General features: G+C 43.6%; 3 protein-coding genes and 1 long non-coding RNA gene across 8 annotated transcripts; 2 read left to right on the forward strand and 2 right to left on the reverse strand.

The window, feature by feature from the left end:
• The first annotated feature begins 11,700 nt into the window (after positions 1-11,700).
• CALD1 (caldesmon 1) lies at positions 11,701-292,341 on the forward strand. 5 transcript variants are annotated; one of them, XM_090043519.1, is made up of 16 exons: positions 11,701-11,849; positions 122,553-122,649; positions 162,993-163,104; positions 249,230-249,376; positions 253,533-254,673; positions 255,338-255,421; positions 261,110-261,267; positions 266,473-266,734; positions 270,804-270,944; positions 281,211-281,254; positions 281,363-281,441; positions 283,738-283,875; positions 285,086-285,181; positions 288,217-288,297; positions 288,504-288,537; positions 290,757-292,341. In XM_090043519.1, exons 3-16 carry the CDS (start codon positions 163,034-163,036, stop codon positions 290,783-290,785), a joined length of 2,505 nt encoding a protein of 834 aa, XP_089899645.1. In that variant the 5' UTR covers positions 11,701-11,849; positions 122,553-122,649; positions 162,993-163,033; the 3' UTR covers positions 290,786-292,341. The 5 variants fall into 5 exon arrangements, with proteins under 5 accessions (XP_089899645.1, XP_089899641.1, XP_089899643.1 ...); XM_090043515.1 differs by lacking the exon at positions 255,338-255,421 and having other exon boundaries at positions 11,704-11,849; positions 253,533-253,947; positions 290,754-292,341; XM_090043517.1 differs by lacking the exon at positions 255,338-255,421 and having other exon boundaries at positions 11,704-11,849; positions 253,533-253,947.
• Positions 292,342-299,268: 6,927 nt separating this feature from the next.
• On the reverse strand, positions 299,269-313,764 carry LOC149866388 (aldo-keto reductase family 1 member B1-like). The gene is made up of 10 exons (XM_090043520.1): positions 313,612-313,764; positions 310,135-310,302; positions 308,073-308,189; positions 307,183-307,260; positions 305,815-305,937; positions 303,893-303,999; positions 303,649-303,730; positions 302,539-302,622; positions 300,856-300,938; positions 299,269-299,892 (listed from the first exon to the last, which is right to left on the reverse strand). Exons 1-10 carry the CDS (start codon positions 313,675-313,677, stop codon positions 299,850-299,852), a joined length of 951 nt encoding a protein of 316 aa, XP_089899646.1. The 5' UTR covers positions 313,678-313,764; the 3' UTR covers positions 299,269-299,849.
• Positions 313,765-318,828: 5,064 nt separating this feature from the next.
• On the forward strand, positions 318,829-322,316 carry LOC149866389 (uncharacterized). The gene is made up of 3 exons (XR_016441587.1): positions 318,829-319,260; positions 319,472-319,587; positions 321,348-322,316. It is a non-coding gene; the product is annotated as an uncharacterized LOC149866389 (long non-coding RNA).
• An 85,909-nt stretch (positions 322,317-408,225) lies between these two features.
• On the reverse strand, positions 408,226-413,413 carry LOC149866390 (nicotinamide N-methyltransferase-like). The gene is made up of 3 exons (XM_090041601.1): positions 413,374-413,413; positions 411,157-411,364; positions 408,226-408,664 (listed from the first exon to the last, which is right to left on the reverse strand). The coding sequence occupies exons 1-3, from the start codon at positions 413,411-413,413 to the stop codon at positions 408,226-408,228; spliced, it is 687 nt and encodes a 228-aa protein (XP_089897727.1).
• Between the last annotated feature and the right edge of the window lie 145,870 nt (positions 413,414-559,283).

Below are 559,283 nucleotides of genomic sequence, written 5' to 3' on the forward strand. Positions count from 1 at the left end.
TCCAGCCAGGGAGCAGAGGGGAGGGGGTAGCTCTGCTGTGGAGCAGAGAGCCCCATCCAGCCCAGAGAGCATGCTGGGATGCTGGGGGAATCTGATTTAACTTAAACCAGCAAGGAGTCTGGGACAGACATTGCATAAACCTGTAACAGAACAGAAGTTCAGTACACATAAACCAGTTTCAAAATGGCTGAAACTGTTTTAATATAAACCTGGTTGAATGTAGTATCAGACTTAACTGATTTAGGACAAACTGGTTTATGGAACTTCTGTCCCAGACCTCTTCCTGGTTCAAGTTAAATCAGAGTCTACCAGCAACTGAGCATGCTTTCCAGCCCTGGGCTGGGTTGTGCTATCTGCTCCAGAGAGCAGCACTGGCCCTGCCCCTGTGCTCCCTAGCTGGAGCAGTGAGGGCTGTCTTACTGGACTCACCGACTGGCTCACTGGCCCCTTGAAGTAAACCCTGCTAGGGCTTGGGGCTGGGGGGGAGGGGGAGGAGAGGGTTAAACTCTCCTTCCCCAGAGTACAGGGCTGCCCTGCCCTGCTGGCTTACTTAGTGCTGGCTGTGACTGTGGACTACAAATCCCAGAGGTGCCTGGAAGCAGGAAGAGGAAGTGATGAGCAACCGTGCAGAGTTGTGGTACTATGATTATGGAGTGCAAATCCCAGAGACCTCGGGGGCAGCAGGAAGAGGAAGCGAACACATAGCCCATGTTGGTTATGTGCCAGAGAGCCATGCTGTAGCACCCCTTGGCTTCTGGCTTGAGCCTCTGCAGGCAGGTGGTTACATTTTCTGAATCAAGATCTGTTCATTTGCTTATTGGTTCAATCTTTGCAGGTTAGACTGACTTGCAAAGACTGAATCAGTTCAGCTTCAGGCTTTTTGTCTGTGCCTAGCCCTAGAGGTAAAAACAGACATTAAAGCAGATCAGCTGTTGTGGGGCACGTCCAATTATGGCTGATCTGATTTACTGGGCAAAACGTACCTTGCCTGGGGGATTCCCCACAGGCAAGTCCTTCTGGGGCTTGAGGGGCCATAGCCTGTGTAGCAATTCATGTGGTGCTTAGGATTGGGCCCCTACATCTGTGCAGGACTCTGCTTTCCTACAATGATTACCTACATGGCATCTAACCCCATTGGCACCATAGCGGAGGAAGAAGGTGCAGCAGTTCTGTGTTATATCTACATGGGGCACTCGAGCATAGACCGATGTGGGCAAACATGGGCATCCGTGGAAGCCAAATGCACAGATCAGTTACCTGCTAATGCCAGATGTTATATTTGAATCCAAGTTAGTGACTGAGACATAACTTTTGCTTATTGCCTAAGCCATTGCTGGAAGTTGAATAATTTAGCAGGGTCAGAAGATAAAGGCTCTGATTCTCCCTTCACTTACAGCAGGATAGGGGAAAGAATTACACTGACTTCCTTATACTTACTCCTGATTTTAGCCTAGTCTAAGTAAGAAGAAAATGAAGCCCAAAGATTCTTTGCCCTGCCCCCAAAATGTTTGCACCACTTCTTTGAGATTTGCAATTTGGCTGCCCAAGTTATATGATGGCACCATGTTTTCAGGAGTGAAAACAGTGTTCAGTGTGAAGCTCTTTCAATTCAAAATGAGTCAGTTTAATGCAAGCATTTTGTACAGGTAAACTAGTTTTAAAAGACAAATTGAGGAGATACTCAAATATTCTGAACATTTTTAATTTCATTGCAATTTTGCATAGCCCTATCCTTACACTGCACTTGGAAAGGAGAGAAGTTTGGAAAATAATGCACATCTGTTGTTCATATTTTGTGCTCTGTGGGGAACAAAGTGGGCATGCCCTTCAGGAAAGGAGGTGTCTCTGAGGCCAGAGTTCTCCTGCCATATATGATCCCGGAGAGGCAGTGGTAAAGGTTCAAAAAACAACCCAATATATAGTTCCCTTCTGCTAATGTACAAAACTGCTGCAAGGCCATCATTCTTTGGGGGACACTGTGTACTCATAGGGTGGCTTGGTTTCAGATTGAAATGTGCAGGTATTTTGTTTTCATTGGAATAATTATGCTGTTTATTTTGGTTTCACTAAGGTGAGGTCACTTTGTTCATGATTAATTCTTCTTCTTATGGTTCTGGGTAAAATATCTTTTTCCAGGATGCTTTCTCTTCCCTTCTTGTTTGGATTATTTTTATGGAATATATAAATATGGCATACATTTATGTAACTAACTATCCCAAGAAAAATAAGATCCCACTTGAGCAGAAATGAACAAGCTTTTTGCACCACAATGACTATTGTTAAATGGGAATTACATATAATTATGTTTTTTGTTTTTTTTTAACATGTTGGGTATGTCTATTCAGCCATCCTGTGGACTAGTCCAAATGTTTCACAGACTTTGTTTCCTCACTTGGGTTTAGAAACAATGTCTACACTATGCTCCTGGTGTCCCTGGGGAGGCTGTTCTCAAGCTGGCCCCACCGACCTGCACATACTAAATCTGAAAATGTGGCAGTGATGCCACTTTGGGGTGTTCATGACCTGGTACTCTCAAGAGCCATAGGGGTTGCCTCTAGAGTGGTTTCAGCACAGCATTTCTGGGTTTGGCATGCATCAATGACAGCCAGGATGGGTGGGATGCGTTTGAAGACAACAGTCCCTAGGGATGCTAACAACATAGTGTAGATATCCCCTTTAAACCCAAGTGAGGAAATATTCTTCCTGAAATCCTCACACTGATATCTACGATTTAGGGGTATGATATGAGATTTCATTCCCGATATCCTTTTATGTCCTCATGGTATGTTGTATACATGCTTGGGCTGATGCTATCTGCTGCTGTGCTTTCCTTGTTTGCTTAATATAACATGGACCACACATACCACAGTCAATTGCACTGCCTTAAACGTGTTTTGATATTCTTCTTTATTACTTTTGGTAATACACTGGATGAAGAAGGTCCTGATGTTTCATCTCCAAAAGCTCTACATGCAGATTCTTTACCTGTATTCAAATTAACATTGCCTTTCCCCTCTTATTGGAATCATGTTTTCACATTGAAATTGCAGTGCAAGTCCTTTGCTGCTAGCATGGTACACTGCTTTAAATATGAAGGGACACTAATAGGCTTTTGGTTTAGTTCTATTTTGTAATCATTTTTAGATAATTTCTGAGTGTACTTGGGTGATTTTTGAAGGAAAGACAGTGCCACCCTCAGAATCCTACAAAGTCTGTTGTTAAAGGCAGAAGGACACTGTTTCCTACAGAAAGTGTAAAACACCTTTGTCTTTTGTATAAATATGGATGGTTTCCTGGATTGTTGCATCTGGCTCTGTACCACAGATGAAGCAGACTTGGGACAGGCGGTAACAATAAGGATGACCAAATCTGCTCATGGTGGGTGGCCTTCTTGTTCTCTCTCTCAGGCACTTCTGAGTGATTTCCCCCAGTCAGATCTGCCAGCTGGGTGGCTAGCTAACAAATAAAAGCTCACTCACCTTTGTGTCAAATCCACACAGCTGTGCATGAACCACCATCTGCACTATTGTTTCTGTATATACCTTTAGCTTGATTTAAGATCCGCTGTGCAAATGACATAACCACACCAGAGTCCAGAATCTCTGTTAGAGGAAAGAAAATGCACTGCATCTTCATGGGGTGGGACCTAAGGTAATTTCAGACAGCTGGCTGATGCCATGAGTAGCATCTGTGCACTGGCGTGTAAGCTGCAGTACCCTGGAGGAGCTCCCAATATCTTTGCAACTCAGACATAACGTTCTGGGGTACACTTCTTTTTTTTGCTTTTCTCTTGCATCAGGGTTGGGGGAGTTGGAGAAAAGGAAGGCAAGTCACTGTAGCTCTTTAAAGAAACCATCTAACATATTTAAGTGCATCTGGCCCCAGGAAGCATGGGAGAAAGGGTAGAAATAAAGTCCTTTTCATTTTCCTCTCCTGACTGCCCCCACTGTACTGTGCACATGCAGAAAGGATAGCAGGGTATGCTTCTCACCAGACTCAGGTTCTAAGGCTAACCAAATGTTACTGAGACAAGCAAAGGAGTTTTACTCTGTTGCTCAGCTAAATAAGACAAAGTCTATAGCTATAAAGGGGCTTCATGAAAGACCTTGTCAGATCGACAGGGTCTTGTATACTCACAGTATCTACTGTGATCTTCTTTCATTTATACTTTTATTTAGTGCCTTTATTCTGAAGGAGCTGCAAGCTGTATACTCTGTGGGACTTTCCAAGGGTGTTTGGAGGTGTCCTGGACCAGACACAGTTCCTATAGACATTCTGCTTTGTGAGGTGTTGGGGCAGGTGGGATAGCTCTAGTGATGCGGAGAGGAGCCTTTACAGTTTGTCCAGTTACAGTGTGCACTCCTGATCCAGGGTCATCCCTAGGGAGCAGGGTTTGAATTCCACCCATATTTCATACAGGCATCCTTTTGGGATGTCTTGGAAGTGTTAGATGTGCCCCTTTACTCCTAGTACTCAAGGACAAAGAACTGTAAAGTTTTGCTTAATGTAAGTTATTGCAGTGCATTATTGTGGCAGGGCATGTTGATATTGTGCCACCAGTGCTCTCAGTGAGGAGCAAGCTCAAGCATACCCTGCCCACTTGTTCCTGCCTGCATGTCCCAAACCCCAAAACATGGCAGTGAAACTGCTTCACAGATGTCTCTGTAGCTGCTCATAAGCACACAAGGCAGAGGTTTTGAGAATGGCTATGTGGGAAGTAGGTAGGTGTGGGGCATGCGTGAGTACATCCCTCTCTGAAAGTACCAGGGAGAAGATGTAGAGGCACCCAGAGGGAACTTAGACATGAACAGATAAAAGTTCTTCTCTGTAGGGTTCAGAAAAGCAGGTTTATTTGAATGTTAGACTGAGAAGGTCAGACTGCTTAATAATAGTGGTAGTCACTGGATTTGATGGATACTTGTTGTTTGACAGGAACTATGATCCATTTCAGCACTCCTGTCTGACATACCTTTATGTTGGGAGTGGAAAATGAAGGCCACTTTCTTGTCTGCCTTCCTACATGTCACATCTTTATTATACTGATGTAGAAGGAAATCTTGCTTATCTGCTGCAGCTGGCTGGTATTTATGGAACATGTCTAGTTTCTCCTCACATGGCACTCACTGTCGTGTTTCTGCTAAAGACAGCTTTGACTATTCTCTCTTTGCATGCTGGTCATCTAGGCTAGGTACAGCTAATCATGTGCAGCTGGTGTTCTAAAAAAACCAGTGCTTAGTTTTCATTTAGCCCATTTCTTATTCCTTCTAGGCTATTCTCCTATGATTTTTCTTTTCTTTTGCCCTTTCTTGCTTCATGTCCCTTACCAACGGTAAAGGACTTTTGATGCACTGTGATTCTTTGGAATGAGTCATGCAAGAAATTTATATATGAAGTCTACATAAGTCTGGCTGTGAAGCGTATGCTTTGTCTATATGCGGGATTATTTTCTGGTACATAGATGACATTTTTTTGTTTAATTATTGATTTAAGTAAAAATTGATTTTAAAAACCCTTGAAACTTGCCTGTCCAATGCTTAATAATAACTCAGAGTAGCTTGTTCTTTTTTTTTTTTTAAGCTCCTTCCTTTTATGGAAACATTTGGCCAGCCTTAACCTAATTCTCTATGGAAGCCACCAAAAACAGAGACATATGGAAGTGAAGGAATGGCTTAGCCCAAGCACACTGATCACAGATCAGAATAATGGCCTTCCCTGAGGCATATCAGACAATGAGAGGATGTATCAGATTGTGGGAACTTGCAGGGTTATGGAAACAAATATTTTTCCTCCTTCCTAGTCCCTTGAGGTCAGAATGGTAGCTATAGAGGCCCTGGCACCAAGGATGAAACTTCTCTGGGGTTGCCAGTACTGTTTTGTTGTAGAGAAGTGAAGAAGTCTAAAGCTACTAAGATACAGTAAGAAAAACAGGAGGACTGGTTAAATTTTCCAGACATAAAGCTAAGATTTCTGTTCTCTGAGCAAGCAATGGAAAGAAACCAAGGGCTCTAGGGGCTCCTTTTGACAACATTTCTTCTGAATGTTTAGTGCTATTAAAGGGTAGGTCCTATAGACATCCCATAAGTAAATCTATGTAGAATAATTATCTGTCCTTGAAGAGATGATTAGTTATGTAGTTTCTTGACCATAAACTTATCTCATCTTTAGATTGTAAAATTTACAGAGAAAGCTGATAAACCTTTGTGAGCTACAGTCTTTATAGATTCCCATACACGTCTAATGACGATATGGAGATGGTATGTTGTCTGGAAATGACTCCAGTTACAGGAATTCCATGCTATAGCAGCTCTTCATAATACTGCTGTGTAATCACACTATCTGCTATAACAAGCAGTCATAATGTGCCACCTTATCCCATCTCACAATAGTATGTGGTGTTGGAGAGCACTGATGTTTTGGGTCCAATTTCCACTTTTGATAGTCTTTTTTCTTTGTTTTGTGAGCATTGGTCTTGTCTCCCTGGATCAAGAGAAAGCCCTGTGTCAACCATGACTTATTCCAGGCTCTGGAGGCCTTTAGCTTTGGACCCCTCTTCATCTCTTTTGTCTGGCTCATGTACTGGGATATCTCTAGCCTCCTGAAAATGACTGGAGCACTGCACTTTGTCCCCAGTGTGCAGGGGTGTCCAGTAGAGCTGCCCCCTCCATGGAATACTCTGCTTTTCTCTTTGAGCCACTGTTCCATGTGCTATAGTGTTGTCTAAGAAAGCTGGCCCTCCTATCAGCCTCAGCCCCAGCTGCCAGCCCCCCAGTTAAGGTGACTGCATATGCTGGTGATGTGACTGTATTTGTGAGTAGTAAGAGCAATATCCAGGTCAAGTTGGGCTCTTGTTGTGCCTTTGAGTGTGCCGCCTCAACTGTGATAAAGGCAATACATTTCTGCTGGGCGCCCAGGCTGATGCTCGCTCCCCAGACCTGCCTTAGGGGCCTGTCCTGGTGCTGCAATGACTTCAAAGCTATGTGTGTTTTCTTATGTCTCCTGGCCTGTCTAGCTTGGAACAGGGAAGGCATCAGTGAAAAGCTATAGCAGTGGTGCTAGCACCACCCCAACCTTTCCTACTGCAATCAGGTCCTGGTCTTCCACAACTTGGCAGCTGCAGCTTTGTGGCACTGGTGTGCTATCTTAATACCAGCAGTGACCCTGCCCAAGAAGCTCCAGTAGCTTCTGGTACTGGTTTTACTTGCTTCAGTGGGTCTGTGGCAGGCCAGTAGGGGGTGCTCCTGCACTAAGTTGTCCACCTCACTGTGCCTGACAACCTACCAAGCTCCAAGTGCCTCTCTGGGGTGCCTCAAGTCTGGCCAACCCCCTTCCTGGAGCACACCCGCAAGCCTGGGGGTAATGCTGCCACCACTCACGAGTCTCGGTCTGTTAGTGGCTCTGTGCCTTGTAAGGTGCGCAGGCTTTATGGACCTGAAGGGGGTACTTGACCCACTGCAAGAACTTGGGGTGCTTCCCTTAGTTTGAAGCACAAATTGTGGTCTCCCTTAGTCAGCTGGACCAAGGGGACCCCAAGGAATAATCTAGACCCTCTCCCAATAAGTCTCCCATACTAGGTACATAGGAGAACTTTATTGGTTACAAGGAGTAGGTTTGGAATAGGGTACAGAGTAGAGAAATATCAGAGAAATACCTTAGAGCAAATAGTGGCATGGTAGCCTTGATCGCTCATCTGAGCTACTGCAGGCTATATATCTAGTTAGATTTCAGGTAGCTTATGCACAAGTATCATCCAGAGGCTGATAGAGCTTTCCTCTGGAGGCAAGCAGTTCGTAGGATGTCTATGTGTTTCGAGAGAGAGAGAGAGAGATGCTGAGGTTCAGCTACTCTGTGTCTTCATCAATGCTTCTGCTCCTCCTCCTGAGTGGTCTTTAACTTATATAGACCTAATGACTTCATTTACCTGATTCAATGAAAGCCAGCAGTTGTTGGCTGCCAGTCAACCAATTTGAAATGCATTGCTGGTTGCTGGGTAGACTGGCAGGGTCTCTAGCCCCCCTCCCAGTCATGATGTCATTGCTTAGAACACTTGAGAGTTAAGCCTCCTCCCCCACCCCAGGTGTGTGAGGCCAGTCATGTAGGCAAAGGGAGCAGGTTCCCCCCTCCCTCAGGAATGTGTCCTGCTCAGGTTACAATTCAGGGTTACCTGAAGCAGATGTGGGCAGGGGTGTCTGCCCTCAGCAGTGACCATGGTAACCAAATTGTCAGATGGGTAATTAGCCTGAAAGCAGAATTTGGGGAGAGACTGAGATGGCCTTCTGCCACAGGGCCATCCTCTACCTACCCACCACTGAAGGGGGGGCAGGGCTTGATCAACTTGTTGAGCTAGTGATTGCCCCTTGCTGGCAAACCTGTCCCTGGCAAATGTTGGCCTTTGTGTTCTTGTCCAGGGTGGGGGCTTTGGTCTTGATCAGTTCTTTCTCTTCGATCCTGATCACCTTGGCTGGGATGCTCCCCTGTTCTTTTTCTACCACTTTACCCAGCTTGGCAGGTCATCTACTGCCTGAGACCCCAGACTGGTGCCTACAATTTCCAAGGCTGCTGCAGGAGCCCCTGGTCCATATCTTTGCAACTGGGGGCATCTTGCCTCCAAAAGTCTTGTTGCCTGGCTTGTCTAGTCACAGATCATCAAGTTGGTCCGGCTCCTCAAACCAGCACAGCCTGCCTGGCTGCTGGCCAAAGTCATCCAGCTGGGCCTGTGCTCCATTCACTTTGTTTTATGCCTGTTGGCTGAAGTGAAGGCCTTCCTCCCCAGGGTTTCTGTGGCTACATGTAGATGTGATCCTCCAGGTAGTGGGAGCTCTCTGACTGTGCTGTCTCTATTGCTCCCTATCACTGTGGCTGTGCATTATGACAAGAGTGGCATGCCCAGTAGTCAGTTGTTCCTTGCCATGGCCAGTGAGACCAGTGGTGGGATGTACTTTGAGATCTTGTCTAGGAAGGAGCCATACACATAGACACTCAGGTTACGTTGCATGCACATCCTTGCTGCCCACACTTATATGACCTAGAGATGAGGAGGAGCTCTTCTACACTTTCCTTGACTGTCCCAAGTTGTGGCTGTTTTTGGTTATGAACCAGTTTCTGGTTATGATGGTATATTTAATTCAGGAATGATTTCATGTCCAGCTCCTTGTGGGGCTATATACTTCTACTTTTTGTTTTTCATGATTTTATATTAACATTGTAAAAAAGTCAAAAGTTTTCTTCTTAAAGGAAGACTTCCTGTTTCTAACTACAAATTAAGGGTTGGGAAGGATCAGTCAAGGAATCTTCTTTCTTAGGAGATGACAAGAAATGCAAGCAAGCTGAAGGAAGTCTTGCTCCAGGCCATGATAGCAGAAGGACTGAGAAAGTTAGTGTGGAGGAAGGTGGAAAATCATGTCGATGGAGACCCAACCTTGCTACCAGCTGTGAACAACTACAGCCATGGTAGTCTTGTTTTAAATTATTTTATAATATGGAGCTAAGATTAATGTGGGTATATTTTAACTGTGGATTTATTATAGGTATTTATACTGATGCTCCTTACCACAGTGTGCAAGGAGGTGTCCATGAACATGATATTTAGAAACCTTAATAGTTTAGTTTATCACATTTTTAAGTGTGAGGGAAAAAGAAATTGTGCTAGCTCACATTTTTTTTTCACTTGAACATACTATTTTAGAATAGAAATTGTGATGTGTGTTAGAATTTTGGAATTCAGTGCATCTTCTGAATGGAAATCAATTCACTATGACATACAGAACTTCTCTCAGAAAAGGGTAATTGGTTTTATGAAGCCCTAGTTACATATGCAATATATGCTGGCTTTCTATTTTAGTGAATATAAATGTCATACAGCAAGTGAGCAACTAGGGTGGAAATAAACCACGGAGTACTTCTGACAAACTTGTTCACAGCTTAAGTCTCTAATTGTGCTTGCAGGCTGGACTGGACACTGTCTATTATAAATTCTGGAATTGCAATACTGGGGAGATACTCAGAGCCATACCCATCTTGCTGTATATTCCTGTCTGGTCTCATTGATGACTTCTGATTTGGAGCTTGTTGCGCAGCCCATAAGTTGTGAAGTTTGTAGTGTGACAGAGATCAGATATTTTGTTGCAGTGAGTTGTGAATGTGAAATCTGTTGTACCAACATGCTAGCGTTAGATTTCAGGTTTAACATAGTTATTCATAAAAACAGCTCCTACATCAAAGGCATTTGCTGGATTGTTAAAGGGAAATACGTATATTCCAAGATAAAATATTCCAAGAGAAATTTTACCTCATAAATAGAATTTTAATATTAAAAGGGCACTGGAATAATTGTGATATAAACTTACTGGGCAGATGTAAATTAGCATAGCTTTGGAGCTAATCCAGTTTACAGCAACTGAGCATCCTGCCCTCAAGCTAGAATTATGCAAGTTCACTGGGTGTGGGCCAAATCCTTGCTTTACTCATGTGAGTAGATCCGTAGGGCTCTGACTGGAGCAAAAATGTAACACCCCAAAACGGTGTTGAAAATACACGTGAAATAGCCCACCTACATGCAAAGCCTCATTACGTATTGTGCCTTCACTCACTGTGCTTTTGAATATATTTTAAGTATAAACGAGCAGACTATCTTGTTGTTTGTGGAGAAGGGTGTTGTCCACTTTTTCCACCATTTCAGAGGGCATATTTCTTTCAGTCTAGCTTACCGGTGGTACTGGTTAGCCTATGTATATGCATGTGCATTCATACTGCACTATATATTTGTAACTCATTCTGTTCTCTGTGTTTGTTTTCTTCATTTCTTCAAGTTACTTGTATAGCTAAAAGTCCTCCAAAAACTCTGTGAATAGTCTGGAGTTTTTTGATGCTGTGCAAAGAAGTGTCTTTTGGGCAAATACGAGTCCAAGCTTCCTTGGTTAAAGGAAAAGTTAGTTAGTAAAAAGTGCTTTTCGGACTGTATAGGCTAGCTATAAACCTATTCATGACATCTGTTTCCCTGAACTCATCCACATCCTTAGGGAACAGCACTGTATGTCACAGCTTTCAGTGGATTTTTAAAAATATTTTTATGGATATGAACAATTCTGTATGTTACTTTTCAGTGCTATTTGAAATGCAGACTGGGTCTAAAGGCTGCCAAACTCAACTTTCATGCTCCTTTCATATTGTCTCTCTTCCTGCAGAATCAAAATTTTTTTAAACCAATCAGTTTGATTTCCTTTCCTACACCTGGTATTCATTAAAAAATACAATGAAGCTGGATCTGGCAAATATGCTTTTTTATTTGTTTTTAAAAGGATGTAAAAAGTAAATATGTTTACTGTGTCCCTTTTCCTTTCAGCATATTTCCTTTTTTAAGCTCCATTTGTGTTCAACAAGACAGCCTCTTTCTCTAAGATTAACATTTCTTATGATTGTTCCTGACAGAGGATTTACTTTCAGAGGCCCTGCTAAGGATAACCAAAAAAGGGCATGTAGCAAGACAGTTTTGGCAGCTTGCATGAATTTTCGGAGCTTTTTAGGTCTTGGTTTTCTGATGAGTGGCTTCCTGAGCATGCCTAGGGAATGACAGGCATCTCTGCAGGCAGGCTGAACCCACCTTGGCTTAAGCATAGTCATTGGCTGTTTATTAGAATAAATTGAGGACAATGCATACCACTGGCTGCCAATTGTAAACATAAGGGATATGTATTCACTTAGCATTGACTTTTGGGAGGGGCCAAGGAAAGTCTGTAGTTTTATTGAATAGGGCTGTGTGTTAGGCAGCTTGTGTGCCTTTCTTGCTGTGCTCCTGCCTAAGCAGCCAGTAATTCATTTCCTTCCTACTAGTTGAAAACTTTTCAGCTGCAGAGGTAAGGGATTAAGATACATTTTTTTTTGTAGTGATCTGATGTGATCTGACTGCATTTGTATTCTAGATGGAGATTAAAGGGCATGTTAAATCTAAAGAGCAGTGGAAAATCTGCTTGTGTGCCTGCTACTTTTTTCCCCTTGCCTTTTCCTCTTCTCTGTGAACCAATGAGTGAGAGATGATTTTCGATTTCATTCTTAAAGGAGGTGCATGATTCCCATAGATTGACCCCTGGACAAAATGGGAAGGCTCTTGTGCAGGGTTATCCCATTGTTTGGAAGGGGAAAAGGGGGAAGAAGCCCAGTGGGCCACCATTTGTCAGAACCAAGCAGTGTGGGATCCTAGGGAAGTCTTGCCCAGGGAACAGTAGCGATTCATGGGGTTTTTTTTTTTCAACGTGTGCATTTGAAGGAGTGATTGAAATAAAAGATTTTGTATATTAACTGATTGCCTTGCTTTTTATTTTGCAATCTAAGCTCTGAACTATTAGTGGGGGCACGCAACTCTATAAAGTGGGGGCAGGCAATGAAGAAGGTGCAACTGATATGGATCTAGTGAAGCTTTGGTTAATGTAACTGATCTGATATTTGCTGAAACATGTCTGTCATGGCAGTCTTTCATAAAAGTATTGTTGACAGTAGACTGCATCCGTATTTGTTTTCAGATGGCAGCGTACTGCCATGATGTATCTTACGAAGCTGTCTTTCCAGTTAAAAAGAGGGGGAAAGTGCTCATGGGTGATACTGGAGCTTTTCAATTTATCAGTATGTGTATGTCAGGCAGACTGCTATTCCAGAAAGAAAGGGAGCAGATTTTTATTACAAGTTCCTTTGACATGCTCAGACAGTTCTAAAGTGCTGGGCAAGCCTGATGCTAATGGTAGTGATATTTTCCTCATAGGCAATGATGATAGACTGGGACCAAGGGAGAGATTAGATGTAGAATGGTGCTAGGGGGAAGAGAGACTGACAGACTACATAACCCCTGAACAAATGCACAGATCTGCTAGAAGTGATTACTCTCATATGCACATTTAGTTTATTTTTTTTGCAAGGATGGATGAGATTGTTAAAAAAATTACTTTTACAACATTTCTTTTTTGAATTTGTGATCTTTTTCTGACTATGTATTTGGGAAAGTTTCTTTTCCTTCCTTTCCTCTCCCTGGTAGAAGACCGGAAAGAGCTGGAAGAAACAGGGGTGTTGCCCAAGGTGCATATTTATTGGAGTTGGTCTCTTTCAAATACCCTACTTCAAATTAATTTACTAGTATAATAAGTTAAATACATCTGAGATCAGCACCTTTTGTTTTTCAAATTAATTAAATATATTCACAGGCTTACTTGTGTTTTATATATAATTCACTTGTGTGACAGCATTTGTCATTTTTGAACTGGGAAATATGTCAGGATCCTGAAATTTCAGTCCTTTTTGTACGACCAAAATGTTTTTTTCTTGATGAAAATTGCAAATTGTGTGTGATCAATTCAAGGAAGTGATAAAATCACTTGCCGAATGGAAGTGGTCTTTATAAAGGCAGACCAGAGCTATTTTGAATGAGGGATGTTATGGGTCTCTTCTTTTTAGGTGGCTGTCTAATGAAGGTGGTCGTTTATTCAATACAACCTGTATATGAAACTAGTGTCTGGTATTTGGCTGTCATGAAAGCAGTTAGAGAAATACTGGATGGCTCGCCTGAGAATAGAAGGCAAACTAAAGTCATTTTTATTTCCTGAAAACTTCCCTTTGTTGCAGCATGAAATGACAAGGGGATCAATTCCATGGCTTTCATTCACAGGATTAGCCTTGGTGAAATCAATCCCATCATTAACGAAGGCAGGATCAGGCACACAGAATACAACCTTGCCATATATGAATTCACTTTAAGAATGAGCACTGTAAAAGTCTATCGGGAAGATAAAGGGCTTTCTTGCTATCTTCTGCTCTTGCAACCCTGTCCCAAGGCTGAACATGATAAGGAATGGATAACTTTTCCCCCTTCTGTTGTAGAACAATGCAGCAGATCAGTATCATTGTGAAACATTAGTTGGATTGGAAGAGGCAGGCAGTAAAACTAACTTTCATGTAATATGACATAGAGGGGGAAAGGATGCAAATAAATTATACTAAAATAGGGATGCTGTGTTTTGTAGTACCACATTTACTGGATCATATGCAGCGACTGCAGGAGGGGCATTGACCAGCAGCATTTCCTCCCAGTGCAAAGTCAGACAGCAGCGGTGTTATGTATTTCATATAGTGCCACTTCAGCTTAGTTAAAAGTTTCCAATGTTCAGGTAAGAACATGAGGGAGGACAGTGGTAATGGTGGTACTCATGGTATTGACCAGTGAAAGAGTCGGTAACTTCCAAGAGCCGGCAGTGAGCCCTGAGGGTAGGGCAGTGGAGCAGAAATCAGCTTTTTTTTTGTGGAGAATGTCTCTGTAGCATAAAGAGATGCACGTCAGTGACGTTAGAACAGATTGGCAGCTGCGCCTGTGGCATTGCTGCTATGTCCTTCCATATGCAACTGGAGTAGCTTTGCTCATTGTATTCCCATCACAAATCCTGGTGTCCAAGCATGGCAGTGAGCACTGAAGGCTAAATGCACAATATAATGCATCAGACCAGAACTACAGGATGGTACTCTTCTCAGTTGCTGGTGCAGTGAACAGGGGCTTACTTGGTTGCCAACAGGCACAAGTTCACAGTAAAAGAGATGACAACCTTGATGCGCTCTCATACATACTCCTGGCTTTTTTTTTTGGTGGATTGTATACCTGGGAAAGAAATGTGGTGCAACTGGCAGCATCTCAATGACTCACCTGTCTAATGGACATCCTCATGACATATGGGAGTGCACTAGGGACACAGCAGAGATGGCTTAGCTCGTACTGCTCTGCACAATGCGTGGCATGTTTTCCACATGACAGTAGCCCCTTACTGTCTTGGGGTTTTAAAGTTCCCCTTGTGTCCTGTGTGGGATTTGTTGCACAGCAGGAAGAATTCCAGTGCGTAGTACTGAGTTCCTGCAGGATTCCCGTCTCGGTGGAATTTTAATGCTCTAAGACTGCATATGATGCTGTTCTTTCTCAGTTGTTTCCACTTAACACTTTTTGTGGTTACCAGGGCTATCATTTGTCCTGGGCCAGGACTTCAGCTGGTATAAGTTGACCTACTTCCAAAGAAGTCAATGGAATCAGGCTGATTTACACTGGCTGAGGATTTGACCCACTACATTTAATTACTGTATAAGAGCAAAGAGGTAAAATAAAAATGTGAACAGCGTGAACAAGAAGAGGGAGCATGAGTCTGCGAGCAGTGTTAACTATAACTCTACTGTACCTGCTTCAAATCCCGTGGGATCCCGAGGGAAGCCATAGGGGGAAAAAGCAAAAAAGTAACTTTCATGTCTTGGGTCTAAGCTTACAAACCTTTCATTGCCTTGAAAGGCAGTTTCTGTACTAAGGGGTCACAGGATTGGTCACCAGGTGCACAATCCCTGAGGCAGACGGGCTGGTGATTGTACGGAGTATGTTAGGCACTGTGCAGGATCATTTTTGACCCTTAAAAACTGCCTGTATTTTTCAGTAATTCCATGAAAACTTGTAACAATGGCTTTCTTACTAAAATTCTCTTCATGCTCATGGGCACAGGTAGGCTTGTATGTCAGTACTGAGCTTCTGGTTATTTTAAAAGGCAATCCTTTCCCCCCCCCCAATTCCCTAATGCATGCCTATTAGGCCTAGCTGCATTGCTTGCAATATGCATTCTGTCATATGCTTTCTGCTACTCATTTTGTGCAATGGTAACCATTGTGTGCTTCAAAATGGTTTGAAAAGGACTGAACTGAAACTAAAATTCAACTCAAAGGCATTTGAAGATCAGATTATATTTGACCTTTCTGGATGAAACATTGAGGTCACTGAGGTCATGTGACTGTTGAACTATGTAACTTTCTTTTCAACTTTCTTTGGAGAGCTAAGGGGTAGCTTGTGGAAGAGAATGCTTGGCATAGTCTCATAAATGTGTGGTTTTTTAAAGAAATTTTTAAAAAAAGCTTTTTTCTTAAAGAAAATGCAAGCAGGGTAGAGTATGTAAAACTTTTACAGGAAAGTAGGGGTGTATGCATGGACATTTATCATCTTGGTTGTCACATGATTTGATTTTCAGTAATTCTTCGTCTTCTTAATACATGTTTTTAAAAGTGAGTTTAGTGCAGGTGAGTGACAGTACTAGCAGCCAAAACTGATCTGCAGAGCTAGTATAACAGCAACAGTAATGCTAGTTCTACCTTGCTGCTTTTCCAAAACATCTTCACGTATCTGTAAGGGCATGTGAGAGATTCATTCTCCATGTCCATTCAAACTTTCATCTCCTAGCTCATGCTACGAGCTGTACTGGAGGATCAGACAGGGTTTGAATCTTTCTCTACTGTCCTTTCCCTCACGTCTGTATATCAAAATGGACAGTTAAAGACACAATTTCCCTTGATGGGTGGAACAATCTTTTTCTTAACGTACAAGAGAAATGGGTTCTCTTCCAAGATTTGCCACAAGCATCCCATGACCCATTTAATTTATCTGTGCCTCAGTTTCTTTATTTACAGTATCTGAGTGTTAGTTCCTGACAGCATTGAGATTTAGTTCCTTAATATTTGTAAGGTACTCTGAGATTCTGGAATACAAGGCTAAAATTGATAGTGGTAATTCCTATTTTGTTAGGTTCCTTTTTAATCAGTACACCTGTTCTCATTGTCCTTAGTGGCAAGTCCAGTGGACTCCAGTAAGACTTCGGCTGCTCTCTCATGGCTGCTGTTGGAGGAATCAGTTGTCCCAAAGAGCAGCTTTGTTGTAAAACAAAGCAGAACGACTAGCAACCAGCTAAAAAATGTTCAACTGGAATTTACACTAGAGTTGCTGGCTTAAGTTTTCAGAATTACATGTGTGTTGCATTTGCTACTACTGTTGCAGGTACAAGCTTGAATGCTCATGCAGATTTGTGATGTTACATGCATGTTCCAAAATTTAGGACTGTATGCGGGAGAGGATTTATTATTATTTTTTTAGATCACTGAAGTGGTGGCATAAACACTTGGGAGATAAACCAGTCTCTAAACAAACTGCTGAACAATCTGCTTGTCAAGTTGCATTGATAAGAGCACTTGAGAGCAGAATCCTGGCAGCCAGGACAGGCTACAATGGGAAAATACCGTACTTGGAAAGGATTTACACAGTGGAAACTTCATTGCATATTTACTCACTTTGTGTATACAGAATGCAAATAAAGTTTCCCTCAAGACATGTTTCAGTGGGTGTGAAGCAATGAGGAACCCATGTGTTCACACTTTTTTTTTTTGGTTGATAGCCTTAAATAGAAAAATATATTACTGGAAGTTTAGCTCATAGAAGTCTTATAAATAGATTTGTGAGGGTAATGTTTTTCCCTGAAGACTCTGTGCCTGAATCTATTCCAGAGAGCATCCTCATAAACCAACAGAAAGAGAGAGACAGAGAGAGAGAAAAGAAATAGATAGTTGTTGTTAAATGCAGCAACTTGATTTCACGCGCGCATATGCACACACACCCGCTTAAAGAAACCAGATATTTAAACTTAAGAAACACAGAAAGCTGAATCCAAAATTTGCTTTTTAAATTTATATAACTAGGGACAGTGCTCTAGTCCAGGGGAAACAGCATTCATTACTAATATAATACCCATAACTATCATGGGTTTGCTGAGGGGTACTGGGTTTGGAATGATTCTCTAATTTATGGATATAGGAAGAAACATTTACTGCAGATGAAGGGTGGCCAACCTGTGGCATGTATACCAGAAGTGGCATGGACGGCCTATGTATGTGGAGCACAGCAGATGAGGGAGGGAGCAGACAACGTAGTGGGAGATAGGGCAGGGAGCACAAAGCACAGCAGCAGATCAGGCAGGGGATGGAGATTAGAGTGGTACCCAGGGCATAATTTGTGGCATGTCTTCCAAAAAGGTTGGCTCCTGCTACTATAGGCTCTCTTCTGAGGCAGCTGATTTTGGCAGCTATCAGAGGCAAGGTACTGGACTATATGGGTCACTGGTCCACTCCAGGATGGTGCTTATGTTCCTTTACATATCAAGGATATTTGATAGTTTTCCAAAGAATTGTTTGCTCTGGTAAAACCTTTGTGAACAGGATTGCCTTGCCCTTTGCTAATTGTAAACACCACTGGGTGTGTAACTCTGTTTTTCCAAATTTCTCTCCCACCTTTGGATGGGGGATCTGGTTACAGTGAAATGGCTTTACCACTCCATGGCTTTCCCCACAAACCATCCCTTTCTCTACAACTGGTAAATCAGGGCATTCCTTGCAGTTTGAGTGGACACCAGCTGCTGGAGGGTGTTCTTTGGAAAGGCTGTATTTTTACTTTCTGTTAGGGGCAGCTACAGCAAGAACAGCCTCTCCTCAGGCCCCTGTGGTTAGCTGAAGAAAGAGCAAAAGCTAGAGATTCTTCTTTGTTCCCCCATAATGGGCTAGTGATGCTCTTTCTTCTCCCTTTCCTGTGGGGATCTAGGGTATGAAAACCTATTTAGTAGCAGAAGCCGTTGATTTTAAGCTTAGGACAGAATTTAGACCCGTGTTCTTACTTAGTTAAAAGTTTGTGGGACTTGTCTGCAAATCTCAGAAAGGGATCTAGTTAGTTTTTCAGATGTAAAGAAAGAACCTGGTCAACTCGTACTTAGCTACTCAACTCTTACTTAGTTGTCTTTTGATTTCGAGCTGATAGGTTGAAATCAAAAGACAGCTTCTGGCATGTGTCAAAATTCTTCCATGTGGGGCTTCAGGACAATCTGAACTCCATATTGTCTGTAGATGGAGAGATGAAGAGGGCAAAATCTGAGAGTTTGAATTCTCTGAACAGCTCTGAGAGAAAAATGTAGTTCTGTTGATATAGCCACACCCCTGCCATGAAAATGAAGGGTTTTATTTATCTCTGATAAGCTACAGCTGTTTCTTGCAATTTAAGTCCTTCTAATTCATCTTGAAGTATATAATTTTAATTGCTATAAATATGAATAAAGGTAGTGAGTTAGTTGATCAGTAGCCCTGTATTTTTTCTGGCTGATGTATGATACTTTGATACAAGCAGCTCAACTCAGAACCCAACAATCGGGCATATTTTGCCATCAATTAAGTTAGTTTACATCTCAGGTTTGGTATAAATAAGGGCACAGTTTGGCCAAGCAAGTCACGCTCTGCTCACCATTTAGCTTGATTCTGTTCTCATTTTCATTTAATTTACAATGGAGCAAGTTCAGTGGGCCCAATTCTGATCTCAGTAATTCTGGAGTAACTCTGATCCAGGTGAGTTACTTGTGATTGGTGTTGGAATTCAATATCTGGCCAACAGTATCTGCAATTCATGTATGTTAAGGCTTCATGATCTTTGCAGAAACTCAGTTTAAAATATCCACAGTTCAGTAAATGATTTTTCATTAGAAAACAATATTTTGTGCAAGAGAGGGCACTATAAAACCAAAGACCATGTAAAATTCCATTGCTCATTCGTTGTCCAGAGATTAAAAGGCCCTTCCATATATGGAAAAGGTCTGAGCTTCATTCACTGTAACCACACTAGTAAATGGTTTACTTACTGGACATGCTATACAAACAAGGGAGAACTCTTTGGCTAGGGACAGACATTAAAAAAAGCCAAAGCCTGAATTGATTCAATCTTTCTGGGTTAGTCTAACCTGTGTAAATTAAACCAATTTGCAAGTGAATAGACATTCACTTTTGACTCTGGAAATGCAGGCACATGCCTGCAGTGGCCCAGGCTAGAAGCTGGGGGGGTGTGCTAGAGTGAGCCCTCAGGTGGAGGGAAGATGAGCTGAGGGAAGGGGTGTGGCCAGGCCTGGGCAGGCCTGTGTGTGATTGGGGAGACATTTAAACTCCCACCCTGGCCTGCAGGGTCCTCAACTGGGGTCTGCCTAGAGGGGGAGGGGGGAAGCAGCCCCTGGCAGAGGTCCCCAGGCCCCCCACCTTCACTCACTCACTGGCTGGTAGCAGTAGCTTGAAGGGAAGCAGGGGGCTTAATCCTCCCATTGCAGGCAGCAGCGGTGGGGCACTGACACAGTGCCCCGGGCTGAGTCCCTCAGAGGAGCTGGCACTGAGCCACAGGGAAGTGGCAGGGAGGGGTGATGTGACCTGGCTGCAGTGGGGGAGGGGGAGAGCTGAGGCTAGTTACAGAGCCTGACTTACTTCTGCCTTCTGCTGTGGTAGTGTGGCCCATGCTGGGGTGGCCCCAGGGGGCGGGGGTCAGTGCCTGCCACTTTGCTCCTCCAGCCCCATGTGGGGGCTGCAGTGGGCTGTGGCTGAGCAGGGACTGCCTGCTCGCTGCCACTCATGGCCACGTTGGTGGGGGTGGGAGTGGAGGTGGCAGCTGCCCACAGAAACTGGCAGTGGCTTTGGCAGCAGCCAACCTCAGGGGGCACATGCCCCCCTATGCCTCCCCACATGTTGCCTATGTCCACGCCATCCCCACCCTCCCACCACAATGGGGAGTTTAAGCACCTGCTTCCCCTTAGGCTACCAGGGTCTGGCCCTGCCCACACTCCTGCTGCTGGAGCAGTGAAGGGAGTGTGGGGCTGAGGATGCCTGGCAATGGCTTCTGGCCCCTTGCCAGGCAGACCTGGCAGTACTCGGGAGCAGGGTTTCCCACCCCCATCCCTTTCTCAGCCAGTCAGAGCAGTAATAATGCTCCATCTAGGGAGGAGAAGGATGGGGCCAACCCTGCTTGGCTGGAACAGAGAGCCCAGCCTAGCCCAGGGCTGCAGAGCATGCTGGGATGCTGGAGGACTCTGATTTAACTTAAACCAGGGAAGGGTCTGGAACACAAGTTCCACAAACTGGTTTGACCTCAATCAGTTAAGTCTGATACTACATGCAACCAGGTTTATCTCAAACTGGTTTCAGCCATTTTGAAACTGGTTTATATGCACTGAGCTGCTGTTCTGTTACAGGTTTAAACCAGTTTCTGATCACTTAAACCAGTTTATATGTAACTTCAGTCCCTAGCCTCTAGGAGCAATAGCTTGTTACAGTAAAAAGGAAAAGCAGCTGAATACTAATTTCCTTTACTGAGATGCATTAAAACCTTTGTTACCAGTTTTTGTTCTTATATTTAAATGCATATAAATTACAAACACAGTGCTTGTGCACTGCAGGTTTAAAAATCCCCAACAGATCGTCAGCACAAGATCCACTGACTTTAGCTGATGTAAAATAGCACTGATCCATTGAATACCTGGACCAGCCAATCCTACCTTCACCTCGTGAAAGGCATTGATTATAGTAAAATTTATGATAATCCCAGTTTTAAAATAGCAGAAGGCTCTAGGGAGTTCTTGCGTGAAGAGGTGAGGAAGAACATTACTTCTTGCATGTACTTAGTGTTCTCTGTCTCTCTCTCACATACTTCCTACCCAAAAGAAGACTTTTGGAATAGGAAGACATCAATGCACACAAATACCTTGACCAAAACTCTCTCTGCCTAGTGCTTTAATAGTGGCTGGAAAATGGCTCATCTGGTGATCCACAGCCTGGAGGGAAAGATTTCTCCCAAGTCCTGTCCACTTCCTACAGTGAAACCCTACACAGGCACATTAACATGCTAAGCCATCTGAGCACATGTATATTTATCTTTTTCCACTGCAGTTTATTTTGCTATGGGGTAGTATTTTTTCTTTTGGCCATTTAAAAACATAGGACAGAAAATAGTAAAACCAGTATACAATTGCATTTGTGTTCCAGAGGAGGAACGATTAGAAGATTGCTACACTGTGCAACTATATTGGGCCTGCTTCCTGTTATGAGAATTCCTGGGCTGTTTAAAATAAGTAAATATGTTAGAAATCTAAACTTTTTTGTGTCATATTGATTAATTTGGAAAGCACAGACCAGCTACCTTGTCCAAGTGATGTTGATATAAATTCATAGGTCTCATACAGTCAGAAGGACTGATTAGATCATGGTCTGACCTACATAAGACACAACTTTTAAAATGTATTTAATCTAGTTATTCTTGTGTTGAGTCCAGTAACTTGTAATGGATTAAAGTAATTTAAAATGGCATAAATGTAGTCATAATCTGCCCCTAGTTATTCCATTCAGCTATAAGAGGGGTACGGCACAGGCAGGAGCAATACAAGTTTTACTCTCAAAGGGTTGTAAAGCCTGCTTAAAAGGAAACACAACTAAGTACAAGTGCATAATTTTGTGTCCACATGCAAATGCTCTGTGTTTACCTCTGAATTTTAGCAAGAGTATCAAATTTTTTTTCAATGGGAACTGGCTTTCCCATTCTCTTCTAAAGTCTCTTTTTTTGTTGGGAGGAGGTTTGCTTTTAGTTTGCACGTCTAGAGTTTTGCAATAAAATGGTTTGGCAATTTTGAGGAGCCATCACATGATCATTCTTCATATACAGCTACATCCTTGATTAGGTATATCTAGTGAGGTTCCACAGGAGTGCCAATAAAACAACACCCTTTGTCACCTAAACCTGAAGGGAATTAAGTAACTTGGTGCTGGTGTATGTGTTTATCAACGAGATTCTAATGTGTCAGGTAGGAGTCCAAAATGACAGAATATCTCCTCAATTTTCGCTATATCAGAATGGACTAACAATGAAAAGAGCAGGTTCTGTGTTATTCTAGGTTCTTAAATTACTCCTTGAAACAACAAATATAGCAAGGACTAATAGTTGACTAAAAATATGTTTGTTTCAGTGTGCTCTCTTCTCAGTCGTCCAAGACCCAAATGTAGGATATAAAATTATTTATTCATATTTCTACTTATAAAGAAACACTAAATAATACAAATTTCTCAGGTGAGTTCATTTTTTTTAACAAAACATTTTTGTAGAGAGCTGTAGTTAGTTGTTTTAGTCTGAAGTCAGGCAGAAGGCAGGGTAGAGATGCATCTTAGAGACTAAGTAAATCAGATGCATAAGCTTTCATGAACCTGAGCTCACTTCATCAGTTGCGCCGATGATTTTAGTGCATGTGAAGGCTTAAATGAAATGTTCCTGTACTTGTTTGATCATGAAACGGTCACTGAGTCAGTTCCACAGATCTTCCCTTTCCTATTGACTGTGGGCTCTCTTCTTTAACAACTGCTAGTTAGACCACATTTTGTAGGGTTCCTTCTTCTTTTTTAATTTGTACAAACAGGAGTTGGAGGATGGCACCAATGACATCTTTTTTATAAACAAATTGAAAGTTTGTAATCAGTTCTCTTCCAAAAGAGACTTTTAGAGCACCTCCCACCAAATAAAAATTGAGTGCGTCATTCCTCAAACATCTGTCTGAACAATCCCACAAGCCAGCCACGGGAAATGCTGAATTTTTAATAATATATATTTTTCATTCACTGCCTTCTAGACTGGATGTGAAATGAGGGCTTGGAAGCAACTTGTAGCCAAGAAAAAAGTTAAAAGGATTGGTTGGACAGAATGATAAGGTGGGCTTTCCATGTTGTTAAAACAAAAGCCAAAGAGAATGTGCTAAGTTTAGGAAATATGTGTTTCTTATAATGAGCAGATTGAGTTGGTGACAGGTTGTGAGTCTGATTTATATGACAAAATACAGTCAAACCAAGCAGTCAAGTTTGAAGTTTGGTGTGATGAACTGGAAAAAGCATTAGAATCTGAGCAAATTACTTTTCTCTTTCCAGTGCCCCTTGAAGTCAATGGAAAGGCATCAGTGGACAGGCTCCTGTTGGCATATGCGGACCTTGGCTTGCATCCCAAATAGGGACTTCATTGATTTCAGTGGGATGCTTGTGTGTAATTGAGAAGAGAATTTAGTCCTTTGTGTCCAGGGATTTTTTTGTGATTTTGGACTTAAATACCAAAGGCTAAAGCCATAAAAAAGGAGAGCCAGGAAAGATGCATTAGGTCATCTCGTCCCTTCTCCCTAGCCAGGACAGGATGGCTCCCTACAGTATACTCACACTTGTTTTGTCCATAAACACCTCTGTTTATTAACCAAATACAATGGCTGTAGTTTTTCAGTGCAGATTGGGATAGATTGTTGTACTCTCCAGTTCTTAACAAGGGGAAATAACCAGCATGATTTTAAAATGTATTTTTTGGCCTATGCATATTACTCATGTGAATTCAGCCTAGAAATCCTAATGAATGGAAACTTGTGGAAAACTTAATGCTGGTCATTTCATTAAGAGCATGGGGTATGACATGATCTCACACTGGTTTAATACGTATGTGACCTCACTGGCTTCCGTGGAACAGTTCTTGATTTGCAGGGGTGTCAGTGAGATCAGTCAGGAAGAGTGTCCCTGTGAGGCTTTCTGGGAGAAGATTTTTGTAAATTTCATGATTTATTTATTTATTTATTTAGTCTTTTTTTTTTTTTTTTAATGATTTTTTTTTTTAAATTTAGGCTTGTCTCTATGTAGCTATAGGTAAACCAGGAAACTTCAGCGTAAGGGCCAAACTCTGTTTTCAGTAATGCTGGTCCTGTGAAGCCTCTGGATCTCTTGTCCACAAAGTCCCAGACAATAGGTTGCTTCTTCAGTGTGACAGTCTAGTAAATATCTAGTGCCCATATAGAATCGTAGAGAACTAGGGCTGGAAAGGGCCTCCAGAGGTCATCTAGTCCAACCCCTCGCCTGAGGCAGGGTTGTCTCTAACCAAACCTACCTATACACTCCATAATCCACACTCCATATAAGATTGCTGTTAACCCTGATACAACATAGACTTAACACTTTAGCCTGCCCATGGTAAAGTAGGGGAACATGGCAGCCAACATCCTGTGTCTATAATGTTATCAATATATGCTCAAGAGATCCCAGGCAGAGGGCCATACACCCTGCTAAAGAGGAAGGCAACCCTGCCCCCCCCCACCATTCATACCAATCTGACCATAGGTAAAATTCCTTCCTATCCCAAATATGGTGACTGGTCTGATCCTGAGCAGAGCGGTGAGGCCCTCTAGCTAGGAACAAGCAGGAGCATTAGCACACTCCAGTTAAAGTCCCCAGTCTGGGCTGTAGCCAACACCCAGTGCCTCTGAGGAAGGCTTAGAAACACACTGACACGTGCAGCAGAAATTGGGGGCAGGGGCAACCAGCAAAGCCCAGAAGCATGGGAAATACCCTAGTAAAACATAGGTAAGGCTATGCCTAGATCATCCCTGACCCCAGTGGCTGTCCAACCTCTTTTTGTGCCCTCCAGGGATGGAGACGCCACAGCTTCCCGAGGCAGTCTCTTCCAGTGCCTTGCTATTCTAACAGTGAAGAAGTGTTTCTGGGTATCTGATCTAAACTTACTTTGCTGCAATTTCAAGCCACTGGTCCATGTCCTTCTTTCTGCAGCAAGAGAGAAAAGGTGGGGTTTTTTTTCTTCATGGCAGCCCTTTAAGGATTTGAATACTCTGTTATGTCCCCTCTTAAATGGCTTTTCTGCAAGCTGAACATTCTAAGCTCCTTTAGCCTCTCCTCATATAACTTGTTTTCCAAGCCCTTTATTGTCTTTGTTGGTACACATTGGGAGTAAAACTTGTCTTGCTCCTGCTTGTGAACCATCTGGGTTACATGTGTTCCAGGGCTGGGACACTTTAATTAGAGTGGTTCTCGGACCATTAAAGTGCCCACAGTGTCTCATGTATCAGCATCCCTGAACTTCAAAATGGTGGTGGGGGCACTTTAACTAAATTTCATTGAACAAACTTTAGTTAAAGCTCCTTTACCACCATTTTGAAGTGCTGGGGCACTGATGCAAGAGATGTGGAGGCTGGCTGGAATGCACTAATTAGCACGCTCCACAGACTCAATTAATCGAGTCTGCTCCAATGTGTTGTATCATAGTGCATCAGCAGCCTCCTGGCACATCTACAGGCACCCTTTCTTCTCCATATCCTTTAAAAATACGGAATCCAGATTTAGTTGAACCAGTGTTGAGTAGAGTAGCACTATCACCTCTCATGTCTTGCACCTAATGTTTCTACTGATGCATCCCAAAACTGCATCTGTCTTTTGTATGACTCTGTTGCACAGCAGACTCATATTGGGTCTGTGCTATACCAACCCTCCCAAGCCCTTTTCCATGGTGCTCCCATTCAGCATGGTAGCACCCATTTTAAATTTGTGGTTTTTTATTATTTCTTCTGAAGTGTAGCACCTAGCATTTGTTTACATTGAACTTCATCCTGTTAGCTTCAGCTCCACTTTCCAGTCTGTTGAGATCCTTCTGAACTGTGCTCCCATCCTCCTAGTCCTTCCTAGTTTTATGTCTTCTGCAAATTTGCTCAAGAAGCTTTCTATGCTGGCATCCAAATCATTAATAAACATGTTGAACAGCACTGTGCCCAGGACACACTCCTGTGGCACTCCACTTGAAACCTCCTGCCATTCAGACATGGACCCATTAATAATTGCTCTTTGCTTGTGGCTGTTGAGCCACTTACGTATCCACCTTGTAGTAGTTTTTTCTATCCCACATTTCTCTAATTTGTTTATGAGAGAGTCATGTGGGACCTTATAAAAAGTCTTCCTGAAGTCCCGATACACTATATCCACAACATTCTCTTCATCCACTTAGGTAATTACTTTTGTCAAAGAAGGAGATCAAGTTTGTTTGACACTATTTGTTTTTCATAAATCCATGCTGGCTACTTGTGATCAGTCTTTTCTCCTCCAGATACTTGCAAATGCTCTTCCTTAGGATATACTCCAGTCACTTCCTAGTACTGAGGTGAGGCTAACCGATCTGTCATACTCTGGGTCCTCCTTTTTGCCTCTTTTAAAGAGGGGCACTATGTTGGCCCTTTTTCCAGTTCTCTGGCACCTGGCCTCTCTCCCACTATTTCATGAAGATTGTTGTCAAGGCCTCCTAGATCTCCTCTGCCAATTCCTTCAGTACCCTGGGATGAAGTTCTTTCAGCCCTACTGACTTGAATTCATTCAGCTCCAAGAAAAGGTGTCTGACTGTCTCTGTTTTGTTATCTCTTCCCTCAGCTTGCCCCCTTCCTTATCAAGATAATTCTTATTACATGTCTGGCTGCAGCTTTTTTGTGAAGACCTGAGGCAAAGTAGCTGTTGAGTAGATCTGCTTTCTTTGCATTGTTGGTTTGGCGTTCCCCCGGCTCATTTTACAGAGGACCCACAGCTTCTTTGGTCCTTCTTTTCCTGGCCAACATACTTATAGAACCTCTTCTTGTTGTCCATTACCTTCTTTGCCAGGTGCAGCTTGTTCTTTATCTTTGTCTTCCTGATTTTTGTCCCTGCAGGTCCTTGCTATTTCCTTGGTGACCTGTCTGTTCTTCCATTGCCTATATGCTTTCCTTTTGCATTTGAGGCATTTTAGAAGTTTCTTGTGCTGCCACATTGGTCTCTTGTCATTCTTGTGCTTCCATTGTGTCAGGACAGCTTCTTATTTAGGCTTCTCATATTGTGCCCTTTTAAAGCTCCCAGCCCTCCTGTGCATCTTTATCCTTTAGTCTATCTTCCCATGACAATCCTCCCATGGAACCATTCATATTGGAACTCCAAAATTTCCTTGAAGACATGCATTGTGGTAGAAAATAGTGACATAGTAACTTGTCTTCAGTCCTTATATATTTGAATAAGTAGTGTTGACTGATGTTTTTCCAAATTGGCCAAAAGTTCATCATAAAACCTCTTTCACATTGACAATTGCAGGATAAAATGAAAAAGCAAACAGTACTGGGTATGTCTCCTGTCAAAATGATTGTGATTTATATAGCAATGTATAGTGGTCCTCTAAGTTCTGCACAAATATTAACTAATTTGCTCCAAGCCTTAGTAAGACAACATTTCTTTATGATTTCTGATCCCAAAAAGGGGAAAGTGCCAGAAATTCCATGAATGCTATATGAGGCTTAACTATTGCTATTGGTTATTTTTACATGGATGGTACTCAAATACTAAAATGATGGGCAGCAGTATACAGCCTTAAGATGCACCAGTGTCATTAACCCATTTTACATGTGGGAAAGCACAGCTAAAAAAGTCAAGTTACTTCCTAGCAGAGGTGCTATTGGAGAGATCCTGACTGTTTTATAAGTTTTGTCTGCTATTACATCTAATAGGTACTATAGGATCACTGGTCATAACCTAGTGCCAATCGTGCTTGATGCTGTACAGATAAATAAATTTGACACTGCCTTTGGTGAGAACGCTTTTAATAGGAGTTGCCCTACTGGACAATGTTTCATTATGTATCCTGTTCCTAAACATGACTAATGCCAGGTGCTCCAGGGTAAGAATTAAAATTATCCCCAAGCATCGTTGATCTCACAAGGTCCTGTTTGTAATGTTAAGTTTAATTATTAAGGGCTTGGCCCTCCGCTGATTATATTTGGATGGCTCCAGTGACTTCACTGGGATTATTCCCAGGTACACAGTTAAGCACATGATTGCAGATTCTCTTGGTTCTGTAAAGATGTTGAAACTTTGATGTTTATAGGTGCCATGCATTACTATTAAGTTTGTTATGTGATGTACTAATTTCCTCTGTGTCAATTAAACTGTGAGAGAATACTGTAAGAGAATGGGATTGTATAGTAGTTAAACTGATTCTACTTGTATGAAACAGCCTATGGTAGTGAACAAAATGATAGCTGAGCTTGAGTGCAAACCAGAAATGAAGGGGAAGAGATAGTGCAGAATAGGAAATACTTTTAACTGCTCCTGGCCCTAACCATGTGTATAAGTAGGAGAGAGGGCTCCGGGATTACAACACTCTTTACAGGATGTACAGTTTTGTTTTATTACAGGACTTTTCAGCCAAGACATACACTGTTTTACCCAATCTGTTTGTATTTCTTGCAGCTATTACAATGTATCTAATAAAATAGGGAGGGTAATAATTAACTTAATTTTTTTAAAAACAGTTCCTTTTAAAAAAATTCCTTTTACAGGACAAGTTTAATGCTTCACCCCTAAAGAACTGACTTTGGTACCTGTTGCACTGATAGATGCAACACTGCATGTGTCTGAAGATACATTATTTAAAGATATATAATGGGGCTTGCCTTTTAGTTCTGGAGGGTGAGGTTTGCTTAATATCTGTAGAACAAGTACAGCAAGAATTGGTTTGCACTACATAAAAGTACTACTGGTCTGAAATTACCAGCTAATTTTACCTAAAATATAGATTAGCATTGGCTGGGATTGACTTCTGTCCTCTGCTGAACCCTGCCAGGTTCAGTGTTAATGGAAAGGTAAAAGGCTCTGTATTACATTGCAAATCCTCTGAACTGGTCCATCCCTTCTGGGTTTTCCTTTTGAGCAAATTAAATTCTCATAAATGGAGAACATCTAGTCCAAGAAGCTCAGTTAAAGTACAGTGCATATAAATGTTTCCTGCTGGGTCTTAGTGGATTTCAATCCAACTGTGCTATATCCCTATTTCACTAGTGGAGTCCACCAATCCTGGAACCCCAGAAACACTAAATGAACTGGCTTGCTCATTACCTGTGTAAAGTAAATGAGTTTCTATCATGTCACAGACACAGAGATTAAGAGAATTTGTTATGGTCATGTAGAAAATCAGTGTAACACACAGGAATGCAAAAAATAATTAATGCTGATTCTTAGAACCCAGCATGCAGCTTGAAAATACATTTTTATCCCAGCCCTCATATTCTGGTCCTCATGGTTATTTACTTCTTAAATAATCTTTATGGCTGCTCTTATTTTTTGTTTGCTAGCAGTACCACATTGACCTCAAAGGATGTACTAAGTAAACAGAAACACGTCCACCAGTTAAATGAAGTCAGAATTTAAGAGCACATTAACATATTTGAAAAACACTAAACAATCAGGTACTGGATACTCTGATTGTTGAATTTGTTTTTGTTTAGGAGGGTTTTCACATGCAAAGGACCCAAAATAACTTGTCTAGTGGCCTGGATGTTATGGGACTCAGAGCCATTAATTTGTGATCTTGGTCAAGTCACCTCCATCTAAGGTGGTCCAGTGTGAAAACTCCTAGGTTGGAGTGGAGTGTTGCAATACTCTATCCAAATCCTGTTAATCCATCCTTGACAATCTTGGCTTTTAACCAATGCAAATTCAGTTTTGAAAGATCCCTGGCTAGATCCTCAGGAGGTGTTACTGGAGATAAGCCAGCACGTATCTGTGGAATTAGATACATATCAGGTTCATTATGGAAATTGTTTTCAGGAAATTTTTGATCTATCTTTTCCTGGAGGTATAAATAATCTGTGTATTCTCTAACAGGACAATGAAACTGACATCTTAGTAGTAAAAAAAGAAAAGATACCACAGAGCGCAGAACCCATTTGCTATAAAAAGGAAAACTGTGTTGTTGCAGAAGTGAAATACTAGGTCAAACCCAGACCTTGTAGAAGGAATTGATGATCTCTGACATTGTTGGAGATGCATCCACTTATGCCATGTCTGAATCTGGCCCAGGTGCAGTCTAACATAGCAGAAATGATTAATTGAATTTTTAAACAGGAGCATGTCAAAGTCAGAGGAGGAGGGGAAGTTGTATGGAAATAGTTATGTTCTTCATATAACTTTGGTTCAGTCTGTTCCACATGAGGCATAAAGGTATCTCTCTGGAGTACCAGAAAGAACAGATTTATGAACCAGATGTGACTTTGCATTTATACAGGTGTGACTGGCTTGACTGAAGGGCCATTTTGAAAAGAGACTGAGTGTCTCATTATGTAATCAATATAAATTACTGCTTGACTTTTACATGTGTGGTATAAAACAAACACGTACCACTTGTGTTGGACTTCTTCTTGTGTGCATAAAAGAGGACCTGTCCTCCTTATGCTTACAGAAAAAGCACATGGGCATAATGCATCTATTCAGTATTCATAAAGGATATGGTGGCTACTCAGCTCTGCTGATGGTAAAGAGAAGTCAATTTCAGAATTCCAGCAGACTGAAGTCACTGATTATTGCAAGTGGAAATTATGTTTATACATTTTTCTTTCATAAAGAAATGTAATTAGTGGTTCAGAAATATTTATATGGATAGCATCAGCTGAATCTTGTTCCCAGGCATCGCATACCATGTTGTTTACATGCCTTCTCCCCCTCCTCACTTAAGATGCACCATACAGAAATGGAACTGTGTAATTTCAATGCTCTGGCAAAAGTTCCTGCTACAACTGTGAAGTTTGGCCATGCTGGTTCCTTAGATGGCAACAATATATTATGTGCTGTAATGCATGTACATGCACATGTGCACACATACACGTACTCACTCCAATTCTTCAGGATTAACTGAGTCTATGTCCTGAGCCTTGTATGAATCTTGCAGGCACCACTACTGAGGCCAAATTCCCCATGACAACTGAGTTAAGACAGGAGGCTTGACCACTTGAGTAATGCATAGTTTCTCATCCAAAAGTTCTTTCCAATCCAGTGTTGGGTCACAAACACTAGAGTTCTGTCACTGATTTAGTGTGCGACTTAAGAGGAAGTCCTACCCCTTCGTCCTGGCACAATGTCCTGCCCCACTCCACCCTGTCCTATCGGTAGTTCCAAAGAAGGACTACTGTCTGTCTACCTGTGACTCAGTGTTACAGGTAGGCAGCAAGATGCAGCAGCAGCACATGGCTGGGTGAGTGGGGGAATGGGCTATGTGGGCTACAAAGCCCTGAGAGACTGCTTCCCACAGGGGGCTGCATTCCTGCTCAGATACCAAGTGGAATTGCCCTTCTTTGTCTCTCCTTCAACATCCAGTCTTGTTCAGAGAATGAGCTACAGTCAAGGTCCTGGTTGTTTGATTTTTTTTTTAAATGGACAGCTCCACCTTTTATGGACAGGTATCTTTTTAGCTTTTTTTTAACTGACTGTCCATAAATTTATGGACAGTTGGCAACTCTTTTGGGGAATCGCAGTAGCATATACTATGCAATCTGAACATCCCTCCCAGCTTTATGGTCTATAAATATTTCCAATGGCATGTCATAACTAACTTGGGTTGCAAGCTTGCTGTAGCAGAGAGCCTAGGTCAAACGTGAAAAAGCTGAACTAATGCAAATAGAGAAATTGGATCATTTCACAGGGGTCTCATTTTAATATCAGGGATTTTGTAGTCATACCAATATTTCTTATTTCTCGGTCTTACTCCTGTCATATTTTCAGACACTTCCTTTTACTGTTCTGAATGTTTAAATACCCCTCTTCAATATTCATATCTTCTGTATCTCTTAGTGCCCAAAATTTGTTGTAGAGCACATTTTTTAAGAGCATCTGTGTTGATCCTCTCTACTTGAGTCTATTGGTTACACTGGCTGCTCTTCTTTGATAATCTCTGCCTAATTTTACTCCCACAAGGAAGTGATCAGACTTACAACCTACTCTGCAATATGAGCAGACATCAACAAGGCTAGTGTGCCGCCAATGATCAGCAATTACATAGTCACTCTGGATGCAAATTCTTCCATCAGGAGAGAGATGCTGTGTACACACATTTAAATAATCAAGGACGACTCTCTCAGGTTAGTTTTCCTGAGAGAAAAAATGACCTGTCTATAAGTTCAGACAGAAGCAAAGAGCCTGCAGTATGGATGCTGGGCATCCAGGGGATCTTAGAGCAGCTAGCCCAGCAGAGAGCTTTTTAGGCTTTAAGTGAATGCAGGCGGGGATCCAGGGTCAGGGAAGGTGGGGCCAGAGTCTGTGCCCTGCACAGAAGAGTCCTGTAGGCTCTTCCTTCTCCTTTGCTGTGTTGGAGCACAACTAAGGCTGGGCAGGGAGTATTATGCTTGTATGCTTCCTTGCACCCAAGTGCTGCGGTGTGATTCAGGCAGAGAACAAGGCAGGAGCAAAATGCACCTCTTGCTTCAGCCATGGGCTTTTTGCCCCAAAACGCTCAGTGGTCATATTCTGCTCCCTGCTTGGCTGAGGCTGACACAGTACAGGGAAGAAGGAAGCAAAGCACACTGGGATTGCAGAGGTCGTCTCTGCGTCCATTGCCTGTACAGAAGTTCTGTCTCCTGAAAGAGATTCCCTGGGGAGCCACTTCACTTGGTTGTTTCCAAGGGATTTTCCTCCCTAAGTGGCCACTTTTACTCTGGAAGAAAAATTATGAAGTTCTGTACACTCGTGGTTTCTCCTGAGAGAGCAGGGACTGTCCCTGGGGAAACTGAACATCAGTACAAGCCCAGCGAGACATTTGGTAGTCTCTTAACTTAATCTACAGAGTAAATGGTTCCTCAAGACAAACTGCTTCCTAACAAAGAAAAAACATCAAGTTAAAATTCTTGAGTTCGCCAGCACTGCTGAGAATCTGCTTATAATGCCTCAAACATGTTGATTTGTTACTAAGCTGAGCCACAAAATTGTCTTAAATCACTTCCTTCTTGACCAGCAAAGACGGTTTTACTTTATCATTTGTACTTTTTTTCTCTCTCCACTCTGCTTCCTTGAGCAGATACCCCCATCTGGGTTACTAATTGTACGGGAATATAAAACCACTGAATAGTTTATTCAAGCACAAGTTTGACAATTACATTGTAATATATTGCTACATGCTGTGTTTGAAACCATAGCAATTAAAAGGCCATGGTCAGCTCCATGGAAGTCAATGCAAGTCTATCCACTTGTGGCAGAGAATGTGTCTCTAAATGTCTCAAAGCAACAAAGTTGAAAACAAATGGCAAAAAGTAGAGAAGCTTCTTTGCTTTCTGAAAAAGGATCTGAAATTGCTTGGTAGGTTCTCTAGTGACAACACCTAATTAGAAATATAATGCTGTCAGGACAAACCTGAATTGCCTGATCATGCCTTAAGGGCATGACATGTCTAGTAGCTTTCGAAAGCAACTGTTTCCAAATTTTTGTGTGTCCCATTCAACACATTCATATCTGCGTATGATACTTGGGCCTTCAGAGTCTGATCCAAAGCAGTCAGTGGAAAGAGTCTCTTGTTGTCTTCAGCTGATGAAGTAGTCTGTAGCCTGTGAAAGCTCATGACTGTCTGAACCAGTTCATCTCTGAGGGCACTTTTACACATGCTCAGAGGGTAGGGAGAAGGGGCAGTGTTTTAATAAGACCAGCTCTAATTAAAGCACTGCTGTGTCTCATGTACAGGCATACCTCGGAGATATTGCGGGTTCGGTTCCAGACCACCGCAATAAAGTGAATATTGCAATAAAGCGAGTCACACGAATTTTTTGGTTTCCCAGTGCATATAAAAGTTATGTTTCCACTATACTATAGTCTATTAAGAGTGCAATAGCATTATGTCTAAAAAAACAATGTACATACCTTAATTAAAAAATACTTTATTGCTAAAAAATGCTAACCATCATCTGAGCCTTCAGCAAGTCGTAATCTTTTTGCTGGTGGAGGGTCTTGCCTTGATGTTGATGGCTGCTGACTGATCAGGGTGGTGGCTGCTGAAGGTTGGGGTGGCTGTGGCAATTTCTTAAAATAAGACAACAATGAAGTTTGCCGCATCGATTGACTCTTCCTTTCACGAAAGATTTTTCTGTAGCATGCGATGCTGTTTGATAGCATTTTACCCACAGTAGAACTTCTTTCAAAAGATCACAGATCACCATAACAAATATAATAATAATGAAAAAGTTTGAAATATTGCAAGAATTACCAAAATGTGACACAGAGACACGAAGTGAGCAAATGCTGTTGGAAAAATGGAGCCGATGGAAAAATGGCGCCGATAGACTTGCTTGATGCAGGGTTGCCACAAACCTTCAATTTGTAAAAAAACGCAATATCTGCGAAGCGCAATAAAGCGAAGCGCAATAAAACGAGGTATGCCTGTATCAGTGTCCCTGTGCTTAAAAATGGTGGTGGGGGCACTTGAACTAAAACTCACTCAACAAGCTTTAGTTCAAGCAGCCCTGTCACCATTTTTAAGGCTGCTGCACAAGATGCAAGAGGCAGCTGGAGCATGGTAATTACCATGCTCCAACAGATTGAGTCTGCTCCGATGCACTGCAAGGCGCCACCTAAGGTACCACCCTGCCCTATCTTCTCATTGTCTTCAGCAGGCATTGATCAAATGCTGAATAAGGGTAACAGGTAATTATGGGTGATGTAATCATGCTGCTTATCAGAGCAGTGGCCCCCAAGTTTTAAGTTTTACACATACCCCCATTCATACTGACATTTGTTTACAATCCCGTGTTTTTATCATTAGGATGAGAACTGGAGAATGAGGGAAAAACAGGGCTGAAATTGAATCAAACATCATTTTGGTGCTTGACTGATATTCAGGCTACTGCTGCACTGTTAGAGTGAAAGCTTTTCTGAGGAACCTCAAACATTGACATGAGCACTCAGACATTTCTTGTGAGTAAATCTATGTATATCTGAAAAATGGCCACTTAAAGGAACAGAAGGCTGTAAACATTAAGCTGTCCTCTAATTATCTAAGCTTTGCTGATGTAAAGAGAAATAAAATAAGGTTCTTGAACTGAAGAATAAATGCACGTGTGCGCACACACACACACACATATACACACAGTAGTGTATGATAACTTTGGACTAAATATAGTATTACATTTTTGAAATGTGTGCATGGTTAGCAGCTTTAAGCACTGGATGCTGTCGTTGATTATAACAGTGCTGAACTTTATCTGCAAAATTGAAACCCCTGAGTCTAGTACAGCAGTAAGTGAAACCTAAGCACTTGTAATCTGTAAAAATAAATGTAATTACTTTAGCAAATGCATTACAGCTGGCTAGGTTTAATATTAGGATACCCACTTCATATAGCTGATTAGTGACAGAGGGCAGAGGTGGTGCTTTGTGTTGTGCCATTCAGGCAGTGTGAATATATGTGCGTGTGCAGTCTTTGCCCTAAATTGTTCTAATTTTACACTTAAAGTGAATTAAACTTGGTTTGCAATGCTGCCCTTTGCCAGTTTTTCCCATTCTGCACTTAGCTAAAAATATCTTTGGGGAGAAATTTTTTTGAGGGTCTTTACATGCTTTTGAAAATGTCGTTCTTTCTCAAAATTTGAAGAATTGCTAAATTTTAATGTCCTTTTAAACTGGAAAGGAAACCTGAAGGACTTTCAGTGATATAGGCAAAGGTAGTGCTGAATCACTGGGTATAGGAATCTGTATAGCTGCATTTCGTTTTTCATTTGCAGTGTGATTTAGGCAAGTCACTTAAATCTCTTTGTGAAATGTGTAACTGTTGAGATGTTCAAAGCAGCATGGGGTTTAGGGGCTATGTACAGTAGAGGTACATTAATGTAATCTGATGGAACTACGTTGACAAAGGTTTATATTGTGTAGCACTACACATGGCTGCATTGGCACAAAGCTAGGTTTATACTGGTACAGTTCACTCTGGTAGCTTGTGAGTACTCAGAAGCAATTTTTTTGAATCCTTTCCTATAGGCCTTAAACACACGATATAATCAAAGGGTCAGATGTGTATTTATTCCCTATATACGTTTGGAAAGCTCAACAAGCCTACTCCTGTATCTCACAGGAGTGTTATAATTTGAGACTTAATTAATGTCTGCAAAGTGCTTTGAGATCCTCAGATGACAGGTGCTCTAGAAGTGTTAAGTGCATTGTGATATTGTTGACTGAAGTGATGCCCAAGAGTACAAGTCAGTCAACATCCCTGATAAGGCTGTCATCAACTGCTAAGCTTTCTGTGTTCCTGCTCTTTTGATCTAGCCGGTTTCCAAATCCTTCTCCTTGGCTTGCTTTGTCCCCCTTATAAAGAATGTATGTTCCTGGAGCTTCCTAGGCCAACTCACTTTGGGTGGTTACATCCAAACACTATAAACAGTATAAATTACTAGGCTTACAATTTCCATTTCAGTTAGTGGTGCCAGGCATTTATAGCTTCACTCTGTGAGGGACAATAGCCTCTAGAAATTATTATTTTAAGTAGCCCCTGGAGGCTAAAGAAAAAAGGCACTGAATAAAATAACTAGTAAGTCTATCAGCCATCTACAGCATTTTTCTCCTCTTAGAACAAACCAAGGGCAAACTTCAAACAGTTAAGAGTCTCGCAGTCACAGCCAGGTTGGCAGAAGTATGACAGTTATTGGTAGGGAGAGCTCAAGGAGACGTCTTCTGCATCACACACCCATGCAAGTCGCAGCTATAATCTCACTCCTTGCTCTCCTAGACAAAGATTCCTACTTGCTCACTATCCCCTTGGCAGCAAGCAGCAAGGCAGAAATTCCCAGGGCATGGTCAATGTGTGGGTTATTTTGCAGCATGGTAGCAGGAGTTGTGGTTATCAGATTTTACATCTCCTCAGCAGTTAGCCTCCTTCATTGGTTCGTGAGGGTCATTGTGACAGGAATACAATTACAGCAGTCTTTAGGGATGCCCTAGCCCAGTAAGTGCCAATCTTTTCAGCAGGTGTGTCACAAATTAACCCTGCGCCTTCCTCCATTGTCACTTGGATTCCCTCCTTCTGTCAGACCTGCTGCTTAGCATTCTGCTTCCTATGCTGCGTTTCTGGCCCTGTCTCCTGCTCTGCCTTTTTGCTTCCTGCCCTATGTACTGCTGCTGTTCTTCCTGGCCCCTCCCTCATCTGCTGCATGACGCACAGAGCGTGCTTGTGCCACTTGTGGCTCTTATGCTGCAGGTTGGCCACCCTTGCAGTAGTCTTTGCTGGGTGACCATGTGGGCTATATCAGTCTTTCATTAAGTTCTTGGCCCTGCCCCAGCACAGGCCACAGGTGTGAATCTGGTCCTATAATGGGTGCCCTGGCCTATTCTTCTGTGCTCGTTGGTGGAGGAGAAGGCAAGGTTGATATGTACATTTACAGACTTAACTAAATAACATAGACATAACACAAGTTTTCACTGAACCCAAGTTCACCTTATCAGATGCATAGGGAGACTGCATGGCAGACTTGTACAAAAGAGCTGTTCCTGTGACAAAAGGTATTTTGTCTGAGCCTGTGAGACTTTCTGGGACTGCTGTGTGGGGAAGATGGCAGCTCAGTTAGCCTTATCAAGCCCTGTTTCGCACCTCCCTTCCCCTGTTCTGGTGCAGGCACTGGCAGTAAAAATCACACCAGAGCCCTCAGTGTTTTATTTCTTTGTGCAGAATAAATGTTGTTTTGGGGTGACCAGGGACTTCACGCTACAGATCTTACTCAAGCAAAGCTCCCATTAATTTCAACACAAGTGACTTCTAGTAGAATTTTTCTTGTGTGTAGAGCCTGAACTCAAGCTTCTGTAGACAAAATTTGTTTAGTTTACTTAGGGGAAAAAAAAAAGTATATACTGTAGTGGACAGTATATGGCACATAAGTCAAGCTACATAAATACCCTTGGATTTTTGTGTTCTTATATTTGTCCATGGATAATATTTAGAAAATATAGTCATTAAAAAAGTCTAAAGGAATTTTGATTGCCTTTCAGAAGTAGTAAAATCAATAAAATGCTCGGTAGAGATTATATGTCCCGAACATATTTTATCTTGACAGGTTATATGTTATTGAGAGAGGTGACTGGAAGCCAAGTTAGGACTAGAGTTCTTCTATTATAGGCCTGTCATAGATAAATGCTACTTCCAAAAGGAAGCTTTACCTCGGGACTCCCCAAAAAGCCTTATTTTGTCTCCCTGTCCTGAAGGACCACCTAAAGCCAGCCCTCTGGCTTTAGGACCCGGCTCTTCTCAGTCTCTGGGTTCCCCAGTGATCTGTAGCACCTCAACTTCAAAGAGCTCTTTCTTTTTCATTGGCTCTTAGGAAGGGGTGTTTTCGTCTTCAAACCTGGGGGGTGGGCAGTTAATGCCCAGGCCCCAAACCACACAGCGGCTGCTTGGCTCCAAACCCAAACAGTCTTTGTTGTGCCACTGTAGTTCCCTGTGGTCTTCCTCTGTTCTCTCTGGGACTACCCTTTTCTCCCCTCCTCTTTCTATTCTTTCTGGGACTATCCTTTCTCTCCTCAGCTCTCAGAGCTGTCCTCTTTCCCCTTAGATATAGTCAGCCACATTCTCAAGACAATTGTTACAAAATGATAGTATAAACCTGGGGACAACACTTAAGGTGCCCACCTGCCCCTATTTAGGTGGGACGGTACCAAAATGTGAACATCAAGTCCTGGTTCTGGGCTGAATGACTCCGGGACAGCATTTGTCCTGGATTCTTTGTGGGCCGGATGCTCAAGTTGCACAAATTGGTATAACTCCTCTAAGTTTGTGAATCTATGCTGAGTTACAAAAGCAAAGAATCTAGCTAGCCCCTTTATGATTTTGCACAGACCTACTTGCTCTAGCCTTACAAACAAACATGCTTTGTACCAAAGTACTGTTCTCCTGACAAGTAATTTAGTGTGAAGAGTGTAGTTTGTTTGGAGTGGGGTCAGTTTCCAAGTAAGAAAAATAGCTATTGGTGTATCAAACCATTAACATGTATGTATTTTGAACGGAACCTACACTGCAAGTCAGGTGGGAAAAACTATGCAGGACGCACAAAATGCTCTGTGGCTTCATTTACTTAATTTAAGAAAAAGAAATGTAACACCCAAATGACTGTTGGTTACATTTTACCCATCTCATTTAATACAGAGAGAGAATGCTCTAGCTTCTGGGCCAAATCCAGTGTGGGTAGCCATGTCATGCAGCTCTTGGGACTCTCTGGGGGTCCAGAAATTTTGTGGCAAGGGAACAGTGGGAGCATTAATTTTCACAGCTCCCAGAACTGCAGTAATTAGTGTCGCCACTGGTCCCCCACTGCCAAATTTCTGGAGAGCTCCTCCCTCCAGTCAGACATTCACTGTCGGGTTGGGGTGGGGGAAGGGGTTTGAGCTCTACTTTGGAGCTGATTCAGTGGAGGAGGCGGTCTGCCTGCTGTCTCTCTTCCGTAGCCTACTCCCCCTGCACCCCCTGCCCCAGCTCTGGTGCTGTCTGCAGGAGGGGAGAGGGAGTTGGAGGGAGCTGTGGGCTCCAGCCTGAACTGGAGGCTGGAGGCTGGGGTTTACCCAGCCTGAGCTTTTTATACTGAGGACAGGGAAGAGGCTGGGGGATCTGCAAAGGCGGGGGCAGGGTTCCTATCTACCCCTCCTGTCCCCTCCAGTTCAGGCTAGGCAAACCCCAGCCCACAGCTTCTTCCCCCTCCCCCATTTCCCCTCCCTTCCTGCACACGGCACTGGGGGTGGGGCTGGGCTGCATCAGTGCAGCCCCGTTTGCATGCAAGGACTGACAGAAGTTCCTTAAGGTGCTCTGCTTTGGAGTGCTTTCATCTGATCCCTCATTAGATGAAGATTAATTTGTTGCATGATTGGCCACTTTTAAAGCCCTCTACAGCCATGCATTTGTGTCATGGCATGGTGGTAGACTACTTGGGTGATTGCATGACAAAATGTCACTTCTGTCAGTGCTCTGAGGAACTTTGGTTTCTGTGGCTGTCAGTAAGGCACTTTGCATAAATACTAGGCTCCGTTTGTTTATTTTGGAGTGAGGTAATGTTGCAGCTGATTTCTAATGGTTGCCCATTTAACAGATAAAGAGCTTCCTATACATTTGTGATGTTAGTGGCCTACATTTTGATAAGTGGTTAGTGCTTTTTGGATGCTTCTGTTTGACTGTCTACCATGGTATAACTTGAGTAGTCCTGCCTTTCAGAAAGTGCTGAATACACATTGTCTGAAAATCTGTCTTTTTTTAAAGGGGCATTGTGTTGTATATCTCAAATCAAGGAAAATGTGTAATCTTTCAATGAAAATGAAATAAGAAATGATAGATTTACTTGCAAGAACAATCAACATTTATTTATTCATTTCCAAAGTATAAGCCAGCATGTATAATTTTCTGTAGCTGTACCTGAAAAAGATGTTATGTTTTGATGCTATTTAATTAATAAGACTTTTCTGTTGGGATACAAACTGGAGGGATTTTTTTCCTCCTTGTGTCCTATCCTTGATGCAGTGAGTAATACTTAAATTGCCAAATAATGGGTTTGAAAATGCAGCTACTGTCAGGATGCAGAAATCTGAAGACTGAAAACAGTTGAGAATCAGAACCTTAGTTTGGGTGAATTGGCTTTGCTTCTGGATGATCTCTATATAACTATAGATTTACAAACTAGAGGTGGAGTTGGTAGAGACTTGCAAAGTTTGATTGAGTAACATTTTTTTTTCAAAAAGTCTTGTGATGTTTTTTGAGGAGCTCTATCTCCTCCATTGTTTACAGCAGGCCTCTACAATTTGGCAATGAGAGTCCTTGGGCTGCAGAAATCCTTTTTTTGTTCCATAGAGTTCCATTCAAGATAAACTGCTAAGCTACTATTTTAGATGTATTTAGGTATGCAATGGCATAGGTCACATCTAAATTACTTCTCTCACTTGCAGGAGGATGTGTGACTTAAAGATGTGTCTGAATCATAGTGCCTCCCATTTCTTTTTCTTGGCATTACCATCCTTTGCTCAAGATTTGTGCCTAAAATCAGATTTTAGCCAGCCTTCATAAACCCTTCAATATATCAGTTTATTTTTAGTTTTAGTTTTTTGTCCACACATGGCCAAGCATGAAGTTGAACATTATGAGACTATCCTGCTGCGTTTTGAACGGGGTCCTTTGAGCAATTGGAGTACAAACTGCACCTAAAGGATCAATCCCAGAATTTGCATTACACCTCGTGCATGCTCAGAGTTTGGGAGTTAAATCCTGCCCCACTTAAATCATGAGGAGTTAAAGCTCAAGTTAGGTGCTCATGTTACCATGGGTACAGTGGAAAACCTCTTTCCTACTTCATTGGAAGTAAGATCAGTTCTTTAACTTCTAAAGCAGTGATGTCTTATCAGGATGCCTCAACACTGTGAGATCCTGGAAACTTTAAAGGTTGCCACAGGGTATTATGCAACCATTAGGTATGCAAATGCATATACATTTCACAAGATAAACACACAGTTTTCAAATAGGTTTTGACAGTAAGGATTCCTTTCTGACCTCTTGAGCAACAAAAGAATTGCTTCATTATTTTTTTTTATAGTCAAGAAATGAGTGAATGCTAACAGCTTGCCTTGAGCCTTAAAATGCTGAAAACCTGTTCTAGAGAAACTCATACAGCATGGGTTATCAACCGGGGGTACTTGGAAAGATCCGTAGGTGGGCAGAGATGGAGCGCCACCACTCACCACCCTGTGCTGCTGCTCCCAGGAGCAGGGAACTCAAAGAGTTGTCACTAATCAGACTCTATTGAAGCCCTCTGAAGTTTGAAAAGTGCTTCACTAAATCTGTTGAATAAGATAATGAATGTAACTCAGTCAGTATTATATATAAACCTTGTTGCTGTCAGTTGGCTTATGGCACAGGAAATAATATTTGGTTTATGTTTAGTCCTTAGTAGATATTAGTCCCCTGTGACTACAACTGTTACAACAATTAGTATACTAGAGGTCAGGGTTGAAGCCCATTTCTAGAGAAGGGTAACGAAGCTGGCTGGCATTGCACCTTTGTACCCATTTACAGAGAAGGGATGTCACCCTTCAGGTCTGGTTAGTCAACCACCTTTCATCAGCACAACATTTATTTATTTCCTGTTACTGAAATAAAACATAAAGCATGCATGTTCAATAATTCTCCTTTAACACTGTGCTAGAGTAACTGAACTTTTATGGTGATAAACAGTGATGCAAAATTAATATGGTGGGACCCAATGTGAAAAAAAAAAGTGGTCTCATAATAGATTATAGTGCATGCATATATATGTTCTTATGCTACAGGCAGTGCTACTTAAGCACGTATTGCTTAGGGCTAAATTCTGTCATCTTTTCACAGCTTCCTATTCTTTAAGTTGTCTCATCATGTAGGGTCACAGAGTCTGACACAGAGCAAGTAGAAGTGATGAATTATGAGTTTCCTTATCAGTAAGTAGCTGCTATACATCAGCATCAGTCACTTCCTGTTTCATAATAATGTCTATGGTACTTCCGGGACAGGACTCAACATCAGTGTGGAATCAACTTTTTTTCATTATAATCATGCCTCACCAGGAAGCAGACTTTTTCCCCCCCTCACTTTCATTGGTATAGATCCAGAGAACTTTTTTATTGAATTCAATTTATTTTGGATTTTTACCAGTATAACTAAGAACAGAATATTGATTCTGAAAGAGATGCTTAAGTAGCCAACCCTGTCTTAAATTTAGTTTTAATTTTTTCCACCCTCCCTTGTTCTCTCTTTGAAGTCCTAGTCATTCAGGAAGGGCTTTGAGTGCTGGAATCTGAAATGCTTTATTAATACAACACTAACAGCTTATTTGGGATGATACTTCCTTCTCATGCATTAACTTAACTCGCTGAGCAGCATTATCCTTTGTGGGATGTATTTTTTTAAAATAATTTTCCATTAGAAGGCACCAAGAGAAATTACTAGCTGAGATTTCCAAGGAAATGATGGTCCATTTCATACTTCTTGTGACAGGAGTGTGTGGTAGCATTAATATGCCATTTTATACTCTGTTGTTTTAAAGTGTTGTTTAATATACATTTGCTTGCTGAAATGAGTGCCATTGAAAATTAAATCCTATTTAGCTGTAGAAAAAATACAGCATATTCAGTAGAAGCACAGGCTTCTATCACATTGTTCCAGCCTTGCCATGAAAGGACTCTTCTTTGGACTATCTCTATCCAAATATATTTTTGACATCGATTTAATTTTTTTACCTGTAAAGCTTGTTGATGAAGGTGTTCATTTGTGCCAGCTACCATTCTTTTTTGGTAACGTGAAACAAATTTCATTGGTATGAGGCCTAAGATCACCAAAATTATTTTGCACAGCTCTGTGTAGCCATTGAATGGTACCAACTTTCAGTCCAGCTGGATTTGAAGAGGGCCTCTATATTCCTTTACAAATCTCTCCAGCCATATACTCATACAAATGTACTTAAAATAAATACATTAAAAAACTAGTACAGTCAAAACATATGTTGTATCCAATTCTGTTTTCCCAATCTGAACAGCAAATAACTCTTCTAAAGCTTTTTTAATGGAGAATGATTCCAAATAACACTTGGTTTTTTTTCCAGCAACTAAAAGATAACATTGAAACAGGAAATGTATATAAATATCCACTCAGCAAATATGCATCACATTTATTTAAGAGTCTAGAAGCTCAGAGTGTCCAGTCAACATTGGGCATATTCCAGTATTGCCAGGTTTACAGATTCAGTACTGTTTGAAACATTAGGGAAAAATGTAAGTACCTATCAAATATTTGCATTTATCCACCCACTTGGATAACCTCAAATAGTTCACAAGAGTGATGTTTTAAGATTTTCCTAGCTTTGCTCAGTGGTTGTAGAAATTATGCAATTGTGTCATAACTACCAGGTTTTTGGTTTGCTTAAGTTCCAAAAGAACATGTTAGATAACTAAAATAAATATAATAATGGTTCAGAATCTAAGGAGAAGACTAGCCCTTCTTGTCTGTTCCCTTTCCTAGAAAGGGCTGGAAGCTTATTTCTGAAGAAAGTAAAAGTAGACCATGAAAGGTTTTCATAAAAAGATAAAAATTGGTCACAGGATATAATCCAAAGTCAACAAAATATACTGGGGCTCTACTTCTGTAACCCCTTCTGCAAGCAGCCCTTTCCTATATGAATAGTACTAAAAGTTCCAGTGGGTTTAGTCAGATGAAATGGCTTTGTAAAAAGATTGACTTAGCTGAGTGTAGTTTTATTTCACAATCTTTAGGTAGCTGTTCCTTCCAGAATTTAAAGACAGTATTTGTAAATGTGTACGAGTTATACTGTAGTTCTTCATGAACAGGGCTCTGATCATACACTGAAGCAGAAAAACCCTGGAAATGAGAGGGATAAGAAATAAGAATTAGAGGTAGAAAAAAGCCTATTCATTCATTTTAAAGCATATTTCTTTTAGGAGGGTGGTCACTACTAGCCCTCACAGTAGAGAGAGAGAGAGAAAAGAAAAGAAATTTCCACACTATACAAAAATGTGGAACCCATACAACAAGGTTCACCTATTGTGCACATAGTTTCCATGCCAGTAGGTGCTGCGACCATCTCACTTTGAATATCCGTGCATGTGCTGCCTTGGCGCGTGTGCCTGGTGTTGGGCGCAGTGAGGTTTTGTGCAACCTCTGAAGGGGCCTCAGTCACTCCAGGGAGGACCCCAGAACTCACCTGCCATAACTTTGAATGTATCCTCAGTGGTGGGGTCTTCTGTTAGACTGGGCACTCCTCCCAACAGATACTCATGGGGCTCTACCTCCCCTACACCACTTCCATACACCAGCCTCCAGGCCACCTGATCTTGATGCGGCTTGCCCTCCGGTCATGTTGGTTCTTACTCTTCGCATCCCCTTTAGTAACTGGTCTTATTTTCTCACTATTGGACTCGGGGTCCACTGGGTGTTCACCTCCCCTGTATGCCTCTCCAGCTGTATACTGGCTGCCTGATGACTCCTGCATGCAGCTCCTCTTTTTGCGTCATCACCCATACCCCATTAAAGTAGGGCTACAGACAATAGAAAGGAAAAAGAGACAAAAAGAAAACAACAAAGGAACATGCATAGGCAAAGGAAAAAATGGGAGGGACACAAAAGAAAAGAGGGCTGACAAGGAAGAAGTGGTCAGGTTGAATATCCCTTCCTCACTCCCAGCCCTAAAGCCTGTGCCTGGCTGCATCCCACGATGCTGTCTTGCTCTTCACCTGTGTGAAGGTCTTCGTCCACTCTTCCCTGGGTTGGATCCTCTCCTGCATGCCGGTGCTGCTGATGACCGGTGTGGAGAGCCTCCGCAGTCCCTGGTGCTTCCACCACTCTTCCCTGAGCGGGATCCTCTCCTGCATGCTGGTGCTGCCTATGACCAGCATGGAGAGCTTCTGCAGCCTCTGCTGCCTCGGATGTTCTCCCCCAAGTGGGAACTTTCTCTACATGCCAGTGCTGCCTGCCGCTGGCGCGAAGAGTCTCCACAGCCTCTGCTGCCTCCAGTGCTCTCCCATCTTCCCTGCTGGTCCCGGCTTTTATCCCAGCTGGACAGCAATCGTTAATGACATCACCCACCGGCTCCAGCTGTAGATAAGCATGGCTGATGAACCACATGAGCGTTTCTTCTTGGCATGGTTCATCCTGTGTCCAGTGTCCTACAGCAGGTAAGTGACCCCTGATTTCGGGGTTTTTCCTCTGAGTGTGGGTTACCCCCATCCTGGGGTCCCCCCTGGGGAGGGTTTCTTGCCCCCTTGTGATTGTAGCTCTGGGACAGGCACATTTTTCACACTGAGGGTGATGAACTATTGGAACAAAAGCTCAGGGAAATGGTAGAATCTCTGATGGTGTTATCAAACCTTGAAGATACATTTTAGTCAATCCTCAAGTTCTCAGGTTCAGTACAAGATAATTGGATGAAATATAATGATCAAATGCTCCCTTTTGATATTTAACTCGATTTTCAAGTAGAAGGAAATACTGCAATACATCAGATACAGTGTATGGTAGCTGTGAATAGCAATGATGCTTTCAAAGGTTGTATATGTATCCAGGACAGTAGGAGAAGTGTCCACTCTTTCTGAAGGTCACCTTGGCCCTTTGTTCCCCTTTGAGAAATGGTAACTGGTGGCCACATAGGCTAAATGGGCCTTATTGCTGGGTGCCATACTCTTTATTTTATTTTTGTATACTCCACAAAATAAACTGCAACAAAGAGAATATATAACATTTGGAATTAAGGATATTCACAGGCTAGCTTCTTGAATGCCCCTAAACATTTTGGAATCTTTCCAATGCCATCTCAAATGTGTGCAATATAAACACATTATATAACTTTCTATAATAATCATATCTACTAATGGTTAATATTTATGCTAAAGCGCCTTTTTGGAGAAGGTACTATGGGAAAATTGTGTGGAAACATCTGGAAAGTTAAGATATACAAATAACTCGGTATGTGGAAGATAATAGTGAGCTTTGATGGGAAGGCTAATATTGTCCTATTTATTTCAGCATGACTCAGAGCTTCTGTGAATGAAAAAAGAGACAGTTAATGATCAGCAAGTTGTATACTTAAAGGTCATTCTGAATAAACTTTTCTTGAAAGTGTTTAGATCCAAGTTTAATGTTGGCAGAACTATTTGTACCAATATTTTGTTAATATAATTCAAAGATAAATCCATGTAACAAGGAGTATTCTGGTACAGGAGACCCAGCAGAACTATGCATATTGTTAGCCTGCAAACTCAGTATCGGTTACTAATCACATAACCCTGTTCCAAGGAATATTTTGGCACAAAGTAGGTACTTTAGTGATGTAATGGAATTTCTAGAATACTATATGCTAATTATTTTAATCCACTGCTTATACAGAGCAAAATAAATCTTACTCCAATGAGAGATTTTTTGCAAACCATGTGTAGTGCGTATTTATAGCTGTGGGTATACAGTATCAGATTCTTGCATCAATTAGACCCAATTACTTGCTGTACTGATTTTAACTGTTTTATAGCACAATATGTGTTCAATTAAAATCTTAAGATTTCCTTAAAAAAAACCCCCTTCATACATTTGTTACTACAGTCCTAGAGAGGGGCAAGGCAGGTACTTTTCTTTGGCTTATTCATGACATTAAGCTGTAAATGTCTGTATTTTGATGACCTTTAATATCAAAGGGTATAGTTATATTAAAGCAATATAACTGTGGCAGGAAAACATATTCTAATGAAGTTAAAAATGGAGCTTTTTCTCTCTGAAGAACTGCATAGTACTGTTTTCTAGGAAGCTGTGCTTTACAAATGAAGAGATGAAAAAGATATGCTCTAAAATATGGGAACCAAAAAAAGAGGGGGGGTGGAATTGACAAATCCTTTTGAACAATTCTGTGGATAGGTGACTGTGCAACCTGAGGTATCATCCAAATCCACTCAGGGTCCAGGACCAGTGTTGAACTAGTTCTAGGATCAGGTAAGCCATTACTGGTTTCTTCTTGATCCTTTCCTCTCATCTGAGCCAGGAGAAAACTCTACAGAACTCGAGGCACAGAAAAAAGTGACAATTTTTGCCTGATCTGGCCTCTTAAAGTGCTCTGCAGCCATGACAAGTGTATGGCTGCAGAGCACTTTAAAAGGACCCAATCCCATGACTATCTGAATCCTTATTGCATGAGAGTTCAGATGAAGATGCTCCAAAATGGAGAGCCTTCAGTAACTTGTCTGCCCTGCTCAGCTCAGCCCTGCTCTGCTCCTGCAGCTCAACCCTGTTCCCAGTGCTGTCTTCAGAATCAGGGGAAGGGAGTGGAGGGAGTTTGGTCTGGGTTTTTTTTTCAACTTGTCCTGGAATGTGGGGTTGATGGATTGGAGCCCCTAAAGTGGAGTCCCATTGGAAGGTGTGGCTCCGAGGTGGAGGGGTATCCAGTACCAGCTGGGAAACCCCCAGAACAAGCTTTCTCTGCTCCCTTTCCTCCCTCCCATTCTGAAAACAGAGCTGGGACTGGGAAGTAGGGCTGGGGCTGGGAAGAGGGGTGCTGCTAGGGGAGAGCAGTTGCAGGCTTGCAGCTGCTCTAAACAGTAGCTTGATTCCCCAACTCCCAGGACCTAACAGCGACTATCTGTTGGTCTGGAGGATTATTGTAACTCATTGCACTTCCTGCAAAGCACCATCAGTTACAATGTGGAGCTGGACTTCTGTATGCATCTTTAGACTCCGGCCCTTAGAGCAGGTGTGGGGAAAATCTGGCCCCCAGGCTCTGACCAATTTAATTTTACCCTGACCAGCCTACATGCTTTGCTCTCTCACTCATGCATGGAGAGCCCCAGCCAGCAAACATAACTTCTGGGTGGGGCCACTGCTGCAGCCACTGGGCAACCTTCTGTGTTTCCCCAGCTTCTAGTTGCTCCTCTTTTTGTATCCTTCCTGCAGTGCTCATACTGAGGAGCAGCTAGGGAAGTTACAGTTGGACAGGAGCATGGAGCTTGGGGCTGGGGCTGGTGGGAGCATGGAGCCCAGGGCCTGCAACTAGCAGGGTGGCAGGAGCGCAAAGCTCAGGTGGGAAGGGTGTGTGTGGGGGGGGGGGGGAGGTGGGAAGGGTGTGTGTGTGTGGGGGGGGAGGGTTGTGGGATGTGAGGGTGGGGGAGGGTGTAGGGATCCCACCACGCATCCCCGCCCCCATGACGCACAGCCCTTGACACTGGTGGAAGCAGCAGTTGGTGGGCCCTTGGGATGCTTGTGGCCCACGTAGGTGCAGCTTCTGGTCAGTGCACAGCTCCAGCCAGTTCCAGAAGCTGCACGTGGTGGCAAGGAGCATAGCCAGGCCAGCCCCACTCTATCGTGCAGGGTTCACATGAAGCTCACAGCATTCATGTGCCACCGGTGAAGCCCTGCATGATGGAGCCAGCTGCCTTCCCTGCTCTCTGCCACCATGTGCAGCTCCTGGGACTCTGCTGGAAGCCCCACCCCCTGCTTCTTATCACTTCTGATGGAGTCCTGGTAGGTGCATGTGGTGTCAGGGAGTGGGGAAAGAAGCTGGCTCCATCATGTGGGGCTCCCCCAGAGTGGCACCTAAATCTCAGAAGCTATACATGAGCTCCATGCTATAGAAGTGGGCTGCCCTGGATCCAGTCCTTGGTGCTGTGTACAGCTCCTGGAACTGGCCGGAGCTGTATGTTGCCAGGTGGCTCTGCCTGAATGGGCTGTTAGCACTCCAAGGGCCCACCATCTGCTGTTGCTGCCACCAGAGGCAGGAACTGTGCACCATAGGTGTGTGTGTAGGGAGTGTCCATCACATCCCACAAACCCCATACACCAAGGGCAAGCAAATTACGGCCCACAGGTGAGATCTGGCCCACCAGGCCATTCTATGCAGCCCATGGAGCCCCTAAAAAATTTGGAAAATTATTTTCTGCAAATCATCCTGGCTGCCGTCAAAGATGACAGGAGCCTGGGGCAGTAGGACCCAGGGGAAGCCAGAAGCAGGACAGAGCAGCCCAGCAACAAGGCCCACATGGCCCTGCCCTCCAGTCCTCCTCCCACTCCTCCCTCCCCTAACCAGAAGCCTCTGCCAAGCAGGCTTCTGGCATGGGAGTGTGGGGCTGTTCCCTACCCCCCTCCATCACAGAGGGAAATTCAGATAAGTAGGAGGGGGTGGGGGAGGCAGGGGAGGACTGTGGGCGATCATGCGTGTGTGTACGCAGGGAGGGAGGGACTATGTGTGTGCATGTGCATGCATGTTCATAGGGCAAATCACAACCCCCTCACACTGCCATACACGTAGACCCCCACACCCACACTCCACCCACAACTTGCACATCCTCACCCCACACCTATCCACAGACACACCCACATGTTTCCCCATACCCCACATACCCACAGCCTTGGTGCTGGGTCCCCCATATTCCCCTCCCACAATATACAAGAGTAAGACTTCATTTTAAGCTGTTGTGCAATCACCTCTATGTATACTACCCAAACACTTGTAAATTAGGACAAAAATATTTTTTTGAAATCAAATTATTGAATGTGTAGATGTTCACTTGTTAGAAGATGATTTGTATTTTTCTGGTTCTGAGATGGCAAAACCAGGGGACAAGGGGAGAGACTTCTAGTGGCAAAGGTCAAGGTTTAGGTGGGACTTCTGGTCCCAAGATGGCAACCAGGGTACGGGACACCTGACAAGGGGCAGGGCTACCCATACAGCTCTTGACAGCTTGCCAAAACTCACTTAGTGGCCCTCCAGCTGAAATAATTGCCCACCCCTGCCATACACCCATACCCCGTTCATACCCCCCAGCCTCCGCACATACCACACACTCCCCCACACACCCCCAACACAATATACAAGAGTAAGATGCTATTTTTGAGCTATTATGTGATCATCTCTATACATACTATGCAAATGCACATAAATCATGACAAAAATATTTTTTGAAATAAAATTCAAATACGTTGAAGTAGATGTTTGACTTCTAGTATATGATTTGGTTTCTTTCAAGTTCCAAGACTGCAACACCACCAAAGGCGTACTTCCTGGGGGCAACAGGAGGGACTTGTGGTAACAAAAGTTTGAGGTTAGGGGGCGGGACTTCCTTTCCCAAGATGGTGACCAGGGGGCAGGGCACCTGTCAAGGGGTGGGACTACCATTGCATTCTTGAAAACTCACCAAAGCTCATTAAGTGGCTCTCTGGCCAAAATAATTCCCTACCCCTGCCTTAGAGATATCTGTTAGCTACTGGGTAATGAATAAGGTATTCTAGGCTAATGGAATAACCTTACTTATACCTGCCTAAAGAATAAGGTATTTCGGGCTTGTGACCTGTGTACTGTTCATGTATTGCTAAGTGGAGGAAGAGTCCTGTCTAGATCATAGAGGAGAAGGAAGGAGATTCTAGGGCAGTGATTTTCAGCCAGAGTGCTGGGTTATTCCTTGAATGGTGCTGCAGGAAGTGTGAGGAGATAAGCAGATAAGGGCAGGTTTAGGCTCTCCCTGCCCCTCTGCTCCGCTGCCCTCTCTGATGCCTCTGCAGGGAGGTAATCTCCGTAATAATTCATTCATTTTTTAAATGGGGTGCTGCTCAATTCACAACAGTTACGGAGTGCCTCAAGTCTGACAAGGGGTGCCTTGGGTCTGAAAAGGTTGAGAGCTACTATTCTAGGAAGATGTTGTGGTATGGAAAGCGTTCAGGACCTCAGAATACGATAATATATTAATATATATACAACCTTCCTTTACCTTTTCTTTCAAGATTTAACTGGACTTCTTGAGTATCTGGAAGCATATTGGTACAGGAGAGAAAATATAAATGTAAAACTAAATGATAAAAAAGAGGAAAGCAATCTGGGTAAAGTTAGGCCCCAGCCAATACCAAATTCCATGTGCTTTGTGGATACACTGCACTCGGGGGCGGACATCCCAAGCACGCAGTTTGGCATTTGATGTTTCAGGGCTCAGTGGTGGCAAGGAAGATGCACAGAAAACTGTTGCGTGCCCTGAGTCCCTCCGTTTTTCTGTAACAAGTTCTTTAGGGAGACACAATTTTACAAAGGAGAAATGGCTCTGAGTGAGATCATTGTCATACTTGCTCCATGAAGATGCTGGATTATTTTAACTAACTCTGAATTCAGTGGGAGCTGAGGAAGCTCAGCACCTGGTAGGATTAAGTCTCAATAAGCACTTAAATTGCTAAGGAAAATGCTGAATGTGTTTTACTAAATATTTCCTGCTTTCAAAGACTTGCAGTATGAGAGGCATGGGACAACAGCTCAGAGGAAGAGATTGTTGGTGAATGACTGCAGAAGAAATGAGATTTTAAGGAGGAATTTGAAGGAGGAGCAGAAAGGAGTTATTCCATGGGAAGCACTGTTTCAGATAAAAATTGCAACACACTAGAAGTCATTGACGCAAGAAAAAGCAAGAGCAAGGAAATAGTAAAGCAAGGTGGTTGGGAAGGAACATGGACAGCAAAAGAGAGGGGGACATGAGGAAGAGTAGTTTAATTCTGCTGCAGTGAGAGCAATAAAGGGCCAAGAAGAGTGTACATGATGTGGTCATAGCCTGCAGAGAAGAAAATGACCTCTACTGTGGCACTATGGATATAAAAGAAAACTGTGTGGAGGAGTGAGCAGGAAGCAAAATCAGTAAAGAATGGCCTGGCATCACCTTTTTTTTCCCCTGAAGAGAAGCACCAGTGTAACAATAACTGAAAAAAATCACACACTCAAGCAATAATATGAAGAAAGCATAGAGAGCTTAAGAAACAGTGGTGAAAGTAGCAAGAGATGAATAATGTGGGAAGGTGAGAGAACTGAAGATGCCAGCAAATTTCATTTCTTTGTAAATTTGGGAGAGGGGAAGGACAGTCAAGTTGTTGAGATGGCCAAAGAAAGGGAATCTGAAAAAGGGAAAGAATAGTTCAACCTTTCTAAAACTAAAGTGAGATGGTGCTGGGACATTCCAGGTGAGACATCTTAACAAATATGTGCATGGCCAGAGGATGAGCAGATGAGGTAGAGTGATAATATGAGTCACTTGCCTGGAGGTGATTACTGAAATCATGTTAGGACATCAAGGTATCTTAAGCAATGCAGCAGCAGAAACCGAATAGCTGGGTGTACGACAAACAAAGGTGATGGTGCCAGGAGGAAAGAGGATGACTGAAGACTTTTTTCCTCTGTTACCTCTAGCCTCTTCTAAAGTATTAGATATATTTACCCTGATAGGTATAACACTCACTTAGAAGCTTGTTTGTTCTCCATGTGTGATTAGACATATATTCATGGACTTCTAAATAAAAAGAGAATGTGAGTGCTCCTGTGTAAAGCTTTGTTAAGGTCTGTCTCATGCTTAATATTAATTTATATTAATAGGAAGAAAGAAAAAGAGCAGAGGGTAAGTCTAGCAATGATGGGCTTGATTCCTTTGTGGTGGTTTTCAGCTATGATAGATATTATATCTGACTGAAATTAAGTCTGGGTTAAAGTTCAGATACAAGCCTAGTTCAACAGGCTGTTTAATTTTTAGACCTTGATGTTGGGTTGATTGCATGAGAAGTAAATTCCTTCTCTATAACTGATTTTTGCAGAATGCTTTTTAGTTGAAATACTACATGCATTTTACAAAGTTCATGTACCTCTGAAGTTTATTTTAAGAGATCTGTATTTATTTGGCGTAGATTTATTTCAATTATCTAATCAGAAGCAGGCACACAACTTCTTAGGCTGTCAAAGGTATTCAGGAATGTATGACAAACTTCAAAGGAACGCATAAGCTCTTGCTACACATCTTACCATAAGTCTGTATAGAAATGGCTTAGTTAATTATATTTGCTCTTTCTGGCCAGAAATTATTTTTAGGCTAAATAAAACATGTATAGAATTGTCTTTCTGCTCTAGCTCAGTGGCTGACTAAATTGCCAAACGCTTATCTGTGTTGCAAGAGAATAAGCAAAATCATAGAATCATAGAAGTAGGGTCGGAAGGGACCTTGTAGACCTTCAGGTCTGACCCCCCTCCTGGGTGGGAGAAAAGACTGGACTCATTTGAGTCCAATCTTTTCTCCCACCCAGGAGGGGGGTCAGACCTGAAGATCTACAAGGTAGATCATCAAGCCTCTTCTTAAAGATCCCCAGGGTAGGAGCCAGCACCACTTCCCTAGGAGGTTGGCTCCAGCTCCTAGCCACCCTAACTGGGAAGTAGTTCTTGTGGATGTATAATCTAAATCTGCTCTCTAATAATTTGTGTCCATTGTTCCTTGTCATGCCAGGGGGTGCTAGGGGAAACAGTGTCTCCCCTAAACCATTCTGGTCCCCCCTAGTGAGTTTATAGGCAGTCACCAGGTCCCCCCTCAGCCTTCTCTTGTGAAGGCTGAACAGGTTTAGGTCCTGCAGTCTTTCATTGTAGGGTCTGCGCTGTAGTCCCCGGATCATGCGGGCGGCCCTTCTCTGGACCCTTCCAGTGTTGTCCACATCCCCCCTGAAGTGGGGCGCACAGAACTGGACGCAGTACTCCAGCTGTGGCCTGACCAGCATCGCATAGAGGGGGAGGATCACCTCCCTGGCTCTACTTGAGATGCACCTGTGGATGCACGACAAAGTCCAGTTAGCCCTGCCAACTGTGACCTCGCATTGTCGGCCCATGTTCATCTTGGAGTTGATAATGACTCCAAGATCCCTTTCCGCCTCCATGCTCTCAAGAAGGGAGTTTCCCATTCTATAAGTGTGCTGCTGGTTTCTACTGCCTAAGTGTAGCACCCTGCACTTGTCAGTATTGAAACGCATCCTGTTTATGTCAGCCCACTCCTGTAACCTATCCAGGTCTTGCTGCAATCTTTCCCTCCCTACTAGCGTACTCACCCCACCCCAAATTTTGGTATCATCAGTGAATTTAAACAGGCTGCATTTCATCCCGTCATCCAAATTGCTGATGAAGAAATTGAACAGCGCAGGCCCAAGGACTGAGCCCTGGGGGACTCCGCTGCCCACTTCCCCCCAGGTTGAATATGACCAGTCCACGACCACCCTCTGAGTACAACCCTTGAGCCAACCTGCAATCCATCTGACTGTGTAGGCATCAATGCCACAGTCACCTAGTTTTTAAATGAGGATGAGGTAGGAGATGGTGTCAAAGGCCTTGCTGAAGTTTAGAAAGACTACGTCCACGGCGACACCTGCATCCATTGCCTTTGTGACCTGATCATAAAAGGCAATCAGGTTGGTCTGACATGAGCTGCCCCTAATGAAACCGTGCTGGTTGCCCTTGAGCATCATCCCTGAAGCTGGCCCATTGCAGATGTGCTCCTTGAGGATCTTCTCAAAGAGTTTCCCAAGGATAGACTGATGGGCCTATAGTTGCCCGGGTCCTCTCTCTTCCCTTTTTTGAAGATGGGGACCACATTAGCTATCTTCCAGTCATCTGGCACCTGGCCCGAGCACTACGAGTGCTCGTAAAGCCGTGCCAAGGGCCCTGCAATAACCCCCGTTAGCTCCCTCAACACCCTGGGGTGGAGAGCATCTGGACCCGCTGACTTGAACACGTCCAGCCCCTCCAGAAGCTCTCTAACCCGGTCCTCCCCAACCTGAGGTCTGGAGGCGTTCTCCTCCTTTGACATCCTTTGTCCAATTACTAGCTGGAAAAATCTTGAGTTAACTCTGACAGATGCAGCCTTTTAAAATGTGGGCTTACCTCAGTAGATTAAGCAACAGGGATTTATATCATAATGTTACCATTTATTTGCAATGAGGAAAAGTTTACTACAGTTGAGTACTGTTTCCTAATGCATGTTTCTGTGAATATTTCAGCAATGGACATCTCTGGGAGTGGAGAAAATGAACTTTAGCTAGTTGAACATCCAAGATCTTACGCTCTAAAATCTTGAGTGCATCTTTTAGGCACAATATTTCAAACTGAATCTTAGCAATTTAGATAAGAATATTTATTTTCCTTCAAACATCCAGAGTTAGTACATGAAGCAGAAGCCAAACATGATAAAGTACCCAGATAGTACGGTGAAGGGGGAATTAGAATTGCCCAACTAGATGACACATGTTGCTGTTAGTAAAATGCATGGATTTATAAATGATAGCAGCATCTTTAGCTGCAGAGGTAGAGCTCTGTCAATTATGGTAAAGATTTTAGCTTCTCCATACATGTCATGGCATGAGACAGTGGGACATCAGAGAAATTGATGGACTTGGGGAATTATATTTAGCTCCCTGTTTCATCATCACAGACTTTCCTTGTAACCTTGAACAGATCACTTAGTAACAAATCACTCAGCATCCTAATTACTATGGAAATCTGTGGAGGTAGGCCCCTAATTAAGAATTAAGGATAGAGCCAAGAGAAGGCTTAAGCACTTACACATTACGTGCTGCAATGCCTAACTTCTGGCCCCAGACTGGAATCCAAACCCCAGGAGTTAGGTACTTAGGAGCCCACACTATGATTGGAGAGAGTAAGGATGGTGCTGAAGTACACTGGGCAGGGAACCCCTTAGAGCTAATCATCAGGAAATGCTAAGTACTGAGGTGTCCAAAATTCTACCTGTCTGGAGTTTAGGTGCCTGAATTAAGCCTGTGAGGGGAGGGAGAGTGCCTGTATTCACTTGGGACCCAGAGCTGGGTACCTACACTTCTTTTTAAAAAGAACAGAGCAGAGGTCACCTTTCCTTTAACACATCAGAGAAGACCCTTCATATATTACCTTTGTGATTATTGTAGCCCCTCTAAGTGTGAGACCTGGATTTGATTACTTCCTCAGCCTTGGGGGAAGAGTTGTGGGGGGCATGGGTCAAAACATTGACTGCCTTCACCACAAAGTTCAAGGCAAGGTGAGGGTGACTGTGTTTTCTACCCTCCCTTTTGAAGCTGGGCCATTCTTAAAGAAATGCAGGGCTCAAGGGCCTATACCTCCTGAGTCTTTGCGGTTAGGGTGCTCACTTAAGGCGCAGACAGAAATTACATTTGTTATGTGATCAACCCCTTGAAATTGCTCTAAAGCCATTCCCAAGCAGAAGAGCAAAGTTGCAGAGCCCTCTGATCGCTTAACAAATTAACTCTCATTGTATGAGGGTTCAAATGAAGCGGCTCCTAAGTGGAGTGACTTCATTAATTTGTGTCTGTTCTGCTGTTGCAGCAGAACAGACACAAATTAATGAAGTCACTACAAACTGCAGCCAATCCTCCACCATCCTGATCTAACAGCTAATGTCTGTTGGATTGGGAGGATTGGTCTAACTCATGGCGACTTCTATGAATCACCATGAGTTAGACCCAGGAACTGCACTTCTGTCTGTCCCTTTAGGGATGGGGAGTTCTGGGTTCTGATCCTCTGCCCTAAGGATAATTTTGTTACTTAAATCAATTATTTTAATATAAAATGTGTACATGCTTATCAAGTATAGGGAGCTGATAGCTGGTAATTGCCATGTTCTAGCTCTAGTGTGGATTCGCCACCGTAGTGAATTAATTTCCATATTATTAGTATGATAAATAGCTCTATTTAGTTTTTGAATGAAGTGTTTGAAGAAAGCCTGAATCTGTCAAAGCTCACCTGGTAAAGTCTTGAAACATAGCTGTGCTATGTTATGCCAAGGCCTATTTTGATCATAGTGGCCATAGTAGCTTAGTCTGCTTCTCCCTGATTCATTCCGTTTTGTGTAGCAAATCTGTCCTTTTATTCATTTCTCTGTCAGGCACCAGCTGCCATTTTCCTTAATAAGAATGTTGCATGAGTGTTTCTGGAGGTTGGGTCAGGATAGGTATATACTTATTAATCTCCAGCAAATCTTGCACAAAACCCTTGATTTCCTTAAGACTTGGTGATTCAAGGTCTCACGTTCATTTTGACTGAGACCTTCAGTTTTACTAAGGATCCTACTAAAATTAAATTTTCCTTGTCCTGCTGGGTGTTTTATCCCCTGAAAAGTGAATGCTATTGAATAAAATACAGTTATTTTAGGGGGAGAAGAAACCTACAGCCCCATACAATATTCCTACAGGGCAAGAGAAGTGTTAAATGCTCAGTGTTGGTCTTTCTTGCTCCTGGTGGAGCAGCTCAGAAGTCCATAGGATAGAATCACTGCCATCACAGAAGCAGAAGAATAAGAAAAGCTGTTAGGGAATCCTGGCAATGGAAAATTCCAAGAATATCTCTGCTCCAAACAGAAAGAAAGGTTTCTCTTGGCTAGACTGTGAGTATCAGTAAACCAAGGAATAAAGATCTACTGAAACAGAAATATTCCTGAAGTAATCCAGTGTCACTTGAAAGGGGATAACTGCATTCTGTTTTTTTCTTTGCGATTTAAGACTGCTTAGTTTGCAAATTGGATAGCTATGTTATGGGTGAAGTTGGTGCTGATCAGTACTGGTGCTAGCTGTATTGCGCACTTAATGTAGTAAAAGAATGCTACATAAATATCTTGAGTAGGAGGTCATGACTGGTCTTATCCTAGCAGTCGCCCAGTCAGTTTGCTTAGGATAATAAATTATGCTTTTGGAAACAAAGACTAGAGTTCTTATATTAGAATAGTGACTACTAGTTATTTTAAATGAAATGTCTTACATGCAATGTGCTAGTGTTATTTTTCCCCCTGAAGAACTAGAAGTTCTTTACAAAAGTTAATTATGTAGTATCTCATTACGGTAGGTACCGTTTCCATTTTAAAGCAAACTGAAACAGAGGTTAAGCAATTTGGCGAAGTCACACGTGCAACTGGAAAGAGAACACTGGTAACCTGACTCTCAGTGGGTTGCACTAAACACAGCTGACTTCCTTTTTCACCCTGAGTTAGTCTAATGAAGAAAATGAATGGATGGATCAAACTACTGTATGCATGAAGGGGTAGATGGGAATTAATGCATATCCTCAAGCTAACTTTGTTTACTTTTGATGTACTTTCAGTTTTTATGCATGAAATCAACAAAAAATACAACCCAGGGGAGCATAACTCTGTATTGCCTAGAGGTTTGTAAGTTTCATTTTTATTGTCCATGCCATAATTTTTAAGTCATATACTTGGAAGTGAAACAGAATCTATTGTTTATGATGTGTAAGTACATATTTTATATTTAATGTAATAACTACTACTTTCAAAAATTCTTCCAAGGTGCTGAAGTTGGGTTAATAAAGCTGGAATCTTAGACTATATAGACAGTGGAAGTTCTTGGGCACTGCTTTGTAAATTGGACAATACTGGCTGCATTACAGAAATAAAGATATGAAAGCATAATTGGTAGTAATTGTTCTAGGGTGGGTCTGGAATAACAGACCATTTCAAAGACCTTGAAGTCAATGGGATTTTTTTTTCCATGGACTTTCAGTGGACTTTGGATCATGTTGTAAAATAGTTCAGGTTAAAAAACCTAAAGGAATTTTAGATTTTAAAAAGGTTTGTTAGAGGAAAATGTTTTGGAAAAAGTCCAATTTGCATAATCAAGAAAAAGAGCCAGTATCATAGAATCAATGTGTTGGAAGGGACCTAGACAGATCATCGAGTCCGACCCCCTGGCATGGGCAGGAAGGAGCACTAGGGGTGGCAGGGGTCATAAGACCCCAGCCAGGTGCCTATCCAGTCTCCTTTTTAAGATGTCCAGGGAAGCACCACCTCTCTGGGAAGTGTATTCCAGGCTCTAGCCACCCTTACTGTGAAGTAGTTCTTCCTAATATCTAACCTAAACCTGTCCTCCCTCAGCTTGTGTCCATTGTTCCTAGTGACTCCAAGGGGGGCCCTGGTGAACAGACTTTCCCTGAGTCCCTGCTGCTGGCCCCTGATAAAGTTGTAGGCAGCCACAAGATCCCCCCTCAGTCTCCTCAAGAGGAGACTGAAGAGATTCAGGTCCCTCAGCCTCTCCTCATAGGGCTGGCCATGGAGGCCCTCAACCATATGAGTGGCCTCCTCCAGACCCTCTCCAGGTTCTCCATGTCCCTCTTGAAGTGCGGCACCCAGAACTGAACACAGTACTCCAGATGCGGCCTGACCAGCACCGCATAGAGGGGGAGCAAGACCTGTCTGGACCTGTTAGTGATGCCCCTGTTGATACATGACAGGGTGCAGTTGCCTATTGCCTCTGCCTATTGCTTCATTGCACTGGCGACTCATATTCATCCTGGAGTCAATCCTGACTCCAAGATCCCTCTCTGCCTCTGTGCTGCTGAGAGGAGCAGCCCCTAACCTATAACCATAATGCTGGTTCCCTCTCCCCAGGTGGAGCACCCTGCACTTGTCCTTATTGAACCGCATCCTGTTCAGATCTGCCCACTTCTCTAACCTATCCAGGTCTGCCTGGATGTGGTCCCTGCCTGCCGGTGTATTCACTTTCCCCACAGCTTGGTGTCGTCAACGAACTTGAACAGGGTGCACTTCACACCCTCGTCCAGGTTGCTAACGAAGATGTTGAACAGCACCGGCCCAAGGACTGAGCCCTGGGGGACTCTGCTGCCCACACCCTCCCAGGCTGACATTGACCCATCCACCACCACCCTCTGGGTTTGCCCCTGGAGCCAGTTTGCCACCCATGTGATTGTGCATTCATCAATGCCGCAGTTCCTCAGCTTGCCCACCAGAATTGGGTGGGACACTGTGTCGAAGGCCTTCTGGAAGTCCAAGAAGACGACATCGACTTCCTTCTTCACATCTAAGCTTTTTGTTACCTGGTCATAGAAAGAGACCAGGTTAGTCAGACAAGATCAGCCTTGCACGAACCCATGTTGGTTACCCCTCAACGTCACTTCCCCTGCAGGGCTCTCACAAATGTGGCCCTTGATAATTTTTTCAAAGACCTTCCCCAGGATAGAAGTGAGGCTGACTGACCTGTAGTTGCCAGGGTCTTCCTTCCTCCCCTTCTTGAAAATAGGTACCACATTGGCCCTTTTCTAGTCCTCAGGAACTTGGCCCAAGCACCAGGAGTCCTCAAACAGCCGTGCTAATGGCTCTACAATGACACCAGGCAATTCCCTCAGCTCCCACGGATGAAGGTCATCAGGGCCCGCTGACTTGGACACATCTAAGTCCTCCAGGTAGTCCTTAATTAGGTCTGAACTAACAGTCGGGGAACTCGCATCCTTCCCAGACCTCTCTACGCCATCACCCAAGAGCACCCCGTTGTCAGCGGACAGGAACACGGAGGGAAAGAACTTGTTGAAGAGTTCTGCCTTCTCTTGTGCGTCCATCACCAACTGTCCTGCCCTGCCTCGTAGGGGTCCAGTGTTACCCCAAGATGACTTCTTGCTACCTATATACTTGAAAAAGGACTTTTTGTTATCCTTAATCCCAGAAGCTAATCCAAGCTCCAGTGCTGCTTTAGCCTTCCTCACCAAATCCCTACAAGCTCGGGTCAGGGAGGTGTACTCCTCCTTGTCCCTGCCCCCTGCTTCCACCAGCAGTACGCTTTTTTCTTTGTCTTCAGGCCAGGCTGGATATCCACTATCCAGCCTGGATATCCAGTATAAACTGATAATCATTATAATGTACTATTATTTCTCCTTTAAATGTGATTTATAGATTCATAGACATCAGGGCTGGAAGGGGCCTCGGAAGATCACCAAGTCCAGCCCCCTGCCCCAGGAGCAGGAAGTCAGCAGAGGTCATAGGTGACATAGTTGGCAAAGGGCACAGAACAAAGCCTGAGACTTTCAAAGGTGATTTAAGGATACATGATCTGGGATGCCTTAAAGGTATTGACTGGATTGTCAGTGAATAGGTACTCTCTAGTTTCTGCAAACCAAGCTCATTTTAGGCTCAGACTTAGATTAGATAGCCAAAAGAGGAGATATCAAAAATGTAGTAGCTGTTGAAAATTTTGATCAAAATGTACTAGATTTTAGCTCAAGGGCAATACACAGATTAAAAGAAAAATCCTAACAGAATGACAGAAATAGCTCTGTCCTCTTGCTCTCTTACATTTCAGTTTCTATAACCCCCCCCCAAAAAAACTTGAAAAAGTGCCTATACAACTAAAGGTGGGTTTTTCAGTATTCAGTCTTTCTGTCTTCACTCACTCACTCACTCCCCTACCCCTTCTCTTATGCAAGAAATCTAAACTGCAGGTTTTGGCCTAGTAAAAGTGTAATGGGTGCTGACATATGCAACTCCCTGGTCTAACTCATGGTGCTTCATAGAAAGTCCCATGAGTTAGAGCAGGGGTGGGCAAAATGTAGCCCAGGGGCTGGATGCAGCCCACCAGGCCATTCTATCTGGCCTGCGAGGCCCTTAACAATTTTAGAACATTAATATTTATCTGCCCTGGGCTGCCTTTCATGCAGCCCTCGATGGCTTGCCAAAACTCAGTAAGCGGCTCTCTGCCCAAAATAATTGCCCACCCCAAGTTAGAGTGACTCCCCTGACCCAACAGATTGGGGGGTGGGGTCAGGGAGAGGGAGTGAGTAGATTGAGCTCCACTTTGGATCTGATCCAGTGTTGGAGTTGCCTGCCTGCAGCCTCTCCCCACCCTCTGCAGCTCTGGTGCTGTCTGCAGGAAGGGAGGAGGGATGGGGAAGGGAGTGGGAGCTGTGGGCTGGGGTTTGCCCAGCCTGAGCTGGAGGGGGTGGTGGCTGAGGGGGCCACAAGGTGGGGTGGGGCTCCAATCTACCTGCCCCCCACCCGCTCTTCAGCTCAGGTGGACAAACCCCAGCCTGCAGCTCCCTCCCCTTCCCTTCCTAAAGATAGCACTGGGGGCAGGGCTCGGCTGCATCAGCCCTGCCTGGATTGTGTGCAGGGACTGACGGAAGTTACCTAAGGCACTCCATTTTGGATCATCTTCATCTGATCCCTCATTAGATGAGGGTTAATTTGTCATATGTTTGGCCACTTTCAAAGCACTCTGCAGCTGTGTGTATGTGTCACAGCATGGCTGTAGAGAGCTTTTGGGGGCTGATCAAGTGACAAATGTCACTTCTGTCAGTGCCCCATGACTGTCAGTGTCCATGACTGTGGCTTATGTGAGCGGAAACGCCTTACATAATGAAAAACTAGATATCCTTGTCAGGGTTTTAAACTTCATTATAAGCTATTATGTATGGCTGCTTAATGCTCTTGTTACATCAGTGGAACAGTGATCACTGAATGATCATGCACATGTTATTCCAAAGGCATTTTTCTTAGTGCTTCTGCATTTTTTTCGCAAAATGTGATATGAAAATAGGTCAAATTATAAAAGGAACTAATTTTTCCATTCAAATTTCTTTCTGGCATAACTGGAAAGGCAAAGACCTGCCTGCCTTTTAGAAGCAATCTTTCCCTTGGTCCCAAAGCTGCCTTTCAGTCCAACAATTCCTTGGGATACTGGGACATCAGGATTTGTATGTACTACTCCCAGCTCTACCACCAATTCATTGTTTATCTTTTGGCTGTCAGTTAATCTCCTTATGCCTCTGATTATCACCACTTCATTGATGGACAGTGATCTTACCTACCTCTCAATGGAGGTTAGGTGTGAGGCAGACCTAATTAACATTTAGAGAAATACATTGTAATCTTTGTTTGAGATGTTGCCGTTTAATTATATATAGTAATAAAACCCAGCTCTTATACAGTGCTGTAGCTCTCATTGACATATTTAATGGAGGTGAATATCATTATTTGCATTTTATAGATACAGAAACTGCTTCTCCAAGATGACCCAGCAGGCTACTTCTAGCACCTGAAATAGAAGCCAAATCTTTTCAGTTTTCCACACTAGGCCATATTGCAAAATAAGTTTGTGTGTGTGGGCATACGTTATAGCAACATTCTGAGATTCAGGCTTTGAAGTGCATGAAAACCATTACAACATTGGCTAGTATTGGTTGATGGGGAAAGAGGGAGGTGAGTCGGGTACAGAAAAACAATTTTTGTGATTGTCTTTTGTGTCATAAATAAAGCTGTAGGGGAAAGATAAATCCTTGGAAAAATTCTGAAAAGCTCATTAAAAACAAAGGATTAAATTAACATTTTTTAAAGACTCAAGTAATAGCATAACTTGTGTTCAGTCACATGACATGTTAGCACCTACATGAGTCTGAGCCAGACAATTATGTTGTTTTAACCCACATTCAACATTCCTATCAGTAAATCTGCTCAAAGGGCCCCTGTGTCCATATCATATTCAGTTCTATCATTAATTTTTTTGTGCTACTGCCTGGAATTTAATTATGAACCATTAGTGATGTAATACTAAACCTATGGAATCTTAAACATAACTTAAGCCCTGTGGACTAAACGGATCTCCTACCAAACCAAAAATGCTGCAGGAATGGGTAGTGTCACATCTTTTTCAAACAATTTGTTTCAGATTTTCCTAATGTTTTGACTGAACCTTCTCAAATGTACTTGCTTCAATATTCCAGCTTTGACATCTCTTTCTTTTACTGAATCTTTCATTTCTGAAAGACACTGTTTGCTGGCTAGAAGTTTAACATAATACTCTGATCACAGATGCTCTGCTTTTTATATGAACCATATTTGATTTGCTGTTATTGCTACCGAAGCTTCCCTGAACCCATAATTCCTCCTCTAATTGTTGCATTTCCTGATTGTCCCTTTTATTTTTCCTTCTCTTTGGCTTGTGGAGCAGACTCTTCAGTGCGTTATGAGCAAAGTGGTATTTTATCAATGAGGAGGAGGGGAACGTAATTTACAGAAGTTCTGTCTTTTATTTTTTTTTCTCCTCAGTGCTAGAAAATGCATGTCAGATAATTTCATAGGCTGGCTACCCTGTAACTTTCCAGTTATATGTTCCATTTTCTGAAATTTCCAGAGGATAGTACTCAGTCAGTATGTTAATGAATGAAATCTAAGGGGCCAAATTCCACCATTAGGTACAGTAGATGTTAGGTCATCCTGATTGTCATCAACTGACTTATACAAGACTTAAGCTTGAGCCACTGAAAGAAGAATTTTGTCTAAAATCTAGATTAGTTATCTAGATAGTTCAGTCAATATCCAGCTGTAAGGTGAAATCTCTAGCAAACTTTCTTTGTCTTCAGTATACCTTGTACCAAGACCTCTGGATTTAGTCCATATACAATAATGAAGGCGGAGACATTAATAAATGTAATTCTTGTATATACTTTTGAGACTGATTTATCCTGGACTCTGTCTTCCACAGCATTATACATGTCCATCATTTATCATTTGAGAATATACCTTGCAGGCATTGCAGGACTGCAGTGTAGCATAGAGCTACACAACCTAGCTAATAAGTTTTCTTGGGTCTCCTAGACTTAGCTGAGGCACCCCCCAGCTGCAAAAGCCCTTTCAAAAGCAGAGTAAGTATCTCTGTGGTTAATTTTTGCTGAGCTAACCTGCTACCAGTATCTGAACTACCTAGGTGCGGTAAGTACACCACAATGGCTGCAGTATAGACATACTCTTAGTTGTACAGGCAAAGCTGCAGGTGATAACATGGCTCCTGTATGAAACACCTAGCTGACCCAGTATCATGCTCGTGTTCAAATGACAAAGAGGGGAAAAAAGTAGTCATAGCTTTAAAAGGAACACCTTTTCCTAGGCTGCACAAGGAAAGAGCAGCCTGTTTCTGATTTTATTCTATATTAAGGCATGTGTGGTGTTTTCTGGAAGCAGTACAGAGCTGCCCTTTTGGGAGTCCTGAGGTGTTTAGTGCTGAACAAGTCCTGGCTACATGTGCAAGCCAAGAAAGGAGGACAGCAGCAGGAATGAAGAATAGATGTTGGCTGCCAAGATCCTGCCTACTGTAGACAGCAGAGAGATTGCTCCACAGTCCCTCCATTATTTAAATCATGCATAGACCAAAGAGGCCTTTTTTGTGTACGCGGCTGTTATGAAGAATAAAATGCTCTTATGATTGGTCCCTGCCATGAGTAATTTCTCCCTTGAGAAGGAAAAGAATGTATGAAAGGGAGCTCCAGGCCAGGTTGGTCTCAGCTGCCGAGTTAACATTGTATCTGCAGTGTACTGGTGACCAGACCTGTTGGTTTAACTTCTGTTTCCATTTCCCTCTTTTTCATGTATAAGTAGCTGAATTTGCTGTCCAGAAATGCATCTTTGAATTGGCTTTCTTCCAACTCCATTCTTGAGCCCCCTTCCAGTCCAGCTTCTGGTTTTGCCACTGTCATGAAATTATTTTCATTAAAGTCTCTAGTAGCCTCCTCCTGGATGAATCCTAGGGTCTCTATTCTGTTCTCATCCTTCTCAACTTGTCAGCAGCTTTTGATAATGTTCAGATCTTAAAATTTGTCTTCCATTGGCTTTCTTGGCTCCATCCTCATACTGTTCTTTTTGCACTAGTCTGATTATGCCTTTGGTGTCTTTGAACGGATTCTTCTTTCCATTTAGGGGCAGCTCCAGGCTCTGTCATTGCTTCATTCTTCTTCTCTGTGTCCTCTCTAGATGCTATAATTTACAAAAATATGACTTTGACTGCATCTTCATGACACTACCTTGCAAATCTTCCTTTCTACTGATGATGTATCTTTTTCAATCAGTTACTTAGCTTTCTAAATCCATGTATCTGCCAAATAAAAAAGCAACAGGAATAAAGGTACACATTTTGTATCCTCCTCTTTCCCTACCAAAACCCTTTTATCCCCTCATTTGTAAAACTATAAAGCATCTTAGCTATACTCAAAATTGGGTTTACTTAAAGACATTATAAAAGCTTTGATGAATCTGGGCTGAATTTCAAGATTTTAATGAAACTGAACTCATGAGAATATCACATAGGTTGCATTTTGTTCTCCACATCTGAGCAGTTTTAGGCCTGCAGTTTCCAAAAGCATTAATGAGAAAACAAATTATGAAGAACCACATGGCAACTGTAATATAGATTCTTAGAGACAGTTGAAATATGGAGCCAGTGCTTGTTCGACTTTGATTATACACCAAAGCAGGGTTACTTATATAGCTAGTAACCCACAATGGCTTGGGCTTACAGCTTGGTGTTGAATGAGTGCTATACAAGCTCCCAAGCAGAAGATGTTCTAATTAAAGCACCTCCTTTGTGAGCATGATGACAGATTTGTCAAGAATGGTCTTGCAGATTTTTTAAATGACTCCTTCACCAGTGGTGTCTTTTCTCAGAGCTATAAATTTACTGATGATATTGGCTCAGGGACTGGCTGACTGCCTCATTTCACAAAAATGTACAAAATTTCTGCCTTTCAGTTCTCTCTGAAGAAAGACATGGAGCAAAAATTTGATGTGGGTAGGTGAGAGAGGTTGAAGTGTAAAATAGCACATGTGGTATGAGCACATGTGAGATTCACTAATGCCTCCTAAACCTCCAAGATACCCATGTAAGAATCCCCATACCATTATGAGGAAAGTATGTTGATGAATCAGACTTGAAGGTTTAGTTTTTAATTAAAAAGCCTGGTGACACCAAGCTATATGAAGAACTTCCTCCCATGCACACAGCAGTAATATGTGCAAAGCGTTACTAGCTGATGTGGCAAACTGATGATCTTTGCATTATAGTGCTATTGTATCACACAACCCAATGCAAGTCAAATCACTGTATCAAGACCTCCCTGAGTTATATCTATATACCTCAAATTATTATAAGTTTGGGTTCATTTTGGAGGACACAAGGGGCTGCAGGATGCAGTCAGGGCTACTTTGTAACTAGCTCTATGCATTTTGAGGAGGACTGAGGAGTTCACTGGGTTAATTCTTTAATTGTCAGTTTTGGTTATATGAGCGAATTGTTTTATGTCTACTTCAAATGAAGCTATAGAAAAGCTAAGGGGCTGACAATGGGGATGGACTGTTTTTTAGTAAACAAGACAAAAAATAAAGGAGACCAATCTGAAAGAAAAAATGCCCTTTTTAAGGTAAATAAAACTCTTGGGTTGCCATTTTAATTCTTTTAATTAAGTAAGAAAGCCATAATATTCTCCAAAAATATGAACCTGAAAAAATGGCACTTGGGGATAAATTTTGAGAAGTGCCAAAGTGATATAGGACAGTGATTGTCAATCAGGGTGCCATGACACCCTTGTATGCTCTGAGATCCTTTTATGAGTACAGTAGGGTACCATACAGTGTTAACGCTGGTAGGTGTGCAAATAGCTACACAGGATTCACAAGAAAATCCAGAGATGTTAAATAGGAATCCATAGCGTCAAATAATTTTGACCTGTTGTGGTTCCTCTGAGTTCTTTGCAACAGAAGAATTGCTTTATAATGTTTCCATAGTCAAAAAAGTGAAAGCTAAGAGCTGGTATTTTCTTTCCAAGGAGTGCCTTGAGTCTAAAATGGTTGAGAACCACTGAGGTGTCCTGTTTGAGAACTCATGGAGGTTGGGTGAAGTCCCAGAAGATTGAAAAAGGGCAAATATAGTGCCCAGCTTTAAGAAGGGAAAGAATGAGAATCTGAGGAATTGCAGACCAGTCAGCCTGACCTTGCTACCTGGAAAGATCATGGAGCATGTACCTAGAGGTACGACATGATCAGAAACAGCCAGCATGGATTCACCAAGAGCAAGTCATCCCTGACCAACCTGATTTCCTTCTATGATAAGGTGACAAGATATGTGGATGGGGGGAGTGAAGTGGTTTTTAGCAAGGCTTTTGAAATGGTCTCACATGATATTCTCATTAACAATCTAAGGAACTACAGGCTAAACAGAAGTACATAGATACATAACCAGTTGGATCATCATACTCAGCGAGTAGTCATCAATGCCTCAGTGTCTAGTTGGAAGCAGGTATAGAGTAGGGTTCCTCAGATGTATTTCCTAGGTTTGGTAGTGTCCAATATCTTCATTAATGATTTGTATTATGGGTGCATTGCTTAGCAAATTTATGGATTACACCATGTTGGGTGGAGTCGGCCACTCTGGAGGGCAGGGTTAGGATCCAAAATGACTTGGATAGACTGGAAAAATGGTCTACAATCAATCAGATGAAATTCAACAAGGACAAGTGCAAAGTCCTGCACTTGGGATGGAATAATTGCATGCACAAATACAGAAAGTGGAATTATTGGCTAGGCTGCAGTATTGCAAAGAGAGATGTAGGGGTTACAGAGGACCCTAAGCTGAATATGAGCCAACAGTATGCTCTTACTACAAAAAAATCCCCACAAACCGCAAAAACCAACCCCCCCAAGCCCGTAGATAGGTTGTATCCATAGGAGTGTCACTTGCAAATAAAGGGAAGTGATTCTTCTACTCTATTCAGTATTGATGAGGCTTTACCTGGAGTACTGTGTCTAGTTTTGGGCCCCACACTTCAAGAACGATGTGGAAAGTTTGGAAAGAGTCCCGCACAGAGTGACAAGAATGACTAGGGACTTTGGAAGCAAGTCTTATGAGGAATGGCTGAAAGAACTAGGGTTATTTAGTTTGGAGATGAGAAAATGGGAGGATTTGATAACAGTCTTCAAATATTTGAAGGATGATTACAGAGAGAATGGAGATGGGATTTGCTTTGTGATTGTAAGAGGACAGGACTAGGAGGAATGGCTTCAAGTTTCAGCAAAGGACATTTATATTGGAGATTAGGAGGAACTTCCTGACTGTGAGAGTGGTCAAGCATTGGAACAAGTTATCTAGAGAAGTTGTGGAATCTCCATCCTTGGAAATATTGAAGAGTGCATTGCACAGATAACATGCTCATGATTGGGATGTTTTGGTCAAGGACAATCCTGCCTTGAGAGGGGGCCAGACTGGGTAACCTTTTGGAGTCCCTTCTACTCTCACTTTCCTATAATTCTTTGATCAGTGCATGTTCTTAGTGGTTTGCCATGTTGCTAGTGATGTCACATTTAGTAATATCTTAAACTAAGGTCTTTAAGGCTTTTAATTATTGAGGATCAGTTTTTTATAGGCACAAGGTGGAGTGTGTGTATCCCCTATCCTCAGTGTATTTGCTAAAAACATGGTACACATTGCCTATTTAAATTGCATTGACAATTTCAGTTGACTATATTAGTCTTTTCCTGCCTTAAACTGTGGATGTTGAATACGTATCATGTTTCATTTCAGAAACAGCTGCATTTCAGTAACGGGAAAATATATGTTCCTGCTGGTAGGTATATGGGCTGTATCAGTTCACAATACATTTGTAAGGTGCTTTGAGATCCTTTCGGAAGGAACTGCAAGATATTCCTATTTCTCTGAAGTGTTTGTGTTCTGTTCTGGTTTTGCATTAAAGATTGCTTGGGAGAGGGGTGCATGGCAGCTGTCCTCTGCCCCAGTGATGTACTGAAGTTGCTCTGGTTTGCTGCGAGGGATTGCCTCCAGGGGTTTGGGTGTTTATATGTAAGAGGGGATATAGAAGATGCTCTCTGTTGCCATACTCTAGTTGATGTAAAGAGGCAATAGAATTGCATCCTTTTGGGAGGATTTAAAATCATGAGGGCCAGGATATGGATGGATGAAGGTCGGTCCATCCATCCATCTATCCATCCATCCATCCATCTGTCCCCCGACTTGTGTGTACAAGATATCCTCCCCTTGCCCAGCCACATAGGTTTTATCACAAACTAGCCTCAGAAGTAATTTCTTTTCTTCCAATACGTAATGCCATGGGCTGCCCCCAATTAGATACTGCCCATTCTGTCCAATATGCTCATAATCCCATAATGAACATATCTATGGACACAAAAAGAGGCAAATACTCAGGCACTGATCTTCCTAAAATAGATGCCAGTGGACCTTGTAGCTCATCTGCTCCAGAACTTGGGTCTGATTCACTGTAGCCATGTTCTAGATTTACAATTTCTGTCATGCCACTTAAATCAGTTGAGTTATGATAAATAACAGGAGTAATACAACAGCAAATCAGATCCTGTGTTCATACTGAGAGAAGGTCTAATCCAGTGGTGAGTTATAGTGGGGTGCTTTTCAGTAATGTTAGGCAGGCTCAGAGGCATTCTTGATCTTCAGGAATAATTCAGAGCATCTCTGCTGTATCTAACTTATCAGTTGGTACTTCTACATATGCATTAATGCATTTTTCCTAGGTGCAGGACTGAGAGTGCACATTTTAAAAGAGATGCTTAATGTGCAGTAGCCTATTTTAATGCACCTTAGATAATTGCATAGCTTTTTATGTGACACTTTAATGCACAGTAAAATAGGCTACTGCACATTAAAACACACGTAGACATGCCTAGGATGTCACGTATTTCTTTTAAAGTAGTGGAGGAGAGAGAGAGTTTATTGTATAGTTGCCTGCCGAGCAGCAGAACTGAAGCACCCTGGTGCTATGCCATGTTTATCCGAAGCATATTGTAGTCTGCCAAAGTAACCCACAAAACCCAGCTTGTGTATCATATCGGTCAAGTTAAATTAAAGGAATGGAATCGCTCAAAAATGTTAGACTAATGTATTTTGATCTAAGACTTAATGGCTTTATTTTCTGAAAATGATCACTTTCCTCTTCCTATGGGGAACAGAATTTCAGCTTGGAATGGAGCTATGGAAAAACCAGGTTTTGATTAGTGTGCACATATAAAAGCGAATAGTTTGGTTTTCTGTGTTCAGAAGCTGTTAAATTATAAAAGAAAGATGGTACTGGCAAGTTTTAGAGAAAGGGAAGTCTTGTAGCTGTTTGAACCTATGTGTATTAGTTTGGTAGGTCTAAGGGGACAATTTGGATCTTCATATGCCTATGTGACAAATGTATTAGATGAAAATTACTAGTGTAAAATATACTTATTCTATGCCACAGGTATCTTATTGGGGAGTCCTTTCAGCATCATGCATGTGTATCTTTTTTGCCTATGTTTTATACTACAGAAAGAAACAGACAAAAAACCAGGTACTCTCTCAATAATGTGCACATGCACTTCAACCCTGATTCAGTAAGCTGTTGCCTCACCTTAAATATGTGATTATTCCCACTAGGGCTGGTTAGGCACACAAGTACCTTGTTGAACATGTGGTGTTGTTTTAGAATTACACAGAAGCAAATAAATGAAAAATATTCACTAGGATTTACCTGATAAAGGTCACAATAATGACTGTGTTTTACCAAAAAAAGTGCATAACTGGAAAACAATAAATGCACCTGATATTGGAAGATTTTTTTTGTTTTTTAATGCACAGAAAGATAATTCTTACTGAATACATCAGCCCTGTAACACTATCTAGATAACTGAGCACTAGCCGTAGAGGTCTAAGCAGTAGCCTTGGAGGTTAAATGTTCTTTTGATTAAGTCTAACAACAGTTTGGTATTGACGCTGCTTTGCACTTGAAATACCAGACCCTTAGAAGAAATTCCAAATGTTAAAGCTGCTTACCTCAGTCAGAATGAACCCTTTAAGTATTTTCTGTTCTTATTTTTCCTGGTCTTACATAAACCTTTATGCATTACTTTTATCCATGTATAGTAGAAAATATTTAGGATTTGTATTGTGAAAACTGAATTACACTATGGGAAGAACTGAGCTAATTATTAGAGATGTCTGGCTTATGAGTTAGTATTTCAGCCTTGCCATTGCTTTAGTGTGAGAAGTACTTTTTCATTTTACTGAGATATGGTGGTTTCTTATCTGTCTGTGGGTAATAACACTCAGCTACTGTTGATATGTTTAATGGAAGTTATTGGGCCCAAAATATTCACTAGACTCTGCTTGAGAGAGATTTCAGTAATACTCAGTTTGAGGCTTCACTCCCTCAGCTATGGATCTTGGAGACATCATCTTTCAGGGAGGTAGTGTCTTTTGGGGTTCCCCAGCACCTCTTTAAGAGCTGGTACCAGGCATTGTCTTCCAGGAATAGCTACCTCCATTGGCCACAGTCCTACATGCTCATGGAACTGGTATGGTAAAATAGTATTAGGAGGAAGTTGGGCACAATCTGCTTCTGAGAGAGAGTAGAAAGAGGTGTGCTTCTTCCTCCTACTGTCATTTCCTTAGGATTCATTTGACTAGTCCAGCATTCTAGAAAATTGCAGTGCAATGGCTGGAAAGAAATTGAAGGAAAAATGTATATAAAATCATAGCATTTTTCTTTGGGTAGTTTTGCAGAGCTTTGTAAAGTTTTCTGTTTAACCCAGCTAATTGCATAGATGTTTTTAAATCTAACCACTGAGACATAATTGCATAGACGAAAACAGGAAAACTAAGCTGCATGCCTATCTAATTAGATGGCAGTTTGGAAAACCAACTTCTTTGTGAGGGGATTTGCTCCTTCACTCTGGTCATCAGACTATCATAGGCATCCTTGCCAGGTGTACCTGAAGACCCTGTCTTCTGGTACGCCAGCTCATGCTGCATACCTTTTAATCTTCGGGGGCGGGGGACCAGGGCAGAGGGAGGGGAGGGGGACTGGCCATGTTGGCCTGAGAATGCCTGATCTTTTTCCTGCCACAAGGGTAAGGAATACCCTTTTGCCATGTCCCAAGTGGCTTACCCTATTTCTGGGATTTCTGGGCTGGTTTCCAGGTTCCTGCTGAAAAGGACCCTAGAAGTAATGTCTGGAAGTTCTCTCCCTGCCTGGATCATAGCTTCATACCCCACTCATTACTATTCAATTATTTAGAAGTAGCTGTTCTGCCCATTAACCCCTTTGTGGCTGTTACAGTAAGGGCTTTATACATTATCTCAAAAAAAAAAGAGTCCAGGCAAGTGATCTCTCACAGTTATGTAGAGTAAGTCTAACGTTTCACACCAATTTTTGCTTCTCATCAGGACCTGGGCTTGTAGCCAGCAGCCAAGTGACCATGCTGAGCCACAGTCAAAACAAATACAGGATATCCTTGGATAATTGTGTGAAGTGAATCATGGAGGCATAATTGGATTTGCAGCTTCATGTTGATTGTTCCAAGTTGGTTCTTAGATTCTGGGCCAGGTCCTTCAAATATTTTTAATTCAGTGGATACCAGTTTTTTGCACCTTACATCACTTTTGGGATTGCACTAAATTTTGGCTTTGGTAATGATCATTATAGCAACCGGGGATCAGACTTGTGTAGCATCTCCTTAGTCATTCTTTCTCTCTCTTAGTTAAATCCCATGAGCTGGGAACCAGGTAGGTAACATAGAATCTACTGTGTTCTGGCCTTTGTCACATAGAGTTCGCGTCCTCCAAAGCAGGAATCATTAAGTTAAGTTGATTTTTGCATTTGCTATATCTTGGTATCCAACAGCAGTGGTTAAAACCTTACTTTTTTGTGTTAAAAATCCAGCTCATTATAAAACTATTCTAAGGGCCTTGTTACATGGTCATTTTGGATGGCTCCTGGAGTTCTTAACCGCTAGACTATTCACACATTAACACCTTAAAGTGGTTTTAAGCATTCATTATGTGGCTCAAAGTTATGCCACTCTAGGGCAGGATTATCTCTGATCTGCACTGTCCAGCTCCTGTTCCATTAAGGTGTGGCCACTCCCCACAGATGTGCTGCCCAAGGTAAAGTCCTGCCATATCCCAGAGTCTTTGCACCCTTGCAGATAGAGCAGGGAGAGAAGCCTGTCCTGGCTCACTAGCCCTCTTGTGGCAACTCACAGCTACATCTCCTAGTCCTGCCTCTGCTCACCAGGCCTCTAGTGGCAAGTCAGAACTGTGCAGGTGGTGGACAGTTAGAGACAGTTTCTAGGCTAAAGGGTGTGAGTGCTCCAAACTGCAGACTAGCGCTAACATGGATCAACATTTGTGTGGCTTATAGCATAATGTGTAACAAGGCCCTAATGCTATTTTAAGCCCCACCTATAGACACCCCCATAGTCTCAGCTCCTTTCAGTTGTGCTTAAAATACTGGCTAACAATGTTTCTGAGAGTCAAGGATTCTTGGCGTCTCTCAGAATGAGGTCAACAGTGAAGGTGGAAGATGAGGCTTGTTTTCTGCTAGGGAGTGCCTTCCAGTGAGCCGGTCTGTTGGTTCTGAGCATCTGGTTTTAGATGGACCCTGGTTGTGGTAAGTCAAAATTCAGTCAAACACAAAGAGGGAGGTTCAAAGAAAGAGCAGAGACTGCCAAAAAAGAAGCAAGCAGTTTGTTTGACCTCCCGCCAACCCCCGCAATGTTGAATGTAGACCCTTTTCTTTTTGACAGAGGGACCTCCAGAATCAACTGTTTAACACCCCTTCTCCCCCCGTTTTAAAGCAAGATGCAATATTCATCTATGCCATTACTATATTATTAATCACAGGTCAGGGAATGCACCTTGTTATTCATATATGAGGTCTGTTCTCTGCCTGAGACTGCTACTTTTCAAGAATCTGCAGAACGCAAAAACACAGCTTTGGATAAGGGGGAGCTCCACTGGTGTTTAAACCATCTTTAAGGCCTGACAGTTCTGAGATGATCCAGCATAATTTAATATCTCAAGGACCTAAGTTACAGTAACCATGCCTAAAGTAACTGTTGGCTGCTTAATGACTCGGTTGTCTACTTCTGATACACCTCCCTCCTATCTTTGGTAAATCCTTATACTGAGAATTACCTTAGGCAATGAGAATTCTTTGCCCATTTGGCTAACCAGCTTTTAAGACCCTCATGTGTTGCCATAATGGGAGCAAGAATCTCTTTCTTTTTCCCCCCTGCCCTGTGTGTGTCCAATTTACAGTCCTCCTTGTCTCTAAGTGTGTATGTTCTTTTCTATGAATGCACACATGCGTGCGTGTAAATGTGTGTGCACACACGCGTGCACACACACACACAGTCTGGGGAAATTATTCCAGCTCAACAGTAACAGTCGTCTCCTGGTGACAGGATATGATTATGGAGACTATTACACAATATTACAATAATGATATTGTTAGGCATGTAGCAAAGCCAGTGATTCTAATTTTTCTAGGCCTTCAGGCAGGAACTTATTTGGCGGGGGAGGTAGACTCAGTCCTTTCCAAAGCAACTCTGCCTGCCAGGTGGGAGAGAGTTTGCCTCAGTGCTGACTTCCAGGAGGCAGATATGTTAGCATTTGATATGAGTCTTGAGCTTCTCCAAGTTAAAAAAAAAAAAAAAAAAAAAAGTTTCCAGGACATGTTTATTTTGTAATTGCACTTTAGCACAAATTACTTCAAATGAGGGAATTCCATCATTACAAATCATGAGACCATGATATCATCTGTAACAATTCTTAGTATTACATTGATTTAAAGAGAGTGGGATAAAAAGAATATCTGGAGTCACCATGGCAAAGACTAAAAAAAAAAACAGACGAAGAAGAGTTAAGAGGCTTCCAAAGCTTCCCAGCATAAGCTGTCCTCTAAAATTGATGCTTAGGGAGAAACATTCCCTGGGTTGTGCTGTGCACATCTTCTTGCAATATTCTTCTAAAGTCAATGGTACTGACCACTGCTGGTGATGCAATAGATAGACAAGTAATCTTTCAATTTATGACAGTTCCTATGTAATTGTCACTACAGTTCAGGCCTGGTTCCCAAGAAACATGAAATCTGTCTGTGTCTGTGGCAGACCTGAGGACTGAAAGCTGATGGAACTTCACACCTAGATCTGATGTAGCGGTGTAAACCTTAGGCTAGCATTTTATATGCTTTTGTAGTCAGTAAAACAGCCAGTGACGGGAAGGCACAGAGTCATGGGAGACACAGTACAGCTGGGGATGTTGGGCTACTGGAAAACATGGTGGTATTAACTCATGAGCAGGGATCCTGCTTTTCTCTGATTTAAAAAAATCCCGAATTTTTGGATTAATAAAAGTAACCCCAAATCCACATTTTCCCATGATTACAATGAAACACCATTAATATATAGATATGTACATAGTGGGGTTTCATTTTAATCATGGAAAAATGTGGATTTTGGGGGTTTTTTTAATCTGAAAATTGGGGATTTTTTTTAAATCAGAGAAAATCGGGATCTCAGCTCATGAGACAATACTCTATGTAGAGACATGAACTGCTTCCATAATGTTTCTGTTATTGGTTGTGAACATGCAGCAAGCATGCTTAGTTTAAGTTTTTGCGAATATTGCCTTGTTCCCCTCTCCCCTGTTATAAAATTTACTAAAAACAAACGGATCAAAATCATACCCTTATTAATTACTATAAGAGTGCAGGTTTCACCTCTGTAGAGTGGTTATTCTTTACGTATTATAAATATTATAATGTACCACAATGCGCAATTACTGGGCACAAAACTTCCCTTGCCCCAGGTAAAAGCAGGATTGTTTTTAGGGCTGTTTGAATATTCTGAAATTGTACCCTGGACTACAAAAAAGTGAGTCAGTTCTGCAAGGGTAATATTGTGGGAAAATTTCCAGCCTTCAGATGCCTTCAGACATACTTATCCATATTTGTGGCATATTCAAGGTCTAATGTTCCTCCTCTCAGCTGTATATTTTAAGAGAGAATGTTAATGGAAGGAAACATCGTCATAGGATAACGGTCTTCTGTGGCTAGATAAATGCCAAAGCAGCTCTGAAACACTTCACAAACAAATCTTAAGGCCAAAGGTTTTATTTTCAGAACACAAGACACTAATCCTGCAAAATGTATTCTAACTAGTGACAGGCAAACCTCAAAAGAAGTGGATTTCTATTGGAGACATTATCACAATTGTTATCTTCCAAATGGGGCTGAAGCGGGACTCTCTTTCATTTTATATCTTGCCTGGCGCCAAGTACAATGTTGTTACTAAACAAATAATAAATAAGAGTAATAAATAGTGCGAGATTTCCAGCATTTCTAACGTTGACTGGATCCCCATTCTCTTCCAGTCAAAGAAGTGTAAAAATATGTCTTGCTTCTAAAAATAGATGGTGATTGTGGGCTAGAGGAATCTTACTTTAAGTGTATTGGTTCCCTGTGCCTGGTTACAATGGTCCAGATTATAGCCTGAGTTACACCCACACAGCCTCTTTCTAATTCACTTGAATTACAGTGAGACAGTGTGACCAGTGGGCAGAGCTGTGAAATAGGGACTTGGGAGGCCTGGAGTCTATTCCCACTTCTGCACCGGGCCTTTTGGGTGACCTTGGGTAAGTTGCTTCACTTTTCTGTGCCTTTGGTTTCCTACCTATGAAATGGGGCTACAGAGGATTACCTGGCTTTGAATAATTATTCAAACACCTGTTTGAGTGCACTATTTGAGTGCAGAATTTGGTAATAATATTAATAGTGCTGAATAGGCAAAATAGTTGATTAGTTTAACCCACAGAGAAATTGGCTTCCTGCAGAGTGAAATTCAGCTTTTGCATTGGATTAGCATGTAGCTTGAAGTGGAAAATGAGTGATGTATGGTCTTTGGGCTGGCTGTCTACACAGGACTGAATTTCTCTCTCAGAGCATAAATCACCCTCCAGGACCTGATCCTGCAACTCTTTTTGCACAAAAATTTGACTTCAAGGTCTCTTCCTAGACATGGGTGCCTATCTGGAAACCTTGAAGTCCCAGAGGTGTGGTGAAAGGGACAAGTGAGTCTCATACATTTACAGAATTGGGTTTGAATGCCTTTTTTTAAATGCAACACAATTCCCTTTACAAACAATGTAGTTGCCACTTGGCTGTATCAGTGTGTGATCGGGAAAGAATAGCTAGAATATAGCAAGTGAACTGCTTGGAAAAAAAAAAAGAAAAAGAAATGCATGTGATACTGAATCAGTTAGCTAGAACCTCTATCAGGCACTTTTTCATACACTGCTAATGCAATTCTGTACATTAATTTTGTTCCTTCTGTATTCACCACACTAAGAAAAAGACCAAACAGACTTTTATGTGTTACCAGTGTCTATAGAATCCTGCACTGTAACAGATTTTCTTCCCTCTTGAGTTAGGTATATTATCTTTGCATTTGGAAGATGTTGGACAAATTGCATAAAATAGTTTGTAGCTTAAGAGTAAAAATTCTCCTGATCAATTCAATTGAAACAATATGTTTGTTTATAGAACTGAATCTGTTACTGGAGCTGGCCAAATAACACCAGTCATGTTTCACAATACTAGCCATCCCTGATATATAAATAATAACAATAAAAAGCCTAAATAACAGAAGTGAAGAAAAAACTAATCTTGAATTAGATCAAAAGGGGATTTCTAATTTTTGGTAACATCTTGCCGGTTAAACTTTATTAAAGTAAAAGTATGGGGCTACTATGGAATTGATGTACAATCGCTTTTTAAGGAACAGAGTGTGCCTTGTTAATGGAATCCATAAAAGGCTTCAAATTTCCTGAAATTTCCCCCTTCTGTTCCTGAGTGTATATGATCTCATAGGAAACTATCTGGGAGAGGCAGGCTAACTCCATTGCATAATCAAGGTAGCATTGTTATTTTAATGCTCAACTTGCCTTGCTTCCCTGCTATGAGTTCAGTTACCAACTTTTTCCTTTGTTGCCAAGTCTCTATTATCAGAACTGCCAATGTTCTTAGTGGGGTTACACAATACTATTACTATAACTAAGGGAACTGAGCCTAATTAACGTGTGTGGCTTAAATACTGGTGCTGGCAACACAGTCAGTTCCCTTCATCCCCCCTTTCTACCACAGCTTTCTATAAGGTAACATCCTTATAAATTTAGGCCAGTGATCAAAGTGTAAGATAGACAAGGAAAGTGATGAGCTGAAAGAAAGTGATAGGATATTTCCCACTGATAGTTTCAGATACATTTAAGGCTACATACAGACATTACATTTGTCTTGGGATGAACCATTTTATCACATGGCAAAGTACAATAGTTCAGACATCCAGGTTTTGTCCTGGAATAATTCCTAAAAAGGTTGATAAGATAAGAATTACTGAGAGTTTATCTTGGGATCTCACAAAGTGCATCTGCAATCCCAGGACAACCATTCATAGCTGAATGAATGGCAGAAAAACAGCATTGCATTCAGCTTTTCACTAAACCCTGATTAGAAGGGGGATGTGTACTTGCCAATCCTGGAATATTTCTGGTCTAGGACAAACACAGGCAGAATTTGTGCAGGGACAAATGTAACATCTGTTCCTAGCCTAAGCTAGGTAAGCCCTGATTCTCAGAAGTACATAAACTACTGAGAGGGTAGGAAAAGAAGGGCATGTCCACATGAGTGCACATGCACACTTTGTGGCACCCCGGAGGCTTTTTGACTTTGACTTCGGAAATATGAAGTGCAGAGAACCAAATCATGTGTTTTTGAGGCACCACAAAATGCGCCCCACGTATGTGATTTGGTTCTCCTCTGTGCTGCATATTTCCAGCACAGAGCCAAATTTAGAAACCGGGAAATCCTGGTGTAAAAAAAAAAAAAAAGTGTGCCCAAAAAAAGTGGCATGGCACACATGGTAGCAGCACGTGCCACCCAAAATCAGAGTCTGACCGGTCAGAGCCACACTCTGGCTGCTGGCCAGGCTCTGCACAAATACCTGGATCATCTCTGCTGCAGCCCTGGGCCCCCAGGACCCCAGGTAAGGCTGCTGAGGCCTGTCCAGGTGCTGCCCCCAGTCTCCCCTACCCCACCCGGGACAATTTGCTCTGCGCCAGAGCACGCATGCAGGGGCATTCCCTGGGGACAGCTAGCACTGGAACAAATGTGTGCCACTGCTAATTCTCCCTGGGGAAACGAATGTGCGTCTTCATCTGGTCGTGCCCTTATCCTGCTATTCTGTAGAAATCGGTAAGAGTTTGAGAAATTGTCGAGATGGATTGCACCTTGAAGCTTCTCTTTCTTCAGAAGGTTTACATAAATACAGAACAACTCACCCAGTATATTTTAAAGGTTCTTTTAATACACTTGGGTATACCCAGGAGTTCCTTACTTTATATAACCCACAAAGGGAAACACATTAAACAGCCTCTGTCTCTGAAAGCCTTTTACGGAAGCTAGTGTTAATCTTTGCTGGCAGAGAAGAAGGAGCAAAGGTATCTGTTTTTTGTTATAGTGCAGAAGTACAATTATGGTTTAGTTAATGTGAATGGATAGTAAATGTACTGAATTGAAATTACACTGAGCCTAACCAGAGGACTCTGTGGCACTCTGTGTACTGCAGAGTTGTTAAGTTTGGCACTCTGTGCTGGGTTCCAGTCAAACATTTTCTTAACCATATTAGGTTGTATGGAAATGAGCCAACAAGCCAATAGGCTTTTGATGTACTTATTGTTTGTGTACATATTTTATGCACTAGCCAGTGATTGCTTCTTTTTGAAACTTCTAACAGGTTTGATAAAATAAGACAATTATAACTCTTTGGTTGAACTGCTGTTAAAATTTTAGACTCAGAAAGCTTTTCCTAGGATAAAGGACAAGTGGTTTGTAGAAATATAATAATGCTCTGCATTTACCTAGCACTTTTCATTCACAGCTCTCAGGACTTTTATAGGTGGCTAACTGAACATCCGAATGAAAGCTTGATTGGTAAATATTATGTTGCTTTCCAGGTGAGAAACAGACACCAAGAGAAATAAAGTGACTTGCATAAGGACACCCTGCAACCTGGTGGCACAGCTAGTGTAGTCAAGTCCCTTATTTCCCCCCACCCTACTGGTTCTAGTATCAGACAAGTTGGTCCCTACCAGAGATGTTCCAAGCAGTCCAGGAAAAATAAATTTTATGATGGATCTTCTGCCAGGTCTTCACACCTTTATTGTACTGCTTTTTGGAGTTAGCTGGGAGGAAAGTTGAAAATATTAAACCTAAGGAAGAATTCTGTTCTACTATTGTCAGGCAATCCCGAATCACAAAGTCTAGGGAATCCAAAGAAAGAGCCTGAAGAATTCGCAAAAGAGTTCCTTGGACTCCCAGAGGCCAGACACTGAAATACATTATTAGTTCTTCTTGCCTTGGACAACAAATTGCTCTCTGTTGTACATACACTAGACCTTTGTTCAGTCTAAATTTAAAATCCTTGTGTGAATGTGCTTCTGCTGTGTTTCTTGGTCAAATGTTTCACAGGGGGACTGGTCAAAAATTCATCCTCAAAACTGTTTTCCAGCAGAAAATTAGGATTTTGATTAAATTCATGAAATATATCTGCTTTTTGCAACCCCTGCAAACAAACACCTTTCTTGTAAGTGTCCAAATACTCAAACCAATTTTTAAGTGACCCGCCAAAAGTTTAAATTCTCAAATTCCTGGTCCCTCACAGAATATGTAGTTCGGATGTTTCAGGTCCTTATGTCTCTTCTGTAGGACGGGCTGCATGACTGGATTCCATGGTTCATGATGGACCTTGGTTAAAAGACTTCTGTGATGCTGCATGGAAGCTCAGCAAAAGACAAAATCATCGTGCATAGTACATTATGCAGTCTGGCAAGGGAGTCAGGCCCACAGAGGAAAATGGTAATAAGGCACTGTGGTGATTCTGTTGGAAAATATTATGTAGAATTGAATTGAAACAAAATATTTTGCTTTGGTTATACACATTGAAAAAAAACCATTTAATTTGGGGAACATTTTTTTTTTCTCATCAGTTTTTTTCAGATGTAAAGGTTTGAGGTTCAGGTTGACCATTTTTGCTGTTTTAATGAAAATATGAAAATTTGTTGGGGACAGAAGAGGAAACCACTTTCCAAGCAGTGGGTCTCTGTTCCATAGCCCATTACATTTCAGTGTTGGGTTTAGTTGCAGGAATGCCTTTTGGCATTTTTCTCCAATCTTAATTAAACTGTATAATTCATAGCTGTAAATTCTTGTATCATCCTAAATAATTCCATCCCTTCCCTTTAATGCTGTTCAAACACTTGCAAGCAGTTGTCACATTTCTTCTTGGGATTTGTTCAATCTATGCATGTTTTCTTTTAATCTTTCTTTGCAAGTTAATCCCTCCTGTTTGCTTATACTTTTTACTGCTTTGCTGTGATCTTCCTCCAGATTGTTGTTATCAGTCAGGAAATGAATTGTCCAGAACTGACTGCAGTATTCCAGGTCTAATAACCCTAGGGTAGTATGCAGGGGTTGTTAACTCATATGCTCCATGACATTCTGCCTTTGCATGCAGCCCAAAATAGCTTGGACTTTTGTTGCTGCCTTATGATAATCCAACTGAATCTGTCCTTGGTAGAAATTGGAATGAACACCCACAACTTTGACTCACAAATGCTAAACCTGGTTTTGCTTCTTACTTGTTCTGTTTACACCAGTGCAAAGTGAATGCAATGTATTGGGTATAACATGATCAGTGTGCAAATAAACCTGACCTGCACCTGGTAGAAGTGATGACCCACAGTGCAGAATAATTGAGAATAAAGACCCAGAACCACTTCCTGCAAAACCTTGAAGTTAATGAGGTCCAGAACAGCCTTTATGAGTCAGGATTTTGCAGAATTGGGCCCAGAGGCTATAACTGTAATAAACGTGTCTGTGATTTATAACATTATTAAACTAGCTTATCTTTGGGAGTAAATGATTTGAGGTTGCAGAAGATAAATCTGATTGAAGTGAGGAATTCTCCAAGAGATAATTCATATGTTTACTATACACAGTTGCTGATATGGTCTGGCTATAAGAGATTACAAAACCACTGGAATGTGTAGTTTTCTTTTTAAATATTTTTTTATGTGAACTCAGTTCCCAAGATGAAGGATTTTGCTGTGTATTCATAGAGACCAGAGCAGGGATGAAGGATGATAGGAAGGCTGGTGAGCAAGCTGAAGAATGCAGGGAAGAAGTTCAGAGGCACAGCAGTCCTTGTGGATTAGAAAAGATTTTTTTTATGTTGATAGGTATCTGCCAGAACCCATCAGAATTGATATAAAAACCAAGTTAATGTAACATTAAAATATTGGAGATGGCAACTTTGACACAGGATTCATTTAAATAGGGGTGCATGCTTATCTTTGTCTGTGATTTTGATTTCAAGTCAGATCCAGCACTAGAAAGACCTTTTGCTGGTTCTAGTTCAATTCTCACAAGAATTCTTTGTGTGAAATCTTGGCCCAAGATGGGATTCTATGAAGAATAGCTGATCTTGCCATGTTTTAGCCATTTGTGGTTACAACCTAATGAAAACAGTTTGCAGTTTTTGGCGCCATCTGATCTGGATGCAGATTCTGACTTCAGTACTTCATGATAAACCCGTCCAGTTCCAAACAGTATCTCCCCTATCCTTCACTAATCAACTGCCTGCAGAAGCCAGACATTTATGCTAATTTTATGATTTTGAAAGTAAAGAAATCATGGTGAGTTATTCTGCAATTTGATAAGGACTCTATTTTTGCTTTTGGATGGAAACAGTTATCAGCAGAGGCTGATGACAGGGAAGGGTTTGTTCCTACTGCAGCCAGAGGTGTGATGGCAGCCTCTGGAGAAAGCAGAGAAGCTGTACTGGCATGGGCTTTGGGTACTAAGGAAGTAACTGGGGTGTGAGCTGGGCTTGTGCAGCCTACACTGAAACCCAATACTGCCATGGCCCTGTGCAAACACTTAGGGAGAGGTATTTTCTGCCATTAAGTACTTGCACATCTGAGCAGTAGCATAACTAACAGGGAGATGAGCAGTAGGGCTGTGCGAAGCTTCGGTAGCCGATTCGATTCAGAGGAGATTCAGCCTGATTCGGTGGCCAAATCTGACTCGAATCAGGAGACCCATTAATCTCTCCAAATTGAATCGGAAGCTTCTGAATTGATTTAAAGAAACTTGGAGATTCGGCCATAGACTGTACAGGTAAGCACTAGGAAGTGTTGGTGGGAGCAGCTGGGGGAACAGCTGGATGAGCCCTGGCTTGAACCAGCAGCCCTGGGAGAAGCCATGGCTTGTCTGGCTGCTTCCCCCCTCCCCCCCCATGCTAGGGTGAGGCAGATAGTGCTGGCATCCCCAGAAAAAGCCACAGGGGCTGGGGAGAATGATTGGGAGCTGGGGGATCAAACTGGGAACTGGGGAATTGAACCAGGAGCTCAAGGGTATGATCAGGGGCTGGGAGAATGAACAGGGTCTTCCCCCCAGCTCCCTGTTTGATTCCCTAGTTCCTGGTTCATTCCCCTAGCTCTCTGAACTTTCCCCCCACCTCCTGTGGCTTCTCCTGGGGCTGCTGGCTCAAGCCGCGGCTCATCTGGCTGCTCCCTCGCTGGGGTGAGGCAAGCAGTGCTGGCAGCCTCGGTAGAAGCCGTGGGGGCTGGGGAGAATGATCAGGGAGCTGGGGGATTGAACCAAGAACTGTGGGAATCCAACTGGGATCTGGGGGTAAGCTCCTGTTCAATTCCCCAGTTCCTAGTTCGATCTCCCAGCTCCCTCATATCCCCCCTCCTTGATAACAGAGCATTTATTAGCTTTGTTATCAGCATTTAACACCCCATGAGAAAGCAAAGCTTTTCATTAGTTTAAGCTCCTCTTAAACAACTTTTTCCAAGGAAGGGAACATTCCAAGAAGGGACATTACCAGCTATCTATTGATTAGCTCCAAAAAGGACTCAGTCCTGTCTGCCTGTGTCCCATCTGCCACAGCACAGACTGTAACCAGCATGTAGTATGGTAGCTAATGCTGAGGTGTCTGTGTAAGGCAGAGGGGGGAATCTCTGCTTCAGCAGGGAGTGGTGAGGGGGAGGGGAGGAGCAGGGGAAAGCCAGGCAGATGCCTATGGTCTCTCCTGGAGCTCCAACCAGGGAGCAGAGGGGAGGGGCCAGCCCTGTTGTTGAGCAGAGAGCCCCACCCATCCCAGAGAGCATGCCAGGATGCTGGGGGAGTCTGGTTTAACTTAAACCAGGAAGGAGTCTGGGACAGACATTGTATAAACTGGTTGGAGCAAAATCAGTTAAGTCCTGATACTACATTCAATCAGGTTTATGTTAAACCAGTTTCAGCCATTTCCAAGTTGCTTTATGTGTACTGAACATCTGTTCTGTTACAGGTTTAAACCAGTTTCTGATCACTTAAACCGGTTTATGTGTAATGTTTGTCCCTAGCCTTGAGGTGTAGTCCAGAGACCAGACTGCATCCTGGCAATTAATTCTAATTGTTCCATTTAGGAAGAAAGGGCTTTTCTTCTGCAGCTTGGCTGGCAGGCAGAGAGAGGTGTTGGAAGTGGCTCCTACCTCCATCCCTTTAGGTATGGCTGGCCCAGTCTAGAGAAACTAGTCCCAATACATTTTTATGGAAGCAGAATGACAGCTGTTGTGGGTGAGTCCTATGTTCTGGCCCTTGCACAACCATGCATGAACTAATCACAGTCTGTGCCTAAGCTTCAAAGCTTTCAATTAAATCCTAAATAAAGGATAGACCCAAGCTCTTAAATTCAAATCCAAATGTAGTCTGGGTCCACACTCCCACTGTGTGCATAAAGAAAAGTATTTTGATTCATTATTTTGTTTTGACCCATCTCTAATTTTTCCTGGGCAGACTTTTATATATATTTTTGTGTATGTCTACAAAGTACCTTGTCATGCTATAGAAATTAGGAATGTATTCAGGGTGACAACATTTACCTACAATTCAGAGAGTAAAGTCTTCATATTGTTGCATTTTATCCAAAACATTAGCTATTCAAATTTTCGCAAGATGACCTAATACCCTGAACATAAAAGAAGATTTAATTTTATGATTATTACTAAAATGTGTATTTGGGCATAGTTTCATAGTTTCTAGGGTCGGAAGGGACCTGAGTAGATCATCTAGTCCGACCCCCCCGCCATGGCAGGAAATAATACTGGGGTCAAATGACCCCAGCAAGATGTTCATCCAACCTCCTCTTAAAAACCCCCAGGGTAGGAGCCTGCACCACTTCTCTTGGAAGTTGGTTCCAGATCCTAGCAGCCTTGACCGTGAAGTAGCGCTTCCTGATATCTAGCCTAAACCTGCCCTCTGCCAGCTTGTGACCGTTATTCCTGGTCACTCCTGGCAGTGCACGGGGGAACAGTGACTCCCCCAATGCCCGCTGATCCCCCCTGACTAATTTATAACAGACCACTAGATCCCCCCTCACCCTTCTCTTTTGGAGGCTGAATAGGTTCAGGTCCCATAGGCTCTCTTCATAGGGCCTGCCCTGCTGTCCCCTGATCATGTGAGTGGCTCTCCTCTTGACCCTCTCCATGCTGTCCACATCCCTTTTGAAGTGTGGTGTCCAGAACTGGACGCAGTACTCCAGTTGCAGCCTGACTAGTGCTGCATAGAGGGGGAGGATCACCTCTTTGGACCTGCTTGAGATGCATCTGTGGATGCATGCCAAGGTGCGGTTGGCCTTCCTGACTGTCTCCCCACACTGCTGGCCCATGTTCATCTTGGAGTCAATGATGACTCCAAGATCCTTTTCCGCCTCCGTGCTGACAAGAGGGGAGTTCCTGAACCGGTAGGTATGGTGCCAGTTGTTCCTCCCGAGGTGCATCACCTTGCACTTGTCTGTGTTGAATCCCATCCTATTCACATCCGCCCACCCTTTGTAGCCTGTCTAGGTCTGATTGAAGCCTGATGCTTTCTTCTAGTGTGCCCACATCCCCCCAACATCTTAGTGTCATCAGCAAATTTGAACAGGGTGCTTTTTACCCCCTCGTCCAAATTACTGATGAAGATGTTGAACAGGGCGGGCCCAAGGACTGAGCCCTGTGGAACCCCACTGCCCACGTCCTTCCAGGTTGAGAAGGACCCATCCACTACCACCCTCTGGGTGCGGCCCACCAGCCAGTTGGCAACCCAATTGACTGTGTGGGTGTCGACACCACAGTCTCCCAGTTTCTTAATGAGAACGGGGTGAGAGACAGTGTCAAAAGCCTTCCGGAAGTCCAGGAAGACTATATCGACTGCTACCCCTGCATCTAATGATCTGGTAATCTGATCATAGAAGGTCACCAGGTTGGTCTGACAGGACCTGCCACTGATGAACCCATGTTGGTTGCCCCTAAGCATGCAGTCCCCAGCTGGCCCCTCATGGATGTGTGCCAGCATAATTTTCTCAAACAACTTGCCTAGGATCGAGGTAAGACTGACTGGCCTATAGTTTCCTGGGTCCTCCTTCCTCCCCTTTTTGAAGATTGGAACCACGTTGGCCCTCTTCCAGTCCTCTGGGACCACACCAGAGCACCACAAGTGCTCATAGAGCCATGCCGGGGTCCTGCAATGACCTCGGCCAATTCCTTTAGGACTCTAGGGTGGAGATCGTCTGGGCTGGCTGACTTAAACATGTCCAGCCCCTCCAGAAGCCCTCTAACTAGTTCCACGCTAATCTTTGGCCCAGGTGTGCCTTGCCTGGGGCCCGGGTGGGGGGGGGGGCCCAGCAGGGAGGTGGCTGTTCTGATCCCTTCTTAGGAAGACAGAGGCAAAGAAATTGCTAAACATGTTAGCTTTGTCGTCTGGTGTGACGACCAAATTTCCCAACGCATCCTGCAAGGGCCCCACGTTTCCCGGGACCTTCTTTTTTCCCCCATGTATTTAAAACAGGACTTCTTATTGTCCTTAATCTGAGAAGCTAGTCCTAATTCCATCTTTGCCTTCCTAACTGCCCCCCTACAACCCTGAGCGACTGTAGAATAGTCATCCCTGGTGATGACCCCTTCCTTCCATTGGGTATACGCCTCCTTTTTAGCAAGGAGACATTCCCGGATGCTTTTGGTGAGCCATGGAGGCTTGTGTGCTCTCCTGCTCCCTTTGATCCTCATTGGGATTACCTTCCTTTGTGCTTGGAGGATCACCCCCTTAAGGAGCAACCACTCTCCTTGGACATCTGGCTTCCCTCCCCTCTGGGACCTCAGCGCATCCCCAGCTATCCTCCTTAGCTCGCTGGAGTTTGCCCTTCTAAAGTCTAGGGCTGCTGCCTTACTGCATGCCCTTGCCACCTTGCGCTGGCATGTTAAAATAAGATCAAATCTTGTGCTTCAGAGCATAAGCTGATTGCTGTAGGGTTCGGAGAATAATTCATCTGCCTTACCATACACAATATTACATAACTAACTGAATGGATTATGGGAATGACACACCGTCTGCTGAATCAGCAGGTATTGGCCACTACTGGAGGCAGAATACCAAGCATTATTGAACAGCAGCCAGATAGGGTATTGGAAATACTAGTATCCCTGTGATCCAAACTGAAATGACTAAGAAATATATAGGTAATGAGAAATGCATAGCACAGTCAAATCAGACAAGTGGAGCAATTCATGTGAAAACAATAGTCAAAGAATAACAAAAACATTGTGGGAAATAGATACCTACTGGTTACATCTGCACTAGATATTTACTATAATTAGTTGCCTAATTAACTGTGTAGTAAATGTCCCTATGTTTTACATATGTGCCCCTATTAGGGCGCACTAAACTAATAAACTCCAAAATAGAAGCAGCAACTCAGGCTGATTTGAAAAGACTGAGATTCTCTTGATGCAGTAGTTTCATAATAAGTAGCTTCACAAAGGAACAAAAAAAATGAGTTAAAATGAAAGGCTGCGTCCAACAATATCAGAGCATATAAAACCAGAAATGTTGATTCATTGTTTTGTTTGGCCTGTGGGGTTGCAGGAAACATTCCTTTTCTTGGATTCGAGTACAAGGTGGGCTGAGTGTGGGAGGAGGAGGCAGCTGCTGAAGCTCCAGCTTTGGCCCCAGCCCTGATGCAGGCCTGAAATTGGAGCCTCAGCCGCTGTCCCCCACCCATTTGCTTCCTGCTGCCTCTGTTCCCCATGCTGCCTGTGCTGCCTCTGTCTCCCCACCACTACCTCCCATTCTCCCATCCTCTTTGCCATTTATCCTCAGTTGTGGCTCTGGCTTCATATCTGCCCCCACCTAACCAGGCAGCAGCAGTGCTGGTGGGGGCAGCTTTGGCCCCACCTCCAGTTCTGACATGGTCCTGGGGTTGGGGTGAAGCTGCTGCTGCTGCAACCACTGCTGTCTGACCAGGTGACGGCCATAACCAGTATGTGCTCTGTGCCCTGAACTAGAGCTGGAGCCATGGACTTCAGAAAAGCAGACCTCAGCTCACTCAGGGATCTCATGGGCAGGATCACTTGAGAGGCCAGTCTGAGAGGGAGAGGAGTCCAGAGAGCTGGCTGTATTTTACAGAAACCTTACTGAGGGTTCAGGAACAAACCATCCCGATGTGCAAGTATGGCAGAAGACCAGCTTGGCTGAGCAGGGAACTCTTCATTAAGCTAAAACACAAAGAGGAAGTATATAAGTGGAAACTTGGACAAACAACTAGGGAGGAGTACAAGAGTATTGCTTAGGCAGGCAGGGATGAAGTCAGGAAGGCCAAAGTACTATTGGAATTGCAGCTAGCAAGGGACATGAAAGGTTTCTACAAGTATGTTATCAACAAGAGGAGGGTCAGGGACAGTGTGGATCCTTTACTAAATGGAGAAGGCAACCTAGTGATAGATGATGCAGGAAAGGCTGAAGTACTTAATGCCTTTTTCACCCCAGTCTTCATGGGCAGGGTCAGCTCCCAGACTACTGCAACTGGCAGCATGGTTTGGGGCGGAGATGAGCAGCTAACAGTGCCAAAAGAACAGGCAAGGGACTATTTAGAAAAGCTGCTCATGTGCAAGTCCATGGGGCCAGATGGGATGCACTCGAGGGCACTGAGGGAGTTGGCCAATGTGATTGCAGAGCCACTGGCTGCCATCACTGAAAACACTTGGCAATTGCGAGAGGTCCTGGGCAATTGGAAACAGGTAAATATAGTGCACATCTTTAAGAAATGGAAGGAGGATCCAGGGAACTACAGACCGGTTCAGCCTTACTCAGTCCATGAAAAAATCATGGAGCAGATCCTCAAGAAATCCATTTTGAAGCACTTGCAGGAGAAGACAGTGATTAGGAACAGTTAGCATGGATTCACCAAGGGCAAGTCATGCCTGACCAACGTGATTGCCTTCTATGACAAAATGACTGGTTCTGTGGATGTGGGAGGAGCAGTGGATGTGATATACCTTGACGTTAGCAAGGCTTTTGATATGGTCTCCCACAACATTCTTGCAAACAAGCTAAAGAAGTACAGGTTGTATGAATGGACTGTAAGGTGGATAGAAAACTGGCTGGATCATCAGGCTGAGAGGGTAGTAGTCAATGCAATGATGTCTAGCTGGCAGCCAGTATCAAAGGAGTGCCCCAGGGGTTGGTCCTGGGGCTAGTTTTGTTCAAAATCTTCATCAATGACCTGAAAGATGAGAGAGTGCACCCTCAGCAAGTCTGTGGATGACGCCACGCTGGGGGGAGTATGCTGGAGGGTAGGGCTAGGATTCTGAGAGACCTCGGAAAATTGGAGGATTGGATCAAAAGACATCTCATGAATTTCAATAAGGAGAAGTGCAAAGTCTTGAACTTAAGATGGATTAATCCTATGCACTGCTACAGCAACTGGCTAAGCAGCAGCTCTGCAAAAAAGTCCCTGGGGGTTACAGTGGACAATAAGATGAATATGAGCCAACAGTGTGCCCTTGTTGCCAAGAAGGCTAACAGCACACTGGGCTGCATTGGTAGGAGCACTGTCAGCAGATCAAGGGAAGTGATTCTTCCCCTGTCTTTGGCAGTGGTGAGGCCACATCTGGAGTACTGTTTTTAGTTTTGGGCCCCCCCACTACAGAAAGGATGTGGACAAGGTGTAGAGGGTCCAGTGGAGGGCATTGAAAATATTTAAGGACTTCTGAGGAGAGGCTGAGGGAACAGGGCTTATTTAGTCTAGAGAGAAGGCTGAGAGGGGATTTAATAGCGACCTTCAGATTCCTGAAGGGTGTTTCCAAAGAGGATGGAGATAGACTGTTCTCAGTGGTAGCAGAGAGCAGAACAAGGAGCAATGGTCTTAAGTTGCAGCAATGGAAGTTTAGGTTAGAGATTAGGAAAAATAAGAGGGTAGTAAAGCATTAGAACAGGTTATCCAGAGAAGTTGTATCTCCATCCTTGGATCCTTTTAAGATCTGGGTAGACAAAACCTTGGGTGGCATGATCTAGTTGGGGGTGGTCCTCCTTTGAGCAAGGGGTTGGACTGGATGGCTTCTTGAGGTCCTCCAACCCTAATTTTCTATGATTCTAATCATCAGCAGGGGGATGCAGGCACCAGGGGAGAAGGTGGCAGGGAAGATGCAGGCACTGGGGGGGAAGTGACAAGGAGGCAGGTGGTGGCAGGCACTGGAGGGACAAGTAGTGGGGGGGACAGGTGACAGTGGGGCAAGGAGTGTGGGTCAGGCAATTTGAGTCCTCTGCCACCTGCTCCCCCCTATTGCTGCTTGCTTTCCTCCTGCTGCTTTCCTTGCTGCAGTGGGAGAGGGGGCAAATTTAAGATAACCCTCCAGTGTGCTTCAATTTAATCCTAAGGCTAGGTGCAAACAGTCAAAAAGCCCAAGGCTGAATCAATTCAGTCTTTGCAGGTTAGTCTGAACTACACAGATTAAGTTGAAACGGAAGTGAACAGACATTAATCTTTGATTCAGGAAATGATGCAGCCACATGCCTGCAGTGGTTCAGGCCAGAAGCCAGGGGTGCTAGAGCACAGCTCTCTGGCTTTGTGTTCACTTTCTTTTCCTGTTGTCCCCGAGGCCTCTGGGATTTGCAGTCCAGAATTACAGCATCAGGACTCTGCAGGGTTGCTCATCATGTCCTTTTTCTGTTTCCAGGTGCCTCTGGGTTTTGTAGTTCACTGCTGCAGCCAGCAGTAAGTTTGTGTGGGGGAAGAGGTGTTTAACCCTCTGTCCTGGCCCCAAACTTCAGCTGGGGTTTGCCTGGGGTGGGGGGGGTAGGCGGCTGCTTCCCCAGTCAGGCTTGCCCCTTCCCCCGCCCAGCCCCTTGTCAGCCAGCCCTCACTGCTCCAGGCAGGGTGCAGAGGGGTGGGGCCAGCCCTGCTCTCTGGAGCAGACAGCACAGCCCAGCCAAGGGCTGGAAAGCATGCTGGGGGACTGATTTAACTTGAACCAGGAAGGGGGCTGGGACAGGAGTTTCATAAACCAGTTTGACCCAGATCAGCTAAGTCTGATACTATATTCAACCAGGTTTATCTTAAACCAGTTTCAGACATTTTGCAACTGGTTTATGTGCAATGAGCTTCTGTTCTCTTACCAATTTAAACCAGTTTCTGGACATTTAAATCGGTTTATGTATAACTTTTGTCCCTAGCCTAAACGAATAATTAATTATCCATGTTTATTCAAGCATTGACTCTCCCAGAGGCAAAAATTGCTATTTATAATGTTGGTTCTTGTGACATCTGTCCCTTGAGAAATGGAGGCAAAGTATCTATTTATTTTACCCAAGGTCACCAGAGGTGTTGTTAGGTGGTAACAATTAGCAGCCACATTTGTGCTACAAACTAGCAGCTCTGTGGGAAACTGCTCTTCTACCTTTTGCAGCTACCATGAGCCATCTGTTTAAGAAGGCATACTTTTCTAGCTTGTAAAAGACACAGTCCCTTTTGTCATACCACTATAATGATGTCACTGAAAAGTGGTATTGGCCCTAAGGAATGGTAGAAATGAACTTACTACAATACTTAAATGTTATGTTGTATGTGGGATTCCTTGGTTTTTCAGTAAGCTTAGAATGGGAGATAACGGTAGCATCTCAAACACCCCTGTGCGTTAAATGGGCGAAGGTTTGCTCTGGAAGAGTGACCATCCCCTCTCTTCTACAGAAAATATACAATATTTTTTCTCTCTGAGAGACTGGTGAAAAGATGGGTTGTATTAAAGCTGATGAAACTCCTTGATTAGGTCTTGTCTAGCCTCTCAGGTGAATATCTTTGCGAAGTGCAGAGTACTCACCTCTGATGTGGAGAGGGCTTCTGACTTCTATTGGTCATCCACAGCTCATAGAAGACGTTCAGTACTTTAACAAAACCAAGTCCTTGCTTCTAAAATACTGTTTCCTAACCTGGTGGACTGCACATTGTAGGCCTGATTCATTTGGAAATTATTTTCCAGTGAGACAACTTTTGATTTAGTATTTTGAAATTCTGCATAATCCATGTTTGCTTAAGCTATATTAATTGAATTTTTCATAAAACATGCTGTTCTAAAAAAGACATTTATGGGTTTGACTTAGCAGTTAGTTATGTAGGGCAAATAGCAGTGTCTCATTTTACCATATGAAAGGAAATTTGGGCTTATCTTTAACTGCAGATAAAAACATAATACCTGGAAAAAGAGACAAGTATGATTTATTTATAAGTGTTTTATATTTCCATAATGAATTTTCCTTGAGTTTTAAAAAATATAGTCTGGCAAAAAGCAGGAGTCTTTGGTTCATTAGTTCTGTGTGGTTGTCACAAATGATTAGTTAATTGCTCTTTTTACATATGAGAGCCACGCTTCAGGAAAATATTTAAAGCATGCGGTTAAATATATGTGTACGGTATTTTGCTGAAATTGGGGCCTTAACCTGCTCCTAGCTCACTATCTTTCTTGCAAAAGTAGAGTTCTACTGAAATTATTATTAATATATAAGTAATTAGTTAAAATGTTTTATACCTTCCTCTTTTGTCTATGCCTAAATGTTGGGCAGGTAGGGGAAAAATGGGCTAATGCCCTCTTATTTTCCTTAGAGTTTGGAATTCATATTTTAGTTCAACTGGAAGTTTTGGGCTACTTTTAGAAAATTCTGTCAGCCTAAGAGCTAAAAGACCAAATGCTGAACTATTGGCTGTGGATGTATTGGCATCGGTTTTAGTGTGACTCTTTAAAGAAAACAAAACAAAAAACCTTTATGACTATGGCACATTTCTCTTTTATTCCTATTTATTTTCAGTGAAAAGGGATAAGTCAGTCAACATGTTGCTCCATATTGCTAGCAATAGTAGGCTTCTTTCAGTACCTAGGCTATCTTGGTTATCTCCACACTACACTGTAATCTGCAGTGTAGATATAGCCATAGTAAGAATTTGAGTACTTAGAACTATCTGTATTCAAATTTGCCCAAAGTCTTGTGAAAAATTCCGTTCTATGGCATTTTTAATAACTGTAAGTAGTTAAGACCTATGGTTAGGTCCTCAACCTTAGTTCTTTCTCTTTTCCATGGTGCAAAAGGGATGTTACTTCATCACAGATAGATGGTTGGGAATTTCCATGGCAAATATGTATTCTTGATCGGTGTCAAGCTAATGAAGTGGTGTCAGTCTCCCTCTTGCTACTCAACTAACACAGTATGATGACTCTAAGCAGCATCACTTTTTTTAGCTGATATTTGGTCTGTTTGGGCTCATGGACAGCTATCATGTGTTAGAATAGCTTCTAGGCTGATTTGCATTATATATGGCTAGGGGGATGAGCAGCTTGAGAATCAGAGATGCAACCACTTTTTCAACAACCTCCCTTCCTTGATCTGGCTTGGCCTAGGAGAGAATATGGCTCTTACATTCTCTTTCATATGAAAGACAGAACCTCCAACAGAGGAAGCCACCCATGCAGACAGTGATTCATGAATGATTGAGGAAAGAGTGCCACCTACTGAATCACATCACCATTTCCTGAAGTGCCTATCCAAACACTTACCCAACGTTAGCTTGTTTAGTCTATGAGGTTTCACAGCTGCATAGTACAAACTTATATGGACGGAGGAAATTACTTAATTTCTTCATATTTCCATTTTCTTTTCTTTTATATGAACAGCCTTGAATACATTCCATTTGGATATTTGCAGATAACTTTTGGCAAGTATTGCTGCTGAGATATCTATGTTCATAGAAAATTAAACAACATGAGGCCCCATCCTGGACATCATATTGAGGCAAACCTACCTTTGTTCTTAACAGGTTCTATATATTTTAAGTAGTTTGGTTGTTAAAAGTGGGAGTGGCCATCTTGTGTGCACATCTCCTGACTGAAATGGGGAGATAAGACCTTCAGGTACTCTCTGTGTGGCATAAGGAGAACCGGGATCCGAGTGTTCTCCTTTCTGACTGTGGACTATTTTAGACTTTGATACGAGTGATTCGTTGTGCAGCTGGTTACAACCAGAGATGGCTTTTTTCCCTTTTAAACTCTCATTATTTTCTTGAATATATTTGCTTTTGATGTTGTTAGTGGATTATTAAGGAATTTACTTGACAGATTCAACCTCTCTGTTAGGGCTGTGCAGAACAACACTGTTTCATTTTGACCTTGTCCCTCTGAAACAGTGAAAGAGGTGTTTCGTTTCATCATTTCATTTAGTTTTGAAGCACTGTTCGATTTCATTTCGTTGAAACTGTTTTGCTGTTTCAACATGTTTCGATATTTTGCCCATAGGCTATTATGGAAAATCATGAAAATGCCTAAAACGTAGCCATTTCTTACCTAATTCAGATGAAAATTGCAGGGATGGTAGCCCTTTTAAGGGCTTGAGGCCTGCCAAGTTTCAAGGAGATAGGTGCAGAGGTTTCTGGGAAACTGCATCTCAAACTGTTCAAAGCAAAACTCCTGACACTTGCTGGCAGTGGCAGACTCCCATCATCCTACGTACAGATCTGGGGGCCCGCACCCCCAGGAGGGCTGCAGGGCTGTACCGGACTCCTCCTGGGGGTGTGAGTCCCGGGATCTGCACTGGATGAGAGGAGATTGCCTCTGCTGCCTGGGACCAGTGGCAACATCAATCTTCTCCAGCGCTGCGTGCAGGCTGTGCCCAGTGCTGGTCCGCGGTGGCAGTGGCAGTCTTCTCTCATCCAGTGCACAGATCTGGGGGCTCGCACCCCCAGGAGGAGTCTGGCACAGCTCCACAGCCCTCCTGGGAGTGTGGGCCCTCGGATCTGTGTGCCAGATGAGAGGAGGCTGCTGCTGCTGCTGCCTGGGACCAGTTCTGAAGACAAGTAAGCCCGGCTTTGAAACTTGAAGCATTTCAAAATTTTCGAAACGTTTTGAGTGCCCTCTTTTTGTTTTGAAGCTATTTTGAAGCCTTTTGTTTTGTTTCAGTTTCCCTGTTTCAAGCTTGAAACATGTTGAAACAGCTTCTAAATGAAACACCTGGTGAAATTTTGCACAGCCCTACTCTCTATACTTATTTGGCCATGCTGCTTGTTTGAAATTCTTAACTGTAGATATGTGCACTGTAAGCTGGTGGTTCAAAGTGCTTCAGGCCTGATTACTGTAGAGAAAGAGACAGCTATGGAATATATTTATTAATGATATGGTTTATTTTGTTGTCAGGAGACATGATCTGAACCTGAAATAATGCTGAACATCCATCCCTTAACTTTGATGACAGCAGGGAGAACTGGGATTCGTAGCACTTCACAAGAGGTGCTTCTTAACTTTTAGGGTCACACACCAAAATGGTTCAGTAAGATAGCTACAGCTGATCACATCCATGATGTTTAATATAAATGAAAGGGACAGGCTGGACAGAGGAAAGGAAAGAGAATTGGTGGGCTATATGCAATTAATAACGCTTACCTTGCGGCCTGCCAAGGAGTCATCCAAGAGGAAGGCGTGCATTTTTCTGATTTATTTGCTTCTGGATGAAAGTTGCAGAGCTTTAAAAATGACTAATGAATCTCTTTTCAAGGTTCATATCTACAACTGAATTCAGATGTGCAGGAATTTAGTCTACCCTAACTGCAGCAGAAAGTTTAATTTTGCTCATCCAAAGACAGAGTTATAAGGCAAAACAGAGACACTGGACAAGATCCAGCACAAATAGCTCAGTTCCAGTGAAAACTGGAATCAGATGTACAATACATATGATAGACTAATAGGCCAATGCTATTTTACTGTACGTTAATTGAAGTTCCATTATACCAAGTATTTCATATGATGCTGATTATGGAAATAATTATAGCAATTTTACATAAGATGTCAGGAAAACTGGATTGTTAACAATGATTGCTGTGGTAGGAGCATTTTTGTCTGTATTTCCTTGAAATTCATTCTTTAAAGCTAAGCCATATTTGTATTTACTGATCATATCTTCAGCTGTGCAATCTACCATAGTTTCACTCAAGTCAAATCAGCATAGGTCCATTATAGCAGCTAAGACCTATTATGCATTACCGTGTGCACCCCAGAAAGTCTCTTAATTATAGCATTCTGTTTGTTAAGTGTCTTTTATTTTTTGATATACATTGTTAGATATGTCTGTATACATGCATGATTGTTTTGATTAGCTCCCTGCTTCAGCAATTTTGAAGTAAATTGGACTAACTCGATCAAATTCAGCAGTTACAGCAGATTTAAATTAGTGTAAATGAGAGCAGGCTTTGGCTTTTGAAGCAGGCATAAACGCGTACAATCTTTGATGAATATGATAGGCTTTTACTAGGCAATTTTCAAAGGCACAGGTTGGTTATATACCTAAGTCCCATTAAATGCCAATTGGAATTGGGAACCTAGTTGCATTTGTGGCTTTGAAGATATCCTTCTTAATAGAAAGCTACATAATGAGAGATCTGAACATTTGACTATTGCAGATGACTTGGAGAGACCGCTGTTAGAGTTACAAAGAATAATATACAGGAATGATTGTTTATCATATTTCTGTTAAAATTCCAGTGACACTTCATAGCTGAGCTGAATTTTTAGAACGAAGTTTATAAAGATCTAAGAAATGATTACTCAAAGTTTATAATAACATTACAGACATGACCAATCATTGTTACAAGCAATCTACTGGGGCAGTATATAGCAATTATCAGTAATTATCAGAGATCCTGATTTTCTCTGTTTAAAAATCCAATTTTTTTTGATAAAATCCAAAATTATCTGATTAAAAAAAGCCCTTTTTTTTTTTTTTACCGCCCCCCAAAATTTGCATTTTTCTGCAATTAAAATGAAATGCCATTATATATATATAATTAAGGTGGCCATCACAGAGGACATTCTGGTTTTCTGCTGCTCTGTCCTCTGTCCCCTATTGATACAAAACCCAATGCCTTTATGTCCTCCCTCTCTCTCTCCCTCTCTCTATATATATATCTATATATATCTATATCTATATCTATATGTGTGTGTGTTAGGACTGTGCGAAGCTTCAGTCCCTGATTCAATTCAGTGGAGAATCGGCCTGATTCAGTGGCCAAAACTCCAAATCTGAATCAAATCAGAGGACCCTTGAATCCCTCCGAATCCATTTCGAGAGATTCGGAAAGCTTCAGAGATTCCGACATAGACACAGCTTTAAATGTTTTTTCTACATACGTCAAGGTAGTAAGCAGCTTGCGAATGCTGTGATTCTGGGGCAGTGGAGGAAAAGCTGGCTTACTATGGCGGGGGTGTGGGGAACAGTGGGCCTGGCCTGGTGTGGCAGTGGATGGATGAGGAAAGGAGCGGGCATCCTCCCCACCTCGGTCCTGGGCCCACTCTTCCCCCACCAGCCTTCCCTGTGTCAGCCTCAAGCCCAGCTCCTCCTGTCCCCCAGCAGGCCTTATGTCGGGGGGAGGAGTGGGTGTGCTGTGGCATCAGCAGTGACATTGGGGCCAGGGGAGGATTGGCTCTGGGCACTACATAGGAGTGGCCCTGAGCCAGGGGAAAAGCCAGACCACTGTGGCACTGGGGGTGGACAATGGATCCGGCCTGGCCTGGCCCAGCCCAACATGGCAGCTGTGGTGGGAGGGGAGGAGTGAGCCTCTTCCCCGCATTAGGCCCAGACCCACTCCTCCCCCACCACCGCTCTTCCACATTGGCCCTGAGCCCACTCCTCCCGTCACCCCACCACTGCTGGGTTGGCACCACCTCCCTTGTTTCCTGCTGTACCCCCCGATGAGCTTGTAGACAGCCACAAGATCACCACTCAGCCTTCTCTTGTGAAGGCTGAAGAGATTCAGGTCCCTCAGTCGGTCCTCATGGGTTTTTTTTTTTCTGTAGGCCTTCAACCATACAAGTAGCCCTCCTCTGAACTCTTTCCAGGTTATCTACACCCCTCCTGAAGTGCAGCACCCAAAACTGGACACAGTACTCCAGCTGCAGCCTGACCAGTGCCACACAGAGGGGAAGTATCACCTCCTTAGACCTGATTGTGAGGCACCTACTTATGCAAGAAAGAGTGTGGCTAGCTTTACTTATTTCCTCATGGCATGGGTGACTCGTATTCATTTTGGAGTTGACTACAATTCCGAGTCTCTTTCAGCAGTTGTGCTACTTAGAGTGGTACCTCCCAGGCTACAGGAGTGTGGATGATTCTTCCTCCCCAGGTGCAACACATGACAATTTGTTAAACTGCATCCTATTCTGTTCTGCCCATTTCCCTAGCCTGTCCAAATCAATCTGGATTCGCTCCCTGCCCTCTACTTTGTTTACCTCCCCCCATACTTTGGGGTTTTCTGCAAATGTGGACAGGGTGCTTTCTACTCCCTCATTCAAGTCACTAATGAAGATATTGAACAGTACTGATCCCAAGACAGCCTTGGGGGACTCTGCTGCCCACATTTCTCCAGGTAGCAACTGACTAATCTACTGCCACTCTCTGGGTATGTCCCATAAACCAATTTTCCACCCACCAGACTGTGTAATGATCTACATTGCAACTGCTTAGTTTATTTATAAGAATTGGGTGTGACACTGTGTCAAAGCCCTTTTAAAAATTTAAATAACATCTACCTCTATTCCTTTATCCAAGCATTTTGTGACCTGGTGCAGGATCTGCCTGCTATGAACCCATGCTTGTTGCCCCTTAGCATTATTTTACCTGCTGGTCCCCCACAAATGTGATCCTTAACTATTTTCTCACAGGTCTTGCGAAGGATAGAGGTGAGGCTAACTGGCCTATATTTACCTGGTTCCTCCTTCCTCCCCTTCTTGAAAATAGGGACCATATTGGCTGTTTTCCAATCCACCGGGACCTGTCCTGAGCCCCACAAGTGCTCAAATAGTTGTGCCAGAGGATCCACTATGACTCCAGCTAATTCCTTAAGTACCCTAGGATGAAGATCATTAGGACCTGTTGACTTAAATACATTCAACCCCTCCAGGTGCCCCTTTACTAGGTCAGCGCTAACAGTAGGTGGTTTGGTATCTATCTTGCGCTTACCTAAAATCCCATTGGAATGCATGTTTGTATTCATGTCCAGGAACACAGATGCAAAGAAATCATTTATGAGCTCCACTTTGGCCATCCTATCTGTTACCAGTCATCCCCCCTGCTGCTTTGTGGTGCTGAGTAGCTCTGATATGCTGGTGCCCCTCACTCCCAAGTCACAGCTACTCTTAGGTCTGCTGGTGTCCCTTGCTCCTGACCTGCAGCCTCCCCATCCCAGCCAGTGCCCCTCACTCCCAACCCACAGCTTCCTACCCCCCCATCCCTGATGGTGCCCTTCACTCCTGATGTCTTGTCCCCTGCTTACAGGTCCCAGAACCCCAGTGTGTGGGGAACAGGGAAGTGTGTGTGGGGCAGGGTCGGGGTGTGGAGGGTAGGGGAAGTACCAAACCATAAGCAATGCATTGGGGAATTTGGGTGGCATGTGCTCCCCACAGATTTGTGCACATACAGTGGGGCATGGGGCTACAGCCTGGCTGGACCAGCAGGGGCAAGAGCCATTTCCAAGGCTCAGTAGGTGGGACCTGACACAGGAGAGTGGAGTGGGGCGGCGAGACTTGTTGCCACTGCTACCACCACTAGAACCCCCACACCAGCTGTGCTGCCAGCAGCATGAGGAGTAGCGGACTGGGAGCGGGGGGGTGCTGCCTTTGCCTCCTCCCACCATCTGCCGCTTGCACACTGGGAAATGGGAGGAGGGTGATCATAGGCATCTCTTCAGCCTGCAAGGAGAAACCCATGACTTCCTGCATTTTATCCTTTAAAGGAGAAAATCTGCATTTTTCTGTGACAAATGGAAAACCCAGATCCCTGATAATTAGTATTTAGAAATAATGATCCCTTATTTTCTGTTTGTCTATGAAGAGAATCACAATATAAAACATGAACAAAATTCTTTTACACAGCAATGTCCTGACGGAGAGGCAAGGAGTTTTTTGGGGGTAATATCTTTGGTTCGACTAACTTTCAAATGCAAGACATTCTTCAACAGGTCTTCATATAGACATCGGACCACCTGATGAAGGAATGCCTTGCATTCAAAAACTTGTTTAACTTTATCCCAAACATACAGTTGGCCTAATAAAAGATATCACCCCTAAAAATCCATGCCTCTTGCAAAATGCCTGGATCGTCATGACTACATCATTCCAGCACTGGCTTAGAGATACATTCTACTTTTTTTTTTGTTCAGTTTAACTACATTAGTCTGGGACATGTTTTGTTCTCTCTTCTACCACTGTAAATCTGGAGACACTCTTCTGAAATCAGCAAAAGTTACTCCATATTTACCCTGGTGTAATTAAAAGCAGAATGGTTGCCTTGGCTGTAACTTCCCTATAAGTCTTTAACTGCTTTAATTTGTTACAGCTATCTGTTTCATGTAAAATTGGTGTCTTCCAGCTTTTAGTTTATCTATGTAGAATCTATATTCTATATTCACTGACATGATATCAGTAAGTAAAATATACTCAGGGTGTGTTTCTGGTGCCTATTTTGCATGTCATCTGGAAACTGACCATCAGTTTTGCCAACAAAAACCTTATGGAATATATTTGATCTCATTGGGTTATAAGTTTTCCTGCTGTAAACCTTACAGGGAAGGAAAAAAGAGTAGGAATCCTAAGGAAAAGTACTGGAAGAAAGGTGGAGTCAGCATCCCCTTCCAAAATGAAGAACTCTGGAGCCAAAGCTGGTTTGAGATCTGTTGAATTAAGTACATTTTGGCCCTCAGAGAACCTGTGACCAGCTAAGGAACAGGGTGTATAGCTAGGACATGGTTTCTTTAGGAAATAGCATCCCTGAAAAATTTACAAGCATCTTCCAGTGGAACTTTATCCTAATTAACCCCTTAAAATTCTTTCCTCCGTGGTCTGTGTTTCTATGTGTATAGGGATGGGGAGAGGTGTTTATGAGGGAAACACTGGGTCACAGAGGTGTCTGAAGAGTACCTAAAGTAGTAACTGCAAGGAGAAGGGAAAGGGAACCAGAAGAAAGCACGGATGTTTCAGGATCATCAGGAGTTCCTTGCCAATCTTTAGGCTATTTTAATAGAATCATAGAAAATTAGGGTTGGAAGGGACCTTGATTTGCTGGTATTACTCTTGCTAATGCAGTCCTGTATGCTGTTAGCTTTCTTGGCAACAAGGGCACACTGCTGACTCATATCCATCTTATTGTGTACTGTAACTTCCAGGTCCTTTTTTGCAGAGCTGCTGCTTAGCCAGTCAGTCCCCAGCCTGTACCGGTTCAGGGGATTGTTCTGTCCTGAGAGCAGGACTTTGTACGTGTCCTTATTGAACCTCATGAGATTTCTTTTGGTCCAGTCCTCCCATTTGTCAAGGTCTCTCTCAATCTTAGCCCTATCCTCCAGCATATCTACTATACTTCCCAGCTTGTTGTATTTTATATTTGGAGGGCCAGGACCCCTGCTGCCCCTGCAAGACCAACTTTACAAGCCCTATCTCTCAAACAATTATGACTCAGGGAACTTAGACCAACCAAAGTCTAGTTACGATTCAGTGAGAAATTTTGCTTTCATTGAGATCCATGGAAATTTTGCCAGTGACTATACTGGAAAGTGGTAGGGTCAACTCCTATGTGAATTAATTCAGTTACAAGCTTCTAGCATGAAACACATTTCTTCAAAAAGCTAACATCTGTGAAGATATACTGATATGATTCAGAGCAAGTGAGGGCAGAATCAGACCCATCAGACTTACCACTTTTTAGATAGGACATACCGGTTTGTGTATACTTGCTATATCTCACCAGTATCACAGTACCTGATATATCACACCAATATCACAGACTGAAGATTTAAGCTTTATCCTAAACTTGTTGTTTCTTGGCCCTAATCTTCTGGTCTGGCCAAGGCAGGATCTCAGGATGGTAGGAAGCAAAGGTCACCTATTTGTATGTCCTTTGATTTCCTCTGACTACTGTATTAGGCAACAGTAGTTATGGTAATGGTAGCATCTGAGATCCTCATGGCTCAGCCCTGCTTTACTGTGCCCTAATCCTGTAGACCTGTCCCTGATGTGCCACCCATATTGACAGCTGGAACAACTAAATTCAGAAGCATTTATGAAGGTATATCCTGATAGGCAGACATGAGTCTAGAGAGTTTATGCTTAAGCTGGTCTGTTGCTCATGGTGAAGTGGGGAGCAGAACTGCCAACCTTTACTAACCTGTTACATCAACTTGGACTCCTCCAACCTCATTTCTGAAATTGTCCCTTCAGTCTTTGCAACAAAACAAACAGGAAAGTCTTTTTGTTAACACACATGCAGTGTTCTGGAAAATGTACTTAAAATTACAGGTACACAGCAGTGGTGTACAGCAGTGGTGTTCAATCTGTGGTTTGCTGACTCCTGGGGATCCACAGACTATGTAAAAGGGGTCCATGAAAGATGACTATGATCAATCAAAAGCATGTGAATGCACACCTGCAACACTTACAATTCAAAGTGGTACACACCTCCATTTGAATGAAAAAAGATTGAAAACCACTGGTGTATGGTATATGCACTGCTTCTGCTGCACCACAATATTTGGGTTTTTCTTTATACTTGGATAAAAGCTACTCAGTTATGCAAAAAAAAAAGGGATTATCTAGTACCATCTCATTATTACAGACTGCCAACAAGTACCAGCAGAATAATTATAATAATAAAAAGAAAACCTTTTGGAGTGACTTGAGGGGATGGGAGATTTAAAAAAATACATAAATGCAAATTGATTCATATCCATTCTGTCAAAGTGTAGGGGACTCAGGGCTGAGGCTCTCAGAAGTGGTATGTATTGTATTACTTCATTACTACTTTAACTTCTACCCTTTTCAATCTTCTCAGATTTCCAGGTACATTTTAGGATTTATTATGCAGGCAAGGAGTAGGTGTCAGGAAGCATCTGTGTCTGAATATAAGAGTTCTTGTGAACAGGAGTTGGAGCTCAAACTTGGACATAAGATATCATTTCTGAATTTGTTCCAGGAATTTGTATTTTTTTATTGTGGGGGAAAGAGGGGCAAATAGCTTGTGAGTGATATCTTTTAGTGGATCAACTGCATGTTTGGGGTAGACATAGGCAAGCTTTTGGGTATCACAATAGCTTAGTCCTTTTGTATTTTTCTTAAAGAAAAAAAAAAATCAAATGTCCTCATCAGGCAAGAACCTTAGGCCACTGACAGATATGACCCCCCCCCCCCCAAAAAACAAAACAAAACAAAAACCCACCAACAAAAAAAACAACAGTTAACTGGAAAAGGAAGCACACCAGTTTGACTTGTCTCCCCAGTGTCTGTATAGATCAGGCACTTCAAAACAGCTTTTTGGTGCTGTTATCTAAAGCTGATTCAATCAACTATTAGGTAAAGCACCAAAAAGCCTTGCTGAAGTCCACAGTGTATACAGATGTTGGGCGAGTCAGGTCAAATGAATGCAATGCCTCTTTTGGGTGTGCAGTCACTACCTGGTGCAGATGTGCACTGAGCTAAAAGTAAAGCGCTGTTTTCTTTTGTTCATGTCTGTAAGCAGCCTTAATTACAGGACAGATTTAATAAAACTTGATTTTAAACAATTTTCAGTTTTTACATGGACTGAGTCTCTTTATGAAATATGTTTTGAAATTAGACTATTGTACTATTAAGGAGGCTGATAAATAATATTTTCCATGTTAACCAAACAGAAGTCTTGACTGTGGTTCATTACAAGTCTTTGATCTAATTCTACTCTCAACTGAATAACTGCAATCCTAGCTGAATAACATGCATAATGTTACTGTTATTACTTTTAGTGTTTATATTAGAGATGGGGTAAAACTAGGATTTGTTTCCTGTAAGTACTGTCCTCCACTGTGCCCTTTAATTCTTCTCTACTTTCTCTTATGATAATGAATACAAAAAATAAAAAAGATGGTGAGCCACTAATACGCTTCGATAATGGAGGCCACAGAAATACTTGCGATAATATTTTTTTTCTAATGGGTCTGGTCCATTTGGACCGGTTAGGCCAGTTCACTGAAGGCACCACTCCAGCTTGGCACCTTCATATGAAAGCTCAGAGAGAGAAAGCATGAAATGGGAGCTGAGACTGATTTATCTCATCTGTTCAGGCTGCAGTTGAAACATGTTGATGATGTACCTTCCATTGCTGCTCTAAATCATGTATATATTTTGTAAATCAATGAAAGATATTATTTTCTAAGGCTCTCAACTCAACACCAGCCCTAAATTTGCATAGCAAATCTTAGTAATGACTTGATTGTTTTTATTTTTCCAAATGTAACATAGAAGCCCACTTATTGCTCAGAAACAAGACAGAGGGAACACACCATTTTTTTCAGAAGAATTTTTTTCTTTGGTAATGTGTTTTATTGGACCAATAACACTGCCATCCTAAGTTACTAGTTTTCACAGTCCTGCAGCCAAGTGAGCGAATTTGTCACAGAGAGACATCATCTCTGCAGTTCAGAGTAAGCATTCCAGGCATTTCAGCACAGTACTGAAGTCTATGGGAAAAGTCAAAGGGGGACTACTGGGAAAAATTCTGCCAGGCATTTCAGATTCTAACTAAGCAATCCCAAAGTGGTCATTATTCAGGAGTCTCTGTTCTCCTGTGCTTAGCAGTCAAAATTAGAAAAATAGCTGGGAATTGATGAATGGGCTGGAGAAGAGCAACGTACTTGTTTGGGTGAATGTTGTTTTTGTGGATTAAGTTAAAAATACTTCAATGGCCGTCTAATCACTCACATTTTCCTTTTCTTTCTGTCTGGTGGTCTACCTCCTTCCAAGCTCCTTTTGTTCCTAAACTAGCTAAAATGAATCCTGCAGAATGAGGCCTTTGCTTTCTGAAAACATTACCATTTCTTACAATTCTTGTATATGACAATAATTCCACATGGATTCCTTCCTCCTTAGGAGTCAAACATTTGTCTGGCTGATGTCTGAAAAGGGTGTAGGAAGCTATACAAATAAAAAATAATACTTTGGTGTTGTATTTCAATGCTGAGGATGGTACACTAAGCACCACATCCAATAGTGGCCAACCTTGAGAAACAGGAGCCAGGGATAGTGTTTTGGGTCCAGCAGTCCTATGACTTGGCTTCATGCTTGAACTTTTCATCCTGTTTCTGACCTCTACTGAACACTATCTATCTATTCATGTACTTCACTGGTCACACCCACACCTGGCTGCCACTCATCCTATTGTATTCATCCCTTTTGGTGACTCTGCCTGTACCTCAGGTTTCCCATCTATAAAACAGTGATAACGATACTTGGTTCATTTGTATACAAGCACCATGTATATACATTAACTTACATGGAACCTGTAAGCAGTATGCTGAACCAAAAAAAAGCCCAACCAAAAGCCTTTATTGTATACCTTTTGTTCTCTGTCCTTGTCCTATCTCTTCCTGTGTTTCTTTTGGCTCCATGGTCACTTCATACCAAGAAATCCTTTAGCTATTTTTTTGGTGTATGCCCTGTGCCATTGTCAGGCCCTCTGTTTCAGACATACGTATGAGAACTTCTCTGAGTGTGGCCAACATCAGTTAAAGTTTGGCTTTGTGACTTTTTTTTGTCATGGAGGAGGTGTTGGTGGGCAGAGTGTGTATTCACAGCCGTGCTGCTTTGCCCTGTTTGATGCTATGTAGGCATGCCAAAAACGTTTTGCAGATTCTGGTGTTAGATATGTTGTTTTCTTTCTATTAGCAAGTAGGAGACATAACTACATTTAGACACTATATAGAAGGTATTTAATGTAGCTTTTGATTGAAATGGGAATTTGGAGTTACATTTCCTGGGCCTAGCTGCATAGTGCTTTTCATGCATCTCTTCCTCCGGAGTATTTGGTGTTGGTTACTATTGAAGATGAATTGCTGTACTAGGTGGACTGATTTCTATGCAAGATGGGGGAAAGTCTTCATTGGTACAAGTTATAGTTTTGTTCTGGCTAATTTTTATGCTCAGATTCAAGATTGTAACATCTGTTATATCTGTGTTCAGCACTGGCTCATGAATATATATTGTACATCTATTTGAACTCACGTAAGTTCTTTTAGATCCATTAGCAACCTTGAGTTAAAACATTTACTGATCATACTCCTATACACATCACCTCTGTGTTTGACATAATGTTTATAAATACATGCATGCTGTGCAAACAGTAACTATAGCTGTATAATAAATATGGTGTGTGAGCTCTCTCTCTCTCATTTTTATTTTTATTAAAAATAAATGTACCAACCCTCTACAGCCACTTCATAAGTTATTAGCACTGATAGGACTTGGACTCTTGTTGAGATCTGTGTGGGCCTCTCTGACTTGAGTTAAAACACTTACCTCAATTAGCTAGTACGCATCATAGATTTGCATCCTTTATGTGGACTTCCAGTAGATAGGGACATGAACAACTTAGCCATCCTGTTACATAAACATGTTCACTTTTTTTCCAGTCAGGTTTCCAACAGGAGTGATAAAAACGGTTAGAGCATATTCAATTGACATACTGTTTATGCTGCCTAGCTTGATATATTGCATGGCTACACAAATTAAGGCTATTACTGGTATTTACTTGGTATTTTTGTATATTTTAATAAAGTCATGGGCATCCAAAGCCTGGAATAGATGTTCCTTTTATAAAATAGAAATAAATAGTTAAATGATAGCAGAGTCGTCTTTTGGATTAAAGTTGCTGAGTTGGAATTGATGTCCACGTGCTACTAGAAAGGCACAGATCAATAAATAGCACAGAAGAATTGCTTTGGTAGGGCACAAGGTTAATAAATGAGCCCAAAGCATTGTCAGCACTGAGAGCTGTCGACAGGCAACATCCAGTAGTTTCCCATGAGAAACAGAAAAATATCAAATGGCTGTAGATAGTTTTCCCCTTTTCATTTGTAGCAAAGATGGGACGTGCAGATAGTTTAAATTCTGAATGTCATGCTCCGTTAGGCACCCAATTGCATTTTCAGTGGCCTTGAAGCATTTCACCACGTCCCTGTGATTTAAAAGACAAAGAAGTGCCATCAGCAGACAACAAGTAGAGGCTCCAAGCCAGTGGAAGCCTGGGGTGCCATCAGCTTATTCCTCAGTGACATGACTCCTCTGCTGAATGGAAGACTTTGTGGGACTTCTTGATGGTGGCCTTGTCAAAGCCCTTTCTTCCCAGCCAGATTTCTCCCTATCTTCCATTTCCATTTTTAAATCCCAGCAGGGTTTCCTTTTCTTTCCCAGTTTGGCATTCTTATTATTGTATTTAATCCTGGCTATTGCACAAAGAAGGGAATATGCTCTTTTGATCAAGCTACCCCAAAACCAAGCAAAAGCAAAAGCAAAAACAAAAAAAGCTATGTAGTGGAATTCTGTTTGGAGTTCAGCACTTCTCATTTTGATTGCTTTAGCCAAATGAACACTACATCTAAATGAAGAAGGGTACAATACTGGGCCCCGAGTCTTCAGTCACACCATTTCCTTTCCACACAGGCTTCATACTCAAATTGTTAATTACCATTTGGACCTTCCCTCAAATTACTGATTCATCTAAGCCTTTCTCCCAAGTGGATATCAGTATAAAATCTAAGCAGGCTGCAAGGCAGAACTTTAAAACTGTCTGAGGGGTGGAAAGGAGAAAGAGACACAAAACTTAAAATAAACACCCCCTGCCCACCTCAAATCTTCTCTATTTCCCTCTCTTTGCCCTGAAGGAGAATTAAGGTTTTTCAAGTTAGTCTCAGCCCTACTTCAACGTTTAATTACTCAGGAAGGTCATTTTTCACCTCATCTACTCATCAATCTTTAAGCCATTAGATTTTTTACAGCTGGTTGAGATGAAAAACGAATTTTCACACCCAAAGCTTTCCTTCTAAACCAGGTCCTGGAACTCTTGTTCATCAGGCAACATTTCTTCATAAACCAAAACCCTGGAGTCAAAATAAATGAGAATTTGTTTTTGAAATCCAGTCAGTCCTACCTTTCCCTTGGGTGTGTTTTTGCACTGCACATAACTACCTGCAGCACTATTGGTTAGGCACCTGATGTGAAGTCCTGTGTACATCCAAAACTCTTACTGGAATTGATATGAAATGTAGATGTTGAAAGATTCTCAGTTTTTTATATATTTTACATTTTGTAAAATGAGTAGAGCTGGGCAGGAAATTGTTTTCCCATCCTATGATGATTTCACAATTTGATTTTTTCCTGGTCTTCACTGGGATGAACCCAATACCTTTAAAAGTGGAAAAACACAGAAAAACCTTTTATGCATACCCATGCTTATGCTTGAGATGTGGGGAAACCTATGTTTAAGTCTCTACTCTGATTGATTCAGACCAGGATTTGTGCTCTGATCATCACAACTGCTGGTTACTCTAGCTTAGGGCCCCCTCAGTTTTCAGCCCAGTTAATATTTTTATGCTTGGTTATGCACAATTGAGGATCTTGGGTGAATGACCTAACCACTGGATTGGGTGAGTGTTGGTCTGGCTTTGATGAGAAATTCTATCTTAATAAAACCTGGCATTTATATTTCTGTGAAAACTTTTGGATCTAATGAATTGGAATCTATCCCCACTCCATCTTCAAAAAAAACTTACACAAAAAAATTCTGACAAGCCCTTTTATGCAAATTTTATCCCAAAATATTTTACAGAGATAAAACAGTTACCAACTCTAGTAATAAAGCTGACAGCAAGTGCAACGAGCAAGAAAAATCAGGGTGTTAGACACGATTTGAGATAAAGTACAAGTCAATGATGGGAGGAGTTAATCAAATGATGTTTCAGCTGGTAGGCATTTCAGAGGAGAATGCTGTCAGTCCAAGAGGCCAGAGTTTATGAAATTGATAGATCTTTGATTCTCAGTCAGGATGCCAGGGCGCACTGGATTGCATTGAGATCCTTTCAATGGGGTGCTGTGCAGTGTTAGCACTATTAAGTATGCAAACATGATTCACAAGATAAATTCAGAGGTTCCAAATAGGATCTATAATGATAAAAACATGCTAAGCTGTTGTGGGGTTTTTTTTTAGTTTTTTGCAACAGAAGAACTGCTCTATATTTTTTCTGTAGTCAAAAATGAGTGAAAACGAAAAGGTGGCATTTCTAAGGGGTGTCTTGAGTCTAACAAGATTTAGAAACACTGGTCCAGATGAAGGGAAGATGGAAGAAAGAAAAAAAGATTGAGGAGGTTGACTTGAATAATTTCATAGAGGACATTAAAACCTTGGACAAAATCTTGAAGGTCTTCAGTTTTTATTTAGTTTTAACTCAGGCAAATTATGAATATTTATTTAGTAAGGAATAAAAAAAGCATAAATTGAGTACAAACTGCATGAGGACAGTTAATGCTATGTTCTCCTGTTGTTAGATGCCAAGTTAATTCCATTGGTGACAGCTGATGCTGCTCACATCCAACAGTGAATAACTCCTGCCCCTGGATTTGACTCCATAGTTACAGTGCTAAATTGTAGGGATTAACACCCAGCTTGATGAAACCTTATATAACAAGGCTGTATGAAGAGGACCTTACCAACCCATCCTTTGTGTGCATGCAGTTGCCATTGCCACCAAACAAGTTCTATTTGCACAACCAGTGAGATGATCAGATTGAAGCCAAGGAAGAAATACTGAATAAAGAATTAAAAATGATAGTGCCTGACCATTTGAATGCTGTCTTAAATCAAAATATTATCTTCACACTTGGGATGGAATAAAGTGAATACAATTTTTGCCATAGAAGAATCTTCCACTTAAAAAAAAAGATGTAACCCTATAACCCAGTGTACTAATGTGCATTTTTTCATGACCATGGGCTGTCTGCAAAATCTGTATATATATTTTTTTTTATAAGAAGGAAGTAAAACAATTAAAAAAAAAATGGAATGTTAACCAATCCCTTGGCAACAAAGCCAGTGTTTATTTTTAATTAAAAAATAACATAGCTGGGTTGACTTCAGTTTTCCCAGCTGCTATTCTTCCATCACAGCAGCTCTCTGGGCTGTTTTCCCTTGCTGATTTCTTTCATCATTTACACTTAGTCCGTATGCGTTACACAGCCTTTATGTAACATTTCCGACCATTTGGTAGTAGAGTTAACAATCCAAAGGAGTAACCTGAACTCAGTCATCCCCAAATAAGTCATTACTAAAATAGTTACCTAGAGTACCTGAAGTCTACCATCCTTTTTCATGTGAGCAATGCCCATACTGGATTTTACTTAATTTTATTTACCATGGATCATGAACAATGGAGAATTTCAACTGTATATTGAGTTTTTAAATGTGATGCACTGCATAAAAATATATTGACTTGGTTTGGAAAAACTTGATTTCTGAACATGCTGGAAATGTTTGGAGACTGACAAGAGCCTTGGATATCCAAATTGATTTATTGTACTTTTATGGGCAAAAGTTCCCTTGCATGTGTCATCTCCTCCCAGACCTGCGTCCCTGGGTGCACTTGTTCTGCTGGTACTCAAGAAAAAAAGGTTTGCCCCTGTGAGTGCCCTACAGGACACAAGTGAACTGCTCTGAGGGTGTGATTAGGTGGGGAAAATTAGGTGGGTGGGATTAGGCGGGACTTCCCTTTTTGGCACTGGTGAAAAAATCCAGCCACCTGTGGTCACCTGGGGTCTTTCTGGGTCTTGTATTGCTTAATATCTTCATAAGTGATTTGGAGGCTGGAACTGTGTGCACACTTGCAAATGGCACCAAGCTGGATAGAGTTGCAGACTGGGGAATGAATGGCTAGGCTGCAGTACTGCAGAATAGGACCTTGGGGTTACAGTGGGCCATAAGCAGAATATGACAGTGTGTTCTTATTGCATAAAGGCCTAATAACATACTGGGCTATATTAATAAGTGCATCCCTGGAAGATCAAGGGAAGTCATTTTTCTGCTCGTTTTGGTTGATAAAGCCACACTTGAAGTATTGTGCCCAGTTTTGGGTCCCATGCTTCAAGAAATTTGTGGACAAATTAGAAAGGATCTTTCAGGAATCATCAGGCATCAAGCAGGGGTGGTGGTGGGGGATAAGCTCATTTTCAGGTCTGGTAGGGGTAGTGTCCTAGTGGGGATCCAGCAGTGCTCTGTGACTCACAGTGGAACCAAGTATCTGGACAGCTAGAAGGCTATCACCCTGATCTCCCTTCCTTTCCTGTGCACATGTAACCAAAAGTGAAAGACTCCCATATAATACATTATGTAAAGAAGTACTGTTTTGGAATATTTCAGCCACTTTTGGAACATTTCAAAGGATTTTTATGTTTGACCAGATGGCCCTTTGAAATGTTTCAAAGGTGTTTGATACATCTGCCCACACCCTTAGTCTGGAGAAGAGAAGATGGAGTTGGGTTTGGGAATAGTCTTCAAATACCTAAAGGGTGGTTATACAGATAATGGTGGTAGACTGTTCTCTGTGGCTGTATGGAATGGAGCAAAGAGCAATGATCTTAAATTGCAGGAAGGGAGATTTAGGTTGGGAGACCTTTCTCACTGTGAGGGTGGTTAAGTTCTGGAACAGACAACCAAGGAAGTTTATAGAATCTCTGTCTTTGGAAGTTTTAAGAGCAGGTCAGACAAACACTTGAATGGTTTAGTCAGGGATGATACTGCGAGCAAGGGTGTTGGAAAAGATGACTTCCTGAGGTTCCTTCCAGCCAAATTTTCTATGGTTGTGTGTGGTGGAGAACATGTTGCCTCTCCTATTGATCAGGCCCATTCCTCATGTGGGTTGAAAATGAAGATATTAGTGCTGACATTTAAAGTCCCAAAGTATCTAAGTGAGATTCTGTTGCCCTACATCCTTTCTCCTAACCTCAAGGATGTTGGGCTGCTAGTAGGATAATCTCCTAGGGCAGTGGTTCATAACTTTTTTTTATATTTTGGACCAGCATGGGACTGGGATTGGGCACACGGAGCCAGCTGCTTCCCTCCTGGGGCTGCCCCACTGCCCAGCTTTAACCCCGCACATGACCGCCGGTGGTGGAAGCCGCTCACCTAGGCAGACAGATGGGGGTGCGAGTGGGGGGCCTGTGCCATGGCATCCAACCCTTCATAGCCTGGTGGTTGGAAACCTCTGTTTTAGGGTCTGAATTAGCAATGCCCATGTAACAATCTATAAACCCAACCGCAGGAGTATGGTCAGCAGTTAAGACCAAATCTAGAACATAGCATCAGAATTAGAGACTTCTAGTGCCTGAGCTATAAGAGAGCTCCAGCAGCTCCAGTAGTAGGAAGTGATTTTGGCCACTGGAGATAACTGCTAGAAGTTGATCATAGGTCTTAAACTTTTGCATTAAATATCTATAGCTTCTGTTAGTCCATTTCTGTGCAAAGCCTGACTTCTTTATTTGAAATATGCTAGAAACTTTGATAGTTTTAAAACTGGGTATTAGGATGCTTTATCCCCACCCTGAATGAGTGACAGTGCCTTGGGACATTATATTATTTTTACTTATTTTGTGGAATTTTAGCTGCACTGTGAGAATAGCAATCTTTGCAATATTGTGGTACATTCTCTTCTCAGCTTGGACAGAAATGGGAAGGGTAAGGGCATATGAAACATTACTAAACTAAATAAATAATGTTGGTCAAACATTTTTAAGATTCTAAAATGGTTTGATGTGATTTCTGCGGCAAGATTTAAGTTGGCTCTTATAACATTTGAACCAGTTTGCTTATTCGTAGTTTCACACATTCTGAAAAAGTGTGTTAGCAGGCAGAAAGACTAACACACTATTCATTACAGGCACTTTTACACATGCTCTGGGGATGGGGCGGGGAGAGTGCTTTAATTAGAGCAGCTCCAAGAGCTAATTAAAGCACCACTGCATCTCATGTATCAGAATCCCCATGCTTAAAAATGGTGGTGGGTTTTTTGAACTAAAGCTAGTTCAATGACCTTTAGTATAAGTGCTCCCAACATCATTTTTAAGTGTGGGAATGCTGATACTCAAGACCTGGGAGGCTGCTGGAGTGCAGCAATTACTATGCTCCAGCAGACTTGATTGAGTTGGCTCTTATACCAATTGAACCAGTTTCCTTACCCCAAATTAATCAAGTCTGCTCTGATGCACTGTACTTGCAGTGTGTTGGAACAGCCTCCATGCTTATGTGCAGGCATGTAAAAAATTAGAAAAGAACCTAAGATGAGTTGCCTTAGTACAGGCTAAATTGTACCTACCTGCTTCATGCTCATAGCATTGCCAGTTAGAATGTTATTGTGTGTGCCTCTTCATTTTTTATTTTTACTTTCTGACTTGCAAATTGCTGCTCTTATCCAAAATGGTCACAACAGGATGCTCTCGGTAAGGTGGTTGCCATGTTTCTCTAAATGTTTTTGGTGAACAGGAAGCTGGCCTCAAGGTGAATGCAGTAAGAACAGTGTAGGAAATAATGATGTGTCAGATTAATGTGGGGACTGGGCCCAGCAGACCATGGGGTATTGCAGCAGGATGTGGAGGTGACAAGAAACAGACTATGAAGTGGGTGTAAGAGCATGTGTAGGGGAGGAAGAGACTGAAGGTTTTCAGGGTACTCTGGTATTACAGTGTTGTGAAGAATAAGAGACTGTTGGGGTTTGTGATGAATGAGAGACTGTTCATGATGAGATTCAAAACTGTATGGAGACCAAGGTCAGTCCTTCCATCACAGAATAAAAGTCCTTATTTAGTCCAAATTCACTATGAGTTCATAGGCAGTTCTACATGCGTCAGACTTCAGGATTCCATCATTTCATGTAAACTTGGGGCAGTTTAAAGTTTTGCACTAAACTCATGCAAAATTAATGTGGATAGGTGAAATCTGTTGCTATTGGCCATGTCTTAGTCAGAGAGCTTACTTTTGTTGGCTAGGGACAGCAATTACACATAAACAGATACAAGGATCAGAAACCAGTTCAAATCTGTAACACAACAGAAGTACAGTGCACAGCAACTGCTTTCAAAATGGCCCAAACTAGTTTAAGATAAACCTGGACAGATGTACTATCAGATTGAACTGATTTATGTTAAATTGGTTTATTGAACTTCTGTCCCAGATCCTCTTCAGATTCAGGCTGTCTGCTCTCCCAGCTTCTGGTCTGGGCTACCGTAGGCATGTGACTGCATTTCCAGAATCAAAAGTGAATATCTGTTCACTTGCTTATCAGTTCAATCTATTCATCTGAGACAGATATGCAAAGATTGAATTTGTCTGTACTTAGCCACTGAGTACAAACCTCAAAGAACCAGAAAATAGTCTCAAATTTAAAACTGCAAAATCTGGGACCATTCACACTTGAAATTTCATTTTAGCTTATTATAGAGCCATGGTGTGTGACTAACTGCAGAGATCTATATCCAACCTGCTGTACAGCTGAATGGCATTCTTCTCCTTAACATGCTTTAAATCCACCTCTACTGGAAAATGCATATGAAATAAACAGAGAAAAAGCTCATGCTAGCCTATTCCACTGAGCAAAATCCTCCATTTTCACAAGGGTCTCTTCACCAAAGTTATCTGATTTTTATGGGAGCTTTGAACAACAGGTTTCATAGATAGTTTCTTTTAAAACTGGAACTATTGTTGTTGAACATGGTTCTTAGATATATATTTGTTTAATTTTCCTTGAAAAGTTTGTAGAACATGAATTCATGTTTGTTGTAGCTTCCATTACCCATAAACCAGGCTATGTTGCCATGTTCAATAACTAAATAAAAACAGAAAATAAATCACAACCGAACAAGACATATTGTGAGCTTTTTTAAATGTTACTGACTCATCTTTCAGTTGCATCTCTTTGCCCATTTTTGGCACCAAAATGGCCACCATCTGCCAGTTCAGAGGGTGCTTTGTGCTTCCAAATGATGCTTTGAATCAGTCAATTTCCATTTGCCTCCTAGGCAGAAGTGACTATTTTCTGCTTCATTCTGTATTCATTCTTTATAGATATTAATATCTGGATCGCAACTACAAGCATTCCTTAAAGCTTTCCAAAAAGGGCTAACAAAGTCCACATCTTGCTATCATTAATACAGTTTTGCAGTTAGACAGTGGATTGAATATCTGGGAGATGTAGCTTTGTAAGTAATTTTGAATTTCATTTATTAGCAGTACACTGGTTGTTCCAGGATGGTATTTGACTGCAGACGTGTCTTTATCTACTGCCCATGTTGAATAAGAACTATGCTCAATTCATAGATCTGCAGAACAAAACATAGTATGTTTTGACTTCTAATTTAAAAATGTTTATTCTTCCAGATCCCAATCTGAGAGGGAAATTCCTTCTCTTATTGGCTTCTCCTTGCAGCATATGCTGCTGCTCTGCTGGGAAGACATGGTTTCACAGGAACATATGGCCGCTCTTGAACAGGCTTGGCCTGACCTTGCTCCCAGTGATATCAATGGGAGTTCAAACACTGACTTCCGCTAAAGCACAGGCCTTACTATGACCCTGCTCTGGGCAGGTGTGCAACACTGTATATGGACATAAGCCCACATAAAGGGTGAGAGAGCCAGAGGAGCAAAGGGCCCTCACCTTGTGAATGCTGCTGTATAGTTACCAAGTTGTGCCCTGCGTACTAGTAGCAGAAACAAAGCCAAAGAGGGAAGTGCCTTATTTACATGCTGAGAGAGATGTTCCTGCCTATGTCATCCGTTTGTTACTGGGCCCTCCTGAAAGTCAGCCAGATTTCTAACATCTTCTGTATGTAGTGGGCTTTGACTATTTCTTATTTTTACCTGTGACTTTGATTGTCCTGTGGACACAACTAGTTTGTCCCCCTGCTTCATGCATGGGCTAGTAGGACTGATGTAATCATCACACCAATGGTGCTAATTTCTATTGGCAAACCCTTCCGCCACACGGTCTGTTTCCATGTGGAAGGCTCTGCCTGCAAAGGACTTGATGGTATTCTGATGCAGAGATCTGGATACTGAAGAGTCTCTGCCAGATGTGCTCACTCTTACATACTGTGGAGGCCAGTCCCAGAGGAATGTTATGCAGACTGTCAGGCCTAGAGGCTTAAGAATAGGGCAAAAGTAGTCTTGCTTATGAGCAGATGAATGTATGTGCAGAAACTACTCCAGGCTTGAGACTTCAAGGAGATGCTACTCGGGGAGGATTTATTTCTTATTTCTCCTGAGGAGATCTTCAGTACATGGCAGCTGCTGCTCCTCAGATGGAAGTTTTGGGGCACTGAGAATACTTAAAGTTCCTTCCTCCCTCTCCATGTCCAGATGCTGAATACAGCCGGAATGCTATTATGATGATAGCTATGGTTTCCATTCAGTAGCCTGTGTGGCCTCGTAAAGGGTAATTCATATAGAAAATAGTACTGGCCAAAACAGTTCCTTCTTACGTCCCACCTTCCCAGCAGGCATGAATAGCCCCTGGTATTTTTCTGTATCATTTAATTCTTCTTCGTCAACCTGCAGAAGGACCAAGCAGTAATGGCCCCAGTGTTTCATGATCTTGGTAAACTGGCACTGACAAACAGAAGAAGGCATTAGTTTAATTAAACTCCTGTGAGCTGTGTTCCAGTTGTTACAGGACCACAATAAAAGCACTATACTTTAGTTGAGGTTGTGGTGGGACTTCAGTTCGGACTCTTCAGTCACTTATGAAGTTGGCAGTATATGATCTTTGGTTCTGAAATGTCTGTGGTGTAGTATCATATCTGTTCCATATAGCGTGTCTGCTCTTTGCCATGAGGACCATCTGTTTGTTCAGCCATCTATTATGTGGACACCCTGGTCCATGAATGGGATTCTGGGGTGCAATTACAATATAAATAATAAAAATTACTAAATATTAAATTATTAAAGTATCTGAAGTAATGTTTTTCTTAAAACAGCCAAAAGAGCTTGAAGAAATATTGTCTTGGTTAGGTCCATTTAAGCATGTGCTAAATATGAAAGCAAAAGGATTTAAGTGTGGGCTTAAGTGCTTTACCAAAATCAGATCTGTATTGATTTGCAGGTTTTCTATATATCTGTTATAATTTTTGCATGTTAAGAAACTTTTTCTAAGTGGAGAGATGAACTGTTAAAGAAAGCTTCTTAATAAAATAAACTCACCTCTCAGGTACCTGTTTGGGTAGCAATGGATGAGACTAAATGATGCACCTACCCTGCTTTTCATTTGGCAACTCCTATTTGCCAAATATTATAATAAAAAGCTTCCTTTGTTGAAAATGATTGAACATGTGAAGAAAACTTGGAATGTTTTATTTAAATCCTCCCTCCGTAATGTCTTCCTATATAAATAAACTACATGGCAATCCAGCCATAAAAATTGGAGAGAGAAAAAAGAAATCTGGAAGAACTGAATAAACAAAGAAATACCTTACCTAGATTGGTTATTTTAAAGATGGTTTCCTGCTCTCATTTTCTCGACTAAGTGAAAAAATAATTTGCAAGACAGCCAACACTGGCAGCACTAGACCATTAGAAGTTCACAGGGGAGATGTCCAGCCTTAACTAGAATGAGATCTCCGTTCAAGAACCACTCAAGTTTTTTGTGATTTAAAGGAAAAGGTTGTAAATCTGATCTCAGTAGCATAAATCCTTTGAAGTCAATGGAGTTCCACCAGTGTTAAAACCGATGAAATGAGCTCAGGGTCAGGCATGTGGACTAAATGAGCAGCTGGTGGAAACTGACAGAGCTCTGTTGGGTGAGGGATGCTGGATACCTGGCTCCTGTTTCTGGCTTTAATAGAGGCCTGGCTCTAACAGCAGCTGGAATGCCAAAAAAGAAAATTGAATTGAACTGAATCAGAAATTTGGGGAGGGGAGTGGAATGTGGCAAAACAACAAACACCTCCTGATAAAGTCATTCTGTGTGACCTATAATTCATTTTGGTTTGGGCATTTTGTAGGAAAAGCAAAGGAAATGAAATGCTAAAATCAGAAAACTGTTGGAGGAGGAGTGCCTCTTTCATCCAAGAGTGGTGAAGGAGGCTTGGATTCCTGGGTTTCCTCCTACTTGAGAGGATTTGAACTGGCTTCTCCCACTTCCTATGACAGTGCTTTAAATATGGTGCTGTGAACTCTTTGTCTCTCCTATTCCACTTTTCATAAATAATTAAATGTTACTGGACCAGTGACTGGAACGCAAATGTTCTCTTTCTTAGTGGGGATCCTAACCACCAGCATCCATGGTTCTGGGGGCGGGGATGATGACTCCATGAACCCTTCATGGTTTGGAGCACTTCTCATTTGTATGAAATACTTTAATATTCCTTATACCAGCCAGTGATCAAGAGAACTACTTTAATTTTGTTGCCAGACCATTCAGCTAGGAGATGAAACACCTGGATTGGGAGATCCTGCTCCAAAGTATGTTTACTTACTTGAACAAAGCGGAACAGCATCAACAAGAGGCACTGTGAACACCCCCCTGCTCCTTCCCCGCCCCCAAAAGTACCTTATACTGTGATGGCTAAAGCATGCTTTTGAGCGACGTTGGATGAAATTCTCTGTGGAAGTGAAGGGAATTGAATCCAGGTTTCCCATCTAGGGGAGGAGCCGGGCTATTGGATAAAAAGAAAAGGGGCACCAGCAACCCGCAGCTTTGAGAAATTAGCTCTGTATTTTTTTCTCGGTCAAAACTATTTGATGGGTTGGACCCAAATTCATGAATAGCTTTGTGACAACTGAAAACACATTTTGGGAAGCTTACCACATTTATATTGGAGCTTACAATGGGCTCAAAAATATTTTGTGTGCCTCTATTATTGTGTGACCTCTTCGTGACTTGGTTTCTACCCCCATGTATTAGGGATAATGATATTTACCTCCTTTGCAAGCTGCTGAAAGCCACTGATGAAAAGAACTGTAGAAAAGCTAAGTATTATTTTTATTTGAGTCAATGGAATAATGTCACTTTCCATTAGCTGACAATTTGGCTTTCCAGAAGGATCAAACCATGAAGTTGATTTCCAGCTTGGACCATGACATTATTCAACTTCAGGATCTAGGGTTCTTGAATTTACACTTCATTAAGCTGTTCCAAGAGATCATTTTCAGGATAATGTTTAATGCCAACCAAAAATGGCAACAGGGGGCCCTGTGGATATTGTTAACAGTGTGAAAAACAAAATGGCAGGTTTTCATGGCTCTGTGCTCATAGTTAAAATTTTTGAGAAGAGCCTGCAAGAAATAGAGTATGGTTTGAAGTACAGTGTTCCCTATGGACCCATAAAGTTTTCTACTGCATGATCTAAATGTCAACAAGAGTCTGAATAATCATTATAAGCCAGAGCCTGTGGTCTGCAGGCTGGATTCAGCCTGTGGAGCCATGAGTCAGCTCATGGACTTGGGGCTTCAGTGGCATTTGGTGGAGGTGGTTTTGGCAGTACTTGCTTTCTCTAACTGCCCCTGGGAAAAGTAGCAGTAGTGGCTGGATCCTACTGGCCACCGACCGCTGATCCAAGCTCGGTCACTCTGGTCCACAGCCTTGAAATGTTGTGACTGCCTTCATGAACATTTATTGTTGAAAGCCAAGTGGTTCATATTAAGAAACTGGAAAGAGGTAACCAAACTGAACATGTCAGAGTGGCAAAAATGCATGAATGAGCCCATCAGCTTGGAAAGAATTATACTGTGTTCAAGAGACACAGTTCTGTTTAGAGATAGGGCCTGGTTCTGCTTTCACTGTAAATAAGGAGTAATTTGGCTAAATCCAACCAATGTAAACAAGATCAGAATCAAGCCATCTTTTAGATTTTGGTCACTGAGGATACTCTTACCAAAGCGCTGTGAGTAACAGCACGCAATAGGTTGTGATGCCACAGACTATGTGGAACCCAAAATATGGGTACCATGAATCTTGGGCATGAGTCTGGGAAAGCTAATGGCCAGATTTGTGAAAAATGTATTCAAGTTGGAGACAGTAATTCATGTGAAAGGTCTCATGAAGTCAGTGGGACTTCTGTGAATTAACACTAACTAGCATTGAGGCATTCAAAATGTTACTAGGTTGCAGTAATCTGAAATAGTCCATTTATTTTGAGTACTACATAAGCCACTGGATGTTATGCTATACGTGGAGGTGCATGACTCTTATAGATGTGCTCCAGGAGTGGCGGGGGAGGGAGGCAGGGACGGTGCTTTAATTAGAGTGGCTCCAAGGGTGCTGAAAAATGGCGGTGGGGGCGCTTTAAGGCTTGTTGAATGAGCGTTAATGTGCCCCTGCTGCCAGTTTTCAGTGTGGGAACACTAATACACGTGACTCTAGAGTCTGCTCCCATGTGCTGTAATTACAGTGCATCAGAGCATCCTCCCTGCACATATATAGGAGCCCTTAGATGGTGTTCCAGGTAGGCTCTTTGAAAATGTGTAGTATTTTCTATGGTATAGAGCCATTGGGATACACAAAGGTCTTTTAGAACTGCTTTGCTGGATGCATACTTTGTATCTAAGTTGATGGAAGTCAGCATTTAGCAGAATTTTATGCAAGATGAACGTGGCAGTCCTACAGACTGACAAAGAGAAATGCTTCTTAGAGAGGAGATTTTCAAAAGCACGGATTTTCAAAAGGAATTAGTTGTATAGATACCACTGATTTCTAATAGGTATGGGCTGCATAACTCTTTCTTTCATGTCTTTCAAAATCTCCCTTCCAGGTCGTTTTCTTTATTTCTGCTCACTTGCACAGTATCATTTTCTGTCAGAGGCTTTCTAAATCTGTTGTGTTCAGTTTTGAATTATTCAAATGATGTGTTTCCACCATCATCCTGGAAGACTGGTCTGCTGTTGTATGTTCCCTGGTATCCTCATTTTTGCTCTGTTGCTTGGACTTGCATGGCTGCTTGAACTTAAGTGCCTTTTTCTGCCTGGTGTAGGGGACTGGACCTGATGATCTTTTGAGGTCCCCTCCAGCCTTGCAATCTAAAAATCTGTGAATCAATCTATGCTTTGAGGACAGCCTAAATAATTGTTCTCTTTGTAATGAGATTATTTTAACCATTCTGCCAGTAGTAGTATCCAAGTTGTTACAGGGATTACAGACTTTTCTTTTAATTTCTTTGGTAATACCTTGTTCTGTTTTAAAAAATCTCAATAGTGTTTGCTACTAAGACACTTCTTTTTCCCCCCAAAAATAATGCATTGAAATGGTATTTGCATTCTTTATAAAAAAGACTTCATCCTTGCTAAACTTTTTTCTCTCTCACTTCTTTACAGTGATTGTCCAGAGCCTTCCAAGTTGTCACTTCAAATTCATCCCTTAGAGCTGGTGTGTGACAGAAAGGTCCACTACTGTACATCAGATTTCCTTCAGGTGAGAACGATTAAAGTTGTGGCTGCATGGTTTTTTATATGCTTTCTTTAGGGCTAATTGAAAGCCCATTGAAAGTCCTTTGGACTCTAGTGGGTCAGTTCTTTCACTTGCACATGACTGAAGATACTGCTGCAGACTGTTTTTGTCAGTGTTACTAGGTGGTGAAACAACAGAAATTTAAAGGACTGTATGAAGTACTTGAATTTTGCAGTACATTATTTTTGGGGATGGGGAACTTTTCTCACACCTGTGTGTATTTCTTTGACCTTAGAAAGGTTTTATTTAAGATTGCTATTTCCTGAGCCTCCTGTTACTACTAGATCATGCAAATAAGATTTTGTAATTTTTAAACCTCTACTACATCTTGTAGTCTTTTCACAAGAAACATACTAGGAAGGAGCCATAAGGGCATGTTGGGGTCCAGATAACCATGTTTACTAAATATTTACAACTTGCAAGGCTTAGACACACTATTTCAGGCTTTTGCTACAATCCTGTGGACTCTACAACCATATCCAAGATTAGAGCTGGCCAGAATTTGGGATTTCCAGTTTGTGAGAAATTTTGATATTACACAATTTGGTTTCATTCTGATTCTGGACAAAACCAGATTTACATAATGCTGAAAGAATACTGAAGTGAAATATGCTTTCTAGACCCCAGCAGCAATTAAACTGTTAAGACCATCAACATAAATCCACAAATACTGTGGCTCTTCAGGTCTGTGCCCCCTGCAGACCTATGCACAAGGGAGACTGGCAGCACTGGGACCCGGTTATCTGAAAACCCATGGCTCTGATGATGCAGCAGTCTGCATTATGGTGCTGGAGGTCTGGATCATCCTGGTACTTCCATGCTTCTGGATCTGCAGCCAGGAATGTGAAAGTCTCCAGAGGCACAGGTCAAATTAGGGCTTTAATGGCTTCTACACACATTGTGGCAGAGCCAGGAGCCTCAGCTCTTCAGCCAATCTTTTGTTAGGCTGTCAAGTTCCTACCTGTCTTGTGCAAGGCCAGAAAATTCAAGGAGCCCCCAAATTTTCCTGACTATGTGGCAAGGAATTGACAAAGTCTGTGACCTCTGGCTTAAGGTAGGTTCTTAGTGCTTCCAAGTCCCTGCAGCAGAGAGGGGAGTCAAGCTTCAGTAAGAACCAGAGTTCCCAGGGCTTTGAGAGTCCTAGCCAGCTCAGCAGCCTGGGAACCCTGAGGCCCCTGACTTAGAGCAGTCCAAATGACTGATTTCTCTGGAATAAGAAACCCTAGAAATTTGGGGCCTCTGACCTGGGACATATCGTATTAGGGGAATGCCCTAGAGCAGCGTTTCTCTACCTGTGAGTCGTGACCAAAGTGGGTCACAAGAATATATGAAAGGGTTGCAAACAAACTTAAAAATGATTCTTTAAAGGAGAAAAATGTGGGAGACTGTGGCTTTTTCCTTCGCAGGCTGGCAGAGTCCCATGAGCCACACACCCAGCCCCTTGCCCCACACACTGGGGGGCTGGGGCCTGACAGTGGGAGGCAGCGGGTCAGGAGTGAGGGGGACTGGGTCGGGGCTGGCCATCAATGTTTACAAATGGGTCCTGGTACAAAAAAGGTTGAGAACCACTGCCCTAGAACTTCTCTCCCCGAAAGTTAAGGCTGTCTCAGGAAACAAAGCAGGTTTTCTAAGTAGACCTGCCTGGCAGGTTGGGTTCCTTTGGAATTCTTTCTGTGGTTTGATGATAGTTTATTGAATCCAAGATGTTTTTGCAAAACATTTCTGGTTCAACAAAGTATCACCTTTACACAGAAATAGTAGCTACTTTTTCAATAGAGAAATAGGTCCCCACGATAAATTTTACAATGGGATTACATAATGCTATATTTCCTGTGTGTTGTGTCAGATACGGCTGAATTTCCTGCCATGTAGAATTCGGAATGACACAAGTAGATTATTTATCAAATCATGAGATGAGACAAAAGTTAATCTTGTCTGATTTTTAGTAATCATTCCTCATACTAAAGAGATGCCTCAGCAGGACAGTGGATCCACTTAATTGGGCAAAACACACATTGCTCCTTGTCTTACCTTTGATGGTACAGGGCAAGGGCAATGTGAGCTCCCCATTTTCCCCATTCAGCCAGACCTATCTCTTGCAATCATGGGGCGTGGATCTGGCTGAGTGGGGAAGGGCTTTATGGTGGCACAAATGTGACATAAGGCAATATCTGTTTCCATCCATGGTATTTCATTGTAAACCCCATTTTTACCCAGCACTTATCATATCAAAGAGGTAGAATATTCTGTAGGGAAGCAAAATCTTGTAATATATTTCTTTACTTAACTTGCTCTTCCTTGTTATAAATATGACCAGGTGGAAAAGAAGGCAGGAAGTATATCTTTCACAACGTGAAGAAAAATGCTGTGGAATACACTGTTTATTCTACTCCTCAATAAGTTGAGAAAGTGAATGATACAAACCAGTATAGTAGTTTATCTTTTTTAAAAACAATTATCTACAATATTTACAATGTGTAAAATTCCTCTAGGGACCAGTGGTATTAAAAGATGACTCTTTAATTCTTGATGGACTTTATACATTTCCCAGTGTTAACAGGTATATTTTTCTTAGTGAGAAAGAGATAAAATATTTCTAAGAACGTTGACAATTTCATAGACAGTGTCATTTGCACTTGGTGTCTTTTAGTCTTAAAGCTGCTTTTGCTAGAGTCCCATACTATAAGTTAAAATGCTGTCCCAAGTAACTCCTGTTTACCCCTGGAGACCTAATTAAGGATAGGACTGGTTACTGGGGGTAAAACAATTGATGTGGAGCTCTTAGGGTCTTAACTAGCAGAGTAATTATATATTATCTGCCTTACAGGAGCTTGGACCCTTTGCAAAAGGTAATTTACATCTGATTATTGAATCTCTCGTGGACCACTGCTCTTTTCATTGGCCAGAGCTACTAAACAGATTATTTCTCAAAATCAGATTTTTTTTTTAAATGATCTATTAGAGCAGGGGTTTTTCAACTGTTTTTAAAAAGTGTGTCCCCGGCAGCCCCCTTTTAGGGAGGGGTGGTGGTGAGCAGACAGACATGGAGTGCAGGGGGGGTGGTGAACGGCCAGACATGGAGCAGGGTGTGGGGTGGTGAGTGGCTGGACATGGAACGGGGGCAGGGCGAGTAGCAGCAGTGCAGCGTCTGTGCGGCCCTGTTCTCGCCCCACCGCAGCCCTGCTCCTGTGAAGCAGCAGCGTGGGCTGGTGGTGCTCTGTTCCTGCCCACCTCTGCATACCCCCTGGGACCTTTCAAAGTATCCCCAGTTGACAACCCCAGTATTAGAGAGTCTGGGAAATTCTACTCTGAAATTAAATTTAGATGCTGCGTTTGGTAGAGAATCAGAAATTTTGGTTCAGGTCTATTTCCAAAATAGGTTACAGGATGAGTTCAGAGTGCAAAGTTGGATGCCTACTAAAGATTTCTTGGTTCAGCAAAAATGTTACAGCAAATCATTGGCACTCCTTAAACATGTATCTCTTAGAGCCATAGGGAGCCCTGTCTGAAACTAACCACTAATGCCTGTGCTTGGAATAAATTGCAAAGCCTACAGGTTGCATTTTTGCCTCGACCCGGGTAATACACTGGGGACAAAATAAAAGCTGTAATAGTCCCTAAGAAAATTATCTTGGTGCAAGAACGTTATAGGGCTGAAATAAAAGTCCATTTTGCTCCCATTTTCACAAGTGAGGGGTGGACCTGAAAAGGCTAAAAATACATTAAGAGTATGTTAGAGCTTGCTTGTAATGCTCTGTGCTACATGCATTTTGAGTGGCAAAGCAGATACAAGGTAGAGTGGCCTCTGAGTCTACTATGCAGAGAAGACATTATTTAGTCCCTTAAAGCAGTCTGTGATTTGGATAGCACATGGCTGGTGTAAAACCACCTTTCCATGCTCTCACTGGTGCTGAGGTACAGCACCAGTTAACTCCAGCTCTTCAGAATACCAGGTATTGAAAAAATATCTCCCATCAACCAGTTGTTCCAGAGACTGAGCTTCCCTATAGAATCTGTGACTTCACATGTGACCTCTACCGCATTCAGAGGCTCTATAGTTTTTATCTAAAAGTTTTTTGTTTTATATGATAACTTGGTGGTGTTTTGTGTGGCATTACTTTTGGAGGTTTTTTGAGAGGAGCATGTGTAGAGTGCTCAGAATTTTGTTTAGTTGAAAACGAAAGGAGTGAGCTCAGGAAGTGATATCATTGTTTGTCCCGATGCAGAGCATAATCCCATGAAAATGTGATACCTTTCAGTGGTCAGTGAACCTGCTTGCTTGTGGTGGAAAATTTTTACTTGCTGCATTAAAGACGTAAGCAAGTAACCAGCTGAAAGAAAGAAATCTGGAACATTGTTTGAATGTTCAGTAAACTCTGGTTAACTTGCCATTCCAGTGGGAATGAAAATTATATTGAATCCTCCAGAAGTGATCAATTAGTGGAAGTTGTGGGGGGAACTGATGGAGAATAAGTACAACAATGAATTAAATTATAGGGGAAAAGTATAGGTGAATTAACCAGAGTTTAATGCATAGAGTTTTGGTTCCTTTAAGGATGACCTAAAACAAGTAAACCAAAGTCCAAAAATGTGGGCAATTTTTTTTTTCAGGAATGATACCACCAAGGAATTGTAAAGTTGATGCACTAACTGAAGAGAAATCTCCTTCTGTTACAGCTCTATTTGGAAAGATGAGATTTAAAGATAAAACAGAAAAAAATTCTGAATAAGCATAATGAAAAGAGATAAGGACACTCCACACAAAATGAGTGAAGGCTATCTGCATGTTCGTATCAGGTGGAGAACAGAGACAGCTACCTGGAGAAAATGTGGCAGGAGTGTGCAGAACTGTGGCTATCTTTAGCAGGCAAAGAATTCCTAGCAAATTTTGCAGTGTTGTCTCCTATGCTAACCTGACCTTCTAGGGCAGGGCAGGGTGGCACCTCAGAGACCTCATCCAGAAATGCATAAGCTTTCATAAGCAATAGCCTACTTCATCAGATGCTTTGTTGCCTACAAAAGCTGATGTAATTCTGAATGAGTTCTTTTCTAAAGGTGCCTATACACATGTTCCATGGTGTGGGAAGGGGGTGTTTTAATTGGAGTGGCTCTCAGGAGCTGCTCTAATTAAAATACCCACAGCATCTCATGTATTCAACATCCCACATTTCAAAATGGCTGCAGGGGTGATTTAACTAAAGCTCATTTGATGCTTTATACACGAGACACAGAAGCATGCTGGAGTGGTCTGATTAGTGCTCTGACACATTCTAATTGGAAAGCATTGGAGCACGTGTAAAAGTGCCCTAAGGTGCCAGCCACCCTGCCCTACATTCTGGCTGCTTCAGACTAACACGGCTAGTTAGTAGGGCTGTGCGAAGCTTTGGCTGCTGATTCGATTCGGAGGAGATTCGGCGGCCGAATCTCTGAATTTGAATAGAATCAGGAGACCCATTAATCTCTCCAAATTGAACTGGAAGCCTCTGATTCAATTCAGAGAGATTCAACAATTCAGCCATAGACACAACTTTATATGTTGTTTCTACATACCTCGAGGTACCAGGTGTGGCTCGTGAATGCTGAGATGTTGGGGCAGATGGAGCATCCCATGGGAGCACGGGGGGTCCCCTGAACACTTGGCGGCGGACCTGGTAGTGGACCAGAAGTACTTCCAGTCCAATTCCAGGTCCGCCACTGAGCACACAGGGGACCTCCTCTGGCTTGGCAACTGGTGCCCCTGGGTATGTGGGGGCACCCAGGGTTCCCCTGCAGCTGATCACTGAGTGGGGGGGGGCACTAGAGGCAGGGGGGCTGTGCTCCTGTGGAACGCTTCATCTGCCCTACCATCTTGGCATTCAGGAGCTGTGCCTGGTACCTCAAGGTATGTTAAAGCTGTGTCTATGGTTAAATCGCTGATTCTCTGAATCAGGATTGAATCTTCAGATTCAGATTTGGCCGATTTGAATTGGGACAGTGATCTGAATCAGTGAATCAAATCACTGTCCTCCGAATCAGGCCAAATCTGAATCTGAATCAAATACTGCCTGCTTCGCACACCCCTACTAGCAAACTTTCTCTTCTAAGGCAGAAAACATTTAAGCAGCATTAGACCAGTGGGTTAGGAGTTAGGATTTTTGTGCTTTACCCTCCATTTCTGCTACTGACTCCTAATTTCTATTCTATAGGTTGTCATTGTAACCTCTCTGTCACTCTAATGCTCACGTTTCCTGTTGAACCTCCCATCAAACCACTGGCAATTTATGTTTGTGGAGCATATTGAGAATGCAGCTAAGTGTTAAGTGTGATTATGATCATCATCATCATTACATGTGAAATTGAAAAATCAATATTTCATTACCTCGCAAGATGTGAGACTTTTAGGAGATTTTGAAAAGATTTTCAGATCCCTGGATGAAAGATGCTCTAAGTGGATGCCAAATACACCAGAAATCTCAAAAGAAAAGTCTTTTCTTAGTACATTTCCAACCTAGTTTTGTAGATATGGGTGGTTTAGATAGCGACCTCAAATGTGTGTGCCAATATTTAAATATTTAGCTGAACTCAATTTGGAGGAAAAATCCCTTGAACTTACCTTGTAACTTTAGGCATGTCAGTTTTCCATGAAGGCCCTGATTTGGCAGCACTGTCTGACATGAGTGAAAGTTGTTAAAATATTTGGGACTGACTCTCACTTTCATTAAAATCCCTTTACAACTTTCAGGGTGCCGTGTTTCAGAGTCCTTGAAGTAAGAGTAAATTACATTTAGTGGTTTGCTAAGAACTGGGTTCTTTTCAAAGTAACACTAGGTTTCCCTGTGTTGCTGGAGCGCTGACCCTAGGAAGCCTTAAGATTCCCTGCAGGCCAAACCAACATTTGTCTTAGAAGAGAAGATGCCCCAAATTGGAAGGAATTACCTGAGGCAAATGATCTTTGGAGGAAAATTCTTTTCCACTACACTTGGTATCCACATGTCTTTATTGCAAGCTCCATTTACTTGTCAGACAGCTTCAAACCAGCTCAACTGACATTGCTAAAGGGAAGAGTGAGAAACTTTAACTGCAGCTTATACATCAAAAATAACACAATAAATATTTATGATATGAAACATACCAAGGCTGGCCACTTGTATTTTTAATATTTTTAGGTTTTTAAAAAATTTTTTGGAATGGGGAAAGCTGCCATCCATCATCCAGTATTAAGCCTAACTTTGAAAGTTTTATCCAAACGGAGACTGACTCTTAGCGCAGACATGATACAAATTAGTTGCAACTTTAGACCAGCTGTTTTTCTGACAGGGTAAAAGGGCACATAACTAGAATAGCATCTTTTGTTGAAAGCACTGTTTCCCTTTGTTAAATGTGGGAGCCTGAGGCAAAAAATTACAGTCCTTAGTTATGTGGCATGTGCAGTCTGCAACATGTTTATGGGGCTTGCAGGCCTTCTTCCTAGCATTTTTCACAGAGGAGGCTATCTTAGTAGTCTAAAGCTTATTTACATTTTTGTAAAGCTTTTTTATTGGAAGGCTAATCAAAGTATTGTTTTATGTCTTGCTTTAAAGTAAGCTAATCTCACCACTATTTTTTTTTGCAAAGGTTTTCACAAGCATTTTCTTTGGTTTCGATCTACATAGCTTCAAATGTAAACATCAGAATTTTGGGGGGTAATATCTTTTATTGGACCAATTACATAGTTGGCAGCAATTTTAGACAAACATTTGGACATAAGGTACCTTTCTTTGGGTCTGGGAAAGAAGCAGATGCATCTTAAACTAACATCACCCAATGGTAATTTAACTCAAGCTATGTCTGGATGAAGCTATGTCTACATGGAGGACAGAAGCCTCTGAAGAAACTGCTATGTGGGATAACATAATGGGAATATCTTCCTTCTATTAAAGGTAATGATGTATGGATATAATATACATATAATGTGGCCCTAGATACCAGTGGTGGGGGAAGGACAAAGTTAAGGTTGTTTGTAAACCTCTAACTTCTTTCTCTTAACTTCTCAGAATATCACATAATTAAAAAAATCAGTATTGAAGCAAAATTTTACAGTATAATAATTATTCTCTTTTCATTCACTGCTGATGGTAAAATGAAGCTGCAAACAGAAAATTCTGAGCATTAGTGACGAGACCTTGGCTATTCCTTTGGCAAACATGCGTTTTTACTATGTAACATCTGGTTTTGAAATTATGTGAAGCATTTATTTAAATCTGTTTTACTAGGAAAGTCTAAGTGGCTAGAGAACATCTTGTTTTCATGAATGTGCAGAGGGGGGTATGTCAACAAGCAAAGGTCCATACATAATATTCAAAGAACAAAAACTGACCACAAGAAGTTCCACATTTTGAATTAATTTTTGTAATGCTATAAACTTTTTGGCTAGATTTCTGTTCCTAGTTACATCTCTGTAAATGTGGAGTAACTCCAATGAGAACAGAATTTGTCCTTTTTATTTATGTAGAAAGGTACACAAATGTAGATATACATTTTTTTTAGTTGTAGACACTTCAAGATGTGTGTGAGACGAGAATGTCAGTTGATTGATCTTGGTCATTACTTTAAAAAAAAATCAGGGCATTTTAGACATTAGTGCTGTAGCATGCAAATAATCAAATATCAGCTGCCTACTTATTAGCTGTGTAAGTCAGACTCCCAAAAGCTATAATTTACAGCTATGAGATCACAGTCATGACAGAGTCATGTAAGCCATATGTAACATCATATCCAGAAGATCTCATAGTATCTTCTGCAAGAAAAGAGATGCTAGGCCCTCTTTTTTCACTTAAGGTTAAATTTGCCTTTTTATTATGCTGCCGAACTAAACCCTATCTACGTGCATTTGTACACACCACAAAATTGGCCTTTAAAGCAGCTTAATGCCCTTTTGCACTCCTTTAATGGTGCAGATGTTTCCACATATCGGTGGCGTAATGTGTGTTAAATGACTTTGGGACTCAGCAAAATAAAACATGTGCAAGGTGTTTTAGTTTGCTACCTTACAGCTGCTGAGGGAAGGACTGGGCCCTGTGCAGCTCAGGGGCTATGCAGGCAGCCTGTGCAGGCAGCTCACTGGCAGCCCATGCAGGCAGTCTCCGCTGAAGAAAAAAAAAAAATTGGCAACCCTAGGATTACCCAGGCTGGGTGCTTGTGGGTTGGTACTGCCTGGAGGGTGTCACTGCTGCCATGGAGGGAAGCACCAGCCTCCACCCCCACCTGCCATGCTGGCAGCTCGCCCGCCCCTCCCACCACTGGAGAGGCACGTAAGGATTGGGCCCAACCCTTGTGTACACACTACAGGGGTTTACTTTGCCCTAAATTGAAGTGGTGTTTTTAAAAACCCACTGCTTCAATTTAGGGTGAATTAAACCAAAGTAAACCCCCATGGCATATACAAATAGCCTACATTTCCAGATGAATAGGATGTTTTTCTTCATTTCATATTCTAAACTGTTGTGTATTGCTGTTCTGTGGTGTGAAAGAGACACCACAGTCCATCCCAAGGGGTGTCTTTACATGTGCTCTGGGGTGTGGAGGGGGGTGCTTTAATTAGAGTGGCTCTTGCAGCGTCTTGTGTATTCAGTGTTCCATGCTTCAAAATGGCAGTGGGGGTGCTTTAACTAAAGCTCATTTACTTTAACTAAAATGCCCCCACTACCATTTTGAAGCATGGGGATGTTGAATATACGATGCCAAGGCTGTTGGAGCATGCTAATTGGCATGCAATTAATTGAGTCTGCTCTGATATGTACTAATCAGCACATGTCAGAGCAGGCATTTGCCACATGTGTAGGGTGCTGATGCCTGCATTTCCCTGGTCTTTTCTGAATATATATGGGAAGGATTAGGCAATACACTGTATTCTTTTCAGTTAATTCAGCTTCCACATGTACTCCTAAAATGGTTCTATACAGTGAAAACACCCCCTGAAATAATAGGAGGTGCTCTTACCACATGCGCCAAAGAGGAGGGTAGCTGTTGAAAAGCCTTGTCTGCGCAGGTCCAGCATAGTAAAGTATCTCTCATACCCAGTGGCTTCTGATTTGGTGACAATACTGGATGCAGTACTCTTAGGGGCTTGCCATTTTGCCAGATGTGTTATTTTAAGGCTATTTCAGTTTAGCAGATTTTAATTAGATGCCAGTCATCCAAAACCCATTACTATACCTAGGAGCTGTACTGGTGGCTGACAGCTTCCCTTTTCCACTCCTCATTTGCAGTTCTGTAGTATCAGTTCATAAGATTTCAGATGGTGTTTTCCTCCCTCAGGTGGATTAGTTTCTACCAGGATAATTGCTGTTCTCCTGGTAGAAACCAAAAGTGTGTAGATGTTCTCCCAGAGTGAAAATGGTGGCTCCAGGTTAAAAATAGCCTGACTACAACAAGCTAGGAATCACTTCTGGGAGAGTTTATCCTGGGACAATGAACATAGGCATGCTTTCCCTCAGCTTAACTCCTGCTGGGGACCAGGAGGTTGGAGCTGGGGGGAGAGGCTCCCATGCCCTCCCCAGATCAGGTATGGAGAAGGTGTGGGGGCAGGGCTGCTGCTCCCACTCCTTGTGTAGACCATAAGGGAGAGAGGAGCAACTGACTTCTGCTTCTTGCCTGTATCTTACTCCAGAGTTCCCAATATTAGAAACAGGCAGGGGCTTTGCTGTGCTACTCCCTTCTCTCAGTGGCCAGGCACTAACATCAGAGTTTCTGGTATGAAAAGCAGACAGGGGCTTTGCCATGCTGCTCCAGTCTCTCTGGGAACAGGAGGACTGGAGCAGCTCAACACTTTCCCCAAATTGGAATCATCTTGATCTTGGGAAGGAGCAGGGGAGAGGGGGTGGTTGGAGACCAAACACCTGTACAGCTTCCTTTAAAGGATTAATTTCTGGTGGTGGAAATTTTCCCATGCTAGAACTGAATGTTTATGTGAAGCCAGTATGGGGTCAAGCCACTGATTTAAGAGCATCTACTCAGAGAGTAAGTGCTTATTGAGCATGACTAGAGGTGGCAGAATCTGGCCCTAGGTGAGGAAATATTACGGCCTAGCTTTTGCCAAAGATCTGCATGCTCAGTAATAATTTGCTGCTTAAGTAGTCCCATCTAGTGTCAGGGGTGAGATGTATGACAGAAGACATTGGAATATGATCCCAAGCAAAGATTCTATCTCTTTTCTTTTTCATTCTCTCTCTCATTTTTTCACAAAGCACACATTCCCGCAAAAAGTGTGAATCTGGGATCTGTGCATCAAAGTAGTAGGGGTTCTTGCTAAGATGAAGGAGACTCTGCTCTTCTGTTAGTACTAGCTCTGTCAAAGGCCTGTAGGTAACTGTCTGCTTCAGGAGTGATAAGTATATTCATGTACCAACCAGACATACCTTTGCTGAATATTTAAAGCTTGCTTGCAGGGCCAAAAATCCCTTTACTTAAATTACTCAATTTTCAAACAGTGTGAATCATGCAGTAAACTACATGAGCTATAGTTCTAATATACTGTACATCAGTTTGTTTTTTAGTCAGTCAGAAAAGAATACAGAACCAGAAGTCATTTGAGTTACAAACAGTATTTTTTTTTCTTTTGTTACATTCCTTTTAGCAAATCTAGTTTAAATGGGTTTGTTTATATGGCGTAGAATTGGAAAGGCCCACACTAACCAGATTTTACACAATGTGGCCTTCTTCCAAATTAATCTAAACTTTTTAATCCCTCTGGAGTTTCTTTATCCTCTGCATCTGTGTTATCATGGAGACACATTTTTAACATTTCTTAGAGAAAATTACCTTTCTCTCCCTCCAACTGTACTTGGAGAGGTCAATGGAGCACTGTTATACTCTATTTAAACATCTGAGATTCATCACATATCTGCACACCAGAGAGAATCATCATAAAAAGCCTAATGAATCCCGACTGTTAGGCAAACAAGAGAGTCCTCTTATGGAAATGGCATATTAGAAACAAAGAGCACATGTAAAATACAGTTTTTGCACTTTACCGTTGTACAATCAAGAATTAAGCTCTATTTAAAGATGGCTAGCAGGCTGCAAGGAAGCTCCACGAACCCCTCTCCTTCCACTCCCAAACAACCCAATAGATTATCTTCTCAGTGCCAGGGAAGTCCTTACACAAGGCAAGATTTCAATTGGTCTTGTAAGGAGATTGCTTATCCCTGTGGGCCTAGGCTGAGTCTGAGTTTAAACCTAAGAAGGGCTTCTTACTTCACTTTGCCCTATGTGAAAGGATTTGATTTAAGTCACCATCAAGTTTGAAACCTAAGCGTCTCAGTATTTGGCCATGTGCCTGTTCTTGTTTTTCAGACTTTTTTTTTTTTGCTTCAGTAGCAATTTAGGAGATCAAAGTGATTTTACCACCAAGGAATTGACATTATGTGAGAAGAATAGGTCTTGTGCTAGTTCAGTTTTATAAAAATTTCCCGAGGCATTATAAGAAGTCAGTGATTCCCCTCCATCTTCCAAATGAGCTGGTTCATCTTCATTGTCCTCACTGGGTGGGTAAAAGTAAATATCTGAAAGATTCACCTCAACTGTAAGATGCATAGGACTTGATGTATTTGCCTTAGACAGATGAAGGATGTAGCTTCCTCTGTGATGGAAAAGAAGCAGGTTGCTGGCTTAATAGACACAAAAGGTTTTGCTTGTAAATTGTCCATAAAGGGTATATAAATGCTTAATATTATTTTAACTAAATTGAGGTCATTGGTGACTTATAACTCCAGTTTACCTCTAACACCTTGTTCTATCTGATACCACTGTGCTGATCCCATTTCAATTCTCAATCAGCAGAATGTGCTTAAGGTAGAGTTTTAGGCACTTGCTGATTTGCCTTTATTCTTGACTTTGCCAGAGACTCTCTGTGTATCCTTACCCATCTGTGTCTCATACTACAGCAATTTAGAAAATGCAGATGATAGTACTGGCCTCCCATATGAAGGGGCTGTAGGACTTTAATTCATTAATATTTATAAAGTACATAGAGAATCTTGGATGGAATGAATGATCTTTTCTTTACCAAATCACTGATTACATGTCAATAACTCTAAGACTCTGAGTTAATCCTTACGCTGTTTTTGAATTAAGAGCTATACCTGAGCTAAATACCCTGTTCCTGTCTGCCCATATATATTTAGAAACATTTTATGGACGTTACAAATTCCAAGTTCAGCAGGACGGCACATTAGAGAAAAACTCATTGGCTAGGGACAGAAATTACATATACATGAGTATAAATGACTGGAAACCAGTTGAAATCTGTAACACAACAGAAGTTCAATGCACATAAACCGCTTGCAAAATGGCTGAAACTGGTTTAAGATAAACTTGGATGGATCAGGCTTAACTAATTTAGGCTAAATCAGTTTATTGACCTTTTGTCCCAGATCCCCTCCAGATTCAAGTTAACTCACATTCCCCCTCAGCATCCCAGGTTGCTTTGTACCTCCTTGCAAACTCCACCCTTGTAGGGTGGGCAGGATAGCTATGGACTAAGCTGTCTGCTCCAGCAGAGCAGGCACGTGTGCTCTAGTACCCCTTGCCTTCTGGCTTGGGTCACAACAGGCATGTGGCTGCATTTCCAGAATAAAAATGAATGCCTGTTCACTTTTTTATTGGTTCAATCTATGCAGTTTAGACTAACCTTCGAAGATTAAATCGATTCAGCCTTGGGCTTTTTGACTATCTGCACTTAGTCATTAAATGCCAACAGCATTTCTTTAACCTTTTGTTACTGGGACTGGAAAATTTTCCCCAAATTCTACATCTGGATCTAGGAAAATAGAAGGGTCAAAAGAAGAAAATCTTAAATTCAGTAGGAGTCTATTTTAATGGATTGTTTAATCTGCCAGCTGGCACAGTGCAGATTACTTGCTACATATACTTTAAGGAGACCCATGTAGTTCTCGGAACCTAGTTTATATTAAGTTGTAGAAAATTAAATATTAGTAGATTGGCAGGATTACTTTTTGGTACTTGATAGAAACCAAGAAACTGTTTAGTCATCTCCAAAGATATTTGTGCCTGTTTGGATTTTTTATAGACAATGCAAGAGTCGTATGCATTTAAACCCATGAGATAAAGGGTATAAATTCAGATCTCTAAATCTTGGCCTTTTGGTCATCATGTCCCATGATTTTTAAGCCAATCAAGTGTAGTTATAGGATGAGGCCTGCTCCTTGCACTTTGGGCAGGTTGACCCCTGCAAGCTTCCCCAAGTGCAGCAAACTCAACTGCATAATTTTGTAGCAATGGGAGACTGCATTCTTTCTTTCTCTGTGGCTTGCTTCTTGGCCTTTTGGCTAGGAGCAAGCAAGGCTAGGGGTCATCAGAACCCCAAGGCCTCCAGGCTTGGGGCTTACATATAGGATGCCTGCCATGGATCTGGGGAGTATCTGAAACCCCAGACTGATGGGTCTAGGAGAGGGGATGCTTGCCCAGTGGTACAACCACACAGACTTGAACAATTGAGCTCTACTCAGTCAAAATTTGGAACTTGACTACTGCGCTTTGCCCAATAGAATTCGGAACTGGTTTGGCCCTTGAAATGAAAGTTAAAAAAAACCAAAAGCAAAACAGTACCTCTGATGTACATGCGTATCTTTTACATTGGTTTATAACATGCCGTTCCTCAGAAAATGGTTGGCTTTTGGAAATGCCTTATCCATCCTCAGATGATTCCTTATTTTCTGCAGGCATGCAGTGGAGGAGAATTTGCTGTCAGTTTTTTCAGGAGTACCTCCCCATCATTTCACCACCTGGGAACCATCTGACACATTCCCTAAGTTGAATTTAGCCCTACAGTAACTTGCTGTGCATTTTCAATGCATGCTTTGGCAGGGGTTTTCAACCTTTTTTAATAAGTGTACCCCTGGTGGCCCCCTTTTTAGTAAGTGTACCCTGGGCAGGGGAGGCAAGTGGCAAGATGCAGAGCTGGGGGGAGTGCGGGAGTGGCGTGCAGCCTCTGTTTGGCCCTCCTCTTGCCCCACCCTGGCCCCTGCTCCTGTGAGGCAGTGGTGTGGACTGAAGCACTCCATCCCTGTCCGCCCCCCACGTACCCTCTGGGACCTTTCAAAGTACCCAGAGGGGTACGCGCACCCCTGGTTGACAGCCCTTGCTTTAGGGCAGAGGTGTGTGAACGTAGTTTTTTGTGGATTTGTTGTTGTTAAGAGTTTGTGTAGATGGGTCGGATTCTGTAAAAAATAGCCCTTTAACCATGTAACAAAACAAGTGTTTTTTCCTAAAAATGTTTTCAAGGAAACATCAAAAAGTGTCTTGTGTTTCCAATTGTTGGAGCATGGCTGGAAAGCAAAGGACAAAAGATTTAACAACAAACAACCCCCTTTTTTATACTTATGGAATAATTTAAATTAATGATATTTGAATGTACAATTGTCAGTATTTACTAATAGCAGTGACTTGGTTTGGTTTGGTTTTGTCCATCCGCTAACAAAATTTGGATATGTTAGTAAAGTTTATCTATATATTTTGAACAGTGAGAACAACAATGCTGTCAAATGCATCTCTGGATTTTAAATGCTTCAAAGTTCAGGTGTGTAATAGATGGTGGCTTTCAGTTTTGGCCAAACCTAAGGATCGAAGTTATTTGCAAAATTCAGATCTGGGTATGGATTACATGCAGCCTTCAAGTTTAGAGACATTCGGATCTGGGACTTGGGATTTCAGCACTTGCAGGTTTTTTTTCCAAGAGCCATTTCTTCCCTCAGCCTCCTCTGAATCATATCCTCTCTCAGTCACGTATCTTTATTCCTTGAATGCAGTGACACCTTCTTTCCAACACAATGCAATTTTCAGGACATCAGTGGTAGGGGTCAGCTCTTAGATTGGAAACTACCTCTATTGGTACCCTATTGAGTCTTTTGAGTTTTGCAGTTTCTACTGACTGTAGATACCCTAAAATACATAAGAGTTGAAAGCAGCATTCAGCAGGTTTTGCAGATAATCTGTAACTAAAAATGAGTGACTACTTTACAAGAAAGAATTTACTCAATAAATACAGGCTTTTTTTCTGTTGACAGATTTCATTGAATTTGATCTGTATTTGACCAGTATATTGCATGTATATTGCATTCACACTGTGGAGTGCTGATGAACAGTTTGCTGCATGTATTTAATACTCAGGGTTCTGAACATGAGCCACATTGATTAGTCAGTCACGTAAGTCACATTCTTCAGTTTTCTATGCTTAATGGGATGAGCCTGCCACATGCTTTTATGAGGAAGGCTTGAAGAACCCATTGGAGTTTGAGTCTTATCAGAGAGAGGTCTGAGAAAAGCTAATTGCAGATATGAAGATTTATAGGAAATGTTAAATATTTTCCCTTTTTAACTCAAATACTCCTTGTCCGAGGTACTATTTCTGGAAAAAATAACTAACCATAAAATTTGTGGGCTTGGTGCAGAGTTTAAACGTAAATTTCCCTTGTCACATTCCTACATAGTAAGTGTGTACATCTGTGTGTACTAGGTGCACCAGTTATATTCAGATCTTCACCTGTCTCATTTAGCTAACTATAAAGTACAACTCCGAGGAGAGTTTTTGGGAATGCTGTTTCCTCTCCTGTATGAAGTACTACATGATCTCGAACAAGATTGCATTTACTGATTTGTAATGTTCTGTCATCACTGTGGTCATTCACAAGTACATGCAGAGTCATGGTTGGAAAGGATACAATCTGATCCTTGTCAGGATTACTTACTTGCATCTCTGCATGGGCTCTCCTGAGGAATTCTGGAAATGTTGCCATCTTGTTGTGGGAAGCTGTGTCCCTTGCCGGACCAAACATGATGAGTGTGTTACATGACTGTTCCGTTACTTTCTGTTATTACTTGCCTACAACTGGTTTCTCTGGCAAGTTGACTGTGTTAGCTCAGTAGCTGTGCTTTCCTGCCTTCATGTGAATGTGGGGTGGAAGGTTACGTGAAGATAGTGGAATTTTCAAATCAGCTAATGATTTTGGGTTTCCCCACCCATGGCTGTTCAACTCTGGAGAAAGGCCTGGTTTTCAGAGGGCAGGTGCTTGGTGCTTTTGAAAATAAGCCCCCTTAAAGCACCCAAAATCAACCCCCCAAGGTCTGGAACAGCCTGCCATTGGAGGTGGTTCAAGCACCTACAATGAACACCTTCAAGAGCAAAATGGATGCTTATCTCGCTGGGATCCTATGACCCCAGCTGACTTCCTGCCCTTTGGGTGGGGGACTGGACTTGATGATCTTCCGAGGTCCCTTCCAGCCCTAATGTCTATGAAATCTATGAAACCTTTGAAAATGTAGATACATATACTTCAGAGAGTGGTGGGCTTCAACTGTGTGCTTGATTACATCCCCTAAGTCTTGGGAATGGCACTCCATGACCCAATTACAAATCAGTGTTGCGGATTTAATTCTCACTGGAGGCCTCAGAATTTGTCAGTAAGTTATATCCAAAAAAAATTTGGGTTTGAATGGCTTAAAAATTCATTAGGTACTGAAAGGGAGATTTAAAAATGAAGAATCCCAGATTTTCTTCTTCTTTTTATGGATTTTTATTTAGAAAGACTAGGAAATCACCATTTAAATATTGTATTAATGCATCCTTGTTGGTTCTAGTATGCAGGCAGCTGAGAGCCCTCAACTCTCATTATTTTATATTGTGCAGACCTGAGTCCTAAAACTGCACATTTTAACAGGAAATGTCTGAAATGCAAACATTGAGTCACAGTAAAATGGCTGTATTGCACCTTCATATTATTCTCCACTTCTTTTTTTTAATGACTAAATACATGGGGCAATATATTATGATTTGTGTTATAAAATGTATTCCAGGAAAGTGTACAGTGTTTGCAGTATGGCTGAGTTAATTTTGCTGTTGGACGTTTCCTTTGTGCCTGTCCTGGCTTGTTATTTTTAAAAGTGTCCTTTTAATGTGTCAATAGAGGATCTGAGAGATGGAGAAAAAGAGCGTCAGCTGAGTGATAAAATGCTCATAAAACCCACACAATACGGTGTATTGTTAACATACTGCAAGCAGCCTGAGTAAGCACGGCGGGGAAGGACTAACGGCCTGATGGTGACTGCGATTCAGTGCTGTTAGCTGCTATGAACTTGCCCATCTGGAGCTGCAACAACTACCACTATATGCAGTTCCAGACCTCTGATGAGCTATATCCATGCACATCACGGCTATCTGTCAGTGCCTTCTGCTAGACAATATGGTCTGACATGGTGAATACACCCCTGTGCTCATCTGCATTAATTCATATTATTCATATTCTGGGCCCACTTCTACCTCATTTCTCACTTAAAACATCATCTTTTGCTGTATCATTCTCTTGTTAAAGTGGAAGAAGCCAATCGGGCCAAACTGCGTAGGGGATTTGTAACATACAGTAAGATAGCTCTTGAACCTGCGTCTGCAGAGGGAGTGAAGTCAAATTTGTGAACATTTTGGCAGTCACATTTTTAATAGATGAATAAGCTTATTTTACCCACCCACACTAACTTTAAAGACACGGTGTTACATTCTGAAGGTGCGTGGATGTAACTGTGAGAAGAACTTGGTTCGTATGCCTCAAACTGTTGAAGATAGCTTGGTAACCATGTTCTGCCTGCATACAGCTTTTCCTAGCCTTGACTACCTGTGCTGCTTATTCAGAGATCTACTCTCCCATGTTCTATTGCTACTTCAATAGAAATCAATGACAACACAGCCATTGATATCAGTGGTGCAGGACTGGACTTTACCTGAGAGAAAATACGTTCTCTTTCCTCACCGAGAACCTGATTCTGGGAGCTGCTGAGTGTTTTCAGTTTTTTGTGATTTCCGTGGAATTTCAAGCAGACTTGCCCAGAGGCACTTCCAGCAGTTTGTAGAAACAGTTTGCAAATTTGTGACATAGCCTCCCAGAAGACAGAGTTTGTGCTGATGTTCTTTAGAGTAATGTATGACATGAGTACTCTCGTAATTGGACTAGCAAAATGAAGACAGACAGACTAACAGGTAAAATATGGGGTATGTTTTTTTACATCTAGTCATAAGTTAATAGTGAAAGGGGAATTATGAAGCTAACTCTTTGCCAGGCACACGTCCCAGTCCTCAAAAGCTATGAGGGACTACATATAAGGAGGGGGTTGGTTTTGGATCTGAGTCTGAGAGATGCAGCTTCTGGGACTCAGCACCAAATGATAAGTATTCCCTCAACAACAAAAATAACAGGAAACATATCTAAAGGAATGAGAAAAAAAGGCCCATTTAGATGTTGCCTCTATGTATGTGAGGACTAAATAGGATGTAATATTGTGCTCAGGGGGAGAGAGCCAGAGACCAGCTTTTTGTAACCTGTGTGTGGTTGCTGACTTCTAGTTCTGGGACAAAATCTGGCCTAGTTCAGTGAAATTCAGACCTCACTGAAGTCCCTGGGAAGTCTGCCAGCAATTTCAGTAGGAGCAGGATTTCATCCCTCATCTCTATATTAAAGAATATTTCAGCTTCTTCTGATCTTTGGGGACAACATATTTGAAATATTTCAGAGGACACTGAAAGGGCAGAGTCACAGGTCACTGCTTGTGACGTGAGAACCAGGGGCTCTGCCAGCCGCTTCCAGCTCTGTGCTGTTTCATTCTTTTTCTGTCTGCTGATGGGAATCTGTAGGGTAATGTGGCCCCAAGCAGGTTTGGGACCCGTAGTGCAAATCCAATAGTTAAAAAAGGGCTGTTTAACTTCTTGGCAGCTTGGGGGCCATGGGCTATGCGGATGGCAGTCCCCCCACACAACTACATATGCAGTGTGGTCAGCCCAGCTCCCCACCATGTGCAGCCTCATCCTGCTCCCAACCAGGTATGCCTCACAGCCCATTCTGCAGCTGTGTGCAGTCTAGACAACCTGACTGGCCTCTGCCACACATATGGCACAGACACACTGGCTTCCTTTCTGCACGTGCCATGCAGGCATCTTTTTGCTCTATTGCACACAACACAGGCAGCCCAGCTTCCTTTTGCCATATGCACAGCATCAGTAGCACAGCCTGCTCCTCCCTGCCTGCTAGGTATGCAGTGCATCCTCCCACTGCACTGCCCTACTCCCAGGAGTGGGGGCAGGGAGCAGAAGCTGTGGTGGGAGTGGGAGCTTGGAGGATCCTGGCTGCTGCTGCTGCATCAGAAGTGCTGAGGGGAGCAGGTGCTGAGCAGCAGCCTGTGGGTCACATGTTTATCCCCCTTGCAGGCCACAAACAACCCACGGGCCACAAGCTGGACTGCCTGGTGTTAAAAGAAAGAGGGGTGGATATTTATCTAAGCTATAGCATAACTAGGATAGGACAGGCAGTAGGGGTGTGCGAAGCAGGCAGTATATGATTCAGATTTGGACAGAGATTAGATTCTGTGATTCAGATCACTGTCTCAATTTGATTCCGATGTGGAGAATCAGCTTTATGTTTTTTTCTACATATCTTGAGGTACCAGGCAAGGCTCGTGAACAATGAGATGGTGAGGAAGATGGAGCATCCCATGGGAGTATGTCTCCCCCCCCACCCCGTGTGCTCGGCAGTGTACCCAGAAGTGGACCAAAAGTATTTCTGGTCCACTTCTGGGTCCACCATCAAGCATGCGGGGGACCCGCCCCGTGCTCCTGTGGGACGCTCCATCCATCCCACCATCTCAGCATTCACGGGCCATGTCTCTTACCTCGAGGTATGTAGAAAAACATATGAAGCTGCGTCTATGGCCAAATTGTCAAATCTCTCTGAATCAAATCTGAGGCTTCCAATTCAATCCGGAGAAATTAATGGGTCTCCTGATTCGATTTGGATTCGGAGATTCGGCCACCGAATCAGGCCGAATCTCATCCAAATCGAATTAGTGACTGAAGCTTCTCACAGCCATAACAGGCAGGCCACCAGCTTTGAGCGCTGACTATGAGGGTCCTGCTGGGAGGCTTTGCCATGGTGTAGTACCTCCCAGCCATAGGAGCCGGTTAGGGTAGTGTTGCACCAATGAATTCATCTGAGGGATGAGGAACAAGTGGAACAAGTGGACTTGGGAACAGGACTAGGTCTCCTGATACTATCTTTCTAACCACTGGAACAGGGGCCTATGCAGGTCATCCAAAGGAGTTAATGTCAACCCCTGTTGCTGTGGCTGCCAGAGTTTACCCTGTGTCAGTGCAGCCAGCACCCAGGAGGTAAATGCAGTTGTTGAACTTAGTGTTTTTGATCACTACTGGTGATTAAAATTGGTGACCATCAGTGATGGGGATTAAGCAGGAGTGTTGTTAAGTGCATGGCTACTGGCTGCACTGACACACTGACTTTGGCAGCCATGGCAAGAAGCCCTGTTGTCTGGATCTGGTCAGCCAGCTGATTTGAGTTTGACATCTCTGCACTAGATGATACCGTCCCTTTTTGCTGAATCTGTGTGCTGGGGATGCAAATAGAGGGCAGTCAAAAGTGAAACTAACTTAAAGCAGAACAGTCTGTAAAATCTGATTTAATGATACTAAATATTCTCTGCATTGATTCGGTTAGTTTGCCTATGATGAAGGTGCCCTGAAACCTTTAATAAGCTTAGGCAGACGAAACAGGCTCGATGAAAATAAAACTGTATGTTCACATGACCTAATATGTTTATTTTACCTTGAGTCCCAAATGAGCTGTTCTGTTTGGGAAGGTGCAAAGCTGTTTGATACTTAAAAAGAAATGGTATAAACGTTCAGTATTTGTAGTCAGCATGAACACTTATTTTCATTTATAGAAATGACTGCAGATGTGGTTACATGAAAATAACATTGGAAATTAATTTGTAGAGGAAAAAGGAGTCTGTTTAAAAACAACTTTACCCTTGATGTTATACAGATGCCAGCAGCTTGCCGCATGTGAAACTCATGTTGGAAGTTATGGGCCTGATACTGTGGCAAGTTCAGCTCTAGAGTACAGCTCACTGACTTCAGTGTTTATGGTGCCCACTCATAACACATCTGAGTTGGGCGGGATGGGGGGCACTCAACTGAAGTACACAATGCATGACAAGATTGGTGGTTGTGTATTAATGAAATAATGCAGTCTCGGTCATAAGCCTTTTTGACCTTTTTTCTGTGAAACAAAAAAGGATATTCATGTAATTGTTTAGTATTCAATATTAAACATTGCAAAGATTAAGAAATATAAAAATATAGATTTGAATGCAAGAACGCTGCAAAATGTAAATATTGTTTATGAAACTACAATTGAGGTTGATAATGGTGTGTGAATTCTTCCACAAAGACATCCAAGTTTCTTTTTGAAATGAAATAATTTTCATATCACATGAGACTGAGGTTTCTCTTTCTTTTTTGGACCATGTTTAGAATTTGGTGTGATTACAATTCTTTCAAACAAGAACAGGAATTCCCACAAATTGCACTTGGTGCTCCAAGGAACAAGATCACTGTAAACATTTTAAAATACCTGGGAAGACCTCCCTTAATTCTTTGGGGTCATGTAGAACTTTTCCAATATTTTAGCAATTTTTCAGCAATTTTTCTTATCTCTAAGTGACTTAAATACAGGCTTTTCAACCTCCAGTTTCTCAGTGCCTAATCCAAACAAGTCAATTCAAACATGCACTTACAAGAAGTCAGTAGAGCTGGTGTAAAAGATCACTTCCAAACTTCTGTATAACTTGGAGTTCTTCTCAGAAAATCTTTGCAGTTGGTTTCATCAATCCACTTCTGATAAACCAGAGACTACTTATGCTCATTTATGCTTCAGAATGGTGAAGAATGTGCAGTGACCATAGCATGTCAATATTTTGAGGTAGTCCTTTATTTCTCTGGGTGGCAAGTTGAAATCTTAGTGCTTCATTGTACACATCTTTCACAACAGGTGCTTGAATAAAAATTGAGAAAAAATCTTGATATTTCTTTCTCTTTCCTTGAAATTCTTCACAAGCAAAAATATTCAATTCAACTCCCTTTTAGCAGGGGGCATTCATTTCTTTTGAAGACAATTGTTCATATGAGTAAGCTCTTTAAAATATTCTCATAAATTCAACAAAGAACTAGAATTTGGATGGTCTTGTAATTACTAATGGCTATCTTTTTTTCAGTGGATAGGTTGCCATGCCCATTCATAAAGTTTGACAGAATACTCTGAAACTTTTCCAAATTACTTTGAATTATTTCTGCAGTTTTCAGCTGACCATCTTGTTTCTTTGGTCCTTTGCAGGTGCTGGCCCTTGTACAGCATACTCATGCCTGTAAAAAAAAAAAAAAAGAAAAGAAAAAAAAAAGTCTAAACCAGAGCTGTCTAACTGTTGGCCCAGAAGGGGTTAATTTGCAGCCCCTAGGCCAGGGGTGTCCAATGTTTTTGAATGTGGGACTGGATCATGAACTTTTTATCATCCAGTGGGTCGGCGAGCCATATTCAAAGACCTCGCAGGAAGTGGTAACACATCAGGAAGTGATGTCACGTGACCTTTGACACCAGTGAAGTTGCAGGAAGTGACAATGAAATGGGTCTAACCAGTTCAAAACTCCCCCTCTATAGCATCCACCTCTGCCACTATTCGGGACAGGATACTGAGCTAGATGGACCACGGGGCTGACCAAGCATGGCGCTTTTTATGCTGTTATGTTCAGAAGCTCTTATGTTCTTTGGCTGAGCTTCCAAACTATGGCTGAGATTTGCAAAAAGGGGTAGATAGGCATGTTACAAAGTTGTCATAAAAGATTTGGAGCCCTCTAAATCCCATTCATTTCAATGGAAGTTGGCCTTTTGACTCAGCTTTGAAAATCTCAGCCCATGGTGCCAACCAAATAAGTCAAAATATATTTTGCATTTCTATGCAGTCCATCTATGTGGGGCTGTCCAAGCATTTTACAGACATTAAATGTACTTCAGGATGAGCCCAGCCAGAGCAGCAGGGGCTGATCTGCACTTTCCCCCTGCCTGCGCTGGTCAGTCCCGAGCAGCACACGGCTCTGACACCGCTTCTGCTGGCTGGCGCTGACTCAGGCAGGTCTATCCCATCCAGAGCAGCACACAGCTGAAGCTGGCTTCTCATATGCTACTGGGGAGGAGCCTGGCTGGGTCAGCATTGGCCAGCAGAAGCAGCGACAGAGCCATGTGCCACTTGGGACTTCCCGGTGCAGGTAGGGGGAAAGTGCAGCTCAGCTCCTGCTGCTCTGGCTGGGCTCATCCTGTCCTGAGCAGCACATGGCTACTCCTTTTCCCACATGCACCACGTCAGCAACGTCAAGCTGACACGGTGCGTGTGGGAACCTTGTCCCTTCCCCAGCCCTTCAGCAGCCATTAGGAAGTTGCTGAGGGGTTGGGGGAGGGACAAGGGGTGGGAACAAAAGTAAACAGTGTTTACTTTCATTTCATGGTGCAGCACCTCAGGCCTCAGAAAATGGCTTGGCGGGCTGCATGGCAGCCCGCGGGCTGTATGTTGAACAAGCCTGCCTTAGGCTCTCTGGGTGCAGCAACTATCATTGATCCAGCTGGGAAGCAGCCAGGGTCTCCAGGTTCTTCCTCCATCCTCTTGGGCTCCTACACAGCATGTTGCAGTGTGTGTGCGTGGCGGGGGGTGGGAGGGTGCCTGTGTGGTATGCAGCAGGAGTCCTGTGGTTCACACGGCAGCAGCCTTTGTGCTATGTGGCCCTCACTGCTGCAGCTCACAAGGTATGCAGCCCTCAGCCACTTAGAAGCTGCACAGCCCTGGTCTAAACAATAACAAACTGCCCCTGCTGAGTCCTTCTCACATGTGCAATGGAAACTAATGATTCCAGCAATGTGTGTAAGGTATTTCCTTGTTTAATTTTCCATGGAAAATGATTTGTTCATCATATTTGCATCCTGACATAATTTTGGTAAAATCAAAACGAGAACTTAAAATATTTTAAGGGTCAAGACACAATTCTTGGAGGTCTTTCAAAAATGTATAATGCAATATCTTCAGCAGCAAGGCCATGCAGTTAAGCTTGACCAGTCACTGCCTCCTTGCCTTTGCTATCAACAGAGAAGTATTAAACAGTGGACAAATTTTCTGCATGCACAGCATTTTTGTTACATCACATTTCAGGAAGGAGAACTTGACATTGCTATTTTCTTAATACCTTCAGCAATACCTTTCCAAATTGTTTTCTTTGTAGCTCCAGGTATTTCATTCCGTATTCCAGTAGAAGTGTATTTCACATTTTTTGGAATGATTTTCCGAGCATCCTTGAATCTCATCCTACAGTAAACCTATAGTAAGTTCATGAAAATTCCTGGTGAGAAACATCAAAATCCTTGAAGTTTATTGTATCTTTATTTCTTATCAGAAGCAACTCATTTACCACTGCAACTCATTTACTAAGTTTTCTAAATAGTACCTGGTTTGGTAAAGCAGTACTTGGTTCTGTACTTGTAAAGCAAACCGAAAGAACCAGGTACTATGGTACCAGGAAAAAAGGAAATAATGATGACATCAATATTTAATTAATTAACTGATATAATAACATTACTGGGGGTTTTCTGTATGCGTCAAGTCTTGGAGCTCCCATCAAGGTAATGGATTGAAGACCTGGTTTAGGAACGATTGAGTATATGAAGCCCTCATAAAATTTTGTGCAGAATGAGAGTCTGTCCCCTTGATTTGACAGACCATAGTGAAATACAGCAGAATGACATGAGAACATAAATGTGAACCAGAGAAACAACAAGATAATACCTGTATCTTCCCTTTTCATTGCTTTCCAGTAAGCCAAGGTATTTTTTGATAAAACTTTGTCTTGACAAAGTGCATTTTTCCACTTGCAAATCTAGATTTGATAAAACTGCTATCAACTTCCAGTCCACCAGCATTGCCAACCTGTGTATATGTCCCACAAGAACAAGAGGCCCTGTCAGCTTTAATGGAATATTTCAACCATATCTGGCTCTACTATTCACTAAAACATCACAACACAACTCCGGGATTTTTTTAAGGAAAATTAATTTTCTGGGCTGCACCCAGAGAGTGGTGGTGGATGGGTCTTTTTCGACCTGGAGGGATGTGGGCAGTGGGGTTCCCCAGGGCTCGGTCCTTGGGCCCGCACTGTTCAACATCTTCATCAGTGATTTGGACAAGGGGGTGAGAAACACCTTGTTAAAGTTTGCAGATGACACTAAGATGTGGGGAGAAGTGAGCACGCTAGAAGAGAGGGACAGGCTACAACTAGATCTCAACAGGTTACAGAGGTGGGCGGGTGAGAATAGGATCTTGGAATCACTGTTGATTCCAAGATGAACACGGGCGGCCAATGTGAGGACATGGTCAGGAAGGCTATCCGCAACTTGTCATGCATCCATAGATACATCATGAGCAGGTCCAAGGAGGTGATCCTCCCCCTCTATGCAACATTGGTCAGGGTGCAGTTGGAGTACTGCATCCAGTTCTGGGTGCTGCACTTCAAGAGGGATGTGGACAGCATGGAGAGGGTCCAGAGGAGGGCCACTTGCATGATCAGGGGACAGCAGGGCAGACCCTACGAGGAGAGGCTACGGAACCTGAACCTGTTTAGTCTCCAAAAGAGAAGGCTGAGGGGGTATCTAGTGGCCTGTTATAAATTAGTCAGGGGGGACGAGCAGGCATTGGGGGAGTCCCTGTTCCCCCGAGCACTGCCAGGAGTGACCAGGCATAACGGTGACAAGCTGGCGGAGGGTAGATTTAGGCTGGATATCAGGAGGCGCTACTTCACGGTCAGGGTGGCTAGGATCTGGAACCAACCTCCAGGTGAAGTGGTGCAGGCTCCTACCCTGGGGTTTTTAAGAGGAGGCTGGATGAACACCTTGCTGGGGTCGTTTGACCCCAGTACTCTTTCCTGCCATGGCAGGGGGTTGGACTAGATGATCTACTCAGGTCCCTTCCGGCCCTAGAAACTATGAAACTATGAACTCTCTCTCCTCCCTCCTCCTTTCCCCTCCAAACAAGTAGGAAGGATATGGTCTCAGAACTCTCAGCATTCAACCCAGTATCCCAACTGGACTATCTTGCATCCTGCACACCTCTCTGCAGGGGACCTCTCTGCAGGCTCTTTCTTACCAGGATTACACATATTTTGTTATAAGACAGACCTAATGAATTTGCCACACTTCATTTAGCTGAAGCATGGTCAATAACATTCCTCTTGCCCCTGCTAGCTATCAGCATTATGATCACTATGCTGTGGCCTTAGGCCTTAGGCCTATAGTCATGCATCTGAGAAAACACAGATAAAGAAACTGGGAAAGAAAAACCTGGAACACATCTTATTTCTATTGAGAGGCTGGGGGGAGGGAAGGACATTTATAGGGGTTGCAGTGCCCCATACTGCTGCCCTTTTTTATGAGTCTGGCTCAAATGTATAATTTAAAAAAAATATTATATCACTAAACCCCTGCCCCCCCACATGTATCCAAGCACTTTGACAGATTTCCATAGAAAACAGATTTATTTGTTTTTACTGAAGATAGGCTAAGAAACATTAATAGTCTCAAAAATTGCACTAGAATACTTATCATACCTGCATTTCATCAGTGCCAGTTTAAACACGTTGCAAACAGAGAGAGTTGCTAGTTGTTTCATTTTTCAGATGCAGAAAGAGGTTTGGAGAGATTCTATTCTCTCTTCCTAGGGTTGGTCACTATGGTCTAGCAGATACTGTCGCACAGTCAAGTGAAGTAAAGTATTCTATGCAAATAAAGGTAAAAGGTAGTGTGCTGTCCTTGAAATATTACCCATCCTGCCAGGCCAGGTTTATGCACCAAGTGAAGTAGTGATAGATAGGACATTGTGCACTTGGAGTTATAGTTAGTTTTATGTATATATTTGGCTTGGTGAGCTGGAATCTACGAAGCAGTTCATCTTAATTGTATTGAGTCTTATGGATAAATATCTATCTCCTGAAAGGGCACAAAAGGAAAAAGGCACTTAATTGAAATGAGGGCTCTTTTGCACCAATCTAAGCCCACCAGGGGACGGGGGGGACGACCACCGGGGGATGCGGCGACTACCGCCACTGCTGGCCCGCTAAGCAACCCATGCAAAGCCAGCAGGCCAAAGCACTTAAGGGAGCCCACCTCTGCCCCAGCCCTAGAGTGAGCTGCGGGCAAGGCAAGGGCCCCCAAGGGGACATTTGCCTGCCTGTACACCAATGTCAGGAGCTTGCGGAATAAACGTGAGGAAATTGTCCTCCTGCTCAACCCAAACAATTACAACGTCATAGGGATAATGGAGACCTGGTGAGGTTCCACCCATGACTGGACCACGGGTTTAGACGGCTATACCCTGTACAGGAGGGATCGAGTGGACAAAAGGGGCGGAGGTGTAGCTGTCTATGTCAATGGGAGCTACACATCCCTACAAGCCAACATCAACACCCAGGGTGGATGACTAGAGACCTTCTGGGTTAAAATCCATGGGGAACACGGCACAGGGGATACAATGGTGGGAGTCTACTACAGACCTCCCTCCCAGAATCAAGAGATTGACCAGGAGTTCGCCAGGGGATTGGCTGAGGCCGCATGCTCCCGGTCCATGGTTATCATGGGAGACTTCAACTACCCAGACATCTTGTAGGAAGAGCACTTGGCCAAATCTGAGTGGTCGCAAAGCTTCCTCTCATGCATGGATGACCTCTATCTGACACAAGAGGTCTACAGGCCAATGAGAGGTAAAGTGCTGCTCGACCTGGTACTGGCAACCAGGGACGACCTAATCAGTGACCTAATGGTCAAAGGGAAGCTGGGTGACAGCAACCACAAGCTGATCACCTTCACCATCCGCTGAAAAGCTGTCAAGTTAGCCAGCAGTATAGAGGTTCTCGACTTCAGGACGGCTGACTTTGACAAGCTTAGGAGACTTGTTGGTGAGGCCCTAAGGGACCATGACCCGAAGGGGAGGGGAGTCCAGGAAGAGTGGTTGCTCCTCATGGGAGCGATCCTAGATGTGCAAGCTAAGGCTATTCCATCTCAGAGGAAAGGCAGCAAGAGTGCACAGCAGCCTCCTTGGCTCAACAAGTAACTGGTGGTCCTCCTGAATCTAAAAAGACAGACCTAGGAAGGATGGAGGACAGGATCCACCTCCAAGGAGGAATACACTGCACTGGTCCAGACCTGCAGGGAGCAAACCAGGAAAGCCAAGGCTGCGATGGAACTCCAACTGGCTACAAGTATCGAGGACAATAAAAAGTCCTTTTTTAGATATGTGGGGAGGAAAAGTAAGGGCAACATTGGACCCCTGCTAAACCAGAAGGGACAACTGACAACTGATGCTCAGGAAAAAGCCAACTTACTAAATGGATGCTTTGCGTCGGTCTTTCACAAGTCCAATGGGACGTGCTGCCCATTATGGGACAGGGACACCTGACTGAGGATCGTTCCTTGCCATCCATCAGTGCTGACCTTGGGAAGAAACACCTTGAGAGGCTGGACACCTTCAAGTCAGCTGGCCCTAACAATTTACACCCCAGAATACTCAAGGAGCTGGCCTGCATCATAGCTCAGCCTCTGGCATGGATCTTCGAGAGCTCCTGGCGCTCTGGTGAAGTGCCTAATGATTGGAAGAAGGCCAATGTGGTGCCTATCTTCATGAAAGGGAGGAAAGTGGATACGGAAAACTAGAGGCCCATCAGCCTGACCTCTATCCTGGGGAAGGTCTTAGAAAAGATTGTCAAAGAGGCCATTCTTAATGGACCGGCTGATGGCAACATGCTGAGGGATAGCCAGCATGTGTTTGTTGCAGGTAGGTCGTGCTTGTCGTGCTTGACCGTTCTCATTTCTTTTATGACTAAGTGACCTATCACCTGGACAAGGGGGAAGAGATTGATGTCATATATATTGACTTTAAAAAAGCCTTTGATCTGGTATCCCATGATCACCTTTTGGCAAAACTGGCCAACTGCGGCCTCGGGTCCACCACAATCTGCTGGTTGAGGAATTGGCTCCTGCAGGTCTGGACTAGTGGTCAGACCCAGAGAGTGGTGGTTGATGGAAGTCAATCGTCATGGTGCCCTGTGACCAGTGGGGTCCCTCAGGGCTCTGTTCTTGGACTTATTTTGTTCAACCTCTTTATTAATGATGTGGACATTGGAGTTAGAAGTGGACTGGCCAAGTTCACGGGTGATACCAAACTTTGGGGTAAAGCATCCACAGCTGAGGACAGAGGGGTGATCCAGGCTGACCATGCCAGATTCAGGAAATGGGTGGATGAGAACATGATGGTGTTTAACACTGAAAAATGCAAGGTTCTCCACCTTGGGTGGAAAAACCTGCAGCATGTCTATAGGCTCAGCAGTGCTACGCTGACTAGCACTATGGATGAGAGGGACTTAGGGGTCAGGATTGACCACAAAATGAACATGAGCCTTCAATGTGATGCTGCAGCTAGTAAAGCAAGCAAAATCCTGGCTTACATCCATAGATGATTCTAAAGAAAATCCCAGGGCCTCATTCTCCTTTTGTACTCAGCCTTGGTGAGGCCACAGCTGGAGTCCTGTGTCCAGTTTTGGGCTCCACAATTCAAAAAGGATGTGGAGAAGCTTGAGAGCATCCAGAGGAGAGCCATGCGCATGATCAGAGGTCAGGAAAAACAGACCTTATGACAAGAGGCTGAGAGATACGGGACTCTTCAGCCTGGAAACGTGCAGGCTCAGGGGTGATCTGATGGCCACCTATAAGTTTATAAGGGGTGTTCACCAGGATCTGGGGGAGCGTTTGTTCACCAGAGCGCCCCAAGGGATGACAAGGTCGACTGGTTATAAACTCCTGCAAGACTGTTTCAGGCTGGACATAAGGAAGAACTTCTTTACTGTCTGACCCCTCAAGGTCTGGAATAGCCTGCCGCCGAAGGTGGTTCAAGCACCTACTTTGAACTCCTTCAAGAGAAACCTGGATGTTTTTCTTGCTGGGATCCTATGACCCCCGCTGACTTCCTGCCCCTGGGGCAGGGGGCTGGACTCGATGTTCTTCCAAGGTCCGTTCCAGCCCTAATGTCTATGAAATCAATGAAATCAACCAGATAGTGAGGGACTGTTTCTGCTCTTAACAGTTTGTAGTCTAAAGAGACAAGAGGTTTGAGGGAAAATAGGCATAGAGATACCATGCTTTATGCAAAGTCATCATCCATTAAAGCACTGGTAGTGGCAGATAGTGCCCTCAGGTTCCCAGTGTTCAAGGCCAGCACTCAACACGCTGGACCACATTAACGTGCATATCAACAGTCTCTTAATATGTTAATTAATTTCTCCTGGAAACCACAAACACAGTGCTAAGCACTTCCTTTACGGAATTCATGCCCCTTAATAATCAGAGGGTGCATCTACACATGCATTTGATCTAGGATCAGTTTACTTGTGAATAAATTACTCGTGAGTAAATTCTTCTGAGCAGGCATCTGCACATGCAGGGATGTGGGAGCAGATTTGCTGCTAGGAGCAAATCTGCTTCCACTTCCTGTGGCCCTGCAATGGGCCCCTTCCACCACCAAAGGGAGCTGTGGGCTCCTGGAGGCTGGCATGGAGCACTGTGCCAGAAAACAGTTTTCTCCTGGTCAGGGCTGGGACATTGGTCCCTGCTTCTGGGGGCCTGCCTGCTGCCAGGGTGGGGACAATGTCCCCCTGCCCTGGCAGCAGGGAGCTCCCAGCCCTAGCTTCTAGATCAGGGCAGGGGACTGATCTTCTGGTGGGGCGACTAGCAGTGAGCCCCAGTTAGGAGCTCGCTACTAGCTGCCCCACTGGTGGATGGGGCAGGGGGCTGGGACTTGCCCCTCCCCTGCAGCTTTTTTCAAGCCCTGTACCTTGATCACCTAATTGGGATGTGGGGCTGGGATCTGCCCCTGACTGAGTCAGTTCCCAGCCCCTACTCCACGATTGTGGTCAGGCTTCTACACATGCATTACTGCGCAATAACTACTCTCAAGTAAATTTGCTACTTGCACTTGCAGGTAGCATTTATTGTAATTAGCGAGGTTTACTGTGCTGTAAGCATGTGCCCATGTAGATACACATGCTAACTGTGCAGTAAACCATGCTACTTCCCAGCAAAACATCTCATGTAGATGCACTCAGAGTGTATGAGACAGAGATTGTAAATTGGGTATTTTTTATTTTATAAAGTAGTGGGGCTAAAGATTAAGGCTACCTGGTTACTTGTGCCTACAGACAGAGAGCTGGGGAAGGAGAGAGAGAGAGAGGAAGAGAGAATGGGAAGGATACATCTCTTTGCATCCTTTACCAACCTACCTATGCCAGTAAGAATTGAGGTGTAAAGCTGGCCATAGGCTCATAGGTGTCTGTATTGTTTTTGAAATTATGATTTTGCTTCAGAGTTACTTTGACCTTGATACTCTGAGTGCTTAGAGTGGAGGTGGTATGTTCTGCTGATTTAGACATCAGCTAAGCAGTCAGTGGACCTGCAGCAAAATCCTGACTCACTTAAATCTGGCAATGCTCAAATTAAGTTCAGTTGGGCCAGTATTTTACCCCTGATTTGGAATCCTCATTGTATGTTAACTTTCTCTGTTACCAGGGGAAATCAGTGTGCCTATCTGCATAATTGGGCTAGGAACACAAAAAGCTATGTATTTTAAAAATTCTATTTACTAATACTTTGAAAATATTAAAATAATGACAGTTGGGCATACTCATGTCTCAAGATGCCTATAACACTGTGACCACTTCTACTTACAACCTACATTACAACCCCATTACCTACCTTATCCATTTGCAGTCAGCACCCACCCTGTATGTACTGGTAATCAGGGAGCTGCAATGAAACTGATCTCTATGGGCGTGCCCATACCACATTAGGTGGTACTATGGAGCACCACCATGGAAATGGATCCTGCCCACTCAGTTCTGCTGTTCGTACTAAATATTGAAATACTACTATAGCAGTACTACATTGCACTCCTCTCAATCTCAAGACAGAGAGCCATGCTTTAGTGTCCCATGGTTTCTGGCCTGAGCCACTGCAGGCTTGTGGCTGCATTTCCTGAATCAAAAATGAATGTCATTCACTTGTTAGTCAGTTTAGTCTTTGCATCTTAAATTAACCTGAAAAGACTGAATCATAGATTCATAAATTGATTCATAGATTGTTAGGGGCTGGAAGGGACCTTGTAGAGCACTGGCTTCAGTCCCCCTGCACTAGGCAGGAAAAGACAACTGGGGTCAAGTGACCCCAGCGAAGTGACTGTCCAGTCTCCTTTTGAAAATTTCCAAGGTAGGTGACTGCACCACCACTGGAGGTAGTTTCTTCCACAGTCTGGACACCCTGACTGTGGAGGAGTTTTCCCAGGACTTGAGCCTGAAGCGGCCTTCCAAGTGTTTGTATCCATTGCTCCTGGTCTTCCCCGGGGTGCCCTGGTGAACAGCTGTTCACCGAGTTCTTGATGTACTCCCCTGATGCAGCAGCAAGTCCCTTTGCAGCCCTCTCCTCTGTAGGCTGAAGAGGCCTAAGTCCCTCAGCCTCTCCTCATATGGCTTGTCTTGCAAGTCCTTGATCATATGGGTGGCTTTTCTCTGGACCCTCTCAAGTTTTTCCACATCCTAGTTGAAGTGCAGCACCCAAAACTGGACATAGTACTCCAGCTGCAGTCTCACCAGTGGGAGTATCACATCCTTAGTTTTGCATGAGATGCAACGGTTAATGCATGTCAGCATCTTGTTTGCCCAGCTGGCCACAGCATTGCACTGCCAACTCATGTTCATGCGATGGTCGATCACTACCCCTATGTCCCTTTTGGCCACAGTGCAAGTCAAATTGTTGCCATCAAGCCTGTAGGTATGATGGGGATTGTTTACCCCCAGATGGAGCACATTACACTTCTGAGTGTTGAACTTCATTTGGTTCCAGTCCTCCCAACTGTCCAGCCTGTCCAGGTCCACCTGTATCTGCAACCTATCTTCTGGCATGGCCACACTTCCCCATAAGTTGGTGTTGTCTGCAGACTTGGCCATGAGCTTTTCACCCCTACATCCAAATCATTGATAAAGATGTGGAAAGGCACCGGTCCAAGCACAGACCCCTGAGGGACACCACTGGCCACTTCTTGCTAGGATGACACAGAACCATTCATGAGAACTCCCTGGGTCCTACCATGCAGCCAGTTTTCCACCCACTGAACTGTTGAGTAGTTAAGCCCACAATCTTCCAATTTTTCCACAAGGATATCATGGGATAATAGATCAAGAGCCTTTTGGAAGTCTGGGTATATAATGTCAACCTTCTCTCCTGTTTCCAGCTGGTGAGGGCCCTGTTCATAGGAGATGAGATTGGTAAGACAAGATCTATCCACGCTGAAGCCATGCTGGCTGTCATTCAGAATCTTACCCTCAATAAATGTATCGCACATAGATTCTATAATGAGTTTTTCCAGGATTTTCCCTGGGATGGAGGTTAGGCTGATTGGCCTACAGTTGCCAGGGTCCTCCCTCTTCCCCTTCTTGAAGATGGACACAATGTTGGCCCTCTTCCAATATTCAGGGATCTCCTCTGTGCGCCACAATTTCTGAAAGAGTTTTGCCAGGGGTTGCACAATGACCTCAGCCAGCTCCATCAATACTCTTGGGTGAAGTCCATCTGGTCCTGCTGTCTTATTAATGTCTGGCTTTTCTAGTTGGTTTTGCACCAGCTCAGCATCCAAAGTGGGGAGGCTGTCATTCCCACCATGCACCCTGTGATCCTTATCTTGCTTGTCTTTCCCCTTGGTCTGGTGAAATACTGAAGCAAAGTGGGCATTTAGGAGTTCAGTTTTTTCCTGAGTGTCTGTTACCAGCTGTCCTGAGGTGTTAAGCAGGGGGCCACACTTCCATTTGTTTTCCTGCTGCTCCCTACATACTTAAAGAGGGAGTTCTTACTGTCCTTGACTCCCTTGGCTAACTTAAACTCTGTTGCCTCCTTAGCTTTCCTAATCATTTGGAAATGGTGCAAGCATGGGCCACTGTTGTGTAGTCCTCCTAGCTTCCACTATGTGTACGCCTTTTTTTTCTTTTCAAGAGGACCGCAATATCCCTATTGAGCCAGGAGGGTTTGCCAGCCCTTCTGCTACCTTTCTTCTTCAAGGGAATGGTTTTCTTTTGTGCTTCAAGGATAGTGTTCTTGACGAACAAACCCTCTTCGTGCATCGCATTCGCCTTCTGTCCCTGGTCCCGCATTGCCTCTCTTACTAATGCCTTGAGCCTGTTTAAGTCAGCACTTTTGAAATCCAGGACTTCAATCCTGCTAGTTGATTTATCTCAGGATTTTTGACTGTCTTGTACTTATCTTCTAGCACTTTCAGGAGCACATATGCCTTATGGTATACGGTCCTTCTCGATTCAGCTCTCTTTTCCGTAGTACAACTGGTGCTGGGGCTGGTTTTGTTCAGTATCTTCATCAATGACCTGGAAGATGGATTGATGACACCAGGTGACACCAAGTGGGGGGGGGAAAGGGGGAGTAGTAAATACACTGGAGGGCCAGGCTAAGATTCAGAGAGAGCTTGACAGATTGGAGGATTAGACTAAAAGAAATCTGATGCGGTTCAATAAGGACAAGTGCAAAGTCCTGCACTTAGAACAGAACAACCCCATGCACTGGTACAGGCTGAGGGCCAACTGGCTAAGCAGCATTTCTGCAGAAAGGGACCTGGGGGTTATAGTGGACAATAAGCTGAATATGAGCCAACAGTGTGTCCTTGTTGCAAAGAAAGCTAATGGCATACTGGGCTGCATTAGTAGGAGCATTGCCAGAAGATTGAGGGAAGTGATTATTCCACTATTTTTGGCAGTGGTGAGGCCACATCTGGAGCACAGTGTTCAGTTTTGCACCCCGCCCCCCACACTACAGAAAAGATATGGACAAATTGGAGAGAGGCCAGCAGAGGGCAACAATAATGGTTAGGGGGCTGGGGCACATGACTTACAAGGAGAGGCTGAGGAAACTGGGTTTATTTAGTCTGGAGAAGAGAAGACTGAGGGGAGATTTAAATACCAGCCTTCAAGTACCTGAAGTGGCGTTCCAAAGAGGATGGAACTAGACTGTTTTCAGGAGTGGCAGATGACAGAATAAGGTGCAATTGCATTAAGTCGCAGCAAGGGAGGTTTAGTTTAGGTTTTAGGAAAAACTGTCTCACTAAGCAGGTAGTAAAGCACTGGAACAGGTTACCCAGAGAGGTGGTAGAATCTCCATCCTTAGAGGTTTTGAAGGTCTGGGTAGACAAAGTCTTGGCTGGAAGGATATAGTTGGGGCTGGTCCTGTTTTGAGCATGGCGTTGGAGTAGATGGCCTTCTGAGGTTCCTTCCAACCCTAATTTTCTATGATTCTATGAACTGTGCAGATTCCACTACTACCAGTCAAGAAACCAGGGGCTGCATTTAGCTCTGTCAGGATGAAGACCCTACTAGTGTGGAAAAGAGGCAGATTATGTTTCAAGGCTTTTGAATGGCTAACGGGGTAGAGATGCACCTTGTAGGCTAAGTGAATCAGGGATATACAAGCTGTCATGAGCATGATCATTTAATCATATGCACCAGCTAGCATCTTCATCAATAAGCATCTGCTGAAGTGAAGTCTTGGTCATGAAAGCTTGTACATCTCTGATTCAGTTAGTCTATAAGGTGCATCACCCTGCCTTCTGCCTGACTTCAGACTAATACAGTTTCATAGTTTCATAGTTTCTAGAGTCGGAAGGGACCTGAGTAGATCATCTAGACCGACCCCCTGCCATGGCAGAAAATAATAATACTGGGGTCAAATGACCCCAGCAAGATGTTCATCCAACCTCCTCTTAAAAACCCCCAGGGTAGGAGCCTGCACCACTTCTCTTAGAAGTTGGTTCCAGATCCTAGCAGCCCTGACCGTGAAGTAGCGCTTCCTGATATCTATCCTAAACCTGCCCTCTGCCAGCTTGTGACCGTTATTCCTGGTCACTCCTGGCAGTGCACGGGGGAATAGTGACTCCCCCAATGCCTGCTGATCCCCCCTGACTAGTTTATAACAGACCACTAGATCCCCCCTCAGCCTTCTCTTTTGGAGGCTGAACAGATTCAGGTCCTGTAGCCTCTCCTCATAGGGCCTGCCCTGCTGCCCCCTGATCATACAAGTGGCCCTCCTCTGGACCCTCTCCATGCTGTCCACATCCCTCCTGAAGTGCGGCGCCCAGAACTGGATGCAATACTCCAACTGCGGCCTGACCAGTGCCGCATAGAGGGGGAGGATCACCTCTTTGGACCTACTTGAGATGCATCTGTGGATGTATGACAAGGTATGGTTGGCCTTCCTGACTGCCTCCCCACACTGCTGGCCCATGATTCATCTTGGAGTCAATGATGACTCCAAGATCCTTTTCCGCCTCTGTGCTGACAAGAGGGGAGTTCCCCAACCTGTAGTTATGGTGCTAGTTGTTCCTCCCCAGGTGCATCACCTTGCACTTGTCTGTGTTGAATCCCATCCTATTCACATCCGCCCACCCTTGTAACCTGTCTAGGTCTGATTGTAGCCTGATGCTTCCTTCTAGTGTACCAACATCCCCCCACATCTTAATGTCATCAGCAAATTTGAACAGGGTGCTTTTTACCCCCTTGTCCAAATCACTGATGAAGATGTTGAACAGTGCGGGCCCGAGGACCGAGCCCTGCGGAACCCCACTGCCCACATCCTTCCAGGCTGAGAAGGACCCATCCACTACCACCCTTTGGGTGCGGCCCTCCAGCCAGTTGGCGACCCATTTGATTGTGTGGGTGTCTACACCACAGCCCCCCAGTTTCTTAATGAGAACGGGGTGAGAGACAGTGTCAAAAGCCTTCCAGAAGTTCAGGAAGACTATATCCACTGCTACCCCTGCATCTAATGATCTGGTGATCTAATCGTAGAAGGCCACCAGGTTGGTCTGACAGAACCTGCCACTGATGAACCCATGTTGGTTGCCCCTAAGCATGCAGTCCCCAGCTGGCCCCTCATGGATGTGTGCCAACATAATTTTCTCAAACAGCTTGCCTAGGATTGAGGTAAGACTAACCGGCCTATAGTTTCCTGGGTCCTCCTTCCTCCCTTTTTTGAAGATTGGAACCACGTTGGCCCTCTTCCAGTCCTCCGGCACTACACCAGAGCACCACGAGTGCTCATAAAGCCGTGCCAGAGGTCCTGCAATGACCTCGGCCAATTCCTTTAGGACTCTAGGGTGGAGATTGTCCGGGCCGGCTGACTTGAATACGTCCAGCCCCTCCAGAAGCTAACCTCTGTTCCAGGTGTGCCTCCCCTGGGGCCCGAGGGGAGCCCAGCAGGGAGGTGGCTGTTCTGGTCCCTACTTAGGAAGACAGAGGCAAAGAAACTGTTAAACATGTTAGCTTTGTTGTGTGGTGTGATGACCAAATTTCCCAACGCATCCTGCAAGGGCCCCACGTTACCCGGGACCTTCTTTTTGCCCCCTATGTATTTAAAAAAGGACTTCTTATTGTCCTTAATCTGAGAAGCTAGTCCTAATTCCACCTCTGCCTTGGCCTTCCTAACTGTCCCCCTACATCCCTGAATGACTACAGAATAGTCATCCCTGGTGATGACCCCTTCTTTCCATTGGGTGTACACCTCCTTTTTAGCAAGGAGACATTCCCAGATGCTTTTGGTGAGCCATGGAGACTTGTGTGCTCTCCTGCTCCCTTTGATCCTCGTTGGGATTACCTGCCTTTGGGCTTGGAGGATCGCCTGCTTAAGGAGCGACCACTCTCCTTGGACATCTGGCTCCCCTCCCCGCTGGGAACTCAGCGCATCCCCAACTATCCTCCTTAGCTCGTTGAAGTTTGCCCTCCTGAAATCTAGGGCTGCTGCCTTACTGTATGCCTTTGCCACCTTGCGCTGGATGGTGAATTCCAGCAGGTGATGATCGCTGTCGCCCAGGTGGTTGAGCACCCGCAGCCCCCTCACCAGGTCATCACCCGTGGCCAGCACTAGGTCCAATATGGCTAATTACTTCTCTCTACTGATAAATACGAATGTGAAAAATGTCATGTTATAATTTTCTGGTAATATTGCTGTGTGTTTTGCTTTCTTATCAATTTTATTTAAAAGATATGAAATGTTTACAAGTACTATCAAACTCATCACAGGCACATTTCATTGTAACCCCCCTGAAGCAAACAGAGAACAACCTCAACCCTGAAACAAAGCAAATGGTTGGGTCAGAAGCTGCTAAGAAGTTCATTACTGCTATTGATTTTAAGTGGAACGTGCTCAGACACTGTCCTGATGGTCAGAAATTAAAATCTTAAAACAGACAGATTATTTAAAAAAACATTAAATAACCCATGAATGCAGCTTGCCTTGTCTCCTTTAAATTGCAAGTATTTAAGAGACATGCTTCAATTCTGGACTGCATCTGAAGTTTTTTTTGCAGTGCAAAGGGCTGGTCTCATACTAAAAGGCTGGAAAATGTTTTTAGGGGAAAAAAAACCCTCTGAGTACAGCGTCTAGGCTAGATTTCCAGAGGAAGTTGAGGCCTCCAGCTCTACACAGGAAGCAATCTTAGAGCAGGCCTTAAATGCCAGATTCCAGGCAGAGTTTAACTAACCACTGACAGCTCTGTAAACAAACCAGGGACAAAAAGAGAACAGCTTTCCCTTTTCTGGTAGTCATTTTTGGTTTGGGGGCTGCAGGGGAATTCTGTAATACTCGGCTTGATGGGATATAAACCAAGGCTGAAAAGGCTTTGTATATGAAGAAGTATAAAGGGGAAATATTTCATGGACTAAATCATCAAAAAAGAAGGTATGGCATGGTTAAAATACATGGATTAAACTACAGAAAATATCACTATGTTTGGTTCCTTAAGTAGGATTTATACGTAACTTGGATCCTTCTGGGTGGTATTTAAAAGCTCTGGCTTCTTTTCTTGCTCTCTTTTTCTTTTTTTAGGGTTAACCTTTCCAGAACGTCTTTTTATCTGTGCAGCTAGGGAAAACAAGAAATCTGTTGTGTAGCATTTTACTGTTTCCAGTAAAATTTAAAGTAAAAAAACAGAGTTACAATCTTGCTGAATTCTTGCTATTGTTTGCAGGAAAAGACCTGTGACGTTACGAACAACTAGACTGCGGCTAGCAGATATATACAGTACTTAGTTTAATGTATGTTGATTTAATTTTAAGTAGGAAACTAAACTCAGGAATGGGCTGTGTTTATCCTACTAGGCATTTCATTAATCTTGTTTATCTCAGCAATACTGTGGAAGTTACATTTCTTGATAGAAAAAGAAAATAGTTGCAGTGGAGTTTAAAAAGCAAAACAAAACTGATTTAGCTCAGTTGGGTAAATGCATCCATTGTATTCTGTGTAATTTGTCCACTCTCCTCCTTTTAGATTTGGAGCTTTTCGGAGCTTCGAGAGTTTGAGCAGGCACCATGGATGACTTTGAACGCCGCAGGGAACTCAGGAGGCAAAAGCGTGAGGAAATGCGCCTTGAAGCAGAGAGGTGAGGTGTTGCACTGCAAAAAGGTGATGGGGGTTTGATCTTTTAAAAAAATTATTAGCAGTGGCTTGAAGATTCTTATGCCTAAATATCTAAGAGTGGGACACTGTTTACTGAACAGACCTCGCAAACGGCAAGTTTGGGGAAAAAATGGCAATAGATCCTGTTTCTATGAAGGAGGGTAAAAGTGAGTGGAAGCTGAGTACCTTACTCCCTTAGTTTTTTTGGAAAAGGCTAGGCTTTAACTTTTGTGTCTTACTGTAAGCACTGAAAGTGTAGTAGGGCAAGGTGCAATTATTCATAGTTTTGATAGGAATGGGGCAAGTGGTTAATTTTCAGATGTCATATGTCTGTTTGCTGTCATGTTGGAATAAGTGTGCCAGTGTTTCAGAATAGAGCCAAAACTGGGCGGTTTCAAATGTACATGGAAGCAAACCCCTTGGACTACTCATTATGGCAGATCAGCAAATTGTGGGCCAAAATACTTACACTTCCTTGCAAATTATGTTTATAATTGGTTTGCATCCCCTTTGTGTAAATTACAAGTGCCACACCAAATTAAAATCCATGCAAATAAGAACAGAAGTTTGATCCTAAAAGTTAATATTGTTAGCTTGGGCATGGTGACAAGATTGTATTAAAGGAACAGCTTTAATGTATTGGGACTGAGATTGCTATACCTCTCTGCTGTTTTAGACCAGTGAAATTATATTGATTTGAGAGTTTCTTCTGATCTACATGCAAGGAGGGCATCTGACCCATTATATTACAAAAAGAAAAATCCTTCTTCATTATTCAGATGATTTCAATTGATAAGAACTGCAGTAATGAAAAAATATAATTTACTCCTCACTAAGCTGTCTTTCTCCCCCCCCCCCATTTATTTTGGCTTGTATACTGAAAACATCAAGGTCAATTTTACTCTTGTTTCTAGTCATTTTCATACTGAGTTTCTCATGTACTGGAAAAAATGCTGCAGTATTTGGGTTTCAGACCATGCAGGGGGAAATGTACTTCGTTTCAAAATGAAATAAAATCAGGGGATGTAATATAGGGTCTTTATTTTGTATATCTATTTTTATCTTATTTTTAAATAAAGTCTTGCCTATGTATTTTTTTTCAAACTGCGAGTATCTAGGAGAAGAACCCAAAGAGATTAGACCTGCTAGATGCCTTTACTTATTGTTGTTCTAATAGTAAAATGCTGTACTTCAGAATAGTATATCTGTCTGACATCAGTGTAGAAAACAGTTCTGAAAAGTTGCAAAGCCACGTGCAGATAATTAAACGCAGTGTGGCCAACCAGGAATGAAATTGCAAAAGTCGGCACTGCAATTGCCAGCCTTTTTATCAGTCTCAACAAGGAGGCCAAGGATTGAATGGATCCGTGGAGAATGACTACCTGCTCACCCCATATCCCCTTTAGGCCTGCCTTACTTAATTTTAGTTGAATGGTGTAAAAGAATCTTGCATAGCTGATGCCAATGCTGGACTGTTTGACTAAGTAGAGGACCTTTTGTCTCCAGACTATGCAGCTGGTACTTCTCACCCCATAGTTAATTTAGAAAGAAATTAGAGTAAAACAGTGTGTTTGTTGCAGTTGCTGATGTTGATTTAAGTACCAGTCACACTTGCTGATTGGAAGAGGCCTGCTGTTATCTGAAGCCTCAGAATATTCAGATTTCTCACATGGTGAAGCAGTTCCCAGTTCTGGTGAGCATCCATTTATTCCATGTGCAACCATTTTACCAGTATAATGAGCACATGTGGTATTTATCTTCTTTTTATTTGAAAGGAAAGATGGACATTGCTGCTAATAATCTACTCTCCAACCATGTATTCTTGTAAAGGATCCTGGGTAGTGTAGTCTGAGAGGCACTCCCTCTACTAAGGAAAACTAGAATGTAAATTTCCATAAGAGGACATTCTAAATGTTATTAGGAAAACTCCCACCCATACTGGGGTTGTCAATATGGAGTTGCCTGGACATCATGGATGCAGCTTGACTATGTCAATGCAGAGATCAGCTGGAACCTGGGCTTGGGCATCAGAAATCAGGAGCTGGCAGGTAGCTGCTATGAGGAAACCCAACCTTTTTAAGAAAGATGGTTCACTGTAGTCTCTGTGTTCATGCATAATGAATGCTAATGTCATGGGGACAAGCCCAGTGACCACTTGTCAGGGAATCTACATCCATTACAGGGACTATACACCCTAACTGGAACATTAGTGGAGGATAGGTCTGCCATCCAAGGGGAATAGGTATTTACTTGTCATGAATAAAGGTTGTTGCATCAGTGGAATGACAGTCACCTCGCTCTATAATGCCTCCTTCTTCAAAGGAATGCTTTTGCCCTTGAATGATTTATTTGCCCCCTTGTAGGAATTTTTGTTGGTATTACTGTGGTAGTCTCTTTGAATGAGGTAAATAAGATCCATGAAAGCATGTCTTGGAGTAATGAGGCTCATTTCCATGTACCGTATCCCTTTCAGGAGCTTCAGTAATTTTACTGCCAAATTACTGCAGAATCACTCCATATCTTTTCCCACACAAATGAGCACTTATAGCAGTAAGCTGCAGTAAGCAAAATTTTTCAGTATTCTCTCTGGTATTGCCAACCTCACATTGAAAATCATGAGTCAAGCCCCTTAAAAATTATAAGGCTGCTCTCAAAATCTTAAGATCTTAACAATAATATGTTTTGGGTTCTTGTTCGCTTTCCATTTTTTAGGCTTTAGAGGTTACATTGTCAAACTCTTTTCTGCAACCACAAAGCCTAAAAACTGAGATTCGGCCTGAAGCTGAGAGTCTCATGACATTGTGCAACTAGGGTTTCTAGAGAAGGCCCTAATGTTGTGAGAATCAAGATCAAATTGTGTTAAGAGCTGCCAACTCTGTTACTTAGTCCCATTAAAATCCTGACTGAGGGCTACAGTGTTGGCACGATCATTAGTGAATAAGTGTTTAAGTATTCATATTAGTCCCTTCCTGGGAATGATTTTTTAAAGTCTTGTGACTCTCTTCTACTTTAGAATCATACCACAAAAGTCCTTGCATATGTAAATATAACGGTGTTTTTATTTATTTATTATTGCCTTATCTTGAAAAAAAATCTTCATTTTATTCTTTAAGTGAAGTTAGCATTGTGATGGCATCAGGGACTAAATGACTACTTTTATGGTAGGAAATTGACCCTGCTGGGTAATTTTAGCAGTGTTCTGTCAATGGACCTGAGCCCTGTTCTAAAGAAACTGTCTCTAGGTTTGAGATTGTGGGGCCCACTGAATGCATCCTGTAGAGTTTCTTGTACCTTCCTCTGAAGTCTCCTGTGTTGGCAACTGTCAAAGACAGGACAGAGGAATAGATGAACCATTAAAGCTGGCAGTTCCTCTGTCCCTATGAACATTTAGTTTATCTATTATAAGCGTCAACTGAGGGTAAGTATACTTGTGATAGAGACACCTGTACAGAAGGATACTGCAAACTGGACTGAAACCAAGCTATTTCATACTTGTCAGCCGTACAGTTGTTATATTGTACAGTGCTATACTGCAGTTTATTGCTATGAACCAGTGACCCAGAGGTAAAGGTATCTATACTCCACTTCAGCCCATATTGTTCATCCTATTTAAGTAACTCTGTGCTATCCTTTTAACAACATGAAAAAGCCATATGTGTGTGTTCCCTGAGCATGTGGTTAATTTGCAGAATTCCATATGGAGCAAATTCAGTCCAGCTGGTTTTCAGGGTTGAAGGGGACAGAGGCAACCATGTCTCATGACAGGGCAAGGAGATGGCCATGCCTGCAGTGACTTAGCTGCTGCATGTAGCCCTGACAGGATGAATATACTTAGGAGTGATATGAGGAAGCTGGCTTTCCTCTTCAAAAACTAGGAGAGTGATTTTCCATTGGCCTGTATATTGTGCAGTCCTTTGCATCAGTGTGAAGTGAACGTAAAATACACTAAAACCAAGTACTTCTCTTTTGCAATCACTTCTGACTTTATTGTTTCATTCTGCTGCCATTGTAGAAGTCTGTGATTGCCACAGATAATCAGAGCCAACAGGTGCATGCTAGCCAGTGACACCATATGCAACAGAATGGAAGCTGTATCCTGCATTTAAATGTCCGTGGGAAGTCTGTGCACAGGCTGATGGTAAGATAAGGTCTGAGGTCCTAATCCATAGCCTGTTAAAGTTAGTGAGAATCTTTCTGTTGATTTCTTTGGGTTTTGTTTGGAGCCCTAACCGAGCTATCCAAGGTGGAAGATTTGTGTGACAGTGGCAGTGGCAGCCTCGGATGAACTCTCCACCTTTCCAGTCACAGGGCGCATGTTGTGCCACAACAGGTGTTGGTACAAAAATGGGCTACAGAAATATGTGGCAGGAAAACCCTCCACACACATATCTAAAGTGCAGTGGCCCAATAAAGCTACAAATTATATACTAACAAACAAACAAACAAAAAAAGTGGGGCGGGGGAGGGATAAATCTTTACCTGATTAAACTGGAATCTCTTCGTTGTCACTGCATATACATAGATTTAGGACAACTGAGGAGCTTACCCAATTAACACTTTTGAAAAGCCCCCTTGAAACCAAGTCACCTTCAAAATGCAGAGTACTGCTTTGGGTATTATGTGCCTCCTGTCAGAAAGTGAGACATTCTCTTTCAAAAATATTTCATGATTTTGATGCTGGTGGAAATAACAATATAAAAACTCACACTAGAGTCATACAGGGTGTGGCGAGTTCCAGGACAAGGTTTCTGTCAAAGTACCCATGTCCTGTATTGAGGCCATTGACAATAGGGTAACTCCTTTGATTTCAGCGTCAACCCATTGTATATGACAAAGTAGGTTACATAGAAATAATAGAAAAGTAGGATTGGAAGGGACCTCCAGGGGTCATTTAGTTCAACTCTATAACTATGGCAGGATCATCCCTATCTAACCCACTCTGTACAAATCCATTGTCTAACCTATTAGTAAAACTACAGTCAGCTCTGGCACAGCCATAAGGCATAACACTGTAATCTGCCACAAGTAAAGCAGGGGGCCATAGCAGCCGAAATGTTACTGCTGCAAAGGTTGTTAAAATATGCTCAAGAGATCCAAGGAAAGAGGTCTATGTCCCACGCTATAGAGGAAGGCAACCCCCACCCCCCACATAGTCTGTACCAATCTAATCCACTGAGTACAATTCCTTCCTGACCCCAAATATGGAGACTGGTGTGAGTGACCCTGAGCAGGCGGGCAAGACCCTTTAGCCAGGAATGTCTGGGTTTTCATCCCAGCAGGAGTACTGGCCCACCTCAGTCATTCTGTCCAGAAGAATGGGAAATACCCAGAGTAGAACATAGACATACCTAGATCATCCCCGGCCGATGCTTTTCCAGCCTCTTCTTGGACGCTTCCGATTATGGAGAGTCCACAGTTTCCCTAGGCAGTCTATTCCACTGCCTTACTGTTCTAATGGTGAAGAAGTTTTTCCTGAAATCCAATCTAAATCTACTTTGCTGCAACTTCAAGCCATTGGTCCACGTCCTACTGTCTGCAGCAAGATGGGATGTTTCTCTCTTCTTTATGGCAGCCCTTCAGTTATTTGAATACTGCTATCACATCCCCTCTTAAGCACATTTTCCACAACCTGAACATGCCTATATCCTTCAGCATCTCCTTGTGTGACTTGCTTTCCAAGGCCTTTATCATTTTTTCCAGCTGCCTCTGGACCCTCTCTAACCCCTGAGCCTCTCTGAACCAGTTAGTCTCTAATTTGCCACACTTCTCTACTTTCTGGCTAGCATCAGTTAGAGGATTTGTCTCCTCGAACTCTTTTAAGCAGCCACTTTCAATCAGGCTGGTCTACTACAAAACTTAGTAACTTAGCACTTATTCAACATAGATAGAGCTTCTTATCTGTGAATTTTAGAGCATTTTACAGGACTGGAGAGGTGACACTTTTTCTGTTTTACAAACAAGAAAACTGAGCCACAGGAGAGTGAAGTGATTTATTCATCTTTACAGAGCAAAGCACTGAAAGGATCATTGTCACAAGACCATGTGGACTTTACCTAGTGGATGATGCTGCTTTCTTGAAGAGGCTAGAGATCTTCTAAAACAGTGGTTTTCAACCTGTGGTCCATGAACCCCTGGGGATCTGCAGACTGTACCTAAGGGGTTTGTAAAAGATGAGCAATCAAATGCGTGTGAATACCCACACTTAAAATTCAAAGGGGGCAGCATCTCCATTTGAAATTTCCAAAGAGGTCCGCACCTCCATATGAAAATTTTCAGGGGTCTGCAAATGAAAAAAGGTTGAAAACCACTGTTCTAAGGGACTAGAAAGAAAGTACCAAACTCATTAGAAATGTATCAAGTCAAATAATTTTGGACCCAAGTTTACCATGGTAAATAAAATGGAAAGCTTTATTTTCCTGCTTTTTAAATCTATTTTATCCTTATTGTATTTCACTTCATTTCACAGACTAAGCTAGATGTGTTACTTTCAGTTCTATGTTTTGGTAGTATTGAAGTGATGTTGTAGCCATGATGGTCCAATAAAAGATACCACCCACAAAAATCCTTGCTTCTCACATTACTTTCACTTCCCGGTTCTCATCTACACAATACTGACAAATATCAGCAATATGAATATGAACACATGTTTGTTCAGACACTGCTACTTTTGGAGCCAAATAGATTAACCAATGATACAAAATGCAGAAAGCAAATAAAAAGGAACCAGATGCCTTAGTGTTTAGGGGAAGGAGGCTGATTTTTGATTTTTGGATGATTGGGATTGGTAATATTGCAATTTCTGGCCTAAAACCAGAAAACCCAGATGTGGCAATCCGGAGCATGAAACTGAAACAGGCATGGGTGATCTTGCCACACGAGTAGTCGAAATACCTTGACGGAGACTGCTTGCTATTTCAAAATTTTACAGGTAAAAATATCTGGATAACTATTCTCTCTCTCTCTAAAACAGAGAAAGAGGAAGAAATCCATGTATTAAAACAACCTCCTTCCCAATTGAATACCTCTGTGGAATATGACCTCTGTTATTGTTTCAGTCCCTGGGAATGGGGACTCTTTGTATACTTGTTCAGTAGAGTAGCCAACATTTCTCCCATGAGTCCTGTTTTCATACACTCTTCTGAACTAGCTACTGCTACAGCCTTCTCAGGCCATGGCACTTGCTTAGACTCGAGCCCTTGGGTTATCCCAGCTCAAATGCTGCTATTTGCAAGGCTCCCTGCTTTGGGTGTATCCTTGCTGTTTTTAAACTTTGCCATGTGTCTTGGTGCCTATATTTCTTTCCCATGAAATTCCATCAATATAGGCTACTTGTACACTTTTGACAAAACATGGTCTTTAAATATGAACACCATGATGCACTAAACATAATTTGATAGCTTTTACCTGTAAAGCATACCTGGGAGAGGATTATGTAGGTTTTTGTGACACACCATCTACACATTACACTTAAGGCATGATATACCAGTTAATCAGGCCTTATGTGGTTACGTGGCTACACTTTAATCAATTAATGGTGTGATAAAAAGAGGAATAAGCTACAAAGTTATTCTGCAAAATATGCATAATAACTATATAGCTGCTTCCTATCACACCATTAATTGAACGTGGGGCCAGAAGCCCCTGTGGTTGGGAGCCCTGTCAGCTGATCAGAGCTCCCGGCTGGGGGAGCCCAAGTGCACCCCCAAGCCTGGGAGCTCCCAGTTGCAGGGGGCCCCAAGCACCTCCACAGCTGGGAGCCCACAGCTGCTGTGATCTCCCAGCTGCAGGATACCCTGTGTAGCCATGTGGCTGGGAGACTGCAGCAGCTGTGGTCTCCCAGCTGTGAGGGTGAATGAAGACCCTGCAGGGCACAGATGTCACAGCAGCTGTGGGCTCCCAGCCATGGGAGTGTGTGGGGTTCCCCATGGCTGGGGTATTACAGTAACTGCGGTCTGCTTTCCATGTGGACCTTTGGGGTGCCCCCATGGCTGGGAGCCAGGGGAGCTTGCTTTTTGCTGGTGCAGGGGGAACTCGGAACTGGGAATAAGGCAAGATGGGATCTAATGTACGATCCACAAAATTGTGCTTCCTGCCATGCATGTGTGGCATGGTGGGAGATGTGATTGTGTGGATCGCACATTAGATCCCATCACGCCTTTACCTGTATGTGTAGAGGGACTCTTACTAAGGCAGGTAATGTGTGGTTGACAGTCTAGTGATTCGGCAAGCTTAACATGGGAGCCAAGCAGTTCTGGGTAGAATTCTTGGGCTAGTTTTTATATCTTTTCACTCTGACTTTGTTTTGTGAACTTAGCCCACAGAAAGGGGACCAGATCCACTAGCTTGTATGAACTGTTTCTAGGGCAGGATGGAGAAACAGCATTTACAAATCTAGGGTTATTAAATAATATTTGCTGAGAAAGCATCTTCCTGCTGCTACTTAGCAATGACTCAGTCTCTGTGCAGTCATTGGAATGGTTAGGTATCAATTACAAGGATTAGAAGGAACATCGCTCCTATTTAGTTTGGACCATGTTTAATGCACAGGTTTTCCAATAACACACATGCAGATATATGTCAGTGCAAAAGGTCTTTCTCCACAGAGTTTCTCTAGGTCTAGAATGGTGTAAGAGAAAGAAGAATTTGGTATACATACTTAAACTCAACAGAACATGGTTACAAGTGCTTAGTGTACAACTTTCTGACACTTGCTGGTTTGATAATTTAACAGCAAAATTTTTTAAGTTTGGGAAAACACAGCATCTATGTTGAGGACTGTTTCCTTGGGCAGAGTCATGTCAAAATTCAGTTTCTTTTCCTGTAATGCTATTAACTGAGTCACTAGAATGCTTTCTTTATTTCCTGCCCTCCACATTCTCTGAGCTTCAAACCACCTGAAGGGATTTTGTTCATCTTTCCCTAAGATATTCACTTCCTAGAAGACTACTTACAGTGTCAAATAAATAAATACAAATATAAAAATAGACATGCATAAAAATTGAGGGTATGATTCACTATTATGCTACAGCTGATGCTTCGCATTCCAAGAACGGCACTCAGTATTTGGAACACACAGGTGAATCTGTCCCTGAATATCATAATGCAGGGTCTAGCTCAGTACAGACAGCGTGTAAAGTTGGACTGAAAGGTATGTCACTTTGGTATCTAGTGAACACTGGTAAAAGGCACTTGTAGTTTATTTTTCAAGTGTCGGTGTGTTTTGCTCATATCATTTTAATCCTCCTGACCAAGAAGTGTTTTGTAAGTAGAGCTTTGTTCTCTTAAGTAGCTAGACAATATAAACTTTACCAAGCTAACCCCACTGCAGTTCCTGTGCTAAGTACCCACAACAAGCAACAAAATAGTTTATGTTATTTGAGATATTAATCCAGTATGTATGCTGAGATCGTTTTATAATCTTAGTACCACATCTGTCATACCAGCTAAGCTTTCAGTAGGACAGACAGCCCAAATCAAACATCTAAACAGTTGGAAAAATGCCAGATATCCCACCATTTTCAATGAAACAATGTATTTTCTTTGGAGATGATAAGGGCTACTGCAAAAATCTTGTGGGAAGAAGAAGAAAATGCAACAACTAATCAACAAATAGTTTACAATAAGGTTTGGAAGAGGCGTATCTGTTAATTTTGATGAGAGAAACAAAATTTAAGTAAGTGTCATCTGGACAACGAGTCAGAATTAGTTCTTACTTATCAGTTACCTGAATTAATTCTAGGATCTGCCAGCTGGCATAGATGCATACTCATTGAACCCATCTCTAACCTCTGGTTCAAGTTTTGAAGGAAGACAACAAACACTGCCAGTATGCATCAGATCTACAGAGCTGCAGACATGAAATAAACTGAAGGAGAATCTGTGCCAATTACCAGCTTTCATACAATATTTTGGTTCTTTGAAATGTCTTGATGATTTGGAATTTAAGACTAAATGCTGAGCAGAGTGAAAACAAGCAAGCTTTGAAGAGAATAATCTTAGTGTATATAAATTGTAGAGATATGCAGCTATAATGTATTTCTGTGGTATAAAGGAATATGAAAAGGGTGCTACTGTTAGGATTGAAAATACACTTTAACTGTTAGATGAACTATTGAACTTCTATACCAGATCCCCTCCCAACCTGAGTTAGGTCGCAGTCCTCTGGTATCCCAGGAACGTTTGTGTCCTTCCCTCACAGGATGGGCAGGGTAATTTAATCTTGTGCTCATGTGCTTTGGCTGAGTTCTGGGCCGGTCCCATCCCCAAGGATGTCACCGAGTGGAGGCAGCAGAGCCTTTGCTTCCCAGCCCTGGGGCTTTAATGTGCCTGTCAGCTGAGCCATGGAGTGGTGGGGAGTGGAAGCCCCTGCCCTGCCCTCCCCAGCCAGCACAGCTGGGGTGTTGGGGGGAGGGCACACAGTGGGGGCTTTCCCCCTTCCTCACTGCTTGGCTTGCCTGGCCAGTGTGGCTTCTCTCCCCAGCCAGGACAGCTGCAGGGAGGACCACGTGGTGGGAGGCCTCCACTTTCCCCCCTTCCCCAACACTGCTCACAGCTGGTAGGGGGCAGGGCTGAAGAAAGAAGCCATGTTGCATTAGGCAGTGAGGAAGTAGGGGAAACCACCCCCAGCTGTGTTGGCTGGGGTTGGTGGGGCTGGGGCAGAGACCAATGATTCCCCTTCTTCCCCTCCCTCCCCCCGACAGCTTGTGGGGTTGGAGAGAAAACCCGTGTTGCCCAGGAGGCCCAGGCAGCAAGGGTTAACTCCTGCCACTTGACCCCAGTCCTCCCACCAGAACAGCTGGGGGAAGGGGCACATGGTAGGGGCCTACACTTCTGCCCCCTCCCTCCCTCTGCCACTGGCAGCCAGCTGGTGGGGATGGAGATATGGGGCTGGGGAGAGAGTTTGTGCTGGCTCCCCCCAACCCTTGCTGCTGACAGAGGGTTGGGGGCATGTATCCAGCAGGTGATCGGGGTGACCTGCTGCTCGGCTGCCCTTGGCAGTCTCTGGCAGGCTGGGAGGCATGCAAGAGTGCCCCCAGCCTGCATGTCTTGGCCTGTGCAGACATCTTCATGCCCCACCCCCAACCAAGGGTTGAACATGTGTTCTGTTCACCCCGATCCAATCTACCCAGGTTGGAGAAACCTGTGAAGATTTGATCAATTCTGCTTTGGGCTTTTTGAATATCTGTTCCTAACCTTAGTCTCCTTACTGGGGGAACAAAACAAGAAATCCTCCTTTCCAGACCATGGTTCTTGTGATGTCATGGTCTTTTGTTGAACGGTTTGAGATGTACTCCTTTAGGGCTTTCAGTCAGTTAGTGAATGGCTTGGCTTAGCTTCCCAGCCTAGAAGTAATGTGGACAGACAACTGTGCCATAGCCATGTCGGCATGTGACAAAGCAGTCACTATAGATTGCTGACAGGCTGTGACCAAAGACAGTCTGATAAAATAGTGGCAGCTACTGAGGAGAAGAAACAATAGCCTTCTTTTCTTGCATGCTGTTGTTCCAAGAAGAGTTAGGTCCTGCTTTTTTTTTCCAATAGAGCATTTCTTTTGATTTATCAAGAAGTGTAAACCAAATGGATGGGGTATTTGACAAATACAGGTTGGTTTAGTCTTTTGTTGACATAATAAAAAATCTAATAAAAAAGCATGTGTGTTGTTTATGTATGTCTGTAATTAGACTAACTTGTATATCAAATGTGGCTTCAGCTAGACAGAAATAATAGAACCCTGAAAAATGTCCTGCAAGTTTTTGTGTGCTGCTGATGGCATATCAAGGCAGATATAGAGCAACAGCTTTTACTACTTCTTTAAAAAAAACCCTTTTTTCTATACAAGACTACTTATTTTGTCCTTTAAAATTGTTTAATTCCATGTAATAATTTTGCTACCTTGAAGCACATCTTGCTTTCATTGCGGGGTTATTAGTGAGTCATGATTTAGTAAAAGGACAAAAATGAAATCCCCCTAGCAAACCATGATCCTTAAGGCAGACTATGTCCTTCTTGTGATGGAGCAGGACAGTGTGCTGTCTTGAAGAGGTGTTTTCAGACGCAGTGCTGCTGTAGTGGCTTGGTAAGTAGTACTCCTATATTGGTAGTTCCCTTTTTCTTCCTACATGTGTGAAGTATGTTTCAGCCCAAGTGAACCAGTTTGACTAAAGGTGTTTGATTTAAACTAGAGCAAATCATTGCATAAACACTGCATTTAATTTAAACCTGACTTATGTCAGTGTAATGGTGCTGCTTCATTTCAAGGTGCACACTAGGGCTAAGGACAGACATTCATAAAGCCTGAGCCTGAATTGATTCAGTCTTTGCAGATTAGTCTAACATGACTAGGCTCAACTGGTTTGAAGCTGGACAGATATTCTCTCTGGACTGCAGAAATTCAGGCTCATGCCTGCAGTGCCTCAGGCTAGAAGCCAGGGGGGCTACAGCAGCTCTCCCTTCCCTTCTGCAGGAAGCTGAGCTGAGGGGCATGTGGCCAGGCCCTGCAGGACTCTCTCATTAGGGAGATCTGCCTACGGTCTTTTCCCTGCTGGCTGCTCAAGGGGCATGAGTGTTGCCAGCCCCCTCTGAAGCAAGGGTGTGTGTGCAGTGCATGCATCTGTTGATGATACGGAGCTTTCAGTCTCCCTCCCTGCTTCCTAATGCTGTCTGCAGCAAACTGACAGGCGAGCAAACCAGCTGGGGGCTGATAAGTCAGTATCACTCAGTTAGCAAAACAAGAGCCTTTCTCCACATTACTTCAAACTTCTTAAACAGCTTACCATCAGACCTGTTGATTAGCTGCAAAAGCCCTAAGCAATCTGTCTGCCTGTCCCACTGAAATTGGATAGAGAGACACACACAGACACCTCTTGGCATTAGTTAGCATACCACACGCTAGCTACAGTCCCTGTTGTGGCAGAAAGGAGGAAGGGATCTCTGCTTAAGCAGCAAGTAGTGGGGGACATGGGGAAGCCAGCAGCCCCTGCTGGGCCTTCAAGTCTGTGCAGAGCTCCAGCCATAGAGCAGAGGGGAAGGACCAGCTCTGCTGTGGAGCAGAGAGCCCTGCCCAGCCCAGAGAGCATGTTGGGATGCTGGGGGCTTTGATTTAACTTAAACCAGCAAGGTGTCTGGGACAGACATTGCATAAACAGGTTTGAGCCAAATCAGTTAAGTCTGCTACTACATTCAACCAGGTTTATCTCAAACTGGTTTCAGCCATTTTCAAGCTGGTTTATGTGCACTGAACATCTGTTCTGCTACAGGTTTAAACCAGTTTTTGATCACTTAAACCAGTTTATGTGTAATGTCTGTCCCTGCCTAGGTGTCAGTCCATAAACCTGAGGCTTATATAGAAAAACTGCTTTTAGGTAAATCTGTGTAACTTCTCTGTGTACCAAAGGGCTTAGGAGTGGTGAGAGGGGGAAGCCTCCTTCCAAACCAATCAGGTAGTGACTTCACTGTTATTTTATTGTTAACTCTTTCCATGCAAGTCCTACCCTTTCCTGGAGCTAGCTGGGTGTAGAGTTAGATAAATAGTGCAGTCAGTGAAGTTTTGCTTTATGGAATTTGGGAAACATGAGAAGGTCATACAGAGGGAGTGCTTGTTCTGTGGGGCACAGACTAGAGCCTGAGGTGTACTCACAGCATGCTGTCCTGCACACTGTAATGGGAATTGCTTAGGGAGGGGACAGGGCTAAGTTGGTAGGTCAGTTATGGAAGTGGAATGACCATTGGCCACCATACAGAAGGCAGTAGCTTAGAGGCTTCTGTAGGGCTGAAGTAGTCATGGGACCAGCACCAGAGATACTCCTTCCAGTAGGATTCCTTGCTTTCTGGGAGGTTTAAGGCCCTTGGCTTTTCAGCCTGGATACTATTTACTTGTAGATGACTGCTTGCAAGCAATATTCTGCAAACAGATATTGCTAGAGAACTACAATAGAAACTAAACTGGAGCAGCATTATCTTTTCCAGGTAAGTGAAGCACCGTGGGGGAAAGATAAGGGGGTAGGGAATAAGGAAAGTGGAAATCTGATCTGTATCTTCCCCAGATTGGCAGTAGGTTCATAGCAGGGTAGATGCACACCTTGTAGACTAACTAAGTATACATAGAGCACAAGATGCTGTGGAAAGTAGGCTCACATTTTCCATTAAGTAGCACTGTCCTTGCTGTGAATTTTGAACTCTACTGGGTTCTTTTGCTGTTTTAATTTATTTCAGGAGAGTTGCATTATTAGAAGTGGACCTGCAGTTTTCACCCCCGTGTTGTAACACACAGCCGTGACATGAGTGGCTTTCAAGAATTTGGGGTACAGTTTCCCCCAAACCCCTGCACTGACCTTCTTGAAGTGGACTCTGCGTGTTAAGGCACAGCAGGGTGACAGCTGCAGGGATGGTGGCCCCTGCTGTGACGCCTGCCAGCTGTGCAGGAGATTGGTGCAGGGGGGGTCTTGGGGCCCTGCACCCCTAGCTGCTGATGGGCAAAACTCCTGCCAAGACTGTGTCTGTCTTGGGGCGGTTGATTGTCTGTATTGATTGTTTCCTCTCCTTAGCCTGGTTTTGTAGGTGCTAATTGCTGCTTGTTTAGTTGTTATGTAGTAGCTAGGTCCTGTGTATTGAGCTGAGTGAATCATGATTGATTGATTGGTAACTGGGGACACAGCAGCTCAGCAGCCAGGCCTGCAGCAGTGTCTCTCCTACCCACCCCAAGACAGACACAGCACCCATGGCACAAGTTTTGCTTGTCCCCAGCTTGAGGGGCAGTTCCCCCCAAACCCCTGCACTGATCTTCTTGAAACTTGGCAGGATTTGTTGCCTCAATAAGTGCTACTATCCCTGCAGTTTTCACCCTGCTACGTTGTAATGCCTAGACGTGACTTGAGTTTTGCTTTCAAGAATTTGGGGTGCTGTTCCCCCCAAACCCCTGCACTGATCTTCTTGAAACTTGGGAGGCTTCGTATTTTCAGCAGAGTCTACGATCCCTGAAAATCTCATCTAAATCAGACAAAGAACAACAAAGTTACAGCTATTTTATTGTTTCCCCATTATACCCTACGGCTGGATCACCGAGGCGGCTCCGAACCACTTCCGGAAGCCAAAGGGGCCAGCGCCGCGACCTGGATGTGCTGTTTTGGACCCCAAAGCGTCCAAAGTTTCTCCAGATCCGAAGCTCTTTCCAAAGCCTCGCACAGCCCTATTGGACAGCGCACTGACCTTTTGCCCATTCTTTTCCACGTGGGTGATTTTTACGCTTCTACCACACTCAGCTTATTATGATGATCTATTTTCCCATCCACTCTTGTTTCTTTTCTTCTTCCCATTCAAAATATTGCTATATGAAATATTGCTGTGAAAGAGCAATATTGTGCAGCTGACTATTATCTTATGTGTTTTTAAAAGGGCAAGAGAGACAGTGGCATTGCTCACAACTGTATGCACTATTGTATTTTTTTTATATAGATCATTTATGCCTGGCTGTATAAACAAATGTATTTCACCTTTGCATTTTAAAATTCATCTTCAGTCTAAGTGATGTGACAGCTTTTTCTGGACTCTGTTACTTAGACCATTCCAAGAATTCTGCCCAGACTATTACTTCAATGTCTTAATAAGGCAGCCTCAAAAGACAAGAAGGGGTTGCCTTTTCTAAACACTTGGTACACATGGATTCCTTTTATGGTTAGGCTTGCAAACTTGCTATTCCACTGAAGGGCAGCAGCACAGATAATAGAGTGTTTCTTGCTGCAACATGTAGTCAGTTTTGAGTACAGGCATCATGCCATGCATAGAAGTTATTCTGAAGGGGAAAATAAAATCTCTGGACTAGAAAGGATAGAAAAAAGAGAAATCAGGGAAGTGGTGCAACCATGAATTGCTGGGCATGTTGGGCTGCCGGTGCTACTGTGCTGTCACTGAAAAGTTTGCTGTAGGGAGTGAATACCGCCTTGTGTACCTTGGCTCGAATATAGATGTGCGTGTGTTATGAGGAAGGGGGAGATGTCCTCAGCAAGCTGGGTCATCAGGGTTTCCCCATTTAAGTCACCCTTTACTAAGTCCAGGGGCAGATTGTAATGTTGTGCCACGATAGCTTTTCATTCTTGGGATGCAATGTGGGGTAGAGCACTAATGACTTTTTCAAACCAATGAGTTAGGGTGTTTGCAGGGATGTGGCAGTTAGAATGCCATACATTTGTTTAAAGATTTTTTTTCTTATTTCTCCCCTGCACGAGTTAGGAACACTTTTCCATTGTTTAACTTCTACACGTCATTGCACTGAGTTTCCCCAGTGTTGTTGTCTGCTTCATACCAAAATGTTTTGGGGACCAGTGAATCACGATTGAACATGTTGATGACTTAATATGGAGAAAAATGCCTACTAAGCATGGAAAATCTCTTCATGTTTTGTCAGGCTTGTGTTTAGTATATACATAAATTAAACTAGGAAAAGACGTTTTCAAGGCAAAACAGAAGTGTTTAGCCTGTATAATATCATCCCATAATCTCATTTTCTTTCATTGATTATTATCAGATGGAATAACATGAAACTTAACAGGCCATAGTTGGTTAAACGTTCTCTCTTCGCTCTGAAACTGTTGAAGGAGAGCACCTTGAAGGTACCTCACTTCTTAATGTGTCTTACCTTTCTTCATCTGATTCTTTGTCTCTTGTTGCTGCCTGGTTTTTCATCTAGCATGAACTTTGCAATGAAAGCTTGAAGTACTGACTTTGCTCTGAACATTTGTTGTGCATGTCAGATTTGGTGGCTTTCTAGGCTCTGCAGGCAAAATGTGGCTTCCACTCAGTGTTTTCTATACAGGTTTGCTAGGCTTTCCACAGAGAGCAGGTAGTAGGCTTTTTCAGGCTTCTGATTTATGTAACAGAGACATAAACATCAGTGAAGCTTACAAAGGGGATGTCCCCACAAACGTGCACATGTGGTCTGTGGTGCCACAAACCACACGTGGCACACGTGCAAGAATTCACCACACTGCTAATTTGTGAGCACTCATGGGGACGCACCCAAAGCCTCCAGATTTGGTGCTAAAAGTTGTCAACTGTTGCAAGTACTTAACTGCAACTAATTAATTCGTTGTAGATATGGTTTATAATGAAAAAGACAGGAGCAGATCTTCAGCTTGTGTATGGTAACTAAGCTCCAGGAATCAAACTCCATATATATAGTGGTCTGTGTTGCAGTTTCAGACAGACCTTCACTGGGGTTTCAAGCTATTAGAAAAAAAATGTTGTGTTATGTTTGTTTAAATCCTGGCATTACCAGATCATTTTTCTTCCCTTAGTTATGGATCATCCTTTCCACTTCCCTTGCTTGGACTGATCCCTGTCATCAGTTCTAGTCAGACTTTTTGTTACTGTCAAAGAAGAATCCAGCACCCTGTCATCCTTCAATGGTATTTACAGAGAAGCAAAGTTGGGCACGACACATGTTTTATTAATTAGGAAAACAGTAGATGATCACATTATAGCAACATCTAGAAACTTCCCCACATATTTTATCATTTTCCATTAGTATTCAGGAAAAATTGTTTTTAATAAGTACAAGTTCTGAACATTGTCTTTATTTTGATTAGACATCTATATGATTCAGGTATTGACTGTTCTCCAGTAAAGATCATGTAGCACTGATAGGAAGAAGAACCTGCTTGTTTAGGCTAACATTTCTTTTCCTACTGTTCTATAGACAGCAGACAGGAGAGGGTAGTGCCTTAGAGACTAACTGGTTCAGAGAGACATGAGCTTTTATAGCCTATGAAAGGTCATGCCTCTGAACCAGTTAGTCTCTAAGGTGCACCCTGTCCTGCCTTCTGCCTGACTTCAGAGTAACACAGCTAACTACTTCTCTTTACTATTCTGTAGCGTAGAGTATATTAGCAGGCTGCTGATTCTGCACCCATGACATGATGGTGCTTGGGTGGGGGTATGTGAATAGTTTGTAAAACACTTAAGGATGTTTTTGCATGAAAGATTCTTAGGTAAATTATCTTGATGAGAAATGTACATTCCAGTCTATTGCATCAGAGTATATACTAAGTGGTCCAGTGAAAGTTGCATTTTTAAATTAAACTACAAATCTACAGTGCAACATGAACTGTGTTTGGAAAGAAATTGTAGAATGAGGAGTCTTATGTAGGATAAGATCCTCCCATATAGTGTGCAAGTGAAATTGGAAGCAGAGTCTGCTTTACATAGCCTTTGCATCATAAGCAAACAACATTGACTAGCTCTAGAGGAATTAAAATTCATCCTTTTGAGAAGATTAATACTTGTGTGTGCGCTTGTGCACATGCATGCATTACTGTGTTTATCATATATTGACTTATCAAGAAAAGTTATTTAGCTGACCTCATTAATGTAGTTTTGATTTAATATCCTCACCACTCCCTGGTGGAGTAGAGTAGTATTGTTGTCTATTTTACAGATGGGGAACTGGCACAAGGGGAGACTGAGTGTTGTGTGAGGCATCTGTAGCAGAACAGGGAAGTGAGTCTGGGTCTCAAAGTTGTTCTCTTTTTGCTCAGTTGTGCAGATTATTCGCCAAGGACCAGCTTCAACTGTAAGATTTGAACAATGATTTTGAGCACATAAAGGTCCAGGGTTGTAGTTTCAAGGCCATTCTATGAAGAGAAGTCTTGACAGATCTGTGTTTAGGCTCCAAATGTTTGGGGGTGTTTAGATCCATCTCTGTTGCTGATATTTAATAACAACCCTATGTATGTTTTGCACCATGGAAAATTGGATGCAGAACCTTTATTTACCACCGCTACTCACTGACTACTCTCAGTCTAGTTGTGGTTATGTGTATGGCATGGAGAAAGTTATGAAAGCATTGCTAAGGATCTCCTCCAGGCAGTGAATGAAGATTAAGTTTGTGTCCATACTTATATGATTAGACTTGTCAGTTGCTTTCTTTACTTTTGACCAGGTGTTCATGTTGATTTATTTGCAAAACATAAAAGAGGTATAGGAGTTTACCTTGGAAATAAGTCTGTTCTTACCTGATGGAGCACTTTCAGAGACTGGTGTTGGGTAATTGCTTCTCCTTCCTCTCACTAGGTCCTACAGTCTTATATCCAGTGGTGCACCATCTTTTGGCCCTGCAGGCTGGATGAATGGGAAGGAGCCAGTCTGTGGGCTGGATTGGGCCTAGGGTGCCAGTATTGGGCCCTGTACCACTTTCCTGGTCCCTCTGCACCTGGATTGGGCCTCAGGTCACTTCTGTGGGCCTTGTGCACCTGATCGGTCTCATGCCACTTCTGCAACATCTGCCTGGCTCAGTAGAAGGAGTCTGGTCCCTGTGCTGCCTCTGCCAAGATGTAGAGCACCAAGCCACATTATATAGCCCACAGGGCTCCCCATGGGTTCAGAAATTTGGCAGGAGGAGAGCAGCAATTGCTGCCACCACTCCTCCACTGCCAGTTTTTGGACCCATGGGGAGCCCTGGAGGCTGGATTTAGCTGTTGGAAGCCAGATCCAGGGAGTTAAATCATAGACAATAAGGGTGGAAGGGACTTCAGGAGGTCATTTAGTCCAATCCCCTGCTCAAAGCAGGACCATCCCCAACTAGATCATCCTAGCCAAGGCTTTGTCTAGCTGGGTCCTAAAAACCGCCAAGAATGCAGATTCCACCACGTCTCTGGGTAACTTGTTGCAGTGCTTTACTACCCTCCTAGTGAGAAAGTTTATCTTAATCTCTAACCTAAACTTCCCTTGCTGCAACTTGAGACCATTGCTCCTTGTTCTGTCATCTGCCACTACTGAGAACAGTCTAGCTTCATCCTCTTTTGAACCACCATTCAGGCAGTTGAAAGCTGCTATTAAATCTCCTCTCAGTCTCCTTTTCTCCAGACTAAATAAGCCCAATTCCCTTAGCCTTTCATATGCCTCAACCACCTAACTATTTTCACTGGACTGTCTTCAAATGGTCTGCATCTTTTCTGTAGTAGTGGGGTCCCCAAAACTGGACACAGTACTCCATACGTGGCCTTAGCAGTGCTGAAAAGAGGGGAATAATCACTTCCCTCAATCTGCTGGCAGTGCTCCTATTAATGCAGTCCAGTATGTTGTTAACCTTCTTGGCAACAATGGCACACTGTTGGCTCATATTCAGCTTATTGTCCACTGTAAGCCCTGGGTCCTTTTCTGCAGAGCTGCTGTTTAGCCGGTTGATCCCCAGCCTGGTGCATGGGATTGTTTTATCCTAAGTGCATGACTTTGCATTTGTCCTTATTCAACCTTATGAGATTTCTTTTGGTCCAACCTCCAATTTGTTGAGGTCTCTCTGAATCCTACCCTCCGGTGCCTCTACTACTCCCCGCATTTGGTCTAACTGAAGACTTGCTGAGGGTACACTCCAGCCCATCTTCCAGGTTTTGGATGAAGACATTGAAAACCACCCCCAGAACCAACCCCTTCTTTAATTTTTGAGCCCCCTGCCATAATCTTTTAAGCCCTCTTGATCAAATGAGTGTGAGGCTGGGGGTGAGTGGGTGGGGAGAGGTTAATCAGATGGCATGGCTTGACATTGATGCCATCCAGCTTCAAATCTCAGTCTTACGTGATCAGCTGAGAGAGCTGTCAACTGTACTACCTGAGGGAGACTGGTGCTTGGGTGAGAACATCAGGGAAATTAATTCCAAACCAGCTGCTGCCAATGTCTGGTTGGGGAATCAGAGAGAGGGAGAGATAGCCATGTTAGTCTGAAGTTGGTCAGAAGAAAGGGTAGATATGCACCATTATAGACTAACTAAATAATATAGAGCAGAAATTCCCAAACTTTTTCTTATTGCATACCCCCTTCCAGATATACCAGCTGCCCGCATACCCTTACCAGCATGCATTTTATATTTTAACCCCTTAAATGCCAATTATCATTATAATGAAAATTAAATCCATCATTATACAATTTCTCCCACCTACCCCACAGAGATGTCTTGCATACCCCCAGGGGTATGTTTACCAGAGTTTGAGAGCCCCTGATATAGAGAATAAGATTTTGTGAACCAAAGCTGACTTCTTCAGATGCTATGAAATGATGTTCAGAAAGCAGAGTATAAGAAGGAGAGAGAAATTAGAATACAAAAGACAAGGAAGCAAGGAAAGGGGAGAAAGAGAGAGATAGGGGAAAGGGGGCAGTTGTAGGACAGAAAGGCAAACAAGCAGTAAAACCACAGGAACAAAGGAGTTCATGAACACTAATTCAGTTAATGAGATAAAAATCTGGGATGGAACCAGGAGTCATGGCTGGAATAATATTGGTCCCTTTGGCTGAATGTGTTTGTCTGCCATTTGTGAATTGGGATACAGGTTGGAGAGTTCAGTTAGGTCTTCAGCTGTTATCAGAAAAACCGGTAACAGCTAGAGCCAAGTAAGATGTTGTTTTTCCATTTCCTTGGAGCCAGAATCGTTCTCCTGTTTCTTTCAGATGTGTACCTTGTAACTGTCCTGCGGGCTTTTCCCACCTTTTGTCATCATGCATTGAAGCATGCCTGTGCTAGTGATCTTTCTGAGCAGCTATTAAATTCAAACTCTTACCCCAAAATAAAACAAACTCCAACCCCACCCTCCAACCCCCCGCACCCCAAAACCCCCAAAACCCACCAGGCTCATGTAACATAATCCCATTTGCTAGATTTTTTTTTCTCCTTGATTATTTATCAATTAAATATGATGAGGGTAGTGAGCAGTCGACCACAAAATTGGGGATGGGGTGGAAATAACAGTTATCCTATTCCAAAAGTCATAATACTGGATACCGGAGGGAATGAGTGTCATATGTATGTGATGCTATTGAGCTGCCCTTGGTAGAACAGAATGTTCTGTATTATCCAGCTACAGGCTTGCCTTTGTCTAAAATCATGTACTATGACTGAAATGTGGATATCAGCTTGTGGCACTTGTATGTTTTAGAGAATCCTTATAAGTGCTTTCAACAATATGGAATAAATTAAATCACCAACCATTAAAACTCTGTGTCTTCAATCAGTTAACTTTGCTGGGTGAGTTTCTTTCCCTTCTGCAGCACGTAACACGCAAGTGATGAAGGCTGTAGTGTTACTGATGCATTCCTCAGAAAAAAACATGCATTGACTTCATTTTGAGAAAAAAATGGCCAAAATATTTTCAGTTTTGTATGCAAGAAAAAACTTTGGTGGAAATACTCAGTTTTTGAGGCTATAAAATGTATGTTGGTACCATAAAAAGGTTATCAATGACATTTTTTGAAAACGGAAATATTCAGCTTCTGTATGTCCCTTGACAGACAAGTTGTGTAGTGTACAGTAGTGAAACTGAGGACAAATGGAGCACCATACCCTGGCACTGACTTGAATGGAGGGGGAGGGGAGTACAAAAATAGCTGCCACTATGCAGCTGGCTTGGCCGCTGCCACTGCTACCATATGCTGCAGCCTGGCTGCAGCTGCTGCCCTGTGCACCATTGCTGCTCAGCATGCAGAACTGCCTAGTTACTCCTCTGGTGGCATGTATGAGTTTTCACCAACTCTGGTGCTATGCTGAGCAGAGTTCTAGTAGAGGATAGCTGGAGCAGGTGGCATTGGTGTGGAGGGTGGCCAAAAACAGGAAGGGCTGTGCAAAAGACTCCTTTCATGCTCTGGTGAGTTCTAAATAGAAAGTGTTTTAAGTGAAGGAGGGAATGTGCTCTATGGGCACTTGTACACATGATGCGGGTTTAGTCCTTGGGGCGCTTGTACACGTGACGGTCGTCACAATGTACACATGATGAAAATGTCATTTGTGTGGCTTAATGGTGTTGCATATTATACATGCTTCAGTTTTGGGGGGTTTAGATGAGTTCACATCATTGCAAACTAAGCTACATCATGATGTAGTTTAGTTTGCAATGTTGCATTGCAGCTGTCAGCTCAGCCCACAGCCACAGGCGAGGTGAGCAGGCTTCACAGAAAAAAAAGGATTGGGGCCCTTACTGCTTCTGCTTCAGTAGGTACCTGCTGAAGGCTGAAGTGGTGAGGGGCCTGATCATTTTTTTTTTTGACAGAGCCTGCCCACCTCTTCCATGGCTGGGGGGTGAGCTGCCAGGTGGCCAAGCAGCCCCTGAGCTGTCCCCCCACCACCCAGGCCGCCTGGGTGGGCTGTTAGTGGGCCAGGTGCTGCCTCAGCTTGGAGGCAGCACTCAGCCCAATCCAGCTGGTTCCTGAGCCTGCCTGCTGGAAGCCTGGCAGGCGCTGCTTCCAAGGTGGGCTCGGAAAAGTGTTGGATAGGGCCAGGTGCTGTCTCCGAGGTGGGGCAGCACTCAGGCCACTACCAGCCTGCCTGGGCTGCTCTGGGGGAGGGGGACATTGCCATCATGGAGGGAAGGACTGGGCCCTCCTGCAGCTCAGGGACCACTCAACCCGCTGGCAGCTTATGCCCAAGCCGTGGCTAGGCTCCCCATTTTACTAGGGAAACCTTCTCCATGACTTCCTTTTCTTCTCATTACCTTTCTTGCTGCTATTTTCATTGTAGTTTTGGCAAAATTCTAAATGATTGTAGCGGTGTGGGATGGGTCACACAGGATATGGTCTGCCCCACTACATTGGCCCCCTATTTGACAGATCCCTTACGCATGTTCTTAAATTAATTTTTGTCTTAAAGACATGCTTGAATGCTTTCACTTGGAGTCTGAGGGCTTCCACAGTGGCGAGGTGCACAGTGACCTTTGCATAGTAATCCTCTCAGGTAGTCCTTACATGAGTTTATCCTGAACGCCACCCTAACATTTGACTGGTGAAAAACAGATATTTCCCTCCCTTCCCTCCCTCCATTTCACATTACTCACTAGATTGTCAACGTGCAGGAAAGCTGTGTTTAGATTGCTTTTAAAACAGGTACCAATATGGCTAGCTTACACAGAGGCAGTTTATTTTCCATTTTAATAACTCTTTAAACAAGTCTTGCATTCATATACAGCTCCTTTGTTGGAATAAAAATCTTTGTCACAGGCAACTAGACAGCTATAAATAGCCAGGATAAGCATTTATGCTCAGGATAATCTCAGGAGAAGGTATTTTTAACTTTGCACATTGTTTAGAATAGGAAAGTCTTCTAATGCCCACATTTTCCATTCTTGGTGCCATTAACTTTCCCCGACTCCCCTCCCTTTATTAGGTGTTTCTGTCTCTCTCTGTAGCTTCCTTTTCCTTTAAGGTTCAAGGTTATAGCCAATCTGCTCTAGAAGCAGACTCAGGTTTATTTTTTTTAATAAAATGCTAACTTTGGCCTTTTGTGACTGTATGAGAATTTGGTAAATTTTATGTTATCAGAATGTAAATGAGATATCTTGCTAGGCTGCCACCACAAATTGGGTAATGAATGAGCACTTTATTTCTGTAGCATATGGAACAAATGCGCCTGTTTAGAATAACAGTAGCCAATCTATTTTATACTCCCACAGAAAGTAGTCCTTTTTTGGCATGTTTGTGTGAGCTGTTGCTTGCACCTAATACAGTAACTCGGGGCAAACAAAATAGCACAGTAGAATGTACTTGTAACTCTTACTATCCAAATACCAACTGCCTTCCCAAAAAAACTCTAGCATTCTTCCCACACCCATTTTATATTTAAAAAATCTTTATGGTACCTTCAGATGAGTCATGCTGTATAAACTATAGGCCAAGTTCTTAGCCAGTGTAAACTGGCATATTCTAATACATTGTCTTTGAGTGAAGGATGTTGCCCTCTAGAGTTTGGGTCATTTGGAAAAAAAGAGTAAAAGGGTAAACTTTCTTAGAAGCCAAAGTCCCATTTTCACAGGAGACTAAGGGCAGGTTGTTAAAGTTACTGAAGCAAAGGTGCAGATAAGTATCTAGTGCTATTATGCTTTTGATCATCTAAGAGGTGCCTCTTTGATCTCTGTGACCTAAATACCATTTAAAAATTTGGCCCACAGAAGATTTTGAAAATTTAATGGTGTCTTTTACTATTGGCAGCTATGGAACATAGGGTTGTGTGAAATTTCACTGGCTGTTTTGTTTCAGTGCTGTTTCAATTTGTTTCGAGCTTGAAACAATGAAATCAAAATGAAACAAAGGGCTTTGAAACAGCCTCAAAATGAAATGAGGGCAGTCGAAAAGTTTCAAAAGTTTTAAAACCTTTCAAGTTTCAGAGCTGAAGCTGGGCTTGCCTGCAGGGAAACAGAAAGTAAGAAGAGGGAGGGGCCAGAGGTGGGGAAAGACTGCTCTGATATTGACTGTGACTGTTTGGCTTGCCTGAGATGCTGCTGGTGCTACTGCGCTGCTGGCTAAGTTATTACCTGTTGTCATTTAAAGTGGTGGACCAAGATGAGGCTGTAAGGGAGGAGGAGGCCTCTTTGGGGCACACTACCGTGTCATGTAGAGGCCCCAGTGCCAGTGAGGGTATGCCTTAACACACACACAGAGTCACACATGAGTTTTCCTTGTCAACAGCTTGAGGTGCAGTTTCCCAGAAATCCCTCCATCTGTCTCTTTGAAAGCTGGCAGGCTTCATGGCCTCAGCTGGGGCTACCATGTCTGCTGTTTTTACCTCCCTGTGCATTCACACTTACAAGTGACATGAGGTTTGCTTTCAAGACTTTGAGGTGAAGTTTCCTGGAAACCCTTGCACCTATCATATCCTCAGAAGAGGCTATCATCCCTGCTGTTTTCATCCAAATCTGCCAAAAAATGACAAAGTTATAGGCACTTTCGTTCTTCCCTATTATAGCCTATGGGCAAAACGTTGAAACAGCGTCAAAACAGCTAAACAGTTTTGATGAAATGAAACTCAGAATTAAACACTGTCCCATTGAAATGGCGAAACAGAAGTTGAAATGAAATGGTGCTGTTTTGCACAGCCCTAATGGAAAGTTCTTTTAGCCCTTATGACAAGGGTTTACATTTTTGGATGTGAAGGATGTGAGGTTCCAATCCATTTTCCTCTGTATGGATAATATACTATACTCTGGTAAAATGTACTGGCCTACTTGACAACAGTAGAAAGTGGCCCTTGAATGGCTCAAAAGAACTAGCTTTGGTATCTACTTCAGGTGGCTAAGAGGAACAGAAAGGGGTTGACAATCTGCTCAATGAAAGCAGCCTGTCTATCTGACTTACGTCAGAAATAGGTAGTCCTAAAATGGACCCATCAAAAAAAAGCAAGTTTGACTTTTTTCTCTAAAAATGTGTGGAAAAGACTTACCTCCATCAGATGACAAGGGGAGCTGGCAGGACACCACACCGGAAAGTGAAAGTAAAACTGCAGCATTTCCACCTGCACCAGAAAGTGAAAATAAAACCACGGTGTTCCCAGCTGCCCTGGCAAAGGAAGAAAAGAAAAAAAACTTGCTGAGGCTGAAGGAGCCGGGATCAGATCCCACATCGATGTGGGCATGCTTTATAACAGTGTGCCAGAGCCGATTCACTACCCAGAACTCTGAAGCAGACATAAAAGGACCGGCAGGGAATCGGTAAGAGGAACTGGAAGTGAGGCCCCCGACTGGTGTGGAGGGGCCAGATACCGAACACAGTCCCAGTTAAGGGACATGGTGGCTACCCCAAGTGGGGGTTTGCTTGAAAAATCAGAGCCAGAGACGGCTCTATAACTTACCAGAGGAGACTCTTGGAGATCCACAGCACAGACTGGATGCTGGTGGGACCAGATAGAGAAAGGACCAATGAACAAATGACCCATGGCAGGCATAAAACTTGGGTTGATGGTGAGACATCGGGGAACATAGCAATCTGAGACTGATGAGATGCATAAGTAAGGCAAAACGTGGCAGGGAATAATCAGGTCAAATAACATCCCAATCCTTCCATAATAAATGAAAAGAATACAAAGTGTGTATAAGACCAGCTCTGGTGGCCCAGACAACAACATCTTTGGTTGGCATTAGGCAGGGTGCAGGGGAGGCAGAGCTCCAAGCAAGAAGAAGAACTGGAACAACCAAAGGAAGGTTCCAGGAGAGATGCGATAGACCATCTTCCTCCCCATTAACATTAATTTTACTGCAAAGACATGGCAGGAGAGACTTCTATGGGGTGCTGACCAAAGGTCCAGTACATTAACACTTCTGTTCCTTCCTTAAGCTGCAGCAAAGCCAGAAAAATCCACAAGAACTTGATGCACAGGTGAAAGACATAGGGAAACTACAAAATGATTGGAGGTCAGCTAAGCCGCTAGAGAACAGCTGTACAGGCTTCTTTAACTGAAGACAGTAAGGACATCATGAATGAAATTGTCACCATAACCCTTTCAGATCAGCTTAAGCTTGGCTGGGGGGGCCCTCTGCTGTGATGGCTTGAGAGGGTGTCAGCTGTGACATGTCCAATAGACACTGGCTGGAGACCACCAAAGGTCTTACATTCTTGGTTTCTGGGTTTTAGTTAAGTGATCTGCTTTGTAGTTTCTCTTGCCTCTTTTATCTGATGAAGCCATGTTTTTATTCAGCTTAGTATTTTGTTCCTTCTGCTATTGTCTTGAATATGACTGGATCAAATGTCCCTCTTCTGTAATGACCATTAGTAACAATTTTATTTTTTTACATACAGTTGTTTTTGACTGTGAAATCTGTCCCAGGCTCAGGTTATATAATATTCAAGGTTACAACCCTCATTATGGCAAGGCTGAAACAGGCACATCCATTCATGGCACTCGGGGCAGGTCCTGGAGGACTGGAAAAGGGCCAGTGTGGTTCCTATTTTCAAGAAGGGGAAAAAGGAGGATCCAAGTAATTATAGGCCAGTCAGTCTCACCTCCATCCTTGGTAAAGATCATATTTGTGCGAGTCCAGCAGGAAAAATAATGCTGCAGTGCAACCAGCATGGATTCATAGCAGGTAGATCATGCCTGACTAATCTGGTTTCATTTTGTGACCAGGTCACAAAACAGTTAGATGCAGGAGTAGAGGTGGATGTCATTTTCTTAGATTTTAGGAAGGCCTTTGATATCCTATCTCATCCCATTCTCATAAATAAATTAAGGGGCTGTGACTTAGATGCTTACACAAGTCTGGTGGGTGGCAAATTGGCTTAGCAGTTACACCCAGAGAGTGGTAGTAGACGGGTCAGTATAGACCTGGAAGGACGTGGGTAGTGGGGTCCTGCAGGGCTTGGTCCTTGGATCTGGACTCCTCAATGTCTTCATCAGTGACTTGTATTTGCGTGTGAAGTGTACTCTGTCCAAGTTTGCGGATGATACTAAGTTGTGGGGGGAAGTAAACACTCCAGAGGGTAGGGAATGATTGCAAGAAGACATGGACAGTTTGGATAAGTGGACAAATCACAATAAGATGCAGGAAAAATGCAGAGTGCTGCACCTCTGCATGTAGGTAGCGGAGCCCCCCAAGGCTCTGTCCTGGGACCAGTACTATTCAATATTTTCGTTAGTGATTTGGATGAGGGCATAATAAGCACCCTGTCCAAGTTTGCTGATGACACAAAACTATGGGGGGAGGTAAACACACTAGAGGGCAGGGAGCAAATCCAAGCAGATTTGGACAGGCTGGGGAGGTGGGCAGAACAGAATAGGATGAAATTTAACAAAGGTAAGTGTCATGTGTTGCACCTGGGGAGGAAGAATCATCAGTACTCCTGTAGTCTGGGAGGGACCATTCTAAGCAGCATAACTGTGGAAAGGGACTTTGGAGTCATAATTGACTCCAAAATGAACATGAGTCACCAATGTGATGAGGTAATAAGTAAGGCTAACAGCACTCTTTCTTGCATAAGTAGGTGCATCACAAACAGGTCTAGGGTGATGATACTTCCCCTCTATGCAGCATTGGTCAGGCCACAGCTGGAGTACTGCATCCAGTTTTGGTCACCGCACTTATGTGGATAACCTGGAAAGGGTTCAGAGGAGGGCCACCCATTTGGTTAAAGGCCTACAGAAAAACCCCTATGTGGATCAATTGAGAGACCTGAACCTCTTTAGCCTCTACAAGAGGAGGCTGAGAGGTGATTTTGTGGCCATCTACAAACTCATCGGGGTGGGGTGGGGCAGCAGGAAGTGGGGAATACAATGTTTACCAGGGTGACAGTCAGGGTAACTAGAAACAATGGACACAAGTTAAAAGAGCAAATTCAGGCTGGACATCAGGAAAAAGTTCTTTACAGTGAGGGTCGCCAAAATAGGCTTCCAAAGGAGGTGGTGTTGTCCCCTTCCTTGGAAATATTCAGAAGGAGATTGTACAAGCACCTGGCTGGGGTCATTTGACCCCAGCACTCTTTCTTGCCCAGGGCAGGGGGTCGGACTCGATGATCTAATAGGTCTCTTCTGACCCTAATAACTATGAAACTATGAAACCTAGGGTGCAAAAATATCCAGCATACCTACTGGCTGGGGAATGATCATCTCAGCAGCATGGAAGCAGAAAGGGATCTTGTAGTCACAGTGGACTCCAAGATGAACATGAATTGTCAGTGTGATGAAATCATCAGCAAAGCTAACTGCACTTTATCATGTATTACCAGATGCATGACAAATAGAACCAAAGAGGTGATACTTCCCCTCTATGCAGCATTGGTCAGACCACAGTTGGAGTACTGCATCCAGTTCTGGGCACTGTACTTTAAGAAAGATGTGAATAACCTTGGGAGGGACCAGAGAAGAGCCACTTGGATGGTTAAGGGTTTACAGGCCAAGCCCTATGAAGAGAGACTAAAGGACCTGGACCTCTTCCGCCTCCTTAAGGGAAGGCTATTAGGTGATCTCGTGGCCACCTGCAAATTCATTAGGGTGGTGCAGCAAGGAACTGAAGATGCTCTGTTCACTGGGGTGCCTCTTGGAGTAACAAGGAGCAATGGTCGCAAACTGACAGAGAGCAGATTTAGGTTAGACATCATGAAAAACTTCTTCATGGTAAAGGTGGTCAAAACTTGGAATGGGCTTCCAAGGGAGGTGGTGCTCTCCCCTACCTTTAAGAGAAGGCTGGATAGGTCTTTAAGAGAAGGCTGGATAGGTATCTGGCTGGGGTCATCTGACCCCAGCACTCTTTCCTGGCCAGGGCAGGGGGTCGGACTCAACGATCTTTTGAGGTCCCTTTTGACCCTAGCATCCATGAATCTTGATCAGCTGAGACACTTGCTGCTCTGAGCAGTAAAATATCATTAAGTCCTAAATATTTTTAAATATGACATGAGCACTAGTTCTCCCTCCTTGAGTTTGCCATTTTGGGAACACAGTTAGGTCTGTTATCTTCAGTCAGGTTACAGAAAGGATGAATTTAGATCAGTGGCTATCAAGGGCCTATTTCATAACTACTCAGATATAGTGGCTGTTTAATTAGGCCCTTTCCTTAGAGATACTGTGAACAAGAGGGCCCTTTAGAAATTAATATAATTAATATATATACAGCTTTCTAATGTGTAGCATATGTTACAAGTTCATCTGCGTGTCTGATGTACAAGGCATAGGAGCAGCTATGTCTTCTGCTAAAGGCCTTTGGCTCTTCCACTGAAGCTCTAATTGCTTGTACTTTTAGCTCTGGTTTGGCCCTTGGTATGTTGATCAAAATAGCAATTGTAACATTAATGTAGATCAGACATTTTGAGCCAGATTTTGTTGTCCTGCTGCTTATCTGGATTTACACCAGATCTTCAGAGAGCACAGTTTAACTTTACCACGTGAAGCCAATACAATTAATTCTATCAGTTAAGTCCCAGAGCCACACATATAGTTACAATGTGTGGCTGGAGGCATGGTATTCTTTAATGTCCCAGTGAATTCCAGGCCAGAAGAATCTGGTAAGTAACTTTTTCTGGGTCTTCTCAACCCTAAAATGGCCCACCCAACATATGATTCCAGTGTGGTTTTGGCACCAGCAGCTGAGTTCTCTAGGCTCCAGTCATTCCGTTCAGTGAGACCTGCATGAAGACATCCTTTTGTAGATCAAAGTGGGGATCTTGAGCAGCTAAGTGAGGGTCTATTGCTTTGCTGGTCACTGAGACAGGCCAGCTCTGAAGCAACACAAAGGCTGCTTTTGCATGAAGTCAGGCCCCTCTTCTAGGGGCTGTACCCACAAGTGAGCTACCTATGGAGGCTGCTTCTGGGGAATCCTCTCTGAGCCTACTGAGCTCCCACTGGACACAAACTCCTTTTTTGTTTTGCCTGTTACCTAGTCTGTTCAATGCAGCCAGGGCTGTCTTCTTCATCTGTCAGCAGTGTGGCATAGCTCAGGTCCAAAGACCTGGGATTCAAAAGTGAACCTCTCCCCTAGTTAATCCCCACGCTGCTCTCATGGTTCCTGGTTTCCCTTCTGTTGTGTAGCTAGATGCAGCCTGGGTCCCAAACCTGACCCACCATCACCAGATGGGAAAAGTGTCTGGCCACTACCACAGCCAGCTTAGCTGCCTGGTATCTGATTGAGAGGTGCACCGTTGTAGTGGGATGGGGCTGAATAGACCCATGTTAACTATATGAACTCCATAACTGAGAGTGTGGTGGGGTCCACAATGTGCCTACGCACAAATATCTCACCTGAGTTCATGAGGCCCAGGACCTAGACAACTCCTGCCATGACAGGGAGTACACAGGCTTTCTGTTTGGGGGGGTCTCTATTGGGACCTCAGAGACCCCAGCCAGGACAAAATTACAGTCCAGGAGTAGGCAATCCTAACACTGGTGACTGGGCTGGGTCTATTACCAGTTCCCCTTTCCCTGGGTCTAGTATCAGCTCTTGATTCTGTGGCCTGTGGTTGCTGAGCCCACCCTTATTGTTTTGGGGAGTCCTGTGTATGACCTCCACTCAATGGCTTGTGAGCCACAACTGGTTTTCCCCACTTTACAATTAGGTTTTAGTGATCCTGTCCCTTTGGCCTGATCAGAGGCTTCTCATACTCTAAATCTGCCTCTAAAATTCCTCAGTGGAGGGGACTACCTCCTTAAGGTCCATAATAAAATGTCTGCAGATCCACTCCCAGGCTGTCATCAGCAGTATTTTTCTATGTCTGAACTGTTTGACTGTCACCAATTCCACAATTTTCATGGGTGACTTGATTCCAGTTTCAGCCATCAGGTCTTCGAGGCACTACCCCACTGATCAGGGTCAAGAGTCTGATGCACCTAAAACTAGTTTCTGCATGCCTTCTCCATCACCCTACACAATCTAAATTGGCAAACTTGAAGATATGATAACTGTATGTGGTTTCAGCCCCCTCAACCCAAATCTGGTAGGCTGCTTGAGCTTCCCTGATCAGGTAGGACACATGTTAGGTAGCCCACTGCTCCCAGGGTCAATGATGCCTTGCTTGAAAGCCTCCAGAACTGCTTCAGACTCATTGTCAGTCCCCATTTTTATTAGTGTTCCACACCCTTTCCGCCTGGAATAGGGGAGCTGCACCAACCTATACCCTGAGCTTCACTTGTTCCAACAACATAAGCATAAAGTGCTGCAGCTTCTTTTGCCACTGCTGCTGTTAAATCTAGAGCTGCCAAAACATCTCGATTGTTGCAGGAATGTTTGTTGCTACTGTTCATGCAGCCCCTCCATGTCTTTCAAAACAGCTTCAGGGGCCATTTTGATGGCTGAGGGCTGCCCTCATTCTCCACCACCTGTAAATGGGTTTGTGTGCTTGCTGCCATGCAAGCTGGCTTTGCTCGTGTGGGAGCTCCAGGCAGTCCTCATAACAGAAACAATAATCCTTGCCCAAACAAACAAATGAGTAATGCAAAACCTTTGGCTTTTCTCCAGGCAGTAGGAGAGGCTTTGTTAGCTCTGGTGCCTTCTGGAAAGTGAGCTTATCTAGGTTCCATTCTGCCTCCTGGCTACAAACTGCTCCTTCCTTAGCTTCAGCTCCCTGCTCTTTCTCTCCCTTTGGGCTTTTAACTGCTAGATAATCGGTTACAACTGGACTATTATCCCAGGGCTGGCTGCCCCACTTAAAGGGCCAGACTATTCTGTTACAAATGTTTTTTTTCTAAATAGCTTCCCTGCACATCCACAGGACCAAACCTACAGGAGGGACTGGTTGTGCCTTGTAATAGTTTCTCACCAAAATCAGAAATTATATCATACACTTGAAAAGACTCACAGGCATCTGACTTTGGTTGGCATTGTATGGGCTGGTGACCGCAGGTGGAAAGCATGTGATTACTGTGGAATACATGACGGAGCAGCTGGCTGGCTACCGTAGCCAGTACAATGTGCGTAGGACAAGCTAGTCTCTGCCTTAGTTGTTGGTAGAGATGTTTGGCTATTTCTCCTTATTTCATAGGTGTCACCACAAATGCTAAAAAAAAATACTCATTTCTTCAAGTCCTGTGCTATGGTCTTAAAATGATATCTTTTTCATTACAGTTATTTCAGCATCTGTCTAGGACCCCAAGCTTAAAAAATGCACAATAATATTAAAATGTATTTGCTAATAGTAGTAATACAAAAAATTGTCTAGTCTTTCATACCTAACATTGAAGGGAAGAACCATTCACTTTAACTGCAGGATCCTACAAATATGGACAAAGGTAAATGTAGAGTGCAGTTCCATAGTAACAGCAAAAGATTGTGCCAACAGTGGTTAATTTCTGAGGAAGCATTAATTTCCTCTTCCTGTTTTTCAAGAACTTTGTGTTGGAGAAATTTTCTGTTGCATAAACACTTTAAAATAATGGTTTTCAAGAGTACAATTGAGAGCCTGAATCAACTTTTTCTTTCTTTTTTCAGTTTGGCAGATGCTAAAATGTATATACTGGAGATAAAGTTAAAGAAAAAAGTACTATAATGTATACACAATCTAGTCCCATGTGTAGTTGCTCACACTACTGACAACAAGTGGTAAGGTTTTTAACTGCATAGAGACAAAATTGCAATGGAAGAGTAAGCCAGATTCATCTCTGCTTCTCATGCCTTCAGTGAAATAATCAGCTAATTTGTTAATGTAGAATTTCTCTGGTGCTGATGCAGGAATCAGAAAGAGCACAGCTGGAATTTCCAGATCCTAGGCTGAGTCTGCATGGCTGGAAATTAGATATTTTATCTTTGGAAAACTAAAATAAAGTTCATTTGACATACAGCCCCTGAAAAGAGGGTAAATATGATACCACAAAATAGGGTTGCTGGTTGTAGCCATGTTGGTCTAAGGACATAGGCAGACAAGGTTCTTTGGGTAAATGTGATATTTTTTATTAGACCAATTAAATAGTTGGAGAAATTGTTTTTGCAAGCTTTCAGGTACAAACACCCCTGAAGAATATGAAGAGATGTCTATTGATTTTAGACCAGCTGTTAAGACAATGACTAGGCATCAATGTAAATCAAAGGCAACCACAATGAAGTCAATACTGCCTATAAGAAACTAGACTAAGAAAAACAAGTCTTGCTGGCACCACTCCCAGTGTTTGAACTGAAGTGAGCCTGCATATGTGTGTAAATGATAATGGCTCCCTTTGCTTGCTGTTTCAAGTTGCAGATTTCTCTTTATGGTTCTGGTGGAAAAGGCAGAGAACAGCTGAAGTTTTCAGATCCTGGGCTCAGCCTGCAGGCCTGGCAAAAAGGAATCATAGCCCTGGATTTTAAAAATGAGAGTAACTGTGGGGCCAAAAAGTACACTGACTAAAAGATGGGGGTCATGAGGAAGGGAAATACCATGCTACAGTTTCTTGATGGCATACCATTATTTTGGCTGATGGGTTGGAAATATCCTAATGGTATTCCAGACAAAAAGGTGTTATATATATTATCTTTTAGCAGTGGCTGTATATTTCCTTCCTTTTTCTTTGGTGGAAGGGGCAGTGACAAAAGGATGGCATGATATCAAATAAAAGGGGGTTTAGCATTTCCCTGGGCATACATTATCTACTACTGCTTTCAGAGGTGTGTGCGCCATCATGTGAATAACTCTTTTTGGGATGGCTACACCAATTGGAAGGAAACAACTTACAATTATTTTTTACTCTCCCAAAAACTGGATTTGATAAATCTGTTTGTTGACAAACTGGATTTGATAAATCTGTTTGTTGACAAGCTGTTTTCAAAACAAGGGCTTAGGCTACAGTGTAAGAGTGCCGATTATAGGCTTTTAGACATGCACTACATTACATCATTTCAAGCTTGCTTGGCATCTTAGGATTAATAATGAGAAACGTGTTATTCTAATTTAAGTAACTGAATATGTCTGAATGTTCAGGACACATATGGTGCCTAAAGGAAAGGCATATGGGGTGGCCATTGAAATTCATGGCCACGATGATGCCTGAATTATTTGTGTTATGTTCATTTCAAGGCACTACTTGGGAGGTTGAGCATTAGTCAGATAGGAAGAGTTTGAATAACTAAGCCCTTGGATAGAGGCAGTTCTCTTGACAATCCTCTTTCTTGACACAGTCGTGCCATTAAGTTTAAAAAGAGGCTCAGAAACATGGGGCTATAGATGCATTAAAGGGTTATGTTCAAAATATGCTCTGCTGTATACATGCATCTGGGTGATGCAAAATAAAGCCGTGAGTTTCATTGCTTTTCATTCAAGAAGGTTTTCACTGGTCATCTTGTTGAAGGATGCTTGTAGGACTTCCTTGGATTTCCAGGTTTGTTTACAAGACTTCTTTGTGAAAAGAGCAGGGATTGCACTGACCATTATTTCCAGATATGAAATGAGATTTTTATGAAAATATCTCCGGACATCTGTGGGAAATGACTGCCTCACATACCAGAGCTATATCAGTAGTGTAACTAGGGCAGGGTGACAGAGACAACCACCCCAGGTGCCAACATGGGTGGGGGCAGAAAACCCAGCTTTTGCCCCAGCTCTGCTATTGTAAACACACTGTGAGCGGCGGAAGTTGCCGCTGCCCTTGTGTGTAGTAGCTGCCCTGGGCATCCTGCTTCATTGTTACACTGCTGAGTTATAATATTGCAGTAACTAGACTAAATATCCTTATAGATGTGACTTTTGCCCATAATAGTTGTTCCCCATTCCTTCTCACTGCATACATACGTCATAGTTTCATAGTTGGTAGGGTCAAAAGGGACCTGAGCAGATCATCAAGTCCCACCCCCCTGCCATGGCAGGAAAAAGTACTGGGGTCAAATGACCCCAGCAAGGTGTTCGTCTAGACTCCTCTTAAACATCCCCAGGGTGTAGGACCCAGCACCACTTCGCTTGGAAGTTGGTTCCAGATCCTAGCTACCCTGACAGTGAAATAGCGCCACCTGATGTCGAGTCTGAATCTACTCTCTGCCAGCTTGTGGCCGTTATTTCTAGTCACTCCTGGTAGTGCTCAGGGGAACAGGGACTCCCCCAGTGCCTGCTGGTCCCCCCTGACTAGTTTGTAAATGGCCACTAGATCCCTCCTCAGCCTTCTCTTGTGGAGGCTGAACAGGTCCAGATCCCTTAGCCTCTCATAGGGCCTCCCTGCTGACCCCTGATCATGCAAGTGGCCCTCCTCTGGACACTCCCAATGTTGTCCACATACCTCTTGAAGTGCGGTGCCCAGAACTGGATGCAGTACTCCAGGCCTGCCCAGTGTCATATAGAGGGGGAGGATCACCTCCTTGGACCTGCTCGAGATGCATCTGTGGATGTATGACAAGGTGTGGTTGGCCTTCCTGGCTGCCTCCCCACACTGCCGGCCCATGTTCATCTTGGCATCAATGCTGACTCCAAGATCATAGTTTCTAGGGTTGGAAGGGACCTGAGTAGATCATCTAGTCCAACCCCCTGCCATGGCAGGAAAGAGTACTGGGGTCAAACGACCCCAGCAACGTATATATCTAGCCTTCTCTTAAAGACCCCCAGGGTAGAAGCCAGCACCACTTCTCTTGGAAGTAGGTTCCAGATCCTAGCCGCCCTGACAGTGAAGTAGCGCCTCCTGATATCTAGCCTAAAGATCTTTTTCTGCCTCTGCACTGACGAGAAGGGAGTTCCCCAGCCTGTAGGTAAGCTGCTGGTTCTTCCTCCCCAAGTGCATCACCTTGCACTTGTCAGTGTTGAAACCCATCCTGTTCTCATCTACCCACCCCTGTAACGTGTCTAGGTCTGATTGCAGCCTATTCCTCCATTCTAGCATGCCCACATTTCCCCACATCTTAATGTCATCAGCAAATTTGAACAGGGTGCTTTTTACCCCCTTGTCCAAGTCACTGATGAAGATGTTGAACAGTGTAGGCCCGAGGACCGAACCCTGGGGGACCCCATTGCCCACATCCCTCTAGGTCGAAAACGACCCATCCACCACTACTCTCTGGGTGCAGCCCTCTAGCCAGTTAGCGAACCATTTGACTGTTTAGGTGTCGGCACCACAGTCCCCCAGTTTTCTTAATGAGAATGGGGTGAGAGACAGTGTCAAAGGCCTTCCTAAAGGCCAGAAATACTATGTCCACTGCTACCCCTGCGTTTAAGGATTTGGTGACCTGGTCATAGAAGGCCACCAGGTTGGTCTGACAGGACCTGCCTCTAATGAACCTGTGTTGGTTACCCCTAAGCATAATCTCCCCTGCTGGCCCCTCGTGGACATGCGCCAGGATAATTCTCTCAAAAAGCTTACCCAGGATCGAGGTAAGACAAAAATTCAATTAGGATTGAATTTCAATTTTAATCCTAAATTCAATTAGGATTAAATTAAAAGTCTTTTTATTTTTAACAAAACACTTGACTACATTTTGTCCTATTAAACCTTGTTATGTGAAGCAGATGAAGCTATCTTCTTTAAGCATGATTTTCAACATTCTGCAAAATAAATTAGCAATACTGATTTTTCACAGGTCACATCTCACTAGGCTTCTTCTGGGAAGGGCTTGAAGGCAGAGTATAAGAAAAGGCTATTTTGTTTTTAAAATGTTCCCCCATTTTGATTTTTAAAATAATAAAAAAGTGTGGAATCAAAATACACTATCCCCAGTTTGTGATGCATATATATGATACATAGCTTTCCTTCTTGGGAAAGAACCAAAGAAAACATGCAAAGAATAATAAATACTGTGAGCTGCTTAGGAGATACAGTTCCTAGCTTTCACTTTTTTAATAATTACATTTTAAAATGTATTATCTGAAGAAAAACAAATGCCTGTTTGAAGAGGGATTTTCTTTATGGAAAACTCTTAAATTGATAGGAACAAAATCAGAAGGGCTCTAGAGGTTATTTTAAAAAAATCTATAGAATGGAATAAAGAAAATATGATTGTTTGGGTATTCAGAAGTGGGGTCTACACTGTAAATGAAGAAGGGAAAGTTACTTGCTTAGGGTCTGAGCCAATGCCCATTAAGTCAATGGCAAAACTCCCATTGGCTTCAATGGTGCTGGAACTGTTACATCCCATTTGTGCTATGTACTGGAGTAGAAATCAGGTCCAGGGCCCTGCTCATCTTACATATTCATCCTCATGTGTGAGGATACCAGATTGGGGTACATTTTAGTAGAGAGGGAACAAGAACAGTGTACTTCCACAAGTGAAATACTTGTGTGCACACCACTGAGGTTACACATCACCTCTTAGTATCCTAAATAAGCTGCAGATGGCTATACAAGGTGAAAGGAGATCCTGGTCTGGTTGTGTGAATTCAAAAGGCTAAATGCTGGCTTGCTAAGCAACTGTCCAGAGATCTATTTGTATTTGATTATGCAGCATATGTTGCTTAAGTTTCCGTATCCTTAGAGGTTTTAATGAACATAGTAAAATTATGCATGTTTGATCCTTTCCTTTTTTCAAATACGTTATAGAAAGCCCAGATATTTTTCTTTGGTTTCATAGCTCTTATATTTTTCAAGCACTCCTTTAGGTAGCATTTGGTGTCAAAACCTGTAGAATTCTTTTCAAGAGCTACACCATCAATACAAGATTATCACTGAATATCTCATCAAATGTTAGTCAAATTAACTTGTTAGCAAGCTTTAACATAATCATTTTAATACATTTTCATGCTTCTGTTCTGTTGTTAGACATTAGCTTGGCAGTAGATTATTGGGTTTTTAACTGTTAAATGGATAGGGCCAAATTTTAAGGTTCTTGTTCATTGTAAACTTAGCATTAGTCATTTCTTGAAGTAAAGATGAATTGGTGTTAAAAGGTGTTGAAAAATTCAAACCTATTCTTTTGTGAAAGGATCTAAGTTATACTCTAGCAGTACTTGAAATTGCTGGGTTTTTTTAATGTATATATATTTTTTTCCTTTACTCCTTCTATTTTTTTTATTGGAAATGTTATTAGATTGCTTGTAGAAGCTTGCAAAATGTGATGACTGGAATTTTTCTTTTACTGAAGCTCCAATACTTATTTCAACAGTGTTATATTTATAAAGCTTTTGATAAAAGCCTAAAAATATCAAATGGCATGCCTACATTTTTCATTGTTTTGAGAGAAATATTAATGTCAATCGCTATAAAAAGCAGATTTTTATTAAAATGCATTTGTATGAAACATTTGCACTATAATGAGTGCAAACTCTGTTTTTTGGCTCATTGCTATTTATTTTTTGTTGTTTTTAAGTATGAGTCTGTCAGTTCAGCATGATTGAGTAACACTGGTAATTTTTACTTTGGAATATAAACGGCTTATACTTAAGGGGTTGCCCTTTGATATGACTGGCATTATCTTGAAGCAGAAAGTAAAAGTTCTGTGTGTGCATCAGTCCTTTGCTGGCTATAATCTTGTAAAGAAAATAGAGAAGGAGTCCATGAAATCTCGTCTATATATGTAAAGTTCATTCACATAACACTTTATGGTCTGAAGTCGTCTTTTTCTTTGTCATTCTTTTTGTTTGGCAAATAAAATAAATTTAGCCTGAAAACATTCAGTTTTACTTTTGAAAGCATCTAGATAATATTACAGGGATGAACTGTTGACTATGTTTAATAATTTTCTGGGTCAAATTTGAATTATGACCACTGCTTACAACCTTACAGATATTTTAAATTAGTTCATAGATTATATTTTGAGCAAATTTGTAATTGTACAAATTTACAGGTAGTTCTTCCATCTAAATGTAGTGTGTATGTGAGAGAGAAAGTCTTGCCGCCGGTGGCAAACTGGAGAGGTAGTAGCGTTTTCCAGGAATATATGAGAAGTAAGATTTATGTGTACCAGTAGGTAAGATAATAAGCAAGTTTTAAGGCATAAGCTTTTCCACACCTGACAAAGGGCATTTTGTGCCCAATAGCTTGTCTAATATCTGTCCTAGCTATATAGCTGGTCCAGTAAAAGATATTACTGAACAGGTCTTTCTTCTAGAGAATTTAAGGATATTCTTGTTGGTGGCAGCTGACTCCTCTTTTCCTCAGCATAGGCCTGGTTAAAGTGAAGGGAACTCATAGTTCACATCAAAGGGATCAGCTCTCTGCCCTATTTTAAACTAGTTTAAGAGGAAGAGAGACCATGTTTTTAGCAGCTGAGGAAGGTGCTGCCCTAGTTTATGGCATGTCACCCCTGGGCACTGTATAGAGTAGCACAGTCATTTGCTAAGTTATGGCCAAAGTTATAGTTTCTCTTTTCCCTGAAAAGGTTGAAGAAAACTGTTAAATCTTTTTGTTAATAGATTCTTCTGAAAAATGATTCAGTTTGACATTCTTACCGATGTTGGAACAATTAATTTTGGTCCCTCTGATGAACTTGATGGGTCCTCCTGCTTCAAAGGACAGGGGATGTTCAGCTGGCTATGGCAGAAAGTGTGATCTAGGTTTTCCAAAGTTTGACGATGGATATTTGATCTGGGACCTGCCTTTGAGCTACCTCTTGTAACATCAGAAAACCTCTAAGGAGTCTAGAAGATGAATAGTGAAATTACTATTTGACTGCCATTGCTCTAGGCAGGAACCCAGATATGATGGGGTGTTGCTGTGATCCATTTAAACAAATCCTATGAAAGGGTTCAGCTATAATCTTAACCTTTTTTGGAAACTAGGAAGCATTTGCTGGGCTGGGAGGGTAGGGTTTAAAGGTTACTAGATGGCTTTGTTAAGTAAAAACAAGCTGGATTGGGAGTGTTTATGGTGTCTTGAGGCAGATTTGGGGTTGTAATACATACACCTACAGCATTCTAAGACGGACTGGAAAGAAGTGGAACAAAACTAACCACTGATTTCCAAAGCATTTTCAATGGGTTCAGGAATCAAACTCCTATCACATTCAGTGGATGTCAAATTGACTTAACACCAGGGACAGAAGAAGCCATATGCTGATCAGGAAAGATCCTCTTCTGTTTCCAGTATTAACAAATGATCCAGAAATAGCACCCCCTACCTTGACTTGTGAGCTAAAAATACTGTAGTCCATTTTTTCCTCATGAGGATAGTCCTGTGCCTGGTCACTAAATCCTTTCTGTGGGCAAAACCTAGCGATATGCCCCCTTTCTCCACACCTGAAACATATCACAAAATAATAAAAGATGTACTGTAGATCTCTCTTTGGGAGTGTTTTTGAAGTTTTCACTGGCTGTGGGCTTTTGAGGGAAAGAAAAGGCTCATATCCTGCCTCCAATTAATGCTATTAATGACTCACAGCACACTGTCGTATGTGTGGTGTGTTTTAATTAAATCAGAGGAGGCATGATTTGGACAGGATTTAAGGTTCACTTTGAAAGTTATTAAAGAAATTGACACTGTTTGCTCTTTGGATGTTCCTGGGAGCATCCGGTTAGATTATAATCCCATGCAGCTAATGAAATAATGCCCATTCCAAAATACCTCAGGGTAATAATAACCAAATAACACTCCAGCACTGGGGGACTGAGCTGTTCATTAACCTAAGTGATGCAAAATTGTATCTGGAGGCCCCATACTTGACACATTTAAGCTAAGTGATGTGCAATGAAATAAAGACAAACTCTGCTCTAGATTTGTATTGTATCAGGTTATTTTTGAGGGAACAACCCATTTCTGAGTTACAGGATAAAAACTAGCTAGGGTAACTTGCTATAGATCCAGGGATTTGAGCTGATCTACCGCAGTTTCTGCCAGCTGAGGACCTGCCTACTAGGTCATTTGCAGAATTTAGCAGCATATACAGATTTGGATATTATCCACCTCTAAAGTTCAAGGATATTAGGACTTGAGTTTTTGGTACAACCCCATCTTTGTAATGTGTCCTAATAAGAAACATGTTCTTTGGGTTTCTGTTTGTGTGTGTGCTTGGATCAGTTGTTCCAGCAGTGAATCACAGGTTTACAAAAAAGCAAACACAGCACTTGGAGTATAACCTCAAACATAAGCACACTAATGTCTGCTATCAGTGTGAGGGCACAGCCACACAGCTACACTATGAATAGGCCTCACGTTTAATAATATTTATTTTTTAAGTTTATGTTGGTTTGTGTGCTCTGCAATATAAGGACAGGTGTGTGCATATTGTGAGCAAACAGCAGGCTATGGCAGAAAGTTTGACTTAGCTTTTCCAAAGTTTGACAATGGATATTTGATCTGAGACCTGCCTTTGAGCCACCTCTTGTAACATCAGGAAACCTCTAAGGAGTCTGGAAGATGAATAGTGAAATTGCTACTTGACTGCCAGGTGCATCATAGGTTGTTTGCCTTTTCCTGAACCATCAGGCTTTAATCCCTTGCTCTAGGCAGGAACCCTTAGGCCGTCAGCTCTTTTGGGTGTTCCGCTCCTGTTTTGTTTGTGTCGTGCCTGTCTCATTCTTCATACTACTAGAAACATGTTTAATATTAACCCCAAAAGGCTGAAATAAATTATAGTGGCTGGATCAAGACACTGCATAGATTAGTACCTAATCACCACGTACAAGGTTAACCTATAGAAATAGTGCTCAGTTTTAGTCGCATGGTCCAGATGAATGGTATGAGGCCAGTCTGTAGGCCAGATTGGACCTCATGCCACTCCCATGCACTAAGTTCAGACCCCATGCTGACTCTTTCCAGCTAGGATTGGGCCCCGGGGCCTGCAACACCTCTGCCTTGCTGGGGGCCTTACACTGCCTCCACACAGCTGGAATAAGGGGCTGGGGACCTGCTCTACCTCTGCCCAGCTGGGATCAGATGTGGGGACCTGCACCACCCACAGTCGGTAGGATTGGGCTCCAGGGCCCAATGCCACCTCTGCCTGGCTGCTATCAAACTCTGGGGACCTTTGGAGCACCTCCCTGGCCCTTCTACACCAGGATCAGGTCCTGTGCACCTGATCTACTATGCAGGACCTCCCCACAGATTTTGGGGGGTCCCATGGGCCAGATGACGTGGTGCCGGGGGCTGGATCTGCCCATGGGCTGGGGCTTGAGTAACTTTGGCCTATATAGTATAGCTGCCTGGGATGATTTAGGAGCAGCACATGTTGTGCAGGGGGCTGGACTAATGACCCGGGAAATGATTAACCCAGTGACCCAAGCCTATGATTCTATCATTGAAATATTTTAAAACATAAAAAAACATTTTGGCCCATTATTTTGCCCAGAGTGAAATGAACCCGCTTTTTTACTCTATTGAACCTTTCACCACAAATAGTTAACTTTTGTATCCGAACTCTTATTGAAATTGGTAGAGAATTTTTTGTTTGGTTTATTTTAAACCATGAGGTAAAGTGACAAATCTGGAGTCTGAAAAAATTAATGTAGGGACAGAACAATGGAAATGAGGCAAGTCCAATCAGGTGTCTGAACTATAAGTGCTGTACTATTAATATTAAATCAGAAATTTTTTGGTTTTATTATAAGCTCCTAAAGCACCAGTAGGAAACTTAGGATTGGAAAAGGGCCTCTTGGACCATCAAGCTAAATTGCCCTCATTTACTAGAAATCATTTGTCCAAGAAAGCCCCAAGATCGCTTATTCCAGTCCCTCTCATGCAGGGTTTTGGCTCCATTGTGTACGGTGATGTTCATACTGTAGTTATATAGCACCACTTAGATATCACTCACCCCACTTCAAATTCATATGTAGTTTAAAAGACAACAGACAGAAAACAGAGAGATTTTGAAAATGGCCACTGAAAATATTGGACAAGTCTAAAGAATGTTATCAGGATACTTTTGCAAGAATTGCCCTCACTGAAAGATGTGGAACGTGGAAATATGATCAGCGATAGTGATCAAGTAGGGAATTGAATTAGAAACTAATGAGCAAGTCCAGTTCTGTGTATTTAAAGGGGGAAAAAAAGTACAATGCACCTGAAATTTAGTGGTAATCTCAGTGTTCGTGTCCTTGGAGCAGACTGATACCTGATTTACCAGGGACTATACTGTTGTAGTGGCTCTGCCAACAGAACTGCCAGTTAGATAGCAAGCTGTATACAGAACAGAATCAGGCCCACAAAGAAAACATACTTTTAATCAATAGCCCGTTGGAAAAATGTGGATGGTGAGTTGCTTTCTGCTCCTAACAAAAATGTAAATTATTACTGACATTTTTGTAAGTTTATTATGCAGAGTCAGAAATCAGTTTTTTTTCTTTTTCCCCAAAAAGCAAAAAGGGGAGACCAAAAGGAGAATTCCTGCCTTAAAAGAACCAAAATCTAACATGTTCATTATGAAAAAGCCCCTGATGTTTCTTGAACAATTCAAGCAAGGCAATATATATGTCTCAGCTGAACATTTTTACAGAAAAATACAATTTAAAAAAGCTTATTTTAACTGTTTTGCCAAAGAGAAAAAGTACTGAACATTTCACATACTTGGCTGGCCCCTGCATGCCTGGAAAACTGTCACACGCACAGTATCTGCACAGAACTGTTGTAGTATGCTTCATGGGAATGCCACGCAAAACAGACAGCTTTTTTACAAAAAAAGCCCCAACATTTTTATTTATGCTGGAGATGTCCCCATAGGCCTGTTTTAATTGTTCGTAGAGTGGAAAAATGAGGAATGCTCCAGTTTTTGATACCCACTATAATATATCAAGACTGTTATTCTGTTTTGCCTTGGGGGACAGGAATTTTCTTCCTTGCTCGTTGAGGAATCATAGGCAATTAGGGTCGGAAGGAGTCTCAGGAGTTCATCTAGTCCAACCTCCTGCTCAAAGCAGGACAAACCCCAGCTAGATAATCCCAGCCAAGGCTTTGTCTACCCGGGTCTTTAAAACCTCCAAGGATGGAGATTCCACAACTTTTCTGGGTAACCTGTGCCAGTGGTTTACTACCCTCCTCGTGAGAGAATTTTTCCTAATCTCTACCCTAAACTTCCCTTGCTGCAATGTAGACCATTGCTTCTTGTTCTGTCATCTGTCACCACTGAGGACAGTCTAACTCCATCCTTTTTGGAACCATCCTTAAGGTAGTTGAAGGCTGCTATGAAACTCCCCTTAGTCTTTTCGTCTCCAGACTAAATAAATTTAGGGCCCTCAGCCTCTTCTCAGAAGTCATGTTCCCCAGCTCCCTTACCACTTTTGCCCTTCACTGGACTCTCTCCAGTGATTTAATTGTGTCACGCTGCACACGTGTGCAGGTTTTTTATGATTTAAATGAGTTTGCAACATTTCAAACTAAATCGCATCCTCATGTAGTTTAGTTTGCAACATGGCTATCTGTAATGTTGTGGCCTTTAACAGCTCACCCCCTGCCACAGGAGAGGCAGGCTGACAGCAGAAACAATGAGGTGCCCGTTCCTTTTTTTTTTTTCTTTTTTTGTGGAACCTGCCATGTCTCCTGTGGCCAGGGGTAAGATGCTGGTGGGTCAAGTGATCCCTGAGCTGTGGAGGGCCCCAGTTCTTCCTTCTGCAGTGGTGGTGCCCCCTGGGGCTGCCCAGGTGGGCTGCTAATATTTTAATATTTTAATATTTAATATTATATATAATATTTTAATATTTAGCCCATTGAGTTTGTAAACTTCAACAAAAGCCATGTACTTTACATTATAATGTATCATGTTATAAACTGATATCACTTCACACACAGTGTGTGGAATGTGAATTTGCTGTTTACAGTGGTCTAAGGTCACGTAGGCAGAAGTGAAAAAAAGTAAGAAAAAGGAAAATAGGAGCTGGCTTTTGAGGATAGTTTGTATCACTGAGATTTTGTTAGACTATAAAATAGTAATTGCAAGGAATTTATACAAGCACTGTAACTAGAGATAAAAACAGGTCTAAAATCATTTCAGAAAACTGGCATTAAGTCAGTAGTTCTCAACCTTTTTAGACTCAAGTTACCACCTAGCAAATGCCAACTCTTAGCTTTCACTTGTTTCTTGACTACGGAAAAATAATAGAGCAATTTTTCTCTTACAAAGAGCTCAAAAAGACTACGACAAGTCAGACTGTTTTTGACACTGTGGGTTCCTAATTGAAATCTCTGGCTTTATTTTGTGAATTTTTTAGATGTTTGCCCACCTGCACGTGGAATATTGTGAGGCACCCTGTGATACACTTAGAAGGATCTAATGGCACCCTGGTTGATAATCACTGCATTATGTGATAACTGAGGATGGACTGGATGGCCTAATGTCTTTTCAGTGTCTGACACCTATGATTTAATGACACTGTGATCGTATGATTCAGATGGAGCTGTAGTATTCAAGCTGCTTCAAAGTACCATTTATATATGCTCCCTGACAAACAACCACCACCCCAAACCAAATCTCTCAGGAGAGCTGGCTTAAACCCTTTCTTACTCTTTCTAAACTGCCTAAATTGAGATCCAGGCAGTTAACAATGTCAGGGTCTTTCAGGTAAGACTTTAAAAGCCAGCATTCCCTCTCTTTTATGAGGACACAAGAAAGTTTGGTATCTTTTTCTTTCATGAAAAGTAAACCAATGTTTCTGTCCTTTCAGTGGAGTTTAACAACTCCCTTTTCTCCTGCAAAATGTCAGTAGCTTTTTCAAGTTGTCTAAAAGGGCTCAGTACAAACAGTCAAAAAGCTTGAGGCTGAATTGATTCAGTCTTTGCAAGTGAGTCTAAAATGCAGAGATTAAACTGGAAGACAATTGGACAAACATTCATTTTGATTCAGGAAACACAGCCACATGCCTGCAGTGGCTCAGGCCAGAAGCTGGGGAGTGCTAGAGTATGGCTGTCCGGCATATAGCCAGTATGGGCTGTATGTTTGCTTCCTCTTCCTGCTGCCCCCAAGGTCTCTGGGATTTGCAGTCCAGAATCACAGTACCAGGACCAGGCAATTTCTCATCACTTCCTCTTTCTGCTTCCAAGTGCCTCTGGGATTTGTAGTCCAAAGTCATAGGCAGCTTTGTACTCGGGAGAAGGGAAGTTCAACCCCCTTCCCAGCCAGGGTTTACCTGTGGGGGGCAGTCCCTGTTTCCCCCCTGCAACCCTTCTCTACTGGAGCAGACATTGCAACCCAGCCCAGGGCTAGAAGGGATGCTGGGATGCTGGGGGACTGTGATTTCACTTGAGCCAGGAAGGGGTGGGGGACAGAAGTTTCATCAACCAGTTTGACCCAAATCAGTTGAGTCTGATACTACATTCAACGAAGTTTATCTTAAATCCGTTTCAGCCTTTTTGAAACTGGTGTATGTGCCTGAACTTCTGTTCTGTTACAGGTTTAAACTAGTGTCTGATTACTTAAACTGTTTTTTGTATAACTTCTGTCCCTAGACAATATGTCAACTCCTTTTGGAGCAGCGGCACACTGGAAGGAAGGAGGCATAGTACTTAAGTGTGCAGTATCTCTGAAACAGTCAGCTGCTTTTCTATAAGGTATTTACCTTTCAATTCCAGGTGGCCAAATACTGGAAAAGAAGCAAATACCAAGCTAATAAAACATAAATAAATAGAATTACACATGTCTGAAGATTGGAATAAGATGTCTGTGATTAGGATAAGATCACTGAAGCCCTCTGCTTGTAGAAGTGGCCAAAAAAAGGGGGGGGGCAAGGTCAATTTTGATTGATCTTTAAGTGTCCTCTGAATATTCCCCTCTCTTAGGATGCTAAGATGCTGCAGTTTGGACTGGTAGAAGCTTGCTAGTAGCTGGGCCTGTTGGAAGGCTCTCCTGACCCAATCCTCCCTTGCAGTTTGGGCAAGTTCAAAGAAGATGACATCAAGTTGCAGTTTCTTCTGTCACTGTAGCAAACAGATAAGGAATTTCCCAGGATGATTTGACCTGGACTAATTGGGATGGATCATTCCCAGTGCCCCTGCTTCTTCCACTAGGGTTTAATTAGCTCCCTCTTTTTCTTGTTTCTTGATAGAGTGCTCTGGAGTAAATCATTGATTCCATTATGTCACAGTAGAGTGCAAAAAACTAGGTTCCAAGAGGCATGCCTCTTGCCCTGCCACTTTGTGTGTTTTCAATGTGCCAATACATTATTTAACTTGCTGGGGGAGAGTCCATTTGTCTTCTCATTGTTCTGCTTGCAGTCCCTTTACCTCACATTCAGAAAACAGCTCTAGCTGTGATGTTGGAAGTACTAAGCCTTTGGCTTTGACATGAAGGAGTCTGTAAGCATTGGGAAAAAATTCAGCTCTAGCCCTTCTAAAATAATAGGTTAACAAGACTGGCAAGCTCCTGGCATAGGGGTCAACTTCCATGACTGGAAGCAATCTCAATGTGCCAGTGCCTATGAATCCTTTGACATCAGAACCAACCGAGAATAAATATTTGGCTTCACAAGTATCAACCTCTACTGAAAGAGCCATTCTTTGAGAGAATGCACTACAGGATCCAGCGCTTCCAGTTCTGCATCTTGATGTTCAAAGGAGCTCTTGTAATACTTAGGGCTGTGCAGCTATACATGGCAAAGGCTATATCACAAGGTTACTGGTTCCAGACCTCATGTAGCACAGATACTTTGTTCTTGATGCTAAGAGCTAAAAGAAAGATGCATAAGGTAGTGGGGCTTGTTTTTTTCACATGGAAAGAAAAAATATACAAAGACAAAACCAACCCCCCCCCCACACAAGGCTCAACACATTTTCCTGGCTATATAAAAAGCCCCAATGCCCCCAGAACATATGAACTTTCCTCAGCATCTCTAAGAAAATATGTACCATTCCTTTTTAAAATATTTTTATTAACAAGTTATTGTACTTCAAGGTCGTGTAGGGATTATGATAGGGGTATTGGCAGGATGGGAAGTAGCACCAGAGTGTGGCTATATCTGTCTGTTTTGCAAGACAATAGAATTAATGTCATTACATTAAGTGGCCATACACTTTAAAAATCGAAAATTGCTGAAGACAGAAACATTCTCCCAAAAATATGCAAGTGAATTATCCTTCACTAGAACTATCTTGTTTTATTCACTCCTCTTTGTACAGATAGACAAATTTCTTTCAGGAGGAAGTTACTAAAAAATGGTTACAGCAGTAGCATAAAACAATGCTCTTTTTCCTTAGGCAGATAGACCTTATGACCTCATTGCCATGGATGTAGCTTCATCTGCACATCTAAAAATGAAGCCTCTACAACAGTTACTAGCAAAACAGTATATAGCAAATATGAAATTGGACTTAGTAATGCAGTGTCCTCAAAGCAGTTGCATTTGTCCATCCAGCTTTGTTATCCACAGTCTCCTGGGAGGCTTCCAGGCTGGACTGGAGAACTTGCTAAAAGAATTTGACAAATTGTGCTGATTGGAATTTCTGGGTGGAAGAAAAATACGCCATTTTAGTGTTGTAGAATTAGCCGTAATAAGTCCTTGTTCCCTCATCAAAATGATGGAGTGGTTCAAGTAGTTCCCAGCAATATTAAAGTAATATCTCATGTGCACAGGCAGCGATTTCAGCCATCTGTGTCAAAGAGGCCACAGCTCTGTGAAACCAGGGTATAGTGCACCAAATTTCTCCTATAAATCTCTTCTGGGCAGGCAAAGGCATATACTGGCACAGATTTACATGCTTAGCATGAATCATCACTCAAGAACTCAGTAGCGAGTGACATCTTCTCCCTGTGGGGTATCCAGAGGGAGACATCTATTAGCCACAAACCAAATGTTACACGCTTTTCTCTAGAGCAGGAGCAGACAGCCAGTCGGTAGTGTATGTATTTCTTCTAGGCGAGGGGGTAAACCATATCTGTGTGGTCCACCCATTTCCTCTCACTCACAGAGTTTTTAGGAAAATCAAGACAGCAAAGCCTGAAGTTATTTTGCTTACTCCAGCCTGGGTTTGGCAGCAGCATTTCTCAGATCTACTGCAGACTCATCACAAGGGAGTTATCCCTGTCTACCTGAAATTCCAAGCCTCCTGACCAACCAAAGCAATTGGATTTGCCATCTGGAGCCAGACTCTCCACTTGATGGCATGGGACTTTGAAATACATGAAACTATCCCATGTGGAATAAGCACAGGAAATTCTGGTAACCTCCAGGAAACGGCCAACTTGTGTGTGTTCCAATCTTCTGTGCAGAAAGTTCTGCTTGCAATTGCCTAATAAAGATATCTAGCCAGCTTCAGTTTTTATTCAGTTCATGCTGGAGCGCTTGCTTCATTTGAAACCCTTGAGACTCCTATATCCTCTGTGTGTTCTTTTTTTCCCCTTTTTTAAATCTTCATCTAATGAAAGAGAGAATTTAACTCTTTCTGGACTCTCTTAACTATATTACAGCTAATAAACTTTTGTCATCTGGTTAGAGAACTAAGACCTTGGTTTAATACTTACTTCATGAAGCTTCTCTTCTAAGCAGTCTTTCAGTTAGGGTGGCTTTTATTGATGCTGTTATATTCACTTGAATAAGGACAATAGAAGACCTTCCCCTTATAGGATTTTACAAAATCCTTATAGGATCCTTATAGGATGTCAGTGATCCTTCAGCCACACCTGAAATGTCTCCCCAAGGTGGTAACAAAATTCCATTTTAAATAATCCATAAACTTGCCCTTATTTTTTCATAGGCCTCACTTCTACTCATCCAGGGGAAGTTAAATCACATGCCTCAAACATAACGGAATAAGCCTTCTATTACAAAAAAGTCCCCTATAATAATTGCCTCTTATAGGGAAAAGTGTAAAGGGTAAGCAGTCACATTGCTGTGCCTTTCTATATGAGTTGCCCTCTGGATTGAAGAGTGCGATAGACATGTGTTTGTTTCTTCTCCAGAAGGGCTTGGTGCTGCTCACTCAATTAAAACTAAGTCTGTTTCCAGGGTAGGGTGGCCATCATAGAGGACCGTTCTGGTTTTCTACTACTCTGTCCTCTGTCCTCTATTAATATGAAACTGGATGCCTTTATGTCCTCTAGTTTTCTCTTGAAGACAATAGAATTAATGTCATTACACTAAGTGGCCATATACTTTAAAAATCCCAAACTGCTGAAGACAGAAACAAAAATTTTCCTAAAGAAGTGCAAGCGAATTATTCTTCACTAGAACTACCTTGTTTTGTTCACTCCTCTTTGTACAGACAGACAGAAGTTTTCTTTCAGGAGGAAGTGATTAAAAAATGGTTACAGCAGTAGCAGTCCTGCTGGAACACTACATAAAACAAAGCTCTACCGATGATATCTCAAAGAGAAAAATAGAGTACATAAAGGCGTCTGGTTTCATATCAATGGAGGACAGAAGACAACCGGACTGTCCTCTGTGATGGCCACACTATGAATCCAGGGCCTATCTCAGACTATTCCCATATTAGAAGTCTGTCAAGCTCCATTTGCATTTTCACAAAACATTATTCCTTCATTCTGGCATCTGATCAGATGCACAGTGTGATAAAGGAGTATTACAATGTATTTAATTAGGCCCCTTCCAAAGGAAGGAATTCTACTTTGCTAACCCCATGATCAGGGAAGTACTGAGGACACTTGGAACAAATAAAAGTTACTTGCCTGTAACTATAGTTCTTTGAAAAAGACTGCATATTCACATTCCCTGCCCACCTTTCCCTTTTCCTCAGGATCCTAATGTCCACAGTAGATCAGAGGAGGTTATGGAAGAAAGTGGAATGGATGGTAGGCTGAGCTACCACTTTCCTAACCCCACCATGTCATTATGAAATATTGTACATTGTGGTTCACAATGTCAAGTGCATCTGCCACATGTAAGAGCCAATGGATGGATAAGTCAGGGTTTTGTGCATGAGCTCATGCATAGGCAATCAGTATCTTTATCTCCCCAAGGTATGAATGGGTGTAGCTCTGTTGAGGAAATCTGCTCTACCAGTTTCCATGGTGACAGATGTTGCCTTAAGTATGCAGAAAGTTTGAGCCAGTATCTTATGTTATCAGTGGCTCAACCTTTTATGAGGTAGAATACAGCAGCTGTTTTGCACAATTAATATTATGCCATTAAAAAGGGAGAATTTTAGAGGTAAATTATGATGATGTTGCATTTGAAGTTTGAGCTGAACACAGATTAATACCCTTCTCTTATGAAAAGTGTTGGGGATGTTTTAATACTTGCTGACAATCAGAACGTTAATTCTATGCCCCATTTGCAAGAGTGTTTTTTTGCTAGCTTTAGCAGAAAGGAGTTTCTTCAAGCTAACTCAAAAGTAAGGGTGCCAGGGTGCCACTTGCTGAATAAACCTGACTGCTTCCTGAAGCACCAAGTGGATTTTCCATCCAAGTACTGAGCACACCCACTCTTGTAATTTATACAGTTTAACAAGCTCAGAGCCTGGGATATAGTGGCACTACACAGTAAGCTTGTTTCAGTATGTTCACACACTGCATACTGTGCTAGCTCAGAGGGTTGTGAGAACTGAGCATGTGAACTCATGGTTGATGATGGTATCTCAAAGTATGTGCATTTGTTGGAATGTTTAGATTTCACTGCAGTCCTGTTTTTTCTGACAAGTGCTTCAGTCAATCTCTGGGAAAAAATACGGTCAAACTCTTGCCTTCACTGGGGATTGCAGCTGCTTCACATCTCTCAGGATTTGTTCCCACATGGAAACTGATCTCTGGCTTTTTTGGTAGCCTTATTCACACTGATCATTGATCACTGGCCTGGGTATGACTGTTTGTTTTTATATATTTATACAGTGATTTCCAGAGGATGGAGGACCCTTTCATGGACCACTGTTTTGTATTCATTCCTCTCCCCGCATACAAACTCTACTGAGTTGTGTGATTCTCCTGCAAGCAGATACTTGTGAATAATCACACCCTTTTGTACTGTGTATCTCATTCTGACTCCTCTGGGCTCATATAGTGCATGGAAACAAAAGTATTATTTTGTGAAAACTCCATGAAAAACTGGTATTTGTTTCACTGACGATATCTTTTATCTAGCAGCTGGGAAACCCATAGCATGTTGAAACTTTAAGTAAAAAGCCAAAACTGCACAAAGGAAATATATCAGAGAGAATACAGTAACAACAACAGCAAAAACATTTCTGAATCATATGATCACAGTGTGGAGAAAAGGCGGGGTGGAGGAGACAGGATAGACAATGAGCCTGACATTAATCAAATTCAGACTGCCATCTCAGAAGCTAAGAGGCCAACCAAATAGTTAACCTGTAGAGTGGAAAGAACATCCAATGAATCTCACATGCCTAAAAGGATAATGACATTTTTACTATCTCATTCCACGCCCTGCTCATCTGTCCATTTGCTCACTGAAGCTGGCAGCAGTTTGCACTGATTCATACACTTCAGACATGATCAGCCGCTCGCACTGCATACAGAACTTAAGCAGCCTTTCCAAGTGAGTTCCCAGTTTTTGTCATTGATTTTTTTTGTAGCTTTTAGCTTCTCAGTTTGATTCAGGAAATGCTGGATGACTGTGATGGAGAAGGAATAATAGTAAGCTGCAGTGTGAAAGGAGCTGATTGAAATGAGAACAAACACTGGATGTGTACTTTTTTTTTTGTCTGTTTGTTGTTTTTGCAGTTTGTTGTGGGGGGGGAGGCCCCCCTCACCTTGCTGTAATTGCATGTAGGCTTATTTCTGTAGCTCTCTCTGATCCAAAATGCAGGACTTAAAATGCTTTGCTTGGAGGAAGTATTCTAAACTCTCAGCTATTCCTGAGAACCAGGTACCGATTAGAGTCCTGCTGTTAAAGAGAAGTTTTCAAAAGCTACAGTTTATGTGAAAATTGGTCATGTAAACTGGATTACATAATCAGAGTCCTCATGGCATAATCTGTCCTGAAGGTAGGAGGGGAGGGAGGAAGAAAACTAATTGGATTACATGATGTTTCCTAAGAATTGTCCAAATAACATTTCCCAATATCATTTGTGTCCTCTATTTGGTCCTGTTTGTCTGCTTAAAAAGTGAAAGGCAGGATATCAATCTCTGTCTGTGTGAAGTGCAATGAACTGATATTCAGTGGATAGGCTTTGTTTGTTATCACATGGGAAAAGGTTTTAAAAAACAAGTGATCATTTTGGATGCCTTCATTTTTGAAGTGTCCAGCAAGAAATGCCTTTGGGGTGCCTGATATTCAGAAGCTCAGCACATTCTAAAAATCAATCCTCTTTTAAGATTCCTGGTTGGGAATCTGAACTTCTGAACCTTTTTTGATTTGATTAAAAATAAAAATGAACTTGATCCTCAGGGCTTAACGTAGTTATTTTGCACTGCATCTTCTGTGGAATCTGCCTGTAGAAGCATTGTGGCCAACCCTGTGAGGATTACCCCATTTCAAGGGGGATCCACCAGTGGCATAGAGCCAGCTTAGATGTTTCCCTACTGATGATATGAGGGGGGAAGTAAGTAGGATGCACCTATGTTGCATTTTTTGGCACTTTGGTGTCATTTGGTGGAAGCATATGTAATAGAGAACTTTGATAGTTGTTGGATACTCCGAGGAACTGGCGCTGTATGCAGGGGCTCTGATTTGAAGTATTGGAAGTGCTCTTTACACCCTGCTTGAAACCTGATCTCCTACCTACATGCCAGGTTCTGCCCATTACTTTGGGACTTATGGTAAACTGGTTCCCTTTAAGACCTATTTACACTGTTGGAGTAATAAAGAGGAACCTTAATGAAAATGAGTATCAGACCCATGGAAAGTAACACTGATAGACATAGGGACTAGAGGCAGACATTCAAAAAGCCTGAGCCTGAATTGATTCAATCTTGGTAGGCTAGTCTAACCTGGCTATGCTAAAATCACTTTGTAACTGTACAGACATGCCAGACATACAGGCACATGCCTGCAGTGACTCAGGCTAGAAACCAGGGGGCACTAGAGAAGCCCTCGTTTCCCTTGCACAGTGCTGATCCGGGGGTGGGGGAGGAGTGGCAGTCAGGCCCTGGCAAGACACTTTGGTTAAGGAGGGGTGCCCTGCCTTCTGAACATCTCAGCAGGGAATTGATAACAGTGTTTATCAGCCCTAACTCAGTGTTTATCACCTCATTAAGAAAACAACAGAGGGATATTACCAGCTGTTGATTCTTCCTTTGTCCTGTTTGCCACAGCAGGGACCACAGCCAGCATATGGTCTGTTAGCTAATGCTGAGAGGTGTCTGTAAGGCAGAGGAGACAGGGGAGGGGGGGAGGAAAGATGCCTGTAGTCTGTGCCAAGCTGCAGCCAGGGAGCAGAGGGGAGGAGCCAGCTCTGCTGTGGAGCAGAGAGCCCCACCCAGCCCAGAGAGCATGCTGGGATGCTGGGGGAGTCCAGTATTTCTTAAAACAGCAAGGTGTTTGAGACAGACATTGCATAAACTGGTTTGACCCAAATCAGTTAAGTCTGATACTACATTCACCCAGGCTTATCTCAAACTGGTTTCAGCCATTTTTAAACTGGTATACACACTGAACATCTGTTCTGTTACAGGTTTAAACCAGATTCTGATAATTTAAACTGTTTTATGTATAATGTCTGTCCCTAGCCAGGAAGACTGGATGTGAAGTTTGCAAAGTGCTCTTGCTACCCCAAGGCACATCCCATGAATGGGAATGTGAGTTTCCCTGGGGACAGATAGCAGCTGCACATATTTGTGCCACTGCTACTTGTCCCCAAGCATGTTCTTGCATATGCACTCTGGATTGTGGCAGATTTCCTTGGGTAGGGTAGGGAGGTAACAAGCACCTAACCTGGCCCCAGCAGCCTTGCCCGAGGTCCTGGGGACCTCCTGGGACTTCAGCAGAGGCAGTCTGGGCATGTGGAGCCTGGCTGGAAGTGGGAACGTGGCTGTGACTGGCCAAGCTCCAGTTGTAGGTGGCACATGTTGCAGCCACATGCTGCAGCCACATGCACTGCTCTATTTTCCTAGATGTTCTGGTGTCAAAAAACCCCCTGCCTCACTGCAAATTGGCAGCATGGTGAATATGTGCAGTCTGTGGCACCACACATGGGTTTGTAGCACAACAAGCCACACGTGCGTGTTTGTGAGGATGCACCCCAGTGTACATCTGGAGTACATCCACTGAAGTCAGTGGAATAATACCTATGCAAAATGTGTGTGAGGGGAGAGAAGGGGGAGCAATCAAGCCCCTGTGATTGCTGCATGATCAGCTATTATGCCATAGATTACCTGCACAGAAAAGAATTATCTACTCTTATTCTTTTGTGAATATGCATATAGACTTTGTGAACTACCAATGGCATAGTTAACCCTTTTTTTCTGACTAGATTTTTGCTGACTCATGAGCTTGGTGAGGAGAACATCTTAAGTCTTCTGACAACGTATTGGTCTTTTTCAAAGCATTGATTTGGGTCTTCATATTAAAATACTTCCCTTTCCAAGGCTGAGACACAATGTAGTCACTAACTCCCCATTTTTTGCCAGTACATCTCAGTAGGATGGTGAAAAAAGGAACATAAAAATTCATATATTGTTTTGCTTAGCGGGAATTCTCCAGGGTAGGCAAGGGAAGCTTTGCCTTTTCTATTTTGAATTGAATAACTATGAACTTCAGCTGCTTCCAGATTAACATTGGCCTGTTTTGCATGTCAGCTTTTTAAGATTTTGTCTTCCCTTTCTACGCACTTGTTATATTAGGGCAAGTATATTGCATAACTCCTAAATAAGATGGATTTAATCCTGTTAGCATTCAGTACACTAAAATATTAAAGCAGAATCTTTCATTATACCCACTAAATCATTCATGAGGACTTGTAATAAACTCTTTAGAGCTTGGTTTGGATCCATAGAAGTTAATAAGTTCTTCTGTTGACTTCACTAGAGCTTGGATCAGGCCTTTAGATTGCAAGTTCCTTGGCACAAGAGCTAAGTTATTTGCCAGCAACTTTAAGCACATGTCATTTTTGCACAGGATTTATTCAGTTAATACCATATTTTCTCATGTCTAACCCACACCTTTCCCCCCAAAATCTGCTGGGGAAAATTGGGGTGTGTATTATATGTGAGAAAAAGGGGTCTCCATGGGTCTAGACATTTGATCACAGGGTTGGGGGTGGGCACAGCAATGGCAGCTTTAATTTCTATAACTCTGGGAACCATGACAACTAACACTACTGCTGCTCTATGTGCCCCCCTGCACCAAATTTATGGATTTGTAGGGTGCTTCACTCACCAACCACATGCTGGATCAGGCCAGCATGCAGGGCTGTTCCATGGGCTGAACTCCACATGCTGGTTCCGGAGCCATGTGCCAGGTTGGACCTGGTGCCCTGAGTCTGTTTCTGTACATGGAGTTGGGGACTGTGTGCCAGGTCAAGGCCTGCTGCACGGCCCTAGTGCTGGTGCTCCAGATTGGGCTCTGCCCCATTGCCCCATTGCCACAGCTCTGAAGACCCCAGACCTCTGCCTATATTCTAAAGTAAGGTTTTTTTTCCTTGTTGGGGCCTTCCAGAAATAGAAGGGGGCGGGGGTGTTAAAACAATAAAATATGGTAAGTTACATGTGCACAAATTACAGCATTGGAATTGCTTGTGACCATTTGTTTTTGACGACTTTGATGGGTCTCTAACATAGCGAAGTATCTTTCTGTTCCATATACAGAATCACACTTGAAGAGAAAGAACCTTATTTGTAGAATGTGAGAGAGAGGCACTTGGGAGCAGCACACTGTCGTATTGGAACCCAGGTTGCCAACAATGACGCAGGCTGCATGACCTGATAAGCACCATAGTCTGACATTCTAAGTATAGGATCCCTCCTGCTCCTGCTTCTTGTTGTTTGTGCGTTTGGTTTAAATATTATCATCCCCGTGTTAATCCCATTCTCACACTCTTGTCTACAAGGACAATTGATCTGACCTTTCACTATGCTGGCAGCAGGGAGGCTTCAGAGTGGGCAGGTGGAGGCCCAAGGGTGTGGTGGGGCTTGGGCTGGGAGCAGAGGCTGCAGGGAGGAAGGAGTTTGGGGGCTGAAGCAGCAGGGGGGTAGGCAGCAAATGCAGCCCTGGCACTGATCTGGGTTTGGGGCTGGAGCCACAGCCTAAGCAGTCACCTTCCCTTTGTTGTCTTGTACTCAGTTCCAAGATGAGAGCATTTCCCTCTGTTACATGGGGAAAAAAACCTCATCTTGAAATTGAGTAAATATGGTAGTATTGTTCTCATTTCTGAATGAAGTGACTATTTTCATAGGAAAGCAGGGGTGGAAGGGACCTCATGAGGCTGTGTATTGTAGTCCCCTGCCCAAGGCAGGATCATTCCTGACTAACCAACCCTGCCAAGTGTCTGCTCAACCTGCTCTTGAAACTATGCAGGGATGGAGAGTTCACAGCTTCTCTTGGTACCCTGTTCTAATGCTTGGCCACTCTCATAAGCAAAAGTTTTTCCTAATCTCCAATCTAAATTTTGTCTGCTGCAGTTTGAAGCCATTGCTCCTAGTCCTGTCCCCTTTTGCCACATCCTCTTTATTTTTTTTCATAGACTTCATAGACATTAGGGCTGGAAGAGACCTCAGAAGATCATCAAGTCCAGCCCCCTGCCCAAAAGGCAGGAAGACAGCTGGGGTCATAGGATCCCAGTAAGGTAAGCATCCAATTTACTCTTGAAGGTGTTCAATGTAGGTGCTTGAACCACCTCCGATGGCAGGTTGTTCCAGACCTTGGGGGCTCGGACAGTAAAGAAATTCTTCCTTATGTCCAGCCTGAAATGGTCTTGTAGTAGGTTATGACTGTTTGACTTTGTCATCCCTTGGGGCGCTCTGGTGAACAAATGTTCCCCCAGATACTAGTGGTCACCCCTGATAAACTTATAGGTGGCCATCAGATCACCCCTGAGCCTGAGCTTTTCCAGGCTAAAGAGCCCCATGGCTCTCAGCCTGTCGTCGTAAGGTCTGTTTTCCTCACCTCTGATCATGTGCGTGGCTCTTCTCTGGACTCTCTCAAGCTTCTCCACATCCTTTTTGAATTGTGGAGACCAAAACTGGACGCAGTATTCCCTCACCAAGGCTTAGTACAAGGGGAGAATGACGTCCTGGGATTTACTTGAGAAGCATCTATGGATGCAAGCCAGTGTTTTGGTTGCTTTAGTAGCTGCAGCATCGCATTGCAGGCTCATGTTCATCTTGTGGTCAATGATGACCCCCAAGTCTCTTTCTTCCATAGTGCTAGCCAGCGTAGCACTGCCAAGCCTATAAGGATGCTGCAGGTTTTTCTTCCCAAGGTGGAGAAACTTGCATTTTTTGGTGCTAAACACCATTAGGTTCTCATCTGCCCATTTGCTGAGCCTGTCCAGGTCAGCCTGGATCACCCACCTGTCTTCGGGTGTGGATGCTTTGCCCCAAAGTTTGGTGTCATCGGTGAACTTGGTGAGTCCGCTTCTGACTCCAATGTCCACATCATTAATGAAGATGTTGAACAATATGGGTCCAAGGACAGAGCCTTGGGGGACCCCACTGGTCCCAGGACACCATGATGAGTGATTTCCATCAATTATTACCCTACCATGGAGCCAATTTCCCAGCCAGCGGATCATGGTGGACCCAAGGCCACAATTGGCTAGTTTCGCCAAGAGGTGATCATGGGACACCAGATCAAATGCTTTTTTGTAGTCAAGGTATATGACATCAATCTCTTCTCCCTTGTCCAGGTGATAGGTCACCTGGTTGTAGAAGGAAATGAGATTGGTCAAGCAAGACCTACCCACAACAAACCCATGCTGGCTATCCCTTAGGATGTTGGTGTCAGCCAGTCCATTAAGGATGGCCTCTTTAATAAACTTTTCTAGGATCTTCCCCAGGATAGAAGTCAGGCTGATGGGCCTGGGGTGGGGGGCTGGACTCGATGATCCTCCGGGGTCCCTTCCAGCCCAAATGTCTATGAAATCTATGAACACTCCCTTTGCCCTGCCATTCTCTAGCTCTTGTCTATCTGGCACACCTCCAAGCTCCTCTATGGCATGGCGAGCACCTATGCCAGCTGTTCCAGTAAGGTTTCCATTCATTATGCCATATGAGTGGCCTAAAATAAATTCAGAAAATCCAAACTTGTACATTTAAAATGTCTCCTCTGGACTGCTACTGCTACTCCTCTGTACCTTCTGAATACTGACATAAAGAGATTTAAATATCTGTGTTGCTTTTCCTTTTTTGTGTGTGTGTGCTTGTTTTGTACCCTAAACTTCAACCAGCCAAGGTTTAGACATGAACCTGTTCTGTGTTGCTAGTATATCTTCTTTGCCCTAATACTGTAGTTTCTGTTCAGTCTGGATTTCCAGTAGAGGAAACTGTTGAAAATAAAAATAAAAATTTCATTATGTGTTGCAGTTATGTTTTTATTTGTTAAGGCTCTCACTTTGTAAACTCTAATGACTATAGGCAAGCGCACTAGTTTCAGTAAGGCTGCTCATATGTGTAGGTGTTGCAGGATTGGTGATATTGTTGCATCTGTGTCTAATATTAGCACTCATAAGTTCTTGCTTGCTGCTCCCACTTTTAACTTTTCATTGTATGAACTCTGTGATAAAATTTGTATCCCAAACTAAACTGATGTTATCTCTTTAATTTGAAGCTCAGCCTTTTAATTCTCCTCCCTTGTTTTTTTATTAGTAGCTTTCTATTTGTGCTGATGTACAGCACATATTATTAAAGCAACTAGTGAGGCCAGAGCTGTACTATGTGGAGATTGTCCTAATAAGGGAAAAAAACAGCTCTTTTTGGTGAGGTAAGAGAAATCAGGCAGTGGATAATTTTTTTGCTGATTGAGAAGGATAAGGTGTGGTTTGGCAGGTATTGCATTGGTTTGGCTAGTTGCTGACATTGTTAATCTCTGTACAGTTCAAATCCCTTGCAGAGCAGAGCATCAGGAAGATCTTCCCCCACCTCTTTTCCCTCCTCCTTAGGAAAGCTTTGGATTGCCATAAAATCAGACTGCATGTCCTAATGAGAGGTTTATACAAATCTAACAGTGCCATACTGTACTCAGTTTTGAAAAAAATCTAGGCCTACCTTCTTAAGCATGTTTAAACACAATTTTCCATATGACTCATTTTGTATCTAATGCATTAAAAGTAATTTTCCAAGCTGTCAATAATTAGAATATTCAGATGCTAGTCACAAATATTACAGTCTGGTTTTTCCTCCCTCAGGGAAGACTGCAGTGACGCTACTCAACAGTATACTGTTGATTATTGTTCAGCTGTTTTTCTTTTTGAAATGCTTGTAATTGTCCCTGTGAATTACACTTAGTTTAATAATTAACTATTGAGATTTAAATGTATCTGCTCATGCCAGTGGACATATAAAGCCTATTACATTACTGTAGCTTAATCCAAAACTGAGTGTAAAAACTGAGTGATTTCTTTTCTTTCTATAGCTTCATTTTTGGTTTACTGATTGAAGTTTTGAGCATGGTCTTTGGCCCACTTTGTACGGCTCATTAACAGAATGGAATTTTAAACTCTCCTTAAGAAAGCTGTTGAAGATTCCCCTTGTGAATCCAGTACTTGTGTAATGGTACAAGAGATACTTTTGAGGTGGGCCAAGATTGAGAAGGGAATATCTCAGGAGCAGATGTGATAACCTTACTAATATAGTGGCCTTGGGAGGCTGGCAACTACCAGCACAAATTGGAGCAGTCCTCAGGTTGTTCTAACTGGACTGGGGGCCAGTGTATCAGCTGGCAGCCCAGAGTTACTGGGCAAACAGAGACATGGCATACAGCTACCTTTTAGATCCTCTCTCGGTGCCTGAAGCTTCGCTTCGATCTGGTGCAGATCAAAGACCTACCACTCTGTATTTATGAAGAGTCATAGTTAAAGTAATGACTCAATAAATGCCTAATTTTGACTGGCTTTTATCTATTTTTTTCTGCTTGGAAAAAGCTTTCTTGGGTCTCTCACTCCTGCATACTGCTTTTCTTTTTCCATTTAATAATTTTAGCATATGGATCCTGTTATCTTGAGATTGGTTTATTATAGGCAGATAATAAAAGATAAACCTGAATGATAATAAAGCAGAAGAGAAAAATAAAGAGTATCTGTAAAAGGGATGGATGAACCATTTCATGTAAAACAAAGCACATGCTTACACGTGCCCCTGATGCACTGGAACTATTGCACAGTTTTCTGGACTAGTATATCAACAGGGCTTTTCCAATCTGTGCAGAATTTAAATTAAAATTGATTGCAAAAGAAGCTTTTTGAATGTGACCTAACATACTGCTATCATCCTGAGTGTATGGAAAGAGTTAGCTCTAAGAGTAGTTATTTCAACTGCCCTTCTTGTTTGAAGATTTTGATTTTGGAGCTGAATTATACCAGTAATTAATAACCTCACTAATATGTTTTTAATAACCTACCTAATAAAAATGAATGGGTATTTTAACGTTGATCATTTTAGTGGGTGTTTCTGATCTTTTGGCAATACGATGTCATCATCTTTTTTTTGTTTCTTTGGGCTGATGGTAACAAGCATGAAGTCAGTCAGAAAGCAGGATGGAAAATGTGTACACATGCACACATAGAGTTTCCCTCCCTAAGCCTCAAAATTCAATAGTTTAGTTTTGTTGTTTTCTTTCTATCTTTATTTATCTTTGTGTTAACTTTCTCTTTAATATTACCAGATATTAACGAGAAGCCAACAAAACACTGACTCCTGCTAGAAAGTCTACCTCAACAGAATTTAAAGTTAGGGAGATATTTAAATAAACAGTTGATCCTGTCCTCTGAATCTTCCCAGGATCATTATTCAGGAGGCAGACGGGTGATTTTTCAGGCTTATTGCAGCGGAGCTCCCGCCATACCTATGATTACTAGCCACTAATTGGTTGAGAGGGCTGTCTATCGTATGGCCCCACCCCTTGCCACTGCTGATTGGTGGGGAGGGGTAGGGCCACATAACAGGCAGTGCTCTCAGCCAGTCTGTGGCAAGGGGCAGGGACAGTAGCCATCTTGGCTGCTCCCCTTTGTCCTGGATACTCTTCTCCCTTACCCCCTGGCAGGCTGCGTGGCTGGGTTGTAGTGGCCATGAGGACTACTGGCTCCCACTGGGGAGCCAGCAGTTTATTTTTAGGAAGTTTCTTTTTTGGATTTTGTAGACAATGCCTGATATCTGAGTTTCCATGAAATTGCAAACTGAGTAGGTCCCTATTTATAAGGATTGGAATAGAGGTTAGGAGTACCAGGTATGAACCAACACCTCATTGTACCACATCCTGTCCAAACACACAACCAAAAAGGCCTTACAGTCTACATAAGAGATTTTTTTTGCTGTTTTCTAGTGACCTCTATAAAGTTTTATAACTTGAAAAAGAAAGCTTTTAGGACAGATTTTGGCCCCTGCAGTGGCAAACTGTATTTATGTTTTATTTCCCAAGAGTATAAGAAAAGTGGAAGAGTGTCTTAGAGGTACGGTTGCTGAAAAATTGCACTTGTATCCCGCATTCACAAGATCTTGGCTTCTGCTTAGTTTTTTTGTGGCCAGATTGCCTGTAGGTTTTTAACCATATTTTCTGAGCAAGAGCTTTTGGTTTGCGAAATTCCATGTTGGACTATGTTTAATCTTGAATTTGCTTCAGTGTAATTATAACTGTACCTTCCAGCACCACAAATGTTAAATATCCTGGCATCCTGTTTCCCAGGGATCTACCTTACATAATTTGGTGGTAGGAACTTGGGATGGGCAAATTGCTTAGAAAGCTCAGTACAGCTGGGATAAGCATCCAAAACTGGTACTGATCACTCACATGTTGAAACCCATGCCCCCCTAGGAGAGGCATTTGAAGCCATTAAAGTTTACTTGAGTGAGGAATGATGCACTAAAGATTTTGGAATTTAGTTTGTGATGTCTGTGGCAGTCCATTTCCTTCTCATGACAACCCCAACTCCCCTCAGCCCTTATAAGAGAGACTCTTCCACAGCGTACCTTGCCTTCCTTTCTGCTAAGTTTTTGCCTTTCTTCCTCACCTCCCACCTCACTTCTTATCCCATGCTGGGTATTCTGCAAAGCCCAGATGGGTGGCATCAATCGCTATGTTTGCTTTTTCTACACCCTTATTTTTTTTTTTTAAATCCCACCTCCTTAAATCTAGTGTTAAATATTAGCTACTTAAGGAACAAAGATGAATTTTGAATAATATTTTCATCCTGCTGGGCAGTGGGAGAGAAATCATTGACATGCTATCTGGGGATATTCTTAACTTGCCTTGTTTTATTTGTACACCTGCTTGGAGAGAGTCAAGGGGGTTCCTGAAGCCAAGGTGGTCAGAAACAGCATGCTGGTAATTGCCTTTTTTAGGATCTCAGCATAACACCAAAATCCAGCTAACAGGGACCAACCCTGCCTCAGGAATTCACTCTATTTAGAAAGATTAAGACAGAGAACAAATGCTCTTGCTGCTGGCCCACAGCTCCCCCATAATCTTGATCAGAAAACTTAACAACCCCACAGCATTTTTCTTCCAAGATTTGTCCATGTGTTAAAAGATGACGTTATGTTTTAACAGTGCTGGCTTATGGTCCCTGCTATACTTGGTTCTGTCACATTACTTCAGTTTCAGGAAACACATTGGGATAGTTTGTAACCTGCATATTCAGTTGGGCCAAGTGTTCCTTTGTGCTGTTGTTTCATTTGCTGTGAGCATTGTCATTGTCAATACAAGGATGACAGCCTTCCAGTAGATACGGAAGGCATTGGTGAATCTGGAGATGACTGAAGAGGCCAATCTGAGATCTGCATGTTCAACTGCAGATATGATATACAGTTCCAGAAAGGAACTGGTGGATCCTGGTGATGTCGGGTCACAGTCCTTTCTCTTTGTCTCTCTTGCCTGTTTGCCTCCATAGTGAGGAGAGTGTGCTCAAAATGCTTGATGTTTGGTCATATTTCATGGCGTCACTGGGGATAGTTCAGTGCTGGAGTCTACAAGTATTTATGTTAATATCATATTTCTTCAGATTGGCCTTCAGGGTGTCCTTGAATCTCTTCTTTTGCCCACCTCTAGAGCTGTGGCCATTAGGGACTTGGAAGTATAGGACCTATTTCAGAAGCTGGTTATTCTTTGCTTGAGCCAGAACACTGACATTTGTTCTTCTGTCCTTCCAGTTGTTATGGAGGATTTTCTGAAGGTGTTGGAAGGACAGGAGAACAAATGTCAGTGTTCTGGCTCAAGCAAAGACCACCATTATTGAAGCCAGGTTTATACAGCACCAGCTCTTTTGGATAGGACATGTCATAAGGATGTATAACAACTAGCTCCTGAAACAGGTCCTATACTCCCAACTTGCTAATGGGCATAGACTCCACAAACTGGATCAGAATCACGGGACGGGGTCCCTAAGGATGGCCGCTTTACCCCTAAGGCCCCTCGACCATGCCAATTTGGCCCGCTGGGCACCCCCAGTTTTCACCCGCCACATCTTGATGGATTTATAGTATAGGGAGGCTGCTTTAAATCCTCTTGGACACGGTTTGATGGACTATCTGAATCCCGTGGGTTCTCAGACCCTTTATGGGTCCTGCTTCAGAATAGATGTCACAGGACACCCCAGCCTTATGGGCTATATGCGTGGCTCCAGCCGCCCCTTTACCACACCCCAAGCCTCATAGATGGCATTCACATTGTTTGTTCTGGACCTTAGTATGAATTGGCCCCCTTGTCCTCTCTGGGCTCTCCACAGTCCTTGTCGCTATGCTTCACTGGCACCAGGGTCTGTGCATCCCAAATGCCATGCCCTCACTGGTGCCAGGGTCCGCACGCTGGAGTGGGCCCCCAGTGAGGCTTCCTCCTTCCCCAAACAGCCTCACCGAAACCACCAGTGTTATAAACAGCAAACAAAACCATAAGCCCCTGAGCTATAACATAATGTAAAAGATCAGGGTGTGCTCTGAACCTTTAAAAGGATCAGATTTCATCCCTGGCACCAAGTGTCTAGTAGGCAAGGGTACCTGTGGAGCTCATGGGGCCCCCTTAGCCCTAGGTGCAGTATACCAGGCAGGTGCAGCATCACTAGGCACTTCCTCCCTAGAGGCTCCTTCCCTTCTGGCTACTAACAGGGAACTGCCCTCCTGGCCTCAGCCCTGGGGTATATATATGAGCCAGGCCCTGCCCCTTCCGGTCAGCCAACCGCTGGCAGGTGTGGGCCAACTAGCTCATTCTGGCCTGGTAACCAGCAGCTGGGGCTCCCCACTCACTGCTAGTGCTCTCTCCCTAGCAGTTTCAGCTCTTTAAAGGAGCAGGGCACCTAAGTGCTCTGCAACAATCAGTAATGGAGGTGGTGGTTATCTTGGATTTGAAATGGAACCGGCTGATGTGATAGTGACTGCTGACTGCAGATAGAAGTCTGTCAGCCACGATATATGGAATAGCTACAGTATAGATGGAAAAGTGTGTTGGTGCAATCACGCATCCTTGCTTGACTCCAGTTCTAATGGTGAAAGGGTCCATTTCTGAGCTGTTGCTTTGGATGGTTGTCATGAAGAAGTTTGGTGATGGTAACAAATTTTGGCAGGCATTCAGATCTCATTAAGATCTTCCATAGGGCCATTTACTGTGAGCATATGGATGTGTTTGAGAGCAGAATGTAGGCTCTTGTCTTTGTGGTGAGGGTTGTGACTTAACTCCCTTACCCTTATGTTTGGCCTGTTCAGGATTACACATACAGACACACACTTTGTATGGGGATGGAACAGCAGGAGTTGTAGTCTGTCTTGGCACCATTCTGGACTCACTGACAGACTGCAAACCAGACCATGAAACCAGACCATGTTACTACTGAATTAGAACTGCAAGTTCTCAGGAACCAGATTAATAACATGTATAGTAATCAAACACTCTTGTGACACATGCTCCACATTTTACAGAGGGTGCTGATGTTTAGAGAGATTAAATGATTTGCCCCAACTTCTTTGGTTAGCTTGATTACCACTAACTGTGGTTTTTTGTCTCTGTAAATGACATTTCCCTAAGGTCCCATCTATCTTGTGAAAACCTTCATGGTATAAGACCCAGTTACAAATGGCAATCCCTTGAAATGGATAAGCAGGATTTGCTCTTCAGTGCTGAGGTGAAAGGCAGAAGAACCCTAATGTATATATTAGTCACTATAGACTTTCAAAATCCAAGCCTATAGTGCAGAATGAGAAGCTGGCTAAAATACTGTTCAGTCCTATTTGTATTATAAGACTGAATTAGTTCTTAGCGTATTTTCCACACTGTAAGTGACACCAAAAGCTCTGGGGTTTAAGCTTAGCAGTTTTTCATTTGAGCCACTGCTCAGGAGCCCTACCTCAACCAGAACACAATGCTTTTCACATACTTAAGCATGGGAAGTAGGAGAGTTTGGCTGAGAGTTCACTTCCTGTTTCCTAGTGCCCTGGCAGGGCTTCCAGACAATAGCCTTTTCCAGGCACTGCCTTCCATCTTGATCTGCATCACAGAGCATTGAGGAGGTATCAGATTGTGCCAAGATGCTCAAGTTCTGCGCAGCCTGAAGTATCTTGTAGGCAGTTTGTCTTGGAAAGACCTAGTGAGACCTAGTGGGGTGGGGGAAGCAAAACAAAGTTGCAACTGGCTTTTTTCCCCCTACTCCCAGATCCCCGAACATAAGTTCACATAAAATAAAATGATGATGGGCTAGTTCTTGCTTTGAGAAAAGCAAGAAAACTCAGAATGATGCATTTCTTTGTTCAGGATGCCAGTGGAGAAGTCTAGAACAGTTTGCAATAGTATTGATACTCACTTGGGCAAAGTTCAGTGATGGGAGTCAGTGCAGTCCAGTGGCTAGAAGAGGGAACTTGGAGGTGGGATTTGTCTTAACGTGCTTCTTTTTGGGTCAGTGGAAAGGCTCTCATCATCTTTCAGAGGTCCTTTATCTTCCAGCCTTTACTCTGTCATTCATCTGCCATGATATAGAGCAGGGGTTGTCAATTGGGGGTACATGTACCCCTGGAGGAACTTTGAAAGGTGCCAGAAGGTATGCAGGGGTGGGCGGGGAGGAAGCATTTTGACCCTACGCCGCTACCTCACAGGAGCAGGGCTGGAGTGGGGTGAGAGCAGGGCCGCACAAATGCTGCGCTGCCACCGCTCCACCACTTCCCACCCCCTGCCACTCTGCATCTGGCTGCTTACCATGTCCTCCCCCAGAGGTATACTTATTAAAAAGGGGGCTGCCAGGGTTACACTTATTTTAAAAAGTTGAAAACCCCTGATCTAGAGTAAATGCCTGTGCCTCTCTATCTCAGTTTTCCAGTCTGTAAATTGGGTTAATAACACCCACCTTGTAGAACACAAAAGGGTGCTAAGAGAGTTAATTAGTGTTTATAAAGTACTTGAGCTCCTCTGATGAAAGCAGTTTTGTAAGTGCCAAGTACTGCTATAACAATAATGGGAAAATAGCCATTGCTCTGAGTCCATCCTGGGATTTAGTAGATTACACCAGGAGCCTTGGCACTTGAACACATTTTGTACTGAACAATGAATTGTTGTTCACTGTTTCTTTAAAGCAGTGATTTCAGTTTGGTGAAAGAAGTCAGGCTGCTGGCATGGGTATGACTACACTGTAGTACACTGCTGGCATGGGTACGACTATGACTACATGCTCCATGGGTACGACTACACTGTAGAAGGGAGCCATGGGTAAATGAATCTGCACAGAGCTCTGTGTTGCCACAGCTAAACTATAAGGCTGTGAAAAAGCATTACATTTCTCCCAGGAGAAAGCCTTTTGTCTTGGTTCCTATAGGTGGCTTCAAGTAGCTGTGAAGTAGGAGGGATAAAATATACTAATGCCTTTTTTTCTGGGACATCATGGTCTGTGTCTGCAATGGTATTCCAGCAACAAGGTTATTCCAGGCTGTGTGCTCTCACCAGCCACCTACTGGCAAAGTAGCAGCAACGTAGTTTGGAAGTTACATCTATAAATGCCTGCCCCTCTTGTTTTGATCCACGTCAAAACCAAGAACAATCAGGACTGCCTCAAATGAGACATCGGTCTGTAGCCTAACTGCTGTCCCAGCCAGGTCATTTGGGCTAGGTGCAGACATTACACATAATCTGGACTAACTGCTTGGAAATCTAACCAAAGCCATAACCGTACAGAGGTTTGGGGCACACAGACTAGACTAAAAATGGCAGAACCTGGTCTAAGATAGTCCTGGATTGTTGAGCACTCAAACTTATGTGAATGAGGTTAGTTCGGAGTATTAAACTTCTGTACCAGGTCCCTTATTGTATCAAGTTAGGTCACTGCCCACCAGCATCCCAGGCTCCTTTGAAGGCTTCTGCTAGCTCCCTCTCACAGGGAAGTGCGCTGGAACTCAGCCTGTGCTTGGCTGCTCTGGCTGAGTGCACAGTGGGCCCTGCCCCTGGGTTGTCACAGAGCTGAGACAGCAAAGCAGTGTCACAAGGGGGATGGGAAGGGGTGGGGAGGGGGGAACAAAAGATCCAGGAAAGGCTCTGGCACATGCACACTCATTGCATGCTTCCTAGATTAGGGTGTTGACTCTCCAGGCAGCCTTCATGCACTGCACAGAGGTAGGGACCCCCAAGGTGCACCATAGCATCTCTGGGAGCAGGGGAGAAGTGGGGGAAAAACTGCTTGGAGCCCATGGCTGGTGAGGAGTGGCACTTACCTGGCCTCAGCCAGGGTTTTGTCCTTTGTTCCATTGATTTACTTTGTTTCCAGGTGGGGGCCAGGTGGGGGCGGGGGAGCCGGTGTGGCTGTTGCAGATCATTCTGGAAATGGACTCACTTGAGTAGAGCCAGTCCAGCTGGCAGCAGTCAGTGCTCTAATGGCAGTGGGACTGGATGGAGGTCTGCCTAGTTTCCCATGCTTTGGGCTCTGTTCCCACACTGGAATTGCCCCTGGCTGCCCCCCACCCCCGCCCTCCAGGGACCACAGCTCCATGGATGCAGGGAAAGGAGCTTCAGCTGGGAGCTTGGCACTAGCTTGGGGGGGGAGGGGGGACGGGGCTCTGATCCCTTCCCCAAACTGCTCCAGGCCATGGGTCCCGGGGGTCAGATGGAACCAGGACATTCTGTGCCCCACTGGTCTGAGCCAGGAATGCAGGGTGTGCCCCTGGCACTGCCTCCCCCTCAGCTTCTCATGAGCTCCACTTCCCCCCACTTCTGTCCTTCCTGGGGTCCCAAACCAGACAAAGCCCAGGGACCCCCGTGCCATCACAAGAGGGGGCAGCCCTATTGAGCCAGAGCCTGGCCACTCGGCTGTTCTCAGTTGCACTTTGCAATGTCTGGCAGCCCAGGGAGACTGCTGGGAGGCATGAAGGAGTGCCTGCAACCTGCTGGCCTCAGGCGGTGTGGGCAGCCTGAGTGCCCCCTGCCTATCCCCCACCAAAGAGCAAATGTGTGTTCTGTTCCCTCCCAATCTAACCTAGGGTGCCTAGAGTAAACTGCGTAACTTAGATCCATGCCCCCTCAGGCTTTTAAAATGTCTGTACCTAGCCTTAAAGGCAGTTTAGTTATCTTTACACTATACTGCCATCTGCAATATAAACATACACAAACAGGTTCTTCCTCCTGAGCTCACCCAGTAGGGAAAGTTCAGGCCATTATGTCCTGACCTAGCTAATGGGCTCCTATTGCTATCTTGGAGCAATCATTTGTAGAACTTAGAGATTAACTCATCCTTGGTCCTTCAGGGCTGCCACCTACTCCCCATTCCCTGTTAAAAAAAAAAAAAGTAGGCAGGCTGTTTATGAGCTTCTGCTTTCACTCTCTTCCCCTCTGGAATGCTGTGGAAGCAAGAGACCCCTTGTAGTGCTACAGTGCCCTGTACAAATATTATATGTAGGACTTCAAGATATAACCCTATGGAGAAGTTTGTTTCATGCATGACCATTTTTGTGCTGCTGCTGCCACTTTGTAGTTTGCTCAGCCTTGCTAGTGTTACAAATACAATGTCTATCCATGGCCTTAGTTAAAATTCTAATGTTACGAAGTATTCTCTAAATATTTATCTGTTTGGAGGTATTAAATCTCAGTTGTACGGATTTTTAAATGACTCTCACCATAAATAGTAGCAGAAACTCTGCAAACGGTTACTAACATTGAAGCATTGCTGTTAAAGCCACAGATGATCTTGCATATCTGTGTTAGGCCTGTTTTGTGAGAAGAGGGTTTTTTTTTTTATTACCTTTCATGAAGTTGGAAGACCTAACAGGATTAACTTTCAGAACCATGCTTGGAATGCATCAACCAATAATCCTGTTTGCAAACAACTGGATCTGTACTCATAATTCCTCTGCTGTCTCACTTATAATATCTCCTAATCACCTGTGCTGTCAACAAGTATCTTAAATACAAGTCAGAGAACAAGAGAAGAAGCTTATTTAAAAAAAATCCCATTTAAAAATAGAGAGATTTTAAAACTCCACCCCCACAGATGCTCACACTATTCAGTTTTTATGTAGAGACTTCAGTCCAGGCAAAACTCCGTGACATCTGATTCTTGTTATTTATTTTCCACCTACCATATGTTGTAGCATTGAACATATTTGTAATACCATTTTCCCCTTAACATGGTTTATTTCAATTATCCTAGAGACTTCAGGGTCTGTTCTGTTTCAGTGCATGCTTTAATCTTTCATATCAATTGTTTTTTCCATTGTATGGAGTATTTAGTTCAGTATTGAATCTGCTGCAGTCTGATAGGGGCTGCCACCTTTTTGCATTTTGGGAGAAGGGAGATTATTTTTATGTAATGGTCTGGGGCCATAGATAGATATTCTGTTTGAAACACTCCAAGTGCCTTTGAAGCAATACAAACACCAAGAGGGCAGATGTTGATGCCTGATAAAGTGCTTCAAAAATCACCCTTGAAAAAACAGGAACATCTTTGAAAAGCTTCCTGAAGTATCTGCAGCCTTCAGAAGAGCACCATAGGGGTTTGCTTGGACCTCTGGCATCCCATAGTGCTCTCCCTGTATCACAGGAGGCAGGTGAATGTGGGGGGAAGCAGCTCAGACAGCCATCAAGTGCTACCCTATGCACTGAGCTGTCCTCAGGACCAGCTGAAGGATGGAGGTTGAGGCATTCTTATTTTCCTGTTTTCCAGCCCCATGGAGCTGTTTAAGAAACAGGTGGAGGGGGGCTGTGCATCTGGATGGTGCTGAAGCACTCTAAATTTCAAGTGCTCCTAACTGGAGCAGGATTTGAAGCACTGTAAATGAACATCTGTGAATAATTATCTTACAAAGTTGTTTTACATTCTCCTTTTTTTAATTAAAAAGAAGACATGCTTCTTGAACAAAGCATTTATCAGACTTCTCTCTGTTTCTAAAAGTGGGGGTGGGCACCTTCAGAGTCCCCTCTGGCACTGAGCAACAATAAATTGCTCCAGGAGACATCATCACTCTTATATCCTCTAGGGAATACTGAGAACCTTAGCTCTTTGTGGGGCTCAGAGAGTATGAACTCCCATCTTTCATATGAAACAAAGAGCCCTACTCACTTGTAGTCATTACAGATTGCATAGTGTTTGCAGGGAGTTAGCTCTGATATCCTGAAAAAATACCGTTCGAGTAACTGTATTTTGCCTATTAGGGATGTAACTATTGTTTTAAAATTATCCGTTTAACCTGCTCTAATTATATCATTTAAATGGTTAACCAATAACACAGAGGCTCAGGCATGGCTGCTTCTGGGAGCTGCTCTCTGGGGCCTTTGATGGGGAAGAGGAGGAGGTGGGAAGTCCCACCAGACAATACAACCCATGTGAAGCCATGGGCAGCAGCAGCAGGCAAGAGACTTTTCTAGCCTGCTGCAGCCACTGGCTGGTGGGGTGGGAGGCAGGGGTAATCTGTGAATGAGCAGCTAATTGTTTAATTGATGAGTTATTAGGCTGCCTGCAGTTTTTCTCTTTAACATCATAAGCTATGGGTACTAGTCTCCCCTTGCTGATCCTCCTCCCTCCCTCCCTCCCTTCCTTCTTCCTGCCCTGCTGCCTTCCTGTTCCTGAGGCACACCACTGCTTCCCTTCCCTATCAGATTGCACCCCACGCTAAACGTTAATTTATAACGCATTACCAGCATAAATATACTTATTGTTTAACCTTTCACATCCCTATTGCCTACCTAACATTTCCTCACTATTTCAGTCAGTTATGATGGTGTTCTTCACTTCCAGTTCTCCATGTTCTGAGATACTAGTGACAGGGAGCAGTATAAAACTTCAAGATATCCATAAACTGTGTGTTAATGTCTCTGTTACAAAGCTATTCTATTCCACTGGGCCCTGTTTTCCTTGCCTAGCAAATTATAGTTTGCCAAGCCACCCTCCTGTCTTGTCTTACTTGTCTCTCTCCTATTTCCTGGCCTCTAGTTACGTGTTTCTTCCTGTCATGCTGATTTCTGTTATCCCTCCACAAACTCCTTACCCAGTTAGTGTTTCCTTTCCTCACCAGGGTTGTCCCTGCTACCCTCTCCCCTTATTAGATTTATCTCCTTTCCCAGCCTCCTCTGCTAGCCCGCTTAGGGTGTGTGTAGATGAAACAGGGGCTCTCAGTCGAAGCAGTGGATTTTAAAAAACACTGCTTCAGTTTTGGGCTGATTAACTACTGTGTTGTGCACACACCCTGCTGACTTACCTACCTCTCTGGTGGGGAGGGAAGGGTGAGGTGCCAGCAGGGGAGCAGTCCCTGGGCTGCAGGGTGTGGGGCTTGTGCTTCCCTCTGTGGCACCAGCGGCCCCGGCCCAGGCGGCACCCTCCTGGAGGCACCTGGCTTGGGTGGTCCTGGGGGGCACTGCAGCCTCAGAGGGAAGCACCAGGTCCCATGCAGCTCAAGCAGGCAGGCTTTGGGGGGTGGGGGATCAGGCTCACCGCTTTTCTTGGGCAGAGCCTGCTTTCTCGGTCTGCTGCCAGGATGCCTGCAGGGCTTCCTGCAGAACTATGGAGGAGCTCAAAGGAGTTTTAGTTTGCTGCGCCCCAAGTCATTTAAGGCACATTATGCCACCGAAGTTGCTACAGCGACTGGAATTTATGCGCAACATGCTGCCGAGGTGTGCAAACACCAACATCATTATAGCATTGCAACAGCATTTAGCCCGTTTTAAAGTGTCGTGCACACACACCTCTCATTTTGTCTACACATAGCCCTAGCTTCTCAGTCCCATTTTCTTTCAGATCTATATCCATTCTCAATTTTAGATGATCCTAAACTGGAAATAAGTTTTACTATTAAGAAACTATTCTCTTCTACACTAGGTGATTCTCTCTTTCATTGGTAAATGGAATAATACCATTTTGTGCAGGGCTGGTGCTACAGGAAGATATGCTAACTCTGATAGCAATCAGGAAAGTTTGGGGAATACCGTTGTAAAGCTCCTAGAGGCACTGCTTTAAGGACTTAGCTGATTAACTCCCTATAGATTCTAACACTTGTGTCTTCTCCAGCCCCTGGCTTTAAACTCCAGTTTCTCCAATCCTTGGCATTAGAGCCAATAAAAATATTTAAAAATCAATCAAAATTTGGAACATGTTGCCACCTTACAACTTTCCAAAATGATACTTGGGTGGAAATTTCACATCTGCTCTGGCTGTTTGTGGTGCATAGCTGTGTGAGAGAAGTTTAAGGAATTTAAGAGTCTGGATGAATGTAGGTGTTTGTGATGTATATGGGTAATGGAGACTACGCTGGATGTTAACAAATTAATTATTTCCTTTTGGATTTTTTTAGTGCATGTGTTGATAGGGCTTTAAATCAAAATTAAGGATGCTTTTTGTGTAGTTTTTTTTGTGCAATTTATATCTATTATGCTATGTTTGTATTTAAAGCAATTCTAGCAATCCTATTTATTTTTCACAGAGAAATGAAATGCAAGTATTGGTTTGATAAAAGAGCTTTCTGTTTTCTGGTGCAGCTCTGCCATGTGTATAGTAAAGCCTTCAAAATAGGAAACCAGGGTGAAAAGTGGAGAAACAGATAAAGTTGAGAGTCCAGGCATTTGGTTTCCAGGTCAAAGAGATGCATTTAATTTATAAACATTCAGCTTTTGCTCTTCCTGGATCTTCACTTCTTTCCTGTTTTGTTAATTTGTATGGGTCCCACAGATGCTTTTGGATTTTTTAAAAATTAACACTGGAAATCATGTTTTTGTGGGTTTTTTTAATTACTTGCTGCAGTTACAGGGCTAAATTCAGGAGCAGAATATAAAGTGGTATAAATGACTAGCCTTTCTTCAGTTAGACTTTTTCCAAATGGTCTCTGAGGGCTTTTTTCATTAAGGAAGCTTTGCCTAAGTTTCCCATTGTTGCTACAACCAGTGTAGCTCCAGAACCACGGGGAGGCAACTTTTTCTTTAAGTATTACACTCTGTAGACCTGTTCTGAGCATAGTTATATGATTTGGTGCTTAAAATACATAGGGTCCCGTGGAGCCCTTTCAACATTATGCCTCCAACCACTACTACTGCTAGGAGATTTAAACCCAGAAGTAGTAACAGTCAGATTCTACTTGGTGAAAAGCTTTGCATATACTTTCCTGTACACTTCTTGAGGCCTCATTATTTCTTGTCTCAGATGTATGAAAGTCTAAGGTATAAGTATAGAAAAATTGGCAGGTACTTATGTGAAATATCTTCTCCATTGATATGCCTGAAGAAGTTAGAGGCAAGGGCTTCATCTACTAGTTTCTAGGAAACCTTTCTTTTGGTGCATTTAGCTCTTTAGCATGCTTCAGAGGGCTCCCATCTAAGTACAGCACAGAGAAGACATAGGCTGTGTACACACATTCAAATGATCTGAGAGAATTCTTCTGGGTTTGTTCTCCTGGTAGAAAAACTTACCTAGAGATGCCTGAACAGCCGTTTGAATACTGAGCCTCTGAAGAGCTGAGACCTTGCAGTGCGGCCCCTGTGCACACATCTCAGTGTGCTCTGAAAGCTTCCCAGTCTCTCTGGTGATAGATGGCAGTAGTGCATAGGACAGTCCTGATTGGCTGACCCAGACTGCTCAGCTCAGCATCAGCTTGTGTCTCCCTGCAGATGAATGTGGGGACTGGGAAAGGGGAAGTGTTTTGCTCCCTGCTTGGCTGTAGCAGTGGATTCCAGTGAGTGAGATGCTGTCTCCTGTGGGTGGCAGAGGAGAAGAGCACCTTGGGATTCTGGAGGACTGTGCTATGACTTCTCTCAAAAGAGAACATGTACAGACATTCACTCTCCTGAGAGAAACTCTCCAGGGAGCTATTTAACCCTGATTGTTCCCAGGTTATTTTTCCCCTGAAAAATAATTATATAATTTTTGTTCTGGGAGAAAAATACCAAACATCTGTACACTTGTATTTTCTCATGGGAGACCAGCAACTCTCACAGGAGAAACTCTCCGTACATGGCCCCAGTCTGCTTAATTTATGACAGTTGGTGGAATTCTAGCTTAATGTGGCAGGGCTGCAAGTGAAATAGCTTAATTTAGTAATTATTTTTTCTTAGTTCTTGCACTAAAGCCTAGGTCAGAACTTACATATAGACCAGTATAAACGATTGGAAACTGGTCCAAACCTGTAACACAACAGAATTTCAGTACACATAAACTGGTTCAGTGTGGCCCAAACTGGTTTAAGATAAACTTGGATAGATGCTAGTATCAGAATTAAATGATTTAGGTTAAATTGGTTTCCCTCCCAGATCCCCTCCAGACTCAAGTTAACTCAGAGACCCCCAGCATCCCAGGATGTTTTGCATCTCCCCTGCAAGCCCCACCTCATAGGGTGGATGGGCTTGCCTTGGCCCAAGCTGCCTGCTGCAGTTGAGCTGTGAGGTGTGCTCTAGTGCTTCTGGCTTCTGGCCTGAGGCATTTCTGGAATCAAAAGTGAATGTCCGTTCACTTGTTTATTGGTTCAGTGTACATAGTTTCAACTAACCTCTGAAGATTGAATCAGTTCAGCCTTGGGCTTTTTGACTGTCTGTAATTAGCCAAAGAGAAGCTCTGGGAACAGAAGACTTGATAAGAATGGAATGCCAGTTTGGAAATCTATTGCATTGAACAGCATTGTTATCAGTTCTTTTGTAATGATTTAGGACACTTCTGTTTGAATGAGAATTTGCTCTCTAGCAACATCCATTCTCAAATATCATGGTTCTCATTTTCCTTAACATATCCCCACTTTATAGCTGTTACTGCTGATGGGAGTTGAAAAATAGCTAGGAGCCACATATGCCACCCCTCTTTTTTGCGGTATCAGAATTTCCCAGTATCTAATTTTGGCTCCGCGTTGCAAATTTACAGCATGGAGAACCTTTACATGTGCACAATGTGCATTTTGCAGCACTTCAAAAGTCTTTGAGGTGCTGCAAAGCACACATTCCTGCTCATCTGGACACACGCGGAGTGATTTACTCCACTTTGATTTAGCAATCTCAGTTGCAGCCTGCCAGGAGTGTCCACATGGGTACTTGGTATGGAGTAGCTAGTGTACTGTAAATTCACACCTTAGCTTACTTTTCACTGTTTTCCCTGTGTGGACAAGTCCACAGGGTTTGGCAGGTGGAGAGTTCTGAGAAACTGGGCATATAATTTAAACATTTTGGGTGCGTCCAGACAAGCGTGGTCATATGGTATGTGGCACCACAAACACATTTTCAGCATCATATATTGCACAATACGGTGTTCTCCATGCTGCATGGGCATGCTGCCCAAGGGTGCACTGATCTGGGTTTTTTTTCCCCATGGTTTTTTTTGACTCTTGGATATCCAGAGGTCAAAAAACCCTTCAGGAAAGAAAAAAAAAGAGCAGTGCACGCTCGAGCAGTGTGGGCTGCTGAAAAGCAGAGCCAGGTCTCTTGGAGCTGCGCTGGAGCTGCTGGCCAGACTCCACCCAGCAGGATCGCTACAGCTGCGGCCCCAGGAGGTCCCCAAGACCCCAGGTAAAGCTGCTGGGGCCAGCACAGTGCTGGCCCCAGCCTCCCCTACCACCCCCAGGGTAACTTGCTGCGTGCCAAAGTGCGTGTGGCATGGGTGTTCCCTGGGGACAGGTACCTGCAGTGCAAGGTGCACCACTGCTAGTTATCCCCAGGGAACCAAATGTCTATGTATGTTTGGACATGGCCACTATGTATGAAATTTCTGTCACAGTGCAAGTCTTTGAAGAAAAACAAGTTTCATTATTGCTCTGTAGGATGGGAGGCAAGAACAGATTTAAAAAATAAGGGCTAAAACCTGCTCATTCCTTCTTCCTTACCTTGGCATACCACCCAATGACTTCAGCTGAAAATTGCCTGAGGGAGAAAAGATACAAAGAGGGCTAGGGCTTCATTAGATGTTAAGTTATTCGTGTTCTGATAGTGCCTGCTGAGCCCATGTAGATTCAAGGCTTTGAGGTATGAGGTGCCATGCATACCACACTGAGAGAGAATTTGTGATTTGTCTTGTAGCAATTGTGGATTATGTTTTGGGACACAACCCAAAGTCCCTCTTCATGCCTCACTTAATGACAAAGCCTATTATTTTCAATAGCCCTATGCTGAAATAAGACCAAGTAAAGATTTAACTTACCTTTACTAGTTTGAATTTGACTTTAGTAACTAATGGCTAAAAAGTAAAGGTCATGGCACCAGATATAAAAGTGATTTGCACAGTGTCTGTAATGGTTTGTGAGTGTGGACAGTAAAATCAAATATCTTTTTCTAAGCTTCAAGCTATGAAGCTTACTATGTGATTTTTTTGAACCGTTTATATGTAGGATGCACAGATTTCTGGGTAAATTCCACACAGCTTTTCCACACTGCAGGGAAAGCAGTCAAAGACTAACATCTGATGGCTTAAAGACTGTAAGGTTGGGCAGTGTTGCATTTTTTCTTCTGAAGCATCCAAATTAAAACAAGGTAAATGCAGTACAGTGCTCACTGACTTGTTAATGTCAAATCTATTGTAGATGAAACAAAACTGCAGAGTATTATAGTCTCCACATATTGAGAGAATTACGTTCTACCCTGGGACAGTTCCAACAAACTCTTTTATCTACATGTAATATATTTTGGAAGCAAATTTGACATTATTTCAGTAGCTGAAGGTTTTTACCCTTCATGCTAACAGCCCTGTATGCGATTTATGCTGAGGCATTTGGAGGCAGCTTACAGAGTTATTTGAGTGTGGTTGGAGAATCTGCTTGCATTTCACATTATGAAAGAGATCATCAGTTTTCTTCCATGAAAAAATAAACAGGAGCATGCGTGAGTCATTTTGTCTTTGTATACAATGATGCAGTGATGTTTTATGCTGGCTCAACTACAAAACCTTGGTTTCAGGGTTTGAATCTAAAACCCAAACAGCAGTGTCATCATGAGCAGAAAACTGCTGTGACTCAGGTGAGGTGCTGTATATTCCAAGGTACTGGAGGACTGAGGTTACATTTTCAACAGAGCCTTGTCATTATGAAAGCCAGGATTTCTCCCAGTGGCTTAAGTGCAACATTGAACATACACACAAGGTGTTTAGCTACACTTTCACTTCTTTTGGCCTTGCTTCTGCTACCAGGAGAGTTGCAGCTAGCATTTTCATCAATATGGCATCACTTTCCCTATAATCACTGGCCTGATCAGCACTTTTTGTCTTGTGCTTATAACTGAAACAGTTTGGGACAGATCCTGTTCTTCCTATTAGGTATCCAGGTAGCACTGAGTCATCAGGGTGTATAGAATGAGTTTCTGGAATGAAGCAGGAGCTCCACTGCCCTCAGCCCTCCTGCTCAACATGAGCCTGCAAATTAGGTAGTGCAGGTTTTGAAGAGACCTCTTAGCATGGCCCAGCACCACGCTCAGGCTCTTCAGGTAAGGGAGGTAAGGACTTCCCCATGCATCAGGCGCTCTACAGTAATTGTCTATGTATGCTGTTATCCCATGGTAAATAAAAGATAAATTGCAATAACTTACCCCGCCTTCATTGTCGTAACTTTTTCATGTGGCTATTCTAAATAACTGAAGACCAAAGACTGAAAATATGTGAGGAACAGACAAGTTAATAAAAGAACGGAAAGGCACCACCCTTATCTAAGTTCAAGCTAACTTACAGGGTCCTGCTACATGTTCAAATTAAAGCTGGAAAGAAACCAGCTATAGAGTTGTTATGCATCTTCAAGCACTAACTTTACAGCTGGTTGACTCTTTGTATAGCTGAATAGTCATTTTTATCATGTGATAATTACTCTGCTTGTGTGACTGGCCTAAATTTATTGCACAATTAACCAGTTCATTGCATAATATATATAAAGATAATCGGGGCCATAAATGTGACTGTACCTGTATCACTGTATCATTTACTCTGGCTTCTTGTATAATCCAGTCCATAGAATTTTCTTGAATTTCTGCTGTAATGAGCCCAGTAATTTGTGTCTGAGAGAAGTATTTCTGCCCAAAAGACATTCAGTCTTAATTTGACTACTTAAAGAGAAACTACCATTTGGTAGTTTGTTTCAACATCTATTCAATCTCAACTTTAAAATGTGTTCCTTGTTTAATATTTCAGTTTGACTGGCTTAATTTTCAACCATTCATTTTTTTTTAGACTAAGCTAAATGAAGAGGAAATTGAGTGAGAGAAAGTGTGAAGCATAGAAGAGAAAGATATTAATGATTAAATGCACATGCAGAGTACAACAGAAATAGCTATGGGGGCTAAGTCATGATCAGACTAGTTAAAGTGGCAAGTTTCCAATATAACCCTCATTTTCACGTATAGATGTTTCACTCAAACAGTATAACTTTGGACTTACATTTTCTGTTGTTGGCTCCTACATAAAGACAATTTAAAACCTTTTTGAGAAGAATCTTTGCAGCTGTCTGTGAAATTAGAAGAAAGAAATAATTTTTTTTCCCAATAAAAACTAATCAAGATTTTTGTTTTGGTAGGGCTGACCAAAACCAGCTGAATTTTGACATTTAAGAGGCACTTAATCCTTATTTGCAATGCTTTCCTTTCTTAAATTTGGTTGACTATATTAATCTTCATAGTTTTGAAGTGTACAAATTGTAATGCAAATTGCATGAAAAATAAAACATTAAAATATAACTCGACAGACTATCAACACCAGGAGGACTTCCCAAATTGTGTAACAACAAGTCTCAGCCATTCCCTCAGGAAGTAGCTAAGTAAATATATGACTTTCAGTGAACACTGAAAGCCAGCAAACTGGACTTTGACAGACCATGTTTGAAAGAGAAGGCCACATTAAAGATGCATTCACTAAAGTCCCTCCTCAAGCATGAGGACACAGACACAGATATTAAAGGACTCTCACTTCTGCTCCATTTGAGTTTAGATATTGAAGTGCTAGGTGCCTTTAAAAATAAGGTGAAAAGCATAGATAGAGCAGATGGATGGATGATCTCATTTCCTGTGCCGGAACACAAAAAATGAAAATCGGTCTTTATGATCCAAACCATAAAGACTTTAAATGTAACAAACCTATGACAGCTTGAAGATTGCTTGTTGCATCTGTGCACTAGAAAGTTTTGTTGTCTACAAACATGCATGTTTGTTAGAAGCCAGTTTAATGTGCATTGGTTGGTAAAAGGAATATGCTCTTTTCATTAATAGAACAAAAAAAGACATATCAGAATGTGAGTAAAATGTTGTGGGGAGGAGAAGAGAAGGTGGGGCAAACTGGACTGTTTCCATATATTTGAAAACATAGATAAAAAAATCTTGTGGTTTTGAGATTTGTTTTGGATTTTTTTTTTTTTCTGCGTACTTCCCAACTTCTTGTATTTGGAATCTCAGCTGAGATTTGCAGGTCTCTTTCATTCCTTGTTTCATTCTCTTTCATTCCGGAGAAGAGAACTTCTCTGATGTTGTGGTAGAGCTGAGCTGATTTGTAGTTTCAGGTAATAACCAGCTAAAACTCAGTGATACTGCCTGGTTTTGACCCCAAACTATTCTGACTCTGAACTTCACGATGAGCGTTTTTATAGTTTCATAGTTTGTAGGGATGGAAGGGACCTGAGCAGATCGTCAAGTCTGATACCCTGCCATGGCAAGAAAGAGTACTGGGGTCAAACAACCCCAGCAAAGTGTTCATCTAATCTCCTCCTAAAGACCGCCAGGGTAGGAGCCTGCACCACTTCTCTTCGAAGTTAGTTCCAGACCCTAGCCGCCCTGACCGTGAAGTAGCGCCTCCTGATGTCTAATCTGAATTTACCCTCTGTTAGCTTGTGACCGTTATTTCTAGTCACTCCTGTAGTGCTTGGGGGAACAGGGACTCCTCCAGTGCCTGCTGGTCCCCTCTGACTAGTTTAGTTTTGTCTGAATCCATAGTTCAAAATAAAATTCAAGGGTGCAAGATATTTCTGAACCAAAATCTAAGGAAAAATGGCACCACCAGAACCAGAAGTTTTGCCTATAGACATACAGTCCTGGGATGAAATGCTGGGCCACTGAAGTCACTGATGTTTTTGCCATTCACTTCAGCAGGGCCAGGATTTTACCTCTGGAGGTTTAAAATTCACCCATTTTACAGGGTGGAACTTGTGTTATTTAGTGTTGCTCCGGCCTTGCAGGGCAGGAAATCTTTTGTAAAATAGAGGTAAAAAATGTATTTTCTTTATTCCAAAGCTGTAATAAGGTTAGATAGCTTTACCAAGATATTATAGTAATGCACTTGAGTGTATTGCCGTTAGAGAGTGTAGTCTGAGAAGCATCAAATACTGTGCAATTTTCGTCTTGCTATTTAGATCAGGAGTGCTGCGTTATCTTTGAAACAATGCAAGCAGAAAGTTTCCAAGCCCTCTTCCTTCCATCTGAATATTTAATAAGACATATTGAGTATCAGAAAGCTTGGAGCACCTGTTGAGGTCAAGTTGTTACCTCATTGCTTGGATAGCCAAATAGCAAACAGAATACAGAAACCAACCTGAAAGAAACCCTGACAGTTATGCAGAAGGTGACAAATGGATATAAGGTGAGTCAAGTGAGGTATGTTTGTATTCAGTGCATCAAAACAGCTCCTCAGGGGGGGCATTATATAGGAGCAACAAAGGCAGTCATGAGTAATCAAGTATCCAATCCTAGTACAGTAGAATTTAGGACTTAGTCTATGATTACGATTTGCTGCTTACATAGAATTAAGAGCATGCTAGGTAACTAGATAGACAACACAAATGCAAAGACTTGGTCCCTGTCCTGACTATCTCTTGAATAATATGTAAGTGAGAGGAATAAATAGTGGAAAAGTTGGAGTGAGGAAGCATGAGAACATGTTGGTATTCCTGTACAGTGGGTGTATGCATTGGTGGTTCTGCTAGAGATATTCATACCCTTGTAATGGTAGATAAATCACCTTCCTTAGGTAGCAGAAAGTGGATTTTCAGACAGAATTTCACTGAGACAAGGTTAATGGCATGAAAAAGCAAATGAGGATGGTGTTCCTCAATATAGGACTTTATGGAAAAATATATGCAGTAGTACAGAGGGAAGGAATTTTGTCCTAGGAGCAGATTTCCAAGGCACATACGGCACCTCCCCTCCTCCCTCCCCCACTGGCCCCAGTAGCTGTCTTTACTCTCTGGTTGAAGTATAATGGGAGTTAGGTGCCAAAATTGAAAATCTGACCCATAAAGGATACCAGTATACTTTCCCTAACTGTAAGGCTTGCTTAATTCCATTTTGTCTACTTAATCCCTTCTGCATTTTCAACTTGGGTCTTCTCTTAAGAGCTGTTGTGCATTGTTGTATCTAGTTCATAATAGCCATGAAGTTTTTTCCCAAGCATAGTTGCATTTGTGATAAGTAAAGCAGCCTTTAAAGATGCAATGTGGAAAATGCTTTGAGAGACTTTTGCATAAAATATTCTTCATATTACCACTCTCAGTCAAATATTTAAGACAGTTAATGAAGCCATGCTGGTGACTAAAATAAAATAACTAAAGTTAACCTTATGTATGGTGCTTGATACCTGATGTATCATTCTGTACACATATATGTATTTACTCTATTGAAAACAGTCTATGTAATAATAGGGTGGGAGTTAAAAATTTCTGCCAGTTCAAGGGTTATTACTAGGTGTTCTCTTTATAGGTTATAGAGAGAGCCCCAGAATAAGCAAGCCCAAATACCATTTACGCCTCTCACAGGTAGACTTCAACAGGACTAAAGAGGATCTTTCACTGTGCACTGGGTCTTCTGCAGTCAGTTTTTCAGTACATTTGTATCCTAGAGTCTGTTTCTTTTGCAGGAATATAATGGAGATCCCCATCAATTTGTTATTGCTTTCATCTGCTTCCCAGTTTAGACCTAAATTAGTTGTTAGAACCCCTTTAAACTAACTGCAAATGACAAATGCTTTTTCCCTAGTCTTCCATGGCCTGTTGCTTCTGCTTTGAATTCACCTCCTGCCCCTGCCATGATTCATGGTTGTTCTGCTGACAATTTTCATTTTCTTTGAGGGCTCTTCATACAAAGCAAAAGTTAAAAGCTCATGTGGTGGAGCATGAAAGCGACAACCAAAGCCGCTGTGTGCTGATGCCAAAAAAAGTTGCATAGGAGTGAAACTGCCATTCCAGCTTTGGCAGGCTGTTTAGCTTTACCCATGGCCACAGCTCTGCTGAATCCACATTTTTCCCTCCTTTTTTTTCTTTTTTTTTTTTTTGGAAAGGAAGGTCATGTCTAGGGAAAGGTATCATACCAGAAGCCATCAGCAATCTCTTGCTTCATAGACTTACAAACCCAGAGGGCTCAATAATTTTACAGCTAACTAAAAATATTGTTGTTGTTGCAAATGCCAAAATATAAAAACAGAATTCATGCTGCAGGGAATAATCAGACCATCTGCGAAGATCTGCATCTGTTTTATTCTATGTACCCAGCCTCCTGTGATGTGCCTACTGGGTGGGGTTGACTTTTTTTCTTATTCATTAAATCTTAGTCATTGTTGGCTGATTCAACCTCTGTTAGGGTTTTATTTTAAGCCCTTCTATCCACAAAGCTAACAGTGTAGGTTTATCATTCTACATGCCTTTCTCCTTGAAGTATTGATGGGGATGCTTATCTCTTGCTTTCACTTCAATCAGAATTAAATTCACTATAGTAATTTGCTAAGGTAAATGGAAGCACTGGGATTTTAGCGTTATGTTGCCTGTGAGGCTGAGATTTCCTGTGGTCCAGTCCTGACAGGTTCTGGGCTCACACATCTGTTGATGTCAAGTGTTCAATACTCCTTAGCTTAAATTTCTCAGAGAGGTGTTATCTCACATGGGCCTCCTAGCTCTTCTTTTTCACTTCTGAAATAAAGTGGAATAGCTCTAAATTATTAAAGAACAATGTACTTAGCATATATTTATAAAATGTTTTCAAACTATATCCAGCTTTAATGTGGTTAGATGGGCCCCAGCATTGATTTAATTAAATATGAGTGCATCCTATCAGGATCACAGGATATTATTCTAACAGGATTTCTCCTCAGCTACAGAGCTGGGATTTTGGCCCCAGCAGTTGCAGAAGTGTTCATTGACTAAAGGGTATGTCAAGGGTTGAACAGCTTCAAGATGAGGTCAAACATTCATTTTTCCCCCATAATCATGTGGCTAAACAGAACTTTGGACAAATTCTTAAAATAGCATTTTATACTCTTGGATTCAATGGTATCCCTTTAAAACATATATGGGGTAGCCACTGAAGGAGTTAGCATTGTTCTACAAGGTAGCATTGGGCTGATGTTTTAAGAGTGATGGCCCAGGGAAAATGAGAGGCAAGGATTTTTGTGGACTAACTACATAGTTGGGAAGCATATAGACAAGCTTTTGGATATAGAGTACAGTACCCATAAATAACCTTGCCTCTTGCACAAGAGGCAAGAATTTTTGTGGGTGATATCTTTTATTGGACCAACTGCATGGTTGTGATAGATGTAGAAAATCTTTGGGGTATCACAGTACCCTTTCTCAAGTCTCTCGGAGAGAAGCAGACACAGCAGAACTAAGTTGCAGAACAAAAGCTTTTTGATTGCCTATTTCCTGGACCATCATGGCAACATCACTTCAATACTACCAAAACGTTGTTATATGAATCATTCATAACACATACTTTGTCTCTTGTGAATCTGTTTGTCATTGTTTCCATAGTATTACCAAGCAGATAGAATCAATCTCTTTATTAACTTGTCTCAAATGGTATGTTGCAGACTAGCCTACCACAGAACTGATGATGATGATGAAGAAGCTGCAAGAGAACGCCGCCGACGAGCTCGACAGGAAAGGCTGCGGCAAAAGGAAGAGGAAGATGTAGGAGGACAAGGGACAGAGAAACCAGAAGCTAATGCCCAGAACAGGTAAGCTTCAGTTTAAGTGGTTATTCACTAATGCAATTGGTGGAGCTCTGTGTTTAAGGACGGGACATAATGTTCTAGGTGTTTTTCAATCCTATGTTCCTGAGTTCAGGGAGTAGATCTAAACTATGTTTTCCTTACTCTAAATAGAACTTTATTCCCAATGGTTTAAAAAAACCTGTTTCTGGAGTAAGGTGCCACTTATTGGGTGTATCTAAATGAGATGCTTTACTTGGTAAAGAGTCACCATCTACATGTGCACACATTAACTGTTCAGTAAATTAGTTTACTGTGCAATTACTATTAGGGTGTGAAAATGGGCTGTATTTGATTCAGATTCAGCCCAAATTGGGGACAGTGATTTGATTAGCTTATTCAGATCATTGTCTCCATTTGATTTGGCCAGATCCAAATCTGAAGATTTGATGCTGATTCAGAGAATCAGCGATTCGGCTATAGACACAGCTTTAAATGTTTTTTCTACATACCTTGATGTACCAGGTGGGGAGCGGGGGGGCTTGTGTGCTCATCAGCGAACCCAGAAGTGGACCAGAAGTATTTCCAGTCCAATTCTGGGTTCACTGCTGAGCACGCAGAAATACTTGTGGTCCACTTCCAGGTCTGCTGGGGAGCATGCTGGGGGCCGCCCCCCCCCCACACTCCCTGGAAGACCCAGAAGTAGACCGGAAGTGTGTCTGGTCCACTTCCAGGTTTGCTGCCAAGCATGCTGGGGAGCCCCCTGAGCTCTTGTGGGATGTTCCATCTGCTGCAGCATTACAGCATTCATGAACCGCCTGCTACCTTGAGTTATGTAGAAAAAACATTTAATGTTGTGTCTGTATCCGAATTACTGAATCTTTCCAAATCTTTCCAAATCAATTTGGAAGGTTGCGATTTGATTCAGAGAGATTAAAGGGCTTCCTGATTCAATCTGGATTCAGATATTTGGCCACTGAATTGGGCTGGATCTCCACCAAATCGAATCGGGGATCGAAGCTTCGCACGGCCCTAGTTACTCTCTGTAAATACAGGTGGTAAACAAACTGTACATTAGCGCATGTGTTGATGCTGACCAGGAGCAAATTTGCTCCTGGTCAGCACTAACACCAGGGAACCACAGGGGACAGGGAACTCTCTGTTTCCCAGTCCAGCCCAGGTCTGGCCAAAAACTGGCCCACTTCTGGGGTAGGTCCCAGCCAGCCCTGGGCTGCATGGGGATTTCCCTGAGTAGCCTGGGGCTGCATGGAAACTGTCCTTTCTGGAGCAGCTCCCAGTCAGCTCCAAACTGTGTAAAGATTTCCCTACCCACCACAGAGCTGGATGGGAACTGTTCTGCTTCTGAGGCAGGTCCCTGAATATTTCTTTGCCCAGTCTGGAGCTGCCTGGGACCTGCCCCAGAAAGGGCAGTTCTTGCCCAGCCCCGGGCTGCTTGGGGAAATTCTCATGCAGCCTGGACCTGGCTAGGAACTGCCTCAGAAGTGGGACTTCTCCAGGCCAGCCCTCAGCTGCATGGGGAGCCCTGCTGGGCATGGGACTTGTCCCCACATGCAGGAGGCCAAGAGACCTCTGCAGTGGCAGCTGTTTCCCAGCCCCCTGCACATCAGGACCCCTCCCAATGTGCCTGGGGCCAGGAGACAGCTGGCACTGCAGCCAGCATGGCTCTCCTGGCCCTGTGCACCCTCCCAGCCCCTGGGGAAGCTCCCAGGGGGAGCCTGGAGCTCCTCCTGGATGCTGCAGCAGTTTAGAGTAGGATTGGGGTAGCCCTGTACTGGGCTAATCCCGTTGGCAGCAGATTTGCTCCCTGGGAAGGCTTACTGCACATTAAGACTTTGTAGCATTAATTGCACATGTAGATGTGCCCAGAGTGAAAGTAGTACTAGGCCCACAGTATTGTTGCTGTCTTGAGTGTATCTTTATAAGGAGTTAACATTCTAAATTAACTAGGTGGGATTAGGTTGGTAGGTCAAGTGGAAGGTTGTTAGTATCCATTAGTTACTATGTGTAATTGATGAGCTGTTATTGTTGAGCATGAGAGAGTTGGGGAAAAAGTAGTATTTCTCATCATAGATGTTTACTATTTTCAGTGAAAAGCAAAAGTGGTTAGAAAGGCAGTGAATGTAGAAGAATAAAATGCTTAGAAATTTAAGGGAAGCTGATCCTTTAGGGTTCCAACAGTCTTTGTTTGGAAAGGTCTTCCATGTCTTGTAATGCATTATGTTCCTAGGCCAACTTAGCTTTCTGGTGAACCAGTGTCCTTAAAAATCACAATTTCATTTCACTCCATTTGTGTGCCATTTTGGGGGCAGTGTTGCCAAAAGCCAGTCTTGAAGAGAAACAGTCACCTTTCTCAATATTAGAGGTGGCCTCAATAGAGTAAAAACTGTATATTGGCTAAATAAGTTCCGTGAGAGTTTGGCTGTACGTCAGGAGTCTTTTAATTCATAAGGAAAACCACAAAAAAAATGCATCAAAGCAAACTGGAGAGCTCCATAAAACACATGAAACACTTCCAAATATTTTGTCTCAGTATGGCTTTGTCACAGGTAGGTCTTGTCTTACCAATTTCATCTCCTTCTATGACCGGGTCTCTCGCCACCTGGACACAGGAGATGTGGTAGACGTTATATATCTAGACTTTGAAAAGGCTTTTGATCTAGTATCTTACAATATCCTTGTGGGGAAACTGGAAGCTTGTGAGCTCAGCTTCTCAGTGGTCCAGTGGGTGGGAAACTGGCTACATGGTAGGACCCAGAGAGTTCTCATGAACGGATCTGTGTCATCCTGGTGTGAAGTAGCTAGAGGTGTCCCTCAGGGGGCTGTGCTTGGATTGGTGTTTTTCAACATCTTTATCAATGATTTGGATGGGGGAGTGAAAAGCTCACTGACAAAGTTCGTGAATGACACCAAGTTATGGGGCAGTGTAGTCATGCCAGAAAATAGGTTGCAGATACAGGAGGACTTGGACAGGCTCAAGAATTGGACAGACTGGAACCAGCTTAAGTTTAACACTTCCAAGTCTAAGGTGCTTCATCTGGGAGGAAACAACCCTCAGCATACATACAGGCCTGGTGGTGACAGCTTGACTTGCACTGTGGCTGAAAGGGACCATTGCATGAATATGAGCCGTCAGTACGAGGCGGTGGTCAGCAGTGCAAACATGCTGGTATGCATCAACTGATGCATCTCTTGTAAAGCTAAGGAAGTGATACCCCCACTGTACTCAACACTAGTGCGATGGTAGTTAGAGTACTATGTTCAGTTCTGGGTGCTGCACTTCAATAAGAAAAACTTGAGAGGGTCCAGAAAAGAGCTACCCGTATGATCAGAGACTTGCAAGGCAAGCCATATGAGGAAAGGCTGAGGGACCTGGGCCTCTTTAGCCTAAAGAAGAGAAGGTTGAGAGGGGTGTTGATGGCAGCTCACCGCTATATCAGAGGTGTGCATCTGGAGCTCAGTGAACAACTGTTCACTAGGGTACCCCTGGGGAAGACCAGGACCAGTGGATATAAACTCCTAGAAGGCCATTTCAGGCTTAATACCAAGAAACACTCCACAGTCAGGCTGTCCAGACTGGAATAAACTCCCTCTATAGGTGGTACAGTCACCTACCCTGGAGGTTTTCAAGAGGAGACTAGATAGTCATCTCGCTGGGGTCACCTAACCCCAGTTGTCTTTCTGCCTAGAGCGGGGGAGCTGGACCCAATGATCTGCAAGGTCCCATCCAGCCCCTAACAATCTATTAATCTAGAACCATGCAGTGGGTGTAATGTAACATTTAGCATGAATTCTTAAGGGTAGCTTCTCTTGCAGCTATACCAAAGCTCCACAGCCCAGTCCAGTGCCTATTGAAGTAAACTGAATGAGTTTCATTGATATTACTGAGTATTGGATTGACTTAGTTCATTAGTTGGATTCCTTAGGAGCATGGAGGAAAGGAGGGGTATAGATTGCCCTTTGCAAGTCATTACATTATGAAATCCCAAACTCCTGTAAATACAGAAATTTGATAGTTGTCCCTGAAATGTTTGATAAATCTTTAAAGTATCTGACTGTCTTCTGTTTTAGGCACTACATAATATTTTTACTGAAAGCTATTTCTGGAAAGAAACCCAGCAAATACTTTGTTAGAGTGTTTGACTAAGCTTTTGTTTTTGTACAGTGTTGTAGAAGAGGAGACCAAACGCACTACAACAGTTACAGACACACAAATGGGATCAAATGATGATGCTGCCTTCTTGGAGAGATTAGCAAGGAGGGAGGAAAGACGCCAGAAACGTCTCCAGGAGGCCCTAGAGCGTCAAAAGGAGTTTGACCCAACAGTCACAGATGGAAGCTTGTCACTACCAAGCAGCAGAGAGATAAACAATGTGGATGAAGATGAGACCATGGGGAAAGAGGAAAAAATTGAAACACGCCAAGGACGCTACGAGATTGAGGAGACAGAAACCATTACCAAATCATACCAGAGGAACAACTGGAGGCAAGATGATGAAGAAGAAGAAGTAAAGAAAGAAGAAAAAGATAAGGAGGTGCTGGAGGAGGAACCAAAGGAGATACCCACAGAGGAAAATCAGGTAGAGGTGACAAAAGAAAAGGAAACTAAAGAAGATATGTTAGAAGCAAAAACCTTAGCCGAGAATAATACCAGTGCCCAAATAGAAAGCAAGGAGGCCATAAATATCACTGTCATTCTTGATTATGAGAAACTTAGGGATGAGGAAAAGCAAAAAGCTGAGGAGGACAAGAAAAGAGCAGAGGAAAAAGAAAGGCTTGAAGCAGCAGAGAGGGAGAGGATAAAGGAGGAGGAGCAAAGAAAAGCTGAGGAAGAAAGAGAGAGAATTCAAGCAGAAGAGAGAAGAGCAGCCCAAGAAAAAGAAAGGATTGAGGCAGAGGAAAGAGCAAAAGCAGAGGAAGAGAAAAGGGCAGCTGAGGCAAGGGAGAGGATCAAGGCAGAGGAGGAGAAGAAGGCAGCTGAGGAAAGGAAAAGGGCAAAGGAGGAGGAGGAGAGGAGGGCAGCTGAGGAAAGGAAGAGGGCAAAGGAGGAGGAAGAAAGGAAGGCAGCTGAGGAAAGGAAGAGGGCAAAGGAGGAGGAAGAGAGGAAGGCAGCTGAGGAAAGGGAGAGGGCTAAGGTACAAGAGAAGAGGAAAGCAGAAGAAAAGGCTAAGATAGAGGCAGAGAAATTAAAAGCAAAACAAAAGATAGAAGAGAAAAAAATTGAAGACAAAAAAGTACAAGATAAACAGGTAAAAGAGAAGAAAATACAAGAGGAAAAGCCTCAAGCAGCCTTCCTAAGGAAACAGGTACAGTAAACATTTTGCACCAAACAAGAGGCCTGTGATCTGTGAGAAATGTAATGCAAGAAAAAACCCACAGGATTGGAATTTGCTCACAGTTTTGTTCCTGCATTTAAACTACTAATTCTCTCTACAATCAGTATTTGATTTCTTTCTTTTTACTAAAGCTCCTTGCTTCTGCTTATCAATAATGCAATGCATGACACACTTAAATGCTCTGTATGCTGGTTTTGAAACCCTATGAAGGAAAACCTGGCATGTTCAGAATTTTGTGCATTTTGCCACCTTTTTCTTTTGCTTTAAGCAATAGCCTGTGAGGAGTAGAAAAGCACAGTTTGACGCAAAAGATACATGAGCTATGTGCGAAGAACACTGAATAAGTGTATGTTGTTGATAGAAGCAAGCACAGCTGGGGGTGTTTTCTGCTGGGATACTCAAGCACAATGCTACATGAGGGAGAAGTGAGCACAAAGGTTCAGGAAGGGGTGTGGGAGCACAGTTCCCTAAATTGGGAAGAGCAAGCACAGCTGCACATGGAGATGTGGGCACAGCAGCACACGATGGAGATGTGGGCACATCTGCACCAGTTGGGTATGTGATCACCGCTTTGGCAAATCAGAGCTGGAAGGGCAGCTGGTAGAATGATATTTTCATCTTAACAAATAAAAAGGGGGAAGAAAAAGAGGTTAAAGTGGAACCTAAAAAGGAAAAGTTACCAGATGAGAAACTTCGACCTCCTTTCAAAAAGGACCAGGTAATTATTGTGCACAAAGATGATGTCATAAAGAAACGTGCTGGAACTTACAATCAGAATGACTCCATAGCAAAAGGATATTTTGTTTAGCAAAGCGTGTGCTTAACTTTGTCGTTAAGCATGTGCCTAGTCCCATTGAAGTCAACAGGGATGGAACTACTTGTGTGTTTAATGGTGAAGTGTTTGGGTGAGTATTTTGCCTAATATTGGCATATTAGGGTGAAATCTTGCTGTTTTTTTTAATGTGAATGCCTCAGTGACTTCAATGAGACTTGCCTAAGTAAATCAGGCAGGCAAGGGTTGGACCCTGTAGGTGGACTTTTCAGGACTGTTCCAACTAATTATCCTTCCCTGGTTTCCTCTACTTTTACTATCAACTTTTCTCCTATGACTGAGACCTGCCTTCATAATAATTATGAATACTTCTAGGTCTCTTTGGCCTCCTAACTGACCTAACTAATGATTTTCCTTCCCCACCCCCTAAAATAATCTGATACTTAGTGATATATAAACCATGCAGATCCAAGGTTCTTTTTTTGTTTTGAAGAGAAATCCTACCAAATTTACTGCATTGCATTTCTACTGTAAACACAGGAGGTGGTGCCATGGTGTTTTACTGTATGGTAAGTCAATGAGGTTGAGAATCATTTACTTTTCAGACTTACAATAGGCAAACAGGAATCATTGTTACATTTGTGCAGTGAATGTGCTTTTGGATCAGTCCTATAAGCTGCTGAATGTGTAAACCTCAATTGGCTTTATTAAGAAAGTTGAGGCTATGTAAGGCCTGCCAGGGTTGCACCCCTTTGGGCTCAAACATATATATCTGGGATAAGTACTGCAGGATGGAGGTAGATGGGATGAGGTGGGATGAACGACCTCTACATCTGTGTAGAGCGGTGATGCTCAACCTGCAGTCCACAGGCTGAATCCAGCCTGTGGACTGTGTTATCTAGTCTGTGGGGCTTGCCATGGGCCTGGAAATGTGGCAGCAGGAGGGCAGTGGCAGTAATAATTGCATGGCTCTGGAAGCTGCCACAATTAGTACTGCCACCACACCCCTGGAGTTACATTTTTGAATCTGGAGGGAGCCAGATGTTGTAGTCCACATGCCAGGTTGCTCCAGTACACACAGATTCAGAACTGATGTGTGGATCAGATCTATGAATTTGCTTGTTCATAGTAGTTAAGGAGCAGGCTCAAGATTTCTAGCTGTAGGAGAGTATTCAGGTGAGTTTGGGACAGGCTGCAGCCTACTCTTAGAACTGAAAGCAAGTGATACCATGTGTTTTATGGGCATGCAAGTGTCTAATTTGGGAAGCCTCATTTGAAGACTAATTTATAGGGACCCACAGAAATTGTGATTTTGCGACACCTGGCATTACCCATGAAATTGGCCAATATCAGCAAAATCTGCAAAAAAAACCTTACTGAAAATAAAATCCTGGTTCCCCAGAGGGAGCCGACGGTTCTCACAGCACTGTGGCTCAGCCACACAGCGCACTGGGGGCGAGGGGGCTGCAAGCACAAAGGGGAGCCCAAGATGACTGCCAGCCCTCCTCCTTGCTGCTGATTGGCAGAGTGGCTGCCTGTCAGGTGGCCCTGCTCCTCTTGACCAATCAGTGGTGAGGGGCAGGACTGCATGACAGACAGCCCTCACAACCAATAAGCAGAGAGGGGTGGGGGCCACTGGAGCCCCTCAGCCAAAGAGAGGTATGGGGGTGGGGGGGAAGAGGGGAGCTGCCAAAACCAGCCCATGAAAATGGCTACTGGCCCCACGATCTCCCCACAAAATTTGTTGTCTGCTTCCTCAAGTTGGATAGACCCCCCCCCACTCATTTGAGACTAAAAAGCTACAAAACAAGGCATTTAAAGGGTTAGAAAAATGTTGGTCCTTATGTAAGAAGGGATATTGGTTAAACTAAGATGATTTAGCCTGGCAACAGCGAGAGTAGAAGGAAATCTAATGGAGGCATTTAAGCCAGTGGAGGTTACAATAAAAAATGAAGTCCCTGTTTTTAGATTGTCCCAGAAGCAATTATTTGTGGGCAGATGAATTTAAAACCAATAAAAGAAACTATTTCTCTGTACAAAAAGGGGTGAGTTTCCAGAATTCAGCGCCATACCATATCATTTAACATTGTAGATACTTTTAAGAGGATGCAGGATTAGTTTAATACCATTAAACTTTGGAGAGACTTTGGGGTCCTACTAAGTGTGGGCTGCTTTCAGTTCCCATAAAAAATAATATGATCTGAGGGTGCTTTTCTGTTCTTATCTTCTCCTGTTATATGCAAGAATGACTCCTTTGAGACTAAGACTTCTGAAAGGGTTAAGAATTTTTTTTTTGGGTGCTCAATTTAAGACTCATTTTAAAAAGGCCCTCACTTTTTGAAAGTACTCAGTACCCACTGTCTGAAAATCAGGTCCCTTTCAGGTTTCTGGAGTTGTATGCTGAAAACTATTAGTCCCTTTGGAAATCTTAATGATCACTTTTTGGCTTAGGACAATATTGGTGTTCACATTACTGCAAGAACAGTCTAGATGTGGACCTTGAGCATTTAACAGTGATGTACAAAATTCAGACAAGCTCATTTTTAATTAAATATTATAAATATATTATCATTAAATATTATTAATTGAAGTTAGGAAGAGGATGTGACCCTAATAAGAACTTGGAAGCATGCTTCTCCTCTATGACACCAGGTTTCTGCCTGTATTATACCAGCTTGTGCCCATTGTCAATGAGATCATAATTTGGTTTCTCAGAATTTTGGCTTCAGTCAAATTAGCAACTAGAAGTCCTGCTGCCTCTCTGAACTCTCCCAACACGTTGGGTCTGCAAAACTGGCCTGGAAAGTTCATAAGAACAAATTTTCTCATGACATGAGACTCCTGGTATTTCCTGCTTCTGGTGTGGCTAGACATGCTGCAAAAGTTGCTTTTTCTCATGATATTTGGGTATTTCTGTGTTCACGGAGATTGGCAACAAAAAACCCTAGACCCAGATAGCTACAGCATTTGAGGCATTCCAAGATCAAACCCCAATCTGGAATCAAATGGTTCCAATCTTTAAGATGTACAGACCCAAAAGTTTGGGGTAGAAGAACTCTAGATTGAAATCTTCCAGATTACCTATTAATTTACAGTCCTGGTCAGAACTAGGAGCTGCAGATGTGTGTGAAATTGTAGATATAATTGAAAACTGAGTTAATCAAACATTTTTAAATTGCTAAACTGTTTATTCCTGTTTTGTTTGTGCCTGGGGTCAAGATATGTGGGAAGAAATGAGCTATCTCTGTGAAGATTATACTACCCACCCAGTCTAATTCCATTGAAGTCAGTGGGAGCCCTTCTGTTAATTTCAGCAGGAGTTGAATTGGTCTCTGTTTCCCTGAAACATAAAAGCATTTAACATGCCTACTTCTCTCGCTTACCTGGTGAGAAATCGCTGCTGTGAAAGAGACTGATCCTGCTTCTGTTACAGTCAATCGGAGTTTAATCACTGAAATCAATAGAAGCAGAAATGGGCCCTGAACAGTTATCGATTGGATTCTGCTAATTCTTAAAGTGTGTTATTTAATTCTAACTTTCTTAGCAAATTAAATTAAGTTGTAGAATTTGCTGCCTTCCCCTGTGGGTCTTGCATCTCAGGCAGTTGGAATTATTGTTTGTTTTTTCAATGAGACTTAGAAGGGACTTCATGAGATAGTACGTGGGAAGAAATGTTCTCAAAATCCCATTACAGATGCCGTGACATTTAAAATCCCAGAGCCACCAACAGCCATGGTTTCAAAATCACTTTGACAAGCGATGCAGGAGATTGCTAATGGAGATGGAACCTTTCACTATTAATAATATATCAGGTGTTCAAATCTTTTCCAGATCTGGGAGTGACCCAAAGATACTGCTGTCTGATGGCTGCATGTTACATTGAATAGAACTGATTGTCTCAGAGCAGTTTCTAGAAGACAGAAGTTCACAACTTCAAAGCTACAACCACTGCCACTGACAATAGTGGGCTTATTTGCTGGCTGGCAGTCATAGCATCATGGCCAAAGAATGCATGTTCATGGAAACCAAACTCTCCTCTTACCCATCAAAATAATTCTGCCAGGTCATAAGCAAGACTGCAGTAGAATAGCATAGGGAAAGCTTACATTTGTGGACTGAGCAATTTTCTCTGAGTTATATACCCAGATTACATGACCGCCTCCCCCCCTTTCAGTGCACGCCACATTTCAGCTGTCACGTCATATGTGTTTATACAAATGAACAAACAGCTTTTGATCCTAGTGACAGGCAGAGCTGGTATTGGAGATTCCAGCTGTTCAGTCATCTTGTCAGATGCTTTGTAAGGCTCCCTAAGAGGATCCTGCTTTGAAAAGTGGGAGGGGATGCCTTCAGGAAGGGATAAATTGTGTCTAGTCCCACTCTAGGTCAGAGTTTATTTTTCTCTTCATTTAGCAGATGGAACGGCAGGAGGATGCAGAGGGGCAGCTTTCTAAATGGTTTTCAAGCCAGTTCTTTAAAGAAAATACGTTCTGCCTGCCCAATAAAGCCTTCTGCCGACATAGGAAAATTTTCTCGGGTTAACACTTTTATTTTCTTCCCTGCAATTCAAAACTTATTTGGCTCCTGGTCCAGCTAATTTACTTTGTGGGAATAATTCTGCCCACATAACAGAAGAACTCAAATCAGTGCCATCTCCTGCACTTTTCATCAGCATCCAAGCATGACTCAGCACGCTGGGGTCAGGCTGTAGATGGCCATGGTAAATACTTTTAAGACCAACATTTTCTGGATGGGGATTAGGGAGTGAAACCAATACATTAAATTTTTTGAATCTCAGTGAAATAATATAAAGTGAAGTCCTGGAGGGGGGAAGAGAATTTTTGCCTCAATGTTTTCGGAGAGAACATCTGCTTCTTTCTAGAATTGGAGCCGCACATTGGATAATACCCTCTACAACTAGTCAGTGATTGGTCTGTAACCTAGTATGGGGGCGTTAGAATTGCACACTGATAAAAAAAACACACATTTGGCTATGGCCTAATGATCACTGAACTACTTGGCAATGATGCTTGTAGTAGCCAACTAGTAGGCACCTGCTGTGACACTGAAAGCACCCAGTACATCCTGTTAGCCCACATCTGCTGTGCAGGTGACTGTATTGGCTACATCTGGATAGCAAACACTTGCTTTTGCTGAGTTAGTTTAACAATTTGTTATGATTATTATTTCTATTGTAGAATCACCTAATAACCCATTGTAGTTACAGCTATATGAACAAACAACAAAGGCATTCCCTCTCTTACAGTGTTCATAGTCTGAGAGTCAGATGATGTGCAACAGGTAAATGAGCTAAAAAATGAGGGGCAAGAGGATGGGACGGGATAGCAGTCAAGACAGGTGTCATTTTAATTGGGTTACATAGCAGTAGTAGCATTTTGTGCAGCAGATTTGCATGCAATGCAGGTAACTGCAGCTATCTTCTGTTGCAAGGTAGATCAGAAGAGGGTGGTTGCAGATAACATTTTAGAATTTTACGGGATGTTTGCTGTAAAAGATTTGAAGACACATGCTTAGGTGCCCAGCATTCCTAGTTATCCCCTCTTCAGTTACCCTGAATGTCTAATTGTGAGTCTTTTTTTTTTGCTTGTATTCTTTATGGTATCTTCTGAGCAGATAAAAGATGACAAGGCTAATAAAGAAAAAGCACCTAAGGATGAACTTAAGGCTAGCTGGGATCGTAAGAAAGGACTTCCTGAATCGAAGCCACAGAATGGAGAACGTGTCCAGGAACTTACTACCCACAAACTTAAACATACTGAGAATATTTTTGGGTAAGATTCACATGAACACTGGATTTGTTTATATCGGAGTAGAACTAGTGGGCTTGTGGCCTTTTATGGGTCTCTGTTACAGTACTTTTCAGCTGAGTAGTCTAAGACTTAGGTTTCCAACATCAAACATAAAAATTATGATATTCATTAGTTTTTTTTTAGAATTGAATTGAGTGTCTCAGGTTGTTTTTTAATAGAATTCTATGTACATTGCTGTAGCAATGAAATGAGCTGCGCATAGCTGGTTAATGAATAGAAAAAAGCAAACACCTCACTCTCTCTCTAGCGATCAGCAATTTGTTTTTTAATCTTCTTCCATCATCTGCTAAACTTTTGCTTTCTTAATGAACTTCATATTTTTGTAGTCTGAGTTAAGGTAAAGACTGACCTCAGAGCTGAGCCTTTATATCGTTGTCACATGAGAATAACCCATTTCCAGTACACACCTGCTTTAAATCAGACTCTGTATAAACAATATGAAGCAGTGTCCAGATGGTAACCTTTTTTAAGAGTTTATCTCTTAATTGTTTATTGTAGCAAACCACAAGTGTAATGGCTTTTATATGTAAATAATTATTTGGTAGGAGAAAAACTACTCCTGGTCAAAATGTTTTAAAGAGGCATGTTCAGGAAAATAATGTTGTCTGAGATATCTGCTACACTTGGGAAAGAGGGGGATTCATATGCCATAAAACAGAAGAAAATGAGTTCTCTTCACCTGTCCAGTGTTGGGTCAAATCACAATGAACATGTGAAATGTTTCTAAAACTCTCCTTGTAACTTCTTTGTTTGTTTTATTTCATGTTGGGCATAGGTCTCTGTAGCAACATTTAGTGATAAGATGGAAATCTTTCTTCTATTTCCCATCTTCCCCAAAATCCACTAATTTTGATGTCTAGCCAAATGACTTTAGTACGTAACCACCTGTGGTGCTAGCACAAAAGTAGCAGACTCTGTACACTAAGTTTAAATTGCACTAGTAAGAAATAAAACCAGACACATCTGAGGCTAAAGAGAAGTGTTATCTATGCCCCTTCTCTCTGTCCTGGTCAACAAGAGGATTTCTGGAAAAACTAATTTTGTGGCTCCCCTTTCCCATTTTCCTGCCACCTGCCCCTTTTCTCAGCTCTTATTCAGGAGTGCAGAAATCCTAAGCATGTTGTAATGCATTTTTCACATTGCTCTGTCACGTTTGGCTCTTTCAAACCAGCTTTTTCTCCCCCTGCATGAAGGCTGGCAATTGGCTTCCATTTCTTAGCACCAAACAGGCACTTCTGAAGTTCTTCCTCTGTTCTGTATCTCAGTACTGATTTCTTGATGTTGACAGCAGGGGGCTGAGATCCCCAGAATCTGCTGAAAGCAAAGAGCCTGAGAGGAAAAAAAGTATGAGGAGCAAGATAATTATTGTGCCAATTATTGTGTCCTATTAGAGAATATGCATAAACAGCAAGGAAAATCCTACATATAGCCTGTTAATAAAAGAAGTTAGAAAGAGTAGCTTTTGGATGTACATGATTAGGAGCTGAAAAACCTCTTCTCAGTAAGAAAGACATGTTGTTCAGCTAAAGGATTCACCCCACTTTCCATGGAGTCAGAAAAAAATAAGACTATTATACACTCTTAGTTTTATAGCACTGCAAGGTTGGAATAACTCTACTGATTTCAGTGAAGTTACTTTATTTGCACAGATGTCACAGAGGACAGAAACTGATCCTTAGTAACTTCTTACATTACTGACATAAAGTAGATCAGATATTGGTTAAGAGACTTGGTAAACAGTTACTATTTTCAGTGCTACATTTAATAATACTGTCAAACCAAACTTTTATTTTAGGGATTATTTGAGGAAATTTCCACACTCTCCAAAGTGTGGGGTGTGTCCCCCTAGTTTGTGTGTGAAAGGTTTCTAGGGGAGGCTGTGTATGAACTGTAGTGGCAATCAGCAGTGCTCCCCTACTTTATCCACTCTTGATGCCTGCTCCCTGCTCCCATTCAGTCATTGCCACTGATTGCCTCCAGCAAAGGGAATCAACAGCAATTGGCAGTAAAGGAGTTTGGTGGCGGTGGCTAAAGTAAGAGTACTGGGAATGCCGACCCGGGGGTTACAAGAAATAATGGCCACAAGCTAGAGGAGAGCAGATTTAGATTGGATATTAGGAGGAACTTCTTCACAGTTCGAGTGGCCAAGGTCTGGAACGGGCTCCCAAGGGAGGTGGTGCTCTCCCCTACCCTGGGGGTATTCAAGAGAAGGTTGGATGTGTATCTAGCTGGGGTAATGTAGGCCCAGCACTCTATCCTGCTTATGCAGGGGGTCGGACTCGATGATCTATTGAGGTCCCTTCCGACCCTAGCATCTATGAATCTATGAATCTATGACTTTACTGTGCTGGGCATAAACCCACAAGGTTTGGGAAGTACTGAATGACTTGATATATCTTGATTAGACCACATACCTGTCAAAGTCAGTATAGGCTGACTGCCATGACTGCTTAGAGAATGAGAAACAGCAAAATAACTGGGACTTCTCTCCCTGACTGGGGCTAGAGGAACAAACCAAGACTAACGGCTAGATCCTGTATCAACCTCTAAGTTTCCTCCATGGTGATGTCACAATGACTAAAATGTAGGTTTCTTGTCCCAGGAGGATCCAGATCACCCAGGTCAGGTGTCTAGGCTTCTTATGGAGTGAATGGAGAGATCTAGATACCACCCAAGGTCCAGGTCACCCATCCAGTCACTTGGTTTTATTAGCCTACAGGAAGCTAATAAGTATGCTAAGCATGGGGGTGTGACTGAACTCTCACTCCTTTTCAGAGCTTAAGCAATTCGATTTAGGGATGCAAGGAAGCACTAGATTACTCAAGGAGGAGGTGTATGATTCAGAACAGCCTATCTGACAGCAGCGCTGAGTTCAGGATAAAGCACAGCCTCTCCCTTGTTCCTTCTTGAACTGGTGGTGGTAGTGCCCACCTTTTGCCTTGCAGTCTAGTAATAAGAGTACTTGCCCAGGAAGACAAAGACCTAAATTCTAGGTTTATCCCACCTAGGAGGAATAGAAACACAAGAGATGGGGCTTGTGTGTTTTTTATTTTTTCTCTGTTCTTCAGGCATTAAAAAGTGCTAGATTTTAAATGCTCCATTAATGAAACCACGGGGTCGCACAATTTAATGTCACAAGAGCGGGATTCAGATACATTTCCCAGTTGCCAGGAGAGTGTCCTGAATACCTGTTTTAACAGTTGCCTTGCAGAAATTTATGGTCTTGGTTAAAATGGATTTTTTAAATACTAAGTAGATACATTATAAAATAAGTGCCAGGTCACGCACTAGTCTAAGCAATGGTGCTTATTCCTGTTGGCCATCTGTACTAAGAGCTTGTAGGATCAGACTCTAAAAGATTGAATTTAAAAGGAAAATAAAAGAAATGGCCGTTTTTATTTCAAATGAAGTGTCTGGTGCTGAAGTGGGTCAGTGGTCTGCTGGATTATGTTGGGGGAACCCAAATATGTAGTAATAAAAGGCTTGTTATAGAGCTGAAATGGTGAAAGTTAAGATCCTCCTAGCAGTATTAACTCTATTAACAGTTCATGTTCACTGTTTCATCATATGTTAACAATACAATTTGCAAATCATGCAGTGTAGTCTGATAGCACAAAATTCCATTGAAGTTAATGGGGGACTGTATAGGTACATGGATTTGCCTGACGGGATTCTAATCCAAGATTGGATTGAGTTCATGGCAGCTCCTGTGAATTTATTAGGCCTTTATGTAGCTGCTCGAGTCTCCAAGTGTGAAGAATGCCTTGCAGAACTGAGGCCCTTTTCATTAAGTCACATGTTGAGACAGTATTTATAATGCTTATTTGTTGTTATCTCTGTAATGTTGCTGCTTACTTAATATTGCTGTGGGAAATACTGATGTTTGTGCTCTTGGCTCTTGTGTGTTCAGTTTTGCAACCCTGTGGTTTCATTAATGGAGTATTTAGAATCTGTATCTTCTTAGAGCCTGAAGGACAGGGGAGAAATAAAAGCCAAATACATGCCCCTTTCCCATCTCTTGTAAGTACTATGATGAAACTGTTAAGTATGTGTCTCTCTGTCAGTAGTAATGAAAACACACTTGCAGGAGCAAGTATTTAGCAAAGTACTAATGTGAGAAATATATAACTACCTGGAGGTGTTTAACACTCTGGGGAAAAAATGTATTCATATTGCTCACAAGAAATGGGCATTTTTAAAAATGTCCTTAATTTCTCTGCATTAAAGCTGTTTGTGAATAATCTTTCTCTCAGGGGTGGGGAGGCAAGGCATTTAAGAAAATAAATCTGTAAACCCATTAAAAAAAGTCAAAATTTCCAGGAAATTTCAAAGAAAGTTCACATACATATGTCGGCCAGCGTAGAGTTCAAGAGAATAATGCCTTAAATAAGTGAGGTATCTTGTACTGAAATATAGTGGAACAGCAAGAACTGTATTTGCCATTACTATGCTGGAATCAAATGGCCTTTTCTTTTTTATGATATTTGCCAACTACGTGTATTATCTGTTATCTTACATGTTATAAGTTGTTATAATGGCACTCACCTTAGACAGCAAAGGCTTATGCATGTCTTAAAATACTGTGTTCTGTGCAATGCATTGCTGCTGTGTTTTTCTTTTGTATGTGCATGTCCTATTTAGAAAATTTTAGAGACAAATAACTCATTGCCTTTCCTTGGATTTCTGAATTGTTTTCTTCATATATGCTTTTAGAAGCTAACTCCCTAAGTACAGCTCCCCAGTTATAGAATACATATACACAAACACTACGGCTTATATACTTTCAAGGTGGTGATGAAATAAAATGGATCTCGAACAAAGAAAGCACAGCAGATATGAATATTTCCAAAATAAAGACCAAGTTATTTCCAAGAAAGAGGTGAAATGTAGGTGTCTTAGTTTAAAGGTAGCATGATGCAAACATTGCATCCCCAAGCATGCAGGACACTTTCTCCCTTCGCTTTCACTCTTGTCAGTGGAAGGCAGATGAGTGCATCTAAATACTTCAGCATACCTGATAAACCTATCAAGTTAGTACAGAGTTTATGAGGAACACATGATCTTGTAAGGAGGAACTTTTGCGTGTCAAGTTCTTATGACAATAGGTAATTCTAGCCAGGAAAGGAAAACCTGTGGCATACTCACCTGTGCCTGTTTCTTCCTTAGCCGCTCCAACCTGAAAGCAACTGCAGATGCTGAAGAAGCCAAGCCAGTGTCTCAGCTTGAAGCTGGCAAAAGATTAGAGGAGCTGCGTCGTCGCCGAGGCGAAAATGAGAGTGAGGAGTTTGAGAAGCTGAAGGAAAAGCAACAGGAGGCAGCCATGGAGCTGGAAGAACTGAAGAAAAAGCGTGAGGAGCGCCGGAAGGTCCTTGAGGAGGAGGAGCAGAGGAGGAAACAGGAAGAGGCTGAGAGAAAAGCCAGAGAAGAGGTAATGGCGTAATAGCACAAAGGGATGTCCAGCACCAGACCTTGGGACTCCCTTACTGATGCTGAAAGTGGCTCAGTTCCATTCGTCTTTAATTAAATATCAGTAACAGAAGTGAGGTATACTCTTGGATAGTAAATCAATGGGGATGAGAAGCAAGGCTATACTTAATATGAGGAAGTAGCTAAGGAAAGGCAGTGTGAAAGTGAGGGAGCTCTCAGCCCTCACTCCCCACATGCGATCATGGAGCGGGGGTAGGAGTTTGGGAATAGGCTGAGAGTTTGCTCCTAGCCCCAGCTCTGCTCAAGTAATCCCTGCTCAGCCGGGGGCTCACTGCTCTACACCACTGGCAGATTGGTGTAGAGGGCTGGGACCCCACCTTTCCAAGTCTCCTGCCCTCAATTGAGGGGTGGGGAGCTCCCTGCTGCTGGGGCAGGGGGACATTGTTCTTACCCAGGCTCCAGTGGTGTAGCCCACCCCAGCAGCAGGCAGCTCCTGGGGACAGGGAGCAATTTGCCAGCCCCTGCCAGGTGACAGCTGCCTCCTAGCCCTGTGCTTCCTGCCAGCACCTGGGCTAGCACCCAGGGGGAGTCTAGCATTCTCCCTGGATGCTGGAGGGGGCTGGTGAAGGGCCAGAGGGGGCGGGAGCAGACTGCTGCCAGGAGCAGTAACTCTGCTTCTGCATCCACGCATGCGTAGGTGCCTGCCTGAGGTGGGTTTACTTTAGAATAAATTACTTTAGAGTAAACCCACTCTGCAGCATTTGCACATGTAGATGCACCCAAGGTCTACCAGATTGGCAGGGCTAAAACTGGACTTTTATTCCTAACTCTGGGGTTGCTGATGAGACTGTGACAAGTCACATGACCTCTCTGCTATTTCTTCCTTTGCCACATCTGGTTTGTGTAGTTTACTTGGACTGCAAGCTTCTTGTCAAAAGGACTGTCTCTTACTTATGTGTCAATAGAGGGCCTAGCACAGTGGGCATAGCTTTCAGGCAGACTAACTGAATTAATCCCAGACTGATTCTGGAACTTTTAACCTCAGACCTTGCATCTGATATTATGCCATGTTATCACATTGATGAACCAGTAAAATCTGGATCTAATCTCTAAAATGGGGTAGGACCAGTGAGTGAAATGCCAACTTCATTGAGGTTGATGGCAAGACTCTAATCTAATAATTGGGACAAAGATTTTTATCTGTGGTTGTCTTGAATTTCCTATGATCAGTGTATTAAAAAACAAACAAACAAACAAAACCTTCAGGTGTGGTGCTGCGGGAACACAGGTCTTTGTTTATTTGGGAAGTCTTTTTCTGGCATGTGATAGCTCAAATTACTAGAATCCTGCTCCTCTGTGTATGCAAGTGTCTGGAGAATGGCAAAGCAGATGTTTGTTTGCTGAGGGTGGGATTAAATCCTGGGGTTACGCTGGGCTGGATTTCATTAGAAAGAGATTCTTGCTGAATTTAATATTAAATACCAAAATGCATCTGTTTTTCTCTGTGTCCCCTGGCAAGTGAGTATTTTTAAACAGGATGTTCAGATCTCTGGCATGTAAATTAGAGACGTAAACCATACAGAAAATAAACTTTGATTTTGGGGGCTAACAATAACAGTACTTAGTGCTTGGAAGGAGCAGCTTGCTTCTGCAATGTGTTGAGCTCCCAACTGGTCCACTGAAGAACTCCATAAGTTAAGAGTACTCAGCTTGTTGCAGTAGTGCGGCATATCCTGGTTCAGAGAACTAAGAAGAACTTCCCTGTTTGTAGTTCAGTTGACAACCTTCAAAATATCCCTTTGTAGCCTGGGTGTACCTGGGTTTGTACTTCCCTCTCCAATTGAGGGAATTATTGGCAGGGCAGTGTGCTGCAGAGGGACACAACAGCCTAGTGGCCACCTCTGTCCCCTACAGAGTCAGGTCCAATCAATCAATTACTTAACTATATACAGATTTATTATTATAACAAAACCATTAAAGGATAAGGACATAGATTATATATATATATGTACATATTTACAAAACAGTAAACCCTATTTTATATTTTTATATACACACACCCACACATACACAGATATATACACACCCGGTTATCATTTAAAATATTGATGAACAATAGAACAAACCAGACCAAAGGATATTGATTGGGCAACCTTATAACTCTATTCATATGCAAACTATTACTTCAAATTATTCCCATAAACTGTAAGGCACAGTCCACAAATATAATCAGCAGTCCTTAGACTCTCTGGGTGCCCTCCAGTGCAGGGGCCCCACTCCCAAGGTACCACTACAGGAAAGGAGGTTGGGGGAAAGAAAAAGGAGAGGAAGACCTCAAAGACTCCTAAACTTCCCCGCTATCACCCAGGAGTGGCCCATGTAGTGCCCCTTTGCAATCCTTGGGTTGAGCTGGGGGGACCCTCCCCTCTGGGGGCCCTCTCTCCAAGGTAACTTACTACTCCACAGTCCCAGAGTGCTGCCTCTTGTTCTCCAGGTCAAGCTCTGTTCCCCACCAGGTTTTCCTGCCACCTGACTCTGCTGCTGCCATCCTGGCACAGGGCCACATGCACCATTGTGTGTAGTGAGTGCTTCGCCTTGTGCTAGGGGTTGGAGGCCTGGACAGCCTTGTGTAGTACTGGGGCTTGGTCTGTTCCCAGACCCTCTGGGCAGCATAGTCTGCACTGAGCTGCTGCCCTGTGTCAGCAGTTGTAGACCCGAGCTGCCTCAAGCGGCTCCCAGGGTCTCTCACCCTCCGTTCAGCACCTCCTGCACCAAGCTCCCAGCCTTGTTCCGGGGATTGAGGACTGGAGCCATCCCAGGGGCTCCAAAGATCCTGCTCCATGCACCAGCTTGTACATTGTGTCTCTGGCCACACGCCAGAGGTTGCAGACCTGAGCCGCCTCACGCAGCTCCCAGGGTCTGGATGCCGTGCACCACGCTGCGCACTGAGAGCCTAACCACTGGATCCGTCCCCCGCTCCCTGCTGATAGAGGTCTTCGGGGGCTCTTCCTGGGCTGCTGCTTCACCTTGCTGAGCAGCTTTCCTCAGCTCTTCTAAGCCCCACTCTTGTACTCTTCTCTGTCCCTGATGCCTCTCCCCAGTGCTGGGCATGCAGCCCCTTTTATACACTCCAGGGCTTCCCACCCCCCCACCCCGAAGTCTTCTGGACCTGACAGTTTGCAGTCTTCAATCAGGTCTGGGGGAGCTCTTTTCCCCCTCCCTTCAGGAAAGGGGCGTGATGTTATTTCTCTTGCTGCCTCCTGATTGGTGGATGAGCTCCACCAATCAAAACAGTAGGATCTCAGGCCTGGGACTCAACCCAAGCTCTGAAAGATAAGCCTGCTACACCTTCAAAAGAATAACCCTGTTATTCATTCATAGTGGTTTTCATCTTCAGATTACTAGGCATACATAAGGCTTTCTTACACATATAAGGTAGATACCTATTAACCTTTGTGCTATGATTCCAAGTCAATGAATCTTAGAGGGGGAGAAATGAGGCTGCAGAATGAATCTGTTTTGAGAGTTTGCTGGGACTGAGTGGTGCTGGTTTGGGGCCTGTTCTTAGGCAACTTGGAAGTGGTTCCTGTCCCTTTCCTTTTCTGGACAAAGGGTCAGATTGATTTAGTGTCTTGAAAACGTCAGTATTGTGACTCAGAGTTGCATTAAATGTGGTTTTAATTAGCATTTTTAACCCATATGTTATAGTTTTAAAACAACATTCAGCTTCTTAAATCCCAGTCTTTCATGAGATAGCATTTTTTAAAATGTTGCTGTCTCAGTAAACACAGGACCACAGCAGCATATTTAGTTATGCAAGCAATGCCTTTGTGGGAATAAATGAATGCAGCATAGATTAACCCTGTCTCCTTACAGACACACTTGATACTGTGGTAGATTAGTGCATTACATGTACATAAATAAATTACTAGAACTGAAATAGGTCACAGACATAGGGGGTGTATTTTTTGTAAATCCTGTAACGTTTTTGAGGAAATTAAGGTGTTGAGGATGACACTATGGTATCTTGAAGAAAACAAATGACCAACAGTTTATGTATACCATTTTAGGAGGAGAAGAGGAGGCTGAAAGAAGAGATTGAGAGGAGAAGGGCTGAAGCTGCTGAGAAACGTCAGAAGATGCCTGAAGATGGCTTGTCAGAGGACAAAAAGCCATTTAAGTGTTTCAGCCCCAAAGGCTCATCTCTCAAGGTAACATCAGCATTAAGTCCATTATAAGTAAATAAAAAGGGGGAATTGTGATAAAAAATGTGTATATGAATGCACCTAACTTTTAAGATAACTCATAATCTCACTCAGGAACCTGATTTGAATTTTGCAAATGGGCCTTAACAAAAAACAGTTGATTGAAATACAGGGCCAGATCTTGCAATTTCAGCTCATCTCTGGAAAAATAGTTAAGCTCTGTCTGAATATTATCTAGAGTATGAATTAGGCATCATCCAAGAAAGAAGCCTTTCTATAACTTTTGGAGAAAATAGTTGTGAAAAATGTTCGTGTTCAAAATGATAAACTGATATGGTTAATTAACATATATGTCAGTAATGTTGTTTATTTATAGAAGGAAGTGGGAGAAGAATTGGAAATGGACTTTTCTTCTGTCCAAATTTTGATCTTTTTTCCCCTTAGCATTTGCGGTGAACATATGGCCACAGGGAACTCATCATTTACATTCAGATTAAACATATTCCCCCCTGGATGAAACTGGCCACATCTACATGAGATGCTGACTGCACAGTTGTTACTGCACAGTCATTTAGTACTTGCATAACTAAGTATTAAATGACTCCACAACGCATCTCTGCTCAGTAGCATCTTGGCATGGTTGCCAGGGTGAGACTTACTGTGGTAGCTCTTTACTACTGTGCAGTAGCATCACATCATGGTTCGTGCCCAGAGACACTACTGCGCAACAGTAATGAGCTACTGTGCAGTAAGCATCTCATGTAGCCATGGACACTGTATTACCATACAGGGCACGTCTACATGAGACGTTTACTGTGGAGCTGCCTAATTAGCTTTACATGCGCTATTAGGCTGCAGTAATCTAATTAACTCTGCTGTGGGATAGTACTGCCAGACACAAGAATTATCCTGTGGCGGAGTTATTTACTCTGCTGCAATGCGTGTATAGATGCTGACAGAGCTGTCTGGGACATGAGAGTACTTCAGTGCAGGACCTTCCTGCGGGCTATCCCTACTTTGAAGTACTCGTGCCCTAACCAGGCCCTCTGCAGCACATTGAGCCAGGTGCAGCCCTGTGCTGGCAGGCTGACCCCTGGGGCCCTCTGCCAGCTGGGGCTGCTCTGCCCCTGCTCAGATTGCTGTGGTCCTGACCGTACATGCATATGGCACACCTGGGACAAATAAACTCCAGCGCAAACTTCACCAGATTTTATTCATGCACAGTAACTGCATGTGTAGACATGCCCACAGAGATTATAGCATAAATTTATCCCCTTTTAAAGCTTCAGCTACAGGTTATTGTGCTTGCTAGTGTTTGCTTTATATGGCAGGGAAGAGTAACTTTCTCTGCTACAGGTAATGTTGAGGTGATCTTGTTGCTGTGATGGTCCAGGAAATACACAAAAGGCAAGAATTCTTTAGGGTGATACCTTTGATTGGACCAACTGCATGGTTGGGATAGACATAGGCAAACTTCTGGGTGTCACAGTACCTTTCCTTAAGCTTGTCGGAGAAAAGGAGACAGCAGAGTTAAGTAGCAGATAGAACCTCTTTTCTCTACTTCAGGAATTTCTGGTTGGCTTGTTGTGGCTGGGATTATCCAGGAAGTTTAATGAGATTATTACAGCAGCTCATTTTGGCTTTAAAATCTGTGGGTGAAATCTTGACCCCACTGACATCAGTGGGGATTTTGTCAGTTGGGGTCTGGGTTTTATCTGATGAATTCAAGCTTTATTAGAAGGTTAAGTTGGTGTTTTACAGCTGAGAAAGGAACTACCTGGACCATGAACTTAATATTCAGAAGTCCTTTTAAGATCAATAATAGTTTTGCTCACAGAATCCCAGCTTCCCTGCTGATCTGCATATTTGGTCCATCTACATTGATTTGGATCCAACTCTGAGTTATGACATGAAACCCAATGACTGGGAGGATGTGACTGAGCTTTGTTTTGACTTTTCAGGTATATCTGAATCTGGAACTTGAGAACAGAGCATAAACCCCTGGAAATTAAGAATGTCAGGCTTCACAATTTTCATTGCTTAGCTCAAATCAAGCTTAATGATTGAGTTAGAGACTTTTCAGTAACTACACCACCAAAAGCATCATTACAGGTTTCCAACTGCTAGAAATCAGGACCACTGTGCAAATTCTTCCTTATATGAGCTGTTTCTTCCCCTCTTTTATATGCATTAGGATGTCTTTTTTAAAATGTTTTTTGTATGCCTAGCTGAGGAATGACATGACTGGTTTTTTGTCTTTCTTCAATGTGAGGATTGAAAAAAGTTGGGTTTTCCAGGGATAAAGGAAGAGGGGATTTTTTTTAATCACCATTTTGGATCTTTACAAAATTGTTTTGGTAAAAATTATAGTTTCTGTAAAAAAGAGAAACCTAGATCTTAAATTTTCCATCAAGTTCTGGGTGTTCAGTTATGGGAGGTGCTGGAATAAAGTTAGGAGGCGGGGGACTCAAAGCTTCAGTGGCATGGAGTGGAGTGGGGTCAGGAGTTCCCTCCTCAATCCTGCAACCCCCTTTCTATGGGAGATGTTGCTGCTGGGAGGAGATGTGTCAGATGTTGCTTCCAAGAGCCAAGTTAACCATTCCCTAGCCCTGCAGCTATTGCCAAATTTAAGGGTTTGGGACCATTGTTTGCCATATGAAACTACAGCAGTTTCAAGGCAAGGGGAGGGTTAACTTGGCTGGTGGAGGTGATGCCTCCCTTCACAGTTGTGTCCTGCTTCTGTTTTGTTCCACATGGGAGGAACCTCAACCCCCCCGCCCCGCCCCATGCCTTCATTTCAGCACCTCAGGGTACAAACCCTACCAGGTATGAGTCTGCTGCCTAGGGTGCAAGCTGTACCAGCTATGGCTCTGCTGCATTTATGCATTGGTAGAGTAGTCTAGAAAGCAAGACTGAGCAACATAGTTTAGAGGCCAAGTATAACATGGAATCTAGCTTTGTCTGTTAGGTTGTCCATGGGTAAGAAATATGTATGAAGGCCAGAAGGGACCATTGTGATGATCTCTGATTTTGAGCAGACTCCAGAAATTCACCCAACAATTTATGTTGTTAATGTAACAGTTAAATAAAAACATATTGCTGAAGCCTAAGATCTCTCTGCTTCAGTAACACAGCAGAGAGTTCTGAGGCTGCTATCACTGCCTGAACAGAGGAAAGTAGGGGGCATGGAAGCAACTGGGTGCTTAGTTTCAGAGAGAGAGGATATGGTGGATCCAGGATTTGAAGGGGATGATCATGACACTGGGGAAGCTGAACTGGGTGTAGAATGGAATCCCTCAGATGAGAACATGAGGGTTGGGTTCTTTCCTATGTGACAATAAGGAATAAAAATGTAAAGCGAATGAATGCCAGATTCCTTGCTGGCACAGGGACAAAGGAGAGGCAGCTTGTTCCTTCCCCTGCTCATCGCTGCTGGGACTGGTACAGACCCTTTAGACTATTGTAACAGTGCAGGATCACTACTATGCTTGCCTTCTTCCTTTGAGAACCTCTTGGGGTGGGTAGAACAAGTTTTGTTACTCCACCTGGGAATAGAATCTCTTAGGGACCTTTTCAAGTTGTACACAGCACAAATGGATACAGGAGTGCACAGCTCTTCCACAATGGACAAGTCTATTCAGGAATGTTATTGGGGTGAAAACCATACATGCTATTATTGACCTGTGTCTCCCTCGTTTGTCCTTTCCCCAAGTTGATTAAGAGAAGCCAGAAGATTTAAAAAATGAAGTCTCCTTTGGGTGTAGTGAGCCCCACCCCCATAGTCTGAGTCTGCAGTTGGACAGGAAAACAAAACCAGGGTGGAGCTGAAATGGGAAGAACTCCAACCTGCTGGCTGAGTGTGGGCGGGAGCTATGACAGAGCTGTAGTCTTGGAGGTTCTCCAACTCCTTGCTGCAGAAATCTTATAGGGGAATAAAGGGATTGTGTGGCAGCCATCTCTGAAATGCCAAGCTAACTGCAGAGCTGGCAGCTGTGACCTAACAGGACTTGAGACTTGTAGTAAAAAAAAAAAAGAAAAAAGGAAGATATCTTTCTTATTTCATGGCTTATTTAGGCAAGAGCTGAGAATTAGAGCATTGACTGGGAAGAATTTGACCCCATACAAGTTACTGATTTATAAGGGATGTTCTCCCTTCCTTCCCTGTTCTCTCTGCTAGTGTTACTGGATCATAAGATTACATTTTAAAGACCAGTATTTTTAAAGAACCTCTTCTCTAGGTTTAGTTCCCTCCCTATAATTTCCCTCTTGAACAGATGGCCCAAATTCAGCCATCATTGAAGGGACCCAAATTACTTGAGGAGTGAATTGGGCCTATGTGCCGAAATGGTTTTGATGACAACAGAAAGCAAAAGAAGTGTTTAGTGGGGCCACAGCGGAGGCTGGTGCTCAAGGAGACTAATGGCAGAACGCTTTCCTCCTGGGAGCCAGAACCCAAAGTGTTTTTTCACTAGGTTCCTGCAGCTGGCTGCCATGCATTAGCTACATGCAATATTGGATAGGTCTTTGATTTGCTGCTTTTCCTGGAACAGCTCCAGTTGTCAGTTGGAAAGTGGTGTTTTGATAGTATTCAGTATGCCATTTAAAATTCTCAAGAGCCATTTTAACAAACAAGCCATAGCTGGAATATTCAGTCAGGATCTTTTCCTCAATAGTGTGTAAATGCTTTGGGTCAAATCTTCTGTTAACTCCTTCCCCATACCAACCTACTCATGTCATTTGTGGTTGTATGGCTAGAAGCAAAGGTCTTAAATTATATCTTTAGCCTTGTCAATATGTTTAGCAACATCTTGCACAACTTCTACAGAAGATTGTCATGTAGATCGCTGAGCCTGTATAAACAGGATGGCTTCAAGGAGGAGAAATGCATAAACATGATTGTGCCTTAGTCCTAGAAAATTCCTCCTCTAGCTTAATTAAAATATATGTGTTCTTGCATTTGCATGCTTAACCTCTGTTAATTAAGAGCCTCATCCCACATAATGCTTTTGCATGTGCATGACTTATGTGAGAATTCCCATGAGTAAAGTTACACATGTACATAGGCACTAGCAGACCAGAACCTTAGTATCTGACTGTTACTTTAATATCAAGCACCTATGAAGCAACAGTAGGCCTCTGATTATACTGATTCATGAAGATTATCCTTAAATTCAACTGATGGGGACTGATTTTCTTGAGCTACTGGGTGTTATTTGTACCCCATGTACACAGACTGATGCATTTGCCTTCATGATGCCCCTGCTACCTTTTCTGCCCTATGCAGTCTGGGAGACATTCTTTGTTAACAAAATAAGGGTCATAGGCCTCATAAAAGGATTAAATGCCCCCGGGGTGGCCATGATGCCCCCTGGTGGCGACATGGCTCCTATCCCTGGGTACCCTCCCTTTTCGCTCACCTGCCATGCCTTGATGGTCTTAGTTGATTTGTAAAAAGACAGGCTGCCCTAGGGTCCTAGAGAACCCTCATCCATCCTTTGACCAGCAGGTCCCTCCCAGATCCCATTAGTCCCAGTCCTGCCTCTCAAGCACTCAGTGGGCTCTCCTGGTCCGTCCATGCCCCCAGAACATCTGTTGCCTTAAGGGCTATTTGTGGTTTCCTTCCAGCCCTATAGCTACACCCATGTCTCATGGATGTTACTGATTATAACAGCAGGCCTCCAAGCCTTTGTTGGGGCTTCAGCCTTTCTGACTTTGGCCCTTTTTCTCTGGCTGGGCACCTCTCAGCTGGTATGCTGGACCGCAGCTTCTGGGCTGTAGCCCTTCTGGCCTCTTGGGTAGCAAGGGCACTGCTACAGCAGCCAGAAGAGCAGGCTAGCTGTGAATCATAGAAGGAAATCGCTGTGGGTGGCTGGAGTGGTTTTGCCTCTCTCAGGCACTGGGGACCTGGCTCTGATTTCACCCATCTCCAGCTATGTCCTTAGCCCTCTCCACTCCAGGCCATCTCCGGTTTATGACCTGCCCAAGCAGGACTGTAAACCTTGGTGTGCCGATCAGGAACTGCAGTGTGGTCTCCTCATTCACCCCTTATAGCTATGCTCAGTCCACTGGGTAATACTTCCCTGGAAGCAATAAGCTCCTTACTTCCTAGGTCAGCTGAGGTATCAGTGAGTTGCTCTTCTGCAGCCATCCTGCTCATGAGCTGCTTTTCCTGCTGCTTGCAGGCCATACTGCCCACTTGGTCTCAGGCACTGGTCTTATGTATGTCTAAAGCCCCACCCCTTCCAGTCAGGTGGCTCTCCAGCCACCTACAGGAGTTTCCTTCTAGGCTTGATGGCTGGATCTCAGCACTGGTGTAGCAGTGCTCTTGCTGCCTAAGCAGATCTCTGCCCAACTGTCCTTTTACTGGGCTGCTAGCCCTGCAATAGGCACTCATAGCCTATGGATCCTTGGTTGCCTGCTCCCCTGCAGCTAGCACATAATGGGTGCCTGGGGATCCTCACTGATGTTTCTCCCTTAAAATAATGGGAGCTTGTGGCTCCCTATTACAGGCCTTTACAAAGATATTGTAGCAAAGCGATTATGTTTAATACTGGTCAGAGCTTCAGGAAGTGTTTGCCATTCATGTTAACCATCTTGCTTTTCCTATTTGTTTTACAGATCTATTTTGTAATATTGTTTACCGTATGTGCCTCACATTCCTAATTGTATGCATGACGAGTGCTAAGTGTGTGGTAGATTGAGTGGCTTAGTTCTCTGCATGTTGCCATACTGCATTTGGACCAAATGGATTAATTGCTCTTTAATGCATGCAAAAAAATGTTTTTTTAAATTGAGGGCTCTCCTGGGATAGGGCTCCAGGTCAAATCTTCATGTGAGAGCAGGGAAAATTCAACAACCATTAGCTGTTACAGTATGCTATTCTGGAGGATAGAAAACTATGCCCTGTCCTAAGGATTCTAATTCTGTTCCTGCCTTCTTTTCCATTTATCTTTTTTCTTTCTCAGGAACCCCACCTACCACCCTCCCTCACCCCTGATGCCCTTTCAAGTGCAGAAAGAGCTCCTAAGAATCATGGACTACTTTTAGCATTTGCCCCAGAACAATTGTCCTTCCCTATCCCTCAGATCCTCAGGTGCAGCTGTGTGCCTGTTTGGGTGAAAAGGTGGTACACCAATAATGAAAGGAAGGGTAACTGCTGGACATGTCTTTTCACCTTAGTGAAACTCTAGAAAACTCTAGAAAAATTGTCTGTGAGCAGCAAAATACCTTTAAACCCTTAAAAAAGGAACCAATTTTAGAAGGACTGTTTGTCAATTAGATATCAGATTTAATTACATTTTTCAACCAGGAGACTCTATGAACCAATTATTGAGGCCTCACCCCACTGATATGGGATAGATCTGTTTGTGCAGAGCTCATGAAAAATCAGGGCCTTTGCTTCTATAGTGTATGTACAGCAGTCTTCTTTAGAAGTCCCATTTAGATCATATTTATTATCAAGAACTGAGTGCAGTAAGAAAATACAGGCTTCTTATAATAACAGAGCAGCTCCATGTTAAATATTTGTTCAGACCATAATTGCTTGTAAGAGAGCCAAAAAGTAAGTCCACCTGACCTTCAGTTGTTAGCCCCATTTCTCTTGTAGCATTTTCCCATCACCAAACAGGCTTGTAATAAATTTAATTTTAAGCTGGGTTTTGTTGCTGGTGGGCAGCGTTTGAATTTTTGTCTTGATATATTGTAAAATGGTTGGAAAGAGTTTACCTGCTTAAGATAACATCACAAATCAGTTCACCAATGAAAACTTCTACTGTATTTCTTTTGGGTAAAAATCCATTTCTAAAAAGTTGAACATAGCAGAGGAAGAAATTTGTGAACATATATAGTCATCTTGGCCTCCCTAGTCGATGTATTGCTGCCACCTTGTGACTGTTTGAAGAAACAGCAAATGTACAGTATTTGGATTGCTCCTACATGGACAAATAATATTTGTCCATCTTTTGCATCAGTCCTTGTGTATAGCTTAGTTCTTAGAGTATGGGCAAATGTATATTTGTAGCAGCTGCAGAAGGGAAGGAAAAGCAGCTGCTTAAGTGCTTGCAGCAGCTGTTACAGTGTAACTGGTATGTGTGCGTAATCCTGTAGCTAAATGGCCCCAATTTTGGCCTTGGATGAAGCAGGGCTAAAGTTGGAGTGGTTTTGATGCATTTACTACAGACTCATGCATATGTAGCAGTCACAGAAGTTCCCCCTTCCCTTTTGAAGCTGCTACAAATGTATGTTTGTGCATACCCTTAGATGAGGACTGGACTTTTGGTATGCTTCTAAAACATAGGGTGTGAACACACATGCATTTGGAAGCATTTCAGAAAGGGGAAGTTTCAGAAGGGCAGCAACTGTTAGGGGTGGACAAGCCAAAGAGGGTACAAATGTAGTACAGCTGCTCAACCTTTAGCACTGCTTCATTTAGAGTTAAAGCTGGAGCAGTTTTACTACATTTGAATTATTTCTGTCTTGTCTACCCATAACATAACAGCTGCTGCCCTTTTGAAATGGCTCCAGAAGTACACGTGTCCTGATCCACAGATGAACTGACTGGAATTTGTCCAGTTCAGGAGTGACTGAGATATGGCCCTTAGGCCAGATCCAGCCCATGGAACCATATCATCTAGCTCATAAGGCTCCCCATGGCTCTGGAAATTTGGCAGCTGGGGTGCAGTGGCAATGTTATTTGCTGTGGTTCCTGGAGTCATAGCAGCAATTAATTAACTTTGTTGCTGCTGCTTGTCCTGCTGCCAAATTTCCAGGCCCATGGGGAACCCCATTGGCCAGATGATGCAGCCCTATGTGCCGGATTGGGCCCATGGGCTGACCCCAGGCCACTAATCGGCCTGTGAAATGTGTTTGGTACCACTGATCTACTTTGCTAATTTGTCAGTGTCAAGTGATCTTGATTGAATTCTGGCTTCTGTGTTCCACAGAACTTTTTAATATTTGAACCATGAATTATTGTCTAATTGTTACAGGTGGACATTCTGGGAATGGTACAGATGCTTTAAAAATACTCCAACATTAACTCTGATTGAAGCGGTATTAAAGTTGGAACAGGTTGTTGCCAGCTTGTCCTCACACAACAATAAAGGGTCATCATTTTATGTTGCTTGAGTGTGGAAGGGTGCAGGGGAAATCCTAGAACCATTTTAATGAATGGTCTTTAGTTTACACTACCTCAGCTTTAAAGACACCAGTACTGCAATAGTCACCATTAAAATAACATGCAGACAATTGACATAGAGATAAACTGGAAAATCCCAGTTAACCTAAATTCTGGACTAACTGGAGGTTATTTATATCCCCTAGAGTTACCTCTGTTTTATCACTCCTAAATGGGAGTGCCTGAGATAGGATGTGGGAGGATCAAGCAGGGGTGAGTCCAGATAACTGCTGAGAATAAGAAGAGAAAAAAGATGCGGATTATGAAGTCCTTTCAGCTGATTATGCTGGCTGTCGTATCTGCCTCTGGCTTCCCAAAGCGCAGAATGCAAGCAAAGCTTGTATGAAATGCTTTGAAATTCCTTATAGTCCTTTCTTTCTCCTTATACTATTCAGAGGTTTAGTATATCTTCCTGAAACCTTCACAATTCACCTGTACTGGAGCTGACATGTGATTTCCCTATAGAAATGCAGAATTATTTCAGTTTGCAAGATGTTGCTGTGTGATAACAGCTGTCAAATATTGACTCAAAAATGACCAAATTGTACATGAACAAAATGCACTTTGAATTCAAAATTAACTTGGCTGTCATTAAAACTGCATAGCATGGGACATGTGGCCCAACTCCAGATACGGCTTTTTAGTATCTCTATTTTGGCAAATGTATTGCATTTGCCTCTCTTTCAAAAGAAGCAATTATATTTTCATGCTGCTTTTGAAGGAGGAGTGAATTTGGGATATAATAGAAGTTCCTTTTAGTGACATAACCTATTCTCCGTTTACTTCCAGCTCTGCTGTACTTGGGACTTAATCCTGAAAAAATTATGTCCTTGGATAGTGTTGAAGACTATGCGAGATGTAAATGAAGGAATATGCATAGTTCCTTAAATCTTGCATGTTTCTTGCAGAACAGAAGCCTAATATAAGTCTATCTCTGAACCTGTGTTTACGTGACTGCAGTGGTTTGAATCTGAAGCTGATTCTCCTTTTCTGGTTCTCTTCTTTTGCTCTTTAAAGTTGTGTATCACCCTTCTATTGTATCAGGCTGCTCATGTTATTGATGAAAATATATAGCACTTCTTTTTTTCTTTTTGTAGATTGAAGAACGAGCAGAGTTTTTGAACAAATCCGCTCAGAAGAGGTAAAGTAATAAACTGCTAGTTACAATAAAATAAATAGGTTAAATCAAAGCTGGAAAGTGCTTGATCAGAGTAATCATATCTTTCTTTTTAATCCCTACCCCAAACAGTGGTGCAAAGCCCACTCACTCTGCAACAGTTGTCTCCAAGATTGACAGCCGACTTGAGCAATACACAAGTGCAATTGAGGTATGTGGAACTGTATTAACTGAAGCAGGCGATTGCTTTTGTGGCTGTTCTAATCAGATCATCTTTTAGCATCTAAGTGTTCACACTTACCTGAAGCAGCCTTCACAATTCTGCAGCTCCTTTATCGCTACATTTTCCTGCTTCTGTCTAAAGCCTTAGTTGCATCTGCTGTTCTAGATGGGGGTTTGAAGGCCTCTAAAAACCAGTAAAGTACTCAGCCCAGCATCCTCATATATTAGGCACCTTCCTGTCCCTGCCTTCCTAAAAGACAGGAGGGCTTAACCAAAGATGTGTGACTCATGATAGGATCAGAGAGTGACTCCATACCAGAGCCAGGAACAGAGTCCACATCTTCAGCTCCTAGTTCTGTAGTCTGACCATAAGAACAGGCCTCCATGAATTCTTTGTAGTATAGTCTCTGTTGAGACAGTTTTACCACCCTGCACAGGTAGTAAAAGTAACACAAGGGGTGGGGACAAGTGGGGCACCATGCTGGATGCCAACTTAGAGGGGGCACCAGGGTGGCAGCCCTGTGGGGATCCCATACCATGGTACAGCAGCCAGCAGCCTAGGGATTTTAAATCCCTGGGGAAGGTAAGGCTTCGGCTCACTCAGCTCACTTTTTCCTCTGGCACTCAGTAGCACACCCCCATTTTCCCTGCTCCTTCCACAAGCCCTGGTAGGGTTTTGCCTAGGGTACAAACCTTGCTGCGGATGCCAAATGAGGAAGGAGAGGAAGAGAGCACAATAAACTTTGTTATGTGACTGTGTTAAAGAATCAGTCTTGTTTTTAGTACCATTGTAACTTAGATAAGGAAAAGAGCACATGGTGTAGATGCTATACCCTATTCAGGTTGAAGCCCTGAAAAAAACACCCAGTCCTTATCATTGTCCTTGTTCACCTGGACACTGTTAAATTTAAAGAAGTGGTACAGAATGGGTGTCTTACAACTGTCCTCTTTCCCTTTGGAATCTGAGTAAGTCATAAGTGTAACAAGTTCAAAGGGCCTAAAACTTTACCATGTGTCCTGACATTGTATTAGACACCTACAGATGAATGTGTGAGGGTGTAACAATAGCCCCATCCTTCCACAAGGTGGGATTCTTTCAACAGGGAGCTCTGGTGTTGCCATGCCAGAAACATTGGAACAACGAGCATCAGTGATTGGTGCTCTGTTGAGTTCAGTAAATCTGGACTGATGTGTGCGTTGAGTACATGGGTGAATTGGCTCTTTGTGACATACAAGTTGGCTTTTCATGCTGGAGAAGTAGGGCAGAGTTTTGAAACAATGTGACTGGCCACTGTACAGCCACCATCTAATTTTAATGGGTACCTGTAGACATGCCCGGAGGCAGCTCCAACGTGTTGTAATTACTGCTCTGAAGTTCTGTGATTAATTGAGTCTGCTAGAGCGTGCTACAGCCAGCCTCCACGTCTCATGTATCAGTGCCCCACATTTCAAAATGGTGTGGGGCCCAGAGATACTGATTCTTGAGATGGTGTGGGCGCTTTAACTAAAGTGGCTTTTGCAGCTGCTTTAATTAAAGCACTCTTCCCTCTGCTCCCTTCCCATCCCCAGAGCATGAGGCACGTGTAAAAACACCCAATGTGCTGATGCAGAATTGCTGATTTTTTTCAACAGGGATATGCAGTCTTAAATTGATATGCAATTAAGCATATACTTTACAATACTTGTGACTGTCAGAGACTGTGGCTATAGAGAGGCTGGCACTAATATTTGGTAACCCTGTAAAACTGTCCCATCTTACAGATACTTTCAGCTCCTGAAGTCTGTCCCAAAGGTTTAAGAAAGTAATAACTTGTTAGCATCAGAGGGAGAAAGTGGAATACACTGTATTTATCAATCTTTATTAGGGCCTTTCTCTCAGAGTATCCTTCCCTTTTTACTTATGTAGCAACCAGAGACAATTTTTTCTGAGGGAGATGGATATGCTTGAGAGGGTGCAGGGCAAACTCAGGGGTCAGCACAGTTTTGTGAGCATGTGTTCTTTTGCAGTTTACCACAAACCTTGTAAATGCATGTGCACAAAATCTGCAGGAATGTGGTTCCCATAAATTAGCCTATTGTAGTGTTGGACACAACTGTATTTAAAAATGGGTGAGGACTTCAACCATATTCTTTCTAAGAAATCTTTCTCTTCGTCACTTCATATTGTCATCAGTAGAACATATTGCTAGTTAACATGCAATGTATTGCTCAGTAAAGCTCCAGGGCTCTAGATCACTCCTGACACCAGTTTTAATTTTAAGCACAAAGTAGTCTGTCTCTTGCAGGGCACCAAGGCTTCAAAACCTACCAAGCCAGCAGCCTCTGATCTTCCAGTCCCAGCTGAGGGTGTTCGTAACATTAAAAGCATGTGGGAGAAAGGGAATGTTTTCTCATCACCTTCTGGGACAGGGACACCCAATAAGGTATATATTTCTGTTTTGCCTATTGTTTATATAGGACCTGATTCTGCACTCCATACTTCTGTGAGTATTCGTTCCTCTGAGCAGTCCTGTCAAAGTCATTGGAAAAGAAAGAGGTTCAGCATCTTGAAGGATTGGGTCCACAAATACCCAGCTACCAGTTTGAGATTGACTACAACATTAGGCAATGCGGGGAATTTAGTGCCATAGTGGGTTTAGTTATAAAGTTCCTGCTGGGACACCACATGTCATATCTGACAGCTACAACTGAGAAGCTCAAACTATGTAAAGAGGCTCTCTGAGTTGTGATGGCTGTTTTATGATGCAAATTCTTACATAGTCTAAGCTTTATGAAATGGGTTAGTCTGACAATCAAAAACTTGCCTGAAATGTGGGATGGGTGGGTAATCCTTCTAGCTTAGCTCACCTGGTGTCAGTGCTGTGTTGATAACAACCCTGAAAATGTCATTTTCAAGGCTCATGTTAGAGGCAAGGCTCTGTGAGTATCAGTGTGACAAACCTTCGTAAAGTGTCAAGACTTTAGAGGCTGAGGACAGGTTCTGAGTAACAGTGAAACCAGCATTGATGAGGTGGGAAAGACTGAGAGCATACTGTGCCTGCTGTTGAACTAGCTGTTTAATTTTAATTGGCTTAAGCAGCTTCTTTAATATTGAGATCAATGGGATTTGGAAATGGCTTGTGCTATATGCACAATTTAAATGGTTGCCAGTTTACCCAGAAGAGTCTTAAGTGGCTTAGATTGTAGTCTGACTGCTTCCAGCTTGTTTTTCATGGGGGTATTTGCAAAGGTATATTGTATCATCTCTCTCTAAATTTATAAACCAGAGGTCCATGTGAGCTGAAAGATGCTCAGCAAGTGTCAACAGAACCAGCAGGCATTGATTTAGGTGCTGTCGGCTAAGTTCAGAGCCAGTGGTGACCACTTTTGCTGTGTATCTTAAGAAATTACATTAACAACTTGTTTTGATGTTTAGGTCTCTGGTATATTGGAATTTAGGCTAAAGTGCTTTTCACTTGGGACGTGTAATATCTTCACACTATACAGGATGAATTCCAAACAGTCACAGACTTCGGGGAGAAATTTTTCTTCAGTTTGGGGATTTGATTTTTCTTTAACCCTGAACTATGGATCTGTTAGGCAGGATTACATTAAAAAAAAATCCAGTTAAATTGGTAAATGGTTATTTTGCAGGAAACAGCTGGACTGAAGGTTGGTGTTTCCAGTCGTATCAATGAATGGCTAACCAAGACCCCAGAGAGCAACAAATCGCCTGCTCCAAAACCTTCGGTAAGTAGATCTACAACACTTGGCTTTTGGAGTATGGGTTCTCATTTGTGCCAATGGGAGAAAGCAATAAGGTAAATCTGCTAGGTCAAGAAATTAGATAGTCCTGTGGAAGGGATGGTAGGACGTTTCCCTACCAAGATTCTCAAGTTTACAGAAACACTAAGGCTGGTAAATAGGGATGAAGTTACATGTTACACTAAATCTCTGGAAGTGACGATAAGTGGTGTTAAAGTTAGAACGTGCTGTGAGCAGTCACTTGTTAAAGGTTAATAGAGTTTCTTGCCTCCAAAGCTTTGACTTGTCACTAGAGGGCTGGTGAGGAGTGGCATTGCTAGGATCTAGGACACTTGGGGACTGTCCCCAGGGACAAGAGCAGTGGCACAATATGTGCCGCTGATACTTATCCTCAGGGATGCCCATGCATGTGCACTCTGGCATGCGTCATGTTGCCCCAGGTGGGGTAGGGGAGGCTGGAGCCAGCACCTGGGGTCCTGGGGGCCTCTGGGGGCTGCACCCACGGTGATCCCGCAGCAGGGAGCCTGGCCGGCAGCTGAAGCATGGCTACACCTGGCCAGGCTCCAGTTTCGGGTGACACATGCTGCATACAGGATTTCATCTTTTTTATCACAGTTTTTTTTTGACACCAGGATCCCCTTAAGGATGGTGAGGTTCCCCTGGGTTTCAAAGTCCATTTGTGGAAAAGTTTCTTTGTGAATATGCAGATTAGGCTGAGACATGGCTCCAGCAGGTTTCTTTCCTGAAGGTCAGATGTCAGGCAGGGAGTTGAATTTTTCTTATTTCCTGCTTAGCAATGAAGTTTACATTTCTAAATGGCTAATTACAGTACCTTCCATCTTTCAGGGATATCGTTTGTATCCAAAGGGTTTGTACCTGAAAGCTTGCAAAGAATTTTTTTTGTTATTATTTAGTTGGTTTAATAAAAGATATCACCTCAAGCCCGAGAGTTGTCTGCCTCTGCTTTTTAGACCAACATAGCTACAAGCTGTATCCCTGAAGGCTGCCAGATTTTATCTCTGTTGCCATAGTAATCCCTGCTTCAGTGACTGCAGGAGCAGCTACCGTAGGATTGCTCACCTCAGCTACAAAGAGTGCCTGGTCCGGACCTCCAGTAGCTGCCTTCATTAGTGGAGTGTGGGGCTTTCTGGCAGATACAGCCACAAATGAAGGATGGAGGCACAAACCAATGCCCCCTCCTCACAGCCAAGTAGGGAAAAATAGGCTGAGAGCATTTCACAGAGGAAAAAACAGGAATGGGAACACGGCAGAGGAAAAGGGCTGGGCGTAAACTTCAGTTGCATCATAAGTAATGATGATTTTGGTGTTTTATTGAAAGAAGCCTTCTCCTGATGTCTGTTGTGTTGTCTGCTCAGTAAATAAGGTATCTCCCCGCTAATGTAGCATATGTTTTTTTTGATTTACGTATCTGTTATCTTTTAATAGGTTTGCTTATAATTTGCAATGGCTGCTCTTTGTAAATCAGCATTTGTCAACAGCTGTGTAACACTGTGTAACCACAGTGCCTGAATAAAGAACCCCCTTCCTCCCCAAACTGTGATAAGTGCTCAACAGCAGTTAAAATAAATTAGCATAGAGGCAAACTCTTATATTTTTAAAACTTTCTTTCCTTTTTCTAAATGACAGTGAGAACCTGGATCTAACCTCTCCTTTCCTCAACCATCTCTCTCTCTCTCTTTCTGTCTCTCAGCGGATTGTTCTTTCCTTTCAGTCTCTCTCCTTGAGTGGACTCCTCTAGATGCCTGCTTGCCTTCTGTTTTTTTTTGGATTGGGGGGGCCTCTTTGCTAAGCTGGTCAGGTAAATTTGTTTATAATTTACTCTGAGCAATTATACAGGTGTAAATCTAGGGTTTTAAGGCTATTTATAAATCACGATGGTCTCCATTCCTAAGCCACCTCTTTTTTTCTTCCTCCCCAGCCCTAAGGCATAGCTGTCCTTCCTTCTTTCTTTCCCAAAATCTAAAACAATGTTCTTTGCCAACTGTTGGAGACATGAAGTTCAGGAACAGCCTCCTCACGGGGCGATGGGGAGGATGGAGGTGGGGAGTAAAATTGCTGTCTAGTTGTAAGACGAAGCCTTTTGAGTTTGGGAGATAATACGCGATTTGTCTACAACAGCAGAGGATAGGACTCTGACCCATGAGATTTCTTTCAGTTTTATACTGGAGAAGTGAGTCATGTGGCCAGTCCTTTGGAGATTTGTGCTGTCAGTATTGTTGAACAATTTTTTTTTGGAGGTCAAAAATTGCCCAGCAACAATTGTAACTTCTGTAGCTTTGTTTTTGGCACATTCTAGAGAGTCACAGCTTATTGAAGTATATCCATGATCCCTGGCTGGACTTTGTCTACTAGACTTTGGGAGATGTGGACAGGCCTCTGTCTGGAGGTTGGATTGCAATAATACAATAAATTCTGTTGTTACAGAACTGTAAATCCACCTGACTGCAGAATTTTGCAGAGCAGTACACATGCATCCGGGGTGAATATGTGAATGGCCATTATGTAAATCTTGCTATACAGTGAGAAAAAATGTTGTGCATTGTTTTGGGTGTTCATAAAGTGTTTCCTTTTACATTTACTGTCTTTAAGAGAAAAAAACACAAAAACCATTGTCTTTGCACTTAAGAGGCACTGAGGAAATAAAATACCAGCTGCTGTCTCTGCTACTTACGGAATGGCTGTTGAACCCATTCTCTGTCTTAGAAATGAAAAAAAGCCGTATTTTCCCTTCTTTGCTCATACCTGCTTGTATGGCATATATCACAGAAGCAAAAAAAGGATGTACATAATGTGTAAATAAAGGTTCTTCAGGCCAAACTTTGCCATCAGTCCCTGTTCTTATGTGAAAAACTGTCATGAGTGGGATTTGCACAGTTCTCGTGTGGGTGTTCCTGTGGGAAGTTCCTGTTGGGCAACACAGCCCTTAATTTGCCTTAATAACACAAATTTGAACTAATCTTGGTTTCTATTCTCTTGCTTCTCTTCCAAAAATAAAACAGGATTTAAGACCAGGAGATGTATCCGGCAAACGTAATCTCTGGGAGAAGCAGTCAGTTGAAAAGACAACTTCTACTACTAAGGTAACATCACCATAGGCCAGCAAAAGGTCTATGCAGCACTGAATTTTTAAGTCCCTTTTATGAAGAACTAAGTGTTAGTCCTTTGCTAGGAATGAATGTTTCCATTATGAATAATAATAATTCTTCATAATAATTCTTTTTATATATATATATATATATATATATATAAAAAATCTTATTTAAAAATGGATTTTTTTTCAATGCAGGTAACGACTATGGGGAAAAAGTCAGAGACTAATGGTAAGTGAGGCTAATTATTCTCCTGAACATTAAATGGAAGCCTTTCCACATTTTCATACAGACGTATACAGCTTTTAAAATGATAATACCATTAATGGTAATAAAAAGAAATTGCTTCCTTTGCCTTTCAAACAAATTAGTTGCAATTATCACTTCCGTAACTAACATGAAAATATTTTGGAGTTAGAAGTCCAAATCTGGCTTCTATGATGACTAAATCAATATAGTTCTCTAGTTGTTTTCTCAGCCTGGTGTGAACAACATATGTAATACATTTGATGTAGCCGCAGCCTTCCATTAAACTCTGTGAGGTCCAAAGAATGAGACAGTCATTTTACTAACAGAAGTTGTCAAGCGTCTGGGAATAGTCCTTTTAAAGTCTGTAGTGGGAGTGGATCTGATTTTTTATTTATAATAATAAAAAAAGCGACTAGCTGATTGAGGCTAATGTCACAGCATTGTTTATCTAAATGGTTCCATTGAAATAGAAACCTTCAAAACATCTTAAAACAAACCCATAAAATAATGCTAAACAATACGAACAGCTAAGAGTAAAGTCTCAAGAAAAATGAACAGCCACTTGCTGCTTTTTAAAAAAATTAATCTTGGAAATCAGTGAGTGCCTTCAACCTCTGTAAATTCATCTGAGCAGACTTCAAATGCTCTTGGCCTCAGGCCTGCACTGGCTGCCACAGCAAACTGGTACCTTCTCACACTGCAAGCTGTGCTTAGCGTTTCCATTTTGGCCATGTTAGGGTTGTATAGCGTGAGAATTTTGAGATGGCTGTTTGGAAAGGAAAAAGCAAAGAATGCCAACCAGAGGAAACAAGCCTCTGAGAAATACAAGGGTGGGGAACAAAGAGTTCTCTGATCAGTTTTAACTGTTTAATAAAATTAAGAAGCCTATCCAACGGGATCCTTTCAATTTAGCCTTGAAGAGAAAACAATGGCAATCTACACCGCAGACTGAAAGATACAAAACTCAATCTAAAGGTTAATGTGTGCATAGTGGGCTTTATCACTCTGGCATTTAGAAATTGGTCTTGTAACAATAGCTACCATGTTTGTAGGAACTGTGAAAACTAAATGCATTATATAAAAACTACCTGTCCTATCAGGTGAGCTTTGTTCTTATTTGACAAGGAAATTAAGGAAAATATCCAGAATGACACAGCGCTAGATGCTGTCTGTTCTGTCATTGATTTCTATGGGAGTAGGCCAGATCTAAGCAATTATGACACTACCAAGTAATTTGCCCCAAATCATGTGTGGAGATGGTGTCAGTAGAAGAACTAAGATTAAAAGTTCCAAGTGCCAGACTTTGGTTAGCTGTCCTTTATTCTGGGAATTGTAGAGTTTTAGAATCATAGAAAAGTAGGACAGGAAGTGACCTCAGGGGATCATCTAATCCAAACCTTGCTCAAGGCAGGGTCATCCTATCTAAACCACGCTAGACAGATGTTTGTCTAACTTGTTCTTAAAACTCTGGGAACAAACCTCGTGCACAACCAGCAGTCAAAATACATTAATAATACCCTTTAATGGCCACAGGTAAAGCAGGAGGATGAGGTCACTGTCAGTGTCCTGCCACTGCAAGCACAGCAAGTAGCTTTAAAAACTATGCTCAAGAGATGACCAGAATGGAATCTAACTTAGCACATCAGCAACTCTCAACCATTGGGAAATGCTGGATAGGGAACATGCTTTGTAGTACTACCTGAAGTTTCTTTATAGAAGGGCCATTGTGCTCCCACTATCTGCTTCAAAGGTTTTTCACTAGAAAGGATACTCATATGAAATCTTGCTCCTCCAGTGGAGCTATGGAGCACTTCTGAGTGTACTGACTGGCCAAGAAGCTTGGTGTTAGGTCTGTACTATGCCTTGCTTCTTACAAGTGCTCTGAAGAGATATTTGAGTTACTTGGGAACTGTGCCTTCTGTATAGCATTGGCATATTCATATGGTTGGAAGGGACATTAAGGGTCATCTAATCTAAAGCCCCTAAACAGATGCAGTACTAGCTGTTACTAAGCCGTTCTAGACAGAGAGCATATAGGGCTTTTCTTGGAAGCTTTTATATAAAGGAAAAATCTGCAACTTCCCTGGGCAACTTGTTCCATTGCCCTATTGTTCTTACAAGTTAAGAAGATTCTGCTTTACAACAATTTAAAAACACTTCTTTAACTTCAAGCAATTTCTGATGTTTCTTTTTCTCAGCAGGTTTGAGACAATTTGAGAAAGAACCGTAAGAGGCTACTAAAGATGCTGGACCAACTCAGTTGAAAAAAAAAAGTGCTAAATTGTGCTTTTTATATTTATGTTTATTTACCAAATGTTTTTTTTTTGCATTATCCCAGTTAAAACCATGTATATTAGCACTGTATTTAATAATCAGTCTAGACATTCATCATAATAGTACTGCCTTTGCACAAGAGCCTTTATTCCTAAAGAAACCCATGCTGTGAAATATATCGACCTTTCTACTGATAGAACTAATTATGTAGCTGAACAGCAATTCCAACTGACATGAGAGATCAACTCAAAACTGCATGTACAAATTGAGTTGCATGAAAAAGTTGTGCAGTGAACCTATAAAAACAGTGGTTACTTTTGGAATACAGAAGTCTTTCTTTCTGCACTTTAAGGCATGGAAGAAGTATCTTTAGTTGACAATGTAATATTTTCTGTAAGTTGCCCATGTCATGAAAAATACTGCATCAATAACTTGTTGAAATTTTGTTTTATACTTTTTTAAAGTATCAATTTTTCCATTCTAGTTTAAGTTAATACCTAAATTTGGATGATTATGTTAGCTGACAGCGGTACTGATACTTTTTTTTTTTTTGTTAGTGACTAGTAATTGACTGCAATTTAGAACATATACACACATAGCTTTACAAAGTTTAGCTTTAAGGCACTACTAATGGTAGAATGCTTTAATACATGTAGAGTATTATATTTAGTAATAAACATACATAATTAGCCAATATCACAGCTTTTTTAAAAAAATAAAAATGAAACCACACACTTTTCTATAGTAAGATTTCATAAATGCCATTAGTGGAATGGTGAGATAAGTATTAATTTTTTTTAAATGTCAGAAGCCCAATAATGGGTAATTAAAAAAGAAAGTTATAGTTTTAAGAGCAAAAAAAATAAGGATATAGAGGGTCAAAAATAAGTCACTTGTATAAAACACTGTAGTTTAATTTATATAAAAACTACTATAAAAAAATAAACACAGTTGGGGCTTGTTTCAAATTACTGTACACTAAATCTTGCCATTCATCAGTGCCGTATACTAGATACACTTAAGTATTCAAACTGAACACACTTCTCTCTTACAGTGTTCTTATTTTTTAAACTCTATCCCAAATACTTTATCTGTATATAGTAAACACAAGGCTATAAGAAGTCAGCTTGGTTTGAATTTACATGACATAAGGTTTATCATTTACATCTGACAGTGTATGAGTGGAACAAACAAGGCAATTAGAGTAGCTATAAATGCATTCATAAGAGCTTTCTTGTGCATTTTCACCGTGTCATCTTTTGTAGCAACTGATTTACTTTTTTTTAAAGGAGGGGAAAATGTATTTCAGTCCAAAGATGAGCTCCTCTGCTTAGCTGAAACATCTTGTTTACATATAGAGCTGCATTTAGCTACCTGTAGGGAGTGAAACTGTGCAAAGAGTGCCTGGCTTTGTCTATGAATTGTCTTTTTGTTTTGGGTTATTGTACACACTCTCTGAATCTTTCAAATACTTTTGATAGCTGCAATAAAAAGATTTGTTCAACCATTGTATTCTGAAGCTGCATCCACAATAAATGGAGTATTTCCATTAACACTCCCTGCTTAATGATTTGGAATGCACCATTTGTAACTGGAATAATGTTAATAGTAATGTCAAAGAATGCATTGCAGACTGAAGTTCAAAGAATATAGCCTGTTTGTAGACATGTTCAGCGTTTTCTAAGCCGTGTTAACAGATTCATATCACACAGCTCAAATCAAATTTCAACTTGAATTAAGGTTTAACAGATGATCATTGACAGTCCCGTAACACACTCAGCTCTTGGCCTAGGTGTGTGAGTTTATGCTGTGGGAAGTAATTAGGAGGCAATAATAAGCCTGTGTAACCAATGCTACATTGTTGCAGTTGTCTAAAATGCCATGCAGCTGACTTGATACTTAGTCACTGTGGCCCATTCATACAAGTGAGCACGTTTGTTTCCCCTGGGGACAACAAGCAGCGGGACACCTTGTGGAGCTGCTAGTTGTCCCCAGGGAACACCTGTGCCATGCACCAGGTTACTCTGGGTGGGGTAAGAGAGCTTGGGGCCCGCACTGGGCTGGCCCCAGCAGCCTTACCGGGGGTTCTGGGGTCCTCCTGAGACTGCAGCAGTGGCGATCCTGCCATTTAGAGCCTGACTTTCCCTGTAGTGTGGTGCTGGCTGGCCAGGCTCCAGTTCTGAGTGGCACGTGCTGCCCTTGCACATGCTGCTCTGGTTTTTTTATATTTGTGTGCAGGCTTTTTTGATCCCTGGATATCCAGGGGTTAAACCCACCCCTGCCCCCCATGCTGCTCCCTTGCAGCTTGGAGAACAGCTGAATGTGCGGTACACAGTGCTGCAGATGTGTCTGCTATGCCACATTCTGGACGCAGCCTGTGAGGTGTCGTTGGTACATATGACTTTATAAAAGGTGTTAATTTGTGCATGATAGGCTCTGTTGTGTTGGAAAAACCCAACTGAGTTTCCCTTGAGTGGATTGATATTTGAAATACCTATCTGCTTATCTGAGTTCCTAATGAGTGTTTTTTCTAAAACCATCATCATATATACGTGTTTAATACAGTTTAACTTGCCTAATGTGGACTGCCCTAGTCTTCATTACTTTAATTCTCATTCAATGAGGATTAGTTAGTTCAGACTGGAGCCAATTTTAATTCAGACTACAGGTGTCCATATGTATATAGTGACAGTTGTAGCCTGAATTAAACCTAGAAAAATGTAATGTCTATAGATGCCCTATAGTGTCTGTCATGGCGCCAATATACTATCCTGTACTTGCAATGGAAGTGTTAGTATGTGGCTTTAGCCTTTGTAAGGGTGACTGGTTCTCTTATTCTGCTCTACAATTCAACCTGTTAAATTCAGTAAGTTCTGCTTTACTGGTGCAGTCTTTTGTGAACCTAATTTGACGAGCATTTTCTGTATAGCACTTGTGGTATTTCTTCTTCCTGCCAAAAAAGTTAGGTTCATGTCTTCAAAGTCATAATGCTTGGATGATTGCATAATGAAGCCTTAGGGAAATAAAGAACCAGCTACAGATGTCCTTCCCTCCCCAAAGCTGCTCTTCCACGTAGGGTTTGGAGTATGTCTGGTGGTCCCATCAAATCAGGTAAAAAAAAAAAAAAAGCACAGGTACTCTCCTAGAGAAACTTGACCTAAGGAAACACTAGTAATAGTGGGGTTTGTGAATGGGGCAGACTTCTGTCTTTTATGTCATTAAGGCTGGAGGGAGAAGAATTAACCCCTTAAGGGACTAAAAGGCAATGTTCTACGTAATGCTATGCAGGGTTGTGTGCTGTCTAATGTGTGCAATATTCCTTGATTGCTGGTGATTGTTAATAAGGTTTTCCATATGGTGTGTGGGAAATCCAGGGCACAGAGTATGGCATTAGCATAGTCAAAGACAACGTTGAGCAGCGTAGACATACCATTCGGTTAAGAAGATATAATGCAGCCTTTTAGAAGGCACCACCTAAGAAATAGTCTGCATCTAGAAAGCCAGGTAGAAAGGAAACAGATTGGCACCAGACATATACCTTGGTGGTATATGAAGGTTCTGAATGGCAGATGTGCTTAAAGAGCCACTAACTGGAAGGAGATGTAAATTAACCATTGAAGTGAAGCAGTGGCTGGCCACTGGAGGGTCTGGAGGAGGAGCTGCTACTGGTTAGTGGCCAGAAGTCATCCCTCTGTCCCTCCTTACTTCCACTACCCCTCCCACGACTTCTCCCTAAAACACTTCTCTGGATGCAGCACTTCATTTTCCTAAAGTACCCTTGTCCTTGTCAATCCTGTAACTCAAATTATGGGGGCTGAAGTTTGAGGGTTCAAACCCTGGTAATTTGTGAGGATGAGATGATTGCTATAAATGTTCAGTCTTATTATTAGTATTATTTTTCTTTTTCAGTACACCCAGCAAGTCACAACTCCTTTAACACAGCATGGTTTGGAAAGTTGAAATATTCATTTTACTGTCCATGCTAATGCAACCTTAATATAACCCCTTTTGTGCATATGTTGGCCTTTATGTAATCATTTTTTTTCCCAGAAGGCATTTACCTTGTCAAGACACACACCTCTTCTTTCAAGTGACTAACTCTTCAGTTTAAGTAGAGTTGGAGTGTTGTTGTAGCCATGATGGCCAAGGAAATATATGAGAAGTTAAGTTGTTTTGGTGATATCTTTTGTTAGACAAACCATACAGTTGGGGGAGATGTTAGACAAGCTTTTGGGCTTGAAAATCAAATCTGAAAAAGGGCACTAGACCCAAAAATTTACCTAACCTGTCTCCCAATTATACAGTTGGTCCAATAAAAATATCACTAAAACCTCAGTTATTTTTGCAATTTAAATAATGTGCTTGGCAAAGCTTAACTGTGATCCTCTTACTGAAGTTTCTAGTAGCTAGTGCTACCTCAAGAAATAGCAAGCTGAAGGGAGATTTAATGGCAGATTCAGAGGCACTGGACTGCTTCATATTTTAAATACTGTATTTACTTTACTGCCCTAATAATTAGATTCTATATATGGAAAATTTATAAATTTGGTATAATTTTCTAGGTATAGAATCTAACTATTGGCCATTTGTGTTGAATTTGGTTCTGCCTCACTGCTACAGAAGGGAAAATAAATCTGGGGGTCAGGTAGCCCCTTTGCCCTCTGCACCCCAACTTCTTCCCACTACAGCCCCTACCCCCCCTCCCTTCCTTACCATCGGACCCCTGCTCTCCCTGAGCACATGGAAGGAACATATTTGAAAAAAACTGACCTTGAAATAAACATAGCTGTGGTAATGTTTATAGACTACCCGCATACTTAGTTCATCCAGAATTGATGCATTTTACCTTTTTTGAAACTGCTGCAAAATTTAGCATAGGTACTCCATAAACACATTTTCATGTAGGACTTTGGTACTTACTTATACATAGTATATACTATGCATGATATTAATCCAAAGCCAAAAGGTTCATAATATAGCTTGTTGGCTGGGCCCCAGCAAAGTGAACAGCATTTCAAGCCATGGTGATTCTGCAGCTCAGCACAACTCAGTGTGTGAGTCAGTGTTAAGGGGGACTGCACTCAGTGGGCAAAACTATGTGTTTTATTATTCAGATGGGCTGTACTAATCTCTCCTTGTTTGTCCAATATAGGCCATGCACTTTAGAATTATGCACAATGTTGTCTGCTTTTAATCTTCTTCATATTTGGTTTCCACTATTGAGCACATGCTGCTTTCATCAGCTGTTCAAAAATAGGTCATATATTTAATGCAGTTTCCTTGTATAAGATGAAGGGTTTGATTTCCTTACGTTGATTCCGTGAAAAATCTCGTCTTGTATTTGACTAGATATTGCCACCATCATATCTCAGACAGTGAATAAGAACTGATACAAAGCTTAGTTTTTACTCAAACTGGAAATTAATTGAAACCTGAGAACAGGCACTCTCTACTGCCAATTCTAAGACAGTACTATGCTAGTATTTTTAGCTTCCCTTATTTTAGGCCAAACTGAGTTGGGATGGATTGTATCCTCAAAAAGTTCACAAATGACACCAAGCTGGCGGGGGGAATAGTAGATAGGCTGGGGGGTAGGGCTAAGATTCAGAGTGGCCAAGACAAATTGGAGGATTGGGCCAAAGGACTCTCATGAGGTTCAACAAGGACAAATGCCAAGTCCTGCACTTAGGACTGAGCAATCCCATGCACAACTACAACCTGGGGACCAACTGGCTGGGCAGCAGCCCTGCAGAAAAGGATCTGGGGGTTACAGTGGACAATAAGGTGGATATGAGTCAGCAGCGTGCCCTTGTTGCCAAGAAAGCCAACAGCATACAGGGCTGCATTAGTAGGAGCTTTGCCAGCAGATTGAGGGAAGTAATTATTCCACTCTATTCTGCACTGGTGAGGCCAGATCTAGAGTACTGTGTCTAGTTTTGGGCCCCCCGTGATAGAAAAGATGTGGACAAATTGGAGAGAGTCCAGTGGAGAGCAACACAAATAATTCAGGGGCTAGGGCACATGACTTCTGAGGAAAGGCTGGGGGAATTGAGTTTATTTAGTCTGTAGAAGAGAAGACTGGGAGGGGATTTGATAGCAGCTCTTAATTACCTGAAGGGGGGTTTCAAAGAGGATGGAGCTAGACTTCTCTGGGCAGATGACAAAATAATGGTCTCAAGGCTGCAGCACGGGAGGTTTAGGTTGGATATTAGGAAACACTTTCTCACTAGGAGGGTAGTGAAGCACTGGAACAAGTTACCTACAGAGGTGGTAGAATCTCTGTCCTTGGAGGTTTTTAAGGCCTAGCTTGCCAAGGTTTTTAAGGCCTGGATGGGATAATTTAGTTTTTTTATTTTTAAGGCCTGTCTGGGATGATCTAGTTGGTGATGGTTCTACTTTGAGCAGGGACTAGATGTGACCTCCTGAGGTCCTAACCCTAATTTTCTCTGATATGAAGAATTCTAAATCATTTAGCTGACTATATGTCACTCTAATACAGGGGTGGACAATTATTTCAGCTAGAGGGCCACTTAATCAGTTTTGGTGAGCTGTTGAGGGGTGAAAGGGTGGCCCTGTGCCTTGATGGGTGCCCTGCTCCCTGGTCACCATACTGGGACCTTTGCCACTAGAAATCCCTCCCCTTGCTCCCAGAAGTACTCCTTTTGGGAACGGAGAGGAAGGGAGTGGAACCATCTTGGAACCAGAGACAAAACAAATGCTATGCTAAAAATCAAACATCTACCATAACATATTTTAATTTTATTTCAGAAAATATTTGTCTTGATTTACATTTGTTTGCATGGCACATATAGAGGTGATTGCATAAAAAAGTTTTACTTTTGTACAGTGTGTGGGAGGTGTGCATGGGGGACAGGGGTTGTGTGTAGTGGGGTATGCATATGTGTGGGTGTGGGTATGTGTGGGGGGTGTAGTTGTGGGCATGTGGGGTTGTGTGGGGGGTGGGGCTCCCCCACATGCTCCCCCCCATGGTGCACATCCTCTGCCACCTGCAGTAGCAACAGCGAGTGGCAGGCCCTCAGGACACTTATGGTCTACACAGGTGGAACCCCCCAGTGGGTGCACAGCTTCAGCCACTTCCAGAAGCTGCACACAGCAGAAGGGAGCAGGGCCCAGCCACTCTCTCTCCATCATGCGAGGCTTCCCTCATCTCACATACAGCGCCTGGGACCTGGCCAGAGCTGTGTGCCACAAGAGGGGAGTCCTGTGTGATGAAGCCAGCAGCCTGGCCCTGCTCCCTGCCACCATGTGCACATCCCAGGATTCCACCTGAGAAGCAGGGAGCAGCGCTGAGCTGGCCTGGCTCCATCCATGCAGGGATCACCGCAGAGTCCTGGGATCTTTATATGAGAGCAGAGAGTGGCAAAGGCTGCTGGCTCCATCGCATAGGGCTTCCCCACAGTGGCATACAAGTCTTGGGAGCTGCATGTGAATCCCATGCAATGGAACCGAGCCAAACCAGGCTCTACACTCCCCCTACCTTGCTGGGCACAGGTCTTGGGTTCCACGCTTCCACCCAGGTACAGCTTCTCCCCACCCCCCAGCACTTCCCTACCTGCTGCTTGGAGTGCTGCAGCAGAGACACGAGGAGGAGCCAGGGGAGCTAAGCAGTTCCCTCAGCAGCGGCAACAACAGGTCTACTCAGAAGCTGTGCGTGGCTGGAGCCAGGGCCGGGCTGTCCCCTACATGAGGTTGGGAATGCAGTGTGCTGCCCCAGCAGGGGTGGGCAAAGCCCAACCCTCATGTGAGTGCACCAGGGGCAGCTGTGGGGTAGGTGGAATACAATTAATTGGTGGGCACCCACCCATAGGCTGGATGAAATTACTTGACCGTATTTTTCCCACCCCTACTCCAGTATTTTTTTGGACATATGGTTCTTGTTCCTGTTTACTTTCTGTAGATCCAGGGCTTATTTCAAAGGCTGTTTTGACCAATGGCTCCAAGTTGTGTAATGACAATTGCACTTTGTGCCTAATACTACCAAAACAAATTCAGTCTTATTTTTTCATAAGGACTAGGTATGCAGATGCCCAGGTTAATGCATGGGTTAATCACCAGGGGTGAGTGCCTGTCTCTACCCATATATGGTCAACTCATCTCAGTAAGGCAATATAGCCTACAATTCCTGTCACCCCATGCATGTCCTCCTACCCTTCACCTCCCTGGATTTTTGTTTCAAGTGGTAGATCTGATGCTCAAGATGGAAAGTACAACAAGTTGAAAAAAATGCACAAGCATGTGCACACACAGGCATGTGCTTTCTCTCTCTCACACACACACACACACACACACACACACCCCCCTACCTGCCCTTTTGCCATAGAAATTAAAGATAAGAATCCATTTTCTGTGCCTCTAGGAAACATGAGGACAAACTTACTTTGGCTTGAATGTATACAAAAGACCAAGTCAAGAACAGGCTCCATAAAACAACTGAAGCACTGTGTTTAATACACTGAACTGTACAGTAATTATTCAAATACTTGTATTCTGAATTATTTAAGGACTCATACATTAGAGATTCACACTGTAATTACTTGACAGAGCACTCACAACTGCATGGAGAGTTATGAAGTTTAATACAATGTCTATTGACGCTTGGGCAGTGATATGTTGGTACCTCTCTCCTTTACCCCTCTGAATAACTAGTGACCTTAGTTATATAGCTCAGCTTCAACTTAGTCACACAAACAAATAAATGGAATGAAAAAGAAGGAAGTTATGTTATTTAGTTTTAGCCTAGAAATGATTCCTGCTAACCGGCTCAGCAATAGGCACCTCTAGCCCCTTTGGATGCATTCTGTTGAACTGCCTTTTCAACACCGCTCCCCCTCCCCCTCCTGAAAAAAAAAAAAACAACCCCCCTAAAAACAAAAGATTTCTTCTGTCAAGTATCTAAGTTTGTTTAAAAAAATACCACAATGGGCAGAAAAGAAAAAAAGAACTACAGAAAAGGAGAGTCTTTCACTTTGGTATTTCTTCCATGTTTGGCTACTACAGCTTCAGTAATCTGCTTTGAATGGGTAGTCCTTGTGATTGACAGCCCTAAGGAGAGAGAGAGAGAGAATGGAGAGGTTATTCTCAGTATTTGAATATATGCATCTCTTAGAAGATGCAGGGTTTGAATAGCGCATAAGCAAATGTTAAGCAATTCCTGACTGTAAACACTGGGTGCATCTACACGAGACACTGACTGTGTAGTAGCTTTTTCCTACTGCATAGTAGCACTGCATGGCAGGAAGTGTGACACGATGCTACTGTGCAGTAGGAACAAGCAACTGTGCAGTCAGTGTCACCTAAAAGCCATTTAGCAATGCTATTGCACAATCATTTAGTACTTGTTTATACAAGTACTAAATGACTGCGCAGTCAGCATTGTCATACAGACGCAACCAGTAGGGCCAATCTAGCTCCCCCTTTGGTAGGAACCTATGACCTAGAAACAGTCTCAAAAAAGAAACAACTAATGACTGTTAGGCCCTTCCACCTTTGAAGGCCAATAGCTTAGCTGTGCTGGTATTTATTTATGGAATCCTTTCTCTTTTTTTTTTTTGCACAATTCCCCAGGAACTGAAGAGGAATAGAATAGAAGGGGCTATTATAAGGAGCTATAGCTGAGTCGTCTGCACATGCTTAAGATAAGCAGGCTAGAACAAGGAAGGCATGATTAACATGGCTCTAAATGCCACATAAGCAAGGAATTGGATTTGGTCCCAAAAGGATTTCTGGCCTCACTCCTCCCACTCCATAACACAAAACTTGGTTTAAAGGACACATCACTGGCATAGTTATTAGTTAGGACATCGAGCCAAAAAGTCCAATACCTCCTAAAGAGATGATCTGTAAAGGCTCACTGCCTGCTTAACTTCACTAGTCCAACAATTTAGCTTCCTACTCAATGTCCGAAATGTAAAACTCTATCTGCTCAGAAACTGCATACAGCTACAAGCAGCAGCAGTGCATAACTAACAGTTTTACTGTTTTATAGTGTTAGAAGGCAACACCTACGGGAGGACAAGAACAGCTCTCCAGTTCCTGTTGAAGCTGAGGATTGATTCCATCTCTTCTTGAGTCAGTTCAAAATCAAACACCTGAAAAAGACAGCATCCCATTCACTTAATTTTTATTTGCTGAGTGTGCCTAACATAAAACCTAAAGTAAGGGAGTAACTGCCCTGAACAACAAAGCTATTTAAATACTTAGTTGGATAGAATACCTGGCACTAAGATATCTGCAAGATAGAGGCGTTTATCATCTGTTTCTTCTCACAAAGTCCAGAAACTCTTCAGAGAATAATGTGTTTTATACTCCTGTGTTTCTTTGGCAGAGAATAAACCTCAAATGAGTTCTGGTAACTTCTGTAAGAAGCAAACTGCAAAGCAGACACCTTATATTCTAAGGGCAGATAAGCCTCCAAATTCCCTGAGTACATGCAATGGTTTCTGTAGGACTATGAGCAAGTAATTCTATATGGCAATGAAGGCTGCTTGTGTGATCGTTCTCCCATCATCCTGTTTATGTTAGCAAGAGTCCTATTGGAGGTACGTCCACATGTGAGGAAAAAGGAAGATTCACACTCAAACTGTAATGCTCCTAAATAATATTATGCAAATCTTTTTGTCTTTGGGCATCTAGGTCTGCTTTAAATGGGGCCAGCATCTAGGTAGAGCAAGAAGTGCATCTGCTTCTGAAGCTGAGCCATTGGGCAGCTAGGAGGGGAAGAGATGCCAATTCAGTGGGCCAGATGGAAGAAAGCTTGCCTGTGAGGCTCAGGCCAGGAACCTTCCAGAGGACCACTAACTTCCCTGAACTACAGAGGAAAGCTCCTTCAACCTTACCTTCCTTCTAGCCCCACACATCTTTTCCCCTCTGGACTGCCCAACAGTTCAGTTTCCACAGTAGACCCAGTCATTAGGGCACTCTGGCAGGAAAGAGGAGATGCAGGTTCAAACCATCTCTGAAGAAGAGTGGTCTAGAACCTGGACCTTTCAATCTTTAGGCAAGCATCCTAATTATGAGGCTATTTGTCTGAAAGGTGAGAAGAATCGGCCTCCTCTCTGCCATTCCCTATGGGGATTATTTCTCTACAACTACAACAGTTATGCACCTGCTTTAAAGAGTAGGATCTCAGCTTCATGTAAGTGGTCAGAAATATCCCCCTTAAGCAACTCATTAGCCAGGTACATTCAACTTAAACCCTTTAAAGGAAGCGTTGGGTTTGGGCCTTGGGGACAATGATAATCTTGTGGCAGCAAGCACCATGTATTAATTTGTACTCTGTGGAAGAACTGTCTTAACTTGTTCTTAGGTCATGACCAAAGAGCTATAACTGACCTTTTCTGTATGAAATCATCATCATCACCTATTGCTGTAACAGGCCTTATTCATCTTCTTGCTACATGGTCATTTTTTCATCCAGACTGCCTCTTGTGCTTTTAAGTCTAATGCTAGCTGCACAGGGGCAGAATTCAGTCTTGGCTATCAAGATGCTAGGAAACATGGTAGGAGGTGTGATGATATTAACTTGGTTTTCTCTTAGTTGGAAATTTAGGAAATAAAAGGTATACACACTTATTTTCATATGCAGCTGTATATGCAGTACTTTCCCCCTTCCCCTTCCTTTCCCTCTAAAGTAGACTTCAGAATAATAAGAGAGTATGGACACGCAACATTCCAATTTGAAATGTTTACCTTGAAGTTCTCCTCAATATGATGTGGTTTGTCCGACTTTGGAATGACAGCCACATTCCTCTGAATGTGAAATCGAATCAAAACCTGCGAACAAAGACTCAGAATGCTGCTGACGCAGAAGCTATCAGTCATTACAGGGTTGGCTGTTCTTAACACATTTTTCAGGGCATTTACCATGTTTTACATTCAAATACACCAATCACGGTTGCAGAAAACAAGTTTGTTGTTCAGAAGGATCCACTTAATAGTTTGAGCAACAGATTCCATCCAGTAGGTGAAGTACACAGTTTGTAAACACACTATTTACTATTTTGATACGTCACCATTTTCAATGCCAACTGGATAGTTTTTCTTTTAAATGCTGAGTGAAACTTCCAATTTATGTTACTCAGGAGTTAAGCTTATATAATCATGATGGCCTTAACATAATATCTAGTAAATATTCCCATTTTGGAGCTGGTCAAAACATTTGAAAATCTTCAAACAAAAAGAAGTGTGTGCATGTTGGATAGTGAGAAACGGAGAGGGAGGGAGGAGAAGAGACAGATTTTTCAGGATTGTTTTTTGGCAAAGATGTACCACTTTTCAATCCACTCTGCTTGGATGGTATTTGTTTGGAAGGATGTCTGGAATTACTATTCCTGAAACATTCCTCCGAGTAAAATTCCATAAAGAGGTACAAACATTGCCACACAGCAGCTGTAAGCAATTTTCAACAATGCACACTAGAAAACTAAGAAAAAACAACTAGCCTCAATCAATGGGGAAGAAACAAAGCTTTCATGATGAGTTCAGTAGGATGCTAGGTTAGGAAGGCTGAATACTCAGTGTTCAAATATTCCATACTCTCATTTAATTGCTAGAGTTCACGGTAACAATTCAGTATTGCAGGCATGTGCTTGGTTTTCCATCTTTAAACCTAATTGTTAGCAGCATATGATAAAGACCTGTAAGGTCTTTCTTCTTTCTAGATGCAACTACTTGCTCCCTGATTATCGCTCTATTCTGAAAGCAATTAAAAAGACAATAACATTTCTAGCAAGTCTCTCTGTTAATGAAGTGAATGTTCCTGTGAGACAATTAAAAAGAGGCAAAGTGACCCCATCATACCTGAGCAGAAGTTTTGTTGTGTTTAACTGCAATCTTTTTAATCTTGGGATCTTCCAGAAGAGTAGGGTCCTCTGGTTTGGCCCTATAAAGAGGAAAAGGATAACAAGGGCCTAGTATATTAAGCATGGAACGGCACCATCCATCACGGATCTCATTGTTCATAAAATTTCTCTCAGAACAGTCAAGTCACGCACATACGCACACCCTACCCCTCCAAGCAGAGAAAGGCCACAAATACTCTTACCATGGTCTACTAGGGGAGCCAAGGGGACTGTATGCAGTCACAGTGATTCCTTTGGATTGACAATACTTAATCAGCTTTTCCTGGGTGAGATATGGATGACATTCAATCTGCAAAAACAAAGACAAACCAGCTGACAGAGTGGGAAAACTGTGCTACTAGGAATAAATGTCCTTTGTGTCACCACGGTTTGTTTTATTGTAGCAAAAAGGCAACATCTGTTTGCAGCTTTAAAGGTTTGGTGCTTTAAAAGAGTTATATTAGAACCGTAGAAAATTAGGCTTGGAAGGGAACTTAGGAGGTCATCTAGTGCAACCCCCTGCTCAAATCAGGACGATCCTGAACTAGATCATTCCAGCCAGGGCTGTGTCAAGCTGGGCTTTAAAAACCTCCAAAGATGGAGATTCCACCACCTCTCTGGGTAACCTGTTCCAGTGCTTCACCACCCTCCTAGTGAGAAAATTTTTCCTAAAATCCAACCTAAACCTCCCTTGCTGCAACTTGTTCTGTCATCTGCCACCACTGAGAACAGTCTAGCTCCATCCTCTTTGGAACCACCGTTCAGGTAGTTAAAGGCTGCTATTAAATCCCCTCTCAGTTTTCCCTTCTGCAGACTAAATAAGCCCAGTTCTCTCAACCTCTCCTCAGAAGTCTCTTGCCCCAGCCCTTGAACCATGTTTGCTACTCTCCACTGGACTCTCTCCAACTTATCCACATCCTTTCTATAGTGAGGGGCCCAAAACTGGATACAGTACTTCAGATGTGGCCTGACTAGTGCAGAATAGACTGGAATAATTACTTCTCTCAATCTGCTGGCAACGCTTCTACTAATGCAGCCCAGTATGCTGTTAGCCTTCTTGGCAAGGGCACACTGCTGACTCATATCCAGCTTACTGTCCACTGTTATCCCCAGGTACTTTTATGAAGAGCTGCTGCTTAGCCAGTCAGTTCCCAGGCTGTAGCAGTGAATGAGATTCTTCCATCCTAACTGCAGGATTTTTTACCATACAGGTACCCATGTCAAAGTGTGCCTTATGTCACTACTTTGGTATGTGTACCAGTTGGTTGCTCCTTATTGCTGAACCTCCCCTCAAACCTCCCTATCTTTCTGTCACTTGTCTTATCTTCCAGGTGCAATCTGCAAGGGCCTTGAGACTCCTGAGTCGTATTTTTGGTAGCCCAGCTGAGCCTGATATTGTCTTCCAGGAAGAAAAAGGGAGGGGGAGAACGGCACTTAGTTAGAAGAAGAAACTTTGTTAAGCTAAGAAAATGGACAGGGAAGGAGGCTTGGTAGAAGCTGAGGCCTTGTTGAATGAAGGTTTTGCTGAAGCCTTAGCAAGATGGTCAGTACCACAGGGCCTCTAGTCTATCCAACAAAAGGTACAAAGGAAAAGCCTATATATCAGGCATAGGAACCAATCAATTCATCAACCAGTAATCTAATTGCCATACAACATGGAGGTTACAACACTGTTTCAAAGTACAAGAGTCATTTAATGAAGATGTGAGCACTTTATGAAAAGGGATTTTCAGGATTCAGAGATCTCCAGGGCTACAAGTCTGGCATAATGAAAACAACGTACAAGAAAGAAGGCAAAAACAGCTTGTAAGCTGAACTGTATGCATCTTATTTAGTAGTGTTCTGGAACTCGTTGGTTTAGGTATCCAGGAGGGTGTGAAAGTATCTATACGTCTATACCTTCTGCTATGAAGTATATTGTGTCAGTCCATACCACACAAGCAGTACAAAGTACAAGAGGTGCCAAACTATATATATATATATTACACATACACACACACTATATTACTCCTCACACATCACTGCTTTCTTGTGTCCCAAAAGCTTTTTGGTAAATTTAGTACAAATGTGTAGCTCAGCCAGTAGATGCATATTCAGCAGAGATCAGTGGAAATCAGCATCTTACCTGGTTATTTACAGGCTTATATTTTAACCCAGGCTTGTTCAAGAGTCTTTCAATCTGTTCATGGTTGAAGTTGGAAATCCCAATGGTTTTCACCAGACCTGCATCCACCAACTCTTCCATAGCCTAATGGATCAAGACAATGCCATCACGTATCTGGTGGTGTTATTACCAGTTTGGCTTTTTTTCTTTTTATTAAGGCAGAATAAACTGTTGGAAATCAAGCCACATGATCCAATTGTCTCTTCTTACTTAGAGTCTTTGTAGCTGAGTTAGTGCATGGTCCAAGCATGTCCAGTTACCAAGAGTCCATGTGGGAAGGTGATGTGGGCAGAAAACCTTCTGAATGAGACACACATCTCTCTAAGAGAAAGTTTTCATATATGAAGCACTTTTTGGCTCAGTTTATAGAAGCAGAGGAAATTACAGTTTGATAAGTCTTTCGGGTAGTTTCTGATATGAAAAAACAGAGATGAGGAACCCAGACCTTAGCCTTTGTTGGTTACTGACCCCATATCCTTTGGCTCCCACTCTGAGTTGTAACATTATTGTGTGGAAAAAGAGTTCCCAGAATGCAGGCAGGTAGCTCGTGTCTCTAGCTTAGACCCCAGTAATCACTCCCTTCCTGTCCTACCCACATTCCTAAAACAACAGAATGTCACACCCAACATGAACGTCACAACTCTGCCAACCTGTTGCTTCTCTTACATTCTGCCAACATATCTTTCATCCGTAAGGCTCACTGGCTAGAAGCTCTGAGTTCTTCAGAGGCTAGACCGCAACAGGCATTTGCTTCTGGGTCTGCTGATCCAGCTGTGATCTGAGCTGGAAAAGTATGTACCCACAGACTTAGGGAGCCACCCAAATGGTGCTACCAAAGCCACTGGGAAAAAAGGAACTGTGTTATACAAAACCACTCCATTAATCCATGTCGTCTGAGCTGAGGTGGCAGCAGCAGACTTAGAATTATGCCATTCAAAAGGAATATGCAGGACAGGTAGAGACCCTGAATTCCTGGTAATGGAAAATCCCTGTGTGAAGCCCCTTATTGTATACAACAGTTCCCTGCACCTGAATGGGCAGGAGGCTGGAAGCTTAAGGGAGTGTCATTCCAATTAGAGGTATGCTGCCAGGGCCAGGCTAACCTGTCTGCCAGATAGACCATGGAATAAGAACCTGGCTCAGTGGTAGCTTTTGAGAGTCTGTTGCTTCAAAAGAAACAAGGGGAGGAAGCTACTGGAAGCACAGAGGAGTGAATGTGTAGACCCCCCTCCAAAGTACAGCCTGGCAAAGTCTTAGTTTGCCCTTGCATACAGATTTCTATTCAGTCTCTAATTCTGACTCAGAAAAATGGAGTGAATATTAACCTACCTCCCATGTGTCCAGAATATCCGTGTTACTGGGGATAACCATACCTTTGTCATCCATTGGATGACTCTCCTCACCAGCCTGGAATTTCAGATCAGAAGAGAGAGATTTGCTTTCAGAACTGAACATTCAGAGTTAGAGTGCCAAAATTCTACTACAAGTTTGACAGTATTCACAGAATCCAACTCAACACAGTTCTTAAGTATATACATTATGTTGGATCAATGGTAGCACTCATGTTCTTAAGAGCTATACACAAACTTGATTACCTTGTTTAACTGGGAACACAGTGTATATGGTGATGTGATCTGTGGCAAGGAGATGAGAACTAGTAATCTCTGATCAGGTAATTATTTAATAAATCAAGAGAGACAGAAGGACGGAGGAATAACTCCCCCATTCTTTAGGATAGAATTTTATTCCAGTGAATAATTACAGCTAACTCCGCTACTTCTTCATCTTCTGTTGATACTCAGCCTAAGAAGGGCCAGGGCCACCACAAGCGGAAGAGACACAGCATTATTCCACCTTATAAAGCTCACAACCTAAAGCCCACAAATATGATACACAATTGTACTTTCCTGAGGAGCACTCAGGATTTCCATTAACAATACAATTCTCTCCAGCTGAACAGGTCTAGATGTGGAAGGCCCTACTTCAAACCTATGTTCACACTACAGTAAACTCAGCCTTAACTCTTCCTTTTCCAGGGAGAGGAAGAAAATTAAAGTGATTTCACATTTCTGTTGCAGAAAAGACATAAGCAAATAAAACCAGATACATTTCAAAAGGGAGGCCAATCCCTCCTTGACTGTCTGCAGGATGGTAAGGAGAGAGCACTCTAGGATTCTGTCAGTTCAGGGTGGAGGAAAAAGAACAAGGAGTTACACTACCTTGAAACCCATAGGAAAATGGATAAGGTAGAGGTCCAGGTAATCCAGTTTCAGGTCAGCAAGGGCTTTCTGGCATGCTCCCTTGACCAGGGATCTCTCATGAAACGTGCACCACAGCTATAGTGGGAAACATGAGTATAATAGTTACTCTGAAACATCCAGAATCTCTACAATAGGACAGTGGCATGTCTCATATACCTTCTGCTTATTTAGCTCATATCAAAGACTTATAAAGGCCCTTAAATTTTGGTGTCAGATTTAAGCTGTATAGCACAAATTTGAAAACAATATTGATGCAAAATGATCAGACTTTACATTTGTAATAAGAAACTGTGAGAACAGAGTACAGCTTCCCACCACCTATGTAATACTGAGAGCTGGAAAAAAACTATGCAACTATTTCAACATTTGAGAAAAAGCTTTTCAATATTGATTGTATAGTTTACCTAAGTTCAAAGCCTGAGAAGATTACGGTAATTTTCAGGTTTCATTTGGCAGCTCTGATAAACTGCTCCCCACAAATCCATATATTGCCATGAAGTGAAAGCTAGATTTGGTTGTAATTTGTAATGAAACATTACATTGATGAGCAAATGTTTGAGGTCTGGGTGCTGATGGAGGAGGTTGTCAAAGAGAAGTAATGCAAATGTTTAGCGGTTTTTTAAACGAAAAATGTCCCAGTTTTTCAATGAAAAAATAAATGCAGACTTTTTTGGTATTTTAATACATTATAAAAAGCTATCAAGATGCAGTATTCCATTTTAGCTTTCCTTAGTTTTTTAGAATTACTGAGGCACCTAGAAAACCTAGTAATTTTTATTGGAAAAAAACTGATTTTTTTGTTTTGATACAAGTAAAAATTTTCCCACAGAAAACAACTGGCAGCATTGCCATAGCTCTGCTGAAGAGTTTAAGAAAGACTAGAGACACACCACATTTACACTGATATAATTTACACTCATTCTGTATAGCAATGTAAATCATACTAAGAGCTGAAGCAGAGAGATGACCCTGGAAGTCAGTGGGTGATGCCAACACAGCACTTTGCCATTCAGTAATACAGACAAGGTAATATGAGGCATGGGCGACTGGTGCCTCCTGAGTACGGGCGGGGGGGGGCACCAGATCACTGACTGGGGGGAGAGGTCCCCCCAGCAGCCGACTGCCAACTGGGGGTGAGGGGGTCCCTTGTGGCTGAGCCCGAATACACCAGCAGCCAGCACTTCCGGTCTTGCAGCTGGTGTTTCCAGAGGGTGCACGGCTAATCTCCGTGTGCACCCCCTACACATGGCCAATGCTATGGGGTGCCTCTAGATGTGTGGGGAGGAGTGTTGCAGCAGACTCAATTAACCTGCTTGATTAATCAAGTCTACTGGAGTGTGCTAATTAGCATGCTCCAGAAGCTTCTGCGTCTTCTGTATCAGTGTTCCCATGCTTCAAAATGGCTCATTGAATAAGTTTTAAAGCTCCCCCACTGCCATTTTGAAGTGTGGGGACAGATACACAAGACACTGAGGGCACTTTAATTAGCTCTTGGAACCAGTCCCCAACCCCACTCCACTCCTGGAGCATGGATAAAAATCCCCTGGTTTGCCTACTGCAAGCAGTTAACTTCGGTACATCATGTGCTGTGGGTATGCCATGAGTCTGCAGTGCTTACACCAGTGTAAAATGTACTGGCATAATTTTACCCCGACTTTTCCTGAGGTAATTCCAAATCAGATTCAGGTAAGTTGTGCAACAGCTTATGTCACCCCTCTGCTCCTTGCAGAGATGTAAAGTGATGTCTGACTGCCCTGGGAGGCAGCATTGCATATGGCAGCATCACTGGCTGTTCTTTATGCCATGCAGGCTGCTGGTCTGGCAGTACAGCTACTTCTGTTTTCTTCACCACCCTGCTTCATTATGCTGCTAGTTCCTTGTTTACATTGATTTAATCAGCCTTCATGGTAGTATAAATGTCTGAGTATCTGAGCCCTTTTGAGGGCAAATTCTGAGGAGTCTACAGGTGACAGGAATATAAGTGTCCTTTAGTGAATCTAAGTGACAGTCAGAGGCATACCTTACTGACAATAAAAAGGTCTTCCCGTTTCACAGCTCCTTCCTTGATTTTTTGCTGGATCCCATCCCCAATCTCACTCTCATTCTTGTACAAGTAAGCACAGTCGAAGTGGCGGTATCCAACGTCAATCGCAAACTTTACCGCCTCTGCCACCTTTCCTGGAGGAGCCTGAAGGCCAAAAACCAAGCATAATTAGAAGTTTTCTCCCCCATTTCCAAGTGGCTAAAAACTACCCAAGAAGGGACTGTGCTAAATCAATGACATATAGGTCCCCCCTACCTGTTACAATTATTGTGCAATTAACTAATTACACAATTAGCTTAAGACCAACTGCACATGCAAAGTAGCTAACATGCCATAAAAAGCTCCAACCAGTTATAAAGTTAGATCTCAAAAATGTGTACTAATTTTATAGCTGGTTGCTATTGAGCTTTAATTTACAAGTGTAGTAGGGTCTCCCTACAGCTGAGGGTCCCAGCTGCAAGGGCAGACCTTGCCTAGCCTGAAACTGAGAAGACTCTCAGCTCCAGCAGCTGCTGACCCTGGGTCCCAGCAGAACAGGGACCCAGAGCCTGCAGCTGTGGATGCTGGGTCTCAGCTGGATCCTAAAACCCCTGGGGCTGGGGGATTATGGTAGCCACAATCCCTCAGCCCCAGGGGTGCATGGAGTGCCCCTATGGGTGGTGGCCCCTCAACTGAGGGGGCTTCCAGGCAAGGTTAGCTTGCTTCTTCCTAGTGCAGGGGGAATCCAGGATTGGGTTCCAGGAATGAGCCCAGCAAAAGGGATGAGATCAGTGCTCCTCAGTATGAGCGCACCCTTCAGTGTATGGGTGCTACACAGTAGCTGATCAAATTTCCCCAACAGGATCAAGCATTTTAGTCAAAGTTGGCGGCATAAAGTTGAAACAGTGTCAGTTTATAAAGGTTGTAAGTTGCAAAACGTAACTCAAAATGTTGCAAGTTGAGGACTGCCCGTATTTCAAATGATTCCCCCATTTTCACAGGGGTCCTGCACCTGGGAGTTTATCATAGTAGCTGCATTTATAGAGGCATAACTAACTGCCCAGGTAAGCCAGTACAATATTTTTTATGGGAAGAAATCCAGAGATGATAAAGCACTAAGGAAGAAAGATTTGGTCTAGGTGCATTGGTAAATGTATTATTTGAAAAAACAGTATTGGATTCAAGGATCTGTAGCTACTATGGTTTGAATTATACATAAATCACTATACAACCACCACCCCGTGCTTACATGTGGTTGTTGTCCAATTTCTACTTCCTCTCCTGTGGCATGTTACAAGGTATACAGAAGGTTCTAGTTTATCATGGGCTGTTTTCAGGTTGTGGTGTTCAAAGGAGGCAAGACTATTCTTGCAGATGCTCTTGAGTAAACGTTGATTACGTGATTGCCTGATATCACAATGCTTTGGAGATGTTCCAATCTCATGTTCCTACTTTCACCTGCTAAGATACTTTTACACACAGAGTTGCACGACTGAGAGAAACAACTTGCCTCAGATCAGCCACCTCCTCCCCATCAACTGGGATAATAGACTGGAGAAGTTGCATATTTGAATGTATGCCAGATAGTAACATCTAACGCTAGCTCCAACTGCAAGAATGACTACTGCATCCCCCACAGCCCAGGTATGCATTCCTGGACACTTAAGAAATACTGATGCCTATCTTCCATTTAAAAATCTGGCTATTTCTGTCCAGAAGCAAGGGTAATTAAGTTCTTCTCCCCTTCACTCCTAAGTCAGATATTTTCCTTAACTCCATTAGAATTAACTTGTGTGGCTAAATCCTCTGGCTGGATTTGCAAGTTTAAACCCAAGAGTCCGGCTTAGAAACACATGGACATACTTGTTCCCTGACTGAGTAGTAACTTTGGCCTAGTGTAGACTAGAAACCATTTCCAGGATAGCTGCCCTGGCAAACCCTCGTTTGTAAGCATAGTTACAAGGGCAAGGAAAGATTTTTGCTGACAAAAGCATTCTAAATGATGGTTTCCAATGATATTACTATTCCAGAAAATGGGCTGTCTACACCCAAGGCTCCTCCTCTGCTATTCTTTCCTGCCCTCTTCCACACTACTGAATTCCAATATTTGCAATGTCAGTTCCTGGGACACTGTGTATTGGCACAGTGCTGCCTTGGCAGTGTAGGTCTAGCTCTGGGTAGATCAGTACGTTCAGTTATTAATTTGACTAACCAGTGATGTACTGTGGGTCTCTGGCGCCCGGGGGCCAATGCTTGCATTTGTGCCTCCTCCCCCTGTCCTTCTCGTAGCAATACGTAAAGTCACATCACACGATAAGAACTCTGAAGGGCCTGGCCAGCACCCCCCTGCCCAGGCAGGTACCTGGGCACTATGGCCGCTCCCACCCAGTTAGTCCATCACTGGTAACCCCTAAAGGTCAAGACTTCATTTTCCTTGCTTGTATTCCTTGGTTAACTTTTAGTAATGTCTCAGCAAAGCAACGCTGAACAAAGTAAAGGCATTTCTCTAGCTTGAGGGCTTACTACCTGCAAAATGGTGGGGGGCCTGTTGCAAAACAGAAGACTGAGAGCTTCTCAAAGAATGCCACAAAAATGGTTGATGATCACAGGAGATTAGGGCTGGAAGGAATCTCTAATCCAACCCCCTCCAAAATCACAAGCATATTTTTCTTATCTAAAAAAAGGATTGGTTGCATTGTTCTCATCTAAAAAGTGTTGGTTCCATCCTTAAAAAAAGGAGTTATTTAAAACAGCCGGGAGTGTAATTATACCAGACATTATATAGCAAATTAGAGAGAGAGAGAGACAGAGACAGAGAGAGAGAACAAACACTGTATCACTTCTCAGGTGGACACAGCTGGCAACCATAGGCACTGGATGAAAAAACAAGGGAATAAGAAAACACAAAGATGGAAATAGGTGAACGAGAGAATACGTGCCATAGATACAGTTTGCAGAGAAGAACTTTTCCCCCTCCACAGGCACACCAGTATGAAGCCCTTGATGCCCGAGGTATTAGGGCAGTGGTCACCAACCAGTGGATCTCGATCCACTGGTTGATCCCCGAGGCTCTCGGAGTGGACCCGAGGCTGGGGTGGGAGGCTGAGCGCCGGCCTGCGCCCAGTCAGTATGTGGGGCAGGGACTAGACCAAAGCCCCTGAGGCGAGGGACAGTGCCCTAGAGGCAGGAGCAGGGGTAGGCTGAGTAGGGCCCCAGGCAAGCAGCAGCTGGCTGCCCTTCTGCGCCTGGAGATGAAGGACAGAGCCAGGGTAGCCCTCCTGCCACTTGTCTGGGCCGGACGGCAGCCGGGAGTCGAGGCGGCCGGGCCGACACGCTCCCAGGGTGGGCCCGCGCGGCCAGGCTCGCACCCAGGCTCGGCCTCGTTCTCGTCCTTGCCCTCGTCCTGCCCGTGCCGAAGCCCAGCCTGGCTGCGCGGCACGGCGCAGGCCGAGGAGCTGCCCGGGCCGGCATTACCTGCCAGGTGCCCAGCCCCACGACGGGCATCTTCACGTCGCCCCTCAGCTGCAGGTAGGCAGCCATGGCTCCCGCCCGCCGGGCCTCTGTGGCCTCCGCACCCCGCCCTCTCTCCCTTTAATCGCTCTGGCCCCGCCTCAGCCGCTGGGCGGTGGCGACTGGGAGCGAGTGCCTCAGCCGCCTGGCATGCCTCTCCCCCGCCCCCCCGAGCTGCGGAGGCCGAAGCGAGCAGGAGCCGCACAGCCCGGCAGGCAGCTGCCCCGCCCCGAGCAGTCAGCGCCTCTTGCCTCGGCCTCGGCCGCACGCCTTCCTTCGCGGCTCCCCCACGCCCCCGGGACCGGGTTTGTCTGTAGCTCTGGGCCAGCGATAGGGACTATTCCCTCCCCCTAGAGCGGCGTTTCTCAACCCGCATATAGGGAAGGGTCACGGACAAACTTTACAAATGGATTCCCCTTTAGGAAAGAAAAGCATGGGAAACTGCGGCTTTCCCCCGGGAGGCTGGCAGAGCTCCAGCCTGCCAGGGGCTGCTTGGGGTCCCCCCGCCCCACGCACTGGGGGCTGGCGGGCAGCGGGTCAGGAGTGAGGGGCACCGAGTTAGGACCGGCCACCGATGTTTCCGTATGGGTCTTTGTACAAAAAAGGCTGAGAACGCCTGCCCTAAAATACCTCTTTCCCTTTCCCTACATTCCCCTCCGGGATGTATTACAAGAAAGCTCTGATCGTCTGGCAGCTCCCAGTGGCAAAGCCTTGGGCCCTTGGCAGGTCTGAAAATCAAGTCCCTGGTGTCTGAACTTTTGCTGCCGCCAGAAATGAAGATATCACTCTACCCCTCGCACCAAACTGGGGGGGGACAGGCTTTTGCCGATGAGGGTCTCAACCTCTCTGTGGGTGTGTTTCCTTGTCAATAAAACAAGGACAATCCTTCCCTACTTCTCTGGGTTGCTGTGCTGCCCAGTTAAATAATGTTGAGATCCTAGGATGGGAACAATAACAGATGTACACAAAATGTTACTGCCCTCCTGCCTAGTCAAACTACACCACAGGCATTTCCTATGTTGCCTTTGGGTAGCACAATACATGTGCTCCGCACACTAAGCCAATAAGCAAACCCAGGACTGAGAGCTTACTAGTGCATACCCAGAGCTGCTCTGAAGTGGCTGCATCACATCCCTTCTGGAATTAGCACTACAAAAAAGATTGCTTTGCGTTGTGCACAGTCCCCTGTCTAGCACATAGCAAAGTTGCCACAGAGGGACACACTGCAGCCAGGGTGGTGATGGAGGGCAGCGTCTTTGCTCCTTGGCCCTCCAGGGGACCTTGTCAACAGATTGGACAGGGTTATTGAGGGGCTTGTTTCATCTGTTGTTGCTGCTGTGGCAACAGCTGATGGTGTTGCCTGATCAGGTAGCCTCTGCCTGATCCACCTCTGCCCACAGGGCTACCTGCAAGCCAGCCAGGGGCAGGAGATTATCAGGCAGCAGAGACTGACTGATCAGCCCTTCATGCTGCTGCAGCCCTTTCTCCATTTTTGCCCCTGGCAACAGTGCCAGGGCTAAGTCTGTGTTACTTGGTGTGGCAAGGATTGATCAGTCCTTGCCAGTGATGTCACCCCAACTTCTGACACCATTGCTACAGCCCCAGCTGCTGGTGGTAAAGCACAATTCACATTTCAATTCACATTTCAATTCCCTGGCACTTTAAAGTTGTTCCTTGTGCTGTTGTCAGTGCTGTGTGGCAGCAGGGCGTGCACAGGGTGGTTTCAAGGCTGACTGAGATAAGGATGTGGAGTTTTTGCAAAGAGATGAGTCCTGAACATGTGTCAGATAAATACCCTCTTCAGTCACTTAATCAACCAATATTTTTGCAAGCTAGGTCCAAGAGCTCAAATGACATCAGCAAAAGAATTTGAGAGTCAGGTAAATGTGTCTGAAACATGTGAGAGGAAAGGGTTTCTTAAGGTGATATCTTTTATTGGACCAACTGCATAGCTGGGGTACAGTTAGACAAGGTTTCAAATACAAGAGATTTCTTCCTCAGGTCATATTGCATTCAAAGGCTTGTCTAACCCTTTTTCAGGTCTCCAGCTATTATAGCCCATAGTATGGGGAAACTCAGAAGTAGGTGTACCTATTGCCTTAAAAAGGCCATCCAGTTTATGCTATCCCAGAACCAAGTAATAGGGAAGTAGACCCTATTACAGAATGCCTAAGGTTAGGGCCCCTGAGATATAAATCCTGCTCCATTGAAGTCAATGGGAATTTTGCCACTGATTTAATGGCACAAAGTATTCAACCCTAACTCTTATTTAGGCATCTCCCTATCTCTGTTTTAATGTTGCGCCCACCAGAATCATGTCTGAGCAGCTTTTAGGAAGCTCAGTGGAGTCAGTTATTTGAGTGTCTATGTATGAATTTAGATGCCAGGTATCAGGCACCTGAGATTCAAACCTCTAGCTCAGCTTGGCATTTGGCTTGGCTCTATATCTGAGTGCCTTCAACCTCTGGGGGCTTTCAGCACATCACTTAGAAGTCATTTTACACCATTTTTCAAAACAGATTTTCAAGTCGCCCTTAAAACTGCATGTATTATTACTTCATTCTCTGCATTTTGAACTGTTCTAGTCATAATTTAACATTATAGACTGAATTCCATGGACTTTCCCATATCTTTCTATTCAGCATGGACTGGCACAATTACAGAGAAATCATTTATTTAAATGATTTAATCTATGTTTTTAATATTCCTAGTTCAACTAAGGACAAGAGAAGAGGTGGACAAAGATACTGTACAGCCAACTGGTTTGTCTGTGGGAGGAACAAAGAGGGCTAGATAAAAAGGGCTAGGAAAACTGTCCCCCTTATTTAGGTATTCTTGTGAGATATAATTTGCAGATGCTTAGCCCATGTCAGCCTGTTTCCACCTGGCTAAGGAAGATAGAATGTACCAAAAACACACCTGAAGAAGATAAATGTCATGCTTTACATTCAGACCATTCAGCCAGCTCTAGCAGATCAACCAACTTCTTGGCAGCTATAGACAACCTGTTCTTGACACAGGCTGTGGAGGGGTGGATTAGGAATAAAGCCACTCTGGACTTGGTGCTGACCTAAGGGGAAGATGTGGTAGGTGACCTGAAGATCGGAGGTGCTCTGGGTGACAGTGATCATGATTTGATTAGATTCAACATCCACCAAAAGACTGGGAATTCTACCAGCAGAACAGAAGTCCTAGACTTCACATGGGCAGACTTTGGTAAGCTCAGGAGTCTAGTTGGTAAGGCCCTTTGCAACCAGAGGTTGGATGACCTGGGACCTCATGAAGGATGGTGCTTCCTTAAAGAGATTATTCTCACTGCTCAAAAAGAAGCCATCCCCATGCAGTCAAAAAGAGGGAAAGGAGCCCAGAGGCCCACCTGGCTCAACAGACACATTAGGGAACTTCTCAAAAAGAAATGTAGATGCAATGGAAAAACAGTTCAGCATCCAGAGGATAGTATGCTCATGCGGCCAGGGTTGGCAGACGTGAGACAAGGAAAGCCAAGGCATGCATGGAAAGCAAGCTGGCAACTGAAGTTAAAGAGAGCAAAAAAATCCTTCTGTAGATACATAGGGAGCAAGAAAAAATCAAGCTGTACTGTGGCATCCCTACTGACTATGGAGAAGAAGCCCACAGTTGACCCTGGTGAAAACACAGAGCTTCTTACTTTGCATCAGTATTCCTGAAACAAGGCGAGAACTCGTCACCTGTCCAGAGGTACAGAGAATACAGCGATGACAGTAGTCCACATAAAATCAGTCCTGAACAGGTGATGATACTTTTAGGTCATATGGAAGTTTTCAAGTCAGCTGGGCCAGATGACCTGCAGATGACTCTGAAAGTGGTAAAGGAACTGGCCGAGCTCATAGCGGTGCCTCTGGTGAGGCTGTTCAAAGAGTTGTGGAACTCAGGAGTGGTCCTGAATGACTGGAAGAGCGCTAACATGGTGCCCATCTGTAAGAAAGGAAAGAGGAATGACCCTGCTAGCTATAGCAGTCAGTCTGACATCGGTCCTGGGAAAAATCTTTGAAAAATTGTCAAGAAGGCCATCAACCACAAACTCGCAACTGGTGGGGTACTGAGAAACAACCAGCATGGCTTTGTTGAGGGGGAGGTCATGCCTAACAAACCTGGTGTCCTTTAATAACCAGGTAACTAACCAGCTGGATGTGGGACAGGAGGTAGACATCATCTACCTAGATTTCAGCAAGGCCTTTGATACTGTTTCCCATTAAATCCTCTCAATTAAGTTGGAGAGTACTGGTCTAGACCAGGCTACAGTGAGGTGATTTGGCAACTGGCTTAGTGGCCGATCCCACTGAGTGGTAATTGATGGGGTGGCCTTATCTTGGAAGGCCATCTCTAGTGGTGTCCCCCAGGGATCAGTGCTTGGGCCCATGCTCTTTAACATCTTTATCCATGACCTGGATGAGGGAGTTAAAAGTGCAGTGATTAAGCTGCAGATGATACCAAGCATTGAGGATAAGAGGGCACATCTGAGGACAGGACAAAGATCCAGGGTGACCTTGGCAGGCTGGTCCTATGGGCTGAATGTAATCAGATGAGGTTCAATAGGGACAAATGCTGGGTCCTTCATCTGGGAAGGATGAACCCTCACCATACTTATACAATGGGTGGTGGTGCACTGGCTGGCACTGCATCTGAAAGGGACCTGGGGGTGACAATTGACCAGACTATGAATATGAGCTGCCAGCATGATGAAGTCACCAACAGAGCAAACAGAACTCTGGCTTGCATCTGCAGATGTGTCAGCAATAGATCCAGAGAGGTGCTCCTCCCCCTCTATTTGGTGTTAGTGAGGCCACAGCTGGAGTAGTGCGTCCAGTTCTGGACACTGCACTTCAAGAAGGATGTAGACAAGCTTGAAAGTGTTGGTGTCACTGGTCATAACCCTAGGTAACTCAGAGGGATGGAAGACCACAAGTGTCGATGAAGCTCCTCTGCTCTAGGCCGAGGCAAGCCAGGGCCCCCCCCTTCCTGAACCTTTGTAACACTTTCTTTGAACTTTTTGTAACCTCCTGTAACACTGGAAAACAGGATGAGTAGCAGGCAAGCTGAAACTCCCTAAAGCTTTTATCTGTGGAATGCAAGGGCACCGCTCAGAGAGAGAAGGGAGGAGGGAAGGGGGTGGGGGGTGGTGGAAGCCAACTAGTGGAAAACTACTGCAGAAAGTGACCAGGGTATAAATATACACTGTTGCAGGGCTAGGGGCGCAGGACTTGAGACCATACAGTCTCCCTGCGCCTTTTACTTGAGCTCAAATAAACTCCGTCTACTTCTCCCCCCAGTGTATTTATTGGCGCGACGCACACCGGGCAACGAACCCAATTGTTGCCTCCCTCGGGCACCTTGTGCCGGCAACAGTTTTTGGCGCCCAACGTGGGGCTCGAGGCTAACATTTCGCCTTGCCCGGATCCCTGCTGGGGTCGACGACTTGTGGCAACAACCGACGCCCAGCGCGCATCAGTGGTTTCATCAGGGGCCTCGGTGGAGACATGGTTTGATCGACCCCGGAGGGCACAACGGTGCAACGCGCTCAAATAGTGGAGAAGCGAACGTGGGCGACGGTGTGGAACCGGTCCCTCGGACAAGGTAGGATATGCTCAGCAGTCTGAGCATTGCCCGTTAAGACCTGGGGATGCCCAGTGTCTCCCTGTAGGACCTGGGGACGCCCAGTGTCTCCCTGGAGTATGGGGCAGGGACAGAGTACGGTTGGCAGGGCACGGTGTACACCCTTAGAATGCATTCTGACAAATTGGAAACTGTTTAAGTCAGATCTAATGACTAAAAATAATCTTAAAAGTTTCTGTACAGTGGAATGGCCTCACTATCAACTGGAGGATCAGGAAAGGTGGCCTCCGGAAGGGTCAGTTGACTATAATACAATCCTCCAATTACTCCTGTTTTGTCAGCGGACGGGTAAGTGGAATGAACATTTGTATGTGCAATTGTTTATGGCTTTTTGAAATAAGACAGATATTTTGCAGAAGTGTAATCTGACTCCGACAGGATCGGTAGTTGTCAGTGTTGAGTCTCAGCATTCCCCCCCAACCACTGTAATGCTAGAGTCAGTGTCCCCTTCAGCTTTAACACCTCCACCATATAAAGATCAGATGCCCCCGGTTCCAGAGATCTCTCCCTCAGTGGGATTTTACCCTTTACTTACTGAAATCATAATAGCCCGGCCTGGGGCAGATGGGCGTGCAGCCCAGACCATGCAAGTATACACCCATGTACCTTTTAATCCGGTGGACCTGGCGGCTTTTAAGGCACAGGCTGGAGAATTTTCAACTAACCCGAGTAAGTTTAAGTCTGTCTTTGAGGGATGTTTAGCTAGTCACAAGCCTGATGACCCCTTTTATTGGACTTCAGAAGCCGACAAGGCATTTAAAATACTAAAAAGGAAACTAATGGAAGCCCCCGCCCTGGGTTTACCGTACCTTTCCAAACCTTTACAATTGTATGTGCATGAATGAAAAGGGATGGCTCTGGGAGAGCTTACTCAATTGTTGGGGGCGTGGAAACGTCCTGTTGCTTATTTCTTCAAACAGCTTGATCCAGTTGCCAAGGGATGGCCAGCGTGTTTACGAGCAGTTGCAGCAACTGCCCTAGTACTTGAGGAAGCTAAAAAGTTAACGCTGGGAGGAGTCGTGCAGGTGTATACCCCTCATATGGTCCAGGCTCTGCTAGACGCGAAGGGGGGTCTCTGGCTCACCCAGGCTCGGGGGGCTCGTTACCAAGCTAAGCTGTTGGAGAACCCTGAAGTGACTCTGCAAACCTGGCCCTCCCTCAACCCGGCTACTCTCTTGCCTGAAATGGAAGAACAAGAGCTTGATTGTTTAGACATCATAAATGCACAGTACTCCAGCCGTCCAGACCTAGAGGATCAGCCACTTCTGAATGCTGATTGTGAGTGGTACACTGATGGCAGTAACATTGTTGTAGAAGGGCAAAGGAGGGCAGGTTATGCTGTTGTGACCCTCTATGATGTTGTTGAGGCCAAGGGTTTGCCCGCTGGAACATCTGCTCAACTTGCTGAACTGGTGGCCCTGACCCGGGCGCTAGAACTGTCAAAAGGGAAACGGGTCAACATCTATACCGACTCTAGGTATGCTTTTGGAGTACTGCATGCCCATGCTGGCCTATGGAAAAAAAGGGGACTGCTGACAGCCCAAGGCTCCCCAGTGAAGTATGGACCCCAAATTCTCCGACTCCTGGAAGCTGTTCAACTTCCCTTGGCAGTGGCAGTAATGCACTGTAAGGTGCATCAGAAAGAGGATCAAGACGTAGCCAGGGGTAACGCCCGGGCGGACAGAGAAGCTAAAAATGCTGCCACCCTGAGGACTCCGAGACCTGCTGACACCCACATGCATGCCCTCATTCCATCAGTGGGGAAGCTCCCGGATCCCCAGTACTCGTACAAATCAAACCCTCAAGCGTCATCTATCAAAGATCTGCCAGGAGGCCTCTCTGCAATGGCTCGATTCTTTGCCTCTTGCTCTGCTTCGCATCCGTGCCCTCCCCAAGGAAAGATTAGGGCTTAGCCCCTTTGAGATTATGTTTGGAAGGGCACGGCCTATGAATGGGACGCCGGTTCTAGCAGGGGAGTGGGAAATAGGATGTAATATTTTGTCACGGTGTAGGTGCTCTCTGTCTGCTGTTCTTTCTTCTCTCCATAGGTACACTAAAGACTTGCAGCCTCTTCCGCTGGATGCTCCAGTCCACTCGTTACAGCCGGGGGATTCCGTGCTCGTTCGTACCTGGAAGGATGAGCCCCTCCAAGAGAAGTGGAAAGGACCTCACACTGTCCTACTAGTTTCCCACACAGTGGCAAAGGTCGACGGACACAAGAACTGGATTCATCACGAGACAGCTTTGGCATGATCCTTCTCCCGTCGTATGGGGTGGGCCGGTTAGCCAAGCTGTATCGTCAACTTTCTGTGTTTCTTATAAAATTTGCTAATGACACCTTAGCCATTGAAAAGAGCCTTAATTCTGAGATTTACCAACTTCGTTTATTATCTCTTCAAAACCGTCAGGCTCTAGATTATGTTTTAGCATCTCATGGGAGGTATGTGCTCTAATTGGGAACAAATGTTGTACTTATATTCCAGAAAATTCCCAAGATATTAACAAACACACTTTGTCGGCCGAACAGGCTTTTGAGCAGTGGAAAAGTCAGGAACGTGAACCCACTGTTTTCGATTCCCTCTGGAGCTGGTTGCCCAACCTCGGAGGCCTAGGAATGGGCATCCTTCACCTCCTGGTCACCGGTGTTATGTTGTGTTTAATTACCCTTCTCTTATTTGCATGCTGTAATGCCCTCCTGCGCAAAGTCTGTGTATCCCCCTCCCCGAGCGCTTCACTATACCCCTGCATTGAAGATCCCAGTTCCCAAACACTTAATCATCTTTTATCTTCAGAATATGAGAAAACTCAGCCAAAACTTTGTTGAGTATTCTCAAAGGGGGGAGTTGTTGGTGTCACTGGGCATAACCCTAGGTAACTCAGAGGGATGGAAGACCATGAGTGTCGATGAAGCCCCTCTGCTCTAGGCCCAGGCGAGCCAGGGCCCCCCCCCCCTTCCTGAACCTTTTTAACCCTTTCTTTGAACTTTTTGTAACCTCCTGTAACACTGGAAAACAGGATGAGTAGTAGGCAAGCTGAAACTCCCTAAAACTTTTATCTGTGGAATGCAAGGGCACCGCTCAGAGAGAGAAGGGAGGAGGGAAGGGGGTGGGGGGTGGGGGGTGGAAGCCAACTAGTGGAAAACTACTGCAGAAAGTGACCAGGGTATAAATATACACTGTTGCAGGGCTAGGGGTGCAGGATTTGAGACCATACAGTCTCCCTGTGCCTTTTACTTGAGCTCAAATAAACTCTGTCTACTTCTCCCCCCAGTGCATTTATTGGCGCGACGCACACCGGGCAACGAACCCAATTGTTGCCTCCCTCGGGCATCTTCTGCCAGCAACAAAAGGGTTCAGAGACGGGCCACCCACATTATCAAGGGCTTGGGGGATAGGCCTTATGAGGAGAGACTTTGGGACCTGGGTTTGTTCAGTCTGAGTAAAAGAAGGCTGAAGGGTGACTTGATAGCTGCCTATAGATATGTCAATGGAGAACACCAGGATCTGGGACAGCAACTTTTCAGAAAAGTATCCCCTGGGAGGATGAGGACAATAGGCCCAAGTTAGTTGGGGAAAAGTTTAGGCTAGATATATGGAAAAACTTCTTTACTGTACAGGTAAGCAAAATCTGGAACACATTTCCAGCAGAGGTGGTGCAGTCGCCGTCCCTGGCAGTGTTTAAGAAGATGCTGGACAAGCACCTTGTTGAACTTGCTTGAGTCCATTACCTCCTGCCCATGGCAGGTAACAGGACTTGATGATCTTACAGGCCCCTTCCAGTCCTTCTTTCTATGATTTAAAAGAGCGCTCTGAAGGTTATTCAATGACACTATCAACCCAAGCTAAATTTGTACTTGGTGCTGAAGCACTGACTTGCTAACTGCTTGCAAACTGGCCTGTTTGCTCCTTCTGTTTGCTCTCTCCTTGGTCACTTAGGAAGTCTCCTTTTATATCCTGCTGGGCCAGGATCCACCCCATCATTAGGGCTTTTGTCAGACACAGGCAGCAATCACCCAGCACTCCCAGCTGCTCAGCACATGCCCAAAATGCACACAGCCCACCAAACAAACACTCAGCCAGCCAAACACACAGGCATCCCTGGCTCACTTACCTTCCCAGAGCAGGATCTGGTACCTGGCTCCTCTTCCTCTTCCCCTTCCTCTTCTTGTTTCCCAACAGATTCCTTCCTTGTTCCATACTATGCAGAGCTCTGGCACAGGACAGAATGTGCCCTGTAAACCAGTGGTTCTCAAACTTTTTTGTACCACGACCCATTAGTAAACATCAATGGCCAGTGCTCCTCACTCCTGACCCACTGCCTTCTGCCCTCAGGCCCAGGTCCCCAGTATGTGGGGTAGAGGTGGGTGTGTATATGTGCACGGGGGGGCAGGGGGCGGGTAGTGTGGCATGGAGAGCCTCAAGCAGCCCCTTGCAGGCTGGACCTGTGACAGTCTACAAGGGAAGAGCCACAGTTTCCCATGTTTTTCTCCTTTACAGGAGAATCCATTTTTAAAGTTTCATGATCCATTTTCAAAGTTTGTCCATAACCCTTTCATATATTTTTGCAACCCACTTATGGGTTGCAACCTGCAGGTTGAGAAATGCTGCTGTAGCTGATACAGACACAAAGATGTGGCGCTGGTTTAAAATATGAGGTAAGTAGACATTTTTACACCGAACTCTTACTACTTGCTCATTTCATGTAGATTACCCCATGACCACCATGTATTAATGTTTTAGGGTCATAAACAGCATAAGCTAGAGTAGTGGCTTAAGCACAAAAGACAAAATCATCCCCTTGCCCATGTGCCTTTTTACTTCCTTATGCTTTTTACCCAATTTAGAATTTTAGTCACAAAATCACTCATGCCACATATGAAATAGGTATCCTGGCTGACTGTGCACATTTTACAAAAATCTATTCCGCCAAAAAAACCCTCCAAAACCTTCCTCTGGTAGAGAGGGCTCAGCATGGTCCTGTCTAATGTTGCCACACAATGGTTGTGGGCAGGGAATGAAGAACCCTGGACTAGCCTTGTGCCCTCTGTATGGGCCATTCACAATGGAATCACAGTGCTCAAAGGGTTGTTGCATATACTGCCAGATATAAAAAAATGGGGGCAGGTTGGGCAGAGTAGAGCTGTAGTTCTGTGTTCCACTGCATTCGGGCCAGCAAAGCTGACTGGTCACAAAGGCAGAAGCAGACAGGAACACTCTGCACTGAAAGTTCATTAAGGAGATCCAGGAATCTGGTCTCTACAAGGCAGAATGCCTCCCTTGGTTCACATCCTTATTTCCCCTGAAAACAAGCCAGGACTTTTGGACATGTAGCCACTCAATCCATTCAGTAGCATCAATTATGATCAAAGCATCATAATCCACTCATCATCTTTAGGCATGTGGTCTGTCCATCTGATGAATGAGTATAGTATAGAATTGGTTGGGAATGTTCCTTTGAAACAAGTTTTTGTCAGAAAATGCCAGATCATTGAAACAGAAGTGTTTCATGAAAACCTGTCAGTTTTGATGACCTCCCAATGGAACACAGGTAGGGTTCTGAACCCTGACTGATTTTCTGCTAGGCTGCCTGGCAGGCTACAGGGGAGCTGAGATGTCCAGCCCCATGATGTGGAGACCAGAAACTGGCAACTCTGGAAGTGCTGAGCTATTCAGCTTCCAAAACCTGAGCTTCGTGGCTTGTAGGCTTCTGGCTTGCCATCAGTTCATTAGGGAAAGTTGATGGGGGAACACCCATAATTCCTGTGAGTGGCATTCAGGAGCCAAGTGCCTAGTTAGCCTAAAAAAGGGAAAGAATTGAGTTACATGGTTTTAAACCTTCTTTGCCTTTAACCAGTGTCCCATTCTCCAGTTTAAAACTGGCATTTTGGTTTAACTTTTAGATTTTTCTTTTCCCTTGTCTTCCCTATTTACATTTGGCAATTTGAAAGTTACAGTTAACTTTAGAGAGAAGCTGAAGAAGCATCTTCAATCCAGCCAAATAACTGAAAATTCTGCATGCAGAAGTTAATCAAACAGAGAGAATTATGCAGAATAGACAATCAGAGTAGAGGTATTTATCATGCATTCATTATGAAAAATTAATTGAATAGCAGTTACTTAGATCCAAATCTTTGTGCTCTCTAATGTTGGTAATCATTATTAGACACATTTAAAATAACATTTTGCAGTTATTTTTCTAACTATGCAGCCAGACCTCCACAATCAGCATCCACTAAACTTAATAGCACAGAAAAATTTACACTTTGCAACTACATCCTTGTGAGTAGCTTAATGATGGCACTTGAATATAATTTAGTATAATCAGAGAAGAAAACGCATTGTCACTTAATTAAATATGTATTGCAATGCATATTTTTAACACGGTCAATTTTTCAATATTGCTCTTACAGTAGATTTGAGAAATATTATCTGTATACTCTTAACATTGTGTGACCAGAATTGTATTCATTAACTTATTACACTCCATGTTTAAATGGATTGTGCTCTGCTTGTTGATTTGCAGGCTTGCATTGAAAAGCCAAGATTTTCAAGAGTCCTGCAGTTTTTCATGCTTAAAATTAGAATTTTCACTGGCTTTCACCAGATTTGTATCCAACAGCTCTTCCAGACTCTGAAGCCAGGTGTAGACCTTACACTTTTACTGGTATAAGTGATTGGAAACCAATTTATACCCACATAATCTATTGGCACATGTAGACTGATTTAAAAATGTCAGAACCTGGTCTAAAATTCCCACCCTTCCTTCCCCCACCATGAAGAGCAAATGTGTGTTCTGTTCACTACTGATCTGAACTACATCGCTTACTGAAAACTGCATAACTTAGTTCAATTCTGTCTCGGGCTTTTTAAATGTCTGTACCTAGTCTAAGGTGACAAAGGAAACTATCTTTGTCCCTGTAGCTGTCTAGGATGGATATCACCAAATATCTAGTTGTTTCCTGTCATAACAGCAAATGACTATTACGTGTGGGCCAGGGACAGCAGAAGACATGTAATCAGGACATTCAAGCAAAATGAGTGTCAGTTCTACCAAAGAGACGGGGTCCTGCTTTTCTGATGCTGGAAAGTCACTGTAAGCAACTTCCATTACTAAAGCTAAGCAATCACTTCATATGGTTTCCTGCAGCTTTTGAGCACTGAAGCAGAGTGAATTTTAAACTTAAGTTAAACCTCTCTCCCATGGGTCCAGATAGAGGGGATTACAATTACAGTCCATACTAACTCTTTCAAAAAGTGGTTAAAATTAACATTAAAAGAAAGTTACAATCAAAGACACATGCAGCATCTGCCACAGTCACCCACAAAAGCCTAAAGCAAATCACAGGACATCCTTAACTCTGTAGCCTCTACTTTTCAGTTCTTTGTCTCTTTTTTGCCTATAGCCTTGTTTTGGAAATCATCGTTTACATAGCTGAGAAGTGTTCGGACTTTGTATCATTATTACGTTTGTGCAAAAGGAGCTTCAAATTGTCAAGCAGAGTTCATCTGATCCTTACTGCTACACTATCTTTTCACACCTGGTTTCAGCAGATTTAAAACCCCAAGGGCAAATTGTTTCTTAGAAAATTTTTCAATACTTAGTTTCATAAAGACCTAAATGACTAGAAATGTGCACAGTAATGGAGGATGAGTTTCCAAAAAGGTGAAAGGTGCTTCAAAGCCCATATGTTCTACTGGGGCAAAGCACATCACTTCTGTAGCCACCAGTACACAAAGAACACACATCAACACATACCCAGCCACCTTTGAGTCCCCAGCCTGAACAACTAGGTATCCATTTACAGCTGGGTTGACTAAATGTAGCCTCTGGGGTGAGTTCACAGAGCAAGGCCTAAACTTATATCCTTGACCCTATAGCAAGATGCCATAACTATTTGAGTGCAATACTCACTGCCCATTTGTATCAGGTTTATGAAATCATAAAAGAGGTAGTTCAAAATACAGACTCACCCACCTAAAATCCCTTCATTTAGTTATATGAAACCAGACCAGATTACATGATATCATGGCCAGACAATTCTATTCAGTGGGTGCTTCTACATGTTGCCCTACGGTAACATAGCAATGTGTTACATAGCTGTGCTGCACGCTATGGTGATGTAGCAATCACATGGGTCTACATGTGATCTCCAGCTATATCACTCCTTGGACATTGCTTGGAAATTTACCCACGAGCGGCGTGCACAGCACAGTAACAGCCCATACTGCACTGCCAAAAGGAAGTACTAAGGCACGGCAACGTGTAGATCTACCCAGTAAGACATGTTAATGCAAGTCTTTCCACTAGTCAGTTTACTATTCTTCACTAGTTTGGTGTTCATTTACTGAAGTATAATGTACAATGTGCCAGAGCTATCTTGCATGTCTCATATGGAGAACAACTGTGATATGGCACCACTTTTATCCAAACTTTAGAATCTCATTTTTACGGTGAATACAATGTTTTTTCTCTTGCTGAGCTAAAGATTCTGTCTCATCCCTTATAAAGCTCTTTGTTTGGAAACTTAGCAAGTCTTTATTTTTAAGAGATAACCAACTTGATGGGGGAGAGTTCAAAAGTTAGCCATTTAAATTGAATTCATATATCTTACAACTGCTTCAGCCCCAGGGCTGTAGCACTTATGAGATTCACAAGCAATAGGTGGGCTTCATGTGGCTCATGAGAAGGATAGGCTACAGCATCTGTGATCCACACTCCTGTACTCCCTAGATTCTAGGCTGTTCCATGGACAAGCAAGGTCTTATGCAGTCCTGAGGCACGTCCAAATTACACAAACCTAACTGCTAATGAGCAAAAATAGTCCTGATATACTCATCCTTCTTTCAATCATACCTCTGGTGTGTCATCTATGTCATGGCATCCTAGGAATCCTTGGAAGACTAGCTGTGAAAGTATTTCTCCGTTCTTGCACTGAGGGAATTCTCTGACAACTGGAATTGAGGCATTTAGAGCCACTTTGCAACACCCTGGGCTCCTTGCATGGTTTAAAGGGGGAAGAACAAGATTGAGAATCTCTTCCTATGAATTTTCTCTGCAGTAGTCTGGCCAGGAAGATTCCATCTATATTCTATAGTGCAGTTCCTTGGACGTATAGAAAATTAAAGTTTTCCAGTAGCAGAAGGCACCAATTCTGTTTAGAGTCTAAGAAGACAAGTGACTTGCAAAGAGTGAAAACTGTAGATGCAATCAGATAAATACTGTATTTGATGCTCATGACCATTTGCTTGATAGATGGACAAAGTGTTAGCTATTTTCAGCCAAGGCATTATTAACTAGCTAATGTCCCACAGAGACATCATAGCGGTGGTAGATTTTCAGGGGGGATTAATGGCAGAAAGCATTCTGACCTTATGGGTCAATATAGGGAGGATATGCCATTGATAAAGAGCAGTGTGGAATTTTAACTCAGAGAATCATTTAAACTGAGACAGGATAAAGCTCCAGAAAATTATTGTGTAGGAAACCACCCTGTCTGGCTATTTCCTATGATATTTTTTAATGTTTTATTCATGTGGCAGCCTGGCTGGTAGACTCACCAGCAGCCCCAGACTGTTAGCCTGAGCCTGCTTGGGCTCCATTGGTGGAGACAGTTTTCCTTCCCCACCAATCAGGGGAAGGCAGAAGGAAGGCAGCCCCGCCCTAAGCCAGGGGTGAGGTGAAAGAATGGACCTGAGAGGGAACTAGCCCCTTGGGCTTTCTCATTGGTCCATTCCCAATCTGGGGTGGAGCCTCCAGAGGGAATAAAAACCCACGTGCTGAGCACACAGGTGGCTTCGATGAGGGATGACAAAGACAGGGCTTGAGAAGAGCTAGTGAAGCTGACCAGCAACGCAGAGCAGTGGCCCCAGAATCACCCTGAAGACACCTCAAACTTGCGGGGAGCAGCAAGCAGTTGCATCCCTGCCCTGCCATGGAGGGAGCTGCAGTGATGGTGAGTAGGTCAGTTCACAGAGGGTCTGGGAGTGGATGGGATCTGAGCAGCTGCATGAGGCAGCACAGGTCCCCAGCCCTGCACAAGGCAGGAGCTGGGCCATTGGTGCAAGGATGGGTGCACAGGGCTGTAGAGCTGATGGGATGCCGCAGCTGTATGAGGCAGTGCAGGTTCCGAACCCTGCCTTAGGCAGGTGCTCCCTTCAGTGCACAGGGTGGTGCATGGGGGGTGAGAGAGGGCAGAAAGGCCCCATTGGCTGCACAAGGCAGTTCGGCTCTTCCTGTTGCGAGGAGCAACTGGATGGGTCGGCCACCCCTGCGGGGGGGAACACTGGGAGTTGTGAGTTACCCAGGAAAAGGGGATTCCCACAGGGGAGAAGGGGCCTCCTCACTGCAGGTGATCCTCTCCTTGAGGAGTGGGGATGATTCGCCCTTGAGCACAGAGGGAAGTCAGGGCCCTTGTTTGATAAGGGTGGTGTCATGGTTACGGGCCCCTCCTGAGTGACCTGGGAAGGGTAATGATGTTCTATTAGGTAATGGGATCTTTCTCTGGTTTGCCATTTCTTCTTTGAGCACAGCTGCTGTGCTGGTGTTGTGGTCTGATTCCTTATACCATTGGGATTCCTGTTGTAACCCTGCATCCTTCTTGTTGTACTGTAAAGGTTTATAAGCTGTTTTATATCTGAACACATTGTATAGGTTATCTGTATATATGTGTATCTCATTTGGTGTAACTTTATTGTGTATGTTCAATTATTGTCCCATCACTGCCAGATATTCCTGTCATTGAATAAGGCTCAAGGCTGCAGACTAATTGGAAGGCCATAGAGGGTTAGGCCTGTACCTGAGTTCAACGTTAAAAAGAGATGTTGCCTGTGTAAACCTATATCTGTAAATAACATGTGTGTATGTATATATGTGTGTGTGTGTGTGCGTGCGCGCGTGTGTATACAGCAGAAGCTGTGCTATCTGGCACTTTACCATCCGGAATGCTCCATTAACCAGCATCTATCATAGACGGCATCTGTTCTTTATGGCACTGGATTGATGCAAGTATTATATAGGCTCACCACACTTCAATGCAAATGTGACAGGTGGGAGGGACCGGAAGTACCACCCTTTAGCCACACCCCTTTCCCTTGTATGGTGTATGATGTCACCAGCCACACCCTGACCCCAGTCACGTGGTGTGTGACATCAGCAACTCCGCCCCCACACACAATGATGTAGTGTGTGACATCAGCAACCCTGCCCCAACCCCCAGTCACGTGGTGCGTGACACCAGCACCACATAGTTCATGATATTAGAAGGACAGCCATGAGACCCCCCAAAGCCCAACCTCTCAGGCTGCGAGAACCACCCTAGATCACATGGTGTAGTTATGGCCTATCAGGTCCCAGACTGATTTAGCCCCCCGCCGGACCACAGACGTGGTCTATGGTGTGGCAGGGTGGTGGTGTGACACGTCTAACAACCTGCCCCACCACCCCCAACCAACTGGCAGAGGTTTCAGAGGCCTCAGACCTCCCAAGAACGATGCTGAACCAATTGGAATGAGTAGAGGGGGTAGGATTTGGGCGGCAACCCCACCAGGTCCATTTGCTTTCCCAAACGACCACTCTGTTTATTTGAGACCATGCTAAGGCAAGCAGGGGCAGATATGGATTCTTTCACAATGCCTGTAGGCCCACTCACTACAACCCCAAGATGGCCTTATAGAAAGCGTTACTGTAGAAATAGTTTTGAGGAGGAGACACGGCCCCTTGCCTAAAGACTCTTTGAGATGCCTGACCCTGTTCTGGAAGATCCAATGAACAGGCAAATGGAGGAGGCTCAGACCCTCGAAGCAGATGCTGAGAATTTGGAAGAGGGTATCTTCATGCCATGGTTTAAATTTGTCCTCAAGCATTTGAATGCACCACATGGGTGTTAGCATGGGGGTGGGTGTTGGGGGAAGCGGTTGCCAGACATGTCTACACAGGAGGCTATGTTAAAGGAAGTTTATTACTGGCCTGGTGAAGCTGGAAGTTTTGGCGGGGTGAACACGCTTTTTGAAGCCACCAAAAGGCAAAATAAGGTTCTGAACAGAAGTGGGGTGGCTGCTTGGCTTTCAGATCAGGATGCTTACACCCTACACAAAATGGCAAGAAGACATTTTAAAAGAAACAAGACTGTTGTTTCAGATATTGATGCGCAATGGCAGGCAGATTTGGTGAATATGCAGCAGTTTTCCAAGCACAATGGTGGGGTTAAGTTCATCTTAACAGCGATAGATATATTATCAAAGTATGCCTGGGCCGTGGGTCTAAAAGACAAGTCAGGTGGTGAAATATCTTGGGTCTGTGTACCTTGAAAATTACAGACTGATCGGGGAAAAGAATTTTTAAATACGTCTTTGAGCAAGCTGTTAAAACAGTATAATATTCACCATTTAATGATGAATAGTGAAGTGAAAGCAACGGGGTAGAGAGGTTTAACAGAATATTAAAATCAAAGATGTGGAAGTACTTTACAGCCCACAACACCTTTCACTACCTTGATGTGTTACCAAAGTTTTCACAGAACTATCTGCACCAGGCCTGTTGATATGAACTTCTCAAACTCTCAAAGGGTGTGGAAAACTGTGTACGGGAACAGCAGCACCCGTGTTTAGAAAAGGAGACCACGTAAGAGTGTTTAGGACCAAAGGAAGGTTTGAAAAATGTTATGAACAAATATTCACTGATGAGGTTTTCATAGTGGATGAAGTCCTTAGATGCTTGCAGATGCTTGTATACCACCTAAAAGATTACGAAGACGAACCAATTGAGGGTTCTTTCTACCCTGAACTACAAAAAGTGAACCCCAAACAGGACAGAGTTTATAGGGTTGAAAAAGTTCTAGCAACAAAAGGAAAGGGAAGAAAGAAGTGGTTGTTGGTGAAATGGTTGGGGTGGCCATCTAAATTTAACAGCTGGGTGGAAGCCAACCAAGTTTGTAACATATAGGGGTACCTCAGTCAGAAGACCGAGATGTGTGATGGCGACTTTTACATTACTTTGCCCAGCAACGCATATGCCAGCATTTTCCATAAAGCCAGCTCGAGCTTTACCATACAACTTGTTAAATCTCTGGATCTGCTGGGGAACTGAGAGATAGGGTTAGCATAAATACAATACCCGCACAGCTGGAACAGCATCAACGAAGACACGCCTTTCAACATCACTTCTGGGACTAAAAATGCTTTGTCTAAATAAAACACTCAGCTGATGTTGTGTAAATAAAGCTGTTGTTATTTAAATGTGTGCGTGTGTATGTGTATTCATTCAAAAAATCCAATGTAGACAAATCTTTATAGCAGTATAGAATAGTTTATTTCAAAGCATAAAACTTCACATGGAGAGCCAATGGCTTTTAGAGACAGTTTTTCGCTTCTTAGGCAGTGTTGTTCGTGTTTCTCGGTCTGAGTCAGATACTTTCAGGCGTTCCAGATGATCACGATTCACAACGTTGCCCATAACAGGAGATGGTACATTTAGCTCAGCCACGGCTTTCATAAAGATGTCCCAGCCTTTAGGTGGGCATTTAGTAGTCCTGGCATGAGTCTAAAGGGTTCTCCAGACCAAGTCAAGCATGTTAGACCCCTTGACTAGCATCCCTTTGTAGACAAAACCTCCTTGATGATCCCAAGAAGAAATATCCTTGTGCTGGCTCAGCTTAGTGAGCAGTACTTTAGTATTTTTCCTATATCAGGCATGCATGTTATCCAGTACTTCCTGAATGACTGTGTTGGGTCTTGTGGGGGTTTCTAGGGGGTATCTGGCTTTTAGGCGGGGTCTGTTCCAGCAGAAATAGAGTTAATTTCCCTCTGTCCAGATCACCCTGCTTTACGTAGGTCAGGTATTTCTGAAGCATGGATGCATACAGTTTAGCCTTATCATATTCTGTTACACCCAGTCTTTGGAGAATATCCCTCATTTCAACATCCAATAAGCAGGTTGCCTTGGTTCTGATATTTTCCTGAGGCGGTGGGGGAGCCCTTAATTGTTCCAGCTCATGTTTGGGCACCAGGTACATTTTTTCTGCGTGCTTCATCACCGGCTAGCCAAAAGCTCCGTAATCAGAGGAAGAGCAAAACTTAGCAGAGGTCCAATAAATCCCCCAGACTGTTTCACCAGGTGTTTCTTTTTTTTAAGAGGTAATCTTTTGTTACTTAGGTTTTTTATGATCATGCGTCTCTTTTTCAGCACATGAATTTGATGCGGTGTCAAAGGGATGTTTCCTTTTAAGGTGTTCAGAGCAATTTCTGAAATGGCCACTACTAAATCATCAGAGGCTGAGCAGAGTATAGCTTTTATCTGCTGTGGGGTGGATTGAAGAAGCAGTTTTAAGAGAGCCAAATTTATTTTTACACGGCTAGACATGTTCCCTTTCCACCGTCTCAAGAGCTAAGAGGCCACTGCTACATCATCTCTTTTTATTCCCACCCGCTGTTTTTTTTAAAGTGTAAGCAGCCAGTTGGTCAGGAGGAAAAAGCCCTGTTCTTAATCTAAAAGCATCCGGGGTAGAAGCGTTTAAATCAACCACCAGATACCCGTAAGGTGTTTTAGTGGCATCCTCAAAAGCTTCTAGAAAGAACTGGGCCTTACCTGGGTACATCTGCCACGCCAGGGACACTATCTGTAGCTTATCCCTGGGATTTTTAAACAAAACCATGAATTTTGTGTTAAGGGCAATGGTGTGGCCCCTTTTTCCTTGACAGAAAACATTTTGAACTATATACATAATGCTAAGATTCCAATGGTGCACGTACTTGGTAAAGGCTTTCTCGATTTCGCCACTTGTCACAGGCAGAGTCCATCAAATCATCTACTACAACCACATTTATTTTATTAGGAGGAAACAAACAGTCGTTCTTGAGACTGTCTGGTAGACCTTCCACAAACTTGATAAAGGATATTTACAAAGCAGTTCTTTATACAAAGGCTGCCAACAGCCTATAGCCCCACACGATATTCTCAGGCATAACAGACAACATTTTATCAGCGTGATCCAAAAGGTTTTTTATAAAGTAACTTTTACAGTCACTAGGGCCTGCCAAAATCACAGAAAAGGGGTGCTTCCAATGTATATCCATCTTTAAAAACCATAGGGGAGGCTGTTAAAGTTTTCTGTGAGGACCCTTTTGTCATAACCGACTTTCTGCATTTTTCTCAAGGTTTTGGTTTCTAGTATCCATTTGCTTTTGTTCCTGACGATACAGCACTGTTGAATCACAATTGTTTGAGGGGTGTCCACAACAGGGTTTGCCCCATAATCTAGAACAAGATCTCTCAAGGTTTCAAAGTTGACTTTTTCACTGTTGGCCACATTCAGGGTAATCCCTTTGACCTTCAAGCAAACTTTTCCCCCGGACAGCTTGTACCCATAAGTTTTCGGACCGGCTGACACAAACTCTGTCATGTGTTCATCTGGTGGGATTTCGCTGGTGAGCTTGCCTAAATAATTGCCTAGGAGGGGGTTCCAATCTCCCTTGCGGCTCACAAATATCACAGACTGTGTTGTGGTACAGACACCGGTTTTGCAAGCTGTCTAACAGCTTGTACAACTCTAAGCATGCATATGTGGTGGTGAAACAGGCTATAAAGATGTTTGTGTTACCAGAGACAGTGTAACGCTCTTTGGCGTGTTTCCAAGACACGCAGGCTGCCTCATCATCAATAAAATTGTAAGATGAAATTTCATAGGTGGGAGAAAAGAGGTAGCCAAGGAGTTCTTCGCGGTCTCTAATGATGTTGGTGTTGGGCAAGTAGGTTCTCTGACCAAATTTACCCCACAAAGAATTTAGAAACAATTTTGCTATTTGGTGCTTTGCAGGGTTGAGTTTGATATGCTCAGGGTGTAAGGTTACGCCTTCTTTTTGCAAGAAATTGGCCACGTATCTCTCTTGTTTTTCTTGGTCAGTACACCAGGTAGGGTAGCCCGAGACTTCCTGCTTGTGTCAGAGGTTCATTTTTATGTACTGTGAAAAAAGGGTGCTAGAGTTCTCAGCAAAATGCCAGACTTCATAGAATTGAGCTACTCTGTACCCCTTGGCGATAGCTTTATTCAATTCTGGTGTGCACCACGTACCCAGGAAGGCCCCGTCTTCATTAGTGTGGTCGCATTTTTGCTGTCTTGTTTCTGCGCAGAGGCGGCATGGCGTGAACATAAGTTTCCTGTTCACCCTGGTGGGTAGCACAGGAAAAAAAAGGTTTCGCGATGGGTGCAGTTTCACCCTGGTTATTCCAAAATAGCTCGACGGGGTTGGAAATTGTCATGAATGATTTCAAGGTGTCCGTCTGGGTATTTCTTCGTTTTGTTTATAAAGGGGTAAAGACTGGTAAAATCATAATAGTGTATTTGTTTGCTGGATTTAGTTTGGTAATGTAGACAGATGGCATTAGTTCTCCCCCCAAAAAGAGCATCCCTAGGCACCAGTGGAGAAGATAGCAGGGTTCTGTTTAAAAAATCTGCCAGCTCCCCATCCGTTTCTAACAGAGCCCTCTACTCATGTTCTCAAATGGTCCTAACAGTAAACCCCTCTCTCTTGAGATGATAAGTCTTGTGCAATGCCAGATAATTCAGAAACCTGAAGGTGGTCCCCGTCAATGGGTTCTGGTCTTTCTCATTTTAGCAAGTGACACAATCATGGAAAAAGCATCTGTTAAATTCAAATGCCGTAGGTTCCCTATCAATGTTGGCATAGCCATCTAAAAAATAGGGGCCTACCTGAAATTCCCCACCCTGTAAAGCATGTCGAATTTGAATATTTTCTTTCTCCAAAATATACATTAGCCACTGAATAGATGGGGTTGAAAACCTCTTTTTCTGTCTGTGATAGTTGTCTGGGGGAGAAGCGCTATGGTCTGCGGTTCTAAAAACATAAACCTGTACATGGCCATGCAGACAGGGGCCAGCGTGATGTATTGGAAAGGATCTATGCAGCGTACTACATTTTGGAGTTCACCATCTACTTTCACTCGGTCTACCTCCCTTGTCATTTTCATAATCTCATCCCTGTAGAGGCAGCAGGCCTCTTTCAAAATTTTTATATCCTGCTGGCAATAACAGGCCAGCTCCTTTTGCTTGTCAAAGGTCTTATCGCGGTTATTCTGATACCATTCTAAAAACTGTCCTTTCTCACCGGACATCATATTTTCAATGCCATAATACTCCGTCTTTGGGAGAGGCCCCACATAATTTTGGTTTTCTGCTGTGTTAAAAAAATGTGGGAAATAACCTTTGCATCCTTCAAACCCCATCGCCTGTGGAAGCCTGCTAAGTTTCATTGGCAAAAAGTTTAAAGAATCTAATGAAACGGATGCCTAGCCTGGTCACTTCAATACACATGAGTTTACCACCCTGAGTGATTAGTTTCACGCCCATTTTTTCCTTCAATAATTGTCTGACAACAAAGTAACCATCATAGCCTTTGGCGTTGTGAGCTATGAAGGTGTAGTCCTTGAACTTTTTATCCATAAAGACCTTAATAAAATTGGACAGGCAGTCTTCGCCCTTAAACTCCCAAGTGCTTTCTGGCTTTTTGGGCTTAGCTTTACAAGCCTTTTTGGGGTTTTCACCTGCAGCTTTCTGCGGCTTTTTTTTCCCTGTCTTTAGCTCCATTGCAAAAATGTAGTTGGGCACATGCATCCCCGTTTCCTGCACACATTCAAAATCATAAAAAATGTACCCCTTGCCTTCTTCAGGCTCTTTTATCTGACGCATTAAGCACCAGTGTTTGTCTACATCTGTGATTTTCCCATAACACTGTTTGCACTGCTGCCTCTTGCACTTGTGCTTTTTGTCCACATAAAATTTACACTCATCGCACAGAGTTTTAGTCAGACATTCAATCCGTTTTTCAGAGGCCAGGGCCATGTGCCTTTCTAAGCACTCTTTGGAATGACAGAACAGCTTACAATTAGGGCACTTACGTGTCCTGCCCACGTTTTCAGAGCAGTTTGGGCTCAGGCAAAGACGACATTGGAACCTGCACGTGTGGCTATGGCTGTACAATGTCTGACAAAGATCGCAATAATTTCTCATGCCAAACACCTTTTTCACATCCAAAATACCATAATAATGTTCACCATGCAGCAGAAGAAAACAGGTATCGGGGTATCTGGATGCGTCCTGTGTTTTAAATAAACTCCACCCAGTTTTTTCCTTATGCATCACTATGTGAATGTTAACCTGTTCAAGGTCTTCAAACAAAGGTACCTGATGGAGCATAACCTTCTGATATATAGACATGCCTAATTTCCTATGCAGTTCTTTGGCACCATCTAGCAGCTTGACATCTCTGGCCCCTCTATGTTTTGTAACAGCCAATAGACCGCCTGCAAAACACAGGTTAGTATCACAGGTATTCAAGTCAATTAAATACTTCCTCTTTTTAGTAATGAGTTGGGAATAGGGGATAGAGCTTAAAACTCTATGGCTTCTGCCTCCCCGGCCTTTCACAACGACCACAACCAGCTGAAATGTTGAATTGAGCAATATTTCTCTCTGGCTTTGTAACAGGTTACTGAACCACTCTAAAAACAGCTCTGGGGTCAAATTGTTTAAATTAATAGCTTGTGAGTATAAATAGTTTGCCATGCTATCTGCCTGAATACGTAGCTGTGCATAGTCATTGCCTGTGAATCTCTGTCGGAGTTCTGCTACAATTTCTTCCACCCCTCAGGTTATGGCTTCATATGCCATGTGTAATGGCACACACTCCATATTCACAAAACGGAACTCCTCAGTGTACCTCATGCCACCAAACCTGACTACAGACCACTCTTGCCTTCTCACCCACACCATATGTACATCCAGTAAAACATCCTCTGATGACTCAGGAGACCAGGGGGTGCTTGAGGGATCCTCTAAACTGTGTTCTACACCAGATCTGTTATCTCAATCCTCTGACCCTCCAGGTCTTGGTGGTGGGGGAGGCCTGGGTGGTGTGGGAACATTTGAGGGACCCTCTAATGGTCTTCCAAAATAATAGTCACCATCTCCCCTCTCTGGCTCTGTGGATCTTGGTGAAAGGTCAGGTCTGGGAGGCTGGGGTACATTTGAGGGACCCTCTAATGGGCTTCCTAAACCATATTCTCCACCCCCTCTCTCTGGCTCCGCGGGTTCTGGTGAAGGGTCAGGACTGGAAGGAGGAGGAATGTTTGAGGGATTCCTAGGGGATCTCTTTTTTTTTTTTGTTCCTCAATCAGTGTTTAGCCTTCCCCATGCTCCTCTTTAACCAGGCCCTTACTTTTCACCCTGCGAGCCACTTGCTGGTTTGCCACCCATTCTTACCCCCATGTTTACCATGACTCCCCCCCCCCCTTATGATACAGACCACGCCTGCTGTCCAAGTTATACAGACTACCTCCTCTCTGAGTAAAATTTACCCTTTTGCTCTGGTAGTAATCATGATCTTTCAAGACGCTCTGCACACTTTTTCTGAGATGTATACGTCTGCCAGTATCACCCCAAATCCCCCTCTTTTTTTGACAATAATCATGATCTTTCAAGACAAGTTGTTTATACCCACCCTGAAAACCCACCCTCTTTTTTTCACAACAATCATTATCTTTCAAGACAAGGTGGTTACACCCACCCTGAAAATCCACCCTCTTCTTTTCATAATAATCATGATCTTTCAAAAAAGGAGAAAGACTCTCCTCTTTCTCTAAATTGTGTGAGTAATCAGTCCTGGGTTCCTTATTCAAGGGGTCCAGATCACCTGTTTTGGGGGTATGAATCCTTGTCTTTTTACGTATGGTTTTCTCAGAGGTATGTGGCTTGTTTTCCTCTGAGGAATCATACCCTTCTGTTCTGTCCCGGTGGTCTTCTGATCCTTGAGTATTATGATCTGCAGGCTGAGCATTTCTGGGGTTTTTTGCTTGTGCTTTTAGAGGTCTCTGCCCAGACCCCTGCTCTTCTTTGGGAGTGGTGCATGTGACCACTTAGGAAATATAAAATTTACATCTCGGCATTGAGAATTCTCTTTCCTCACACACTACAAATTTAAAATTTGCTTAACCCCCTACATACCACTTCTCCTCCCATAATGAAACACTAAGTTTCAGAAGGTGATTTCAGAAAAATTACCTTTTACTACTGGATAAAAACATGACTGTATGTGCTTGTTCTGCTTTTCTGTTTTAGAAGAAGAGGTTCTGTTTGAAAACAAACAGCTGTTATAACTTATAGTAACACAGCCACAAATAACCTACCATTTTAAAATAATTTTTACCCTGTTGTGGTAAAATTGCATGAGGCTTCCCCACCTGAAAAGCTCTCTGTAATATAAATGAAATGATACAATAAGTAAGTCCTCTGTATTAAAAAATTAAATAATAGATTAAAGAAAATAGTGTATGTATAAAGTACAATATAACTGTATTAAAATAGTAACCACTAAAAGACAACTCCACCCCTTTAGTCTTAAAATATTTGGAGATCTGGACACACTGAACAGCTTTTATTTATTTATTTATTTTGATCTGGTTTATCTTTATGATACACACCTGCCACTCCATACCATACACAATCTGTGAGAATATATATTTTTAAATTCAGTCTTTATTTCCATCAAAAACTTTTATAATATTTACTGATTTCTTTTGTTAAATCTTCTTCTAAGAAGTATTTTTTATCATTTCCTGTGACCATTAAGTCTTGTCAGCCAGCCTTTTGGTAAAAGATAACTCCTTTAGTCTTAAAACAAGAAGAGCTCTAAACACAATGGTCATTTTTTTTTTGTGGTCTGATTTATCTTTGTAACGCACATGCCCACAATGCCCCTACCATACAAAAGCTGTAAGAATATATATTTTTCAGTCTTTATTTCCATCAAAGCTTTTACAATATTTACTAGTTTATTTTGTTACCCCTTCTCCTTACAAGGTTTTTTTTTATCATTTCTAGTGGTCATTAAGTCTCATTGGTTTTATCTCTACAAAAAACCCAATATGTATGTGATTAGAGATCCAGACACTAAAGCAAATGCTAATGTATATTAGCTGTAGAAAACTGTTGATGTGCTTTACAACCTCACATCCACCAAGATCAGCAAAAGATATAACTCCCCACCCCATTTTAAACAGTTTTTGCAAAGCCCTTCTCTTAAGCAGGGTTTTATAATCTCTAGTACCGATTAAGCATTCAAGAGTGTTTTATCTTCCTCAGTGATCAAATCATGAAGGGCAGCATTAGGACCTTCTGCAGAATACACAGTGTTTAGAAGCTCTCTAACCTGAATTAAATGTTTCTCAGTAATTCTGAGAATATTCCTGGCAAACCCAATGGTTATAACAGCATTGAAAAAGCTATCAAGAATATTTCCTGGCAAAGTTCCTGAATTATTTGGTTTATGTCTTCATCTACCCAGGTAATACATTTGTGGGCTTCTTGACCCCCCAGGTCAAAAGTGAACCCCCAACATAGGTCAAAAAGTCTCTTCCTCAAGCAGTATTTCATTATGCCATAAAAGGAAACGCGAACAAGAGACTTCATAAAGACCTTACTTTCACGTGATGTAATAGCTTATGTTGATTCAATGCCTAAATGTCTTCTGAACTCTTCAGGCTTATCCGGTCTTTGTTCTCTGCAAAAGCATACACCTCCTTCTTGTGTATTGGTGAGTAGGTTTTCTGGAGTCATTAAAAAGGTTTCATCTAACTGCAAACGAGTTCAAATAAAGGACTTAGTTAGTTAGCTGCTGTTTAATCAGTCCTTAGCTACTTCCAAACACACATGTGCCATGGAGTGAACCCACATCAATACCCTGAAAACCCAAGTGCCCCCACAAACATGCTTCAAGTCTCTTACCGGTATCTCCTCTGCGATGACCTCTACTTCGCATGCAGGCTCTGGCACAAAGATACCATCTTCCAAATTCTCAACATCTGCTTCGAGGGTCTGAGCCTCCTCCATTTGCCTGTTCATTGGATCTTCCAGAACAGGGTCAGGCATCTCAAAGAGTCTTTAGGCAAGGGGCCATGTCTCCTCCTCAAAACTATTTCTACGGTAACGCTTTCTATAAGGCCATCTTGGGGTTGTAGTGAGTGGGCCTACAGGCATTGTGAAAGAATCCATATCTGCCCCTGCTTGCCTTAGCATGGTCTCAAATAAACAGAGTGGTCGTTTGGGAAAGCAAATGGACCTGGTGGGGTTGCCGCCCAAATCCCACCCCCTCTACTCATTCCAATTGGTTCAGCATCGTTCTTGGGAGGCCTGAGGCCTCTGAAACCTCTGCCAGTTGGTTGGGGGTGGTGGGGCAGGTTGTTAGACGTGTCACACCACCACCCTGCCACCCCATAGACCACGTCTGTGGTCTGGCGGGGGGCTAAATCAGTCTGGGACCTGATAGGCCATAAGTACACCATGTGATCTAGGGTGGTTCTCGCTGTTGCACAAGGGGCCGTTCGAGCTCCTGGAGGCTAAGTTCCAATTTGGTCCCCAGAAGTGAGTCACACCACAAGCCACAGAGACAAAGCCTTTATTGCTTGCAAGCAGGTTGGCCTGTCTGATTTAGGGTGCGTCCTCATCCATTGAGAATTACTAGCCTGTAGAGAACCCCACAGGGATGGTGGGGCTGGGATAGCGGTTCCCCAGCTTCGCTGGAATACACAAAGCCAACAGGCAGAAAAGTTTAGACTATGAGCCGTGCGGTTAGCGAGCTGGTAGGAGGAGGTTAACACTCCTTCAGAAAAGGGGAATGGGGTAGTTGGGAGGAATGAGAGAAAAAGCAAGCAAAGCAACTGTTTTGCCATACTACTAGGTCTTAGACGATCGCTTAAGTCAGAGCGTGAGGTCCCCTGCTTGCTCACTGGTCCAGGTGTCGGCTTCTTGTTCTGAGGGTGGCAAGACTCGGGGTGGCATTCCAAATATTATCTCGTAAGGGGATAATTTAATGCCCCTTCATGGCGTATTTCGAATGCGAGTTAAGGCTAGTGGGAGCGCCTGAGGCCATTTTAAGTGAGTCTCTATACAAATTTTTGTCAGCATTGCTTTTAGGGTTCTGTTCATGTGTTCCACCTGGCCTGAACTCTGAGGGCTCCAGGGGGTATGGAGCTTCCACTGAATTCCTAGAGCTTTAGCTACCTCCTGTGTTACCTTCCCAACAAAGTGTCCCCCCGATCAGACTCTATGGATTCTGGAAGCGGGTATCGGGGCACGATTTCATTCAGCAAAGTGTGTGCCACCACTGATGCCGTCACTGTCCGAGTTAGGAAAGCTTCTATCCATCCTGTTAATTGGCCTACCATCACCAGGAGGTATCGATGTCGTCCAGACTTGGGGAGTTCAGCAAAGTCAATTTGCCAGGCTTGTCCCAGGTAGTGAGCCCATTGTCTTCCCCCATCGGAGTGGGGGGTTTTGCTGGTCAGGGTGTATTTTGCTTCTACTCCTTTAAGTCTTTTTGGAGAGAAATTCCAGAAATGTGTGGGGCAGATACAAATCCTTGAGGCAAAACAGTCCACATAAGTTGAGACTAATGGTGAGTGTCCGGATCTTCCCATTCAAAAGCAAAGAGCCTTTGGTTATCCTCGTGGAGAGGAATGGAAAAGAAGGCATCTTTCAAATCAAGGACTGAGAAGATTTTTGCATCTGGTGGGATTTGGGTTAAGATGGTGTGAGGATTTGGGACTACTGGGTGATCTGCTAGGACCTTTTGGTTTACAGCCTGTAGATCTTGTACCAGCCAATACGAGGTCCCATCAGCTTTGGGTACCCCAAGTATGGGGGTATTAAACGGAGACAAACCCTCCACCAGCCAGCCATATTCTTTAAATTTCTCTATCAAGGACTTCAGTCCCATCTTAGTCTGTCTATTGAGGGCATATTGTTTTATGTGAATGGGCCTCTCCCCTTCTTTGAGGCGCACTCTTACCGGCGTCACGAACTTGGCCCTTGCGGGGGTTCTGTCGGCCCATACCTGTGGATGTACGTTTTCTAAACTTTCAATTCCCACTGTCGAGCTTTTGCCCCCCAAAAGTGCCATCTGGTAGTTGGATCCTTGTTTCACCGGCAGCTGGACCACCATCTGGTCTCCTGGGAAAAAAATCTCAGCTTGGAGTTTAGTAAGGAGATCTCGCCCCAACAGGGCAACTGGGCAAGCGGGGGAATAAACAAAGGCAGGTTCAAGCAGGTTATCACCAATTTTGGTGAGGAGGGGTCCACACATGGGTAGCTTACTCTGCTTACCCTCAATTCCTTCTATGGTTACATACTTTCCACTTTCCCCTCCAAGCGGGGTTTTTTCGGGGAGCATTGAAAATGTGGCCCCAGTATCTACTAATGCTTTATAATTTCTACCACCAACCCTTATTGTTACAGGCCATGGTCTGGCCATGGGATCCTCACGGGACTGCTCCCCCAGCGTGGTGGTTTTGGATCCCGGTCCCCATCAACTGGACTCCTCCCCAGAAAGTTCGATTCTCATTTGGTGTGCTTTAGGGTGCTCCCCCATCTTTTCTCTCAACCGAGGGCACTCCCTCTTCCAATGTCCTTTCTCCTTGCAATAGGCACATGTATCTGCCTCGACACATCCCCCTCCCTGTGACACAAAACCCCCAAATACCCAAGTAAATCCAATAGTCTTGAAACCAGTCAATAAGGTATCAAGGCACTCAGGCATATGCAGATGGATTGAAAATTCCAAAACTAAAACTTCAGGAAAAAAATTATCTTTTCTTCTTAGGATACCTCCAAACTAAATGCATGCATTATTCCAAAACAGATTACCAATTCTAAGCATATCTGGAACATTACAGTTTCAAATGAAATGGTTACTATACCTTCACTTTTAAAAGATCACCCCTTCCACTGCCCCACCACCCTATAAATCTGTCTGAAGTACAGAACATATCTACCTTTTCAATAAACTGGAGTAAGGGTGCAGAGATGGGGAAGCAAGCCGCCGTATGCTGCCTGCTCCCCCCATCTCCAAGTTTGTCCCAGCACATGCTATTTTGCATGCTTTTTTTTTCCTGGGGTTTATTTGTGCTACTAGAAAATCCTGCACTGCAAATTAGCAGTGCCAAGCATGGTTTAACATGTAATGAGTGCAGTTTGTGACACTACAAAGCCCACATGCTTGCACATCTGAACATACTCTAAGCATGCAAGCCAGAAAAAAAGCAGAAGCAAATCCAAATTATGACAGTCTGCCTGAAAATTCAAACTGTGACAGTCTGCCTGCAAACACTACTGTACACAACAGGTGAGGAGACAGCAGCTTGACACAATGCAAAAGAATATGCTTAGACAGTTATACTTGTTGCACATTTCTTGATCTAAGATGGTTGGTCCTGGGCCATGCCTAACTAACAGTTAATGTAAGGGAACTGGTCCCAATGTCAGTCATGAACTACTACGTTATGCACCCTTGTGACCTGGTCAACATCAAAGGATCCCATTCCTGGCCAGCCTACCCCGAAGGTAGGCCATTCTAATTGGCAGAACTTTGAAATTTCATCCTTAGTCATTTTTATTCCATAATCTCCATATTTGACAAATTTATCAAAATTGTGCAAAATACAACCCAACGGGGTGCTGGAGTTTTCAACTCGGGAGTGACCCATACCCATTATGTCTCTTTCCAAATTCTGGGCCAAAGAACTCCCAGACCAACGTCCTGACAGACCAACAAATAACAATACTAATAAAATGAGACAGGGAATTAGTATACTCACTCCAAACATGCCCAGGTACCTCGTCCTCGGAGTCTGCGGCTGGGGTGACTCAAATAGAAATGGAGTGCCTTTAACCTCCCGGGTGCCCTGACTCACACTTTCGGCCTCGTGGCAAGCCCAAATTATGGCTTGGTGTGCACTCCACGAGTACGTACGGCGGTCTTGCTGTCCGGCCCCGGGCTGGTGCAAGAGCGCTCCTACCTGGCTCGCCAGAATTGTTGCACAAGGGGCCGTTCGAGCTCCTGGAGGCTAAGTTCCAATTTGGTCCCCAGAAGTGAGTCACACCACAAGCCACAGAGACAAAGCCTTTATTGCTTGCAAGCAGGTCGGCCTGGAGTCATGAGACTCAGATCAAAGCCGACCCCAAGTGCCTATTCTCCATTGCTTATATACTTGATTACAAGGTATTGGGAAAATTCCATTAGCGCAATCGCATTTCAAACTAGCATAGTTGCAAAGCTAAGGACTTTCCAACTGCAAGTCTGCAGTTTGCATGTTTGCACAACAGAGCGGGAAACAAGCTGCATGTAGATGCTTCCTGAGTTCTCGTAAAAGCAAATGGTTTTCAGCCTCCCCGCTTTTCCCACACTCGCAGCCTGAGAGGTTGGGCTTTGGGGGGTCTCATGGCTGTCCTTCTGACGTCATGGACTATGTGGTGCTGGTGTCACACACCACGTGACTGGGGGTTGGGGTGGGGTTGCTGATGTCACACACTACATGATTGTGTGTGGGGGCGGAGTTGCTGATGTCACACACCATGTGACTGGGGTCAGGGTGGGGCTGGTGACGTCATACACCATACAAGGGAAAGGTGTGTGGCTAAAGGGTGGTACTTCCGGTCCCTCCCACCTGTCACATTTGCATTGAAGGGTGGTGAGCCTATATACTACTGATGCAGCAAAAGCAAAACCGGAAGTCCCACCATGACACTTCCAGTTTTGCTGAGTCCCACTTCTTTCTTGAGGACCATGGCCTGTAGCAAAGCAGCCTGCAGGGGGCCCCTCCCTGTCCCCCAGCATGCTTACACCAGCGAGTGAAAGCCTTGGTGCACTGGCAAAGTCACCTCCAACCCGCTGGAAATAAGCTCTCAGATAACTAGCATATTTGATTAACCGGCACGCCTCATTCCACATGGATGTTGGATAACAGAGCTTTTACTGTATGTAAGTTCATGTTCAAGTTCACGTAATGTATGTTTATATATATATATAATATAAATTCATGGTTATAAGTTTTATATTATGTTGTATCATTACACCTGTAAATAGTCAAGTATCATTGGGTGTTCTGCGCCTCTGTTCTGCTCTGCTCTGTAGGAAAAAGAAGTGAGCTGGCCTGCAGCTGGTCAGCCATGCTCCCACAGCATACACGCACCCGCTGACATCCCTTCAATTGGAGAGGGGGTCACTTCTGCATACCACCAGGGTTACATTCAGTTCAGATTCTACCACTTCCCCGGGAGACAATTCCCTGAGTCTAATAGATATCACTGCTTCCTAATATTAGCCTGCATTTCCCTTATTATTAATCATAAATCATTTCCCACTTTATTTAAAAGAATCAAGCTACAGTATTGACTGTTTTCTTACCATATGTCCCAGGGTGTCAAAATTTCTGAAGCGTATTGCCAGGAAAGAAGCACGGTAGTTTCTGTGATCTTGAGTCCTTTTCTGCTGGTATGTTTGTTTCATTCATTACCATATAAAAATGTATTTTTATTAAACAGACTGATGGAACTTCATATAAACTTGGCAGCCTGACATCCATCAGAAGCAGAATGAATAACTGTGATACACAAGAACCTAAATATAAAAAAGAAATTTGAGCAAGTGTGGAAGAAAGGCAAAGGAAAATAAAGGTCTTAATTTGCAATCCAATCCAGGCATGCTGCCTCCAAGAGACTTAATTATGTTAGCCACAAAGCTCTTATTGCAAGAAATGATTTATAAAAGCTGTAAAATTTCAGGCACTTTGGATTCTGTTGCTGCATTGAATTTACCATTAAAAGAGAGTTTGAAATTTTGTCGGACTTCTGCATGCAGATGGAAGGGGAATCATAAAAGGCACTGCAAAGGCAGCTTTATGACAAAGTGTGACAGTGAAAGATTTCAGTACATTATAGATATATCTGTTTTGTGGGCGGGCAGAAAACTCCTAGCCTCATCACATTACCAAGGTGGTTTCAATGATATGCCACATGTTATTGAGATAGAGATAACTTGCCTTCTGTCTAATTAAACTGTGGGTCAAATACTTCCAAGGACTGCACATGGAAAACCCAGGATTACTAATCAAGCAGCTGTCAGCACAGATCAGTGGGACTATAAAGTTTTGAATAGTTCCAGTTGGCTCCAGTAGGAGTAAGATGGGGGGTCTTTCTTGCACAACATTTCTGATACCTGCCTTGCTTCTATGAATTCTAAAATTGTGGAAAACAGATCTAAAGATCAGATACAGATGTGGAGTCATATGTTCTCAAAGTTCTTGAAGAGAGTTTGATTTGGTGTTAAAAAGAGAAGGATAATTTGTAAGACATAGACTGGATCTTGTTTGAGTTTTCAGCATCTCTAGTGACTGGGACTGGTTGGATTGTGTTTTTTTTCTATGATCAATTCAGTTCTCTTTCTGCATATTCATATATCTAGTCAAACAGCAGCACTAGTTATACAGAGGTTGTAGAACCTCTGAGGATGGTAACTGTGAACTCAGTACACAGCACTGAAGTAGATTTCTCCAAGCCTCTAACTTGATTTCAGAGTGAAGAAAAAAATGCTCTTGCTTCATATTTTAAAATGTTTTAAGATAAGAAAAACCCTTCTGCTTTATTATGTATTTTACAGTTCTCTGGGAACAAATGTTCTTCCTTTCCTAAAAACAAAAAAGGTGATAACAGTTCTCAAAACAAAATGTGTTGCTGAGCAAGCAACTGTTATGATCTACCTTTGACTCTCTTTTCAAGGATGCTTTGTTTAAATCATGTGTCTGTTTTCACAATTTTAGGTATAAAAAGGTATGTTAACCTATAGAAGGGAGGAGTTCTGTTTAGATCTCCTCCCTAGGATGGTTTGTACAAGCGCCATTAAACTCAGAGTGGGTCTTTGAATTTTAATACCAAACACAACTCGAAATTTGATTTCTTCCACAACAGTTTAGGTCTGTAGAATTTAAAGAGAAAAATGTTTCAGACCAAGGAACGGATTGCTTAGAAAAAGAATGAACCTGACATAATTTAGATATGAAGAGAGTAGGCTTTATTTCATGTCCTGGCAAAAAGAATAAATGAAAAATCTATGTTTCTATGAACAGCAAACAGCTGAAAGTCTAATACCTTATAAATCTGGCACAGACCATTTAAAATACAGCCAGGGCCATGTGCTCAGCAAAAGCAATATAGTATCACAGTAAAAAAGGGAAATGTTCTCTTTAACACACATTAATTCTGGCTTGATTTCTTTTGGCTAACTGGGCATCATTAGCATCATGAATTCTTGGAAGCGTTCTTGGAAGAATAGTCTGTTTTTTCTTCTAGACAATTGTGCCTCTTGAGTGTTTATTATCTTCAGGGCAGCAACATGCAGCTGGAGCCCTTATATATATGTTTATATGGCAGATATTAACACTTCAAATTAAATATTGATTAAAGAGACATGTTATAGTGCTTGATGTGTTCTATAGGTTTATTAGCACATGTACTGTTTATGCTTTAAGAAAGCATAACATGGAATGATAAGGAGCTGTTCATTCTTTTTTTTTCAGGGTTGCAGGCACATTCTGATTTCCCAAAACTCCTATTCATAAATAGACAGATGGGTGCCAAAGAAGAAATGGAGTGGAAATTGACCTATATCTCAATGACAACATGATCCAAAGCCAATTGAGACTCAAACTGACATCATCATGTTTTGGACTTTGCCCATAGTTTCTCCAAGAGGGACAGAAGCACCTAAGATTGTAACATGAAGGTCTATTAAAAAAATTCTCCATCAGTCAGTAATGTGTCATTATGTAATATTTGTTTGCAGTAGGAGCTGAAGGCTGTAGCCACAGTGATGCCTTTTGGCCGTGGTGCTATACAAGTGTGTTGTTGTCCGTCCTTTGAATTTGAAGATAACCATGACATTACTGGTTGGTTTGGTTTCTGTGAGAACGTGAGTGGATGATCATGCCAATGTGTGCTTTGAATTGTCTATGGCACACTGAGCAAGAAATACCTTGGGTTGCTTGATCAACAGCAGATGTGCTGCTGTTGCAAGATTTATGCTGTTTGTGCTTCTGAGGAACCTCTGTGCCTCAGCAGTTCTCCTGCACTCATAGATGGTAGCTCCAGTATGGATGAAGCTTCACCAGGTGGAACGATCACGAGCAAGATCTTCCCAAGACTTCAGGTCAATGCTGAAACATTTCAAGGATGACTTGAGGGAGACCATGAAATGTTTCTTCTGGCCTTCTTGAGAGTACTTTCCTTCCTTTAGCTGGCTGTAGAAGATCCACTTGGGCAGTTGCTCATCTGACATCCTGGTGACATGACCTGCCCACCTTATCTGTGATTTCATCAACAGAATGTGGATGCTTGGAATGCACAGCCCATGTGAAAGTTGTCAGCTTCATAGCACAACATCTGTACATTGTCCAGGTTTCACATGCATACATCAGGACTGGCAGCACAATGGCTTTGTAGACCTTCAGCTTTGTTGATTGATGTCTCTGTGCTCCCACACATTTGCATGTAGTCTGCTGAAGGTCACACTTGCTTTAGTAATTCTGGTGTTGGTTTCATCATCAATGTGAGCTACGTGTGACAGAGTAGTGCCGAGATAGGTGAACTTGTCCACTTCCTGGAGGGTTTGGCCATTCATTGTAATGGTAAGCTCTATGTAAGACTTTCCTGGTGCAGGCTGGTGCATTGCTTCTGTCTTCTTAGTGTTGATTGTGAGACCAAAGTTGTCACAAACAAAAGAGAAATGGTCCATATTCTGCTGCATGTCAGTCTCAGATTTGGCATTCAGGGAACAGCCTGTCTATGGTCACCATGTCTTTTTCTGAAGCCACGCTGACTCTTAGGCAGAAGACCTTGTTCAATGTGTTACACAAGGTGATTCAGCAGAATTCTGGTGAGGATTTTGCTGGCTACTTACAGCAAGGAGATGCCCCAGTGGTTATTGCAGGATTCTCTACTGCCTTTCTGCTTGTACAAATGGATGATAGATACATCCTTGTACTCCTGTGTTATAGTTCCTTGAGCCCGCATTGACTGGAAGAGTTCAGTCAGTTTCAGAGTCATGTGTGAGCCTCTGGCCTTGTAGACCTCTGCTGGTATAGCATCTGCTTCAGGTGCTTTGCTATTTCACAGCAGGTTGATTGATCTCACAGTCTCAGTCAACATTGGAGGATGAGCAAGAGATATGGTAATGTCTACCTGAGGCAGTCAATCAATTGCCTCCTTACTAATTGGTGACTGTTGATTGAGGATGTTGCTGAAGCGTTCTGCCCATCTTTGCAGTATCTTTCCTTTATCGATGAGCAGTGCGTACAACACTCAGTATTGGAGAAGTTCCTGATGACTGTGGCCTGTAGATTGTCCTCAGAGCATCATAGAAGTTCTTCATATCACTCCTGCTTGCATAAGACTAAATCTCATCTTCCTTGCTGCTCAACCATTAGTTTTGCACCTCTCTGAGTTTGTGTTGGACAGGCCTCTTGATGTTGCTGAAGGCTGCCTTCTTACCTGTTGAAGTACTGTATTCTAAACAGGCCTTATGGAGCCAATGTTTCTCATTCAGTAGTCAGTATCACATTATGTCAGTATCTTTTTCACCAAACCAATATTGATATTTATATGTGGTGGACCAAGGATATTGGATGCAGCTGAATATAGAGAGTCTCTGAAGGATGCCCAATTTTTCTTAATGTTATTGGAGTTTACATCAATTGTTACTAGGTGGCTGCACAGTTCTTCAATAACGACTTTTTCACATTATGTTTCATTTTGGAGGTATTGAGCTTTTTGCGTGGTTTTTGCCTTGTGGTCATCTACTAGGATGCATCCAGATACTCATCTTGGAGCCTATGAGCTTGTGGTCAGTCCAGCATTCTGCACTTCTCATGGCCTTTTTCACTCAGACATCCTGTCTGCCTCTTCTGATGATGCCAGTGTTTGGAGTGCAGGTGCATTCAAGACATCTTGTTGTGGTTTGGCAGGTGGAAGACTGTGTTGGTGATGAAGAGGTCGTGTTTTGGTGTATTTCCTCAGGAGGAGGAGCCTGCTGCTGTTGTTTTTCCCAAGGCCTTTTTTCCAATGACACCTGGCCATGCCTGGAGATGTGTGCCAACTCTAGCATTAAAGCTTGTCTGCCTTCAGCATTTCTACAATAAGAGACTCCAGGTCTTCATAAAATTTGCCCTTAATCACATCTGTGTTGGTCATGCAGGGTGCATAAGCATTGATTATAGTTGTATTTTTTTGCCCAGACAGTGGGAGTTTCATTAGCACGAGTCTGTCATTCACTCCCTTCGGGAGATTTGCAAGCTTTCTGACTAGCTGTGCTTACATGACAAACCCAATACCAGCTTCACATTGCTCTTCATTACTACAGCCATTCCAGAAGGAGGTGGAGTCAGCTCCTTTTTCAGTGAGTTGTCCTTCTTCAGCTAGGCGTGTTTCACTCAGGGCCTCTATCTGAATGTTGAACCAGTTCTCTACCAGAGCTATTCTTCTCTCTTGTCTATCTGCTGTTGTACAGTTCATTAGCATGCACACATTTGAAGCACTGATGGTGAGTGGTGTCACTTTTGTCTTTTGTAATCTTTTTATATGATTTTCGATTGCTATAGTGGGATCCTCATTATCCACGGTATGGTCCTTGACCAGGGTTAAGATGAAACAGACACTGTTCATGGCACCTTTTCTAGCCCCTTCCTCATGCTATGGAGAGGAGCAATGTGATCCTAACTAGGGTTGCTCAGTCACCCAGGGGGCTGCCAAATTCCACTGCTGCTTCAGTTCAGTGAAAATCGACCCTGTGCCCTGAGCCAACTCTGTACAGGTCTTCAGCTACAGCTCCCACACCTGCTACTTTGCTGCTTTCCCATCGCCAAAGGACTTGAGTATCTGTACGGAGGGGATATAGTTGATGTCATAACTTATACATGAGTTGGATTGAAGTGAAGGAAAGTTGTGCAGTTACCCTCACTCTCTTGTCCAGATCTGTCTGAATCTAGTGCCATGACAGCGTTGAGATGTCTAGAGACAAGTCTGGATGCAGTGGATGTCCATCAGGTCCTTCTGCACCTGAATTGATGCCCTGCACTGTCCACACAGCTCTTGCCATCTGCCTTCGTAGTGCAGGATATGAGCATATCTGCTTGGCCACCTGATCCACCAGAGAGGATTTTCTAGAGGGAGCTAGGTGTAACTGTCCACTCTGGTCAACAGTTTGGCCCTGCCCTTCATTTTATTTTGGGGTCAGCTCCCCTAGCCTTTCCCCACGAAGAGGTAACACAAGGCAGTGGGGAGAGGGGCATGCTTTTAGGGCACTCCAGACTCACCCTTACCTGGGGTTTTGTCCTGGTGGAACTTTCAAGGGACTGTTCCTCCATAAGCAGTCCCACAACAGTGACCCTAAATCCCAGTAGGGTACATACCCAAGACCATATATATAAGTGTATTCCAATGACACTCCCTACCCTGAAGTAGTGCTTACAGTGCATGTGATCTTCACTGCATAAAATACCCCTTCCAGTTTACTTGCCACAAACCAAACCAAACCAAACCAAACCAAACTAAGCATTCCCTCACCATCAATTAATTCCCTAATGTTTCTGTCTTTCCTCATTCATCTGCCTTTCAAGATATCCTTTTCTCACTCTTCTTTGACCTGCCCCTCTTTGAACATTTCATGCAGATGATACTATTGAGGTTCATACAAATGCAAAGATGGCACAGGAGGGATATTTTACACAGAAATGATGTTGCCTTCAGTAGTTGATCTATTGAAGTGTCATGGGTTTAGTGAAAGCTTTCAATCTCCCTCCCTCAGAGATATTTTGCCACATTTCTTTTTTGATATTAAACTAAGTGGAACCCAGCATCCTATTTTAGTAAGTGAATTTTAGTCTTTATGAAAGGAACTAGATTAACAACCCTTGAAACTAAGATCCTGTAGCTATTTACAGATCTCATATGGGCAACCAGTATGCCAATTCACTGCAGGACAACGTTCCTTAATTTTGAGCTGGAAGGCTCATCTGCAGAATATGAAAAGATAGTTCATTTTCTGTAAGGGAAGAAATGTATATAGATTACTTACTGTTTAACAGTTTTTAAACTATATGCAGTTTGCACAAAAGGCCCATGGCATTATTAACACTATTGGATTAATAAATAGTATTTGAATGATAAATAAATCAAAGGTAACACTCTTCATCTGTAGCTCTCAAAGAACTTTAGTGAGGAAGGAAAATTATCATCATTCCCATTTCACATATGGGAAACCTAAAATTCAGGGGTATTGTGCCTAGTACCACACAACAGCAGGATCAGTGGCAAAGCTGGGGGAAAAAATCCATATTTCCACATTCTAAATCTTAATCATAACTGTCCATAATCTTAATATAACTGTCCATTTTGGGAATAGGCCTCTCTCAGCTTAGGTTTAACAAATAATAAGCAAATCAGAGCTGAAATTCACTTGAAACCTTACTGTAAAATTAGGTATATTTTAAAAATTCAGCATAAGGAAAAGTTCACCTCAGTCACCACTAAGACAAGGACTTATGCTTAAGCTTACTTCTTAAGAGCCAGTATATTGACTTCAGTAAGAATGTTGTTCGTAAGTTTTTAGTCTCTAGTGCTCTCCTCCTTCGGGTTTACTATTCTAAAATTTTATTCTTTCAGGCTTCAGAAGGCAGAACAGATAGTACCTTAGCAACTAACTGTTTTGGAGATTTCATAGTCAACATCTTATTTCATCAGATAGCATCAGATACCAGGCTGCAGCAGTGGCGCCCAAACTTTCTGGGCTGTGGGCTAAGTAAGTGGTGTGGCATCAATCCAGAGGCCTGATTTACAGAATGGGATCCGTCTATGGGCCCAATCTAGCATGGGGACGACGTGTAGATGGAATCTGGTGTGTGGCCCAAGCCCCTTACCCCAGATTATGTCCTGGCTTTGCACATACCACACACCCTAGTCCTGGGCCTGGTCACGCTGGATTGGGCCCACTGCCCTGGCCCCATATGCTGGCTGCACATGGGAACATGTCATCTGCCTCATGGGGCTCGGAAATTTTAATTGCTACTACTCCCCTGCTGCCAAATTTATGGACCTGCGGGGAGTCCTGCAGGCTGCTTGATATGGCTTCTCAGGCCGGATCTGGCTTGCAGGCCAGAGGTTGAGTATCACTGAGCCATGGTTGTTGTCTATGAAAGCTCAAGCCCATCTGAATCAGTTAGTTTCTAGGGTGTCACTATGTCTTGCCCTGCCTTCTGCCTGACTTCAGAATAACACAGCTAACCACCCCTTTACTTTATACAAACCAAACTTTGTATTTTGAAGCTCAGTACTCATTCCTCCCTTTCCATTTCTCTGGTTATTTTCATATTTTCCTGTGTTGATTGTAAACTGTTTAACATATGGACAGTGACTTCTAATGTTAACACTAAAAATAATTAGCATGAGGGATGCAAAATCACTACAAAAATGGAATTGACAAGGAAATTCTTTCAATAATGCATCATAATAGAAAAACACAGGTTACAAAACACAGATAATAAAATTATTATTCTTATTATTTATTCCAGCATGATCTAAACTGTAGATCTTCATTAGCAGATTTGGAGTGCAGAAATAGCAACAAGAGCTGCGGGGGTGCTCCCAGACTAGTGGGGCAGGCAAACTGTACTGCGGGGAGGAGGAGTGGGTTGTTCCTAGCTGCTCTGGGGACTTTTTTTAAACTCCCTGGCTGCTGCTCCCATGGCATGGTTGGTCCTCTGCAGGGATCCGAGGCATCTAGAGCTGTGGGGAACCAGAAAAGCTACTCTTTGGGAAGTGGGGTGTAACTGTATCATGGCACTCTCTTTTGGATCCACTCCTAGTAGTAGGAATATATGCAATACCACTAGGGTATCTACTTTTTTCTCAGTAGTAAATCCAGTGAAATTAATCTTAAAATATACTCATTACCTTTGCAACTGTGAACTGCTCTGGTTCATTGATTCTCAGATCAGCCTTTGAGTATGTTATACCTTTCTAACTGTGTTTGTAATTATTCTTATGCACTGATCCAGTATATCAGAATCATATTAAGGGGTTACTAAACAGGCAAGCCTTTTTGAATAGTGATCACAATGAGTAAAATGTACAGGTTCTCTAGGGGGTACATAACTGCTGAACCTAGATAGCTATTGATTCGCCTGTAAATATACAACTATGTGCATTCACTAGCAAACGAAAGCCATTGCTATCTATTAGCTCTCAGTGACTAATCTAAACTATATTGAAGATCTTAATTCTGTTCCCAAGTATACAGGTGCCCATGTGCCAAAAGACAGAATGGACAAGTGTTGACTAGACAGAAAAACTTGAACTTTTGCTTCAACTGTAGAAGCAAACTCACAAAAGCAGATATCTTGTACAGAGGAAGGATGATTACATGGTTCTGTGAAGAAAAAAGGGACTTCAAATTCCAGGCTTATCATTCTGCTTATCATGGGGATTTTTTATTTTAAGGGAAAAAAACAAAACAAAAAACAAAACAAAAACACTTTTAAAAGTGACTTCAGGCTCCCTTTAGACCTTTCTTACCCACCATAAGCCAATGAATTTTAATAAAAGCTTCAATACACACAAATCTCCAAATGAAAAAAGACTTAAGTGGAGTTTCTCATCAAATCTGCAAAAATATTATTCAAATACTTTTGGGTAAGTTCAGAATTCCAGATGTGCACTGAAATGCTTTGTGAACAACATATTTGCAGGTGTTTGATGTTGGCACTTCATGACCTCTGCACACCTGCATAGTTTTTATTGCAAGTGTTATCTGAGATTGAATTACATTTCTTGTAAGGCCTGGTTCAGAGTCCATTGAAATGAAGGGACAAACTTCAAAAGATTTCAGTGGGTTTTGGATCAATCCCATAAAACTAGCATATTAGTAGAATGAGAACAAAAAACACAAATCACTGTCCAGCTTATAATAGACCAGTATTGTTCCGATCAAATTCCTAAATATTATTTGCCCATATACATCAAGTTGAACATGCTGTGATATGGCAAAAATGTATAGCTGCCAAGTACTGTAGCACTTAAAACATGACATTGCTAATTAAATTTTCCTAGCAAGGTTATATGGGCATGTTCCCAAAGAAGAAACAATGGGTTTAACTTTAGCTTTTTTTTTTTTGTATCACTTCTCAGCTGCAGAATTGTGGAAGACCTAGCTAGTTGAATGACCACCTCAAAAATATAGTAATAAGATACCTTACAAAGAACAGGAAAACAGATTGCTTAGGAAAGAAAGCTGGAGGTCAGAAAATGTAGGCAAAAGGTGAGATCTGACAAAATTCAAACTGAGTTACACCTTGCAAAGGAAATGAAAACAAATAGCGACATGTTCTTCAGTCGTATAAATACAAAGAGAACAGAGGAAAGAAGAACTCAAGCAACTATGCAGTGGTGATGAGAAATGAAAATCTAGGTATCATCCAAAAATAAAATAATTCCCCCTTCAGTTTACAAAGAGAATGAATATGGAGATTAAAGGCAGGGCAGCTAATGAAAATGACAGCATGGACATGTAAATGACTACATCTGAGGTGGAAGTAAAACTCAAACACATGACTAGGGGGCGTGCATTTGCAGCAACACAAACAGTAGCGGCACAAATGTGTGCTGCTACTTTGTGCTGCAGTGCACACCCCTGCTCATGCAGTCTGCAACAGGACATGTTGTCCTGGTGCTTCATGTGCTGTGGGGGGGTTGGGAGGAGGCAGGTGTGATGGGGCACAGGGTGCTTCAGTATGGGGCTAGCCAGCAGGCAGCCCTCATGCTGAGTCACCCTGTGCCCCAGCCAGCCAGGGGGTGGCATATAGAGATGGGGCCACCTGCTCCCCTGTCTCCATGCACTGCAAAGCCCCCATGCTGAGACTCCCTGAGCCCCAGCCAGTAGGGCTATGTGAACCCTTGGTCCCTGATTCGATTCAGTGGAGATTTGGCCTGATTTAGTGGCCAAATCTTTGAATCAGAATCAAATCAGAGGACCCTTTAATCTCTCCAAATCGATTCAGAACCCTCTGAATCAATTTGGGGAGATTTGGACAGATTCGGTGATTCAAATGTAGGTACAGCTTTAAATGTTTTTTCTACATACCTCCAGGTAGTAGGGCCTCTGAACGCTGTGGTGCTGGGGCAGATGCAGTGCCCACAGGAGCACAGGAGGCTTCCCGGCCAATCGTTGAGCCAGGGGGTGCCCGGGGTGGGGGCCCAGTGCGTTCCCTGATAGACCCGGAAGTGGACCAGAAGTACTTCTGGTCCATTTCTGGGTTCACTGCCAAGCATGCTGGAGAGACCCCCATGCTCCCGTGGGACACTCTTATGCACCCCAGCATCGCAGAGATCATGAGCTGCACGTCCCTCAAGGGACATAGATATAGCTGTGCCTGTGTCCGAATGGCTGATTTGCCGAATCAGCATTGAATCTTCAGATTCGCATTGGGCTGAATCAAATCAGGCACAGTGATCTGAGTCAATGGATCAAATCACTGTCCCTGATTTGGGCCGAATCCAATTTGAATAGCCTTTCACACAGCCTTACCAGCCAGCTGACTTGAGACTGGGGAGAAGGCAGCCCTGGGCTGGCTGCTTCCATGTCTCCATGTGCATTAGTGCATGGGCTCAGCAGCTGGCTGGGGTGCACTGTGCATCAAGATAGGGGCTCAGCGTGCCTCAGTGTGGAGGCTCCGCAGCAGAGTCCTCATGCCGAGGCACACAGAGACAGGGAAGAAGGCGGCCTAGGCTGCCTGCTCTCTCATCCTGGTAACAAATCCTGGTAGCAAATTTTGTCCCAGCACTGCTAATCAGCAGCACCTCCCATGGTTTAAAGTGCAACATGTAGGGTTTGTGCCACCACAAAGAGGTTTTTGATATTTTACCACATGGGGAGCAACTAATTTAACTGAAGAATATGGGGATTAGTAAAAGAATTGTAAGGTGTGTAAATAATAGGTTAAAGAAGAGACAACTATAGTTTGTATGAAATGTGAACAACCAGGTGAAAAGAAGTTACTAATAGAGTTCTTCAAGGGCAGATCTTAGGAACAATCTTATTGAATAGCTTTTAAAATGCTCATGGAACAAAAATAGGAATGTGCTAATGAAACTTAATGATGACATTTGAGAAAACACTGTCAGTGCAGAAGAGGATCAGGATATTATACAGGTAGAAGTGTGTAACCTTGAAAACTGGAGTGGTAGAAAGAAAATAAAATTTAAGAGTACAAAGTAAAAAGTAACATTCCTAGGGGCTAATAAGAAAAAATTCTGCTAAAGGAAGAGGAATCATCTGTTGGAAATACAGAAGGGGAAAGACTAGTATTTATCAGTTAACAAAAGAATGACTAAAATCCACCAGTGTATACAGCTGTGAAAAATGGGACACAGGGAAGTATCAGGCAAGTTATTTCCAGTAGAAAAGAAGAAATATCAATACTGTTGTATAAAGTACTAGTGAGAATCTAGAATGGTATGTACAGATCCAGCCATCCAGGCCAGAGTTATGAATGGCAATTTTGGTGCCCTGCACAGAGATTGGATGGATGCCATTCAGGACATGGTTATCTGCAACAGAAGGACTGTTTTTGAGAACTCAGAAGGTTCCTTCTAGTCCTATGATCTTATAGCTCACAGGGAAGTGCTAGAGGTCATAAATCCTTCACCCTGGATTGGTGACCTCTAGGATGAAGTCCTGTCTAAAGAGGAAGTGAAGAAAAAGCTAACCACTTGGCAGTTAACAGGGCCTAACAAAAAACTTCACACCAGTTTGGATGATTTAGTAGGGAGGGACACATATGGAATGGAAATAAAGACAATCTCTCTCTCTCTCTTTTCCCTGGCCTTGTTTTCATTAGAGAAAAAGCTTACTTGAGATAAATACATGACAGTTGATCATTCTCATGTGGGTTAGGAGGTCAAGGTAAGTCCTTGGCTCCCCCATATCCTTTAGTCTGATTTGGTAATTTATATTAAAAATAAGAGCTTTGTTTTCTTTACAAGAATTCTGCACAGATGTGGACATATGACATAATTGTGATGAAGTAATTTACCCCCAAATTTACTTTGCCATAAATTTACATTATAACAGTATAACCCGTGACCAGTTCTCCTGAGCTATTTCTCTGTAGTAAGCACTGTTACATCACTTGGCCACTAGGTACCAGGGAGCAATTTAGCACTAAACAAGGGACTGACTCAAGATGAAACTGATTAAAGGAAGAGACACAAGTGCCACTGATCTGGTTTCTTCTAGTGTATCTCCTTACTTTTTGAGGGATAACTATCCTGAAGTTGAATGACTTACCCCAGTGTAAAGCTGCTTCCTGTATCTACCCCACTTCTACTATTGAAGTCAGTTTATTCCTTAGTAAATGTGCTAACTTGAGTTCAGAATATTTTTTTCTCCTACTGAAGATGCACCCTTATTAAGAAGGATGGCTTTTAATATGGGGCCCATTTGTAAATTCATAATATTAACATGCTGATATCATTTTCTGCGGAATGCTGTACTAATCTCAGTGGGGAGTTCTACTTAAAAACCTGCAGGATAATTTGGAAGTCAGTGCAAGGGAAGATTAAATCATCACTATCTGTGCTATGTCTCTTCAGTGAGAAGCAGAACACTTCAGCTTCAAGGTCTCTGAATACTACAGTTTATGTATATTTATTTAGTATTTATGAAATTATTTTTTAAATGAGAGGGTCTTCTGTAGGAATTCTGAAAGAAAAGTTTTTGCACGAAGCATGACAGTATGAAAGGAGTGATTGCACCCACTCACATTCTAGAAAATCAGAATGATATGACAGACACATACATTTAGACTTATTTTCAGTTTAAATAAACCCCTTGGGTTCACTCTAAATCTGAACTGAGGCCACAATAGGTGAAAGAAAAATTGTCTTTTAAAGAGATACATGAGAATTAGACTGTGCATCAAGAGTTCTTGTACATTTTTTAAATTATTTTTTAATTTTAAAGAAACAAAATAATAAATATCCAGAGAATAGACCCAGATTATTTATTGTAAATAAACTGAATTTCAGTGCATCCATGTTATTTTGTCTTGGAGCTCCATCTCATCACAGAAGTTAAGTATGCTTACACTGTTTGAATAGGAATTGTCCAAGGACTACCCAGTAACCTATGGTGTTTAGGAAATGACAGCAATGAAACACTGCTTGGCGGCCAGTACTGAACTCCTGCTTCTATGATATTGGTAGTGGAAACAGAAGTCACATTTGTGCCACCGTAAACATTTTTATGGCGGCACAGAGTGAAAGTAAACAGCAGTCTCTACATCCTGTTGCACCACTAAACCTCATATTTGTGGCCGCAACAGCAATATTAAATTGGGCTGCTTTACTGCAATCCACATCTGTTTGCTTATGGCATAAAAGCCCAGGCAGCGTGAAGCTGCCCAGGATCTCCAGACTCCCTGGGGCAGGGGCTCCATGAGGTCAAGGGGCAGGTTCAGCCCTCTCAAGGCTTGGGTGTGCCTGCCTTGCTTTCGTACTGACTTATATGTGTCCTTTTCCAAGAGGGGGTTCCCACTTGCAGACATGCACCCTATACAGTACACAGGGAAATCCCTCTGCAGAAGATTTCTGCATGTATGCCTGAATGTGCAGAGTGCAGGAACTCTGATAGGGTGTCCTCATTTGGCCTTTGCAGCCTGGTATGCTCTGCTGTCAGAAACACAGTGGGATTTTCCTGTGTGCCTACAAAGGTGGAGGAGGGACCCCATGCAAGTTTCCACCCCCTGCACGTGCTGGCCCTTGTAGAGAAATCCTTTGCAAAGGGATTTTCCCCTGAACACCTGCAAATGCAGAGTGGGGAGCCTGAGTTGAGCACTGCTTGCTGAAGCATACCTTTGTGGGGGCACTAAAACCTGGGCATCTATAGGTGCCCCTAAAGTGCAATCAGCTGTGCCATGACGTATCGTGGCACATCTGATTGTATTTCACTGAAGAGGTCTGTTTCCAGCTTGGAAGTACTGTCCTTCAGTTAAAATCTTTTGGGGGGGTTTTCTACCAGGAGTGTTAACTCCAACATTCTTGCCAAGCTTTGGTTTTGGTGTTTATATTCTATCTACATAACTTCTCTATGGTTTCAAATTAATTTGTTGTTCTTCACTTTCCATCTTAAAACAGCCGTTTAGATTTGCCGTGAATGTAAAGAGTGGACAAGTTTCAATGGTGAATGCATTCGTACATGTGCGTGTGTACTGGTTTACTGTTCTAAATTGTAGCATTTGGAATAACAGGTTCTATAAAGCATCATTCTAAAGGAGAATCAAGTTGTTCCTGGGCACATCTACACATGCGTTAATGAGCTGTGGTTACCAAGCATTAAGTTTAATACCTGTAATAACAGATACTAACTAAATGCACAGTAACTGGTGCTACTGAGCAGTAGCACTGGCACATGCCTTTTAAGTGACGTTGATGTGCAGTAGACTAATTCTACTGTGCATTAGCGCAATAGCATGGCTTTCACAGTGATTCAGTAATGCCCAGTAGAACTAGTCTACTATACATTTAGCATCTCATGTAGGTATGCCCCCTTTTAACTCGTGTGAGCTGCTCCTGAGCCCAAAGTTTGCTGCTATACTATGTAACTAATAGGCATGGCAAATATTTTTGAAGGAACCAGTTTCAATGGAGAATTAGATTTTCAAGATTTCAGAATCACATTTTGTAGAAAATCTCCATGCAAAATACTGACCTTTTGCCTTTTGATCATGATTCAGAACACAAACCAGTGCACAAATATTGGAATTCTAAAATTCTTTTAGCTTTAATAAAATGGCATTTCACTGCAATTACATTTATAGCTTTTGTTGCTATTTCTCTGTTTTTTCCCCAGCTTTAACTAATTTCATTGTCCCAGTGATCTAGCAAAGTGATATTGACAGAATTATATATGATCTTCTTTCTCTATAATGCATTTCAATGATTTTGTCACCTACTGGTCATGTCTACACATGAATTTACACCAGCTTGAATTTATTGTGCAGTAAATTACTGCGCAGTAAATGGGAATAGGCCAGCATCTACATGTGCTATTGAGCAGTAAGGTGTTTACATGTGCATTACTGTGCAGTAACTAATCGGGCATAAAATTGATGCCTGTATGATGGAGGTATCAAATATATGCTCAAGTTGGTGTAAGTCGCCATATTTAATGTGCAATAGACTTGCACATGTAGACACATGCCTGTACTGCACAGTAATTTTGGTTACTGCACAGTAAATGATCACGTGTAGATGCACCCACTGTGTACTGTCTTTATAGTACATTTTAACAGGTTTTCCCCCCATTAGAGACATATGCACCTTGTAGCAGCATTTATTTTTGTGGACTCACACACTGTATCTAAATAAAATACACTTCTGATGCTTGAGTCTTTTCTTATTTAAAATATCATACTCTACCTTCACCAATGTTTATGCTGGAGTAATGCAGAGATTAATTGGACATATAAGCTGTTTTATCTATGTGACATATAATGTTTCAATGTATTATGATTTCTTATCTAGAAGTACAACTATCTTCAAATTATTAACATAAATTATCAGTTTCCCCAAAGGTTGGATGGAGTTTCATAAAAGCTTTGTTAAACTGTCTCTTAGTTCAAAAGTACATGAGTTTATGAAGGGAAGTTATTGTTTGTATGCTGCTAATTTGCAAATAAAATGGATTTCTAATTTGACAAGTCTAAGCAAATTGAAAGCCAAGATTCTGCATTAAGTTGACATAAATTTATGAATGTTTCCCAGTGTTCTATTATGCGAAACAGAAAATGTATTTATAAGTAGACTGTATTAATCAGTGAACAGTGCCTTAATTATGGAAATGGAGGTCATGTTTAAAGCTTAATATGTCACCATAATGCTTTTCATTATAACTCTGTTTCAGTGACTCACTTGTAACACATTTACCTGTGGGTTTTTTATTTAAATGCATTTTATAGACTGATTAGCTGGTGTATACTGATTGCTATGCAGTAGTGCAAGAAAATATAGTGGCCGTATCTTGACTGAACTGTCGTTACTGCACAGTCATTTAGTACTTATTTATACAAGTATGCAATTATGCTACTGCCCAGTTTATACAAGTACTAAATGACTTCACAGTAACTGGAGTTACTGCACAGTAGCATTGCCAAACAGCTTTTAGGTGATGCTCACTTTGCAGTAGGATAGTGGCATACTTGTATAAACAAGTACTGAATGATTGCACAGTAATGACTCTGCATCTCGTGTAGATGCAGTTGCATTATATTTTCTTCTCATTATATTTTCTTGCACTCCTGCATAACAAATTTGAAAATACTGGGTGCGGTTACCATACAGTCATTTAGTACTTGTATAAGCACTATAAGCTTGTATAAGCAAGTACTAAATGACTGTGGAGTAATCAGCGTTGGTGTGCAGTAGCATCACCAAATGGCTTTTAGGTGATGCTGACTGCACAGTAGCTCATTACTACTGTGCAGTACCACTGTGTCGATCTTCCTTCCATGCAGCCCTACTGTGCAGTCAGCATCTTGTGTAGACACAGCCAGCAGGTATGAACTGGGTCCTGGATTCTCAGGGATTTGGGAAACTTCCATCTTTAAAACAAGCAAATGGGAGTATTTGTTCATTATGCTTAACAGAACTCCTGCCTTAGGTCTATCTTGGCCTAGGCTGGCAAATCAAATCACTTGAAGCAGAGGAGCTCATGGTATCTGACACCATCAGATGGTCATGGGACATCTACATTGAATGTATTACTGGCCATTGCCAATATGAAAAGAGCCAGTTGAGACCACCTGCCACAAGGAAGGGCAGGGGGATGGACTGAAAAAGGCACCTCCCTCCCTTATCCTATAGACTTTCACAAAGACTACTAACGCTACTGAATAACCCCTACCCTGGCAATTGTGCACGACAGCTAAAAATCCCTTGCAATCTTACAACTCTGTACTGATGCAGTTACCGTGTGGGAGGTACTGTTTCTTTTACCATAGCGTTGCATGGAAATTGCACGAATACTCTACCTTGGACTAATGTAGGCTGCATGACCGACTGCATTTACTCAGATACAAAATGAGATTCCCCTCGCCCCCAATGAGCACAGGGGAAAAAAAGCCCCTCATCTTATAACTACAGACAAGAAAACCTGATTAAATACATTGTCTATTATTAAACTACTGCTGAAAGCAGAATGAGCTCAACTATGGAAACCAATCGGTAAGTTAATTAAATGCAGCCAATACTAAGTATATTGAGCAAACAGGCCCATATTGGGCAAAAATTATGTTGGGAACCTTTTTTTTTTGGTGCTCCTTAAAAAAAACAGGCAGTTACTCCCCTAAGAGGGATCTAGCACCAGGCCTGGAGGTACTACAATACCAGGACAGCACTGGGAGGGCCAGAGCCAGCTTTGACACCCTCTTCTTGGTGCCAAAAATGCTGCTACATTTGATCTCAGACAAAAATGCTGAGATGCTGATTGGAACCTACCATAAGAATAGATGAATGCTGCCCATCTGAATAAGATATGTGGTAGTACCCATTAAGTGCAGTCTACTTCAGCACTGACTCTTTTTTTGTCATAAGGCACTTCACTGCATACATTTTGACTTCCTTTGCACTCCCACAGCTGAGGTGCACCTTTTTTCCCCCATTTCCAGTGATTCATGTTTCTTCAGCAGCCTTAAATGCATAGCAAACATCACTAAACAGGGTCCCAAACAGTTCAGCCAGAATCCCTCTGTCATGCCCTCTCTCAGGCTGGAGCATATGATTAATGTGTCCCTGTCCTCCATGAGGTGGAGCTGGACCAAGTTGCCTTGCACCTCATCTGCATATATATTTTTGGAGGAGCCTAGGACTTGTGACAAGAATACTGGGTTCCAGTCATCACTGGAGAGCTAATTAACACATGGATCCTTCTTGGGGGGTATCTGGAGTACACAACATACGGTGCAGTGCTAAGCTGTGGGATCACCGTGGCTTGAAATGCTATTGACTCTGCTGGGGTCAAGTTCAATGATCAGTAAGATAAGCCATAAACTTTTGGCTTTGGACTAATATCACATGTAGTTAGCAATATATGTAAATAGTTGCCCAAGTGCTGCCAGAAGAGTGCTTATAGAATACCTGTACTAGAATTGGTAGTAAATATGGTAGACTGCATTAATATACATCTACTTTGTATCTATGAAGTTTTTGGGGGGCACTTGACTTCATTGTGAAGGCCATGGTACCAGTCAGAAGGATCTTTTGCAGTTCATCTAGTACTCACCACTCAGAGTTGGACTTTAATCTTTTCTTCCTCAGTTGCTATACATCTGGCCAGTCCTTTGGCTTTCTCTCCTCCTTTCAGTTGTACATGCTGAAGAACAGGGACTGTAAATACTTATATATTAGTCAAACCCAGCAAATACTAACATAAATATATAATTTAGAACTTGGGATATATAGGCAGTGTTGTGAAAGTTGTGTATGAAGATAGGGTAAGAGTGATACTGTAGTTGTGATGGTGACATTTGAATGCAAGGCCTGATGAAGAATATCTTGCATTCAAAAGCTTGTCTAACTTTATGCCAATTACATACTTGGTCTAATAAAAGATATCACCCTAAAAAAATCCTTGCCTCTTTCATATATGAAGATACTCTGGTACAGAGGGGACTAGCTCCATGTGTTTGTTCCTCTTCATAGTAATCAGCTACCTTGCTTCTTTTATGGCACTTCTCCTATTTGCCCTTCATCCCCATAGTTCTACACGCACTCTGAAAATTAGCCAGCTCTTAGGTCAAGGTCAAATGTACTTGAGATCCCGAGAGTTTTCTAAAGATTAATTATAGACCTTGGTCTCTCACATGCATCATTTTCCTTTCTTTGAGCTGTAGGCTCCAAATTACCTGACAGATACACCATTTACAGCCCCCAGCTTCTATGAGTCACCATAAGTGGAAGGTATTTAGCATCCATCATGAGCATTTTTTCCTCTAAATCTTAAGCTATTTTTAAAATCCGGCTGCATGAAAAAAGTGTTTCTAGAATAATGCATAATTGGACAAAGTCCTCTTGTAGGTGAAGATATGAGACCATCACCAGTAAAAAAAAAGTCGTGTTCAAGACTTAAACATGCCAAGGAGACATACTATTTATTTTTCTCTTCAGAATTATTTCAGTACAAGGGGAGGAGTGGGTGGGGGAATAAAAATAACTGTTCTGAGCATATAGCTGTGTAACTTTTCATTTACCTGAGCACTGTTTTCAAAATACAGTAAAAGTTTCGTTATCTGACACCCATGGGGAATGGGGGTGCTGGATAACAAAATATGCCGGTTAATTGAGAGGCCCAAACAAGTGTCTTTGCCTGTTTGGGCCACTGCTTCTCCTGCCACGTCCAGGGCATTGCTGCCCCTCCCACTGTATCACTTCCCCTCCAGCTGCATCTCCGACCCTCCTGTGGGCCCTGAGAGACAGGGAGGCGGGCCCCGTGCAGCCTGCTATGCCCCGGGCCATGGGGGCTCGGCAGCACAGGCTGCTTTGCCCTGGGCCGTGGGGGCTCAGAGAAACTGGAAGTGCCACGGTGGGCACTTTCAATTTCACTTTACCATACAAGCTGGCATGCCGGTTAATAGAACATGTTGGCACATAAAGTGCCGGTTAATGGAGCATTTACTGTATTGATAATTTTGAAGACTACATACTGAATTACTGGAAAAAACATGGTTCCTCAGAATTCCTGCTGGACCACTGATATGCATAAGGGACCTATTACTGTTAGGTTCTGAGACTTTACAGCCCCTGCTGATTTTAATACACAAGGCTTAGAGCAGAAGCAAGGGAAGAGCCCAGACTCAAACCTCAACTGTGAACTGTTCGTTTGGTAGCATTTATTCATTCCTGATTAGATGATAGTACAAATAATCCACTAATAGAGCTCCTCCTATGAGGGCCTGAGTACCTGTCATTCACACTGAAGTCTACAAGTGTTATCTGAAATCACTGGGAGTTCTGGTGACACCACACATTCACAAACAGGTCCTTTAAAGAAGACTTTTACTTGAAGCATGGTTTGAAATAGATGCAATGGACAGCTGACATTCCTAGTTCTGGCAGGGATAAAGCTGCTCTTCCTTCTTCAAATAGAGATATATATACTAACATGCATTATATTGTGTGATGATCACTCAAAACAGAACTTTGAAAGCCATAAATAAGCCAATGCTAGGTAAGAATAAATGGACTTGATTCCTGAAAATTATTGTAGTCAATAGCAAAATTATTATTCACCTAGTGAAAATGGAAACATGCCAAAGAATCTGTAACAGCTTTCTTGAAAGTAGAAGTGTGGTAGGAGTGCCTTTATTTTATCACTCTTCCTTATTGCTGTTATATGTACTGGTTGGTAATTGCATATGTCCCACTTCAGAGGAAGCTGCATTTGAGTGCTGTAAAGGTGGTAACGTATTTTGGAATCTTGTCCTGTGGAAGGCAACATAATAAAGCAAGATGTTAAAAATGCAGCCTCGAGCTGTGCAACTTCTGACAGTAAAATTTAGTCAGGTTTGCCCTGAAGTAACCCCCTGCATTACTCATCTGACTAGTGTTATTAAAACAAAGCTTAGAACACCAACAAAGGTTAACGTGCTGAAAATATTTTGGACCTGTCAATAAAAATATAATGACCTTCCAATGTATCCCAAGTATCACCTGGAGTCTAGAACGGGGGTCTCAAACCCACAAAATAGCTCAGGACGTGTTCTGGGGCAGCCAGAGTGAGCTCCTGTTGTGGTTAGGTCCTTCTCCAGCCGCTCCAGGGATGTGCCACATGGCCTGAAGCCATGATGGAGCTGTGCTCCATGTGGAAAGGCACCTTTGGGTTCCTGCTTGCAGCAGAACACCTGTGGTGCCTGCCACTCAAAGGGCCTGAGTAGGCAGCAGAGGCAGCCTCCCCGTGGATGCACTCCCCAATCAGGAGTCACACGGCCAGCAGGAGGCTGCCTGATTGGGGAAAAGAGCTCAACTGCTAGCAATAACAGAAGGGTTGAGCAGTAAAGCTGGCAGCAATTGTTGAAAGCAGCTGGAGGCAGAACGTTGCCTGCTTGGAGCTGCTGCTCGGGAACACCTGGAGGACAGGGTAGGAACTATGTCGATAGCAGGAGGTTCCTGGTTCTGGGGCATGACCTAAAATTACAGCCTACTGGGTTGGATGATGTGGTAGGGCTGCTTCTGGCAGGGCAGCTTCCAGGAAATGTGAGTAAAGGGCGCGTTTGGGGTGCCGGAAAACATCAGTCCCCGCTGCTTTTTGGGTTACCCCATGGAGGGGAAAGGCTAGGGGAGCATACCCCGGCAGAAAAGCACAGGGGCCCAGGCCCATTGAGTGGGGCCTGAGGCAATGGTCCAGATGAGTCAACAGTTGCCTGAGGCCCAAAGGGGCGTAATGCCCAGAAGGGTCCAGGTATGTTGACAGATGCCTGAACAGCCATAGGCTGAGGTAGTGGGGCCCTGGTAAATTGCCAGATGCCTGAGGCCCCAGTGAGGGGCAGAGTTGTAGGGACCCAGTGGCTGTGTAGAGTAGGGCCTGAAGATGGTCTGAATGGCTGCACATTGTTGGCTTAGAAATGGTATTTAAAGGCCTGTTTTTTGGGGAATTGGCTTATACGTATAGAATATGCATTATAAGGGGTCAAGATGAGCAGCGGGGGTTAAATGCATTTTTAAAAGCTTCTCATGCCCCTTGTGGTAGACGGGCTGTCTAGCACAATAAGGCCAATGGAGTAACATCCTGAGAATGAAGGGGGGCATGTCATAACACAAGATTACAGCCTTCAAGGCAGATGGGTTATCTAACACAACGAGGATACGTAGTCTAGGAAACAGCCTGGGAACCAAAGAAGTATGTATCATACTGTCCCATACCACGAGATAAGTGACACCAACAACAAGGCCTCAGAGAGCAGGGGGGCCTAACTCCTGGTTTTGGGGGAACAGACCAAATTGGGAGAAGCCCAGAAGGCTACGTGGATGTGTGACCACAGAGAGACAACCAGCCAGAGATAGCCACAGATGAAGAGTCATCAGAAGTCATCAAGGGGGAAGAATACAAAAGCCGAGACTTGAGAGTAACAAAGGGTCCCTCCCTTCATCTTGTCCATCCATCTCATGCCTCTCTGTCTCTCTTTGCTGTCCCTCCCCCTTATCCTCCATGAGAAGGGTCCCCATCCCTGTCCCTGCCCCCTGGGAAGTGCCCCTAAGGCCACCATGGACTGAGGGCATACCAGCAGCCCGTCTCATGCACCCCACTGGAGGGGAGCTGTGGGCCTTGGCATCCCACCTCCAAACTGCTGGCAGCTAAAAAGGAGAGCCTGAGAATGGAGCCTGCATCCTGACCAGATAGCCCTAGGATTGGTAAATATAGAATTGCCTGACTGTTTGTATTATTGTTTTTTTTCTTCTCACTCTGTATCAGTAAATTCATCTATTATCAACTGGCAGGTGTTGTGGACGGTCTAAGGGTACCCACCCAAAACAAAGGTATAGGTGCTGGGTCCAAATCCAGTGTCAACACCCATAAGCCAACTGAAGTAGTGGCAGCTAGCAGCCATGTAGAGTAGGTCCTAAGATGGTCTGAAGGGCTGCACAGAAGCTAACCAGAGCAGCTGGAGTAGAGGCCCTAGTGAGGGGCATGATTTAAAGGCCCAGGAATGTCTGAGGATGCCAGAGGCCTAGTTGGTCCAGAGGCTAGAGCAGCCCAAAAAGGGACCAGAGGTGTAGTGGACAATTTGGATGCCATCTGCGAGGCATGGGGCATGGTATAAGGGGAGGTTTGGAACCATGTAATATGCCCTTGGTATCGGGCTTTAAAATGGGCAACCTCCTGCTTTAAAATAAACAACTTATTGTTTATATCAAGGCATGGCAGATCAGTGTAGATGGGCAGGCTGCCCAGACAGGGAGGTGGGCCAGCCTGGTGACCGGCTTGTATCGTTACCCTGTTACACTCCATAATCTGGAAACACGGCTGCTGCGCTGCTTGGCCCTGGATCCCCAGAGTGGCTGCCATGTACAGCATGCCCCAGAGTAGCATGTGGCTACTTTGGGGCTGTGTTGCACATGGCAGCCGCTTCACTGCTCCAGGATGCAAGTGGGAGTGGGAGCTGCATGCACTATGTGGGATCATCTAGCATGCACTGCATGCTGCCTGTGGGTCACTGTGAGGCCCAAGGACAGCACCAGAGCCTGCGTGAAATAGAGCTATAGGCTGGATGTGGTCCATGGCCATAACTTTGAGACCCCTGGTTTAACAGGATAAATAATTACAAAATCAGACCTTGCAAAGAATCTGATTTATTTGACCATTGATTATGCTGCCTTAATACAATAGTAATTTAACTCTTCTCAAAATCTTAGCTTCAACTTTTTTATCTTTTTGAAATTTTCTTGTATGCAGATTGGAGAAGGGCAACCTCACAAAAACTGTTCGGGGTTCCTGATGTTGCATTGTTTGGCTTGCTTATTAGAAATAGTCACCTTGCTACCTAGAAAGACAGAGAAACTGTAGCAATATAGTTAGGGGTTGTATCTCTTCTAGAATCTGGATCCTCTGTAATTTTTCCATCTGCTTTTCTCTGTCTTGCTGACTGGACGTGCACTACCTTCTGGCAGCTATGAGCTATAAGGTGTTTCTTTTCCTTTTTGTGTTAAGATTTACATAAACATAAAGTTGGTTTTGCCTGGCATGCCTGTTTTCATAATGATGTAACACAGAAGAACACTGAAAAAGCATGCCAAAGAAGACCCAAAAAGGCTTAAATCATAAAAAAAATTCATAGCTTAATGATAGAAAGATGGGGAAAAATCCGAAATGCACATTTATTCATGTCTCATTATTCTTTGTCCTATTTATTAGGTAAAATGGAATCTAGAATTTGGAAACAGCAAATATTGTGTGTGAAAACGGAAGTTTTCTTTTTCCTTTTTTCTGTTGAGAATGAAAATTACATTGTTATTACTACTTTACTTGTGGCCTGTACACAAAGGCAATTTTAACGTATACCAGAGGAATTTTTTTTGACAGATAGTGTAAGTAAGATATTAACAATATTTTTAATACCATATTCACAGATGATAGGGTCGGAAGGAACCTTAATGGATCATCAAGTCTGACCCCTTGCCTAGGTAGGAAAGAGTGCTGGGGTCAGACCCCAGCCAGATGCCCATTCAGCTTTTTCTTAAAGACTCCCAAGGTAGGGGAGAGCACCACCTCCCTTGGAAGCCCATTCCAAGTTTTGGCCACCCTGACCGTTAAGAAGTTTTTCCTGATATCTAGCCTAAATCTGCTCTGTCAGTTTGTGACCACTGTTCCTTGTTACCCCAAGAGGTGCCCTGGTGAACAGAGCATCTCCGATCCCTTGCTGCGTCCCCCTAATAAATTTGTAGGCAGCCACAAGATCACCTCTCAGCCTTCTCTTGTGGAGACTGAAGAGATCCAGGTCCCTCAGTCTCTCCTTGCAGGGCTCGTCTTGTAAGCCCCTAACCATATGAGTGGACCTCCCCTGGACCGTCTCCAGTCTATCAACATCTTTCTTGAAGTACGTCACCCAAAACTGGACACAGTCCTCCGACTGCAGTCTGACCAGTGCTGCATAGAGGGGAAGTATCACCTCCTTGGATCTATTCATCATGCACCTACTAATACATGATAAAGTGCTGTTAGCTTTGCTGATGATTTCAGCACATTGATGACTCCAAGATCCCTTTCTGCTTCTGTGCTGCTGAGAGGGTCACTTCCCAGCCAGTAGGTGTGCTGGATATTTTTCCACCCTAGGTGCAGCCCTCTGCACTTGTCCTTGCTGTACTACATCCTATTGTGTACTGCCCACTTTTCTAACCTATCCAGGTCTGCCTGTAATCGTTCCCTAACCTCCGGATTGTGCACTTCACCCCATAATTTAGTATCATCCACAAACTTGGCCAGAGTACACTTTACACCCACATCCAAGTCACTGATGAAGATATTGAAGAGTACAGGTTCAAGGACCGAACCTGCAGGACCCCACTACCCACATCCTTCTAGGTCACTACCGACCCATCTACTACCACTCTCTGAGTGCAACCGCTCAGCCAATTTGCCACCCACTGGACCATGTAAACATCTGTGTCACAGCCTTTTAATTTATTTATGAGAATGGGATGAGATACTGTATTGAAGGCCCTGCTCAAATCGAAGAAAATGACACCCACCTCTACTCCTGCATCTAAGCGTTTTGTGACCCTGTCATAAAACGAAACCAGATTGGTCAGACACGTTCTACCTGCTACAGATCCATGCTGGTTGCCCTGCTGCATTATTTTTCCTGCTGGACTCCCACAAATATGATCCTTCATAATCTTTTCAAACACATTTCCAAGGATGGAGGTGAGACTGACTGGCCTATAATTACTCGGATCCTCCTGTTGGTGTCACTGGGCATAACCCTAGGTAACTCAGAGGGATGGAAGACCACGAGTGTCGATGAAGCACCTCTGCTCTGGGCCCAGGCGAGCCAGGGCCCTACCCTTGCCCAACCTTTGTAACCCTTTCTTTGGCGCCTGTAATCTCCTGTCCTTCTGGAAAACAGGTGAGCTAAAACTGTTATCTGTGGAATGCAAGGGCACCGCTCAGAGAGAGAAGGGAGGAGGGAAAGGGGAGGAAGAGGGGGGCCAACTAGTGGAAAAACACTGCAGAAAATTGACCAGGGTATAAAAATACACTGTTGCAGGGCTAGGGGTGCAGGATTTGAGACCATACAGTCTCCCTGCGCCTTTTACTTGAGCTCAAATAAACTCTGTCTACTTCTCCCCCCAGTGTGTTTATTTGGTGCAACACACACCGGGCAACGAACCCAATTGTTGCCTCCCTCGGGCACCTTGTGCCGGCAACAGTTTTTGGCGGCCAACGTGGGGCTCGAGGCTAACATTTCGCCTTGTCCGGATCCCTCCTGGGGTCGACGACTTGCGGCAACAACCGACGCCCAGCGCGCACCGGTGGTTTCATCGGGGGCCTCAGCAGAGACGTGGTTTGATCGACCCCGGAGGGCACAACGGTGCAACGCGCTCAAATAGTGGAGAAGCGATCGTGGGCGACGGTGTGGAACCGGTCCCTCAGACAAGGTAGGATAAGCTCAGCAGTCTGAGCATTGCCTGGAAGACCTGGGGACGCCCAGTGTCTCCCTGTAGGACCTGGGGACGCCCAGTGTCTTCCTGGAGTATGGGGCAGGGACAGAGTACGGTTGGCAGGTCACGGTGTACACACTTAGAATGCATTCTGACAAATTGGAAACTGTTTAAGTCAGATCTAATGACTAAAAATATCTTAAAAGGTTTTGTACAGTGGAATGGCCTCACTATCAACTGGAGGATCAGGAAAGGTGGCCTCCGGAAGGGTCAATTAACTATAATACAATCCTCCAATTACTCCTGTTTTGTCAGCAGATGGGTAAATGGAATGAACATTTGTATGCGCAATTGTTTATGGCTTTACGAAATAAGACAGATATTTTGCAGAAGTGTAATTTGACTCCGACAGGATTGGTAGTTGTTAGTGTTGAGTCTCAGCATTCCCCCCCAACCACTGTAATGCCAGAGTCAGTGTCCCCTTCGGCTTTAACACCTCCACCATATAAAGATCAGATGCCCCCGGTTCTAGAGATCCGTCCCTCAGTGGGATTTTACCCTTTACTTACTGAAATCATAATAGCCCGGCCTGGGGCAGATGGGCGTGCAGCCCAGACCATGCAAGTATACACCCATGTACCTTTTAATCTGGTGGACCTGGCGGCTTTTAAGGCACAGGCTGGAGAATTTTCAACTAACCAGAGTAAGTTTATGTCTGTCTTTGAGGGATGTTTAGCTAGTCACAAGCCTGATTGGGACAATTGTAATATCCTTATGTGAACCTTATTATCTGAAGTAGAGCGGAATCAAGTTATTTCCAAAGCAAGGGAGGAAGCACAGCGGAGGCATGAAAGGGATCCCGTCAATGTTCCTGGTCCGGCAGATGTGGTTCCCCTAGCAGACCCTAGATGGGACCCTAACAAACCTGTGGATCATACCTGTCTTACCTCTTACAAAAAAGGGAAGGCTTAATGGGTATGTCTGTAGCACAAATCCTGGAGACTGCAAACAGGGCGTATACTCTCAGAGAAGGAGAGAAGGACAGGAGACAAGTTAGAATGCTAGTAGCAGCAGTACAGGCTGGAGTCAGAGAACGGCCACAAGAAGGTAGGAGAGGCAGAGGTATAAGGGGTCGTGGGCGCGGGCACCCTGGCCCACAAGAAAGACGCCTGGGACGGAACCAGTGTGCCTTATGCCGGCAAGAGGGACACTGGAAGAATGACTGCCAAGAGAAAGGGAGAGACTGTACTCCTGTAATGGCAGCGGAAGGACAGGAGTAGGGGTGTCAGGGGAAACGGACCACCCCAACCCCGGAACCCCGAGTAAAAATGCAGGTGGGGAACTCAGAAATGGATTTTTTTGGTAGACTCTGGGGCAGCACGGACCACTGTAAATCAACCTCTTCAACTTCCCGTAGCGGACTCTCTCACCGTGGTGAGTGCCATGGGAAAAAAGACTCAGTGCCTAGTGTATGCTCCTGCAGAATGTGCTCTGGGAAACTGGGCTCTTTCTCACAAATTGGTCTACCTTCCAGATTGCCCAACACCCCTGCTAGGATGAGACCTGCTTTGTTGATTAGGTGCGTCACTGCATTTTACCCAGGATGAACTAACCCTCACATTGCCCCCTGAAAATGCATGGATAATGACCCTCGCGATTGAACCCTCGGCTATGAACGCCCCCCCGGAGTGGAACCAGTGGGAAGACCGGGTATACCCTTTGGTGTGGGCAAGGGGGGTCCCCGGAAAGGCTGCACATCAATATCCAAATACTGCCAGGAAAAGGTCCAGTACGAATCAAGCAGTACCCAATCAAAAAGGAAGCCAGAGAGGGACTGCAAGAGACTATAGACCATTCCCTAAAGTACGGCATACTGCGAGAGTGTCAGTCAGGCTGGAACACTCCTATCTTGCCTCTACTAAAGCCTGATGGCACATATCAACTGGTGCAGGACCTAAGGGCAGTTAACGAACGGGTTAAAACTATTTATCCCCTTGTCCCAAACCCGTATACCTTGCTGGCCTCCATAGGGGGGCCAGTATACTCATTTCTCAGTTCTTGATTTGAAAGACGCTTTCTTTACGATTCCAGTTGACACCCCCTCTCAGGAGATATTCTCTTTTGAATGGGAGGACAGAAAAGGGTTAAAAAACAACTTTGTTGGACAGTATTAGCCCAGGGATTTAAGAACTCTCCTACCCTTTTCAGCCAGTCCTTAGCTAAAGACTTGGAGGAGTGGAATAATGAGGGTGAAGTTCTCTTGTTACAATATGTGGATGATTTATTAATTGCTGCTGTAGATTTAAACTCTTGCCTTAATGCCACTGTAAGCCTCCTGAACTTTATTGGACTTCGAGGATATCGGGTGGCTCGAAATAAAGCTCAAATTGCTCTCCCTGAAGTACGATACCTGGGATTTCACATAAGACAGGTGGAGTGCCAGCTTTCAAGTGAGCGAAAGGAGGCTATATGTCAGGTTCCCACCCCAAGCAACCATAAGCGGCTCAGGGGGTTTCTTGGCATTGCAGGTTTTTGCAGAATATGGATCCCTGAATTTGGACTATGGGCAAAACCACTATATGACTGTGTAAAAGGGGCAGACCATGACCCCTTTTATTGGACTCCAGAAGCCGACAAGACATTTAAAATACTAAAAAGGAAACTAATGGAAGCCCCCGTCCTGGGTTTACCAGACCTTTCTAAACCTTTACAATTGTATGTGCATGAACGAAAAGGGTTGGCTCTGGGAGAGCTTACTCAATTGTTGGGGGCGTGGAAACGTCCCATTGCTTATTTCTCCAAACGGCTTGATCCAGTTGCCAAGGGATGGCCAGCGTGTTTACGAGCAGTTGCGGCAACTGCCCTAGTACTTGAGGAAACTGAAAAGTTAACACTAGGAGGAGTCGTGCAGGTGTATACCCCTCATATGGTCCATGCTCTGCTAGACGCGAAGTGGGGTCTCTGGCTCACCCAGGCTCGGGGGGCTCGGTACCAGCTAAGCTGTTGGAGAACCCTGAAGTGACTCTGCAAACCTGGCCCTCCCTCAACCCGGCTACTCTCTTGCCTGAAACGGAAGAACAAGAGCATGATTGTTTAGACATCATAAATGCACAGTACTCCAGCCGTCCAGACCTAGAGGATCAGCCACTTCTGAATGCTGATTGTGAGTGGTACACTGATGGCAGTACCATTGTTGTAGAAGGGCAAAGGAGGGCAGGTTATGCTGTTGTGACCCTCTACGATGTTGTTGAGGCCAAGGGTTTGCCCACCGGAACATCTGCTCAACTTGCTGAACTGGTGGCCCTGACCCGGGCGCTAGAACTGTCAAAAGGGAAATGGGTCAACATCTATACCGACTCTAGGTATGCTTTTGGAGTACTGCATGCCCATGCTGGCCTATGGAAACAAAGGGGACTGCTGACAGCCCAAGGCTCCCCAGTGAAGTATGGACCCCAAATTCTCCGACTCCTGGAAGCTGTTCAATTTCCCTTGGCAGTGGCAGTAATGCACTGTAAGGTGCATCAGAAAGAGGATCAAGACATAGCCAGGGGTAACGCCCGGGTGGACAGAGAAGCTAAAAATGCTGCCACCCTGAGGACTCCGAGACCTGCTGACACCCACATGCATGCCCTCATTCCATCAGTGGGGAAGCTCCCGGATCCCCAGTACTCATACAAATCAAACCCTCAAGCGTCATCTATCAAAGATCTGCCAGGAGGCCTCTCTGCAATGGCTCGATTCTTTGCCTCTTGCTCTGCTTTGCATCCGTGCCCTCCCCAAGGAAAGATTAGGGCTTAGCCCCTTTGAGATTATGTTTGGAAGGGCATGGCCTATGAACGGGACGCTGGTTCTAGCAGGGGAGTGGGAAATAGGATGTAATATTTTGTCACGGTATATGTGCTCTCTGTCTGCTGTTTTTTCTTCTCTCCATAGGTACACTAAAGACTTGCAGCCTCTTCCGCTGGATGCTCCAGTCCACTCGTTACAGCCGGGGGATTCCGTGCTCGTTCGTACCTGGAAGGATGAGCCCCTCCAAGAGAAGTGGAAAGGACCTCACACTGTCCTACTAGTTTCCCACACAGCGGCAAAGGTTGATGGACACAAGAACTGGATTCATCACGAGACAGCTTTGGCATGATCCTTCTCCCGTCGTATGGGGTGGGCCGGTTAGCCAAGCTGTATCGTCAAATTTCTGTGTTTCTTACAAAATTTGCCAATGACACTTTAGCTATTGAAAAGAACCTTATCTCCGAGATTTATCAACTTCGTTTATTGTCTCTTCAAAACCGTCAGGCTGTAAATTACGTTTTAGCATCTTGGGGGCGGGGGTATGTGCTCTAATTGGGAACGAATGTTGTACTTATATCCCAGAAAATTCCCAAGATATTAACAAACACATTTTGTCAGTCGAACAGGCTTTTGAGCAGTGGAAAAGTCAGGAACGTGAACCCACTGTTTTTGATTCCCTCTGGAGCTGGTTGCCCAACCTCGGAGGCCTAGGAATGGGCATCCTTCACCGCCTGGTCACCGGTGTTGTGTTGTGTTTAATTACCCTCCTCTTATTTGCGTGCTGTAACGCCCTCCTGCACAAAGTCTGTGTATCCCCCTCCCCGAGCGCTTCACTATACCCCTGCATTGAAGATCCCAGTTCCCAAACACAATCGCTTTTTATCTTCAGAATATGAGAAAACTCAGCCAAAACTTTGTTGAGTATTCTCAAAGGGGGGAGTTGTTGGTGTCACTGGGCATAACCCTAGGTAACTCAGAGGGATGGAAGACCACGAGTGTTGATGAAGCACCTCTGCTCTGGGCCCAGGCAAGCCAGGGCCCCCCCCTTGCCCAACCTTTGTAACCCTTTCTTTGGTGCCTGTAATCCCCTGTCCTTCTGGAAAACAGGCGAGCTAAAACTGTTATCTGTGGAATGCAAGGGCACCGCTCGGAGAGAGAAGGGAGGAGGGAAAGGGGAGGAAGAGGGGGGCCAACTAGTGGGAAACCACTGCAGAAAATTGACCAGGGTATAAAAATACACTGTTGCAGGGCTAGGCGCTCAGGATTTGAGACCATACAGTCTCCCTGTGCCTTTTACTTGAACTCAAATAAACTCTGTCTACTTCTCCCCCCAGAGTGTTTATTTGGTGTGACACACACCGGGCAACGAACCCAATTGTTGCCTCCGTCGGGCACCTTGTGCCAGCAACACTCCTGCCACCCCTTCTTGAAAATAGGGACCACATTGGCCCTTTTTCAGTCCTCCGGGACCTGATCTGAGTGCCATGAGTGCTCAAACAGCCGTGCTAGTGGTTCTGGTATGACACCAGCCAATTCCTTCAGTACCCTTGGATGGAGCTCATCCGGGCCTGCTGACTTGAACACATCCAGTTTATCCAAGTGAAATACCAAGTCAGCGTCAACAATTGGTAGGCTTGTGCCCCTCTGCCCATCTCAGAACCTATTAGGAGACTTATCTTGACCCCTGTTCAGGAACACCAAGGCAAAAATCTTACTGAATAGCTCAGCCTTGTCTCCCCTGTCTGTCACTAATAGCTCCTTCTTGTTCAGTAGGGGTCCTATGCTGCCCTGTGCCTTCCTTTTACTCCCTACATGTTGTCCCCCTTTCTTAATTAACCTTCCATCCTCTTCCCATCTGCTTCTCAGTCAATTATCTTCCCCTTTATACAACCCTATCTCACTCTTTTGGTATGAAAGTTACATCTCCTTAAACCTATTAACTATGTAACTTACACCAATGTACCAGTATATAAATCACTTCTGAATTTAATCCTAAAACTTAATCTGTCTCTCTCCTGCTAGTAGTCTTCCTCTGCTTGTCACTATTAAAATAGTTTGCTCTTCTTTTTTCAGTAATAGGAGCATACCACTGAATTCTTGCTTTAAAATAGGAAAAAAAAAGGCTACTCCACATTTACAGGTTCTATTAGAAATGTTTAGGGGAGGAAAATGACTTTGAAGGTTGAGTAGATGGAGATGAGAAGCAGAAGTTCTGGTTTAACAGGGCCAGAGAAGGAATATATTAAGTTTTATTGCTCCTCTTAGAAAGTTACATTCTAGTAATCTGCAAGCAGTTGAATAAATAGAGTGTAATGCTTACATAGTGTTTTCTTATTACATGATTGTAGCAAAATCACCAGTTTTTCTTTTTCTTTTCTTTTACTTTTTTAAAATACATTTCCTCAGCTTCCCCAACTATTTCTGACTTTCTTTCTGCCCTCTCTATCCCTTATAAGTGATTACAAGTAGTACTAGGTAAGCTAAGTTCTTGTATGCTATTACTGTAATAAGCCCCTTTATTATAAATAGTGTCCTGTTATGTTTGTATTGATTTTTACTGTTTTATATTGTATTCCTATAATTTTTTTAAATTTTATTTTTATTGTTTCATATTAATATTGTATGGTTTAGGCCCGTGTCCATAAAGTTAGCCAAAGTAATGTCAAGTTTCCATTTTGTAATGTCAAGCCTCCATCTCGTGTCCCGGGCCCTATACAATATGTTGCAGCTGTGACTCATACCTACCCCTCCTATGTAAATTAGTTCCTGAATGAATGGGAATGAATGAGGGTGCTTGAGGCATAATGCTAGCAGGCCTCTGTTGAATGACTAGTAATGACCAGACTATCAAGTCAATGACCTGATCCTTGCCTTGCATTGACTCACCCAAGAACCATAGACTTCACCCAGGAACAGAGACAAAACCAAGCATTTGAAAGATAAAGAACCTACAGAAACCAGTAACCCCACCATTGTATTCCACAAGACAATGAGGACACCTGGATCTCCACATATGCATCTGAGCAGGACTGGCCCTTGCCTAAGTATGTCCTTCCCATAGGAGACCCAGGTAGCCCACCTCTATAAAAGGGGTGGTAGAGTGTGACCTCCTTGGGACGCCCTCTCCATCTGGACCAGCACTATGCCACCTATCTACCCAGAGGCCCTGCTGGTGATCCCCCCTGGACAACACCTTGCTGGAGAAGATCCCAACTGGCCATTGAGGATCAACTCAAAGCCCAGGATAGGTAGCTATCCCCCACCTTTCTTCCTCAAGCAAAGGACCTGGACTCTGTCCCTACACACCTTGACTTCAATCACTCCACCAAGCCTTTTTCTCTCCTGCTACCATTGTGTGGGTGTGTATGTGAGTGCTTGTGTGTGTGTAGGAATGAATAACTTTGTGGGGCTGTGTAGTGTGTTGTCTGTTTAATAAACCTGTTATTTTGAAACCCCAAGTTGGGATTTTGTCTTACTGACCTCCTGAGCCTCTTCCTTGATTTTCTGGCTTTCTCCCTTGGCTCTTTCTGCCTCATTTCCAGCCCTGATCTCCCAGCTTTTTGCCCCTCCTTTCAGCCCCAGTCTCCTAGCTTTCTGCCTCTCTCTTTCCCAGCTGTTTCCTCCTTGCCACAGGGCTTTTTCTCTCACTTCCACCCTGGCCACCAGGTGACCTTGAGTAACCCTGGGGCACATTGACCCCAAGTAACCCCAAGCACCAAGTTACCCCAAATGCCCCCAGTGTTAACACACAACCACAAAAGTGCTTGTTTGTGTATGTGTACATGTGTATGTGAACTCACAGTGGTGTTTGTGTAGTTTGTGTGTGTGTGTATAATTTTGTATCATGCCCTCCTGTCTAACAGTGCAGTATTGGGATCCCGAGTGTTGATCTGGTGCATGTCAAGTCAACATGATAAATGAAATCTATCTAGGCAAATAGTTATGGCTGCTTACAGATGTGGAAAAAAACCCCAAGCTGTACTTTACTTTCAGCTCAGTGTACCCTTGAACTGAGTGCAGTGTATGCTCAGAAGAGGAATCATGTCAGTTTGACCCAGCTCACTTACATCTATTTAACTCACATGCTTCAGTGGGGCTTTTGGTACTTTTATCTAATAGCTGACTGAATACTAAAAAGCCCCGCTGAAGCGCATGAGCTATACACGAGTTGGGTCAAACTGATGTGATTCCTCTTCTAGTAATGTGATATTTTTCACATCTGTCACGTGATTACAGCACAAATTAGATTTTGTTTTAATTAGAAGCATTAGAATCTTGTGGTGATCTACACGGATCACTTTGAGCAGACAGACCATAGAGACTGATTGTCCCAAGACGAGGCTCTGTTCCCAGCTGTCTCCGGCTGACTGTGTATCCTTGGCCAGGCACTTTGGGACCACCACTGATGTGTCTGTCAGACCCCTCACCACTATTGTACATGCTGCCACCACCACTGCCAGGTTGGCTATGCTGGTTACCTCCTGTGTCTTGGGCTGGCTTTGGTCCATGGGGAGCCCCCCAGTTTGACTCTAGCTTGTGGCCCCATGTAAATCTGATACCCTGCCTTAGAGTAATATTAGGATTGTTCCCTACAATGGATACAATTGAATTCAGCAGTAGTTGGGGACTATAGGCATTATTCAACTCCAGGTTTTTCTTGAAGAGCTGCCAGACTTGCATATATCTCTTTATTAAATCTTTTAATAAAAAAAGAAAAACATTTACATGTCCACTTGTTCCTGCAGGTTTCACCTCTGCTAGCTTATTTTTTTGTGATAAAAACATCTTTATTAGATTTATGTTCTGAAAGAAAATAGCACAGCAATGAAAAATCACTCTTTGCTGTTAAATTTCTATCTTGGCTGTCTTGAAGTCACTGGGAGCCTTCAACAGGGCCAAGATTTCAGCAATGCCTTTTCCTTCCCTCTCTTGTTTCAATAAAGTGACCACAACTGTAGGTAATTCATTTCAATATCTGTTGGATAAACCTACTTTATCCTTCAGTGGTATATATGATTTAGTGGGATACAGTGCAGCTGTGTTCCTATCATTTATCCCATATCTATCCTGTTCTGACAGAAGAAACCAAAGCGGCAACTAGTAGGCCAAATCTTTCAAACCTTGGCCCATACAGACTCCCAAGGTATTTTGGTGATCTCTACTATGATCAAAAGCCTTGGATGTTTGCCCATACCTAAAAAATTCTTCAGCTACGTACCAAGAATCACTAAACATTTTGTTCTATAGCCCTTAGCTTCCAAATATAACATGGATATAATATTCCATCAGGAAATATACTCCCACTCCCTTTCTGCTAACCACCTTAACATCAAAAGCGGGTGGCCTTGTGAATTATACTCTGCATAGGAAATCTTGGTCATGCTGCCTGTGCTACATTAGCTTTATTGATGGAAAAAACACTTCCTCTGGCTCATTTAAATTTCTATGACATTGTGAGAATAGGTCATTTCAGAATGACAAATATGTACAAGTCTCCTAGGTAACCCTCACCTACCCTACATTTTTCCTAAGCCCTTGCATCCCATCATCTATGATGGAGTTGTTAAATTGCCACCATGCCACCTCAGAGAACAGAAAATCAAATAGAATTGATCCTTTGGACTAGGCTTTGCTTTGTGACCCTCACATCAACCATGACCCACAGCAGTAGGGTACTTTTATTCAATGAGATGGAAACACAGAATACTTCCTTGATCCCACCTGGACTACTAGCATCAACAATCATCTGCTTCAAGCTATAAGCAGCATATTGAAGGATTTCTCACATAGTCTAGATAATCAGGTTTTATCAGAGCTGGAGTAGCCAGACCTATTGTGAGCACCAGAGGCATACTACATGGCCAGGCACCTGGGGCAGCTGCCTCTTGTAGGAGCAATGGTGAGTTTCAGTTGCCACCACATCACTGGCACAATTGTGTGGCTTCAGTGGCAGTCTGCCCCCACAAAGTTAGCAGCCAGCTGCCCTGCCCTAGTTATGCTACTCTATGGAACTACTCCAAACCAAACTGACACAGATTTACACAATCAGTTGACTACCACATTCCATATATTCTGTGCACCATTTCTCTTGAAGAAACTTATATGCTTATATACAAGAGCAGTAGTGTAACTGTGGTGAGTAGGGCAGCAGACCTGGGGCCAATTTAGAGGGGGGATCACACTGGCAGACCCCAGGGAGCTCATACTGCAACAGCAGGAGCTGTTCTCTGGCATCACTGCCCAGGGCACGAAAATACCTAGCTATGCCTAAATCAGTCCCGGAACGTTGTTCTACTCCTAAATCAAATTCCTGTATATGACATGGTTTGGCATACAGACCTACTGTACAAGGAGCCATTGATCCTACCACAGTGAATTACTATTCCTGTGAAACAGTTGTTGCATCTGTGCAACAGATGCACCAGGGGAGTGGTCTAGGTGATTATTGAAGTCTCTTTCATTCCAATGATTCTATAATTTGATTTCTAAGCTGGCGGTTCCCCAAACCAAACTAGCTCCTGGAGGTTCCTAAACAACACTCAACCTCATGGTTCAGTTGTATCACTGATGCTTTTCAAATCCTTTGTGATGACCACTTCAGCATCTACCAAGCAGATTATTTGCACATCAGCCTGGTAGTGCAGAACCAGGATCTCTAGTACCTAAAATGCTGAGGCCAGCATGCAGATCAATATCTTTCTGGATGGATATAGAATACACAGTGATTCAGAAACCTGTATCAAGAAATGACTTAGGAACATATCTATTTTCAATCCAAATATTTAGAAGAGCTGAAAAGAATATGGAAAAAAGCACAAGAAACAACTTAATCAGCAAAATCTGGTATTTAAGGGACTGAGGGGTTGTCTGACTTGGTAAGGGTTGAAGTCTAAGGTAAAGAGTGTAGCCAAAGGCTATATAAATGGTCTAGGAATAGCCAGGGCCAAATGAAAGTGAAGGGAGAGGACCAGGGCTAGGGCCAGAGGCAAGCCAAGATCCAAAATTCAAAGGCAGAACCAGTAAAACCATGAGGCAGAAAGCAGGAATCCAGCCAAGAATAGCATCATGTTGCCTGGTTTGAGTCCTGCTGCCAAGTGTAGCCCCCAGTGTCTAGGAGCAGCAGCCAATCCCCCAAGGTAACCAATTCATGCATGGCTGTGAAACTCAACCAATCTGGTCATTGTTTCATTGGTACTAGCTGGGACAGATGCCGTTCCAAGCTGGCTGTAAGATAGACCCAAGACTCTGACACTTGTTCAGCCTGGAGAGTCAATGCACAGATACTAATAAACTCCCTCTGTGTTATTATGTTAGCAGTAGGGCTGTACAAAACAGCACTGTTTTGTTTAGATTTCCATTTTGCCATTTCGAAGGGTCAGTGTTTCATTTCACTATTTCAAAGCATGGTTCCATTTTGTTTCATCGAAACTGTTTTGCTATTTTGACACTGGTTTGAAGCATTTCAATGTTTTGCTTATAGGCTATAATGGGGAATCATGAAAATGTCTATAACTTTATCATTTTTTGCCTGATTCAGCTGAAAATTGCAGGGATGGTAAGTCCCTTCTGAGGACATGAAGCCTGCCTAGTTTCAAGGAGATAAGCGCAGGAGTTTTTGTGAAATTGCATCTCAAACTGTTCAAAGCAAAACTCATATCACTTGCCGGAAGTAGCAGCCTGCTGTCATCCCACACGCAGATCTGGGGGCCCACTCCTCTCCGGAAGAGTCTAACACAGCTCTGCAGCCCTCCTGGGGGGGCACAGTCCCCTGGATCTGCCTGTGGGATGACAGCAGGCTGCTGCTGTTGCTAGGGCTAGTGCCAACACTGGGATCTTTCTGGCATGCAGCTGTGCTGGGCAGACTCGGGTGCTGGCTCTGGCCCCAGCCGGCAGCGGCAGCATGTTGTCTTCCACATGCTCCACAGCCAGTGTGGAGCTTTGAAAAAAAAAAAAAAGCCCTGCAGTTACCAGTTCTGGCAGCAGTGATTGGAGCCCCTGAAGACTTGTGGCAGAGCCCTGCTGTGCAGCATGGGGCAGTGGGGATTGCCTCCTGCCAGGTACCCATGTGGCAGCTGCACCATCGCATGGGTGCATCGCAGCTCGGCTGGGTGCTGTGCACTGCCTGGGAGCTGGGGCAGATCCACCTGTCAGGCAGAGCTCCTGGTTTGATTCCCCAGATCTCTGATCTTTCCCCCAGCTCTTTCTGGGGGGCGCAGCCCCTTGATCTGCACATGGGATTTCAGCAGGCTGATGCTGCTGGCTGGGGAAATAGCCCAGAGCTGATGCCATCCCCAGCTGGCAGCTGCAGCCTACTGTCATCCTGCATCATCCAGGGGTATGCCCCCACCTCCCTGAAAGACCTAGGGGAATTGAGATGAGAGCTAGATGTCAATATCAGAGCAGTCCTTCCTCCCACTGCTTAGTTTCTGTTTAGCTGTAAGCAAGCCCAGCTTCGAAACATTTCAGAGGTTTTGAAATGTTCCAAGTACCCTCATTTCATTTTGAAGCTGTTTTGAAGCTTTTCATTTTGTTTTCTTTTTGCTGTTTTGAGCTTGAAACACGTAGAAACAGCTTCAAAATGAAACATCTGTTGGAATTTTTCACAGCCCTAGTTAGCAGTACTCTGCCTTCTGGTGTGGGTAAGCTGTTCATACACAGAGTTCGTAGACAGTCAGTTGAATCAAGGCATGTATGTAACAACAGATACTCTAAAGTCAGTACTATCCACATTTTTTCTTTCTGACCTCTTAGGACAAGTTACCTTACAGAATCTGCCCTGTACAGTGCAAGATACGCCGCATCTTCCCTTCGTCAAAGATGGGTGTAATCCATCACCCCACTATCTAAGCTCAGGACACCCCATCCCTTAAAATACCAGTGGAACCAGATCACAGATATCTTGCTGCTGAAGTAGGTACACTTCCAGGACAATCATTCAGCATGCAACACTGTCAAGATTAGGTCAAGATTGAGGCACAGAGGAAGCCCTACAAAGCTACCAGGACCACTGTTGAAGCTACACTTGTGACTTCTCCAGCTTCTGGAATAGTCTAAGCCAGTGTAGATGCAGAGGCACCATGTTGACTATGAAAATTACCCCCTCCTTCCCTTCAGTTCTATTCTTGGTTCTAACCATGAATGTCTGTCTGACCTTAGAAAATACATTTTGCCTCTCTGTATCTCAGTCCCTGGGCAAACAATATGTTTATACCTTATTTACTAGTGTAAAGACAAGACATAGGCAGATTGCACAAACTCTCAGAATGGATAACTTTGCTTGTGAGTCAAGGGAAGTGATTATTTTACTTTATTCAGCACTGGGCAGGACAAACCTGGAGTACAATATTCAGTTTTGGGCACCACACTTCAAGAGAGACATGAACAAATTAGAAAGAGCATAGTGAAGAGCAACAAAATAACTAGAGGTCTGGGAAACATGGTTTACAAGAAAAACTTGGAAGAGCTTGGCTTATTTAGTCTGGAGAAGAGAAGACTGGGGGGAGGGGGGAGTGGATCTGATAACAGCCTTTAAACACCTGAAGGGTAGTTCAGGAAAGGGTGGTGATAAACTATTCCCTTTGGCTGAAGGGGACAGAACAAGAAATAATGCTCTTCAAATACAACAAGGGATATTTATGCTGGAGATTAGGAAGATTTTTCTCATTATGAGGGTGGTTAAGCATTAGAATGGATTGTCTCGAAGGATTGTGGATTCTCCACCCCAGGAGTTTTTAAAAGCAGCTTAGATAAACATTTGGCTGGGATGGCTTAGTTTGGCGTGAACTTGCCTTGAGCAGAGGTGCTGGCCTAAATCACTTCCTGAGGTGTTTCTAGCCTCCTAGCTCTATTCCATCGTCCCCCCTACCCTTAGGCAGCACCAGGGCTTCTGCCCTGCTTACCCATCCATCATACATACATGTACTGCTTAAAATACATTGCATATTCCAGATATATTTGAATGGAGTAACCTCCTGGGAGCAGATGGTGTAGATCAGCGGTGTCAAACTCATTTGGCTCTGTAGGCTGGCCTGGGCCCATACACTGGCCCCAGACAGGCAGCTCATGCAGCGTGTCTTAGATCAGCCCTCCATGCTGCATGCATCACTTGCTGGCATTGGTCTGGGCCTCTTATACAGAGCCAACAGATGGTGTGGGCTGCACGTGGCACCCTGCTGGACTGGCCCTACGTACAGTTCAGGTGTGGGGCTGCTTTGTGGGCCTGATCCAGACTGGCCCTGGAGTCAGCTTGCAGGACTGGTCCAGTGGAGAGCTGCATGCAATGCATGCTCCAGACTAAGCCTCCCATGATGCAAACAGTGTACACACTGGGTCCAGTTCATGGCACACAGGGCCAGCACGGGGCATATACTGCATGTGGGGGCTGTGCTGGCTCACCCTGTGCTCTAGCATTGGCATGCAGGGATGGTCTGAAGATCTGATCCAGCCCCAGAGCCAGCATGCAAGGATTGTCTGCCAAGGGCACCGCATGCAGTGCATGCTAGATTGGCTCCATGCACTGTATGCAACATGTGGGGTTGGTCCAGATGTGGTCCAGGAGTGGTGCCTTTGACACCCCTGTTCTATATTTAACATTGCAGAGGAGATAAAGACCAAACTTCGGGTTTCATGTACTGTATTCTTATTAGCAACGATAAACAGAAACTTCATAGACTTTCATAGATTTCATAGACATTAGGGCTGGAAGGGACCTCGTAAGATCATAAGGTCCAGCTCCCTGCCCAAAGGACAGGAAGTCAGCTAGGGTCAAAGGATCCCAGCAAGATAAGCATCCAAATGTTTCTTGGAAGTGTGCAGAGCAGGTGCTTGCACCACCTCTGGGAGAGTCTGTCCCAGACCTTGGGAGCTCAGACAGTAAAGAAGTTTTTCTTATGTCCATCCTAAAACGGTCTTGCAGGAGTTTATGACCTTTGGACTTTGTCATCCCCTGGGATGCTGTGGTGAACAAGTATTCCCCCAGACCCTGATGCACACCCCTGATGTACTTATAGGCTGCCACCATGTCACCCCTGAGCCTGCGCTTTTCCAGGCTGAAGGGTTTCATGGCTCGTAGCCTCTCTTTAAGGTCTGTTTTCTTGTCCTCTGGTCATGTGCGTGACTCTCCTCTGGACTCTTTCAAGTTTCTCCACATCCTTCCTAAATTGTGAAGCCCAGACATCCTGGGTCTTGCTCGAGATGCATTGGTAGATGCAAGCCAGAGTTTTGTTCACTTTGCCAACTGCAGCATTGGTGGCTCTTATTCATCTTGTGGTCAATCATGACCACCCAAGTCCAGCTCCCTGCCTTTATCGGTCATGGTGATAGCGAGTGTAGCACCGCCAAGTCTATAAGTGTAATGCGGACTTTTATTCCTGAGGTGGAGCACCTTGCATTTCTCCATATTGAATACCATCAGGTTTTAATCCACCCACCTTACAAGCCTATCAAGGTCAACCTGGATCACCAGCCTATCCTCAAGTGTGGACACTCTTCCCCAAAGTTTGGTGCCATCAGCAAACTTGGTCAGTCCACTTTTGACACCAGTGTCCAGATGGTTTACGAAGGCTTTATTCTTGAACTTGGCTCTGCTTTGCAATGTTTTTGAATCTCATCTTCCTGTCCCCACCTTTCTTTCCTTCTTCTCCACAGAGGCTCTCCAGTACACTGCTACCCTGAATTGGACCTGATAGTACCCATCTACTAATATGAGTCAGAGGAAAGAGCTGAATATTTAAGTATTATTCTGCCACCTAATGTTGGGTAGCTCAGGAAATGAGCCCTGATTTCCTATAAGGAGCCCTAGGAAGTCACACCATGTTACACCCCAGTTAATCAAAAACCAATTTGTTTAAGTACTAGCAGTCACTCAGGGAAATTTTCATATCAAGGTTTCTGCTTCAGCACTTACTAACCTACCTAAAAGAGTACTATTATGATTTGTTTAAATTCAAAAACATATAAAATATATGCTACCACCCTAAGGATAGTTAAAATTATTTACTTTAACAGCAATGCAGTGTGTAGGAATGGGGTAATATTCCTTTAAATAGTTTGTGAGCTCACTAGGTGGCACTCACTGTCTTCTGTGCATCATAAACTACTGGAACTGCACAAGGGCAGCCATATGTAACCTGTACTTATGCAAGTAACATGTTATATAGACAGTTATTTCGAACCTGCTGTGCCCAAGAAGTTTGTTTGCATTGCATCTGTTGCATATAGAACAAAAGATGTATAACATTAATTTTTGTATCGAATCATAGACAATTCCAACCCACATAGGTACAGGATCCAATGAGGAGGGCTGGGTCTTCTCGGTGTTGCTGTAAAAGAAATAATTTATATTCACAATCATAAAGCAAAGCAAATGTTTCTAGAGTAACGAACATATGAAAGCAAGGGATTAGAATGGTAATTGCCTGGAAAACATAAGCATGACTGATGCTTCAGATGAATAATCTAATTTACAGCTTCTGGGTTTTAAGTATCCAATAGCTTACACTGATTTTTGTATCCGTCCTTTCCCTTCCCTTCCCCCACAATTGCAACTGCATTGGGAATTTCATTTGTCAGAGCATCCAAGGCAGACTTACTGCCTGACAAACACCTCTACCTTTAGAAAAAGAGCACTGACAACTTTAAAAATTGTAAGGAGTCCAGACTCTGCTTTGAGTCTCATGTTTAAAATGAAGCCCCAAAAGTGGTGAAACTAAAATTGTGCAACAACTAGAATTTTGCTCTTTTTTTTTTTGCATTTTTTTTTCCTTTTCCTTTTCTTATCCTTTCTGTCTTTTTTCCATGTTTTCTTGTTTGGTGGGAATAAGAATGAAAAATCAGAAATGAAAAATTTTCATTGGGAAGGGAAATTTCATAACATTAAGACACTTTTTTTTGTCAAGCTCCAACCTGTCTAGGTACTTGAGGAGCTTGAAAGCTGGCTTCCTGGATGCCTCTTTGTCTCCTTGAATAGTAGACAAAGCCAAAGATCCAATGAGGCACAGAGCTGGGTAGACCAGGGACTTGGAAGCTGGCAGCCTCACAGTCCACCAGATGGGGAGCAAGAGCCCCGATGAGGCCAGGGGGCTAGGCAGGAAATCTGTCTTAAATTACACGACAGTGGTTGCAACACTGTGAGATGCTGACTGTGCAATCATTATTGTGTAGTTATTTATTACTTGTCTAAACAAGTACTAAATGACTTCGGAGTAACCAGAGTTACTGTGCAACAGCATCACTGAATGGCTGGCTGTTAGGTGACACTGACTGTGCAGTAGCTCATTACTGTTGCACAGTAGTATGGCATCATGCTTCCTGCCACGCAACGCTACTGCATAATAGGAAGCGCAGTCAGAGTCTCATGTAGAGGCAGCCAGTGTCACAAACACACCAAGCAAGTGTGAGAATACATTAAATACTTTCGTCCCTCTGTGCCTGATGGAAATGATAAAATAATTGGATAAAAATGGTTTTGAGTCCATCAAACTTGCTAGAATGTAGCTTTATTTTTACCAGGAGTTTATATGGCTACTCAAATTTCAGCCTGGCCATAAACTCTCTTTATATGGAATTATTATTGGATATATTTTAAACCTCAAAATGTTGGCTGTGAACAGACAATAACAATTTGGTCTGGCACTGAAAGGTGTTGCTACTGCCACCTCTACATTTTGGGACCTTCAGATTTAATATCCTATCAATGTTAACAGCTTCTTTCAGGCAAACCACACAAATGAAGCATTCTTTTGATTCCTTTAAAAGAAGAAGAATACATCACATTCCACATAATTAATTTTAGCTACAGCTCTAAGAAATCTATTGCCTTTAAGAGAAAGAGGCATCCAGAGCCATATGGCTTGACATAACCCCACTTTTTACCTTTTTCAACCTTGGATTTACAGCATTCATTTCTTGGCAGCCACTTTAGGACCTAAGGTAGGAAGAGGCATAAAGAACAGATTGTAGTTGTGGATAAGGAATAAAAGTTGGAAATATGAGTTGTGATTTCCTATTGACTTAGGTTAGGGATAGATGCAGAATTTGTACCAGCAGAAGAGCAAGCATGACCATCAAAAGGTGCCTTAGAAATTAGGACCAATTATGTTTTGATAATGATAAGGATAATTATCATTATGATAAATTTCTGCTTGCTTCTCCCTTTGAGGGAGAAGTAGAAATTATTATTAATTATATTTACTATTATTATTTAATATATATATTGTAGTGATGCCTGGAGGCTGACCAAGTTGTATTGAGCCTTTTACATTCATAATATCATACAACATTAGGCACTGTTCAAAGAGGCAACCCTTCTCCCAAAGTTCTCCTCATCTAGGATCTAACCTTTTTGGGGGGGAGGAGGTAAACAATATATTTACATGCCATAGATATCTGTGCTTCATACAGAATTGCTTTCAATTTAGGTCCGTGATCAAATTGACTGGTTGTTTAGCAAGTCAACGTCATTAAATCCAATTGTCATGTTTAGCTTATGCTAAATTTAGTCTCTGCTTTGTAATCTGTGATGTAAAAGTAACCAACAAAAATGAAGATACAGGCAGCCCCCAATTAGTGCTCTTAATTGGTTCCCAAAAAAAACAAGCATTAAGTGGAAATAGCATTAAGCAAAACCGAAAGTTTTTGACAAATCACAATGGTGATCATGAGTGTTATAAGAAAACTCGCTGAGTGCTAAGTGGAATCAGGTATGAATGTAAAATGAGCATTATAGCAAAATAGTGTGTAACAGGCTGCCAATGTGGGCTCACCAGATTGGCTTGAGATACTTACTCTGGGCTAGAAACAGTGCCAGTGAACTCTGAGCAACCACAAGGGTGGAGCAGGGGAGCCCTGCCTTGTGGAAAAGGAGAAACCAGTCTAAAGAACGGGTTTTCAGTCCCCTCATCTGCATGAAAGGGGGATGCCAGAGTGGTGGGCCAGTCACCCTGAGCCCTGGTTGTCCAGTTTGCAAGCCAGGGAGGGACTGCCGGAGGGGATAAAAGTAGAAGCCGAACTGGTGTGGGGGGCTGCTGACAGTGACTCTGGGGAATGACGCAGGAGGCCTGGGAAGAGCTGGGGTGAGCTCACCCAGCAGAGGGAGCAGGGTTCCCCCTGAAGAGCCTCACAGGCCCTGGGAGAAGAAGGCAGCAGCAGTCAGCCTTGCCTCCAGCCCTGCAGCAGAGAGGGAGCAACGGCCCTCTAGCTGCTGACAGACAAAACTCATGACATGGGTGCTTGTGCAGCTGGGTCTGTCTTGGGGCAGTTGATTGTCTGTATTGATTATTTCCTCTCCTTAGTCTGTGGTTTTGTAGGTGTTAATTGATGCTAATTAACTGATTACATTAGCTAGCAACTGTGTATTGAGCTGGTCCCTGAGTGAATCATGATTGATTGGTAACTGGTAACATAGTAGCTTAGCAGCCAGGTCTGTAGTAGTTTCCACCCCCACCCCCACTCCAAGACAGACACACAGTCAGTAGCACAAGCACCCATGGCACGAGTTTTGCCTGTCAGCAGCCAGAGGTGCAGGGCCCCAGAACCCCTGCACTGATCTTCTCAACAGCTGGCAGGCTTTGTGGCTGCAGCAGGGGCTACCTTCCCTGCAGTTTTCATCCTGCTGCGCCTTAACACACAGGCTCATCTATGTCACGAGTTTTGCCTTTCAGCAGCTTGAGGTGCAGTTCCTCCCAAGTCCCTGCACTGATCTTCTTGAAACTTGGCAGGCTTCATGATCTCAGCAGAGGTTACACTCCATGCAAGTTTCATCCAAATCAGACAAAAAAGAACAAGGTTATAGATATTTCATTGATTCCCCATTATACCCTATGGCCGGATCTCCGAGGCAGCTCCAAAGCTTTTCCAAAGTGCTTCAGAAAGCCTAACAAAGCCAGTGCTTTGATCCGGACATGTTGCTTCGGATGTCAAAGTGTCCAAAGCTTCTCCAGATCTGAAGCACTGTCCGAAGCCTTGCACAGCCCTACTGAGGAGCATTGCCCAGGATAAAGTGCACCTTCATGAAGCTTCACTTTCTGCTCTGAATCATGCACGTCCCTATTCAGTACAATATGCAAAATAATTGTGCAAAGAGGCATCTTTCACTTCTTAGTACAATGGAGCTGGAAACCGTGGCCAGTTTGGAGGGGATCTTGATTGTGCCCCCTTCTAATTTTTTGCCTACCTCATGAGTTGTTGGTGGGTTCAAGAGAAGAGCTGTAGCCGGCTTCCAGGAACAAGTTAGTTTATTAATAATTAAATAAAGGACAGGGAGGCAGATGGGAACCAACTGTGACACAGAAGAAAGTGGAGGCAGAGCCCTGGCTCCGAACAAACGCAGTGCCCGCGTGAGCCAACCAGCGTGATTTGACATTACAAGCTTTTTCAAGGGCCTTATCCCCCAAGTGCTCTAACCCCAGGTGCCCAGGGGGAGAGGAACACATTCCAGCATGATAGACACATCTGCAAACTTCACAGAGGGGGAAGTCTACCAGGTACATTTCAACCTTAGAGACTACTTGGAAACATGGTACAACTTTGGCAGAGTCTTTTCCATTAAGAACTGCAGGGATCCCTTTCCAAGGATAGGACTAAAAGGTCTATCACGTTGCCTTTGCTCTGTGCTGCAACATGATCTCTAAAGGGGAATTTCAGGCTTTCTGACAATAGGGTGGACCCTGGGGCAGGGATATTGCTTTTGCAATGCCAGGGAATGTCTGGCCAATACAAATGACAAGGGACAAAACCACTGTCTAGGTAGTGAGCAGCTGTAGGGCTAAGATGGAGCAGCTTTCTGCATCGCTGTGTCACACACTGTCGGCTCCTCTCTGGAGCCAGGGACAGTAGGTAGAGTCTGCCACCCACCATGTGAATATGTTTGCAAGAGTTTTGGCTACTGAGTTTCCTCACCCAGGTACACGTGGGTGCCAGTCTCTGTTCAATCAAGGTGGAGGCTGGACTAGCAGGTGGTTTTGAGGCGCACGTGGCACTGGTAGACCTGGAGCTGGGGAGCATGAGGCCAGAGACTGGGGAGAGGTGGGATTGTGGGCCTGCACCTCGGGACTTGTGCAAGGGAAGTAGCACAGGTGCTCAAGACACAGGTTTTTTGGGACCAGGAGGTTGGGCTCAGGAAAATAGTTCACTCATGATTCCCATTCAGCATGCAGGAAGGAGAAAGATTCATGGACTTCTCCAAAGCCTTTGAAAGGGCTGCAGTACCCTGCATTTCTGCTGTGGGCTTGAGCCAGAGGAGCCCAGGTCCTGGCCGTGTGAACACTGGGTTGGGTTGCTGGTGCACTGTGAGGAGATACCAGCCAGTGCATCACCCGCCTGAGGCAGCAATTTTTTTTTTTGCAAAAATATTTATTTTTCTCTATATAATAAATCTCTATATCTAAATATCTATATCTATATATATAACTGCACCCCCAACACTCTGCTAACTGGGCCTTGTGGTTCACTTGGCAGCTCAAAGCACACTAAAAAACAGTTACACAGTTCGCACTGTGCAATTGCACGAGGCAGCAATTAGGAAGAAGCACCCGCAGCCAGCACAACCCCAAGACAGTTGAGTGTTTCCTGTGCTAGGGTCATGATGCTCTCCCCTGTTCCAATGCAGGTGATGTGAAGGGTGACACCCTGATAGATATTGGCAGTACCCCCACCATTTACCAGCTCCTTTCTGCCTGTAAGAAGTTTAACGAGATCATCATTTCAGACTATACGAACTAGAACCACCAGGAGCTGGAGAAGTGGCTGATGAAGGAGCCAAGAGTGTTTGACTTGACCCTGTCGGTGAAATATGTGTGCGAGCTGGAAGAACAGAAGTAGGAGCCTGGCTGCTGGCACCCACTAAGGCAGAAGGGGCATTTCCCTCCCTCTCCTGGAGGGGACGAGGGTTTGTGGTGGCCTGCAAGTTGAAACCGTAACAATACACTTCCTAGGGCACCAGTCAGAGCAGAAGTGTGATGGATATAGGAGGAATTTTTAATATAGGAACCAAAAAAAGCACTTCTGGGAGGAAATACAGCACCATGGCTTCACTATGCTAGGCTCTGTAGTGAGGCACAATAGCCAGGCTGGCCGGGCCCCACACACTGGCTTAACCTCTGAGGGTCACCATATTGCAACAAAGGAGTTTTGGATATCTGTCTTGGGCAGAAGGCAGGGCAGGGTGGCACCTTAGACACCATCTGATTCAGAGAGGCATGGACATTAGTGTGCAGAAACTTGCTTCCTTTATTAGATCCTGCAATCTGCCTACTATTGCATTGCACCATGTACTGTGCACCACTGGCACTAGGTGAATGAGGCAATGCAAACAGTTCATGGTATGACAACTGTCAGATCTGTACGCAGTGACTGCAGGAGTTCATCCCTCCAGGGACAAGGAGCAATGGTCTCAAGTTGCAGCAAGGGAAATTGAGGTTAGATATTAGCAAGGACTTTTTCATTAGGATGGTGGTAAAGCACTGAACAGGTTACCCAGAGAGGTGGTGGCATCTCTATCCTTGGAGAGACCCAGCTAGACAAAGCCTAGGTTGGGATGATAGAGTATAGTCTTGCGTTGAGCAGAGGGTTGAACTCATTTTCTATTATTTGAATTAGCACCTTCTTCCTAGCAGAGGGGACCTCGTGGTTATCACTCAGGCTGTGCTGATACTGTAATCCAAGGTTGGTGCAGAGCCACTCAAGGTGGTTTTAATCCAGCCCTTTGGTCCTGGCAGCATGTTACTGTCTCCGCCTCCTGTCTGGTTCCTGGCCTCTTACAGGAGCAAATTCCACAGCCAGATTGTGCACCGTGTGGGAACAGCATCCCATTTTGTCCATTTTAATGCTCTGCCTTCTGGTTTCATTGAACGGCCTCCTGTTTCTCTGTACATGAGCCCCCAGGCAGGCAGGTAACCCAACAGTATCACTCACTAGACATTTCTTCCCAAGGAAAAGTGGGCTGAGAAGGAAGAGAAACTGAGGAAGAAAGTAAAGCAGGTTCTGAAATGTGATGTGAGGAAACCCAACCCTCTGGTCCCCGTGACGCTGCCCACAGCTGACTGCCTGCTCTCCATTCTGTGTTTGGAAGCTGTCTGCAAAGACCTGTGCACCTTTTGTGCTGCCGTGAAGAACATCAGCTCCCTGGTGAAGCCAGGGGGGACACCTGGTATTAAATGCAGTTCTGAAAGGGACCTCCTACTTGGTTAGGCAGCGCAACTTCTCCTGCCTGGGCCTGGACCAGAAGTCAGTGGAGACAGCTGTAAGAGATGCTGGGTGTGTCATTGAGCACATCCAAAGGGATCCAGAACCTGCTCCCAGAACCATCTCAGATTATACCGACCTGATCAGTCTGGTGGCATGCAAGCAGCAGGCTGCATGAGCCTGGTAAGAAATGAGGAGGAATGAGGTAGGGAGCAGGGGACAGAGGCTGTTTAGAGCCTAGCTTGCAGGTCACTGGGTAGCACTGTGCCCCTTAATTAGTTCCCTGTCCAGAGGGTGGAGATGGTGTGACCAGCTCCCCCAGTCAGCTGTGTTGTGCCCAGTGCTGTGTCAATGCCTCAACTGTGCAGCTCTTGAAGAGAACGAGCAGCTGCTGTCACCCCTGCACCATGGGGGAGATGGACCTGGAGACAAGGGGTGATGCAGGGCACTCGTCCTGGGATGCCTGCTGCTTAGGCTGAGCCAGGGCAGCAGCACAGCTGAGGGGACAGCCAAGGGCACCACTCTGGGGTTACCCCACGCAGACACACACTCACAGCATGATGTGGCTGCTTGCAGCTCTGTTAAGCCCTGCTGACTTGCCTTGAGCCAAGAACATCCCGGCCCTGAGATGGCGCCATGTGACTGCCCCTGTCTATGTTAAATGCCCCGGCTACAAACCAACCCCCCTGTTAATGCCACTATGGTAGGGGCCAGACAAAGAGGGGAGGGCCTTGTCCTGCACTGCCCGGGGTGGTCATGCTATTCCCTGCCCAGACCAAGGCCCCTGGGGCCTGTTGGTTGCACTTTATGCCTGGCAGGCAGGGGCATGGGAGTGCAGCAGAGACAATCTCTGTCTGGATGTTGACCCAGGACCAGGTTCTCCAAGATCCTGACATTAACCTTTCTTGCAGGTCACTGTATACAGGCACGGTGACTTGCACCCTCTGGAAAATGCTCTCCTTTTTCCCCAATATCTCCCATCCCATCTCTCATACCACGATACCCAATGAGGATCATTGCCCAGAATGACTCTCACCTGGTTAAAGCAGGTCTGCTCCGAATCAGGCCCAGAAAATACTCTTATCTGCTATCACGTGGAAATTGCTCTAGGAAAGTGGTATCCTCCACCACTAAATACAATAGAGCTGGAAACCTTGGCCAGTTTGTGAGGGTTTATTTTATGATTCCCCCAATTTTTTAACTTGTTTTCTGCCTCCTGTGCTGTTGGTGGGTCCAGCAGAGGAGCTGTTGTGGGGTTGCAGGGAGAGGGTAACTTCATTGATGAATGCAGCAAAGGAGAGGCAGGGAAGTGTGAGTCAACACTAATGCAGAACCCCTTGAAGCCCATGCTCCTAACTGAAGCCAGCTCTATCCAACTAGCATGGGTACAAACCTCTGAAAGAGCCACTATCCCTTTCTGGCTCTGACCCCAAGTGTCCTGCTTGGCATGATGCAAACCCAGAGTTAGCTACCAACTGTTGAGTACCCCAGCACACTCTCCTTCCTCCTGCTGTGCATCCCCTAGATCCAAACTGCAGCTCATCCAAAACCAACAATTGCTACAAGCCCTTCTTCCACTCAGTGCACAGGATTGGACTCAGGGGCAAAGCTCACCCCAGTGTCAGGGTGCAGCTGAGCCTGGTTCTGGGGGGCTCGTACGAGCCCTGCCTCTTAAGACTTCAGTGGCACTGGTCCTGACCTGGAGCCTCTCCAGTGTCAATGTCTCACCTGGCCGCTGCTGGGTCACAGCTTGGCCTGAGCCCCCAAATTGGCACACCCCACAGCTCCTGCCTGTGGCACTGGTAGACCACTCAGCACTGATGGGTTGCACTGGGCTATGAATGCTTGCAGCAGGGATTGGGGCTCCTGGCTTGTAGCACTGTGGCTGGACTTGCACCCCTCACCCTCGGCAAGAGCAGGAGGCTCTCTGAGCCCAGCTGGACTAGTAGCCACCCACAGCTTTGGTGTTGGAAGGTGTTGAGCTTGGGGGAGTTGTGAACTCTGCACTGGCAGAGACCCATGCATCTCTAGGCCACTTCCTTGCCCAACATCCCCACTCCAATAGCCCTCAGCCCCAGTGCTCCTAAAAGGGGACAGAGCACCCTGTTACACTTTCACCTCTTCAATACCCCGTGCATCCAGTCCTTGGGAATGTTGCAGAAGCAGTTTTCCAAGGTAACAGCACTGAACAGCTCCCTGCCTCAGTCCCTTCTTGTCCTTAAGGAAACACATCCCGAAACGGATATGGTGGGAGTTGCTGCTGCACTACCCCCATCCCTCAGAGCCAGGACTGATCATGCCCCAAATGCATGTCATAGATGTGGAGCATGCTCAAAGCAGCGGCTGGACCCACAAGGGCCCTAGACACCGCCGGTGCCTGCCTAGCAGCTGTGTCTCTGCTGTATCATCCTACGACGTCATAATCCAAACCCAACTGGTTAGTTGGTAGATCAGTGACAGCTTGGACCTTGTTCCTTAAGATACATCCTCAGGTCCATTTTATTTTATATTAAAAAGCACCCACACCATGCCATTAGAAATAGCAAGACTTGTATTCAAGGCAATCAGACAAGAAGGTCTGAAACAACTAGACCAAAAAAAACACCAAGAAGCTCACAAAGTTTCCTGAGCATTTTCTTTTTATTAAGACTATTTTTTTCTTTTGAGGCAAGGGACAGCTGACCTTCAACAGGTTGCACCCAAGCACCACAACTACACTGTACCTTATTTTTTATTTCCTCAAATAAATCAGGAGTGATTTCCTACAGTGCATTAACAGTTGTAAATTGGTGACTAGGCATCACCTACTCTGTTATTTTACCATTTGTAAATCAGAACAGGAAATATTTGCATTCAATAAGTAAGAACACAAATCAGATCAGTAGACAGAATGAAGATTTATTCCTCCAGGCAGCTCTCAACAGGCAAGGATAATGGCCAAGTCTTCTCAATGTAGGAGAGCACCAGCCACAAGGTGAAAGTTTTTTATACCGTTTATTGTTCAACTGTGCACATCCGGTTTGATGTTGAGCAAGCCAACTACCTTTAGGATCATTTGGACACAGGAGATCTTTGTCTCTGTGGAGATGGAGATTAACCCTTTCAAACACCCATGGAGCCTTAACTTACAGATGTAAAGAAATCACAACACAAACAGCCTCAAATTGGCCCCATGACCTACAGCCAAAGCAAGCTACACTCAAGCCACTAACAACTGAGCACAAACCTGCATTTCTACACTAACACCAAGAACTGCTCAACAACCAAACCCAGAAAACCCTACATGCTACCTTCAATCTCATCTATTTTGATCAACTGCTCAACTAGCAAAGCCAAACAACCTGCAAGAACCTAGACTGCCACATATCAATATGCACAGCTAGCACAATGCCTCAACCTCATTGCCTACAATCGGGACCAACCCAAGACAATGCACAGTGCAACTTGAAGCGTGCAGCTGCTTGCTCCTAATGAGTGTTTGAAAGTGTAGAGATGCACACAACAGTCTCCATCTGTACTTATCTAAGTATACATTAAACATGTGCCTCTCTTCCTCCTGTCCACCCCAATCCACACTTGTTGTTTCTGAGCTTTCTTGTCCTGCTTCTGTTTCTTCTTCTCCAGTTTTGTGTGCAACAGTACACAAAACAGAAGTGGGGTTGGCTGGCAAAGTATTGTACACCACACTAAAAATATAAAAGAATGTAGCTCACAGCGCACATTATACTCACGAGTTTGGTATCCTTTTAAAACAAGGGTGGTGTGACTGGCTTCCTGCTTACAGGGAGGTCCTACTGCTCCAAGGCTCCCTCAGCCACATTTTGGCTCTTACATGACTAAGACCTAAGGGCAGGGTGGTCACTGTGTCCAGAGTCCTTTTTCTAAACTCTTTTCCCTGGCTGGCTTTCCTCCCACCTCACACTCTGTCTCAGTCTTTGTTCTTGCAGTCCTCGGAGGACTTGGTGGTGAAGGGGTAAGTCAACACAGCCTGAGCGCATATTGAGTGGCTGCAGCTTCTCCCTTTTCAGCCCTGCCATGAAGGGGTTCCTGGAGCCTCCCTGTAATCCCTAGGTAACCCCTCTGCCCAACCGCACAAAGTAGCCTAAGACTTAGAGAAAGTAGAACAGGAGACCTGTGCCTTGCTCATAAGCCGGGAGACCCAGGACCTCCTGGCACTACAAGCCTTCCATGGCTCACATACCCCTAGTCTTTACCCAAACTCTCTTACCTTTGTCTCCTGGTGGGCTGGCACAGTTTTCTGCCCTGGTTTTGGTTTACTCCCATTTGTCTGTTGTCTTCTCTGCTTCTTCCTCTGGAGGCAAAAAGGACAAGACAGAAATGGGATGCAAGTCAGTACGATGGAAGATGGGTCTGCAGGCCCCAACTTCGCTGCCTCCTTTATCCTTACCTGGACCTGTGGCCACTGTCCTCTGTCTACGGAAGCAGGGGAGGGCAGACATCTGTAGTCTTGGCTGCCGACATCTGGGCCAGCCAGAAGCAGAGTGCAAGGGGCCAGGACTCTGGACAGAAGTGCTAGGGCAGCACCATGAAGGTGACCACAAACATCAGCAATCTTGTTTACAGGGTGGTGCTGGGGCATGAAGCCCAGAGAGAAAACCTGTAAAACCCTAAATGCCAGTTGACGGGTGCCTCAGGCAATCTCAATCAGGGCTCAAAGCAGCTCCATGTCCGGGGACACAAGGGCCATGACTTCAGCCTCCCATCTTGGCTGCCACAAAGCCCAAAGGGCTAAATGAGGCCTCCTCCCCCAAGGTCAGATGGGGTCGGGGCACAACCCTATTTACAGGGTGCGAGGGGAGACTATCTAGTGCTGGCCACGGGTGATGACCTGGTGAGGGGGCTGCGGGTGCTCGACCACCTGGGTGATAGTGATCATCGCCTGCTGGAATTCACCATCCAGCGCAAGGTGGCAAAGGCATGCAGTAAGGCAGCAGCCCTAGATTTCAGGGGGGCAAACTTCAACGAGCTAAGGAGGACAGTTGGGGAAGCGCTGAGGTCCCAGAGAGGAGGGGAGCCAGGTGTCCAAGGAGAGTGGTCACTCCTTAAGGAGATGGTTCTCCAAGCCCAAAGGAAGGTAATCCCAATGAGGATCAAAGGGAGCAGGAGAGCACACAAGCCTCCATGGCTCACCAAAAGCATCCGGGAATGTCTCCTTACTAAAAGGGAGGCGTACACCCAATGGAAAGAAGGGGACATCACCAGGGATAACTATACTGCAGTCGCTCGGGGACGTAGGGGGGCAGTCAGGAAGGCCAAGGCAGGGATGGAATTAGGGCTAGCTGTCCGGATTAAGGATAATAAGAAGTCCTTCTTCAAATATGTAGGGGGTAAAAAGAAGGTTCTGGGTAATGTGGGGCCCTTGCAGGATGCGTTGGGGAATTTGGTCGTCACACCAGACAACAAAGCTAACATGTTTAACGATTTCTTTGCCTCCTTCTTCCTAAGCAGGGACCAGAACAGCCACCTCCCTGCTGGGCCCCCCTCGGGCCCCGAGGGAGGCACACCTGGGCCAAGGGTTAGTGAGGAACTAGTTAGGGAGCTTCTGGAGGGGTTGGACATATTCAAGTCAGCCGGCCCGGATGATCTCCACCCTAGAGTTCTAAAGGAACTGGCCAAGGTCATTGCAAGTCCCCTGGCACAACTTTACAAGCACTCGTGGTGCTCTGGTGAGGTACCGGAGGACTGGAAGAGGGCCAACGTGGTCCCCATCTTCAAAAAAAGCAGGAAGGAGGACCTGGGAAACTATAGGCCAGTTAGTCTTACCTTGATCCGAGGCAACCTGTTTGAGAAAATTATTCTGGCACACATCCATGAGGGGCCTGCAGGGGACTGCATGCTTAGGGGCAACCAACACGGGTTCATCAGTGGCAGGTCCTGTCAGACCAACCCGGTGGCCTTCTATGATCAGATCACCAAATCATTAGATGCAGGGGTAGCAGTGGACATCGTCTTCCTGGACTTCCGGAAGGCTTTTGACACTGTCTCTCACCCCGTTCTCATTAAGAAACTGGGGGACTTTGGTGTAGACACCCACACAGTCAAATGGGTTGCCAACTGGCTGGTGGGCCGCACCCAGAGGGTGGTAGTGGATGGGTCCTTCTCAACCTGGAAGGACGTGGGCAGTGGGGTTCTGCAGGGCTCGGTCCTTGGGCCTGCACTGTTCAACATCTTCATCAGTGATTTGGATGAGGGGGTAAAAAGCGCCCTGTTCAAATTTGCTGATGACCCTAAGATGTGGGGGGACATGGGCACACTGGAAGGAAGCAACAGGCTACAATCGGACCTGGACAGGTTACAAGAGTGGGCAGACGAGAATAGGATGGGTTTCAACACAGACAAGTGCAAAGTGATGCACCTGGGGAGGAACAACCGGCACCATACCTACAGGTTGGGGAACTCCCCTCTTGTCAGTACAGAGGTGGAAAAGGATCTGTGGGTCATCATTGATTCCAAGATGAACATGGGCCGGCAGTGTGGGGATGTAGTCAGGAAAGCCAACCGTACATTGTCATGCATCCACAGATGCATCTCGAGCAGGTCCAAAGAGGTGATCCTCCCCCTCTATGCGGCACTGGTCAGGCCGCAGCTGGAGTACTGCATCCAGTTCTGGGCACCACACTTCAAGAAGGATGTTGACAGCATGGAGAGGGTCCAGAGGAGGGCCACTTGTATGATCAGGGGACAGCAGGGCAGGCCCTATGAAGAGAGGCTATGGGACCTGAACCTGTTCAGCCTCCAAAAGAGAAGGCTGAGGGGGGATCTAGTGGCCTGTTATAAACTAGTCAGGGGGGATCAGCAGGCACTGGGGGAGTCCCTGTTCCCCTGAGCACTACCAGCAGTGACCAGGAATAATGGTCACAAGCTGGCAGAGGGTAGATTTAGGTTTGATATCAGGAGGCACTACTTCACGGTCAGAATGGCTAGGATCTGGAACTAACTTCCAGGAGAAGTGGTGCAGGCTCCTACCCTGGGGGTTTTTAAGAGGAAGTTAGATGAACATCTTGCTGGGGTTGTTTGACCCCAGTACTCTTTCCTGCCATGGCAGGGGGTTGGACTAGATGATCTGCTCAGGTCCCTTCCGACCCTAGAAACTATGAAACTATCTCAATGGTGCCAGGAGCAGCAAAAAAGAGGAGCAGAGACCTGGACCTGAGTTACTGGAAGGTCACAAAGCCTCAGGGGTCCTAACACACTCAGTATCCTCCAGAAGCCTGCAACCTTCCATGTAATCTGTGGGTATCATCTCTGGCCAACCTCACTAAGTGGTACGAGACCCAACCCGACCCAAATCAAGGGGACCTGGATCCTGCTTACAGGCTGTAGGCTGGGGTCAGGGGCACAGAGGAAAGGCTGGCCAAGTGCCAGGATACTCATCCCCAGGGACTCGGGTGGGGAATATGTGGCCTTCTCTCAAGGAGGGCAGAAACTCTGCAATCAAGCTACCAAGTGCCCAAAGGAACCCTAAAAGAGGGGGGCTAAGGCCTGTACCCTGAAATACAGGGAGGCCATGTGCCCAAAAGTATTACAGAGTGAGCCTAACATTCCCTGAGGCCAAAAGGCCTGGAAATTCATCCCCCTAGGTATGGAGGTGGGAGGAGAAGGCTTCGAGGACACATCTTGCCCCTTTCCCAGCATTGGGAAGAAAATAAAGCACGCTGCAGTGATTTTAACAACAAAAAGAAAATAACAAACGCTTTCGCTTCCAGGTGCTCCTCTCCCTTGCTCGCCACACACTGACAAGGGAAAAAGTGTTCCCAGGCTGGAAAGGAGCTCGATGCTGCAAACTGCTCGACCTCGAGCCTTACACTGAAAATCCTCCTCCTCTCCCAGGGGGCAAGAAGGCTGAGACCAGTGCCCTCGTTACAGGGCACGGCTCGTCTGGCCCAGACTGCCCATGGGGGGCAAAGGGGAGGCCCAGAGCCCTGCTTACAGGGAGGGCCAACAGGCCTGGCAAAAGACAGAGCTGTCCTCAAAGGTACATTGTGACTTGGACCCTGCTTACAGGGTGGTCCACAGCTCTGGAGAATCTAGCCCTCCATCAAGAGACATGGGACTCGCACCCTTGTTACAGGGCATGGTCCGTCTGACTAGCCACACTGCTGGTGGGGGAGGGCAAAAGGCAAAGACCAAGAGCCCTGCTTACAGGAAGGGCTGTCAGACCAGGGAAAGGACAGAGCTGTCCCTAAAGGTACATTATGACTGGAACCCTGCTTACAGGGCCATCCACAGCTCTGCAGAACCTAGCTATGCAACAGGACCCAAACCCTCTTTACAGGGCATGGCCCATCTGGCTAGTCAGACTGCCCATAAGGGGCAAAAGGGAAGGGCCCAGAGCCCTGCTTACAGGGAGGGTGTCAGGCCAGGCAAAGGACAGAGCTGTTCCCAAAGACACATAGAGACCTGGGCCCTGCTTACAGGGTGGTCCACTGCTCTGCACTATTTAGCCCTCCACCAGGAGCATGGGACTCGCACCCTTGTTACAGGGTGGCCCAGGGGTTCAGACATGGAGTATCAGACACAGATGCATGGAAAAGGACAGGTGCCTAGACACAGGGATCAGAAAGGAGGCTAGACTTCAACCCAGGCCACGGGAAGGCCATCATGCTTTAAAGAGTTGGCTGTCACCCCACAAGACTTGGCTCCAGTCTGCAAGGCCATCAATCCCTTTTCATCAAGGGATTCAGCATCCTGGGTGACCAGCTCGGAGGCACTTACCATGCAGTGGTTACAAGGGAACCACTGCAGAAATGAAAGGGGGCAGCAGGTGTGGAAACTTGGATGTGAAATAACAGGAGAGAAGATTAGAGAAAGAGCACAGTGGGGGAGCAGGTACTTGGAGGTGAAAGGCACCAGGCACCAAGGAGGTGGCTGGCAGATCAATTTTATTCGTCCCTTAAATAGAAGGCCAGCTCACACCTGTTTTTCTGTCATCTTCTATGCTTCTCTTTCTGGTGGCAACCAATGTGGGTTGACCCCTGAAAGCGACCTGCTTCATGAGATTCACAGCTGAAGCTTCAGGTGATGGGTGCAGCTGGACAGCAAAGATGAGCAATGTCTCCCACTAATCCCTTTTCAGCAAGAGATTCAGCATCCTGGGTGGCCAGCTCATAGGCACTCAACATGCAGTGGTCACAAGAGGACCACTGCAGAAATGAAAGAGGGCAGCAGGCGGGGAAACTTGGAGGTGAAATGACAGGAAAGGAGAGGTGAAACAGTGCAGCAGGGAAGGATGAACTTGGAGGTGAAAGATGCCAGGCACCAAGGAAGTGCCGGCCCCATCAGTTGCATTAGTCTCATACTTCCTGATGGTCTTGAGAGGGCACAAGTCCCCTCTACTGACCATTAGTGCTTGACTGCCCATCGAGCTAGGCAGCACTACACCAGAGCTCAGGCTTGGGGGTGTGAAAGACTGTCAGTGCTTGACCCTTTTGTGAGCGGGGCAGCACCACACTGCAGCTCGGCAAGATGACCCCAAGACCAGACAGTGGAGACCTTCCAGCCCTTGCCTGCTGCAGCCCCAAATGATGCCTTAAGTCGGGGCTGCAGGCCAAGCCCTACAGACCTTGCCCGCTGCCCCCACTAAAGGCAACTTAAAGGAGAACTACAGGCTCGGACCTTACCTGCTGCCAACCCAAATGTCCACCTTAAGGGAGGACAGTGGGGCCTACGGACCTTGCCGCTGCCCACCCGAATGACACCTTAAGGGAGGACTGCGGGGGCCCTCCGGCCCTCCCCGCTGCTGACCCAAATGACACCTTAAAAGAGGACAACGGGCAGAGACAAACCAACCCTGCCTGCTGTCCCTCCAAATGATGCCTTAAGGGTGCACCAGAAAAGGCTACAGACCTCACCCACTGCCCCCCCAAATGATGTCTTAAGGGAAGGAACAGAAACTTGCAAGCCCGACCATGGCCCACCCCCAGGGTCACCGGTGCTTGACAGGAACTATGAGCCATGCAGCACCCACGTGGCTCGGGACGTCACTCCCCACAGCCTTTCATGCCCCCAGGCCTGCAGAGGGGCCGTAGGTCCCCAATGGAAGGCCATATTGCTGCAGCTCTGCCACCCTCACCACGCTCCAGCACAGATGGTGGAGAGAGCTCCGTGGCTCGGTCTCACCTCGTCTGGGCGCTGCCTCTTCAGGGCACCTCTGGGGTTACTGCTCCCCACCCTGCTAGCCAGCTCTACCAGCTCTTCTCAGCCCATCTCTCCTGCTATAGCAGGGACCCACTGCACCTGTCACTTCAGGGAGCCTCTGGGCTTACTGCTCCCCCTCACTGGCCAGCTCTACCAGCTCTTCTCTGCTGTCCGCTGTTGTCCATTGCCGATGTTGTCCGTGCGCTCTCCATGCGGCCTTTTATCCTCTCTGGAGGCCCCGCTCCCCTATGGGGGACCAATAGGAAAGCCTGGGGGGGTCAGTTCCCCTCAGTGCCACTTTGTTACCTTGTCTCTAAGGCAGGGCGCACAAGCCTTCCTCCTGCCATCTCCTGATTGGTGGGTAGGGAAATGCCCCAACCAATCAGACCACGTGTTCTGCTCAAGCCCATGAGGCCGCGGCATGCCTGCCACATGAGCTGTCAGCCTTGCTCCACACCGATCCACGTGGTGAGTGTCTGTCTTTCCACCCTGGCTGCGATGCCCGGCACAGAATGAACTTTTCTTGGGTTTTCCATCCTACCTGCCAGGGCTGCTTTGAAGCACTAGGAGGGCAGCGCTGAGAAGATGTCACTCCCCACAGTGTTTTTTTTGTTTTGTTTTGTGGTTTGTTTTTTTGGGGAGAGTGCGGGAGGTATGCTCTGTATGGATGCACAGCAAACCTATGTTATCAGTCCCGACGCATGTTAACATGCATGGAGACTCAAACATCATCTGTAACTACCTGCATCGATCCCCCACTTTGCTTGTGGGGATGGCTGCGCTGATTCTAGCAAGTGTTGTGCACACACATGCACTCTTATTGGCGCACATCGCCGCCGTTTGAAGTTTCACTGCCACTTCCACCCCCTCTCCTCTCAAAAACATGACTGCTGTGACAAGGAAGGGCCAGCGACTCTCCAGAAGAACCTATGCGGTTTCTTTCCACTCTTCCTGCACAATGGGTTTTCATTTCATTCTTTTCCTCTTTAAAAATATAAAAAAAGAAGGTGGGGGTGGGATTCCGTGCAAATCTTGCTCGCAAGGATAGCCCCTCCTGGCCTGGCCCCGCATCCTGCATCCCTGCCCCTGCCAGTGCAATGGGACCACAGAGGATCGCAGGCAGACCAGTCGGCACACAGAATGGCATCCCTCTCAGCCAATCGCCGCAGGCCTCCAGGCGGCCAAGCCTCCACTGTGCTGCCTGGGTCCCTGCTCGCACACGTGCGCTGCGCTTACACCGACCTTTCCCGTGGGGACCAGGGCTTGGCTCCAGCTCCGCACTGGCAGCTTGCACCCCAAACAGGGCACCTGCTGGGCTCAGACCGGCAAGAAGGTGCAAACATAGCGACCGAGACACTGCACACTGGGGCCCAGGGCTCTGAGTCACAGATGGCTCCCACTTACTTCCCTCCCCTTTCCTTTATTTACTAATGAAGGGAACTTCACTAACAAGGTTCTCTTGTTTCTGGAAGCTGGCTCTTCCACTGAACCCGCCATCACTGCAGGAGACAACCCTACCCCCCCAAAGGTGGTAGGGAGCACTAACAATCCTTTCAAGCTGGCAGAGGTTTCCAGCTCCACTTTATTGAAAAGCAAGAGGTAATTTTTGGCCAAAGTGGCTCACCTGCTATGCTGTGCATCAGCATTTTCCGGGTGTGATGCAGAGCAGACAAATAAGGATTCAAGCTGGTGTCACTACTGAGCAACACTCTTCAGTGTGCTGGTTTAGGGCCCCACTTGCATGCAACCCCATGGAGCAAAGCTCCAAAGTCTGCAAAGGTGTTTGGGGAATGTTCCTGAATCTCCTTGATGAACTTGATGTCAAACCCAGCATCTTTAATGGCTTCTTTCACTGACTCCTGGTCCAGGTACAGGCAGGAGAAGCAGCGCTGGTCAACCATGTAGTACGCTTCTTTCAGCACCGTCACTGTTACCAAGTGTCCCCCTGGCTTTAGCAGGGAGCTGATGTTTTTCGGGAAACCATGAAAGGTGCCCAGGTCTTTGTAGGCAGCTTCCAAGCACAGCGTGGAGAATAGGCAGTCGGCCGCAGGCAGTGTCACAGGGGCCAGAGAGTTGGGTTTCCTCACATCACATTTCAGAACTTGCGTCACTTTCTTCCTCAGTTTTTCTTCCTTCTCAGCCCACTTTTCCCTGGGAAGAAATATTGAGTGCATTAAACCTCTCAGTCACCTGCCTGCCTAAAAGGTTGTGTGGATAGAAATGGGAGGACATTCAATGAAACTGAACAGCAGTGCCTTGAAGAGGGGATGCTCGTCCCCCCCATTATACACAATAAGGCAGTAGAGCTTACTGCCACAAGAAAGCGTTGAAGCCATGGCCAGGCACCTGCACTTGTTCCCAGACAGAGAAAGGCCCCTAATTCTGAGCTCAGGGTCCCCAGAGGGAGACTCGGGGTGCATCTGCACTGCAAACCAGAGGAACAAGGCCACGCTGTGCAGACACCCCCAAAGCTGCTTCAGTGGAGCTCAGATGCCAGCATGGGAAGCATTTAGCTGTGGAAGCTCCAGGGCCAGAGAGATTAAATTAAAGCTACTTGAGCTGGTCAGCACCAGCTGTATCACATCAGGAGAAACTGCTAGAGTTGCTGCATGTAGCTACAGCTGCAGCTGTTTTCCCGCCTACCATTTGCAATGCCTTATTCACATCATGGCCCTTTGCAAGGTGGCAGAGATAAAGGTCCTGTTTGGAGCCCCTCTCCTTCATGGGAGAGAAGGCTGTTGAGAGCTTAGCTAGAATGAAGGGCTCATGAGCCCTCTGCTGGAATTATACAGAAACTCACCAGGAAAGGTTACACTGACTGCAAAAATATATAGTATGCGGTTTTCTAGGGTTTTAAATCGATTCATAGATTGTAAGGGACTGGAAGGGACCTTGTAGATCATCGGGTCCAGTCCCCTTCAATAGGCAGGAAAAGACAGGGGTCAAGTGACCCCAGCAAAGCGACTGTCCAATCTCCTTTTGAAGATTTCCAGGGTAGGTGACTGCACCACCTCTGGAGGGAGCTTATTCCACAGTCTGGATACCCTGATTGTGGAGTTTTCCTTGGACTTGAGCCCGAAACAGCCTTCCAGGAGTTTGTATCCATTGCTCCTGGTCTTCCCTAGGGCTGTTCACCTAGCCCTTGATATACTCCTCTGACATAGTGGTAAGCCGCTACCAAGTCCCCTCTCAGCCTTCTCTTCTGTAGGTTGACGAGGCCCAAGTCCCTCAGCCTTTCCTCACAGGGCTTGTATTGCAAGTCCCTGATCATATGGGTGGCAACATGTTGTTTGCCCTGCTGGCCACAGCATTGCATTGCCAGCTCACGTTCATGCGATGGTCGAGCATTATCCGTAGGTCCCTTTTGGCTGTGGTGCAAGTCAAATTGTTGTCACCGAGCCTGAGGTCTGTTGGGGATTGTTTGCCCCCCCAATGGAGCACCTTACACTTCTGAGTGTTGAACTTCATCTAGTTCTGGTCTTCCCAACTCTCCAGCCTGTTCAGGTCCACCTGTATCTGCAACCTATCCTTTGGTGTGACCATGCTGCCCCATAACTTGGTGTCGCCCACAAACTTGGCCAGTGAGCTTTTCACCCTCACATCCAAATCACTGATAAAGATGTTGAAAAGCACCGGTCCAAGCACGGACCCCTGAGGGACACCACTGGCCACTTCTTGCTAGGATGACACAGATCCATTCACGAGAACTCTCTGGGTCCTACCATGCAGCCAGTTTTCCACCCACTGAACTGTCAAGCAGTTAAGCTGACAGTCTTCCAATTTTTCCACACGGATATCATGGGATACTAGATCAAAAGCCTTTTGGAAATCTAGGTATATAACACTGACCTTCTCTCCTGTGTCCAGGTGGTGAGAGACCTGGTTGTAGAAGATGAAATTGGTAAGACAAGTCCTACCTGCAATGAAGCCATGCTGGCTGTAATTCAGCCAGCGTATCATGCATAGATTCTCTAATGAGTTTTTCCAGGATTTTCCCTGGGATGGAGGTTAGGCTGATTGGCCTATCATTGCCTGGTTCCTCCCTCTTTCCCTTCTTGAAGATGGGCACAATGTTGGCCCTCTTCCAATCCTCAGGGATCTCCCCTTGTGTTCCATGATTTCTGAAAGCATTTTGCCAGGGGTCCCGCAATGACCCCAGCCAGCTCCATCAGCACTCTCAGATGGAGCCCATCTGGTTCTGCTGATTTATTAATGTCTGACTTTTCTTGCTTTTTGCACCCGCTCAGCCTCCACAGTGGGAAGGCTAACAGTCCTGGCATGTCCCCTGTGATCCTTATCTCACTTGTCTTTCCTCTCGGTCCAGTGAAATACTGAAGCAAAGTGGGTATTCAGGAGTTCAGTTTTTTCCTGAGTGTCTGTTACCAGCTGTCCTGAGGTGTTAATCAGGGGTCTCACACTTCCACTTATTTTTCTTCTGGTCCCTACGTACCTAAAGAAGGATTTCTTATTCTCCTTGACTCCCTTGGCTAACTTAAACTTAGTAACCGCCTTAACAAATTAAATATGTTTAATTTCCTATTGACACCTTTAGCATACTGATTCTCCAAACACCCTCATTCCCTCCAAAAAAGGAGGGAAAGGCCCCTTCCCTTGAAGGGGGTGTCAGTAGACAATCCTCCTACCTCTGTCCCTTCAGTTTGCACACGTATTTCACCACCAGAGTCCAGTCAAACGCTCCCAGCTCCTTCTTCAGCCACTTCTCCAGCTCCTGGCAGTTCCGATTTGTATAGTCCAAAATGATGATCTCGTTAAACTTCTTGCAGGCAGAAAGGAGCTGGTAAATGGTGGGGCCACTGCCAATATCTATCAGGGTGTCACCCTTCACATCACCTGTGTTGGAACAGGGGAGCAGTGTTACCTGGCACTGGAAAGGCAATCACTGCTGTCCTGGGGTTGGGCTGGCTGGGAATGACCATGTTTCCATGCTGCCTCACATGGCTGGTATGCTGGATGGACACTGCTCGAACAGTGACCCAACACCAGCCTTCACACAGACAGGAGCTGGGCTTTTCAGGTCTCAACAAGGATGCAGGACTTTGGTTTCCATGTACCACAGAGGCCCTGAAGGATTTGGGATGCATCAGTGAACCCCCGAGGTGTTTCAGGCACGCTCAGTGGGAATAAGAGCCTGTCCTGTCTATTCTGACTGTATACACCTGGGATCAGGACAAGAGCACAGCACCCAGTGCTCTGGGGCCTTGGTCTCAGGGCAGGCCTCTAACCACGGTCGGGTTAGTCTTTACCTATCCTATCTATCTTTACCTATCCTAGAGCAGTTTTGCCTGTCAGCAGCTAGGGTGCAGGGCCCCAGAACCCAGAAGCCCTGCACCGATCTCCTCGACAGCTGGCACGCTTTTCGCTGCAGCAGGGGCTACCATCCCTGCAACTTTCATTCTGCTGCTCCTTAACACACACAGTGTCACCCATGTCACAAGTTTTACTTGTCTGAAGCTTGAGGCGCAGTTCCCCCCAAACTCCTGCACCAAACTTTTTGAAACTTGTCAGGCTTTGTGGCCTCACTAGCAGCCACCACCCTTGCAGTTTTCACCCCCCTGTGCTATAACACATAGACATGACATGAGTTTTGCTTTCAAGAATTTGGGGTGCAGTTCCCCCTGAACCCCTGCACCAATATTCTTGAACCTTGTCCAGCTTCATGCTCTTAGCAGAGCCTACCATCCCTGCAAATTTCATCCAAATCAGACAAAAAGCAGCAAAGGTATAGATATTTCATTTATTCCCCATTATACCCTATGGCCGGATCTCCGAAGCGGCTCCGAAGTTTTCTAAAGCTCTTCGGAAAGCCTAATGAAGCCAGCGCTTTGATCTGGACGTGTGCACAGCCCCATTAAGTAGTTATGATTCACACTAGTACTGAAAGATGGCCCTTCCACTGACTTAGTAAAATCCTGTAGGCTTAGACTAGCAGCAAATCTGACCCTTTGGGAGCAGAGGTAGTAACAAATTCAGATTTCTGACCATACTCCTATTTTCTAAGCCTGAAACCCAAACATAAATGACTAGAAAAAATCTGTTCTAATCAAGTCAAGTCTAAAGAGTAGCTTGCCAGCTTACATACTTTGGTCAAGCATAGACTTCATTACTGAAGTAAAAATAATATGCAGCTGGTTTCATTTGGGAGTCACACGATATGGTTCTTACACTGCCTGTTCATTGCCACAAACTAACAGGGACATACATGCGCCTTGTGTAAAAGGGAAATAACGCTGCACTTTGTGCTTTGAAGATAATGCAGGACAAGTCAAGGGAGCTCTAGCAGGGTAGAAAAACTAAAGAATAGCCTACAGTGATAGTAAAAGCAGCTTGATATGTCAGCTGCCCAGAGAAAGATGAGAGGGAATCTGGGTTTCTGTGGGATTTTCAAAGCACCCCTTGCTATAAAGAGAGGGAGGGAATGGGCTAAGAAATTTGAATGGTAGGCTATAGCTAGGAAACATCCATTATATTTTTATATCTGACACTTCATAACTACCTGACTTTTTTGTCTCTCTGATCCCCATTTTTTAGCCTGAGAAACAAGGATAAACAACAGTCTCCTTGAGGAGTATTACAAGGGTAACAGCATTTAAGTTGCCAGCAAGTTTTGGGTGCTTTTTGGAAGGTACTCTAGAATGTTATTCTTTTAATTTACTATGAAATGTGCTGCATTACTTAAAACAAAATTGAAGGCAAATAGAATCCCATCCCTTCTAAGCAATTACCTTACTTTCCACTGAGAATATTTTTGGATACTTGTAGTTTAGAGCACCTGGATGAACTCTATAAAAAGCACAATCACAGCTAACAACAGAGTTAGGAGGGGATTATTTCAGACCCACTGAACACAGATGACAACATGTCTGGGGTGAACTTCGTCATTACTGCGTAATCCTTCTTAATCCAGTGTTATACCTGGCAGTTTAAGAACATTTTACAGAACTATCATCTGCTCTTTGTGTTGGAGAAAGGAAGGGAGAACATAATGTGAAAGATTTCTGAATGGTGTATCACAGAAAAACACTTTTCTCTGGCATTAAGGCTTTTTTATAATGATAATGGTTTCAAGGTGGATTTGAGAGAAATGATAAATGACACGTGCTAAAGCCATTAACATTTCCTCCAACCTAGGTGGTTGTACTGGGCATAACAGGATTTCACCTTACATAAGAGAGACATGGAGCTTGCCCTGATATCATAGGAGGATATTGCCAGATCTTTGAAATGTAGCTGAGGAATTTTCCAAAGGAGAGGACAAGCAATTAAGTGCAACAAGTTGATAAAAGGATCTATTACTGCTCAAAATCTAATACTATTTCTCTGATCATTTCATATTCAGTCCTATTACAGTGTTTTGCTTCCTGCACAGCTGGATTTCAGTGGTCTATTTTTTGTCTCTCTCTCTGGATCAATTTGTCTGTCTGCTAGAAGAGCTTTTTTTCAGATCTTTTACAGCTGCCCGGAGCTGAAATAGGATATTGTGTCCTTTAAAAATCAAATAATCAGAAGACTGTGAAAGAAGCTTTCCCAATTATTTCCCAATACTATTAATCAAAAGAAAAGGCAACATGATAATGAATAGAAAACAAAGGCCATTTATGGCACCATATACAAAGTAATGAAGAGCTCTTGAAGGACTTTCTCCTCCTTTAAGCCATTTTTAATTTTCTTTACCTCATGCCAGTTACATGCAATAGCTGCTAGATGGCTCTTTCCCCACCATGCTAGATGAAACTGCAAAGTCCCAGATCTTTTCCACAACATATACACAACGTGGTATTTACACTTATCATCATTTAGGTTTTCCTCCAGTTGCACTCATCAGCTGGAAATCAATACAGAAATTTTCTATGCATATAATTACCACTAGAGGCCACCATAAACCTCATTAAAGATATTGGCAGGTCCATATGTGTTAATATAGCATATTGATTTACAAAAGGAAGAAAGAGAAAGACTATAACCTGGGTCACAGTTTATATCTCCTGTAATGAAAAAGAATGTCTCTAAATCTACTTTGGGTTACAGTATCAAAAAGCAATATTTCTTTAGGAAAAAAAACCACTGTGAATTTGGAAAAAGTTTATTAAAATATTAAATGAAAGAATAATACACAAAGGACTAGTACCTGGGAATTACATTACTTTTGTCAGTGTAAGTTAGGGACTTAATAGCCTTTTAAAATGGTATTTTATCTTTTAAACACCAGCTTATGCTAATCAGCAAAGTCTGGAGCTAGAATCACACCTGAACTTTCTCTAGGTCATTTGATGCAAGGCAGGGGGAGGGAAGAGAGTGAGAGAATATTTAAGAGCTGCTGTTCTGATCACATATTAATAACAACCAGAATAGAATAATTTGTCATTTACTGTGAAATTACTTGGTGAAAGGTGCTACATGGACAGCCCAGGGACTTAAGTTTCAATTATATCCTTAAATCTGCATAGCAGAGGAAGATACCTCACCCACATCAAAGCATCTCGGTCCTGATTCAGAGAGATTATTTCTGAGATTTGAACATTATTTAAGGGCAGCGTGTTTCTAACACTATGGTTTCTTCTTTGAAATCATTTGGTTTATCTTGTGAATCATGTTTGTCTACCTAACAGTGCTAACATTGCATATCCCACAGCACCAGTAAAAGGATCTAAAGGCACCCCAGGGTGCCAATGCACACTGATTAAAAATCACTGTTCTAGGGTTACAATTATCCTTATGAGAAACATATTTTTCTGGCTCCTGTTGAATACAGGAATTAGCTCAGTCAGTATAGGATACTGATTGTATCTGCTACTATGGGATATTGTTGCATAAGTGTTAAGAAAAATACCCTGCAGTCTATGTGAACAGCCATGTGTAAGATTATGAACAGGCACCACCTGCAGCATAGGCATGTTTCAGGCATGGTCCAGATTACTTTCATATTTACTGGAAACCCAAATCAGTGGGATAAAGCTTTAAGTCTCCTAGTAATCAAAGCTGGGCCAGAATCAGCAGCTAGACACAGCAAATGTATTGTTTGGTGGTAGAGGTAATGGGCTTCCTGACACCTATCTTCCTTAGGTTTTGATATAGCATAATTCAGCATTGCAGTGTCTGAGTGTTCACATTATTTCTAATATAATGTATACATATATGTGGAAAAATCAAATTTCATTTTGCCAGCATAAACAGAGTTCCTCAGAAGCATTTAAAGGATTGCCCACCTTCTTATGAGGCACAGCAATGGACAAATGGCTGAGGGGTGGAAGACTGTCACAACAGGGGCCATAGACTCCTGGTGCTTCCTCACGGGACCCACAATCAGTTGGAAAAAAAATGAGTTGTTACTATCACTCTGGCATGAAGTGACTGAAAACAAGCCCACAGTATCAAAAGGTCTTTAATGTATGGTGGACTCCTATGGGCAGAGGCAGTGCATTTTATTTCATGCATACCCCCAGGACAGCTGAGTTGTAGTCAGCTCCCCTTGCAGACACAAATACAGAGGTCTGTTGTCTAAGGCTACAAACAGACATTGCATTTGCCTCAGGATAAACCATTTGATCCTGGGGCCAAAGTGAAATTGTTCAGACCTCTATGCCCATTGTCCAGGATAGATCCTAAAAAGGTTCATGGGATAAGAAGTACTAACAGTTTACCCCGGGACACTGTGAAGCGCATCTGAATAATTATTCTGGGACTGCAGGTATTGGGGGAGTCCCTGTTCCCCCGTGCGCTGCCAGGAGTGACCAGGAATAACGGTCACAAACTGGCGGAGGGTAAGTTTAGATTAGATATTAGGAGGCGCTACTTCACAGTTAGGGCGGCTAGGGCCTGGAACCAGCTTCCAGGGGAAGTGGTGCAGGCTCCTAGCCTGGGGATTTTTAAAAGGAAGTTAGATGAGCACCTTGCCGGGGTCATCTGACCCCAGTGCTCTTTCCTGCTAAGGCAGGGGGTCGGACTAGATGATCTACCTAGGTCCCTTCTGACTCTAGCTACTATGAAACTATGAAACTATGCATCATTGAATCAATGGCAGAAAAGTGGCAGTGTATTCAGCCACTCACTAAACACTGATTAGAAGGGCAATGTGTATACATGCCAGTCTTGGGGCAGTTTTGTTTTGGGGAAAACACAGGTGCAACTTGTCCAGAACTAATGCATGTTTGTTCCTAGCCTATGGCAAACAGATTTAATGGTTTTCTTTAAGAGTTGATTTGGTAGGTAGTAGAACTGATGCTGACGGGTAGAACTGAGAACAGACATACATGGATGCTTAGGGCTCATTTTTAGATTGTTATGAGATGTGAACTGCTGCATCACTCATCCACTAGTACATGTCCAAGAGCTAGAAATTAATGTTTGATCAGTAATAACTCCTGACAGCCCTTCAGTGTTACTCACAGCCATATGTGTTAGGTTGTGGGGCTCATTTACAGCAGGTCTTCCACTCCCACTAGTCCTACAGATGTTAAAGATTGTGTCTGGCTAGATGTGAACTATTTTTTGCATAGAGTTAATGGAATGGGCATTCAGAGACATTTCAAAGGACAAGAACATAATGCCTACCCCAGACTCCATTTGCAGGTCCAAGGAACACTAACAAAGCAGTGGGAAGCACAGGAGGTACTGTAAACCTGATGAACAGGGTTAGTTAAATGAACAGGTGCCACATATCCCCTACTGTCTCTCTAGCTAAAACAGCCTTTTTATTGCATCCAATAAGAACTCTGTCAGAGCCTATTTGCTCTCCTAATGACCTGGTTTGTCAAACTGAAGCCAGAAGTATTTCCTCCCACTCTCTGCAGTCAAGCAGGGGGCATTTAATGCAGTAGTCAAATTCAAGCCTGGAGCAGCTAGCTGTGCTAAGGCCAGCCAAGTTACACTGGGATAAATTTGTCCTATGGAGTGCAAGTATGAAAGAAAATGATTATAGCTTCCTCAGCTGACCAGGGAAATTACCTAATCATTAAAGGAACATGGAAAGAGATTGTCTTAAAAGATCCCAATCTATTAGTCTTGCACGGAACTCCATTAAATTGAATGGAGCAGTTTTGAGTGTAAAGGCCAGCCCGTGAGGATTTCATTCTAGGACTAGGGATTTGGGCTTTTAATCAAGGACTTTTTTATGAGAAGTCTTCATTATTCAGTTCAGTGCCTTACAAATTGAAAAGGAAAATATTGTTTAGAGGTACCCCAGGGCAAATTTATTGCATAAACTCCATTTATTCCATAACTGGAGTTACTTGAAGGATGAGCAGGAAAGAAAAACAGGACACCCACTTCCTCTGACTTATTCTGTTAGTTGTACAAATAATGTATTGTGCAGAACAAAAGCACATAAAATTATCTGGCTTTAATAAGTTTCTTTACAAGGAGGAATAACAGTATATATTACAAATCACTAGCAGAAGTGATATGCTCATTAATGGCTAAACTGTGAGGCCTTTAAGCAGTATTTGGCACATTAAAGCAAATAGGAGTGTTGTCTGACTATGGATGGAACCAAAAATGAACCGATATATAACCTTAGGTTTTTCCTTTTACTGGGATCTGGGATCCATGGTGATGGAGAAGAAACCACCTGGTACCATCCAAAGGGTTTGCAATTTTTAGCCAACGTTTTTGTTTGAGAGGATTTTGTTGAGAAAGAGAGAGAGACAGAGTAGGGAAGGGCCATATTTGAACTTTTGTAGATGTGTGGTTGCTAATATGAAAAAAATAGTGACTTGAAAATGGCTTTGTAGAGGAAATTGAGGCTTTTAGAGAAGGTTCCTACTGTGAGCAATATTTTTAAGTTACTGCACTTGTCAGTTGTGAGCTGAAAGCCCTGTGACTGTATGGTCATGGAATCAACTCTAACTTTTTGCCCTCAAAGCTTCATGGAGATTACCTTGACAGATGCCATGGAGTAAAGCTTGTTACTGTTCACAGAGCAGTGGTTCTTGACTGTGGTGCAGCAAGAACCTTTCAGTGGTATCACAGTGTGATCAGGAAGGGCTGCAACACAAGCGCATGCTTCTGCCTGCATTAGGTTTCTCACTTAAAATGACACAGGCAGGAGCCCTGGTTCTGCCATAGCCTTTCCCAGTCTAACCCTGCATGGCACATCCTGGAAATACAGACCATGGAGCAGGTGGAACTGTCCCTCTGTTTCCAGAAAGAGCATGGGGGGGCGGGCTGGATGGGAAGTTATACTTGGTAGGCCATGCAACAACTGGGGTTGGACAGGCTGGGCGGTGCAGCTCACCACAGCTCCCTGGTTCTGCTGCCCTCAAACACACCTACTTCATGCACCCACTCCACAGAGCAGCACCTTGAGCTCTCCCCTGTGGCTGGTCCCTATACCTTTTCCTCACTTTAATCTCCTGCCTGAACTCCTGTCCCAGTGTTGCTGTTTGTTATTCCCTGACTTTAGTTCATTCCTGTCTCTGTGGCCTTTCTTCCTTTTGATGGCAACCTCTTGGCTTTGGTGGGTTCTGCACTCACCTCCTGGCTTTCAAATACCTTGCTTGTTTTGCTAGGTGGGCTTCTCTAGGCAGTGCCCATTGATTCTGTGGATACTTTGAGAGAGCAATGGGTGTTGTCTGGGGTTATGTTCTGGGTGTCATCCTCCCCCTATCTGATCAGGTCTGATTTGCACCCCTACTTTGTTTATTTATATGCTTTCCTAAGGACTCAACTGACTGCTGAGTTTTGTGGCCACTCTCTCCTAGGGTAGGCTTATACTCTCCTTTCCTCAGAATTCAGATAGCCGAGTACCTTTCAACTGGCAAGCATAAATTCCCCCCATTTTTTAAAAAAACCATAAGGGTGAAGACAGACTGAGTGCATGCTGTCAGGATGTAAAGGGTTAATTTCATATGACATTTAAAGTGCATACAAATAGCTAGTTAAATACAATGTTCTATGTCTTTCAAATTCACGATGTTCTAGATGGGGCCTTTAAACAGACTTGATTTTTTTTTCTGGGTTATTTTTTTAAGGGTTTTAAAAGGTTCTTTAAAACTGGGAAGGCTGACAAGTTATTCAGCTTCTCAAAAACGTGTACCTACTAAATGAATGGAAATGTCACAGCATTATGCAGCTGGGTATTGTTTTGCAGAAAGTCTGATTATATAAAAGGAAAATAAACCTGTGGGTTTTGTTGCATCTTTATATCTTTCAAGGCACCCTGCTCAGATGTTAAAATAGAATGATTATGTAACTGCTTTTAAAGAAAACGGAGCTTGGAATTCAAAATAACTAGGCTTCTTCAATTTTCAAATGCATTTGCAAGTTATCAAATAGAAAGTATTGTTTTAGTCACTGTTTTATGCAAGAGAGATGAAATCTTCCAAAGCGCAAAGCATGAAGACACGATCTGATATGAGAACTACTATAATGGGCTAAACCCTAGGTCCTTAGTGGGCGATTCTTTTCCTAGGGCCTAGGAACATAAGGCCAGTCAGACTTGAATGAGGTTTAACATGCATTGTTCCCAATAAAAATGATTGACAACTTGTCCCCAACTCTGAAGTGTTTAAAATAGCTGCAGGAATTGTTTAGTTGAATCTTATTTATATCTTGAAGAAAATCTTTGTTTGTTTTTATTCATCATGGCAAACAGAAAAATAACATAATCATTTATCTGATTTTGGCTTTACCCAGCACAGCACCAGTCAAAGCAGGTTTACCCACATTTCACTTTTAGGTCAGGAGTTCAAACATTGAAAACCATTACCATTGCACAGTTGTTTGGAGTCTTATTTAAAAAGAGTTGGTGGGGCTCAGTCCAACTTCTAACAGGCTTCACTAGCAATGTGCAGGGTAGTTTGCCTGGTATAAGAAGAAACTCAAAACATGAACTGAGCTAAACCCCAGATTTAGGCTGTGATCCAGCAACAAGCTCCACTGATGCCAATGGGGCTCTGTGTAACTGAAGAAACATGTTTCCAAGGAGCCTGTTGCAGCATCAAAATCTTAGAATTTGGAAAAAGTTTTCATGTGGCGTTTTCATGAGGCCTGCAGTGTTTCCTGTCTTGCTGCGAACATGGTAAGACAGTCTTCCAACATTATCTTAGCACTTCCACTATTTGCTTCAGAGCAATTCAGAATGGAAGCAGAAGCAAAAAGGAGAAACAGTAGAAAAGTTACTGGCTTTTTTTTTCTTTTTTAAGTCTGATCTCGATTCAGGCTTGCATCAAGATGTGGATAAAGGATTGGGGTGGTCCTTTTAAAATTCTAAAACCGAGATAGACTCAAACACAGCTATGAAACAAAAACTATTAGATCTAGGAACGTTAAAGCAAACAGCTTTCAAATACTGTATTTACTCCAGTAGAAGATGACGCTGCATATAAGGTACTTCCCCTCCAATAATTAAATTCTATATATGGAAACTGTGTAAACTTGTTATAATTTTACAGGTATAGAATCTAATTATTGGAAGTTTGCCTTGATTTTTTTTCTCCATTCCTAGTGCTAAGCAGGGAAAATAAATCTGGAGGGGGTCAAGTCACCCTCCTTGCCCTTTGCCCCCTGCAGGCTCTTCCCCTTCTTCCCTTCTTTTTCTCCTTTCCCTTCTTCCCCCTGAAGGCCCTTCCTCTTCCCCTTCCCATCAGACCCTGCTCTACATGAGCACATGAAAGTGAGGGTCAAATATGAAAACACTGACAGATGAATTGATGCATTTACCATTTTTTTTTGTTTTTGAAACTGATGCAATTTTTAGCAGCACTTTCGTACCTACTTATTTTTCTTTTTGCAAAATATACATTTATAAATAAATATATACATACATCTATATCTTTACCATTCTGTCTCATGACAGACATGGTTCACTTGGCAATCTGTAACATACATCTACAGATAATTATCATAAGCTGTGTTTCAAATACCACAACTGCACACCCACGAGGGGCAAGGTAATACAGCATAGGAAAAGGTGACAGCAAGGATACAGCAAATACTTTAGTTATGGTCCAGAAGGATTCTGTCCTTTGCTGGAAAAGTGGTGGCGATTAAGGCTTTGCTACTGCTGATTATTCTATATATGGGAATTGTATTCTCACCAACATGGCAGTAGATAGCAAAAGTACAGAGGAAAATATGTGTTCCTCTGGAATCCCAAAAGAGAAAGGATTAATGCAGAGGTATGAAATAGGGAAGGTAGGGCTGGAGGTCCGAAGGATCATAAGAAATTAATGAAAGTGGTCATGGAGACAGGCAGGATGGCACTGGTGGGAAACTTCACAGAAGGACAAGCGAAGGTGTGTGGAGCAGTTAAATGACTAAAAGGGGACAAGCTGACCTCGTGTGGATTATTATAAGAAATATTTTGCTGATGAGAGGTGCAACACATATGGAGCTTGATGAGTTCATCTAGGGACCCAAGGGAGAGCTGTATGGAAGAAGAAACAGTGGGACATGTTTTGAGAGTGTACCTACATAAATGAGGTGTGGGAAAAGGCCCGCCACTTTCTGAGTGTCACCAAAATGAACCTGGTGTTACCACAGGAGATGGCGCTATATAGACTCATACCAAAGGGACCAGAGGAAATGTTATAAAAGGCTTCATTAGCATGTCTTAAAATTAGTTCATGAAAAGTAAGAAGCCTCCAGTTTTTAAGGGGTTGACCTTCACTGAAAGAGTGCCTGAAGCTGGGACTGCATGAACTGAAATACTACACTGATCAGGACAAGGATGAGATTAGAGAAGAGGCACAGAGTAAGTGGCGGAAAAAGGACTGGACACACTTGTTTCACTAAACCAACCAAGAAGATTGATGGGAAAGGCAGAGAGTTTCAGGTGGTTCAGGGAAGTTAATGCATGTTGTTTAAAGATTTAATATACATAGTTGTATGTTTTTGGATATGCAGTTGTTTTTGCGATATGAAATTGCAGTAAAACAAGAATGTAAAACAAAGTCCAAATTGATTTTGAAGCTCTCTGAGTTGATTCAGTAAAGATTCAGAAAGCTTCAGAGAGATTTGGGCAGTCCCTGTCGCAGGGAGCTGGACCAAGACTCCTTGCCAGTAAGTAGGGGATGGGGGGGGGGACTGGAGGAGGGAGAAGGGGACCATGGGGGGACCTCCCGCCAGGCCCTATCCCCTGCCTGCTCCCCCAGCCCCTCTGATCGCTCCCTGACCCCTGCTTGCTCTCCCAGCCCTGTCAATGGCTGCCCCACCTAGCCCCAGAGTTCCAGCTCTTAAAAAAAAAAAGCCCTGCACTCACTAACTGCTGCAGTGGCCATTGGGGCTTCTGGGGGCTCATGGCACAGCCCCCCCATGCAGCGTGGGGTAGTAGGGATTGCCCTCCCGCCCCTGCCTGGAAGGAGCCAGTGAGTTCAGAGCTTTATTTTTTTTAGAAAGGAGCCAGGATGCTGAGGCCGGGCAGGGCAGCCATTGACGGGGCTGGGAGAGGGGCTGAGGGATGAGGCCTGTTTGATTTAGAGATTCGGCTGATTCTGAATCATCAAATCAAATCATTGTCCCCCGAATCGGCCAGATACGACTCCGATGTGAATACTAGCTACTTTGCACAGGCCTAGCAGGCTGGTGCTGATTCCCTCCTAGGGGAGCAACTGCCCTTGTTTGTTCTTTTTAAGGGCCACATATACACACACACAAAGGTTCCCATCAGTGTGTATGGCCAATATGGGCCAAGGTTTTATAGTTATGCTCACTGTTGGCTACATTTAATCACCTTCATGACTGATTTCCATTACTGAGAACATACTGCTTGTGACAGCAGTTTAATGAAAGATGCATTTAACGTGGTATCCTTGTACAGATGGGATCATAAGACAAGGATCCTTTTTCTCCCATGCTGAATGGGGAAAAGATCCTCATCTTGTTACGCTAAATGTCTGTTAATATACGTCTGAAATAGCATAATTACTGCATAGGTACCAAACAGTGCGTCTTCTATATTTGAAGAGAGTGGATACAAACAAACAGATTTGAAATTCTGCTGTCATTTCTCTGATGAGGGCTGCAAAGCAATGAATTATGTCAACTATATTTTGAAAGATCTTCCAAATAGTATTATCTCTTCAGACATAGATGCAAATGGATTTTAAACAATGAATAATACAGTGCTGACTCCTTAAGGTTTTTGCTCTTCAAAACACCTACATGATATTTTCAAAGAAATAATACATCATTCCACTTGACATTTGGATAATACATAAGGCTTTGATTTGTGTTCAGTCTGCTTTGTACTGTAATGTACAAATTTGTAAATTCTTAACAGGAAGTCCTGAGCTAATTTGTCCTACCACATTAGTAGTGTGTGCTGTCATTCAAAAATGTTGTGTTTTTAAATGTTTGACAGCAGCAGCTTTAACGGAGCAGTAGCTGGAGATTTTTGCTGCTTCTTAAAGGGAAAACAAATAATTGGCATAATTCCCCCTCCCATCACATAAACCCAGTAAATCTATGGATAACGCAACAAATGGATTTGACTCAAAATGTTTCACATGAACTATTGAAAGTGATTTGAAAGAAAGAAACTTTACTTACAAGCTATGGTTTGCAAAATTCACACCTAATTTTCTGTACAACATTAACTTGAGCGCTTACACCCAGAGATGATCCTGGCAAGGTGCAGGGCCTGGGGCAAATTCGTCTGTGTGGGGCTTGGACATGAAGAAGCCAGTGGCAGCGGCAGAGGGGAGAGGGGGAGGGTGGCAAGTAGCTGGATGTGAAGCCGGCAGTGACACGGAGTCACCAGCACTAGGTGGGACCTGCAGGAGGGGCTGTGGCTGCTCCACCCAGCTTCACAGGGCCCCCTAAAGTGCAGGGCCCCAGAGTGGTTGCCCTGATTCACACCCCCCACCCACCCCCTGGCTTACACCTCTCCTGTCAGTTTACAGGAGACTTCTCTTCCTAGCATTCCCGTGATCTGGTGCCAGGAGGTTCTTTGCTTTTCTCTCATTGGGCCAGATTCTCTTCTACTTATTGGATATCTAAGTGGACTTAGGTGCCTAAGTGTGATTCTTTTCCAACTCAAGTCATAAAAAAATATATTAAGTCATCTACATTTGTAACACGTGGTCATCTAGCCCTTAAGATTGAGTCTTAGAAAAGGACCCATCTTCTGCATTAACAGTTTTTCTAGGATTTGAACTGGGTGGAATAACATATTTATAGGTGCCTAAATTCACTAACATACCTAATGGAGGGAATAAAATCTGGTGCAACTTCTCCATATCATATGTACACTGTAGTATAAAAGGTATTCTCCCTGCTTTTTCATCTGTCTGATTTCTAAATCAGCTTATACTAAAGCACCATAACAATGCTTATACCAACTTTCTTCTCTACTTCAGTCCCCAGCTTAGATCAGGTTCCCATGTTTTTTGCTTTCCTACCTTCAAAAATGATTTTGCCCCCCCTCCCCATTTGGACCTCCTTCAAATATTTACTAGAGATGGGGTTAAAACTGAACCAAAATTTGGACATCACTGAAAACTAGGGGATGACTTGGAATCAAATTCTGGAGCCAAATGTCAAACCTTAGGTCAGATGTTCGCAGTGGGATTACTCACATACTTAACATAGACCTTAAGTAGTACCACAGTGAATTTTCTTTGTCTTAAGGTGCCCCCATGTGTAGCTCTACACCTCAGACCCTCTCCTTGCAGAATTACAGAAGTTCCAAGACTCTATCTGCTTCTTTGAGTTATGAATAAATGTGTGATGGGGGAAATGACTATTAGAAGTGACTGCCAAAAAAATGGTCGAACGCCCGCCCAAGCCTAGTTCACCTGTAACAGGGCTTGTGTTCCAGGGGTGCAACCTGGTGGCCACGCAACCTGTGCCCCACTCTCCCTTTAGCATACTCTCTGCTTCTTCTCTCCTGCCATGCCATGATGTTATTTGGATTGAAAGGGAGGCTGCCTAAGGGTTCTAGCGTCAACCTCAGTCTGTCTAACAATTGCAGAACCCTCCTGGGCTCAGCTGGTCTCAGTTTTGCCTTTACCCTACATGGGCACTCTCCACCCATCTGAGTACCAGGGCACCTGTAGCCTTGAGGGCTGTGACTCTGACTGCCCCTTACACTACCCATACTTCAGAGATGTCACTGTACCATCATTCTCTCATTGGGGCCTTGGCGTTCTCAGCCTCCAACCCTATTCTGTAGCTGGGCCATCTAGTCCATGCCTATTATACTGGACCTGTCTTCAAGGTACCAGCTCTTGTCTTGATTACATTAGTTCTGGGCCCCTTGGCCCATCTCTGCCCTGCTCTGGGCACTAAGCTTTTGTTGGCTCTGTTTGGGCCCCTGGCCCTACGTGGCATGAGATGTGTCTGGCTGCAGTCCTTCCCTAGGTTGCCATCCTGTAAGGCTCAAGCCCACTCCATGTCCTGGGCCTTCTCAGCCCTAGCTGGTCTCAAGACACTGTTGTGCCCTCCGGCACTATTGGAACCTCTATACCACCCCTGCTAGTCCCAAACCGAACCTGCTGGTCTAGAACTCAAAGGGCAAAAGCACACTGGCTGTAAACTAAACTTAATCTGCCCCAGGCATAGCAAATGAGAACAATAGCCCACTGTCTTGCAGCAAGGCTTCCTCTTACTCAGGGCTGTATTCCTTCATAAGGCACCAGCATTCTGCTGGCAGTCCTTAGAGCAGCTCTGAAGTCAGCATGACATCCCCCTGCAGTCATCCTAGTCAGAAGCTCTTCATCCCATGGCTTGCAGGACTAGATTCTTTGGCTTGCCTGAGCCCCAGGCTTATATGCTGTTCAAGCCCTGCCCACATTTGGTCAGCTTCCCTATCAGCTGACCTGCCCACAGGTCTGTTTATTAGCCCCAGCCTTGCCAGAGGCTTGTGACTAGTTCACAAAACCTCTTGCCTTAAAAGGGCCCATTCTGCTTTTCTATAACAGAGTAAGGGTTCCCTGTTACACAACCATACAAGTAGTGTGGCTAAAGCACAGCATTTTCTGTTGCCATAAGCCCCTAAGTGATGTGCAGGGATCCTGGTTTTCTCTGTTAAAAATATCCAAAATTCTTTGATTAAAAAAAAATCTAAAATTCTTTGACTAAAACCCCCAAATGCACATTTTTCCATGATTAAAATGAAATGTCACTACACACACACACACACACACACACAAGTGAATTGCACATAAAAAATGATAGGGGGAGGAGGATGGGGATGGAGTGCCACCACCCACCACCCTGCACTGCCACCATCTTTGTAGATCTATGAATTCTGGCAGCTCTCAAAATTCCCTTCATACTAGGAGACTTTCTAAAACTGGGTTCTTTAGTTCTTCCTGAAAATTTGAAGAGAGGGTTAAATTCAGATCCAGGATTCTTGTTTACTCCAATTTTAATTGTTTTTAATTCATTACTATAATATCAATGTAACTGTAGTGCTAAAATTACAGAGACACCAATCTACATTCCAAATGCAGCACTAGACATTTGTATATTACCATAAGGATAACAGAAGGAGAAACTATATCACTTTAAATGTTTGGCCTACTGAAAATAATGAGATAAATAATGCATTTTGAAAAATGCCCCAAACCATGATTTAACGATAGCATAGATGGCTTAGATAAGTTGGCTTTTGACAATTGTTCAATATCTTTTAACTGACTGCATGTGTTTATTACCAACATCAATGGTTTTGAACTGAACAAAAAAAGAAAACTCTTTGAAAAACTTATGAAGGTAACTTAGAATGCATGTCCCCATGGAGACTGTATAGTAATCCTGGGTATTAATGCTGTCCTAAGACTGTAGCAGAACTGATATCTCAATTCTGCAGCTAAACCATACCAGTGGGAAAGGATTCTCTTTCCCCAGGGCCACAAAGAATATTTGTGTTTCCTCAATTTGTATGCAGAATTTGTTACTGTAATAGATTCTGTAGAATGTCTTGCTATGTTCAGAAATGTTAAGACATTAGGAGTTATATTTTGCATACTTATGTAAAGACTCATGTTAGAAAAGGTGATAAGTTTTATCTGGGGCCTTGGTACATGTTAATTTTAGGTGGCTCCTGAAGCTCTTAATCTTTGGATTGTTCACATACTAATGCTTGAAACTAGTTTTAAGCACACTTTAGGCAGCTTAAAGTTATGTCCTGCAAGAGCATGTTTATCTCTGATCCATATTACCCAGCTCATGTTCCATTAATGTACAGCCAGTTTCCACAAATGAGTCATCCAAAGTGCAGTCCTCCAGTATCCCAGGATGCAGTATCCCCTTTCCCTCCTTCCTGTTCTGTGTAAATAAACTTTCCACCCCCTGAACTCTACTGCCCAAGGGGCAGTTCTGGCACCACACCAACTCCCTCTCCTGCCTCCAGGGGTGTGACCTTCACACCTGCATGTGTGCAACCCTGTGCAAACAGTCTGCAGAGCACAGACTGCACCTGCAGGCTCTGTGCATGTTGCACACTGGGGTCCTGAGCATAGCCCCAGCTCCTCCCCAATTAATGCTATGCAGGCTGCATGCCACTGCTCTGGAGCTGCGCTCAGTGCCCTAGGCATGCTGCAGCCTAGGGCTTTATTCACACTCTGATTGGCTGTCTTGGCAGCCAATCACAATGCTGATTGAAACAACCAGAGTGCTCCAAGACTGTTACAGACAGGAGACGGTGGTGGTGCACCACCATGACGATGGCAACAGAAAGGACAGAGTGGGGAGTGGAGGTGGTGGTGGCATGAGTGTTGGCTGAGGGAGACAGTGGGTGACAATGCTCCATCTACCCCCCACCCAAGTCATTCCTGATGGGCAATTGGATAATGTGTGTGTATATATATATATGTATACACATACATACATACACACATATACACATATATATACACTCACCCCCCCACACATATATATGTGTATACACACACACACTCATTAATTATTCTAATATTTAAAAAGCCTTAGTCCATCTTCATCTATCTATAACACTTTATTCACATGCTGATTGGTTGCCTTGGCAGCCAATCACAATGCTTACTGAAACAACCAATCACAGTGGTCTACACAGACAGAAGCACTGCCATGATAGGGGGGACTGAGGGGCCGGAGCCGGGGGGGGGGAGCAGAACTGGCCTCCCCCCACTTCCCCTGACCCTGGTCCTTTGAGGCAGAGGGGGGCGGTGGTGGAGATGCCACTGACATGACAGTGGGGACTGAGGGGCCAGAGCAGTTTCGCATGTTTTATACATGTACATGTACCTATGTATGTGCAAATACAGCACTTTACATGCTAATGTAATACACAGTACTTAAAATATATATGTACTGTACACACCACGTATTATATATCTTCATTGGGAACATGCAATTTGACAGTGTATTAAAATATAATCCTATGTGGCAGCATTATCGTGTTCTAAACTTTTATTTTTGCATTAAACTTATATTCAGTCCTGCCTTCTCCTCTGGAATTTAAATTCACACGAACTGCAGTATTCTTAAGAAAAATACAAAATCCACACAGTTGGTCTTATGCTTTAATATGTGTCTGTCTGTTCCCTGAATAACTTAGATCAAAACTAAATTTTAGTGACTAAATCCAAAGCAGATGAAAATGTTAGTTCCTTTACCCTAAGCCCAGGAGTAATAAATCCAAAATCAAAATGTGCATGCAACGGTCATATTAAAGGGGATAAGAGCTAGTCCTTTTGGGATGAGATTAAGTTGGCATTAGTTATTAGGGGTGTGTGAAGCTTTGGTCACCGATTCAATCTGGAGAAAATCCAGCCCCATTGGGCAGCCGACGCATCTTATCTGAACTGAATCAGGAGACCCATTAAAAGCTCCAAATTGATTCAAAATATCTGAATTGATTTGGAAAAGATTCGGAAAAGATTTGGCAATTTGGAAGGTGGTCTTATGGGGAAACAGAAACTGAGAAGAGGGAAGCGGGGAGGAGGGAGGGAAAGACTGCTCTGATATTGACATCTGTAGCTGGCCAGTGACTGTGATCCCTGAGTTCCCTTCTAATCAGTGGTCTGGGGGAGGGATGTAGAAACAGCATATAAGGCTCTGCATGAAGCTTCTCTCTCCCTTTTGTGAGCTATCTGTCTGGAAGCAAAAACATGACAAAGGTACTGGCTTCCTAGTCAGTTTCTTGCTAGGCTCTCTTCTTGGAAAGGATTGAATACACCTTACTAATTACCTTTGCTTAGCATCCCCTTACTTATTCCTATCCAATCCATTTCTTTCAACTTATTTTTTCCCCCAAATCCTCGTTTGTTCTGTTATTCCCCCCCCGCACACTTTTTAAAAAGAAATCTGTGTTTTCCCTGACAGTGTGTCATCCATCACCGTGCAGGAAAGCACATATATTACACACACACACACACGCACATATTAAACAGATACAAGATATATTACGCACACATTTCCCAGCACAGCAAACATCATTAAGTGTGTGGGAAAGGCAGATTCCAGGTCTTCTGGCAGGGGAGAAAGAGGAGCTAGAGGGAGAGCTGCAAGTTCCACCCCCTCCCATCCCCAAACATAGACGCATCCTCTTTCCTGGCAATAATGAGACTTCTGCTGCCAGTGGTAGCAAGGAGGTGGGAGCAGTACCTGTCCCTGCACCTTACCACCTCCCCTAACACCAGAAATACCTACCACCACCAGCATGCCAGTCTCCTCCACCCCAATTTCAGCTCCCAGAGTGAGCTTCCCAGTGCCAGAGGAGGAGCTGGATCTGGAAGCAAAGAAGCTGAGTGCCATAGCTAAGGAGGTTCTGGGGAAGGAGGGGGAATCTGAGTTCCCCAAGCTCCATGTATAGACAGAGTCACTACCACCCTCCTCACTCCATCCACACCTATTTCCTTTTTAAATTAAAAAACCCCCAAACATTTAATGCCCGTCTCAGAGCTAGAGGCAGCACTCACAGTATCATCAGCCAGCAGGGAAAGAACATCTACCTGCTGAGCGCCCATGCCAGGATGAACTTGGAGGTATGGGCTGGGGCTATGGGGAAGGAGGTGGCCCCAGGTCCTGGGCATGACCTAAAACTGCACCTTGCCAGAGTAGGGAGGCTGGGTGGGACTGCTGGTGGCACGGCAGGTCCAGGAAATGCCAAGACCATGAAGGGAGGTAGGGGGTTCCTGAAAACCTCTACCCACTGCACACACACATACATACACACACAGAGTCCTGGCTAGGGAAAGCCGAGACCTATAAGATCTTTGAGACACCTGAGGCTTACTGCTTGCAGTGGAGTTGTGAAGCTCCAGGTGAGCTTAGCTGCCTGGGATGCCATCTGCGAGGCATGGACCACAGTGTAGAGAAGGTACAGAGCTGCAGAATGGATGTCATCCCTAGACATCGGGGGCCTAAGTGGTCAGCCTCCCACCTGGGTAACATCTGAATCAGTTTTCCATCAAGCCATGGCAGGAAAAAGAGGGGTGGGTGGTTGGCCCAGAAACAGGTCTAACTGGCACTGGGAAGGCCCCATTATAGGTTACCATCCCTACTGTTTTCATCCCACTCTGCCTACACACACACACATACACATAACACGAGTTTTGCTTTCAACAGATTGAGGTGCAGTTTCACAGAAATCCCTACACCTAACTCCTTGAAACTTGGCAGGCTTCATGCGCTCAGACAGGGCTAGTGTTCCTGCTATTTTCATCCAATTCTGCAAGAAAATGACAATGTTATAGGTATTTTAGTGCTTCCCCATGATAGCCTATGGCCGAATCAGTGAATCACACTGAATCAGCACCGAATCTTTTGAATCTGATCCAGCCAAATCAATTTAGGACAGTGATCTGAATCACTGAATTGAATCACTGTCCCCCGAATCATCCGAATCTGAATCGAATACTGGCCACTTTGCACAGGCCTGTTAATTATTGCATTTTAGTGGGATTGACCCCCAATACAAACAGAATGGCAGTTTCATTCTTTTAACCCTTAGGAAAACCAGCAAACAAATTAGATTTACAAGTTTACAACGCGATATGCCAACAAATGGAAAGCACTCTGTCCAAATTCACAGATGCACAAAATTATGCAGCAAAGGAAACACACTGGGGAGCAGGGGACCAGATTGAGGCAGATCAGACAGATTGAGAAAGTGCGTAGAGCAAAATAGGATCCAGTTTAACAAAGATAAGTGCAAAGTGCTGCATCTAGGGAGAAAGAATCACCAACATACCTACAGGTTGGGAGGTGACTTTCTAAGCAGCAGAAAGAGATCTTAGAGTCATAGTGGACTCCAAAATGAACATGAGTCTTCAATGTGACAAAGTGATAAGTAAAGCCAACCACACTCTTTCATGCATTAGAAGGTGCATCATGAACAGGTCTAAGGAGGTGATATTTCTATGTGGCATTGGTAAAACTGCAGGTGGAGTACTGGGTCCAGTTCTGGGCACTGCATTTCAAGACAGATGTGGATAAACTTGAGTGTCCAGAGGAGGGCTACTCATATGGTTAAGAGCCTGCAGGTAAAATTTTATGAGGAGAGACTGAGGGACCTGAATTTCTTCAGTCTTCTTTGCAAAAGAAGGCTGAGAAGGGATCTTGTGGCCATCTACAAATTCATCAGGGGGAGGGGGAACAGCAAGGAATAGGGGATACTCTGTTTACCAGGGCACCCTGTGGTGTTATTAGGTACAACGGCCATAAACTGATGGAGACCAAATTTAGATTAGACGTTAGGAAAAATTTCTTTATGGTGAGGGTTGCCAAAATCTGGAATGGGCTTCCAAGGGTGGTGGTGCTCTCCCCTACCTTGGAAGTCTTTAAGAGGAGACTAGACAAGCACTTGGCTGGGGTCATCTGACGCCAGCACTTTCTTGCTCAGGGCAGGGAGTCGGACTCGAAGATCTACTGAGGTCCCTTCTGAACCTAAAAATCTATGAAATCTTTGAAATGACTTTTCCTGGAATAATGCCCTTATACTTGTAAATTGTTACTGGGCACATCTATATGTTCATTAATGTGCTGTAATTATGCCACATTATGTTTAGTACCTGTAATTACATGTAATAATTTAATGTGCCATAATTGGTGCGACTGCACATTAGCACTGGCGCACGGTTTTTTGTGATGCAAATGTGCAGTGGACTAATTCTACAATGCATTAGTGCCTTAGCACGGGTTTTGCCTGATGCGCTAATGTGCAGCAGGCTTAGCAGACTGTACTTGTAGAATCTTGTGTAGATATGCCCACTGTCAGTTAAACCATCCCGAGCACACATCTCTTTAAGCAGATTTGAGCATATAAACCTAATTAAATCTTTGTTTTCATAACACATAGCACATATGTTTTGTAACACATTTTATCATACTATCAAATACCTCTTAGGAAATCTGTCTCTTAAAATTAACACAAAATAACTTTTCCAATGGTAAATGTTTTTCTGGAATTAACCAGTGCCAGTTGGATGTTTTGTTCTTTTTTTTTTCTTTTTAAATCAGACTCCCAGATGTCAGTAACTGATTAAATTAGTTGTTTCAAGGACTCATATAATTCATTTTATTTCACACAGGAATACATGGCATAAGGGAAATTAATTATTTAAGTGCCTAACATTAAGTGAGCCAAAATAAAATGTAGTGATGGTCAAGATAAAAATCTCAGATGTGAATCACTTGAAATACTGAGGAAATTTAGAGTCATATATGGAGGTGGGGAGTGGGGGAGGAATGAGACTTTAGCACATCTCTGATTTACTGTTATCACAGCACTGCACATTCTGTCCTGGCATTACTTGAAGAATGAGCTATTCTTCAACAAAAAAGCGTTTGCAGATGTTTTTGTCTTAACCCATTTACAATTCATATTAGTAGCTCAGTTATGACTCTTTCAAAGAGAATGCAAATTTAGTATTGCATTTTACTAGCAGATTGCTCTGAAGTTTCTGAATCTCAGTTTCCTCTAGCATTGCCCATTCCAAGCAATTCAGTTTTAGTACTCATGAGAGCTGGGATTGTTGGGGAACAGCTCTTCCTGGCAGAAGAGCAAACAGAATTCAGTATTTTCTTACCATCCCATAATCTATAAAACAATGAAACAGCTTTTCTTTTTGCTCACTCCAGTTTTATTTTCCTGTATCAACTGATCTAGGTTATTTCTATTTCATTTTATCTATATGATCCCTTCCCGTTGGCTCTGATCTACAACAACTCATTTTAACTTCTGGGTCACTTTTCCTTTCACTCTTACACTGGAGCTAAGTACAGTTAGTCAAGAAGCCCAAGGCTGAATTCATTCAATCTCTGCAGGTCAGTCTAAGCTGTATAGATAGAACTGATAAGCAAGTGAACAGACATACAGTTTTGATTCCAGAAATGCAGCCATGTGCCTGCAGTGGCACAGGCCAGAAGCTGGGAGGCACTAGAGCATGTCTCCTTGTACAGCTGGAACAGACTGCTTGGGCCAAGACTAGTCTGCCCACCCTGTGAGGGGGAGTTTGTGGGAGAGCTGCAAAGCATCCTGGGATGCTGAAGACTGAGTTAACCTGAATCTGGAGGGGACCTGGGACAGAAGTTCAACAGACTGATTTAACCTAAATCAGTTAAGGCTGATATTATATCCATCCAGGCTTATCTTTATTGATTTAATCTATTTTGAAAGTAATTTATACTTTAAAAACTATTTCATCCATTTTGAAAGCAATGGTCATAAAACTCCTAGAAGAAGGTTTCAGACTGGATATAAGGAAAAACTTCTTTATGGTTCGCCATGTGACCACAAAGTAGAATAGTACCTACCCTGGAGATCTTCAAAAAGAGTCTGGAAGCACACCTTGCTGGGGTTATTTGACCCTAGCCATCTTTCCTGCCCAGCACAGGGGGGCTGGACCCAATGATCTCACAAGGTCCCTTCCAGCCCTAAACTTCTGTGAATCTGTTACATGAACTGAACTTCTGCTGTGTTACAGATTTGAGTCGGTTTCTGTTTACTTATACCAGTTTGTGTGTAATTTCTGTCCCTGGCCTATCAGTCTATATTGTCAAAGTACTTTGCTCATTTCTTAGCTCTGATACCATTTTATTGAGCAATATCCATCCCATGATTTAATTTCTCCATCTTTAGATTGGGAATAATATTACTTTCCTACAAGAGATAGTCAAGTGACTTAATTCATTAATTACACAAATTACAGACAGAAAAGGTCTCTTCAGTCACCAGCTCTGTCTTTCCAGCCCTGTAGATTATTCTTTGTCCAGGCTATTTTCTAAATATGAAGTGCATGTATTATGTGGAAAAGCTGATTTTCTGCCTAAGATAGAAGCACCTGCTTAATTCCTACCAGCTAAGGAAGTCAGTTGACTTAATGGCTTATTGCTCTCCACTCCAGAGTTGTTAATGCTTATTTCTCTTTTAATGTTCTTGATGTTTCACTAATCAAACTAAATTTTCTTCATGATAATTTTGCTCCATAGGCAATTTTGCTGCCTGTTAATGCTCCTGATCCTTCTCCTAATATTTCGCAGCTTTGGAGGGCTTTAACTCTTTACAAAACCATAGATCCACCATGGGAATCAGTCTTCAGCAGCTGTTAGGATTTCAGCTTTAGTTAAGCAAGAAAGGGAATGTGAGTCAGCTGAAGATTAGGCTCTGTCCCTGCTCTGGGTAGCTGTAACTGAAGAAAAAAAAAATCATTTCTTCCTTCATTCAGCCTCTCAAAAACAAAGTATATATTATATTTTGAGGCATATTGTATAAGATAAAATATGGTACTTCAAACAAGTAACTTTGCCTTGCCCTCAGAGACAGATCCTCAGTTGGTGGAAACTGTTGCAGTATTGTTGCCATTAAAGTAGCAATATGCACCTGCTGAGAATTTGGCCTTGGATTTTTAGTTCTTCAGGGAAAATCCAGCCTCTTGATTAGTTATGTTGCTTTTTCTTTAAATTCCCTCCAATTAACCAATGTTTCTTTGCCACTGTGGTGCTCAGGAATGAAAACAATATATCAGCTACATATATAAAGAAAGTTCCCAGTCTTCCAGTGAGGGCAGATCTCTTCACCTGCATGGAACCCTGATGACTGCAGTGGGTTCTGGGTAAGGACAGCAGTCTGTCTGCTTTGGGCTTGCTGGTGGATTGGAACCTGTAAGAGGGGTGACTGTCACTCTCTTGTTCTATAGCTCAGTGCTTCTGTTTTGCATCTCACTGTTACTAAAACTTTTTTGTGCTTTGTCAATGCCATTTATCTAATGCACTCTAGATTTCTTTCTTTGTTTAACCCTTGTATTTTGGATAGATTTTCCCCAATTGTTTTTCCCAGTGTTTTCCAAATTGATTTGTATCATCATTCTTTATTTTGTTATTTCCTCTAGGTCATACCTAATCAACCAAAATGTTTCATACTGATTTAATGTTCTAAATGTTTAAACTATAAAACAAACATTTGAAAATGCTGAATCAGAGCATTCTGACCTGATGAAAGTCTACTTTTTTATATTCCCCAAACAAAATTTTGTTGACTCGTAATATTATTAAATTAGTCTCTTTTTTAAAAACAAATGCTGCATTTTCTGATGGACAAATTCTGGCTTTGTGAATCTGTGAGTAAACAATGCCATTCAAAAATAATCAAAGCCTATTAAAACAAGTGCCTTTTCGGGATACATTGCATATGGCAAGAATGCAAACTGATAAACATTGTTTGTCCCTATATGTTTAATAAGCTGATCTTATTGTAGTTGCTACTTTCTGGTGTTCTTCAGATGGAACAATTTTCTATTTTGTATACTCTGATTATTTCTGCTGTCAAGATAACTGAAATAAATTGTCTTGGCATACTCTTGCCTTTTTTTTTCTCAGTTTCCCATGATGAATTCTTGAGAGGGCATTTTTTTATTTTATATGTGTATGACCTCTCTCTTTTATAAATTGGTGATTCAGAAGGCTGAATAACTTCAAGCCTTTTTTCATAATCCTGGCAAAAGGTAGAGAGGTAAAATGGTAAAAATATGTAAAATGAAAGAAAGGAAAATAACTGCTATTACTATTCTAGTGATGTTTTGGTGGTTGGATGTTCAAATAAATACTTCTGATTTTGCCTCTGTAGTCCACAATGGACTATGGATCTTAATCCAACTGATTCTAATCCAGTTCTGAATAATCAGCCATTAGAGTTTGATATTAATTAGAAATCTGACAGTCTCAGGAAAAAATCTAGAAATATTTATGTTTACTGAAGTGCCCCACAGTACACTGAAGTACATTACAGGGGAAGTTTATGTTGTCTTATAACATTTTTATGGTGGCACAAATTGTGAGCAAACAAATGTCCTAGCCTCTTCTTGTATTCCAAGTGCCCCAAAATGTTGCTGTAACCAAAAGTAGTCACAGTTTGTGGCACCTTGAATGGGAGGATGCCAGTTTGCTTATTGTGTGCTAGGTATTTCCCTGCGTTCCTGGGGCATTGCAGACATGCACCATTGGAAACCCACTTCAGGGGATTCCTGCAGCATGCCTATCATGCTATTGTTATCACCAACTTGGGGCACAGGTCTGCAAGCCAGAGACCCAGCAGAGGATTCCCAGAGCCTGCATGTGCAAGTTGGGGGACTCACATTATGGTTCCCTCACTTTCAGATGCATGCCTCAAATCTGTGCACAGCACCTGGGCATGTTGTCCTGCAGGACTGAGCTTCTAGAGCCCTGAGAGTGACAGGGGCCTGACCATGTGCGACAAGGTCCCTGGCAATGTCTATAGGCACTGACAAAGTATATCAGCTATGCTGGGACACATGCAGACACAGCTGATCCCGCTCCAAGGACAGCACCTGTTTATAGCCTCCATTTCTAGAGCTGTCAGAATGAGATCTTCAATTAGAATTGGATGTATACTTTTTCAATATACAGTTTACATTTTTCACATGATGCACCATCAGGTTGTGAAACCAGAATATCACTGGTCATAGACCTTGTCAGAATTCAAAAAAGCTGAATTAAGATCGCTAATACGAATATTCACAGCTTATGATAGCGAATATTAAAGCAGTGGAAGTTCCATTTCAGGAAAGATATTGAAATTTTCATCATACAAAATCAGAAAATGAACACTTTGAAAATTCTATGCAAAGGAAGATAAAAATAATATTTGTTTTAAGTTGATACTTGATTTAGGCACGTCTATTTTTATCTTGACTGCTCTAGTCATGCCAATTTTTACTTTATTTTATATTATAGTATACAAATAATTCAGCACATTATCATACGTTGTTACATATAATTTATCATTCAAAATTGTAAAACATAAAAAAATGGAAAAATCAAAGTGTTTCATTCTAAAAACATAGAAGTGGAACACTGATTACCAAAATATTAATTTAAAAACGAAATTCTGGCACTACTAATATGATTTAGCAAAGCTAAAGCTTCTTAATTTCAACAGAATATGTTTCCATCAAATTTCTCTGATCAACTCAATCAAATATCAAGAAACAAGCAACAATTTCAGAAGGTGTATGGAACTTCACTGTATAAATGTATAAGCTCCAATGTATAAGTTAAACTCTAGCTATTAGTTGTATAACGTTTCCACAGGGACAAATTATTTAATTATATTTTCTTACAATTTACACTGAAGCAGTTGGCACTGACCCTCACAAATGACAGAATGCTTGACACCATTGCATTGACATGGTCCATTAAGGGAATTTCTGTGCTTGTATATTTATCTTTTCCATAGTGTCAGTCTGCTACTCATTCTACAGTTCTATATTTAGCAGAATAAAACTGGGGTTATGTAGAACACCCCAAAACATGAGCACATGTTAGATAACTACCCACCTGAGATCCATAGAAAGGGAATGCTCTTAATGTCTAAATAGCCAAGATAGTGACTGGAAGGAATGAAATTAATAGACTACCAATAACATAAGAGTGGATGAGATTCAAGGGGTATGATTCTGGGCTCTTTTGGGGAAACAAGGAGATAGGATATACTAAACCAGAAATGGGCATGAGTTTTGAGTGAGAAAGACAGGTAAGATTATTATTATGATTGTTGTTGGAACTATTTTGCTCATCTTTATTCTCAGGCTCAGCAGTCTGCTTTCTTACCAGAAACCCTTCACTAACTGCTGTACTCTTTTGCTAAATGTATATTCACATTGCAAGGTGGTGCTCTCCTTGATCCTGCCAGTGAAGGGGAAGGGCCCGGGTGGAGCTTCCCCATTAGTCCTGTGGATTAATGCATGATTGTGCAGCAGGACCCTCTGTTGCCAGCAGCGCTTTGGCTTCTTTGACCATAGGATGTTGTTCCACGAAGAACTGCTAGGAAGAGGCTAGATCCACCCAACAAAGAGAGGGAAGAACATCTTTGGAATAACAGAGACTTGATGAAATAGCTCACATGACTAGAGCAATAACATGGATGGGTATAAACTGTCCAGGAAGGATAGGCAGGGGAAAAGAGGAGAAGGAGTTGTGTTTTATGTAAAAGAACCATTTGATTGCTCAGAGCTCCAGTATGAAACTGGAGATAGCCCTGCTGGAAGTCTCTGGGTGAGGGTCAAAGGGGAAAGCAATAAGGGTGATGTCATGGTAGATGTCTGCTATAGACCACCAGACCAGGAGGATGAAGCTTTCTTCAAACAGCTAGTGGAAGTTTCCCAATCACAGGCCCTGGTTCTTATGGGGGACTTCAATCATCTTGATATCTGCTGGGAAGGCAATCCAGCAGCACATGGGTAATCCAGGAGGTTTTTGGAGAGGAGTGGGGACAACTTCCCAGTGGAAATGCTGAAGCAGCCAACTAGGGGCCATGCTGTTCTTGACTTGCTGCTCGCAAACAAGAAAGAATTGGTGGGGGAGTGTAGTAGTGGATGGCAACTTGGGCAGAAGTGACCATGAGATGATTGAGTTCAGGATTCTGAGGAAAGGAATGAAAGAGAGCAGCAAAGTATGAATTCTGGATTTCAGAGAAGCAAACTCTGACTCACTCAGGGAACTGATGGGCTGGAGAGCTATATTTTACAGAAAGAAACCTTACTGAGGGTGAAGCAATAAATCATCCTGATATGCAGAAAGACTATCAAGTATGGCAGCTTGGCTTAGCATGGGGACTCTTCAGTGAGCTAAAACACAAAAAGGAGGTTACAAGAAGTGGAAATGTGGGCAAAAGATTAGGGAAAAGTATAAGAACACTGCTTGGGCATGCCGGGATGAAATAGGAAGGCCAAAGCACAGTTGCAGTTGCAGCTAGCAAGGGAAATGAAGCGTAACAAGAAGGGTTTTTACAAGTATGTCAGCAATAAAAGGAAGATCAGGGAAGTGTGGGTCCCTTACTGAATGGGGGAGGCAAATTAGTGATAGATGATGCGGAAAAGGTTCAAGTGCATCAAAGACTCAATGCCTTTTTCACCTTGGTCTTCACAGGCAAGGTCATCTCCCAGACTACTGCACCTGGTAGCACAGTTTGGAGATGAGGTGAGCAGCCAACAGTGGCAAAAGAAAAGGTTACGCGCTATTTGCAAAATCTTGATGTGTACAAGTCCATGGGGCCATACGTGATGCACCTGAGTGTGTTGAGGGAGTTGGCTTATATGATTGCAGAGCCACTGGCCATCGTCTCTGAAAACTCATGACAATCAGGAGAGGTCCTGGATGATTGGAAAAGGTCAACTATAGCACCTGTCTTTAAGAAAGGAAAGAAGGAGGATCCAGGGAACTACAGGCCAGTCTGCCTCATGGAGCAGGTCCTCAAGCAGTCCATTTCTAAACATTTGGAAGAGCAGAAGGTGATTAGGATCCATCGTCATGGGTTCACCAAGGGCAGGTCATGCCTGACCAACCTGACTGCCTTGCCTTGCCTTGCCTTGCCTCTAGCAGATCTGTGGATGTGGGAAGAGCAGTGAATGTGATATACCTTGACTTTATCAAGGCTTTTGATATGCTCTTCTACAAGCAAGCTAAAGAAGTATGGGTTGGATGAATGGACTGTAAGATGGATAGAAAATTGGCTGGATCATTGGGCCCAGAGGGTAGTAGTCAGTGGCTCGATGTCTACTTGACAGCTGGTCTCAAGTGGAGTGCCCCAGGTATCGGTCTTGGAGCCAGTTTTATTCAATTTCTTCATCAGTGACCAGGAAGATGGGATGGAGTGCATCCTCAGCAGGTTCACGGATGACACCAAGCTGGGGGGAGTAGAGGATACATTGGAGGATAGAGCTAGGATACATTGGAGGACAGAGACCTGGACAAATTGGTGGACTGGTGTTTAATAAAGACAAGTGCAAAGTCCTGCACTTAGGATGGAACAATCCCATGCACTGGTATAGGCTGGAGACTGACTGGGTGGGCAGCAGCTCTGCAGAAAGGGCGTAGGGGTTACAGTGGCCAATAAGCTGAACATGAGCCAGCAGTGGGCCCTTGTTGCCAAGAAGACTAACAGCATACTGTGCTGCATTAGTAGGAGTGTTTCCAGGCAGTCAGTGAAAGTGATTCTTCCCCTCTATTCAGCACTGGTGAGGCCACATCTGGAGTACTGTGTCCAGTTTGGGGCCTTCTACTACAGAAAGAATGTGGACAAATCAGAGAGAGTCCAGTGGAGGGCAACATTAATGGTCAGGGGGCTGGGGGACATGATTTCTGAGAAGAGCCTGAGGGAACTGGGCTTATTTAGTGTGGAGAGGAAAACACTGAGGGGGGATTTAATAGCAACCTTCAACTACCTAAAGGGTGGTTCCAAAGAGGCTAGAGATAGACTGTTTTCAGTGGTGGCAGATAACAGAATGAGGAGCAATGGGCTTAAGCCACAGCAATGGAAGTTTAGGATAGATATTAGGAAGAATTTTCTCACTAGGAGAGTAGTAAAACACTGGAGCAGGTTACCCAGAGAGGTGGTGGACTCTCCATCCTCGGAGGCTTTTAAGACCTGGCCAGACAAAGCCTTGGCTGGGATGATCTAACTGGGGATGGTCCTGCTTTGGGCAGGGGGTTGGACTAGATGACCTCCTGAGGTATCTTCCAACCCTAATTTTCTATGATTCTATGATAATAGTTTAAAGTAATTCTAAAGTATGTAACACATATTGGACCAGAAAGAAGGAAAAAAGTGTGCTCCACTTAGCATTATTATTTACTCCTGCTTTCTTTTATTGGTTTTTCTTGAGTTACTAGCTTTTCATTGATACCATCAGGGTCTAACACAAGATTTTTCTCCCTCTCCCATTTCCCCTTTTTTATATTTCAAAAGGCAAAGTAAGTGACTCAGAGCTACCTGGGGGCTGAAGACTGAAACACAAAACATTACGATGCTCTGAATCATGTTAGTAATGGACACAGGTACTGTTTGAGTCTTTTGGGGTTAGTGAACATGCTTACCTTACTGCTCTTGGGCTGCCCAGCAACTGTGTTCTATAAGACTTGTTAAAATCACTTTATAAATAAAACAGTGGAGCTTCTGGCTTTTGAAAACTTAAAGACATGCCCTATGCCTTGCCACAGAGCATGTGCATGAGTCATCCACTGGCCCTGCTGTTCGCCTCCAAGTGCATATACTTTTACAAAGAGCATAAAAAGGACACTGTAATCAGTTCTAATTAGATCCAGTAAGAGGTAGCATGTGCTGATGTTTTGTGCTGGCTTGCCTGCTCACAGCATTATACCTCCTTAGTATGATACCTTTTCATTTGTACCGTGGGATGAAATTTAACCTTTCCCACAACACAACCATTTTAAAAAAAGAACTTTGGAGGAGGCTTAACACTCACACTTTTTCCTGAAATAAATAGGTTACTTTGCATCCTGTATAGTATCTTAATGTTTAAAATATCAGTGGTTTTCAATTTTTTTCAAGGAAAAGATCCTCTTGTGAAAGTCTACCGTCCTCCTTCATCTTTGTACAGAAACTGCCATGCAGACTGGTGAATATCACCTCTCATCATGACAGCAGTATCAGCTTGCTTTTACCCCTCATTTATTGTGTGCTCAGGCAGTTTTTTTCCCTGTTTCCTATGAGTAGCACTACAGTTATTGGGATCAAATCTCCATTTCTGGACAGCTGTCCTGATTGCTGTAATGTCACCAGACCACTTTGCAGTTTGCTTCAGACTTCCTGACAAGTTAACCTAGACTTCCTGAGTGTTTGCTATGGGTCTAGTTTTAAACATAATTTCTAATATTCATTCTGGCTATATCTATATCAGGGAAATGCAGGCTGGTCCTTAACACCATTTGGGATTTTGAGTTTAGCTGATTTAAAAAAAAAAAAGGCAGTATTAATACTTGAATACTAACAGAGCTTCACTAGTGAGACAGATGAAGCCCTGCAGATGAAGGAAGTACTCTATGAGTCACAGTGTAAGAACTTTTACAGTATGATATTCCCTTTATTGGGAATTAGTGTCTACATTATTATGTATGTGATTTATATGTTGCTGTTCCCCACAAAGGCTCAGGGTAGCTTACAGCAAGAGAAACAGAAACTTAAGAGTGCAACTAGAATATATAATATAAAACAAAACAAAACAAAGACCATTAAACAACATCTTGGCCTAGTTCTGATTTCTAAATTTCTAGCCAAACACCTCCTTAAAGGCGGTGGGCCTCAGAAGGCAGGGAGTTCTAGAGCTGAGGAGAAAAATCCCAGAAAATGTCACCACTGAAACAAATCGCCATTATTATTTGAAATCTCAGACAGGAAACCAAGAACAGCATTTTCCTCCAACTGAAGACCCTAAGAGGGTGAGAAATGACCATCTTAAGGACTTCAGAGCTAGAGTAGTTTATAGAACTCCACCCAAGAAACTTCCAAGACAAGTGGATTCCTGTGATCCATTGCAGTTAGTAGAAACCCAAAGAAAAGTTTCACACCTGCGGAAATCCCCTAGGCTCAGGCTAGGTTCACGAGGTCTTGGATGATTCTGGCAAGTGTTTCCGCATTTCTAATGCAAGCAGGTCAATTTAATTTGCTTTGGAGATTTGTTATGAACATTTTACAGTGCTAGACCTCAGTTCACATAATGTACTTCCATGAAGTACAAAGGGTCAGTAAATCAGATGAGTGAAATTAACCTAGAAACTGACACCCTCAACAGTGTGGGACAGATGACATGCGTCCTTCACCACATGTTCTGAACAAACAAAACACAAAAAAAGAAAAAAGAAAAAAATACCAGAACCCCTAAAAAAAACCGAGTGGAATGGATGGAAGGTTTATATTAGTGATCTTTGTGGAAAAGACTGAAAAGTTAGTACAAATCTGCTTTATCCTCTTCGCTTGTTCCTTTTTGCCTTTATGATCCATCATAAAGGCTAGGGTATTTTAACAGACAAGTTCTCTAGGATTCTTTCAATTTTGGATAACATAGTGTGCTTTCTTGAAGGCCTGATGATTCTAATAGGGCAGATAAAAATGCTGCTGATGAACAATAGAGAAAATAGCTTGTCATCCATTGTGTTCTTTTCCTGTTTAAAAAGGAAATGCTACTTCAAAAGGAAAGAAAGAGGGAGAGAGAGATAGAGAAGTCTATAAGCAGTTGCAAAAAGACTCTGGAAGTCAAAGGAATAAAAATAAATAAACCAACCGACCAAAAAGAATTTTTCAGGAAATAACTCTTACAACTCTTTAGAATATTATTTAACTGATTATTTTTAAAAATGCTTATGCCCCCATTCCTATAACCTTAATATTCCTCATAATCTGCAGATAATTTGAGGAAAAATAATGCAAATATAAAGTTTTGAAAGATAGAGTTGGGATTTTTGTTCTGTGTTTTTACACTGTGAATAGACCTTACCACATTCAGAAATACATGTAACAATAATTCCTTTGACCACATATACAGGAACACTCATAAGCTATAAGATGTTCAAACAGTTTCTCCTACTGACTAGAAAGAAAGAACAGGAACAGAGAGGTTTCTACTTTTATTTCTGTGTTTAAATATTTAGAAGCTTCTCAACTCCACTGGAGTTCATCTAAGGGAATTTAGCCGTAAGCATTTTGAAGACATGAGAGTGCACTGCTGGTTTTATGTTCTTTTGTTTCAGAGGGACTACTTTTGTGAATTCAGAAGGTGGAAGAACACAAGTGGGGAAGCAATCCTTTTTAAATCATAACCTGCTGAATAAATAGGTCTCAACAGACATGCTAAAGCTTAGCTTTGTTATTGCCCAGAAGAACCAGTGAGTGAAAAGAAGTACAGGAACATCTCCAAAGGTTAATGCAGTCATATGATTTACATAATGTAGTTACAAATAATCTGATTGCTAGTAGATCTGAAGTGAAGGGCAAACATTGTCCTTATTGCATTTCTAATTTGTTGTTTTGATCTTATAACTAGTGACTCATCCCCTGGTTCTGTAAATGTACACAATGCATTTATTGAAGCCATTTACTCAAAATCCTGGCTAAAAAGCCAATTTTCTAATATATCTGTCATAAGGATTAAGGATGAATAATTTATCAGCAGAGTTTATGAAAGGTTAGAAAATCAAATGACTCGAAGCACTGCAGCTGCAGATCTGTACTATATAATATACTTAACACTTTTTTAATACCATGTGGGCAAATCATTATTTAAAAATCCATATTTTTTGGGGGGGAGGGGGAAAGCATCATCATTAAAGGTAACCAGGGATACTGATGGCTTATAATAGAAGCCTTCTCTGTGTGCTTGTCTTTTTCTAGAGGATATTGCTTTTGAAAAATAAGGAATGAGTATCTAATTCTTTTGCCACTTGATACAGAATTGTTAAAATTAACAGTGGAGGATATTTTTCTGTTGGTGATGCACGCATCTCAAACAAACCCTAGGACTTGGATTGAGTGTGGATAGAAATGGGCCTGTGCTGCAAAATTTCTGCCAAGCTCCAAATTTTCTCCAAGTTATAGGAAGTTCAGATCCAAGGACTAGTTTTGCCAATTATAGATCAAGATTAAAGTATCTACAAAATTTAGAATTGGAGCCATGTACATGGGGAGGTTATGACCAGATCTCTAAATCTGGAAGTTGAACCAATACTTAGCTAAATTATGGCATAGTGCCAGAACATCTGGTCTGAAATCTTTGGGGTAACAATATTTCTTGAAAGACTTACAAGGCTTCTACTTCAGTGTGGCCAGATATACTACCAGCATAGTCTTTCATAATAATACACATTTAGTACTAGAGATGTGCCCAAACTCACGTGCGAGTTTTGGTTTAAGTCCATCTCTAACTAATCCTTCCATTTCCAAATAAAAATGATGAACTGCAAGTTGAACATTTGGTTCATCTTGCTGCTAGAAGTTTACACTAAGGTTCAGGTCTGCCTGTACCTCATCTGAACCACCTCTCCTTGTTCTAATTTGAGCACCCAGTTAAAACAAAAACACAGGGTTTAGGCACAACGAAAAATAGGCTTCATTCCTAGAACAGCTCCATCATGTGAGGGGTCAGCAGGGGAGATCATGCTTAGGGGCAACCAACATGGGTTCATTAGAGGCAGGTCCTGTCAAACCAACCTGGTGGCCTTCTACGACCAGGTCACCAAATCCTTAGATGCAGGGGTAGCAGTGGATGTAGTTTTTCTGGACCTTAGGAAGGCCTTCGACACTGTCTCTCACCCCATTCTCATTAAAAAACTAGGAGACTGTGGCACTGACACCTACACAGTCAATTGGGTCACTAATTGGCTGGAGGGTCGCACCAAGAGAGTGGTGGTGGATGGGTCTTATTTGACCTGGAGGGATGTGGGCAGTGGGGTCCCCCAGGGCTCGGTCCTCAGGCCCGCGCTGTTCAACATCTTCATCAGTGACTTGGACAACAGAGTAAAAAGCATCCTGTTCAAATCTGCTGATGACACTAAGATGTGGGGGGATGTGTGCACGCTACAAGGGAGGAATAGGCTGCAATTGGACCTAGACAGGTTACAGGGGTGGGCGGATGAGAATAGGATGGGTTTCAATACTGACAATTGCAAGGTGCTGCACCTGGGGAGGAAGAACCAGCAGCATACCTACAGGCTGGGGAACTCCCTTCTCATCAGTGCAGAGGCAGAAAAGGAGCTCAGAGTCATTATTGATGCCAAAATGAACATGGGCCGACAATGTGGGGATGCAGTCAGGAAGGCCAACCGCATCTCGTCATGCATCCACAGATTCATCTCCAGCAGATCCAAGGAGGTGATCCTCCCCCTCTACATGGCACTGGTCAGGCCACAGCTGGAGTACTGCATCCAGTTCTGGGCGCTGCACTTCAGGAGGGATGTGGACAACATGGAGAGGGTCCAGAGGAGGGCCACTTGCATTATCGGGGGCAGCAGGGCAGGCCCTATGAAGAGAGGCTAAGGGACCTGAACCTGTTCAGCCTCCACAAGAGAAGGCTGAGAGGGGATCTAGTGGCCTGTTACAAACTAGTCAGAGGGGACCAGCAGGCACTGAGGGAACCCCTGTTCCCCCGAGCACTGCCAGGAGTGACCAGGGATAACGGTCACAAGCTGGCAGAGGGTAGATTCAGGCTAGACATCAGGAGGCACTACTTCACTGTCAGGGCAGCTAGGATCTGGAACCAACTTCCAAGGGAAGTGGTGCTGGCTCCTACCCTGGGGGTCTTTAAGAGGAGGCTAGATGTACATCTTGCTGGGGTCGTTTGACCCCAGTACTCTTTCTTGCCATGGCAGGGGGTTGGACTTGATGATCTGCTCAGGTCCCTTCTGACCCTACCAACTATGAAACTATGCTTAAGTGACTCTGCCTACAGCCACTGCTGTGTAGAAGTGGGAGGCACAGTAGACCCATGTGGCCATTGGCTTGTACCTAGGAGATATAGGATTACACAGCTTGACAGGTGCACAGAACCCTCTCTTCCTTTGCTGGAGGGGGCACAGCAACTTGAAAAGACCTATGGCTCAAGATTAGCTGATATAGTTTTGCCCATAAGATGATAGATGTGAAGGGCTATACACAGCTATCCTGTAGTCAGGTGCAAATCTCAGTGAACCTTAGTGAAAGATACGGCAACATTAATCAATCAATTAAGCAATCAGTGTTGCTGCAGCACCCAGAGGCCCCAGCTTCATTATGCTAGGAAACCTTGAGATCTCAATATTTCAATAATTTCTTGTGGATCACTAGAACAGGCTAATAATGCTAAATCCCATCAAAGCTATAACTGCAGTACAGAGTGGCTACAATATCACCAATTACGCAACATGTTAAAAATAGATAAAAGGAACAAAATGAACCTGATAGCACCAGGTATGAGGAATGGAAAGAATTCTTTTGAGCAGGAGGGCAGTATGGTGGTTATTCTGAGGCTGGCAGTGACTTTAGATTTAGAAGAGTAGTCTTAACCTGTGGATACATTAGAAGGATGTTTTCTTTTGAGAAGGACAGATCTCTGGCAAGAATGAAGGATATTTCTGACCTGGTGGAGACTGAGCTTTGAAAAGCTGAAAGACCATGGGCATTTCCTGGGATGTAAGAAGGATTGTTAACACAGGGTTAATAGCCATAGTGAATGGAGGCCCTTCACGAATGAAAGTGTCTGAACCCTTGAAGTAGGTCTGAATGAGACTAGCCCAAAGAGCGTTGTTGTGAATTGCTGGTCCTTGAAATGGAGGGAGAAGCTGGTAAACATGGTGTTCCTTAACTTGACTTTCTGAAATTGCATGCTACATTTTCAACATGCAATTTAATACTTGGCAGCTGAGCTTTTAAAAATTTGCAGAGCTGTTAATCAGAGTGGAGTATCAGAAAGAGCTCTGCTTACTTATGCACAATGAATATTGGAGGATTGGTATGGTCCTGGTTTACATTAAGAGTGGGCTTAGTTCTGAGGCCTCACTTGGCCTCTTTCAGCAGAGCAGAGAACTACGTTTTGTTGTTCTAAGATCATGTAATGAATAGCAAATGTTTGTAAAGTATGTACTATGTGTCTTCATTGAGGTGCTCCTTTCAGCCAGGATGTGTGGAGAATGCTAAAAAGCTAATTTAGATCAATTTAAAAATTTTTTTTGCATGCTACAACTATGGCTTGTTTATATGCCAGGCAGTACACTTTTTTTAATGGACATGGGGTATATATGCATCCATTCCATAGGTATTTCTCAACATAAGCAAGACCTGAGTTCTTACCCTCTGAAAATGCCTTGCAGCAAGTAACATCAGTCCAAGGGGGGTTGTGGTTTCCTTGACATGTTAAATTAATGGCCCACACCCAGCCTCCAGCTACTTTAGTTCACCTCCAATTAAAATAAACTACTAGACATATAAATATAAAAATGTATTTATTTAGGGAATATCAAAAGTTTCCTGCCCTGATGGGTAATTAGGGATCATAGAAATATACGTAGCAATACATTCACATTGGGTGTTTCTAAGAAATATGAGATTATCATAAAGAAATATCAACATATTTCTGAAACCACAGGATTATGACCTTTCCTCAAAAATGGCAGCTATGGAGGAAAACTAAAATAAAGGTTGAGAGCAAGAAACTATTCGCCCCCAACCCAATAGGGGGTCACTTATTTACATAAATTAGCTGATTGGCTTAGAGGTAAAAAATGCAACTGAACATATCCAGGGAAAATTATAATAGTCATTTGCATACATGATTTGATTGGTTAGCATGGCTCCTTCCTTAGTGTTTACTGCCAAAGGTAAACAATGGAAATGCCACAATTTGTCACATGACTATTTTTGACCAATGAGAGGCAGACTTTTCTTCTTTATAATAATGTATAACTACCTCATAAGTGTTGATTGCCAGGCTTTTAAAAATTCTGGTTAACTGTAGTCTGCTGTCCAAAGATGAAAGCAGACTTCCTGTCTCCTACTGGCAGGTAATCAGAACCACTGGTTTTCACTCAGTAGATCCGGAGGGTGGCGTTATATTTGGGTCACTGAGACACAGAACTCTGCCGAGGGAAAATGATGGGAGATCAGAGACCAATGCAAAAGGGAGGAATTTTGTACCTGTTGTATCCAGTTATCTTGCCTTGAAACATATGGTTGCATTAATTGACCCTAAGCTGAAACAAACTGTCTTGCATTATAGCTGTTGCTTTAGTAGTGATTTATGCAAGCCTGATGAGGATGGTAAAGGTTATAGATATACTTAGGTCTTGGACACTTGATTTTTCTGTGCTTGAAACTGAATAGGAGTGAAGGGTACCAGCAGATACAAACGCATCTTAAATGCCATTGCATAATTATAAACTGGAGCTTTAATTTAAATTGTTTTACAGAACCCAGAATGGTTGAATCTAGCCTGGGGGGAAAAAAGAAACTTGAATTTTTTGGATCTCTCGGACTAATTCATGATATCATGATGCATCCACTTACCTCCTCAGTGCCCTGGTTAGTGTAACTTAATACAGACAATAAAGTTGTCACACTTTCTTGGAGCTCTTTGTAGAGTCTCTCTCTCTTTGCTTGTCTGCAAGAGAGACAGGGTGGAACATTAACTTCAGTAGAATTACTGCAGATTTGCAGTGTCAAAAATGAGGGTCCCTCTTCATGTAAAGTTTTTAATTCTTCTGAGAGATTTCCCATTCTGTGTATAACCAGAAGCCCCATTACCATCCTGATATAGCACTGTTGTGTCTCTCTGAGCTTTCAGTTACAACCAGTGGAACCATGTCTTCTAAGAAGGCCAGACTAAACATGCCTTGCTCAGAAAACTGGGAACAGAAGAAGCAGGTGAGTACATCTAGAAGGAATGTGGGGGTCAGCAGGTGGGTTATTGATTTTCACTAGTAGGCACCAACCTGCAGATAATTCAGGACACTACACAAATATGTTGAGAAATCTCCCTGGGTACTCACATGAGTTCAGAAGTAAGTGGGCACAAATGCTGAATTCACATTCCTCATGCAGCTGGAAGATAACAGGAACTGTTCTCAGCACATTTAAACTAGAAGGCCTGTTAGTTGCTACTGGCTGAGGAACTGGCCCAGCTTCAGGGGTACAAATAACAAAATGAAATGACACCTGTCAGCCTTCCCTACCTTTTCTGATGACACATATCAAGCAGAAGATGGAGAAATCAAAAGTTGTGCCTAGCAATTGCTCAGTTAGTCCTAAGGGATTTGTGTGTTGTAGAAACTAGGATGGTATCACTATTTTAAATAGCCATTCAGGTCTACAATGCTGGTCTCAGTTATGTTTTCCCCCTATACAAAAATAATTAAAAATGGCCTATTTTCTCACTTTGTTATATCAGTAATGCTAGCATAGACATGGTATAATGTGAAACTGATACAACGAGCAGTGAATTAGGGCACTGTGTCAGAAAATGGATGTATTCACTTGCTCTGTAACACTCTGCATCCAAAATGATATATAACATGGCAGTTGCCCCACAAACTCCCCATACTCCCTCTCCCCTCCAAAATGAGCAGAGTTACAGTCTTAAAGATGCAATACATGGAAAACAATTATTTCTCACTTCAGTTACTAAACGCACCAGATGTGAAACACTTCAGACTAGGAACAGTTATGATTAAGTATTTTACATCAGTGGGGGCCAATGTTTTTTGGCAGGCGTGCCACAAATGAGTTCTGCACCCTGCCCAAGTGCCACTTGATCCCTTTCTCTTACCCAGTGTAGGGCTCAGCTTTCTTTTTCCTGCCTTGTGCTCCATTCCTGATCAAATGCTCTGGGTTCTACTTTGCCCTGTTCTGATGATGCCCTGGTTCCTGTTTCCTGCTCTATCTGCCACATGTCCCACGCATAGAGGCTGCTAGTGTCATTTGTGGCACCCATGCTGCAGCTCCGCTCCTTGCCCCCCTCCCCTCCCCAACTGCACACCACCCAGAGAGAAAGGGTAAAAGACATCTTTGATTTTGCCTAATTTGCTTTCTAGCAAATAAGTAAAACTGAGCTGACACTTCAAATGCACTTAGGAGGGTGAGGAAAAATTAGTATTAATTTTCATATCTCTTCCGTGTACAAACCTATTGTATTTATGGTATGGAAGTGTGAAGTAGCACTTTATTACGCTTCTCAGTTTAGTGCAGTGATTTGCTAGAAGGGTGCTGTGGGATGTCACACAATGCTAGCACTGCTAGGTATGTAAACAGGAGTCACAAGAGAAACCTAGAGATTTAAATAGAAATCCTCAGTGTCAAAAACCTGCTAACCTCCTTTGGTCTTCTTGAGTTCTTTGCAACCAAAGAATAACTTTATTATTTTTTCTGTGGTCAAAAATGTGTGAAAACTAAGAGCTGACATTTTCCAAGGCATGCTGTGGGTCTAACAATGTTGAGAACAACTGATTTACCTAGTTTAAAAGGACATGCCTTAAAACAGTAGCTGAAAACAATGGGTTCTGATTTTCTCTGCATAAAGATAGGATTTCTATTCCTTTACAGCACCTGAATACTAAGGGACAGATTCAGAGCTGGTGTGCAGTTAGCATAGCCTCACTGACTTCACTGAAGCTAAGCCATTTAAGGCAGCTGAGAATCTGTCCTAACTCTTTGGAAAGCCAAGTAGATCCTTCTCAGCGTTGGCTTTACTTCTCAGCTGATGTGCTTTTCCTGTTTTGCCTCAGTTAGATGTCTTCAAGAAGGTGACTGGTCCACCCTTCATTAGCTCTGTCCGTCACTTGGTTTCTTTTAAATATACCTCCATCAAAAAGAAACACTCATGCCTCAAATCTATGTGCGCTGGGGCAAAGAAAGGAGTGAAGATCAATACTAATGTTACAGTCATCAAAGCACAGCCAACTCTGACTCCACATGAACATCAGAGTGAGTAAAGTGGGAAAGAGAAGTTTCTGTCTGTGGGAATGGGAAGCATAACTCAAAAAAGTCACTGGGAAAGCACTCATTCAGTGCAGAGTGACATGCTTAGATGCTGTGGAATCTCTCTGTAGTCTCGTCCTCTAAAACTGGCTGTTAAATAAACCTCTCTCTCTCTCTACTTGAGAGGGATGATCTGAGGACTATGACACAAAAGCATAATTTAATCTTTCTAAGACTGAAAAGATTCAAGAAAATAATTTGTGTCATCTCTCTAAAGGTCTCGATTCAGTAGAGGAAGAGCTGCCTGTCGTTCATCAAACACCCGATCAGGTTATATATTTATTCTATTAAAAACTCCTGAGAAATGAAAGCTGTGATTTGCTTTGTCAGCAAGAGTAACTAGAGTTGTGTAAGCAGCTGCATGGCCCCATAGAGGATTAATGGCTGTAGCCTTTTTTTCCAAAGCATATTGGATCAAAAGATATATAAAACATTATTTTGCTTCTGAACTCTTATAAAATCTGCATAAAATGAAGTTGCAGGCCAAGAACATATAATCCATATTATTTCAAACTGCATAATTGTAAGGATAATAGTAAGTGCACACACATTTTCCATTCACTGTAAACTAGGAAAGAACAGATTGAATTGGATGGCCCATAGAAACGTGGTTCTTTAAATTGAATTATTTTCTATTGGATGATTAGATCTTGCAATAAATAGTGATAGCCATTCAGGACTCAATAGTTCTTTTAGTTTGAGCTGGTACCTTAAGCCAAAAATTAAAGAAAAATGGAGTTTTTTTGTGTTTTGTACTTTAAAAGGTCATGCCACCTCTCTAGAAGCCTAAATGTAAGTTTAGGAGCCACCATTTAGGAATCAAAGTTTGAAATCTTTGCGCCAAGTCTTTTTCTGTTGTCTAAAACAGCCATTCCACCAACTACTTTTTTCTCAGGTGGTTTCAGATATCAAGGATCTCATGTCTTCTCAAGTGACAGATGCAAAGATAACAACCATCAGAACAATGGGAGTGTTGGACCTGACCAAAGATGCACACCTCTGTGACAGCTTGGAGACAGCCAAACCAGACTCAACCAATAGCATGACCCCTGTTGCAGAATCACAATCAAGTCTAAATGACACAAATAAAGCACATACAATGCTGGAGAAGTTTGAAGAGATGGTGAATCTCTATTTTCCTATGCCTGACGACGTGGGTAAGAACTTGTCTGGATCACACCCTGACTTAAAATTTCAAAGGAACCCAAGGAAATTAAATGACCCATCAACTTTCAGTAAGATTTGGGAGTCTAACTCTCCCATGTCCTCTTAAAGATTCCAGTCTTGGTATCCATATTTCCCTCCCCAAACCCAAAGTAATAAACCAGCAAGGGTATTGCCCCTGTATTTATAAGATCAATTTGTTATTGCTAGGATTCTCACTAAAACTAATTTAAAGCCAAAAATCTCTTTTATTTCAGTCCTCACGTTCATCCAATTACTTCCCTGTGATGTAAAAGGAAAACAAATATCAGACTGAAGTAGGATGAGTTTAAAATCTGTCCTTAGGTGTGGGTCTACTCAGTGATCAAGAATTATTATGTAATATATTTATTTTCCTGAAGATTATTCAGTAAAATGCACACATTTGTGAGAAAATATCCAATCTGTATTTTTAAGTAAGTTCCCAGGCTATAATTAGTGCTGGTTATATTTACATTTGGTTGTATATGTTGGCACTTGCTTCATTAATAGCGAAAAAGAGTGTGTAGCTGGGAGTGATACTCTCAAACGTATGGCAGTGTTACATGCCGAAGGAACAATGCTCCTTGTTGAAAAGAAGATGGTAGAAAATGGGGAGGGGGCGGTTGCTAATTTTTCAAGGAAAGGGCTACCCATTTTCAGCAAGGAAATTGGTTAAAAGCCCTAGATCTGGGTCTAGTTCCCAGATCTGCCACAAAAATGCAGTGTCACATCTCACTTAATGGGGATCTCAGAACAGGAGAAATCTTTTGTTTTACCCATTGCCCATTTCGATTCCAAGTTCTTAGTGGCAAAGTTCATTTACTTTTTGTATATACAGTTTCTATCATAAGAAGTCCCAATTACTATTGGAGGTGATGTAATACAACAATAGCAATAAAAATTTTACCTAATTTCTCAATAACCTCCCCTAACCCCCCTCCCCCTTAATTAATGGAAAACAGTGGGCCTCAGGATTAATTTTTAAAAAGTTTTTGGGTGCTCAGAGATGCAGATGGACATCCACCAGGGTTTCAGAAGTAAACCAGACACCTTAGTACTTGTGAAAAATCTCACTAAGAACTGATCGACCAGTTAAGCACCTAGACACTTTATAAATATGGCCCTGAGTGCCTGAGATGGGCTGATTAAACTGCCTGGAATCACATTGTCAAGTAAAGATTTGGAAGTAGGCAGTCTTTTCTGATGCCATCTCTTTATCTGGCAGAATAATCTCATTTTTTTCTCTTTCAGTGAAACCCACAGCATTAGCAGACAGGCATGGAATAGCCTCTGTTCAAAAGCAAGAAGATTATAGCTTTCACCTACTAGTATATTTGCAAACCATAATGACTAAATTGCAGCAATATGCTTGCCAGTGTTCCCAGGGAAAGGTGAAAGATGCCAGCCAAAGCATGTGGGAGGCTCTTCAAACCAGTTGTTTGGTAGGAATACAGTTCTTCATTCTTGTCTCGGAGATTTTGAGCTGCACTACAAAATAATTGCTCTTCTTGAATGGTTTCTGAATGTTCTCACTCTTGGGATGGGCTTGGAGCATCTCACAGGCTCCTGGAACCTGCTTTCAACCTTTTTTTCATTTGCGGACTCCTAAAAAATGTTGAACAGAGGTGCAGACCCCTTTTGAAATTTTAAATGGAGATGCTGTCCCCTTTGAATTGTAAGCGTGGGCATTAACATACTTTTGAGTAATCATAGTCATCTTCCACAGATTACAAGTTGAATACCACTGTTCTAGTATATTGGCTCATTGAAACACTTTGTAGCTCCACTGTTTGGGATTTGAGTGATATAATTTCTTCCAGCTCTGGTATCAAATGAACCTATAATTCGTGATGCCTTTGTTCAGATCAACTATCTAACTAAAATAGCTTGTTATTGGAGGGGGAGGGAGGGAGGGAAAACTAGTATGGATTTCTTCTACTTCAAAACAACTCCCTAAAAGTTGTAGCTCACAGTGTTAATTTGCTTCCTGCAGCAGCTGAAGCCTTGGATCATAGCCCTGATTCATCCTATCACCCATCTTCTGAAGAGCATGTACCTAGGCCTACTGTTAAGCATAGAAGAGTTTCCCATCAATTTTCAGGGCAAAGTGCAGCACATTTCTAATACCATGGAGATGCTCCAAGCTTCATTCTCTTTTTTTGATTCCTTCCTGGATTTGTGTAGAAGAATCCTTTCCCCAGGATGGAAGAGACTAACCAAAAAGTATGAGAGTTTAAGTGAGCTTCAAGAGAATGTGGTGTACAACGCACCCTTGTCTTGGTTTGTGGCACCCCTCAAAACCTTAAGAGGCAGAACATAAGCAGACTTCACATAAACAGATATGGATAAGAAGGTGCAGATGCCAAACAAGGAAACCATTTAGACTGTGGAAATTTAGAAACAGTTGAGAAACAGGACTGGAACTCTGAGCTTTGTGAACTGGACTCTGAGAGCTGTATGCCAGAATAGCCTGGGATTAAATAAATCAATCAGATTTTTGAAGGCTCCCTCTCTTCCTAAAATGGGCGGGGGGGGGGGCAGGTTAGGGGCTAAAAATAGGTCAGTAAAGATCAGGGGGTTGGGAGTAGTGTATCCCTGGGGTTGAGTAGAGTGGCTAGGATTCTCCTGACTGGGATTGCACTGTGAACACATATTAGCTTTCATAAGATTGGGTTAACCATTTCTAAATTCAGATTAACCTGATCTCAATCTAAATTAGTGTTCTTACTCAGATGCACTATTGGGGGGGGGGGTGTGATTTAAACCATCTACACACCTGTATGTACCTTTAGCTGTGCCCTCCTGTGCCTCGAACAGCTTGTATATGTACCCATTATTGCCATATAACATGTTCATTAATGTGCCTTAACTACAGCGCATTAAAAGTTTAGTGCCTGTAATGACAGTACTAAGCTTAATGTGCTGTAACTGGTGCTACTGTGCATTAGCACAAACAAACACTTTTTTTTGTTGTGCTTAATGGTCATTGGACTAATCTACTCTGCATTAGCACAGTTTTTGCCAGCCACACTAGTGTGCAGTAGAATGGGCATTAAACATCTCGTGTAGATGCAACCAGTATGACTTGCCTGGCTATGCTGGAGTGAAAAGGGAAATAATTCGAAAATCATTAGTCTGTGGGGAATGAATCATCATGGCCTTTGGCTCTGGGTATGCTACCACCATCTCAATGCAGGAGGAGACTTAAAGAGACAACAGATACATAACCTTCCAGCCTGTCCTAGAAAATTTGCATAGCACAGACTTGCTTCTTCCCTGCTTTGCATCTTGTCACTTACAGCAGTAACAAGTGAGCATAAAACATTGTCACAGCAGAAGACACGTAATAGTACAAGCAAGGGCTGTGCAAAACTTCAGTCACTGATTCTATTTGGCAAAGATTTGGCCCAGTTTGGTGGCCGACTCTCTGAATTGAATCAGAAGACCCTTTAATCTCTCTGAATCAAATTGGAACCCTCCAAATCAGTTCAGAGAGATTTGATGATTCGGATATAGTCACACAGGTTTAAATGTTTTTTCTACATACCTCAAGGTATCAGCCGGTTCATGAATGCTGAGATGGTGGGGTGGATGGAGTGTCCCACGGAAGTGTGGGGGGTTCCCCAACATGCTTGGCAGTGGAACTGGAAGTGGACCAGAAGTACTTCTGGTCCACTTCCAGTCCATTGCAAAGCACACAGGGGGACTCCACCCCCCGGCGCGGCAACTGGTGCCTCCTGGGTCTGGGGGGAACCTGAGGTTCCCCCACAGCCAATTGCTGAGCCAGAGAGAGTGGGGGGTCTACCATCGAGCATGCGGGGTGCCCCCCCCCACTCCTGTGGGAAGCTCCATCTGCCCCACCATCTCCGGGTTCATGAGCTGCACCTGGTACCTGGAGGTATGTAGAACAAACATTTAAAGCTGTGTTCATGGCCGAATCGCTGATTCTCTGAATCAGGATCGAACCGTCAGATTCGGATTTGGCCAAATCGAATCAGGACAGTGATCCAAATCAACGTATTAAATCACTGTCCCCCAAAGTGGACTGAATCCAAATCTGAATCAAATATGGTCCACTCTGCACACCCCTACTGGGAGCCATGCCAAGGGTTGCATTTTGTTCCCTCTAGTGGCCAATCTACTTATATATGTTGAGCCTGCAACAGGCTCTGAAGAAAGGAAAATAGATTCATTGCCTCAGACAGGAGAGTTTGTTGAAGTGTCCTTATACAAGTATTTTAGTCTGGCAGATGGATGACAGCTAAAGGAGCACATTTGTTTTATATCAGTTTGCCCCCTTGAGGTAAATACATGTAAGGCAAAGTGATATAACTAACAACCACCACCACCACCACCACCACCACCTAAAGGTTAGGTATTAACATGCATTAAAGCATCACAAATGAAATTAAGTGTCCCAACTATGATTGGTTTGTCTGTGAAACCTTTGATATCCCTCCCAGCCTGCCATAGCCCTACAGTCTACCTGTAAAATTACAATTTTATGCCACTAGGTTCTTCTACACAGTCATTGGAAAGGAAGCCATTTTTGTGTGAATATTTAAAATCTTCTTGTCATTTAATTCTAGAAATAGAACAGCTGTAAACAGAGGAGAGGGGACTCCTTTTTAAGCATTATAAAAAGCCTCCCAGAAAAAAAATGTAGCTTCTGTATTAACATTGGGCAGCAAAATCATCCTGAATTTTATTTCCGTGAAAAACCTTGTGCCTTTCAAGTTGCATCATACAGGACTCCTTATAGGACTTTTATTATGGCAGCCCTCCATACTCTTCACTTTGCGGCTGCTTGCATTAACAGCTGGGACTGGTTTTCAGGTGTTACAGGGGTTAAGTTCCTCCAACATAATATCACAACTAGGTAACATTCTGTCGTACTTGCTGACCAGGATTTTCCAAAGTGCAACCCAGGAGACCTGTGTATGGCATCAAGTAAGCTGCAGGCAGATATCATTTCCATTACATTCTGTCTGTTTTCTCAAGCTATTCTTTGCAATGCTGATGAAAACAAATTTTCTTTTTAAAAATGAAAGCTAAGATTTAAGCCATTCTAAATCGGGTCGACACATATACTGATTGCATCTCTTTTGTAATCTGTTCCTGCTTACTGAACCACATTCATTCAGAGAGGCAACAAAGCTCAAGGAGTGCAGCACAGTACATGTGATCTTTTTAAGAACATCTCAGTATAAGCTACAAGTGCTATCTTGTACTGGCATCTCATTTTTGTGTTCTCCCACGCAACCCCTTTATGTAAAAAGTATCATTGTATCCCTATTTTCTGGAAGGGGAAGGAAGGAGGTGGGGGAAAAAATGACAATGATGGTTTTAAGCCATGGAGAATTTTTGTAAATGGAGAAACAATTCTTACCCCAAGTGGCATATAGGGGGAAAAGTTACTTTAATTAACTCTTAACCCCCACCAAAAATGTTTCACTATCACTAAGGCAGGAGGTTTCAACTTTTTAATAAGTGTACCCCTTCTGACTCAAAGTTCCAGCTCCTGTACCCACTTACATTTTTTTCTTGGCTTTTTTTTTTGGGGGGGGGGAGGCAGATTGACACCCCCATGGTGAGGGAGGGAATGGGGCTATGGCAGATGCTACACAGCTGGGGTGGGGTGGGGTGCAGGATGGATCTGTGAATGACTCATCTAGGGGACATGGAGGAGGAGAAGCTTTCACCACTGCATGCACCCTGGGAGGGCATGGGGGTGTGTGCCCCTAGATCTGCAATCAGGGTAGGGTGGGCTGCCCCAGTGGTGGGGGAGGGAGTGGGGATGGGGCAGGGGCGGAGGCTGAGCCATGCAGGGGGGGCAGCTCCTGGGAGGTCATGGTGGGCATGTGCCCTTGGATCTGGGGTGGGGTGGGGTGGGATGGGCTGTGACTGTGGGCTGTGATCAGGAAAGTACTGGGCTCTTTCTGGAGGGGGCTGGGCTAAGCTGGGCTGGGCTGTGCTTGGGATGGGCAGCAGTGGTGCTGGAAGCTGGGGTAGGGAGGGTTACAGTGAATTCTGGAGTGGCTGCAACCCTCCCGCCATAGTCCTTCTCCTGTACACCCCTCCAGTGAGGGAGGGGGAGGGGGAGGTGCTGCACACCTGGATGGAGCTGCAGGAGCAGCTCATTTGTGGGGCACGGGGGGGGCGGCTCCTGCTGCTGTGCGCAGCCCAGGAGGGCATGTGGTATGCCCCTGGATCTGCATGCAAGGTGGGCTGAGGCTAGAGCAGTGCCAGGCTCTTCCTGGTGAGGGGGTGGGGTGGGGAGAGCTGGGCTGGGCTGCGCTTAGGGCAGGAGGTGGGGTTGATGGGAGGCGGGCTACAGGAAGGGCTGCAGCCACTTGAGAATATATTGTAGCCCCCCTCCCAGTGCTGCCATCTCCCACACCAAGCGCGGTGCAGCCTACCCCCCCACTGGGAAGACCCCAGCACAGCCCTGGCCCCAGCCCACAGTGGCAGCCTGTCCTGCCCCACATACAGATGTGGGGGCATGTGCCCCCCCATGCCTTCCCCAGTGTGCATGTAGTGGCAGCACTGGGGGATGGCAAATGGAGTGGGTGAGGCTCTCATGTAGTGGCTGCTGCCACCACCACCCACCACCGCTGCTGCCTTCCTTGGCTGCATGCCATGCTGTTTTACCATTGCTGGTCATGTGTGCAGCTCCATGGGTTGCCAACAGGCCTCATGCCTGGCCAATCGTGCCCCACCAGGGGTGGGCACAGAACACATTTCCTCCCCCACCATTCAGACCCTTGCAGCTCTTTGGGAAGGTGGTGGCCGCAGTGCCTCCTCACCACCAGCTACTGGCTGAGGGCGGTGCCCAGCAGCCAATCAGGAGAGCAAGCTGGGGTGGGGGGGTGGGGAGGTGCCGCAATGTGCTGTGTGGGGCCAGGGGCACCTAATGTGCCCCTGCCCCTCCCCCTCCTCCTCTGCCTCCTTCTCTCCCTCCCCCAGGTGTGAGGCGAAGTGTGGGAACACACGGGGGGAGACACTGCCGCTATGCCCTGGGTTGCTCTCCATACCCGCCCACCCATGCATACCCCCTATGACCTTTCTAAGTACCCCTAGGGGTACACATGCCCCCGGTTTACAACCCCTGATCTAAGGTATTCCTATGGCTCCCATACCTACATTGTTCTAGCAAGTCAGTGTTTTAATGCTAACCAGATACAGTGATGAGGGTGCCGATTGCTGTACAGGTATGATCTTGCCAGAGCTGACGCAGAAAGCCTGTACTGGGATCAACATACAGGTAAATTGGATATAGTTACCTGCAATCTCATTGCTACAACTTGTCAATATTTAGCCAGTTTCTGGTTTCATTTTTTCTTAGTCTGACACATTTCAAAACAAGTTTCAGATTCAATCCCCCCACAGACTTTTGAAACTTCTCTCTTTTCTCCTTTTCTCCCTCATGTCCGGGGTGGGGAATGGGTGGTGTCAATGAAATTCAGTGATATTACAGAAAAACTCTTGAAACCTGTATCTATTTTAACAAGTAAGAACAGGACCTACTTCTAGGCAGGAGGAGACTTCAATATAATTTCAGATGAAGGACAGACTAAAGAATCAGTGGGGCTAACTAAAATAACATGAAGTGAGTTAGGCAGACAAGTTTTTTTGGGTAAATCTGATATCTTATTAGGCCAGCTAAAATAGTTGGAAAAACTCCTCTTTGCAAGCTTTTGCATATAAACACCCTTCTTCAGGCAGAGGGAGCATCTGTGTTTGTACCTGAAAGCTTGCAAAGTAGTGGAGTTTTTCCAACTATTTTAGTTGATCTAATAAAAGAGATCAAATTTACCCCCAAAAAACCTTTGCCTGCCTATGTCCTTAGACCAACATGGCTACAACCAAGACCCACAGAATAAATTATCAATTCCTAAAACAGGCAGTTGCCAGTCGTCTCCTCCTACTGTGCACTCACATCCTCTTATTAGTCAGTGCAGTAGATGCTTTATTTTCACTGGCTGCCTGAACTGTCAGTCCTGTAAATCTTACCCCAGCATGACAACACAAGAGGTATATAAGACTTAAGCAGATGGTGGCAGGAAGAAAGCAGTATGTGGAATACGGGCGAAAAGATTAATAGTGAGCTTGCTTGTAACTTGATAGCCTCTCCTTCCTCCCCATGTAAAAAGATGTAAAGAACATTTGTAATGGACATTTCCACTTATCTGTCTTTTGATTTTGTGTGCACAATTCCTCCAAGCTCTGCCAAGAAGTACTTAGTTGTGTAAATATCTGCAGTGTCCATTGTGCTAAAAGGTAGAAGTTTTGGGGAGGGAGGAGTGAAAAAAAAAGTCAGTGTTAATTGAACTCTAGGCCACTTAGCTGGGAGAGGGACAAACAGCTGCTTGACCATTTTTGTCCTTCAGGAAATGGAGAATTGAAATTTATTGCTACAAAACAAGCCCTTGATAACAATTAATCAGCTCATTGCCTTTAATAGGCTTCCAAGAGTGGAATTATTGCTCTTCAGGCAGAAGTCTTGAATGCAATTCTATTAGGGTTTCTTTGTAGCTGTAATTTTGCAGTATTGGAAGATTTAGAAAACAATTTTAAGTGGCGAGGTGGACAGTGAGAAGTCATTTTTGCTCACTGAAGAGCAAGTAATCCTTTAAACATGCAGTCATTCTGATGATAGCAGTACAACTTAGCCTATCACCTGAACGTGCTGGAACTCATAGGATATGTACAAGAGTTATATTTCAGCCAGTGTAATTGCAGTTTCACTGGTTGAAGTGCTCTATGCACAAGTGCTTAAAATATTTCATTTGGTGGCTGAAGTCCCAATCAGTTGGAATTTACGCAATTGAATGAATGCTTGTACATATTCTCAAATGACCGGAGCTGCTGCAATGCCCAGCTTACGTTGTATCCCTGTGCTCCACAGGAGGTGCTCTGTGACTTGGGCTGTAGTCTACTGCTGCAACCAAGTTACAGAAACCCCCTTCCCCTCACAAGTCTCCGTAGCCCAAGGGCTATGTAGCTGTAAGATGCCAGCCCCAGGCTTTAAATGCTAATCTGTTGCCCTGCTGGGTAGTGGGCAGCATTCATACCTGGGGCCAGGAACTGGGTGGGTTTTTTCATATTACTCCAGTCCACCTCCCCCAACCAGTCAGGGAAGGGGGCAGAGGATAATACTCCCCTCTTCCCACTGGGTACTGCTTGGTTTGGGGAACAGGTTGGAGGATCTGCACATGCTGGCTTTTATGTGCTCCGCAAAGAAATACTTCCACTTGCAACACTTCACAGCCTCTAGTCTGCATCCCTACATGCAGGACTTTAAGCACAGGCTTTATTGTGCTGGGAGGGAGTGGGAAAAGTCCCTACCTCTGGGGTAGCACATCAGAGCCAGCATCTGCAGTCCCACACACTGGGCTTCAGGAGCTGTCTTGAAGTGCTAAAAGGGGAGAGGAGTCCACAGCCACATGCATCATCCCTATCCAAACTACTCCATATAAATCCTTGTCTAACCCTAACTCATCCCTAAAACTAAATAGTCAACCCTGTCACACAACTAGAAGGAGTATCATGTAAAGACAACCAAAACAGCCTGGCAAGGGTGGTCAGTGTTCTGCTACTTACAGTTGTAGTGAACTTACTGATGCAGCCCAGCATGTCCGGGCTTGGAGCATCCTCTTCATGGCTTGAGACTGCACTCTGCCGGTCCGGCAGAACTTCGGGGATGGAGCCTCCTGAAGAAAATAAAAGGAGCTGCGTGCCCAGCACGCAGGGAGACACGTCCGGGACAAAGAAGAGCAAAGAGTGGGGCTTACAAGAGCTGAGGAGAGCTGCTCAGCAGGGCGAAGCAGTAGCCTGGAAGAGCCCCTGAAGACTTCATCGGTGGGGGACAGTGGAAAGCTCCAGCAGCTAGGCTCTTGGTGCACAGCATGGCGCACAGCATCCAGGCCCTGGAAGCTGCGTGAGGTGGCTCACGTCTGCAACCTCCGGCATGAGGCAAAAGACACAGTGCACAGGCTGGTGCATGGAGCAGGACTTTGGAGCCCCTTGGGCAGCTCAGGTCCCCAGACCCTGGCACGAGGCCAGGAGCTCTGTGCAGGAGGTGCTGCACAGAGGATCCTGGAGTGGACTGAGCCCTAGTGATGCAGGAGGCAGCCTCCAACCCGTAGCAGAGTCCAGGGAGCCAAATGGTGCTTGGCTTAGTGAGCCAGTGGACAGGGCAGAGCCAGAGGCCCCAGAAGCCCTGAGTAGAGGAGCCTTGTTCCGGAGAACAGTGACCCACCCAAAGCCCACCAGAGGTGAAAGAGTAGCTTGGCGCAGGGGACGAGGGCTACCCTCCAGGCCTGGGAGCTGTGAGTTGCAGGGAAAAAAGGATTCCCACAGGGGAGGGGGAGTTAGGGCTCTGCTGCAACCCTCTTTTGCTATTATTCACCTGTTATTTGTATTGTGGCTTACTTATTGTTCACCTATACTTATCTATAGTTTATTTGTTGAGTATCTATGTTTATTTTGGGGTTTACCTGTTCAGATCAGATTCTTACCTGCATCTGAAGCACTGGTATATGGTTTTATAGCATTTACCCAGAGGGTATTGTTTAGTTTATGTTATTTGTTTAGATATCATATCAATCGATCGATCGATAGATATAAACAAACAAATAAACGCATATACGTGTGTGTGTGTGTGTATATGTATATGTGTGTGTATATATATACACTATACTATATATAAATGTATATATAGTATATACATTTGTTTGTTTTTTAACTTGTGATAACTATATACACATTTATTTACATTAATTTAAGTCCCCTGACTGTCCTGGCCTGGTTCTATAAGGACGGAGGGAAACTGAGCGGTCTGCAGTTCTCCCACAGCATGCCTGCCAACTAACAATTCCCTTCAATTGGAAAAGAGGAGTATATACCCAAGTATACCTGAGCTACACAGTTTTAAGGCCCTGGGAAAAGAGGGCCAGAAGAACATTTACTAGGGAGCATCCACTGAAAGTACTGAGAAGTTAGATTCTCTTCCTAATAAATGCTGGTAATGTTCTACTACAAATTACTAATGTAAAGAAAAAATGTATTATTGTAAGTAGGTGAATTTGAGAAGCTAAAGGTTTTATAGAACAAAACAAAATCACCTAGGGAGGTACACAGCACTGCTCCTTCAATGTCTGTTCTTTGTGAGGGCATGCATGCTGGCAACTGTTGCTATGTGGCGGTTGCATCCAGGAGACTCCAGATGAAATGAAATGAAAGTGCTGCAGATCAATTAACTAGACCAGAGGTTTTCAAACTCTGGTCCATTGACCATCACTGGTCCATAAGCGTCATTCAGGTGGTCCACAAAAAAGTGACCTAAGGCTAAAGCTGGCAAACATTACACCCGACTTCCCAGAACTTTGCTCAAAAAACCAGGCACATCCATTGCATTAGAAAGGTAAGACTACTGATATTAAATATGAGTTGTATGCTTTGATTTGTAGAACAAAAGAAGTTTAAGTGGTCTGCTGAGACCCTCAGCAATTTTCAAGTGGTCCGCAAAAAAAAAAGTTTGAGAACCACTGAACCAGACAGTTCTCTACAGTATCACATGAACAGTAATTTCTTTTTCTCTCAGTGTCCAGGATCTCTGTCAATTAACCCACGTTAGGCAACATTTGATACCATTTTGGTTTTTCTCAGCGGTGGAAATGTTCTGCCTCCATTCATACTGGTAATATGCTGTTTTCCTAGAGCTTTCCTGCCTCTCCTCTACCCCCTGCCTCACTCCCCATTTCTTTAGAAGAGTAAAGTTGTGGTATATTTTTATAATTTAAGTAGGTGAGTACTTATCTAATGTAGTTTTTGTAGTACTATTCAAGACACTTCTGTTCCCTTCCCAAGATCTTTTATCAGGTAAAACATTTTGCATAATATTTTTCATCCCCATATTTCTAGTATGCTGCTTGCCATCTATTTCAGCTTATTTTCAGATATTTTGCAGTTTGTTATTTCACAGGAATCATTGTGTTTTAGTTTTCAGAAGAAGAAATTACTTTCTAATAATATATACATACCTGTATATGTATGCTTTCTTTGGAAGAAAGAAACCAGAGTTGGCCTTTTCTGTGATGGTTAGTATTATCAACATGTAGAAATCATTCTAGTTACATAAACCTGGTCTCTGCTGTCATGGCTTTTGAACAAGGGCTGGCCAGATAGTGCTAATTCCATTTTGCAGCACTTTCAAGGTTTTTGTCTGTTCTGTAATGGAAAAAAAAAAAATCTTTGAATGCTTTGGAAAAGTGGAATAGTGATGACATGTACTTTTTCCCAGGAGAACAAGTGAGGTTTTCAATCTCTCTTTCTGTGTTTAGAAGTGCTTTGAGAGCCTTGGATCTCAGAAACCTTTCTGTTCAAATGTCACTCAAATGTACATCTCTGCAGAATGCTTTAGCTTTGAAATAGTATTTAAATTTATGTTTTGTCTAAAATGTTCCAAGCAGCCCTAGATCAAACACAGAGATGGACATTTGTAGGAGTGACTGGGTGCACCTACATGTGCAAATACACAAGTACTAAATGACTGAGCTGTAACTGGAATTACTTTGCAGCAGCATCCTCAAGTGGCTTTTTTGGTGACACTGTCTGAGCAGTAGGGCTGTGCAAAGCTTTGGTCTCTGATTCGATTCGGAGGAGATTCGGCCCAATTCAGTGGCCGAATCTCTGAATCAGAATTGAATCAGAGGACCCTTTAGTCTCTCTGAATCGAATCAGAACCCTCCAAACCGATTCAGAAAGATTCCTAGATTCGGACATAGAGACAGCTTTAAATGTTTTTTCTACATACCTCTAGGTAGCAGGAGGCTCGTGAATGCTGCAATGCTGGGGCACATGAAGTGTCCTGCAGGAGCATGGGGGGCTCCCTAGTGTGCTCAGCAGTAGACCCAGAAGTGGACCTGAAGCACTTCCAGTCTACTTCCGGGTCCACCGGAAAGCGCATGCCCCTCCCCCACCCCCGAGCTGGGTGACTGGTGCCTCCTGAGTCGGGGGGCGCACCTGGGGTCCCCCTATGGCTGATCACTGAGCTGGGAGGTGCGGGGGGGGGGCCTCCGGCACACTCCCTAATGGACCCAGAAGTGGACTGGAAATACTTCCACTCCATTTCTGGGTTCACTGCTGAGCACGTGGAGGGCCCCCATACGCTCCTGTGGGACACTCCATGTACCCCAGCATTGCAGTGTTCACAAGCCGCACTAGTACCTTAAGGTACATAGAAAAAACATTTATAGCTGTGTCTCCAAATCAGCATTGAACCTTCAGATTGGATTCGGCCGAATCAAATCAGGGACAGTGATCTGAATCAACGAATCATATCACTGTCCCTGATTCAGGCCAAATCTGAGTCAAATAGGGCCCACTTCACACACTCCTACTGAGCAGTAGCATTGCATCACGCTTCATGCTATGCGATACTACTGCGCAGTAGTAACAAGCTACTGCTCAGTCAGCATCTTGTGTAGGTGCAGCTTCTGAGTGCTAAGCAAACTGTGAATGGCAAAACCATGTACTAAAATTTTCAAAGAGTCAGATGAGAATATAAGATTTCAGTGTTAAGGTATGTGATTAATATTTTTGTTTTTATTATTAGGAAACATATGATGCCATTTTGGTTTTTGTCAGCAATTGAAGTATTGTACCTGCTTTCATATCTTTAAGTAGCATAGCCTTCTCTACTTCAAAGGGTTTTTAAAAATTTAATGAAACTAGACATGCTGGGCATATTTCTGCTGGCAGTGTCACTTGTACCTTCAGGCACCACAAAAGAGCTAAACCCAAGCTTAATTGTGGTATTTTCTATGTGATGACTTAATATATTTTTGAAATACAGAATTTTAACAAGATTTTCAGAAAAAACCTGGCATCTAGTTTTCACCAAAATCAACAGAATTGTTACTTAGCTTAATGTGGAGTGAGTTCTATAAATGATCTGGTATGTTGTTGGATATTCCTTCATTGTACAGGTGGCCTATTTCTGTTTGAGAGGTGTCAAGTAAAATATCTGGTTAGCGTTTGTGTCTCTTAGAAACTCCATAGCATTTGAGTATTTTATTTTTACCTGGTTTTGTAAAAAGCCCTTCTGGCATATGGAGGAGAAAGGTTAGTCCACTCTAATTATTGTTTCATTTCTTCTAGATACTTCAATGGAAATCTGATATGGTAAACGTAATCAGGTAGAAAATATACCCATTTTTTTAGAAACATGGAAGGACTAGCTACGTTTTCATAGCTTAAGCCAATGCTCATTCATTCTTCCATTACCAATTTAAAGAAAACATTGTAAAGTATGATTTTAAATAAAAAAACACAGTGATGACAATTAAGAGTTGTATGTGATACTCCACTACGTCTAATGCTGTATTCTCTCCTACAGCATCTCAACTAGGGATATTATGAAAATATCTAATAGGCCAGACAGCTTAATTGAATCTAGAAAGAGGACCAGCAAAGGGACATACTGGTTAGCAGACAGTAAAAATAACCCCAGTTCCTTCTCCAAGATCATTTTAGACTAATCTTTAGCAGTATATATGTTAATGCAGGGTTTTTCAAACTTCTAAAATAAGTGTACCCCTTCTGACTCAAAGTCTCATCTCCTGTACCCACTTATATATTTTTCTTTTGGGGGGGGGGTTGAGGCCCCTGCAGTGAGGGAGGGAGTGGGACTGCACATCTGGGGTGGGGCAGGGTGCAGGATGGAGCTGCAAGTGACTTATCCAGGGGGTGGGGGCAGGAGGGGAGGCTCCCACCACTGCACAAACCTTGGCAGGGGATGGGGGTGTGTATCCCTGGACCTGTACGTGGACCAGGGTGGGATGCCTCAGTGGTGAAAGAAGGAGTGGGGTTGGGGCAGGGGCAGATGCTGCCCAACCGGAGCAGAAGGTGGAGCTGAGCCATGTGGGGGGCTGGCTCCCACTGCTATGCACACCCCTGGGAGGGAGGGCATGGGGGGCATGTGCCCCCCCGGATCTGGGTGGGGCAGGCTGTGGGCTGTGGCCAGGGTGGCATCTGGCTCTTTTTAGTGGAGGCGGGGCTGGGCTGGGCTGGGCTGCACTTGGGATGGATGGTGGTGGGACTGGGAGGAGGGGTAGAGGGGGCTACATTGAATTCTGAAGTGGCTGCAGCCCCTCCCATAGTCCCGCTCCTGTAGGCCCCCATGGTGAGGGAGGCAGTAAGGCAGGGGCAGGGGAAAGCACTGCACAGCCAGGTGGAGTGTGGCACAGAGCCACAGTTGGATTATTTGGGGGGCGTGGCGGGGCAGCTTCTGCTGCTGCGTGCACCCCGGGAGTGCATGGGAGGGCACGTGCCCCTGGATCTGCATGTGACTTATCCAGGGGGTGGGGGCAGGAGGGGAGGCTCCCGCCACTGCACAAACCTTGGCAGGGGATGGGGGTGTGTATCCCTGGACCTGGGGCAGCTGGGACAGCGCTGGGCTCTTCCCAGAGTGGGGGCTGCTGGACTCTGGACTGGGCTGCATTCAGGGTGGGTGGTGGTGGTGCTGGGAAGGGGCTACAGGAGGGGCTTCAGCACTCCAGAATTTTCCATAGCCACCCTCCCATGCACCCCAAGTGCAGCATGGCCCAACCCCCACTGGGAAGACCAGTGGCAGCTTGCCCTGCCCCATGAGCAGATCTGGGGGCAGGCACAGCAGCACTCGGGGCCGAAAGGAGAGGGCTTGCATGTGGTGGCTGCTGCTGCCACCACCACTGCCCCCCTTGGCCATGTGCCATGGTGCTTTATCATGCCCAGTTGCACATGCAGCTCCATGGGCTGCTAATAGGCCTTGTGCCCGAGCAATTGCACACCGGGTGCACACACAGAATGCACTTCCTTCCCTGCCATTGAGACCCTCACAGCTCTGTGGGAAGGGGGTGACCACAGTGTCTCCTTGCCATCAGCTATTGGCTGAGAGTGGCAGCCCAGCAGCCAATCAGGAGAGCAAGCTGGGGTGGGGTTTGGGGAGGTGCCGCGACGTGCCATGTGGGGCCAGTAGTACCCTGTGTGCCCCCTTCCCTCTCCCGGCTAAGAGGTGAAGTGTGGGAATGTGCTGGGGAAGACGCCACCACTGTGCCCTGGGACACACTCCATCCCCGCCCACCCATACATACCCGCTACAACTTTTCTAAGTACCCCTAGGGGTATGCATACCTCTGGTTGACAACCCCTATGTTAATGTATTGCTATTACATGGTTATGCTGTAAGGGACAAGAATACTGAAAAATGGCACTGAGTGGTAGCATAGCACCAAAACCATATTTGTTGCAGTACTTGCTCCGTTTCTTCAGAGAATTTGCTACTGTACATTAAGCTACTTGCACAGGTTATTTCCCTTAGGGTTTTTAAAATTCAGTGAGTTTTTACCCTGGTGCACATCCAATTATGAATAGCATTGGAGTTTTATTTTCTTTTTCACAGGAAGGGAAAAGAACTAGTATTGTTTTAATCCTTCTAGATATTTCAATGAAAAACCAATACAGTAAATGTAATCAGGTAGAAGTGCCATCCCAGTGAAGTGAGTGGACTAGCAGCTCCTTAAATATTCAAAAGAATCTATCTACCATGTAGCCTTGAACTTGTGAGTGCTGGTAAGCATCCACACCTTCTGAAGATGTCTATTTAATTGTTTTTTGGGGAGAGTTGGGGATTTCAAAACTAAAAAGGCTTTTAAAAATCCAATTCGGAGGAAAAAAATTGAAAAATAAGCAGCAAAATTAAGGAGAACCATCTGCAAATGTATGATGAGGCACATATCAAGCTGTGCAGTGCCTTTTCCCAATACTTTATCTCCCTTTCCTCTGGGAGGGAGGAGTCTGAGTACACCCAAGGGCACAGTTTGTGGATGTTTAGCTAAAACAAGAACACCAAGGTTCTTTGGTTTTTAGGAGGTCAGTCTTTCACTTATATCTTCAACAACTGAATCTATTTCAGAGAATTTCTTTTCCTATGTAATATATTTGAATTTTCCCATAATTTGGATGTCCCCGATTCTTATTAGCCAGAATATGCTACCTATCAGCTTTGTCTGTATATTTGTTATATAATTACTGGGCACCTATAATCAGCTGGGAAGTCAATCCATTCCAAACTAAAGATTAGCATTTGGTAAATAAGAGCGATCCCAGAATGGGAAGGAACAAGGCTTGAAATATCCTTCTTTTTTTGGAACATATATAGAAAACATAAACACACAAGCTGTCTTCATTAGAATCTCCAAGTCTGTTAGAAATAGTGCCAAAAATATTACGGAACTGTAATGATATAGAGACAGAGCACTGGGGGCTATTCTTACATGATATAACCTGAGATGAGAGAAGAAGGCTGAGGTCTAACAAGAGGAATGGATGGTCCAGCAGATAACTTCTTCTCTAATAGTAACTTACTTTCAGACTGACCCTCTTAATTCCAATGACGGTTAGTAATCTGGATTTTTGTCTTTCAACTTTCTAATTAGGCAAGGAGAGCTCTATTATAGTACATAACATGCTGGGACAGGGTACGTCACTGTCTGAGACTGGGGTATTCTAGGCCAGTGGTTTCCAAATTTCCTAAAGTTATGGAACTTTTTCATATCACTCCTCTGCAACCAAATCCCTACTCTTATCCTAAAGAGGTGACACAGAAACAGGCAAGTTAGCCTGGCAATGGTGGTGTACCACCTTCTGGCCCACTCCACCATTATTCCCAGCCTCTTGGAACCGCAGGGCTCTGCAGGACACAGTTTGAAAACCTCTATTATAAGCCAACCAGAAACTTACCTGGTTCTGTCGGGCTTAGGTCATTTTTGCTTTTTGAAACATCATATTTCTGATAAAAGTTAGAATGGCTTTCTATAGTTACCAGATTCTAATCTCAATGTCTGAATAAAATGATCTGAATCTTGACATTTAGTGTTTTTCCTAGGGCTAATACTTTTCTGTTCTCTATGGAGTTGGATACAGCCTTCTTGTGTTTAAGCAGTCTTAAATCTGCAGTGAAACCCTGAGATCTAATCTGCATAACTTTATAAAACTTCCATTTAATTAGGGTTTTTTTTGGTAAGAATGGCAGTTAATGATGGTAGTAAACTAGGCATGCCATGCTAATTTTAATAACTGAAATTTTCTATGCATGTTTAAAGGTTTTGTTTGGTAGCATTTCTCACATGATTCCTCATAGCCTTGGGAAAACACTGGAGTCTTGAAGGGTTCTGATGTGCTCGAGGCTGGGACTGCTGGTCACACGTTCAGTTGATTGTGTGATAGGAACCAGCCACAAAGCTTTACACACATTTTGTAAAATAACATTGTAACTTATTCCCTGTCTTATCCCATCATTACTGCATTTACTTAAATAGGCTGAGTCCAGATGAGCAAGCACAAGCACAAACAGTTCGACACACTTCAGGAGGCATGCTAGGAACAAAAAAAAAATGTTCCTTGCGCTGCATATTTGCAATGAAGACTCTAAGTTTGATACCGGAAAATCTCAGTATAAAAAAAAACACGCAGGGAAAAAAGCAGCACAGGGCACACTCCTGGAGCATGCCCTGATGCAATTGGAAGCTGGGTCCTCCTAAGATACACTCTAGCACCTGGCCAAAGCATCTCTATGCTGCTGTGTGCTCCTGCTGCTCCAGCATGCTGGCTTAGAAGTGGAGCAAGGCTGGCAGCAGTGGCCTAGATCCAGGCTCTGTCCCCAGTTAGAGGGGATGTGGGGGTGGGTCCCCTGCCCACCCCACTGCACAGCACACAACCCTCTTCTCCCACCCCTGCAGCAGCAACAGCCAGCAGCAGGCTGTCAGGACACTTGTGGCCCACTGCTGCCAGCGCCATGTGGCACTGTCTGAGTCCCGAGGTCTCCATGTAGTGCTTGGCACTGGCCCAGCCTGCTGGCACATGCCTTTGCCCAGGGCCGGTTCCTGGCACCACATGGAGCCCCTGAATCTCAGGCAGTGCTATACACTGCTGGGGGTCTGCCAGCAGCCAGCCAGGAGTGCCCTGATGGCCCACTGCTGGCTGTTACTGTTGCAGGGGAGGGGGAGGAAAGGGGAGGGGGCGCTGTGTGTCATACAGGAGAGCACCCCCATGCAGGAGAGCACCCCCACAAACTCTACACCCACCCACAACTCCACAAACTTCCCACACAAACTCCACACAAACAGCCTGCCACAAACACCCACCTCCTACACCTTTTCCCCCCAAATCCCACAGCCTGCATGCCCAGCTGCCAGACAGGATGAGACCTGCTGACAGGAGCCGCAGTTGCATGGGCAACTGCCACATTGCAGCCCTGCCCTGTGCCCACGCTGGTGCTGGGACATGTGGCCCCAGCCTGGGGGAGCACCAAGTCCCAGGAATCACTTGGGGGGTGTGATGGGCTGGGGAGAGGGGTGGAGGTGGCAACAGTGGGGTGTGTGTGAGAGAGAGAGATGGGGTTTGGGGATGAGGGAGCGCTCTGAGTAAGAGAACCTGCCAGAGCCAGACTTAGAGCCCCTCTGCCCCACTGGAGAAGCCTGTGCAGGGGGAGCTCAGCCTGGAATGGAAGGGGCTTGCCAGCCCAGTCCCTGAGCCCCAGTCAAGGGCTTCCCAGGAACATCATGGGGATCATCGGGGCCTGGGCACAGATGCAGGGAGCAGAACAGTAAGGGTTGGCACGGCTCAAAGTCACAAAGCAGTGGGCAATACAGCTGCAGCTTGACTCATGTCCTGGTGCTGGGACAGAGCTGCTGCTAGGAGGGAGCTGGTAGGGCACAGGCAGGGGCTGCAGGTCAGGAGCGAGGGGCACTGGCAGGGCTGTGGTTGGGAGTGAGGGGCAAAGGCAGGGGCAGGGCACCGGCATATCAGTGCTGCTCAGTGCCCCACATCCTGGTAAGTGAAGAGGATGGAGGCAGCTGTGATTTTTCTATAATAAAAGAACCCAAAAGCAAATGCCAATATGTATAGATATTAAGAATTCATTTTAGTATGATGATGGTAGGCTTCTAAATTGCTTTAAAATTGTAAATATATTAATGAAACATTGCCCAACTGATCTCTTTCTATATAGTGGCATTTCATTTTAATCACAGAAGAACATGGATTTTTTGGGTATTTTAATGAGAGAATTTGGGGGTTTTTCTCAAAGAATTTTCAATTTTTAAACAGGAAACACCAGGATCCATGCCGATGAAGCAAGTGGCAGGACCCAGGCAGAGGACCCTGCCCAGGGCCAGCACCAGGGACCCAGCTGGAGGGCAGATGAGGTGGCTGACTTCCTGGCCATTTGAGCCAGGAGGACACACTTTGACAGTTCAAAGTGGGCCACTGCATTAAACACATCTTCCAGGTGATAGCTGCCCAGATGGCAGGGTGGGGGCACCAGAAGACATGACAGCAATGCTGCACAAAGGCCAACTGTGTAGCCATGGCCCACTGGCAGCTGGCCCAGAGGTGCAGGAGGCTCTATTGCAGTGCCTATACTAGAGCCCAGGCAGCTGTGCGGTCCCCATCTGGGTCTGGCAGGTGCGCAGCCATGGGGCAGCAGGCCACTGCCAGACTATTGCAGTGGATAGAGGGTGCAGGGGTCACTCTAGGTTAGGGCTGGTTCAGCAGTCCAGCTGGTACAAGGGGCTATTGTCCCTAGATACTAACTGTCTGGGCCTCAGAAACTCCCAAGGGCAAGTAGCTTTGAGCTGCTCCCCAGTGCAGCTTTTTATACTGCTGTGGCCAGTACAGGTGCTGGCCCCAGCCTCTAGTTTCCCCTGGCTAAACATCTGGGAGGATCTGGGCAGAATCAGTTTGCCCCAAGTGGCACAATATGCCCCACACCAAAGTGCATGTTCAGGCATATGTGCTGAGGCACAAATCTCAGGCACAAATTCGTGCCTCTGCTATTTGAGCTGCTGCAAGTACACATGCCTGCATATGTTGACACTCACATAGAAGCTGTCTCTGATTATAAGGTGTTATAAGATGACCCCTCTAATAATTAGATTATATATATGTTACATATATATAATTTTCCAGGTATAGAATCTAATTGTTGGAGGTTTGCTGTAAATTTGCCCCCTTCCCACTGTGACAGCAAGTCTTATATGTAATACAAACTATTCATGATATCAGTCCAAAGCCAAAGGCTGATGATTTATCATGTTGTTCACTGGGCTGGGCCTCACCGGAGTCAACAGCATTTCAAGCCATGGTGACCCCACAGCTCAGTATGCATGTGTTCTCCAGATGCTCATCACCTCAATGGAGCCAAGTGCTAATTAGCCCCTACTCATAATAACTGGAACTGGGTGATTCTGTCACAAGTCTTGGGATCCTCCAAAACTTTATATGTATATGAGGTGCAGGGCTACCTGGTCCAGGTCCACTTCATGGAAGGCAGGGCAACATTAGTTATATGCACCAGGCTAAAAAGGAAGGGGCAAGAGTAAACTGTATACAATATTGTGGTTCGCCATGCCTTGAAAAATAGTTGGCAGTGAGGGGGACTATGATTAATAGGCACTACTAAATTATCTTACTCAGGTGGGCTATACTAACTTATTTTTGGTAGGTTCCCATCAGCATGTCTGCCCAATGTGGGCCATGTGTTTTATAACCAGGCTCTGTGGTGGCTGTATTTAACCAGCTTCATAGTTGGTTTCCATTGCATTTGGCAGCAGTTTAATGAAAGCCAATGTGTTTAGTGAGATTTTGTTGTATGTGATTATAAAACAAGGGGCTTTTTCACTATGCCAATTGAGAGAGAAAAGCCTTGTCTTGTGTTTGAGTAAATACAGTAATTGAACAAACATGTGGCCAGATCACTACTTAAGAGGTAGTTAATCAGTTAATTGTGTCTTTAACATAACATCTTTCAGGGTCCTAAATCTGACAGGGTTTTGTGACTGTCACAATAGACCTATACTCCTTCACATTTCCCATTAAACATTTGTGGGATTGTTAGTCAGAAATAACTTAAGCAAAACCTACAGATAAATAATACAAATGAGCATAATTTTATCAGATGCTTTGAACAAAAGTTAATTGTCTCTGGGGTCTGAGAGAGATCCCCACCAAACCCTGCCACACCAAATGCCTGCAAGACTGCAGTTATCCATATATATATGATAAAGTATATGTATGCTTGGCGATTGCTAAACAAGGGGTTAATTTTGGCATTGCTCCCCTGCCTCCCTCTCTCTGGAGGGAAAAGTATAAAAATAAAGGCAGCTTTAGGGACAGATGGTGGAAGGGAATGCAATCTCCAGTGGTTTGTGGAGGTGAAATGCCAACTCCAGGGTTACAGAATGGCATGGAATCTTAAACTGGAGAGCTTTTCTGTTTTGCTTTAGCTGAGAGGTTTAAAAATATGAGTCTGAAGTCGGGTATCTATGTCCATGTTTGGCAGCTAAACTGGCAGTCTGATATTCGTAAGTGCTGAGCATCCACCCCAAGCTGCAGTGCTGCCTTTAAAAGTGATTTGCTTAAAATATGCATAGTTGTCAGACAAGTTATTAATGACTACTGTAATCCAGTCCTCATTATAATTAAGAAGTTGAGCGAACAGATAAGTGTTGCCATGTAATCTGAAATGTTTCCTGCTAGAGCTGATAGGTGTAGTTGACAGAATCTGATTTTATATTTTTGTTAAACAATAAAATAAGACTGGAAACCTGGAAGGTTGATTTTAAGTCAACTGATGTTGCTTTTCTGAGGGACAGAGTCCAGGTTAGGGTTAGAGTGCAGGTCTGACTAGGGGTGATATAGGGTCTGGTAGGGGTCAGCTGGGGGCATAAGGGATTTGTGGCGGGTGGGGGAAAGGGAGGGCACTGCCTCTGGGATACCTAAACCAAGGTCCCAGTACCTTTCCTCTCCCTCTCTGGGAGTGAGAGCTAGAAGGGACTGGGGTATTGGTGCTGCTACTTGCCCTGGGGGATGCCCCTGCACATGTGCTCTGGCATGCTGCAAATTGACCCAGGTGGGCTAAGGGAGGCCAAGGCCAGCACCTCGGCTGGCTCTGTGGGCAGTAGCAGCAGCAGCAATGTGGGTGCACGGAGCCTGGCTAGCAGCTGGAGTATGGGTCTGGCCTGCCAGGCTCCGGTTTCAGGCAGCACATGTTGCTGCCATGTGCGCCATCCCATTTTTTTATATCTTTTTTTTTTTTTTTTCCAGAAACCAGGATTTCTTGGTGTCTAATTTTGGCTCAGTGCAGAGAACCTTTTCATATGTACTGTGTGCATTTTGTGGCATCTCAAAAGCCTCTGCAGTGCTGCAAAGCACATGTTCCTGTTCATGTGGACATGGCCGTAATTAGGTTTTTGTGTGGTCATACAGAACACTTTGCAAAACGAAATCTGTAATGTTTTACTTGGGAAATGAGGACTTGCGCTTTTATGGAGCCATTCAGCCAAAAGGATCTTGTGGCATTTCTCAAACTTTAGGGCTAATGCACAGCCCACAAATATTAATGGGAAAGTCACCACTGAATTAAACACACTTTTCCAACAAGTCCATTAAAGTGCAGCCAAAAGTGCATTATAAATATGGATTTTCTATCATCTCAGCCAAAGTTACTTTAAAGGCTGGATTCTTTAAAATTATCTAGCTAGCCCTCTGGCTGTATAACTTTCATCTTATTTAGGGAGTACTTACTTTGTGAAATATTGCAATAAATAAATATACTATTATACAAAGAAGAGAGCAATTATACAGGAAGCAGCATGTTTTGATTTAAATGCAGAACAAGAAAAAGCCTAATTGAAGCATAATGATTAAAACCTAATTTAGTAACAAACAGTGTCATACTGGCTGTCAGTTGCACTGAGGGAAAAAAAAAACAGCCAGCAAATTGCAACATACTTCATGTAAACTGCTGTCATGTCTCTACTAATATTAAACAGCTTTTTAAAATGAAATACCATGTTGCCTTGGCCTATTTGCATTTATTTTCCTGCAGGGTCTTTGGTCATTTACTCTATCCTTTAAAATAAAAAAGTAGCAATGAAAATTAGAAAAGGGTATAAATCATGCACAGAAAAATCACATTCAAATTCATACATTCCTGTAGTTCATGGTTGGTTGGAGTTCAAGGAATAGGTACAGTAGAACCAGGGACTTTGCCAGGGTTAGGTTCTTAACCTAAGATGAGTCTGCAAAGTAATGGGATGTATATATACCCTCAGTCAACAACTGTAAAGACCACGGAGGTACTCCATCTTTTTTGCTATGGCTTTTATTTCAAAAGGAGACTCTTCTCCTATTGGCTGCTTGAGACCCTGGATGAGCTCCAGCTGAATGGAGAAGCAGCACTGTTTGCAGTAAAGGCCACAGCAATTAGGTGAGAAGCTTGTCCTTAATTTGGCCAAACTGGCTTTAAGTAAGCAGGTTGTGAAGCACCAGATTCAAATAAAGCTTATCAGCCAAACACTTCAATCCAGAGTGAATCCAAAATTTCCTCAAGTCCCCGAGGGTTTATTTGTAGTTGTGGTGTATGCTCCAGTTTAAACAGTATGATTTAAAAAGTACTTGAATCATAGTATTTAGATCCAGCTGGAATACCCCAAGGTTTGGAGGCTGATAGCTTAGGAATAATCCTGACTATAAGGTATATTAAAGGCACTATGGCTCAGGCACATAGTCAGATCAGAGTTTAAGTTTTAGGATGTTTTGGATTGAGGTTTCAGTTGAGGCCAACTTCAAATTAGAACTGCCTTTTTTAGTTAAACCATATGTATTCTTTTAGCCACAGATCAGAACATTCTTTGGGCTAGAAAACCACTTCTGTTAATGTCAGAGGAGTGTATATGCTCTGACTCATTAGTATTTCTATATAGTAGACTTCATGCAAATATCTAAAAGCACTTACAAATCTCCATTATTCCTACCATACATCTCTGAAAAAGACAAGCAAAAATGTCTCCATTTTAATGAAGGCAAAAGTAAGAGGTTTTGTGAGTTCCCCAAAATCACAGAGCACGTCACTGGGAAAACATCACGATCAGAATTCCTGGTTTCTAATTGTTATCTCTAGCTGCTGGATTACATTTTTTACAGAGCCTAGACAGATCCTGGTCATATTTCCTTTGAAGTAAATGGGAAAATTTTCATTGAGCCAGTTCAACCCATTGTAAAGAATGAGATAAAAAATGACAAAAGAGGAATGAGATCTGTTACGTGTGCTCAGAATATTGATACAATGCAAGCTCCAATGGTTTGTGGACGTCAAATGCCAACTGCCAGGTTACAGAACTGCATGAAACATTAAACCGTAGAGCTTTTCTCTTTTGCTATAGCTGAAACCTGTTCCCTTTCTATCTTTGCATCCTTATTGTTAAATATGACATCCTAAATTGATCTTCCAGCTTTCCAGCTTTGCATGATGCAAAGTTTGTGCAGATAATTATTGTCTTATTTCTTCTTCAGGTGCATCTCCAGCTTGAAACAAACTGCTGCACATTATTCATAAAGATGAAAATGTCCCTGAATGAACGTTAGCAAAAACTTCTTCTAATTTAAAGATCTAAGTGCTGTTGTAGTTGGAAAAGCAACTCCGCAAATGACATGTGAGATTCCCTACATATTCTTGTTCAGTAGCTTCTGCATCAAATGCCAAGTTTACAAGGTAAGACTCTTCTTTCACTGTACTGCTAACTCAACCTGGGGTTTGAAATTCCCAATGTGTACTTCCAGATTCTCCTACCACTAATCAGCGACAAAGATCCTGCAGCCAGAATTTAGCCAACAATCTTACTAATGATGCATATGGTTGGCTAACTCATGTGTAACACTCCCTGCCTGGCAGTGCAAACACAAAAAAATGCATAAGATAAAATGAGCAACTCTGAGTCAAAGTTTCACAGGAGAAAACATTGATGGTATTCTAATATCATCACTCTCTTCTGATCATACACAAAACATTAGGGATTCATGTTTCTGGATCAATGAATAAGGCAATTTTTTGAGTGAAAAGATGGGTAAGCATTGTGTTCAGAAAAGCATTTCTATTCTATCTAAAAGGGCTTTTCCTGTATCAGTTGGGTGCACTTATAACTCTTATCATAAACCTCTCAATACTTCAGCAGGTTAAAAAGTAAAGCTATGGAGGAGAGAGGTAGACATATAGACAAAAGAGGAAATAAACCTTTTCTTTTTGTGATTTTTAAAAGCAGATGGTGAGTTAATACTGGGAGACTTTCAGACACTGGGCACTGTTAAAGGGCAAATATTTTTATGCAAACAGTTTGTGAGATGGTGGGAAAGCCTGGTGTTACATGATCAGAGGAAGAGGGGAGGGAATAGTGAGATATGAAGTTTGTCAAACAGAATGTAAGAGGTCCACAGAGCTTTAAAAACACAGGGCCCGAGTCTGCTATCACACGTAGGGATGCAATTCCTACCGATATCACTGCATTTGGCAGTGACCGAGTCTTTAGAAAATAAGTGGCACTGTTCCTATATGCCATTTTATTCACTCCCACTTCCACTGAAATCCTTATACATGTCTTAATATTAACACTTCTCTTATGATATACTTAAATCCTAGTTCTTCAGGACCCAGCACCCAAAGTGCCCATCCTTGTCCACATATAAGCTAGCAGCATCACCTCTCGCACACACTCAGAAAGAATACTCTGATTCCAATAAATAGGTCACTTTGGCAAGTGAAAAATTGCCTCCAAAGGGGATTGCAATCCCTCTTGGAGTCAAAGCATGAGGACTGAGAATTTCCCACTTGGGGTTTTCTTCCACTGAAGTAAATGGAAAAATTCTCAGATGGTAGCTTTAGGGAGAAAGGGAACTTAGGATAACATTATTTAATGATATGGTAGTTTCCAAACAAGAATAATCTTGGGGCCAGAAAAAAGAGAAATCTATAGGAAGCCTGACAAGACCCCACAAAAAGGGGGAGGGGTGCACGCATGCATGCTCATGGAGGGGAAAAAAATTTTCATTACAACATTTTCGGCCTCTCTTAGATTTAGTTCTAGGTGTCCTGAACCTCTGGCTTGTACTTTTTTTTCCAATTACAAAAATTAACTTAATTTTGTGAACATCAGCATTGTAAGCAAGTGTTTCTGTTGGCTGTCTGGTGGTATTTTCATGATTTTGCATCCAAATACATATTGGATCCTGCTACGGCAATGCTGCTTTTTTTGCCAGAATGGTATGTAGCCTGGGTGTACACAGGGTATGTACCCCCCCTTCTCTGAATTGAAGGGGATTGTCAGCAGGCAGAGGTGCTGTGGGAAGGAACTGTCAACCACACAGTTTCTCCTCAGTTCCCTATAGAGTCAGGCCAGGACCTCACTGCTTAACTATATACAGATAACAATGTTTCCAGACTTATGAAAGAAAAAAAGAGATAAATAGAGTAAACTGCTCCCAGATTACTTGCAGGTGTAGATGCACTCAGTAGTGTTCTTTATTCAAATATGATTTGTGTCACTACTTGGACTGATATATTTCTAGAATTTTGATCTGGTTCTTCATTTTTGATGCACTGAAGTTTGGGGGTGCTTATGCCTGGGCTTTCTGCAAACTTGGGTGTAGATTCATGTTTGGGTGATGGAGTTTGCTTTTTATGTACCCTTTGAGGAACTGAAAACACAGTATTTTTCATAAATCTTACAAGATGCCCTCCTTTTTAATATTCTATTTATCCTGTGAGATACCTTTATATATCTGTATTTCCCCTTAAACCTAGGATCACTTACCAAGAAATAATTTTATAAATTACTTTTGGAATTGTTGCAGTATCAGAGGGGATAGATGGCATTCCATCTAGGAAACCATGTTCTGTATGTTGCCAGCAACATGATCCCACATAATATAGTTGATGTACGGTAGCAATTATGTAAAATATAGGGAGACTATTACAAGAATCTCTCTTTTTCTTTACTTTCAGGCCATATAATTTTAGCAACAAAAACAGAAAAAAAAAACAAACAAAAACCCAGAACACTGGAGCAGTATTATTTGTGTTGTTTGTATGTTTTTGACAGGACCTTACGAGGGCCATACTTGTCTCTGATTGTATATAATCTTTTTTAGTACTTCTAGATGTTGCTGAGTCTGGAAGTTCCCTGTTAGTGGAGTTCTTGAAGCATGGGTGGGCTGAAGTTCTTATTGCAACTTGGTGAAATATGGAGAAATCAAATCTGTTCTTTGCTGATTTAATGTGGAGGAGCATCCCTTTTCAGGAATCCTTAGCAAAAAAGAGGCAAAGCAGCTGCAGGAGAAATTTGCTATTCTTTACAGAAGGAATTTGGGGTGGTATGTGATAATCTTATGCTTAGGCTGAATGTCTCTATATTCATTTGTGTGTTGAAAATATTTTGGTACTGACTGGTCATCCAGTAATTGGACTGTCCAGGGACTGAGGACACTACTGCTATTTAAGCTGAACCACAAAAGTAAACTTAGGTCACCAGAAGAGATGGCTTTTCTTTCAATAAGGAATGACTATGTGGTTTAAGAAGTTCTTGCAAGAACTCTAACTATGTAAGCTGTCACGGAGCAGGGTCCTAGGGGTGGCCGTGATCTCCCCTAGTACCCCTTACTGTGCCAAGTTTACTTCAAGCACCCTCAAATCTCGCCCGCCACGTCTTCATCTTAAATATTAAAGGGAGGCTGCCTTTCGTCCTCTTGGACATGGTTTTCTCCTGCTGTCACTCATTTTGTTCTTTTAATTGGGCTCCCATGCACCCCGGTCTTATGGGCAGTGTGTGGCTCCAGCCACCCCAAGCCTTACTGATGTACTGGACATTGTTCAGTCTGTTTTGCTCTCTGCGCCCTCTGTGGCACTTAGGCTTTCCACCACCCTTGTCTTGCAACCTGCACCCCACAGGTGCTCATCAATTGCTGCCCCCTTTGCTCTGGGGCCTTCTTGAGCTGCCCCCTTTCCTCAGGGGTTACCGCAGCCTTGGGGCTCAGGTGGCCATAGCCATGCCTGGTCCCAACTCTCCTCCTCGGGGTCTCGACCCCGCCACTGGGCTCAGGCAGCCTTACCTGGCCTCCAATTATCCAGTCCCCTTCTTAGGGCTGGGGTCAGTGCACCCCCGAATGCTGCACCCTCTCTGGCACCAGGGTCTCCATGCTACCATGGAGCCCCTATGAGGCCTCCTCCAACCCCTAATAGCCTCACCCAAACCACTGGTCATAAACAGAAAGCTCAAGCCTCTAGGTTGCAACATAAATTCAAGCAGCTTGGCTATAACATTAGTCCTCCCACATCAGGGGTGTTCTATCCTTTCCCCAGTCTCAAAGCTGTACCTGCAGTTTAGCCTTTCCTCTTTGTCCAGTCCAGCAGAGCTCCTTCCTCTATGGCTGCTGACCCAGAACTCCCTGCCTGGCCTCAGCCTGGGTTTAAATGGGAGCCAGGCCCTGCCCCTTCCAGTCAGCTGACTCCCACCGGTTACCCTGGCAACCCACAGCTGGGCTCCTTACTTGCTGCTCCACAAATAGCAGGCACCTCAGTGCCCTGCTACACACCTCCCCTCTTTATAGGAGTGAAGCACGGAGGTGCTCTGCAACACAAGCTTTAAAAGCTGAACAGTTCCACAGATATAGAGTGCTATTATCATTGTGAGGAAAAGTGGTCCTAGAATCAATGAGTTTTTGTAATTCTAAGAAACCTGTTTAAAATACATCTTACTCCTAGAGACAATGTGCAATGGTTCTGATTCCAACGTGGCTTATAGTAGTTTTATACTGGTGTAATTCCACTTGCAATGAACCTGTCCCTGATGTGGATTACATCAGATTCAGGCTATGTACACACATTCAGATAATCTGGGAGAATTCTACTGGATTTGTTCTCCTGGTAGAGAAATTTCCCCAGAGCTGCATGTACAGACATTCAAATACTGAGGCCCTGAAGAGTGGAGAACCTGAAGTGCTTTCACTGTGCAGCCAGGGGACACTACTGTGCATCCATCTCAGTGAGCTCTGCAGGCTCCCCTAGTCTGTCTAGTAACAGATTACATCAGTGCACTGGGCAACCCTGATTGACTGAGTCAGACTGCCCGTGGTCACCCTTGATTTCCTTCCAGCCCAATGTGGGGATTGTGAAGGGGGGGGTGTTCTGTTCCTTGCTGGAGCAGCAGAGTTCAGTAAGTGTCACAGTCTCTGGTGTGGAGGGGAGGGACTGCTGAAGGACAATGTTCTTTTCCGAGAGAAGCTACAGCATATATAGACATTCACTCTCCCATGAGAAACTCTCCCAGCAGTCATTCAATCTGTTTGTGGCCTGAGGTAACCCAGAAGGCGGTCCTCCAGAGAGACGCTCTGGTTTCTGGACAGAGCATCTCCATGGTGCTTCTGCTACCTCAGCATGCAGGGCATGCATCCTTAGCATGCTGGGGCAAGCAGAAGTGAGGCAAGGATCTGGTATGACCGGGACCTGGGTGCTGCCATGCGTAATTTAGGGACATGGGGGTAGAGGGGTTTATGGGTGTGGGTGAGTGTGTGTGGGTGTGAGGAGTGGGAGGGATGGGCATGTGGGGAATGATGGGGGGGATGTACAGTCTGTGGGTGGGTTTGTGGAGGGGCTTGAGTGGGGGCTGCTACACCTTTGCATATGAGCCATGCATCCCAGAGCCATGCGTTCTGGTCCTGTGCACTAGCAGGCCATGCTGGGTCTTGCCAGATCCCACCTCATGCTTTCTCCCTGCACACACTGTGGATCCAGCAGTGCTGCCACCAGAAGCAGGACCTGGCTTGGCATGACACCCAGTCCCTGTGAGTGGCATGGGGCCCCTGGTGACAGCCCAAGTGGTCTGGGGCTGCCTGAAGGCACACAGCCCTGTGTCATGCCATTACATGCTGGGGCAGAACCACAATGAGCAGCACAGGCAGTGCTGGGTCTGAGGTGGATGGGGCTGCATCGCTGGGAGTTCTGGCTGCAGTAGGCCCTGAGCGCCACATGGCTGCTGCTGCTGCAGGGGTGAGCTGTGGGCCCTGCAGGGAGCGGCTGGGCTCCTGTGGGAGGAGCTGTGGGCCCTGAAACAGGGAGCTGTGGTCCTGTGGAGGGGCAGTCCATGTGCTGTGTGGGGGGTGGGGGGCACCTCTCCTGAGCAGCCCCCCTCACACAGTCCCCCCATACCCACAATTCCTCTACAATCCCTCCACACCCACCCACATCCCCTGCACCTCTTTCCACCCCACTCTTGCAAACCCTACATCCCTCCATCTCACCCATTGCGCCCAGCTGCCAGATAGGATGAGACTTGCTGGTAGGAGCTGTAGCTGTGGGGGCAGCTGTCCCCATATCCTAGTTAGTGAAGGGGTCAGGGGGAGCGCTAATTGTTCTATGATAAGAAAACTACAAACATCAAAACATAGATATTTAGATTTTATTTTATTATGATGATAGAGACACTGGTAGGTTTCCAAATTGCTTTAGAATTGTAAATATATCAATAAAACAATGCCCAACTGATCAGTCTCTCTCCCTCTCTCTCTATCGATCTATCTACAGATATCTCTCTATATATATCCATATATATAGTTATCTATATAGTTATCTACATATATATATAGTTATCTCTATATAGAGAGAGTTATCTATATAGTTATGTGTGTGTGTGTGTGTGTGTGTGTGTGTGTGTGTGTGTAGGTCTTTTGCTTTAATTGTGGAAAAACATGGATTTTAGAATATTTTAAAGAGTAAATTTGGGATTTTTTTATTAGAGATTTTGCAGTTTTCAAGTAGGGAACTCCAGAATTCCTGCTAGTGAGGTAAGTGGCAGGGCCCAGGCAGAAGAGCCTGCTCAGGGCTGGCACCTGGGACCCAGCTGGAGGTGGCTGACCTCCTGGCCACCTGGGGCCAGGAAGACATGCTTTGGTAGTTCAAAACAGGCCACCACACTGAGAACATCTTCCAGGTGATAACTGCCCAGATGGCAGGGCAATGGCACACATAGCATCAGTGCCACACGAAGGCCAACTGTGCAGCTGCAGCCCAATGGCAGATGACCCAGAGGTGCAGATGCCTTTTCTGTGACCATGCAGTCCACATCTGGGTCTGGCAGATGTGCAGCCTTGGGGCCGCATGCTGTCATAGGTGGCAGCAGGTCACAGCCAGGCAGCAGCCCCCACTGCCAGACTGCTGCAGTGGGTAGAGGGTGCAGGGAACTCTTGGCCAGGGCTGCTTCAGCAGTCCAGCTGGCACCAGTGTTCCCTCTAAACTGCACAGCATTCATGGCCATGCAAGCATGCCTGGCAGTGTGGCATGAGGGATCGCTGGCTGACACAAGGAGTAGTGTTCCCAGATACCAATTGGCTGGGTCCCATAAGGTCCTGAGAGCAAGTAGCCCTGAGCTGCTTGCCAGGGCAGCTTTTTATACTGTTGGGGTCAGCACAGGGCAGGTTTTTATACTGCTGGGGCTGGCACAGTTGTGCTGAGTCTAATTTGTGCCACTCCTATTTGAGCTGCTGCAAGCGCACATGCCCTGGGAGTCTCTTTCTCTCCCAGAGGCAGGGATGTCAAATTCACTTGGGCCCCAGGCCAGTTCCAAACCATGAGACTCCTTATGAGCCAGGTCCAGTCCAGGGCATGAGGGCTGCTCCAGTGGATACTGTGGCAGCGGTTGTAGCAGTGAGGGGTCCAGTGGCAGAGGCGAAGGATGCAGGACAGCAAGTCCAGTGGTAGTGACAATAATCCAAACTTGCCACCGATGGCCATGCCCAGTCGGTTGAAAGTTGCCCTGGATTCTGTCAACATCCAAATGCTTTGTGCAGTTGAGTCAATCTTGTCTTTTTAAAAAGGAAAATGCATTCTGGAAATATTGCAACACCTCTGGGCACCCCTGTAACAAGGTGGTGAGGCTGTAGAAAGACAGAAACACTGATGATAGTGTGAGTAGATAGAGAGCTAGAGTTATAAGGAGACTTGAAGTTCCCTTCAGTGAAGAATCTCAGGACTTCACAAAAAATGGATTAATTCCAATTCAGAGCAAAATATCCAAACATAGAAATTCTTTACAAAGGAAGATTCTCAAAATAACCTTCACTTAGATAAATAACGTATATTATAAAAAAACATGGAAATGTTTCAGATCAGAGTCCTTTCTTTTTTCCTTTCCCCCTCCCTTTCCTTCTCCCCTGCTGTCTCTTCTGGTTCTATCTACTTCTGTGCTGCTAGTTCTCAGTTGCATGAGTGTCACAGCATCTGGTGGTAGTTTCACACCTAATCCATCATTCTTCTTCTCCTGTCCCTGTTGTTCATATTTGCAAATTTCCCAACCCCCTCTAGTCCCACCCAGAACGCTTAACACCACAGCTTGAGAAAGAAGGCCAACATAAAAAACTCAAGTGATTTCAAACTTCTTGGCATCTTTAAAGTGATATTACCAAGAGATCTGACCAAAATTAAAGGATAAAAAAATCTTTATAGGACTCTCTTCTCTCTCTCTCTCTCTCTCTCTCTCTCTCGTGGTTTGTTTTTTTTTTCGTAGTTGTGGGCAATGGTTTGCACACTGGCAAAGCTACTGGTAAATATAATATTTTTGCCAGATTTGCCAAGAAAAAGGAACATAGTTGGGATTTTTTGTTTGTGATTTTCTTCCTTTTCTTTCATTTGCTTCTGGAGTCGATACTGAATCAGCTACACAGCATTGTATTAGAGGGCACTGTTATTCCTGATTTTCTTTAACTGAGGTTTCTGCCTTAATATGGAGAGCATACACTGTTTACCTAAAATATCCTCCACAGTTTCTACTGAATACTGTGCATCACATCACCAGTTTGTATAAATAGGTTCAGCTTTATAACTGTATAGCTCTAAAACCATAATGCACATAACAGTTAAATGAGTTTTAAGTTGGGGCAAAAACACTTCTTCATAAACAGCACTTACAATAAAGTATGCTATGTAAAAGTGAGATTATTCTTTCACAATGACTTTCAAAACAAAATAGTTATCTATTTCAGGATCACTTTCTCTAGTAAAATGGGTGAAATAAGGAGACTTGGAAATAGTCAGGAAAAACAAAATGATATTAAAGGTGGCAGCAATGCTGGGGCTTGGTAGGATTTTAGTCAGAAGCCTAAAATATGCTGTTCTATCAAGGCGCTTTTACACTGAAGGAAACAAGTAAAAGGTAGAACATTTATGTAGAAAACACTGTGCCTTGCCAGGAACTTCATGTACTTCCTTTCCTGTTGTTGCCATTTCTTGTGATTGGCATGGTTACTTCCCTTTCAACCCTATGATTCCCTTACTGTTGAATCAGAGAGATGTTGTAAACCTCTGCCTCTGGAAATGATACTGGTATGGGCAGACAGGATTGCACAACAAATACCATTGTGACTTCCCTTTCAGAGGGATGTCTCACAGGCTCAGTGTTTGATCAGTCATTGCTCTGTCTCTTGTAGAGCCCAAAGGATTCTTGTAGAAGGGGAAAATATTCACAGAATCATGGAAGTTGGGCTGACATCCCAGGACTGGTTTTAGATGTAAAAAGTGGCTGCATTTTAACCAGGGCTTTGCACCAATGCTAGTTGATTTGTATGTGTTTGTGACTATTTATCTTTGGTCAGCTCTGTTATTCCAGGTTCCAGCAGTAATGATCCAGATGATAGGACTTTTACTTTTCTGACTGTGGAATGTTTCCATTTTAAATATTTTACTCCTGTTTGTTATATGTGCCAAATCTTGCATTTTTAACACCTATACAACCATACTTTCTTCCCTGGTGGCTGTTTTCAGATGATTCCAGCAAATAGGAAGCTCAAATTACATCTCCAGAACTAAGAGTAGGACATGAAATTATTGATTTGGGTAATTTTTAGAGAAAGTAAAAATCTATACTAGAGCTGAGACTAAATGGGTTGAAAAAAGTTGGAACTATATTGGTATTTGACATACAAATACAGACCTGAGATTTGCAGTTGCTTTGTTTTTTATAGTGAACCCAAACTACTCCAGTTTCACAACAATTTTGCAATAAAACTGTATCTTAATTTTGAGACTTGGGATTTATCTCTAATCTAAAGTGGGGGTCTTTGAGCAATATTAACCAGGATCCTTATTTCACATGAATCAGTAGATTTTCAGTGCCTTCGCTGGAGCTATGCTAGTTCCCACTGGTTTTGTCTATGGGCTACCATAATGCATAAAGTAATGTCTGAGAGCAAATCAATTCAGTCATCGATTTGCTCTTAGAAATTACTTGATGCATTATGGCCCAAACTGATAACTGCCCTTGAATGTGGTAGTCGGTGTTTTAGGGATTTTGTGAGGTTTTTTTTCTTTTACAATTACTTTCTTTAGCAGATGCCTATTTAATATATCTAGTGTATTCCCATTTAGTATGAACCCTGTGACTGTATTTGTGTCCTATGACTGTTTACAGAGGCTTAAGTTAGGTAATATAAACTGTGAATTTCCCATGTCAGAACTGTCATAGAGGATGATGCTCCTTTAACTTGTATAAATGTGTTCCTCATGGAAGGACCATCTCGGCTTCATTATGTTTGGTGATATACTAAACTTTCTACTCTTTTGCAAGATGGAAAGCAGAACACCTGGTTAGACACTGTTGTATGGAGTACTGCCTTGTTGTGCCAAAGAGTTTTAGTTGGCACCTTTTGAAATAACAAACTGCTAATATTGTATGATCGCCCACAAAGCATTTGTACTCTGACAGAACCACAAACTACTCACATATGCTAGGCCATAGTCTCTGAACTCTACCAAGGGTACTTGTGTCATAATGTGACTATTGAAAACATCAGCAATATCTAGTGCCCTGAGTTTTTCATGTATTCTCTGCTCATCTAGAATACTTGCACTTTGGGCTGCTGTTGATCCAAGCAGTTTGTCCATGTAATGTATTCCTCACTCTTTCATTTCCAAACTGACTTAGACATTGGAAATCAATTCATGATCACCAAGTGCTAGGCTTTGATAGACACTGTCCCACCTTACTTTGTGTTCACTCCTTCCAAAATGAAAAGTGACTATTTGGGGAGAAGGTACAATTCAGTTTGACTAAATATACAAGAATATGACTCTTGTTGTGTTCAGTGTTTTTATATGCCTCCAGAAACAGTCAGAGTCGCAGTGCATAGGGAGTATTGGCAGGTATATCTATAATTAGAAAACCTAGTTATCTGGAACACAACTGAGCCTATATTGTTTCTTTATGTTGATTTTTGTTACTAGGAAAATTGACTTCAGAAAATGTCTCTCTCTTTCTTTTGTCTTCAGTGGGAGCTAGGTTGGGACCTAAATAGTATTGTGATGATATTTGAAATGATTTGGAATTAGCTCATACATTGCTATATGACATGTACACTACTCTTTTTTTGTTAGTTTTTTCCTACTTCCCTCCAGTATGGTATTATTAATGTTGTTAATGCCTCTACAGAACAAGTATAACGTTTATATTCTCTTAAATGTGAGCACAGTTGTCCGATCCAATAATCATAAATATGTAACTTCTGCTAGAGAGATGGTTACTTGGACACCAGAGACATTATATCAAAGTGGTAGATATTCAGTTGCTGTGACACTTGTCCAATGCTAGACAGATTCTCAAGGGCTGGAAAGAAAAGCAAATTCCACCTTTGTTTGTTTGAAGAGGTTTGTTGAAAGAGGTGTTGAATCAGATTATATCCAGCCTCTGATGAAGCAATTAACAAGGATCATCAATTAGATTTCATAGACATTAAGGCTGGAAGGGACCTTGGAAGGTCATCGAGTCCAGCCCCCCGCCCGAAGGGCAGGAAGTCAGCTGGGGTCATAGGATCCCAGCAAGATAAGCATCCAATTTGCTCTTGAAGGTGTTCAGTGTAGGTGCTTGAACCACCTCCGATGGCAGGTTGTTCCAGACCTTGGGGGCTCGGACAGTAAATAAATTCTTCCTTATGTCCAGCCTGAAAAGGTCTTGCAGTAGTTTATGACCATTTGACCTCGTCATCCCTTGGGGTGCTCTGGTGAACAAACGTTCCCCCAGAGACTGGTGGTCACCCCTGATAAACTTATAGGTGGCCATCAGATCACTCCTGAGCCTGAGCTTTTCCAGGCTAAAGAGCCCCATGTCTCTCAGCCTGTTGTCATAAGGTCTGTTTTCCTGACCTCTGATCATGCGCGTGGCTCTCCTCTGGACTCTCTCAAACTTCTCCACATCCTTTTTGAATTGTGGGACCCAAAACTGGATGCACTACTCCAGCTGCGGCCTCACCAAGACCGAGTACAAGGGGAGAATGACATCCCGGGATTTGCTTGAGAAGTATCTATGGATGCAAGCCAGTGTTTTGGTTGCTTTAGTAGACGCAGCATCACATTGCAGGCTCATGTTCATCTTGTGGTCAATGATGACCCCCAAGTCTCTTTCTTCCGTAGTGCTAGCCAGCATAGCACTGCCAAGCCTAAAAGGATACTGCAGGTTTTTCCTCCCAAGGTGGAGAACCTTGCATTTTTTGGTGTTAAACACCATCAGATTCTCGTCCACCCATTTGCTGAGCCTGTGCAGGTCAGCCTTGATCGGCCTCCTGTCTTCGGGTGTGGATGCTTTGCCCCAAAGTTTGGTGTCATCGGCGAATTTGGCCAGTCCACTCCTGACTCCAATGTCCACATCACTAATGAAGATGTTGAACAAAAAATTAGGATTAGCTTTTTTCTAGAAGCAGCACTGGTTCCCCATTTTATGTAACTCTGGGCTTTGTCACAGGAACTGGCTTAAAGGTACTTAAAGCAAGAGCATTCACTTGATGGTTTAAGGGCCATTAAACCACCTAAGTACCCTCTAAACATTTTAAAAGATAAGTCACTTAAATGAAGGTTTATCTTGGAATAATCAGAACTCTTGGGGAGTTGATAACTTTTATTAGACCAATTAGATAGTTGCAAAAAAAATGTTTTTATTTGCAAGCTTTCAGGCACACAAGCCCTTCCTCAGGCATAGGATAATGCAGGGGTGGGCAAAATGTGGCCTGTGGACCAGATGTGGCCCACCGGGCCATTCTGTCTGGACTGTGGGGCCCCTCAGAAATTTAGGAAATTAATATTTATCTGCCCCTGGCTGACTGTCATGCAGTCCTCGATGGCTTGCTAAAACTTAGTAAGAGGCCATCCACTTGAAATAAATTGCCCACTCCTGGGATAGTGCAGAGATTGTAAAATTTTTCCCAGGTGAAAATGAAAATTCGTGTTTATCTTGGAAACATTTTACCTAAGCTATTCCAGGGTATTTTTTTGAAAGGTTAAGGGAGGTAAATGTTTTACTTTCATTCCTTCAGCATCCCAGGATGCACAGCTCCCAGCTACTCTACCCATTCCCACCTTCCAAAACTCTGTTGGTCCCCCTCACCATCCTCTACCCACTGAGAACAACTGCTCTGAGCAGCTGAATTACAGAGGGACCATGAAGCCCAGCAAGACATCTTCCCCATGTCACATTGTTTCACTGAAAAGAGGCTCAATTTCAGTGAGACTGGAGAGCCCAGGGGAAGTACACTTCCCTGGGTCTTTCTAGTTAAGCAAGCACCAGTTTTGCACTGAGAAGAGAGCAGGGCTGCCACAGCATCAGTTTCAGTGAGACCAGAGAACTTGGGGGAAGCAACTTCCCTGGGGTTCTCTGGTCTCAGAACCACTGTGTCAGTTGCAGTAGCTAAGATCAGACAGTCAAAAAGCCTGAGGCTGAATTGATTCAGTCTTTGCAGGTTAGTCTAAAAAGCAGAGATCAAACTGAGAAACAGCTGGACAGACATTCTCTTAAATGTGAGCACAGTTGTCCTATCCAATAATCTTTAAATCAATAACCTAATAAAAAAACTTTTGATTGAGGAAGTGCAAACATATGCCTGCAGTAGCTCAGGCTAGAAGCTGGGGGGGAGGGGACGGGGTGCTAGAGCACAGCTCCCTGGCATGTAACCAGCATGGGCTGTATACTTTTTTCCTGCCGCCTCTGAGGTCTCAAGGATTTGCAGTCCACAGTCACAACAACAGGACACTGTAGGGTTGTTCATCACTTCCTCTTCCTGGCACCTCTGGGATTTGTAGTCCACAGTCGCAGCCAGCAGTAAGCTTTTAGCAGGGTAGGGCAGGACAGGGCAGCTCTGTACTCAGGGAAAGGGGAGTTTAACTCCCCCCTCCACGGCGCAGACCCCAGCAGGGGTTTGCCTAGTGGGGATAGTCCCTGCCTCCCCCCGCACCCCAATCCTTCTCTGCTGGAGCAGACAGCCCAGCCCAGGTCTGGAAAGTATGCTGAGATGCTGGGTGACTGTGATTTAATTTGAATCACAAAGGGGTCTGGGACAGAAGTTTCATAAACTGGTTTCACCCAAATCAGTTAAGTCTGATACTACTGTAACTGGTGCCAGCATGCTAGGCTGCATGATCTGCCAGATTTTGGGTCTTCAGGGTGCCAGTAGCCCCGGGAGCCCCCTCAGGCAGATCTACTGACTGAGGTGTCCTGTGGAGAGGTGTGTCCCTCACCCTCACTGCCCAGGAATTCATTCCAAACCCAATGAACACCTTGTTTCTTTATTATACAACCAATCTATACAAAGAAAAACAAACAAGAACAAATATGATAACAATTTGGATAAAGTATACAACTGCAACATTAGGTGGATAATTCCAACACAATAGGTGGTCCCACTTGCGTTAAACAACCTCAATAATTACATTTACCTGGTTATAACCCTTTAAAGAGTTCCCTCCCCACATAACCCAATTGATTTGCCTTTGATCACAATCCACCTCCCATACAATAATTGGCAACACAGCTAGAGCTATGATCAGCCAGTAGATAGCACAGGCAAGACTTCTGCTGCTCTGGGAGAAAATGAACTCCTTTGATCCTTCCTGGCAATACAGTGACACAAGTCTCCGAACAACTGTTGCGGGCAATAGGCTCCACTTTGTTTCCTTCTGGAAACACAGCTTCTGCAAACACTATGGGATTAGGTGTCCCCTTACACTCCCATGTGGCGTTGTGTCCTCTTAGCCCACTCCCTCTCAGGGCTGTCTCCCCCTTCCCAACTCTGACAGGGGCTTCCCTCTGCAGGTCTCTGACTGCAGCTTGAGCCTTCCTATCTCAGCAAGTCTACCAGCTTGCTCACCACCCCTTGCCACTCCTTCCCTGGCACCTGTGTCCTTGGCTGCACAGCTCCAAACCCAGTGGGGAATCACCTTCTCCTGGGATGATACAATTTCTCCCCATCCTGATGTCTCCTCTCTGGGCAAGTTTCAGCTCTGTTTCCCCTGTCTGGGAAACTTCTGAGTCTCTGCTCCTCTCTTCAGGTTGGAGATGACTCCTTTCCTGCTCCTCTTTCTCTCCTTTTCCCTCCCTCAGCTTTTTATGGCTCAACAGCATCCAATCAGAACCCTCAGTTTGCAATGGGGGCTCTGTTCCAATAAAAAGCATGCACTGTGAACAGCATACCCTCCTGTCTGAAAAAGCTATTGCACCTTCTGCAAACTTTTTGCCACCATTTCTGGGTAGGGTTCTTAAGCATGGCTCACTCACTCAGCTTGCAGCCAGGTGAGCCTTGCAGCTGTTCCATTACATTCAACCAGGTTTATCTTAAACCCATTTCAGCCATTTTGATACTGGTTTATGTGCACTGAACATATATTCTGTTACAGGTTTAAACCAGGTTCTGATCATTTAAACTGGTTTATGTGTAACTTCTGTCCCTAGCCAGTGACACTATAGAGCCCTGGGGAAGCAGTTTCCCTGCAGCTCTCTGGTCCTAATGTAATTGATGCAATGGATCCATGCTGAAAGTGGGGCTGTCAGGCATAAGCCCTGGCAATTCTGCTCTCAGTGTGGAACCATTGATTTAGTTTCAGTGAGAACGGAGCCCCAAGGAAGCTACTTCAGAGCTACAAGCCTCCCTCATAATCTCCCACCTAGCTACTGTTTCGATATCCCTGCTCAACAGGCCCTCTAGTAGGTAGTCACACTCATACAGGTCTGAAATGACATGAAGGTTTTGCCTCTGACTCCCCTAAAACCACCCTAACATTTATATCACAACATTCCACAGATTTCTGGCATTATATGGGTGACAAACACCTCAGAGTTTGTAGGACACACACTTCACCCTAATAATTGAGTTCTTCACATACATGTATGTCACAGGCCACCTGGGCACTGTGAGTATATCAATTTAGTTGCAGACTGACTGAGCACTGCAACTTTATTAGCACTGGGCTTTTTGGTTCAGGATCGAGGAGGTGATGTTGGGAAGGAAAGCAATGACAAGTTTCACTTATAAAAAAGAATAAATTTTACTTATGACAATAAAAGATACAATTTGCACATATAATAGTTAATAAAAAGGTTAAGCTTATAAACAGACAACATAATAATACAAATTAAAATTGACAGTGATAATAAAACAGATAAAGAATTTAACCAAGAGTTCCTACTTGGTTAGTAATTTATCGATAGTCCCTCGGTTAGAAGATACACGTCAAGTTGAATCAGCAAAGGCAGACATCTCTGAACTGGGCTGCCTGAAGGAGAACTGGTGGAGGCCCCTCAGTCAGGATCTGGTCCTCGCTATCACAGGGAGTAAGAGAGATCTGTGGGGGTATGGGACAGCAATGACCCTTCTGTTCCCAAGAGTTACTACGACGTGTGTGTTCTTTTATATCCTATCTATGCTAATCTTTTTAGTTATATAGCCATTCATAATATTACTTTTTAGCTGTTATCCTATGGGGTTAAAACATGTTAGAAATCATTATAATAAGTTGCTGCCCAAGCTTGGATTTATCCAATAAACAAATTGCAACACAGCATCTTCAGGTTAGAAATTAACATTACCCTGCCTAAATCCAGCCCCTTCAGAACTCTCTGACTATGCTTTTTTGAGATGTCCTTTCTTGAAATGTGCTGGATAAGCTAGGCAGTTGAATCCAGTTTTTATCATCATCAAGGCTAAATTCTGAGCGGAAAAAACTATTAGGTCAGCTAATTTCACAGCTATAGCTTTGTCTTTGAGGCCTAGTCAGTTCCACAAACAGTTACAAGTTACATTTGCGGGTTACAAAAATACAAGCTTTATATTGGACAAAAGTTCCAAATGCCTCTAGGAAGCACATATTTATTGCTTATTAATTTATTTGGTTCTGGCCATCACACATGTATTACTTGCATCTATGCAACCCCCCTATCATTTTACACAGGAGGAATCAAGATTCAGAGGGAATATGTATATGACTGGCCTAAATGTCACAGAGAAACTTCTTGGCAAAACTAAGAAGTGAATCCAATTCTCTAGTTTCCAATTCAGTGTCATAACCACACAGCAGTGAAATGTGTGAGGTTATATAATGGTATCAGTGAAATTCCTAAAACTCTTTTATTTTATTTATTGCTAAAGATGCATGACTGACAACTGTTACTAGCTGACCAAAGGGTATTCTCCAACAAAGCTTTTTTTCAGGAAATATTCAGCTAGCTCTGGATGAAGCACTAAATCAAGTTACTTATACTTATTGATTTGTTCTGTATAAATGTTGGGTTCTCAGTAACATGCAATGGATGAGTCAAACCTTTTTAGACTAACAAGCAAAACAAACAAACAAAAACAGAAAGAAGAACGTTGAGGTATCCATAGTGACGTGATCATATTTTTCTTCACACTATGTATTCTTGATGTCCTTGTCTGGATAGAAGGAGATTGAGAGATTCCTGAGGAAAGGGTGAGGAAATGCTGCATTTCTATTTAACTCTGAAATTCTCAGTAATGCCTTGCTTTCATCATATTTGTAGCCTGATCTAAGAATGTAATTGCTTGTTAGTAGAATTGGCCCAATTATTTGTAGATGGGGTTTTTTGTTACCTCCTTCATTAAAACTCTTTGAGAACTGTGGATGGAAAATATAATATAAGAGCTAGGTACCATTTATTAATTTAATTTAGCCCTCTTCCAGTGAAGAGTTTTTGGTTAAAAAAAAAAAAATTGTGAGTGCTTTGTTTGAACATGTTTCAGCAATTTATCAGCAATTGCTGACTGTAAGTCATGCTTTGAATATTCAGCACTAACTACCTGAGCTGTAGGGTCAGTACTATACAGATATTGACTTTTTAACTAATGAGCATTTCATCTAAGTTTAGTAAGTAGGGGAAGGGAGCATGGAGAATAAGCTCTACAGACGGGGAAGAGTTTAACTACTAATGCAGCTTACCGTGAGTACATGGAGAATCAATCAATTTGTAATCACTGGGGCCCTGATGTCATAAAGCATTTAAGCCCATGGATAAAGGAGCCTCATCCTGTTCCAGTTTGTTTCAGTCAAGTTGATCTCACTCATTACTTCACAGGCTTATTGCTGCCTGTAAATCATTAGAAAGCTGGAGAAAGGATAAAAAAAAATCCCTAAACCAAAACAACTTACTATAAAAATATATCCCTGACCTGCAATTTAAAACAATAAGTAATGGTAGGCACATACTGTACTTGCCTGCACTGGGAAAACAGCAAAGTATAAATTAGAGCATGAGAATGAACATGCATTTGAATTTATTTAATTATGTTATTTATTCACTTGATATATCAACACTTCCCTTCCCAAATTAGGCTCAGGGTGGCTTACAATTAAAGGACAAAATAACTTATAAAAACAGAATAAGATGTTAACATAGGATAGGACAGTATAACAAAACAACCCTCTGCCCCATTTCAAAGCAAGCCATCCCATTTCACCAACTACTGACCCTCACCTAAGAGAGCATTCTCCTACCCAAACCCGGTTCATTTCATGAATAAAAGATTAAAATTTCTCTTCTTATATTTCCTTTTACCTTGCCCACTCCCACCCTGTCTCACACCCAAGAGAGTCTACACTTCCTTCCATTAATCCTCCTCCAAAACCCATACTTCCCACTCAGGGTGGCTGTGGCTGTTCCCCAGAACCCACTTATTTTCTTCCCTGCTGCAAAACATATTATTCAATTTAAACAAGAAAAATAATAAATGCCCCTTCTCCATCCCCACCAAAGGGAAATAGCAAAAGTGACTTTTGTGTACTCAGGAGTTTGCTTATCTCAGTGACAGCACGCAGAGAGCAGCAAGGGCATGCCTACATGCTCTCCCCTCCCTCTCTCTCCCCCTAGTACACAATGGCCCTTTCCCCTAGGTAATGTATTCCTTTAAGTACTTGGGCTGGATAATAACTCACCTTAGACAGTGTGATTCAGGGGTTGGAGTAATTTTGCTGGAGATGGCAGTAGGCTTTTCTGGCTCTTGAGTTGCTACAGCAGCTGGATGATTTGCTGAGTCTGGAACAACCGTTCATAGGCTCATAAGAAATGGTTCTGCTGGCAGTATGATATCATGTGGATCTGTAGATACTATATCATCTGGAACTCAACTTCGCATCTACTTGCTATGTCTGTGAAGTATCTTACCATTTGGAGTCCTGGCTTTATTTGACACTGGGGCTCTAACTTCAAGGACATCTTGTTCTACAATTCATAACAGAAGCATGAGCTGTAAAGATCAGATCCATATTACAATTTTCCTGAAATATGGGGTGCTGCAAACAGACATTACACATAAACCAGTTTAAGTGATCAGAAACTGGTTTAAACCTGTAACAGAACAGAAGTTCAGTGTACATAAACCAGTTTGAAATTGCCTGAAACTGGTTTGAGATACACTTGGTTGAGTGTAGTATCAGACTTAACTGATTGGGGTCAAACTGGCTTGTGCAATATCTGTCCCAGACCCCTTCCTGGTTTAAGTTATATCAGAGTCCCCCAGAATCCCGGCATGCTCCCTGACCTGGGCAGGGCTCTTTACTCCAGAGACCTGGGCTGGCCCCTCCCCTCTGCTCCCTGGCTGCAGCTCCAGCAGAGACTGCACATACAGCAGGGTTTGCCTGGCTTCCTCCTGCTCCCCCCACCCCTTCCTCATCACTCCTTGCTCAAGCAGGGATCCTTTGCCTCCACTCTGCGTTACACAGGCACCTCTCAACATTAGCTAGCATACCTAATGGCTATGGTCTGTGGCTATGGTCCATGCTGTAGGAGACAGGACTGTGTTGTCTTAGGGCTTTTTGGCGCTAATCAACAGGTAGCTGGTAACGTTCCTCTGTTCCTTCCTTGGAAAAGCTGTTTAAGAAGAGCTTGAACTAATGGAGTGGGGCTTTGTTTTCTTAATGGGCTGATAAACATTGTGTTAGGGGTGATAAACATTATGTTTTCAACTCCCTGCTGGGCTGCTTAGGGGAGTGGAACCCCTCCCTAATCAGGGTGTCCTGCCGGGGCCTGGCCACGCACCCCCTTAGCTCAGCATTATGGGAGGGAAGGGAGGGCTGCTCTAGCACCCCCTGGCTTCTAGCCTGAGCCACTGCAGGAATATGCCAGCATTTCTTCAGTCCAGAGGGGATGTCTGTGCAGTTACATACCAGTTTAACCAAGCCAGGTTAGACTAAACTGCAAAGATTGAATCAATTCAGGCTCAGGCTTTTTGAATGTCTGTCCCTAGGCCCAGGGTGCTTCAGCTGGAGGTCCCCTGCTACAAAAGAAACCTTTGTCTGTCAGAGCTCATGTGCAGTGAAAATGCACTTCTCCATTGGCCCTCATGGCTAGGTACAGACAGTCAAAAAGCCTAAGGCTGAATTGATTTAATTGTTGCAGTTTAGTCTAAGCTGTGTAGATTGAACTGATAAGCAAGTGAACAGACTTTCAGTTTTGATTCTGGAAAAGCAGTAGCATGCCTGCAGTGGCCCAAGCCAGAAGCCAGGGGATGCTAGAGCAGACTCAGCTGAAGCAGACAGGTTTAGTCTGGCCCACTCACCCTGTGACAGAAGGGTTTATGGCAAAGCCTCCGGGGATGCTGAGGGCTGTGAGTTAACTTGATTCTGGAGGAGATCTGGGACAGAAGTGCAATAAGCCAATTTAACCTAAATCAGTTAAGTCTGATACTACATCCATCCATGTCTCTCTTAAACTGGTTCCAGCCATTTTGAAAATGGTTTATGTTCACCGAGGTTCTGTTGTGTTACAGATTTGAACTGGTTTCTGATGACTTATGGTGGTTTATGTTTAATTTCTGTCCCTAGCACAGCAGTCCAAATGTATTAACCATCAGAGTTCATCTTTTCTCCCTGGCCTGTGAGGAGATGGGCAATGTTTAGAGCTGAGTCTAATGAAGTAGGGTGGGAGTTTAATCATTTTTTGTATATTATATAGTTGTAGGAGTTGAGCATAGAATAATATATGGGTTTCTTTTTAATTTTTTTTATCAATGTATGTCTGAGATTGTCAAGGTTTCCCTGAGTGTAGACTGTATGCTTTTTTAGATGAATTTTTATAGCTCTCTAATAAATTTTGCTTGGATTTGTCATTACTCTGTAGTTACAAGGAATATGCAGTTAAAGACCATATTTTAGAGCTCAACAGGCTACATTTGTATCCTTTGGGTAGCCTCTGACTTACAGATAATTACAGATAATTCTTTGGGTAGCCTCTGACTATATAGAAAATTAGTAAAGCATTACAAATCCTTGCATATATGATTTTATATACATACATATAATGCTAGTATACATATAATAGTAGTATTTAGTATAATATAATTATTATAGAATAGTAGTATTTAGAATAATAGCATAATAGTAGTATAGAATGGTAGTATTTAATATAATAATATCATTCTAGTATAAATATAATAGCAGATAGACTACACATATAATTATAGTTCATATATACACACTAGATGCCCCATGAAGCATTGCTTGCATGAAAATCCAATGAGACGATTTTTGCTTGAGATCAAATTTTATTGCACTTCAACATCTTCACAACACTTCTGCATACACAAAATCCTGAAACATATCACACTTTCTTACTGTAAGAGCTTTACAACACTTCCATATACACAACATCCATCGTTTTGTTACTCAAGTCAGCAGTCACTGCAAATCGGATGTTTTCTGGGTGGGAGATTCTGGAAGCAGTCACATATAATTGTCCATGCATGAAGACAGGATCCCAAAGGAACACTCCTACTCTTGGAGTTGTTGTATTTCCAGTTGCTCCTGATCACTAAGCTGGCTGAAGCAGATGGGTGCATGTATAGCTCGCTGCTTCCGCTGCAGAATGCGAGTTGATTCATCTTGTGCTCTATACTGACGTCATCTGGCTTCTGCAGCTTGCTTTCACTGCTGATGTTGTGTTGTCTCATCAAGTTGAGCACAATGTCATCTTATTGCCTCTGCAGTGATGTTCCTCTGCTGACTGTCTTGAACATCGCATCTATCTCTATATAACTCTATATATCTTTATAAATTTCTATATATCTCTACCTCTGTATATCTCTATATAGCTCTATATAGCTCTATCTCTATAAATCTCTATCTCTTTATATCTCTGTTTCTATGGGCTCAGCTTAAGGTGCTATCAGGCCCTCCACAGATGAGCATATATCTAGGAGGTGCATGCTACATTTTATATTCATGGTAACTGTATATGGTACATAAAAGGTACATTCCTACCTGCTTAGAAAGAAAAGCAAGAATTATTTAGAAGTTCTAGTGAGAATTTTCTCTTACTTAAGGGAATTAGATTCAAACAAAAAATAATTATGCTGGTTTGTTCTTCTGCAATTTTTACAATTAAGGATTTTTTGTCCTTCAGAAAGGCTGGGAAGGTTATAAACTACACGTAATATTTTAATTTTGGAGAGAAGCTGCTCAAATCACAGGTTAAGACAGATAAAGGGATTGTATTAGTTACCCTACTTTTGAGGCCCATACAGTAGCATTTTGAACTCTCATTTCATCAATTATGTATGTGACAGGCTGGCCGGTGTGCTCCTTGGCAGCCCCAGACTGTTAGCTTGAGCCCAAAGGGCTTGGGCTCTGTTGGTGGAGAAAGTTTTCCTTCCCCACCAATCAGGGGAAGGCAGAAGGAAGGCAGCCCCGCCTTGACCCAGGGGCAAGGTAGATTCATAGAAGTAGGGTCAGAAGGGATCTTGTAGATCATCAAGTCCGACCCCCTGCCCTGGGCAGGAGAGAAAACTGGGCTCAAATGATCCCAGCCAGGTAGGCATCAAGCCTCCTCTTAAAGACCCCCAGGGTAGGAGCCAGCACCACTTCCCTTGGAAGTTGGTTCCAGATCCTAGTCACCCTGACTGTGAAGTAGTGCCTTCAGATGTCTAGTCTAAACCTACTCTCTAAAAACTTGTGGCTGTTATTCCTTGTTACCCCAGGGGGCGCTAGGAGGAACAAAATCTCTCCCAAATGCTGCTGGTCCCCCCTAGTGAGTTTATAGATGGCCACCAGGTCCCCCCTCAGCCTTCTCTTGCGAAGGCTGAACAGATTCAGGTCCCATAGCCTCTCTTTTTAGGGTCTGCCCTGCTGTCCCCGGATCATGTGGGTGGCCCTCCTCTGGACCCTCTTAATGTTGTCCACATCCCTCCTGAAGTGTGGCACCCAGAACTGGACACAGTAGTCCAGCTGTGGCCTGATCAGTGCCACATAGAGGGGGACGACCACCTCCTTGGCCCTGCTTGAGATGCATCTGTGGATGCACGACAAGGTATGGTTAGCCCTACTGACTGTGACCTCGCATTGTTGGCCCATGTTCATCTTGGAGTTAACAATGACTCCAAGATCTCTTTCTGCCACTGTGCTCTCAAGAAGGGAGATTCCAAGCTTATAAGTGTGCTGCTGGTTCCTACTGCCCAAGTGCAGCACTCTGCACTTGTCAGTATTGAAACACATCATATTTTCATTAGCCTACCCTTGTAACCTGTGCAGGTCCTGCTGTAATCTGTCCTTCCCTACTAGTGTGCCCACATCACCCCAAATCTTGGTATAATCAACAAATTTAAACAGGCTGCTTTTCACCCTGTCGTCCAAGTCACTAATAAAGAAATTGAACAGTGCAGGCCCAAGGACCAAGTCCTGGGGGACTCCATTTCCCACTTCCCTCCAGGTCGAAAAAGACCCATCCACTACCCCACTCTGAGTACAACCCTTAAGCCAATTTGCAATCCATCTGACTGTGTAGGCATCAATGCCACAGTTACCTAGTTTTTTAATGAGAATGGGGTGGGAGACGGTGTCAAAGGCCTTGGTGAAGTCCAGAAAGACTACATCCACCGCAACACCTGCATCCAATGCTTTTGTGACCTGATTGTAGAAGGCAATCTGGTTGGTCTGACAGGACCTGGCCCTAAATGAAACTGTGCTGGTTGCCCTTGAGCATCATCCCTGCTGAAAGGTGAAAGAGAGGATCTGAGAGGGAACTAACCCCTCGGTTTTCCTCATTGGTCCATTCCCAATCTGGGGTGGAGCCTCCAGAGGGAATAAAAGCCCATGTGCTGAGCACATGGGTAGCTTTTTGGCAAGGGATGATGACAGGGCTTGTGAAGAGCTGGTAGAGCTGACCATCAAGGCGGAGCAGTTTCCCCAGAAGCACCCAGAAGATGCCTCCATTGACTGGGGGAGCAGCAAGCAGCTGCATCCCAGATCCCCACCATGGAGGGAGCGGTGGCTTCGGTGCACAGATCAGTGCACAGAGGATCTGGAAGCAGACGGGACCTCAGCGGCTGCACAAGGCAGAGCAGGTCCACAACCCTGCATGAGGCAAGAGCCCTTGGAGCACAGATCACTGCAAAGGGCTTGTGGAGCTGAAGGAACCGCTGCAGCTGCACGAGGCAGTGCGGGTTCCCAACCTGCATGGGGCAGGAACCCTTGGTGCATGGATTGGTGCACAGGGCTGGTAGAGCTGAAAGGGACTGAAGCAGCTGCATGAGACAGTGTGGGTCCCCAACCCTGCGTGAGGCAGGAGCTGGTTCATGGGTCAGTGCACAAGGCTATACAGTTGACAGGATACTGCGGCTGTACGAGGTGGCATGGGTCCCCATTCCTGCCTGAGCCACGTGCCCCTTTGATGCACAGGGCAGCGCATGGGGTAAGAGAGGGATGACAAGCCCCAGTGGCTGCATGGCCTTCCTGCCACAAGCAGCAACCAGTGGGATGACCGCCCCCAGCAAGGGAGGACACCTAACCTCCAAACCCCTGGTAGAGATAAGCCAAACCTCCCCCCCACCAAGTTTCGGGGAAACATGAGTTACCCAGGAAGGGGATTGCCACAGGGAAGGAAGGAGGGGCCTTCCCTCACTGTGCGTAATCAATGGGAAGCACCTGAAGAGCGGGGGACGATTCACCCTTGGGCATAGAGTGGAGTATAGGGCCCTGTTTGTTAAGGGTAGTTTCCTGGTTATGGACCCCTCCTATCTGGGTAACCTCCTATCTGAGGGTAATAATGTTCTGTTAGGTAATGAGAGCCTTCCCCGGGTGCCACTTCTGCATTGGACACAGCTTCTATGCCATGGTTGTAGTCTGTTTCCTTATGCTGTTGGGATTCTTGTTGTAAATGCTGCATCCTTATTGTTATATCAGGAAAGGATTGTAAACAGATTTATATCTGAACTCACTGTATGGGTTATCTGTGTATATTTGTGACTCATTTGATGTAACTTGACTGTGTATGTATAATTATTGTTCCATCACTACCAGATATTCTTGCCATTGTTTTGTTGCTTAACCTGTATTTTATCATTAAGTGCTCCTTTGCTTGCTGCCTGGAGGACCCTGTTGAGAGGGCAGAGGCTGCAGACAAATTGGAAGGCCACAGAGGGCTAGACCTGTGCCTGAGTTCAGGGTTGAAAAGAGCTCTTGCCTGTGTAAACATATATCTGTAAGTAACATATGTATAGATAGATAGATATAGATATATGTATATAAGTTCATGGTTATACGCTTTATATTATGCTGTATCATTAAACATGTAAATAGTTAAATATCACTGGGTGTCCTTGGTCTCTGCTTTGCCCTGTAAGAAAAAGAGGTGAGCTGGCCTGCAGCTAGGCAGCCATACTCCTCGCAGCATACACGTACCTGCTGACATCCCTTCAGTTGGAGAGGGGGTACCTTCCATGTACTGCCTACTGGATTACACATATTTTTGTAGAGATGACTAGCACAATGCTATGAACATCTTGCCCTTTCAGATCAGTCTCTTCCAAAATACTGCCGTCTTGTATTCTTGCTTTGCTTGAACATGACTAAGTAACTTCATATTATTTGTCTAAATCAGAAATGTAGTTCATCTTGATTAAGTCCCAGTGAGCATCCTTCCTGTTCAGCTTTACCCATTGCTGGGCTGTTCTTCTTTATACTGCTACAGTACTTTGCCTATATTTTTGTGTGTTGTATTTATAGTCCTTTGAATGTTCTCCCACATTAAGAAATGTAACCGCAGATGGTTGGTTACATTTATGCAAATCATTATCACAAAGGAGGAGACAGATGATCTATCATCTTGGGAACAGAGGCTGTTGAGAAACTTCAATTTATTTTAATGATTTTATTTACTATAACAACAAAGAATATGGTAATAAGGAGATGAATGTTTAATCCTTAGCTACTCCAGAGTAGCTGTAGGGGAGGGAAAAGTCTTTTCCTTTCACTTAGTTGGGTATAAAAACTAAAATGTTTCTCTTCTCAAGTTTTTTCCAAAGAATATTCCTAATAATATATAACTCTGATTTTAAAAAATATTTTATAATAACCTGCATTTCAACACAATCTTTCATGAGAAAGGTCTTCAGAGCTTTATCATTTATATTTGACTTTCATTACATCCATATGTAGTGAGAAGTATTATTAACCCTGTTTTACAGATGGGGGAAAATGGGAAACCAACGATTCACAAAAGGACTTGGGTGTTGAAAAGCTGTGTGTTTCAGTGCCCACCTTTTAGTTGCCTAGAAATTATAGCCCTGAGGCAGGTGCCTAGGTTTCCTATATGAAGTATGGAGTGTGTTAGAATCCATAACTGTTGGTATGAGGAATGCATAAAAGAAAACCTCACTAAATGGAGAGGTACCTAAGCTAGCTAAGAAATGCTGATGATAGGGGTGCTTATTAGACTCTTCCTATTCTGGGACTTAAGTGCCTTCAATTTCATAGCATTATCCTGGAGTTAGATACCTAAGACCTTTCTCTCAAACTGAGGAAGAGTCAGCTCTTTCATATAACCCATAGATGGGGGTGGGGAAGTACTCCTTTTTATTTGTAGTTCAGTTGCTCAAGCATTTACCTAGGATGGAGGACACATGGATTCAATTTCCTCCTGTGTCTGAGGGGATTTGAGCCAACATCATTGCCCCTGGATGATGTCCTAACTCCATTATTAAATATTCAGTAGACCAGGGGCTATAACCCAGGACTTCTTTCTCCCAGGTAAGGCTATATGTCATTCCATGCCATTGGACTTGGATCCCTATCTGTCAAGGACCATGCATTTGTTGGTGTGCGACAACATCCTCATGCTAAAAGAAGTTATGCACAGGGATATTCCTTATGGGAATCATACATCTCCTCTGAACAACAGGGAAGTCCTATGGTGATCAGCAAATGGTGATGGAGACAGGACCGTGACATCTGGAAGTTCCTAATCATGGACCAGCACACAGGCTGTGGGTGTTTGCTTCAGTCGTCTTGTTCAAGGACAGAGGCAGTAAGAGCAGTTCAGCAGCTGCACCCATGACTGAGCAGTCCTAATTAGGATCCACTCTGCTCACCCCACATGGGGAGAGGGTTAGAAAAGGTGCCCCAAACATAGTCTGTCTTGATCAGTTCCTGACTGGATAACCATGTCCAGTGGGATCACCTCTATTCGGTCACAAAGAAACAAAAATAATTTTTGGAACCTGAAACATATGGACCTTAATGGATTATGCAAATAGCAACTGCCCCAAGCAAAGGACAACAATCATCTCTCATGAACTGAGGAAGTTCAGCATCAACATTGCTGCTCTCTCTGAATCTCGATGTGCTGGAGTCTGAAAGAAGAAGGTGGAGGATACACCTTATTCTGGAGAGGGAGAGCAAAAGAAGATCCACAGACACATGAAGTTGGTTTTGCCATCAAAAAGAAACTTGTGAACCAACTCTCAGAACTCCCAACTGGCGTCAATGAATGCCTCATGACTCTCCGCCTGAAACTTACCAAAAACCAGCAGCCGACAATTGTGAATGCATATGTCCCAACTCTTGATGCCAATGAGATCATGAAGGAGAACTTCTACTCACAGCTTGACACCATCCTCTCAAATATCCCAAGGGAAGATAAGATCATCCTTCTTGGAGATTTTAATGCCAGAGTGGGAAGAGACTCAAAACTTTGGAATAGTACTATCGGAAAAGAAGGCATTGGAAATTCAAATGCTAATGGGGTCCCGCTCCTGATGAAGTGTGCAGAACATGGACTTGTCATCACAAATACCCTGTTCCATCAAAGCAACAAGTTCAAGATATCCTGGAAACATCCTAGATTGAAACAATGGCATTTGATCGACTATGTGACTGTTTGGACTCACAATCTCTAGGATGTCCTGATTATAAGAGCCATGACTAGTACTGATGACTGTTGGACTGACCACCACCTTATCTGTTCCTGCATCTGTTCTCTCATTATGTGAAAATACATAGGATATAAGACCAGGAGACATCAAGACTGGTTTGATGAAAATGACACTGAAATTTAGGGTCTCATCGACAGGAAACAGAAAGCTTTCTGTGCCAGGCAGAATGGCATCAACTTTGCCATCAAGAAAAATGTACACCAACAAGAAAAATCAGAGGTGCAGAGGAGGACATGAGAACTGAAGAACGAGTGGTAGGTTCAGAAATCAAAAGAAATCCAACTGACAATTTAACTGACATCCGTGACACTCATGGCTTTTTCAGTACTACCACAGCTGTCTACTGCCCTAGTACTCAAGGCCTTAATCCTCTAAGATCAAGGGATGGAACAACACTCCTGAAAGACAGTGAATCCATCAATGCTCACTGGAAAGAACATTTCAAGGACCTTCTGGATCGTGATTCAGCTGTCGATAAAGATAAGATCAACAGCTTTCCATAAAAAGCAATCAGAGAAGACCTTGGTTTGCTGCCTACCCTGGTAGAGGTCAGGAGTGACATCAGGAAAATGAACAATAACAAGGCAGCTGGTGTTGGTGGAATACCTGCAGAGGTTTTCGAAGGAGGAAGAGAACAAATCTGGAACAAGTAACAAATCCCAGAAGACCTAAGGGATGCCTTGATTATTACCATCTTCAAGAAGGGGGACAGAGCTGGTTGCAGAAACTGCTGAGGCATCTCATTGTTGGCCACTGCTTGAAAAATCATTGCCCATATCCTCACCAACCACTTTCGCCCACTTGCAGAATTAATTGTTCCCGAATCTCAAAGTGGCTTCAGACCATCTTGAGGAACTGTGGACATGATCTTTACCGCACGTCAAATCCAGGAGAAGTGTCACAAGCAAAATTGAGGTCTCTATTTGGCCTTCATCAACCTCTCTAAAGCCTTCAATTCTGTAAACTGCAAAGCCCTATGGAAAATCCTGTCCAAAACTGGCTGCCCAAACAAGTCCATCAGTAGCCTGGGACTTCTCTATGACTTCTCTATGACAACATGTCAGCAAGGGTTCTCAGCAATGGAAATCAAACAGAACCATTTGAGGTGAAAACTAGAGTGAAGAAAGGTTGTGTCATCACTCCAACTTTGTATTCCATCTTCATCTCCACCATAATGCACCTCATCAACAGAAAGCTCCCACCTGGAATTGAAATTGTGTATAGGATGGATGGAAGACTCTTCAACCTTAGCAGACTGAAGTCCAAAACAAACACCATGACAATATCCATAATGGAGCTCCAGTATGCGGATGACAATGCTGTCATTGCTCAATCTGAAATGGACCTCCAAACCATTCTTAATGTACTCTTGGAAGTCTATGAGAGTATTGGCCTAACCCTAAACATCAGGAAAACACAAGTCCTTTACCAACCTGTTCCAAATGAAGAAACACCCCTTTCTTCTCCCCATCCCCTCCCCTCTTTCCCATTCAAATCAATGGAGAATTGTTGGAGAATGTGGATAACTTCACCTATCTTGGAAGCCATCTTTCATCAAAGGCAGACATTGACGTGGAAATACAACACTGCTTGAAATGTGTGAGCGCAGGCGTTGGATGTCTGAGTAAGAGAGTCTTTTTGAATCATGACATCCTTGCTGAAATGAAGCTCTTGGTTTATTGAGTCATTGTCATTCCAACTCTGCTGTATGACTTGGAAACTTGGACCACATACAGAAGACATATCAAGAGCTTGAAAAATTACCACCAATGGTGCCTTCACAAGATCCTTTGGATTAGCTGAGAGGATAGATGCACAAACATCAGTATCTTGGCTGAAGCAGATTCCAACAGCATTGAGGCCATAATCATCCAAAACCAGCTTTGCTGGACAGGTCATGTTGTTCTTATGCCTGACTCCTGCATTCCAAGGAGAATCTTTTTCTGACAGCTGAAACAAGGTCAGTGAAGTAGCAAAGAGCAAAAGAAAGCGCTTCAAAGACACCCTGAAGGCAAACATGAAGAGGTGTAACATCAACATCAACACTTGGGAGACCCTTGCTCAGGACCAACCAAAATGGAGGAAGCCTGTTTGGGAGAGACCTCGGCACTTTGAACCAGCTTGTTGATAGGCAAGAGAGGAAAAGAGGAACAGGTGAAAAAAACATCAGAACATCCAACGCAGCAAGACAGTGCTCATTCTTGTTGGAAACACCTGTCCTCACTGCAACAAAAGATGTGGATCTATAATTGGGTTATGCAGCCACCTATGGACTCACTATTAAGATCTTAGGAAGACAATCTTACTCATTTGCAAGTGATCACTTATCATCATCATAACCCAGGGCTGCTTTCTCCCAAGTAAGGCTATGAGTCATGCCTTTCTTTCCTTTTCATTGACCCATTAATATTTAATTATTGCATGTAAAATGAATCAGGAGGGAATGAAATCGTTACCCCTCCACCCCAAAATACTTTATACATGGTGATTAGGGCACCCTGGTGAGAGGTTCAAACATAGGTGGATGGTGTAGAAACAGGTCTCTCACATTGAGTGCTCTAACCGCAGATTTATCGGATAAAGACGGGAATAACAGCATCTGTTCTTTCCTCTCCCCTCAACCCACTTTTTATGCAGAATTTGATCTGTTAGGTGTACTGAGAGAGAGTCTACTGGACTGAGCTCCTTGGGCAAAATACACAACAGGGCACCTAGTTTGTGGATCCGTATGGGTCTTAGGCATAAGACATTCCAGGTAGTTCAACTGAGGCACTTTTAACATATCCAGAATTAGTCACTGAGATAGGTAAGAAACATTTTATTGTTGAAAGTTTAACTGTCTATTGTCTGGAAGCTCAGTTAAGGTTAGGCAACAACTGAGTGAGGATTTTCTGGATATAATTCTTAGACTAGATACCACCTAAGTTCCTTTTTGGATCTATCCCCTAGTGACTTCCCCAAGGTCCCACCATAAATAAATAGCAAAGTCAGAAATAAGCTCTGTGGTTAGGTTTAGGCTTATAGGCTTCTGCATGAACCACCAGACAACAGTTTATAAATATACTGCAATGGGAAAGAAACATCCAGCTAATGTTCTTGAACCTGACTGCTAAGTTTATAAGCAGATACCTAAGCATGTGCTAAGGTATGTCTTGATTTGCTTTTACTGTTTTTGTCATAATACTGTTAAGATAAACCTTGAGTTTAATATGCACATCTCAGTGTCACAAGATGGCAGTGTAGAGTAGTAAGCTTTGGCTTACTAAAAATATAACTTCTGGTTACACTTTAAGTCAAAACTTTTTTGAAAAACATTTAGTAAATCTAGCTGCTTTGATTTTAGGGTGCCCATATTGAGACATGTTAGGTAGGGCATAGGTGCTCTGCTCAACTGTTAATCATTGAAAAATCTCTGTTGCTGTTGGTCTGTTTTTAAAAGTTTCCCTTAGTCAACTCAAGAGACCTTAAAAGTAATTTGAAGGTGAAAATCTAATATAAGAAAAGGCTTAGTCTATATGTCTGTGTGTCTGTCTGTTCATAATGCTTCTGGCAAACTGTGCATGTGCTGCTGAGAGGGCAGGTGGCAATTGGCTGGGCAGCCTGGGCTGTGTGGGCCCAAATTTGCACCACTGCCGGGGAAGTTTGGCAGTGGGGAACACATCCCAACTGCCTGAGCAGTGGGGCTTCCCCACACCTCCCTGCCTGAGGGCGAAGGGGGAATCACAGTGATGATGCCCCACCATGACCCAGCCTGGATGCCCCCCAGAACAGCCAGCAGGGAGGGGGAGGTGGTGGGCGGGGAGGGAGGGGAGCAGGGAGGCAGATGGACATGGGCCAGGTGGACCAGGAGTGGAGGTGGGGAGGAGGGGGAACTGGGGTCAGACCTGAAGCAGCAGGGGGGAGAGGGGGGCTGGATGCAAAGGGGGAGATGGGGGGGAGAGCGGGGTTAGACCTGAAGCGGTGGAGAGGGAGGGTGGGGAGTAGGGCCGGACCAAAGCAGTAGGGGAGGAGGAGGAGGAGCAGGGCCAGACTGAAGCAGCAGGGGGGAGGGTGGGAGGGGGGTCAGACTTGAAGCAGCGGGGAGGAGGGGAGGAGTGGGGCTGGACCCAAAGTGGCAGGGTGTGGGGAGGGGGGCTGGACCGAAGCAGCCGTGGAGAGGGGGGGAATGGTGTCGGACCTGAAGTGGCGTGGGGGTGAAATGCTGGCCCCCCTCCCATCATTCTTGATGGGTAATTTGCTAGTATTTTTTTTTAAAAAGCAGCAATAAAAACATAATCTCTGGTAGCATTTTTTTTTGTCACCTTTCTGATTGCCAGTTTGGGCATTTCACTACTGCTGTAATAAAGGTGCCATATAGATATTTACCTTGGTTTTATTTAGCCATCAGAACTATTAGTAGAGTGCCTCTATATTTGCACAAAATTCTGTTTGTTGTCTTCTAGTATGAATTTGATCTATTGTAACCCAAGGAAAAAGCCATGCATGAGGAAATCTAATACACAGATTTGACATAAATAAATGTTCTCATTTAGTATAATCTGGTAACTTCCTCTTGATTGGAAACCATGAGCTCTGGAGATGTAATCCTAAGTATGCTATGGTATCATTTTGTAGTTTTGAAGCAATCTGATTTACTCTGTCTTGATTTCTTGACTTGTTAAAAAGGACAGGAGTGAATCCAGGGAGTGTGGCAGTGCAGTTGTACCTCCCCCCCCGCCTGTTAATCCTTACCACAGATGTAGGGAGGAGGAATCCAGCTCCTGATCTGGGGGAATGAGTGGCTGTGAGGAATCTAGCATGACACCTCAAGGCTTGTTCTGACATGGTACTAGCCAGACCTGCTGTGGTAGCAGCACCAGCAGGGGATCAGTGGCTGGTTGGGGGAGGAATATCATGCTAAATAACAGCGTTAGAAGTGTGGATTGGGCTCCTTGCTTGGACTCCGTGCACTCCAGCTGCTCTGGCCCAGTTGTAGGCAATGGCTTGGCTCCTCCTATACTGATGGTAGCCCCCCATAGCCTGAGCTCCCTGGGACTTTCTAGTCTGGTTCCAGGGGCTTGTGCCCTGCTCATCTTTGCTCCCTCAGCCCCCCTATAGATATGCTGCTGCTAGTCCCCCAGCTGCAGCACCCAATGTCCATGTTGCACTTGTGCTGCAGCAGCAGCACCTGAAATGTTGGGAGCCCAAGCTATGTAAGGTAACACCATCACCCTCGAGAATGGCACCCCTGCCCTCTCCTCTTCCCCACCGCCTCCTGTCTTTGCACTGCTAGAAGAAAACTTGCACTGCCTGGCTATAGGAGCTGGGCTGGAACAGCCCTGCACTGCCCCACTGGAGGAGTTTTACACAGGGTACTAAATTCATTAGTTGCACCTCTGTTCTTCCCTAACCCCAGCATGTAAGATCCAGGTGAGGGAGAAGGAGACAGTAGGGACACATGGAGTCTCAAACACTTGGGGCCTCCCCAGCTACCCACTGTAGGGCAGGAAAGAGGTTGTGCTCCCCACTCTCTAACCAATGCCTATGAGGCACCCCAGGGCAGCCAAGCCTGGGGCTCTGCCCAACCCAGGGGACAAGGAGCTCAGACACTCCCTTCAGTTGGCTGCTTCCCCTGTCAGAAAAAAGTGGCTTATGGTCACCTCCTTGTCAAAATCCAAGATCTGCTCATGGAAAAGGGGGTATGGATAGTAAGCTGTTTCACACCTTCCCTGCAAGAACAGGAGTATGCAAACCACTGATTAACTACTGTCACATTGTAAAATCCGGCTTGTTGTACAGGTGCCACAATGGGCTGGAATCCAAAATGTTATGCTTTTGTTCAGGAGCTAGATAATATCCTAATCCCAGCCTCCACTACCGTGAATTCTAGGTCAAGTCTTAGTTGAACTCCCCAGGGGATGGTTTTTATTTCCAGGAAAGTCCTGCCAAACAGCTGGAGGGCATGGCTAGAGTTTTCTGTGGGCTTTGTTACACGTTCATGTTAGGTGGCTCCTGGAGGTCTTAACCCTTGGATTGTCCACACATGAACATAGGAAACCAGTTTTAAGCACCCTTTAGGTTGCTTAAAGTTACACCACTCCATGGCGCATTTATCTGTGATGGGCACCTATAGACAAGCAGAGAGGCTGCTCTGACCCACTGAAATCCCAGCACATCACAGCAGTCTCAGTTAATTGAGTCTGCTGGAGTGTGGCAATTGCCGCTCCCCAGCAGCCTGCTGCGTCTTGTGTATCAGCATCCCTGAACTTAAAAACAGCAGTGGAGGCACCTGAACTAAAGATTATCAAATGAGTTTTAGTTCAAGTGCCCCCGCCTCCATTTTTAAGCACAGGGACACTGATACAGGAGACACAGTGGCACTTTAATTAGAGCAGCTCTCGGAGCCGTTCTAATTAAAGCACGCCACCCCCCACTCATATGGCCATTTTCCCCAAGCGTGAGCCTCTTCCTGGTGAGGGGCTGCACTGCAGGGTGAGGAAAGCTGCTGGAGGCTGCAGCGCTGCTGCAGGGGGCTTGGAGGACTCTGGTCCTCTCCAGGCCCTGGTGCTGCCGAATACAGTCCCCCACAGCTCTACCTGCCCCACAGCACAGCACCACATCGGGAAGGGTCTTGGGCTCTCCAACATTACGACAGGGGCTGCTGCCCCCATCAAGGGCCCTGTCCTCTTGTGCTGTAGCAGCGGTGTGGGGGTGCAGCCAAACACTGGCTAGAAGGGCCCCTTGGGAGGGAGGAAGGGATGGGGGTTATTCCCCCTCCCTTTGGTATCTGGCAGAGGGGACAGCATGGGACTCATTCCATCACAGGGAGCAAGTGAGGTGGTGACAGTGGGCAGACCTAGCTGCCAGTGGGGGTAGAGGGAAGACTAACCCCACTCCTTGCCCTCCTCTGCCTCAGAGGCCAGGGTGCCCCACTGCTGCAGCAGTGAAGGGGGAGTGCCCAGCAGACCTGGCTCAGGTCCCCGATGGTGAGACAGGGAGGGGGGAATTAAACCCCTCTCTGGCTAATTCAACCCAGACTGGCTGCCACCTCCTCCCCCCCAGAACACTTCCCTGTATCTGAGGGCACACTTTTGCATCCCCAGGCTCCTGGTCTGAGCAACTACAAGGATGTGTCTGGAATAGCTCAGTCCAGAGGGAATGTCTGTACTCTTACAAACTGGTTTAACCTAGGCAGGTTAGATTAACCTGCAAAGGTTGAATCAATTCAGGCTCTGGTTTTTCGAATGTCTATCCCTAGCCATGCAGAGCAAAGTGTGCCTGCTGGTTTGTACGCTTCAGTAGAATACCTGGATTTTTTACTGTTTATTGAAGGCAGTTAGAGAGAAGGAGCTTGGCAAATATTAATGGGGAGGCCTTTCAATCCATATTTGCTGCACTAATGGAGACCTGGAAACATTACTGTTTGAAGGAGACAGTAATAGTATTTAGCACTCAAGCAGGCTGTTACATTCATAGATTGTGAATTTGTGAGGCAGATCACAGGTAGGTCTGCTCTCTTAATCTACAGAAGGAAAAACTGAGGTGCAGAAGTTAAGTTGTGTGCTGGAGATTTCATATTGGAGCATTGGTAAAGATGGGAATATAACAGAGGAGTTTTGATTTTGAAGCCATTGTCCTGTTCACCAAGCAAAGCTGCTAAAAGGCCTAGGAAAGAGCCCTTTGTTAGTCAGGTGAGATTCTAGGAAGTACCTTGATTATGCTCCAGATAGAGCAGGGAAATATAGAACCATGTGAAAAGAAAAAGAAAGTGTGTGTGCGTGTGTGTGTGCGTGTGTGTGTGTACGTGCGCACACGCACGTGCATGCACACGCACATTGGGGGAGAGCGGGAGAAAAGATATAGAAAAAACCTTTTCCAAAGTTAAAAAAATTAATTTATCTTTGATTTAGAAGTATGATGAGGAATGGATCAATTTTTAATTCATCTGTTCTAACAACCGTGGTACATTGCTAATATCAGCAAGCTCAGTACTTCATGGAGATATGAATTTCTTGTTGATGACTTTGATACATAACAGGCTATGTGCTTTTTTCTGGCAGCAAGTGGTTTATTCTGCCCATTGTAATACTGTCAGCTATATCTGTAAATATATATTGCAGATTTTGAGAGACTTGGGAGATGGATAGTGACTTCACAAATGCCGTTGGTAGTGATCTGGCTGATCTAAAGTGATTCTACCCCATCAAACCAGTAGGTCAGAATTTTTTATGGAGTGTAGCACATTGGAAGGTGAGAAGGTCGTTCAGTTTCTTGAACAATGTATTGTGTTGGTCTATTTGTCAATATGGCAAATTAACACAGACTATGATAACCAGGGAGTGAATTTGGGGTGTGTCTGCTTGTTCATGAGCCTGAGGACCTAATTTGTCCACTTATCTCACAGACATTCTTGAACAGGTCCAAGGTAGAAATCCATACATGACAAATTAATGCCCTGCAGGCCCCACAGCTTTGTACCCTGGAGGGGAGCCTTTGTTGCAGTGGGCTAGTGACCTTGTCTGAAGTTTGGGTGGGTGGGTGAGGATGTGTTTCTCTCCAGTGCTTGTTGTCCTTGCCGTAAATATCTTAGGATGAAACCTCTCCTCCTGTACCTGCTGTTTGGCTGAGAGTGAGAGCTAATACCCACCCCTGGCTGGGACCAGAACTAGGACCTTATTCCATGTTGTGTTGTCACTCTCTTTAGGTGAGGGATGCTAGATATTATCAGTGTTTGAAGCACACCTTTTGTGGCAAGGGCCTCTCTTCCCCCCTTACTGGGAGTTGAGATGAGAAGCTAGGTCCCCCAACTCTGTATACTGGAGTGGGGCTCTTAGAAGAGAATGTAGAAAAGAGCTCCAGCTTGGCCAGCAAAGTGGTCCCCAGGGACTCCAGAAAAATTAGTAGCATTTTTTCTATATGTGTAGTGGAGGAAGAGAGGGTCAAACCTAGCTCTTCCCTCTTCCAGGCATGTAGGGTAACCACTGGGTTAAGGAACAGTGAGATTTCTTCTGTTTAAAATTGGAGCTCCTCAGTTTTCATTCCCAAAGGGAGCCAAAAACAGGACAATGAGGGGAGGAGGGTGGAAACCTCAGCCCAAAACAGAAAAGCAGAGAGAAGTCTTGAATCCTGGATCTGAAAATTATCAGTCCAGCACTCGTGCCACTGGCTGACCACCCAGTGCTTGCTTACCTGCTACTTGCTTTGTCCCTTGGTAAGCTAGAGACGTTCCTGGAAAAGTGGGGCGAGACTCCTCTTTGTACTAACAGAAGTACCTGCCAATGTCAAGCATTGCTCCAGTGTGTGGCCCCTCAGCTTCTTGGCTGCTACCAAAGGGAGAGGTTGTGGGTTTAAAATCTCTTATAGGCTATTCCTTCTGGAACAGACATGAGAAGCTCACTTTTCCCTAGGCCCTTCCCCAAACAAGGAGACAAGGCATCATGCTACAGAACCACTCTTTTGGCAAATCCTCTCTAGTGTTGAGTTGGAGCTGGGCTGGACTGCTCCCAGGGCTCCATCTGTGCTGCAAAAGGGGCTTGGCCACTGAAACTGTGGCAGGTGCAAGAGAAGGAGGACTCAGATATAAACCTTGTTTTATGATCAGCATACAGCCCAACTAGTGCTTGGTATTCTTGTCAGGGGTACAAGTAAGCCTCTCTTCCTGTGCCTGCTGTGCAACTGAGCATGAGAGCAAATGTATCCCCTGCCCCTTTAGCTGCTGGCCAGAGATAGGCCTTGCCCCAAGCTGACCTGCCTCTTCCTATCTTTAGGAGAGCAACACAGTAGAAATATTCTGAAGCGTGGCTTTGGCAGTGAAGGCCTTTCCTCCTGTCTCACCCCTGGTAGCAGGCCCCACAACTTTCCACTTTACCGAGAAGACTAGTGAGCCCATCTGACGTATGGGTGCATGTGGAAAACTGCAGCTCTCCAGCCTGGCCCCAGTTGAACACACATGTCCTCTGGAGAGCTGAGCAGTAGGGCTGTGCAAAACAGTGCCATTTCCTTTTGACTTCTGTTTTGCCATTTCAAAGGGACAGTGTTTCGTTTCACTCTTTCGAAGCGCCGTTCTGTTTCTTTTTTTTGAAACTGTTTTGCTGTTTCAACGCTGTTTCAACACTTTCCAATGTTTCACCCATAGGCTATAAGGGGGAATCACAAAAATGCCTATAACTTTGTCATTTCTTTCCTGATCTGAATGAGAGCAGCAGGGATGGTAACCCCTGATGAGACCACAAAGCCTGTCAGGTTTCAAGGAGATAGATGCAGGGGTTTCTGGGAAACTGCACCGCAAGGTGCTGACAAGCAAAACTTGTGTCATGTGTATCTGTTACAGTGGAGGTGAAAACAGCAGGCATGGTAGCCCCTGCTGAGGCCATGAAGCCAGCCATGAAGTTTCAAAGAGATAGGTGCATGAGTAACTGAGAAACTGCACTTTGTCACAGAGTAGGGTCCCTAGAGATGGCCATGATACCCCTAGGGCCCTGTGACCATGCCAACTCTGCCCTGTGGGCGCCTTCTCTTCTCACCTGCCATCATGTCTTGTTGGAAAAGATAATAGATAGGGAGGCTGTCCTTGAGCTTCAGCTCAGTCACAGTCCTAATGGACCCCACTAAGCCCTATAGGTTCTTGGACCCCTTGCTGGGACCCACTCTAAGTAGGTGCCTCAAGGGAACACCATAAGCCTTATGCCATGCCCTATGCCTTGCAGATAGTACATAAATATCATCCCTATAACGAGGTCTCAGTCTCACTCTACCTTCTGTTGTCACTGGGCTCTCTATGCCCCTGTAGCTGCGCCCTCACTGGCATTGGGGTCTCTACACAACATAGTAGTGTGCCTCAATGAGGTCTCCTCTCCCTTACAGCCTCAGTCTGGTCCACCACTTTAAATAACAACAGGTAAGTAAGCAGCACAGTAGTAGCAGTAGCATCTCAGGCAGCCAAACTGTCACACAGCCTTTCTTTCTTTTCCTGCAGGAGTTTCATCTCCAGCAGCTGCCAGAGCACTCTCCCTGCCAGCCCCAGCCCGGGGGCTTAGATGTGCCCAGGGCCCTGCCTCCTTCCGGTCAGCTGACCAGGGACAGGTGCTAAGGGTGTAGGTTATAGCCATGTTGGTCTAAGGACATGGCAGACAAGGTCCTTTGGGTCAATCTGGTATCTTTTAGCTGGAGAAATATATCTTAGCAAGCTTTCAGGTTTGAAACCCTTTGTCAGGCTGAGGAAGCACCTGCGGTTGGTGTGTGTGCTGTTCCTAGATGGAAGGAATAGTAAAGAATAGTAAAGGAATAGTAAAGCAGCCAGAGGCTGGCATGCAATGCAGGCAAGAGAGCCAGTCAGTGAAAATGGAAATGGAGGCATCAGGGGGTTTCTGTTTCTGTTTAGCTGCAAGCAAGTCTGGCTTTGAAACGCAAAACGTTTCAAAACATTTTGAGTGCCCTCATTTCATTTCAAAGCTATTTCAAAGCCTTTCATTTCATTTCGATTTTGGTATCTCAAGCTCAGAACGTGTCAAAACAGCTTTGAAATGAAACACTCATTGAAATATTGCACAGCCCTACTGAGCAGCTACTTCTTGTGCAAAGTGAGATGGAGGAGGAAAAGGTTGAATTCAGGTCTCCCTTCTCCGAGACTCGCCGAGTAACCCCTGGGCTCAGGAGGTATGAGGTTCTTCAACCTGAGAGCAGAGCTCCTTAGTTTTCATTGCAAGAGGAAAGCAAAACAGGAGCATGTGGGAAGGATACAATAAAAAACTGGGTACAAAAAGGAGATCTTGAACCCTGGGCCTTAGCCTTACTATGCTAGCAGTCGTATCACTAGCCTACCACTCATTGACTTTTGCCCTGCCTCTTGATGGGCTAGAGTCATTCTAGGGATGTAGGACAGGCCCTGGATTGTAGAGAATTTGGCTAGCTTTGGACACCATTTTGATGTCTGGCCCCTGTGAGCCTGCAACTATGTGGCTGCCTCTGAAGAGAGAGACATTCAACCAACAAAATAGCTGGTTTCCTAACCCCACTGGCTTAGGCAATGGAAGTGTCTAAATCCTGTCTATTTATTTTAACCTGGCTTTAACTCTCTACAATCTATTTCAAGTAAGGCACCACTATCTTTGAAATAAACCATTCCAGTCCTGTCCCATTTAGCCCTATCACAGCAGCAGCGACAACGTCCCTGCCATATTAACGTGATTAATTCATGAGTTCCAATCCTCTCTTAACATGAACTGGTGGTCAGATTTAATTTATCTGATCCAAGTACACTGAAATTTGTTCATCTGCCAATATCACAGTCTCACATGCACAAGCCCAGACTGCAAAAATCATGGACATTTTAATATCCCTATGTATAGACATGGAATTATTTAAAACCCTCTGATGAGCAACAACATGTCAAGACTTTGCAGGTTAGCTTCCCATTGGAAAAGAAATAAATGATGTAACTATGGAGGATATATGGAGTACTTTTTTTTGCAGTGTATGCACTGGTGCTAGGAAGGCAGGGTTAAAAAACATGCAGGCAACAAACAAAAATGCCAGGATCTGGGAAACAACTGCCCTCAAGAATTGACTTAGTGCGTTAAGTCCCTTGCTGCTTGCCAGCACCCTCCCCAAAGAAACATGCTCAGGAAACCAACAATAATACAGCATTTCTACAGACCAAACAGTGTTCAGTCATGAAGAAAAAAGAATTTACAAGGCTATTCTTAATGGTGCCATTTGGTGACTCCTGCCATAATAATATGCAATCCACTTGTCCTGTGCCACCAGGAACAAAAATGTATTCTTAATAATCACTAATAAATATGTGGCTGATCTTGTTGTCAGGTCTTGTATATTCTTTCTTTTTGGGTAAGTATTGCAATAACTAGTTATGGTACATGAATTAACTTTACAAACTGATGTTCTCAAATTGCAATCATTAAAATGGTATCCCTTTTTAAAGGCCTTTTAATAGGCTTTTGTGAAGGAGACACAAGGAAACTATAAACTTAGTAGTTTATAAAGAGTACTATTAATTTCTAACTTTAGGAAATCTTGGCCATGTCAAGCCATACCCTTTCTATACTCAAATGGCGTTTTCTTAAAACACACACAAAAAAATGCAAGAACCTGGAAGCAGTTCAATGGAATGAGTTTGAAGAAGTGCTTTCTTTGCTGATCTGCCTTTTGGTTTGCTTCATATTTGATGTTTTCCCCAGTTTCATCATTCCTTTTTATTTTATTTTAGTGCCTGCAGTCTTTTAACCTAAACAAAACAAAGTCACTATACATTTAAAACGCCTTGACAAGGACGGGACACAATGATATGTTTTGAGATACAAAACAGAAATACTTTCCTGTCAGGATGACGGATACATTTGGATTTGATCCTACAATCTTTCTGCAAGTGGAGTTTCCATGGGAGCAACTAGGGGCTTTGTCTGTGTTAGGTCTGTAATTTAAGGATGTCCAAGAACAAATAGAAATCTCTGAATAATATCTACATTAACTCATAAACAGTGGCTGGTTTTTAAATTAATAAGCTGCTTTTCTAACTGATTTTTACTCAGCTGGTGCTGTAGAAGTTTAAGGAAGGTTCCTGCAGAAAGGTGGTAGAACAAGTCTGTCCTCCCAGTGTCAAAGAGTTACTAAGTATGTAGTTTAGAAATGAAACAGGAAATCAGGTATCCCACTTGCCTAGGTGCATTCTCATGTCTATTGGGATTCACTATTTGATCTTGACCAAGGTATTTGGGGCTGAATGCTATTCCATGCTATATATTTAATTGGTGTGTGTATATAGCTATGTAGTGGTTGTGTAAAGGTGGCAGAAATTTATAGGAAGATTCCTGTTCCCTGCAATGGACTTTGGTCTGTGCCCCCATTTCAGCCATTCAGCATGTGTCTAACTTCAAGTACCTCTTGTGTAATTCCATTGAACCAAAAAAGCTCACAGAAGTAATTTTAGTGTCAATGCAGTGTCAAAAGACGTCTCTGTCTTATAAAGGGAAATGTGTTAGAATTCTGTGTAGTGCAATTGTACAAAATTACCAGGTAGGTGCTACATCTGTCTAGAAATTCTTGTTCACACATAATGGCTGCTATCCTCAAAAGGTAATAATAACACTATTAAAAGGATTTATGAGGAACAACTCCTCTCTTTGAATTTCCATTTTCATTCACAGTCTTCCTTCAGAGACCATACATGAAATAGAACTAGAATTGCTGCTTTGTCGTGTGTTCCCTGAAAATGACCTTGGAATTACGATGCCACATGGCAAGTTGTAGCAATTAATGTTTAAAAGTATTTAAATATTCCACTGACCTTTAAAGTATAGCTTCAGCATGAAGGTGAAACCAGCTGAAATAATTTAGGCTCAGGTAATGTCTGTGTTAGCTGGTTTTAAAAATGTGAGTTTGCTAATTTTAATGCAGCATGACAATGAGAACTGTGATGTGTTTTGAAGATCCATGTTTGTATGGTGTTTGGATATGTGTATATAATGTAGGTGCCGGACAGTATGGGTGTCTGAAAGGGGCCATATTTGGTTCAGATTCAGCCCGAACTGGGGACAGTGATTTGATTTGTTGATTCGGATCGCTGTCCTGATTTGATTCAGCCAAATCTGAATCTGACGATTCGATGCTGATTCAGAGAATCAGCAATTCGGACATAGACACAGCTTTAAATGTTTTTTCTACATACCCTGAGGTACCAATGCAGCTTGTGAATGCTGTAGTACTTGGGCAAATGCAGCATCCCACAGGAGTGCTGGGGTGGGGTGCACCGCGTGCTCGGCAGTGAACCTGGAAGTGGACCGGAAGTACTTTGGTCCACTTCTAGGTTCAGCACTGGGCACACAGGAGGCCCTTCCCGTGTCCCCCTGGCTCAGTGATCAGCCAGAGGGGACCCTGGGTGCCCCCCCAGGCCCAGGAGGTACCAGTTGGTGAGCCAGGGAGCCATGGGGGTGGGGCCCATGCGTGCTTCCTGGTGGACCCAGAAATGGACTGGAAGTGCTTCTGGTCCACTTCTGGGTCTGCTGCCAAGCGTACTGGGGAGCCCCCTGCGCTCCTGTGGGACACTCCATCTGCCCCAACATTTCAGCATTCACGAGCCACCTGATACCTTGAGGTATGTAGACAAAACATTTAAAGCTGTGTCAATGTCTGAATCACTGAATCTTTCTGAATCTCTCTGAATTGATTCAGAGGGTTCTGATTTGATTCGGAGAGATTAAAGGATCTCCTGATTTGATTCGGATTCAGAGATTCAGACACCAAATTGAGCTGAATCTCTGCCAAATCAAATCAGGGACCAAAGCTTTGCACAACCCAAACTGGACAGAGTTGGTCACAGCACAAACTCTCAAGTTCAATGAAAGGGTCTCAGGCATTCACAATTTAGTCCTATTCAAAGCCCTGTGTCAGTGTGAGTCTCTGATTTCAATGAGCTTTGGATCAGACCCTTGCTATTCGTGTAGATTAAGACAATTACACTCAGCAGCATTATGCAGACATTAAAGTCAACTCCTTTGCTGATCAATGGCATTGAAAGGAAATTGAGATTTTCTGCTTGTTTTTATTAGTTTGGTATAATATCAATTGATCTGAGAGTATTTCAAACTTCAGCCTTCAGAACCTCATTCTAATGTCCAGGTGATACCAGATTTGAAGTTTTCTTTCATGTGCCCATGCTAATTTTCAGTTATTACCATTCTGTCTTCTGAAGACCTACTGAGGTCCAATCTTGAGAGATACATCCAGACCATTTTTCACAGCATACTATTACTGTTTTCACAGCACACTGGTGTGCATGATGCATCATTCAGGAATTGCTGCTCTAGTGAATATAGAAATATTTGTTGCTGGTGTTGGTGGAGCTTCATCCAATGTGTAACAGGCATAAAACTTCCCTCACAACAAATATCGCATTTAGGATGGCTATACTAATTATTAGACCTAATTGAAGAAATCAAAGCCAATACTCAGGCTACACTTAGGAAGAATGATTTTGGCACTTCCATCAGCTTTACCCAAAGGGAACCAATATCTTTGCTCTTCAGTATTGTGTCCTTAATAATTTTGTTTTTGTCTAATAGACACAGAAGTTCAGGCCTCTTCTTACAGGGCAAAGCTTGGAGAATGTTAAATTGCATGACATGCTTCTCTGAATTAGGTATAGCACTACATTTGAAAGGGAAGAGTACCAAATAGGATAGCACAAGTATTTCCGTTTTAATATGTGCTGCTGCTATTGGAGTTTGAATAAGAAATCCAATATAAATCCATGCATAAGTGCTGAACCTTCAGAATACCACCAGCTGTCTTGTTTGAAAATACTATTGATATCCACAGCTGGCAGCTTAAGGCCATTTTATTTCTGTACTGTTCATACAAAGTATCTTGTGGATGAAGCAAAGTTCATGCAATTCAAGCACAGCATTTCCAAATGGGCAAAGAGAATTTCAGGCTGGATAACTACTTGCTGAGTGCTGAACCCAGTAGGTGCTTAAATAGCCTTGTAGAACTGTTCTGTTCACCTCTTCTCAATTTGGAGCTCTTGCACCTGAGTGCAAGAGGGACTGAAGGCACCAGTACCACCACTGGCAGTGACAAGTGGTCTCAACTCCTTTGGAAGTATAGTGCTCTTTGAAGGCCCCACTGATTTGGCTGGGCCTGTAACCACCAGCCATTGGCCCTCTAATGTACTTGGTTCACAGTACCTCTTGGGTAGTTATAAAAACTGAGATGTTGCTCAAAGGACATTCTTTCCTCTCTTTGCTGCACAGTAAAGAGGGACTTAAGTATGGGTTTCAGAGTTTGATTGGAACTGGAGCAGGGGTGACTGGTGCCTACTGAGTCTGAGGGGGCACAATTTGTGGGTGGGCCTGAAGGTAGGCCAAAAGCCCCATATCCACTCCTATACTTCTGTGCCACAGCTTAGTGCTCCCCCACCCCCTAACATGCCGCCAGCCCATGTGGCAAAAAAACTGCCCTGTCCTGAGTGGTGCCAAGTCAGGGGCCAATCTCAGGGTGGGGGGCACATGCCCCCCCCAGTGCCCTCCCTACCAGTTGCCTGTGAACTGGAGTATTTACTCAAGCTTTTCTCTAGTATAAACTCAGCAGGCAATGAGTTCTTGACTTGTCTCATGCTGTCCCTGTATTAAAGTGCCGCTACTCTTGAACAATATTATTCAGGTTATTGTATAGTTTATACATGTTAAAGTTTATCAGCAACTTTCTCTTCCTTATCACATATAAAATCTCATTATATGTGAGAGAAAATCTTTCTTCCATGGTTCCAATCTAATTTGTGGCTGGACTTGAATGCATTTCCCTTCCTCCATTTGCTTCTTACATCCTTTTTTTTTAATTACATTCTGTATCATGGTAGTCTTTTTGGAGGAGGGATAGAATATTTCATGCATAGAGGCAGGAGTCAGGGATGTGTGCCACACACACACACACACACACACACACACACATTCCCATTGGAAGATGCATACTTTCGTAGTAGGTCATGATACTCCCTTAAGGACTGGCTGTGATCTCTATTTCTGCATCATCCCTGAACCAAGGAATCTTGGAACTTGAAATTCTAGAGGGATGAATGGGGAATTACAGACTGAGAGCTAGGGTTGCTGGCAAGAAGGAAAAGTACAGTTTCCCTTACATCACAAAAATAGAGAGATGTGAAGAGAGAAATTTATTTTTTAATAGATCAAGAGTGTCTCCCCTCTGACAAAGAAAAGTTGAGCATCTGTTCTAGCTGAGTACAAAAAAAAAGGCATTTGTGAAACTGCAACTGATTATGTGGCCAAAGACTATGGATCTGTAATATAACTCCTCTTTCCTCTGTCCCTGTTCTTTTTGCCAGGACTGGATTATTTGTCCCCATTAACAATTCAATAGAAAGCATCCCTTAATGCTCTTCCTGCTCATCTTGCAACATATGTTTCTTATCATTTTGTATTGTTTTCATTTAAGAGTAGATGCAAAATAGAAGAGGTCATCACAGGTAGATACCCTGCAGTATTTCAGTTGCCTTAGCTTTTAATATCAGTTGTCATCAGCTGATTAATGCTGTCAGTGCCCTCAAATGTCCAGTTTTAGTTTTTCAAATCAAGAGCTACCTTAAGAAACAGCAGGTCATTTTGGAAGTTGTGAGAGGAAAATATTTTCCTCCAAAATAGTGTTATAAGACTGGCTATATTGAGAGTGCATAGAATAATTTTGGTGTAACAAGATGGGGTTAGGAAGGAATCCTCCCCATACTCCAGATATTTATTACCATTGCTACTATTACTCTATTACTAATACTTCTCCTTTTGCTACCACTCGTTGCAAGTTTAACTGTAATTCATTTTTTGGATTTCTTTTGGAGAGCCTGTTCGCTGCATGTGAACTCTCTGTCCACAATTTATCTTTGAATTTAAAACGAGAAAGGTGCTTTTTTTCTTCTTAAGTCAAGCCTTTAAGTTTTTGTTTTGCTATATCCAATGTTCATAAAAGAAAGGAGTCAGAAATTCAGCCTACCATACTGGTTAGTTTAATCCTTGGTGTTTTTCGGGGGACCCAAATTAACCCTAATTAACAGGGTTTTGTAACTACATTTTAGTGTTGAGGCACTCAGATACAACATAATGAAGCCATATACCATCAAGTCATCTATATTAAGGACTTGATTCAAAGCTTGCTGAAGTCAGTCAGAGGTTTTCCTTTGATTTCAATGGTCTTTGGGTGAGCAGCACAGTACATTAGAAAAGAATATGGTACTGCCTCCAAGCGTATCTATTTAGGGATAAAAATAATAGTGAAGATACTAGAGGCTATGTCTCAACTATATGTAATTACATATGTTTGGTAAAGAAATGATTGGGTTTTTTTTTCTTCCAGGAGAGGACTCAGCTGTGGTAATATAGAATTAAAGTTTGCTTGTGTCCAGCATTGAATAAAAGTTGGATTTTCTTACAAATGGAAAACTGCTTTCTGCATGCCAGAGGGAGAAAGTTTTGTCTTTGATCTAGGTTCAACTACTTAGCTGGAAGACAGCTGTGGTGACTAAATTGCATAAAAATATCTGAAAATACCAGTTCCAGAGGGGAGTTGTCTAAAATAGTCTGAAAGGCATAACTTAAAATGGTGAGATGAAACAGAGCAAAAGGGACATTGAGAATGAATGTCCAGAACAAAATCTCATGTGGAAGTTGTAGAAATACCCACTCTTTTAGTTATTTAACAATGGAGCATGAGTCTGATCTTTGAGGCATGGCATCAAGACCATATTCTCTATTAGTACATGCTCTTCCTCCTTTTTTTATCAGATAGATGGGAAGGTTGGTATTTTGTTAACAATAGTAAGCATAATGGCTTCTGCATATAGCATTTATAGCATTTGTTTGTTTTTAAGCACATTCATCCTTAACTTTTTTTATAACAAGCACAAATTAAAAAACAATTTATCATAGAATCAAAGAAAATTAAGGTTGGAAGGGACCTCAGGAAGTTATCTAGTCTAACCCCCTGCTCAAAGCAGGACTATCCCCAACTAGATCATCTCAGCCAAAGCTTTGTCTAGCTGAGTTTTGAGAACATCCAAGGATGAAGCTTCTGCCACCTCTCTGGGTAACCTTTTCTAGTGTTTTACTACCCTCCTAGTGAGAAAATTCTTCCTAATATCTGACCTAAGTTTCCCTCATTGCAACTTGAGACATTGCTCCTTCTTCTGTCATCTGCCACCATTGAAAATAGTGTAGCTCCATCTTCTTTTGAGCCCTCCTTCAGGTAGTTGAAGGCTGCTATTAAATCCCCCCTCAGTCTTCTCTTCTCTAGACTAAATAAGCCCAGTTCCATCACTCTTTCCTCAGAAACCATGTCCCCTAGCCCCCGAACCATTTTTGTTGTCCTTCACTGGACTGTCTCCAATTTGTCCACATTCTTGCTATAGTAGGAGGCCCAAAACTGAACACAGTACTCCAGATGTGGCCTCACCAGTACTGAATAGAGGGGAATAGCCATTTCTCTTGACCTACTGGCAATACACCTACCAATGAAGCCCAGTATGCCTTTAGTCTTCTTGGCAACAAGGGCCTACTGCTAGGTCATGTTCAGCTTATTGTCCACTGTAACCCCCAGGTCCTTTTTTTGCAGAGCTGCTGCCCAGCCAGTCAGCCCCAGCCTCCCAGATCCCTGCCCTGCCTGGCCCCATCTCCTGCCTGCCTTCCGAGCTGCCTGATTGCTGTCCCATCCAGCCCCATTCCTGCCTGCCCCCAGAGACCCCCGATCACTGCTTCACCCAGCCTCAGCATCCTGGCAATTAAAAAAAAAAAGCCCCACACTCACCAGCAGTATCAGCTGCTGTTGGGGTCACTGGGGCCTCGTGGCAGAGCCCCTCCACACAGCATGGGGCAGTGGGGACAGTGGGCCACCTAGCACCCCCACTGCTACTGCCCCATCACATGGGTGTGGCCCAGGTTGGCAGGGCACTGTGTGGCTCCACATGCTGTCAGGAAGCTGGGGCCACTGTGGCTGTCAGTGGGGGCCTGAACAGCCCCAGCTGCCCAACAGTGTGTGGAGCCACATGGCACCCTGCCAACTCAGGCTGTACCTGCACAATGGGGCAGTTGCGGTGTGGGTGCCAGGGGGCCGGGGCCGGTCCTTACTTCCCTGTGCTGCACAGGAGGGCTTTGCCAGGATGCCCCAGTGCCCCTGATGGCCCCTGCTATTGCTGGTGAGTGCTGGGCTTTTCTTGTTTGTTTGGGTTTTTTTGAGTCCTGGACTGCTGAGCTGGGGGGGCGGGGGCTGAGGGGGGGGCATCAGGGGCTGGGCTGGGTCAGGGGCAATTGGGGAGCAGGGGCTGGATGGTGGGGCTCTGCCATGTGGCCACAGATCCTCCACAGCTGATACTTCCAGTGAGTGAGGATCTTTTTTTTCTTTTTAAGTGTCCAGAGGCTGGGACTGGGCGGGACAGCCATTGAAGGTCTGGGGGTGCAAGGATAGGGTGGGGCCAGGAGGGGAAGCCGTGGGGGGGGGGGATGCAGGAGCTGGCAGGGGATGGGGCCAGGTGGGGTAGCAATTTGGGAGGCTGGGGGAGCAAGCAGGGGTGGGGCATGTGGACCCTGCAGGAGGGAGTAGTAGCCCCTGCGTGGGCCATGTGCCTCCTGTTGGGTGTGCTGTAGCCTGGACTGGGGAGCAGTCCATGAGTTGTGTGGGGAGCAGGGGATCCACCCAACCTGAGAAACCCCACCCACAGTCCCCCCCCCATGATCCACTTACACCTACCCACACACTCCACAGCCCTGCCACATCTTCTCACCTGCCTTCTGTAAACCCCATATCCTCCCAGAACACACCCTGCATGCCCAGCTACCAGACAGGATGAGGCCTGCTGGCAGGTGCTGTGGCTCTGTGGCTGCAGGGTCAGCTGTCCCCACATCCTGGTTAGTGAGGGGAGCTCTAACTGCTGTATGATAAGAAAACCAAAGGCAAACAGAAAAACATATACGTATTTAGAATTAATTTTATTACGATGATAGAGACACTGGTAGGATTCCAAATTGCTTTAAGACTGTAGATAATTCAATAAAACATTGCCCAACTGATGGCTTTTTCTCTGTGTGTCTCTCTCTCATTCTCTCTCTCTATATAGTGTTCTTTTGTTTTAATTGTGGAGGAACATGGATTTTGGGGTATTTTACAGAGTGACTTTGGGATTTTTTTATCAGGAATTTTTCAGTTTTCAAATAGGGAACACCAGAATTCCTGCTAAGGAGGCAAGTGGCAGGACCCAGGCAGAGGAGTCTACTCAGAGCTGGCACCCAGGACCCAGCTGGAGGTGGCTGACCTCCTGGTCAGTTGGGGCCAGGAGGACATGCTTTGACAGTTCAAAGCAGGCCACCACACTGGGAACATCTTTTGAGTGATAGCTGCCCAGATGGCCGGGCAGGGGTACACATGGCAGTAGTGCCGCACAAAGGCCAACTGTTCAGCCACAGCCCACTGGTAGCTGACCCAGAGGGGCAGATGCCTCTACTGACTGTGCAGTCCCCATCTGGGTCTAGCAGGTGTGCAGTAAGTCACAGCCAGGCAGCAGCCCCCACTGCCAGACTGCTGCGGTGGGTAACGGGAGCAGGGAACTCTCTAGGCTGCTTCAACAGTCCAGCTGGCACAAGGGGTAGTGTCCCCAGGTATCATTGGTCCCCAGATACTCCTGAGAGTGAGTAGCCCTGAGCTACTTGCCAGGGCAGCTTTTTGTACTGATTGGGCCAGGACAGGGCAGTTTTTTATACTGCTGGAGACAGCACAGGTTCTGGCCCTGGGCTCTAGCTCCCCCCCGGCTGCAGATCTGGAGCCAGGCAGGGTTATTTTGCCCCAAGTGGCACAACTTGCACCACACTAAAGTGCATGTTCAGGCATGTGTGCTGAGGCTAAAAGCCCCGGCTCAAATTTAAACCACTTCTATTTGAGCTGCTGCAAGTGCACGTGCTTGCATGTGTGGATGTACCCCATGAGATTTCTTTCGGCCCATTCCTCCAATTTGTCAGGTCAGGGGTTCCCAAAGTTTTTATGCCATGGCCCGGCAAATGACAGCGGCTGGAATTTCCGGCCTGAAGATGGATAAGGATTCTCCCATCCCACAGGTGGGGAGGGAGGTGTGTGCAAATTCTGTGCTGTCACAGGCCCTGCAGAAGAAACTGCGGCCTCTCTGCCTGGCTCTAGGGAGCCACGGTTTGCCGGTTGGTGGCCACTTCTGGTCTAGCAGCCAACAGTGCTGTGGACTGGAAGCCAACTTGCTGCAGCCTGACATGGAGTTGTGGCCTGGGAATTGAGAACCCTTAGTCTAGGTCACCCTGAATCCTAGCCCTACCCTCCAGCCCTACCCAATAATTTCTTTGGTTTCTTGGGGTAAGATCCTATTCTACCTTTATGTACCTAAGTGGAACTTACTGTGTAAACTCAGTTTTTGGCACTCAAAGAAGTTTGGGATTCAGTGTAATTACACTTGTGCTCATACTTATGTGCTGTACATGCTCTGGCTGCATAGGTACTCAGGTAAATCAAATCAACCAGGAACACGCACAATGCTAGGTAGGTCCCAAACTACCTGCAGAAAAATCATGACTAGTGGGTGTTAGATGGTGGAAGCCTTCCCATCTTTTATCCCAGTAGTCTGATGGTTAAGGCATTTGCTCAGGTAATAGGAGACCTGATTGTCAGATTGCCCTCACTGCAGTGGGTTTGAATATTTGCATCTCCTGCTTCCCAGAAAAAATGTTTTAACCATCAGACCACAGAGCTAGGCATTAATTCCCCATAGCACTCTTGCTGGGAAGCAGGAGATGGAGAAATTGAAACCGACTGTGGGTGAGGGTGACCTGACCATCAGGTCTCCTGTTACCTGAGCAAGTGCCTTAGTCATTAGGCTATTGGGAGGAATAATCAAAAACACAAATACAAAATGGGGGACATCTGGCTGCATGGCAGCACTATGGGAAAGGACTTGGGAGTTTTGGTAGACCAGATTCAATGTGAGCCTGCAGTGTGATGCAGCTGCACAAAAGGCCAATATGGTTTTGAGCAGCATCAATAGAAGTATTAGGTGCAAGACACAGGAGGTGATAGTGCCTCTATACTCAGCATTGGTTAGGCCTCATCTGGAGTAGTGTGTGTGCAGTTCTGGACTCCACATTTTAAAAAGGATGTTGGAGAAGTTAGGATCCAGAGGCAGGCAACAAAGATGATCAAGGGCTTGGAAGTAGAGCCATATGAGGTGAGGTTGAAGGAGCTAGGTATGGTCAGCTTGTGGAAAAGGCACTTAAGAGGGGATGTAACACCAGTATTCAAATACTTGAAGGGCTGACATAAACAAGAGGGAAAGCATCTGTTCTCTCTTGCTGCAGAGAGGATGATGGGGCCAACGGTTTGAAGCTGCAGCAAAGTAAGTTTAGATTGGATATCCGGAAAAACTTACTGTGAAAATAGTGAGGTAGTGGAATAGACTGCCTAGGGAAGTTGTGGACTCTCTATCACTCTCTATCAAGAAGAGGTTGGACAGCTACTAGTTAAGGATGATCTAGGCATGCCTGTTTCCTACCATGGGTATTTCCCATGTTTCTGGGCTTTGCTGGCAACTCCTGCCCCCGCCCCCCGCTTTTTCTGCTATGTGTGTCAGGGTGTTTTGAAGCCTCCCCAGAGGCACTGGGTGTTGGCTACAGCTAATGTTGTAGACTTCAGCTGGGGTGTGCTGATGCTTCAGCTAGGAGCAAAGGCAGAAGTTCCTGGCTAGAAGGTCTTGCCTTTTTGCTCAGGGACAGACTGATCACCATATTTGGGGCCAGGAAGGAATTTTACCCCATGGTCAGATTGGTATGGATGGGGGGCAGGGTGCCATTTTTTATAGCAGGTGGAGTGACCCCTCTACCCAGGACCTCATATATTGACAACATTTTATAGAGGTAGGACATTGGCTGCTGTGGTTCTCCTGCTTTATTACCTGTGGCAGGTTAGGGTACTAGGTCTATGTTGTGTCAGGGTTGAGAGTATTCTTATGTAGATTTTAGATTATGGTTGTATGGGATGGCTTGGATAGGGATGATCTTGCCTTAGGCAGGGGGTTGGTCTAGATGACCTCTGGAGGTCCCTTCCAGCCCTACTTTTCTATAACCTACTAGGCATTTTAGAAGGGGAATCCCTGTAGAGCCCAGAGGATGGGAGCAAGCAACCAAAGAGAGTGTCTTAGTGAGATGGAGCAATATCTTTGAAGACAGGAGTCCTAGATTCTACCCTGGGCCCTTGTTACCAGTGAAGCAAAAACTATCCTTTTTTTTAATCCCATGAGTATTACATAGGTCTGCTTCAGCCAGGAAGATTGCTGAAGAATACTTTGGGCCATGAGCTGGGGGTTAGAGGACTTTGCTGGGAAGCAGGAAACACAGGTTCCATGCACACTCAGAAGGAAGTTGGTAGGGGGACAGCTAGAACCTGGATCTCCTGCTAGACCCTGCACAAGTGCCTTAACCACTATACCAGTAAGCTAAACAGTGGGAGGGCCCTTAGGCAGGCATGTGCACAGGGTGATGCTATTCTGCCAAGAGTGCAAATGGAATCCAAACTGTGCATAAGTGCTAAAATGTGCTATTATGCAGTTAAGTAAGTGTCACTGAAAACTGTGAAGGTGAAACAGAATGAGGCCCTTAGTTGCTTGATGTGTCGTCTCCAAGACTGGTTAAAGCCTCTGAAATTCAGTATTGCCTTTTTTTCCTTGAAAAGCACTTTCATGAAAAAATGCTATGAACATAAGCAGAATTGCATTATTGCCCTCTCAGTGTGAAATAAAAAGCTTTTCCCTGCTGCTCTTTCCAATAAGCAGCCAGAGCACCACTATACATAAAATCTATATAAAGCACTTACAATGCTCCCTTGCTCCCTGCAATGCCCTTTCTTGTTTCTCTGCCTCCATGTCATTGTCCATCATCTGACTTAGTAATCATCTGGCTTGCACCATACAGCCCACCTTCTGAATGAGAATGTCTAGGGATCAACTTAGAGGGCTTGGCTTGCTTATAGTTACCCTTTAGATGCTTGTGATTCAGTCCCTAAACACAGTAATAGTACAATTTCATTGTAGCATTGACAGCATAAGTGGCTTGAAGCCAAACCCTCTTTAACGGTGAACTCCTCAGAACTTTTAAATTTAAGCAGGTTTGGGTCTCATCAGGAGCTGAATGAAAAAAACCTTCAAAGTTGCAGGGTAGATGGTCTAATGAAAGATATCACATCTATCCAAAGAACCATGCCTGCCTAAAACCTTCAGAAAAAACTCAGATGCTGAAGGAAGTGGTTTGGATTATTAAATATGTGTCATTTCCCCTTCAGAGTCAGTACCGAATCAAGGATCATGGGTATCATTGTGTTTTTGGAGACATTATTTTTTAGTAATCATACAACTGGGGTGTTCTCACATAAAAGGCTAACCATGTGCTTCCAGTTGGAATGACCTTTTAACTGAAGGAAAGTAAAAAATGAGAGAGGAAAACATGAAGCCTCCTGGACGGAGGAGACAGAGAGCTCTGTAACATGCTGTATCCAGAGTCTAGGAAACTGTACTGAAGTCTTACCCTTTGGACATATAATAAGTATAGTCTGATTACATAGCTACAGCTATGGCACTGATTTTTCAAGGAAGTTATTGGCAGCCTGTGGTTAATTTTATTTTATTTTTTTTGCATCAGAAAGGAAGATAGTCCTTAGACCCTGGCCACATTCCAGTCAGACAATTTGTTGGGCCTTTGTGAATTACATTTATATTGCATGTAGTTTGAATTTAATAATGTAGCCTCCCTCCACTGTCCAAAATTATTGTGCACAATTGCTATGAGCTGCTGAATCAGTTTTATAAGAGTGGGTAAAGTGATTTGTTTGTGTATTTTAGTTACAATAGACTGATGAGGGTGATATTTCTGTGGGGGTGAGTAGCAATTTACCATATTCATTGGGCTTGTGACTATTGCTTAGAATTCCTTTGTGACTTTTACTTTGCACAGTTTCTCTTAAGACCCGCTCCCGCTAATCACAACTCAATTCTCTGATTTCAAGGCATTGCAGACCATGAAGTAAAAGGTGCCAGTGAAAGGAGCACAGTAGTCTGCCCTTTGAAGTATATTCTGAATAGTGTTTCAGTTCTACAGGGAGGGGGGGATGATGCAAAGATGGGTGAGTCACTTACCTTTACTGATGTCACAGGGAGAAAGGTAGGATGAAGTTGGGCCTAACACTCACATGCAGTTTGTACTCCTAATCTTGCAAAATGCTGCTTGTATTGTCAATCAGCAGCTGTCAGGGCATCTACTTTTACCTCTAATCCAAAAATTACCACTGGCATGAACTCTGTGGGTTTCATAGATTTCACAGACATTAGGGCTGGAAGGGACCTCATGGGATCATTGGGTCCAGCCCCTGCCCAAAGGGCAGGAAGTCACCTGGGTTCAGATGACTTAAAGGTATCCAGAGTAGGTGCTTGCACCACTTCCGGGGGGAGTCTAGTCTTGCTTTCCTTTATAGCAAGGGGCATGGTCCTCTTACCTAGATCTCTTGAATGTATTTTAAGAAACTATTTCTGTCCTTGCAGTGGCAAGATGTAGACAGTAGGGATGTGCAAAGCAGGGCCTATTCGATTCGGATTCAGATTTGGCCCGAATCAGGGACAGTGATTCGATTAGTTGATTCAGATCACTGTCCCCAATTCAATTTGGCTGAATCTGAATCTGAAGATTCAATCCTGATTAGGAGAATCAGCTATTTGGACATAGACACAGCTTTAAAAGTTGTTTTTACATACCTTGAGGGAGCAGGCATGGCTCATGATCGCTGCGATGCTGGGGTGCATGAAGGATCCCACAGGAGTGCGGTGGGGGGGCCTCCACATGCTTGGCGCCCCCCCTGCCTGCTCCCCAGCAGACCCAGAAGTGGACCAGAAGTGCTTCTGGTTCACTTCCCTGTCTGCTGCTGAGTGTGCTGGGGAGCCCCCTGTGCCTCTGTGGGCCACTCCATGTGCATCACCATTGCAGTGTTCATGAGCCACCTTCTACCTAGAGGGATGTAGAAAAAATATTTAAAGCTGTGTGTATGTCTGAATCTCTCCAAATCAATTTGGAGGGAGCTGATTTGATTTGGGAGATTAAAGGGTTCTCTGATTCGATTAGGATTTGGAGATTTGGCCACCGAAGTGGGCTGAATCTCTGCCGAATCAAACCAGGGACTAAAGCTTTGCATAGCCTTAGTAGACAGTGCCTTGTCCCCCCTGCTTTCTCTGTGGCAAGTTAGTGTGTTCCCGGTGTTTTGGGGGAATGGGCTGGTAGATGTATGACAAGGTGGTCTGTGTAGTTTTTGGGAATAGGTTAGGTCAGTAGTTCTTAACTTTTTAGATTCAAGGTCCCCTTCCTAAACATTCTGAATGTAGCTGCCCTTCTACAACTGCTATGACCAAGTGCAACTGCCCAGTGCACTGCTGTTCCCAGGGGCAGATGGAGCTGCAGCAGGTTTTATCTGAAACCTAATGCATGCAGACATACCCCTTCCTGCCATGCCCATTTCCCTGTCTGGCTCTGCACCTCCTGGAGAGAGGCGGGTTCACTTGGTCATGGTGGTGGTAGCAGCAGTGGTGGTGATGATGGCACCTGTGAAAGGGTCTTGTGGCATTCATTTCTGGATGAGACCCACTGGGTAAGACAAACCCTTGTACTTTGGATAAATATAGACCTACCTTGAGCAGAGGGTTGGATTAAATGACCTCCTGAGGTGTCTTCCTGACCTATTTGTCTATGATCCCATACCTCCACCAAGAAGTGCTCCTTACCACCACATAGAGGTGCTACCTGTGACTATAGAGCAGGGGTTCTCAACCTCCAGGCCACAGGCCAAATGTTGTCTGCAGAGCCATCACATCTGGCCCTCGGGGCTCCCCATAGGTGCCATTAATATAGCCACTATCCCCTCTAAATCTTCGAACCCCATTCCCTGCATGACTGGTCAAAGCCAAGCTACACTCCCTTACCCTGTGGGGCTGGGTCATGCCCTACTTCTGTATTGGTGCTGGGCTATGACCTCTTCCATCCCTATGGGGCTGCGTTGGGGGACCTGGCCATGCACCCTTCTTTCTCCACAGGGCCCGGTCATGCTCCTTTCCCCTGCAGGGTCATGTTGGGGCCAACCTGCCACCTGCACAGCCAGGTGGCACCCTCTGTGCCTGCCCAGGTGCCAGATTGGGAACACTGGCTGGATCCACCCTGTGGATGGACAAGGCACTGCCAACCTAGCCCACCAGGCAAAAAAGGTTAGGCACTACTACTGTAGAGTGCCACCTATAGAATTGCCTACACCACTTCCTATAATAACATTGTCATGGGGCGGGGTCCTACGAGTGGCCATGATCTCTCCTAGCACCCCCCCCACCATGCCAAGTAGGTGTCAATGCACCCTCATTCTCACCTGCCATGTCTTTGATGATAAGAGTATTAAGGGAGGCTGCCTTTTATCCTTCTTGACACGGTACCCCTGACGTACTCCAGTCTATGCCCCATCTATGGTGACTCTGTGCACTCCTGCCTCAAGGGCTACGCGTGGCTCCTACCACCCCTAATACCATGCCTCAAGCCTTGCGGATGTCCCGGATGTTGTCTAGTCACTTCCTTAGATGGCCTGCATCCTCACAGATGCTTTCTGGCCTCTCCTTCCTTAGAGTCGCCCGCGGACGCTCCCAGGCCTCTCTCGCGGCCGAGCCCCACTGTGCCTTCTCTCATGATTGGGCCTTCTTTCACGACCCTGTCTGTGCTGGGGTCTAACCTCGCGACTGAGTCCTAGGCGCGTGCCTGTACTGGGGCTCCTCACCTATGCACCCTCCCTGGGGCTTCTCGCCTCTAGGCGCACGCCCTCCCTGGGCGCCTTGCCTATGTGCCCTCCTTGGGGCTTTTCGCCTATGCGCCCCCTCTGGGGCTCTGCCTGCACTGGGGCTTCTCTCACATTCCACCTGCACTGGGGCCTATGTCCATGCTTGGGGCTCAGGTGGCCGTAGCTGTGCCTGGCCCCTAAATCCCCTCTGTGGATCTACAACTCCTGTGGGCTCAGGTGGCCTTGGCCTTACCTGGCCCCAATCCTCTATGCCCCTTTACAAGGCTGCGGTCAATGCCCCCTTAATGCTGTGCCCTCTATGGCACCAGGGTCTCCACACCACTGTGGAGCTCCATGAGGCCTCCTCCAACCCCTTATAGCCTCACCCGGTCCTCCGGTCTAATAACAAACAACAAACAGAATAACACGAGCCAACTGGCTATAACTCAAACTAAGTGGCTAAAACATGAACTCTAACCATCAGGCCATTTATCCTCCCAAATCCCGACCAGGGCTTCCTCCACCCAGTCTCCTTCCACAGAAGCTGTTCAGGCCATCGGACTTTTCTACTCTGCCTGCTCCAACAGAGCTCCTACTTCCTCAGCTGCCAAAGGGGAACTGTCTCAGCCTGGCTTGTTTATATAGGCTGGGCCCTGCCCCCTTCTGGTCAGCTGACCCAAACTGCGGTTGCCCCGGCAACCAGCACCTGTCCCTCTTTCTAGGAGCAGGGCACTTCAGTGCCCTGCGACAAACATCATGGCTTTCCCTAAACATCTGTCATCCAAACTTGACTGGGCCTGACCTTAAAATTTGGAAATGTAGTAGGTGCTTCTTTCTGTCACTAAATGCTTCCTTTTACCCATGCACTTACAGAGGGGGTCTTATGGTGACACCTCTAACATCTGATTCTTCCATTGCCCTACTACAGGGCTCCAGGCATATTTGAAGCAAATGTTTCTCAGTCTGATTTCTAGTCTTAGAATTCAGCTCTGTTTCTAACTTTAAAGGTATGCCAGTTTATGTAGATTGTGCACAAACATGTTTGGTTTGGTTTGATTTCTTTTCTAGATTTTTAAATTGCCTTTTAAAATAACAAGGCAGGCTAAGATAAGGTTGTTCTTTGGATAGAAGGTGCACTTTACCTAGTCATTAATTAGAATGATCATGGATTATGCTGTCTTTGTGGTTCTGGCACTGAATTACAGCTCCAGATAAAGAGGGTGCAGTTCCATTCTTCACAAATTCTCTTTGTGTCTCTGAGCAAGTCATTTTAATAACTCCTTGCCCCAGTTACTCATCTAAAGTGGGAATAATATGTGCTTTGCCTGTCTTGTCAGATGGGAGCTTGTTTTATATATGTTAGCAATGTCTCAGTGCTGCTTTCAGATGACCTGTAGCATGCCTTACCCACTTGTGAAGCTGTCTTAAAGTGGGTGCTGAGCATTATCTGGCTCTCTGATCATATACCATAAAATGAACAAGTAACCTTTGAAGCAGAGATGAGTCAAGAGAGGTGGAGAATACCCTCACCCAATCTAGTTTACAGATTAATTGTTACAATGCTATCCTTCCATTAGAGTGGTGTGGTTTTGAATTTCCTCAGTCTGAAGAGTACATAGTACCCGAATTATCTACTTCCTGGGCAAGTGCTCTAACCAATAACTTGTCATGTAACAAGGTAAGGCACCTCCATCTCTCTTTCTTAAAGGAAGAGAGTGAGTCCTGCTCAGTTCTTTCAAAGAATTGTTGTGGGCAAGAATCTACATTCAGGAAAAAATGTGGGGCTTGGGATGAAGATGTCTGGCAGAAGCCCTGATTCAGTAGCTTGAACTGTGAAGAAGGGCAGGATTTTGGACATACCCTGGTGCTCAGCATTTCTTGTTTCATATTTCTGGGTTTATTGGATTTTCCTTTTAAGGTGGTTTGCTCTTTACAGTACCCATGCAGTGTACAGGTAGCCTAAGTTCCAATCTCTGAATTTTAGGTTCTGCTCTGACACACAGGCAAATAAAAACCTGTTAATGGATCAAGCCATTGGTTGGTGAATACATCATTTATGGTGCACTGTCCATAGACACGTATGTTGTATATCAACCTTTGGATGCTAGTCCAAGTGCCTTTTGTTTTCATCCTTGAAGATGTTAACAATGTGGGAATATTTGTCAATGCAGTACTAATTCTAGCACTCTGGAGGCTGATTTAAAATACAGTGGATTCAGCTGATGACTCCAATAACTATACTGTACTTTGGATCAGGTCATGAGCATGAACTACAAACATTCACATATGTCCATTTAGAATTTAAGGATATTTTGAATATAATAAAAGTAGTATTTGGTTCATGGACTTCTGATCAGTCAGCCATCTTTTAGTCAAATTCTTGTTTATCTTCTTGCCATTCTTCCTGCTTGTTTTCCAGGTTCCATACATGCATGTACAGACATCTGAGGTAACTAGCTGATTGTCCTACATTCTCAGGAAGAAGGGAAAGGCCTCCCCTATTGCCCCTGCTGCTTGTGTTTTCTCCAGGTTACCTACTTCCTCACTTATTTCAGGCCTTTCTTTGGTCTCCATCCTCCAGTGAACCTAGTTTAAAGCTCTCCTCTCTAATTAGCAAGCTTGGCTATAGAAATGCTCTTCTCTCTCTTTGTCATGTAGATCCCATTAATTTCTAGCAATCCCTTTTTTTGGAACAACATCCCATGGTCAAAGAAGACGAAGACCTACTGGCAACACCATCTCCGCATCCATGTTTTGATCTGCAGGATGCATCTGCTCCTGCCCAGGCCTTTCCCCTTGACTGGCTTGATTGAGGGAAAATCTGCCTCTGCCCAGAGCACTATAGTCACTTTTGATCTTCTCAGGGTCATCCCTGGCAGTATGATTGGTGCCCACATGGGTGAGCAGCAAAGGGTTGTAGTCAGAGGACTAGATGAGTATTGGTAATCCTTCCATGACATCTTAGATCTGGGCTCCAGGGAAGCAGTAGACCTCCTGAGACAACAGGTCATGCCAGCAGATGGATACCTCCATCCCCTGTGGAAAGGAGTGGCCAGTCACTACTACCATCATTTCCTCTTGGTGACAGTGGTCCTGATCCTCCTAACTTTGGGGAAGTCTAGCATGGGCTCTTCCACTGACAGAACTTGCTTTTCCTCTGTTGGTAGGGCTCCATAGCTGTTTGCCAGCCAGAGCATTGAAGGTGGGGATGAAGACTTACGCTTGCTTCCACAGGTCACAAGCTTTCACCTTCCTGGGAGTCCATGCCCTCTTCCTTCTCCAGTGCCAACTCTGGCAGTCCTTTCTCCATGGTCCTAGAGGTCTCCTCCAGCATCAAATATGTAGCAATTCAGGTCTCGATTTTGTTTTGGGGCACAACAGCAACTTTCATTAAAGAACACTATTTTTCTCTCTGTAATTTAGTGTTAGAGAAATAATGGAATACTTTGTAGGAAAATGAATGAATATGTGGATAATAACAGAGTACATTAGAGCATTCAGAACAGTACCTAGAAAATGAAAAAAAAATAAAGATATTTATGTATTGACAAAGACATCATCAGACATGTAAATGCTCTTGTTTATTATATGTATGTATGTAAATTCAACAAACTGTGCAGAAGAAACCAAATTAAAAGAAAAGTCATGCAAATATATTTACTTATGACTGCTTTCAGAGCTAGGTCTCAGCATAACCTAAGATATTCCAAGTCTATCCATAATGTAAATCCAACAAAGTTAATAAAGCACCCCAGTACAAATGAATTCTATCCATTTTGATTTATTTGAATGAAATATGCAGCGCAGTCAGTTGGGGAAAATGAAATAAAAGGAAGCATCTCCTGTCACTGTAGTGCAGATTGTCCTTTTGAACTGTATTATTAAATGCTTGAATACATTCCAAAGCAGCTTCTGATGTATTAGTATTTTAGAATCATTCATAAAATTGACAAAGTATCCTAAAATCATACGGCACTTAAATGTTTAAAGCCCTTTAATTACAATATATATTATTTAAAGGTAAAATACATTTCCTCACCTCTTGTTTGGTTAAGTATGAACTTTTGAGATGCATATGTTAACTTTTATACTGTGTCCAAAAATTAGCCACTTCCTAAAAGCCTCAGATATGTTGGATCTTACCTAAAGAAATCTCAGTCAAATGGAACACTGATATTCACAAAAATATAAAGTATTCAAGGCATAAACAATGCTTCTGTTAAAAAAAAATCACAATGTAAAATTTAAGGACATCAGGATATGGCAAACAAATATATACAGTGGCATTTCAAATGAATTTAACAGGGGCTCCCTCGCCAGCTCAGTGAACAAGAAGGATAGATTTAATCAACTGATTTTGTGAATCTTTTTTTCCTGCCTCTGACGGTTTTCACTGTGTTATTAAAATGTTTATTCACTGAAATTGAATCACTTGAAATGTTATGGGTATGTACTGCACTAGGTTCAATGAGGGTGGAAGACCAAAAGCCTTCAAGTAAATGGGCAAGTGGATGAGCTGCAGGAAGCGCAAGCAGGAGTGGGTAGCTAGGGAGGCCTTCTCGTTCTTTTTGAGAAAGCAAGACTTTCAGCTAGTGACTGTCTCTATACAAATGCATGGAGCCTGGAAAACAAGCAGAAAGAATTGGCTGCATGTGATGCACCCAAAGGTGCTGAGGGAGTAGTCCAATGTGATTGCAGAGCCTCTGGCCATTATCTTTGAAAACTTGTAGCAGTCGGGAGAGGTAAGAAAGAGAAGGAGGATCTAAGGAAATACAGACCACTTAGCCTCACCTCAGTCCCTGGAAAAATCATGGAGCAGGTCCTCAAGGAATCAATTTCTAAGCTCTTGGAGGAGAAGAAGGTAATTAGGAAGTCAGCATGGATTCACCCAGGGCAAGTCATGCCTGACCAACCTGACTGCCTTCTATGACAAAATGACTGACTCTGTGGATGTGGGAAGAACAGTGAATGTGGTATACCTTGACTTCAGCAAGGCTTTTGGTACAGTCTCCCACGACATTCTTGCAAGCAAACTAAGGAAATACGGGTTGGGTGAATGGATAGAAAATTGGCTGGATCATTGGGCTCTGAGTGTGGTAATCAATGGCCTGTTCTCTAGTTGGCAGCTAGTATTAAGTGGAGTGCCCCATGGGTCAGTCCTGTGGCCATTTTTGTTTAGTAGCTTTATAAATAACCTGGAAGATGGGATGGAGTGCACCCCCAACAAGTTTGTAGATGGCACCAAGTTGTGGGGAATAGTAGATTCACTGGAGGAGTAGGGTTAGGATTCAGAGAGACCAGGACATATTTGTGGATTAGACCAAAAGACATCTCACGAGAGTCAATAAAGACAAGTGCAAAGTCCTGCATTTAGGATGGAACAATCCCATGCACTGGGACAAGCTGGGGGCTGACTGGCTAAACAGCAGAAGCTCTACACAAAAGGACTTGGGGGGTACAGTGGACAATAAGTTGAATATGAACCAACAGTGTGCCCTTGCTGCCAAGAAGGCTAACAGCATATTGGGATGCATTAGTAGGAGTGTTGGCAGCAAATCAAGGGACATATTTATTCCCCTCTATTTGGCATGAGTAAGGCCACATCTGGAGTACTGTTTCCAGTTTTGGGCCCCCCACTACAGAAAGGATTTGGACTAATTGGAGAGAATTCAGCTGAAGGCAATGAAAATGGTTAGAGGTCTGGGGCACATGACTTCTGATGAGAGGCTGAGGGAATTTAGCTTATTTATACTGGGGAAGAAAAAACTGAGAGGCAATTTAATAACAACCTTCAACTACCTGAGGGGGGGTCCCAAAGAGGATGGAGCTAGACTTTTCTCAGCGGTGGCAGATGACAGAACAAGAAACAATGGTTCAAATTGCAGCAAGGAAATTTTCGGTTAGATATTAGGAAAAACTTTGTCACTAGGAGAGTAGTGAAGCACTAGACTAGGGCACCCAGAGAGATTGTCAAGTCATCCTTGGAAGTTTTTTAAGACCTGGCCAGAAAAACCTTGGTTGAGATAACACAGTTGGAGATGGTCTTGCTTTGAGCAGGGGGTTGGGCTAGGTGACATCCTGAGGTCCCTTTCAACTCTAACTTACTATAATTCTATATGTTAGAGTGATCTGCAACATCATTATGATGAGACTGCTAAAAGTGTGCATTTGTCTTACTTGTACTAGTGGCCTGCTTTCTCCTCTAGTGGGTGGGTGGGTCTATGTATGTTTGTCAATGCTTTCCCAAAGAAGGCTGTAGGTTCTCTTGTCCCCAAGATACCAGCACAGTTCTTTGGGCCAGTCACACTGCCATTCTGTCCACAGGGATGTCTGTCTTCTACCACAGAAGAAATCCCAAAGGGAAAGTAATTTCTTGGCTATTCCCATAATCCAACTGTGAGATGTCTTTTCTTGGCTGATTTCTCCCTCCCAGTTTTTGTTTGTCCTCTTATTTAATTTCCTAAGCTTTTTATTAAGAATAGGGATGTTATCTGCAGCATCTTCATTTAATTAGGCCTGTTCTGTGCTGGTCCTGTAGTGCAAAGTACCCTAAGCAGCCAGTGAAAGAAACTGGCTTGATTTGGTTAAGCATAGAATATGGAAAAGTTCTGCATTGGAGTTTGAATTCTGTTTCATTTACATGACTAAAGGCATGTGAATCATAGATACCAATAAAACTAGACTGGGGTCTTGCAACAAAATTCAGAATAGGAAAGACAACAAATTTGAGGGAAGTTCAGATCTGGTGTTTTGTGTTAGCTTGTCAGAGAGACAAGTTCTACCTGTGAAATTTGGCACTTAAGTTTGATCCCGATTTCTTTATAGTTTGAACCCTTCCTCGACAATAGTAGATTTTTTTTTCCAAATGGGAGTCCATGGGGGATTGGAGGGATGGGGGTGGGAGATGACTAGTTAATCAGACACCTTTTTGAAAATAAAAAAGACAGCACTTATTTAACTATTTGCTGTAGATTTTTTTTTCCAAATGGGAGTCCATGGGGAATTGGAGGGATGGGGGTGGGAGATGACTAGTTAATCAGACACCTTTTTTCAGCTCCACTGTGCTACTAAATAGTCATGTAGCAGATGCATTTTTCAATTCTCATGCTTCATTAAAAGCTGAGACTTACACATCTTGGATAAAACGTGCATCATTTGATACTTTCAGCTAACATCTATGCAATTAGCATCAGGGGATTCATTGGAACTACATCAGAGAGAGGAAGTCAGCTCTTAGATTTTTACACCTTTGTCTACATCCCTCCAAAGTGAGAGATAATTGATTAGGTCATTTCCTTCTGTATACCAGGTTTCTTCCTGCTGGTTTGTTTAAAAAATATGTAATCAAGACATGTTTTGTGTATTCTTTCCTCTGACATCAAAGCAGTTTTGATATTTCATGGTATTTTAAATATACAACCATAGTAGAATTAGTGATAGCAGAGGTTCTGAAGGACCGAGTTGAAAATGTAGTTTTAAGCAATTAGATTACCTTTTCCCCTAAAGTTTCTCTGAAACATTTATGATATAGAAACAAGTCTCAAAAACCTGGAGAACAAGAAACTTTCTGAGACAACATTGAATGTGATAGGTTTGTGCAACTTTGTGATTTTGCTCCTTCTCCTCCGTAACTATCGTGGTAGGACCATTCTGATCAATGACCCTGAACTCTTGTAAAATACTTCCACCTGTTGCTTTTGTGCACTTAAAAATGCACATCCCCATTTACAGCTATAAAATATGAGGCTCAGAGCAGAAGTGAACTTTCCAATATTACTTAGGCTTAATCAGGGGCTTAACTGGAAACAGAATCAAGGTTTTTTGACTCCGAGTCCAGAGTCTACAAACAATGCTGTTTTCTCAGGTAAGCAACACTTCATTTAAGGTAAAAAGCATCCCCCTCCCTAACCAAACAACAACCAAAAGACCCGTATGTTTGCTATAGATCTAAACCATAAAGCTAGCATTTAATTGATAGCGTATGTTTCAAGTAGTTGATAAAAAATACCCATCTTGAAGGGTTAGAGGGTGTAGGAGCTCATGACCTTTTATATCAATTGTAATGTGACTTCCAATACTGGCAAGAAGGAGAAACAAACAGCATTAACTCATGAATGAATGCCTGTTCTTTATATTCAATGTCCTATCAGGGAAGGGATTTTCCTTGGAGCAGTCACCCGCTGAAAATAAGAAAAAGAGCAATGAAACAACTGTGAAACCTAGTCAATAACTACATATTTGGTTAGAGTCTACCAAATGGTTTGTTTTCCTTTGGCTTAACTACTACTGTGCAAATTCATCTAATACTGGGATGATCATCCTTTTGACCATGTGGGCCACATGAGTAGCATAGCACCCTGTGACAGGAGTATCAATATTGGAGCCTTTCTGGGAGTGGCTCCGCCCTCCTGTAATGGGCCAACTGCCTGCTTACTCGCCTGCCATGCCTTGATCTTATTTGATTAGAAGATGGTTGTAATCAGCGGGAGGCTGCCCATTTTTCCACACCCCTAGTGTGTAGTGACAGGGGGCGCTACTTGCGGCTCCTTTTCCTCCCCTACACTGCAGCCCAAGCCTGGCAGATGGAGTTGACATGGTTTAACCTGGGCCTTGTTGTTTTCTGGCCCTCCTCTTTACTCCTGGGGCTCCTCGCTGCCCCCTTCTCTTGCTCGCTCTGGGGCTCCTCGCTGCCCCCGAGCTCCAGGGCTTCTCACTGCCCCCTAGCTCCAGGGCTCCCTGCTGCTCCCTCTTGTTCTGGGGTTTCTGGGCTGGGGCCAATGCACCCCCTAACAATGCTGCACCCTCTCCGGCACCAGGAGGCCCCACACTACCGTGGAGATCCTATGAGGCCTCCTCCACCCCTAATAGCCTCGCCCGGTCCTCTGGTCAGAAAAGTAAACATAAAACATAAAGCCCCTGGGCTACAACATAAAAACTAGACCGTCCGGTTGAACAAAAATCTACTCCCTACTAGAGAGCGAGGGAGCGGGGGAAGAAGGGCTCCACCAACCTCAGCAGTGACCAGGGGATGCTCTCATGGCCAGAGTCCTCCCCTCTGTCTGTCTGAGCTGAGTCCCTACTCCCACAGCTGCTGGAGGGGGACTGCCTTCCTGGCCTCCTACCTGGGCTTAAGAAGGGATAAGCCCTGCCCCTTCCTGGTCAGCTGGTTTTACCAGTTGTCCCGGCAACCAGCACCTGTGCAGCCCTGGTGACTGGCAGCTGAGCCTCCCCCTTTCTGCCACTAGGGGTCTCCCCAGAGCAGTCTCCGCTCTCAGGTGCAGGGCACCTGAGTACACTGCGACACCCTCCCTTGCAGGATGGAATGGGTCCTGGCACTGCAACCCATGCATTAGAATTGGGTCCCAGGGGCCCCACACTGCACCTTCCCACTCCCTGTGTGCCAGGATTGGGTCTCAGTAGCCCAGAACTACGCTCTCCCATCTCTTGCTTACCAGATTTGGGTATCAGTGGTCTGGCACTGTCTGCTTTGGTCCACTGCACATTGGGATTAGGTTTTGGGGGGTTCAGTGCTACCCCTTTCCAGCCCCCCATGTTGGGATTGGGTTGTGAGACTTGGCATCACCCCTGCCTGGCCTGCATGCTGGGATCTTATTTAGGGTAGTCTTTTCCTTGTCAGAGTCCCTGGGTCAGGGATGAAACCTAGGCGGTTATATAAATAAAACATAAAACAAACCGTCTTCCAACATAGGGTGTTTTCTTTCTTCATTTCACATATACTGCACTGTTCTACAAAGCAGACATTGACTGCATAAAATCAGGGACTAAATAAATATTTGTATCAAGCATGTGTCTCTAAATTCTGCAATCCCAGGTCATTCTTATTCAATGAGTTACTGAGTGAAATACAAAACTAAAGTATGTTCTCAGGATGCTAGAACAGAATCATTTCATTAATGTAAACCCTACATTTTCAAGGAACTTAAGTCCTTCCTTCTCTCTCTCCCCTTTCTCTCTCTCTCTCCCCACCCCCACCTTGTCCGGCTGTTTGTCTGTCTTTAGGCACAGTTAACAACCACAAGCATTTAACACACAAGCATTTAAAACAAATAATGATATTAAATCAAATGTTTCCTTGTTTGCCTACTGGTTTCTGAGGGTTTGCAGTTCCTTCAAGTTGCATCAAGTTTTTACTATAACCGTAAGGGCTAAAGTCTTCATTAAATGAAAGCTAAAATTCTCAGGCAGCTTTTTTTATTCCAGAACCTGGCACTTCAAGAAAACAAGCATCCCAAGACTTATGACAAAACAGAGTTGTTTATACTGGAGTTGTCATGACCGCTTTTGTAAAGTGAACACCTATGTAATAAAAACTGGATAAAACAGCAACTCTTTTCAGGTACATTTGCCATTCAATAAGGTTAGTTCTCTATTCAGCTCATATGAATTATAAATTGGTGCTGATGGGAAAAAAAGATTCTTTTCTTTTTTATTTTTTTTTTTACCTTTATTATCTAAAAGCTTCATCTAAGTTTGGCACTGCATCATGCTTAAATGTAGTTGAAGTGTAAAGAAAAAAGATAAACAGTTGGATTTGGGGGGACAAACACTGTCATGAACCCCAGCTTAGGAAACTCAAACTCACGGATAAAGAGCCTGAAGCATATAGGAGGCTGTATTAATTCCACTGGTGTTTGGATAAGACCCTAAGTGACTTGCCTTTGAAAAGTGTTTGGTGCTGAATTTGGAGTTGCTATTTTCTAGTGCAGATGTAAAACCATAAAATCACCCTTCCATAACATTTTCCTGAGCTTGCCAGTACCCTCACATATGTTCAGTTTGGAGGGATAATAGTACATTATAGAAAATATTTGAAAATGCATCTCAACAGTTGGATTTGGTATATCAGGGTTTTACAAGCTTTAGTGCTATTGTAAGCAGTGAAAATTTTTGAAGTGTTCCTTGAATACCATAGAAATTTTGCAAGTGGAGTAATCTGTACACATTTGATAAATGTAATTAAAAACAGCTTATTTCATTCTTAGAAATACAAAGTGATTGCATGTTTGAAACATCACATTTTATATTTCATAGTCCAAATTAATCATTGAGCCCATGGTTTGAGTCCATGAACGTGTGTGGAAAGTACAACCCCCCTGAGAACTGAAACTGGTGCAGTGGCTGTAAATAAAACCCAGACAATGGATTTAAAAGCATTATTAGCAGGTGGAGGCTCTTTTGTGCACCTCAGTGAGGAGGGGATGGCTAAGAACACATCTGTTCTATCCACATGAAAGTTTTGTGGTGATAAATATCAGAGGTCTAAAAACCTCACTGAAGTGCTGTATAAAGTTGCAAAAGAAAACTTACATTATTTGCTCATTTTTGGAGTGAGGCTGATAGATCCATTGTTGACCTTGAAAAAAGAGCCTTTCACAAAGTTCATAGGATATATCTTACATCTATGATTTTCCAAAATGGCTAGTGACTTGGAATACATACCTTGAGTCAGCCACCCTTTTAGGTGGCCACATTTTCAAGGGTGAATGGTGAAACACCTTTCTAAAGACGATTTCCCTACATTTCTAGTCAATTTGTTAACTCTTCTGCATTCTGGTTCAAATACTTTAAAACGTTGTTATTTAGTTCTGTGGCAGCAAGAAGAAGCCCATAATGTCTGTCTGAACCTGCAGAAAGTTGTCTATGTGCATTTGCATTCTAACACACTAATCCAGGAGAAGCAACCTGCAGCCTGTGGGCCAGATCCAGCCCAGGAAGCAGGGTGATGTGGCCTATAGAGAGGTCTAGTCCCATGTGGGGCATCAGTATCATGGAGCTACACCAGGCCTCCCATGCCCTCTGCAGTGCTCTCCTTCCCTGCAGGGACTGCAGATTCAGGGTATCTGAGCTCATCCTTACTGGATGAGGGGTTGGGTATCTGGCATCTGGTTTTTTAGAGGAAGGAGATGGGTGGAGACTTGTTGCCCAGTGGCCAGATTGCAAGCTCCAGCTTGCACTGGAAAAGGTTGCCCACCCTTGCACTAGTCTATATGTAATTCTTATTAATTTTTCCAGAAGGCCGGGGTGGGGGGGGAGAGATCTTAGAGACTGGCTTATTCAGACTAGCTTATTTATTTAGGCATTTTTGCATAAAAGGCATTTCTGAACAAGTTAGTCTTTAAGGCAGGGGTGGGCAAAAAGGTGGATCTGACTACTAGCCACACCCAGTGGAGACCCCGGGAGCAAATGGGTCTGTGACAGCACAGGGCTCTGACAGTACAGGGCTGCAGAAACAGGGCTGTGCTTCAGCCCTGGCCCCACGCTGTCATGGCCCTGCACTGTCACAGCCCCATGTTTCCAGGACCTCCACGGAGACTGACCAGGGGCGGCATGGGCAGGGCATGCAGCTAGGTAGGCAGCTGCTCTAGGGGCTGGGGCCAGGGCCGGGATCTTGCAGTGGTGACAGCATAGGGCTGGAGCCGTGGAAGAGCCATGACCTGCTCCCTGCATACCCTTGCCCACAGAACCTGCACTTGTTACAGGGGCATATGGGCAGCAGATCATGGCTGTCTTCTGTCCTGTCCCCCCTCTAAGATCCTGGGGTCTCCCGGCCCTGCCTACCTGTCTTGCTCCTGGCCGTGGCTCCATCCCAACTGCCTGGCTGCATGTCCTGCCTGTGTGGGTCCTGTCCCTTGTAGTGGGTGCAGGTCAGATGGACCAGGCTGCCTGGGCAGCAGAGCTGGATCCAGTGGTGGCAGCCAGGAGCTGCTGCCTTAGGGGCTGCTGGGTAATGGGCCTGATCCAGCCTGTAGGCTGGACTTTGCCACCCCTGCACCAAGGTGTCACCCTGCCCTGCCTTCTGCCTGACTTTAGATTAACATGTTTTTTTGCCTCTCTGTGTAACTCTTGCAGCCACCTCTCATGTTAGATGCATGGAGACTTGGGTGTTCTTCGCTCTACCTGCCTCACTCCTGGACTATCCTGAGAGTAGTTGAAGCAATATTTTTCTGCCTTCCAATATGGCTCAACCTCAGAGCCCCACCCATAGACAGCTTTATTTTAAGAAGGCTACAAAACATCTGAAGCTGAACCCTGTTTCTCTTGACTCTGCCTAACTCCAACCCCTCCATAGGCCAGGTCCTCAAATACCTGAGGGTCCATAAAACCTGTGTCCACCAATCTCTATGTAGGTATACAAAGACACCTCCCTCCCACCCCCATACATATTTTGCTAGAGGTTGCCACAAATGTCTGGATACAGGCTCAGTTGTACTTTTGGCTTTTTCAGAGCTCTGAATAGTGTCATTTGGTAACAAATATGCAGCAAAACTACTGCCTGCTCTTTCTAAGTGGGGCCCTAAAGGATGCCCTGTGTTCCCCTGATTCTTCTGAGGTGCTGTAGCCTCCCTCCTACCATCCCCTTCCAGAACAGTATTTCTCCTGAAGACTCCCCAGTACACTGGAGAGGACAGGACTCAAGAGGGGGTCTGGAGGGATGTCTTCGCTCTAGAGCGAGGTTTAAACTGTCTCATTTCCAACTTCCTTGAGAGAAGAAACTTTTAGTTCATGTCATGAAACAAAACACCAGTGGAGAGAGATGCAAAAAAGTCACTCAGTAATGCAAGAACATATTAGATAAAAACAACAAGATAAAAACAGAAATAAATGAGAGAAAATAATAAAATCCAATTCCTCACCTGCCTGAGCTCAATGTGAAAGTGTTTAACAGTATTTTCCAGGCAGCATTATGAAAGTATAACAGTGTTATGATAACCTCTACAAGTGGTAGGTTATAACAGGCCGTACCACTCTTAGTAAGCGTCCTCATACCACGCAACTGTCTTTATGGCACAGAATAATCCTCTTACTGTGACTGTTCAATCTTTACCTTTTCTTCTAAAATTGCCAACTAGGATCAATTGTGATGGTGGTATTTTGTGATGAGGCTGCTAGTTCTTTCTGAACTGTAGTCACTGTACGTACTATTTTTGTATTAGTCACTTTCACAGAGCATTAGCTTAGCCTAGATTTGAACCTAAACATAATGAGTTGTCATTCTGTTCTCATTTTGTCATTTTGTTCTGTCCGTCTCGTTGGTTTTTTCTTCCCCAACAAAAATGGTCACTATTTTCAAAGGATACCAGGTATACTCACTATACTTATGCCACCACATCATTATGCCTAAATATTAGACTTCTCAAGGAAGTTTTATTGTTGTCCCTCCCCCTCCCCAGAGGAAAAAAAAATATGCAGTATCTCTCCTTACTAAATCATGCAGGTGTCTTTCCATTGACTAAAATTACTTGTACTGCTGGCATTTCATAATTTCATAGTTTCTTAGTTTCTAGGGTCAGAAGGGACCTGAGCAGATCATCTAGTCCGACCCCCTGCCTTGGCAGGAAAGAATACTGGGGTCAAATGACCCCAGCAAGATGTTCATCTAGCTTCCTCTTAAACACCCCCAGGGTAGGAGCCTGCACCACTTCTCTTGGAAGCTGGTTCCAGACCCTAGCCGCCCTGACTGTGAAGTAGCGCCTCCTGATGTCTAACCTAAACTTACCCTCTGCCAGCTTGTGACCATTATTCCTGGTCACTCCTGGTAGTGCTCGGGGGAACAGTGACTCCCCCAGTGCCTGCTGATCCCCCCTGACTAGTTTATAACAGGCCACAAGATCCCCCCTCAGCCTTCTCTTTTGGAGGCTGAACAGGTTCAGGTCCCGTAGCCTCTCCTCATAGACAGGCTGTTGTCCCCTGATCATATGAGTGGCCCTCCTCTGGACCCTCTCCATGCTGTCTACATCCCTCTTGAAGTGCGGCACCCAGAACTGGATGCAGTACTCCAGCTGCGGCCTGACCAGTGCCGCATAGAGGGGGAGGATCACCTCCTTGGACCTGCTCGAGATGCATCTGTGGAAGCATGACAAGGTGCGGTTGGCCTTCCTAACTGCCTCTCCACACTGCCGGCCCATGTTCATCTTGGAGTCAGTGATGACCCCCAGATCCCTTTCCGCCTCCGTGCTGACAAGAGGGGAGTTCCCCAACCTGTAGGTATGGTGCCGGTTGTTCCTCCCCAGGTGCATCACTTTGCACTTGCCTGTGTTGAAACCCATCCTATTCTCGTCTGCCCACTCTTGTAACCTGTCCAGGTCCGATTGTAGCCTGTTGCATCCTTCCAGTGTGCCCATGTCCCCCCACATCTTAGGGTCATCAGCAAATTTGAACAGGGCGCTTTTTACCCCCTCATCCAAATCACTGATGAAGATGTTGAACAGTGCGGGCCCGAGGACCGAGCCCTGCAGAACCCCACTGCCCACGTCCTTCCAGGTTGAGAAGGACCCATCCACTACCACCCTCTGGGTGCGGCCCACCAGCCAGTTGGCGACCCATTTGACTGTGTGGGTGCCTACACCACAGCCCCCCAGTTTCTTAATGAGAATGGGGTGAAAGACAGTGTCAAAAGCCTTCCTGATATTAACTATTGTAATGATTAGCTTTTAAATGGGCATGTCCTAAATGTACCTCAAGAGAACAACTGACTGTAAATGAAAGTATCTAATGGAAGTTGTAGACTTTGCATCTATTTCAAATTCTGGAGTAAAAAGAGAAAGGAAACAAAAGAAAGCCTAGGGCAAGCTTTTTTCTTTAAAAAAACACATCTTTGTTATTGCTCATAAAATGTATTTAACATTTATTTTACCCTTTCTAGTTCATGAAAACATGCCTTCACATGGTTTTTGGGCCAGGATTAAACATATTGGCATGATAAAAATATATGAATCCAATATTTGTAATAACAACATCTGCTGATTTTGCATTTTGAATGTTGTGCTCATATGTGAATGACGATGTTGAGTGCACCTTATTTTAAGGTAGGTCTGGGTGAACAGTTGGTCTAAGGACAAACCTGCATCTGCTCAGAACTTCAGTGGAATGAAAATTGAACCTTTTTGGACTGTGTCTTTAGATTTTACATATATATCCTGCCTTGAGCAGGGGGCTGGATGACATGACCTTTATGATTTCCCTTATAGCTCTAACTTCCTATGATCTGTTTTTCTGGGTTCCAGGACTTCCCTGCCCTTCAGTGGAAGTGTTCTGCTGTATTCACAAAGAACAGTATGTAGTATTGAAGAATCTCTCTGCTGACTCATTTTTGCAGCCAAACCAAATGGGCTTTATTAGCTCCAACTCAAAAGCATAACTATTTGAGTGTTGTTTTGAGGCTGGTATAGAGAACAGAACCCTTGTACACAGGAATTTGAGGAACAATGGCTGTCTATACACATGTTTAGAGCTGGGGCGGGGGTGGGAAAGGGGGGACATTTTAATTAGAGCAGTTCCTGGCCAGCCTCTCTAACTAAACCCCTTATCCTCATATGTATTAAGCCCCTGCACATTTAAAAAAGGCCATGGGATGCTTTGTCTAAACCTCATTCAATGAAGTTCAAAGTGCCCTGAGGCCATTTTAACATGTGCGGGGGCTTAATACACACGATGCTGCAGCATTCTAATTAGAAAGATTAATCGAGCCTGCTCCAACATGTTCTAATTAGAACACCAACCAGCATGTGTATAGGCAGACAATTAATTCTATGAATATTCAGGTGTTTTATACAGAGTGGGTCAGCTTCAATAGGAGAGAGAAAGAGCAGTGAAACTCAAATATGCAGTCCAGAAATAACAAGATAGTTGTGTGAGATCTAGGTTCAAATCAGACATAGGAGAGTTTTAACCCTGGTCTTCCATGGGCAGATAAGCATCTTAACCACTGGGCTTTTACATATGAGGGGAATGCTAGCTTTTGGAGAAAAAGATACGATTGACATGATTTAGACTCCTAATTCTAAAAGATAGGTCACAATGGTGAATTCTAAATGGATAGAAGTAGGAGCCTTACTGTTTTGAGGAATGGGACATAAACAGGTCCCTTCAGAATATCATACTGGCCAGTTTAAGCAGCTGGCTTCTGAGGCCCCCACTACATGTTACATCTATTGTACAATAACCTGGTTAACTGCACAGTGAAACTGAGACCAGTTACATGTGCAAAGTACCTATCATGCCATAAAAAGCCCCAACCAGCCAGACCTCCAAAATATGTGCTCATTTTATAACTGGTTGGTAAACAGCACTTTTCCAAAGGAAGGAATGCATGGACATTACCATCTGAGTTGTTGATTACCTCCAAAAGCCCTAAGCGGACACTGTCCTATCCGCCTTACACAGCTTTAGCTAGCTTACCACATGCTGGCTACAATCTGTGTTGTGGGACAGAGGAGGAAAGGATTTCTGCTTAAGTAGCGAGTAGTGAGGAGGGAGCAGGGCACAGGGAAGCCAGCAGACCCTGCTGTGCCTGCAAGTCTGTACTAGAGCTTCGGCCAGGGAGCAGAGGGGAGGGGCTAGCTCTGCTGTGGAACAGAGTCCCACCCAGCCCAGCGAGCATGCTGGGATGCTGGGGGTGTCTTGTTTAGCTTAAATGAGGAAAAGGTCTGGGACAGACATTGCATAAACCAGTTTGACCCAAATCAGTTAAATCTGATACTACATTCAAACAGGTTTATCTCAGCCTGGTGTCAGCCATTTTAAAGCTGGTTTATGTGCATTGAACATCTGTTCTGTTAAAGGTTTAAACCAGTTTCTGATCACTTAAACTGGCTTGTGTGTAATGTCTGTCCCTTGCCCAGGTGTCTAATTCTTATATAATGTATCCTGGATGCTTAACTGGGGGTTGGGAATTCCACTAGGCTCTTAGGCACCTGAAAGTCCCCCTTGTGAATTCAGCTACATATGCATGTATGCACCATCTGCTAGGAACAGAACATCTGCTAAAAATACCAGTCTCTGAGATCTGCCAATCTCTGATATTTTTCAGCACAGTTCTGTAGAACCTGGATTTTTATATATGTTTCTGATAACCTGGGTGAAGGATATAGGGTTTTGCTGAAGCACAAATTTGAGCAGATTTGTTCGATTTCTGGCTCTGCCACATGCTTCTGGAGTTGGTTTAGACATGTCATATTCTATTTTTCTGTCCCCTCCCCTACATTTCCTTATCCCTAAAAAGGTACTGATAAAGATTCCTTAGAGATGCTGTGAAGCTCAACTCATTAATATATCCACATCTCAATTTTTGGATTTTTGAATGAGCTTTCGATTGTCCAAAGCAAATATTTTATGTATTTTTTTTTTATCTGAGATGAACCTGAACTTGAAATTATAAGGGCTTGATTTTCAGAAGGGCTGACCAATCACCTCTCTGAGTGAGTGAGTCCTTGTATCTTTGAAAATTTGAGATGTCAGTGTAACACACTAGGTGGCTGTGGGTCTAGGTGTATAGGAAACAGCGGCTGTAACAGGTGTTGCACTGGTCCCAAGAAACACCATTTTATCCTTTGACAAACCCTGAAAGTTTGTGGGATCGGTGGCATAACTAGGGAGAGGTGACAGGGATAACCACTCTTGGTACTGACTTGGATAGTGGATGAAAAGGGTGTGTGCATGTGAAAAAAAAGCAGTTGCTACTGGCAGCAGTGTGTTTGCGAGTATGAATTGGAAGGCACTACTTTTTGCTTTGCCCCAGACTCCTGGCTGTGTCCCTACACTGCTGCCTGTGTAAGAGCGTATCTTGGATATCATGAAGTACATCTGAATGGTCATCTCAAGACTGGATCATTGAATCAGCAGCAGAAAAGCAGCAGTCTATTCAGCTGCTCATTTAACCCTGATTGGAAGGGCATTGTGTATACATGCCAATCCCGGGACATTTGTTTCAGGGCAAATACAGACACAGGTTGTCCCAGGGCAAATACAACATCTGTTCCTAACCCAAGAGATTGTCTCTCAACATATGGCTGGCTCATGTAATGGACATGGGCATTTTACTAATTCCAGAAGATTGAGTTACTCTTAGCTGAAGTGGTAGATGCCTGTTCTCTTGGTTCTGAGGACCCTGAGTTTTGCGCTTACTGAACCTGGGAGAGGGATGTTGCTTTAGGATCAAAATATGGCTCATTTTGGAGCTGATTCATGATTGTGGGGCTTTTTGCTACAAAATATATAATACGTATTGTAATGTACTTATGGGCATTGTCTAATTTTTTTAGATTGCCTGACAAAACTCTGTAATAGGTATTATATGCTCATAGTTTATTCTGTAGAACATGGAGTCAGAATAATATACTTGGCAAGTTGTTTCAGATTATTTAGGAATGGCCATTTCTCATAGCTTGGTAGAAACTAGTATTCAAATATTGAACACTCAGAAGCTATATTTCCACACTGAAGTTAAAACTTGGACACCAAGTTTATAAGCCAGATATTAATTACAAATTCCAGCCCTATGTGATCGCCCTTAATAATAATATTAGTTTTCTTTGTAACAATATTATTACAAATCAAACCCAAAGAAATAGAGTCATGCATGTTTATCTTTCTAATAGCATTTTTGGGCAGAGTGGCAGCATACCAACACAACAATCAGTAAATTATAATGCTTGTGTGCCAAACCCTGCAATCTCTTTTCAGTCAAAATTCCCACCCAATCCAATGGGAGTTGAACCCTGAATACAGGTTAGTTTGAAATTACTTTCTAGTAATTCCTTTTGAATACACTTCCTTAGGATTTTTACCATTTACTAATATTAAAACTATGGCAGAATATGCAGTTTGGAATTAGGCCTGTAGGTAGATTGCAGTTCTACTGTCCAACCTTATCAGACCTGTTAATGAACTGAGTGATGATGGATAAAACAATGGCAATTTTGAACTTTAAATGTTTTGTTACATGGATGTGAAGATGTGACTCATAATTCTTGTTCCTGGATAAATATATTTGAATTGAAGTACAAATAATACATTTGCAACAATTTAGTTTGAAATCCAGGATTAAACCTCGTTATAGCAAATGCAAACAGTTTTATATGTATTAATGAATTGAGTGTGAAGTAATGAACTGTACCTCTTAGTATGTTAGGTTCACTTGTGGTCATACAAAAATTCTGTTGCGAAGTCTGGGCCAAATCCAGATCTCTAGACAGAGATCCTGGATTTTAACCACAAGATCATCTGCAGCTGGGAACCTGGCCGGCAGCTGGAGTGTGGCTTTGGGCAGCCAGACTCTGCTTTTGGGCTGCACGTGCTACTGCCACATGTGCCACCCCACTTTTTTTCTGTGCAGGTTTTTTGACCCCAGGAAATCCTAGAGTCAAAAAAACCCCAACACTGCAAGGTAGCAGCATGGAGAGAACCTGAATGTGTGGTGTGTGGTGCCACAGATCTGTCTGCGGTGCCACATGTCGCATGGCCATGCTCATCTGGACACAGCCAATATGTCTCACACAAACTGGACGGATCAGTTCCAAGATGGAGGGGAGAAGATAGTGATCTCATCAATGTCCTGCTCTTTCTTTGACACCACGGGGACTGCTAATAAGTGGTTTGATGAATCCTTGATATAAGCCTACTGAAACCAATGTATTTACACCAAAGATGAATTTAGCCCTTGAATTTAGGTTATCGCTTTCTGCTGCAAGTTTTAAGAATAATTTCTGTGATGTGGACATGGGTCCCCCTACAAACAAGACTGAACTTCACATTCTCCTTCCTTTTTTAAGGAAATAGCAAAGCAAGAGGCTGTGAATGTTAAGTCCTTGCACTGTATCTTCTTTAACTACATTGCAATTATTGCCTGGCATTCATAATAAAAATAAAGCACATAACATCAGAGGTTCTAAAATGACATTGTTTTTATTATAGATTTACTTTTTCAAAGAAAATGAAGTCAGCTACACAAAGCTGCCAAGCAATATTTGTTGAATTAAAGCCTCTATATCTTCACAAATGCTTTTTTTCCTTTTCTTTTTTAAAGATATATAAATAGAAAACCCTATATATATGTCACCTGTAGGATCTTTTCCCCTACAAAGCTGAAGGTTGTGGCTTTTTATTTTGCAGGTAATATTTTTGAATAATTGCTGATGCGGGGGGAGGGATTAGAACTTAAGGACCTGATCCTTCAATCTAAATGGCTGCTTCACACTGCTTCAGTGGCAATATTCAGAGGCTGTTTTGACCAAATTCTCAGATGACTATGGAAGTTCCATGCCACCCTTGGGAAGCTTAGTGTACCTTAAAGCCATCTAGTTGGCCTGAGGTTTAAGGAAAAGACTAAGTAGGTTTAGATCCTCTTTCCATCACATGCACACCCATCTTGCCCTTCAACTCCACAGATGTATGTCAACTATAGCCTAGGACCTGTCCTATGTGTCTGACCATATTGAATCTCCTTGCTGTGTCCTGGGATCTCTTGGAAACAGTAGTTTCCAAAAAAACAATAGTAGTTTTCCCATTTCTTCTTTATAGTACGAATTTACTTCATTTGCAAGGAAAACAGACTAGGGTTGTAAGACACAGTATTTAACTCTATTTTCCACTTCAATCATTACAGACTGTAGCGCTAACAAACAATGTCCTAAGACTGACAGTTAGAGGACTGAAATTTGGACAGTCATGTGTTGTGAAATACTAGCTCCAATGAAGTCACTGGCAAAGTTACAACTGACTTGTTGGACTAAGATTTCACTCCCGGACTTCATAGTCTGGCCCAATCTATCTTTTACATATCTGGATAAGATTCATATACAACTTTACCAATCCATTCCATGCAGGTCACTGAAATGATGCTAATACTTTTGATCAGCTATGAATTGGCTAATGCAAGCCACCAATTTCATTTTAAATGCTATTAGATCTATTAATCCCTAGATGCTCGGGTGCAAGATATGTCAAAATTCAGAACAGTTAAATTGATCAAAGAGGAAAAATGATGCAAGTGTTTAAAAATATCAATAAAAATACATATTAAAGTGTTAATCTGTCCCTGTTTTCCTGAGAGGCCTGAGGCAATCCTTTTCAGGCTTTTCAACACTGGCATTTTCTGCCTGTCTGACATATTATAGAAATAGAAAACGTTTTGTAGCATAAGCAAAATATATATTGAAACAACTTGAGAAGCAGTAAACTTAGCTGAATTATACTATACTATATAGTATATTATAGATACTATATAATATGCTGCTTTATAATTGGTATGACATTCTGTCCCTTAAACAGGGAAGAAAAATACAAACAAGCCACTCCCCAAATGAGCTTTTAATTAAAAAAAAAGTAGTAAGAAAAACCAATATCACAAAATTGTCTCCCTCCTTTTGGCCATGTCATCTACAGTTTTCTCTGAATGTAATCTTTGCAAATAAAAGTTATACTTTTGTAGAAGGCCTCTATGCAACAATTAAGATGTGTTTGCCTAACATACTGTGTTGTCAGAAGGATGCAACTTCCTGAAGGTAAAGTACAAGGAAAGCTACATTTCTAAATGGACACTTTTGTTAGCATAGCCTTTCTTTAGTCTCAACATCTTCTAATAAATAAGCATTGATATCATTTTTTTGTAAAGTCAATACAAACTTTTTTTTAGTGCTGTTCTGATTTGGAAAGTGAGTCTATAGAGAAAGCGCTATAGCATTCCTTATTATTATTTTACTGAACTTTAAAACAAACCTCCTCAGTGCACAAGGGAAAATGATTATTTTTCCCTAACTGTTCACTGTTCACTGTTCTCCTAGAATCTGAAGGCAAGGTATATTTTTGTGGTTGCTGCAACGTCATGAATATTAAAGATAATTGGATGAACTTAGGTCTGGAACTTGCAAACACTCACTTGAGCATGATAAGTTAATCATATGCATTTTCAAGATCAGTGTGCCAGCAAACAGCTGCTGATGCCTGAACCAGTCTAGAATCCACTCACTTTCCTATACCTGCAGTATTAACAGGAGCGAAAAGGGCAAAACCTGATTTTTGCTGGAGGTGGGGAAGATTGGTGGAGTGATCTGACTGCTACAATTTGGGGGCAGATCTGTTGAAGGACAAGATGATGCATTGCCTGTGACTTCTAACTTATATTATACTTTAATGATTTTACTGCAACGCTTGCAACTTTAATACAGTTACATGTGCCAGAGTAGAGAATCAGAGAATAAAAACTAATTCCAGCTTATGCAGCCTAATTTCACTCTCTGAACTGGATCAAGTTTAGAAAATAAGCAATTAGCAAAAATAGCTTTAAAAGACATTTGAATGCGAATTCCTTCAATGTCTCTCATCTCAGAGACTTAATAGCTAGGGACAGAAGTTACACACGAAATGGTA

The sequence above is a fragment of the Crocodylus siamensis genome, chromosome 4 (genome assembly GCF_052110815.1).
Source record: "Crocodylus siamensis isolate JL-2025a chromosome 4, ASM5211081v1, whole genome shotgun sequence".
NCBI lineage: Eukaryota > Metazoa > Chordata > Crocodylia > Crocodylidae > Crocodylus > Crocodylus siamensis.

Coding starts and splice junctions, on each gene's coding strand:
- CALD1 (XM_090043519.1), top strand. CDS start 163,034: ATGGATGACTTTGAACGCCGCAGGGAACTCAGGAGGCAAAAGCGTGAG. Junction 249,377..253,532: donor GAAGCTAATGCCCAGAACAG/GTAAGCTTCAGT, acceptor GTTTTTGTACAG/TGTTGTAGAAGAGGAGACCA. Junction 266,735..270,803: donor AGAGAAAAGCCAGAGAAGAG/GTAATGGCGTAA, acceptor ATACCATTTTAG/GAGGAGAAGAGGAGGCTGAA.
- LOC149866388 (XM_090043520.1), bottom strand. CDS start 313,677: ATGGCTGCCTACCTGCAGCTGAGGGGCGACGTGAAGATGCCCGTCGTG. Junction 303,731..303,892: donor GGCTCCCCTAGTAGACCATG/GTAAGAGTATTT, acceptor TCCTCTTTATAG/GGCCAAACCAGAGGACCCTA. Junction 299,893..300,855: donor AGAGCTGTTCTTGTCCTCCC/GTAGGTGTTGCC, acceptor CTCTCTCCTTAG/GGCTGTCAATCACAAGGACT.
- LOC149866390 (XM_090041601.1), bottom strand. CDS start 413,413: ATGACGAAGTTCACCCCAGACATGTTGTCATCTGTGTTCA. Junction 411,365..413,373: donor CATGTTGTCATCTGTGTTCA/GTGGGTCTGAAA, acceptor GTTCCAACACAG/GTGATGTGAAGGGTGACACC. Junction 408,665..411,156: donor TGCAAACTGAAGGGACAGAG/GTAGGAGGATTG, acceptor ATTTCTTCCCAG/GGAAAAGTGGGCTGAGAAGG.